The 501690-nt window shown below is 46.5% G+C and overlaps 2 protein-coding genes, 3 long non-coding RNA genes, 1 other non-coding gene and 1 pseudogene across 14 annotated transcripts, besides 13 other annotated features; 3 read left to right on the forward strand and 4 right to left on the reverse strand.

Annotated features, from left to right (window-relative positions):
* Positions 1–30110: 30110 nt before the first annotated feature.
* DHRSX (dehydrogenase/reductase X-linked) lies at positions 30111–311581 on the reverse strand. The gene is made up of 7 exons (NM_145177.3): positions 311422–311581; positions 235802–235909; positions 219350–219418; positions 102107–102208; positions 77345–77552; positions 53628–53835; positions 30111–31834 (listed from the first exon to the last, which is right to left on the reverse strand). The coding sequence occupies exons 1-7, from the start codon at positions 311528–311530 to the stop codon at positions 31646–31648; spliced, it is 993 nt and encodes a 330-aa protein (NP_660160.2). The 5' UTR covers positions 311531–311581; the 3' UTR covers positions 30111–31645.
* Positions 63398–63908: an enhancer, noted in NCBI's record as "H3K27ac-H3K4me1 hESC enhancer chrX:2170834-2171344 (GRCh37/hg19 assembly coordinates)". NCBI's record gives its function as "activates a minimal SCP1, AML or CMV promoter by ChIP-STARR-seq in primed H9 embryonic stem cells {active_cell/tissue: H9 hESC(primed)}" and the evidence as "EXISTENCE:reporter gene assay evidence [ECO:0000049][PMID:30033119]".
* Positions 63909–64417: an enhancer, noted in NCBI's record as "H3K27ac-H3K4me1 hESC enhancer chrX:2171345-2171853 (GRCh37/hg19 assembly coordinates)". NCBI's record gives its function as "activates a minimal SCP1, AML or CMV promoter by ChIP-STARR-seq in primed H9 embryonic stem cells {active_cell/tissue: H9 hESC(primed)}" and the evidence as "EXISTENCE:reporter gene assay evidence [ECO:0000049][PMID:30033119]".
* Positions 73210–74044: an enhancer, noted in NCBI's record as "H3K27ac-H3K4me1 hESC enhancer chrX:2180646-2181480 (GRCh37/hg19 assembly coordinates)". NCBI's record gives its function as "activates a minimal SCP1, AML or CMV promoter by ChIP-STARR-seq in primed H9 embryonic stem cells {active_cell/tissue: H9 hESC(primed)}" and the evidence as "EXISTENCE:reporter gene assay evidence [ECO:0000049][PMID:30033119]".
* Positions 131244–148276, forward strand: LOC124905239 (uncharacterized). The gene is made up of 3 exons (XR_007068482.1): positions 131244–132521; positions 140004–140130; positions 148110–148276. It is a non-coding gene; the product is annotated as an uncharacterized LOC124905239 (long non-coding RNA).
* Positions 202337–202948: an enhancer, noted in NCBI's record as "NANOG-H3K27ac hESC enhancer chrX:2309773-2310384 (GRCh37/hg19 assembly coordinates)". NCBI's record gives its function as "activates a minimal SCP1, AML or CMV promoter by ChIP-STARR-seq in naive H9 embryonic stem cells {active_cell/tissue: H9 hESC(naive)}" and the evidence as "EXISTENCE:reporter gene assay evidence [ECO:0000049][PMID:30033119]".
* Positions 202337–202974: a biological region, named in NCBI's record as "NANOG-H3K27ac hESC enhancers GRCh37_chrX:2309773-2310384 and GRCh37_chrY:2259846-2260410".
* Positions 202410–202974: an enhancer, noted in NCBI's record as "NANOG-H3K27ac hESC enhancer chrY:2259846-2260410 (GRCh37/hg19 assembly coordinates)". NCBI's record gives its function as "activates a minimal SCP1, AML or CMV promoter by ChIP-STARR-seq in naive and primed H9 embryonic stem cells {active_cell/tissue: H9 hESC(naive and primed)}" and the evidence as "EXISTENCE:reporter gene assay evidence [ECO:0000049][PMID:30033119]".
* Positions 203658–204468: an enhancer, noted in NCBI's record as "H3K4me1 hESC enhancer chrX:2311094-2311904 (GRCh37/hg19 assembly coordinates)". NCBI's record gives its function as "activates a minimal SCP1, AML or CMV promoter by ChIP-STARR-seq in primed H9 embryonic stem cells {active_cell/tissue: H9 hESC(primed)}" and the evidence as "EXISTENCE:reporter gene assay evidence [ECO:0000049][PMID:30033119]".
* Positions 297040–311581, reverse strand: ZBED1 (zinc finger BED-type containing 1). 3 transcript variants are annotated; one of them, NM_004729.4, is made up of 2 exons: positions 311422–311581; positions 297040–301374 (listed from the first exon to the last, which is right to left on the reverse strand). In NM_004729.4, exon 2 carries the CDS (start codon positions 301322–301324, stop codon positions 299240–299242), a length of 2085 nt encoding a protein of 694 aa, NP_004720.1. In that variant the 5' UTR covers positions 301325–301374; positions 311422–311581; the 3' UTR covers positions 297040–299239. The 3 variants fall into 3 exon arrangements, with proteins under 3 accessions (NP_004720.1, NP_001164607.1, NP_001164606.1); NM_001171136.2 differs by having other exon boundaries at positions 297040–301377; NM_001171135.2 differs by lacking the exon at positions 311422–311581 and adding an exon at positions 310916–311230 and having other exon boundaries at positions 297040–301377.
* Positions 360294–361021: an enhancer, noted in NCBI's record as "H3K4me1 hESC enhancer chrX:2467730-2468457 (GRCh37/hg19 assembly coordinates)". NCBI's record gives its function as "activates a minimal SCP1, AML or CMV promoter by ChIP-STARR-seq in primed H9 embryonic stem cells {active_cell/tissue: H9 hESC(primed)}" and the evidence as "EXISTENCE:reporter gene assay evidence [ECO:0000049][PMID:30033119]".
* Positions 376634–419845, reverse strand: LINC03112 (long intergenic non-protein coding RNA 3112). Of its 5 annotated transcripts, XR_001756049.2 has the most exons (4): positions 419711–419788; positions 384701–384894; positions 380616–380771; positions 376634–377897 (listed from the first exon to the last, which is right to left on the reverse strand). It is a non-coding gene; the product is annotated as a long intergenic non-protein coding RNA 3112 (long non-coding RNA). The 5 variants fall into 5 exon arrangements; XR_001756050.2 differs by lacking the exon at positions 384701–384894 and having other exon boundaries at positions 419711–419777; XR_950583.3 differs by lacking the exon at positions 419711–419788 and having other exon boundaries at positions 384718–385238.
* Positions 393680–394180: an enhancer, noted in NCBI's record as "H3K4me1 hESC enhancer chrX:2501116-2501616 (GRCh37/hg19 assembly coordinates)". NCBI's record gives its function as "activates a minimal SCP1, AML or CMV promoter by ChIP-STARR-seq in naive H9 embryonic stem cells {active_cell/tissue: H9 hESC(naive)}" and the evidence as "EXISTENCE:reporter gene assay evidence [ECO:0000049][PMID:30033119]".
* Positions 394181–394681: an enhancer, noted in NCBI's record as "H3K4me1 hESC enhancer chrX:2501617-2502117 (GRCh37/hg19 assembly coordinates)". NCBI's record gives its function as "activates a minimal SCP1, AML or CMV promoter by ChIP-STARR-seq in primed H9 embryonic stem cells {active_cell/tissue: H9 hESC(primed)}" and the evidence as "EXISTENCE:reporter gene assay evidence [ECO:0000049][PMID:30033119]".
* Positions 394181–394872: a biological region, named in NCBI's record as "H3K4me1 hESC enhancers GRCh37_chrX:2501617-2502117 and GRCh37_chrY:2451809-2452308".
* Positions 394373–394872: an enhancer, noted in NCBI's record as "H3K4me1 hESC enhancer chrY:2451809-2452308 (GRCh37/hg19 assembly coordinates)". NCBI's record gives its function as "activates a minimal SCP1, AML or CMV promoter by ChIP-STARR-seq in primed H9 embryonic stem cells {active_cell/tissue: H9 hESC(primed)}" and the evidence as "EXISTENCE:reporter gene assay evidence [ECO:0000049][PMID:30033119]".
* Positions 419143–419667: an enhancer, noted in NCBI's record as "H3K4me1 hESC enhancer chrY:2476579-2477103 (GRCh37/hg19 assembly coordinates)". NCBI's record gives its function as "activates a minimal SCP1, AML or CMV promoter by ChIP-STARR-seq in primed H9 embryonic stem cells {active_cell/tissue: H9 hESC(primed)}" and the evidence as "EXISTENCE:reporter gene assay evidence [ECO:0000049][PMID:30033119]".
* Positions 419796–419859, forward strand: MIR6089 (microRNA 6089). The gene has a single exon (NR_106737.1). It is a non-coding gene; the product is annotated as a microRNA 6089 (primary transcript).
* Positions 419860–419869: 10 nt separating this feature from the next.
* On the forward strand, positions 419870–467834 carry CD99P1 (CD99 molecule pseudogene 1; annotated as a pseudogene). Of its 2 annotated transcripts, NR_033381.1 has the most exons (10): positions 419870–420086; positions 421601–421643; positions 422755–422823; positions 426421–426574; positions 429345–429389; positions 430034–430102; positions 433295–433339; positions 433990–434058; positions 437202–437247; positions 448579–448934. The product of NR_033381.1 is annotated as a CD99 molecule pseudogene 1, transcript variant 2 (transcript). The 2 variants fall into 2 exon arrangements; NR_033380.1 differs by lacking the exons at positions 433295–433339; positions 448579–448934 and adding an exon at positions 465632–467834.
* LINC00102 (long intergenic non-protein coding RNA 102) lies at positions 423596–425952 on the reverse strand. The gene is made up of 2 exons (NR_037842.1): positions 425322–425952; positions 423596–424301 (listed from the first exon to the last, which is right to left on the reverse strand). It is a non-coding gene; the product is annotated as a long intergenic non-protein coding RNA 102 (long non-coding RNA).

Raw genomic sequence — 501690 nt, forward strand, 5'->3', positions numbered from 1 at the left:
TTCGGCTGGCTACAACCTCCGCCTTCTGGGTTCAAGTGATTCTCCTGCCTCAGCCTCCCAAGTAGCTGGGACTACAGGCATCCACCACCACACCTGGCTAATTTTTGTATTTTTAGTAGAGATGGGGTTTCACCATCTTGGCCAGGCTGGTCTTGAACTCCTGACCTTGTGATCTACCTGCCTCAGCCTCCCAAAGTTCTGGGATTATAGGCGTAAGGCACCGCACCCGAGGTAATTTTTATTAATAATGGTTTTGAGCATCCAATGTCCCATTTGGTTATAGATAGAGGAATGGCAGAGTATGAATAGGGTGATGTGGTTACTCTGTTGAAAACGCTAAGAACCACCTTTCTGGGAATTGTGGAGGGTAGGTAATTGCAACTGTCTTCTATCTTCTAGGTGCTATGTCTGTGGACACACCCTAGGATATATTTTCTTCTCTGTCTTTCCAATCGAGTCCACATAAACACAAGGCAAGAATCTTAGATGGGAAAATAAGGAAAAAGCAACCAGTGACCTGAGGCAGGGGTAAAGAAAGGAGAGAGACTTCCTTGGAGTTGGCGTTCATTTTGCAGAGTAAAAGCAGTGTGCAATTTTTCTAAGCACTCGTGGGTCCAAACACCATCTCCTTCTTTCCAAAAGGAATATCTTCCCATCCACAGGAAGGCAAGAAAAAGGAGTGGACCATTGTTTCAGGTAAAAACTTGGCTGCATCTTTTGAGAAGTGTCTGTTCCTATCCTTTGCCCATTTTTTGATGGGGTTGTTTATTTTTTGTTGTTGTTGTAAATTTATTTAAGTTCCTTGTAGATTCTGGATATTACACCTTTGTCAGGTGGATAGGTTGCAAAAATTTTCTCCCATTCTGTAGGTTGCCTGTGCGGCCAACAAACATATGAAAAAAAAGCTAATCATCGCTGGTTATTAGAGAAATGCAAATCAAAACCACAATGAGATACCATCTCAGGCCCGTTAGAATGGCAATTATTAAAAAATCAGGAAAAAACACATGCTGGCAAGGCTGTAGAGAAATAGGAACGCTTTTACACTGTTGCTGGACATGTAAATTAGTTCAACCATTGTGGAAGACAGTGTGGCGATTCCTCAAGGATCTAGAACCAGAAATACTATTTGACGCAGCAATCCCATTACTGTGTATATACCCAAAGGATTATAAATCATTTTACTATAAAAACGCATGCACACATATGTTTACTGCAGCACTATTCACAATAGCAAAGACTTGGAACCAACCCAAATGCCCATCAATGATAGACTGAATAAAGAAAATGTGGCACATAGACACCATGGAATACTATGCAGTCATAAAAAAGGATGAGTTCATGTCCTTTGCAGGGACATGGATGAAACTGGAAACCATCATTCTCAGCAAACTAACACAAGAACAGAAAACCAAACACCTCATGTTCTCACTCATAAATGGGAGTTGAACAACGAGAACACATGGACGCAAGGAGGGGAACATCACACACCGGGGCCTGCTGGGGGTTGGGGGGCAAGGGGAGCGAGAGCATTAGAACAAATGCCTAATGCATGCAGGGCTTAAAACCTAGATGACGGATTGATGGGTACAGCAAATCACCATGGCACATGTATAGCTATGCAACAAACCTCCACGTTCTGCACATGTATCCCAGAACTTAAAGTAAAAAAAAAACAAAAAAAACTTAACTGCATCTCGAATGCATATTACGAAGTGAAAGAAGCCACTTTCCAAGGGGTACTTACTGCATGAAGGCACGTATATGACTTTGTGGACCCGGCAAATACAGAGACAAAAAACAGACCAGTGCTTGCCAGAGGTTAGGGCTGAGGATTGGGGTTGCCTGTGGATGGGCAAGGTGAGGGAATTCTCTGCAGTCATGGACTTGTTCTGAATCCTGATGGGGTCTTGGGTACCTGAATGCATACATGTATTAAAACGTATGACTGTGCACCAAACAACAGAGAATGGCATACTGAAAGAGTGCAGGCTTGTGTTGTAGCACAAGACAAGGGCTTGCAATTACCTGCCCTCTGCCAGTCCCAGGAAGGTTGTTCTTGGCGTTTCAACAGAGTAACCACATCAACCTTAAAAGGTTGAAGATGGGATTCCCACAGGATCTAGCAAATGCACTTCTGGGTCTATGCACCCGCTCCCTCAAATTGGGACTTGAACCAATATTCGCACACCTGTGTTCATAGCAGTGTTACTCACCATAGCCCCAACGTGGAAGGCCTCCCCAAGTGGTCACTGGCAGATAAATAGGTAAGCAAAATGTGGTCTGTCTATACGGTGGAATATTATTCAGCCTTCAAAAAGGACAGAAGCTCTGATCAAGCATTGACAAACCATGAGGACATTACGCTGAGTAAAAGAAACCAGTCCTAAAAAGGAAAAATACTCTATGATACCACTTGAATGAGGTCCTCAGAGTCGTCACATTGGGACCAAAAGAAAGAAAGTCGAATGGGTCAGGTGCAGTGGCTCATGCCTGGAATCCCAGCACTTTGGGAGGCCAAGGCAGGTGGATCACCTGAGGTCAGGAGTTCGAGACCAGCCTGGCCAACAGGGTGAAACCTTGTCTCTACTAAAAATGGTGCCTGTAATCCCAGCTACTCGGGAGGCGGAGGCAAGAGATTTGTTTGAACCCGGGAGGCAGAGGTTGTAGTGAGCCGAGATTGTGCCACTGCACTCCAGCCTGGGTGACAGAGCGAGACTCTGTCTCAAAAAAAAAAAAAAAAGTTACAATGGTAAATTTGATGCTATGCATATTTTATCATAATTCATTTTTTAATTAAAAATACACCTGCATTCAAAACGTGCTACTTGAGAGAGAGCATACAAAGTCAGCCTTAGGGTTAGGAACTAAATATTGGAAGTGCTGTCTGCATTTCTTTATATGTCATGGTTTTAAAAGGTTTATCTATGTGTGGTGCAGCATCAGGGGCATCCATAATGGGCACGTATAACATCTGCACACCTGCAGATGTGCACTGGGGTACAGGCTAGAATGCTTTGCTCACAAAGGTGTGCACCAAACCTGGGAGCCTGCAGGTGTGGCCAGCACCCCACACCTAACTCTCACCAACTGGTCCAGAATCTAGCTGAGAATCTAGCTGAATCTAGCAGAATCTAGCTCCAGAATTGAGCTGAAAGTGCTGCCGAAATGTTTTGATTGGAGAAAGGCCAGGCATGTAATTGTCACTGGGTGCTTGACAAAGGCCAGCCCTGATGTCTTCCATCCCCAAGTCACTTTCCCCAGAGTAGGTATGGAATTGGCTCTATGCAGATGTGGGAACTGCTTCTTAGAGAGGGATGGTGGATCCCGGCCAGCATGGATGCTAGCAGGTGGAGGCCGGTGGGATGTTCACACGCACCAGCTTCTCCTCTACGCCTCTGCATCCCAGACCCTGGGAGATACCCAGATTCCTGCCCCTCCGCACTTGGACAGGGAGAAACCTCTCCTTTGAAGATGAAGCAGTGGTGCTCAGGGGCTGCTGTGGATCTCAGGGGTGTTTTCTTTGTTCTTGTTTTGGTCTGGAAGAGAGTGATAACTCACTTGGAATTTTAATGTGTTCTGTAGTTATGCAAGTCTAAAATCTTGCGCATATAGTTTTAAATGTCTGTCACGGTTGGTTCTTCAAAGGGAGTGATTCGGACCTCCCAGGGCTTATCTGGAAATGTCTGCAGACATTTTCAGTTGTCACAAGGGAGGTGGAGGAGATAGGTGCTCCTGGCCCCTGATGGGTGGAGCTCGGGGACGCTGCTCAACACCCAACCGTGCACAGGATGGACGGCCCCACCACAAAGAGTCATGCACCACCAAATATTGGCAGCACTGAGGCTGAAAAAGACTGTTAGCATGACTGACCCTCTCTCTCACATTGCTCCTTCTCTCTTCTCCCTTTTCCCCTCCTTCCTTCCTTCACCCATCTCTCTGTGTATCAATCTATAGCTCTCTTTCCCTTAACCTCTCTCTAATCAATCTATCTACCCATCCATCTATCATCTATCTAGTCCATCCATCCATGCATCCATCATGTATCTGTCTATCCATCCATCCATCCATCATCTATCAATCCATCCGTCTATCATCTATGTATCTAGTCTGTTTATCATCTATCTATCATCTATCTATCTACACATCTATCTATCACGTACCCATCTGTGCCTCTGTATCCGACACCAAGAGAGATGCCCAGCTTCCCGCCTGTTGGCACTCAATGATAGAGAGGACAGGCTGGGAAACCTCTGTCTTCTATCTATTACCTAGGTATCTGTGTATCTATCCATCCATCCACCCACCCACCCACCCACCCACCCATCCATCCATCCATCCACCCACCCACCCACCTATCTATCCACCTATTTATCTACTCTATGTATTTATCTATCTATCTTGCTATCATCTATCTATTTATCTATCCAGGTATCCATCAATCCATCCATCGATCTATCCATCCATCTATATAATCTGTCTATCTATCTACTCTGTATTTATTTATGTAGCTAGCTGTCATCTATTTATCTATCTCCCTATCTATATCTATTTATCCACTTACTTACCCATCCATCCATCCATTTCTCTATCATGTATCTATCTATCCATCCATCATCTGTCTACCTACCTATCTACACATCCATCTGTCTCTAATCCATCTATCATCTATCTACCTGCCTATCTACCCATCCTTCTATTTATCTATTATCTATCTATCTATCTATCATCTATCTCTAATCCATCTATCATCTATGGCAGTGGTTTGCAACCAGGCACAACTGTACTTCCCACAGGACCCTTGCTGATGTCTGGAGATGTATTTGGTCATCTTGACTCCGGGGTGGAGGGTGTGCTTCTGGCATCTCCTGCGTAGAGGCCACCAGGGATGTTGGTAAATGCCCTGTAGTGCACAGGATGGCCCCGCCATAGATAATCATCCAGCCCCAAACACCAGCACTCCCCAGATGGCAGATACTTTGAGTAGCCAATCATGTCATCCCACAAACGTTACACATTTTTACACATTCATGAAAGGAATTTGTGAAAAAGCCGAGGTCTAGGTGCCTGTCCACTTGCTGCTGTTTACTGCTCCGTCCTGGCCTCCGGCGAGTAGTTTATACACTCTCTGAAATGCATCCATTCCTTTGATATATTAATGCTTCATTCACCCCTTTCCAAGCAGAAAGCTGCCGTTAGTCCTGCCTGGTGACTCTTTCTGTCACTTCTGCAGGGGAATTATTCTGCATATATAACTTAACCGTGAGCCGTCTGTCCTAGCACCTAAGGCATATTCTGTAAGCAATCCTTGTACCGTTGGCAGCTGCCTGAGTGCTGTCAATCATCCGGGACACTTCTACGACTTCCTCCAGCCACAGGAAGGGCGCACCACAATTTATGCCGCCTCCTTGGAGGCCCTGAATTCTAAAACATCGAATGCTATATTTTTTACCCTGCTTTGCCACTTATAAAAATTTCCACGGCTAGAATTTCAAAGACTTGCAGAAATTGAAGAAACCGAATTGGATCAATTCATTTCCATTTTTTTGAAGGTTGCTAGGAACACTTCACCAACTCCTTCTCCCTTATCCTTTAGAAAGAGGGTGCTGGAGCTTTCAACGAAGCAGGACTTTTGCTAGAAATGAGCTTTAAAATCTGCTTGCCTGGGTCAGGATACCTGAAGGTCAAAGAAGAAAGTGAAGCCACATGAAAGTCATTTATATTCCAATCTGTGGTCTGGGTTACTTTAAGACCAACCCAGGAGATGGGGGAAGGAGGCTTGGCTCTCAACCAGGAAAAATTGTGAGATTATATTGCCTAGATGTTACATGTTTATACATTGAGAAGGGTAAAAAGCAGCATCGTAGGAAGACAGGCTAAGACCTTGAAGAGGTAGCTATGTTTTTTTCTTTTCTTTTTTTTGAGACAGAGTCTTGCTCTGTCTCCCAGGCTGGAGTGCAGTGGTGCGATCTCGGTTCACGGCAACCTCCGCCTCCTGGGTTCACGCCATTCTCCTGCCTCAGCCTCCCGAGTAGCTGGGATTACAGGAGCCCGCCACCACGCCCGGCTAATTTCTGTATTTTTAGTAGAGACGGGGTTTCACCTTCTTGGCCAGGCTGGTCTTGAACTCCTGACCTCGTGATCCACCCGCCTCAGCCTCCCAAAGTGCTGGGATTACAGGCGTGAGCCACCGCACCTGGCCTATAGCTATCTTTTTCTTTCTGGGGCATTGACTTGACATGGAAATTAACTGTTTGACAGGAGTCTTCCACAACTTAATGTCTAAAGGTCAAGATATGATTCTGTGGAGTATGTCTCAAAAGCCCTGTCCGAGGTACCCAGTATTGGAACATTACGGATGAAAATACAGTCATGTGTCATTTTTTCTTTCTTTCTTTTTTTTTGAGATGGAGTTTCCCTCTCGTCGCCCAGCCTGCAATGCAATGGCGCAATCTCAGCTCACTGCAACCTCCACCTCCCAGGTTCAAGCGATTCTCCTGCCTCAGCCTCCTGAGTACCTGGCATTACAGGCACCCACCAGCACGCCCAGCTAATTTTTTGTATTTTTAGTTTAGACGAGTTGTCGCCATGTTGGCCAGGCTGGTCTCAAACTCCTGACCTCAGGTGACCTGCCCGCTTCGGCCTCCCAAAGTGTTGGGATGACAGGCATGAGCCATGGCGCCCGGCCATGTGTTGCTTAACGATGGGGATACATTCTGGGAAATGTGTGATCGGGGGATTTCATCGCTGTGCAAAAATTGTAGAGCACACTCGCACAAACCTAGGTGGTATAGCCTACCACACACCTAGGCTGTGTGGTACTGCTCATTGCCCTTAGACTGCAAACCAAATTCCAGTGTAAACCAAAAATAAAACTCTAAGCCCCAGCCATCTCAACGGACCCTTCCTCTCAGTTAATGGCATTCCAAAGTTAAGCTGAAAAACTAGTTCAGAGGCCGGGCCCAGGGGCTCACGCCTGTAATCCCAGCACTTCAGGAGGCTGAGGCGGGTGGATCATGAGGTCAGGAGTTCGAGACCAACCTGGCCAACATGGTGAAACCTCGTCTCTACTAAAAATACAAAAATATTAGTCAGGCGTGGTGGTGGATGCCTGTAATCCCAGCTACTTGGGAGGCTGAGGCAGAAAATTGCTGGAACCCGGGAGTGGAGGTTGCAGTGAGCTGAGATTGCTCCATTGCACTCCAGCCTGGGTGACAGAGCGTGACTCTGTCTCAAACAAACAAACAAACAACTAGTTCAGGCCATGATGGAAGTGTGGGTTGGACATGTCTCCTAATACCCTCCTCCTCTGTGGAATTCAGGAAAAGGCGAGCAGTATTCACATCAACATAGACGTTAATTCTGGTGAGAAATGTTGATAATCTATTGAAGCCTGCTACCTAGAGGCTTCATCTGCATGATGAAACCTTGGTTTCCACAACCCCATGTCTTAACCCAGCCATTCTTCTTGATAATAACTCTTTCAACCACCAACTGCCAATCAATCAGAATTTTTTTTTTTTTTTTTTTTTTTTTTGAGATGGAGTCTCGCTCTGTCGCCCAGGCTGGAGTGCAGTGGCGTGATCTCGGCTCACTGCAACCTCCACCTCCTGGGTTCAAGTGATTCTCCTGCCTCAGCCTCCCGAGTAGCTGGGACTACAGGCATCCATCACCATGCCTGGCTATTGTTTTTTTTGTGTGTGTGTGTTTAGTAGAAAATGTTTAAATCTACCTATGACCTGGAAGGAACCAACGTACATCCTACATGTATTGACTGATGTCTCATTAAAAGGTATAAAACCAAGCTGTGCCCAACCACCTTGGACACGTGTCATCAAGACCTGCAGTGTCTGTGTGACAGGTGCATCCTTAACCTTGGCAAAAGCAATGTTCTCAATTTTGATTGAGACCTGACTCAGGTACTTTTTTTAATGTTTTCCCCTACACATACATACCTATGATAAAGTTTAATTTATTAATTAGGCACAGTAAGAAATTAACAGTAACTAATAATTGCCTTTTTTTTTTTTTTCGAGATGGAATCTCCCTCTGTTGCCCAGGCTGGAGTGCACTGGTGCGATCTTGGATCGCTGCGACCTCTGCCTCCCAGGTTCAAGCAATTCTTCTGCCTCAGCTTCCTGAGTAGCTGGGATTACAGGCATGCACCAACATGCCCGGCTAATTTTTGTATTTTTAGTAGAGACAAGGTTTCACCATATTGGCCGGGCTGGTCTCGAACTCCTGACCTCATGATCCGCCCGCCTCGGCCTCCCAAAGTGCTGGGATTACAGGCGTGAGCCACCGCATCCAGCTCAACAGTAATAATAAAATAGAAAAATGATAACTGTATGCCAGCATCACTACTCTTGTGCATTGGATCCATTATGAAGTAATGTGAGGGTTACTTGAACGTAAACACTACAATACGGCCACTGTTGATTTGGGTGGTGTGGGTAGTGCAGACAGCGTGGAGGGGCTGGCAAAGCGATGATTCAAGTTCCAGGCAGGATATAGTGGGACAGGGCTGTTTGACCTCACTATTGGGAATGATGTGCAATTTAAAACTTATACATTATTTACTTCTGGAATTTCCCACTTAATATTTTCAGACCACAGTTGACTTTGGGTAACCGAAACCGGGAAAAGCAAACGTGCAGGTAAGGGGGGGATGACCTTAGGTACTTTTGGGTTCACAACAGCATATGACTGTACTGAATGCTGTAGGTAACTGTAACACAATGGTAAATATTTGTGTATTTAATCGTATCTAAACGTAGAAAAGGCACAGTAAAAATACAATATGATAGTCTTATGTAATCTTATCTTAATCTTATGTCATGTTATCTTATGTCATCTTAACACACTGCATATGCTAATATGCAGTCCAGTAGGCCATTCTTGCATTGCTCTAAAGAAATATCTGAGGCGGGGTAATTGATGGGGTGGACAACCATACTGTCCTGTGGTCTAGTGGGCAGGGACCTGGGGGCCATCAGTGGCTGTAGGACTTTTTTACCCCTCTGTTTCCTGGCCTAAATATGTGATGGGTATGCTTCACCTTAAGTGGTAAGAGGTTTGATTTTTGTTTTTGAGACAGAGTCTTCCTCTGTCCCCAAGGCAATGGCAAGATCTCAGCTCACTGCAACCTCCGCTCCCAGGTTTAAGCCATTCTCCTGCCTCAGCTTCCTGAGTAGCTGGGATTACAAGCACCTGCCACCACGCCTGGCTAACTTTTGTTTTGTTTTGTTTTGTTTTGAGATGGAGTATTGCTCTGTCGCCCAGGCTGGAGTGCAGTGGTGCGATTTCGGCTCACTGCAAGCTCTGCCTCCCGGGTTCACACTATTCTCCTGCCTCAGCCTCCCGAGTAGCTGGGACTAGAGGCGCCACCATGCCCGGCTAATTTTTTGTATTTTTAGTAGAGACGGTGTTTCACCATGTTGGCCATGCTGGTCTTGAACTCCTGACCTTGTGATCTGCCTGCCTCGGCCTCCCAAAGTGCTGGGATTACAGGCATGAGCCACTGTGCCTGGCCTAATTTTTGTGTTTTTAGTAGAGATGGGGGTTTCATCATGTTGGCCAGGCTGGTCTCAAACTCCTGACCTCAAGATCCACCCCTTGGCCTCCCAAAGTGCTGGGATTACAGGCATAAGCCACTGCGCCTGGCCTAATTTTTGTATTTTTAGTAGAGATGGTGTTTCACCATGTTGGCCAGGCTGGTCTTAAACTCCTGACCTCGTGATCTGCCCACCTTGGCCTCCCAAAGTGCTGGGATTACAGGCGTGCACCACGACGCCTGGCTAATTTTTTGTATTTTTAGTAGAGGCGGGGTTTCACCATGTTGGCCAGGCTGGTCTTGAACTCCTGACCTCGTGATCCGCCTGCCTCGGCCTCCCAAAGTGCTGGGATTACAGGCGTGCACCACCACGCCTGGCTAATTTTTTGTATTTTTAGTAGAGACGGGGTTTCACCATGTTGGCCAGGCTGGTCTTGAACTCCTGACCTCGTGATCTGCCTGCCTTGGCCTCCCAAGCTGGGATGACAGGCGTGAGCCACCGCGCCCGGCCAGTGGAGAGGTTTAAATGAAATGGTGCTGGAAATATCCTGGCATAAAATAAGGGCGTCATGGGTAGAAGCAAAGCCTTCTTGAAAACAGAAACCATATCTGCACTGATTATTTTCAAGGAGACTGAACCAAAAAATAACTCAGCTTGAGGACTGGCCCGTCTCTGTGACAGCCTGTGGTCGTAACTCATGCCTCAATCCCTGGCACACACCGGTAAGCCCAGTGCTTTCGGAGGCCAAAGCAAGAGGATGGCTTGAGTTCGGGAGTTTGCAACCAGCCTGGGCAACACAGTGAGATCCCCATCTCTGCTAAAAATAAACATTAAAAAATGTTTTTATGTTTTGAGATAGGGTGTGGTGGTGTGCACCTGTAGATGTAGTGAGATCCCCATCTCTGCTAAAAATAAACATTAAAAAATGTTTTATGTTTGAGATAGGGTGTGGTGGTGTGCACCTGTAGATGTAGTGAGATCCCCGTCTCTGCTAAAAATAAACTTTAAAAAATGTTTTTATGTTTTGAGATAGTGTGTGGTGGTGTGCACCTTCAGAATCAAAGAGTATCTTCCAGGGTCTTCCCTCCCCTGAAGGTTAATTCGTAGGCAGACGAATCAGGTATTGATCCCTGTCCTTGGAATAATCACGATGATGTTCAGGATTCATGAGGATTCATAGAACCAAAGAGCCTCTTCCAGGGTCATCCCTCTCCTGAAGGTTAATCCATAGACAGATGAATCAGGTATTGATCCCTGTTCTTGGAATAATCTAGAGGATCTTTGCAATTCATTAGGATTCATAGAACCAAAGATCCCCTTCCAGGATGGTCCTTCTCCTGAAGGTTAATCCATAGGCAGATGAATCGGATATTGATTCCTGTTCTTGGAATAATCTAGAGGATCTTTAGAATCCATTGGGATTCATAATCACAGCTATGCCGATGCCATCATCACCGGCTTAGCCCTTTCTGAAAACACAGTCATCATCTACCCCCATTGGAATCACGATGCAAAAAACCTGTCCCAAAGCGGTGGTTTCCTATGTGATTCTTGCATCCAGGACAAATGACAGTCAGCAGAGAGGCGCCCTGTTCCATCTTTTGGTTTGATCCAGTTAAAGGCACACACGTGAGCACCCAACGTTTGCCAACTCAGCACTGGGCAGAGCCTGGCCTCTGAGGAAATTGGCATCTTCGTAATCAATATATTATTATGTTTTATTGAAATGTAAGTCATTGCCGATTCAGTGGCTCATGCCTGTAATCCCAACATTTTGGGAGGCCAAAGAGAGGGGATTGCTTGAGTCCAGGAGTTTGAGACAAGCCTGGGCAACACAGTGAGACCTCATGTCTATTAAAAAACAATTAGGTGTGGTGGCATGTACCTGAAGTCCAACCTACTATGGAGGCTGAGGTGGGAGGATCCCTCGAGCCCAGGAGGTAGAGGCTGCGGTAAGCTGGGATTGCACCACTGCATTCCAGCTTGGGCAACAGAGGGAGACCCTATCTCAAAAAAATAAAAAGGAAATATAAGTCACATAACATAAAATGAACCATTTTAGGCCGGGCGCGGTGGCTGACGTCTGTAATCCCAGCACTTTGGGAGGCCGAGGCAGGTGGATCACAAGGCCAGGAGTTCGAGACCATCCTGGCCAACATGGTGAAACCCTGTGTCTACTAAAATACAAAAAAAAAAAATTAGCCGGGAATGGTGGTGCATGCCTGTAATCCCAGCTACTCGGGAGGCTGAGGCAGGGGAATCACTTGAATCCGGGAGGTGGAGGTTGCAGTGAGCCGAGATCGTGCCTCTGCACTCCAGGCCTGGTGACATACCAAGACTCTGTCTCAAAAAAAAAAAAAAAAATTAACCATTTAATGTGTACAATTCTGTGACATTCAGGATGTTCACCATGTTGGGCAACCATCATCACTCTTGAGTTCCAAAACATTTTCATCACCCCAAAAGAAACACCATATACAACAGCAGCCACTACCATTCCCCGGGCCCTATTCCACGGCAACCACTAATCTAGTTTCTGTCTCTTTGAACTGAACTATTCTGCTACTTTACAGACCTGGAATCATACAGGTGACCTATTGCGTCTGGCTTCTTTCACTTACGATAATACTTTTTGAGGTTCATCTGTGTGGTGGCATGTATCCACACTTCATTCCTTTTTTATGGCTAAGTAATATTCCATCGCATGGATGTAAAATGATGCATTGTTTTTTTAGAGACCAGTTCTTGCTCTGTGGACCAGGCTGGAGTGCAATGGCATGATCATAGCTCACTGCAGCCTCCACTTCCTGAGCTCAAACGATCCTCCCACCTCAGCCTCCTGAGTAGCTGGGATTATAGGTGCACATCTTCACATCCAGCCAACTATTTTTATGTTTTGTAGAGATGGGATCTTGCTATGCTGCCCAGGCTGGTCTCAAACTCCTGGCCTCAAGCAATCCTCCCACCTCAGCCTCCTGAAGCACTGGGATTACAGGTGTAAGCTACTGAGTCTGGCATATATATATGTGTATATATATATGGATATATAGGATATAGATAGATAGATAGATAGATAGATAGAGATAGATATATATTTTTTTGAGACAGTGTCACTCTGTCACCCAGGCTGGAGTGCAGTGGTGCAATCTCAGCTCACTGCAACCTCCACCTCCAGGGTTCAAGCGATTCTCCTGCCTCAGCCCCCCAAGTAGCTGGGACTACAGGTGTGCACCACCACACCTGGCTAATTCTTGTATTTTCAGTAGAGACGAGGTTTCACCATGTTGGCCAGAGTGGTCTCGAATTCCTGGACTCAGTGATCCACCCACCACGGCCTCCCAAAGTGCTGGGATTACAGGTGTGAGCCACTGTGCAAGGCCCCAAAATGTATTTTTAATTCCCGCTTTACTCTTCTAAAAAATGAAATCATCCTTACTATCACCCTAAGAAAATTTAATAATATCCTAATATCCACATCATGCAAATTATAATAAAGGAATATGTGGCCGGGCGCGGTGGCTCACGCCTGTAATCCCAGCAGTTTGGGAGGCCGAGGCGGGCGGATCACCTGTGGTCGGGAGTTTGAGACCAGCCTGACCAACATGGTGAAACCCCGTCTCTACTAAAAAAAAATATATATAGATATATATATGTGTGTGTGTGTATATATATATGTATGTATGTGTATATATATGTGTGTGTGTATATATATGTATGTGTGTATACATATGTATGTATGTGTATGTGTGTGTGTGTATATATATATATATGTATGTATGTATGTATGTATATAAAATTAGCCAGGCGTGGTGGTGGGCGCCTGTAATCCCAGCTACTCAGGAGGCTGAGGCAGGAGAATCACTTGAACTCAGGAAGCGTAGGAAGCGTAGGTTGCGGTGAGCCGAGATTGTGCCATTGCACTCCAGCCTGGGCAACAAGAGCAAAACTCCGTCTCAAAAAATAAATAAATAAATAAATAATAAAGCAACATGCATTGGTACATCTCAACTTTTGGGCTTACCTCTACCCTGGAAATAACGAGGCAGTAATATGCGTCGTGCCTCTATGTGTTGAATCCACAAGATGACATGATCATCTACCCCATTAGACGACTGGGTGGCCGACGGCAATCACAGGCCGCCCCGGCCTGGTGTCCTGGTAACTCGAACACCATGAGTCCTCTCCTGTCCTCTGATTTCCCCAAATGGTGATGAAACGCAGCCAGTCCAATCGTCTCTCTGTTAACGCAGTGTTTTTTTTTTTTGACTGGAAAATCAATCCTTTGTATATATGTGTAAGCCGAGTTAAGTGCTACGCTCAGGTGAATCGTAAACAGGTTTTCTGTCTTTGTGGCCATCTGGGTCCCACACTCACGAGTCATGTGGGTCAGGGGTGTGTTCTCTGCTAGGTAGCATTGCCCTGTACTCTGCGACGAGTTGAAATCCCAGGCTTCCCCCAACCAAATGCCAGTGGAGGCACTTGATTCTTTTGCCCACCCAGCAACCCACCCACCCCCAACTTCCCATATGCTCTGCAGAGAACAGCCAGCCCCCCTCACCACATATCGAGAAAAAACATCAGATCATCAGGACAATTTCATGGAACCAAACCTCCCACTGCAGCCAAACTCACATAGAAAACATCCTTTGCAGCCTGAAAACCCTTTCAGGACCTTTCTGTCACTGAGTCTTATAAACCTATAAAGATTCATTGAACAGAACCGGAGACTCAGGCTCCCGGAAAAGCTTGACAAAGTCACGCAGTGCATTAGTTCATTCTTGCATTGCTATAAAGAAATATCCGAGGCTAGGTAATTTATTTTTAATTTTTTGGAGAGAGAATCTTGCTCTGTTGCCTAGGCTGGAGTGCAATGGCACGATCTTGGCTCACTGCAACCTCCGTTTCCCAGATTCAAGCAATTCTCCTGCCTCAGCCTCCTGAGTAGCTGCAATTACAGGTGCCCACCACCACACCCAGCTAATTTTTTGGTATTTTTACTAGAGTTGGGGTTTCACCATGTTGGCCAGGCTGGTCTCCAAATCCTGACCTTGGATGATCCACCCGTCTCAGCCTCCCAAAGTGCTGGGATTATAGGCGTGAGCCACCACACCCGGCCCAAGTCTTATAAACCTATGAATATTCACTGAACAGAACCAGAGACTCAGGCTCCTGGAGAAGCTTGACAAAGTTACGCAGTGTAATATGCCTTTCTTGCATTGCTATAAAGAAATATCTGAGGCTGGGTAATTTGTTTTTTATTTTTTGGAGATGGAGTCTTGCTCTGTCACCCAGGCTGGAGTGCAGTGGTGCGATCTCAGTTCACTGCAACTTCCGCCTCCTGGGTTCAAGCGATTCTCCTGCCTCAGCCTCCCGAGTAGCTGCGATTACAGGTGCCTGCCACCACGCCAGGCTAATTTTTCATATTTTTAGTAGAGACATAGTTTCACCATGTTGTCCAGGCTGGTCTCGAACTCCTGTGCTCAGGCAATCTACCCCGTGAGGCTAATTTATAAAGAAGAGAGGTTTCATTGGCTTGGCTGATAGTTCTGCAGGCTATACACGAAGCATGGTGCCAGCATGTGCTCAGCCTCTGGTGAGGTATGAGGAAGCTTACAGTCATGGCGGAAGGCAACGTGGGAGAAGGCATGTCACGTGGTGAGTGTGGGAGCTGGATATGGGGGAGAGGTGCTACACACTTTATTTTATTTTTATGTATTTATGAGACGGAGTCTCACTCTGTTGCCCAGGCTTGAATGCAGTGGAGCAATCTTGGCTCACTCCCGGATTCAAGCGATTCTCCTGCCTCAGCCTCCCAAGTAGCTGGGATTACAGGCACCAGCCACCACGCCTGGCTAATTTTTGTATTTTTGGTAGAGACGGTGTTTCACCATGTTGGCCAGGCTGGTCTTGAACTTCTGACCTCAGGTGATCCACCTGCCTCGGCCTCCCAAAGTGCTGGGATTACAGGCACCTGCCACCATGCCCAGCTGATTTTTGTATTTTTAGTAGAGACCGGGTTTCAACATGTTGGCCAGGCTGGTCTCGAACTTCTGACCTCAGGTGATCCACCTGCCTCGGCCTCCCAAAGTGCTGGGATTACAGGCACCTGCCACCATGCACAGCTGATTTTTGTATTTTTTAGTAGAGACCGGGTTTCACCATGTTGGCCAGGCTGGTCTCGAACTTCTGACCTCAGGTGATCCGCCTGCCTCAGCCTCCCAAAGTGCTGGGATTACAGGCGTAAGCCACCGTGCTCCCAGCCTTTAAACAACCAGATCCCGAGAGAACTGACTCACTACTGCAAGACCAGCACCAAACCATGAGGGATCTGCCTCTCAGATCCAACATCTCTCACCAGGCTCCCAGCTTTGAGGATGACAAGTGAACACGAGATTGGAGCCGGGACAGATATCAGAACTTTTATCATGCCGTCAGCCACAGACAAGCTTCTGTTGTTGTTTTATTTTCCTAAACAAATCACATGTCCCTCCTACGATGCCACAGACTTTTATTTTATTATTGTTATTATTTATTTATTTATTTATTTATTGAGATGGAGTGTTGCTCTGTCGCCCAGGCTGGAGTGCGGTGGCGCGATCTCGGCTCACTGCAACCTCTGCCTCCCGGGTTCAAGCCATTCTCCTGCCTCAGCCTCCTGAGTAGCTGGGACTACAGGCGCCCGCCACCACGCCCGGCTAATTTTTTGTATTTTTTAGTGGAGATGGGGTTTCACCGTGTTAGCCAGGATGGTCTCAATCTCCTGACCTCGTGATCTGCCTGCCTCAGCCTTCCAAACTGCTGGGATGACAGGCGTGAGCCACCACGCCCAGCTTTTATTATTATTATTATTTTGAGATGGAGTCTTGTTCTGTCCAGGCTGGAGTGCAGTGGTGCGACCTCGGTTTACTACAACCTCCGCCCCCCAGGTTAAAGCAATTCTCCTGCCTCAGCCTCCTGAGTAGCTGGGATTACAGGCGTGTGCCACCACACCTGGCTAATTTTTATATTTTTACTAGAGACGAGGTTTCACCATGTCGCTCAGGCTGGTCTCGAACTCCCGACCTCAGGTGATCCGCCTGCCTCGGCCTCCTAAAGTGCTGGGATGACGGGTGTAAGCCACCGCGCCCGGCCCTCTGCCTGCTTTTATCCTAGCTGTGCTGGCAGCTGATCAAATGATGCCTGTCCAGATGGAGGGTGGGTCTGCCTAGCCCTGTCCACTGACTCAAATGTTAATCTCCTTTATCAACAACCTCCCAGGAACACCTATGATCAATACTTTGCTTCAATTCAGTCAAGTTGACACTCAATAGTAACCATCACAGTAAAGAAACAGCAAAACGGAATGCAGACCCCGTGGGCTGGGCACAGTGGCTCATGCCTGTCATCCCAGCACTTTGGGAGGCCGAGGCAGGTGGATAACCTGAGGTCAGGAGTTCAAGACCAGCCTGGCCAACATGTGGAAACCACCTCTCTACTAAAAATACGAAAATTAGCCAGGAGTGGTGGCAGGTGCCTGTAATCCCAGCTACTTGGGAGGCTGAGGCAGAAGAATCGCTTGAACCGGGGAGGTGGAGCTTGCAGTGAGCTGAGAGTGCACCACTGCACTCCAGCCTGGGAGACAGGGTGAGACTCCTTCAAAAAAACAAAGAAAAGAAAGGAAAGAAAAGAAAGGAAGGAAGGAAGGAAGGAAGGAAGGAAGGAAGGAAGGAAGGAAGGAAGGAAGGAAGGAAGGAAAAGAATACAGACCGTGTAAGGATTGTTGCTGTGCTCTGTCAGCCACCTCCTCCCAAATACTCCAGAGCTGAAATTGCAGAAAACAAAACTATGTGGTGTGGGAGTGGCAGAAGTCAAGGTCCTTTCTTGTGGGGAAGGATGGTGTTGATGTTGGTTATCTTGGTGGGGGGATGTTAGTTTGGGAGTAAATTAAAGGGAACCAGTGGAAAGGGAAATAGATGAAAGAACAATCAGGAAGAGAAACTGAACAAATGGAACAAAAACATCGGCTGGGCGCGGTGGCTCACGCCTGTAATCCCAGCAGTTTGGGAGGCCGAGGCAGGCAGATCACATGAGGTCAGGAGTTCGAGGCCAGCCTGACCAACATGATGAAACCCCGTCTCTACTAAAAATACAAAAATTAGCCAGGCCTGATGGCGGGTCCCTGTAATCCCAGCTACTCAGGAGGCTGAGGCAGGAGAATCGTTTGAACCGGGGAGGCGGAGGTTGCAGTGAGCTGAGATCACGCCTCTGCACTCCAGCCTGGGAAACAGAGCGAGACTCCATCTCAAAAAAAAAAAAAAAAAAAAAAACTTCATCCATTGAAGCAGGAACTGTGTGTGTGTGTGTGTGTGTGTGTGTGTGTGTGTTGGTTGACAATAGTCACCCTATTGTGCTATGTCTTATTTATTCTTTCCAATTTTTGTACCTATTAACCATCCCCACCTCCCCCACTCCAACCCCCTTTGTAACCGCAAGGATAAATGCTTGAGGAGATGGACACCCTATTCTCCATGATGTGCTTTTTACACATTGCATGCCTGTATCAAAACATCTCATGTAAGCTACAAATATATACACACCTACTATGGACCCACAACAATTTTTTAAAATAATTCAATTTTTTTTTTGGTTGAAACTGAGTCTTGCGCTGTCACCCAGGCTGGAGTGCAATGGCGTGACCTTGGCTCACTGTAACCTCCACCTCCTGGGTTCAAGTGATTCTCCTGCCTCAGCCTCCCGCATAGCTGGGATTACAGGCACCTGCCACTATGCCCAGCTAATTTTTGTATTTTTAGTAGAGACAGGGTTTCGCCATGTTGGTCAGGCTGGTCTCGAACTCCAGACCTTGTGATTCGCCTGCCTCGGTCTCCCCAAAGTGCAAAAATTTTTTTTTAATTGCATACGATGAAATACTTGCAAACACACCCACACCCACATACAACTAAAAGAGAAAATCTGAAAAGGCGGCCGGGTGCGGTGGCTCAGGCCTGTATTCCCCAGCACTTTGGGAGGCCAAGGCAGGCGGATCACGATGTCAAGAGATCGAGACCATCCTGGCCAACATGGTGAAACCCCATCTCTACTAAAAATACGAAAATTAGCCTGGCATGGTGGGGCTCACCTGTAGTCCCAGCTACTCAGCAGGCTGAGGTAAGAGAATCGCTTGAACCCGGGAAGCGGAGGTTGCAGGGAGCCGAGATCTCGCCACCACACTCCAGCTTGGTGATGGAGTGAGACTCCATCTGAAGAAAAAAAAAAAGAAAAGAAAATCTGAAGAAGCAGGTCAGATTGTATCAATGTCCGTATCTGGTTGAGCGATTTACTGGAGTTTTGCAAGATGTTCTAATTGCAGGAAGGTTGGTAAAGGTACATGGGATGACTCTGTACTACCTCTTACAACTGCATGTGAATTTACACATCTTTGCATACAATTTATGTGTTAGTTCAGGCTGCTGGGATAAAACACCATAGAGTCGGAAGCTTAAACTGTTAACATTCCTGTATCCCACTTCTGGAGGCTGGAGGTCTGAGACAAGGGTGCCAGTATGGTTGGTTCCTGGTGAGAACTCTCTTCTTGGCCTCCTTTTTCTTTGTTTTTAATTTTTTTTTTTATTATACTTTAAGTTCTGGGGTACATGTGCAGAACGTGCAGGTTTGTTACGTAGGTATACACGTGCCATGGTGGTTTGCTGCACCCATCAACCTGTCATCTACATTAGGTATTTCTCCTAATGCTCTCCCTCCCCTATCCCCCCACCCCCTGACAGGCCCTGGTGTGTGATGTTCCCCTCCTTGTGTCCATGTGTTCTCATTGTTCAACTTCCACTGATGAGTGAGAACATGCAGTGTTTGGTTTTCTGTTCTTGTGTTAGTTTGCTGAGAATGATGGTTTCCAGCTTCATCCCTGTCCCTGCAAAGGACATGAACTCATTCTTTTTTCTGGCTGCATAGTATTCCATAGTGCATATGTGCCACATTTTCTTTATCCAGTCTATCATTGATGGGCATTTCGGTTGGTTCCAAGTCTTTGCTATTGTGAACAGTTGGCTGCCTTTTTCCTGTGTGCTCACAAGGCAGTGGGACAGTGAGCTCACTCTGAGCTCATCATCCTTTTATAAGGGCAGGAATCTCATGCATGAGGCTCCATCCCTCATTAGGCTCCACCCTCATGACACCATCACCTCCCAAAGCCTCCACTTCCTAACGCCACCCCCTTGGGGGGGGGTGACAATTTCTACAAAAGAATTTGGAAGGACACCAATGTTCGGTCGATAGCAGTAGTCAATTAAAAATAGGAGATGATATAAAAAGATGTTAATATCTAATTGTCAGTGGATTTGTGAACTATCTGATGGTAAATATCAGATAAAAGATAGTTAAGGATAGAACATCAAAGAACCAAAGCTAAATCTATTTTTTTTTTTTTTGAGACAGAGTTTCGCTCTTGTTGCCCAGGCTGGAGTGCAGTGGTGTGATCTCAGCCCACCGCAACCTCTACCTCCCAGGTTCATGCGATTCTCCTGCCTCAGCCTCCCAAGGAGCTGGGATGCTAAATCTTTTACAGTAATAATAATAAAATAACAAACTAATAAGAGAAGCATTACACCAAGAAGACAGTATAATCATGAACCTGTAGGTCTCTAGTACTGCAGCCCCAAAATATCTAAAGCAGAGAGTGACAGAGATTTCCAGAACTCTCTCTACAAAAGACAGGATAAATACATTACATTTCATAACATGATTAAAATTTCAATTTATAGAAATTTCAATTTATAGAAACATAAGTCTATAAAACCATAAGTCTGTAAAACCAGGAGATCGTGACCATCCTGGCTAACACGGTGAAACCCCATCTCTACTAAAAATACAAAAAAATTAGCCGGGCATGGTGGCAGGTGCCTGTAGTCCCCACTACTCGGGAGGGTGAGGCAGGAGAATGGCATGAACCCAGAGGCGGAGCTTGCAGTGAGCTGATATCGTGCCACTGCTCTCCAGCTTTAGGGAGAGAGCAAGGCTCTGTCTCAAAAAAAATAAATAAATAAAAAATAAAAAGGCAAAAAAAAATCACTAATTTTAATTCTACACCTTTGGAAATATTAAAATACCCTCTTCATCCATTGGTCAAATCAGGCAAAATGAAAACAACGACTTCATTCTAAGTCTATGAAATGCAGCCCCAGGGGTCAGGAAAAAAATGAGTTCACAATACATTTGTTACGATTAGAAGGAAGAAAACAAACAAACAAAAAAAGATGGCATGTGTCGAGGCAAGAAAATAGACAACATATTCCAGAATGAAGGCAAAGAATTATAAGAGGATAAAACAGCAGTAACTAAAAATGATAAGTAAGCGATAAACACAATGATGAGTAAAATGTCTATTCCTGAATCCGAGACGGTGCTTCACAAAGACAGCTTCAGAGGCCACAATTCCAAAGCTTTTTTCTACGTACAGATATTCTCCCCGATGCCTGGGTTAATGGCGCCCGAACTGCAGAAAACATAACCTCAACCGAGTTTTCTGCTTCAATGACAAATGACACCAGAGCCCCACCACCAAACCATGGCTGGCATCTATTTAGTTCTGAGCACTGCTCTGACAGAATGCATCAGTCTTGCTTTGCTCTCAGCAAAACTGGGTGCAGAGGGGACGGCTGTTAGCCTGGTCGTTGCTAATGAGGAGATGAGGAGTTGGAAAGATAGAGACGCAATGGCTTAACTACGGCACCTGATGCAAGACTTGCTACCTCCCCAGTTCCAGCCCAAATGGAGAAATGGGTATGATGCACCTTCTGTGATCTGGGGATCAGTTCTGATGTCTGCGGTCCAGCCCCCCAACCTGTCCTGCCTTTGAAAATGTGGCGTGTCCCTTCTATGACAGTTTCTCCTAACAGCCAAGATGAGAGATACCACATGTTCATGACAGACACTCTCAAAATCAAGGTGGCGTCCAGACACACATCTAGACTGTGATGTGTTCCCCACACACCAGCCTTTGTTGACTGCACACATTCCCACTAAAAGACACACACCAGCCTTTGCTGACTGCACATGTTCCTGCTAAAAGTCCCACACCAGTCTTTGTTGACGCACACATTCCTGCTAAAAGTCCCTGTGACTACATGAGACAATACTGCCAGTTTCCAGGCTGTTAGGACCTGCTATCTTTGGGGACTTCCTCTGTTGACTACAGCCTCCAGCTCCTTTAGGACACAAGCCCTGTTCTTCCGACTTCGAGTCCCAGTATTTGGGTATAACACTTAACACTTATTTACTGAAAACATGACTACATGGATGAATGGATGGATGGATGGATGGATGGATGGACAGATGCATGGATGGATGAATGAATGAATGAGATGGTCCCATACATTGCTGGACCTGAATAAAACCTATTCATGGCTACTGGAAGGGCATAAAAGAGTAGCTTCACTGGGACATCCATGCACTCTAGGTCCAAGTATTGAATCAAGGTTTGCCAAAGAAAAGAATCTCATTCCTCCTGGTTCGTACAGAGCTCTAATGGCACACATGCTACTCACCCAACAATCCACGCAGTTTCCCCTGCTGGGAAGTGTCTCCAGGAAATTGCACAGTGTCCAGGAAATGGCACAATCAAGTATCAAGGAACACAGGCGAACTTCTCCAGAATTATGCTCTTGGTTTCCCTGGGAGGAACGGTCACATAAGGGTTACCATGAAACACAGAGGAATAGTGTGAGGCTGGAGTCATACAACATTCGGATCGCTCTCACAGCTCATCTGTCAGCCTGGGGAATGCGGTGTCTGTCATTTTCCAGAGTGCTTGTTCAGTCAGCGGTATCAATTGTCAGCTTTAGGAGATAGGAGACATCCTGTCACCCCATCCAGAGCCTGTACTTGGAACTACCTTTATGACGATGATGAAGAGCAGCTGCGGCCGGGCGTGGTGGCTTACGCCTGTAATCCCGGCACTTTGGGAGGCAGAGACGGGGTGATCACTTGAGGCCAGGAGTTCGAGACCAGCCTGGCCAACTTGGCGAAACTCCGTCTCTACTAAAAATACAAAAAAAAAAAAAAATTAGCTGGGCGTGGGGGTGGGCGCCTGTAATCCCAGCTACTCGGGAGGCTGAGGCGACAGAATCACTTGAACCTGCGAGGCGAGGGTTGCAGTGAGCTGAGATTGTGCCACTGCACTCCAGCCTGGGCGAAACAGTCAGAATCCTCTAAAAAATAAATAAAATAAAAAATTAAAAATAAAAGAGCAGCTGGCACTTCTTGCAAGAGCTTCAAGCTGCAAAAGGCTCTTGGATGATGTGCAACTGTACAGAGGTGGAGATATTTTTAGAACTGAAGATTTGGTGCATAGTCCTGGCTGTTTGGAAACACTTTTCAGATGAACGCATGCTGCGATCCTGGTTTAATGGAGGAAGTCACTCCCATTCAGAAACACATCTGTCTGGGCTCCACGGCTTAGCAGAACCTCTGGGAAGTACAAGGTGTTTGAAATGATCCTGTATGAAAGACGCCAGAGGTGTAGATGCTGAGGGCTGGAAACTGCAGTTGACATTTGCCTGGCTCAGGGAATCTCAAACTTGGCTGAACAACAACAAAAAAACATGACCTGGTGCCGGGCGCAGTGGCTCATGCCTGTCATCCCAGCATTTTGGGAGGCCAAGGCAGGTGGATCGCTTTGAGCTCAGGAGTTCAAGACCAGCCTGGGCAACATGGCAAAACCGTGTCTCTATTAAAAAAATACAGATGGTCAGACGTGGTGGTGCACGCCTCTGGTCCCAGCTACTTGAGAGGCTGAGGCAGGAGAGTTGCTTGAGCCTAGACGGTCGAGGCTGCAGTGAGCAGAGATTGCATCACTGCACTACAGCCTGGGTAACATAGTGAGACCCTGTTGAAAGAAAAAAAAAATGGAAGAAAGAAAAAAAGGAAAGAAGAAACAGAGAAAGAAGAGAGAAGGAGAGAGAGAGAGAGAGAGAGAGAAAGAAAGAAAGGAAGGAAGGAAGGAGAGAGAGAGAGAAAGGGAGGGAGGAGGGAAGGAAGGGAGGGAGGGAGGGATAACAGAAGGAAATAAGGAAGGGAAGGAGGGAGAGATGAAGGAAGGAAGGGAGGGAGGGAGATAAAGGAAGGAAAGGAAAGAAGGGAAGGGAAGGAAAGAAGCAAGGAAGGGAAGGAGGAAGTAAGGAAAGGAAAGGAAGAAGGAAGGGAAGGAGGAAGGAAGGGAAGGGAAGGAGGAAGGAAGGGAAGGAGGAAGGAAAGGAAAGGAAGAAGGAAGGGAAGGAGGAAGGAAGGGAAGGGAAGGAGGAAGGAAGGGAAGGAGGAAGGAAGGAAGGAGGAAGGAAGGAAGGAGGGAGGAAGGAAGGAGGGAGGAAGGGAAGGAGGAAGGAAGGGAAGGAGGAAGGAAGGGAGGAAGGAAGGGAAGGAGGAAGGAAGGGAAGGGAAGGAAGAAGGAAGGGAAGGAGGAAGTAAGGAAAGGAAAGGAAGAAGGAAGGGAAGGAGGAAGGAAGGGAAGGAGGAAGGAAGGGAAGGAGGAAGGAAGGGAAGGAGGAAGGAAGGAAGGAGGAAGGAAGGAAGGAGGAAGGAAGGAAGGAGGAAGGAAGGGAAGGAGGAAGGAAGGAAGGAGGAAGGAAGGAAGGAGGAAGGAAGGGAAGGAGGAAGGAAGGGAAGGAGGAAGGAAGGGAAGGAGGAAGGAAGGAAGGAGGAAGGAAGGAAGGAGGAAGGAAGGGAAGGAGGAAGGAAGGGAAGGAGGAAGGAAGGGAGGAAGGAAGGGAAGGAGGAAGGAAGGGAAGGGAAGGAAGAAGGAAGGGAAGGAGGAAGTAAGGAAAGGAAAGGAAGAAGGAAAGGAAGGAGGAAGGAAGGGAAGGGAAGGAGGAAGGAAGGGAAGGAGGAAGGAAGGGAAGGAGGAAGGAAGGGAAGGAGGAAGGAAGGAGGAAGGAAGGGAAGGAGGAAGGAAGGGAAGGAGGAAGGAAGGGAAGGAGGAAGGAAGGAAGGAGGAAGGAAGGGAAGGAGGAAGGAAGGGAGGAAGGAAGGAAGGAAGGAGGAAGGAAGGGAAGGAGGAAGGAAGGAAGGAGGAAGGAAGGGAAGGAGGAAGGAAGGGAAGGAGGAAGGAAGGGAAGGAGGAAGGAAGGGAAGGAGGAAGGAAGGGAAGGAGGAAGGAAGGGAGGAAGGAAGGAAGGGAAGGAGGAAGGAAGGGAAGGAGGAAGGAAGGAGGAAGGAAGGGAAGGAGGAAGGAAGGGAAGGAGGAAGGAAGGGAAGGAGGAAGGAAGGAAGGAGGAAGGAAGGGAAGGAGGAAGGAAGGGAAGGAGGAAGGAAGGGAAGGAGGAAGGAAGGAAGGGAGGAAGGAAGGGAAGGAGGAAGGAAGGAAGGAGGAAGGAAGGGAAGGAGGAAGGAAGGGAAGGAGGAAGGAAGGAAGGGAAGGAGGAAGGAAGGGAAGGAGGAAGGAAGGAGAAAGGGAGAAAGAGAGAAAGAAGAAAAAACGAGGAAGGAAAATAAAGAGAATGAAAGAAGGAAGAAAGGAGAGAAAGAAAGAAAGGAAGAAAGCAAAAGAAAAAGAAAAGAAAGAAAAAGAAAGGAGAAAGAAAGATGGAGAAAGAGAGAAAAAGAAAGTAAGGAAAAGAAAGCAAAACAACTTGGGGAATTCAAAACAAATGCTGATGACCAGAAGAATTGACTGCGGAACTTTCTCGCGGATGGGGCTGACCGTCAGTCATTTTCAGAGGTTGGCCCAGTGAGCATCAAAAGCCCACTAGCTTTCCTGGATATTTGGGGAGACCGTCACAGATAGTGAGAGGCCTGAGCTCACCAGTGGTTTTACACAAGGCTCACTGGGGATTGGGGATGTCCAGTTTCAGACCTGCTGCCTGTCCTTGAAGAGGGAAGACGCATGAACAGAGATGGCTACACCAATTGCAAGCTCAGCGCAAAATGAGAAGAAGGACTCCTTGTTCAAACCTAATTAACAATTTCCAGGCGGGGGCAGCAGACAGTTAAAGCAATATGGCGCCCTTCCGTGCGTGGGGACCCTGTGTGAGTTACGCAAGGTGCGGACTCATGAAACTTGAGGTGTAGATAACAGAAGCTATCCACCTCCGAGGCTTTCCGGGTCTCTAGAAATGGAAAGAATATTTTCCGCACTCACATGGCATCTGGTCCCTGTGGCCAATAGTAGATTGAATACTGTCTCCCAAAAAGATATGACTAAGGCCTAATCCCTGGTATCCGTGAATGGGACCTTATTCACAGAAAGGGTCTTGCCAGGTGTCATTGAGTAAAGGATCTTGAAATGAGATCATCTGGATTATCCAGGTGGGCCATAAATCCAATATCAAGTGTCCTTATTAGAAACAGGAAGAGACACAGATACAGGGAGAAGGCCACGTGGAGATGGAGGCAGAGAGTGCAGTGATGCGGCCACAAGCCTAGGGATGCCTGCAGCCCCCAGGAGCTGGGAGAGGCAGAAAAGATCCTCTCCTAGAGCCTCTGGAGGGAACTGCACCCAATTGTAGTGGACTGAACTGTGGTCTCCCAAAAAGATCTATCTATACCCTAATACCCAGAGCCTGGGAATGAGAAGTTATTTGGAAATAAGGATCTTTGAAGATGCAGTGAATTAAAGATCTTGAGATGAGATCATCCTGGAGTAGGGTAGGCCCTAAATCCAATGACAGGTGTCCTTCTAAGAGACAGAAGACACACAGACACAGAGGAGAAGGCCACGTGGAGACAGAGGCAGAGACTGCAGTGATGCGGCCACAAGCTCAGGGACACCTGGAGACCCCAGGAGCTGGGAGAGGCAGGAAGGATCCTCTCCTAGAGCCTCTGGATGGAACTGGACACAATTGTAGTGGACTGAACTGTGGTCTCCCACAAAGATCTGTCTATATCCTAATATCCAGAGCCTGGGAATGAGACTTCATTTGGGAATAAGGATCTTTGAAGGTGCAATGAGTTAAAGATCTTGAGACGAGATCATCCTGGAGTAGGGTGGGCCCTAAATCCAATGAGAGATGTCTTTTTTTTCTTTTGAGACGGAGTCTCACTCTTTCGCCCAGGCCGGACTGCAGTGGTGCTATCTCGGCTCACTGCAAGCTCTGCCTCCCAGGTTCACGCCATTCTCCTGTCTCAGCTTCCTGGGTAGCTGGGACTACAGGTGCCTGCAACCGTGCCTGGCTAATTTTTTGTATTTTTAGTAGAAATGGGGTTTCACCATGTTAGCCAGGATGGTCTCGATCTCCCGACCTCGTGATCCACCCGCCTCGGCCTCCCAAAGTGCTGGGATTACAGGTGTGAGCCACCGTGCCCGGCTGAGAGGTGTCCTTCTAAGAGACAGAAGACACACAGACACAGAGGAGAAGACCATGTGGAGACAGAGGCAGAGACTGGAGTGATGTGGCCACAAGCCCAAGGAATGTCTGGAGCCCCCAGGAGATGGGAGGGGCAGGAATGTTCTTCTCTTAGAGCCTCTGGAGGGAACTGGACACAATTGTAGTGGACTGAACTGTGGTCTCCCAAAAAGATCTGTCTATACCCTAATACCCAGAGCCTGGGAATGAGAACTTATTTGGAAATAAGGATCTTTGAAGATGCAGTGAATTAAAGATCTTGAGATGAGATCATCCTGGAGTAGGGTAGGCCCTAAATCCAATGACAGGTGTCCTTCTAAGAGACAGAAGAAGACACACAGACACAGAGGAGAAGGCCACGTGGAGACAGAGGCAGAGACTACAGTGATGCGGGCACAAGCTCAGGGACACCTGGAGACCCCAGGAGCTGGGAGAGGCAGGAAGCATCCTCTCCTAGAGCCTCTGGATGGAACTGGACACAATTGTAGTGGACTGAACTGTGGTCTCCCACAAAGATCTGTCTATATCCTAATATCCAGAGCCTGGGAATGAGACTTCATTTGGAAATAAGGATTTTTTTTTGAGACAGAGTTTCACTCTTGTTGCCCAGGCTGGGTTGCGATGGCGAGATCTCGGCTCACCGCAACCTCCACCTCCTGGGTTCAAGCAATTCTCCTGTCTCAGTCTCCCGAGTAGCTGTGATTACAGGCATGTGACACCATGTCTGGCTAATTTTGTATTTTTACAAAATTACAGAATTTTGTAATGATGGGGTTAAAAATTTTTGTAATGATGGGGTAGAGATGGGGTTTCTCCATGTTGGTCAGGCTGGTGTCGAACTCCTGACCTCAGGTGATTTGCCCACCTCACCCTCCCAAAGTGCTGAGATTACAGGTGTGAGCCACTGTGCCTGGCTGGAAATAAGGATCTTTGAAGATGCAATGAGTTAAGATCTTGAGATGAGATCATTCTGGAGTAGGGTGGGCCCTAAATCCAATGACAGGCTTCCTTCTAAGAGACAGAAGAAGACACACACACACAGAGGAGAAGGCCACGTGGAGACAGAGGCAGAGACTGCAGTGATGCGGCCACAAGCCCAGGGATGCCTGGAGCCCCCAGGAGCTGGGAGAGGCAGGAAGGATCCTCTCCTCGAGCCTCTGGATGGAACTGGACGCAACTGTAGTGGACTGAACTGTGGTCTCCCAAAAAGATCTGCCTATATCATAATACCCAGAGCCTGGGAATAAGACTTTATTTGGAAATAAGGATTTTTTTTTTTTTTTTGAGACGGAGTTTCACTCGTTTCCCAGGCTGGATTGCAATGGCGTGATCTCGGCTCACCGCAACCTCCACCTCCTGGGTTCAAGCAATTCTCCTGTCTCAGCCTCCCAAGTAGCTGGGATTACACGCATGTGACACTGGAGTCATGCAACCACAAGTCAAAGGGATGCCTGGAGCCCCTAGGAACTAAGAGAGGCAGGAATTGATCCTTCCTTAGAACCTCCGGATGGAGCAGAGCCCTGAGACATCTTGATCTCAATCTTCTGGTCTCCAGAGCTGGGAGAGGAGAAATAATTCCTTTTGTCATGAGGTCCCTAGTTGTGGTTACTTGTTACAGCAGGCCTGGAAAACTGATCAATGTCATAACCTGCAATGGGCTGTCTGAACACACAGCCATCTCATGGGACCATCTACATCATCTTCACACAGAGACCTAAGCCCCATGGGAAGCTTGGCAGATGTGATGTTGGGGCCTCTACAGATCCAGATGTGGGGGTTTAGTCAGGCTGGTGGGGAAAATTTTAGTTATAGTAGACACAAACCCTCTGGGAAGGCCTGAGCGTTTGTATAACTTCAGTAATAAACCTGGCTGAAGGCAGCCTAGTCCCCTTACCTTTAGTTAAATAAATTAGAGTAGAAGCAAAGGAATGTGGGGAATGTCTCTAACTAACTTGTTTACTCATGTGGTCCTAAGACTAACCTTTTATGTATCGCAGGTGCTTCATTGCTTTCTACTTAGGGAAGTCCGCAATGTCAATTTCCCTCTAGTGGTGTTGACTCACAACCTTTGTCAATTAATCTTTACTGAATAAATGCAAGTCTTGCTGACTGATCGAGGCCACGGCTGCTACTAAGTGGCTTGGATGCTCAGCCAAACTGGCAAAGCAGAATAGCTGTGTGTCAATGTACTTCATTCACCCATCACTTGGTCAGGGTCTGTGGGACAGACCCCTGCACCATAAATCTTGTTGCAAGTTTTCACCGTTGGGCTTCACGTCTCCCTGCAGCACCATGAATCCAGCTACACTAGGGAGGTGAATATCATGCATGTTTCCTGCAAGTTTCATTGTTCCTTGTAACCTCTGGCAACCTCTCCTTCCCGGAGGCTGTTTCCTGGCCTGTTAGTCTGGTTGTATCATTCATGGTTTTCCTATGAAGGGTCTCAGGATATAAGCAGACATTCTGCACAGAGACTGCATCTTTCTGCAGAAGGGGCTTGAGCTCATTCTTTCTGCACTGAGAGTCCTGGGTATTGAGGTCTGAGCTCTGCCCGAAACAGAAGCATACCGATTGTTAGGGTCACCCCAACCAGACCGTTCCCTTCCCCTTCCACAGGCCTTACAATACAGTCCCTTGCACTCTCCACACAGCTCCCCCAGGGCTAAAGACAAACGCCCCCCGCCTTCACTGACCCCTCCAGTAACTGTTTGTCCAGACAGTTACAGGATGTGGTTAGCATGTCTGTGAACCTTGCATAACAAAGCTGGTGAAAAACATCTCCAGGATGCGGTCAAGACACTTGCACCCCCTACTCAGCTCCCCCACCCCAACCCAATCCTCCTGCACCCTCGACTCAGCTCCCCCACCCCGACCTGGTTCTGGCCCTATAAAACCCTGCTATAGTCTGTAAGTGGGGCTGCCTCCACTAACTGTGGTGGAGCAGCCAAGCAGCTCAGTAAAGTTTGCTTGCCTGACTTTAGGTCTCCTCATCCTCTCTCTCGGCTGACCTTACACCGATGATGTAGTAAGCATCTAACGTGAATATCCCAGGGAACAAATCCACATTTCTTATCCTTTTGTACCAAGGAAGGTCCCCTGTCTAGTGGGTCCATGACATAAAATTCCTGGTTTTCTGTAAAGGAACAACAGAAATCCAGGCATCCTGGTTATCTACCAAGGAAAATCACCATCTGTGGTGACAAACCCATTCCCGGAGGATGAATGATTTTTTTTTTAAAGAGGCCAAACAATACATTTATTATTTTCATTTAAGTTGCTTATCAGGGCAACCTTCCCCATCTGGGAACAATCTAGCAGTCATGTAAGAAGCACATGCCCCCACAATTAGTTTGAACTCCATCCTGGAATTGCAGCTGGTTGTGATTCTAAGGTACAGGCATGCCAGGAGCCTGGATTTGAATAGTCAGTGGGATTTTGTCACTTAGTGGAATGGATAATAAGCCAACCAATGGTCATCAGTCTCACACATAAGGAGTGCAGGCTCGTAGGGTATACACAGTACTTTCTCAAAAGCATTGCAAATGACTGATTTCTCTATGTTGAAATTTGAAAACCCAACATCTATCTCTCTAACACCAAAGGATTGAGCCTTCCTTGCCTGGCTGGTGAGTAAGAGTGAGCCTCTATACCAAGGATGTACCCTTTGGCTGTGTGAGGTTTTCAGAAGTATCAGAAGCTGTATACATTTCCTGTGGTTGCTGTAACAAGTGACTACCAATTTGTTGGAGCCTTAAAACAAGAAAGATTTATTCTCTCTCCGTTCTGGGGACCAGAAGTCTAAAGTCAAGACGTCAGAGGGGCCAAGATTGCTCTGAGGGGTATAAGGGAGAATCCTTCCTGCCTGTCCCAGCTCCTGGTGGCTCCAGGCATTGCTTGGCTTGTGGTGGCATCACTCCAGTCTCTGTCTGCATCATCACACGAATATCTTGTCTTCTGTACTCAAATCTCCCTCTACCTGTCTCTGATAAGAACCCTCGTGATGGCATTAGGTTCACTGGGATGATCCATAATGACCCATCTCAAAATTCTTAATTCTATCTGCAAAGATTCTTTTCCAAATAAAGTAATATTTATAGGTTCTGAGGGTTAGGGCATGAACATATCTTTTGAGGGCTACCATTTGATCCATAGCTGTTCAGCGGTTTACATTCTCGGATTTGACAGTGGCATGCTTCACTTGTGACTGTGCCATTCTGGAATGAGGTTGACCAGATGGTGCTGCTGGCCACGTCAAACTCATCCTACAGGCTGTAGCAAGCAAGGCTCACACCTCCCCATGTCTGACACCTGTGAATCACAGCTGGGTCTCTGGAAAAATGAGTGAGTGCAGGAACAAAATCAAACAGGAGACCTCATCCACCACTAGGTCTCAGAGAGGACATTGCAGCCCCTGAAAAGAGAGCATCTCTCTTGGAACTTTTGTACTCAGTTGTATTAACGCGGCAAGGAAAATGGCACATTTATGTTGGAAAATGTAATTATTTATGGCACCTGTGACAACTGGGCACTTTGGAATCACAAAGTTTATGGTTGAAGACCACTTGGGGTGATTATCCTCCAAAATGTTTATTTGGCTTCTTGAAGTTCTGCAGAGGTTGAGGCAGCTGTCTCAAAACTAGAGGACAGAGCCCTGTGGGCAGGTGGGTGTGAGAAACTCAAACACCGCAGTCTTCACAGACCCACAAGCTATTGGCAGGTGCAATGTGTTTCTTGGGGCAGCAGCTATCCTGAGACAGGATATCACAGGGTCACATCAAGGACCCCAGTCATCTCACAACTCTTAGACCACAGCTGCTGCTGCAGTTTCTGGTTGTAGGTGACGTGGAGGGACTTGGTCTCTTTCTCGTTGTATAGGTAATGGCCACCAACTCCTTCCAGCTCTGGGGTGACTGCTGCGTAGATGGAAGTCCACGCTCCTTCATCGGGGGTCTGGTGGAAGAAGAAAAGAAGGCTACGATGAGTCAAATTTCTGAGCAGGAAACAGGAGTCTCAGGACTCACATGGATGCTGCAGGGACAGGTGGAATATACTCATCAGCTGCACTGAGAAATGTATGCAAAAAGCGAGGTTGGGTGATCAATCTGAACCACAGCTTTTCTGCTGTTGGGTTTCTTTACAACAGGCACTGACAATAACGTACCCAAGTGGGTTGCATTTCAGTGGTGGGTTAATCCATCTCACTAGGCAGATGCATATTAAAATCCCTGATGTACGTATTTAATCACGCACTCTTTATGGGACCGAAATGCTTATTAATTGACTAGAAGCAGATGAGTGAGTGCTTGGCTTCTGTATTTAATAAACAATATTTAGCAATTAGATGAAACATCAGGACATCAAAAAGATTCTTGTTTTCAATTCAGCAAGGCATGCTACATCGGAGAATTGAGGCATTTATGAGCTGTGATCGTATGTTTCATGGAAACAGACGTTTCAAAAAGGAACTTGAGATGCAGAAAAAGGTTTTTCAAAGACTGGGGATTTTACCCTAGTGGAAGGCGATAATCTTGAAACACAGCACACCCTGGTTTTCTGCAGTGGGAGTTGGCCCTTGGTCATGGTCAGTGGGATGGAAGAAATGTAGGATTCTCAGAGGAATTAGAAGTTGTGGGACCTGAGAACCTTCAGAGCTAGGATGCAATAATCCAGGAACCAACACAGTGCATCTTAACTTCTGTCACAATGAAGATGTTTCAGAAGTTGTCTCTTGTAATAAGCTTCTGGGAATCTGGTGAACGTATCCACCATGTGGGGACACAGTAATGAGGCACCGTCTGTGAACCAGAAAGCAGGTCCCTTCCAGACACAGAATCTGCCATGCATTGATCTTGAACTTCCAGCCTCCAGAACTGTGAGCAACAAATGTTTACCGGTTGCCCAGCCTATGTTGTTTTGTGATAGCAACACAAACAGACTAAGACATTTGATGTCCAGAGTTTTTACTGGGGTCTCATTGCATAGGTATGATTAAGTCATTGGCCACATAATCAGATTCAACCTCCAGTTCCTCTTTCCTCCCCAGAGGTCAGGCTGGCCTGAAATTCCAACCTCCTAATGACATGGTTGGTGTTTCTGGTGGCCAGCCCCATCTTGAAGCCATTTAGGAAACAGCAAATATCACCTCATTATACAACCAGGGAATTGCTAGCATTTGTGAAATTGCGAGAGTTTTAGAAGCTCCTCCTTGTTACAGAACCAGGAATAAAGACCAGATATTGCCTTTGTTATGTCCCCTCTAGTCTTCTGGGAGTGATGATCCATTTGCCCGAACTGATTTCACCTCTCACCAGTGCCCCTAGCACTGCAGTGGCTCAGGCCTGTAATCCCAGTGCTTTGGGAGAACAAGGCAGGAGGACTGCTTGAGTCCAGGAGTTCAAGATGAGTGTGGGCCACATGGCAAAACCTAGCACTGGTGAGAGTTCAGGCACACACCCTCCAAAAAGGAAAAGGGTGGACTCTGTGGGGTGGCCTGTGACACCCAGTCACTTCAGAAATTCTGCTGCTGTCAGTTCACTGCCTCCTGGTCTTGACTTCAGCAGCCAGTGTGACGTGGAAAGGCATGGTAGACAATCCAGTGTGCCCACCAGCCCATCCTCTGGGTGCCGAGCAAGGGGAACAGGAAGGCTGGACCCCAGTAGAGGAACAGAGCTGCCAGACTCCTGAGATTGTTTCCCACTGACTTGCCTCTGCTCTTCTGCTGCCTAAAAAGAAATGGATGGAGCTAGAGAACTTCCCAAGTCTGGAAATCACCTAGGGGTGCCCAGAGATCTTGCAAACCCAAAGTGTCCTGGGAGATTTGGAGGCTGATACGGTTTGGCTGTGTCCCCACCCAAATTTCATCTTGAACTGTAGCTCCCATAATTCCCATGTGTCAAGGGAGGGAGCCAGTGGGAGGTAATTGAATCATGGGAGATCTTTCTCGTGCTGTTCTCATGATAATGAATAAGTCCCATGACATCTGATGGTTTTATAAAAGGCCGCTCCCCTGCACACACTCTCTTGCCTGCTGCCATGTAAGACATGCCTTTGCTCCTCCTTCACCTTCCGCCATGATTGTCAGGCCTCCCCAGCCACATGGAACTGAGTCCATTAAGCCTCTTTCCTCTATAAATCACCCAGTCTTGGGCATGTCTTTATTAGCAGCATGAGAACAGACTAATAGAGAGACTGTATCTGAAAACATCTCGGGGGCGGATGCAGGCGCCATGGCTTGGCTCTTGCAGGGGAGCCCTGTGTCCCGTGTCTTGCCCTGGGCATCTAAAGACCAAAAGTAAAGGCGAAAGGGATGGAAAGAGGAAGGGAGGAAGGACAGAACAGAGCAGGAGGAAAGGGAGAGGGAAGGCAGGGGCCAAGTGAAGGCACCCATGGTGTTTGAGGGTCTTTCTCTGGGGCAGCCTTCAACGCAGAAAGAGGTTTTATTGATCTGTTTCATGCTTCTCTCTTTTGCGGCTGTGTTCTGCCCAATTTCCAGGCAGGATCTGCTCCCAAAGCCGGCATTCTTCTTCCTTCTCCATCATCTTGTAGCTGGAAAATACGGAGTCTTTCTGGGGCCCAGCCCACTTCCATATAAAAGGCAGGGACACCAAGCACTGCAGCTGTGAATCCAACATGGTGCCCCTTCCCACACTGCTGCTCTGGACAAAGTGATCAGAGAGGCCAGATGGGGGCCACCCTGGGTCCCCAGGAGAGACCATGGTTCCTGCTGCGCAGAAATGAGCATTTACACCTCACGCTGGTGCCTGAGATGTTCACCCACACTGTGTTATATTTAGTGCTGTGCCTTCTTTGCAAACAAATCCTTAAATCAGCTCCTGGAACAAGTTTTGTGTTGTTGTCTGCCATCATTGACACTGAGGATTCAGGGGCTCATGCCCCAAATACCCGACCTGTGTCTTGACCATGTAGTATGATGCCTCCACCCGGAGAGGCCCCTGTGTTCTGCAGCTGCAGCTTAGGCCGCTCCTGGGTTCTCCTGCATCGTCCCTATTGTTGAACAAACTCAGCACTCTCTGGAAGGAGGCTTCCTCTTTGTGGTTCCCCTGTGGGCAGTGTCTGGGGGCTTCTGTTTCTACCATATTTTGAAAAATCCTCTTATCTGAGTAAGAGTTCTTGGGCTATGCATATTCAATTGCGACACAAGTACTACCGTTTTAGGGGGCAAGATACCACCTGTGCTATGTTGAAAATGAGCTTGTGATTTCTAGAAGACAGCAAGCGCATTGTGCTGAAAATGTAGGTATTTCTGGGGACACAGAGATGACGACGTGATGAAGTTCTATTGGATGATTTTTTTTCTGTAAGAAAAACACACGCACACACATATTCATGTGCGCATGGTCACTTACATGCTGACATGCACACATACATTCGTATGTACTCACATGCACACAAATATATATACACATATGGACACACACATACTCATGCATACGCACACACACATGCACACTTACTTGCACATGCATACTCACACTCATTCACATGCACACATGCTCATTTACATGTACACAAACTCACATGAACACATGCTCACATATACTCATTCACATGCACACAAATTCGCATGCACACAGCTCACACGCACACATGCTCACACTCGCACACACACACGTACACACACATTCACATGCACTCATTCACATGTACACAGCTCACACACATGCTCACATTCACATGCACACTAATTCACATGCACACACACATGCTCACACTCATTCACATGCACACAGCTCACATTCACACATGCATTCACATTTACATATTCACATGCACTCACATGCTCACTCATTCACATGCACACAGCTCACACACATGCACACACTCATTCACATGCACTCATTCACATGTACACACATTCACATGCACTCACACACGCACACAGCTCACACATGCACACATTTGCATGCACATTCACATGTACACACATTCACATGCAGTCACACATGCTCACACTCATTCACATGCACACAGCTCACACACATGCACTTTCACATGTACACACATTCACATGCACACATACACATGCACGCACCCTCATTCACAAGTACGCACATACACATGCACACATGCTCACACTCATTCACATGCACACATGCTCATCCACGTGTACATTCACATACTCATTCACATGCATACTTATACACATGCAAACATGCTTATATATTCATTTGCATGCACACACTCATACACATGCACAGATTATTTATCCTAATATTGCAAAATATGAAACCAAGGAGAGAGGCCTCAGGAGGAACCAGCCCTGCCCACACCTTGATCTTAGACCTCCAGCCTCCAGGACTGTGGGAGAATCAATGTATGTCGTTTCTAAGCCACCCAGTCTATGGTATTCTGTGACAGCAGCCAGAACTGGACTAAGACATGTCATAAGAAAAGGAGATGAGGACACAGACACACACAGAGGGACAACCCTGTGAGGACACAGGGAAAAGACGGCGTCTCCAAGCCCAGGAGAGAGACCTCAGGAGGAACCAGCCCTGCCCACACCTTGATGTCAGACTTCCAGCCTCCAGGACTGTGGGAGAGTCAACGTCTGTTGTTTATAAGCCACCCAGTCTATGGTATTCTGTGATAGCAGCCTGAAATGGACTGAGACAGCTCATAAGAAGAGGAGATGAGGAGAAAACAGACATGCACAGAGGGACGACCCTGTGAGGACACAGTGAGAAGACAGCATCTACAACCCAAGGAGAGAGGCCTCGGGAGGAGCCCGCCCAGCCCACACCTTCATCTTGGACTTCCAGCCTCCAGGACGGTGGGAAAATCAGTGTCTGTTGTCTAAGCTGCCCAGTCTATGGGACGTCAGGCTGGCAACCCCGGCAGATGGAGACCAAGCCCAGGTGACTTCTCTCCTGACTGGGATTGGCGCAGGCTGCTGTGTGCATATGTCAAGAAAGCCTCTTTTCCAGGAAACAGGCAATTATACCCACACTTACCTGCTACCTCAAGAGTCAGGGAGGGGAGAGACTTCAGGAGCATGAGCAATTACTCGAGTTCCCCTCCCAAGTCATTTCAATCTCCTGTTGGTTACCTGGCTCATTCAGTCTGCCCCACAGCTCTATTGCAAACAGAGCCCTCTGTGTTCATGGGACTGTTCAAGAACACCAAGGGTTCCTGCCAGCATTTGTCTCTCTAATGCCACGTTCTGCAAAGCAGACCTTGGACTGGCCCAGCCCTTTGTGATCTTTTTCCCCAAAGAAAACACAGGCGCGGTAGCTCACGCCTGTCACCCCAGCACTTTGGGAGGCCGAGGCAGGCGGATCGCGAGGTCAGGAGATCAAGACCATCCTGGCTAACACAGTGAAACCCCGTCTCTACTAAAAAACACAAAAAATTAGCCGGGCATGGTGGCGAGCGCCTGTAGTCCCAGCTACTCGGGAGGCAGGAGAATGGCGTGAACCCGGGAGGCGGGGCTTGCAGTGAGCCGAGATGGCGCCACTGCACTCCAGCCTGGGCGACAGAGCGAGATGCCATCTCAAAAAAAAAAGAAAGAAAAAAAAGAAAACACCCAGACCATGGGCACGGTTTCTCGTGTTAGGGCAGCACAGAGAATGTGACAGGTAGGGAAAACAGCAAAGCAACTCATCGTTCTCAGAGTCGCTTTTGTTAGAGGGGAAGCTCTGGGACCTGTCTCAGAGCTGCTGCAGAATAAGAAGGGTTCGAGTCAGCCTTCCTCCTGCTGACAATGAATACCTCAGTTTTCCCTCCGGAGGCAGCCCCTTTTCCTCCTAACTCCATGAAATGTCTTTCCGGAAGGTGCAGCTGGAGCACCCTGCACCTGCACCCCAGCCAGCCCTGCACCCACATCTGTACATGCCAGGCAGTGCTGAGAACCGGGCAGGAAGGGAGGGGACAGACGTGTCTGCACAGAATCCTGCACCTGCTGGGAACAACTCAGTGTCATCAGCTATGGCCTGGGTCAAAGCACCTTTGTTTTGGGTATTCAAAGGTCAGTGAAGGGTTGAGTGAAAGGGAAGGAGAAAGACAGAGAAACAAAAAAAATCAATGGAAGGAAGAAAGAGAAGGAGAAAGAAAAAGAGGAAGAAGAAAGGAGGAAATAGAGAAAGGAATTAAGGAAGGAAAGAAGGAAGCATAATGGGAGGGAAGGAAGGAGTGACACAGAGAGAGAGGGAGGGAGGCAGTAAGAAAGGAAGGAAGCAGAGAACAAGACAGAAAAGAGGGAAGGAAGGAGAGAGAAAGGAAGCAGAGAAGAAAGGAGGGAGGAAGAAAAAAGGGAGAAAGGAGGGAAGAAGGGAGGAAGGGAAGGATGAAAAAAGAAAAAAAAACAGGAAGGAAGCAAAGAAGGAAGGGAGGCAGGAAGCAAAGAAGGAAAGGAGGAAGGAAGGAAAAGAGACAGAAAGAAAAAAAAAGAAGAGAAACAAAGAACCAAAGAGAAGGAAGGATGGGAGGGAGGGAGGGAGGGAAGGATGGGAAGGAGGAAGGAAGGGAGGGAGGGAGGGGGGAAGGGAGGGGGGAAGGGAGGGAGGGAAGGGAGGGAGGGAGGGAGGGAGAGAGGGAGGGAGAGAGGGAGGGAGAGAGGGAGGGAGGGAGGGAGGGAGAGAGGGAGGGAGGGAGGGAGGGAGGGAGGGAGGGAAGGGAGGGAGGGAGGAAGGGAGGGAGGGAGGAAGGGAGGGAGGGAGGGAAGGGAGGGAGGGAGGGAGGGAAGGGAGGGAGGGAGGGAGGGAAGGGAGGGAGGGAGGGAGGGAGGGAGGGAGGAAGGGGGGAAGGGAGGGAGGGAGGGAGGGAGGAAGGGAGAGGGGAAGGGAGGGAGGGAAGGAGGGAGGAAGGGAGGGAGGGAGGGAAGGGAGGGAGGGAGGGAGGGAAGGGAGGGAGGGAGGGAGGGAGGGGGGAAGGGAGGGAGGGAGGGGGGAAGGGGGGAAGGGAGGGAGGGAGGGAGGGAGAGAGGGAGGGAGAGAGGGAGGGAGAGAGGGAGGGAGGAAGGGAGGGAGGGAGGGAGGGAAGGGAGGGAGGGAGGGAGGAAGGGAGGGAGGGAGGAAGGGAGGGAGGGAGGGAGGGAGGAAGGGAGGGAGGGAGGGAGGAAGGAAGGGAGGGAGGGAGGGAGGAATGAAGGGAGGGAGGGAGGAAGGGAGGGAGGGAGGGAGGGAGGAAGGAAGGGAGGGAGGGAGGGAGGGAAGGGAGGGAGGGAGGGAGGGAGGGAGGAAGGAAGGAAGGAAGGGAGGAAGGAAGGAAAAAAGGGAGGCAAAAGGAAGGACTGGAGGAAAAAAGAGAAGATAAGAGGAAGGAAGGGAGGGAGGAATTTATTCCTCAGAGCCTTTGCTGCATTTACCAATTCTGGTTCTGCCCCTATTTGACCAAATATCTGTGGTGACTCTGAGAATTCTGATTTCTAAGATAAGGCAGATATTGTGAATTTGAAATAGCAAATCCCTTTTGTGTCATTCAAACCACGATTTCCTTTTTGTTAGAGCTCCTGTTCTCCAGATAGCACCCAGGGCACACAGAGATATTTGCCTGTGACTCTTCAAAGAGCTTCAGAAAGCTGTTCCCTCTGAACTCCACACTTAACTTGTATTAGACATGCTGGGCTTTGCAGAAGAGACACACACAGGGCTTCCCTTTGTCCTTGGGACGGATCCCCTGTGCTGTCTGCAAGGAAACTACCTAACGCTCCACTGCCAGGAGCAGAGGGCAGCAGGAATGGCATCACCCGGGATGTCTCCTAGGGAGGAGGCTAGCAGGGCTTGGGCGGCAAACGCTCAGCTCTCTGCAAGGCACGCAGAGGCTCGTTCGCCTTCTGGAAATGTTGCTATTTGAATGCAGACGCTGTTAGTAGATCCTTGAGTTGTGCTGAGAGAGATCTGAGGGCACATGTATTTATTTTAGCACCGTCCACATCTTAGGGCAGAAACTCACACTCAGGGAAGTGGCTGGCAAGTAAAGAGACTCCTAGCTGAGCTTCCCAAGGAGAGTTTCCACGCCCCAAAGTTGTGGAAGAGGGGACGGAGTAATGCTGTGGTCAAAGAGAAATTCAGAGACTTCTGCCCAGGCTCAGCTGCCTTCCTGGAAGAATGTTCTGAACATTCTACAAAGGCAACACTTCCTCTCCATACCTCTGCTCCAGCCACCCAGGGATCCTGCTGCTTCTGCCACGATGTCCCCTGCCTCTTGCCTCTCTGTACCTGCTGCTTGCTCCTTCTGGAATGTTCTGGAAAATAGGTTTCGGGGCTGGATGTTTTCTGGGATGCTGACTCACACGCAAATCATAGGGTGACATAATGTGTGCATGTGTGTGTGTGCACAGATATGCATAGGTACGCATTTATGTGGATGTGTGTGTACTTGTGGGTAGATGTGTATTGTATGATTGTATGTGCATGTCTGTATGTATATGTATATGTATGTGCACGTGCATGAATGCACACGTTAATGGGTACGTGTGTGTATTCATGCATGTGTTTGGATAAATATATGTGCATGCATGTGTGTGGGGGCGCAGATGTGCGGGTATGGGCCTGCGTGTGTTTGCACATGTGTATATGTATGCATGCATGTGAATGTGTACTTGAGGGATGTGTATTGTATGAGTGTATGTGCATGTCTGTATGTATATGGATATGTGTGAGTACATGTACGTACATGCATGTGCATGAATGCACATGTGAATATGTGCATGTGTCGATAGGAATATACATTTGCATAAATGTGTGCATGTGTGTTTGCTCATGCATATGTGCACACATGCATGTGGGCACAGATGTGTGGATATACGCATGTCTGTGTGCATGGGTTTGCACGTGTATATGTGCATGTGTGTCTATGCATGTGAAGGTGTGTGTGCATTTATGCACGTGAGCATGTGTGCACATACTATGCATGTGTGGGAGGGGTGCAGGTGCGCGCATGTGTTTGCATCTATATGTGTGTATTTGTACATGTGTGCATGTATGTGTGCATGAGTGTGCACATGTGTACGTGCACACACGTGCTCTCAACTCCCCAATGAGAGCTGTGGGTTGTGCTAAACTTCTAGGGATGTTTCATGGCCTCAGTGACCACCTGAAGCAGAGAGGATTAAGAAAACCTTCCTTTAACTACAATCTCGTAAGACACACACACAAACCTGCTCTTACCAGGAATAAACACTCACCTGACAGACAACAGAGAGGAGATGGCTTGTGCTGTTTAATGTCAGGTAACACAGGTCTTAAGTGGGCTCTGTGATGATTGAGTTCACGTATCAATTGGCTGGGCTATGGTGCCCAGACATTTGGTCAAGCACCAGACTGGGTAGTTTGTGGATATCATTAACATTTACAAATCAGTTGCATTTAAGCGAAGGAGAGGACGCTTCACAATGTGGGTGGGCCTCACCTCATCAGGAGAAGGCCTTCACAGCAAACACTGACACTTACTAGAAAAGGAATTCCACTCCAGACTGTGACAGGGCAATCCTGCCTGAGTGTCCAGCCTGCCCTGCAGATTTTAGGCTCAAGGCTGCAATGTCAAATCTTGGCCAGGTCTCCAGCCTGCCAGCCAGCCTACCAATTTTGGACTTGCCCGCCCCTACAATCCCAAGAGTCAATTAAACTAAATCTTTCTCTATGCATAGATCCTATTGGTCCTGTTTTTCTTGAGAACTGCGACTAATACAAAATTGAACGGTCTCAATGGCAGAGAGTCTGGGCATTCTGAAACCAGGAAGAAATGCCGGGCTCCAGGAATGATCTTGGCTCATCTCTTAGCTTGAGTCACTGGAAGGTCTCGCACAGAGACCTTCAATCAAAAGCACAGAGACTGCTGGCTGGCTTTTAAGGCTAAACCAAAGGAGGGCATTTATCCACTCAAGGGAAGAAGTTTCCCATCCAAAGAGGACACTTCTTTTTAGGGTGGCAGCCTCAGAGCCTATGATGTCTTTGTTCCTGGGGAGTCTGTTAGAGCCACCAGAGAGTCCATCACAGACATACCCTGTGGAAAGGAGAGATGGCATCTCCTTGGACAAAACGGCCCTTCCCAGTTCTGTAACTTCTGTGGCATTTCCAATGTGTACCTCAAACTGATCTGGGTGGCATCACCTCTGAGCCTGAGAGAACCTCCCTCTTTCCCTCCCTCTCTCTCACACCCTTCTCCTTCCTCCTTTGCTTCCTCTTCCTTTTTCTCTTTTTCTCTCTCTATTCCTCTTTCTCTTCCTCCCCCATCTTATCCTCCTCCTCTTTCATTTCTTCCTTCTCCTTCTCTTTCCCCCTTATCCTCCTCCTATTCTTCTATCCCTTCCTCTTCCTTTTTCTCTCTTCTTCCTCCTCCATCGTATCCTCCTTTTTCTTTTTTCCCTTATTCTCCTTTCCCATCTCTTTCTCCCTTTCTCTTCTCTCTCTGCCTTTTCTTCTTTTTTTCTTTCTCCTCTTTTCTCTTCTTGCCTTTTCACTCTCTATTCCTCTTTTTTTCTCCTCCATCTTCTCTTCTTCCTCCTCCACCTCGTCCTCTTCCTCCTTTCTGCCTTATCCTCCTCCTGTTTTTCTCTCTATCCCTCTCTCTCCCTTCCTCTTCCTTTCTTTCTCCTCTTTCTCATTTTCTCCCTCTTCTTCCTCCTCCATCTTCTCCAACTTCTTCCTCCTCCTCCTCTTTCTCTTATCTTCTTCTTTTCCTCTATCTTTCTCTTCCTCTTCTCTCCTCCTTCTCTTTTCTTTCTGCCCTTCTTTCCTTTTCTCTATTCCTCCCTTTTTCCTCCTCCTTCATCTTCTCCTCCTTCTTCCTTCTCCTCCTTTTTCTCTTTCTATCCCTCTGTCTTCCTCCTTTTATTTTTTCTCCTTTTCCTCATCTTCCTTTTTCTCTCTCTCCCTTCCCTTCCTCCTCTTCCCCTTCCTCTTTCTCCTCCTCTCTCTCTGCCCCCTCTATTATCAATTTACAGTATAATCCAGCTTTTCCTAAAAAAAAACTAGACAACCTTCACACTACACCCTTCTGTTTCTAAAAGTCTTCCTCTGAATCGAAATCACTCTTGTTCACTTGTGTGAGGCTGGGGGATTCCTGAATGAACTTGTATCCACTTGTTTTGAAAACAACAACAACTAAAGCAACAGAACTTCCTTTAGGATTCATATAGAGCATTCATATGGAATTACCGAGAACTATCTTCTTTTGTCCACAGCCCCAAAGCTGGGGCTCAATCCCCTGCAGTCCTGGGGTCTGGGGTCCTCACGCTTAGCACTCAAGAGAATGGGCCAGAGAGCTTGTAAAAACAACTGCACCCCTGGTATTTCTAACTCAGTGGATCTTAGGAGGCCCAAGAATCAGCATTTTTTTTTATTTTTTATTATTTATTTATTTATTTGAGATGCCAGGGCTGGAGTGCAGTGGCATGATCTTGGCTCACTGCAACCTCCGCCTCCCAAGTTCAAGCAATTCTCCTGCCTCAGCCTCCCGAGTAGCTGGGATTACAGGTGCCTGCCACTACATCCAGCTAATTTTTTGTATTTTTAGTAGAGACAGGATTTCACCATGTTGGCCAGGCTGGTCTCGAACTCCTGACCTCATGATTCGCCCATGTCAGCCTCCAAAAGTGCTGAGATTACAGGCATGAGCCATCGTGCCCGACCCAAGAATCTGCATTTCTAACGAGCTCCCAGAGGCTGCTGGTCTCAGAGACCACGCTGGGAACCTCACTCATTCTAGCTTCTTATGCAGCTCTGCAAACTATACACCATGGGCAAAATTCAGCCTGTACCTGTTTCTGTACAGGCTACTAGCTAAGAATGGTTTTATACTCTTAAAGTGTTGTTAAGAAAAAGAAAGAAAGAAAGAAAGAAAGAAATATGCCAAAGAGACTAGAGGTGGCCCACGAAGACTAAGACACTTCCTATCTGGCCGACCTCCTGTGTAGAGCAAGGAACTGTGGCTTCGCGGCAGAATTTCATTATCTGCCGCTGTGCAGCTGTGGCTGACAGACGCTGTCTTCCACACATTCTCGGAATGATGAAGTGGGCTTGCTTGGTGACGCCTTGTGCAGGGAAATGAAAGTTGTCTTCTGAATACACAAGACGGTCCTGTAAATCATGCTCCCTGTGGCTTAAATAACACATCCTGTTTTATCTACAGCTTTTTTTTTTTTTTAAATGACAATCTTTAGAGACTGGCAAGAGGACAGAAGATGTATAAATGTGAACCCAAATCCAAGAACGCAGTGTGTTCCCTTTTAACAGACACAAGAGCATCTTTGAAGTTCCAGACGCCCGGCTGGGGGGCGCTGGGGAGACGGTGCAGCACCATTTATGGTAAAATCTGCATCAAGCCACTCTTGAGTCCTGGAGAGTGTTGGAGCTGCAAGCTACAGAAACCATTTCAACTTCATTCAGTCCAATGAATGTTTATTAAATGCTCACCCGTATTTTGCCAGCTCTTGGGGCAAAGGAAGAGAATTTCAGAAATAACCCCTGCTGCCCAGGAGCTTCCAATAGACATGGGCAGTGGGTGGATGGTGAGGCACAAGTGCAGGAAAAAAAAAAGATGAAACACACACAAAATAGAAGATAGAGTTTCAAGTGTACTAAATAGAGCCACAAGCAATATAGTCAGAGAGAGGAATGAATGGCTCATAATTACATAATTACACAGAGCTTTACAGTGGAGAAAATGGTTTCCCATATATTCTGTCGGCAATGTTCACAACACTCTTATGTGATATTATTATCCAGAATTAACAAATTAGAAAAATGAGAGGCATAGCAGGGAAGGAGAGGAGAAGGGAGCTGTTGCAGGAAATAGCCACTGCCTGATTCTTCCAGGGACCCCTCCCTCGTCATCTCCCTTCTTTCTCTGCTTTGCTATCATGAGCCCTGATCCATGCACACAGCTGGATCCATGCACATGCATTCAATATCTCCCTCCCTGCCTTCACCCATGCACACAGCCCTGATCCATGCACACAGCTGGCTCCATACACATGCATTCTGCAGCTGCCTCCCTGCCTGCATCCATGCACACAGCCCTGATCCACGCACACAGCTGGCTCCATGCATGTGCATTCAATATCTCCCTCCCTGCCTTCACCCATGCACACAGCCCTGATCCATGCACATGCATTCAATATTTCCCTCCCTGCCTTCATCCATGCACACAGCCCTGATCCATGCACACAGCCCAGATCCATGCACACAGCTAGACCCACACACACACATTCAGTACCTCCTTCCCTGCCTTCCAGGCACAGAGCCCTGATCCACGCACACAGCTGTTTTAGGTTTTTTGCAGTAGTATTCAGAACAGCAAAGATATGCAATCAACCTAAGTGTCTGTCAGCAGAGGACTGGCTAATATAAAGAAAGTACAGTATAGTATATACACACCATGGAATATTATGCAGTCATATCAAAGAATGAAATCATGTCTTTTGCAGTGACATGGACAAACACTGCACGTTTCCACTTTTTATTTTATTATTTTACTTTTTATTTTTTGAGACGGAGTCTCACTCTGTTGCCCAGGCTGGAGTGCAGTGGCACGATCCCGGCTTACTGCAGTCTCTACCTCCCATGTTCAAGCGATTCTCCTGCCTCAGCTTCCCGAGTAGCTGGGACTACAGGCGTGTGCCACCATGCTGAGCTAATTTTTGTATTTTTAGTAGAGACGGGGTTTCACCATATTGGTCAGGCTGGTCTTGAACTCATGACCTCAGGTGATCCACCCGCCTCAGCCTCCCAAAGTGCTGGGATTACAGGCATGATCCACCATGCCCAGCCTGTTTCCACTTTCTAAGGTCCCTAGAGTCATCAGATTCATCAAGACAGAAGGCAGAATGGTGTTGCTAGGAGCTAGGAACAGCAGGGAAATTGGAAGTTGTATTTTAATGGAAACAGAGCTTCAGTTTGAAAAGCAGGCCGTTCTCCTAACAAACAACTCAGATACTGAAAGTCAAACACTGATCCTGCCATGTTCTCACTTGCAAGTGGGAGTTCACCAGTGGGTCTACACAGACACAGAGGGTGGATTGACGATGAGGACCCTGAAAGGTGGGAGGTTGGCAGGAGGTGGAGGATGAAAAAAATCACCTACAGGTATAGTATTCACAGCTGGGGTGAGGGGTTCACTAGAAGCCGGGACTTCACCGCTGTGCAATGTCTCCATGCAAGAAATCCGCACCTGTACTCCTTAAATTTATAATAAATAAGTGAATCAATAAATACATAAGCCGGGCTGGGTACGGTGGCTCACACCTGTCATCCCAGCACTCTGGGAGGCCGAGGCCGGCGGATCACAAGGTCAAGAGATCAAGACCATCCCGGCCAACATGGTGAAACCCCACCTCTATTAAAAATATAAAAATTAGCTGGGTGTGGTGAGACATGCCTATAATCCCAGCTACTCGGGAGGCTGAGGCAGGAGAATGGCTTGAACCCGGGAGGCAGGTGTTGCAGTGAGCCAAAATCATGCCACTACACTCCAGCCTGGGCAACAGAGCATCTCAGGGGAAAAAAAAAAAAAAAAGGGAACAAAAAAAGAAATCCGCACCTGTACTCTTTAAATTTATAATAAATAAGCAAATCAATAAATACATAAGCCAGGACGGGTGCGGTGGCTCACACCTGTCATCCCAGCACTTTGGGAGACCGAGGCGGGCGGATCACGAGGTCAAGAGATCAAGACCATCCCGGCCAACATGGTGAAACCCCATCTCTATTAAAAATATAAAAATTAGCTGGGTGTGGTGGGACATGCCTATAATCCCAGCTACTCGGGAGGCTGAGGCAGGAGAATCGCTTGAACCTGGGACGCAGGGGTTGCAGTGAGCTGAGATCGCGCCATTGTACTCCAGCCTGGGTGACAGGGTGAGACTCCGTCTCAAAGAAAAAAAATAAATAAATAAAATAAATAAATCCGCACCTGTACTCCTTAAATTTATAATAAATAAGTGAATCGATAAATACATAAGCCAATTGGTGAGATGACCCATAAAGACAAACAAAGCTTTGTGAGGGGAAAGCAAGCGCCCAGGAGAAGCCCTGTCTTCGGAGGTTTTGGCGCAGGCCTGAATGAAGGGAAGGAGAGGGATTGGATACCTGGGGGAAGGGCGTGCGTGGAGGAGGAAACAGCCAGGGCTGAGGCCTGCACATTGCAGGGAAAGGGTGAAGTCCCTGGTGGCTCTACCTGGAGCAATTTCTTCTTATTTTTTCTTTTTTTGAGATGGAGTTTCACTCTTGTCACCCAGGCTGGAGTGCAGTGGCGCGATCTCGGCTCACTGCAACCTCCTGCTCCCGGGTTCAAGCGATTCTCCTGCCTCAGCCTCCCGAGTAGCTGGGATTACAGGCGTCCGCCACCATGCCTGGCTAATTTCTGTATTTTTAGTAGAGACGGGGTTTCACCACGTTGGCCAGGCTGGTCTCGAACTCCTGGCCTCATGTGATCCACCCGCCTCAGCCTCCCAAAGTGCTGGGATGACAGGTGTGAGCCACTGCGCCCGGCCACCTGGAGCATTTTCAGTGGAGCATGGGGGACTGGAAGTGAATTGTATGAGCAATTCCTGTATGGGGATTTGCTGCAGCGGAGACTGTAGTCAGGGACAGTCCCCAGGGGAAATAGAAGGTCCAGAGAGGGTGGTTAGATTTGTTTATTAATAAAAAAAAAAAAAGAAATGGGGGGGCTGGGTAGGGTGTCTCATGCCTGTAATCCCAGCACTTCGGCAGGCCGAGGCAGGCGGCTCACTCGAGACTGTGAGTTCGAGATCAGCCTGAGTAACATATCGAAACCCCGTCTCTACTGAAAATGTAAAAATTAGCCAGGCGTGCTGGGAGGTAGCTGAGGTCCCAGCTACCCAGGAGGATGAGGCCGAATTGCTTGAACCCAGGAGGCGGAGGTTGCAGTGAGCCGAGATCGCACCACTGCACTCCAGCCTGGGCAACAGAGAGAGGTTCCATCTTAAAAAAAATAAAAATAAAAAAATTCCCAGTACCTGCATCCTTGATTTGATTAATTAACCTGTCACCCTCTCGGCACATCAATCCAAGTTCCAATCAACCCTAAGACAGACTTTCATTAGACTGCATGGCGGATACAAATACATGCTTAAGACAAGCAATGATACGAGTGGTCTACTTCATGGTGAAGTGGGCGCAGTCTACACTGCAAATTTGTTCATTTTGATGGCAGGCCTGATCACATGATTTCAAAGTGGTCAGGACTTGCTGGACATGAGCCCTGAATGGTGGAGCTGATACACTCAGCATTTACAATAGCTTTCTATTTTTTTTTTTTTTTGAGATGGAGTTTCGCTCTTGTCGTCCAGGCTGGAGTGCAGTGGCATGATCTGGGCTCACCACAATTTCCGCCCCCGGGTTCAAGCGATTCTCCTGCCTCAGCCTCCTGAGTAGCTGGGATTACAGGTGACTGCCACCACGCCTGGCTAATTTCTGTATTTTTAGTAGAGACTGGGTTTCTCCATGTTGGTTAGGCTGGTCTTGAACTCCTAACCTCACATGATCCTCCCCCTCAGCCTCCCAAAGTGTTGGGATTACAGGCATGAGCCACCACTCCCAGCCGATAGCTCTTTTTTGTAACACCCATTGATCTTGAGACAACTGGGGTGGGAAGAGAGGTAATAGCCACGTTCATTTGCTCCCTAGGAGGGGTATACATTGTAGGGGGTACTGAGTTTCACTGATGAAGCTGCGAGGAGCTTCCTAGAGGTCTGAAGAGCACACATGCCCTCTGAAATACTAAGCTACTCTCCTACGGAGGCTGAGACCATCTGCATGTCTCAGCATGAAGAATGGCCTGATGCATTTGTATACAGGACAAATCAAACCTCTCATCTTTATAAATGCACAAATCATAATCCCAACACTTTGGGAGGCCACAGCAGGAGGATCGCTTGGGGCTAGGAACTGGAGACCCGGCTGGACAACATAGCAAGACCTCGGCTCTACCAAAAAATTTTAAAAAATTAGCCAGGCATGCTGGTGCATTCGTGTAGTCCCAGCTACTCGGGAGGTGGAGGTGGGGTGATCGTTTCAGTCCAGCAGGTCGAGGCTGCTGTGAGCTGTGATTGTACCACTGCACTCCAGCCTGGGTGACAGGGCGAGACCCCATCTCAAAAACAAACCAATCAACCTCCTAGTTTTTCTTCTGGTACCGACTGGTCGCCCAGGTTACTGGCCGTGAATTTGGAATCGAGTCCATGTGTTCTGATGAGACAGAGGATAGAGGTTTCAGAGTGACATACAACCATGCCCTCAGATGATATGAAACATCACAGAGATATGTATGTCACACAGATTCTCCCCAGGGACCCTGGACAGATCCTGCAAGGTTTTTCTTCTTTCTTTTTTTTTTTTTTGAGACGGAGTTTCACTCTTTTCACCCAGGCTGGAGTGCAATGGCGCCATCTCGGCTTACTGCAACCTCCGCCTCCCAGGTTCAAGCGATTCCCCTGCCTCAGCCTCCCGAGTAGCTGGAATGACACACACGCGCCACCACACTCGGCTAATTTTTTTTTTTTTTAATAGAGATGGTGTTTCACCATGTTTGACAGTCTGGTCTCGAACTCCTGACCTCAAGTAATCCACTCACCTTGGCCTCCCAAAGTGCTGGGATTACAGGCATGAGACACGGCACCCAGCTGATCTTCCAAGTCTTAATATACAATGCATGCATGCATGCATGCATACACACTAGTAAATAATACATACACAGCAATACAGAATTATCATTACAAAGACAGCATCAAGCTACTGCAGCTGTATAGCCTTTTCTTTAAAATTCTTACATTATTTTAATTTCATTTCCAGGCTAATGCATATTCTTCTGCTCTATAATTTTAAAGTTTCCACAATGTTGTCTCTTATATAAAGGCAGTATCACTCGAGCAATGCCCCGTGGTTATTTTTAATCCAAATTTGCAGATGATGATCAAAGGATTAAAGAATGATTCATGTGGCTAAAGTTGCAGTTTGCTTGTTAAATATTTAGAAAGAAATAATGTCAAGGCCAGCCATGGTGGCTCATGCCTGTCATCCCAGCACTTTGGGAGGCAGAGGTGGGAGAATCACTTGAGGCCAGGATTTCAAGGTTGCAGCCAGTGATTGTGTCATAATTCCAGCGCACAAGACCAACCTGGGCGAACAGCAAGATGCCGTTTCTACAAAAAAAAAAAAAAATGCACAGCAGCCAGGGTGACAGAGCAAGACCTGGTCTCTAAAAAATTTAAAAGAGGCCGGGCGTGGTGGCTCACGCCTGTAATCCCAACACTTTGAGAGGCCGAGGCAGGTGGATCACGAGGTCAGGAGATCAAGACCATCCTGGCCAACATGGTGAAACCCCGTCTCTACTAAAAAAAAATAAAAAATAAAAAAAAAATTAGCCAGACGTGGTGGCGGGCACCTGTGGTCCCATTTACTCGGGAGGCTGAGGCAGGAGAACGGCATGAACCTGGGAGGCGGAGCTTGCAGTGAGCTGAGATCGCGCCAACGCACTCCAGCCTGGGCAACAGAGCAAGACTCAGTCTCAAAAAAAATAAATAAATTAAATAAAATAAAAAAACAGCAAATGCTCTCCTTGGATACTGAAGTCACTCTCTGAGGGATTCATGGGGGTTTTATAAGGATGAAATGTATCCTAGTGTTGGTGTATTGCTAGCGAATACTTAGTGCTTAATAAAATAACTAATATTTTGAAATTCCTTTGCTTGAGGAATTAGAGATGTGAAGAACAACAGATCAGAAAGCAAACTGCAAAATAAGGGATGTACAGCTGGGCGCGGTGGCTCACGCCTGTAATCCCATCACTTAGGAAGGCCGAGGTGGGCGGATCACCCGAAGTCAGGAGTTCGAGACCAGCCTGGGCAACATAATGAAACCCCGTCCCTACTAAAAACACAACACTTAGCCAGGCTTGATGGCAGGTGCCTGCAGTCCCAGCTACTCAGGAGGCTGAGGCAGGAGAATCACTTGAACCCAGGAGGCGGAGGTTGCAGTGAGCTGAGATCGCGCCAGTGCACTGCAGCCTGGTGACAGAGCGAGACTCTATCTCAAAAAAAAAAAGAAAAAGAAAAAGAAAAAAAGAAATTCCTTTGCTTGAGGAATGAGAGATTCGAAGAACAACTGATAAGAAAGCAAACTGCAAAATAAGGGAAGTAATTAATCCCCTCAAAAAGTCCACATTGGGGGCGGGCAGCTCATATCATGAGAGACTTTCAGACGAAATCAAGAGCAATGCCAGGAGTCCAACAGGGAGAAAAGAGAATTTGTAACCAAGCTCATTAATTCCAAAGCTTGATGAAACAGACAATTACCTAAAGGGAAAAGCTGTCTAAACTGACTCAGAAAGAGGTGGGAAACTTCAACAAGCAGTAGACGCCCAAGGAATTTTGAAAGCTGAGTTAGAATCGCTCTTCCGAAAATTCCTCAACCCATGCGGTTTTGAAGGTGAATCGTGGCGGTGTTTCAAAAGCAGACACTTTTAAAAATGCTAATTAGACGATTCTGCAATGTAAAGGGAGAAATAGAAAAGCTTCTCAAGGTTCTTTCTTTGTTTTGTAAACAAATTATTAAAACTTTAGTATCCCGACTTGAGATAGATAGGAAAGAAAGTAAATCTATAGCTCCCAGATACATATCACTTCAAAAGACCTCAAGGAGGACAGGCACGGTGGCTCACTACTGTATCCCAGCACTTCGGGAGACCGAGGCGGGCAGATTACTTGAGGTAGGTCAGGAGTTCGAGACCAGCTTGGCCAACATGGTGAAACCCTGTCTTTACTAAAAATACAAAAACTAGCCGGGCATGGTGGCGCACACCTGCAATCCCAGCTACTCAGGAGGCTGAGGCAGGAGAATCACTTGAACCCGGGAGGCAGAGGCTGCAGCGAGCCGAGATCACACCACGGCACTCCAGCCTGGTGATAGAGCTAGACTCCATCTCAAACAAACAAACAAAAAAACCCAAGGGAATGGCTGGGGCATGAAATCTTGCAGTGCTTAAGAAGTTAATGCATCACGACAACGAAGATCATTGCAGAAATGTGGGAGCTTTCAGCTGCTGGGTCTTAAAAACCAACACCCCAAAGTACGGTGCTTTGTCCTGCTGAACTGAAGAAGCCTCAAGATCTCTCTAACTTCCCCCTCCTGCTTCCTCTGTGTCTCCCGATGCACAGGATGAAGTTGTTCTCTGAAGTTTCCTGAAGTCTGGACATGTCAAAGAAGGAAAAATGACCAGTGTCCCCTTCCCTGAGTTTCTGAACCCACATCGCGGAGGAAAGACTGATGTCTGTCAACAGCCCTGCAGAGACTCCTCATAAACCACTGTCTGTTCTGAGGGTTCCACAGCCTCTGTCCCTGCAGAGACTCGTCATAAACCATTATCTGAGGCCAGGCGCAGTGGCTCACACCTATCATCCCAGCACTTTGGGAGCCCGAGGCGGGTGGATCACCTGAGGTCCAGAGTTCGTGACCAGCCTGGTCAGCGTGATGAAACCCCGTCTCTACTAAAAATACAAAATTAGCCAGGCGTGGTGTCACATGCCTGTAATCCCAGCTACTCGGGAAGCTGAGGCAGGAGAATCGCTTGAACCCAGGAGGCAGAGGTTGCACTGGGCAGAGGTCCCGCCACTGCACTCCACTCTGGGCAACACAGAACGAAACTCCGTCTCAAAAAAAACAAGCAAACAAACAACAATAACAAAAAACATTATCTGTTTTCGGGCCACTGTACATTGTTCAAACCCATTGACTTCTCTTTAAAATCATTTACTATTTGGAATCCTATATTCACCCCCAATTCCCCACTCCCCTTCCGCTAAGAAGAAGAGGACACAAGCGTCTGTACCCCTTTGTGTAATGGGGCAATTCCTCTGACATTCTCCTCCATGGATGAGAATACATTTGCCTGTCATTTCCTTTATTCATGTTTCAAAAAGGGCAATTGTATTTTGTGCGTTGATTTTTCAGCAAACCTTCAAATGGCAAAGGGGGATGTTTTTCCCTTGGCCCCTACCACAGCATCCCCAAACGGTCTCCAGCTCCTAAGAAGATTCATTTATGGGCACTACCTAGCTACACAGCGTCACCCACCGAGCTCGCACACAACCAAGGCTTTGGGGTGAGAATGTACAAATACATCACGGAATCCAAGCCCCCAACACCGCACACGCAGCCTGGAAGTGGTTGTGTCAGAGCTGTGTGAACCAGCGTGACTCCATCTTGAATAGGGGCTGGGTAACACGAGGCTGAGACCTGCTGGGCTGCATTCCCAGGCGGTTAAGGTATGCTAAGTCGCAGGATGAGATAAGAGGTTGCTACAAGGTACAGGTCATAAAAACCTTGCTGATACAACAGCTTGCAGTAAAGAAGCGGGCCAAAACCCACAAAAAGCAAAATGGCGACAAGAGTGACCTCCGGCTGTCGTGACGGCTACATTCCCACCAGCGCCAGGACAGTTACAAATGCCACGGCAATGTCAGGAAGTTACCCTCTACGGTCTAAAAAGGGGAGGCATGAATAATCCCCCCCTCGTTTAGCATATCATCAAGAAATCACCGTAAAAATGGCCAACCAGCGGCCGCCGGGGATGCTTTGTCTGCGGAGGAGCCATTCATTTACTCCTCTACCTTCTCAATAACTTGCTTCTCTTTCCACCACTGAGCCGTCCTGAATTCTTTCTTGCACGAGATCCAAGAACCCTCCCTTGGGGTCTGGACTGGGGACCCCCTTTCCTGTAGCATCTTCAGGTGCAGCCGTGAATCAGAGAAGCAGAAGGGGCTTACCTTGAAAAGCAACCAGCCGAGAAGCTTCTTCGCCAGACGGGTGGCCCAGAACACGTGCTTGTAGACGTCCGTGTTGACCACCCCGGGGTCCACCACGTTGGCGGTCACGTGGCTTCCCTCAGCCGCCAGCAGCCGCTGGAGGTGGTAGGTGAACAGGACAAGGGCCAGCTTGCTCTGGGCGTAGGCTGCGTGGGGTGAGTAGCAGGCACTGTGGGGCAAGCAGGAGAAGGTGTAAGAGGCTGACGGCGTTCACGCCTAAGTGCTTCATCCCAGCAGCATCTGTACCTGCGGCCACGGCCACGTCTATACGCAGCCACCTCCCCTAGACCCATGTGTGATCATGCCATCTGTTGGCCAGTTTTCCAACGCGTGTGGATTTTTCTAGTTCACCTTTTTATTATAAACTCATCCCTTAATTGTATTGGGGTCAGATATGTTAAATTATGTTACTAATTTTTTATTTATTTATTTATTTATTTTGGAGACAGAGTCCCCCCTCTGTCGCCCAGGCTGGAGTGCAGTGGTGCAATCTTGGCTCACTGCAACCTCCACCTGCCCGGTTCAAGTGATTCTCCTACCTCAGCCTCCCCAGTAGCTGGGACTACAGGTGCCCGCCACCACACCCTGCTAATTTTTTGTATTTTCAGCAAAGATGGAAGTTTTACCATGTTGGCCAGGCTGCTCTCGAACTCCTGACCTCAAATTATCCACCCGCTTCAGCCTCCCAAAGTGCTGGGATTACAGGCAGGAGCCACTATGCTCCCTGTTTTTTTTTTTTTTTTTTTTTTTTTTTTTTTTTTGAGACAGATTCTCACTCTGTCACCCAGGCTGCAGCCTCCCGGGTTCAAGCGAATCTCGTGCCTCAGCCTCCAGAGTAGCTGGGATTACAGGCTCCTGTCACCACGCCCGGCTAATTTTTTGTATTTTTAGTGGGAACAGGGTTTCACCATGTTGGCCAGGCTGGTCTTGAACTCCTGACCTCGGGTGATCCACCCTCCTTGGCCTCCCAAAGTGCTGGGATGACAGGCATGAGCCACCGCGCCTGGCCACATGTGGTCTTCTTGATGAGTCTCAAATCATAAAAGACAACCACACAAGCAATTTGGCAAACTTCCCAAGCTATCATAAATTTTCCTCACATCTACTGCAAGCTCTGTAGTGTGCTAAGCACATGTTAAACTCTTTGCACCTTGGTTCAAGCAGTTTAGAGAAATGTTTTAGTATCACAGGACATAGTGATAAAAATCGATCCGATAACCGCGGTAAAGTGAGTAACGTGCCTCTCTCTCTCTCTCTGGTAACCTCAATCACCAGAAACACAGAAAACTGGATGTTTCCAGCTTTGCTCCTGTAAATATGTTCTACTTTTTCTATGTATGCCTTAGAAACACTTTTTAAAGAGATGTTATTTGCGGTGTTACATAACGTCCCTTGAAGGCACACAACCACCATAGACTCCTTTTAGAATTTAATGCTAGGCACAGATCATTAGCCTTAGAATTGGCCTCATAGTTCTTTTCAATAAGACAAGGAGAAGTATTTGAGCAATAATGTTTTTCTTTCCTCTGGGGCTCCAAAGATGCCCAGAGGCGATCAATTTGCTACACAATTATCGTAACAACATTTCAAGGTGGCTGAAGGTTCATATCGCTTGCTTCTTTTATATATATATATATTTTTAAATTTTATTTTTATTTATTTATTTTTGAGACAGAGTCTTGCTCTGTCAACCCAGCTGGAGTACAGTGGCGTGATCTCGGCTCACTGCAAGCTCCTCCTCTCGGGTTCAAGTCATTCTCCTGCCTCAGCCTCCCAAGTAGCTGGGACTATAGGCGCCTGCCACCTGCCTGGCTAATTTTTTGTATTTTTAGTAGAGACGAGGTTTCACCATGTTAGCTAGGATGGTCTCGATCTCCTGACCACGTGATCTGCCCACCTCGGCCTCCCAAAGTGCTGGGATTACAGGCATGAGCCACTGTGCCCGGCCTAATTTTCTGAATTAACCACATGGTATATGTATCCTGATGGAAGCTGTGAACAGAAAATATCTGGGCACCCCAAAAGCGGGAAGCTCAAAGGAAAAGTCCAGCTGGAACCTGCTGAAGGCAAACCTGCCTCCCACTCTGTTCAAAGTCACCCCTGTGCTCACTGAGATAGATGCATATCTGATCACCTCCTTTGGGAAGGCTCATCACAAACCCAAAAGAATGTAACCATCTGTGTCTCACCTACCTGTGAGCTGGAAGCCCCCTCCCTGCTTCCAGTTGTCCCTGCTTTTCAAGGACTATACTTCTTATTTTTTTGAGACAGAGTTTTGCTCATATTGCCCAGGCTGGAGTGCAGTGGCACAATCTTGGCTCACTGCAACCTCTACCTCCTGGGTTCAAGCCATTCTCCTGCCTCAGCCTCCCGAGTAGCTGGGATTACCAGCGCCCGCCACCACGCCCGGCTAATTTTTTGTATTTTTAGTAGACATGGGGTTTCACCATGTTGGCCAGGCTGGTCTCGAACTCCTGACCTCAGGTGATCCGCCTGCCTCGGCCTCCCAAAGTGCTGGGATTACAGGCGTGAGCCACCGCACCCACCCCAACGTAGCTCTTACATATATTGATTGATGTCTCCTGTCTCCCTAAAATGTATAAAACCAAGCTATGGCCAGACGCAGTGGCTCATGCCTGTAATCTCAGCACTTTGGGAGGCCAAGGCGGGCGGATCACAAGGTCAGGAGTTTGAGACCAGGCTGGCCAACATGGTGAAACCCTGTCTCTACTAAAAAAAAAAATTAAAAAATTAGCCAGGCATGGTGGCATGTGCCTGTAGTCCCAGCTACTCCGGAGGCTGAGGCAGGATAATTGCTTGAACCTGGGAGGCAAAGGGTGCAGTGAGCTGAGATTGTACCACTGCACTCCAGCCTGGGCAAGAGAGTGAGACTCCATCTCAAAAAAAACAAAAAAACAAAAAAACACACAAACAAAAAAAAAACAAGCTGTGACCTGACCACGTTGCACACGTCATCAGGACTTTCTGAGGCTATGTCACAGGCTCACGTCCTTAAATTTGGCAAAACAAACTCTAAATTAACTGAGACCTGTCTCAAATTTTCAGGGTTCACAAAGCCATCTCAGATATAGTTTGAATATCAGCATGATATTTATGCTAAAAAACTAAAGATAAGATCAAAAAGCCTAAAAGAATGTTTAACACATTCAAAAGATCAAAAGAAAGACATCCGTCATCATATGCGTTTCAGAAAAAGCTTCTGAAAATCCAATGCCTCTTACCAACAAAAGCTGTTCCTAAATAAGAATACAATATTGAGGGCTGGGTGCGTTGGCTCATGCCTGTAATCCCAGCGCTTTGGGAGGCTGAGGTGGGCAGATCACCAGGTCATGAGTTTGAGACCATCCTGGTTAACATGGTGAAACCCCATCTCTACTAAAAATACAAAAAATTAGCTGGACGTGCTGGCGGGTGCCTGTAGACCCAACTACTTGGGAGGCTGAGGCAGGAGAATCACTTGAACCCGGGAGGTGGAGGTTGCAGTGACACGAGATCACGCCATTGTACTCCAGCCTGGGCAACAGAGTGAAAGTCTGTCAAAAAAAGAAAGAAAGAAAGACAGAAAGAGAGAAAGAAAGAAAAGAAAGAAAAGAAAGAAAGAAAAAGAAAAGAAAAGAAAGAAAGAGAAAGAAAGAAAGAAAGAAAGAAAGAAAGAAAGAAAGAAAGAAAAAGAAAGAAAATAAAAGAATAGAAAATTGAAATAAATGAAGTAAACTTTGACCTAAGGATCTGGAGAAGAAAAATGAAAATGCTTTCCTAAGGAAAACACATAAAAGAAAACCAAAAAGATCAAAGCAAATGAGAAATACAGAAAGAAAACAGTATAAACATAAATGATACCACTGGGGAACAGAGACTGATGTTGGTTTTTGTTGTTGTTGTTTGAGAAGGAGTCTTGCTCTGTCACCCAGGCTGGAGTGCAGTGGCGCCATCTCAGCTCACTGCAACCTCTGCCTCCTAGGTTCAAGCAATTCTCCTGCCTCAGCCTCCTGAGTAGCTGGGATTACAGGCATACACCACCATGCCCAGATAATTTTTGCATTTTTAGTAGAGACGGGGTTTCATCAGGTTAGCCAGGCTGGTCTGGAACTTCTGACCCCAAGTGATCCACCCACCTTGGCCTTCCAAAGTGCTGGGATTACAGGTGTGAGCCACTGTACATGGCCCTGGTATTGGTTTCTAAACCTCCTCTCCCTGTTATAAAATGTCCAATATACACTATATTTTGCAGATGAAAAGTAGAATATTACAATTACAGAGCAGACCCTGAAACTATAAAAAAAAAATTAGGGCTGGGTGCAGTGGCTCACACCTCTAATCCCAGCACTTTGGGAGGCCGAGATGGGCAGATCCCGAGGTCAGGAGATCGAGACCATCCTGGCTAACATGGTGAAACCTCGTCTCTACTAAAAAAACAAAAAATTACCCGGGCATGGTGGCGGGCGCCTGTAGTCCCAGCTACTCGGGAAGCTGAGGCAGGAGAATGGCGTGAACCCGGGAGGCGGAGCTTGCAGTGAGCCGAGATTGCGCCACTGCACTCCAGCCTTGGTGATAGAGTGAAACTCCGTCTCACAAAAAAAAAAAAAAAAAAAAAATTAGATACCCTCTATATTCATGTATTCATTTTTTCATAAAATAAATGAACAAAACCAATAATGCATGCCTATGCTGGGGCTCAGAGAACAGTAACCTAAAATGAAGACCTCAGAAGCAGCATCAGAAGCAAACCTTTCTTGCTGACCTTCTCCTACCCTCCTGTCTCTCAGACCCATTTCGCCCCAAGGGCACCACGGAAACTGGAATCCTTCTTCCCCAAGGTGGGTCCCGAAAACCAAAGCACCTTTCCCCCAAGGCCAGCCAGAAACCCTATAAATAGGACTCTAAGTTTCCCTACACCCTGAGTATATAAAAACTCGCCATAAAGAAATTTCCTATCATCGTGCAGTGGCTCACGGCTATAATCCCGGCACTTTGGGAGGCCAAGGCAGGTGGATCACTTGAGATCAGGAGTTCGAGACCAGCCTGCCCAACACAGGGAAACATCACCTCTACTGAAAATACAAACATTAGGCCGGGCACGGTGGCTCACGTCTGTAATCCCAGCACTCTGGGAGGCCAAGGTGGGCAGACCACAAGGTCAGGAGATCGAGACTATCTTGGCTAATACGGTGAAACCCGGTCTCTACTAAAAATACAAAAAATTAACTGGGTGTGGTGGTGGGCGCCCGTAGTCCTAGCTACTTGGGAGGCTGAGGCAGGAGAATGGTGTGAACCCAGGAGGCGGAGCTTGCAGTGAGTGGAGATTGCGCCACTGCATTCCAGCCTGGGCGACAGAGCGAGACTCTGTCTCAAAAAAAAAAAGAAAAAAGAAAATACAAACATTAGCCAAGTGTGGTGGCGGGCACCTGTAGTCCCAGCTACTCGGGAGGCTGAGGCAGGAAAATTGCTTGAACCCAGAAGGTGGAGGCTGCAATGAGCCAAGATTGCGCCATTGCACTCCAGCCAGGGCGACAAGAGCAAGACTCTGTCTCAAAAAAAAAAAAAGAAAAAGAAAAGAAAAGAAAAAGAAAGAAAAGAAAAGGAAAAGGAAATTCCTTGACCTGCCTTGTTTGAATGTAGGTTCTACGACCCCCTTCCCAGAGAGGGTCCCACCCCACCCCCAGAAGGAAGGCGCACTGCTCAGAGGCCAAAAAAATCTAGACAGGCCTGTCTGTTTCCCCACTCAGACCGTCAGCCTTAGATCACACCCTCTTCCTCCAATCCTATTCCTACACGGATTTCGTTCAGACGTCGTTGAACCTAAGCATAAAAATAGACGGTTTCCCCTGCATCTTTGGGTCTTCCCTCTGAAGGCTGCTGTATGTATCCATCGAGTAAACTTTGTATGCCTTTTCTCCTATTCATCTGCTTTTGCAAGTTGATTTTTCAGCTTGCAAAATCAGAGGGAATGACCCTCCATCTGTTCTCCTATCACACTGTCATCATTTCCACTGTGAAGAACATGGGGAAAACTGGCCAGACAACCAAAGGAAGGGCGTGCACATACATTTGCACATCTTTTGGGAGAGCAACTTCACAACATGCAACTCAATCTTTAAAATCATAAATCTTTTTTTTTTTTTTTTTTTGAGACAGAGTCTTGTTCTGTCGCCCAGGCTAGAGTACAGTGGCACAATCCTGGCTCACTGCAACCACCCCCTCCTGGGTTCACACCATTCTCCTGCCTTAACCTCCTGAGTAGCTGGGACTACAGGCACCTGCCACCATGCCCGGCTTTTTTTTTTTTTTTGTATTTTTAGTAGAGACGGGGTTTCACCGTGTTAGCCAGGATGGTCTCGATCTCCTGACCTCGTGATCTGCCCACCTCGGCCTCCCAAAGTGCTGGAATGACAGACGTGATGTGAGCCACCACGCTCAGCCCTTTTTGTGCCTTTTTTTTTTTTTTTTTTTTTTTTTTTTGAGACAGAGTCTCGCTCTGTAGCCCAGGCTGGAGTGCGGTGGCGCAATCTCAGCTCACTGCGACCTCCACCTCCCGGGTTCAAGTGATTCTCCTGCCTCAGCCTCCCAAGTAGCTGGGACTACAGGCGCCTACCATCACGCCCAGCTAATTTTTGTATTTGCAGTAGAGATGGGGTGTCACTGTGTTGGCCAGGCCAGTCTCGAACTCCTGACTTCAAGTGAACCGCCCGCCTTGGCCTCCCAAAGTGCTGGGATTACAAGCGTGAGCCAACGCACCTGGCCTATGAATATCTTTTAGTAACATCACTACTTGAAATTGATCTTAAAAAAATAAACCTTGGGCCAGGCATGGTGGCTCACGTCTGTAATCCCAGGACTTTGGGAGGCCAAGGCTGGCAGATCACGAGGTCAGGAGATCGAGACCATCCTGGCTAACACGGTGAAACCCCGTCTCTATTAAAAATACAAAAAGTTAGCCAGGAGTGGTGGCGCATGCCTGTAATCCCAGCTACTTGGGTGCTGAGGCAGGAGAATCGCTTGAACCCGGGAGGTGAAGATTGCAGTGAGCCGAGATCACGCCACTGCACTCCAGCCTGGGCAACAGAGTGAGACTCCATCTCAAAAAAAAAAAAAAAAAAAATTAAGCATTGATTCAAAAAGTCTTTTCTGGCTGGGTGCAGTGGCTCACATCTGTAATCCCAGCAGAACTTTGGGAGGCAGAGGTGGGCGGATCACCTGATCCTTTCAGGGGTTTGAAAGGGTTCTTGGATCTCGTGAGAAAGAACTCCGAGTGGGTCCATAGAGTAAAGTGAAAGCAAGTTTATTATGAAAGTAGAAGAATAAAGAATGTGTACTCCATAGATGGAGCATCCCGAGAGCTGCTGGTGGCCTATTTTTATGGTTATTTCTCTATCATATGCTAAACAACGGGTGGATTACTCATGAGTTTTCTGGGACAGGGGTGACCAATTCCCGGAGCTGAAGGTTCATCCCCCTTTTAGACCATGTCATGGCATCTGTAAACCGTCTCTTATCAGCTAATGCATTAGAATTAGCGTATCATGACCAGAGAGGATGACCAGAGGTCAGTCGTCACCATCTTGGTTTCGGTGGGATTTGGCTGGCTTTACCACAACCTGGTTTATCAGCAGGGCCTTTGTGACCTGTGTCTTGTGCTGACCTCCTCTGTCATCCTGTGACTTAGAATGCCTCATCCACCTCCAGAGAAGGCAGCCCAAGCAGGTCTCAGCCTCATGTTACGCAGCCCCTATTCAAGATGGCAGAGTTGCTCTGGTTCTAATGCCTCTGAAAAATTTAGGGGATTGTTTTCTGAGCCCCAACACTGTGATCTTAGCAACTGAGCAATTTTCCCACCTTCATGTAACCAAAGACAGAGTGGATCACAGAGCTTGGAAAGCTCGTACCCGGGAAATCGCAGCCTGCAGCTGACATGTTCTGAGATGTGCCTTGCCGTTGTGCAAAAGGCATGTTTGAATGCTTGCATGAGGACAAGTGACTCCCCCATTAACACCTCCAGGGGCTCAGTTCTGCCTCCAGCCACTGTCTCATCACGCAGCCATGGGTAGCAGAAAGCCACATGCCAAAATCTGACATCGGGCCTGTAAAAAATAAAGGTTCCTGTTCAAAGACTTTCCTCCCCATCTAATTAGGAATAAATAGTAACTTCTCTGAGAAGCAAACTTCATTCAAAGACTTGTGCTAACATTCCTAAATATCTGCTAGCCGTGATAAAGAAATCAATGTACTTTATGCTCTTAGCTCCCACAATTTAACCTAAGTATCAGCCCTGGCATGCTTATACTGGTCCAAGCAAGCATTACGTCACAGCCTGTTCCTCTTCTTTATCTAAAAGTGCTTTTTCCTTTCTCAGCATTCCACAAGTTACTTCCTCCTTCCTTTGTTCTCCTCTGCCTTTGCCTCTTTTAAATAGTTCCAAGGTGCTGGCCAATCGGGACAAATACAGAATGTGAGGTCCCATTCCAGCCCTGGAAACTGGACACAGCAGTAGGGCGGACGCATCAAGTGATAAATGACCCTGTCCCCTTTGTTCGCTGTACTCTCCTGGCAAAACTGCTGGAGAGTGTACCCTTTCTGCAGAAAGTAAAAAAAATGGCCTTGCTGAGGAAATTAATGTTCAAGTGCTATTTCTTTATGGCACTGGGGAACAAGCATTTCAAACAGACCTGAGGTTTACCCGATTTCTGCTGGAAAAGAAACCTCAGGTCTGCTGCCTTAGAAATAAATAAGGGCAGGACAGAAAGGGTGACAAGGGGGTCCTTAGCCATGGAGACTTTGCAAAATAATGAACAATCAAAACATAACTTTTTGGGGGTTGGGGTGGGGTAGGAGGGGACTGGAAAGGCTGACTGCATAATAAAGAGATTGGAAGAATTGGCTGGGTATGGTGGCTTATGTCTGTAATCCCAGCACTTTGGGAGGCTGAGGTGGGTGGATCACCTGAGGCCAGGAGTTCGAGACTAGCCTGGCCAACATGGTGAAACCCCGTCTCTACTAAAAATACAAAAATTAGCAGGGCGTGGTGGCAGGTGCCTGTAATCCCAGCTACTCGGGAGGCTGAGGCAGGAGAATCCTTGAACCCGGGAGGTAGAGGTTGCAGTGAGCTGATACCACGCCATTGCACTCCAGCCTGGGTGACAAGAGCAAAACTCTGTCTCAAAAATAAATAAATAAAAAGAAATCTAAGAGACTGGAAGAATTAAGACAGGGAAATTGAGTAGTTCAGAGCTGAAGTCCCATCTCTGATCCAAGATAAACTGTAAACCTCCAATTACTGTCAAGATATCTTTTTAAGGCAAACTTCTCCAATCTCCTCACCCCAGGGGAAGAGAAGAGTCCAGGAAACAGATAGTTACTAAGTGCAGAGAGGCAAAGACTGGCTTTCCTGCTGGCATGATCGTTTTTTAAATATCAGCTACAAGCATTCGGTTCTGAATCTCCAGCATTTGATTGATGGGTAAGAGGAATGGTTACTTGAAAAAGCAGAAAATGCATCATCCAAAGGCAGATTTTTCCAGAGTAAATGGAGGGGTTGGTTCTGTAATTATGGTTTTACACAGTAGCGTGGAGAAGAGAGAACTAAGATTGTTTAAAAATACGGTGTGGGGGCAGGCGAAAAGCCAATACATTTCTCTACAGGAGGTGAAGAAATGAATCCAAGAGGGGCACGTAGTTTCAGGAGAGATTCCCTGGGGTGGGGGTTAGGGATGAAGAAATATCCACCCCAGAAATGGGAAAGAATGAAAGCAAATACGTAGGAGGAAATGCCCATTAAGGTCTGTAAATGAAACCCTAAGGACTCTGACAAAAGTCGTTGGTATTAGGCCGGGAGTGGTGGCTCGCGCATGTAATCTGAGCACTTAGGGGACACTAAGGCAGGCAGGTCGCTTGAGCCCAGGAGTTCAAGACCAGACTGGGGAGTATAGTAAGACCTTATCTCTACAAAAAATACAAAAAGTACCTGGGTGTGGTAAAGCACACCTGTAGTCCCAGCTAATTGTGAGGCTGAGGTGGGAGCAGATCATTTGAGCCTGGGAGGCGCACATGGCAGCAAGCCAAGATAGCGTCACTGCACGGCCTGGGAGGCAGATATGGCAGTGAGCCAAGATGGCGCCACTGCACGGCCTGGGAGGCGGACATGGCCTTGAGCCAAGATGGCGCCACGGCACTCCAGCCTAGGAGGCGGACGTGGTCGTGAGCCAAGATGGCGCCACGGCACTGCAGCCTGGGAGGTGGACATGGCCTTGAGCCAAGATGGCGTGGCCGCACTGCAGCCTGGGAGGCGGACATGGCCGTGAGCCAAGATGGCGCCACGGCACTCCAGCCTAGGAGGCGGACATGGCCGTGAGCCAAGATGTCGCGGCCGCACTGCAGCCTGGGAGGTGGACATGGCAGTGAGCCAAGATGGCGCCACCACACTCCAGCCTGGGAGGCGGACATGGCCGTGAGCCAATCAGCAAAGATGGCGCCACTGCACTCCAGTCTGGGTGAGACAGGGAGACTGCCAAAAAACAAAATGAAACAAAAAATCATTCAATGAGCTTTCCTGTTGAATAAGAAACTGAACAAAAGCCACCTGCTACTAAATCTGGACCTTATAAAAGGGTATTTGAGTTCTCCATTTTTTGCTGATTAAAGCATTACTCTCTTCTTGTTATTAAAAATCGTGAAGACTGAACATACTTTTGAGTGTTTATAAGACCGGGCGCGGTGGCTCACGCCTGTAATCCCAGCACTTTGGGAGGCCGAGGCGGGCGGATCACGAGGTCAGAATATCGAGACCATCCTGGCTAACAGGGTGAAACCCCGTCTCTAATAAAAATACAAAAAAATTAGCCGGGTGTGGTGGCAGACGCCTGTAGTCCCAGCTACTCGGGAGGTTGAGGCAGGAGAATGGCGTGAACCCGGAAGGCGGAGCTTGCAGTGAGCTGAGATCACACCCTGCACTCCAGCCTGGGCAACAAAGCAAGACTCTGTCTCAAAAAAAAACAAAAAGAAAGGAGCCCTTTATAAGTTATTGTGATGGATACTGTAGGATGTAAACGTGTCATATCTCGGTCTCCCAACAGCCAGTCTCCGTAGGCGGTGTCCTTTTATATGGATCAACAGGCAGTTTTTGCATTGATTATTTATCCACTTTGAGAGGTACTTGTGTAGAAGCAAGGACAACTGAGTTTTTATGTTAACTTCCTACGAATCCGTTGCATTGCAACGTATTTCCATTGCAGGACATTGTTGCATAATCAAATTGCCAATGCAATTAGGGAAACTCAATCGACTGCTCATAACCTAGTTGACTGGAGCTATTTTTCCAGTGCTCATTAAACCTGATGACAATCACTGTTTTAATGAGTAAGTATGGGTGGCATTCAATATATTTATAAGTATTATAACAATCCTTCATGTCTAAATTGAATTTTCCCTTTGGCAGTACAAACAACTCCATTACATTCTTTCTAGGATATCTACGCTTAATATTCTTGATAACTATCATCTACATTTAATATTCTTGATAACGATCCGCCTACCAGGAACTCAGAAAATACTGCGAATAAAGAGAGGTTTTTTTTGTTTGTTTGTTTTTTTGAAACAGGGTCTCGCTCTGTTGCTAGGGTGGAGTGCAGTGGTGCGATCTCGGCTCACTGCAATCTCCGCCTCCCGGATTCAAGTGATTCTCCTGTCTTAGCCTTCCGAGTAGCTGGGACTACAGGTGCCCGCCACCACACTCAGCTAATTTTGGTATTTTTAGCACAGTGGGGTTTCACCACATTGGCCAGGATGGTCTTGATCTCCTGACCTTGTGATCCACCCCCTAGGCCTCCCATAGTGGTGGGATTACAGGTGTGAGCCACTGTGCCTGCCCCACGCCCCCCCCCTTTTTTTTCTTTTTTTTTTTTTGAGAGGGAGTCTTGCTCTGTTGCCCAGGCCGGGCTGGAGTGCAGTGCTATGATCTTGGCTTGCTGCAACTTCCACCTCCCGGGTTCAAGTGATTCTCCTGCCTCAGCCTCCTGAGTAGCTGGGACTACAGTCACCCGTCACCACACCCAGCTAATTTTTGTATTTTTAGTAGAGACGGGTTTTTACCACATTGGCCTGGATGGTGTCGATCTCAAAGAGAGGTCTTTGACTTTTTCCGCTAAGAGAAAACAACCAAAACAACACAGGACATTGCAGGTATCTTGTGAATTCCAGCTGCATCCAAACACCCTGATACTTTCGCTCATAGACACATAGTGAGTGTGTCAGCTGTCCGACATATCTCAGAACACAGGGGGAACATGTGAAACCTTGAGTGAAATCCGAATCGAGATGGGATACCACACTCAAAACACGTTACACAACTTAGTCTATACTGGATGATTTCACGGGATGTGAATTCATGGTTAGGAATAAAATAATGAAGAAGTCACCCAAAGTTACATAAGTTGAGAAACTCAAACCAAGACAGCCATGTTCACAGTGAGGCACGCCCATGCCTATAACAACTCCATGACTGAGGGACGTCAGAGTGAAATAAAGAATTTCTTAAATAGGTAGAGAATCTATCATGGCCAGGCACGGTGGGTCACACCTGTAATCCCAGCACATTGGGAAGTCGAAGTGGGCAGATCATTCGAGGTCAGGAGTTCGAGACCAGCCTGACCAACATGGTGAAAACCCAGCTCTACAAAAAAAAAACACAAAAATTAGGTGGGCATGGTGGCGGTGCCTGTAGTCCCAGCTACCCGGGAGGCTGAGACAGGAGAATCACTTGAACCCACGAGGCAGAGGTTGTAGTGAGCTGAGATTGCGCCACTGCACTCCAGCCTCGATGCCTGGGTGACAAAAGCGAAACTCTGTCTCAAATAAAATAAAATAAAACAAAACAAATTTAAGGGTCTCACAGGAAAGAAATCTTAAAGAATAGAAAATGATTTTGGAAGGTATGTGTCCCTCTTTTTTTTTTTTTTTTCTCTCCAGGCTGGAGTGCAGTGGTGCGATCTTGGCTCATTGCAACCTCCACCTCCCCGGTTCAAGCAATTCTCCTGCCTCAGCCTCCCCAGTAGCTGGGACTACAGGGACATGCCACCATGCCTGGCTAATTTTTTATATTTTAGTAGAGACGGGGTTTCACCATGTTGGCCAGGATGGTCTTGATCTCCTGACCTTGCGATCCACCCCTCTCAGCCTCCCAAAGTGCTGGGATGACAGACTTAAGCCACTGTGCCTGCCCTTTTTTTTCTTTTTTTGAGAGGGAGTCTTGCTCTGGAGTGCAAGCTGGGCTGGAGTGCAGTAGCATGATCTTGGCCCACTGCAACCTCCACCTCCCGGGTTCAAACAATTCTCCTGCTTCAGCCTCCAAAGCAGCTGAGATTACAGGCACATGCCACCATGCCTGGCTAACTTTTGCATTTTTAGTAGAGACGGGGTTTCCCCATGTTGACCAGGCTGGTCTCGAACTCCTGACCTCAGGTGATACGCCCGCCTCGGCCTCCCAAAGTGCTTTCTATTGAAATTTATTTCACCATGGGGATGATTCGGTACAGCCAAGTTGAGGAGACATGTTCTCTCATGTGTAAAAACTCTTGGATTTTTGGAATATGTTACAACACTGTGATTTATTCCTTTACAAGAACGCTAATTTTCCAAGCCAGTAAATCAATCTTGGCAATTAACACTAATTACTGGCAATGATTATATCAGGCAAAAGCCAAGAACCACATCTTTCATCCAAAAAAAAAAAGCAGTATATTTTAAATTCAAGTGGTTCTCATATTTTAGCATGCATCAGAATTCCCCCAAAGACCTTCTCCTTGCCAACCCCTGTTCTCCAAACTTCGGGTTTAGGAGATCTGGAGGATGGTCTGAGAATGGGAGCATCTTCATTTCTTTTTTCTTTTTCTTTTTTAAGACAGAATCTTGCTTTGCAGCCCAGGCTGGAGTGCAGTGGTGCGATCTTGGCTCACTGCAACCTCTGCCTTTCGAGTCCCAGTTGAAGCAATTATCCTGCCTCAGCCTTCCGAGTAGCAGGGATTACAGGTGTGCACCCCCACGCCCAGCTAATTTTTGTATTTTTAGTAGAGATGGGGTTTCTCCATGTTGGCCAGGCTGGTCTTGAACTCCTGACCTTGTGATCCACCTGCCTCGGCCTCCCGAAGTGCTGGGATGACAGGCGTGAGCCACCATGCCCGGCCCACTCACCATATATTTACTGAACTTCAGTCATATGTGACGCAGGGATGACACAAGAACAGAAAAATCAGGGAGATGGAGACGGAGCTAACCACGGAAGCTGAAGTTCGTCGGCCAGATGGCCCAATGCACAATAATTCGGGGAACACACATCCAGGCAACTGCACCTGACTGGGAATACCTGGCTGTCCTACCACCATCTGGTCATCTAGGGGCTCCTACAGTAATACAGAAGACGCCGGCTGAGGCGTGTTCTATTCTACCAAGGGGACCTGGGCGTATCTCATGGACTGAATTACGTCTCCCCAGATTCCTATGAAGTTCTAACTCTGAGGAACTCAGAAAGATGACCTTATTTGGAGATAGGGTCCTTTTATTTTATTTATTTTTTGAGACAGAGTTTCGGTCTTGTCACCAAGGCTGGAGTGCAATGGTGCAATCTTGGCTCACTGCAACCTCCGCCTCCCGGGTTCAAGCGATTCTCCTGCCTCAGCCTCCCCAGTAGCTGGGGTTATAGGCACCTGCCATGGCGCTTGGCTAATTTTGTATTTTTTAAGTAGAGACGGGGTTTCACCGTGTTGTCCAGGCTGGTCTTGAACTCCTGACCTCAGGTGATCCACCTGCCTCAGCCTCCCAAAGTGCTGGGATTACAGGCATGAGCCACCATGCCCGGCCGGAGATGGGGTCTTTAAAGATGCGATTCAGGTAAAATGAGGTCACTAGGGTAGGTACTGATCCAATAGGACTGAGGTCCTTATAAGAAGAGGAGATGAGGACACAGACACACACAGAGGGACAACCAAGTGAGGACACAGGGCGATGATGACATCTCCAAGCCCAGGAGAGAGGCCTGAGGAGGAACCAGCCCTGCTCACACCTTGATCTCAGACCTCCAGCCTCCAGGACTGTGGGAGAATCAATGTCTGCTGTTATAAGCTACACAGTCTATGGTATTCTGTGATAGCAGCCTGAGATGGAGTAAGGCATTGCATAAGAAGAGGAGATGAGGACACACACACACACAAAGGGACGACCCTGTGAGGACACAGAGAGAAGATGGCGTCTACAAGTCCAGCAGAGAGGCCTCAGGAGGAACCAGCCCTGCCCATACCTGGATCTCAAACTTCTAGCGTCCAGGACTGTGAGAGAATAATGTCTGTTGTTTATAATCTACCCAGTCTATGGTATTCTGTGATAGCAGCCTGAAATGGGCTAAGACACCTCATAAGAGGAGGAGATGAGGACACAGACACACACAGAGGGATGATCCTGTGAGGACACAGGGAGAAGACGGTGTCTACAACCCAAGGAGAGAGGCCTCAGGAGGAGTCAGCCACACCCACACCTTGATCTGGGACCTCCAGCCTCCAGGACTGTGGGAGGCTCAATGTCTGCTGTTTAAGCCACTAGGTCCGTGGTATTTTATTATGGCAGCCCCAGCAAAGCAATGTTCTCTCCTTTAAGAGATCACTCCTAAGCTATGAACGATGAAAAAGGGGCCTATTTGGAAAGAGTCAGTGCCGTCAACGAAGAACAGTTTCCAGAAAGCTCAGAGGAGGCATCTGTTAACACTCTCTCATTATCCCCTGCAGAGGAATCATGGAGAAATGAAACATGGCTCAGGTGAATGCCTGTCATCAATATTCATTTTACATAATCAAACTGGTGAAGCAAAAGAGGAGAACAGGAAAAGAAAAGCAGTGTAAGTTGAATTGTAAGTCTCGAAAAAATAGGGGGAAGTGGCCGGGCGCAGTGGCTCACGCCTGTAATCCCAGCACTTTGGGAGGCCGAGGCGAGAGGATCACGAGGTCAGGAGATGGAGATCATCCTGGCCAACATGGTGAACCCCCGTCTCTACTAAAAATATAAAAATTATCTGGGCGTGATGGCGCATGCCTGTAATCCCAGCTACTCAGGAGGCTGAGGCAGGAGAATCGCTTGAACCCAGGAGGTAGAGGTTGCAGTGAGCCGAGATCGCACCACTGCATTGCAGCCTGGGCGACAGAGCAAGACTCTGTCTCAAAAAAAAAATATATAGATAGATATATAGATATAGATATAGATATATAGATAGATATAGATATATATAGATATAGATATATAGATAGATATAGATATATATAGATATATATATAGATATATAGATATATATATAGATATAGATATATACAATAAATTAAAATAAAAACAATACAATACAAATAAATAAACAAAAAATGTTAGAGCCGGCTCTGAGCTGGCTCTGGCTCTCAAGCCCTTTGACTTTGAAGTTCCTTGATCTGCTTTGCAATCTGTATTACTTTCCTGGGATTGTCCAAACAAATGAGCACAGACTGGATGCTTCAAAGTCACAGAAATTCATCCAGTGAAGTGATACCTTCTGGAGACCAGAAGTCTGAAATTCAGGAGTGGACAGGGTCGTGCTCTCTCTGGACGGTCTTCTAGGGCAGGAACCCTTCCTGCCTTTCCCAGCTTCTGGGGGCTCGGGGAGTCCCTGACCCCGTGGTCAGATCACTCCAGTCTCTGCCTCCGTCTCCACGTGGACTTCTCCTCTGTGTCTGTGTCTCCTCTTCTGTCTTTTAGAAGGATACCGGTCAGTGGATTTAGGACCTACCCTACTCCAGGATGATCTCATCTCTAGATCTCTAACTAATTACACCGGCAAAGTTCTTTATTTTCAAATAAAGTCTCATTCTAGGTTCTGGGCTTCGGGATGTGGACAGATCTTTCTGTGAACCACCATTCAATCCACTACAATTGTATCCAGTTCCCTCCAGAGGCTCTAGGGGAGGGCCCTTCCTGCCTCTCCCAGCTCCTGGGGGCTCCGGGCATCCCTGACCCTGTGGCTGCATCACTCCAGTCTCTGCCTCCATCTCCACGTGGCCTTCTCCTCTGTGTCTGTGTCTCCTCTTCTGTCTCTTTCCAAGAACACCTGTCATTCCATTTAGGGCCCTTCTTATATGTAGAGTGGGGTCGGAATAGTTAATATTATGTGTTAACCTGACTGGATCATGGGGCACCTAGATGTTTGATTGAATGTTACTCTGGGGTATCTGTGAGGGTGGAGGGGAGGGTCCTTCCTGCCTCTCCCAGCTCCTGGGGGCTCCAGGCATCCCTGGGTGTGTGGCCGCATCACTCCAGTCTCCACCTCCATCTCCATCTCCATGTGGCCTTCTCTGTGTCTCTCTGTCTCCAAATTTTCTACTTCATTTTTTTTTTTTTTTTGAGACAGAGTTTCGCTCTTGTTGCCCAGGCTGGAGTGCAATGGCACGATCTCAGCTCACTGCAACCTCCACCTCCCAGGTTCAAGGAATTCTCCTGCCTCAGCCTCCCGAGTACCTGGGATTACAGACGCGCAGCACCACGCCCGGCTAATTTTTTGTATTTTTAGTAGAGACAGGGTTTCATCATATTGGTCAGGCTGGTCTTGAACTCCTGACCTCAGGTGATCTGCTCACCTTGGCCTCCCAAAGTGCTGGGATGACAGGCATGAGCCAGTGTGCCCAGGTATTTTCTACTTCTTGTAAGGCCACCCATCATATTGGATCAAGGGTCTACCCTAATCATCTCATCTTCACTTAATTCCATCTGCAAAGACCTATTTCTAAATTAGGTCTCAATTATACATATTTGGAGTTAGGATGTGGACATAACTCTTCAGATAAGAGTTAATGGTGGTCGGGTGTGGTGGCTCATGCCTGTAATCCCAGCACTTTGTGAGGTCAAGGCAGGCAGATCACTTGAGGTCAGGAGTTTGATTACAGCCTGGCCAACATGGTGAAGCCCTGTTTCTACTAAAAATACAAAAATTAGCTGGGTGTGGTGGTGCATGCCTGTAATCCCAGCTACTCGGGAGGCTGAGGTGGGAGAATCATTGGAACCCGGGAGGCGGAGGTTGCCGTGAGCCAAGATAGCACCACTGCACTCCAGCCTGGGCAACAGAGTGACATTTGTCTCTTTCAAAAAATAAAATAAAATAATAGTTAATGGCATATAAGCAATACCGTCAAAGCCTTTCTTTAATATGTGTTTTTATAGGAATAAAAACTCTCTTGTTAATTGCACTTGGTAATATATGCTTCCTCAGCTTTCTTAGGTGATAATGAGGCTCAATTCTTATTAAGCGCATGAATCTGCTCTGTAGCACCTAAAGTCTCTAGGAAGTAGCTGTCATTTCTGTTGGGTGGGGTTGTTCTGGATGTGATCTGCTTATCTTCATTATTCAAAACAGAGATCGTGGCTGGGCACGGTGGCTCATGCCTGTAATCCACGCACTTTGGGAGGCCGACATGGGAGGATTACCTGAGGTCAGGAGTTCGAGACCAGCCTGGCCAACGTGGCAAAATCCTGTCTCTACTAAAAATACAAAAATCAACTGGACGTGGTGGCGGGTGCCTGTAGTCCCAGCTGCTTGGGAGTCGAGGCAAGAGAATTGCTTGAACCCGGGAGGCGGAGGTTGCAGTGAGCCGAGATCACACCACTGCACTCCAGCCTGGGAGACAGAGTGAGACTCCATCTGAAAAAAAAAATGAGTAAATACAACAGAGATTGCTTTGATCAACAGTATCAACCCCAAAGTGAGCTCTCAGAATAACAGACAGGCGGCCCTCCACCAGTGCTGTACGAGGAAGGGGTGTTCCTGTGTGTCTTTGGCGAGCGGTAATGCCTGCCAAGCAGCTCACATTCCCCAGGTTCCCCAACCCATGCCTTGCCTTGCTCAGTGAGTCGTGTCTGCAGCAAGTGCTGCTGGCTGTGCCAAGACTCCTCGTTCCCTCCTCCCTTCTCCCAGGCCCTCTCATACAGCAGGCTCCGTGTGTGGAGCCCCGAGTGGGCATCAGGGAAGGCTGGCCCCCACACACCCAGCCCAGCCTCAGGCCTGGAGTTAGGGAAGCCAGTCATGGCAGGGCTGTTCTTGCCAGTGGGTCCAGGCAAACCCTTCAGCATGGAGCCCGAGGCAGGAGGCCTACACAATCCTGCAGTGAGCCCTGAGCTGAGAAGAAGCCTGAGAAACACGCATGTCTTCCTCTGGGTGCTGTCATGCATGGGTGTGAAAACAGGAAATGCCCCAGCCAGCATACACACGTCACCTGCGCACACTGGCACGCACATGACTCACCTGTGCACACGAGCACTCACGCACCTTATCTGTGCACACTGGCACGCACCTCACCTGTGTACACAGGCATGCACATCTCATGTGTGCCCACGGGCACAAAGACCTCATCTGTGCCCACAGGTACACACAACTCACCTGTGCATATGGGCACGCATGCACCTCACCTGTGCATACTGGTACACACCTCACCTGTGCACATTGGCACACACATCTCAGCTGTACACACAGGCACGCACACATGCCCTTGCTTCCTCAGGGCACCATGAAGGAGAAGCAGCCCCTCCCGGCCACAGGCCCTGCTCTCCCTGCATTCCTCTCACCCGCCCTTCCCTGCACAGCCCGGTGCTTCTTCAGCTGCCCGGAGAAGATGAAGTCCTGGCCAGCCTCGCTCCTTCCCTCCCACAACCGGCAGGGTTCACACTTCATGCAGGATCCCATCGAGGCCGACTCCCTCATCCCACACCCTTCAGAGCAGAGAGGCTCACAGACACAGGAGCTCAATTCGACAAAACAGATGGGCCAAGGTATCCTAGGAGGCCCCCACGGCCCTCCCTTCGTTACATCCTGCCCCTCGCTGTGCAGGGAAATGCAAACTGTTAGGAGCTGGCAGGGCCTGTGCCCCTGGGCTCACCCTCCTCGTAGTCCTGAGGGTACTCCAGGGCCTGGGGGTGGGGAGGGCGCCCACCCTGCTGTACATTACAGAGGCTGGCCCCAAAGTCTGATGCTGGCACAGCCAAGCAGCCAGTTCTTTCCGAGTGTGGCATTAACGCTTTGTGATCTTAGGGCTGCAGAGAAATTCAAAGGCGAGTCCGACTGTGTGCTCTGACTGTGTCTGTCTCCAAATTCCTACATGGAAATCCTCATCCCCCGTGAGATGGTGTTAGGAGGTGAGGCCCTTGGGAGGTGATGAGGTCACGATGGGGGAGACTCAAGTATGGAATCAGTGCCTTTATAAAGGGGACCCCAGAGAGCTCCCTTGCCCCTTCCACTGCTTGATGACACAGTGAGAAGGTGCCATGTGTGAACCAGGAAGCGGGTTCTCGCCAGACGCTGGCACACTTTGATCTTGGACTTCCAGCCTCCAGAACCGTGAGACATAAATGTGTGTTATTTATAAGCCACCCAAACTATGGAATTTTTCTTTCTTTTTTTTTTTTTTTTTTGAGACGGAATTTTGCTGTTGTTACTCCGGCTGGAGTGCAGTGGCGTGATCTTGGCTCACCACAACCTCCGCCTCCCGGGTTCAAGCGATTCTCCTGCCTCAGCCTCCCGAGTAGCTGGGATTACAGGCGTCCACCACCACGCCTGGCTAATTTTGTATTTTTAATAGAGATGGGGTTTCACCATGTTGGTCAGGATGGTCTCGATCTCCTGACCTCGTGATCTACCTGCCTCAGCCTCCCAAAGTGCTGGGATGACAGGCGTGAGCCACCACACCCGGACTGCTGGATTTTTTCTTATATCAGCTTAAACAAACTAAGATGATTATTCCCACAGAGGAATCGTTTTTATCCTTAAGGCGGGGTTAGGAGGAATTCACAAGAGAGACCTGCTGATGGACAGACAGTACATTGCGTGTCGACAGGAGTCCACACCAATGCCACCTGCAGATGCAGTGCCTGACATTCCCATGGGGGCACAAGAGAAGGTTTAAATAGATCCGTTTTCCTTTTCTATGTCTCACCTCTGTGTTTCTTGTTCCTTCTAAAAAATAAAGTAACAATACCATCGCACATTGCTAAGTTGCCCAAGGACAGCAAATGGCTGGGGATGTACATATCCCACAACACAGCGCCAGGAGCACCTGTGCCCGGCAGATGCAGGCAGCACCATTTCCAGAGCACATGTGCCCAGCAGATACAGGTAGCAGTGTGCCCAGAGCACCGCTACCCAGCAGAAGCAGGGAGCACCGTGCCCAGAGCACCTCTACCCAGCAGACTCAGGGAGCACCGTGCCCAGAGCACCTGTGTCCAGCAGACTCAGGGAGCACTGTGCCCAGAGCACCTCTACCCAGCAGATGCAGGGAGCACCATGCCCAGAGCACCTGTGTCCAGCAGACTCAGGGAGCACTGTGCCCAGAGCACCTGTGCTCAGCAGACGCAGAGAGCACCGTGCCCAGAGCACCTGTGTCCAGCAGACTCAGGGAGCACTGTGCCCAGAGCACCTGTGCTCAGCAGACGCAGAGAGCACAATGCCCAGAGCACCAGTGCCCACCAGATGCAGGGAGCACTGTTCCCAGAGGACCATGCCCAGCAGATGCAGGGAGCATCGTGCCCAGAACATCTGTGCCCAGCAGATCCAGGGAGCACCATTTCCAGGGCACGTGCGCCCAGTAGACACAGAGAGCAGTGTGCCCAGAACACCTGTGCCCAGCAGACACAGGGAGTACCGTGCCCAGAGCACCTGTGCTCAGCAGACACAGGGAGCACCGTGCCCAGAGCACAATGCTCAGGAGATGCAAGGAGCACCGTTCTCAGAGCACCCATGCCCAGCAGATGCAGGGAGCACTATGCCGGGCACCAATGTGCAGCAAATGCGGGGGCACTGTGCCCAGAGCACCCATGCCCAGCAGACTCCAGGGAGCACCGTAGCCAGAGCACCTGTGCCCAGCAGATGCAGGAAGCACCAGTGCTCAGCAGACGCAGGGAGCACTGTCCCCAGAGCACCAGTGTCCAGCAGACACAGGGAGCACTGTCCCCAGAGCACCAGTATCCAGCAGACGCAGGGAGCACTGTCCCCAGAGCACCAGTGCTCAGCAGACGCAGGGAGCACTGTCCCCAGAGCACCAGTGTCCAGCAGACGCAGGGAGCACTGTCCCCAGAGCACCAGTGCTCAGCAGACGCAGGGAGCACTGTCCCCAGAGCACCAGTGCTCAGCAGACGCAGGGAGCACTGTCCCCAGAGCACCAGTGCTCAGCAGACGCAGGGAGCACTGTCCCCAGAGCACCAGTGCTCAGCAGACGCAGGGAGCACTGTCCCCAGAGCACCAGTGCTCAGCAGACGCAGGGAGCACTGTCCCCAGAGCACCAGTGTACAGCAGACGCAGGGAGCACTGTCCCCAGAGCACCAGTGTCCAGCAGACGCAGGGAGCACTGTCCCCAGAGCACCAGTGTCCAGCAGAAGCAGGGAGCACTGTCCCCAGAGCACCAGTGTCCAGCAGATGCAGGGAGCACTGTCCCCAGAGCACCAGTGCTCAGCAGATGCAGGGAGCACTGTCCCCAGAGCACCAGTGTACAGCAGACGCAGGGAGCACTGTACCCAGAGCACCAGTGTACAGCAGACGCAGGGAGCACTGTACCCAGAGCACCAGTGCTCGGCAGACGCAGGGAGCACTGTCCCCAGAGCACCAGTGTATAGCAGATGCAGGGAGCATTGTCCCCAGAGCACCAGTGCTTGGCAGACGCAGGGAGCACTGTCCCCAGAGCACCGGTGTCCAGCAGACGCAGGGAGCACTGTCCTCAGAGCACCAGTGTACAGCAGACACAGGGAGCACCGTCCCCAGAGCACCAATGCTCGGCGGACACAGGGAGCACTGTCCCCAGAGCACCAGTGCTCGGCAGATGCAGGGAGCACTGTCCCCAGAGCACCAGTGTACAGCAGATGCAGGGAGCACTGTTCCCAGAGCACCAGTGCTCGGCAGACGCAGGAAGCACTGTTCCCAGAGCACCAGTGTACAGCAGACGCAGGGAGCACTGTCCCCAGAGCACCAGTGCTCGGCAGACGCAGGGAGCACTGTACCCAGAGCACCAGTGTACGGCAGACACAGGGAGCACTGTACCCAGAGCACCAGTGTACAGCAGATGCAGGGAGCACTGTCCCCAGAGCACCAGTGCTTGGCAGACGCAGGGAGCACTGTCCCCAGAGCACCGGTGTCCAGCAGACGCAGGGAGCACTGTCCTCAGAGCACCGGTGTACAGCAGACACAGGGAGCACCGTCCCCAGAGCACCAATGCTCGGCAGACACAGGGAGCACTGTCCCCAGAGCACCAGTGCTCGGCAGATGCAGGGAGCACTGTCCCCAGAGCACCAGTGTACAGCAGATGCAGGGAGCACTGTTCCCAGAGCACCAGTGCTCGGCAGACGCAGGAAGCACTGTTCCCAGAGCACCAGTGCTCGGCAGACGCAGGGAGCACTGTCCCCAGAGCACCAGTGCTCGGCAGATGCAGGGAGCACTGTCCCCAGAGCACCAGTGTCCGGCAGATGCAGGGAGCACTGTCCCCAAAGCACCAGTGCTCGGCAGACGCAGGGAGCACTGTTCCCAGAGCACCAGCGTCCAGCAGATGCAGGGAGCGCCACACCGCACAGACAGAGGGAGATGAATAACCTTTAACCCACCTGAGATGCTGTTATGATTATTCACAGGGTGCACCTACCTGCTCTGAAGGTCATCCATGTTCAGCTCAGCGACGTAATGGGTGGCAGAGGAGACGGTGACCACCCTCGCACTGTGGCCAGGGGACCCAGACTCTTTCAGCGTATCCAAGAGAAGGTTGGTCAGCAGGAAGTGCCCTAGGTAGTTCAGGCCGAAATGTTCTTCGAATCCATCTCTGGTTTTCCTCTGAGGGACCATCATCACCCCAGCTGGACAAAAGAGAATATCAGAAGGAGTTAGACTGGGGAAGACAGTGGAGAAATCTCACAGATGGATTCCCCAGATGCGCAAATGGCCCAGGACATCGGAGGGTGGGGTGTAGAGCTGGCGGCCATGTCTTCCTCCTGGGCCTCTGTTTCCTGCTTTAGGTGTGATGGAGAAGATTCTAGAAGATCACTGAAGTCCCTTCCTGCCTTCTGTCTCTGCACCTCTGTGCCTTGAGTTTAAAAATAATAACCACAGGCCGGGCGCGGTGGCTCACGCCTGTCATCCCAGCACTTTGGGAGGCTGAGGCGGGTGGATCACCTGAGGTCAGAAGTTCATGCCTGTCATCCCAGCACTTTGGGAGGCCAAGGCGGGTGGATCATCTGAGGTCAGGACTTCAAGACCAGCCTGCCCAACATGGTGAAACCCTTGTCTCTAGTAAAAATACAAAAATTAGCCAGGTTTGGTGGCAGGGTCCTGTAGTTCCAGCTACTCAGGAGGCTGAGGCAGGAGAATTGCTTGAACCTGGGAGGCGGAGGTTGCAGTGAGCTGAGATCATGCCACTGCACTCCAGCCTGGTGACAGAGCGAGACTCCATCTCAAAAAAAAAAAAAAGGAAAAGAAAAATAATAACCACAATGATAACACAGCAACACACACAAGAGAGTGAGAATCATCCAAGTCACCAAACAGAGTCCCCTGGACAATTAATTATTCTGGGCGGCTAGGTGTGATGGCTCATACATGTAATCCCAGCCTTTGGGTAGGTGAGTAGGGCAGACTGCTTGACGTCAGGAGTTCGAGACCAGGCTGTGCACCACAGTGAAACTCCATCTTTACCAAAAATACAAAAAATTAGTGGGTGTGGTGGTGCGTGCCTGTAGTCCCAGCTACTCGGGGAGGTTGAGGCGGGAGGATTGTTTGAGCCCAAGAGGTGGAGGTTGCAGTGAGCCGAGATTGTGCTACTGCACCCCAGCCTGGGCAACAGAGATCCTGTCTCCCCCCAGAATTCTGGACAAGTATAGCTGCTATGGCACCCCCTCTTCACTGAGTATCCCACAAACAAACTGCTCAGATGTCCTTTGAGAAATGCCGACCTCAGTATAAACATGGCCTGTCCTCACCCCTAGACCACAGGGCAGCCCTGTCGGTCATCATTCTATAGACATCATCATCACCGCAGGTTCTGTGCTTGACATGTTCTATCTACCAGACACAGAACAGCCCACCCCTGTCAGGCCAAGCCCGGCTGAGCGCCTGCCCTGAAGTCCTTGCTGTGGAGGCCTGATCTCAAAGGTGACTTGTCCTAGAAACACGCACGAACCATACTGCCTTGTACTTAGAGCAGACCAGTTTGCTTGGATATTAATGCCAATGTAGATATGTATTTGTATGTACATGGATAATGTAGATGTGTATACATAGGCATGTTATATATGTACCTGGAATTCTGTATCTATCTACACGTAACGCAAATACAGGCACGTCTATTCATATACATATATGCATACGCATTTGTAAATGTGTTTATATAGCTATACACTTGGGTATATAACTGCATGTATGCATAATTCAAAGATATATGCCTATAGAGATATATGTTAGCATGTACATATGTGTTCACGTCTTTACATGCAGATTCATTTTCAAATGCCTATAAATTTGTGCATATTTTCTTTTACATATGTGTTGTATGCACATGTGCATGAGTTTGCATGTGTACACATTTATTCACATGTATATACATGTCCATACACATTTACATCTTTGCATGTGTATCTGCATACAGTGTATGTATATATTATATGTTTCTATTTGGAATTGTACAATCGCAAGTATTTGCATGTGTTCATACACCTACAAACACACAGCATTTGTCATTATTTGTACATTGGAACATCTACGTGTATTGCACGCATGAATATGCATTTTGATTCATCTGTGGAATCCCATAGCTTTTGCATTTGTGCACGTTTGCATTTGCAAATGCATTTGAGGTGTATGATTAATACACACACACACCTATCCATTTGCATATGGACACGTTTGTGTTCAAAGATGTATTTCAATATGGAGCTATATTGATATTTGTAGATCTATTTCTGTATTTGTATATATATGTGTTTGCATCTGCATGTGTACATATCTTTCTATGCATATGCATTTGTATATGTGTTTGTGTGTATTTTATATGGAGCTATCTATACATATATGTAGGTCTAGCATTTGTCTACATATTTGTATATGTATATCTGCATGTGTACATATTTTCCTATGCATATGCATTTGTATATATGCTTGTATTAGTGTGTATGTATTTTATATCTACACACAAATATATAGAGGTCTAGCATTTCTCTGTGTATTTGTACATGTATACATGCATCTGCAAGTGCACACATTTTTTATATGTACATGTATTTGTATATGTGCTTGTATTTGTGTGTATTTTATATGGAGATATCTACACATATATAGGCCTAGCATTTCTCTACTTATTTGTATATGTATACGTGTATCTGTACATGAATACATTTTCCTAGGTACATGCATTTGTTTATGTGCTTGTATGTGTGTGTGTATTTTATATGTATGTATTTATTTATTTTTTGAGGAGGAGTTTCGCTCTTGTCGTCCAGGCTGGAGTGCAATGAGGCAGTCTCGCCTCACTGCAACCTCCGCCTCCCAGGTTCAAGCAATTTTCCTGCCTTAGCCTCCCGAGTAGCTGGGATTACAGGCACCCACCACCACACGTGGCTAAATTTTTCTGTATTTTCAGTAGAGACGGGGTTTTGCCATGTTGGCCAGGCTGCTCTCAAACTCCTGACCTCAGGGGATCCGCCCACCTCGGCCTCCCTAAGTGCTGGGATTACAGGCGTGAGACACTGCACCCGGCCGTGTGTGTATTTTATATGGAGATATGTATATATCTATAGGTCTAGCGTTTCTGTATGTATTTGTGTATGTATATGTACATCTGCATAGCGTACATCTTTTTCTATGCATATGCATTTGTACACGTGCTTGTGTTTGTGTGTATCTTATATGGAGCTATCTATACATATATGTAGGTCTAGCATTTCTCTATGTGTTTGTATATGTAGAGGTGTATCCGTAGGTGTATACATTTTTTGAGGTACATGCATTTGTATATGTGCTTGCTTCTGTGTGTACTGTAATATCTGTATGTTATTTGTGCCTCGGTACATGGACCCATTTCCCTATAAATTTTTGATGCGTGTGCATTTGTGTACCTGCCTGTGTTTGTGTACACAGTCTTTCCAGTTGTACTTTATGAACACTCAAAACCAAAGCTGGCTCCTCGCCGGCTCAGCATTCCCAAAGAACCAAGCAGGAGCCACGTGGCCTTATCGACCCAACTTTGGAACTCCTACAGAGTTGTCACCACTGCCCCATTCTAGGAATTACGAGACAGTTAATGAGGACAGCCGAGATTCAAGAGACGGAGCAGGGACTCCAGCTCCCGAAGAGACAAGTGTGAAAAGAATTTGCAGGCCTGTTTTACAGCCTCTCCAACCCGCCTTTCAAAACTGTGGATGCACAGGCCGCACTGGATGCCCCATTGCGCGGAGGGCCCACAGAAGACTCAGCAGTGGGTCCCGCGGCTCTACACGTCCCTGGCCCCAGTGGAGGCTTGACAATTGTGAGGTCCTTGAGGAAAAACCAACGTCTTATTCTGGCTGTAGCCTCCACAGTGCGGTTGTAGTGCTTTGGGTACAGCAAGGGGGAAATAAAAAATAAACGTGGATGGAGATCTGCTGCTTTTGAGACGTGAAGCCACCTGGACTTCCTGGGTCGAGTGGAGACCCGGAGACCTTTTGTCTAGCTAAAGAATTGTAAAGGCACCAATCAGCACTCTAAAATGGACCATTCAGCAGTCTGTAAAATGGACCAATCAGTGCTCTGTAAAATGGACCAATCAATGCTCTATAAAATGGACCAATCAGCACTCTGTAAAATGGACCAATCAGCACTCTGTAAAATGGACCAATCAGCACTCTGTAAAATGGACCAGTCAGCAGGATGTGGGCGGGGCCAAATAAGGGAATAAAAGCTGGCCACCTGAGCCAGCTTGTGTCCCCTTCCACGTTGTGGAAACTTTGTTGTTTCACTCTTCACCATAAATCTTGCTGCTGCTCACTCTTTGGGTCTACACTACCTGTATGAGCTGTAAGACTCACTGCCAAGGTCCGCAGCTTCACTCCTGAAGTCAGCGAGTCTGCGAACCCACCAGAAGGAAAAAACTCCAGGCACATCTGAACATCTGAAGGAACAAACTCGGGACGCACCATCTTTAAAAGCCCTAACACTCACCGTGAGGGTCTGCGGCTTCATTCTTGAAGTCAGCGAGACCAAGAACCCACAAGAAGGAATAAATTCTGGACACACTCTCACAGAGAATGGTGGCAGGGGAGAGGCACCACCATGCCATTCCAGGCCTGTGGCCTGCTGAAATCCTCAGGGAGAAATGAGCAGACTGTTCAGGTGCAGTCCTTGCTTCTCACCTGCACACACTTTCCAGCCAGACTCAGTGCTTCCCCCTCCTACGTGAATATCTAGCTTTCAAAAAAACTTCCAGGATACAGAGAATTTATTCCCTGAGCTTATGCCTGTAAAACATCAGGAGTATAAACCAACTGGGAGGGATCCAATATCAATCAGGGTCCAGTATCAATCAGTCACAAGACACATGTGTATTAAACATTCAACACTCCTACAGTCCTCAAAGCCCATCTAACAAAACACTTCTGAGAAGTATGTCAGAATTCACCTCAGGAGTTATCCAGAAAAAAAGCCCGGCCCGGTGGGTCATGCCTGTAATCCTCCCAGCACTTTCAGAGGGCGAAGCGGGCAGATCAGTTCAGGTCAGGAGTTCGAGACCAGCTTGGCCAACATGGAGAAACCTTGTCTCTACTAAAAATACAAAATTAGCCGGGCGTGGTGGTGCATGCCTGTAATCCCAGCTACTCGGGAAGCTGAGGCAGGAGAATCGCTTGAACCTGGGAGGCAGAGGTTGCAGTGAGCCGAGATCACACCACTGCACTCCAGCCTGGGCGAAAGAGTGAGACAAAACGAAACAAAAAAACATACCTGCACCTGTCTGTTTCTTGCAGCACAACTCACAACTGCAAACATACGGAATCAACCTAAGTTGATTTTTGTCTCAAAAACAAAAAAAAACCAACAACAAAAAAACAAAAACACCAGAATAGGTTGCTGTGGGTGGACGGGAAGCTTTGCATTTTGATGAACTATAAACATCTTTTTCACGATGCCATTTTCCTCATATTTTATTTGATGTGAAGAATCTGGAGACACACAGCTCAATCCGTGCCTGAAGTGTCATAAATTCCCAGCTTAGGAGAGACGAGCTTATCATGAACACCTGGCTTATGCATGCATGGTTTTGAAAGGCAGCTTCAGGGGGCTCTAAAGCAGGCCTGCAAATTCTTTTGACACTCGTCTCCTTGGGAGCTAGAGTCTACGCCCCTTCCCTTGAATCTCGGCCATGCTCATTAACTTTCTCGTTAATTCTTTTGTAGAATGCCACAGTGGTGTAAACACTGTGTGACTTCCAAAGTTGGGTCAATAAGGTCACGTGGCCCCTGCTTGGTTCTTGGGAATGCTGAGTCTGGGAGGAGCCAGCTTTGGTTTAAAAAGACTGAGCACCTTCAGCCTGACATGCTGGAGAGGCCCCAGGTACCTGTTCTTGTTGGCCCTCCCAGCTAAGCCCAGGTGACAGGCTGTACCAGCTTCTTGACACCAGAGAAAGCTATCCTGGACATCCAACCTGGTCAAGCCTTCAGATAAAGTCAGCCCCAGCTGCAGCCCCACAGGAGACCCCCCAGGCAGAACTGCCTACATTCCTGTGCCCCGAAAGAAAGTGAATTCATACAAGCTGTATAGAAAACAGCACGGATGTTCCTCTCAAAGAACTAAAAGCAGATCATTTGTTCGATCCAGCAATCCCACTCCTGGGTATCTACCCAAAGGAAAAGAAGTCCTTATATCAAAAAGACACCTGCAGGCCAGGCATGGTGGCTCACGCCTGTCATCCCAGCACTTTGGGAGACCAAGGCGGGCAGATCACCTGAGGTCAGGAGTTCGAGAGCAGCCTGGGCAACATGGAGAAACCCCAGAATTGCTTGAACCCAGGAGGTGGAGGTTGCAGTGAGCCGAGATCGCACCACTGCACTCCAGCCTGGGTGACAGAGCAAGACTCCATCTCAAAAATAAATAAATCAATAAAATAAAATAATCAAACAAAACAATACAAAACAAAATACCTGCACCTGTCTGTTTCTTGCAGCACAACTCACAATTGCAAACATACGGAATCAACCTAAGTACCCCTCCGTGGAGTACTGGATAAAGAAAATGGAATGGAATACTACTAAGCCATTAAAAAGAGTGGAATCGTGTCATTGGCAGTAACTTGGATAGAACTGGAGGTTATTATTCTACGTGGAGTCACTCAAGAACAGAAAAGCAAATACACGTTCTCACTTGTAAGTGGGCACTAAGCTCTGGGTATGCTTCTGGCATTGAAGGGGCATACGGAATAGAGGAATACACATTAGAGACTGAGGGTGGGGCTGTGAGTGAACCTGTCACCCAGGAAATGGCCACTGTACCCAACAGGTGGTTTTTCATCCCCTGCCTCCCTCCCCCTACCTTCTAGCAGTCAAGAGTTTCTGCTCTTCCCATCTTTGTGTCCATGAGTACCCGCTGTGTACCTTCCAGGTGTAAGTCAGAACATGCAGTATTTGGTTTTCTGTTTCTGTGCTGGTTCTCTTAGGATAATGGCTTGCAGCTCTGAGCAAATTCTTGGTGACAACAGCATCGTTGGGGAAGGTATCTTTTGCAAGAGCAGAGGGGACAGTGCTTCTGTGCAGGCAGGTGGTGACCTGTGCTCCAGATGAATCCGAGCCGTGCTAGGGACTCGCCTGGCGGGGAAGCTGCGTGAGAATTCCTGCGCCGTGGTGAATGCAGCAGCCACGCGCAGGGGCCCTGGATGCTGATAATTCATCGTTAGTGAGCTACTGCGAGTAATTACGTTTATTCCTATTTTATTATTATTATTATTACTTTGAGGTAAACTCTTGCTGTGTCACCCAGACTGGAGTGCAGTGTTGTGATGTCGGCTCACTGCAACCTCTGCCTCCTGGGTTCAAGCGATTCTCCTGCCTCAGCCTCCCGAGTACATGGGATTACAGGCACCTGCCCCGATGGCCAGCTATTTTTTGTATTTTTAGTAGAGACGGGGTTTCACCATGTTGGCCAGGCTGCTCTTGAACTCCTAATCTCAACTGATCCTCCCGCCTTGGCCTCCCAAAGTGCTGGGACTACAGGTGTGAGCCACTGCACCCAGCCCTACTAATATTATTATTTTTTTGGAGACAGAGTCTCGCTCTGTCAACCAAGCTGGAGTGCAGTGTGTCCGTATTTTATTTTTTATTTCATTTTTTTTGAGATGGAGTCTCACTCTGTTGCCCAGGCTGGATTGCAGTGGGTTGAACTCGGCTCACTGCAACCTCCGCCTCCCGGGTTGAAGTGATTCTTCTGCCTCAGCCTCCCAAGTAGCTGGGATTACAGGTGTGCACCACAACACCCGGCTAAACTTTTTTTTTTTTTTTTTGTATTTTTAGTAGAGATGGGGTTTTGTCATGTTGACCAGTCTGGTCTCGAACTCCTGACCCCAAGTGATCTGCCCGCCTCAGCCTCCCAAAGTGCTGGGATCCCAGGTGTGAGCCACCGCGCCCGGCCACGCACCCGTATTTTAAACCACAGTGTCACGGAGACGTTTCTAGGCAGCAAACCCACCTGAAACGCTGATATTTACGGAACGAAAGCCTGACATATTCTGAAGGAGAAATTGTTTTGTTGTTGAGTTCTTTGCCAGTGGCTTTAGGTATTAATTTTCCTCTTCCTATGTAAGCAGAGCATTGAAAGACCAGATTGGTGCCAGGTAGAGAGATTGGATGGGTGCCTGAGATGCCTGTTAGGAGGCCATTATCATGGCCTAGGAAGAGATGATGGTACCCCAGAGGAGGGATTGACGGAAGTCCGAAATGCAGAATTGAGTACTAGTTAGACAATCGACGGCAAATTCAAATGCCTGTAGGCTTTTGTATGTGTTTTAAATTTTCCATAATCATGTTTTTTTCGGCATCAGTAAAATTCTATTTATTTATTTTTGTCAAGTTATTATTTTCTTTTAAATCAAAGGAAAGTATAAAAAAGGTGCACAGGGCTGGGCACGGTGACTCACACCTGTAATCCCAGCACTCTGGGAGGCCGAGGCAGGCGGATGACCTGAGGTCAGGAGTTTGAGACCAGCCTGGCCAACTTGGTGAAACCCCGTCTCTACTAAAAATACAAAAAAAAAAAAAAAATTAGCTGAGTGTGGTGGCGGGCACCTGTAATTTCAGCTGCTTGGGAGGCTGAGGCAGGAGAATTTCTGGAACTCAGGAGGCAGAGGTTGCAGTGAGCTGATATCGTGCACTGCACTCCAGCCCCGGCCGACAACAGCGAGACTATGTTTCAAAACAAAAAAAAAAAAGGTGCAGAGATCATGAGGGAAATCTCAATGGAATCATCCAAAGCGAGCACTCTCCCCTCTCAGGTAACCGCCTCCCACATCTGCACCCCTAAGCCCTTTTTTGATCCAAAATTAATTATCACATTCTTCTAAGGTAACTACAATTCCAATTTCCATTACCATAGATTTAATTTGCCTGTTTTTTTCTGGGAGGCGGAGATTGCAGTGAGAAGAGGTTGTGCCACTGCACTCCAGCCTGGGCGACAGAGCAAGGCTCTGTCTCAAAAAAGGAAATAAATAAATAAAATAAAATAATAATTTGCCTTTTTTTAAAAATTTTAATTTAATTTTATTTTTGAGATGGAGTCTCACTCTGTCGCTAGGCTGGAGTGCAGTGGCACAATCTCGGCCCACTGCAGCCTCTGCCTCCCGGGTTCCAGAAATTCTCCTGCCTCAGGCTCCTGAGTAGCTGGGATTACAGGTGTATGCTACTATGCCCAGCTAATTTCTGTATTTTTAGTAGAGACGGGATTTCACCGTGTTGGCCAGGATGGTCTCGAACTCCTGACCTCGTGATCCATCCACGTCGGCCTCCCAAAGTGCTGGGATTACAGGCGTGGGCCATCGCGCCCGGCCTGTTTCTTAAAATTTCAATAATTTTTGGGAAACCAGTGGTTTTGGGCTACATGGATACATTCTTTTGTGGTGACTTCTGAGATTTTGTTGCACAAGTTTTAATCATCAGCAAATATACTGATGTTTCATTGCGAATTTTGTAAGGAATAAGAAAACCCTGTGGCCACGTCAGTGTATCGGGTGCCGTCCACGTTAGGAGCATTCACGGAATCTGTCTCTTCGCCAATTCAAAGGTGGAGAATACACAATAGAACTATCGTTCATTGATCTGCGAATCGAAAGGTGGAAAATACAGAATAAAACTATCGTCCATCGATCTGCCAATTCAAAGGTGGAAAATAAACAGTAAAATTATCGTCCATTGATCTGCCAATTCAAAGGTGGAAAATACGCAATACAATTATCGTTCATTGGTCTGTGCACCTAATGGCATTTTACTGGGGAGTGAACGCTCAGGGTCACAATCACATATTGTGCCTGAAGCAGTGAACACAGGTGAGGTGTATCCTGAACGGGAGGAGAAGGGAGAGTTCTCCGCTCTCCAAGCGGAGAACTCCAGAGAAAGGAGAGTGATGGGGATGAAAGGGCAATCAGAGAGAGAGAGAGGAGAGAGAGAGGGAGGGCAAAGAAGGAAGAGAGAAGGAGAGGGAGGAAATAGGGAGAAAGAGAGACAAAGAGAGATGGAGAGGGAACAGGGAGAGAGAGGGAGGGCAAACGAGAGGGAGAGAGAAGGAGGGGAGGAAATAGGGGAAAGAGAGAAAGAGAGATGGAGAGGGAACAGGGAGAGAGAGGGAGGGCAAACGAGAGAGGGAGAGAGAAGGAAGAGGAGGAAATGGGGGAAGAGAGAGAAAGAGAGATGGAGAGGGAACAGGGAGAGAGAGGGAGGGCAAACGAGAGGGAGAGAGGAGGAGAGGGAGGAAATAGGGGGAAAGAGAGAAAGAGAGATGGAGAGGGAACAGGGAGAGAGAGGGAGGGCAAACGAGAGAGGGAGAGAGAAGGAAGAGGAGGAAATAGGGGAAAGAGAGAAAGAGAGATGGAGAGGGAACAGGGAGAGAGAGGGAGGGCAAACGAGAGAGGGAGAGAGAAGGAAGAGGAGGAAATGGGGGAAAGAGAGAAAGAGAGATGGAGAGGGAACAGGGAGAGAGAGGGAGGGCAAACGAGAGAGGGAGAGAGAAGGAAGAGGAGGAAATGGGGGAAAGAAAGAGAAAGAGAGATGGAGAGGGAACAGGGAGAGAGAGGGAGGGCAAACGAGAGGGAGAGAGAAGGAGGGGAGGAAATAGGGGAAAGAGAGAGAAAGAGAGATGGAGAGGGAACAGGGAGAGAGAGGGAGGGCAAACGAGAGAGGGAGAGAGAAGGAAGAGGAGGAAATGGGGGAAAGAGAGAGAAAGAGAGATGGAGAGGGAACAGGGAGAGAGAGGGAGGGCAAACGAGAGGGAGAGAGAAGGAGGAGGAGGAAATGGGGGAAAGAGAGAGAAAGAGAGATGGAGAGGGAACAGGGAGAGAGAGGGAGGGCAAACGAGAGGGAGAGAGAAGGAGGAGGAGGAAATGGGGGAAAGAGAGAGAAAGAGAGATGGAGAGGGAACAGGGAGAGAGAGGGAGGGCAAACGAGAGGGAGAGAGAAGGAGGAGGAGGAAATGGGGGAAAGAGAGAGAAAGAGAGATGGAGAGGGAACGGGGAGAGAGAGGGAGGGCAAACGAGAGGGAGAGAGAAGGAGGAGGAGGAAATGGGGGAAAGAGAGAGAAAGAGAGATGGAGAGGGAACAGGGAGAGAGAGGGAGGGCAAACGAGAGGGAGAGAGAAGGAGGAGGAGGAAATGGGGGAAAGAGAGAGAAAGAGAGATGGAGAGGGAACGGGGAGAGAGAGGGAGGGCAAACGAGAGGGAGAGAGAAGGAAGAGGAGGAAATGGGGGAAAGAGAGAGAGAGATGGAGAGGGAACGGGGAGAGAGAGGGAGGGCAAACGAGAGAGGGAGAGAGAAGGAGGAGGAGGAAATGGGGGAAAGAGAGAGAAAGAGAGATGGAGAGGGAACGGGGAGAGAGAGGGAGGGCAAACGAGAGGGAGAGAGAAGGAGGAGGAGGAAATGGGGGAAAGAGAGAGAAAGAGAGATGGAGAGGGAACGGGGAGAGAGAGGGAGGGCAAACGAGAGGGAGAGAGAAGGAAGAGGAGGAAATGGGGGAAAGAGAGAGAGAGATGGAGAGGGAACGGGGAGAGAGAGGGAGGGCAAACGAGAGAGGGAGAGAGAAGGAGGAGGAGGAAATGGGGGAAAGAGAGAGAAAGAGAGATGGAGAGGGAACGGGGAGAGAGAGGGAGGGCAAACGAGAGGGAGAGAGAAGGAGGAGGAGGAAATGGGGGAAAGAGAGAGAAAGAGAGATGGAGAGGGAACGGGGAGAGAGAGGGAGGGCAAACGAGAGGGAGAGAGAAGGAGGAGGAGGAAATGGGGGAAAGAGAGAGAAAGAGAGATGGAGAGGGAACGGGGAGAGAGAGGGAGGGCAAACGAGAGGGAGAGAGAAGGAGGAGGAGGAAATGGGGGAAAGAGAGAGAAAGAGAGATGGAGAGGGAACGGGGAGAGAGAGGGAGGGCAAACGAGAGAGGGAGAGAGAAGGAAGAGGAGGAAATGGGGGAAAGAGAGAGAAAGAGAGATGGAGAGGGAACAGGGAGAGAGAGGGAGGGCAAACGAGAGGGAGAGAGAAGGAGGAGGAGGAAATGGGGGAAAGAGAGAGAAAGAGAGATGGAGAGGGAACAGGGAGAGAGAGGGAGGGCAAACGAGAGGGAGAGAGAAGGAGGAGGAGGAAATGGGGGAAAGAGAGAGAAAGAGAGATGGAGAGGGAACAGGGAGAGAGAGGGAGGGCAAACGAGAGGGAGAGAGAAGGAGGAGGAGGAAATGGGGGAAAGAGAGAGAAAGAGAGATGGAGAGGGAACGGGGAGAGAGAGGGAGGGCAAACGAGAGGGAGAGAGAAGGAGGAGGAGGAAATGGGGGAAAGAGAGAGAAAGAGAGATGGAGAGGGAACAGGGAGAGAGAGGGAGGGCAAACGAGAGGGAGAGAGAAGGAGGAGGAGGAAATGGGGGAAAGAGAGAGAAAGAGAGATGGAGAGGGAACAGGGAGAGAGAGGGAGGGCAAACGAGAGGGAGAGAGAAGGAGGAGGAGGAAATGGGGGAAAGAGAGAGAAAGAGAGATGGAGAGGGAACGGGGAGAGAGAGGGAGGGCAAACGAGAGGGAGAGAGAAGGAAGAGGAGGAAATGGGGGAAAGAGAGAGAGAGATGGAGAGGGAACGGGGAGAGAGAGGGAGGGCAAACGAGAGGGAGAGAGAAGGAAGAGGAGGAAATGGGGGAAAGAGAGAGAGAGATGGAGAGGGAACGGGGAGAGAGAGGGAGGGCAAACGAGAGAGGGAGAGAGAAGGAAGAGGAGGAAATGGGGGAAAGAGAGAGAAAGAGAGATGGAGAGGGAACAGGGAGAGAGAGGGAGGGCAAACGAGAGGGAGAGAGAAGGAAGAGGAGGAAATGGGGGAAAGAGAGAGAGAGATGGAGAGGGAACGGGGAGAGAGAGGGAGGGCAAACGAGAGGGAGAGAGAAGGAAGAGGAGGAAATGGGGGAGAGAGAAAGAGAGATGGAGAGGGAACGGGGAGAGAGAGGGAGGGCAAACGAGAGGGAGAGAGAAGGAAGAGGAGGAAATGGGGGAAAGAGAGAGAGAGATGGAGAGGGAACGGGGAGAGAGAGGGAGGGCAAACGAGAGAGGGAGAGAGAAGGAGGAGGAGGAAATGGGGGAAAGAGAGAGAAAGAGAGATGGAGAGGGAACGGGGAGAGAGAGGGAGGGCAAACGAGAGGGAGAGAGAAGGAGGAGGAGGAAATGGGGGAAAGAGAGAGAAAGAGAGATGGAGAGGGAACGGGGAGAGAGAGGGAGGGCAAACGAGAGGGAGAGAGAAGGAGGAGGAGGAAATGGGGGAAAGAGAGAGAAAGAGAGATGGAGAGGGAACGGGGAGAGAGAGGGAGGGCAAACGAGAGGGAGAGAGAAGGAGGAGGAGGAAATGGGGGAAAGAGAGAGAAAGAGAGATGGAGAGGGAACGGGGAGAGAGAGGGAGGGCAAACGAGAGAGGGAGAGAGAAGGAAGAGGAGGAAATGGGGGAAAGAGAGAGAAAGAGAGATGGAGAGGGAACAGGGAGAGAGAGGGAGGGCAAACGAGAGGGAGAGAGAAGGAGGAGGAGGAAATGGGGGAAAGAGAGAGAAAGAGAGATGGAGAGGGAACAGGGAGAGAGAGGGAGGGCAAACGAGAGGGAGAGAGAAGGAGGAGGAGGAAATGGGGGAAAGAGAGAGAAAGAGAGATGGAGAGGGAACAGGGAGAGAGAGGGAGGGCAAACGAGAGGGAGAGAGAAGGAGGAGGAGGAAATGGGGGAAAGAGAGAGAAAGAGAGATGGAGAGGGAACGGGGAGAGAGAGGGAGGGCAAACGAGAGGGAGAGAGAAGGAGGAGGAGGAAATGGGGGAAAGAGAGAGAAAGAGAGATGGAGAGGGAACAGGGAGAGAGAGGGAGGGCAAACGAGAGGGAGAGAGAAGGAGGAGGAGGAAATGGGGGAAAGAGAGAGAAAGAGAGATGGAGAGGGAACAGGGAGAGAGAGGGAGGGCAAACGAGAGGGAGAGAGAAGGAGGAGGAGGAAATGGGGGAAAGAGAGAGAAAGAGAGATGGAGAGGGAACGGGGAGAGAGAGGGAGGGCAAACGAGAGGGAGAGAGAAGGAAGAGGAGGAAATGGGGGAAAGAGAGAGAGAGATGGAGAGGGAACGGGGAGAGAGAGGGAGGGCAAACGAGAGGGAGAGAGAAGGAAGAGGAGGAAATGGGGGAAAGAGAGAGAGAGATGGAGAGGGAACGGGGAGAGAGAGGGAGGGCAAACGAGAGAGGGAGAGAGAAGGAAGAGGAGGAAATGGGGGAAAGAGAGAGAAAGAGAGATGGAGAGGGAACAGGGAGAGAGAGGGAGGGCAAACGAGAGGGAGAGAGAAGGAAGAGGAGGAAATGGGGGAAAGAGAGAGAGAGATGGAGAGGGAACGGGGAGAGAGAGGGAGGGCAAACGAGAGGGAGAGAGAAGGAAGAGGAGGAAATGGGGGAAAGAGAGAGAGAGATGGAGAGGGAACGGGGAGAGAGAGGGAGGGCAAACGAGAGAGGGAGAGAGAAGGAAGAGGAGGAAATGGGGGAAAGAGAGAGAAAGAGAGATGGAGAGGGAACAGGGAGAGAGAGGGAGGGCAAACGAGAGGGAGAGAGAAGGAAGAGGAGGAAATGGGGGAAAGAGAGAGAGAGATGGAGAGGGAACGGGGAGAGAGAGGGAGGGCAAACGAGAGGGAGAGAGAAGGAAGAGGAGGAAATGGGGGAAAGAGAGAGAGAGATGGAGAGGGAACGGGGAGAGAGAGGGAGGGCAAACGAGAGGGAGAGAGAAGGAGGAGGAGGAAATGGGGGAAAGAGAGAGAAAGAGAGATGGAGAGGGAACGGGGAGAGAGAGGGAGGGCAAACGAGAGGGAGAGAGAAGGAGGAGGAGGAAATGGGGGAAAGAGAGAGAAAGAGAGATGGAGAGGGAACGGGGAGAGAGAGGGAGGGCAAACGAGAGGGAGAGAGAAGGAGGAGGAGGAAATGGGGGAAAGAGAGAGAAAGAGAGATGGAGAGGGAACGGGGAGAGAGAGGGAGGGCAAACGAGAGAGGGAGAGAGAAGGAGGAGAGGGAGGAAATAGGGGAAAGAGAGAGAAAGAGAGATGGAGAGGGAACGGGGAGAGAGAGGGAGGGCAAACGAGAGGGAGAGAGAAGGAAGAGGAGGAAATGGGGGAAAGAGAGAGAGAGATGGAGAGGGAACGGGGAGAGAGAGGGAGGGCAAACGAGAGAGGGAGAGAGAAGGAGGAGGAGGAAATGGGGGAAAGAGAGAGAAAGAGAGATGGAGAGGGAACGGGGAGAGAGAGGGAGGGCAAACGAGAGGGAGAGAGAAGGAGGAGGAGGAAATGGGGGAAAGAGAGAGAAAGAGAGATGGAGAGGGAACGGGGAGAGAGAGGGAGGGCAAACGAGAGGGAGAGAGAAGGAAGAGGAGGAAATGGGGGAAAGAGAGAGAAAGAGAGATGGAGAGGGAACGGGGAGAGAGAGGGAGGGCAAACGAGAGGGAGAGAGAAGGAAGAGGAGGAAATGGGGGAAAGAGAGAGAGAGATGGAGAGGGAACAGGGAGAGAGAGGGAGGGCAAACGAGAAAGGAAGAGAGAAGGAGAGGGAGGAAATAAGGGGAGAGACAGAGAAAGAGACAGAGAGAAAGAGAGAAAGGGGGAGAGAAGGAAGGCAAAGGAGAGAGGAGGAGAGATGGGGGAAGGAGGAAAGAGAGAGAAGTGGGACACAGAGGAAGACAAAGGAGATAGAGAGACAAGGGGAGAGACAGGAAGAGAAAGGAGATAGGGAGAAGAGGGAGGGTGTGCGAGAGGGAAACAGAAAGGGAGAGAGAGAAGAAAGAGGGGAGAGAGAAGAAAGAGGGGAGGGAGAGAAGAAGGGAAAGGGAGGGAGAGAGGGAGAGAGAGAATGGGAGAAAAGGAGAGAGAGAAGAGGGGAGAAAGAGGGAGAGAGGGAAGGAAGGAGAGAGGGAGGGAGGGAGAGGGAGAATGGGAGAGAGAGAAGAGGGGAGAAAGCGAGGGAGGGAGGGGGAGAGAGAGAAGAAAGAGAGAAGAGAGAAAGAGAGAGAGGGAGAGAGAGGGAGAAAGGGAGAGAGAGAAGGGAGAAGGGGAGAGAGAGGGGGAGAGAGGGAGGGAGGAGGGAGAAGGGAGGTCGAGAGCAAAATAGTAGAAGCGGGGATGGGGTAGACTGAGGAGAGAGAGAGACAGAGAGAAAAAGCAAAAGAGAGGAAAAGTGAGACAGTGAAGAGGTGGAAAGAGAGAATGACAGAGAGACGGGGAGAAGGAGGAGAGAGAGACAGAGAGTTACAGAAAGAGAGAGAGAGAGGAGAAAAGCATTTGAGTAACTGAAAAACCACTGCTTCTCAACCCACTTCCTAGAATCTCGGGAGGGCGGTGGGAAGGATGGAGCCAGTCCAGGGAGGCTATGGGACGGACGCCCTGAACATCTAGCCTTCTCTGGCAGGGAACAGCCTGCCGCAGAGTCACAACAGACCACATCCCATGCTGCTGCCAACACCAACACTAAAAGAACATCCAAATGCCTCCTGTTCAGAGAAGGCGCCATCGGGAGAGGCAGAGGAAACCACTACGGAACAGAAAGCTACTCTATCCACAGGAGAGCAGCTCTGGAAGAGAAGCAAACAGAAGGCACGCAGAATAAATGGTCTACACCTGTGCAGACTCAAGGATCCGCTGACGAATGCATGCGCCGCGATGCAACACTTTCCGTCTTCCCGGGAGGGAGACCAGATGACTGTGGAGCCCGAGTCACATAGAAAATGCCAGGCGCCCACAAAGACAGGAGATGGCTGCTCAGGTGTCCGTCCACCAAAAAGTGGGTCCTCAGTAAGGACCGGCTCCACTGCACCTCAGTCTTCTGTTGATGCAGAACTGCACACCTGGGCTTCCCCGAATGAATCTTCCTTAACTCTCATGGGTCTTGTAGGTGCCCTGTGCCCATTTGCTCATTTGAATGAACTCATTAGAATTCATTCATTCATTTGATTCCATTCATTCATTTGCATCATTTGAATTCATTCCTTCTTTTGAATTCACTTGTTCCTTTGAATTCATTCATTCACTTGAATTTATTCATTTAAATTCACTCATTTGAATTCATTCATTCATTCCTTTGAATTCGTTCATTCCTTTGAATTCACTCATTCCTTTGAATTCACTCATTCCTTTGAATTCACTCATTCCTTTGAATTCACTCATTCCTTTGAATTCACTCATTCCTTTGAATTCATTCATTCATTCCTCTGAATTTATTCATTCCTTTGAATTCATTCGTTCCTTTGACTTCATTTGTTCATTCATTTGAATTCATTCCTTCATTTGAATTTATTCATTCCCTTGAATTCATTCAGATTCACTCATTTGAATTCATTCATTCATTCCTTTGAATTCATTCCTTTGAATTCATACATTCCTTTCAATTCATTTAGTCCTTTGAATTCATTCGTTCCTTTGAATTCATTTGTTCATTCATTAGAATTCATTCATTCCTTAGAATTAATTCATTTGAATTCATTTGTTCATTCCTTTGAATTCATTTGCATTCATTCATTCCTCTGAATTCATTCATTCATTTGAATTCTTTCATTCATTCATTCACTCATTTGAATTCATTCAAGTGAATGAATGAATTTGAATGAATGAATGAATGAATGAATGAATGGGTGAATGAAGAACTGTACCAAAAAACAGAGTCTTTAGGTCTCTGGCCAGGGAAGAATCATTGTTATTTTTCAGGGTCACCCTGTATCGTGGACGTATTTCTTTGGTGGTAGGAAAAATAATGCTTAGTAATTCATTATCTCAGAAAGAAATTCATCCATTAGAGTTATGGGAAGATGGCTGACAAGGATAAATCTATAAATCCTCTGCATTATTAAAAATCTATCAATTTTCAGACATGGGGATGGGAAGCTAGATAAATACAATTTTGAAGTGAATAAACCATAAATACCGGCTCTGCAGGAGGTCTATTATTGATTTATTCTTGTGCTTGATAAATCATCGCGTTGCCTCTGAGCTTCCCACAGCAGCCAGACAGAGGCAGTCAGGTTCTATTTTCAACCCACTAGCAAATGAAAAAGATATTCTATGTCTGAAGTATTTAATGTTTGCAAAACCTTGATTGCTCTAAGAATAAAAAAAGAAAAGCACGAAGTGTAGCTCCTTCTTGCCTTGGAAGTCACCCTGGCTGAGCTCAGCTGGGGCTGTTTTCCATGAGACTTGAGGCACGTGGTTGACTAGCAGGAGTTTTGGAGGGAAGGTTCTGGGGAAATAGTTTAGGGCAGCAGTCTCCAACCTTTTTGGCACCAGGGACCACTTTTGTGAAAGACAATTTTCTGAAGACAGAAGGTGGAGGTGGAATGTGGGGATGGTTTTGGGATGATTCCGGGGCATGACATTTATTGTACACTTTATTTGTATTATTATTACATTGTACTATATAATGAAATAATTCTACAAGTCGCCATCATATAGAATCAGTGGGAGCCCTGAGCTTGTTTTCCTGTGACTAGACAGTCCCATCTGGGGGTGATGGGAGACAGTGACAGATCATCAGGAATTAGATTCCATAAGGAGCACACAACCTAGATCCTTCCCATGCACAGATCATCAGGCTTTAGCTTTTCATAAGGAGTGCACAACCTAAGTCCCTCACATGCACAGTTCACAGTAGGGTTTGTGCTCCTATAAGAATCTAATGCTGCTGCTGATCTGACAGGAGGCAGAGCTCAGGCAGTCATGTGAACAATGGGGAGTGGCTGTAAATACAGATGAAGCTTTGCTTGTTCACTTGCCACTCACCTTCTGCTGTGCGGCCGGTGTCCTAACAGGCCATGGACTGGTACTATGACCTGGGGGTTGGACAGCCCTGGTTTAGGGGTCTGCAGACCCCCTACTAGCCTCTTAGACACTAAAAGTACCACCACTGGAGTCCTTCCCTGAGGCTGCCTATAAATAGAAACTCTATTTACATAAGTTGACACCAGCAATATCCCAAACATACAATCCAGCAATCTCATTTGCACACAACGAAGAAGAATTCTGATGCACAAACCAACGAGAAAAATCCTTGATTTCTTCTCTAAGTCAAGGTACATCTGGCCCAAGCTTCAGCACACCAGCTGGTGATGAACCCATTCTCAGCGTTGACTGTATAGAATCCAGCCTTCTCATTTGCACACAACGAAGATGAATTCTGATGCATAAACCAAGGCATGCAACAAATGAGAAAAATCCTTTACTTCTTCTCTAAATCAACGTACATCTGGCTCAAGCCTCCAGCACAAGAGCTGGTGATGAATCCATTCTCAACGCTGACTGTGTAGAATCCAGCCTTCTCATTTGCACACCACGAAGATGAATTCTGATGCACAAACTAAGGCATGCAATAAATGAGAAAAATACTTTGCTTCTTCCCTAAATCCAGGTACATCAGACCCAGGCCTCCAGCACACGGGCTTGTGCTGAATCCATTCTCAGTGCTGACTGTATAGAATCCAGCCTCGTCATTTGCACACCATGAAGATGAATTCTGATGCACAAACCAAGGCAAAAAATGCTTTACTTCCTCTCTAAATCAAGGTTCATCTGGCCCAAGCCTCCAGCACACAGGCTGGTGATGAATCCATTCTCAGCATAGACTGTGCCATCTGGGCTACTTCTGGCTTGAGGAGCACTTATCCCTGCAGCTTTCCATCCACCCTGGGTACCTCGGGAGGCCCCTTTCCAAGCCCATGGGCTTCACGAAGCTCCATGGTTCTGTTGCATTTCCAAGAGAACCAAGAGGATTTGTCAACAAGAGACTGCCTCTCTGCATTTCTGTCTTCTTGTGAAGAGTGGGCAATGGGTATTCAACACAGCCTCCAAAAGCGAAGTCTCCAGCTCTTTTCTAGAAGCTTCTGTCTGTACCCACAGAGGAAAAAAAAAAAAATCCAGATCCTCTGCAACTGAGCTCTTCTCAACAGTGACCCCAGGGACAAGATGAACCTTAGTCAGCCACAAAAACCTATAGGGAGTCCAGGAAAGCCACAGCCTGAGCAACCTCTTGAAAGATGTAGAACAAAAAGATAAAAGGAAGAAAGTGCAAAGTGTTATTTCAAGCCATCATCTTGTAACAAATGGATTCTCATTATCACCTCCTGGAAATGGTGTTCTGAGCAGCACAGGCTGGGGAATTCCAGGGAGGCGTGTGACTTGGGGTGCAATCTTCTCTGTACTTTACAAGACTGTGTTGTCACATTGCAAGAGGTGTGTTTTCTAAGGCAGAACATTTCACAGAATGATTATTGGTCCAATGTTTGTTTCCGTTGCTAAAGTATGATTTCTATGAGGTCAAGAATCTTGCTTATTATTTTATTTTTCCTGCAAGCGAAGTATGTGAAGGGCAGAGTAGGTAGGTATGGCAGGTTAAATAATGCACAACTCAAGATGTCCAGGTCCACATTATTCATGTGGGAGACAGAATCATGACCCCAAAAATGCCCACACTGTAATCCCCATGTGGGAGACACAATAATGGCCCCAAAGATGTCCACATCCTAATCCTCAGGTGGAAGACAGAATAATGGCCCCAAAAATGTCCACATCCTAATCCTCATGTGGAAGACAGAATAATGACCCAAAGATGTCCACATCCCAATCCTCATGTGGAAGACAAAATAATGGCCCTGAAGATGTCCACATCCTAATCCCCATGTGGTAGACAGAATAATGGCCCCAAAGATGTCCACATCCCAATCCCCATGTGGTACACAGAATAATGGCCCCGAAGATGTCCATATCCGAATCCCCATGTGGGAGACAGAATAATGGCCCCGAAGATGTCCATATCCAAATCCCCATGTGGAAGACAGAATAATGGCCCCAAAGATGTCCACATCCTAATCCCCATGTGGAAGCCGAACAATGGCCCCAAAGATGTCCATATGTTAATTCCCATGTGGTAGATAGAATAATAGCCCCAAAGATGTTCACATTCTAATCCTCATGTGGGAAACAGAATAATGGCCCCAAAGATGTCCACATCCTAATCCTCATGTGGAAGACTGAATAATGGCTCTAAAGATGTCCACAGACTAATTCTCATGTGGTCGACACAATAATGACCCCAGAGATGCCCACAACCTATTCCCAATTTGGAAGAGTAATAACTCAAAAGATGAAAAAATGTCCATGTCCTCATCTCTGGAACACATGAAAATGTGACTTTCACGGCAAAAGGGCCTTTGTAGATGTGAATTAGTGGAAGATCTTGAGATGAGGTGATTATCTGAGATGATCCTGGTGGGCCCCAAATAATCACAATGGTTCTTCTACAAGGCAGGCAGAAGAACAAAAGTAAGTGAAGGAGATAAAAAAAAAGAGAAGGCAAGATGAGAGAGAGAAAGAGAGAGAAGGGAAGAGAGGGAGAGAGAGAGAACAAGAAAGAGAGATTCAAAGGTGTCTCATTGCTGGCTTTGTTGTTGTTTTTGTTGTTTTGAGATGGAGTTTTGCTCTTGTTGCCCAGACTGGAGTGCAGTGGTGTGATCTCAGCTTACTGCAACCTCTGCCTCCCGGGTTCAAGCAATTCTCCTGCCTCAGCCTCCCGAGTAGCTGGGATTACAGGCATGCGCCACCATGCCCAGCTAATTTTGTATTTTTAGTAGAGACAGGGTTTCACAATGTTGTCCACGTTGGTCTCGAACTCCTGACCTCACGTAATCCACCTGCCTCGGCCTCCCAAAGTGCTGAGGTTACAGGCGTGAGCCACTATCATTGCTGGCTTTAAGGCCGGGTTGGAGGCCATGGGTGAAGAAACGCTGACAGTCTTCTAAAAACTGGGGAAGGAAATACTCTCCTCTAGAACCAGTGTCAGCCATAGACTCAGGAATTTCACACTGGACTTACTGGCTTGAGGTGCCTCTGAGGCATTGAGCGAAGGTAAAAGGTCTTAGCATGGAAGAAAGGTCTAGATAAGTCTAGGAAGAAGTAAACCCAATATGTGCATGAGATTTTCTACAGAAGAGATAGGGTACAGAGACAATCCAACAACAAGACCCTTTTGATTCAAATTCAACCCTGTCCCAGTTTCCAGAATATTTTTGTTTGTTTCTGAGAGCCCTGTGTGCCTTGTTTAAAATCTGTTGAGAAAAGGAACAGAGGAGAATCCTAGGAATGCAATAGCCATTTCAAAAGGTAAACGTGGTGGTTGAGTGATGGAGTATACGCTGGTTAGCCTGTGTCAACTGGTGTTAGCCTGTATCCACTGTCACAGATGTGGTTCATATACACATTGCTCAGTAAAATTCTGCTCCCCCCAGAACACAGTAAGATTCTGCTGGAGAAACATATCATATCTGACATTCCTAATTTTTTTTTTTTTTTGAAACAGTCTTGCTCTGTTGCTCAGGCTGGAGTGCAATGGTGTGGTCTCGGCTCACTGCAGCCTCCACCTCCCAGGTTCAAGCGATTCTCCTGCCTCAGCCTCCTGAGTAGCTGGGACTACAGATGCCCGCCACCACGCCTGGCTAATATTTGTATTTTTAGTAGAGACAGGGTTTCACCATATTGGTCAGGCTGGTCTGGAACCCCTGACCTCAGGTGATCCACTCACCTCAGCCTCCCAAAGTGTTGGGATTACAGGGGTGAGCCACCGCGCCCGGCCTGAGATTCCTAATTTTTTCTGCTTACTGGTGGATGCAAGCCCATACCAAATGGATGGAAGTAGTCGCACAAAAGTCCTAAGAGGATGGACAGTTCTGTTTTGTGTGTCTCTGTGCAAGGGCACCATGTCATGTATGTATTTCCATCTCCAACTGCTCTGTGATAAAGTGCTCCCATTACTAATGAGTAAGGGTGTTACACAGAACGAGGAAATGAGACGTCGGGTCGTGTAGGATCTCCACAGTGCCTCTAAGTGGTCTCCACATTTGGTGACTTATAATGCTATAATTCTAATCACTTCTAATACTGATAGGTCTTCAGCAAAGGAAGTCCACACCCAGTGCTGAGACAGAAGATTCCAAATGGCTGCTGACTGGGAAATCATTTATGCCTGCGTAGAAACTTCAGATCCCACCAGGATGGCAAATCTGAAAAGTGTTATTGATCTCCAAAGAAGACACACAAAGTTAAAATCATTCCGGACCTTCCAACAGGAGCCACTAGCACTGATAATACGATGTTTCTTACCAGGCTAAGTACATGGAAATGGTGTTGTCTGTAGCTATTTGAGTGGCACTCACACATCATAGCTATGTCTGCACGTATTTTTATGCATAAATACATATACATCATACATCAAATACATATACAAATACATATGCACTCACACATAGCTATGTCTGTACAAATTTTTATGCATAAATTGGCATCACACTCTATGTATAGTTTTATATCCCATGCTTCTCCTTTAAACTCTAGCATAATAATTTCCAATTAAACAAGTGGGTTGAGGGGGAACCGTGGGTATCTCATCCACTTTCCTATCCTCCAATCCCATTAATGTTATACAAAAACACGAAACACATCAAGACAAAAAGAAAAAAAAATTAGATAGAAGCTACCACATCTTGGCAGCTGGAAACAGACAGGTATTACAACTTTAGTACAAAGAATAATGCTTTCTCCCTCCTTACAGACATGTCCATATCCTAATCTCCAGAATTTATGAAAATGGTACGTTAGGTAGCACAAGGGGTTTTGCAGAATTAAGAATCTTTAATGGTCTAGGTGGGTAATGGAGTAATTACATTGGGTAATCACAAGATCCTTTTGCTGATTTTTTTGTCTGCAATCTGAAGTGTCAATAACTTGATAAATATTTCATGTATTTGAAAGGAATGTGCTGTCTTTATGGGCTCACTGTTTGACGTACGTCTGTTCTATCCACTGTATTAATGTCACTATTTATTTCCTCTCTGAATTTGCATTTGGTCTCCATCTGTGAAAGTGATGCGTTAAATTCTACTAGCACACATGTTTGTTGGTGTATTTCTGAGACCTTTAGTTCTATGTATTTACTTAGTTTGGAGATGTCAATAACTGTACCTCCTCAGTGTGGAGGGTTCAGGTTAACTTTTATAAAAAATAAAATGGACTGCAGCAGGGGATGAGAGTAATGGGCATCAGTGTTACGAGGAGAAACATTAAGTGTTGCAATGATCTTAAGCGCTCAGCGTGGCCCAAAGAAGGGCTCAAGGTCAACAGTAAGCGTTGCAATGACCTTAAGCACTCAGCGAGGCTCAAAGAAGGGCTCAAGGTCAAGGGTAGTTTGTGTTGAAGATTGGCAGATGGGCAGATTGAAGGTGGGGAAGGGGAGATATTGACTCCACCTATCTGGGTGAGAATGTTGAACAGGGGGTAAAATCAAGAGATAAATGGTAATGAGCTTCTAGTGCCCAAATAATGACTCTCAGGGGAATGTGGTGATGGTTTTGTAAGATAACATTTGGGAAAACACCAACCCTTAGCATGTGCCTCATACCCTTTAGTCCAAGTGGACAAGTCAACGTGTCAACTCCATACAACATGTTATCGCGTTTACCATTATTTCAAAGTAACATGCTAACAAGAATGATGCTCTTCCAAAGCTATCCGTGAAATGAAGCACTGACTAGAAATAGCAGGTATGTTCAATAATTCCCATGGATATCCTGTTTTGCTGAGACACTTCTCCCGCATGAAAGCTAGAGTTCCTGTTTGCATTCAAATTAACCCCTGGCTTGCTGCAATTTCACCAGGACTCACCATTGTTGATCAGGACATGGAGAGGAATCTTCTTCATCTTGAACTTCTGCACAAACTGCCGGATGGAAGTCATGGAAGCCAAGTCACAGTATAAAAATTCCACTGGAAAAGGACAACAACAAAAAATACCTGGTTATCTCCCAACCTATTTCAGAGATTAAGAAAATTTCTAAACAGGTCAAACTCAATTTCATCTAGGAAGTAACACTTTTTTTTTTTCTGCTCTTTTTGAGATGGAGTCTCGCTCTGTTGACCGGGCTGGAGTGCTGTGGCAGGATCTCAGCTCACTGCAGCCTCTGCTTCCTGGGTTCCAGTGATTCTCCTGCCTCAGCCTCCCAGGTAGCTGGGATTACAGGCACATGCCACCAGGCCCAGCTAATTTTTGTATTTTTGTATTTTTTTTTTTTTTTTTTTTTTTAGTAGAGACAATGTTTCACCATGTTGGCCAGGCTGGTCTCAAACTCTTGACCTCAGGTGATCCGCCCGCCTCAGCCTCCCAAAGTGCTGGGATTACAGGCGTGAGCCACCACGCCTGTCCAGGAAGTAACACTGAATTGGACATGTCAGTAGGGTACAATGAGGAGCTCATACTCTAGGGAGATCAATGAGTCCCATCCTTGTATAGTCCCCTTTCCTTGAGTCTGTGTGGGACCTGTCATTCTCCTCCTGACCTTGATGTGAGCTGATGTTTTGTGAGAGCGCCTTGGGGCCAGAACCTGGGCATGGCCTCTCTAGGAGCTGACAGCAGCCCCTGGCCAAAAGCCAGCAAGATACTCAGATCCCCAGATCTGCAGCTTCCAGGAATTGGATTCTGCGTATAACCATGTGAATTTCGAAGATCCTGAGCTCCAGAGAGGACCTCAGGCCAGATGACACTTTGGTTATAGCCCAGTGAGACCCCGAAGAGAGAATGCAGTTACACCTGCCCAGATTCCTGACCCGCAGCAGCTGTGGGATAGTAAGTATGAGCCCTTCCACGCTGCTGAGTCTGTGGGTTATTTTGTTACACAGCATATGTAACTGATACACAAAATGACTCAGAAGCAAGGACTTCCTTCTTCTGCAGTAGAGGAATATAGAATATAGAATTTTATATAATAATCAAACAGGAAGCAATTTATGCATCCCCTGCTACAGATAGTAAGAAGTACGAGCCCTTCCACGTTGCTGAATCTGTGTTATTTTGTTACAGGGCATATGTAACTAATACACAAAATGGCTCAGAAGCAAGGACTTCCTTCTTCCACAGGAGAATATAGAATTTTATATAATAATAAAAAAGGACGCCATTTATGGATCCCTTGCTACAGATAGTAAGTATGAGCTCTTCCACGCTGCTCAGTCTGTTATTTTGTTACACAGTATATGTAACTAATACACAAAATGACTCAGAAGCAAGGACTTCCTTCTTCTGCAGAAGAATAATAAAAGAAAGCATTTTATTTTTTATTACATTTATGTTTTTGGAGACAGGGTCTCACTATGTCCCCATGGCTGGTCTCGAACTCCTAAGCTCAAGTGAGCCTCCCACATCAGCCTCCCAAAGTGTTGGATTACAGGCGTGAGCAGCTGTGTCCAGCCAAAGATGACATTTTTAGAGAGTGAATGACTCAGGGACAGCTTTATAACATCACATAGGTAGAGAGGTAGACTTATGTCTATTGTATTCAGTATATCAACTTCACTCTTTCTCTCTAAATTCCCAGTGGGTCTCCATCGCTAAAAGTGATGTGTTTGATTGTGTTAAAGCTGTTTTTTTTTTTTTTTTCCCAGAAGGACTGAGGTTTTGGAGGGAGAGGAACTAGAAAGAAAAGCAAATTCACAGGTATATAATTCTGCCTCCAGGTCCATGGGTTCAAGGAGGTTGGGAGAACAATGCAACAACCTAAAGTCAGACAGAACAAAATGCATGAAAACTAGCTATTACTTGCAGCAGAGACAGCAGATCTCTGAGGGAAGAAGCAAGTTCCCTTACATTGAGATGGGAAGGTAATTTCTGGAGAGAGGTGGAAGGTATTGGGGGACACTGCCAGTGAGTTCTGAAAGGTGAGGATGGGGAATGGTGTGAGGTGGAAGAGCAAATCACAGCATGTGTGCAGAGGTCAGAGACAGGAGTCCTCAGGGAGGGAGCGAGCAGAGGCTGGTTCTGGGCTGGCCGAGAAGAGAACAGCCTTGATCTGCAGGGCTGCTGGTGGTCAGTGTCATTTACAGCCTCCTCACTGGGGAGCCTCATAGGGGAAAATCATTACTGTAAAAGAACTGTTAATATTTTTATGAAGGCCACATAGCTTTCAGAGGATAAGCAGTGTGTGTGTGTGGTGGGGGGAGGGGTCTGCCTGTGCCCCCCATGTCTGCACTGATGTGTAAAATGCCAGCAATCAATTTTATGACAGACACACCTTGCTTAATAAGCTCTATGAGCCTTACTCTCCAAAACTATTACTGGAATGCTCATCATCATTCCAAAACGAAATGACTCTCCACTCACCATCAGAGAGAGAGAAGAGACAGAGATGGAGTGTAAGAATGAGAAAGAGAGAGATAGAAAGATAGAAGCAGAGAGAGAGAGAAAGAGAGAAAGAAAGAAAGGCTAAGAGAGAAAGAGAAAAAAGGAGGGGGAGGAAAAGGGGAAGAGAGAAAAAACACACAGAGATAAAGACAAAGAGACACAGTGAGAGAGAGAAACAGAAAGAGAGAGAGGGACGGGAGACAGTAAAAGGGACAAAGAGAGAAAGGCAGACAGAGAGATACAAAGAAAGAGGCCGGGCACGATGGCTCATGCCTGTAATCCCAGCACTTTAGGAGGCGAAGGCAGGCAGATCACGTGAGGTCAGGACTTTGAGACCAGCTTGGCTAACATGTTGAAACCTCGTCTCTACTAAAAATACAAAAATTAGCCAGCTGTGGTGGTGCACACCTGTAATCTCAGCACTTTGGAAGGTGGGCAGAGGTCAGGAGTTCGAGACCAGCCTGGCCATTGTGGTCAAACTCCATCTCTACTAAAAATACAAAAATTAGGCGACTGTGGTGGTGCACGCCTGTAATCCCAGCTACTTGGGAGGCTAAGGCAGGAGAATCGCATGAACCTGGGAGGTGGAGGTTGCAGTAAGCCGAGGTCGCGCCACTGCACTCCAGCCTGGGTGACAGAGCAAGACTCTGTCTCAAAAAAAAAAAAAGAGACAGAAAGAGGCAAAGAGAGAGAGCGTGACAAACACTGAGAGACAGAGAGAAATAGAGAAAAGAAGACAAAGAGAGAGACAGAGAAAGAGAGAGAGAGAGAGGAAAAAGAGAGGGAGAGAGAGAGAGGAAAAAGAGAGGGAGAGAGAGAGGGAGAAAGACAAAGAGAGCAGACAGAAAAAGAAAGAGAATGAAATGAGAGAAAGTGTGTGTTAGTTTCATATTCCTTACTGTATAAGGAGAAGAAAAGGAAATGGAGAGGATTTGGAGAAATAGGAACATTTTTACACCGTTGGTAGGAGTGTAAATTAGTTCAACCATTGTGGAAGACAGTGTGGCGATTCCTCAAGGATCTAGAACCAGAAATACCATTTGACCCATCAATCCCGTTACTGGGTATATACCAAAGGTTTATAAATCATTCTACTATAAAGACACATGCACACATACGTTTATTGCGGAACTATTAACAATAGCAAAAACTTGAAACCAACCCAAATGCCCATCAATGATAGACTGGATAAAGAAAATGTGGCACATAGACACCATGGAATACTATGCAGCCATAAAAAAAGGATGAGTTCATGTCCTTTGCAGGGACATGGATGAAGCTGGAAACCATCATTCTCAGCAAACTATCACAGGAACAGAAAACCAAACACTGCATGTTCTCACTCATCAGTGGAAGTTGAACAATGAGAACACATGGACACAGGGAGGGGAACATCACACACCAGGGCTTGCTGGGGGGTGGAGGGTTAGGGAAGGGATAGCTTTAGGACAAATACCTAATGTAGATGACGGGTCGATGGGTGCAGCAAACCACCATGGCACGTGTATACCTATGTAACAAACTTGCACGTTCTGTACATGTATCCAGAACTTAAAGTATAATAATACCAAAAAAACAAGAAGAAAAGGAAATGGTATCTGGATTACTTTGACAGGACATAACTTTCTAAAACACGTCATTCTGGATAAAATATTACCAGGCTGTTAGGACACGCTGCTGAGTCTGTGTTATTTTGTTACACGGCATGTGTAACTAATACACAAAATGACTCAGAAGCAAGGACTTCCTTCTTCTGCAGTAGAATAATAAAAGAGGGCTAGCACTTGCTTGTATTGACGGCTTGTATTTTCACGCGGTTCCGGCATGTGGCAATACCGAAGCACAAAGCTGGGGCGCATACGCACATTTATTTTCTCATCGAAGACCATAAATAGTTCCCTTCCTCCCATACGTAGCCCATTCTCTTGACTTTCCTTTTCTGGGATGGACTGTGGGGTTCTCGCCGAGAGATGCTTGTGTGCCTCACTTGGGGATCGTAAACGCAAATGTGTCACCTCCTTCAGGAAGTTTTCCTGAACCCCAAGCCACGCCGGGCATCTCTAGATCTGGCTTCCGCAATCGCAACGACAGTACCCATCATTGCACCTCCTCACTTGCATGACCAGTATGTTTTTAAGCATGTCTCATATGCCTTGGATGCTACGTAACTTTGGAACATACATTGAAATGATGCATCTTTGAGTGTCCAGAGCTAGGCTCTCTGGGCACACCCAGAAAAAAGTCAGCGGAAGAGGTAAAGGGAAGATGTATGGGAGCTTGGGCCACGTCCTCTGCTGGCGCTCTGCCGCATGCCAGCTTCTGCCCCAGAGGGAGGGGAGGGAAGGAGAGGGAAAAAGAGAAAAGAAGAAAAGGGGAGAAAGGTGAAGTGAAAAATATCAGCATGAAGCAAAAATGTGTCCTCAGACAAAAAGGAAATGCATAGACCCGAGGCAGACAGGAATAGGACCCAGGCAGATAGGAATAGGACCCAGGCAGATAGACCCAGGCAGACAGGAATAGGACCCAGGCAGATAGACCCCAGGCAGATAGGAATAGGACCCAGGCAGATAGGAATAGGACCCAGGCAGATAGACCCCAGGCAGATAGGAATAGGACCCAGGCAGATAGGAATAGGACCCAGGCAGATAGACCCCAGGCAGATAGGAATAGGACCCAGGCAGATAGGAATAGGACCCAGGCAGATAGACCCCAGGCAGACAGGAATAGGACCCAGGCAGATAGGAATAGGACCCAGGCAGATAGACCCCAGGCAGATAGGAATAGGACCCAGGCAGATAGGAATAGGACCCAGGCAGATAGGAATAGGACCCAGGCAGATAGACCCCAGGCAGACAGGAATAGGACCCAGGCAGATAGGAATAGGACCCAGGCAGATAGACCCCAGGCAGATAGGAATAGGACCCAGGCAGATAGGAATAGGACCCAGGCAGATAGACCCCAGGCAGACAGGAATAGGACCCAGGCAGATAGGAATAGGACCCAGGCAGATAGACCCAGGCAGATAGGAATAGGACCCAGGCAGGCACTGCAAGCTGTGAGCATCATCTTGGGAATATGCAAATGTTTGTGCTGAATTACTTTCCTTTTTAAAATTATTTATGCATTTATTGAGACAGGGTCTCGTTCTGTCACCCAGGCTGGAGTGCAAAGGTGTGATCTGGGCTCACTGCAGCCTCCACCTCCCGAATTCAAGCGATTCTCCCTCCTTAGCCTCCTGAGTAGCTGGGACCACAGGTGCGCAGCACCACGCCTGGCTACTTTTTGTAGTTGTTGTAGAGATCGGATTTTGCAATATTGCCCAAGCTGGACTCGAACTCCTGGGCTCAAGCGATCCGCCCGCCTTGGCCTCTCAAAGTGCTGGGATTACCGTCGTGAGCCACCTTGCCTGGCCATCCTTTCCTAAGGTAGTAAGAATGTGGTAGGCTAAATGACGGTATCCTCCACTCCGTCCCTAAAAATCTCCTGGTCCTAATCTCTAGAACCTGTGAAAAGATTACCTTGTATGAAAATAGGGTGTTTAGACATTAAAGGTTTTCAAATGAGGAAATTATCCTGTATTAGCCTAAATATAATGACAAAGATTTTTGTTTTTTGTTTGTTAGCTTTTATAGAGACAGGGGTCTCTCTATGTTGCCAAGGTAGGTCTCAAACTCCTGGCCTTGTTATCATACTGCTGCCCAAAATGCTAGGATGACAGGAGTGCGGAGTTTTTTTTGTTTTGTCTTTTTGAGTTTTTTTTTTTTGACAAAGTCTTGCTCTGTCACCCAGGCTGGAATACAGCGGACAGATCTTGGCTGACTGCAACCTCCACTTCCCGAGTTCAAGTGATCCTCCCTTCCTCAGTCTCCCAAGTAGCTGGGATTACAGGCACCCGCCACCACGCCCGGCTTATTTTTGTATTTTTAGTAAAGATGGGGTTTCACCATGTTGGCCGGGCTGGTCTCAAACTCCTGACCTCAGGTGATCTGCCCGCCTCGGCCTCCCAAAGTGCTGGGATGACAGGCATGAGCTACCACGCCTAGCCTGGGGTTTTTATAAGGAGGAGGAACAGGCATGCTTGAGACAGATGAGAGAAAATGATGATGTGAAGACAGAGGCAGAGACTGGAGTGATACAGCCACAAGCCGTGGGATGCCTGGAGCCCCCAGGAGCTGGGGGAGGCCAAAAGGATCCTCCCCTAGAGCGTCTGGATGGAGCTCAGCCCTGAGACACCTTGGATTTAAAGTCTTGTCCTCCAGACCTGGGAGAGGATATATTTCTATTGTGCAAGTTCCCCAGTTTTGGTGTTTTTTTTTTTTTTGTTAGTTCAATATGATTTTATTCAAAAATGTATACAGCTGAAGGAGGGATCTGGTCTTTTGTTAAAAAAAAAAAAAACAATTTTCACAGTATATATTTGGCCATTTTAGCTCTGTAGTGAACAACACCAGAAAAGGAAGTTTCTGTTCAAGATCCTGACTCCAGCACACTCAGCCAGGTTGCTTGGCAAGATGACACATTTCCTGGTCTGAAGCACACAGCCCATCCTCTCACCTAAGTGGAACAGCAGTTCTCCTGCAGGCGCGTGTGTACACACACACACACACACACACACACACACACACACGAGGTCTTATTTTCACTGCTCTACACAGGGTCCTGAGAACCCTTACTTTTAAAGTTGGGAAAAACGGGCCGGGCGCGGCAGCTCACGCCTGTATTCCCAGCACTTTGGGAGGCCGAGGCGGGCGGATCACCTGAGGTCGGGAGTTCAAGACCAGCCTGGCCAACATGGAGAAACCCCGTCTCTACTAAAAATACAAAATTAGCCGGGTGTGGTGGCACATGCCTGTAATCCCAGCTACCAGGGAGGCTAAGGCAGGAGAATCACTTGAACCTGGGAGGCAGAGGTTGCGGTGAGCCGAGCTCGTGCCATTGCACTCCAGCCTGGGCAACAAGAGTGAAACTCTGTCTCAAAAAAAAAAAAAAAAAAAAAAAAAAAAATGGGAAAAATGTGGAAGGATTCCTTAACTCATTGTCTGCGACAAATCCAGCTGCCTTTTAACTCTTAGCAACTGCCAGTATCAAATACTTGAAAGTGACGAGATGCTCCATTTAATGCAACAACTCAAATGCTAAGCAATTCGGTCAAGTCACATGCTTGAATATTTTTAAATGTCACTTAAAAATTATCGAGAGAAGATAAGATGTGCTTTTCACAGTAACCCTAAGGAACTCACACAGAATAAAAATCTTAACCCTAACGGAGTGTGAATCCACAGTAACAAATGCCTTCTGTCACTGTGATTCTGACAGTGAGACAGTATCATATGAAGACAGGAGATTCACGCACCTGCTGTGTCTGATGCCCCTCTCGGCACCTAGCATGGTGAATGATGTCCACGCTTCCCGTAGCCCACACACCACACCCTCCAATGCAGAAAGTGAGTCTACAATTCTCACTGTTGCTCTTGAGGCTGCCAATAACTCATCCAACTTTTCTTTTATTTGCAACTCAGTGACAGACAGTAAACCCTGAGACTCAAGAAGATAACCTCATCTGGCCGGGTGTGGTGGCTCATGCCTATAACCCCAGCACTTTGGGAGGCTGAGATGGGTGGATCACCTGAGGTCAGGAGTTCGAGACCAGCCTGGCCAACATGGTGAAATCCGGTCTCTACTAAAAATACAAAAATTAGCCAGGTGTGGTGGTGCACGCCTGTAATCCCAGATACTCGGGAGGCTGAGGCAGGACAATCGTTTGAACCTGGGAGGTGGAGGTTGCAGTAAGCCGAGATCACACCACTGCACTCCAGCCTGGGCGACAGAGCAAGACTATGTCTCAAAAAAAAAAAAAGATAACTTCATCCACAGAAGAATTTCTAACATCTAAAGGGGTTTCCTGAGGGCAAGTCAGAAATACAGATTTCTGAAATTAATGCTGCCCAAGAGATGAAGTCAACTGGAAAGACACAGAGGCATGTGTTGATAAATAGGGATCAAGAAGAAAAAAAAATTCCTTTTGTTTGGAGTTCTGGCAAATCGCCTGGTTTGGAGGAACTGAATTACCCCTTCTTCTTTGCGATAGAGAACATCATTATGGAATGAACTGTACCTCCCTAAAAAATCCTTTTGTCTGAGGCTCTGGCAAACCTCCTAATTTGGAGGAATTGAATAGTGCCTTCATTTTTTCTTTGCAATAGATATAGGACATCGTTATAGACTGAGCCGTGCCCTCCCTCACTCATCATCAGAACCCTTAAACTCCAATGTGACTTTATTTGCAGACAGGGCCTGTAGGAGCTCAAAAGGGTGAGGCCCTCGTCCAGTAGGACTGGTGTCCTTATAATCAGAGAAACACACACCAGGTGTGATGGTTAATGCCGAGTGTCAACCTGATTGGATTGAAGGATGCAAAGTATTGATCCTGGGTGTGTCTGTGAGGGTGTGGCCAAACAAGTTTAACATTTGAGTTAGTGGGGTGGGAAAGGCAGACCCACCCTTAATCGGGGTGGGCACCATCTAATCAGCTGCCAGCACAGCACATTCAAAAAGCAGGCAAAAGAATGTGAAAAGGTTAGACTGGCCTAGCCTCCCATGCTACAGCTTTCTCCCGTGCTGGATGCTTCCTGCCCTCAAAAATTGGACTCCAAGTTCTTCAGCTTTAGCACTCGGGCTGGCTTCCTTGCTCCTCAGCTCGCAGACAGCTTATTGTAGGACCTTGTGATCCTGTGAGTTAATACTGAATAAACCCCCCTTTATATATAGCTATTTATCCTGTTAGTTATATCCCTCTAGAGAACCCTGGCCAACACAGGGTGCATCCCTCACCCCCTATATCTATCACCCTGCTGCCTGAGTTGATAGGAAAGCAGAAAGAGCCCCTTTTTAATGTTTAATTTTATTAAGTATGCAATTTCCCAGTGCCCAAACTCATGTTGATTTCAAAAACTGCCCTTTTAAAGCATGTGGACAGGGTAACAATTCATAGCAGGTGACAAAAATGTTTTATAAATAATATCCACGGAAACAGAAGGTGTCACCGTCTGCAGAATGCAGCCAAAATATTCAGAAGATTTGTATCACTCTAAGTTCTCGTGCTAGTAAGAAATAAAAAAGCAGGCCGGGCGCAGTGGCTTACGCCTGTAATCCCAGGACTTTGGGAGGCTGAGGCGGGCGATCACCTGAGTTCAGGAATTCGAGACCAGCCTGGCCAACATGGCAAAACCCTGTCTCTACTAAAAATATAAAACTTAGCTGGGCATGGTGGTGCATTGCCTGTAATCCCAGCTACTTGGGAGACTGAGGCAGGGGAATCGCTTGAACCTGGGAGGCGGAGGTTGCAGTGAGCCGAGACCATGCCACTGCACTCCAGCCTGGTGACAGTGCCAGACTCCATCTCAAAAAAAAAGCTGTGTAAATACATGAATCATTAGATATTAGCCTTTCTTTGCTGAGCCTTGCACATTTCCACGAGGTGTCTCTGGAAGCAGGTTAGCTTTGGTCTTATTGCTGCGTGGAGCAGAGATGAGAGGGATGGGCCATGACATGCCATCCTGCAGCATTCTGGTCTTTGTATGATCACGGCTGGTTGCGCTGCAGGAGCACGCCAGGTCTTTTCACCTAGTTCTTTGTTGTTGTTGTTTGAGATGGAGTTTCACCCTGTAGCTCAGGCTGAAGTGCGGTGGTGCGATCTCGGCTCACTGCAACCTCCACCTCCTGGATTCAACCAATTCTCCTGCCTCAGCCTCCTGAGTAGCTGGGACTACAGGCACCCGCCACCACGCCTGGCTAATTTTTGTGTTTTAGTAGAGACAGGGTTTCACCATGTTGCCCAGGCTGTTCTTGAACTCCGGACCTTGTGATCTGCCCGCCTCGGCCTCCCAAAGTGCTGGGATTACAGGTGTGAAGCACCTCACCCGGCCTCATCTAGCTCTTGATGACATACTCAGACCAACCCGTGGGGTCCCGGGTCCCCAGAACAGAGGTGGACATGGCTCCGATATCACAAGAACTGGCGCTTCCTGCAGCACACACCTGAGGTTGAGACACAGTGATTAGGTTTTGTTTTATTGTGGCTGATCTAGGACACTTTAAATAACACAACATCCAAGAGTCAGCCAAACGTGGCAGCCAAAAGTGCTCCTGACCTTGTGATCTGAAATATATACTTTAACCTTCTCTTGGAAGGCATGTTTTAAGATAATATAACAGCTTCCTCATCATGGAGAATGAAGCCCATCTGTACCAAGTCACCAGGCCATCAAGGAAAAGGAAATAAGTACTTTCAATATTTTCCTTAGAGAAATACAGTTGGGTGGGCAGGTGCAGTGGCTCACACCTGTTATCCCAGCACTTTGGGAGGCCAAAGCGGGCGGATCGCTTGAGGTCAGGAGCTCAAGACCAGCCTGGCCAACACGGTGAAACTGCATCTCTACTAAAAATACAAAAACTAGCCGGGCATGGGGTCAGGCACCTGAAATCCCAGCTACTTGGATGGCTGAGGCAGGAGAATTGCTTAAACCCGGGAGGTGGAGGTTGCAGTGAGCTGAGATCGCACCACTGCACTCCAGCCTGGGTGACAGAGCCAGACTGTCTCAAAAAATAAATAAATAAATAAATAAAGTAATATATTGGATGGTATGATGGTACACACACTCCTGAATCAGACGGCTGCCACTCTGTGAACTGTTACTGCAAGCTGTCTGTGGTGAGACATGTTCAGAAATTGAAAGTAAATGTTTAGAAACTTAAAAAATAATGACAGTCATTTAAGCTTTGTTCAATCCAATGACTTAAAAAAAACACACTGAGAGCTTCTAGTTTCCATGTTTCTTAAATGCATTTTTTTTAGTAATTCATTTTTATTGTATCTACGGCAGTTATCAATCTGCTGCAGATTAGGGGAGAGGCAGTTTTGCCATGGAGAGTTTAAAAGCGCTGATTCTGAGCACAGTGTCATCTGGATAGAAACTCCTGAGGTACTGCTGTAATTTTCCACAAAAACACTTGTGGGGATGTAAGAAAGAGGAAAACCCATACTACTGCTAATAATTGGAACCAGTGATCAAAGGATGGGTAAAAGCACAAGCTGAGCTTCCAAAAACAGCAGTGTGAATGGATTTTTTTTAAAAAAACTAGAAGATGCATTTTTCTTGCTCCTTGAGAAAAAAGGCTTATAGCCACTAGCAACATGAACATCAGCATTCTATTGAGATCACTGGCTTGCGAGGTGGTGATATAGTTTAGATCTGTGTCCCCACCCAAATCTCATGTTGAATTGTAATCCGCAGTGTTGGAGGAGTGGCCTGGGGAGAGGTGATGGGATCATGGAGGTGGATTTCTCACGAATGGGTTAGCGCCATCCCCTTGGTGATGTTCTTGTGACCATGAATGAGTTCCCACAAGATCTGGTTGTTTAAAAGTGCACAGCACCTCCCCTCCACTCTTGCTCCTGCTCTAGCCATTAAGACGTGCTGGCTTCCACTTCACCTTCCATCATGATTGTAAGTTGCCTGAGGCCTCCCCAGAAGCAGAAGCTGCTCTGCTTCCTGTACAGCTTGCAGAACCATGAGCCAATTAAACCTCTTTTCTTTATAAATCATCCAATCTCAGGTACTTCTTTATAGCAATGCAAGAACAGACTAATACAGATGGATGCATGCATGGACGGATGGACGGATGAATTGATGGATGGGTGGAAGGATGGGTAGATGGATGGATAGGTGGATGGATGGATGGATTGGATAGATGGATGGATAAATGGATGGATGGATGGATGGGTGGGTGGGTGGGTGGATGGGTGGGTGGATGGGTGGGTGGATGGATGGATGGATGGATGGGTGGATGGGTGGATGGGTGGATGGGTGGATGGATGGATGGATGGATAAATGGATGGATGGATGGATGGATGGATGGGTGGGTGGGTGGATCGATGGATTGATGGATGGATACATGAGAGGATGGGTGAGTGGATGGATGGATGAATTGATGGATGGACGGATGGATGAACTGATGGATGGATGGATGGATGGATGGATGGATGGATGGATGGGTGGATGGATGGATGGGTGGGTGGGTGGATTGATGGATGGATAGATGGATGGATGGATAAATGGATGGATGGATGAATGGATGGATGGATGGATGGATGGATGAACTGATGGATGGATGGATGGATGGATGGATGGATAAATGGATGGATGGATGGATGGATGGATGGATGGATGGATAAATGGATGGATGGATGGGTGGGTGGGTGGATGGATGGGTGGGTGGGTGGGTGGATGGATGGATGGATGAATGGATGGATGGATGGATGGATGAACTGATGGATGGATGGATGGATGGATAGATGGATGGATGAATTGATAGATGGGTAGTGATATGGTTTGGATCTGTGTCCTCATTCAAATCTCAAGTTGAATTGGAATCCCCAGTGCTGGAGGTGGACCCTTGTAGGGGGAGATTGGGTCACGGGGGTGGATGTCTCAGGAATAGTTTAGTGCCATCCCCTGGGTGCTGTGCTTGCAATAGTGAATGAGTTCTCGTGGCATCTGGTTGTTGAAAAGTGTGTAGCATCTCCCCAGCCCACCCCAACTGCACCTCTGTCTCTCCTTCTCTTGCTAGGGCCATGTAAGACACCTGCTTTCCTTCACTTTCCACTATGATTATGCATTTCCTCATGCCTCCCTAGAAGCAGAAGCTGCTCTGCTTCCCGTACAGCCTGCAGATCCATGAGCCAATTAAACTTCTTTTCTTTATAAATTACCCAGTCTCAGTGTAGCAATTCCTCAAAGACCTAGAACCAGAAACACCATTTGACCCAGCAATCCCATTACTAGGTATATATCCAAATAAATAGAAATCATTCTATTATAAAGATACAGGCACACATATGTTCATTGCAGCACTATTCACAATAGCAAGGATGTGGAATCAACTCAAATGCCCAAGAATGATAGACTGGATTAAAAAAAATGGTACATATACACCGTGGAATACTATGCAGCCATAAAAAGGAACGAGATCATGTCCTTTGCAGGGACATGGATGGAGCTAGAAGCCATTATTCTTGGCAAACTAATGCAGGAACAGAAAACCAAACACTGTACACTCTCACTCATAAGTGGGTGCTTAACAATGAGAACACATGGATACAGGGAGGGGAACAACACACACTGGGGCGTGTTGTGGGTGGGGGTCAGGGAGGGGGAGAGCATCAGGAAAAATAGCTAATGCCTGCTCAGTAGTGAAGTACAAATCAAAACCACAATGAGATACCACCTCACATCAGTTAGAAGGGCGATCATTAAAAAATCAGGAAACAACAGATGCTGGAGAGGATGTGGAGAAACAGGAATGCTTTTACACTGTTGGTGAGAGTGGAAGTTAGTTCAACCATTGTGGAAGACACTGTGGCGATTCCTCAAGGATCTAGAACCAGAAATACCATTTGACCCAGCAATCCCATGACTGGGTATATACCCAAAGGATTATAAATCATCCTACTATAAAGACACATGCACATGTGTGTTTACTGCAGCACTGTTCACAATATTAAAGACTTGGAACCAACGCAAATGCCCGTCATTGATAGACTGAATAAAGAAAATGTGGCACATAGACACCATGGACTACTATGCAGACATTAAAAAGGATGAGTTCATGTGCTTTGCAGGGACACGGATGAATCTGGAAACCATCATTCTCAGCAAACTAACACAAGAACAGAAAACTAAACACCACATGTTCTCACTCTTAAGTGGGAGTTGAGCAATGAGAACACAGGGACACAGGGAGGGGAACATCACACACTGGGGCCTGTTGGGGGGTGGGGGGCAAGGGGAGAGATAGCTTTAAAAGAAATACCTAATGTAGATAACGAGTTGATGGGTGCAGCAAACCACCATGGCACGTCTATACCTATATAACAAACCTGCATGTTCTGCACATGTACCCCAGAACTTAAAGTACAATAATAAAAAGAATAGCTAACTCATGCTGGGCTTTAATACTTAAGTGATGGGTTGATAGGTGCAGCAAACCACCACGGCACATGTTTATCTATGTACAATCCTGCATATGTACCCGGAACTTAAAATTTTTAAAAATTACCCAGTCTCAGGTATTTCTTCAGAGCAGTGTGAGAACGGAGTAATACAGGCAACCAACGGGCTTTGCTCATTCTTGCAATCAGCATCTTTTTTTTTTTGCATCCATTCAGGAGCTACCTCGCACCAAGAGAAACACTGGTAGGAAGGGTAAGGGGAACAGGGTATGGCTGGCATCACTAGGGGAAGATGAGCCGATACATCAAGCCCTGCAGCAGGGGAAGGCAGAATGCTCACTGGGTGCTAGAACTTGAACTTCACCCCTGACATTCAGAAAAATCTCTTTGGACAAAGAGCAGAGCAGGAATGAAGCCCACAATTAAGATTGCGATCAATTATCTTTTTTTTTTTTTTTTGAGGCAGAGTCTTGCTCTGTTGCCCAGGCTGGAGCGCAGTGGTGCGATCTTGGCTCACTGCAACCTCCACCCGCCAGGTTCAAGCGATTCAGCCTCCCAAGTAGCTGGGATTACAGACGCGCACCACCACGCCTGGCTAATTTTTGTATTTGTAGTAGAGACAAGGTTTCGATGATCAGTCATCTTTTTGACGCACTGCTGGATTCTGTTTGCTAGTATGTGGTTGAGCATTTGTGCGTCTATCTTCATCTGGGATATTGGCCTGTAGTTTTCTATTTTTGTCGTGTCCTTGTCAGATTTTGGTATCAAGATGATACAGGTTTTGTAGAATAAGTTAGGGAGGAATCCCTCCGCCTCAATTTTTTAGAATCGTTTCAGTCAGATTGGAACCAGCTCTTCTTTGTACATCTGGTCGAATTCAGCTGTGAATTTGTCTGGTCTTGGGGCTTTTTTTTTTTTTTTTGATTGATAGGTTTTTGTAAATTACTGATTCAATTTCATAACTTGTCATGAAATGAGTCTGTTCTGGATCTGATTTCTTCCTGATTCAATCTTGGGAGGCATGAGGGAATCAGCCCAGGTGTCCATCAATTATGTGTTGGATGAAGAAAATGTAGTTGCTGCATATATACCGTAGAATAGTATAGAGCCATAAAAAAGAATGAAATCATGTTTTTAGCAGCAACACAGATGCAGCTGGAGGCCATTATCCTAAGTGAATTAACACAGAAACGGAAAATTAAATACCACTTGTTCTCAATTATACATAGGAGCTAAACATTGAATAATCAGGCATAAAAATGGGAAGCTGGCACACCTGCGCATTCCAAGAGCAGGGGAGGGAGAGGGGTGTAAAGGCTAAAACTCTACCTATGAGGTATTTTGTTCACCGTTTGAGTGACAGGTTCAACTGAAGCGTGAACCGCAGCACTACACAATGTATCTTACAACAAAGCTGCACGTGTACCTCATGAAATTTTTTTTAAAAGAAAACAAACAAGGCCGGGGGGTGGGTGGCTCACGCCTGTAATCCCAGCACTTTGGGAGGCCGAGGCGGGTGGATCACGAGGGGTCAGGAGATCGAGACCATCCTGGCTAACATGGTGAAACCCTGTCTCTACTAAAACTACAAAAAATTAGCCAGGCGTGGTGGCGGGCGCCTGTAGTCCCAGCTACTCAGGAGGCTGAGGCAGGAGAATGGCATGAACCTGGGAGGCGGAGCTTGCAGTGAGCCGAGATTGTGCCACTGCACTCCAGCCTGGGCGACAGAGCAAGACTCCCTCTCAAAAAAAAAAAAAAGTAATAAAAATAAAAAAAATAAAATAAAAAACAAGGAAAAACAAAAGAGTATGAGGCTTCAAGCCCACTGGACCAAGACACCAGGGTGATCTGCGCATAGGACACAGGAAATCGTACTTGCTAGGAGCTCAGTGGCTGCGTTCACCTGGAACCTAACCCATGTAGGAGCTGCGTCCCTTTCCCAGGGCACCATGAGAGGGACCAGGGAACCGAACACAGGAGGATCTCCGGAAGACTTGAGATAGGTTTTTTCATTCCACCTGGAGTACCTTCAACGATACCTTCATTCTATTTAGATAATTTAGAGAAATGAAAGTTAGAGTGTTTGGGAGTATTTAACGCACTCCTAGGAGCTACAAAATGAGTGTCTGCCACGTAGCTCATGGAATAAGATGGAGTATACCAGTTATCCATGTGGCAAGAACAGAAAAGAAGCAGGAAGTACAGCTTCAGCCAACGAGGGCGCTCCCAGTTACTGGTCATGATATAAAGCCAAAATGGTGGCCTCCTACACTCAGAGCCTGTGAAAAAGGTGATGTCTGTATCTTGATGGTAAAGATACAGAGTATTAAAAAGGAGGAATTACAATTGTTAAAACAACTGTTCGACAATTGTTCGACAATTGTTTTAACAATTGTTCAACAATTGTTAAAACGTTCACATTTATCAGCCAAACAAGCAAAAACCAAGTAGAAATGGCCCTAGTCACACAAGACAGCAATGATTGAAGTCTAAAACGTTAATGGAACAAGGAGGATCATCGCCTATGAAGGCATGGTTTGGATCTGTGTAACCAACCTTGTAACCCAACAGGGCTAACTTGAAAATCATAAACCAAATGCTGAATTGAGATGAAGCTATAATGTGCCATTTTCACAGCATTTTCTTCAGAATAACACAATATCCAAGTATATTTTTCAAGAATTCCTAGGTAGGCAGGGAGAAATGAACAAAATCAACATTGTGGGGGAAGGAGGAAAGGATGGGTGGAAAGAGGGAAGGGGAGGGGAGGGGAGGGAAGCAAGAATGAATGGAAGGAGGGAAGAAAGAAAGGGAGGGAGGGAGAAAGGAGGGAAGAAAGGGAAGGAGGAAAGGATGGGTGGAAACGGGGAAGGAAGGAAGAAGGAGAAACAAGGTCCCAGAAAATACTGTCAATAATATATTTAATGAGGCAGGAAATGCAAACTTACAAATAGGAAACACTGTACTGTATGAAAAAAGCTTTAAAATGATAGGTTTCTGTTTCTTAGTATCCTGATAATATGTTACATTTGTAAGTAAAATGTGAAAATCTCGAGGAAATAATTTTCTCAGAGATACTAATTATCCCAATTCAATCAAGGAAATTAGGTCTAATCAGACCAATAGCTATAAGAAAAATAGAGAAGAATAATGAAAGAATGGCATGAAGAAAGGGTAGATGAGTGCAGAGGGTATTTTAGAAAATTCTTCTAGACTTTCAAAGAACAGATAAGTGCCCTGATACTGACTGGTTGGACAAAAAGAGTCTGAGGTGGTTTGTTTTGTGAAATTTATGCTGTTCTGATAGAAATTCTGAAAAAAGCATAGCAGAAGAAATTTGCTAGGAGGGCAGGAATTGCTTGATGAGTAACATTTATATATACAGAAGAAAAAAATCATAAAAATGTAAACTTAAAGAAGTCTTCCACTGAGACATACAAAAGCAAATGTATTTAATACTAAGAAAAAAATTTCCAGAAATGCTGTCCATTCTGAAATATTATTAAAGAGCTCCTAGAATAAATGTGATAAGTGTGTCCATAACCACTACCTGAAAATCAGATCTTAGTCAACCTTGTAACCCAACTGGGCTAATTTGAAAATCATCATGGCCAGGTGTGGTGGCTCACCCTGTCACTGTAGCATTTTGAGAGGCCGAGGTGGGAGGATTGCTTGAGGCCAGTTCAAGAGCAGCCTGGGCAACATAGCAAGACCCTACCTCTACAAAAGGAAGTCATAAAAAATTATCTGAGTGTGGTGGTGCATGTCTGCAATCCCAGCTACGTGGGAGGCTGAGGTGGCAGGACTGCTTGAGCATAGGAGGTTGAGGCTGCAGTGAGCTATGATTATGCCTCTGCACCTCTGCACTCCAGCTTAGAAAACAGAGCAAGACCCTGTCTCAAAATAATATAAAATAAAAACCCATCATTTAGACCAGGAGGCAGCGCTTGTGGAGAAGGCGTTCAGCTCAGAGCAGCAACAGCTTTCAAGCATCTACCAACAGCCAACACAGCCCCTGAATCCGTCTGCACCTGCCCCGTCCCTACGCATCCTAATAAATTCACGAGTGTCTTGGTAAGCCAGAACCTCCGGGATCCAGGCAGCCAGAGGACAGTTCTTCCCGCACTTGTGGGTAGCAACAGCCGTCCTGCTACCCAAAAAGCCCAGTTCTTGGAGCCAAGAGCTGATGCGACCACAGCCTGCAAAGTCTTGAGCAGGGACGAAGCTCATGATGGCTTCTGGCCTCTCTTCATTCAGGAGGGAAGGAACCCAGGTGCCCGAACTGCCGGAATTTGCCAAGAAGGAGGGCAGATTGGTTGTCACCCCCTGCGTCTCTCATTTCTATATATTTATCAATTTAAAAATAAAGGTGAAATACCAGTATCTCTTAGTCGTTATGCAGGTATGGAGCGCCTCTCTGGAGACCTGAAATCCTATTTTCTTTGTATGAGGCAGCTATCCATCTGCCCCTAAGACCTACTGTGAAAGACGCTGCAGCGAGATTATTCTGTGTGTGTGTGTATATGTGTGTGTGTGTGTGTGAGAGAGAGAGAGAGAGGGAGAGAGAGAGAAAATAAGCAAGAGAGAGGAAGAAAAAAGAACAAAACACAGAGAAAGTTATGGAGAAAGAGAGGGTGAGAATGGGAGAGAAAGAGAGAGACAGAGGGAGGAAAGAGACAGAGAGAAAGATTGTGACACAGAAATAGAAGCACAGAAAGAGAGCTTGAAAGAGACAGAGAGTGTGCCAGAGAGACACAGAGAGACAGATACAGGCTCACACCTGTAATCCCAATAGTTTGGGAGGCCGAGGCGGGTGGATCGCCTGATGTCAGGAGTTCGAGACCAGCCTGGCCAACATGGTGAAACCCCGTCTCTACTAAAAATATAAAAACTAGCTGAGCGTGGTGGCGGGCACCTGTAATCCCAGCTACTCGGGAGGCTGAGGCAGGAGAATCGCTTGAATCCGGGAGGCGGAGGTTGTAGTGAGCCGAGATCACTCCATTGCACCCCAGACTGAATGAGAAGAACAACACTCTGTGTCAAAAAAAAAAAAAAAGAGAGACAGAAGGAGAGAGACACAGAAACTGAGAGACAGAGAGAATAAGCGAGAGACAGAGAGAGAGAAAGAGGAGAGACACAGAGAAAGTGACAGAGAGGGACAGAGAGGAATAGAATGAGAGAGACAGAGGTTGTGACACAGAGAGGGAGAGAAAGAGAGAGAGACATACAGAGAGAGAAAGAGAGAGATGGGGAGAGAGCTGCCTGGCATGGTGGGATAAATAAGTGGGTGACGCCTTTGTTTTCATTGTGTTTACTACGATGGCCCTCCTCTCCCTCTTGAGCACTTGAGATACATCACTACGAGAGAACTCAAGTTAAAACAATGCTCCTCGGATACACAGCTGTCCTCAGAAACCACCTTCAGGATAAACTCTGTAAATATTGTTGTCAGAATGGTAAAGTGTTCAGATAATTAAAGTTGTCCTCTGACTCCCAGGTCTAGTCTAGAAAAGAAGATTAAAATGAAAGCACCATTGACCCACCCGCGAGGCAAAGAGCAGATGCCCCAAAGAGCTTGTGTAAGTAAAGAGGAAAGAAAGGCTTTCGAAGACAAGGCACTACCCAAGGGCGAGAAGTCAATCTTGATGTTGCCGTGGAAACGCGGACTTGTGAAGAGCTTTCAAGAACAATTCTGTCTCCAAGGAGGTAAATCGTCCTCCTGGGAATGCGTTGAAACCATTATCCACCCACAGGACTGGGCTAAAAGTAAACTTCAGGGTAGCTTGGATGAGCAGCATAGGTTGCTAATGAGCGTCGATTTAATGGTCTGAGTTGTTTATACATCAAAAAGAAGTTACCAAGGGTCTACCTGTCTGCTGTTTAGATACACTGGAAACCAGTTAAAACTTAATTCCTAAGAAGCTGTTTCCCACTGTGTTCAAATTTAAATGCTTCAAGAGTAATGCTTCTGGGCACAAAATGGAAAAAGTGGGGAAAATCCAACGGCATCAAAATCCCCACGCCACCACCCATGCTGCAAGCACTGTAAGCTGTGATAGTATCTGTCTGCTAAAGGTGCTAAAGAGAAAGCTTGAGGAACTGAGACCTGGCAGGGACCCCTCTTAGGGGCAAACCAGGAAACTCTCTCCACCCCCGACCAAGCATGGAAATCAAGAGAAATCTTGAGTTCCTTCCAGGAAGGAAACTCCAGGCACTTCGCTGGCTGGGAGAAGTTAATGAGCAACTTGATGAAGAAGAAAGTCACAGTAGCTTAAAATAACAACCAAGGAAATTAGAGTCAGGGATGTTCGCTTCCCTAGAGCAACTAATAAAGAAAATGTGGCACGTAGACACCATGGAATACTATGCAGCCATAAAAAAGGATGAGTTCATGTCCTTTGCAGGGACATGGATGAAGCTGGAAACCATCATTCTCAGGAAACTATCACAGGAACAGAAAACCAAACACTGCATGTTTTCACTCATAAGGGGGAGTTGAACAATGAGAACACATGGACACAGGGAGGGGAACATCACACACAGGGGTCTTTCGGGGACTGGGGGACTAGGGGAGGGAGAGCATTAGGACAAATACCTAATGTAGATGATGGATGGCAGCAAACTACCATGGCACGTGTATACCTAGTAACAAACCTGCATATTCTGCACATGTACCCCAGAAGTTAAAGTATAATTAAAAAAAATAAAAGAAACTCACACCTCTACCCTATGGAATCCTCTGGCATGAAGACCTCAGACGTGGGAGAGCTAGGGACTGAACTCTGATCCCTGTTCCTTGTTTTAAATTTCTTCCTGAGGGTCCTGGAGGAGGTCCTGCCCATGGGCCAGATCCAATGTGCTTTTACTGCTGACCGCAAGTCTTAGACAAAGCTCCACTTCCTTAACCAATTGCAAGTCCAAAAGTCTTTGAATCCACCTTGTTCCTGTAAGCAACCCCACCCTCGGGCCCAGCTTCAAGATATATATTTTTTTTTTTTTGAGATGGAGTTTCGCTCTTGTTGCCCAGGCTGGAGTGCAGTGGCATGATCTTGGCTCGCTGCAACCTCTGCCTCCCAGGTTCAAGCGATTCTCTTGCCTCAGCCTCCCAAGTAGCTGGAATTACAGGCACTTGCCACCACACCTGGGTAATTTTTTGTATTTTTAGTCAAGACGGGGTTTCACCATGTTGGCCAGGCTGGTCTTGAACTACTAGTAGACCTCAGGTGATCTGCCTGCCTCAGCCTACAAATGTGCTGGGATTACAGGCATGAGCCACCGTACCTGGCCCAAGATATCCCTTTTTAGGCCAAACCAACGTATAGCTTCCATGTATTGATTTATGATTTTTTTTTTACTTATTATTTTTGAGATGTAGTCTCGCTCTGTCGCCCAGGCTGGAGTGCAGTGGTGCCATCTCGGCTCACTGCAACCTCCGCCTCCCAGGTTCAAGCGATTCTCCTGCCTCAGCCTCCCAAATAGCTGGGACTACAGGCAAGCGCCACCATGCCCAGCTAATTTTTGTATTTTTAGTAGAGACAGGGTTTCACCATGTTGGCCAGGATGGTCTCGATCTCATGACCTCGTGATCTGCCCACCTCGGCCTCCCAAAGTGCTAGAATTACAGGCATGAGCCACGACGCCCAGCCGTGATTTATAATTGTTGATGAAAAGAGTCAAACTCTGTAAAATATTTGAAGAGATTTATTCTGAGCGAAATATGAGTGACCACGGCCCGTGACACAGCCCTCAGGAGATCCCGAGAACATGTACCCCAGGTGGTCGGGGTGCAGCTTGATTTTATATATTTTAGGAAGGCATGAGACATCAATCAAATACATTTCAGAAATACATTGGTTTGGTTCAGAAAGGTGGGACAACTCAACCTGGGGGCTGCCAGGCTATAGGTAAGTTTAAATATTTTCTGGTTGACAACTGGTTGAGTTTATCTGAAGACCTGGAATCAACAGAAAGGAAATGTCCAGGTGGAGATAAAGGATTGTGGGAACCAAGTTTTATTTTGCACAGGAAGCTCTCAGATAGCAGACTTCAGAGAGAACAGGTTGTAAAATGTTTCTTATCAGACCTAAAAGGGGGCCTGGCTCTCAGTTGATTATGTCCCAGATCTGGGAAGGAACAAAGGAACAAAGGGAGGGACGGAAGGAAGGAGGGAAGGAGGGAAGGAAGAGAGGGAGGGAAGGAGGGAAGGAAGGGAGGGAGGGAAGGAAGGGAGGGAAGGAGGGAATGAAGGAGGGAATGAGGGAGGGAAGGAGGGAATGAGGGAGGGAAGGAGGGAGGCAGGGAGGGAAGGAGGGAGGGAGGGAAAGGAGGGAGGGAGGGAAAGAAGGGAGAGAGGGAAAGGAATGGAGGGAAGGAAGGAAGGGAAAGAAGGGAGGGAAGGAAGGAAGGGGAGAAGGGAGGAAGGAAGGGGAGAAGGGAGGAAGGAAGGGGAGAAGGAAGGAAGGAAGGAAGGGAGGTAAAGGAGGTAAGGGAGGGAGGGAGGAAAGGCTATTCTCTATAGAATGTGGATTTTTCCCACAAGAGACTTCTCAGGGCAATTTCAAGGTATGGCAAGGAAATATATTTTGGGGTTAAATACATTGTTTTTCCTTGTCTCATTATGTTATGCCAGAGTCACATTGGAAAGTAAGTTACGATATATAGGGTTAAATAAAACCCATCTAATGAGAACTCATGGTTTGTAAAGAATGACTCCCTAGACCCTTTAGATAGGAATTTGGGCAAGATAAAAAAATCAGAACTTCGTCCTCATGATTTTGCCTGGAGCAGCTTCTGTCCTGAAATTTACCCGACTTGAAACACTATGGCTCGGAAGTCATTGAAAAGATTGGGTCTTAGGCCAGGTGCGGTGGCTCACGCCTGCAATCTCAGCACCTTGGGATGCCAAAGCGAGGGAATCACCTGAGGTCGGGAGTTAAGAGACCAGCCTGACCAACATGGAGAAATGCTGTCTCTACTAAAAGTACAAAACTAGCCAGGCGTGGTGGCGCATGCCTGTAATCCCAGCCACTCAGCAGGCTGAGGCAGGAGAATTGCCTGAACCCGGGAGGTGGAGGTTGCGGTGAGCTGAGATCACGCCATAGCACTCCAGCCTGGGCAGCAAGAGTGAAACTCCGTTTCAATAAAAAAAAAAAAAACGTTAGGTCTTAAGCGTGAGCTGCCTGAGTCTCCTGGCTTGGTGCTGTCCAAATAAACACTATCCTTTCTCTTGCTGCAAAGCCTCATTGTGGAGGTTTGACCTAAGTGCACCAGGCAAGTGGACACCAGTCCAGTTTGGCAACAAAACAGGCATCAGTAACGTGGGGTACAGGGTGAGAAAGGCCTACATCAGCAGCTTTTTATGAGATGAAAAGATTTCCTATCAGGAGAACATAAACAGACTTAGACTAAGGTGTTGGACTTCTGTTCGTCTGAGGATCCTGTTTCTTGCTGCCTGGTGAGAAGGTAGTGAGGTCATTTGGGTATACATAGCAGCATTAACAGCTTGAACCTAGCGAATATAGATGCCCATCTGTCTGCAGAAGTTGCCTCCCTCTGCCCTCAAATGAGCTGCTTAAGGAGCCATCCATCTTAGCTAGCTCTGCTGCGTAACAAAACGCCCCAAACGTAGTAGTTTAAAAAACAACACCCCTTTATGATCTCACAGTTCTGTAAGTCAGAAGATTGGGTTTAGATTAACAGGATGTCTCCATTTAGAGTCTCACAAGGCTGGAATTAAGGTGTCAGACAAAGCTGAGATGACATCTGTAGCTTAGGATGCTCTTCCAGGCATGCTGAATTGGGAGGCAAAATTCAGCTTCTTGTGGTTGTGAGATTGAGTCACATTTTCTCTCTTTTCTTTGAGACAGAGTCTCACTCTGTTGCCTAGGCTGGAGTGCAGTTTCGCGATCTCAGCTCACTGCAACCTCCGCCTCCCAAGATCAAGTGATTCTCTTGCCTCAGCCTCCCCAGTAGCTGGGATTACAGGTGCCTGCCACCACACCCAGCTAATTTTTGTCTTTTTAGTAGAGACGGGTTTTCTCCTTGTTGGAAAGAGTGGTCTCAAACTCCTGATCTCAGGTGATCCACCGGCCTTGGCCTCCAAAAGTGCTGGGATAACAGGCGTGAGCCACCGCGCCCGGCCAAGTCTCATTTTCATTTTGGCTGTCAGACAATGGTGGCTCTCTGCTTGCTGTGACACCCTCAGCAACTTGTCATATGGGAGTCTGCTTCTTCAAAACCAGCAAAAAGGGCCGGCTGCGGTGGCTCACGCCTGTAATTCCAGCACTGTGATAGGCTGAGGTGGGGAAGATCACCTGAGCTCAGGAGTTCGAGACCAGCCTGGCCAAAAGGGTGAAACCCTGTCTCTACGAAAAATACAAAAATTAGCCAGGCATGGTAGTGGGCGCCTGTAATCCCAGCTACTTGGGAGGCTGGGGCAGGAGAATCGCTTGAACCTGGGAGGTGGAGGTTGCAGTGAGCCGAGATTGCACCACTGCACTCCAGCCTGGGTGATAGAGCAAGACTCTGCCTCAAAAACAACAACAATAATAACAACAAAAACCAGGAAAAGGATCTCTGAGACCATCTCAAGTTTATTTGAAGAAGAAGAATTACTCATTCATCTCACCCTCTTTGAGGCAGGTCCAGCACAGATGATCTCTCCTTTGATTAAACCCACGTATGCCTAGTGTTCCATTATTGGAATGCTAAGCATGTGGAGTTATTTATATCCTACTGCTCAAGGTCATCGCCAAGATCTGATGGCAAAAATTCAAAAACTTGCAACTTCAGGCATAAATGGATTAACTCAAAGTTTTGAATCAAAGAAGATGAGTGAGGCAAGCCTCCATTAGTTTAGAGGTTAATTTTGCCACGGTTGAGAATGTGCCCCAGTCCAGGAAAAACAGACGCCAGTCACCATAGGACCTGTGCTCCGTGCTTTTTCTTTTCTTTTTGAGACGGAGTCTCCCTCTGTCGCCCAGGCTGGAGTGCAATGGCGCCATCTCGGCTCACTGCACCCTTCGCCTCCCGGGTTCAAGTGATTCTCCTGCCTCAGCTTCCTGAGTAGCTGGGATTACAAGTGCACGTCACCACGCCCGGCTAATTTTTGTATTTTTACTAGAGATGGGCTTTCACCACGTTTGTCAGGCTGGTCTCAAACTCCTGACCTCAGGTGATCCACCCGCCTCGGCTTCCCAAAGTGCTGGGATTACAGGCGTGAGCCACCGCGCCTGGCTTTTTTTTTTTTTGAGACAGAGTCTTGCTGTGTGGCCCAGGCTAGAGTGCAGTGGCGCAGTCTCAGCTCACTGCAGCCTCCACCTCCCGGGCTCAGATGATTCTTCTGCCTCACTGTCCCAAGTAGCTGGGATTACAGGCATGCAACGCCACGCCCTGCTATTTTTTTTATTTTTCAGTACAGACGGGGTTTTGCCATGTTGGCAGGCTGGTCTTGAACTCCTGACCTCAGGTGATCCACCTGCCTCGGCCTCCCAAAGTGCTGGGATTACAGGCGTGAGCCACTGCGTGCGGCCCTGTGCTTTTTCCAAGGATGGTTTTGAGGGCTTTGGTATAGAAAGGGAAAAAAGCAGGCAGGAGGGAAAGAGGAAAGAAAAAAAAAAGAAGGAGAGTAGATAAAAGAGGCAAATGATTACATTCTTGTGAGTCTTTGATTGGCACTCTCTGAATACACATTTTACATGGCAAAGTGCGGGTAGAGGAACAGTCAATCACGCGTTCATTTCATGCACAGTAAATCCACTTTTGCATAAGACAAAGTCAACATACAGAAGAGGAAGATGTCAAACATGCATTTGTCTCAGGGTGGGCGGAGAGATCATTTCTAGTCTTATCTTTGTCCCACACTTGTGAAGACAAGTTGTTAATTTACATTGTCAGGGAGAAATTCAACAGAACTCTGTTTTAGGGGAAAGATTTTGGAGCCCACAAGAAATTTCCTTATGAGCAATTTGTGAGAGCATCTCCGCTGGGGAGGGATGTGCAGAAATGAAGAGGCTACAACAAGTGTCTGAAGATAGTCCTGAAGGCCAGGTGCAGTGGCTCATGCCTGTAATACCAGAGCTTTGGGAGGCTGAGGCAGGAGGATTGCTTGAGCCTAGCAGTTCGAGACCAGCCTGGGCAACATGGTGAAACCTCGTGTCTACCAAAAATACAGAAAAAAAAAAAAAAAAAAGCAGCTGGGTGTGGTGATGGTGGTGCATGCCTGTAGTCCCAGCTACTTGGGAGGCTGAGGTGGGAGGATCACTTGAGCTGAGAAGGTCAAGGCTGTGCCACTGCACTCCAGCCTGGGCAACACAGTGACAACCCAATCTCAAAAAAAAAAAAAGATACCCTTCCAGCCAGATGAATGCACATGACCACTGGCATGAGAGGAGGTCGGCATTAAGATACAGGTCCTAAGGACCTTGTTGATAAAACAGGTTGTGGTAAAGAAGCTGGCCAAACCCCATGCAAACCAAGATGGCGACGAGACTGACCTCTGGTCTTCCTCACTGTTCATTATACGCTAACTCTAATGCATTCGCTGCTAAAAGACACTTCCATCAGCCTCATGGCAGTTTACAGATGTCATGGCAATGTCAGGAAGTTACCCTATAGGGTCTAAAAAGGGGAGGAACCCTCAGTTCCCAGAACCGCCCACCGGCTTCCCAGAAAACTCACGAATAATCTTTCCCTTGTTTCGCACAGAATCAAGAAATAACCATAAAAATCACCAACTGGCAGCCCTCGGTGCTGCTCTGCCAATGGAGTGGCCACTCTTTATTCCTTTACTTTCTTAATCAACTTGCTTTCACTTTACTCTATGGACTCACCCCAAATTCTTTCTTGCACAAGATCCAAGAACCCTCTCTTGGGGTCAGGATCAAGACCCCTTTCCAGTAAACAACGCCTCATGTTTTCTATAATAATTTCATTACTTTGTGTGCCCACTGACAATGGTAATGGTCTAACCCGGGGTTGGTCAACTGCAGCCCTCTAGCAAAATCCAGCCCCTTGCCTATTTTTGTGCACCTTGTAAACCAAAAAACTATTTCCACATCTTTTAAACAGTGGGTTAAAAAAAATCAAAAGAAGGATAACACAGTTGACTGTTGGACAACATACATCTGAACTGAGCAGATTCACCCATTTGGACTTTCACCCGAGATGACTCCTCCTCCCTCTTCGTCCCCCCTCCTCCCCCCCTCCCTTCTCCTCCTCCCCTCCCCCTCCTCTCCCTACTCCTGCAGAGTGCAGTGACTCACGCCTATAATCCCAGCAGTTTGGGAGGCCGAGGCGGGTAGATCACGAGGTCAGGAGTTGAAGACCAGCCTGGCCAATATGGTGAAACCCCGTCTCTACTAAAAATACAAAAATTAGCCAGGTGTGGTGGCGTGTGCCTGTAATCCCAGTTACTTGGGAGGCTGAGGCAGAAGAAGTGCTTGAACCCAGGAGACGGAGGTTGCAGTGAGCCGAGATCGTGCCACTGCACTCCAGCCTCGGTGACAGAGTGAGACTCCATCTCAAAAAAAAAAAAAAAAAAGAGAACGAAGACCTTTATGATGATCTACTTCCATTTAGTAAGTAGTAAAATATTTTCTCTTCTCTTCCTTAGCATTTTTTTTCTAGCTGACTTTATAATATACATAACATACAAACTATGTACTAATCGACTCTATGTTATGAATAAAGCTTCCGGTCAAGAGTACACTACCAGTATTTAACTTTTGGGGGAGTCAGAACCTATACATAGATTTTCAACTGCATAGAGGTCAGTACCCCTAACCCCCGTGTTGTTCAAGGGTCAGCTGTATATACATATTTTTTCGAGGTGGAGTTTCCCTCTTGTTGCCCAGGCTGGAGTGCGATGGCGTGATCTCAGCTCACTGCAATCTCCACCTCCCGAATTCAAGCGATTCTCCTGCCTCAGCGTCATGAGTAGCTGGGATTACAGGCACGCACCACCATTCCCAGCTAATTTTTTGTATTTTTAGTAGAGACGGGTTTCACCATGTTGGTCAGGCTGGTCTTGAACTCCCGACCTCAGGTGATCCACCCGCCTCGGCCTCCCAAAGTGCTGGGATGACAGTTGTGAGCCACTGTGCCCGGCCGGGTCAACTGTATTTTGTGCCACGTGATAAATATATACATTTACATCTCAGTGTCCCTCAAGATTCTTAGAACACAGAACTTGCCCATTCATTTACATATTGCGCTGTTGTGGTAGCGATCATATGACCCAAAGAGCTTCACATATTTCCCTATGTGGACTTTTCTTTTCTTTTTTTTTTTTTTGAGATGGGATCTTGCTCTGTCACCCAGGCTGGACTGCAGTGGGGTGATCTCAGCTCACTGCAACCTCCACCTCCCAGGTTCAAGAGATTCTCCTCCCTAATCCTCCTGAGTAGCTGGGATTACAGACACGCACCACTACACCTGGCTAACTTTTTGTATTTTTAGTGGAGGCGGGGTTTCGCCATGTTGGCCAGGTTGGTCTCCAACTCCTGACCTCAAGTGATCTGCCCACCTTGGCTTCCCAAAGTGCTGGGATTGCAGGCATGAGCCACCGTGCCTGGCCCTGCAAGTCTGTTTTGATTGGATTTGTTTGACTTTAAACCCATTCGGAAGAGTTTTCCTAGAATTGCTACACTCGGAGACATGAGGCAATGCTTACTCTGACTTTTGACGTTTTCAAGTGTACAGTTGAAAGTCAACAACATGGGTGAATGTGGCAACCCCTCCTTACACAATCAGAGACAGTCACTGCCAAGCCGCTTCGTGGATTGTCATTAGCTTCCAATGAGAAACAGGTGCACAATCAAGGTCTAAAGATAAAGAGGGTTAAGTGCAAGACAGCAGCCATGACGTGTCGGTCCACGTACAGCCTGTCTGCCTGAGGGCTCAGTGATCCAAAAAGACACTGCAGGTCAGCACTTCAGAGTGTTCGCAACATCCGGGGTTACTTAACCCTGTGGCTTGACAAGCAGCAGAGATTTGCAAACAATGATAGCTTCTGTGCCACTTCAGCCGAACACTGGCTCTGAAAACAGCCTCAGTATCTGACAAGCTCTCATTCCTGGGCTTGTGGCGTGGCTGTCCATTGAGAGAGCCTAAGTATATCTTCATGCCGAGGGGATGGGAGCATTTATATAAATAAATGTTTGCACTGATTACAGCACTGCTGCCAAAGAGCTTGATGGGCGATGATGATCCGATTTCGCCATGGCAGCTTATGTTTACAGAACCCGGCTCCATTGCAGACAGGACATCGAATGTGTAACGCAGTATTTAAATGTCCACTGACATTTACAGCTCGTGTCAGCCCAAGAGGGAAGAGGCGTTGGTGTCCCAGTCTGCCAAGGAGGGCTCCTGCTATGGAATGAATGGTGTCACCCCGAATCTCATGTGTGGAAACCCTAATGCCAAAGGGGATGGTATTTGGAGACGGAGCCTTTGGGAGATGATGATGTTTACATCAGGTCGTGAAGGTGGGATCCTTATGTTGGGATTCGTGCCCTTGTAAGAAGAGACACCAGGGCACACATGCTCCCTCGTGCTCCACCCCCCTCTCTCTCTGCCCTGCGAGACCATCTGTAAACCAAGAAGAGGAACCTCTCAAGTACCCAACCATGGTGCCACCTGGATGTAAACATTTCTGCCTCCAGTACTATAGAGAAATAAATTTCTGTTATTTATGCCACCCCATCTATGGTCCAGTTAACCCTTAAACAACACAGGTTTGAATTGCACGGGTCCACTTCTACGGGCATTTTCTTCTACCTCTGCCACCCCGGAGCCAGCAAGACCAATCCCTCCTGTCCGCTCTCATCTTAGGCTACTCAAGGTGAAGACGATAAGGATGAAGACCTTCATGACGATCCACTCCCACTTCAGAAATAGTAAATATATTTTCTCTTCTCTATGATTTTTAAAAATTTAGTTTGGTGTCCTTTTTTGTTTTTAATTATCTTTCCATAAGTGATTGGGGTACTGGTGGTATTTGGTTACCTAAGTTCTTTAGTGGTGATCTGTGAGATTTTGGTACACCCATCACCCGAACAGTATATACTGCACCCTATTTGTAGTGTTTATCCCTCACCCCCCTCCCACTCTTCCCCCCCAAGACCCCAAATTCCATTTTATCATTCTTATGCCTTTGTGTCCTCATAGCTTAGCTCCCACGTAACACTGAGAACATACGATGTTGGTTTTTCATCCCTGAGTTACTTCACTTAGAATAAAAGTTCCTTATCAGGCGTGGTGGCTCAAGCCTGTAATCTCCACACTTTGGGACGCCAAGGCGGGTAGGTCACCTAAGGTCAGGAGTTCAAGACCAGCCTGACCAACGTGGTGAAACCCTGTCTCTACTAAAAATACAAAAATTAGCTGGGCGTGGTGGCGTGCACCTTTAGTGCCAGCTACTCGGGAGGCTGAGGCAGGAGAATCACTTGAACGTGGGAGGCGTAGGCTGTACTGAGCAGAGATCACACCACTGAACTCCAGCCTGACTCCAGGGCAACAGAGTGAAACTCCATCTCAAAAAAAAAAAAAAAAGAATGAAAGTTCCTTATGATTTTTGATTCTCAAAGTTCCTTATAAGGCGATTCTCCTGCCTCAGCCTCCTGAGTAGCTGGGATTACAGGCGTGCGCCACCACGCCCGGCTAAAAAAAAACAAACAGCATTTTCTTTTCTCTAGCATACTTTAATAATACAGTATACAATACATAAAACATACAAAATATATGTTAATCGACTTTATGGTATTGATAAGGCTTCTGCTCAACAATAGGATATTCATAAGTTTTGGGTGAGTCAAAAGTTATCTTTGGATTTTCAACTGTGCCAGGGACGTGTGTGACGCCCCTAACTCCCACATTGTTCAAGGGTCAACTCTAGTTTTTTGTTGTTGTTGTTGTTGTTTTTGAGATGGAATCTTGCTCTGTCGCCCAGGCTGGAGTGCAATGGTGTGATCTTGGCTCCCTGCAATCTCCGCCTCCCAGGTTCAAGCGATTCTCCTGCCTCAGCCTCCTGAGTATCTGGGATTACAGGCGCCACACCCAGCTAATTTTTGTATCAAGGTCAACTGTATTTTCTTGCAACAGCCAGAGCTGACTAAGACAGTCTTGAAGCTCAAAGAGGTACAAGAACCTACCCAAAGTTATCCAACCAACAAGCACCTGGAAGGCAGAATAAAGACTCAGGTAGCCAAGCGCCATAGCCACACCATGGTAGAGCTATTCTGCCTTGTAGAGATGCATTGAATCTGTCACAGGGTGAATACATCTCCAAATGCATTTGAAAACTCCTACGGGATGCTACAGAAACACGTGAGGGAAGAGTGGGTGTGGACATACTCTCCATCTGTTACACTCAGAGTACTCCAACTACAGGAGTGAGATGCCTCAAGACAGGCCAAGGCAGAAACAAGCATCACTATGAACCCCAGAATAGATATGTTTTTTGGCCAGACACGGTGGTACACGCCTGTAATCCCAGCACTTTAAGAGGCCCAGGTGAGAAGACTGCTGGAGGCCAGGAGTTTAAGACCAGCCTGAGCAACAGAGGAAGATCCCATCTCTACAAAATATTTAAAATATATACATAGCTGGGAATGATGATGCGTACCTACAGCCCCAGCTACTTTAGACACTGTGGTGGGAAGATCACTCGAGCCCGGGAGGCTGAAGCTGTCGTGAGCCACAGTCACACCACTGCACTCCAGCCTGGGTGACAGAGTGAGATCCGGTCTCGAAAAAATCATCATTATCGTCACAGTAATGAGAGGAATTTTAGGTGATAGGTGGTTACTAATTTCAAAAATAGGGGCTTCCGGTTTCTCCTCTAATGATACAGGGGTTAAGAAGAAATGACTTAAGCAGATAGTAAAAATTAGCTGGGTGTGGTGGTGCACACCTGTCATCCCAGCTACTTGGGAGGCTGAGATGTGAGGATCACCTGAGCCTCGGAAGTTGAAGTTGCAGTGAGCCATGATCACACCACTGCACTCCAGCCTGGGTAACAGATGGAGACCCTGTCTGGAAAAAAAAAAAAAAAAAGATTTTGCACAAAGTTTTACGATGACTCTGCTTTGTAATTAAAAGTAATTTCTGCTTTGTTGGTGATTTCTCACACATTTATCTGGTAGACCAGATACCTGCATGTGATAGGGTAAGAAGGACCCATTTCCCTCCAAGGAGAACAGCATTGCAAGGGGGTTGAGGACGCATGCATGTGGAATCCAAACATTGAATGCACTGAGACGGCGCTGCATGAAGCCTGTCTGTGAGTTTATGATGAAGCTGCACAGAGCTCCGTAGGCGGCTCTCACTCCTCTCTCTCAGCCTTTGGCTTCAGTTTAATTGCATACACACCCTTCAGAGCTGCTCGGGGCCCCCACTTCTTCAGCCTTCTGGCATTTTTCTAAGAAACACTAAACCTCTTTCCAACGTTGCCCTTGGATTTTGTGTGCACGTCTTCCAGCCCTTGAGCTGCTTGACCTGTGCTTGCAAGGGTTCCATAACACTGGATAGGACAGAAGCTCCGCCCAGCCCCAGGTGAAAGCTCTGTGCTCTTCAGGGACCATGTCCTATTCACACTGTCTCCCTCACATCTAATACAGTCATGATACTCGGCAATATAGTACTCCACCCAACAGGCAACTCAGAGTCTGCCAGTGATACAGGAGTTAAGAAGAAATCACTTAGGCAGACAGTAAGGGTATGGGAGTCCTCGGCAAGGCTTTTTTCTTTTCTTTTTTTTTTTTTTTTTGAGATGGAGTCCCGCTCTGTCGCCCAGGCTGGAGTGTAGTGGCGTGATGTTCGCTCATTGCAACCTCCGCCTCCCGGGTTCAAGCAATTCGCCTGCCTCAGCCTCCTAAGTAGCTGGCATTATAGGTACGCACCACCAAGCCCGGCTAATTTTTGTTTTGTTTTTTTTTTTTTTAGTAGAGACGCGGTTTCACTGGTCAGGCTCGTCTCGAACCCCTGACCTAATGATCCACCCGCCTCAGCCTCCAAAAGTGCTGGGATGACAGGTGTGAGCCACTGCGCCCGGCAGCTTTTCTCTTTAACGAAAAGCAGCCCCAAGTCATTTTCTAACAATGAACAGCCTGTCAAGTCGAGCTGCAGACATACACAAGCCAGCTGGGAGCTTGTACGGGTGAATGTCGGGAGGACCTAGGGACTAGACACGTTCAAGATGGCGGCTCCATCTTCCCGGGAGGAACTAACGACTAGACACGTTCAAGATGGCGGCTCCATCTTCCGGGCAGGAACTAGGGACTAGACACGTTCAAGATGGCGGCTCCATCTTCCCGGCAGGAACTAGGGACTAGACACGTTCAAGATGGCGGTTCCATCTTCCCGGCAGGAACTAGGGACTAGACACATTCAAAACGGCGGCTCCATCTTCCCAGCAGGAACTAGAGACTAGACACGTTCAAGACAGTGGCTCCATCTTCCCTCCTCTTTGTCAGCCACATGTAAAGTAAGAAAAACAGGACCGAGAGCCCCGACCAACTACAAAGCCCATTTGCATAACCGATTAGGGTGGGCAACCAGCCTTTCCTGTGGGCTATGTAAATGTCATGCTTGATGGAACCAATCTCTCGGAGAGCCCCGACCAACTACAAAGCCCATTTGCATAAACGATTAGGGTGGGCAACCAGCCTTTCCTGTGGGCTATGTAAATGCCATGCTTGATGGAACCAATCTCTGAGCTCTATGTAAATGAGACACCGCCTCCTCAAACTGGACTATAAAATCCATCACATTTGGTGCCAGCTGGTCCTTTCCGCTCGGAGACCCCTTTCTCTATAGAGAAAACCATTTCTCTTTCTCTTCTCCTGATTAAACTTCCACTCCTAAACTCCTCGTGTGTGTCTTTGTCCTAAATTTTCCTGATGCCCAATGACGAACCCCAGGGTATATACCCCAGACAACGTAGCCACTTCACTAACATGTAGAGAGCTTGCGCATTTTAATTCCTATCCTCACAATAGGCAAAGAGCAGAACATACTGAAAATCAGCAACTCTGCGATCCATCAGAAAATAGAGATCACAAGACGAAATGCTGCCTGAAGACTGGACAGACAGGTGGCAAGTGGAATTGTGCTTGTCTAGGAGTTCCTGCTGGAGCCAGCACCTGATGGACACATTTGCAGGGTAATTATTAAACAGCTGCAGGCTGACAGTGGACAAGCCTAAGTAAGTTAAAAACTCCTGGCCAGGCATGGTGGCTCGCACCTGTAATCCCAGCACTTTGGGAGGCCAAGGCGGGCAGATCACCTGAGGTCAGGAGTTCGAGACCAGCCTGGCCAACATAGTGAAACCCCGTCTCTACTAAAAATACAAAAATTAGCCGGGCGTGGTGGCAGGCACCTGTAATCCCAGCTACTCGGGAGGCTGAGGCAGGAGAATTGCTTGACCCTGGGAGGTGGAGGTTGTAGTGAGCCCAGATCGCACCACTGCACTCCAGCCTGAGTGACAGAGCGAGACTCTGTCTCAAAAAACAACAACAACAGAAAAACTTCTGGGGGCCCATCTTAGAGGGGACCTTGTACTTTCACAAATTTTACCTCCGGGAGCTCCACCAGGTTCCCAGGGTGAAGATCAAAGAAATATCCAGTTGTGTGTTATTGGGGGAAAGTAACCACTTTGCAATATTCCTAGGGAGACAGTAGCATTTTGAAGTATGCCCAAAGCAATCCGTGTCCTCTCTGCCCTCAAAGGAAATTACTTTAGCGCAGTCAAAGTGAACTGGGGGAAGGGAAATCTTCTATTTCAGTTTTTCTTTTTTTTTTTTTTCTTTCCAGGCAGATTTTCACTCTTGTTGCCCAAGCTGGAGTATAATGGCGCAATCTCGGCTCACTGAAACCTCCACCTCCAGGGTTCAAGCGATTCTCCTGCCTCAGCCTCCTGAGTAGCTGGGATGACAGGTGCCTGCCACCATGCCCGGCTAATTTTTCGTATTTTTAGTAGAGATGGGGTTTCGCCATGTTGGCCAGGCTGGTCTCGCACTCCTGACCTCAGGTGATCCACCCGCCTCAGCCTCCCAAGGTGCTGGGATTACAGGCGTGAGCCACCGTGCCCGACCAGATTTCAGTTTCTATTAGCTTTCAACAACACTTTTCGTGCATGAGTGACGCTGGCGGCCATGTACTCAGCCATTCCATCAAGGTTCCAAGCAGCAAAGCTGCAAAATGGATCTGACTCCTTCAGTGAAGAAGAGTCTCCCTGAATGCATTGGAAACACTCATGAGATGCTACTGAAGCAAGTAAGGGAAGCCTGACTGTGGACATGCTCTCTGTCTCTTAGGCTCACAGTACTCCAACCACAGAAACGAGATGCCTCAAGGGAGGCAGAGGCAGAAAGAAGCCATCACTATAAACCCAAGAATAAAGCCAGCAGAGCTACAGTGATGGCCTGTGTGCTGCAGGTGAGCATCACCTTGTTGTAAGGCCACAGGCTTTCCTGGCCACCCTGCTCAGTTGGCCTCGTGGTGGGAGTCACTAGACTCAAGATAGACCCAGCCAGACCATCTGGTTAGAGCTACCCAAGGAAAAGCCATTGTCAGCACAAAGTCACTGGAGTCTTAGAATGCACAGCTGTGATGGGCTGATTCCTTCTCCCAAATCCCTATGTTAAAGCCCTAACGCCCAGGACCTCAGAATGTCACCATATTTGGAGATAGTCTTTAAAGAGGTGATTAAGGTAAAACAAAGTCACCAGGGAGGCCCCTAATCCGAGAAGACTGGGATGCTTATAAGAAGAGGAGATGAGGCCGGGTGTGGTGGCTCACGCCTGTAATCCCAGTACTTTGGGAGGCTGAGGTGGGTGGATCACGAGGTCAGGTGATCGAGACCATCCTGGCTAACACGGTGAAACTCCATCTCTACTAAAAATAGAAAAAATTAGCTAGGCATGGTGGCACGCACCTGTAGTTCCAGCTACTTGGGAGGCTGAGGCAGGAAAATCGCTTGAACCTGGGAGGTGGAGCTTGCAGTGAGCCGAGATCCCGCCACTGCACTCCAGCCTGGGCGACAGAGCGAGACTCCGTCTCAAAAAAAAAAAGAGGAGGAGATGAGGACACAGACACACAGAGTGACGACCCTGCGAGGACACAGTGAGAAGATGGCATCTACAAGCCTACAAGAGAGGCCTCAGGAGGAACCAGCCCTGCCTACACCTTGATCTTGGACTTACAGCCTCCAGGATTGTGGGAGAATAAACGTCTGTTGTTTACAAGCCACCCAGTCTATGGTATTCTGTGATAGCAGCCTGAAATGGACTAAGACACCTCATAAGAAAAGGAGATGAGGACACAGACACACACATTGGGACAACCCTGTGAGGACACAGGGAGAAGATGGCGTCTCCAAGCCCAGGAGAGAGGCCTCAGGAGGAACCAGCCCTGCCCATACCTGGATCTCAGACTTCCAGCCTCCAGGACTGTGAGAGAATCAATGTCTGTTGTTTATAAGTCACCCAGTCTATGGTATTCTGTGATAGCAGCCTGAGATGGACTAAGACACCTCATAAGAGGAGATGAGGACACAGACACACACAGAGGGGCGACCCTATGAGGACACAGGGAGAAGACGGTGTCTACAAGCCCAGCAGAGAGGCCTCAGGAAGAACCAGCCCTGCCCACACTTTGATCTCACAGACTTCCAGCCTTCAGAACTGTGGGAAAATAAAAGTCTGCTGTTTAAGCGGCCCAGCCTGTAGTATTTTGTCATGGCAGCCCTAGGTGACTAATACAACAGGTGTTTCATCCTGTTCCTTTCCTCAGGTGGTGTTGCAGAGTACCCCAGCATCTTTAGGTGGTGGTAGAAGAGACTCCAGCATCTGCCATAACCCCCGGAAGAGTGTTCTGTATGTTACACTGTGGGGAGGTTTTCCTCAAAGCATTAGAGTGATCTGAACAATGGGAATCTTTGCACAGAGGAGGATGAGTTCTACTCGGGGATGGTACCTACTAAGAGAGACATGTTGTCTTCTCTTCAATTGCCCTTTAATGAAGAAATAAAAATTATTTAATTATTCGGTGAAGAAATAAAAAGAGTATTGCATTCTTTCAACAGAGATTCTGCACTTGTACTCCCAGGTATTTATGAAACCTCATGTTGATGCCTGGTGCATAGGCCAGGCAGTGGGGCTCTACCTAAGTAATGCCTGGTGGTTGGCCATGGGTAGCTGGAGCACCAATAGCATACTCTAATAGTCCATGACATCGGTCTACTCAAGGGCCATGGCTCAAATAGAAGGCTTTGTTTGGAGGAATTCAAAAGAGGTTCTACTGAGAAGGAACCTATGAATCAGTGCTGCTACAATACTTTTGGATTGTGCGGTTCAAACGCCATATTGGTTTTCTTCCAGCTCTCCAGCTCCAGCAGCACTGAGGCAGATCTGAGTTTCTCGAAGCTGGGCCCATCACCAACAAGACAGTGATGGTGAAAGCAATGATAGAAGAGGTCGAATTTAGAGTAAGGATCAGGATGGACAGGTGGGTACATCTATGCAACCCTAACCTTTCTGAAACTACTAGGCATAGATATTTTCCTGAAGACTAGTCTCAGCCTGCATGGATGGTCCCTCATGGCTACTGTCTCATTTGAAAAGTGAACCTATGAAAAGAGGAAAACACTATGACATCCACCACTGTTTGGTCACACCAATTCTTGACATTAACTCTCTCGAAGGACATTAGTATGACCTTCAAATCCTAGCCCGCAGGAAAGCTTCACTTTAGTTGTTTGTTTCCTGGGTGTCCCTTCCTACAACCCACGAAGCAAATGCCACACACCCTCCTTACATGCATAAAACAGTGCTGATAATGGATGAAACACACAAGTATCAGCTCATGCCTGCACTTTCAGAGAAAACACTCTTGCTTAGACCATGGGTATGTCAAGCTGCCAAGGATACAAAAGGTAAAACAATCCAAGGGCAACAGATGGTTCATGACAAAGAACTAAGAGGGCAGCACTGCGATTCCAAAAATTTGGATATGGACGTCAATGAGAGTGAATGAGAGAGAAGCAGAGAGACGGCGGGGGGGGGGGGGGGGGGGGGAGGGAGGGAGAGAGAGAGAGAGAGAGAGACAGAGAGAAAGGAAGGAGGAGGAGGAGAAAGGAAGGAGGAGGAGGTGAAAGAGGAGGAGGAGAAGCAGGAGGAGGGGGAAGAGGAGGTGAAGGAGAAGGGAAAAAAAAAGTAGAAGGGGCCAGGTGCGGTGTCTCATGCCTGTAATCCTAGCACTTTGGGAGGCTGAGGCAGGTGGATCACGAGGTCAGGAGACTGAGATCATCCTGGCCAACATGGTGAAACCCCATCTCTACTAAAAATACAAAAATTAGCTGGGCAGGGTGGTGCATGCCTGTAATCCCAGCTACTCAGGAGGCTGAGGCAGAAGAATCGCTTGAACCGGGGAGGCAGAGGTTGCAGTGAGCTGAGATCGCGCCACGGCACTCCAGCCTGGCAACAGAGTGAGACTCCGTGAAAGAAAAAAAAAAAGAAAAGAAAAGGGAAGGGAAGGGAGGGGAGGGGAGGGAAGGGGAGGGGAAGAGAGGGGAAGGGAAGGAAAGGGAGAAGGAGAAGGAGGAGGAGAGAAAGGGAAGGAGAAGAAACGAAAGAAGATGAAGGAGAAGAAGGAGAAGGAGGAGGAGAAGTAGGAGGAGATGAGGGGCAGGAGAAGGAGGGGAAGGAAGAAGTAGGAGGGGAAGAGGAGGGAAGAGAAGAGGAAAGAAGACAGGGAGAGAGAATAAGAGAATGAGAAAGAGAGAATGAAGGAGAGAATAAATGAAAGAAGAGAGAGATGAGAAAACCTACTTGTGAAAGAGGCCTCAGTAGAAGAAAAGAGAATGAGCAAAGAGCCTGGTCCAGGCCACTCTAAATGTCTCTCAAATGTTAAAGACTGATGAAGGAGGAGCAGGAAGACTTATCACACGTCCAAGGAGACAATGTTGAGCGACCCGCAAACTTAGCAGAAGGGAGAACAGGCTCTGGAGATGTCCAGTAATGGGGTAGAGCCCAGACTCCCACACTTGGTAGTTGTACCCTTCAACCTGGAGAGGCCTCAGTTTTCTCATCAGTGAAATGGGCCCAAGAATAGTATCTATCTCAAGAAACCATTTTCTCTGCTCCTTCATGAGAAGAAACTCCTCTTCCATTCCAGTTTTATCATGAGATTACAGGAGTTCAGCCCCATCTTCAACCTGCACCTTTACTTCTGCTATTTTCACCATAGCAGAAGTGACTTCCTCCACTGAAGTCTTGAACCCCCTCAATGTCATTCATGAATATTGGAATTCACTTTTTCCCGATTTCTGTTAATGTGGATATCTTAACTTCCTGCCATGAATCACCAAGGTTCTAAATGGCATTCAGAATGAGGAATCCTTTCAGGAAGGTTTTTTGGTTTTTTTTTTTTTTTTTTTTTTTTTTTTGAGACGGAGTTTTGCTCTTGTTGCCCAGGCTGGAGTGCCATAGCGCGATCTTGGCTCACTGCAACCTCCACCTCCCAGGTTCAAGCGATTCTCCTGCCTCAGCCTGCCGAGTAGCTGGGATTACAGGTGCCCGCCACCATGCCCAGCTAATTTTTTTGTAGTTTTAGTAGAGATGGGGTTTCACCATGTTGGTCAGACTGGTCTCAAACTCCTGACCTCAGGTGATCCACCTGCCTTGGCCTCTCAAAGTGCTGGGATTACAGGCGTGAGCCACCACGCCCGGCCCTGACTCGAATTTTGAAAAAAGTTCTACTCTGGGTAAAACCCTATCAAACAGCATCGCTTGATACAGAAAAATCTTTCATGACAGAAAGGGTCAACTGATGTGACAAACATCACTGTTGTCTATTTTAAGAAATTGCCAAAGCACCCTCTACCCTCAGCAACCACCACCCTGATCAGTCCACAGCCAGCAACATTGAGGCAAGACTCTCCACCAGCAATAAGGTTTTGACTCGCGAAATGTTCAGATAATTGTTAGTATTGTTTACCAATAAAGTATGCTTAAATTAAAAAATATATATCGTTGGAATGGTGTATGGATACACCACAAAACAGTCTTAGCATAATGCTCACCATTCACTAAGTGCTCAATAACGACATTATTAACTTTGCCAATTCCTCTGTTTATTGCTCAGAAGGATGATGCATTTGTCAGGAGAAGCAAAGAAAAAGATTCTTGAAAAGATCATGGTGACATTGCTGAAAGGTCGGGGAGAAAACACAAACAGACTGAATGGGTCCTGTGAAGCTCAAGGGTGTGGGTAGCTCGTAAGAAAGGCTATGAGCAGAGATTACGCTGGAGAAATATGCCAGGAAGGGAAGGGAAGGGATGGTCAGAAGCTAGTTAGTGTGTGCAGTGATATTTTCACAATGCTTTTGAAATCAGCGTGTTAATTGGCTAAATGAGCCACTGGCTGGATGACAGTATGTGAGCATTAGCTGCTCTATGTCAGCTGGGATTCTAGGAAAACAGATTGTGCCAAACATTTGGATATCCAGAGGAGGCACAACAACTGTGCATTAGAAATAGGACTTATGTTTCCCACCCAACTACCTCTCTCTGGGGCCTGACCTGCCGTCTAAAAACAGTCCACCCCAATGCAGCCTCCAGTCACTCTGCCAGGTATTGACCCAGAGTCTTGATTCTATGCAACAAATAAGATCTTTGCATTTTAACCCATTGAGTTTTAGTAAGAATCTTCGACAAGAAGATTTCTTCCAGAGAACCAAAGCAGGAGTTGCAAGATTGCAAAGGGCACACTGAGGTCTTAAATATCCATCTGATTTGGCCAGGAATGTGATCGATCAAAAACTCAGGAATTTTCCTGGTCATCGTTGTCTAACGTGTATTCAGAATGTACTCTGCGGTGAGTACCATTTTACGAAAAGACTCACTGGCCAAGACTATGGGCGTGAGGTAACTAACAATCAGGGGGCTTGGTTTCATTTTGTTGAAAAAAAGTTCAACAAAGACATCCACAAAGAAATAGGTGATGGGCCTTTGCCTACTCATTTCTTTGCTCGTTTTGCTATTTACCCATTCCCCTGTTTTCTTGCCCTGTAAAATGGACACAATACTCAAGCTTCCCATTGGTGTCAATGTTTACATTCACGATGGGTAAAAAAAGGTATTTCATGATTTGAAAAGTGTGATGCATTTTATTCTTTTTTATAACTTTAACACCTTTTAATTTTTTGAACGTTTTTGAGTCATCATAACACATAGCTTAAAACACATACACACGTGGTGCAGCTGTACAAACATGTATTTTTTTAAACTTGTATGTTAGATTCGGGAGGAGTCCATGTGCAGGTTTGTTGCACAGGCAAATTACGTGACATGGGAGTTTGGTGTACAGATTATTTTGTCACCCACATAATCAGCACAATATCTGATATGCAGTAGAGACAGAGTGCCACTCTGCCGCCCAGGCTTGAGTGCAATGGTGCGATCCCGGCTCACTGCAACCTCCGCCTCATGGGTTCAAGTGATTCTTGTGCCTCAGCCTCCCGAGTAGCTGGGATTACAGATGCCTGCTACTCTGCCTGGCTAATTTTTGTATTTTTAGTAGAGACAGGGTTTCACCATCTTGGCCAGGCTGGTCTCGAACTCCTGACCTCGTGATCTGCCCACCTCGGCCTCCCAAAGTGCTGGGATTACAGGTGTGAGCCACTGCGCCCGGCCAATAGGCAGCTTTTTAATCCTCCCTCTCCTCCCACCCTTCACCCTCAAGCAGACCCCAATGTCTGTTGTTCCTTTCTTTGAGGCCACCTTTACTCAATGTTGAACTTCCAATTATAAGTGAGAACATGCGATATTTGCTTTTATGTTCTTGTATTAGTTTGCTAAGGACAATGATCTCCAGCTCCATCCATGTTCCTGCAAAAAATAATAAGATCTTGTTCTTTTTTACAGCTGCACAGTATTCCACGACGTACATGTACCACATTTTCTTTACCCAGTCTACCACTGATGGGTATCTAGCTTAATTCCCATGTCTTTGCTATTGCAAATAATGCTGCAATGAACATTCATGTGCAAAAGTGTCTTTACGGTAGAATAATTGGTATTTCTTTAGGTATGTACCCAGGAATGGTTGCTGGGTTGAATGGTAATTCTGTTGTTTTAACTCAAAAGTATGCTTTTTTTTTTTGAGACACAGTCTTACTCTGTCACCCAGGCTGGAGTGCAATGGCATGATCTTGGCTCACTGCAACCTCCACCTCCTAGGTTCAAGTGATTCTCCCTGCCTTAGCCTCCCAAGTAGCTGGAATTCTAGGCACCTGCCACCATGCCTGGCTAATATTGGTATTTTTAGTAGAGACGGAGTTTCACCATGTTCGCTAGACTGGTCTCGAACTCCTGACCTCAGGTGATTCGCGTGCCCTGGCTGGGATTACAGGCGTGAGTCACCGGACCCAGCCGCCTATTTTCTTTCTTTAAGAGATAAGGTCTTGGTCTCTCAGCCAGGCTGGAGTGCAGTGATTTGAGCACATCTCACTGCAGCCTCAAACTCCTGGGCTCAAGTGATCCTCCCGCCTCAACCTCCCCAGTAGCTGGGACCACATGTACACACCACCATGCCCAGCTATTTTTGAAAAATTTTTGTAGAAATGGCATCTTGCTGTGTTGCCCAAGCTGCTCTCAAAGTCCTGAGCTCAAAATAATCCTCCATCTTCTGAAAGCATTGCGATTATGGGTGTGAAGTTTCTTTGACTTTAATATTTTAACTTAATTTATAACAGTATTTTTGAATAAGGGACTCTATCCATCACTATTTAATTCTATAATTGTATATATTTGCAGGCCCCTCCAAGCCTTTGTGAACCCTGAATATCTGAGATGGTGTCAGTTAATTTAGAAAGTTAAGTCCGGGCGTGGTGGCTCACGCCTGTAATCCCAGCACTTTGGGAGGTCGAGGCGGGCGGATTGTCTGAGGTCAGGAGCTCAAGACAAGTCTGGCCAACATGGTGAAACTCCGTCTCTACTAAAAATGCAAAAAAAACTTTAGCTGGACATGGTGGCGGGCACCTGTAATCCCAGCTATTGAGGAGGCTGAGGCAGGGGAATCGCTGGAACCAGGGAGGTGGAGGTTGCAGTGAGCCGAGATCGTACCACTGCACTCCAGCCTGGACAACAGAGTAGGACTCCATCTCAAAAAAAAAAAAAAAGAAAAATTTATTTTGCCACAGTTGAGGACGCACCCATGACACAGCCTCAGGTGGTCCTGACGACATGTTCCCAAGGTGGTCAGGGCACACGCTGGTTTTATACATTTTAGGCAGACATGAGACATCAATCAATATATGTTGAGAGGTACACTGGTTCCATCCAGAAACACGGGGACGACTCGAAGTGGGGAGGGGGCTTCCAGGTCATAGGTGGATAAGAGACAAATGGTTGCATTCATTATTTTTTTGGGGTGTGTGTGTGTGTGTGTTTAGACAGAGTATTGCTCTGGCACCAGGCTGGAGTGCAGTGGCGCGACCTCGGCTCACTGCAACCTCAGCCTCCCAGGTTCAAGCCATTCTCCTGCCTCAGCCTCCCGAGTAGCCGGGACTACAGGTGCCCGCCACCATGCCCAGCTAGTTTTTAAAATATTTTTAGTAGAGATGGGGCTTCATCATATAGGCCAGGATGGTCTTGATCTCTTTACCTCGTGTTCTGCCTGCCCTGGCCTCCCAAAGTGCTGGGATTACAGGCGTGAGCCACCGCACCTGGCCAGGAGTAACTTTGAATAAAACGGGAGGCAAGTTTGCTCTGAGAAGTTCCCAGCTTGACTTTTCCCTTGAGCTTAGTGATTTGGGGACCCCAAGATTTTCCTTTCAAACCTTCTTAAATTATTGTTACTGTCACTATGCTTCCATCTTTCATGAACTTAGGCGACATCCATGGAGGTATCATTTGCAGATTCAAAGTAGCTCTTTCAACTTCTGAGTCATGGAGCACAGTGTCTTTAATATCATGCTTTTGTTTTTGTTTTTGTTTTTTTGTTGTCGTTGAGACAGAGTCTTGCTCTGGTACCAGGGAGTGCAGTGGCGTGATCTCGGCTCACTGCAACCTCCGCCTCTCAATTTCAAGCCATTCTCCTGCCTCAGCCTCCCAAGTAGCTGGGACTACAGGCGCCCGCCACCATGCCCAGCTAGTTTTTTTGTACTTTTAGTAGAGACGGGGTTTCACCCTGTTGCCCAGGATGGTCTCGATCTACTGACCTCATGATCCGCCTGCCTCACCCTCCCAGAATGCTGGGATTACAGGCGTGAGCCACCACGCCAGACTGCAGTAGTGAGTCTTAGTCACTCACTGTGAAGTTCCCTGCAGTTTCTTTTTCAAAAGCATTTTGCTGTGGATAACGCATTCTCATTACGTCAGACATCTGCAGTAACATTTATCTAGCAACAAGGTTAACTGCCTTCACATCAACAAAAACAGGTTGTGTTGCCAGCAAAGAAGAATGCCAGTTCTCTTTTCCATCCCATAATACTTGTCATCAGTACTGGGGTATCCTGTTCACCTTCTCCCATGCTGTGAGATTAATTTAGAGAACATATTCACGGTATTTTGTTTTTTGTTTTGTTTTTTTTTTTTGAGACGGAGTTTTGCTGTTGTTGCCCAGGCTGGAGTGCAAAGGCATGATCTTGGCTCACTGCAACCTCTGCCTCCCAGGTTCAAGTGAGCCTCCAGAGGAAGCACAGTACTGCCCACATCGTTATTTCAGACTTCTGGTCTCCAGGACTGGAAAAGAATAAACTTGTTGTGGCTTTAAGACTTCCAAGTGTGTGGTCGTTTATTACAGCAGCCCTAAGATAGATAGATAGATATAGATAGATAGATTTATTTTACTTTAAGTTGCAAGATACATATGCAGAACATGCAGGTTTGTTACATAGGTATACATGTGCCATGCTGGTTTCCTGCACCCATCAACCCGTCATCTAGGTTTTAAGCCCTGCTTGCATTAGAAATGGGGTTTCGCCATGTTGGCCAGGCTGGTCTTGAACTCCTGACATCATGATCCACCCACCTCGGCCTCCCAAAGTGCTGGGATTACAGGCGTGAGCCACCGCGGCTGACCTTTATTGCTCTTTCTATGTAAAACCAGAAAAGCCAACAAAGCTATTTCCCGTAATGACATGCCCAAGTCCTAACCCCCAAACACCGTGAATGTGAACTGATTTGCGAATAGGGTCTTGGTAGATGCATTCTCGTTAAGGATATCAGGACAGGATCATCCCAGGTTCAGGACTGATGGACACTTCAAACTTTCATTCTATATTCTTTCACACGAGTAGTGTTGTTTGGCTCTGAGAAGCACTTTCATTTTTATTTCCAGGCAATTTCATATCGTTCTCTTCAATTCAGTGAGTGCAAAAGAAGCAAGACAGGGAGTGATATAAAATTACTGCTAATAGAAAATTCACTTTTAATCTTGCTTAAAACAAGTTTTTTTGTTTTTTGTTTTTTTGTAAAATGAAGGAGAGAGCTGAACTTCAAGGATGCGAATTTATTTCCACACAGGGGAGAAACACTGATTGGAGAAAATTTACAGTTGCTGTTTAGACACTTGAGCCTCAGGATCGAGAAAAGGTGCACCTCTTAGATGGGCCTTAAATTGGAGATGATGATATCTAACCACCTGGAGACGGGAAAGTAGGTGTCACTCAATGCTGAACGGTGCTACTCATCTGTGAGATTGTATAATGAAGTTTTGGAGACTGAGCCTGTACCTTCATCTGTTCTTTAACCAATGCACACTTAACAAGCACGTCATGTTTAGCTGCTCAGCAGAGCTTCCTTCTTCAGAAACAGAGACGGGGTGCGGAGGCATTTTACAACCCAGGGGGCTCCAGCTTCATAGACTGTCTTGTGAGGATCTATGCTGTTACTCTGAGGATCAGCGTTGGTTTTCCAAGTCCTTCATGAACATAACAAGTCAATGATAAGACGACAAGTTCCACCGCTGTGCCTCAGCTGAGACAAAAAAAAAAAAAAAGCTGGAATCATTTAGAAATAACAATCCCAGGCCAGGCATGGTGGCTCATGCCTGTAATCCCAACATTTTGGGAGGCCGAGGCCAGCAGATCACCCGAGGTCAGGAGTTCAAGACCAGCCTGGTCAACATGGTGAAACCCCGTCTCTACTAAAAATGCAAAAATTAGCCAGGCATGGTGGTGCGCGCCTGTAATCCCAGCTACTTGGGAGGCTGAGGCAGGAGAATCGCTTGAACCTGGGAGATGAAGGTTGCGGCGAGCCGAGACAGTGCCATTGCACTCCAGCCTGTGCAACAGAGCGAGACTCTGTTTCAAAAAAATAAAATAAAAATAGAAAAAGGAAGTCACACTCACAACCATTCTACAAGCAGGAGACCCAGAATATTTTGCTTTAGAATCTACAGGCTCTGCTTTAAAATTCCTCCTCTCCCAAACTCAGGTTAAAATGTAAGCCTCAGTGCTGGATGGGAGGTCGAATGGGAGGGGTTTGAGCAACGGACGATGGATTCTTCCTGAAGAGATCAATGTCCTTTCTTGAAGCATGAGTGAGTTTTTACTCTATGAGTTCTCCACAGGCTGGTTGTTAAATAGAGCCTGGCGTCTCCCGTCTGTCTTCCCTCCTGTCTCTTCGTGTGGTCTCTGTACACATACCAGCTCCCCTTCCCGTTCCACCATGAGTGGAAGCCTCCTGAGGTCCTCAGCAGAGACAGATGCTGGCCCTGTGCTTCTTGTACAGCCTGCAGAATCATAACCCAAATAAACCTCTTTCCTCTATAAATTATCCAGCCTCCAGTGTTCCTTTCTAGTGACACAAAACCGACGAAGACACCCCAGCTCTCTCTACCATGGGGTATTTATGTCACTAGTGATGACCGTCCTGACAAGGGGCCAGCCCTGCAGTTCCCACGAGACCACCTACTTCCCACTCCCCATATGAGCTCAGAAACTTCCGGAAGCTGGTACACTCATGGAATGATAATCCATATAATTTCCGCAACGAGATGTGATGTAGTATCATGCTTACTTAAGTGATCCTGAATATACTCTTTTTGTGTGTTTTTCTTTAATTTTCCATAACTTATTGGGTTACAGGCAGTATCTGGTTATATAAGTAAGTTCTTTTTATTTTTTTCTGAGACAGAGTCTCGCTCTGTCAGCCAGGCTGGAGCGCAGTGGCATGATCTCGGCTCACTGCAACCTCCACCTCCCACGCTCAAGCAATTCTCCTACCTCAGCCTCCCAAGCAGCTGGGATTACAGGTGTGTGCCACCAGGCCTGGCTAATTCCTTTTGTATTTTTAGTATAGACAGGGTTTCACCATGTTGGCCAGGCTGGTCTTGAACTCCTGACTTAAGGTAATCCGCTCGCCTCAGCCTCCCAAACTGTTGGGATTACAGGTGTGAGCCACCACATCCGATCACGAGTAAGTTCTTTAGTGGTGATTTGTGAGATTTTGGTGCACCCATTACCCAAGCAGTACACATTCCACACTATTTGTAGTCTTTTATCCCTCGCTGCCCCCTCCCAAGCTCTCCCCAAGTCCCCAAAGTCCATTGTATCATTCTCATGCCTTTGTGTCCTCATAGCTTAGCTTCCACGTATCAGTGACAACAGACGATGTTTGGTTTTCCATTCCTGAGTTACTTCACTTAGAGTAATAGTCTCCAAAGGACATGAACTTGTCCTTTTTTATGGCTGCATAGTATTCCATGGTGTCTATGTGCCACATTTTCTTTATACATTCTATCATTGATGGGCATTTGGGTTGGTTCCAAGTCTTTGCTATGTGAATAGTGCCACAATAAACATACGTGTGCATGTGTCTTTATAGTAGAATGATTTATAATCCTTTGGGTATATACTCAGTCATGTGATTACTGGGTCAAATGGTATTTCTGGTTCTAGATCCTTGAGGAATCCCCACACTGTCTTCCACAATGGTTGAACTAATTTACACTCCCACCAACAGTGTAAAACCATTCCTATTTCTCCACATCCTCTCTAGCATCTGTTGTTTCCTGACTTTTAATAAAGCTGGAAACCATTCTTCTCAGCAAACTAACACAAGAACAGAAAACCAAACACCACATGTTCTCACTCATAAGTGGGAGCTGAACAATAAGAACACATGGACACGGGGAGGGGAACATCACACACTGGGGCCTGTCGAGGGGTGGGGGGCTAGGGGAGTGATAGTATTAGGACAAGTATCTAATGTAGATGACGGGTTGAGGGGTGCAGCAAACCACCATGGCACATGTATACCTATGTAACAAAAACTGCACGTCCTGCACATGTACCCCAGAACTTAAAGTATAATAATAAAAAAAGTAATAGTCTCCAGTCTCATCCAGGTCACTGCAAATGCTGTTAATTCATTCTTTTTTGTGGCTGTGTAGTATTCCATGGTGTGTGTGTGCGTCTGTCTGTGTGTGTGTGTGTATATATATATATGATGTCCATCAATATATACAATGTCCAATGTTCTGGAGTCCACAGTCAGTAATGTCCATCAAGGTACATACACACGTTCACGGACATTATTGCCTGTGGACATCAGAATCTTGACCCACACCTAGGAAATGACTGCATTCAACGTCAGGCGACTGGACTCCCCGCCAGACACCCGCCATTGAGAACAAATAATAAAAGCCACAGTCTTCACCTTGCAAATTGATATTTGGACTTTTGTCATTCAAGGATGCTTTCAATGGTTCGTGTCTACTAGGCTTGGGAGAAAGATAGGCTCGTGAGAGGAGACATCAGACAACTGGCAAATCAGAGGTAGATGAAGCAACAAAAGGAAGGAAAAAGAGTGTGGAAATACCAGCCAACGAGCTGGTGTTCCCAATGGGACCTATGAAAAGATGTTTTGCAGGTGGAGAGAAGAAAGAGGAGACGCAAGCATTTGAGCTGAGCAACGAATATTGCCTGCATTGCGGAGGACCAAGAATGGACAATATCACCAGGTTAGCCTCCTGGGAAATGCTGCACGGGTGGCAGGTTCAGCAAATCAAGGCAGGGGGAGAAAATGGCTGCCGCTCTCTCTCCAGTTTGCGATCCTGGGAAGTTAGGGTGCACGGGTTTACTGGGCTTTGATTTCCTCAGAGGACTGGTTTTACTTACACACAGCAGGAAGCCATAATACAAGGGGCTCTTTTCCCACCACAGGCATCAAGCTGAATCACCGCACACGCTTGCATTCCAGACTCATGTTCTCCAGAGCTTACAGGTTGGGATGGGACCACTGTAACCCATGACCCCAAACTAGGGAGCTTACAAAAGCAGCCATTTAACCTCTCCCAGTCCTGGAGACTACATCTGTGAAATCGAGGTGCCTACAGGGACATGCTCCCTGCTCTAGGGAAGAATTCTTCCTGCCTCTCCCAGCTCCTGGGGGCTCCAGGCATCCCTGGGCTTATGGCCGCATCACTCCAGTCTCTGCCTCCGTCTCCACGTGGCCTTCTCCTCTGTGTCTGTGTCTCCTCTTCCGTCTCTTACAAGGACACCTGTCATTAGATTTAGGATCCACTGCAATCCAGGATGATCTCATCTCCAGATCCTTTTTTACATCTGCAAAGACCTTATTTCCAAATAAAAAATCACATGTACAGATTCAAGGTGAACTTGTCTTTTTTTTTTTTTTGGTGGGGGTGGGGGTAAAATAGAGGCACCATTCAATCCACTACAGGGGTTGAGAAGAAATAAAATATTACAAAATGCTCCCTGATAAGAAATAAAATATTACAAAATGCTTCCTGAATGTGATTTAGAAGTTTTTTTGTTTGTTTTGTTTTGTTTTTAAATGGAGTTTCACTCTTACTGCCCAGGCTGGAGCGCAATGGCGTGATGTCAGCTCACCGCAACCTCTACCTCCTGGGTTCAAGTAACTCTCCTGCCTTAGCCTCCCAAGTATCTGGGACTACAGATGCCCGCTACCACTCCCGGCTAATTTTTTGTATTTTTAGTAGACATGGGGTTTCACCATGTTGGCCAGGCTGGTTTCAAACCCCTGACCTCAGGTGATCTGTCCGCCTCGGCCTCCCAATGTGCTGGGATTACAGGCGTGAGCCACCTCGCCCGGCCGATTTAGAAGCTTTTGTTTGTGGGCGTGAAGGTTCAGTAAGAGCTTCCTCTAGTCCTTGTCAAGATCAAAATTAAAGGCATTATAAACAGAGATGCCTATCTGTCGGCCACATATCCAGAAAATAAATGCTGAGATGAGAATTCTGGTTTCTGAATAGGAGTCTGATATCTGCATTTGGTGTTGCCAAAGCAAGCCCTGACTTCTCTCTTCTCTCATTGAGACAGAGCACACACCCTCACTCCTTGTGTCTCTGAGTCACATGTATCGGGCCATACTCACCTGATACCTCACGGATTGTCCCGGGGCTAGTTCTATTTCTAGCTCCTGGGCAGGACGGTGACCATGAGTTCGACGGTGCCCAGCAAGCCCATCTGGCCAGCACTTATCTGCCTTTGGGTACAGCCTGCCCTTTCTCCCAAGTGTCTGAGCATAAAAATAGCCCACCATGTCAACCCCGCAGATGACAAGCATGTGAGTGGCTAGTTTCTGCCTGAGAACTCTCCCGAGGTCTCCCTGAACACTCACGGATGCCTGGGCTGGCCCAAGATGCAGCAGTAGGTCACTGACAGACTCTCTTCCATTTATTCACAGTTTCCATGATTCCCACGCTCATAGCATCGACATAACAAAAGCAAAGTTAAGCTACAGACTCTGCTCCCGCCCCAACCTCTCTAATAGCTGCTAACAGAGCCAATGGATTGTTTTTTTCAACTTGCAACTTAAACACAACTTTGCCTTCTCCCTGAGTCTTTTAATTCAAACATTCAGTCATTCTCCATCAGGTACGCACAGGAGATACAAAATCAATATGATAACGGTCTTCAGGTTGTGGGTGACAGAGCGGGAGCATGGCCATCTTGAACAAACACCACCATTCTAGGCTCCCCTTGATTAAAAACCGCCTAAATCCAGCCCGAAAACATCAGCCTCATGACTCATGTCAGCATAACCAGAAACATTCCAACCCTAAGATAAACCCGTCTCCGACCAAAAACATACCAACCCTGAGACAGCCTCCCCTCTGACCAGAGATATTCAACCCTGCAATAAACTCTCCCTCACATACAAACATTCTGAACCTATGATAAGCACCCCCTTCCAAAACCCTTAAATGTGCTTAGTCTATAAGAGAGAAGAGCTCTGACCTAACTCAGCCAGAAGCCCCTCTCAGGTTTCTCTAAAATAAACCTGTGTTTAACTGTCAAGTGACATTTCATGCTTCTTTCCTCTTTAATTCTTACAGTGAGTGTGTAGAGCACGCTTGACATAAGTGACTCCACCTTAGAAAAAGATTCCATGTTACATTTCATTCAAAAGGCATCATGCCTACAGGAGCCAGATGTTCACCTGATCAATAAAGACCACATCCAAACAGTTAAGGACACAACCAAACACCCTCTTCCATTGTCAATCCTCACCAGAGGACTCTGTGGTCATGAAAGAACAGGGCTTCAGCAGCTCCAAATGGCTACCTTAACAGATGCCATCTTGCTGTCACTTGTAATCATTACGCAGCATCCACCGCAAAAGGCTCTGCCCCACTGATATCAAAGGCTCTTCCTTGCAAGATGGCGACCACTGATGGCCCTCCAGGGCCAGGCCAGGAGACTTTTTTTTGTCCACATCAATATCCCTGTGCTCCTTTGTTAAGCTTTTTCCTACCCCTTTTCTCTTGATGATAAATGTTACGTTGTTTGATGTAGAATGTTTAATCTATAACATGCATATATTGGTGAAGTGTATTAGTATGTATAGGTTGCAATACTGACTGACTTGGGTCACAGCAGGAGCCTGTGCGCCTGTAGCTCTGACTAAATGCTGCCGGCACACAGGCTCCAGTACTCCAAGGGCTCAAGCCATTTCAGTACTAAATGGGAAGTCCTAAGGAGAATTGCCTCCTTGAAAACTCCGTGCATCTTGGGGCTTCTGTAAACTGAAATAGCATCAATAAAAGGCTGAACTTGTGAAAAGACACAACCATACATGGGCCTGGTTTTCTATCTCTGACCTTGCACCACTCATGAGAGCGGGCTCCAGCAAGCCAGCCAGCAGGAAAGACAGAAAAGGTGAAAACTGATTCAACAAAGGAAGGATACTTGAGCTAGATTAAACATTTTATTACATTTTCTCTGAATTTTTAGCCCATCATCACGGGTCATTAGAGAAATGCAAATCAAAACCACAATGAAATACCAACTTATGCCAGTTAGAATGGCGATCACTAAAAAAGTCAGGAAACGAGAGATGCTGGAGAGGATGTGGAGAAATAGGAACGCTTTTACACTGTTATTGAGAGTGTAAATTAGTTCAACCATTGTGGAAGACAGTGTGGCGATTCCTCAAGAATCCAGAACCAGAAATACTATACGACCACAGACTGGATAAAGAAAATGTGGTACACAGACACACCATGGAATACTATGCAGCCATAAAAAGGATGGGTTCATGTCCTTTGCAGGGACATGGATGAAGCTGGAAACCATCATTCTCAGCAAACTAACACAAGAACAGAAAAGCAAACACCACATGTTCTCACTCATAAGTGAGAGTTGAACAATGAGAACACATGGACACAGGGTGGGGAACATCACACACCAGGGTCTGTCAGGGGGTCAGGGGCTAGTGGAGGTATAGCATTAGGAGAAATACCTAATGTAGATGATGGGTTGATGGGTGCAGCAACCCACCATGGCACATGTATACCTATGTAACAAACCTGCACGTTCTGCACATGTACCCCAGAACTTAAAGTATATAAAAAGAAGCATATATATATATATATATATATATATATATATATATATATATACTGTATTTATTTAATAAAATTTCAAATTAATGATGTAAAAATTTTGAATTTTATAAATTTGAATATGACTTGGCCTGTGACAGAGACAGAGGCCACAAGACCCCTGCAGTCTACCCTATACCCTGCTGCCACAGTGACCTCCCTAACATACACACCTGATCACAAGTCCCCTCAGAGCAGCTTCCATGGCTTCCCCTGCCTCTTGAAATACTGCCCAACTTGTGTTCTGTCTGGGTACTCTTGTTCTGAGGCACCCTTGATCCTTGATTTTATAAGTCCACTTGGCTGAGCCATGGTGCCCACATATGTGATTAAATGTTCTTCTGGGTGTTTCTTTGAGGTTGCTTTAAATGAGATAAATATCGAAATCAGGAGACTTTGAGTAAAGGAATTGGTGGGTAGGCCTGGTCTAATCAGTTGAAGGTCATAATAGAACAAAAGACTGGGCTGGGTGCAGTGGCTCACACCTATAATCCCAGCACTTTGGGCAGCTGAGGCAGGTGGATCATCTGAGGTCAGGAGTTTGAGATCAGCCTGGCCAACATGGTGAAACCTTGTCTCTACCAAAAAAATAAAAATAAATTAGCTGGGCGTGGTGGTGTGTGCCTATAATCACAACTACTCGGGAGGATGAGGCAGAAGAATTGCTCAAACCTGGGAGATAGAAGTTGCATTGAGCCAAGATCGCACCGAGATCGCATCGTACCCCAGCCTGGGCAACAAGAGTGAAACTCTGTCTCAAAAAAAAAAAAAAAAAAATCTAAATCAGTACACTTTGAGTAAAGCAATTTGTCCTTCCTATGGTGGGTGGGCCTGGTCCAATCAGTTGAAGGTCTGACTAGAACAGAAGACTAATGTTACCTGAGCCAGAAGGGATTCTGCCAACAGATGGACTTTGGACTCCAACTACATCATCAGCTCCTCCCTGGGTCTCCAGCTGGCTGGTCTACCCCATACATCTTGAGACTTGCCAGCCTCCATCACCATATGAGCAAAATTCCTTAAAATAAATGTGCTTTCTATCAGTACACACATCATATTGGTTCTATTTCTCTGCAGTATCTTGACTCAGACACACAGTTCCCTGGTTCTGCGGCACCCACCTCCCGTGGTATCCTTGTTCTGTAAGAAATTAGTAAGTTTTAGGTGAACGCCAAGGAGGAATTTCATCCAGGAAAGCTCTTTGCCTCCTTGTAGACCCGATGAATTTCTACTCACTCTCTAAAATTTAACTCAAATACATGTATTTTCTGATAATGTTTCTAACTCTATGAGCAAAACCAGGCATCTCACTCCATGGCATCTGGACACGCAGCTACAGAGGTGCATCTGACATGCCCGAGTTGTTATGTACCATCTTCCCCTGACTGTGAATCTCTTAGGAATGACATCCATAAAAATGCAATGTGCCATCCAGGATTTAATACGTGCTCAAATATTGCCGAGTGTGGTTTTTCTCGTCTCTGTTTTCACAGTCCAGGCTGGCACCATTTCTCTGCAAATCAGTGTATTTTTCACCCACCTGATTTTCCTGCCCCCAGCCTCCCCTCCCACAAGGCGCCTTGAAGCTGCTGTCAAGCTCAATCTCCTGAAGATAGCCCAAATCCTTCCCGCAGCCTTTGGAAAGCCTCCCATAGCTTCTTCTCACAGCAAATCTAAGTAAACTACAAGGTGACTCCCATGTTCCCCTCCCCATTTTTCCTGTTTGTAGGGATGTTGTATGAGTCTGGTTTTTTTTTTGTTGTTGTTGTTTAATACTTTAAGTCCTGGGGTACATGTGCAGAACATGCAGGTTACATAGGTATCCATGTGCCATGGTGGTTTGCTGCACCTATCAACCCGTCATCTACATTAGGTATTTCTCCTAATGCTATCCCTCCCCCAGTCCCCTACTCCCCGACAGGCCCCAGTGTGTGATGTTCCCCTCCCTGTGTCCATGTGTTCTCATTGTTCAACTCCCACTTATGAGTGAGAACATGAGGTGTTTGGTTTTCTGTCCTTGTGATAGTTTGCTGAGAATGATGGTTTCCAGCTTCATCCATGTCCCTGCAAAGGACATGAACTCATTCTTTTTTATGGCTGCATAGTATTCCATGGTGTCTCTGTGCCATATTGTCTTTACACAATCTATGGTCAAATAGTATTTGATATAGATAAGGATGGATAAATAAAGTATAAGTATGTTTTCATGCTGTAGATAAAGACATATCTGAGAATGGGCAATTTAGAAAAGAAAGGTTTAACTGGACTTACAGTTCCACGTGGCTGGGGAAGCCTCACAATCATGGTGGAAAGCAAAAGGTGAAAGGCACGTCTCACATTGTGACAGACAAGAGAAGAGAGCATGTGCAGGAAACTCCCCTTTATAATAACCATCAGATCTCATAAAACTTACTCACTATCATGAGAACAGCAGGGCAAAGACCTGCCCCCATGATTCGGTTACCTCCCACTGGGTCCCTCCCACAACAGGTGGGAATACAAGATGAGATTTGGGGCCGGGCGCGGTGGCTCACGCCTGTAATCCCAGCACTTTGGGAGGCCAACACAGGTGGATCACCTGAGCTCAGGAGTTCAAGACCAGCTTGGCCAATTTGGCAAAAGCCCGTCTCTAGTAAAAACACAAAAATTAGCCGTGCATGGTGGCGGGCACCTGTAATCCCAGCTAATTAAAAGGCTGAGGCAGGAGAATCGCTGGAACCCAGGAGGTGGAGGCTGTAGTGAGCCGAGATCATGCCACGGCACTCCAGCCTGAGTGAGCGAGACTCTGTCTCTAAATAAATAAATAAGATTTGAGTGGGGACAGAGCCAAACCATATGAGATGTAATGAGCTGTACATTTTCCCAGGCATTTAATGCCTTTTTGTTTTTCAGTTGCCATAATGCGGTGTCCAGCAACATACGGTACATGGATGTCATACATGGGACATGTAAAATGGTAGCATCCATCTGCAGTTAGACTGTAGGCTCCCTGTTGGAACCACCCTGCTCGTGGACAATCACTGCTGTCTTGGTAATGAACACCCCCTACATATCTGCTTCACTATAGAGCTGCTGCCTCCAGAAACCCCATACACCCATGCGTTCTGGCAGTGCCAACGGCTGGAAATTGCTGCCCACTCCTCAGCCAAACCCACAGTCAGGCAGGGAACCCAAGCCAGGCCAATTGGGTCCCTGCCTTGGGATAGTCCAACGTAACATAAGAAAAAGACAGTGTGTTAGTATTATAGGCAAAGCAAGGCAAAAGAGAATAGAGAAGCAGCTCGGGTAAGAGACTAAAGCTTCTCTGCAGGAAGAGGAGACCCCAGAGATAGGAAGCTGGCATCCTGGAAAGGTTGGACTCTGTGTTCTGGCCTCTGAGAAGAAAGTGATCACTAAGCTTGGTGCAGATTAAACATAGAAGCAAAGGCTCTTCTGGCTTAAGTGGATCAAGCTGGGGTCAGTCGCTTGCAGCCAGGGTTTTGATGCATTTGTTCGTTCTCTCTGGATGGGGTCAGTCCCTCGCAGCCAGAATTCTGAGGCGTGCGCTCCTATTGTCTGGATGTGTGGGGTTTTATTTACTTTCTTTCAAAAGAAAAGTAGATAGAAAGGCTCAAAAGGATGGGGGCAGGGGAAAGACCTCCCAGCAATAAGAAAGAGGTCCAGGCAGCAACCATACAGGAAGAAGCAAAAATGAAACTGGAAAGTCAGAATGAAAAACTGCCCAATGTCTGCTATATTATTTTCTTGTTTTGCAAAGAAAGGAGGTCCAAAGCCCTTGTGGGTCTCTTATTTTTATTTTTTTTTTTTTTATTTTGTTTTGTTGAGAGAGCCTGTTGCCCAGGCTGGAGTGCAGTGGCACGATCTCGGCTCACGGCAACCTCCGCCTCCCAGGTTCAAGGTATTCTCCCTCCTCAGCCTCCCACGTAACTGGGATTTCAGGCACCCACGACCACACTCAGCTAATTTTTGTATTTTTAGTAGAGACGACATTTCACCACGTTGGCCAAGCTGGTCTCAAACTCCTGACCTCAGGTGCTCCGCTTGCCTCAGCCTCCCAAAGTGCTGGGATTACAAGCATGAGCCACCGCGCCCGGCTGTGGGTCTCTTTTTGCACAGCTGGGACAGGGAAGAAGAAAACTTGTGTTCCTCTGCCACTGTTTCCTGCAGAAATGGGTGAATACAGTAAATGGTACGGACGTTCCTCAAAAAAATTAAAAATAGAACTACTCGATGATCCAGCAAGCATGCTTCTAGGTATTTATCCAAAAGATAAATCGGTCTATGAGAGACATTTGCACCCCCATGTTTATGGCAGCAGTATTCACAATCACCAAGATATGGAATGAACCCAAGCGTTCAATAGATGAATGGATGAAGAAAATGCGGTACAGCTGGGTGCGGTGGCTCAGGCCTGGCGACAGACTGACACTCCGTCTCAAACAAAAAAAAAAGAAAATGCGGTACACGCACACAATGGGATACTATGCAGCCTTCAAAAGAAGGTAGTTGGGCCAGGCGCGGTGCCTGGAATCCCAGCACCTTGGGAGACTGAGGCGGGTGGATCACTTGCAGTTAGTTAGGAGTTTGAGACCAGCCCAGCCAACATGGTGAAACCCCGTGTCCACTAAGAAGTACAAAAATTAGCCGGGCATGGTGGCAGGCACCTGTAATCTCAGCTACTTGGGAGGCTGAGGCAAGAGAATCACTTGAACTTGGGAGGCGGAGGTTGCAGTGAGCTGAGATCACGCCACTGCACTCCAGACTGGGCGACAGAGTGACACTCAGTCTCAAAGAAAGAAATAAAGAAAATGCTGTAAATACACACAATGGGATACTTTACAGCCTTAAACGGAAGGTAATTGGGCTGAGCAAGGTGGCTCACGCCTGTAATTCCAGCACTTTGGGAGGCCGAGGCGGGCGGATCACGAGGTCAGATCGAGACCATCCTGGCTAACAGGGTGAAACCCCGTTTCCACTAAAAATACAAAAAAATTAGCCAGGCGTGGTGGCAGGCGCCTGCAGTCCCAGCTACTCAGGAGGCTGAAGCAGGAGAATGGCGTGAACCTGGGAGGTGGAGCTTGCAGTAAGCCGAGATCGCGCCACTGCACTCCAGCCTGGGCGACAGAGACTCTGTCTCAAGAAAAAAAATAAAAAAAGAACGTAATTGGCCAGGTGCAGTGGCCCACGCCTGGTATCCCAGCACTTTGGGAGGCTGAGGCAGGCAGATCACTTGCAGTTAGTTAGGAGTTTGAGACCAGCCTGGCCAACATGGGGAAACACCGTCTCTACTAAGAAGTACAAAAATTAGCCGGGCATGGTGGCGGGTGCCTGTAGTCTCAGCTACTCCAGAGGCTGAGGCAGGAGAATCATTTGAACTTGGGAGGCGGAGGTTGCAGTGAGCCGAGATCACGCCACTGCACTGCAGCCTGGGTGACAGAGCAAGACTCCATCTCAAAAAAAGAAAGAAAATGCAGTACATACAGACAATGGAATACCACGCAGCCTTAAAAAGAAGGGAATTCTGTCATTTGCCACAACATGGATGAACCTGGGGGATGTTAACGTGAAATACACCAGACACAGAGAGACAAATACCGCATGATGTCACTGACATGTAGAATCTAAAATAGTCAAATTCACAGAAGCAGACAGTAGAATGATGGTTTTCAGAAGATGAGGAGAGAGGGACGTAGGGAGATGCTGTTCCACAAGTATAAGGTTTTGGTATATAACATGAATCAGTTCTGCAGTCTGGGTACAACTGTGCACACCACAGCAGTTGTGCCTAGAGTTAACAAGACCGTATTATACATGTAACACTTTGTCAAGAGGGTGGCTCTCATGGTAAGCGTTTGACCGTGATAAAATAAAAATTTCAACACGTATGTTTATTGCAATACTATTTATAACAGCAAAGACTTGGAACCAACCCAAATGTCCATCAATGATAAGACTGGATAAAGAAAATGTGGTATGTAGACACTATGGAATACTATGCAGCCATAAAAAAGGATGAGTTCATCTCCTCTGCAGGGACATGGATGAAGCTGGAAACTGTTATTCTCAGCAAACTAACAGAGGAACAGAAAACCAAACACTGCCTGTTTTCACTCATAAGTGGGAGTTGAACAATGAGAACACATGGACACAGGGAAGGGAACATCACACACCGGGGCCTGTCAGGGAGCTGGGGGCAAGGGGAGGGAGGGCATCAGGGCAAATACTTAATGCATGCAGGGCTTAAAACGTAGAAGATTGGTTGATAGGCGCAGCAAACCACCATGGCACACGCACACCTATGTAACGAACCTGCACGTTCTGCACATGTATCCCAGAACTTAGAGTAAAATTAAAAAGAAAGAAAGTCAAAGACAGTTTTGTAAATGTTCGGCTACATCGTAACATTCAAAATGAGACTGGCCAACTTTCCCTATCTGCTTTGATGAGTCCATCAGAATACTTGTAATATGTGGACTAAGTCTTTAAATAAAAACACCTGCTTATAAATATGCCTGAATAACATGAGCTCTGGCACTTGTCAGCCTCAGACAGGTCATGACTCAGTAAAGGATGGAACACTTCCTTGCTGACACAGACTTGGAGATTGAGAAAGCAACACAGGCCACCCAATGGGAGAAAGAGGACATGGTACAGTGAAAGGCCAGTGTGCTGGACATGGGGAGGGCCATGCTATGCACTCTGGTGTCTGGATTAACCACTGGGACCAGCCCTGACTTCCTGCATGGCTGAAGAGGAGGCTGATGATGCATTGGGAGTTGGCATCCTGGCTCTCAGTGCTGGAACCCTGGACCACCTGGGTGAGACTACCAGACTGAGAGCCCTCCCTGCCCTTACTCTGTCGCCCAGGCTGGAGTGCAGTGGCGCAATCCCAACTCACTGCAACCTCCACCTCCTCGATTCAAGCGATTCTCCAGCCTCAGCCTCCTGAGTAGCTGGAATTACAGATGCCCAACACTACACCCGGCTAATTTTTGTATTTTTAGTAGAGACAGGGTTCCACCATAACAGCCAGGCTGGTCTCAAACTCCTGACCTCAGGTGATCCACCCGCCTCGGCCTCCCAAAGTGCTGGGGTTACAGGCGTGAGTCACCGTGCCCAGCCTGGAACATTTGTTGTTTCAATAAACAGCTGTGCATTTTTGCCCCCTAAAAGCACCATTGGACAACCACAATCCCAGGCCTGATGCTGGCAGTCATAGGGGATCAGATGTCCTCCCGTATTCTCTATCCACAAAACAGGAAGCTTAGCTGATGACTCCTGGAGGCACACTCAACCCTAAACTATGATATAATCCTGCAGGAAAATAAATGGTATCCCAAGATGTTCAGTATGAAAATGCATGTGGCTTTGTGGGTATTTTGCAAAGAAGCGAATGGGATAGTATCTGTTTTCTTCACTACAATCTCAGGGAATGACTCATGGAAACATCAGTGATCCGCAAGCAGATTATGGTTAAACTAAAACTCCTACGAGGCTGTCTCCAAAAACTTGAGCTATCTGAGGTGCTTCATCAACAGAGGTGTGAAAATACCGTCCTACTTGCCGGGCTGAGGGCCTGGGAGCTTACGGGTGACTCAGCTTTGCTTAGTATCACTGCTCACCATGCGACAATTCTGTGAAGTTCTTCAGACATGCAGGATCAACGCACAGTGTTACAGATCATCTGACACTTCTTCCTACCAACAAGTGTCTGCAGGCGTAGCTGCTGGGCTGCCTTGCTGGAACTTATCAGGGTGGAAACTCTTTGGGGTGAGAATACCACGTTTCGGCGTCTTCAGGGGATACAGCAGAGGTGTGTTGAATGCTACGGTGATAGCTACAAGCACAGGCAAAGGCTCCTACAGCAAATAAAACAGACCTACAAGACCAGCCACAGTAGATGAAGGGCTATAGGGACCAGCATGGGCATTCGGACCAGCACGGGCATTGAGAACAGCAGTTCAGCTTAAGCCACAAAACTTCAATTCTCCTTAAAATCTACAAGAGTCCATCTGAACCACCAAAGTTTTGGCCAAACCCAAGACCAAGAGTCCAAAACCAGGCTGGACGCAGTGGCTCCTGCCTGTAGTCCCAGAACTTTGGGAAGCCATGGCAGGCAAGATGGCTTGAGCTCGGGAGTTTGAGACCAGCCTGGGACAAATGGCAAAACCTCATCTTTACAAAAAAAAATACAAATATTAGCAGGGCATGGTAGCACGTGCCTACAGTCGTAGCTACTCGAGAGACTGAGGTGGGAAGATTGCTTGAGCCCGGAGGCAGAAATTGCAGTGAGCCAAGACTGCACTATTACACTTCAGCCTGGGCGACAGAGCCAGACCCTGTCTCAAAAAAAGAAAAAGCGTCCAACACCATCTTCCTGAAGCCATGTGTATGTCAGTAGAAGAAACCTTCAACCCCCTAGAGAATCCAAAGGGGAGTGGGGAACTCAGGTGCTGTCCTCATTTACCCCGAAATGAAGTTGTGCAGGAAAAAAAGAAAAAAGCGTCCAGGAATTCAGAACATGCTTATTATCCTAGTGAGACCCAAGGTTCCATTTGCTACAGAAGCCTATGAAATAATTCCTAGGACAAAGGGTCACTAAGAAGTCATTCATCTTTTGGGTAATAGTTGAAGGAGTCAGAAGACAGTCACACCAGTAGTTTAGGGAAGGATTATAGCTGATTGCATTTTTTTTTTTTTTTTGAGATGGAGTTTCACTCTTGTTGCCCAGGCTGGAGTGCAATGGCGCGATCTCGGCTCACCTCAATCTCCGCCTCCCGGGTTCAAGCGATTCTCCTGCCTCAGCCCCCTGAGTAGGTGGGACTACAGGCATGCACCACCACACCCAGCTAATTTTGTTTTTTTTTAGTAGAGATGGGGTCTCTCCACGTTGGTCAGGCTGGTCTCGAACTCCTGACCTCAGGTGATCCTCCTGCCTTGGCCTCCCAAATTGCTGGGATTACAGGAGCCAGGCCTACACGTGGTTTTTAAGGGCCAGCAAATTATATGTATGCACACACCTCAGTTTGGAAGGAGAATGACTGAGTACCAGTGGGATACCAGGAGAGCCCAGGAAGAAGGCAGCGTATCCCTTCACAAGCCCCTTTCCATGACTTTTCTACATGACTCCAGCAAGACTATGCTGGGGAGGAGGAGGAGACACAGGGCCTCGCCTGAGTATGGGTGCTGACTTGGTGCAAGAAGAGAAGGGTAGGCATCGTCTCCTGGTGGCCATTCCCACCCTGGAATGGCTCCAACCCAATGGAGCGGAGCTCTAGTGGTTCCAGCCACTGGAAACACCAGACGTAGCACAACAATAATGAACTGTTGTTGGACGGCCATCTACTCCAGATGTCCCATCACTGGGCAGCTGTCCACTGGGGCCAAGTCATCACTGGATGGCCGTCCACTTCGGCTGCACCATGTTCCTGGCCTACAGCAGCATGGAACACGCCACTGCTGGGATGACACCAGGGATTCCCTCAGCTTAGAGAGCAGGTGCTCACAGACAGGGGTCATGGACAGCAATCACTACCCACAGCCTCCACTCCCTGCCCATCCATCTTTTTTGTTTTTGTTTTTGAGATGGAATCTCGCTCTGTCAGCCAGGCTGGAGTGCAGTGGCGCAATCTCGGCTCACTGGAACCTCTGTCTCCCGGGTTCACACCATTCTCCTGCCTCAGCCTCCCGAATAGCTGGGACCACAGGCACCCACCACCACGCCTGGCTAACTTTTGTATTTTTAGTAGAGATGGGGTTTCCCCATATTGGCCAGGCTGGTCTCGAACTCCTGACCTTGTGGTCTGCCCGCCTCAGCCTCCCAAAGTGCTGGGACTACAGGTGTAAGCCACTGCGCTCGGCCTCTGTCCGTCCATCTTAAGCAGCTGAAGAACTGAACGGATAAAACAAAGCCCTCAAAACCACAGACACGTGTGTCCATGTCTGAGGTCCACGGGGCAAGGAGGAAAAAAGAACCAACTCACGCATCCTCCAGGGGTGAAGACTGGGCATTAAAATAAATGCCCGTATGGAGGGAAAATATCCATCTTGGGACTCATGGGAAAAACAGGCAAACACAAAAAACAGGAAAGTAATATTCCATAAAAAAGAAATGAAGAGCATCAGTTGAAATGAAGATTTATGTGGGGCGAGGCAGAAGGACCTGAGACCACTAATCCTTCACTATCTCAATTATAGCAAGAAATAGGTTGGAAGGAAAACACAAATATACAGCCTATAAAAGATACCCACAGAGGAGTAATTCAGGTGGAACATAAAAGAGATTTAAAGGTAAATAGAAACGAAAAGAAAGTCAGAGTCAAAATATTATCAGGCCGGGCACAATGGCTCGCACCTGGAATCCCTGCATTTTGCGAAGCCGAGGACGACGGATTGCTTGAGCTCAGGAGTTTGAGACTAGCCTGAGCAACATAGTGAGAGCCTGTTTCTACAAAAAATACAAAAATTAGCTATGCGTTGTGGCGCATGCCTGTAGTCCCAGCTACTCGGGAGGCTGAGGTGGGACGATGTCTTCAGCCTGGGACGCAAAGGTTGCAGTGAACCAAGATGGTGCCACTGCACTCCTGCCTGGGTGACAAGAGCGAGACCCCATCTAAAAAAAAAAAAAAAAAAAAAAAAAAAAAAAAAAGACTATCATTACTTTTAATGGCAAAAACAGCAATTACTTTTGCACCAACCTAATATATTCATATCAGATAAAAAATAATAAATTCAGAGCACAAAAATATTAAACGTTTAACAAAAGGGTTAATGCGGTAACATAATAAGAAGGGTGCCGGAAACGAGTAGGAGATATAACATCACATCCTAGAGAAGCCCGGACAATAGTAGACAGAGGGAAGATCAAAATCAAGAATGAGGAGACTCAGCTGGGTATGGTGGCTCACCCTGTAATCCCAGTACTTTGGGAGGTTGAGGTGGGCAGATCATCTAAAGTCGGGAGTTTGAGACCACCCAGGCCAACATGGTAAAACCCCATCTCTACTAAAAATACAAAATGTAGCCAGGTGTGGTGGCAGGTATATGTAGTTCCAGCTACTCGGGAGGCTAAGGCAGGAGAATCACTTGAACCCAGGAGGTGGAGTTTGCAGTGAGCCGAGATTGCGCCATTGCACTCCACCCTGGGCAACAAGTGCGAGACTCCGTCTCAAAAAAAAAAAAAAAAATACAATAATTAGCCGGGTCTGGTGGTGTGCACCTGTAATCCCAGCACTTTGGGAGGCCGAGGCAGGCAGATCAACTGAAGTCGGGAGTTCGAGACCAGGCAGGCCAACATGGTGAAACACTGTCATACTAAAAATACAAAATACAGCTGGGTGTGGTGGTGGGCACCTGTAATCCCAGCTACTCACGAGGCTGAGGCAGGAGAATTGCTTCAACCCAGGAGGCAGAGGTTGCAGTGAGCCGTGATCGTGCCACTGCACTCCAGCCTGGGTGACAAAGCAAGACTCTGTCTCAAAAAAAGAAAAAAAATGAATGTGGAGAATCATGTCAGGGGTGCAGAGGGCAGGCTTGTGGAAGCGTGTAGAATGTAGAAGAAAAAGATGATGACATGAAGTGATTGGAGAAAAGAACATGAAAGAGAAGGAAACCAGTTGAGAGGCAACATCCAATGTTGGTATCTCTGAAGACAAGAACTGGGAGAAAGAGACACAGAAACATAGTTGATCCTTCACAGGTTTGGACTGTACAGGTCAGTTATATGTGGATTTTCTTCTGCCTCTGCCACCCCTGAGAAAGCCAGACCAACCTCCCTCTTCCTCCTTCTCCTCCTCAGCCTCCTCCATGTGAAGATGATGAGGATGAAGACCTCGGGGATGATCCCTTTCCATTTGATGAATAGTAAATGTAGTTTCTCTTTCTCATGATTCTCTTGGTAACGTTTTCTTTTCTCTAGCTTACTTTAGTCTAAGCATAAAGTATGCAATACATAGAACATAGAAAATATGAATGAGTGAATCACCTGTTTATGTTATTGGCAAGGGTTCCTGTAAACAGTAGGCTATTAATAATTAAGTTTTTGGAGAATCAAAAGGTGCACATGGGCCAGGCGTAGGGGCTCACATCTGTAATCCCAGCACTTTGGGAGGCCAAAGTGGGTGGATCACCTGAGGTCACAAGTTCAAGACCAGCCTGACCAAGATGGTAAAACCCCGTCTCTACTGAAAATACAAAAATTAGCCAGGCATGGTGGCGTGCGCCTGTAATGCCAGCTACTCAGGAGGCTGAGGCAGGAGAATCGCTTGAACCCAGGAGGCGGAGATTGCAGTGAGCTAAGATCACACCATTGCACTCTGGCCTGGGCAGTAACAGTGAAACTCTGTCTCGAAAAAGAAAAAAAAAGTTACACATGGATTTTTGACTGTGTGAGGGGTTGGTGTCCCTAACCCCCATGTTTTTCAAGGGTCAATTGTAAATGGAAAGGTTTCGTGCAAAGAAAAAAAAAATCCCTGAGATAAAAACCCAGATCTGCCATTATAAGATGTATAGTAAGCCATACGATTTATTTTTAAATGCCCATATGTCCATCAACCTCATCCTGATGAAACCGTGGAGCTTTAAAGATCAAGAGAAAATCCTAAAAGCATCAAGGGAGGAACAAAAAGGACATCTGCCAATGGAAAAGCAAATCAGGTGGAAAGAGCTCTTCGTCAATGTGAGATTTCAGTAAGGAATAAAGAAAGAGCTACAGAGTCCTGAATGACAAAGGATCTGAACAAATAACCCTAGACCCGATATGGGAAAACGAGATTTGTCTCAAACACTTTGGGACTCAGGAAATTAAAAAAAAAAAAAAAAAAAAGAATCATTGCTTGTTTCTCTAAAACTGTGCCCAGACACACACACACACTACAGCAAGCTAAGATTTCCAGGCAAATCACTAAGCCATTCATAGGGAAAGACAGGCACTGTGTGTCAGATCAAGGATTCACCTACATAACGGTGGTTATGAAATGGAAAATAGAGAAACACATGTACATCACTGGGGTGTGGCTACCATAGTCAAAACAGGGTAACTCTTGAGAAAAACATCCTCTCTACAAAACGCTTATTTTAAAAAACTAATTAGAGATTGGGACAAAAAGAATCCTCAAAACAGCAATCAGAATCAAGTGATAGCATGTGGTGGATGGCTAGGGTTATGCTACTTTGTCTTCAAAAGGCAGAACCTGTTGTTCTAATTTAATTTCTGAAGTTACTCAGTTGAGAAACGGAGTTAGCTAACACTTGGTTTAAAGTTACGAAAGTTTCAAAGAGCTTCTGCACAGCCCAGGAAACTATCAACAGCGTGAACAGACAACCTACAGAATGAGAGAAAGTATCTGCCAACTATGCATCTGATAAAGGTTTAATATCCAGAATTTATAAGGAACTTAAACAAATTTACAAAACAAAACAAAAATAAAAACAAAAAAAATCCCATTGAAAGCACACCCTTTGCCACGTCAGGCAAAGGACATGAACAGACACTTTTCAAAAGAAGATACACATGCAGCTGGCCGGGCGCGGTGGCTCACACCTGTCATCCCAGCACTTTGGGAGGCCGAGGCGGGTGGATCACAAGGTCAGGAGATCAAGACCATCCTGGCTAACACGGTGAAACCCTGCCTCTACTAAGAATACAAAAAAAATTAGCCAGGCATGGTGGCGGGGTTGAGGGCTTGATATGTGGGAGGCATATTACTAAACAATTTGATTACCTTGTTTAACCTTTACAACATTCTTTTGAGGTAGATCTTACTATTCTTCCCATTTCATAGACGAGGAAAATGAGGCTTAGAGAAGTTAACTAAATTGCACAATATTCCTTAGTTAGTAAATGGCGAATTTAAATCCAGTTTGGAAAGACAGATGTGCTTTGCTTATGCATACCTTGATTTCTGAAAAAGTGCATGTAACTAAAGTCAAAAACCAAAGCTACTTGCGAGGCTGAGGCAGGAGAATGGCGTGAACCCGGGGAGCAGAGGTTGCAGTGAGCCGAGATCGCGCCACCGCACTCCAGCCTGGGCGACAGAGTGAGACTCTGTCTCGGAAAAAAAAAAAAAAAAGACATACATCCAGCCGACAAGCCTATGCAAAAACATTCAACATCACTGCTCATTAGAGACACGCAAATCAAAACCAGAATGAGATACCATCTCACACCAGTCATAAAGGCTATTACTAAAACATCAAAAAACAACAGATGCTGGCAAGGTGGCAGACAAAAAGGAACACCTAAACACTGTTGGCGGGAGTGTAAATTAGTTCCAACATTGTGTAAGACAGTGTGGCCATTCCTCAAAGACCTAAAAACAGAAATATCATTCCACTCAGCAATCCCATGCCTGGGTATATACCCAAAGGAACATCAATCATTCTGTCATAAAGACACATGCACGTGTATGTTCGTGGCAGCACCTTTCACAATAGCAAAGACATGGGATCAATCTGAATGCCCATCAGTGGTAGACAGAATAAAGAAAATATGGTACATAGGCCAGGTGCGGTGGCTCACGCCTGTAATTCCAGCACTTTGGGAGGCCAAGGCGGGTGGATCGCGAGGTCAGGAGTTCGAGACCAGTCTGGCCAACACATGGTGAAACCCCGTCTCTACTAAAAATACAAAAAAATTAGCTGGGCGTGGGGGCGTGCACCTGTAATCCCAGCTACTTGGGAGGCTGAGGCAGAGGAATTTTCAAGGGTGCAGTGAGCTGAGGCAGAGGAATTTTCAAGGGTACTGCACTCCAGCAGCCTGGGTGACACAGCGAGACTCCATATCAAAAAAAAAGAAAGAAAGAAAAAGAAAATATGGTACATAGACACCATGGAATACTATGCAGCCATAAATAAGAACAAGATCATGTCCTTTGCAGAAACATGGATGGAGCTGGAGGCGATTATCCTCAGCAAACTATGTAGGAACAGCAAAACCAAATTACTACATGTTCTCACTTATAAGTGAGAGCTAAATGATGAGAACATATGGACACAGAGAGGGGAATAGCATTCATTGAGGCCTATCAGAAGGTGGGAGGAGGGACAGGATCAGGAAAATAACTAATGGGTACTGGGCTTAATACCTGGGTGATGAAATAATCATACAACAAACCCCCATGACACGAGTTTACCTATGTAACAAACCTGCACCTGTATCCCTGAACTTAAAAATGGTTTTTAAAAATTATGGAAGTTTGAACTATAAGAATCAAAATTTCCAGAAGGTTGGGGTGATGAGGCATGAAGCTTCCCTGAGTGCAAAAGAACTCACCATTGCCACCCACGGCAAAAAGAAAAGTGACATAGAAGCAAAAAAAAAGATACAAAGCATAGTAACATTTATTCAACATCTCATTAAACATTTCGCAAGAGTGAAGGATAGACTATGCAAGAGGGTTATAATGGGGCCAGGCGTGGTGGCTCACGCCTGTAATCCCAGCACTTTGGGAGGCCAAGGTGGGCGGATCACGAGGGCAGGAGTTCAAGACCAGCCTGACCAACATGGTGAAACCCTGTCTCTACTAAAAATACAAAAATGAGCCAGGTGTGGTGGTGCGTGCCTGTAATCCCAGCTACTTGGGAGGCTGAGGCAGGAGAATCGCTTGAACCCGGGAGGCGGAGATTGCAGTGAGCCAAGATCGCGCCACTGCACTCCAGCCTGGGCAACAGAGTGAGACTCTGTTTCAACAACAACAACAAAAAAATACACATCACCCACCATTTCTTGGGTATCAACATCCACCTCTGGAATGACTGAAGGGTTATTAATCTAGGATGGTAATGGAGCCAGGTTATCGCCAAGTTTGGTAAGAACATCCTTGCCTTTGTCACTCACTGCTCTCTTGGTGGAGTTGGTACCGAGACACGGCCCGATGTGGGCAGATGCTTAGACAGGGAACATGGCTTCCTCTTCCTGGAATGGCAAGAACTTCGAATTCTGCCCCCTCTCTGCCAACGTTAGATATGTCACGGTTGAATGACTAAACACCAAATACATATCCGGAGCGAGAAATGGCATGATGCTTTCAGAGGAAGGATGGAGCTGGAATTTGGGGAATGAGGAAATGGCTTTTCCCTCTTTGTGTGTTTAGTGATGATAAGAGCAATCAGTTCTGACAGCTCCTACTGGCTGCTACCTACTGGCTGGCTGGAGCGTTGGCTTTGGTTAGAGAAAATGGAACATTTCAAGAGGAGACACTTTCCATACACATTATCATAAAAGTTTGTTTGTGAGATGGAGTTTTCACTCTGTCGCCAGGCTGGAGTGCAGTGGTGCGATCTCGGCTCACTGCAACCTCCACCTCCCGGGTTCAAGCGATTCTCCTGCCTCAGCCTCCTGAGTAGCTGGGACTACAGGCGCCCACCACCACACCCAATTTTTGTATTTTTAGTAGAGATGGGATTTCACCATGTTGGTCAGGCTAGTCTCAAACTCCTGACTTCGTGATACACCTGCCTCAGCCTCCCAAAGTGCCAGGATTACAGGTGTGAGCTACCGCACCCAGCTCAATAAAAGTTTTTAAAATGTTATCAGTAATGCTATAATGATCATCATAACTTATGGTAGGTACAAACTATAGAATCCACAACTGCTTACCAAGGTCTTATAAAGACCTAAATCTGTGGTTTATTGAGGTTCTTTGAAACCCCTCAATTTTCTTCTTGGTATTAATGATTGAATTTTTAATGGTGGGGCAGAATCTGCCCAAGTATTAGAGGGACAAAGAAGGATACAGAGAGCTGGAGTTCCATCAGTTCAGCCTGGTTAATGTGTCGTTTCTGAGCACACAGCAAGCCCTACCCTGTTTATGTGGTAAGGTCTCACTCCTATACAGAACATGGCATGATTCAAATTCTAAAAAGAAGATGTCTGGATAAGCACTTTTGATTGACTGTCTGATTAGAGGTACTTTTAATGGAATAGGCAGAAAATGCAAATATCTAATGAACATGCTGGAGAGGTTCACCATCGGCAAGCATTTCATTTTCTTTTCTTCAAAAATTAATTACAGAGTGTGGCTGCGTTTCTGTGGATTCAGTGTTTCTAATTCTTTCTTCAATTAGTCCTTTAATTTTCTTCCCAAGGAGACACATGGATATACAACACGTAACACAGTGACATTTTCTTGTCACTGAAAGAAATTTCAAAGTTCATTTTCAAATTCAAAGAAAAGGAAGGCTGGAGTGGATTGGAAAAGAGGCTACAGGCTAAGAACTTTTAAGAGCCCTAGAGAGAGTGGGGTGCTGGTGTCACTGTTATTTCATTGATTTTCCTTGTCCACAGCCATTTTCAAGACTCATATTTCAGGGCCTTAGATGGTTTGTCTCATATCACTGCTGTCTGTAGCAACAACCACTCTGTAGAAGGCTCCCAGGGAAAGACCCATAAGGTCTACCTTGTTTTTGTTTGTTTGTTTTTGAAACACAGAGTCTCACTCTGTTGACCAGGTTGGAATGCAGTGGTGTGATCTTGGCTCACTGCAACCTCCGCCTCCCGGGTTCAAGCAATTCTTCTGCCTCAGCCTCCCAAGTAGCTGGGATTACAGGCGCCCACCACCATATGCCACTAATTTTTGTATTTTTAGTAGAGATGGGGTTTCACCATGTTGGCCAGACTGGCCTCGAAATCCTGACCTCGTGATCCGCCCACCACAGCCTCCCAAAGTGCTAGGATTGCCGGCATAAGCCACCATGCCTGGCCAGGTCTGCCTTATAAGTGATATGAGCATAGGTGGAGGAGTTGAACACTGGAGAAGGATGGATCAATAACTCCACCCAACCACAGGTGCTCCCATTTCTGGGTGTCTAATCCCAACCCTTGAGATCATGCCGCCATTTTATCACCGTTCTATGGTATCATGCCGCCATTTTATCACCGTTCTATGGTATCATGCCGCCATTTTATCACCGTTCTATGGTATCATGCCTCCATTTTATCACCGTTCTATGGTATCATGCCGCCATTTTATCACCGTTCTATGATATCATGCCGCCATTTTATCACCGTTCTATGGTATCATGCCACCATTTTATCACCGTTCTATGGTATCATGCCATTTTATCACCGTTCTATGGTATCATGCCGCCATTTTATCACCGTTCTATGATATCATGCCGCCATTTTATCACCGTTCTATGGTATCATGCCGCCATTTTATCACCGTTCTATGGTATCATGCCATTTTATCACCGTTCTATGGTATCATGCCGCCATTTTATCACCGTTCTATGGTATCATGCCGCCATTTTATCACCGTTCTATGGTATCATGCCGCCATTTTATCACCGTTCTATGGTATCATGCCGCCATTTTATCACCGTTCTATGGTATCATGCCATTTTATCACCTTTCTATGGTATCATGCTGCCATTTTATCACCGTTCTATGGTATCATGCCATTTTATCACCGTTCTATGGTATCATGCCTCCATTTTATCACTGTTCTATATCATGCCTCCATTTTATCACTGTTCTATGGTGTCATGCCGCCATTTTATCACTGTTCTATGGTATCATGCCGCCATTTTATCACTGTTCTATGGTAACATGCCTCCATTTTATCACTGTTCTATGGTATCATGCCGCCATTTTATCACCGTTCTATGGTATCATGCCTCCATTTTATCACCGTTCTATGATATCATGCCGCCATTTTATCACTGTTCTATGGTATCATGCTGCCATTTCATCACTGTTCTATGGTATCATGCCTCCATTTTATCACTGTTCTATGGTATCATGCCGCCATTTTATCACCGTTCTATGGTATCATGCTGCCATTTTATCACCGTTCTATGGTATCATGCCTCCATTTTATCACCGTTCTATGGTATCATGCTTCCATTTTATCACCGTTCTATGATATCATGCTGCCATTTTATCACCGTTCTATGGTATCATGCTGCCATTTCATCACTGTTCTACGAATAATAACACATCAGCATCGAAGGAGATGAGGGAACATGCATGATGGAGCTGTGGGAGAAGAATCCCCGCCACAAAACCGGCCCAGGATCCTGGGCACAGAGATATTTCCACACTCAACACACAGGGACTGAGGTGAAAGGAGACGGCTGGGTGGGATGGAGGAGATAAGGGAGGAGACCCCTGATCCACACAGCACAGCCATGTTTGGAGGGGAATCATAATGCTACGTAGGATGTCTAAGCTCTCCTCAAGATGCGAGGCTGGGAGTCCCTTTCCAGAGCCTCAGAGAGCATACTGGTCTTAGGTCCAGGTTACTGCCATTGAATGGTAGTAGGCACATCCCCACAGAACTGGGCTGGCATCTGTAGGGATCTACATCAGTGGTTTTCCATTGGAGGCCTTTTTGTTTCCCCCTCCCCCAGGAACATATAGAAATGTCTGGAGGTATTTTTGGTTGTTATAACTGCGGTGGGGGGTATAGTGGGTACATCCATGTCAAGTGGGTGGAGCCCAGGGATCCTGCTCAACACGCTACAGTCCACAGCATGGCCTCACCACAGAGAATCATCCAGCTCCAGATGGACATACTGCCAAGGTTGACAAAGCCTGCCTTAGCATGACAGATTGTATGCATATGTGATCCATTTGTCTGTGTGCCTATCATCCAACTCACTTCCTATCATCTATCACCTACCATTTATCTATCAACTATTTATAGAATATCTATCGACCTATTTACCACCTATCACCTACTTATCTACCGTCTATCATTTATCTATTTACCATTTACAATCAAGCATCTACTTATCTATCTACCATCATTTATCTATTTACCATTTATCATCTATCATCTACTTATCTACCATCATTTATCTATTTACCATTTATTATCTATCAAGTACATATTTATCTATCATTTATCTATCTTTGATCATTATATAGCATCTGTTTACTCTCTATCTACTGTCTATCATCTACCTATCATCTATTGACCATCGATCATTTATCTACCTGTCATCTATTACCTATCATTGATCACAATCTATCATTGACCATTACTATCTATCTAGCTATTATCTATCTAGCTATTTTCTGTCTAACTAATATCTATCTATGTATCCATCATCTATCTATATCACAGTGGTTTTCAACTGAGCAAAATTTCGCCTCCTCAGGGACAACTGGCATATCTATCTATCTATCTATCTGTCTGTCATTTCCTCATTTATGAAATTGGGGTAATAACAATGCCTGCCTCAAAAATTGACAAATGAGATCTCATTAAACTAAAGAGCTTCTGCACAGCAAAAGAAACTATCATCAGAGCAAACAGGTAACCTACAGAATGGGAGAAAATTTTTGCAATCTATTCATCTGACAAAGGTCTAATGTCCAGAATCTACAAGGAACTTAAATAAATTCTCCTGCCTCAGCCTCCCTGGTAGCTGTGACTACAGGCAGCCACCACCACGCCTGGCTGATTTTTGTATTTTTAGTAGAGGCAGGGTTTCACCATGTTGGCCAGGCTGGTCTCGAACTCCTGACCACAAATGATCCACCCATCTCGGCCTCCCAAAGTGCTGGGATTACAGGTGTGAGCCACCGTGCCTGGCCAGGTTTTGGCCTTTTTGATGCCACTTTGCTTTGACCTTTACTTCTTTCTCCTGTATGCCTAGAGAGTTCATCCTAAGAGCTTGTCCTCATATCACCTCCCAGAATATGCAAACTTACAATCTCTTTACTTCTTAAAATTTTACCTTGGGGCTACCAAGCTCTGAAGATGGAAGTGAGATTTCCTCAAAATACACAGAAATGGGTAAATCCTCACATGCTTTCACAGGTATGCAGTCTTTAACCTGAGGTAGCTCAGGGATACCTATGGCTCCCAGGATACTCCACCATAGCAAAGGGTGACTGCCTTTGGTGAGCCTTGGGTGGATACTAGAGCTCTGTGAACACCGGGGCCTGTCGGGAGGTGGGGGGCAAGGGGAGGGAGAGCATTAGGACAAATACCTAATGCATGCTGGGCTTAAAACCTAGATGACGGGTTGATAGGTGTAGCAAACCACCATGGCACATGTATACATATGAACTAGTTCTAGGAACAGTTCACTGAACACTAGCGTTCTATGAACCCCCTCTCCCTGCCTGAAATGAATGCTGTCTTCACATGACATCCTACCCTCTGCCCAATGTCTTTCCCGAATGGGAATCTCTTCACCACACGGCCAATTTATCACAAACCCTTCTCTAAACCCTTACAATAGGCAGGAAACTGCTCATACCCCTACGACGGCTGATGGCAGAGGATAAAATATTAATTCTAAGAAAATAGGCCGGGTGTGGTGGCACACACCTTTAATCCCAGCACTTTGGGAGGCCGAGGCAGGTGGATCATCTGAGGTCAGGAATTTGAGACCAGCCTGGCCAACCTAGTAAAACCCCATCTCTACTAAAAATACAAAACTAGCCAGGAGTGGTTGGGCATGGCTGTAATCCCAGCTACTCGGGAGGCTGACACAGAAGAATTACTTGAACCCAGAGGTGGAGGCTACGGTGAGCCGAGACCACGCCACTGCACTCCAGCCTGGGCAACAAGAGCGAAACTCAGTCTCAAAAAAAAAAAGAAAAGAAAAGAAAAAGAAAATAGTTCAGGTAATTCTTGGAAATTGTATTTTTATACCCTCTAATATTTAAATGACCATCAATATACAACCAGGGTAGGGGGTTAATAAATAAAGGATAGCATTCTTTGCTGCATCCTGGGCTTATTTTTCTCATTCTTTTTCTGTGACACTGTCTCATTCCATCAGCCAGGCTGAAGAGCAGTGGAGCAGTCACAGCTCACTGCAGCCTCCACCTCCTGGGCTCAAGCAATCCTCCTGCCTCAGCATCTTGAGAGGGAGACCAGAAGCATATGCCATCATACCCGGATAATTTTTTTTTTTTTTCCTGTAGAGACGAGATCTTGCTATGTTGCCCAGGCTAGTCTCAAATTCCTGGGCTCAAGTGATGCTCCCGCCTTGGCCTCCCAAAAGTGCTGGGATTACAGGCAGGAGCCACCATGGATCATTCGTGTGTACAATATTCTCACTCCTTTGCACCGGAATAAAACCCAGCCCCCTGGAAAGCTGACTCTGAGACTTTGTGAGGATGTGTATGTGCGGTTTCTCATCTGAATGCAGCCATTTCACGAACACCAGCCATTCCCCAGGCTTCAGTTAAGCCATTCCCCATCAGGAAGATATAGGGCCCCCTTTCAAGAGGAACCACAATGGCTAAAACTACAATCTTCACAGCACACATGGCTTCAGCAAATACAGAGAGATGCTAGCCGGGCGCAGTGGCTCACACCTATAATCCCAGCACTTTGGGAGGCTGAGGTGGGCGGATCACAAAGTCAGGAGTTCAAGACCAGCCTGACCAACATGGTGAAATCCCGTCTCTACTAAAAATACAAAAATTAGCCACGCGTGGTGGTAGGTGCCTGTAATCCCAGCAACTCAGGAGGCTGAGGCAAGAGAATCGCTTGAACCTGGGAGGCAGAGGATGCAGTGAGCCAAGCTTGTGCCACTGCACTCCAGCCTGGGAGATAGAGCAAGACTGTCTCAAAAAAAAAAAGAAAAAAGAAAAAAAAAAAAGAACGATGCTACATTCTCAGAAAATTAGTTTTACATTGAAGCTTCATTTGGGAATTGAAAATAAGAACAGGGAAATACATTTTTCTTTTCTAGAGAAAATAAACAAGGACAAAGATGCATGGAAAATAATATTTTAAATGTCTCCTATTGACCTAAGTTATAAAGTCATTTTTTATGTAATAACAAAATAATTGGAGAGGCGTACCCAAGAGCACAATAGTCTCTGAAATGTCTTATTTCATGTACACTCAGGCACACAAAGACACATACATAATTTATAACTAATTTAGCAAAACATTATGATTTGATACAACTGGATGGTGGGTACACAAATGCTGTTCAAATTATTCTCTGCGTCTTTCAAATGTGTGAAATGTTTTATAATGAAACATTTTTAGAAGGCACATTGAAGTTCAAACAACTGCTAAACAATGAAAAAGATAAATGGTTGTATTCAAATGCTTACGGGTATTTACTCATTAAGAATATTTTGAGGCCAGGCACGGAGGCTCACACCTGTAATCCCAGCACTTTGGGAGGCCGAGGAGGGTGGATCACTTGAGGTCAGGAGTTCAAGACCAGCCTGGCCAACATGTCAAAACCCCATCTCTACTAAAAATACAAAAATTAGCCGGGCGTGGTGCCGTGTGCCTGTAATCCCAGCTACTCAGGAGGCTGAGGCAGGAGAATCACTTGAACCTGGGAGGCAGAGGTTGCAGTGAGCCAAGATTGTGGCACTGAACTCCAGCCTGGGCAACAGAATAAGACTCTGTCTCAAAAAAAAAAAAAAGAAAAAAGGTCTCCTATTGACCCATGTTATAAAGTCATTTTTTATGTAATAACAAAATAATTGGAGAGGGGTACCCAAGTCACATACGTAATTTATAACTAATTTGGCAAAACATTACGATTTGATACAACTGGATGGTGGGTACACAAATGCTGTTCAAATTATTCTCTGCGTCTTTCAAATGTGTGAAATGTTTTATAATGAAACATTTTTATGAGGCACATTGAAGTTCAAACAATTGCTAAACAACAAAAAACATAAATGGTTGTATTCAAATGCTTACGGGTATTTACTCATTAAGAATATTTTGAGGCCAGGCGCGGAAGCTCACGCCTGTAATCCCAGCAGTTTGGGAGGCCAAGGAGGGCGGATCACTTGAGGTCAGGAGTTCAAGACCAGCCTGGCCAACATGTCAAAACCCCGTCTCTACTAAAAATACAAAAATTAGCCAGGCATGGTGACAGGTGCCTGTAATCCCAGCTACTCAGGAGGCTGAGGCAGGAGAATCACTTGAACCTGGGAGGCGGAGGTTGCAGTGAGCCAAGATTGTGCCACTGAACTCCAGCCTGGGCAACAGAACAAGACTCTGTCTCAAAAAAATAAATAACCCGGGAGGTGGAGCTTGCAGTGAGCCGAGATCGCACCACTGCACTCCAGCCTGGGCGAAAGAGCAAGACTCCATCTCAAATAAATAAATAAAAGTAAATAAGTAAATAAAAAAGAATATTTTGAAACTACACATTGCCTTCTGTGTAAATTAAAAGCCAATGAAAGCCTCCTGATTTTCAGGGTGTCTCATTTCTACCCTATAGAAGCAAACCTACCACACCCTTCACTGAGGAGCCTTCGTGACCCTACCAAGGGGGAAAGAGCTTGTCTTTTCAATGAGTTTAAGAGCTTTGCTTCTGCGGTTGAAACTTCCCCCCAGCCAGCATTTCATGTTGAGAGACAGTGGCTAAGCTGATGTGGAAATAACACAAGAAATCTTGTCTGAAGATGGGTGATACCAACATCAGAACTGGAGACAGCAGGTACTGTGATTCAGGCGAAACTCTCACCACTAATTGGTGGAGAGAAGAAAAGAAAATGAGCAAATGAACTCTGATTTTGAAGAACTTCATTGAATCAGGCTTATCTTGATGTCTTGTGAGTCAACAAGATGCAGCTGGACTAGATGTGTGTGTGGAGTATTCGTGAGGGGCTAAGGGACTCTCCTATGTGTTTAGTTTTTGTTTTTTTTTGTTTGTTTTTCTTTTTGGAGACAGAGTCTCGCCCTGTCACCCAGGCTGGAGTGCAGTGGCACGATCTCAGCTCACTGCAACCTCCATCTCCCAGGTTCAAACGATTCCCCTGCCTCAGCCTCCTAAGTAGCTGGGACTACAGGCTCACACCACCAAAATTAGCCGGGGCTAATTTTTTCTATTTTTAGTAGAGACGGGGTTTCACCATGTTGGCCAGGCTGGTCTCGAACACCTGACCTCAAGTAATCCACCCACTTCGGCCTCCCCAAGTGCTGGGATTACAGGCCTAAGCCACAGCACCCAGCCCCAGCTATTTTTTGTATTTTAGTAGAGACGGGTTTCACCATGTTGGTCAGGCTGGTCTCAAACTCCTGACATCAAGTGATCTGCCCGCCTTAGCCTTCCAAAGTGCTGGGATTACAGGCATGAGCCCCTGTGCCCGGCCCGGACTCCCCTACTGAAATGTGCATGACAGAGACCCCAAGGCTGTCTTTTCCAGCAGGAGCTCCGGGTTCATGACTGAGGATAGATGCTTCCCAACCTGCTCCTCACTCTCCAAAGAGCTTGCAAGTGGGCACAGATGAACCAAGCTCACCTTCCTGACAATGACACCTGCAGATGGCACACCATGAGTTTTGTCTACAAATGCACCATTCCCCCAGTTTGAGGAGTCCCAGTTCGTCTTTTTTTTTGAAACAGAGTCTCACTCTGTCTCCCAGGCTGGAGTGCAGTGGCGCAATCTCGGCTCACTGCAACCTCCGCCTCCTGGGTTCAAGCGATTCTCCTGCCTCAGCCTCCCCAGTAGCTGGGATTACAGGCACCCGCCACCATGCCCGGCTAATTTTTGTAGTTTTAGTAGAGATGGGGTTTCACCATGTTGGTCAGGCTGGTCTCAAAGTCCTGACCTCAGGTGATCCACCCGCCTCGGCATCCCAAAGTGCTGGGATGACAGTCTGAGCCACCGCGCCCAGCTGAGGGCTTTGTATTTTACGGAGACACAATCAGTCCATCATTCCACACAACTGTGCTGTTGGGAATCTGTGAAGGTTAAGAATTCCCCACTGCCTTTGTCTTCCAGAAAATGGTTTTACTGAAAAAAAAAAAAAAAAAATTCCCTTCCTCATTACTCACAGATGCTTCCAAGTCAGCCTAGGACAAGGCTGGCCACATCCTCCAAATTCACATTCTTTATTTGCCCCTTCAGGGATGGACTGAATTCCTCGTCTTCCTTGACCTGAACAAAATTCCCATCTAACGTGATCACATTTTGGTTGGGTTTCTCTCCTCCTATCAGGCCCCGGGATGTTGGGCCAGCCTCACCTGGAGCAAACGTCAGAGGATCAAGCAACGCTTCCTTAGGACCTGCTCAAAATTAGCTATGCAGCCACAGGGTTTGGCAGCTTTTATCCATGACTGAACCCCACATCGAACGACCCCAATCACGGTTGTTCCGAGCATCACGTGCCTGTCCCTAGAAAAGAAAATGGTATGCTGCCTGCGCTCCAAGAGGCTCCCAGATGTCACTGCTCGGGTGTGCTTCATGGTGCTATAGGCAGCGTCCACCAGTGGTTGCATTAGTCCCTCCTCCTCTTGTTACAATAGTTCCTCCCCTATTACCATAATCCCTCCCCGCCATTACCATAGTCCCCCCTCCTCCATTACCGTAGTCCCTCCTTCCGTTACCATAGACCCTCCTCCGTTACCACAGTCCCTTCTCCCGTTACCGTAGTCCCTCCCCATTACCATAGTCCCTCCTCCATTACCATAGACCCTTCTACTTCTGTTACCATAGTCCCTCCTCCATTACCATAGACCCTCCTCCCGTTACTATAGTCCCTCCTTCCGTTACCATAGTCCCTCCTCCCATTACTATAGACCCTCCGTTACCACAGTCCCCCCTTCTCACATTACCATAGTCCCTCCTTCTGTTACCACAGACCCTCCTTTCGTTACTATAGTCCCTCCTCGTTACCATAGACCCTCCTCCTCCCGTTACCGTAGACCCTCCCCGTTACCACAGCCCCTCCTCCGTTACCATAGTCCGTCCTTCTGTTACCATAGTCCCTCCTTCCATTACCATAGTACCTCCTCCCATTAGCAGAGTCCCTCCTTCTGTTACCAGTCCTTCCTCCTCCCGTTACCATAGTCCACACTCCTCCCCTTACCATAGTCCCTCCTCCTCCCATTATCACCGCCCCTCCTCCTCCCATTATCACAGCCCCTCCTCCTCCCATTATCACAGCCCCTCCTCCTCCCATTACAGTAGTCCCTCCTCCTCTTATTGCAAAAGCTCCCATCTGTGGGAATGATCTTTTCAAATGAAACTGTTGCTACCTGTGTATCTGGTGTCTCTGTCACCATCATGGGACATCCCTGAAAGGTGTACCTCACTGCTGCAGAGTAGCACTCTCTGCAGGAAAGTCCATATCTTCCCTGCCCCAGACAACTGTGCTGTCCACAGCTGGACACTGGGCGCTTGCCAGACAGTTAGTGCAATGAGGCACTGAGTTTTTCTTTTCCCTTAATTATCACTTATTTAATTTTCGCGCATCACACGTGACCCCTGACCCCTGTTCTGGGCACCATCGTCGGAGAAATTTTCTTGAGGCTCGGGTTTCTTCTTTCTTTGCTACAAACTCCCAGGGCTACTTACTAAGGTGAAGAAAACACACTGTTATGTAATCCATTATACAGTCAACGTATCCTTACCAGAACCAGAAAAATTCACAATTTTAATGGTGAATCGGGTTGGGAAATCCATGCTTCTAGTTTTGAGGCGAAATACATGACTGATAAAACCCTTTTGTATTATACAAGGGAACCGGAGTGGATGGAGTTTTGCTATAGATCTCCCAGACGCGCCCCACAGCTCCATGATTGACAGCGTGAGTGTGTCTATCACACGAACCGCTGGGGGAAGGCAGGCAGTTGTGTCAAATTGGAACCGAATCACAAATGAAACATAAATTCCAGGATCCCGTTGAGTATAAAAACCCAGGACCCAACAAGGGCAAACGTAAGCAGCGAAGCCCCAGAGACCCCCTAGAGCATCCAGCATGTTGGGGTTTTAGGTTTGAAAGGGAGAGGTTGGTATTTCTTTTCTTTTCCTTCTTTGTTTTTTTTTTTTTGAGACGGAGTTTTCCTCTTGTTGCCCAGGCTGGAGTGCAATGGCGCAACCTCGGCTCACTGCAACCTCCGCCTCCCGGGTTCAAGCGATGCTCCTGCCTCAGCCTCCCGAGTAGCTGGGATTACAGGCACCCGCCACCCTGCCCGGCTAATTTTTTGTATTTTTAGTAGAGAGACGGGGTTTCATCATGTTGGCGAGGCTGGTCTCGAACCCCTAACCTCAGGTGATCCGCCGGTCTCGGCCTCCCAAAGTGCTGGGATTACAGGCGTCAGCCACCGCGCCTGGCTGGGGGTTGGTATTTCTTGTGGCTCATAAACCGCGGCTCTACTTTGCATCTGTATTAGTTCATTCTCACGCTGCTGATAGACATACCCGAGACGGGGTAATTTATAAAGAAAAAGAGCTTTAATGGACTCACAGTTCCACGGGGTTGGGGAGGCCTCACAATCACGACGGAAGACGAAAACCATATCTTCCACGGCGGCAGGCAAAATGGCTCCTGTAGGGGAACTTCCATTTATAAAACATCAGATCTCGTGAGAACACACTCACTACCACGAGAACAGTATGCGGGTCACCGCGCCCATGATTCAATTTCCTCCACCTGGCCCCACCCTTCACAGGTGGGAATCATTACAATTCCAGGTGCCATGTGGGTGGGGACACAGCCATCCCATCGTTACAGAGATTGTTGCAAGTTTGCCAGAATCCTCACACTCTTTTCAGAGGAGACCTTTCAAAAGAAACATCATCTAGGGAAGCTATGCTGTGTTCTGAGGCGAGGCTGGAATTTCAAAACCAGCTTTTCCACTAAAACACCTGCTCCATTTCCTCTGGGGCCTCCATTCTCCCCACGCCAGAATTAGGGGGTCTCTAGTCCCCCAGCTCTAATGCTTTCCAAGCAGGATAACCCTCTACATCCCATGGAAACCACGGCTGCTGCAAGGAAGAGCTGAGGGACTGCAGTGCCGCTGAACCGAGTCACCCTGGAGTTATAAATTATCAGGTTGGAGAAAAGGGGAAGGGGTTGTTGTATCTGGAGCTGAAGTTTTCAGGGCTGAGCTGCCAACGTGTGATACTTCAAGGGCCCCTGCGTACCTGACGCGGTGTGGACAGTTCGCACCCACATAGAGTTTGCAAGCCAACAGGAAACCTAGGCAGGCTTCCTGGAGGAGGCATCATCCGGCCAGGAAATAGAGGTGAGATGTTGACAGCAGGAGATGGTGAGAAAGGAACCCAGGAGGAGGGTTATCCAAAATAGGGCACACAGGTGAGAGAGTGGGGGAAGAGGAAGCCACAGGAAGGAAGAAAAAAGGTCAATGATATTGTGACGTAAAGTAAGTTCCTGTAGCATCTTAGCATAGCAAGTTTGAGAAACAGTCGTGCATGGAATGAGGACAAAAAAAGACCTCTGCACCTGCACACCTGCCCTCTACTCACCTGTCCAGCCCAGGCAATGGCCTACCACCCTCATGTGATTAGTATTGTTCTAAAGAAATGGAGTCTCACTATGTTGCCCAGTCTGATCTCAAACTCCTGGGCTCATATGATCCTTCTGTCTCAGCCTCTGGAATTGCTGGGACTACACAGGCATGCCACCGTGCCTGGCTGATTTGGATTCTTGACAGAAGAGTTGGCTCTGAAATACCAACATGTGGTTCTGTTTAAAAACAAAGGCTTCTCAAAACAGACCACAGTGAGGCCAGGCTCAGGGCTGTAATCCCAGCACTTTGGGAGGCCGTGGTGGGAAGATTCCTTGAGCTCAGGAGTTCAAGACCACCCAGGGCAACATAGTGAGACCCCATCCAAAAAATAAAAATAGCTGGGTGAGCAGCCGGGCACAGTGACTCACGCCTGTAATCCCAGCACTTTGGGAGGCCGAGGCAGGCAAATCACCTGAGGTCGGGAGTTCGAGGCCAGCCTGACCAACATGGAGAAACCCCATCTCTACTAAAAATACAAAAATTAGCCAGGCATAGTGGTACATGCCTGTAATCCCAGCTACTTGGGAGGCTAAGGCAGGAGAATTGCTGGAACCCGGGAGGCGGAGGTTGCAGTGAGCCGAGATCACGCCATTGCACTCTAGCCCGGGTGACAACAGCGAGACTCCATCTCAAAAAAACCAAAAAACAAAAAACGAAAAACAAAGTCTTCTCGAAACAGACCACAGCAAGGCCAGGTTCAGTCCTGTAATCCCAGCACTTTGGGAGGCCGTGGTGGAAGGATCCCTTGAGCCCTGGAGTTCAAGACCACCCAGGGCAAGATAGTGAGACCCTGTCTCTATAAAAAATAAAAATAGCTGGGTGTTGGTGGCATGTATGTGTAGTCTCAGCTACATAGGAGGCTGAGGTGGGAGGATCGCTTGAGTCCAAGAGGTAGAGGCTGCAGTGAGCCAGATAGCACCACTACACTCCAGCCTGGGCAACAGAGCAAGAACCTGCCTCTAAAACAGAAACATAAATAAACAAAAATGAAAATAAACTATCCTGCATTCTTCAGACAACACTGTGACTACAGGACAAGCGGTCACGCTGTCATGGAAGGATGGAGCCCATCTCAAAGGGAATTTCTGGAGTGCAGAAAGCAACCACATCAGGTGGGAATACGCCCTCCCAGTCAGCAGGTGCGTTCTCAAATCTCCAGCGGGTAATTAGTGCACATCACACAATGAATGAGCTTCCGATAAGTGAAAGTATGGTATGCACACCGCGGCTGTGAAATGCGGTTCGTTCTTGGATATCATGGGCAGCATTGAAAACTTAAACCTTTTTCTTCTTGTGGAAAAGGCTGGGGCTTGTCATCACTGTCTCCTCCCTTCCCCTCGCAGTTTATATTTAGCTGGGCACACGCCGTGTGGATGCCCGTTTTCTTCCTCCTAGGGGAGAATCCTCAGCTACAGGGTTGTTTTGGTTTCCTTGTGTGTTTGTTTCTTGATTTATTCTCTCTTGAGTCAGCAAGAGAACGGCTCGATGGGATGGTTGGTTGGTTGGTCGGTTGGTTGGTTGGTTGGCTGGTTGGTTGGTTTTTGAGACAGAGTCTCACTCTGTCGCCAAGCTGGAGGGCAGTAGTGCGATCTCGGCTCACTGCAACGTCCGCCTCCTAGGTTCAAGTGATTCTCCTGCCTCAGCCTCCTCAGTAGCTACGACTACAGGCGTGCACCCCCACGCCTGGCTAATTTTTGTATTTTTAGTAGAGACGGGGTTTCACCATGTTGGCCAAGCTGGTCTCGATCTCCTGACCTCGTGATCCACCTGCCTCGGCCTCCCAAAGTGCTGGGATGACAGGCTGGAGCCACTGCACCCGGCCGGCTCAGTGGGTTTTAGGAGCATCCCAGCATTCCCCGGACACAAAATGTGCCTCTCTGTGATTTTTACTAACTCGCCTGGAGTCACCAATGTTGTTGCCATATTTTGACCAAAACAGTAATAAAAGGGGCAATTTTCCTAGGGGCTCTTGTTCTGGTAGAAGAACAACTTCCCGCTGCCTGCATTGCAGGTGCCTCTGACTCAGGAGGAAACGCAGAATTTGGCGAACACGTGAAGTCTTTTTTCGCTAAATCTAAATTCTACAGGGTGGCTGGGGCCAATTGCAGTACGGATCTGAGGCATTGTAGATGGCAAGAGTGCATGTGTGCGTGTGTGTATGTGTCTGAGTGTGCATGTATGTCTACACTTGCCATAAACGAAAGCACAAAAGGGAAATGTCAGAAAGAAACCAGCAAAGGAAGCCAGCATCATTCACAATGCTGGTGTCTGTTACCCACAGAGGATGACATCGTCATTCAGGTGGCCATGAAGAAAGGCTTTGAATGACACTCCCAGAACAAGAGCCTGGAGATCTAACATCCACTCTGATTCTGCCCCTAGCCTTGGGTGACGTGGGTTTAACTGTGACCTCACCAAGATGTGTCCACCCAGAACCTAGGAATGAAAGCTCACTTGGATATCAGATCTTTGCATACAATTAGGTTGCACTAGAGTAGTGTCATTGCATACAACTAGGTTGTCATTGCATACAATTAGGTTGCATTAGAGTAGTGTACGCTGTTAACTGAATAACTGGTGTCCTTATAAGAAAAGGAACATTGGAGGCCGGGTATAGTGGCTCACGCCTGTCATCCCAGCACTTTGGGAGGCTGAGGCAGGCAGATCTTGAGGTCAGGAGACTGAGACCATCCTGCCCAACATGGTGAAACCCTGTCTCTACTAAAAATACAAAAATTAGCCGGGCACGGTGGTGCACACCTGTAGTCCCAGCTACTCAGGAGGCTAAGGCAGGAGAATCACTTGAACCCGGGAGGCAGAAGTTGCAGTGAGCCGAGATCACACCACTGCACTCCAGCCTGGGTGACAAGAGCAAAAACTCTATCTCAAAAAAAAAAAAGGAGAAGAGGAACACTGTGGCATAGAGACACAGAGATGGCCACGACAAAGGCAGATACTGTATTGATGCTTCTACACCAGCCGTCCCCAGCCTTTCTGGCACAGAGACTAGTTTCATGGAACACAATTTTTCCACACACACACAAAAACTGTCTTCATAGAAAGACAGTCACTGTGAGTGCAGGGGGAAGGATCTGGGGATGATTTGAGCGTATGACATTTATTGTGCACTTTATTTCTATGATGATACGTTAAATGAAGTAATTCTACAATACAACTCATTGCCATGTAGACTCAGTGGGAGCCCCAAACTTGTTTTCCTGCAACTAGATGGTCCCATCCGGGGGGTGATGGGAGACAGTGGCAGATCATCAGGCATTAGATTCTCATAAGAAGCATGCAACCCAGATCCCTGGTCTGCCCACTTCCCAATAGGGTTCTCAATCTTCTGATAATCTAATGCCACTGCTGATCTGACAGGAGGTGACCTCAGGCGGTAATGCGTGCAGTGGGAAGTGGCTGTGAACACACATGAAGCTTTGCTCAGTACCAGTCCACAGCCAGGGGGTTGGAGTCCTCTGTTCTACAGGACAAGAAACAACCAGGATTGCTAGCTAGCGAAGGAAGCCAGAAGAGATAGCGGAGGATCCTCCTCCAGAGCCTCCGCAAGGGGCACAGCCCTGCCTTAATACTCCAGAATGAAATGCATTTCATAATTGCAGTGTGCACACAATACTTTTTTTTTTTTTTTGAGACAGAGTCTTGCTCTGTCGCCAGGCTGGAGTGCAGTGGCATGATCTCAGCTCACTGCAACCTCCGCCTCCCGGGTTCAAGTGATTCTCCTGCCTCAGCCTCCTGAGTAGCTGGGACTACAGGTGCGTGCCACCACACCCGGCTAATTTTTTGTATGTTTAGTAGAGATGGAGTTTCACCATGTTGGCCAGGATGGCCTCGATCTCTTGACCTCGTGATCCGCCTGCCTCGGCCTCCCAAAGTGCTGGGATAACAGGCATGAGCCACTGCGCCCGGCCGTGTGCACACAATACTTCAACTTACTGAACGCTTATTCTTTGTGTCTGGTGCAATAGTGACCTGCTGGAGATTTGCAAATATACTTAGTGACTGGAAGGTTGTATTTCCACCCGGATGTGTTGGCTTTCTGCTCCAGGAATGTCCTTTGACACGGGCTCTGCCCTTGGATGACCAGGTGGTCAGCCTGCCTTGGCTGTGGACTTCTGGTGTTCAGAGCTGTCAGAGATTTGACTTCTGTGGCTTTCAGCCAGCTGGTTTGTAGAATTGTGTCGCAGCAGCTCCAGGAAACTAAAATATTGAGCCTCCCCTATGACAGTGGACCCTTGAACACCACGGGCTTGAATTGAATGGGTGTCCCCTTATATGTGGATTTTCTTCTGCCTCTGCCACCCGAGACACCCCCTTCTCTTCCTCCTCCTCCTCAACGTCAAGATGACGAGGATGAAGACATTTATCATGAGCCACTTCCACCTGATAAACAGTAAAGATATTTTCTCATCCTTACGATTTTCTTAAGGAAAATCACAGCTTACTTTATTGTAAGAATATAATATAGAATATTTACTATATTTTTCTCTAGGTTACTTCATTGTAAGAATATAGTATATAATACATACTATATTTTTTTCTCTTGATTAATTTTTTTTTTGAGACAGAGTTGTGCTCTTGTCACCCAGGCTGGAGTGCAGTGGTGCGATCTCGGCTCACTGCAACCTCCACCTCCCAGGTTCAAGTGATTCTCCTACCTCAGCCCCCCGAGTAGCTGGGATTGCAGGTGCGCACCACCACGCCTGGCTACTTTTTTGTATTTTTAGTACAGACGGGGTAGCCCCATGATGGTCAGGCTGGTCACGAACTCCCAACCTCAGGTGATTCGCCTGCCTCAACCTCCCAAAGTGTTAGGATTACAGGCGTGAGCCACCGCGCCCGGCCTTTGGCTTACTTTATTGTAAGAATATTACTATATTATTTGTGTCTGGTGCAATAATGACCTGCCTCATGATCTGTCACTGTCTCCCATTACCCCTAGATGGGACCGTCTAGTTGCAGGAAAGGCTTCCAGCCAACAGCAAGCTATTAGTTAAGTTTTGGGGGAGTGAAGAGTTACACAAGGTCTTCACGTGCCCCTAACCCTCACGTGGCTTCAGAGTCCCCTGTAAATGAATGTGTGGCAAGCAAAGAAAGAAGAACATGAAGAAAAGAGGGAGAGGAATACCCTACCACTACACAAGACCATATATCACCAACACCATTAATTCTTCCTTCTACATGATAAGCCGGCAAAGTCCCTGTCCTTGATAACTGTGCCAATGACGTCTGATTCCCAGTAGATGGATGATGACTAATTAGTCCTACATGGCAAACAAACGAAGGGTTAATTAATCTGAGCCTGCCTGAGTTATCTGTGAATGAGGATAGCCCAGTCACTTGACAATCATTTTAAACAGGTCAACGGATGATCAATCACGACTGAAATTCCCCCGTAAAAGACGTGTCCACTCAACTGGAATTTATTTCTAGGAAGAAAATGAGCGACCTGTGGGCTGGCAGTGGAGGTTTTTTTTTTTTTTTTTTTTTTTTAATGATGCTGCTGTTTCTTAAAATGGGCTTTGAGTTTTTTGTGTTATTCTATCCAGGAGAGCTCATGAAGGACCCTGTCAGTGTGGGGGGCATCCAAAACACATTAAGGCCAGATTCCTAGAGAAAGCTGTTTTGCCGAAACAAAAATGATGTCTGGTGGCATCACAGGCTTTCTTTAATCCACTTGGGCTCAGTCGTAATGGCAAAGCTAATGAACACAGAGGGATATTTGCAGGATAAAAGCAATTAGAACAATTATGAGGGTAATTAACTGGCCCAACACACTCGTCAACACATCTAGCAGGACCGCCAGAATCTGAGACTCCAAAACCCAAGGTTTTTCTTTTCTGTTGATTCCAAAATCCTGGATGGATTTCCTGCTAAAAGATTGCATTGGCCGGGCCCATTCGCTCACACCTGTAATCCCAGCACTTCGGGAGGCCGAGGCGGGCAAACCATGAGGTCAGGAGTCCAAGACCAGCCTGGCCAACATGGTGAAACCCTGTCTCTACTAAAAATACAGAGCTTAGCTGTGCATGGTGGCACGTCCCCATAATCCCAGCTACTCGGGAGGCTGAGGCAGGAGAATTGCTTGAACCGGGACCCAGGAGGCGGAGGTTGCAGTGAGCTGAGATCATGCCACTGCACTCCAGCCTGGGCTACAGAGCAAGACTCCGTCTCAAAAAAAAAAAAAAAAAAAAAAAAAAGACTGCATTGCAGGATGAGATGTCTTAAAAAAAAAAAAGTAGCTGTAATCTCTCATGGAACTATACAACCTTAGAAACATATGATAAGGAAGCAGGATGTTGAAGGAATACAGGGAAAGATGGTCTCTACAGGTCCTACTGAGTCTAGCAGGGATGGTTCAGGAGAGATGTATAGATATGATGTATGAGTTTACTATTGCTGCTGTTATGGTTTGGCTCTGTGTCCCCATCCAAATCTCACGTTGAATTGTAATTCCCAGCGTTGAGGGAGGGACCTGGTGGGAGGTGATTGGATCATGGTGGCGGATTTCCCCCTTGCTGTTCTCATGATAGTGAGTGAGTTCTCACGAGGTCTGACAGTTTAGAAGTGTGTGGCATTCCCCCCTTGCTCTCTCTTCATCCATCACCACCGAGCATTCATGCTGCACACGTAAACTCAAAGACTCAAGGTCGCCATGTGCTATGGTTTCAATGTCTGTGTCCTCTCGAAATCCCCATTTTTTGGTTATTGTTTTGTTTTGTTTTTGCTTTTGCTTTTTTGTTTTGTTTTGTTTTTTGAGACGGAGTCTCACACAGTCGCCAGGCTGGAGTGCAGTGGTGTGATCTCGGCTCACTGCAACCTCCGCCTCCGAGGTTCAAGCGATTCTCCTGCCTCAGCTTCCTGAGTAGCTTGGGATTACAGGTGTGCACCACCACACCCGGCTAATTTTTGTATTTTTAGTAGAGACAGGGTTTCACCATGTTGGCCAGGCTGGCCTCGAACTCCTGACCTCAGGTGATCCGCCTGCCTCAGCCTCCTAAAGTGCTGGGATTACAGGCGTGAGCCACCACACCCGGCCCCAGATCCCTGTCTTGAGACATAACCTACAAGGTGATAGTGTTAAGAGGTGGAGCCCTTTAAGACGTGATGAGGTCATGAGGGTGGGGCCTCAGGAATGAGATGAGTGTCCTTCTAAAAGGGACCCCAGAGAGCTCCCTCGACCCTTCTGCCACGTGATGACAAGAGTGAGAAGGCACCGTCTGTGAACCAGGAAGCAGGTCCTCACCAGACACTGAACGTGGCATGCTTTGATCTTGGACTTCTAGCCTCCAGAAGTGTGAGCCTGACCAACAGGGAGAAACCCCGTCTATACTAAAAATACAAAATTAGCTGGGCATGGTGGCGCATGCCTGTAATCCCAGCTACTCAGGAGGCTGAGGCAGGAGAATCGCTTGAACCCAGAGGGCAGAGGTTGTGGTGAGCCGAGATCACACCATTGCACTCCAGCCTGGGCAACAAGAGGGAAACTCTGCCTCAAAAAAATAAAAATGAAAAAAATAAAGAGGCAAAAGAGCCAGAAGCAAAATGTGCATCCGCCTATTTCCCCTGAGGGCACGTACGTTCCCTAAGAGCGACAGGTAGAGTGACTAAAAGCACCTTTGTTCCAACAGTGGCAGGCTGTAGCATCCCCGTTCTCAGGAAGCCACAACCAAAAAAAAAAAAAAAAAAAAAAAGCCAGCAACACACATGAGGTGAGAAGGATTTTCCTGAAAACTTCCAGCCTGACAGGTGCATGATTATTTTAAAAGCAGAGCCTAGATGTGCAAATCTGCAGGAGGGGTAACATGAAACTAAAACATGGCATTGTTTGCAAGCTACATGGCTTCGTAGGAGAGTCTGCTGTATGGGGGGCCATGGCTTGCATGGCTGACAGCATCACTTCTCCTGCATAGTGCAAAACATGGACAAGAAGATGCCTGAAGAGGTCCTGTGGGCCTGCCTAGACTCATCTGGCTTAATTACAATATTCAGAAATGCAACACCTACTCTCTGGAGAAGTATTCCATTCCCTCTTTCTGGGCTCCCACAAGCACAGTCTTTGCTTGGCTGAGCCAAGGGAGCTGACAGCAGAATCCCTGAGTCTTCGGATATTAGGGCTGTTGTTAGCTATGGAAGGAGGGCAGAGTTGAGGGTGTCAGACTTGGCCAACCTACCCACCAGAAGGAGGACATGCAAGCCACAGAGACTTGGGAGGAAGGACACAGAACAGTCCACAGATAGTCAAGTAGAGCAAGATTGTTTCAGGAAAAGGGGTTGGTTCTTTCACAGAATCCATGAACAGCAATCATTACCATTTTCATAATCATCACTATCACCACCATCACCAACATCATAGCCACCACCATCATCATTACCATCATCACCATCACCACCATCATCACTACCATCATCACCATCATCATCATCACCATCACCATCATCATCATCACCATCACCATCATCATCACCATCATCACCATCACCATCATCACCACCATCATCACCATCATCACCATCACCATCATCACCACCATCATCACCATCATCATCACCATCACCATCATCACCATCATCACCATCACCATCATCACCACCATCATCACCATCATCATCGCCATCATCATCACTATCATCATCATCATCATCACCATCACCATCATCACCATCATCATCACCATCACCGTCATCACCACCATCATCACCATCATCATCGCCATCATCATTATCACCATCATCATCACTATCATCATCATCATCACCACCATCACCATCATCACCATCATTAGCAGCAGCAGCAGCATGACCATCATCACCATCATTATCATTTCTATCATCACCATCACCATCATCACCATCATCAGCAGCATCATCACCATCACCAACATCATTATCATTTCTATTACCACCACTATCACCATCATCATCATCACCACCATCACCATCATCAGCAGCAGCAGCATCACCACCATCACCATCATCATTATTTCTATCACCACCACCATTGTCATCACCATCATGACCATCATCATCACTGACCATCATCATCATCACATGACCATGACCATCACTATCACCATCCTCATCACCATCATCATTATCATTTCTATCACCCCATCATCATCACCATCAGCATCAGCATCATCAACACCAATATTTTCATCATCACTATCATCACCATCATAAACACCATCATCACCATCACCATCATCATTATCACATCAGCAGCAGCAGCATAATCATTATCATCACCATCATCACCATCGTCATGATCATCACCATCATCATCATCATCACCATCATCACAGTCATTACTATATCACCATCACCATAATTATCACCATCATCACCATTACCACTGTCATCATCATTGCCATCATCACTACCACCATCATCACAACCATCATCACCATCAGAATCACCATTATCATCAACATCATCATTGTGGCAGCTGTCATTCATGAGATCCCACAATGCACAAAATATTTTCCTGTATTTTATTCCTTTGGCCAGTACTTTTTATATCCCAGTGATGTTCCATGGACCATCATGGGGCTGGGGAAATCAGTGACACAATTAAACAACCAACGATACAATGTGTGAGGTTGGCGATAGAAGGGATTAAGTGTCCCAAGGGAGCAGGGAGTTGTAAGGCACCTGGCTTCAGGACAACTGCTTTACAGCATGCTATAAAAGCTGAGAAGACTAGCATGAAAGGGACTTGGATGGTCAGGAGGCAGAGGAGGGGAAGAATTCTCAAGAACCAGGAACCACATGTGCACAGCTACAGCAAACAGGTGGAGGCATGAAGGGCATTCTGCCCATATGGGTTTAAGCAGGTTAAGACAACAGTGTGACTCAGCAGGATCTCTCTGACTGCAGTGTAGACAGTTCAGGGAGGGAAACCTGGAAGCCGAGAGACTAGCCAGGAAGCAGAGTTATGAAGCAGGTAAGGGATAGGTGTGACCTGCTGTAGGGAGTGATACCGAAAATGACGGAGTGTTTTTGATAAGCATGTAGGTGGTCTACAGAGCTCTCAGTTGCCACCAGGGAGAGGAATGCCAAGGTGGAGAAAAGCATCTCAGACACTCTAGGATCGACTGTAGGCAGCTGAGAGGATGGTAGTCCACTGACTTACACAGAGAGAAGGAAAATGTCAAATACATTCCTGCACTTGCTGTGGAAGCAGGGAGGTGTAGGAGGCAGGAGTTTGGAAACAAATATATTGGTGAGAACTAGCAGAGCAGAGTTTTGGAGAACACGGACGTGGTTGCAAGACCTAAGGAAAGGTGTGTAGTGTGAGATGCTACGAGGAAACGCTGAGGAAAGGCAGCATAAAAGAAACAGTCAAGAAAGAAGCCACACAGGAGGGTAGGTCTTGGAGAAAGCAAACCCAGAGGGTGGAACCTCATGAGAGGATGGAATTGAATCTTTCAAGACAGCTGTTAAAGGACACTTTTTAAGAGTGTTTATCATAATTTTGCTCACTCAGATAAGTGGATGATTATTTAATTCCTCACTCCAGCTGGACTATAAATTCCACACAGGCAAGAAGCAAGCTTATTTGGTTGTATTTAAAATTGAACAATGGGATCACGTGGACACAGGAAGGGGAACATCACACTCTGCGGACTGTTGTGGGGTGGGGGGAGGGGGGGGATGGCATTGGGAGATATACCTAATGCTGGATGACCAGTTGGTGGGTGCAGCACACCGGCATGGCACATGTATACGTATGTAACTAACCTGCACAATGTGCACATGTACCCTAAAACTTAAAGTATAATAATAAAAAATAAATAAATTTAAAAAAAAAAAGAAAAAAAAATATATATATATACATTTGCTGCGCACCTGTAGTCCCAGCTGCTCGGGAGGCTGAGGCAGGAGAATCGCTTGAGCCTGGAAGGCGGAGGTTGTAGTGAGCCAAGATTGTGCCACTGCACTCCAGCCTGGCGACAGAGTGAGACTCCATCTCAAATATATATGTGTGTGTGTGTGTGTGTGTGTGTGTATGTGTATATATATGTGTGTGTGTGTATACATACATACACACATCCAACAAGTACCATCATTACCATCACCATCATCACCATCATCATCATTTAGGGAAAGGAACACAAATGTGACACTGGAAATTCACATTTGAATTTGGAAATTCATCCATGAATCAGCCAGAGGGCTATGGTGGTGGCTAGTGATGGTCATGGTTGCTTTAAAAGATGCATGCTTTATTGTGGTTTATGAGAGAACCACCAAGAATGGAAAGAATGTAGCACACAGACCGTAATTCTCATTCCATAGCCACAGCAGGCATCACTAATTGATGACTATTCCTTGCTGCAGGATCATTCTTATCTCAGGGTGCTGGCAGCCAGAACCAATCAATCAGCCTTAGGAGGGAAAATCCACTTGCCATCCATTCAATTTGTGATTCGGGTGTAGAGCATCTCCTGCATTCCGGCTGCTGTTATGAGATTAATTCCTTCAGAGGTTTACTAATTAATGGATGTTGAATTATCCCAAATGCTTCCCTGTTACCTAATGAGAAGCATCCTTTGGTCTACAGGTGGATGAGTTGCAACTAAGTCAGGAGTAATTTTTTTTTTAACCTGGAAGTCTATTCAGTGGATAAGATTAAACTAGATTTTCTTTATTTAGGTTGGTAAGTAGAACCAGCCGATGATGCTTCTTTGAAAAGTGTTCATTTGGGAGTAAAACGGTTTACTCAGACACAGGTTGGTGGCTCTGGTCACTTTGAAGAGTACAGCCAGTAGATTTTTGGATAAATGGCCAAATACTACACACCTTAGGATTTGTGGGCCATAAGGTCTCTGTTGCAACTCTTCAAACCTGTGTACCTAAGGCAAAAACAGTCACAGGCAATAAGTAAATGAATGTATATGGCTGTGTTTCAAGAAAACTTTAATGAGAAAAACAAGTTAAGGGTCAGATATGTTCCAGGGTCAACAGTTTCCAGATTCTTGATCTAGATTGTCCTTGATGGTTTGGAAAAAGTATATAGATAATCAATTATTTATTTATTTATTTATTTATTTATTTATTTATTTATTTTGTGTGTGAGAGAGAGAGAGAAAGAAAGAGAGAGACAGAGAGACGGAGTCTTGCTCTGTCACCAGGCTAGAGTGCAGTGGCATGATTTCAGCTCACTACAACCTCCACCTCCCAGGTTCAAGCAATTCTCCTGCCTCAGCCTCCCAAGTAGCTGGGATTACAGGCCTGTGCCACCACACCCAGCTAATTTTTGTATTTTTAGTAGAGACAGGGTTTTACCATGTTGGCCAGGCTGGTCTCGAACTCTGGACCTCAGGTGACCCGCCCAACTCAGCCTCCCAAAGTGCTGGGATTACAGGCGTGAGCCACTGCACCCAACCAGATATTCAAGAATTCATTAGGAACACTTGGTGGAAAGTTCTGACGGTTGAAATTTCAGCATGTTGTTTTATCTGTGATCTGTAATTCCATTTGCATGAATTTAGCAAAATTCTAATTTTTTGCAATAAGACAGCCTTTCATCCTTTGCCCAGGAGGAGGTAATCAAATATGTTAGTTGAGTTAAGAATAAATTACTTTTTTTGCATAAGTTTAAATCATATTTTTATTACATGTTATTTCCTCTTTCTTGTTCCAATTCATGCTAATCTGTCCTTGCTTCTTTTGTGTGTGGAATGAAGGATGAATAAATGGTGGGATATTATTCTTTCATTTTTCTTAAGGAAACTACTATTGATGGTTTTGTTTTTTTTTTTTTTTGCTTCTCTGCTACTTTCCTTTTGTATTTATTTCTGCACAATGTCATTATTTTCATACTCCTGCTTCCTAATTTTACTTTATTTCTTAGAGGCCCAGTCATCATTTGCTTTTTTATTTCTTACTAGCACGAGAACTTAGAGTGATACAAATCTTCTGAATATTTTGGCTGCATTCTGCAGACAGTGACAGCTTCCATTTCCATGGATATTATTTATAAAACATTTTTGTCACCTGCTATGAATTGTCACCCTGCCCACATGCTTTAAAAGGACAGTTTTTGAAATCAACATGAGTTTGGGCACTGGGAAACTGCAAACTTAATAAAATTAAACATTAAAAAAGCGGCTCTTTCTGCTTCCCTATCAACTGAGGCAGCAGGGTTATAGATGTAGGGGGTAAGGAACGGACCCTGTATTGGTCAGGGTTCTCTAGAGGGACAGAACTAACAGGATAGATATATAGAAAGGGGCATTTATTCGGTATTAACTCACACGATCACAAGGTCCCACAATAGACTGTCTGCAGGCTGAGGGGCAAGGAAGCCAGCCCAAGTCCCAAAGCTGAAGAACTTGGAGTCCAGTTTTCCAGGGCAGGAAGTATCCAGCACAGAGAAAGATGCAGGCTGGGAGGCTAGACCAGTCTAGTCTTTTCATGTTTTTCTGCCTGCTTATAGTCTAGCCTCGCTGGCCTGCTGATGACATGGTGGCCACCCAGATGATTAAGGGTGGGTCTGCCTTTCCCAGCCCACGGACTCAAATGTTAATGTCCTTTGGCAACACCCTCACAGACACACCCAGGATCAATACTTTGCATCCTTCAATCCAATCAAGTTTACTCTAAGTATTAATCATCGCAGAACCCATTCCAAGGGCAGAAGTTTACAGAGGAAATAGTTAGGACCTCAGCCAGCTCCAGAGTGTGCATGGATCAGATAACAGGGGTGAATTTCCTCACAGCAGGCGGAAAAAAAAAAAAATTCCCTACTCTGAGCCTCCACCCTCCCCTGCAAAAAAAAAAAAAAAAAAAACGGGATTCCCTCAGGTACCCCCAGAACCTAAATCTTGTTCTGTGCCAGGGAGGCATGGGGTACAGGAGCCTGGCTCACTCCTGAGGAAGCCACTGCTCATAGCTACAGGGTAGCTGTGGTCCTGTGGGGACTGATCAGCCTCAGGGCTTGAGGGGACAATGAGGGCAGAGAAAACAGGAGAAGGGAGTGGTATGGGTTTGTCCTTGGTCTTACTCAAAGGAGCCATTGGGAGGCATGGAGGGAACCCCATGGCAAGATGCTGAGACGATGCCAGCTTGCTGGGGGTTGCAGAAACGTTTTCAGGTAGCCCCTTGGAAAGAAACACTGGTTGTCATGGGCTGAATTTTGTCCCCCTCAAATTCATACATTGAGATCCTCACCCCTAGGACTTCAGAATGTGATCATATTTGGATATGGGGTCTTTAAAGAGGCAATTAAGGTAAAATGAGGTTTCAGGGGGTTGGGGGGAGGCTGATCCAATGGGACTGGCTCCTTATAAGAAGAGGAGATGAGGACACAGACACACACAGAGGGACAACCCTGTGAGGACACAGGGAGAAGACGGTGACTCCAAGTCCAGCAGAGAGACCTCAGGAGGAACCAGCCCTGCCCATACCCTGATCTCAGATGTCCAGCCTCCAGTACTGTGGGAGAATCAATGTCTATTGTTTCTAAGCCACCCAGCCTATGGTATTCTGTGATAGCAGCCTGAAATGGACTAAGATATCTCATAAGAAGAGGAGATGAGGACACAGACACAGACAGAGGAAGGACTCTGTGAGGACACAGGGAGAAGACAGCATCTCCAAGTCCAGGAGAGAGACCTCAGGAGGAATCAGCCTTGCCCATACCCTGATCTCAGACATCCAGCCTCCAGGACTGTGGGAGAATAAATGTCTTGTTTGTAAGTCATCCAGCCTATGGTATTCTGTGACAGCAGCCTGAAATAGACTAAGACATTTCATAAGAAGAGATGAGGACACAGACACACACAGAGGAAGGACTCTGTGAGGACACAGGGAGAAGACGGCGTCTACAAGCCAGAGAGAAAGCAAGCCTACCGACACGGTGACCTCAGACATGTAGCCTCTACAGCTGTGAGAGAATAAGTATCTTTTGTTTAAACCACCTGGTCTGTGGATCTCTGTAACACTCGGCAACGCTACAAGACGAATACACGGACCAGAGCATTAGAAGCGCCGCAGGTGGTCTCTGGCAGTCACGCTTCTGCCATGAGAATCAGCTCTAACCGTCTGTTACCGGGACATAGGGTAACCAGCCAGGAAGGGGTCACCTGGTCTCCTTCCTCCTCTCTCTCACCTGCACCCAGGTGGGTGCTCCAATGGCAGCTCATGGGGGGAAAGAGAGGGAAAGGCTGGGCCAGAGGCAGCAGAAATCTCCCTTCTGAAAGAGGAAGATGACCTGAGCTCCTGCCCTGGGCTGAATCCCTGAATCCAGACTCTGTTTTGTGATGAAAGTGATGGCGGTAACCTGGGAGGGGGTGGGTAGGTAGGTTTCGTGTCCACCTCTGTTTCCATGCAGGAGCTTGGGAGAGGGAGACAGGGAGGGCACAGCACATGGATGACACCCCACGGGCTGTGTGCTTGGCGTGCTGGACACGTGTGTCACAGTCTTTCTTGACCTAAAACATGGGTACTTTTATCCACTCATGAGTGTATGATCAATTGACACACACGAGTCACTCACCAACAGCTGCACAAGGATGCTCCAGAGATAAATCTTCTCTTGCCTTGTGTTTTATTTATTCTTCTCTGTATCTCCCTGATCTGGCCTTTTCAGATTCAGAATCACGTGGGTTGTTGAGCATTTCCAATTTAAGGGCAATTACTTATTTTATTTTTTTTTTATTGTTTTAGATGGATTCTTGCCGTGTCACCCAGGCTGGAGTGCAGTGGCATGAGCTCGGCTCACTGCGACCTCCGCCTCCGGGGATCAAGTGATTCTGCTGCCTCAGCCTCCCGAGGAGCTGGGATTACAGGCTTGAGCCACCATGCCAGGCTAGTTTTTGTATTTTTAGTAGAGAAGGGGTTTCGCCATGTCGGCCACGGTGGTCTCGAACTCCCGACCTCAAGTGATCCACCCGCCTCAGCCTCCCAAATTGCTGGGATTACAGGCATGAACCACCGTGCCCGGCCTCATTTTTAAAATAATTTTTAATTGTGGAAAAATACACATAACATAAAGTTTAGCATTTTAACCTTTTTTTTTTTTTTTTTTAATGGAGCTTTGCTCTTGTTGCCCATCCTGGAGTGTAATAGCGCGATCTCAGCTCACCACAACCTCTGCCTCCCGGATTCAAGCGATTCTCCTGCTCAGCCTCCCAAATAGCTGGGATTATAGGCGCCCACCACCACACTCGGCTAATTTTGTATTTTTAGTAGGAGGTTTCTCCATGTTGGTCAGGCTCGTCTCAAACTCCTGACCTCAGGTGATCCACCCGCCTCGGCCTCCCAAAGTGCTGGGATTACGGGCATGAGTCACCATGCCCAGCTGCATTTTTTTTTTTTATAATTTTGAATTGTGGAAAAATACACATCACATAAAGTTTAGCATTTTAACCATTTTTACGTACACAGTAAAGTGGTATTAAATACATTCATATTGTTATGTAGCCATCACTGCCATGCATCTCCAAAATATTTTCATCTTGCCAAATGGAAACTCTGTTCCCATTAAACATTAAGTCCCCACCTTTTCCTCGCCCAACCCCTATAACTACCCCATTCTACTTTCTGTCTCTAAAAATTTAAAGGTACTCTGTGTACCTCATAGGAGTGGAATCCTACAGTATTTGTCCTTTGGGGATTGGTTTATTTCACTTAGCATTAATGTCCTCAAGGTTAGCCCACATTGCAGCATGCATCTGAATATCCTTCCTTTTTTATGGCTGTGTAATATTCCATCATTTGGATACACCACATTTTGCTTATCCATCTGCCTGTGGAGGGACACAGTTTCTCTCCACCTTTTAGGATTGGATTATTTCACTTAGCATTAATGTCCTCAAGGTTAGCCCACATCGCAGCATGCATCTGAATACCCTTCCTTTTTTATGGCTGCGTAATATTCCACCGTTTGGATATACCACATTCTGCTTATCCATTTGCTTCTGGAAGGACACAGTTTCTCTCCACCTTCGGGTTATTGTAAGTAATACTGCTGCTGCAAACGTGGTTTGTGCAAATATCTGTTGGAGACCCTGTTTCCAATTCTTTGAGGTATATACCCAGCAGTGGAATTCCTGGTGCCATCTGTTCTTACTTTTTATTTCATGGAATGCTGTTTTATTGGGGACCCAAGAATTTGGCAGGATCAGTCTATCCTCAGGGAGTCAGTGAAGTTCAATAATAAAGAAACTCTCCAGGTCGTCCCTCCTTAAAAGTCAGGTTCCTTCAAGACAGAATACAAGTGACCTGCCCTCAGGCAAAAGGGATGCCGGCAACGTTGCACCACTGGTGCAACACCAGTATGCACCAAGGCATAACCCAAGATTTAAGACGCAGCCAAGAGCCCTTTCCCAGGAGGAGCCATAGGTAGGAATTCTCAGGCAGGCAGGGGACTGGGGGAAAAAATAAACCCACCTAGGGGTGGAATCCTGCCAAGTAAGAGAGGAATATAGAAGGCAGCAGACACAGGGGTCACACCCAGAAATGCAAAGGCTGATGTGAAAAGCCTGCCACGAAGCACCCAGCCCATCTTAAGTGAAATTCAAGAGGACTCCTGTAATCCCAGCACTTTGGGAGGCCGAGGTGGGCAGATCACCTGAGGTCAGGAGTTCGAGACCAGCCTGACCAACATGGTGAAATTCCCATCTCTACTAAAAATACAAAAATTAGCTGGGTGTGGTGGGACACACCTGTAATCCCAGCTACTGGGGAGACTGAGGCAGGAGAATTGCTTGAATCCAGGAGGTGAAGGTTGCAGTGGGCCAAGATTGCACCACTGCACTCCAGCCTGGGTGACAGAGCGAAATTCCGACTAAAAGAAAAAAAAAGGAAAGAAATTCAAGAGGGACTGTGAAAAGAGCAGTGATTGCTACACAGTCCAAGGCGATCCATGGGGATGAGTCAGCAATTATGCATCCAACGAAGTGAGGTTTGCAAGGTGAGGAAGGAGGAGGGAAAACGCTGTCGTTCACCATCCCTCGCCACAGGGAGGCCACAGGCAATGCCAGCAATTCAAACGTGCTGCTTAAACAAAGCATCCTGGTCCTTCCTGGGGAAATGGAAATGGGTATGACGGTCAGGGAGGGTGACGCTACCCTCAAGCCCAGCCCTTCACTTCAATGGGATTTAAATGCCATGCATGTTACAGTTCAGTTTTATGAAACCTCTGCTTTTATCTAAAGCATATATAATTTCATAAAGTATATGTAAAGCATTTATCATTTTATATATGCAGCACATACAATTTTAGGAGGAAATGATGGTGCACGCCTGTAGTCCCAGCTCCTCGAGAGGCTGAGGTGGGAGGATCGCTTGAGTTCCAGAGGCAAAGCCAGCCCGGGCAACACAGCAAGACTCACGTCTCTTAAAAAATAAAATAAAATAAGTAGGTATATAATTTTATGTATATATTAATTTTATATTTTGTATACTGATATATATGTATTATATATTATATGTTACAATGTTTATTTATATTATATATTATGATATATGCTTATTATATATTATATTTATTATATATTATGTGTTACATAGTATGATATATATAAAATAATATATACATAAAATTAAACATCCAATAACTATAGTTTATACTTATATATTATAAATTCGTGTTTATTATAAAGTATGATATAAAAATATATACTAAATATATATACTATTTATAGAATAGCATAAATATTTAATATAAATTATTTATAATGACACAAATATAATTTATAGTTATCATTATATATTTATGTAATATATATTTTATATATACACAAAATGTATTGTGCATATTATATTATGTTTTATATATAAATATATAAATAAAATATATCAAAGTATATCTTGTATATAATTTTATATTACAAATATATGTTACAAAATATATATACATTACAAAATGTAACATACATATGAATGTGAATTCATATGTATATACATTATAATATAAATTCATATTATGTCATTATGTATTTAATATATACATTGAACATAATACATCATATATAATAATACATTATAATTTAATGTATATGCTTTATAATAATAAATATATAGTAAGTATATAAACCTAAAATATTAATATAGATCAAATATATAAATGTGTATACAATAAATATATGAACCTAAAATATGAATATATATAAAGTAGATGAATATAACACATAAACAAACTATAAATGTCTAGACATTGACCATGTACAAGTGTGCAGTGTGGACAGTGAATGGAAATGTGAGCATGAAATGTGTGTTGACGCCTCCCATCTCCTGTGCACACACAAGACACAGCGACCTCCCCATCTCCTGCGCACACATGACACACAGGGACCTCCCCATCTCCTGTGCACACACATGACACACAGGGACCTCCCCATCTCCTGCACACACATGACACACAGGGACCTCCCCGTCTCCTCCGCACACACGACACACAGGGACCTCCCTGTCTCCGGCGCACACAGGACACCCAGGGACCTCCCCATCTCCTCTGCACACACGACACACAGGGACCTCCCCGTCTCCTGCACACACGACACACAGGGACCTCCCCGTCTCCTCCGCACACACGACACACAGGGACCTCCCTGTCTCCTGCGCACACACGACACACAGGGACCTCCCCGTCTCCTGCACACACGACACACAGGGACCTCCCCATCTCCTGGGCACACAACACCCAGGGACCTCCCTGTCTCCTGCACACACGACACACAGGGACCTCCCCGTCTCCTGCACACACGACACACAGGGACCTCCCCATCTCCTGGGCACACAACACCCAGGGACCTCCCTGTCTCCTGCACACACGACACACAGTGACCTGCCCGTCTCCTGCGCACACACAACACACAGGGACCATTCGGGGTTCAGGGACGCGTGTCCATGGTAGGATCCCTGGCAATTTTTCTGATTTGCCCGAGCACTCATGAGTTTCATGACTGCTATGATTTTTCACAGAAGCTTGGCTGTGGGCAAGATGGGTTGGCAGATGCAGGGGGAACCGGATGGAAGGCTGCTTGTGTCCGGGCTCACTGTCCTGGCGGCTGCAGGTGCCTAGGCCATGAGGACATCTGAGCAGACAGGGCGCCGGAGGAGAGGGCAGGACAAGAATGGGAGTGCAGACAGCAGGCTCCCTGTGAAGGCCAGTGGGCCCAGCTGAGACCCAGGGAGGGGTATACCTGCCCCACAGGAGAGACCTGGACTTGGCAGCAGCAGGGAGCTGGGGCAGGAGGGAAATCGGCCCCACCCACATGCTGCAAGCACGTCAGCCAGGTCAGAGTTCCAGGTGAGGACGAGGTTACAGCTACAGGTGATATGATGTCAGAGCTATCGGTGAGGATAGCCGGTTAGAGCTACAGGTGAGGGTAAGAGGTCAGAATGCCAGGTGAAGATGAGATTACAGCTACAGGTGAGGATGACATCACATTTACACGTGAGGATAACAGGTTAGAGCTACAGATGAGGATAAGAGTTGGAGTTGGGGCCGGGCACAGTGGCTCACGCCTGTAATCCCAGCACTTTGGGAGGCTGAGGCGGGCAGATCACAAGGTCAAGAGATCGAGACCGTCCTGGCCAACATGGTGAAACCCCATCTCTACTAAAAATACATAAATTAGATGGGCGTGGTGGCACGTGCCTGTAGTCCCAGCTACTCAGTAGGCTGAGGCGGGAGAATGGCGTGAACCTGGGAGGCGGAAGTTGCCGTGAGCCGAGATTGTGCCACTGCACTCCAGCCTGGGCAACACAGTGAGACTCCGTCTCATGAAAAAAAAAAAAAAGAGTTGGAGTTGGAGTTCCAGGTAGTGATGAGAGGTTGGACTTCCAGGTGACAATGAGTGGTCAGCATTACAGGTGATGGAGGGAGGTTGGAGTCCTAGGTGAGGACAAGTGGTCCGAGTTACAGGTGATGGGGAGAGGTTCGAGTCCCAGGTGAGGATCAGTGGTCAGCGTTATAGGTGATGATAAGAGGTTGAAGTTCCAGGTAAAGATAAGCCATCACTGGGGCCAAGGACAGCCCGAGGTCACAGGGCTGGCTCAACCCTGATTCCTCCAAGACCTGTGTTCTTTCCTGCACCTGTTTCCTTGGAACGAGTCTGTTCAGGACTCACACTCACCTGCTGCAGGGAGCTCAGCTCTCCAGCCCACCTGCACTCTCTCCAGAACCCCTCCCTGCCCGTGTGAAGCAGGAGGGTGTCACAGATCAGCACCCAACACACCTCGGCCACTGGGGCCAGCCAGGGGGTGGAGGGGCCGAGCTACGTAAGTCCCTGCGCGCACCACAAAGGGGGCTTGTACTGTGTCTAGAAACCTTTCATTTCTGTTTTGAGTTTACTTTCTCACTGGGGTTCCACTCCTGGCAGACCTCCCTTTTTCCCATAGAGAGGCCGCACGCAGAATTTCCAAGCATCTGGAACCCCGGCTGCTTGGAAACATGTAGCGCCTCCTGTCATGCCCCATCGGTGACCAGAGAGGACTGAGTAAGGGATGTTCCCGTGACTGCAAGGAAGGCATGGATGGGGGCGTGTCCACCTCCAGCGGAACCCCCAGGGGACTTGGAATTTGGAGGCAGAGTCTGAGGCCAACACTTCAGAGTGACACACGCATGTTCAGGGTCACCTTACCGGAAGCCATGCATTTCCCTGATGAGCCAGGGGGGTGACTATGTCTCCCCAAGTTCTTGTCCCATGACCTGGGGTCAGGACACAGTGTGCTGATGTCACACCATGTCACACAGCTGTAGTATGCCTCTATCAGCAATGCAACTAGATATTCTATTCCTGCCCGATCTATGTCTCTACTCGTCTCCCGAGGCTGCTGTGACAAATGACCACACCTGGGGAACTTAATTCAACAGGAATTCATCCTCTACTGGCTCTGGAGACCAAAAGTCTGAGATCAGGTGTCTCAGGACCATGCTCCCTCCGGGGGCTCTCAGGAAGGGGCCTCCCTGCCTCTCCTAGTTCCTGGGGGCTCCAGGAGTCCCTGGGTTTGTGGCCGCATCGCTCCAGTCTCTGCCTCTGTCTCCACAAGGCCTTCTCCTCTGTGTCTGTGTCTCCTCTCCTGTCTCCTACAAGGACAGCTATCATTGGATTTAAGACTCACCCTAATCCAGAATGATCTCATCTTGAGATCCTTAACTAATTACATCTGCAAAGACCCTATTTCCAAATAAGTTCCTGTTCACAGGTTCTGGGGATTAGGACATGGACATATCTTTTGGAGATCAGCATTCAACCCCTTGCAATTGTGTTTGATGCTTTCTTTCTTTTTCTTTTTTTTTTTTTTTTTTTTGAGACAGAATCATGCTCTGTCTCCCAGGCTGGAGTGCATTGGCAATATCTCAGCTCACTGCAACCTCAGCCTCCCGGGTTCAAGCCATTCTCCAGCCTCAGCCTCCCGAGGAGCTGGGATGACAGGCTCCCGCCACCACGCCTGGCTAATTTTTGTATTTTTAGTAGAGATGAGGTTTCACCATGTTGGCCAGGCTGGTCTCGAACTCCTGGCCTCAAGCAATCCACCCGCCTTGGCCTCCCAAAGGTGTCTGATACTTTCTGAAGACTCTAGGGGGCATCCTTCCTGCCTCTTCCAGCTCCTGGTATCCCTAAGTTGATGGCCGCATCACTCCAGTCTCTGTCTCCACATGGCCTTATCTGTGTCTCCCTTTTTTTTTTTTTTTTGAGATGGAGTTTCACTCTTGTTGCCCAGGCCGGAGCGCAATACCACGATCTCGGCTCACCACAACCTCCGCCTCCTGGGTTCAAGCGATTCTCCTGTCTCAGCCTCCTGATTAGCTAAAATTGCTCTTAATATTTTAAAGGATACTGCAGAATACAGAGGCATTTGAAGGAATAAAGAGAATGGCTGAAAACAGCTGAAATTCAGCTTCTTTTTACTATTATTCCATTTTTATTTAGAGAAAAGGGTCTTGCTCTGTCGCCCAAGCTAAAGTACAGGGTCGCGATCATGGCTCACCACAGCCTTGACCTCCAGGCTCAAACGATCCTCCTGCCTCAGCCTCCTGAGTAGCTGAGACTCCAGGCACGCACACCACGCCTGACTAATTTTTTTATTTAGTTGTAGAGACAAGGTCTTGCCATGTTGCCCAGGCTGGTCTTGAAGTCCTGGGCTCAAGCGATCCTCCTGCCTCTGCCTCCCGAGTAGCTGGGACCACAGTGCACCCCACCAAGCCAGACTGATTTGTTAATATTTTGTAGAGACGGAGTCTCTCTACGCCACCCTGACTGCTGTCGAACTCCTGGCCTCAAGCAATCTTCTTGCCTCAGCCTCCCAAAGTGCTGGAATTCCAAGCGTGAGCCACCGGGCCCGACCCTGGCATTCACCCCTCTTGAGACACGGTGGGAAAGAAACTGTGAATAGTTATTTTCACACGTGCCGCCTGTGCTCTGGTGGGAGAAGAGCAATGAGAACACTCGCCTTGTTTCTCTACCTCGGTTCTCATTCACAGACAAAAAAAAAAACAACAGTAACACAGCCAGGCAGGGTAGAGATAACTCCCTCCACTGACAGAGACATTTTTTTTTTCCCATTTTAACAACACTCATTAATTCTTATCTGTTAAATAGCGCGTAGAATTTGTGCCTCTAAACCCACTCGATAATCTTTTGGGTAATTAACTTGTAAAACAACCCCAGTCCTCGTTACGGGCGGGATGGAAAAATGTGAAGTAGCGCATTTGCAAAGCAGACCATACACAATTACTTATTAAACATGCCCCAGGTGTGCCGGCAAGTCGGCGGCAAGTGGAAGCCCTCAGCCTTGTCGTCTAATGGAAGAAGATTAAAAAGTGCCAATATCCTCAGAGCGCGCACACACACACACACACACACACATAGATACATATGCCAACAGGCTGATCTCACACACATAGATACATATGCCAACAGGCTGATCTCACACACATAGATACATATGCCAACAGGCTGATATATTCAGGGTCTGGAGAAGGATTACACAAAGAGATGAGTTGCGGAAGGGGGCTCGCTTGCAGACCCTTGTAGGTGAACAGGGGCAGGGATTAAGGAGCTCATGGTGCTGCAGAAGTATCTCTGAATGGATCAGGGCAACCGTGCATTCAATAGCAAAATATGTCAGTATGACTCATCTCAGAAACAGCCTTGCTTCCAACTGCAGGCGGTGATTTGGCCAGAGGTGGGCTCCAAGACTTGGGAAACACTCGTCAGAGCACCTCTAACCTCTACCTAACTCTAGCCCTAACCCTAAATATTAGGGAAATATGAGACTATGAGTTTTCAAAAAATAGCTGGGTATGGTGGCTCACTGTGCCTGTCATCCCAGCACTTTGGGAGGCTCAGGTAGGAGGATCGCCTGAGGCTGGGAGTTGGAGACCAAAACCCAAAGAGGCTGTGAACCACAACACACCGTCATTTCTGGAAACGCACCGACTATCTGGGAGGCCCATGTGTGGATGTGCTTATTCTTAAGTATTTAAAGGCCCATGGAAAGGCGCTTTTGCTCTTTAGTGAAAATATATACTGGGCTCTATCGAGCCACGAAAAGACGCAAAGAAACGTTAAATGCATATTCCTTTTTTTTTTTTTTTTTGAGATGGACTCTCGCTGTGTCACCTAGGCTGAAGTGCAGTGGTGCGATCTCGGCTCACTGAAAACTCCGCCTCCCAGGTTCAAGCAATTCTCCTGCATCAGCCTCCTGAGTAGCTGGGATTACAGGCATGCGCCACCATGCCTGGCTAATTTTTGTATTTCTATTTATTTGTTTATTTATTTGGAGACGGTGTCTCGCTCTGTCGCCCAGGCTGGAGTGCAGTGGCGCGATCTCGGCTCACTGCAAGCTCCCCCTCCCGGGTTCACGCCATTCTCCCACCTCAGCCTCCCGAGTAGCTGGGACTACAGGCACCCGCCACCAAGCCCAGCTAATTTTTTTTGTACTTTTAGTAGAGACGGGGTTTCACTGTGTTAGCCAGGATGGTCTCGATCTCCTGATCTCGTGATCTGCCCGCCTCGGCCATAGAGATTTGGAAGGTTATTACCACCCTGAGATATGAAGAGCCCTGAAGAGAAGGAACACAATGAGACCTGCGAGGACCAATTAAACTTTCAGAGAGTGTGGGACATCTATGCCCACGCATGAGAACACATACGGTGACCTCAAGGAAAAATTACCAACAGGAACGCATGAGTCTATCTGTTTATCTACGCATATGCCTGTCTACAGCCTGACTCGGGACACTTCTCGAAAACATGAAAGAAACAAAAGGACTCACTATGAAAAGGAAAACAGTCAATAAGGGCCATTTTATGTTTAAAAAAAAAAAAAACACAGGCCAGGCGTGATAGCTCACGCCTGTAATCCCAGCACTTCGGGAGGCCAAGGCAGGCAGATCACAAAGTCAGGAGATCAAGACCATCCTGGCTAACACGGTGAATCCCTGTCTCTACTAAAAATACAAAAAATTAGCTGGGTGTGATGGTGCACGCCTGTAATCCCAGCATCTTGGGAGGCTGAGGCAGGAGAATGGCTTGAACCAGGGAGTCAGAGGTTGCAGTGAGCCAAGATCGCACCACTGCACTCCAGCCTGGGCAACAGAGCAAGACTCCGTCTCAAAACAAACAAACAAAAAGCAAAAAAAAAAAAAAAAACAAAAAAACACAGGGGCTGAGCTTGGTGTCTTACACCTGTAATCCCAGCACTTTGGAAGGTGGGAGGATCGCCTGAGGCCAGGAGTTTGAGACCAGCCTGGGCGACATAATGAGACCCCGTCTCTAGAAAAAATTTAAAAAACAAAATTAGCCATGTGTAGTGGTGCATGCTACTAGTCCCAGCTACTCGGGAGGCTGGGGTAGGAAGTTTCCTACTGAGGAGTTTGAGGCTGCAGTGAGCTATGATCACACCACTGCACTCCAACCTGGGTGACAGAGCAAGACCTTGTCTCCAAAACAACAAAACAAAAAACAAAGGTAATTGTGAATATATGCTGAACCAGAATACACATCCACAATCTGGTTAAAACTTCTCGGGAATAAACATAATTAATCGTTGGCGAACACATTCACATAAAGTGCTGTGATTCCAACTTCAGCACAGACATGATCTCTCAAGGATTCTATGCCCTAAAATCATGTCACAAGAATTCTGTACATTAAAAATGGATACCCAGGGGTGTGGGGAGAATTCCATGCCATCAACACTCACATCATCCTTTTTCCAAGTTTCGCAACCTCCTTAACAATCCTTCTACCCAATCCGAAAGTCTACAGGTTGAAGAAAAATTCTAGGTGTCTTCTTGCCCCAAGATATGTCTGCCTCCTGACTTGGAGTTCTCGCTCTGTTTGATGATGAAGACCAGTAGACACCTACACAGAGACTCTTGCATGTCATCATGAATAACATATGTCCCAGTCATGTGTCACAGGTGAGCCTGTAAAACAGGCACTGAGGTAGATTGTCTCGGGAGCCACTGTGTTTCAGGCACTGAATCAGAGACTCAGAAGATACCTGTGCACAGAATCCATCTCTGCCCTCACAAAGCTCTGATTTTAGCAGGGACAGGCGATGAGGAGGGTGAGTATTCCCAAAACAACAACCCTCATCTCTTGCACGTGGAACGGGTCACAAAGAGCTCTCTTACTGACAACAAGCATTCATCCTACACTTCACTGACTCTTGTATTTTCAATCTACTCAATTACGTTGATGACCTGTTATCAACCTTCATCCTGATTTCACAGTATTCTGTTTTCATGATAAATTCAAGTATTTTATAGGTCATTGGATAGGCCAAAATGATGGTTCACAAAGATCTATTTTCAAAGTAGAAGTGCCTCCCAAGGCGGCGTGCAAAATTTACCTTCTTGACACCCATCAATTACAGAAGGCATTGACCAGTGATTTCTTTTATTGAAAACAAACTTGGTCTAATAACTGGGTGGAAGCACATGAACCAAACAGCTAGTCCCTCTTCTGATGAAGACGGCACAAGCTACTGGAAGAATAATATTTGGGAAGCTTTTTTTTTTTTTTTTTTTTAGATGAAGTTTTTCTCTGTCGCCCAGGCCGGAGTGCAGTGGCATGATCTCGGCTCACCGCAAACCTCCGCCTCCCGGGTCCAAGCCATTCTCCTGCCTCAGCCTCCTGAGTAGCTGGAATTACAGGCACCCGCCACCATACCTGACTAACATTTATATTTTTAGTAGAGATGGGGTTTCACCGTGTTGGCCAGGCTGGTTTCAAACTCCTGACCTCAAGCTATCTGCCCGCCTAGGCCTCCCAAAGAGCTGGGATGACAGGCGTGAGCCATCGTGCCTAGCCAGGAAGCTAAATGAATCAGAAGATGCTGTTTGTGATTAAAGTTACACAATCATTATAGAAAATGAGGACACCGTGCACCTTCCAAAGAGGATACACAGCACGTGTCTAGTCTGATCTCTCTTAGGATTTAGGATTACAGGGGTTCCACCATGGCATGTACGAGCTGCAAAAGAGAATGGGCCTGCCTTCAGTGCTTTTAAGAGTGTTTAACTGGTTATCTCTCCCCATCTGAGTTCATTTGAACACGGCTATGCCTTTCTGTGTTTGCTTTCATGGAGCCGCTGGGGTTTGATTTATTTATATTTGGAGGAGTTTCGGTAAGTGAATGAGACTATTTGTTCTAAGTAAGACAGCTTTCATCAGCACATAATTACCCAGGAGCCACAAAGGTGTGGGCACAATGGCTAAGTGATGATAAGGAGTGAAAACGCTTCCCTGGAAAATCCCTAGCTTGGGAAATGAGCCATCTCGCCCAGATTCCTGAAAACAATCGCGCATTTATAATTCCGAGAGCTCAATTAGCCGTCCTTCTGTGGGCACGTAGCTTCCCATGCCCTGCCCAGCGTGGGATCTCAGAGGAGCACGACTTCAAAGACAGAAAGTACAACAAAGTACGCAGGCCAGAGTATTAACCCAAGAACTAAGGAGAGAGAATTGAGAGCAGGAAAGGCAGGAGGGGAAAGCAGGCTAGACAGGCGCCCAGCATGTTGAAATAATTGTGTGACTGACACTCCACAGCAATCTGTGCTCCTGGAGTCAGGACGTGAGCCGACTTGCTTAAAAATAAATCCACATGGCTGAACCGGGGTTACCCGATGCCGGGATCCCAGCAGAGCAAGAACGAAACAGCACATTCAGCTCCCTCTGTCCCTCGCTGGGCAACTGGAGGTTGTGGGGACAAGAATCAGAGTTCCAGCAGGTGCAGGCCAGTCCAGAGAGAAGCACAATTTAGAGCAAGGTTCGTACGGGTTTGGTGGAGGTGTGCCCAGGTCTCAGCTGAGGAGGGAAGGGATGCCTGTAGGAGCTGTGGTCGTCCATAAGATGTTGTGGGCAGCAGATACCACTCACAGGCAGAGGGCAGACCCTGCCGTGTGGCTGGACCACGGATCTGGGGGCTCCTGAGCCTGGAGGCAGACTCAGTCGAGGTAAAGGCTCAATGGCCACAGCCGAAATGTCCCCACCCAGCTGGGCCTCAGCATCATCTATCAAGGACTGGAGAGTCCCCCAGCAGTGGACATACCAGGGCCACCACTGATGAATGTCCAAACCTGTTCAGATTTTAAACTTTTTTCTTTTAAAAAAAAAAATTGCATGCACACATAGTAGGTGTATATATTTATGGGATAATGAGGTATTTTGATACAGGCATGCAATGTGTAATACTCACATCAGGGCAAATAGGGTATCCATCCCCTCGAGCATTCATCACTTGTTTGTGTCACTAACATTCCAATTACACCTTTAATTGGTTTCTTTTTTTTTTTTTTTTTTTTTGAGATGGAGTCTCTGTAGTCCAGGTTGGAGTGCGGTGGCACAATCTCAGCTCACAGCAACCTCCGCCTCCCAGATTCAAGCAATTCTCCTGCTTCAGCCTCCCAAGTAGCTGGGACTACAGGTGTGCACCACCACGCCCGGCTAATTTTTGTGTTTTTAGTAGAGACGGGGTTTCACCATGTTGGCCAGGCTGGTCTCGAACTCCTGACCTCAAGTCATCCACCTGCCTCGGCTTTCCAAAGTGCTGGGATTCAGGGGTGAGCCACCATGTCCAGCAACTTTTAGTTATTTTTAAATGGACCATGAAGGATTGTTGACTGTAGTCACCCTTTTGTGCTATCAAATACGAGACCTTACTCATTCTATCTAAAGTATATTTTTGTGCCCATTAACCATCTCCACGGCACACCCCATCTTCCCACCCTCTTACAAGATGGTAAAGCTTTTAAACAGCCACAGAAAGTGCAAACGATTCTTTTCTTCTTTTCTGTAAGATTGGCTTAAAGGCCATCGGTATTTATATGCCACAAGTAAACTAACATTTTTTAATGGTGGGGACAAATCATGTATTCGTCATGCTACTTGTCCACAAAACACTGCACTTTAAAAACTGATGATCGAATATCCTACACAAACTTTTCCAAGAAAACAGCAATGATTTGTTATTGTGGTCAGATGCAGTGGCTCACGCCTGTAATCCCAGCAATTTGGGAGGCTGAGGTGGGTGGATATCTGAGGTCAAGAGTTTGAGACAAGCCTGGCTAACACGGTGAAACCCCATCTCTACTAAAAATACAAAAAATTAGCCGGGCCTGGTGGTGGGTGTCTGTGATCCCAGTTACTCGGGAGGCTGAGGCAGGAGAATCGCTTGAACCCGGGAGGCGGAGGTTGCAGTGAGCCGAGATCACACCACTGCATTCTAACGTGGGCAACAAGAGTGAAACTCTGTCTCAAAAAAAAAAAAAAAAAATTATTGGTCAAAATTCATGTTGTCTAAATCTGAAACATTTTCAGAATCTAATAAAATTAAGTTGGTGATTATAAATCATTGTTTCTTGGCTGTCATTTTGGTTAGGTGGATCACATATGTGAATTTTGGGGAACTATATATAGTTTTTAAGCCGTTCAGATTAAAAGCAAAAAGTCATGAGAAAAGAATGCCTCACTTGTCAGTTTCCAGAAACTTCTCTTTGGGCTCCAGATTGATGGTTGAATGCCTTCAGGACAGCAGCAAGTGTACCATTTGAAGGTGCGTGGGGATCATTTAACGGCCTCATAAGAATGCAGATTCCAGGGCCCCGCCCCCACCCCCAGAGGCCCCGATTCACAGATGGGCCCTGGGCACCTGCATTTCTTGTTTACTCCCCGGAAATGCTGATGTGACAGGCCCGGAGAAGGCACTTTTGGATTCATTGTGTTAGAAAATGCCACTCCTTTGAAAACCTGCTGCAAATGAGGAAGGGCCAAGGTGGCAGGGAATAGGACCCCCTGTCACAGATGAAACAGGAATTTTAAAAAATTTAAAAATGTATAAGCAAAAACTCAGTTGTATGTAAGAAAACCCAGTTCTCCCTGAGGAAGAGAAAGAGTTGAAGTCCATTAAAAATTAACTGCCTGTTTTTCTGCGGCTAATAAGCCTTGTCTCTTCCTTTCCCAAGCATTATAAAAACTCTGCTTCTCTAGCTATACAGCTACAAAGTCACTAGGCAAATAATCTCAAATCATAAAACATATTATTCCTTAAAAAATAAAAAATAATATAATGCATGTGTCAATTAAACAACTGTCTTTGTTTCTCACTTCTATGATATACTTCCCCCTACACAGAGCTCCCCCCGCCCCAGAAAATACTTAAAAAATAACCAAACTCTTTGTTCAAAACTCGGTCCTTTAAATGTTAATCCGACGGGGTCGGTACAAATAAATAATTAAATAATTCCTCCTCAACCCCTCGGTGTCTCTAATTCCTTAATTATCCCTCTACACAGAAACCAATCCTTTTGCCCCAAGGCAGATCCTAATGAGGAGAAAAGATCTGGCCAGGCTGCTGCCACTCTGTGACATTGTACACTGGGCTTGGCTCTGGCTGAGCGGGAGCCCCTGTGGGAGTGTGTTCCTGAAAATCACAGGGATCCTGCAATGCCGGCTATGAAATTTCAACATACCCCAGCCCTTGGCAGAGGTAATAACAAGGTGTTTCACAGCAGCTTAGGGTAGAAAGGAGGAGATAGGGGCATAGGCAGTGACCAGGCTCAGCTCTGTGTAGCGTTCATTTCACTCTCATGGCTTTAAAAAGAATCAAGGCCGGGCGCGGTGGCTCACACCGGTCATCTCAGCACTTTGGGAGGCTGAGGCGGGTGGATCATGAGGTCAGGAGTTCAAGACCAGCCTGGCCAAGATGGTGAAACCCCGTCTCTACTAAAAATACAAAAATTAGCCGGGCTTGGTGGGTGGGCGCCTGTAATCCCAGCTACTCGGGAGGCTGAGGCAGGAGAATCGCTTGAACCCGGGCCACAGAGGTTGCAGTGAGCCGAGATCACATTGCTGCACTCCAGCCTGGGTGATAGAGTGAGACTCTGTCTCAAAATATTAATAATAATCGTCATCATCATCAAAATAGGCCAGGCACAGTGGCTCACACCTATAATCCCAGCACTTTGGGAGGCCGAGGTGAATGGACCGCTTGAACCCAGTAGTTCAAGATGAACCTGGGCAACAAGGCAAAACCCCAACTCTACAAAGAGTAGCTGGGTGTGGTGCTGCACACCTGTATTCCCAGCTACTGGGGAGGCTGAGGCAGGAGAAACACTTGGGCCTGGGAGGCGGAGGTTGCAGTGAGCCGAGATAACACCACTGTACTCCAGCCTGGGCAACAGAGTGAGACCCTGTATCAAAAAACAAACAAACAAATAAAGAATCAAAATACACCCATCCCCCACTTGGGGGAATTCTCAAAACACCATCTCAAATTCAAACAGCCAAGGAAGGGATGTGCATTTAAAAAAAAAAAAAAAATAAGGTACCACACATAAACATGGCCGAGAAAAGCACTTAGCATTTGGATGGCCAACAGGTATATGAAAAGGTGCTTATAGGAAAAGGTAGTCGGCCGGGTGCAGTGGCTCACGCCTGTAATCCCAACACTTTGGGAGGCTGAGGCGAACGGATCACGAGGTCAGGAGTTCGAGACCAGCCTGGCCAACATGGCGAAACCCCGTCTCTATTAAAAATACAAAAATTAGCTGGGCATGGTCGCCAATGCCTGTAATCTCAGCTACTCAGGAGGCTGAGGCAGAAGAATCGCTTGAACCTGGGAGCCGGAGGTTGCAGTGAGCCGAGATCGCACCACTGCATTCCAGCCTAGGTGACAGAGTGAGACTCCGTCTCAAAAAGAAACAAAAAAATAAACAAAGAAAAGGTACTCAACATCACTAATCATCAGGGAAATGCAAATGAAAACCACCATGAGCTACTATCTCACACCAGCTAAAATGGATATTGTCAGAAGGGTGTTTTTGTTTGTGTTTTTTTGTTTTTTGTTTTTTTTTTTCTTTGAGACAGAGTCTTGCTCTGTCACCCAGGCTGGAGTGCAAAGGTGTGATCTCAGCTCACTGCAACCTCCAACTCCCAGGTTCAAGCAATTCTCCTGCCTCAGCCTCCTGAGTAGCTGGGGTTACAGGCCCCTGCCACCACGCTCGGCTAATTTTTGTATTTTTAGTAGACTCGAGGTTTCACCATGTTAGCCAGGCTGGTCTCGAACTCCTGACCTCAGGTGATCCACCCGCCTCGGCCTCCCAAAGTGCTGGGATTACAGGTGCCAGCCACCACGCTGGCCAGAATGATGATTTCTACAGTTAATTACAAGTGTTGGGGAGGGTGTAGAGAAAAGGGGGCCCTTGTACACCACTGGTGGGAATGTCAATTAGTACAGTCACTATGAAAAACAGTACAGAAGTTCCTCAAATCATTAAAAATAAAAGCACCACATAATTCAGCAATTCCACTGCTAGGCACAGACTCAAAGCAAATGAAATCAGTGTATCAAAGAGATGCCTGCATTCCTATGTGCATTGCAGCACTATTCACAGGAGCCAAGATATGGAAACAACCTAGGTGTCCAACAACACACGAAAGCATAAAGAAAATATATATCTATACCTGATGGAATACTATGCAGCCATGAAAAAGGAGGAAATCCTATCTCCTGCAGCAACACAGATGGAACTGGAGGCCATTACCCTAAGGGACATAACTCAGAAACCGAAAGTCAAATACCATTCTTCTTAGGTCGAGTCCAATTTGCTGGGTCCGACTCGCAGACTTTGGCTGAGCGACGGATGAACAAATGCACTCAGACACAGATTTCCAGTGAAAGCGTGGGCTAGGGGATGGGGCCACTCACAGACACTGAGGAGGGTGTTTTAAAGAGTCAGCAGCCACGGCTTTGACAAGCTGCTGCTGTGGGCCTTTATTTAGTATACATTTAATGACAAAGGCCTTGAGTCAACACATTCGTGGGCAATTCATATGGTCGTCCCCCGCAACCCGGAGAGAGGGAGAGAGTAGTTCTGTGCGTGGATGATTAAAGGCCAGGTTCTGAGGCCTAAGCAAACTAACTTATCTAGATCAGTTTCTTTACATCCCCTCGTTATCTAACCTAAGCTTTCAGGCACTGGATAAGAGAATCTGGCTGCCTTCAGCCAAATCTTATTCGGGAGCATTTGCAAAACCTTCTGGCCTCCCAAGAAGGTTTGCATCTTCTACAATTTTTCCTACCACCCTGACCGACCTCCTACATTCTTACTTATAAGCAGGAGCTAAATAATGTGTCCACATGGAAAGAGTGGAATAACAGAGACTGGAGACTCAGAAGGGTGGGAGGTGGAAGAGGAGCAAGGGATGAGAAATTACCTCTCGGGTACAATGTACGTGATTCAGGTGTTAGCTATACTAAAAGCCCAGACCTCACCACTACGCCATTCATCCATGTTAACAAAACTGTACTTGCACTCCCTACCTGTATACAAATGAAAAATAAAATAATAAATAAATAAAAGGACAGAGCATTGAGAATCTAGATGGATATTAGAAAGTTGTGTGCACACCTTCCTTAGTGTGAACAGACAGAAAGAGCACACCAGAATTTGGTCTAGCACCTGGTCGAAAATCTTAAGGGCAAGCATATTCCTGTTTGATTTATCTTTTTTTCTTTCTTTCTTTTTTTTTTTTGAGACGGAGTCTTGCTCTCTCTCCCAGGCAGTCCCAGATTCAAGCGATTCTCCTGCCTCAGCCTCCTGGGTCATTGGGATTACAGGCACATGCCACCATGCCTGGCTAATTTTTGTATTTTTAGTAGAGATTGGGTTTCACCATGTTGGCCAGGCTGGTCTCCAACTCCTGACCTCGTGATCCACCCGCCTCAGCCTCCCAAAGTGCTGGGATTACAGGCGCGAGCCACTGCGCCCGGCCTGATTTATCTTAAGTCAAGAACTCCCAACCAGCAGAGGCACCTCCTGGCATGTGCCCTGGAGGTCAACAGGAAAGGACAATGGCTCCTGTTCCCTGGGGAACACACATTTGAGTAAGAGTGCAAGCTACCAGCACATCTGCATGCCTTTCCTAGCAGATGTCAGAGCTGAGTGATGCTATCTTCGCCTTGCCTTGACCATCTCCTGCTCTAGGATGGGGCCAGAAATCCCCAAAAGAAGAGTGCAAAAATCAGAGCCATCTCTCCCAAATGCCACCTGGCACGTGACTGAAGCTCAGCCATGAACCACGCAAACGACCTGTCCCAAGGAAAAAAAAAAACAAAAAAAAGCCATTGGAGTATCTCTCGGTACCTTTGTCGTTCAAGGTTTCTTCTTTTATTTTGCTTACAACTTGTTTGGCTTTGCTGTCATTATTTCCAGCTAAAAGGAAAAAGAAAAAAAAGATACGGTGACTTGTAGGATTATCCAGAAACTATTAACTGCAAAAAAAAAAAGAGGTTTTAAGAGAAGTATAACACAAATCTGAAATGTGCCTTTGATGGACTTTCCCTTTATCCTAGCGTCTAACTTGACAGCCATTTTGGCAGACTAAAGCTATCCATTTAAGAGTCATTTTCTTTAGCCTGCATTGGCAAAAAGTACAAATGCATTTGACATTCTACTTTTCAATAGTGACAGGGACCCGGGGCACCTGCTGGTGTAATTTGCACGTGAGAGCTGAGAATAGCATAAGCATAAAAAATGTGCATTAAAATGTCAGGATGGAAACGAATTTTCGAAGGAGCTTTTATGCTGGAAACATCCCAGTGTGCACACACAGACTGCACGATGCACGTGATCACAGACCGTGGTTCCTACTACGTGCTCAGGATTTCTTTCTGTTTCTTTTTTTTAATTCTACTTTAAGTTCTGGGGCACATGTGCGGAATGTGCAGGTTGGTTACATAGGTATACACGTGCCATGGCAGTTTGCTGCACCCATCAACCCATCATCTACATTAGGTATTTCTCCTAATGCTCTCCCTGCCCTGCCCCCTCAACCCCTCGACAGGCCCTGGTGTGGGATGTTCCCCTCCCTGTGTCCATGCGTTCTCATTGTTCAACTCCCACTTATGAAGGAGAACATGGGGTCTTTGGTTTTCTGTTCCTGCGTTAGTTGGCTGTGTGCTCAGGATTTCTTACTCCTCTCACTGCACTTCCGTAAAACTCTCCAAGTGAGGTTTCAGGAACACGCCTTTAGAAGGATGGAAAGAGGTGTTTTGCTTGTTATAGCTAAAATAAAGACTAGGAAATCCGGGGTGAAAGAATGTTAATTGGGTTTTTTTGTTTTGTTTTTTTGTTTTGTTTTTTTTTTGAGACAGAATCTTGCTCTGTTGCCCAGGCTGGAGTGCAGTGGTGCGATCTCAGCTCACTGCAACCTCCACCTCTCTGATTCAAGTGATTCTGCTGCCTCAGCCTCCTGAGTAGCTGGGATTAGAGGTGACTGCCACTATGCCCAGCTAATTTTTTCGTATCTTTAGTAGAGAGGGGGTTTCACCATGTTGGCAAGGCTGGTCTTGAACTCCTGATCTCAGGTGATCCTCCCGCCTCGGCCTCCACAGTGCTGGGATGACAGGTATGAGCCACCACACCCGGCCTGGTTTCTTTAATGTCTTAGGAAGTGAACATGCGTTGAACAGGAGACTATAGTTTGATGTTGTCTTCGTCATTTTTTCAAATGTCTTTGACCCGGGAGGTTGGATTTTAAGGTGTTTCTGAAGGGGCGGCTCTTTAGGGGAAAGGAGTTTGGCAAATTTTTCCTCCTTCAGCCTCATCCTTCATTAACCTGTTGGCAACATGTGGGATTAGCTGCTTTCCAGGGTGAGCCAAGCCCAAAACTCCCTTTCAGGGAGGGTCACGGAAAAAGTGTTGAGAGAAGGGAGATGAGAACTAGCAGGGGAAGCGCACAGGCTTGAACAAGAACGTCTTGGGTGCCCGGAGAGCTTCAAACAGCTGATCTGCAAGGAGCAGTTACCAAGGGGGTGGGGCCGGTCTATCTCCATCCTACCTGCACCCAGCCCGGGCCAGTGAGGTGTTCTGTAGTACAGCACCGTCCCCGGGTCTCCATGAAAATACATTACCAAATAATCCCTCTCTTTGGCATTCCTGAATACTGAGTCAACACGGCGTATTGAATTTACACACTCTAACACAAGGAAGAGACCATGCTGTTTGATATCCTATCATTGTATTCGGTATTCTTTCTTCTGTGTTAAGGCCATGGGCTCCCAAATTAACTATTAGAATGCACTTTTCAAAAAACAATGAAAATGTTTTCAGCAAAGAGTGAAAAAATATATAAAAGAGGAGAAGCAGTGAAACTTATGAAGTTGGAAATGTTTTTGGCTCCAGTGGGAGACGGCTAAGATAAATAGTGCAAAGTCCATCCTTTGGGGCAGAGTAAATGGAATATCTAAATTGTCACTTCCTTGAAGGAATTCAAAGTTGCAGACATCAGAAGACTGAAGCTGCAAAGGTAATTTGCACCTTTGACTTCCTTAAAGAAACAGAACATGATACCATTATTACATTTTTGCTTTGACAGTCCTTTGGCACTGAGGAGGCAGCAGGCATTTCAGGGAGGTGGGTTTCGACGGGAGGGAGAGGAAGAAATAGCCTGAAAGGTATATTCCATCTATAAATGTCCTATGCATCAAACACAAAACAAAAAAAGAAAGGATAAAAAAATTCAAAGTCAAGGTAACCTTTACACTGGGGACTTGTACATTCATGAGCTTATTTATGAAATCCCATGAACTTTTTAAATGTAAGCACTCATCCACTGCTGGGCTGCTCTGCCGTATCAGCCATCTCAAGATCAAAGGGTGCGGCCGGGTGCGGTGGCTCATGCCTGTAATCTCAGCCCTTTGGGATTTGGGAAGCCGAGGCAAGCGGATCACGAGGTCAGGAGTTCAAGACCAGCCTGGCCAACATGAGGAAACCCCATCTCTACTAAAAACACAAAAATTAGATGGGCATGGTGATGTGTGCCTGTAATCCCAGCTACTAGGGAAGCGGAGGCAGGAGAATTGCTTGAACCAGGACCCGGGAAGCAGAGGTTGCCATGAACTGAGATCACACCACTGCACTCCAGCCTGGGCGACAGAGCCCAACTCTGTCCCAAAAAAAAAAAAAAAAAAAAAAGTTAGCCAGACATGGTAGCAGGCACCTGTAATCCCAGCTACTCTGGAGGCTAAGGCAGAAGAATTGCTTGAACCCAGTAGGCAGAGGTTGCAGTGAGATGAGATTGCGCCACTGCACTCCAGCCTGGGCAACACAGCGAGACTCCATCTCAAAAAGAAAACAAAACAAAACAAAACAAAAAAAAACAAAGGGAAACATGCCGGAAGCTGGGACGAAGTAAGATGGGAGCCTCCACCTTCTCAAGAAAGACAAAAGTGACCAGAAAAAGCTGGGAGCATCAAAAAAAGCCAGGTGAAGTGATTATTTGGGAAGACCACCTTCATGGGCAGGCCATTTTCCATGGTGGCACCGTCAACGCTGGCATAGGACAGAAGCACCACACTGGAGGAATGGAGAAGGTGAGGTGGCACGTGCGGTATCTTCTTTGGCCAATGTCACCTTCAGCAATTGTCTCCTCAGACCTGGAGGGAGCTGCTTTAAGGAACTGGACGTGGGACATTTGGCCTCATATGCATTTGCTGGAGTGGTTCCTACATTTGCTGAGCAAGTACTGCATATGCAGAAACACCGCACACGTCCCAAACACAGTGCATCTGCCTTCTGCTTCATCCTTTGTATTTGGGGGGGCAGGGGAGGGCGTTACATGTTATATGTGCAATGGAAATTGGTATAGCCATTATGGAAAACAGTGGAGATGGGGTTTCACTATGTTGGCCAGGCTGGTCTTGAACGCCTGACCTCGGGTGACCCGTTTGCCTTTGCCTCCCAAAGTGCTGGGATGACAGACATGAGCCACTGCACCCGGCCTGGTTTTTTTCACATCTTAGGAAGTGAACGTGCTTGGACAGGAGACTATAGTTTGATGTTGTCGTCATTTTTTTCAAATGTCTTTGACCAGAAAGGTTGGATTTTAAGGTGTGTCTAAAGGGGTGGCCTTTTTTTTTTTAAGAGTTCCTCAAAAAATGATCATTATGCCTACCATAGGATCTAGCAATCTCACTCCTCTGTATAGATCCAAAGGAAATGAAATCAGCCCCTTATAGAGATATCTACACCCCCATGTTCGTTGCAGCATGATTCACAAGAGCCAAGATATGAAACCAACCTAAGTGTCCATCTAAGGATGGGTAGATAAATAAAATGTGGGATAGCTACACCATGGAATACCATTCAGTCTTTGAAAACCAGAGGACCCTATCCTGTGATACAACATGGATCAACCAGGAGTACATCATGTTAAGTAAAATAAGCCACATAAAACCAAATCCCACATGATCTCACCCATATGTAGAGTCTCCAGAAGTTGAACTCACAAGAAAAAGTATTATGATGATTATTGGCCAGGCGTGGTATCTCATGCCTGTAATCCCAGCACTTTGGGAGGCCAAGGCAGGTGGATCACAAGGTCAAGAGATCGAGACCATCCTGGCCAACCTGGCAAAAGCCTGTCTCTACTAAAAATACAAAAATTAGCCGGGTACGGTGGCATGCACCTGTAGTCCCAGCTACTCAGGAGGCTGAGGCAGGAGAATCGCTTGAACCCAGGAGGTGGAGGTTGCAGTGAGCCGAGATTGCGCCACTGCACTCCAGCCTGGTGACAGAGTGAGACTCCATCTCAAAAAAAAGAAAGAAAGAAAAGAAAAAGAATTATGGTGATTACCAGGTGCTAGGGGGGTGGGTTGCTGAGATTTTGTTCAAATGACACCAAATGTCAGTTTGACAGAAGGTATAAGTTCAAGAGATCTATTGTACTTAAGGTGACTAAATTAGTGACTATAATCTTGAACCTGACTATAATTAGTCACAGTGACTATAATTAATATTTGAAAATTGCAAAGAGAGTAGATTTTAAGTGTTTCCAAAAACACACACAAAAAGAAACATGTAAGGTAATGGATATGTGAATTAGCTTGAATTGGCCATTCCAGATGGAAACATATATCAAAACCACATTTTGTACACCATAAAAATATGTAACTTGTTTTTGTCTATTAAAATAAGTAAATAGATAATTAAATACAAGTTTAAATATTTTACACGTTTCACATGTACTATTCATGGACAATACAAAGTATATGTGGCACAAGTCATTTTTAAAAGACAGTTGCAATTTAGATAACCTAACCAACTAGACTTCCTGTGACCTACAAAACTAGATTTTATGATGACCAACGCAACTACACCTCATCATACTCTAACCCAACTAAATCTCATTAGGACTAACCAAAATACACCTCATCATAACTTAACCCAAATAGATCTGATTATACCCTAACCCAACTAGACCTCATCATGACCTAACCCAACTAAATCTCATTATAACCTAGCCCAAATAAACCTCAACATGACCTAATACAAACAGGTATCTTTATGACCAACCCAAATACACCTCATCATAACTTAACTGAATCTCATCACAACCAACGACACTAGACCTCATAACCTAACCAAACTAGACCTCATCATGACCTAATACAACTAGATCACATCATGACCAACTCAACTAGACCTCATCATGACCTGACACAGCTAAATCTCATTATAAACAAGCCCAACAAGAACTAATCATGACTGACTATGACTAGATTTCATCATGACCAACCCAACTACCTCATCGTGACCTAACTAACTCTCATCATGACCAACCCAACTATACCTCATCATAACTTAACCCAACTTAACTACATCATAACCTAACTCAACAAGACTTCATTATGACCTAATACAACTACATCTCATCAAGGCCAACAAAACTAGTCCTCATCATGACCTAACAAAATCTCATCATGACCAACCCAAATAGACCTCATCACAACCTTATCCAAGTAAATCTCCTCATACCCTAACCCAACTAGAACTCATCATGACCTAACCAAACTAGACTTCATCATAACCTAACCAAACTAGACCTCATCACGACCTAATACAACTATATCTCATCAAGACCAACCCAACTAGACCTTATCATGACCTAATTATATCTCATCATGACCATCCAACTAGATCTCCTCATGACATAATCCAACAAGATTTCATCATAACCAAACCAACTAGACCTCATCATAACCTAACCCAACTAGGTCTCATCATGACCTAATACAACTAGATCCCATCATGAGCAACACAACTAGACTGCATCATAAACAAATTACATCTCATTATGACAACGAACTAGATCTTATCATAACCTAACACACCTGGGTCTCATCATGACCCAATACAAGTAGATCTCATCATGAACAACCTACCAGAGCTCATCATAGCCTAGGCCAACTAGATTTCATTATGACCTAATACAACTAATTCTCATAATGACCAATCCCACTAGACCTCATCATGACCTAACCAAACTGGACTTCATCATAACCTAACCCAACTAGACCTCATCATGACATGAGACAACTAGATCTCATCACGACCTACCCAACTAGAACTCATCACGACCTAACTAGATCACATCGTGACCAACCAAACAGATCCCATTATAACTTAATCCAACTAGATCTCATCATAACCTAATACAACTAGATCTCATCATGACCAATGCACTAGACCTCATCATATCCTACCACAACTAGATCTCATCATGACCTAATCCAACTAGATCTCATCATAACCTAATACAACTAGATCTCATCATGACCAATGCACTAGACCTCATCATATCCTACCACAACTAGATCTCATCATGACCTAATACAACTAGATTTCATTATGACCACCGCATCTGGACCTCATCATAACCTAACTGGATCTCAACATGACCAACCAACTAGATCTCATCATAACCTAACCCAACTATAACTCATCATGATCTAGTACAACTAGCTCTCATCATGACAAACTCAATGAGACCTCATCATAACTTACCCCAACTACATCACATCATGACCTAATACAACTAGATCTCATCATGACCAACCAACTAGATATCATCGTAATATAATTCAATTAGATCTCATCATGACCTAATACAACTAGATCTCATAAAGACCAGCCCAACTAGACCTCATCATAACCTAACTCAATTAAATCTCCTCATACCCTAACCCAACTAGACCTCATCATGACCTAACCCAACTAAACCTCATCATAATCTAACCCAACTAGACCTCATCATGACTGAATATGACTAGATCTCATCACAACCAACCCAAATAGACCTCATCATAACCTAATTAGATCTCATCATGACCAACCAACTAGATCGCATCATAACCTAACCCAACCAGATCTCATCATGACCAACCCAACTAGACCTCATAATAACTTCACCCAATTAGATCACATCATAACCTAATACAACTAGATCTCCTCATGACCAATCTAACTAGACCTCATCAGAACCTAACTAGATCTCATCATGACCTAATACAACTAGTTCTCATCATGACCAACCCAACTAGACCTCATCATAACCTAACCCAACTAGATCTCATCAAGACCTAATACAATTAGTTCTCCTCATGACCAACCCAACCGGACCTCCTCATAACCTAACTAGATCTCGTCATGACCAACCAACCAGATCTCATCACAACCTGACCCAACTAGATCTCGTCATGACCTAATACAACTTGATCTCATCCTGACCAACACAACTAGTCCTCATTATAGCCTAACTAAGTCTCATCATGACCAATCAACTAGACCTCATCAGAACCTTACCCAACTGGATCTCATCAGGATCTAATACAACTAGATCTCATCATGACCAACCCAAGTAGACTTCATCATAACCCAACTAAACTTCATTATAACCCAACTAGACCTCATCATTATCTACCCTTCCTGAGGACTGTACAAGAGATTTCTTATATTGGAAAAAAGCAGTATAATTTCCTCTTACTAAATAAAAAGATTTTGAGCCCAAACCAGAGTCACCAATCTGCGGCTAAACCTGGCCTGCAGCTGGATATTGTACAAAAAGTTTTACAGCAACATAGACTTTCCTGTTGTTTTAAGTATTACCTATGGGTGGTTACTCACTACTAGGGCAGAGCTCATAGTTATGAGAGAAACATATGAACACATTTATTATCTGTCTCTTTACAGAAAAAGTTTACCCACCCCACTTTCATCTTAGATGACAGTCCATTGAGCATTATGAAAAAAAATGATCCCCCACCAAAATAATATTTTGAAACAATGAGAACTAAGATCTTGTGGACAGATGGGAATTTGAACAACTGATATATGTGTCTAGTAATATTAATGTGCTTCAGTTGGACCCAGGTTATAATCTGAATTATTTTACAAGTAATTGATTATTCTTTAAATATTAATAAATTTTTAATTAAAATTTTGAAGTTAAATTTCCCATCTCTTATTTTGTATTTAATATAAAATTCATTGTGTTCAATGATATTTTTTCATTAATTGACTTTGAATCAAACTGCCATACAAAATGAAAAAATGCCTCTCTCAGAATATATCCAATTATCCTCAAAGTCACACAGGGGAAATAAGACTGCATAATTGATTGGATTGACCTGAAGGGTCAAAACTGTAACTCACAGTGAAAATTAAACACTGACATCAGGAGCTCTGTGGGATAGGAGACACAGGTGGGGTGCAGATGTGGTGTTTACTTTCTGTTTATCTCAAGAAAAAAGGCACATTGGTGCTGACATATACTGCTCCTGATGCTCAGTAAACATCATCTAAATGAAGTGGTAACACTTGAGATTCCCATGCACATGAACAAGAAGCTTGCTCACATGTCTTCATTGCTTTGTGCCTACAAAGTCCTCAGTCAACTAGACCTCACTGTGACCTAACCAAACCACACATCATCATGATCTAACTCAACCTGTCATCATGATCTAATCCAAGAGGACTTTATTGTGTTCTATTCAACTACCTCATGATGACATAACCCAGCTGGACCTTATCATGACCTAATCCAACTAGACCTTATCATGACCTAACCCAACTAGACCTCATCATGATCTATCCACTAGGCCTCATCATGACCTTCCTAACTAGATCTCCTCATGATCTAACCCAATTAGACGTCATCATGACCTACCCAACTAGACGTCAATGTGACCTGACCCAACTAGAACTCATTGAGTCTTAACCCAACTAGACTTCATCATGACCTAGCCAAACCACACATCACCATGATCTGATCCAGCTAGATCTCATCATGCTATTACTGAAGTAGACTTCATTAAGACCTAATTAAATCACACCTCATAATGATCTAACTCAACCAGTCATCCTAATCTAATCCAACAAGATTTCATCACATTCTACTCAACTACCTCATCATGACATAGCCAAACTAAACATTATGATGAACTAATACAACTAGACTTCATCATGACCTAACCAAACTGTACCTTACCATGATCTAATACAACCAAACCTCATCATGACTTAATACAAATAGACCTCATCATGGCCTACCCAACTAGACCTCAATGTGACCTAACTCAACTACATTTCATCAGGACCTAACTCAACAAGACCTCATCATGACCTACCCAATTAGATCTCAAAGTGACCTAGCCCAACAAGATTTCATCATCACCTAAATAAGTCACACATCATCAAGTCTAATCCAACTAGATCTCATCATGCTGTTACTGAACTAGACTTCATTAAGACCTAATCAAACCATACCTCATAATGACCTAACTCAACCAGTCATCATGATCTAATCGAACAAGACTTCATTACATTCTACTCAACTACTTCATCATGACATAACCAAAGGAGACGTTATCATGATCTAATACAACTAGACTTCATCATGACCAAACCAAACTGTACCTCAGCATGATCTAACTCAACCAGACATCATCAGAACCTAATACAACTAGACTTCATCATGACCTGCCCAACTAGACCTCATCATGACCTAAACCACCACAATGAGGCAAAAAAGCACAAAGAAATGGGGTGTTTTCTTCCTTTCCTAGTTTGATTAAGAATTAAACTAATAATTAAACATTGCCTAGCTAAATTAAGAATTAAGAAGATGAAAAAGATCATTGCACTGGAGGAGACAAAAGATCAAATATAACCAGTAATGGATGTGAGCCCTCCCATCTTTGTTCAACCTTGAGGGTCTCTCTTCATCCTACTCCACCATCATTGAAGCCACTAGGCTCACATCCAGCCAACCTTCAGAGAATACCTATTGCTCTCCCTGTTCAAAAAATCAGCATCATTTTGACCCAGTCATCTCAAATATTGGCAGAAGTCTGAGATATAGAAAGTCCTGGAAAGTTTGTCATGTTGTTAATGATACAGCAGATATCCACCTAGCATGGATGGTCAAAACCAAGGGTTGCCATCCATCACCACCTCACAGTCTCCAAGCTAAATCTCAGAACCCCCCCTGCCCTACATCTTGTCTCTAATTTACTCAGGTCCCAGGGAGATGTAAACAGATCATGGAGGTGCTCAAGTTCATAAGAAGTTCTAGAAATACACTCTCAGATGGGCACCCTCTCCCCTGGGGTCTCCTCATCTAAACCCAATCCTTTTGCATCTAGAGGGGGCGCAATAAACTGAATGTTTGTATCCCTCCAAAGTTCCTATGTTGAAATTCTAACATCCCCAGTGATTCTGTTGGGAGGCGGAGGCTTTGCGGGATGATTAGGTCACGAGGGTGGAGCACAATGAATGGAATTAGTACCCTTATAAAAGAGACCCCATCCAGGTTCCACCATGTGAGGACACAGGAGAAAGTGGCCATCCACAACCTAGAAGACAGACTACACCAGAATCTGACCACACTGACCCCCTGGTCTTGGGACTTCCAGCCTTGAGAACTGTAGGACAATAAGTTTCTATGGTTTATTGTGGAAGTCAGTGTGGCGATTCCTCAGGGATCTAGAACTAGAAATACCATTTGACCCAGCCATCCCATTACTGGGTATATACCCAAAGGATTATAAATCATGCTGCTATAAAGACACACGCACACGTATGTTTATAGCAGCACTATTCACAATAGCAAAGACTTGGAACCAACCTAAATGTCCAACAACGATAGACTGGATTAAGAAAATGTGGCACATATACACCACAGAATACTATGCAGCCATCAAAAATGATGAGTTCATGTCCTTCGTAGGGACATGGATGAAGCTGGAAACCATCATTCTCAGCAAACTATCGCAAGGACAAAAAACCAAACACCGCATGTTCTCACTCATAGGTGGGAACTGAACAATGAGAACACATGGACACAGGAAGGGGAACATCACACACCGGGGACTGTTGTGGGGTGGGGGGAGGGGGGAGGGATAGCATTAGGAGATATACCTAATGCTAAATGACGAGTTAATAGGTGCAGCACACCAGCATGGCACATGTATACATATGTAACAAACCTGCACGTTGTGCACATGTACCCTAAAACTTAAAGTATAATAATAAAATTTTAAAAAAAAAGTTTCTATGGTTTGCAAGGCACTCAGGCTACAGCAGCCCAAACACACCAAGACAGGAGAGTTAGGGACATGGATGAACTTGACAATTTCAAGAAATTGTCATAAAGTTTTAACTTGTCCCAGTCTATTAAGAGAATGAGGCCGGGCGCAGTGGCTCACGCCTGTAATCCCAGCACTTTGGGAGGCCGAGGCAGGCAAATTACGAGGTCAAGAGATCAAGACCATCCTGACCTACATGGTGAAACCCCCCCTCTACTAAAAATACAAAAAATTAGCTTGGTGTGCTGGCACGCGCCTGTAATCCCAGCTACTTGGGAGGCTGAGGCAGGAGAATCGCTTCAACCCGGGAGGCAGAGTTTGCGGTGAGCTGAGATCGCGCCACTGCACTCCAGCCTGGGCAATAACAGCGAAACTCCATCTCAAAAAATAATAATAATAATAATAATAAAATAATAAAATAAAATAAAGAGAATGGGGCCGGGCACAGTGGCTCACGCCTGTAATACCAGCATTTTGGGAGGCTGAGGCAGGTGGATCACAAGGTCAAGAGATCGAGACCATCTTGGCCAACATGGTGAAACCCCGTCTCTACTAAAAATACAAAAATTAGCTGGGTGTGGTGGTGTGCTCCTGTAGTCCCAGCTACTCAGGAGGCTGAGGCAGCAGAATCGCTTGAACCCGGGAGGCGGAGGTTGAAGTGAGCTGAGATCGCGCCACTGCACTCCAGCCTGGGCAACAGAGTGAGACTTCATGTCAAAGTAAAAAAAAAAAGAATGGATAAAAAAAATGCTCAAGTGGGAGTTAGGCACAACTTTGAGGAAAATAACTGCTTGATGGAAAGAAAGAGACTGATATAGACCAAAAAGTGCTCACCTGCTTCCGAAGCTCAACAAGTCATTAACTAATCCAACAAGATTTCATTATATTCTACTCAATTGCCTCATTATGACATAGCCAAACACGATGTTATCATTATCTAATACAACTAAGCTTCATCATGTGAAACAGTACACATCTCTGTATACTATTTTACAAACCCTGAAGTGCATCAGAGAAAGATGGTTATATGAGGAATGGAACTGCGTGTACAAAATTATTATTTTAAAAGACTCTGGGCACAGTGGCTCACACCTGTAATCCCAGCACTTTGGGAAGCCGAGGCAGGCAGATCGCTTGAACTCAGGTGTTTGAGACAAGTCCAAGCAACATGGTGAGGCCCCATCTCTACTAAAACTACAAAAAATTATCCAAGCCTGGTGGTGCACGCCTGTGGTCCCAGCTACTTGGGAGGCTGAGGTGGGAGGATCGCTTGAGCCCAGGAGGCAGAGGTTGTAGTGGGCTGAGATCACGCCATTGCACTCCAGCCTGGGTGACAGAGTGAGACGCTGTCTCAAAAATGTGAAAGTTGGGAAGAGCCATGACATAGAAAAATTTCAAGTTTTGCATTCATGTTTTGCAAAAGCCAAAAAGGCTCAAACTTAAGTGAAGGACGGAGCAAGGAGCCATGTGCGCTGACATGGACCACGCATCTCCAGGGAGACCAGAAGGCCACATGGGCTGAACATGGGGTTTCCCCATCTGAGTCAAAGACTCCTGGGGATTCCTGCATGAAATTCAGGAGGTTAGCATCAGCAAGGTTAGCATTTTCTTCTTTTGTAAATGAAGATGAGAAAACACAGAGGTGTGGGCAGCAGCCGTGCATTTGCCCCAGCAGAAACTGCCATGGAGATTTTTGGAGAGAGCTAACTCAAAGCCAAGTGGATGGCCATCGAGGCTCAGAACGCTAGCAGCTATTGAAACGCATGAGGCCCAGGACCAGAGCAGCTATTTAAACGCATGAGTATATCACAGTTTTTATCGTATAGATGTAATGCATACAATGATGTGGAGAGTTCATTTTTTCCTTATACCTTTTATCTGCATGTCAACTTCATCGATTCGTAACATGATGACTTTTAGCCTGTCCAATGAGCACCAACAGATGTCCAGAGGTTCAAGGCCTGGAAAGACTCTTTGCTGAGCCCTGGTCACCAGATCAGACTCATGCTCTTATGCTTGAGCCTTTTGGGCTATCGCAAAGGCATTCAAGGCCCAGAAAAGTGTCTGTCCTGGACAGAGCTCCTCAAAGATAAGGAAGAACTGAGACAAATTCATGTTGAAATCTCCAGCCCTAAGCATTGTTTATGATCCATGATCATCTTTCCATAATGACAACAAGGGAAAGAAGGACAGAGAATGGCGGAGAGGAAGAAGTCAATCAATAATGGGCATTGGTTTTGGAAAGTCTTTTTTTGAGACAGAGTCTCACTCTGTCACCCAGGCTGGAGTGCAGTGGCGCGATCTCGGTTCACTGCAACCTCCGGCTCCCTGGCTCAAGCGATGCTCCCGCCTCAGCCTCCCGAGCAGCTGGGATTACAGGCATACGCCACCATGCCGAGCTACTTTTTGTATTTTTAGTAGAGACGGGGTTTCACCATGTTAGCCAGGATGGTCTCGATCTCCTGACCTCGTGATCTGCCCGCCTCGGCTTCCTAAAGTGCTGGGATTACAGGCATGAGCCACTGCTCCCGTCCTGGAAAGTGTTAAGTCAATACGATCCTGCATATCTCAAACCAGACCTACAGTATGATGTTTATAAAAGCAGACACCATAAAAGTTATTAAAAGCAAAGGGTGCCCAGGCCTAGTGGCTCACACTTGTAATCCCAGCACTTTGGGAGGCCAAGGTGGGAGGATCACTTCAACCCAGGAGTTCAAGACCAGCCTGGGCAACATAGCAAGACCCAGTATCTCCAAAACATTTTGTTTATTTTTTTGAGACTGAGTCTCGCTCTGTCACCCAGGCTGGAGTGCAGTGGCGTGATCTCAGCTCACTGCAACCTCCGCCTCTCAGGTTCAAGCAATTCACCTGCCTCAGCCTCCCGAGTAGCTGGGACTACAGGCGCCCACCACCACGCAGGCACTCACCCCCAAGCCCAGCTAATTTTTGTGTTTTTAGGACAGTCAGGGCTTCACCATGTTGGCCAGGCTGGTCTTGAACTCTTAACCTCAAGTGATCTGCCCACCTTGACCTCCCAAAGTGCTGGGATTACAGGCATAAGCCACCACGCCCAGCCGCCAAAATAACTTTTTTAAATGAGCCAGGGCCAGGCACGGTGGTTCATGACTGTAATCCCAGCGCTTTGGGAGGCGGAGGTGGGCAGATCACGTGAGGTCAGGAGTTCAAGACCAGCCTGGCCAACAAAGCAAAACCCCATCTCTACTAAAAATACAAAAATTAGCAGGGCATGGTGGCGGGCGCCTGTAATCCCAGCTACTCTGGAGGCTGAGGCAGGAGAGTCGCTTGAACCCAGGAGGCAGGGGATGCCGTGAGCCGAGGTCGTGTCACTGCATTCCACCTGGGTGACAGAGCAAGATTCTGTCTCAAAAAAAACAATAATAAATAAATAAATAAAATGAGCTTGGCATGGTGGTGCACGCCTGTCATATCAGCGACTCATGAGGCTGAGTCAGGAGGATTGCTGGAGCCCAGGAGTTTGAGGTTGCAGTGAGCTATGATTATGTCACTGCACTGCAGTCTGGGCTGACAGAGTAGGATCCTGTCTGAAAATAATTAATTAAATGCAGATAGTGTCAAGAGTGGGCATAATACACATTAAGGCTTTTATTTTTCCAAGCTCGTCTCCACACATCATTTAAGCTAGCTGATTTAGACTTCCCCAGGTATGCAATAGACTCTCTCCCCTCCTCCCCGCCCCCCACTCCGTCTCCATTGGCAGTAGTGGAATGGGTTAATTTGAACTGTCCTCATATTCCCAGTTGAAGGGAGACCTGAAGAGGTCACAGAGGAAGAGGAGTCAGAGATCACGATAAGCTTTTAGAGAAATTTTCAAAAAGAAGAGCAGAAATCAAACCGTGAGTGTCTATAGGTCATGGTTGCAGAAGAAACAAGTATCCCGCAACATTGTTCAGATTCTGTTAGGAGCTTGTGTTTGAACAAAATTCATAAATTGAAGTCCTAAAGCCCAGGGCCTCAGAATGTGACTGTGTTTGGAAATAAGGTCTTTAAAGTGGTGATTAAGGTAAAATGAGGTCACCAGAGTGGGCCCCGATCTAATTGAACTGGTGTCCTTATAAGGAGAGCATATGAGGACACGGACACACACAGAGGGATGACCCTGTGAGGACACAGAGAGAAACCAAGGAGAGAGGCCTCAGGAGGAACCAGCCCTGCCCACACCTGGATCTCAGACATCCAGCCTCCAGGACTGTGGGAAACTCAATGTCTGTTGTATATAAGCTGCCCATTCTATGGTAATTCTGTTATAGCGCCTGAAATGGACTAAGACATCTCAGGAGAAGAGGAGATGAAAACACACAGAGGGACGACCCTGTGAGGACACAGGGAGAAGATGGTGTCTACAAGCCAAGGAGTGAGGTGTCGGGAGGAACCAGCCTTACTCACACTGTGATATTGAACCTCCAGCCTCTGGAATTGGGAGGAACCAGCCCTACTTACACTGTGATATTGAACTTCCAGCCTCTGGAATTGTGAAAAATAAATTTTGGCTTTTTAAGCAACCTCCAGTCTCCTTGAGATACTTTGTTATAACAGCCCTAGTAAAGTCATAAAGATATATGGTTATTTTTTTCCAGTAAACCATGTGAAAGAAACACAGGATCAATATTTAAGCAGAATATATATCTACTTCCAAAAGGGTACAACAATTTTCTGTGTTTTCTAGGTTGTGAATATCACCTTCATGAGCTTTCTGGATCTGACTGAATTTTCTATATGCACATCAACATTTGCATACATGTCTGAATCGACACCTAAGTAGCTCACATTAGGTATAAGACACAACTAACTCTGCCAGGCGCAGTGGCTCACACCTGTAATCCTAGCACTTTGGGAGGCCACGGCAGGCGGATGGCTTGAGCTCAGGAGTTCAAGACCAGCCTGGCCAGCATATGGAAACTCTGTCTCTACTAAAAATACAAAAATTATCCAGGCGTGGTGGTGCATGTCTGTAAACCCAGCTACTCGGGAGGCTGAGGTAGGAGAATCACTTTAACCCAGGAGGTGGAGGCTGCAGTGAGCCAAGATTGCACCACTGCAGTCCAGCACGGGTTGACGGACTGCGATCCTGTCTCAGAAAAAAAAAAAAACCGAAAAAACAAAAAACACAAGTAACTGTAAAAGTCATCACCTATGATAACATGCATGCCAAGTCTCGCCAGATGCTTCGCTGTAGAATAGCCAATGCCATCTGTCCCTCCCGTCACTATAGCGACACGGTCAGGTCGTGGGGGGAAAACTGAAAAAGAAGAAGAGAAAATCATCAAACTAAGATTTGAAAGCAGAGCACATATTTGTAAGAATTAAGCCTCCAGAGAGGCAAGATGCCAAAGGGAGTTATGGTTCATTTATTTCTGGTTCTGTTCCTCTTGAATTCCCACAGGCTCAGGAGGCATGAATGTATTAAAGTGGATTCGCCCCCAGTAATGACAGTGCAGTAAAAAACCACCTGATAAATCCCCTGTCATCCCCTGTGAGTCCCTGGCAGGCTCTGCAATATGCCGTCAGTGTGACCGGCAGAAAGGTCTGCAGAACGGATACCCTTTACAGAGGCGAGCAAGAATCCTGGAATAACCTCTGCTCTCAGGGCAGCACTGAGCAGGACATTTTTGTTCGTTTGCGTTGTAAAATGTAGACTTTATTATGATGTAGGTATGGTGGGGCCAACAGATCAGGAGACTGCCGTTAAGCAAGTGGTTTGTTACTCACAGGTCCCAAGAGGAGGGGCGTGTTGACACCACTCAGGACCACACAGGGGCGCACCAAGTTTGGTCAGGTGGGAAGACAAAGGAGACCAGAGCTCTCACTGTGGTTTCCAAGGGAAGGAACAGGCGAGTAGGCTTACAGTTGGCTAGTGTGAATGATTTCAGCAGGCTCTGGGGCATAGGGGCTGTCCCTGACTCTCTGGTACCTGGCTTTGGGGTGGTTAGGGCAGGTGGAGAGTGACGTGGAATATGCAACCCCAATAAAGGAGATGGCTGGGGGGTGGATTCTGGATTGATGGGTTTGCATATGAAAGACAGGTTCATAGGTGGGCTCTTCACCACCTCTGGGGATTCGCTAGCTATGGGAGGGGCAGGGTCTCTAGGGTTGACAAGGCCATGAAAGTCATGCATCAGAACACAGAAAATAAAAGACTTGGTTAATACAGTTTGCTTCATAGCTGCTGGTATCACACGTGCAGATAGCATCTCACTTGAATTTCTGGTTAAGACGAGTGATCCACATTTTGAGGGAGATTTGTATTTCTTTTTCTTCCTTCCACTTGTCCTCCCTTCCTTCTCTCCATCTTTCCTTCCTTCCTTCCCTCTTTCCTTCCTTCCTCCTTCCTTCTCTTTTTCCTTTCTTCCTTCATTCCTTCCTTCCTTCATTCTTTCCTTCCCTCCCTCTTTCCTTCCCTCCCTCCTTCCTTCCTTCCCTCCCTCTTTCCTTTCTTCATTCCTTCCTTCCCTCCCTTTTTCCTTCCTTCCTCCTTCCTTCTTTCCTTCCTTCCTTCCCTCTTTCTTTTCTTCATTCCTTCCTTCCCTCCCTCTTTCCTTCTTTCCTTTCCTCTTTCCCTCCTTTCTTCTTTACTTCCTTGTCTCACTCCTTCTTTCTTCTTTTCCTTTTTCCTTCCCTCCCTTTCCTTCCTTTCTCCTTCCATCCTTTCCTCTTCACTTCTTTCTCTCACTTTTTCCTTCCTTCCTTCCCTTCCCTTCCTTTCCTCTTTACTTCCTTCTCTCACTCTTTCCTTCCTTCTTTCCCTCTTTCCTTCCCTCCCTCTTTCCTTTCTTTCCTCCCTCTTTCCTTCCTTTCTTCCTCCTTCCTTCTGTCCATCTTCTAACCCTTCCCTCCTTCTTTTATAAAATATGTGTAGAGCCCACACTCTGTGCCCAGCATACAGGGAAATGAATTAGACAAAGATAAACATGTTGTCTGCCTCAAGGACATTTGGTTCCCCTGGGAAAGATACCAACCACTCTAAATACACAGATGTGTCTGGCAATAATGCAGAACTTTCCAGATCTCACATCTTCCAGTTATGAATGAACTTCAAAGGAAGAAGAGGAAAGGGAGAAGCAGTGATTCTGGACGGAGGGTTAGAGAACAATCTTCCAAGGAGGGGCTCCTGAGCTGATGTTGTGACGGTGAGAGCAAAAGTCTAGCAGGCCTGGGATATTCCAGGAAGAGGAAGGCGGCTGGCTGGCTAGCTGGAGCCAAGCACATGGAAGGAGGGAAGAGAGGAGGGAAGAAGGAGTAGGGGCACCCCAGAGTTCGTGAGCTTCTCTCTGGCAGACAGGGCGTCATCACGGGGCTCTGAGCCAATCTGTGATATGTTTCACAGGAAGGAATAGATTCATGGAGAATCCACTTGAGCTGGAGGAAGACAAGGCTATCAAGGGTCTCCTGAAGCAGCTGCAGGGACTGACGGGGGAGCTCCGCCACAGTTCAGCACAGGTGGTATGAGAGGTGCTGGATTCAGAATATGTCTCACAGGTACTGGCCACAGGGGTGCTGGTGGGAGTCAGACTTCTCGCGTTCAAAATAAAAAGAAATCACAAGACAAGGACAGAGAGGGGGACATGATGAGGCAAGAATGACTCCTTGTACTGGGGGCTGAGAAAATTCAAGGAGGGAATTTCCATGAATTCCCTTGAGAAAGAAAGACTGAGGGAAAAGTGGATTTTGCAGGCAGGTAGTCAGGAAAGTCCCTTTCTGTGAATTATTATAGGCACATATGATCTTTTTCAAGTTAGGAGATTATTTTGTTCAACATATTTGGAATGTTCTTTATTAAAATATAAAGCCTAAGTGTCCACCATCAGACAATTTGATTTTTTAAAATATGGCACATATATACCATGGAATACTACACAGCCATGAAAAGGAATGATGTTGTGTCTTTTGCAGCAACACGAAGGGAACTGGAGGCCATTATCCTAAGTGAAATGGCTCAGAAACAGAAAGTCAAGTACCACATGTTATCCCTTATAAGCGGGAATTAAATAATGTGTACACGTCGACATAGAGCATAAAAAATAGACATCGAGGACTCAGAAGTCTCACAGGGTGGGATGGGATGAGGGATGAGAAATTACCTATTGGCTACCATGTACGTTATTTGAGTGATGGCCTCACTAACAGCCCAAACATTACCACTATGCAATATATTCATGTAACACAAGTGTACTCATACCCACAAAATCTATAAAAATACAAAGGTAATTTAAATAGAAATAGGTTTATAAATCATTCCACTATAACGACACACACACGTATGTTTATTGCAGCACTGTTCACAATAGTAAAGACTTGGAACCAACCCAAATGCCCATCAACGATAGACTGAATAAAGAAAATGTGGCACATGGACACCATGGAATACTATGCAGCCATAAAAAAGGATGGGTTCATGTCCTTTGCAGGGACATGGATGAAGCTGGAAACCATCCTTCTCAGCGAACTAACACAAGAACAGAAAACCAAACACCACATGTTCTCACTCACAAGTGGGAGTTGAACAATGAGAACACATGGAAACAGGGAGGGGAACATCACACACCAGGGCCTGTCAGGAGGTGAGGGACTAGGGGAGGGAGAGCATTAGGACAAACACCTAATGTAGATGATGGGTTGATGGGTGCAGCAAACCACCATGGCACGTGTATACCTATGTAACAAACCTGCACGTTCTGCACATGTACCCCAGAACTTAAAGTATAATAAAATAAAATAAAACAATAAAGCCTATGCTGCTTTTCCATTTCACCTTTCCAAGTATAAAATGTTGTGTCTCCTCTCCCCCCAAAATAATTCCTATGTTGAGAACATACAATCGCCAGGGTGATGGTATCAGGAGGTGGGGCCTGTGGAGGAGGCTTCAACATATAATCTGTTATTTGTCAGCCCGTACATTTCGTTGTCAGTATTGTGCGAACAATCCTCTTGGTGTGTAAGACTTTCATTTTGTTTTTCTTGATACACGCATGAATCGATGAAAAGGTATGTTCACTTAGAAAATTGCCGAATAAGTTTTCCATATGCTTAGGTTTTCTGGTGTATCCCTCGTAACCTGAAGATAGAACCTGTACAATGACATTCCCGTGTTCCTGACCCAAGCTGAGGGACTTGCAAATACTATATGTAGTATCAGTAGATGTATTGATGTTCTTAATTTACTAAGTTTATTTTAAAAATAGGAATGTATTATTAAATTGTAATTACAGACACACAGTATGCATATATACTGTGTATGTATACATGTGTGTCTGTGTGTGGGTGTGTCTGTGTGTGTACATACATATTTCTCAGCCCCAATGCCAACTTCCTAGTCAATAAAGAAATCTCTAAAATCTTCCAGCTAAACTTGGAAAAGCAGCAAGTATCCATCCTGTTCTCTGTGATGCTTTTTTTTTTTTTTGAGCTGGGGTCTTACTACATTGCCCAGGCTGCAGTGCAGTGGTGCAATCATGGCTCGCTGAAGCCTCGACCTCCTGGACTCAAATGATCCTCCTGCCTCAGCCTCCCAAGTAGCTGGGACTACAGGTGTGAGCCACCACACTTGGCTAATTTTTTTTACTATTTTTTTTTTGTAAAGATGGGGTCTTGCTGTGTTGCCCAGACCGGTCTTGATCTCCGGGGCTCAAGTCATCCTCCCACCCCGGCCTCCCAAAGAGCTGGATTCCAGGAGTGCACCCTGTCATTTAACATGCTACTGGAGATCTTATCCAACATGGTCAGACAAATAATTACAACAGACACAAGAACGGCAGAGGGAGAGTCAAAATATACTTTGCAGATGATATGATGGTATGCCAGGAAAAAACTAACAAAATCAACATTAAATAAATCCAAGAAGAGAATTCAGGAAGGTAGTCAGATAGAAAACTCAGAAGCAAATATCAATAGCTTCCATACATACACAAACAATTGGCAGGTTAAAAAGGTAGGGGAAGAGACAGTCCTGCTTATAATATAGAAACAACAGCAACACTGAAATGAGACTTGGTCATCGAGAGTGTGCAAAACCTATATCAGGAAACCTAAAGACATAAAAGTAGAGTTGAGGCCATGGAAAGATGCCCTCGGGTCTCGGTGAGGATGTCATGCCACATGGTTTTGGAGGTGCCCGTGGGGTCTTCCCTGAAAACGCACAGTGAGCCGTGATTGTGCCACTGCACCGCAGCCTGGGCAAGGTAGCGAGACCCCAGCTCAAAAAAAAAAAAAAAAGCATCACAGATTGCAGAATGGACCCTTGCTGCATTTGTAACTTTAGCTAGAAGAGTTTAGTGTTTTCCTTACGGACCAGGAAGCTGGCATTGGGGCTGAGAAGTATGTATGTACCCACACAGACACCCCCGCACACAACAGGTTGCAACAATCGCCTGACACCAGCCACCCGGTGCCTCTGCAGATGGGGAACATGTTTCGCAAGATCGGGCTTCCTCAGGGTTTTGGGTTTTCACAGCCAATGACTCGGCATGACCAGAGAACTGGCTGGACGCTCCTTCTACCCAATTCCTCGCCGTCTCTTTCTTCACAGGTGTGAGGCACCTACACCATCACCTGCAAGCCTTCCTCCACTCTTCTGCCAGCGCCTGTTTGACCCTTCACACACAGTTCCCCTAGTAAATCTCTGGCCCATCATGTTCCTTCTTGGTGTGTGCTTCTCCAAAGACCCAAATGGGTCAGGCGCAGTGGCTCATGCCTGTAATCCCAGCACTTTGGGAAGCCAAGGCAGGCAGATCGCTTGAGCCCAGGAGTTCAAGACCAGCCTGGGCAACATAGTGAAGCCCCATTGCTACAAAACAAAAAAAAAGGTACAAAAAAATTAGCCAGGCATGGTGGCACACGGCTGTCATCTCAGCTACCCGGGAGGCTGAGTTCAGAGGATCACGCAAGACTGGGAGGTTGAGGCTGTAGTGAGCTCCGATCATACCACTGCACTCCAGCCTGGGTGACAGAGCAAGACTGTCTCAAAACAAAACAAAAAAAAGACGGCCGGGCACGGTGGCTCATGCCTGTAATCCCAGCACTTTGGGAGGCCGAGGCGGGTGGATCACGAGGTCAGGAGATCGACACCATCCTGGCTAACACGGTGAAACCCGGTCTCTACTAAAAATACAAAAAATTAGCCTGGCGTGGTGGCGGGCGCCTGTAGTCCCAGCTACTCGGAAGGCTGAGGCAGGAGAATGGCGTGAACCTGGGAGGTAGAGCTTGCAGTGAGCCGAGATTGTGCCACTGCACTCCAGCCTGGGCGACAGAGCTAGACTCCATCTCACAAAAAAAAAAAAAAAGACAAAAAAAACCCCCAAACTTTGTCCAATCCGGAGTTGACAGACACCTAAGTTTGATTCCATGTCTTTGCTTTTATGAATAGTGCTGCGATGAACACACAGTACGTGTGTCTTTTTGGTAGAATGACTTACTTTCCCTTGGGTAGATACCCAGTAATGGGATTGCTGGCTCAAATGTTAATTCAATTCTTAGGAAGACATGGTGCATCTATACCATGGAATACTATGCACCCATTAAAAAGAATGAAATCATGTCCTTTGCAGCAATATAGATGCAAGAGGAGGCCATTCTCCTATGTGAATTAACACAGAACCAGGAAACTAAATATCAGACGTTCTCACTTCTTACTGGGAGGTAAACATCAAGTACAGATGGACATAAAGATGGGAACAATAAACACTGAGCAATTCAATGGGGCAAGGAAGGGATGGGGCAAGGGTTGGAAAACTATTGAGTGCTGTGCTGACTACCTGGGTGACGGGATCCTTGTGCTCCAAACCTCAACATCACACAATATACCCAGGGAACAAACCTGCACATGTACCCCCGAACCTAAAATAGAAGTTGAGGCCAGATGCGGTGGCTCACACCTGTCATCCCAGCACTTTGGGAGGCCGAGACGGGTGGATCACGAGGTCAGGAGTTCAAGACCAGCCTGGCCAACATGGTGAAACCGCATCTCTACTAAAAATACAAAATTTAGCTGGGCGTGGTGGTGTGTGCCACCTGTAATCCCAGCGACTCGGGAGGCTGAGGCAGGAGGATCGCTTGAACCCGGGAGGTGGAGCTTGCAGTGAGCTGAGATCACGCCAGTGCACTCCAGCCAGGGCGACAGAGCCAGACTCCGTCTCAAAAAAAAAATTTTTTTTAATTTAAAAAATAAAATAGAAGTTGGAGGGGGAAAAAAAATCTAAACTGATACAATCCTAAAGGTGTCAGAATGACCCAAGTCAATATGCAAATTTGATGTGATCCAATAAAGATAGTTCACAGAATTTCTTTTAGGCAAACTGGACGAATCGATTCGAAAATTGCTGTGGGGAAAAGAATTCCAAATGAGGCGGCAAAGAGGAAAATTCTGATATGTACAAAGATTGAGAACACAATGGCCCTGTAGGAGATTAAAACATTTGAGAAGCTTCTATAATTAAACGGGAGGTACTACAGGCATTAATGGAGGAAGGAACAGGGTACAATTTCCAAAAATAGGCCAACTGCATGTGGAAATTGAGTACACGACAAAAGGGGCAAAAGATGGGCGTTTTAATAAACCGTGTTGGGGCACGTGAAGCCACATTAGGAAACAGATAAAATTAGTGCCAGACCTCATAGCATGCATGAGTGAACTCCAAGGCAAAAACAAAGTTAAACCATGAGAAGATTGCAAGAAAGCAGGAATCATTAGTTTAACCTCCACAGAAAGAAAATGCTTCCTAAACGAAAATTCAGAAAGATGGTTAGATAGATTTCACTATTTAAAAAACTACTTGTTTAAAAAACAGGCCGGGCAGTGGCTCATGCCTGTAATCCCAGCACTTTGAGGGCTGAGGTGGGGGTATCGCTTGAGGCCAAAAGCTCAGGACCAGCCTGGGAAACAGAGAGAGGCCTCATCTCTACAAAAAATTTAAAAAATTAACCGGGTGTGGCGGTGCGTGCCTGTAGTTCCAGCAAGCTGGGAGGCTGAGATGGGAGGATCACTTGAGCCCAAGGGATGGAGGTTGCAGTGAGCCAAGATCGTGCCACTGCACTCCAGGAGGAACAAGACACTATCTCAAAAAAAAAATCACATGGTAAAAAACAAAACAAATCTCCATAAGCAAAGTAAAAAATAAATAATGAGCTGGAAGAAAATTTGCAACTTCCATCAGAAATATTAACAGCTATTTTTCAGATATCTAAAAAGTTCAACTCCAGAAAAACCCCAAACATGCTACAAAGAAAAGGGCAAAAATAAGAGTTTATATACAGAACAGGCTCAAATGGCCCTCAACACATATGTTCTCCTTTATATCTAATAACAGACATCCTAATTCAGACCATATTGAAATACTATTTCTTTTTTTTTTAAAGTTCTGGGATACATGTGTAGAACGCGCAGGTTTGTTACATAGGTATACATGTGCCACGGTGGTTTGCTGCACCCATCAACCCATCATCTAGCTTTTAAGCCCTGCATGCATTAGGTATTTGTCCTAATGCGCTCCCTCTCCTTGTTCCCCAGCCCCCAGCAGGTTCTGGTGTGTGATGTCCCCCTCCCTGCGTCCCTGTGTTCTCACTGTTCAGCTCCTACTTGTAAGTGAGAACATGTGGTGTTTGGTTTTCTGTTCCTGCGTTATTAGGCTGAGAATGATGCCTTCCAGCTTCATCCATGTCCCTGCAAAGGACATGAACTCATCCTTTTTATGGCTGCGTAGTATTCCATGGTGTATTTTTCTAACCTTTTCTTTTTTGAGATGGAGTCTCGCTCTGTCGCCCAGGCTGGAATGCAGTGGCGCAATATCAGCTCAATGCAAGCTCCACCTCCCGGGTTCACGCCGTTCTCTCACCTCAGCCTCCCGAGTAGCTGGGACTACAGGCGCCCGCCACCACGCCCGGCTAATTTTGTTTTTGTATTTTTAGTAGAGACAGGGTTTCACTGTGTTAGCCAGGATGGTCTCGATCTCCTGATCTCGTGATCCGCCCGCCTCGGCCTCCCAAAGTGCTGGGATTACAGGCGTGAGCCACCGCGCCCGGTCTATAAAGAGCTCTTCTAACCAAACCCCAGTCCCTCCACAAATGGGTAAAGGAAATGAATATGCAATTTGGAGATATGAAATAAAACATAAGCATATGAAACAAAGTTCAGTCTCGCTGACAATGAAATAATGAATAAAGCAATTGTGAGCTTTCATCAATCACATGGAATAGGTTAAAAAGTAGGGTTGTTATCCAGAATGCGTATGCCTTGGAGAAGTTAGAAGTTTACATACTCAGTTCAAATGTACCCACCAAGACTGCATTTTCTTAGGAGATAAGTTGACAATGACTCCTGAAAGGTGACAGGCAGCCAGGCCTGGTAGCTTATGCCTGTAATCCCAACACTTTGAGAGGCCAAGGTGGGAGGATCAGCGGAGGCTAGGAGCACGAGGCCCAGCCTGGGCAACATAGCAAGACCCTACCTCTACAAAAATAAAAATAAATTAGCCAGACGTGGTGATGCTCGCCTGTAGTCCCAGCTACCCTGGAGGCTGAAATGGGAGGATCACTGGAGCCCAGGAGGTCGAGGCTGCGGCAAGCTATGATTGCACCACTGCACTCCAGCCTGGGTGACAGAGCAAGACGCTGTCTCTTTAAAATAAAGAAAAGAAAATTTACATGCATTTTCTTTTTGGCTCAGCTATTCCACTTCCAAGAATTACTTGCACAGATACACTCCCACACATATGCTAAGATATACGAGAAAACCATTCATGGCTGCCTTGTTTAGAATCAAAAACCATTTAGTTTCATCGCCATTTTATAAAAGACTTTTTGCAGGTGTTACTTAAAAAGAAACATCTTATTGTTCTTAGCAACAACTTGGATGGCTCTCCAGGGAATTCTATTGAGTGAAGGAAAAAAAGACACACGTGATTTGAAAGGGGTTACACTCTGTATGACTCCATTTATATGACATTCTTGACATGAGAAAAGGTACAGAAATAGAGAACAGACTAGTAATTCTCAGGGGTTCAGGACAGGAGAGGAGGTTGAGGTAGGATGCAGGTTGGTACAGAAATAGAGAACAGACTAGTAATTCTCAGGGGTTCAGGACGGGAGAGGAGGTTGAGGTAGGATGCAGAGAGAGAAACAGGAGGGGTTGTTGGTGAAAGAAATGCTCTGTGTGTTGCGGACAATGCTGGCTTCACAAACCTGCACGCACTATGAAATTGCACAGAACTCGGTACAAAAACCCACACGGATACGAGTAAAACATAAGATCAATGCATTATTGCCTGAATGTGAATATCCTCCTTGTGACATGGTATTATTGCTTTCCAAGATGTTACCACTGGGGGAAGTAGACACAAGATTCTTTCCTATTATTTCTTACAACTGCTTATAAATCTACAATGATCTCAAAGTAAAAACCTTAATTGGAAAAAAAAAAAAAAAGTCTAGGCAGGAAGCAGTGGGTCACACCTGTAATCCCAACACTTTAGGAGGTCAGGGTGAGACAATCACTTGAGGCCAGGAGTTTGAGATCAGCTTGGGCAACATAGCAAGACCCCATCTCTACAAAGAAATTTAAAACTTAGCCAGGCATGGTGGCTTGCATGTGTAGTCCCAGGTACGTGGGAGGCTGAGATGGGAGGATTGTTTGAGCCCAGGACTTGAAGGCTGCAGTGAGCTATGATTGCATTACTGCACTCCAGCCTGGGCAACAGAGCAAGATCCTGTCTCTAAAAATAAATGAATAGATAAGTAAGTAAATAAATAAATCTATGCTTACGCCATATGATATTTCATTCTTAAAAAACAGGAAAAACAAAAGTCCTATCCTTCTTGATCCTAGTACAGTTGTTTTGAAAATATCTATATGTTTCATGGGGGCTGGGCGCAGTGGCTCACGCCTGTAATCCCAGCACTTTGGGAGGCCGAGGCAGGCGGATCACGAGGTCAGGAGTTTGAGACCAGCCCAATCAACATGGTGAAACCCCGTCTGTACTAAAAGTACAAAAATTAGCCGGGCATGGTAGCACGCACCTGTAATCCCAGCTACTCGGGAAGCTGAGGCAGGAGAATCACTTGAACCCGGGAGGCAGAGGTAGCAGTGAGCCGAGATCACACCACTGCACTCCAGCCTGGGTGACAGAGGGAGACTCCATCTCAGAAAAATAATAACAACAAAAATAAATAAATAAATAATAAAACAAAACTAAAAAAATAAAAACTATGTGTTTTATGATTCCCGTTTGAACTGCTGATCTTCCCACACCCTGGTCCCTTCATCTAACACTGAGGGCTGGAGACACAGTGAGTTTTGTCTACTGTCATGAGCTTCAGGGCATGGCAGGTACAGGTGTTGAGTTTTTGTTGTTTTATCATGAGGTTGGTGCAAAAGTTAATGGCAAAAGCAGCAATTACTTTTGCAGCAACATATTATTATTATTATTATTATTATTATTATTATTATTACTACTACTACTACTGATAGGGTCTTGCTCTGTCACCCCGGCTGGAGTGCAGTGGTGAAAACACAGCTCACTGCAGCCTCAAACTCCCAGACTTAAGCAATCCTCCTGCCTCAGCCTCCTAGGCAGCTGGGACTACAGGCACGTGCCAGCACATCTGCCAGTTTTTTTTTTAATCTTTTGTAGAGACAGGGTCTTGCTCCATTGTTCAGGCTGATCTCAAACTCCTGTTTTCAAGTGATCCTCCTGCCTCAGTCCCCCAAGTAGCTGGAACTACAGGTGTGTGCCACCATGCCCCACTAATTTATTTTTATTTTTGTAGAGATGGGGTCTCACTATGTTGGCCGAGCTGATCTCAAACTCCTGGCCTCAAGTGATCCTCCCACCTTGGCCTCCCGACGTGTTGCAATTATAGGCATGAACAGGCTACAGACCCCACCGTCATCTCCTCCATCAAAGAGGTTCCTGAACTTTACTTTCATGTTTGGTATACACTGCCTTGAATCCTTTCTCTTTTTTTGAGACCGAGTCTCGCTCTGTTGCCCAGGCTGGAGTGCAGTGGTGCAATCTCGGCTCACTGCAAGCTCTGCCTCCTGGGTTCATGCCATTCTCTTGCCTCAGCCTCCCGAGTAGCTGGGATTACAGGTGCCCGCCACCACACCTGACTAATTTTTTTTGCATCTTTAGTAGAGATGGAGTTTCACCGTGTTAGCCAGGATGGTCTCGATCTCCTGACCTCGTGATCCGCCCACCTCAGCCTCCCAAAGTGCTGGGATTACAGGTGTGAGCCACCATGCCCGGACACAAGGTCATATTGAAAAGATGCTCAGCCGAGTCTGGTGGCTCATGTCTGTAATCCCAGCACTTTGGGAGGCCGAGGTAGAAAAATCACTAGGTCAGAAGTTCAAGACCAGCCTGACCAACATAGTGAAACCCCGTCTCTACTAAAAATACAAAAATTATCCAGGTGTGATGGTGTGCCCATGTGGTCCCAGCTACTCAGGAGGCTGAGGTGGGAGGATTGCTTGAGCCTGGGAGAGCAAGGCTGCAGTGAGCCATGTTCATATCAGTGCACTCCAGCCTAGGTGACAGAGCAAGACCCTGTCTCAAAAAAAAAAGAAGAAGAAAAAAAAGCATCATTTCATTGTTGATATACCATTGTTTCCTAAGAGAGACAGAGAGAGAGAGAGAGAGAGAGAGAGAGTGTGTGTGTGTGTGTGTGTGTGTGTGTGTGTGTGTCACAGTCCTCAAATTTGGGAGAGTAAAGTGAAGATGACCAGCAGCCAAAAACCCAACAAAGCTGGTCCCAGGAACACATTTTCCTGATATGCAGTGTAACTTAGGTTCTTATAGAAGAAAGACCGTGTCACTCAACCACCATAATTAAGAACCTTCAGAGTCCAATTCATGAAAACTCACCGGCAGAACAATATGTGGCAACCATTCTAAGCGAACCTCAGATGAAGCACCTTGAAGGCTTCACGAGCCTGTGTGCTATTGGATAACCATGGGGAAAAAAAAAAAACTGAATTCTGGCCGGGCGCGGTGGCTCATGCCTGTAATCCCAGCACTTTGGGAGGCCGAGGCAGGAGAATCGCTTGAACCCGGGAGGTGGGCATTGCAGTGAGCCGAGATCATGCCACTGCACTCTAGCCTGGGTGACAGAGCGAGACTCCATCTCAGAAAAAAAAAAAAAAAACCTGAATGGTCATTCATTTTAGGAACAGAATGATCTAGGAGTATTGGACTGCAGAGGAGAGGGAGGGAGAGAGCAGCTGGAGCTTCATATAGTTACACATTACAGAATGCATACACACACACACACACACACATATATATGCATTCATCTTAAAGTAAGATTGACAGCAAAGCATCAATAAAGACTGCAAACCGGCCACGTGCAGTGGCTTCACGCCTGTAATCCCAGCACTTTGGGAGGCTAAGGTGGGCTGATCACCTGAGGTCAGAAGTTTGAGACCAGCCTGACTAACATGGTGAAACCCCATCTCTACTAAAAATTAAAAAATTAGCCGGGCGAGATGGCTGGCGCCTGTAATCCTGCCTCAGGAGGGTGAGGCAGGAGAATCGCTTGAACCCAGGAGGCGGACATTGCGGTGAGCCGAGATCACGCCACTGCACTCCAGCCTGGGGGACAGAGCAAGACTCCATCTCAAAATAAAAAAAAAAAAAATGGTCGTTCATTTCAGGAACAGAATGATCTAGGAGAGTACTGGACTGCAGAGGAGAGGGAAGGAGAGAGCAGGTGGAGCTTCATATATTCACACATTACAGAATGTATACACATACATATATATGCATTCGTCTTAAAGTAAGATTGACAGCAAAGCATCAACAAAGACCTGCAAACTGGCCAGTTGTGGTGGCTCACACCTGTAATCCCAACACTTTGAGAGGCCGAGGTGGGTGGATCATGAGGTCAGGAGTTCAAGACCAGCCTGGCCAACATGGTAAAACCCTGTCTCTACTAAAAACACAAAAATTAGCCCAGCGTGGTGGCTGGCGCCTGTAGTCCCAGCTACTCAGGAGGCTGGGGCAGGAGAATTTTTTGAACCCAGGAGGTGGAGGTTGCAGTGAGCTCAGATCATGCCATTGCACTCCAGCCTGGGTGACAAGAGCGAGACTTTTTTGTCTCAAAAAAAAAAAAGCTTAAAAAATAAAAACAGCTTAAAAATAAAGTAAAATAACATAAAAGCTTAAAATATAAAATAAAATTTAAGAGGTCATTCATTTCAGGAAAAGACTGATCTACGAGAATTGGACTGCAGAGGAAAGAGAGGGAGAGAGCAGCTGGAGCTTCATATATTCACACATTACAGAATGTATATACATATATATACGCATTCATCTTAAAGTAAGAGTGACAGCAAAGCATCAATAAAGACCTTCAATCCATACTCTGACAAGTTCCTTTGTCCAGTGGTCCTCAAGCTTTTTGGCACCAGGAACCAGTTTCATGGAAGACCATTTTTCCACTGATGTGGGGTGGGGGATGGTTTGGGGATGATTGAAGTGCATTCTATTTATCATGCACTTTATTTCTATTATTATTACACTGTAATAGAGAATGAAGTAATTATGAAACTCACCATCGTGTAGAATCAGTGGAAGCCCTGAGCTTGTTTTCCTGCAACTAGACGGTCCCATCTGCGTGCGGGTGATGAGAGCCAGTGACAGATCATCAGGCATTAGATTTTCATACGGAGCACGCCACCTAGGTCCCTCACATGTTCAGTTCACAGTAGGGTTCATGCTCCTATGAGACTCTAATGCCACCACTGATCTCATAGGAGGCAGAGCTCAGGAGGTAATATGAGCTATGGGGAGCAGCTGTCAATACAGATGAAGCTTTGCTCACTCACACGCTACTCACCTCCTGCTGCACAGCCCAGTTACTAAAAGGCTGGGGACCGGTACTGGATGCAAGGATACAAGGATGCAAGAGATGCTAAAATTCATTAAAATGGGTCCACGGATGCCCTGCATTCTTCACACTCTCCAATTAATCTTGTGAATTCAGCATTGAGTCACTGAAGGTCACAGTGAGTCCCACTTCTGATTTACCCACTTTTGAAATGAACAGAATGCAGAAAGGAAAACAAGGTCAGTAGCATCTGTCAGCAAAGTTTGCCAACGGCTGTACCCACACAAAGAAGAGAGGTGTGTCTGTCTTCTTATTTGTTCTTTTTTCTTTTTCTTTTTTTTGAGACAAGGTCTCACTCTTTCACCCAGGCTGGAGTGCAGTGGGGCAATCATGGCTCACTGCAGCCTCAACTTCCCAGGCTCAACCAAACCTCCCATCTCAGCCTCCTGAGTAGCTGGGACTACAGGTGTGCACCAGCATGGCCAGATAATTTTTGTGTTTTTTTGTAGAGACAGGGTCTCCGTATGTTGCCCAGGCTGGTTTCGAGCTCCTAGGCTCAAGCAATCCACCCACCTTGGCCTCCCAAAATGCTGGGATTACAAGCAGAAGATGCCGCATCCAGCTCATTTCTGCTTTTTAAATGTTTTTCTTTCTTTCTTTTTTTTTTTGAAACGGAGTCTCGCTCTGTCACCCAGGCTGGAGTGCAGTGGCGGGATCTCTAGCCTTCATCTTTCTCCCATGCTGGATGCTTCCTGCCCTCGAACATCAAGACCCCAGGGTCTTTGGGTTTTGGACCGTTGGACCTACACCAGTGATTTGCCAGGGGCTCCTGGACCTTCGACCACAGACTGAAGGCCGCACTCTCAGCTTGCCTACTTTTGAGGTTTTGGGCCTTGGACTGGCTTCCTGGCTCCTCAGCTTGCAGACGGCCTATTGTGGGACTTCACCTTGTGATCGTGTGAGTCAATTATCCTAGTAAACTCCCCTTCATATACACATCAGTCCTATTCGTTCTGTCCCTGTAGATCACCCTGACTTGAACAGCATGAAGAGCAACGCTGTAACCAGCCCTGTCCTGACTGAGGCAGCCGAATGAGAATCAGCAATGAGGAGCTACAGACGACGCAGACGGCACCAGTAGCTACCGCCCAGGATGCATGGACACTCTAGTTTCCACAGCCACATTCAAGTTCTGGAACACCACGGCTTCCGGCTGTCTTCAGTGAAGACGGAGCACGTGTCAGTCCCAGGGTGCAATGATCACACCTCGGAGCTTTCCAAAATTCTATCTCATCACGTTCACCAACAAAGACATCCAAGGAGCAGAATTCAAAGTCAAGGAAGCCTGTGAAATTCACAAGGAGCAAGAAGAACAAAGGCTAAGGACTATTTGACAGGAGGGGAAGAGGCCTGGTCCCTGGGTTCTCCAAGGCAACGCGGTGGAATGTGTTTTGACGTGTCTTCAAGTCTGAAAGGAACCTGGTCCTTCCATTCCCTGGATGCTATGTCTCTCTTAGTGGCTTTGCAATGATGTCATCTGTGGACACAGATCTGCATGAGTGACAGTTCTGCAGAGAAACAACCAGTAGGATATATATATAGAGAGAAAGAGATTTTAAAGAACTGGCTCCCAAGATGTGGGGGAGGGGCAAAACCAAAATGTGCAGGGTAGACCAGCAGGCCAGATGCCCATGGAGACATGATGTCGCAGCTCAAGTCTGAAGGTGGATTCCAGATAGAATTCCCTCTTCCTTGGAGGAGGGACTCTTTTTACCTCTTAAGACCTTCCACTGATTAGGCAAGGCCCACCCACATTATGAACAGCTATCGGCTTCACTCAAAGTCTACTGAAAATCTCATTATTGGGTACACACCCAGAGGAATATAAATTGTTCTACCATAAAGACTCACACGGCTGGGCACAGTGGTTGACGCCTGTAATCTCAGCACTTTGGGAGGCTGAGGCAGGTGGATCACGAGGTCAGGAGTTCAAGACCAGCCTGGCCAACATGGTGAAACTCCGTCTTTACTAAAAATACAAAAAAAATTAGCTGGGTGTGGTGGCGTGCGCCTGTAGGCCCAGCTATTTGGGAGGCTGAGGCAGAAGAATTGCTTGAACCCAGAAGGCAGAGGTTGCAGTGAGCTGAGATCATGCCACTGTCAATCAACATGTATTTTGTATTTATATATATTATATACTACATTCTCAACACATGTTTGTATTTATTTTGTGTTTCTATGTATTATATACTGCATTCTTACAGTAAAGTAAGCTAGAGAAAAGAAAATGCTATTAAGAAAATCTTAAGGAAGAGAAAACATATGTACTACTCATCGAGTGGAAGTGGATCATCCTAAAGGTCTCCATCCTCATCGTCTCCATGCTGAAGAAGCTGAGGAGGAGGAGGAGGAACAAAAAGGGTTGTTCTTGCTGTCTCGGGGGTGGCAGAGGTGGCAGAAAATCCACATATAAATGGACCTATGGAGTTTACACCTGTGTTGTTCAAAGGTCAACTGTATATATTATAATATATATGATATATGATGATATATAATTACATTGTATAATATATTATGGGTGTCTATGTGTGTGTGTATATATATATATTCAGTTCCATCCAGGTATGGATAATAAAGCCCAGTACGTATGCAACACACTGGCCATCAGCGTCACGCCTAGTTATCATGCTGGCCGGTAAACAACGTGTCTTTGCAGTCCTGTGCCTGAGATCATACCCTTCCCAGTGCCACAGGTCCCCAAATCACTGCATTATTTCTAGAAAAACCCAGCCGCGATTTCCTAGAAACAAGAACCCCAGGAAATGTAATCAAGTACCATCTTCTGGAAATTGAGACATCTGAGATGAAAAGTGTGACTTGTTAACTGCCACGTAGAAGCTCTCAGGAATATTCCCTTTCCGAAGACATTTGTACAAACTGAAGGGTTCTGTACTAACAGAGAATGCTATTGCCTCTTTCCCCAAGGAAACACAGCTTAAGGAATGTTCCCCTCAATGCACCATCTGTCACCAGACACGTGCGTGTTCCGTCACATGTCACTATGATAAGACAATGACTTGTGTGTGTGTCAATCTAGAAGCTGAGTATTACCTTGAAATCAAGAGGGAGGCGGAGTTTCTCAACCTCATTTTACTTTTTATTTGTGTTTCGTAGAGACAGGGTCTGGCTCTGTCACCCAAGCTGTAGTGCAGTGGTGTGATCATGGCTCACTGCAGCCTCCACCTCCTGGGCTCCAGTGATCCTCCCACCTCAGCCTCCAAAGTAGCTGGGAGCAGATGCACACCACCATGTCCAGCTAATTTTTTTTAAATTTTATATAGACGGGGGTCTCACTGCGTTGCCCATGCTCCTCTTAAACTCCTGGACTCAAGTGATTTTCCCACATCAGCCTCCGAAAGTCCAGGGATTACAGGCACCAGCCACCGTGGCTGGCCCTCAACCTTACTTTAGCCCAGGGGTCTAACTCCTGGGCAGATATCCTAAGATTCTTACAGAAAACCAAAGGCAAACAAGTCCAGTCAAGGCAGCATGCAAAACCACCATACTTGGCAAGTGATGTACATTCTCTACCCATTCTCCAAGGGGAGTTCTGCCTCTCCGGACACAGCACCCCGAAACGAGACCCTGTTACTCAAATGAGCTGCATGACAGGGGAAATGATGGATCAAGCAATGACAGCATTTGGGCTCTGCTCTTATTTTTAACTTGTATCACATGCTGGGCACCGTTACACTCACCTGGAAGCAATGCTTTAAGGACAAGTTCTTTCCAACAGTGAGAATAACTCGTGTGAGAGAAGATGAGATGGTAAAAAAAAGAGCCAATGGGCCGGGCACGGTAGCTCACGCCTGTAATCCCAGCACTTTGGGAGGCCGAGGCGGGCAGATCACGAGGTCAGGATATCGAGACCATCCTGGCCAACACAGTGAAACCCCATCTCTACTAAAAATACAAAAAATTAGCCGGGTGTGGTGGCGGAAGCCTGTAGTCCCAGCTACTCGGGAGGCTGAGGCAGGAGAATGGCGTGAACCCGGGAGGTGGAGCTTGCAGTGAGCTGAGATCACACCCTGCACTCCAGCCTGGGCGACAGAGCGAGACTCCGTCTCAAAAAGAAAAAAAAAAAAAAAAAGGGCCAATGACCATGGCCAATTCCAAGCCTGAGTTGGAGGCCTGGAAGCCATTGGGGAAATAACCTACCATCACCGTTTTCCCTCTAAAAATCTAAAATCTGCTTATTCCACAGCCCCTCAGTAGGCTGCTACTGTTTGTTTTTAGCCGTCTACTAAATTTCATTGATACATGTTTCTGCCTTCTTGGTGATCCCAAATACAACAATTTATTCACACATGAAATTGAAAATGTGATAATTCTGCAAGCACACACCCCTTAAGATATGACTCTCAGCTCACAGGCTTTCTCCTCTAAACATTTATATTCAGTAACAGGTATTTGATTCCTCTTGAATTTTAATGAGGAAGGCACTTACGAGGACTCTTAGAGGCCGTGTTTAAGGGTCATTCATTATGCCCTCCATTAAATCAAGTGGCAACAGCAAACCATGCAGGTGAGGAGACCTGGGCGGCAGACGGGACAGTGTCTGAGGGTATGTGTTTGGGTTTCTCTAGCTGTTGAACAATTACACACATGAGGGACTGGGCACTGTGCCCCATGCCTGTAATCCCAGCACTCTGGGAGGCCCAGGTGGGAAGATCCATTGAGGCCCAGAGTTCCAGACGAACCTGGGAAACATAGTGAGACGCCATCTCTACAAATAATTTTTTTAAAAACTTGCCTGGGCATGATGGCACACACCTGGAGTCCCAGCTATCATGAGGCTGAGGTGGGAGCATGGCTTGAGTCCAGGAGGTCAAAGCTGCAGTGAGCCATGATCATGCCACTGCACTCTAGCCTGTGGGACACAGCAAGACCCAGTCTCCAAAAAAAAAATGTTAAAAATTAAAAATAATAAAAAATTAGGCTGGGCGGAGTAGCTCACACCTGTAATCCCAGCACTTTGGGAGGCCGAGGCGGGCAGATCACCTGAGGTCAGGAGTTCGAGACCAGCCTGGCCAACATGGAGAAACCCCGTCTCTACTAAAAATACAAAAATTAGCTGGGCCTGGTGGCGGACACCGGTAATCCCAGCTACTCAGGAGGCTGAGGCGGGGGAATTGCTTGAACCCAGGAGGTAGAGGTTACAGTGAGCCAAGATCGCACCACTGCACTCCAGCCTGGGCAACAAGAGTGGAATTCCGTCTCAAAAACAAAGAACATTAGATAGTACCGGACACGCTGGGTTGGACACAGGGCCGAAAAGGGCTAACTATAAACAACTTTTAGGCAATTTCCGAAAAAGTTGCATGTCAGAAAAAGGAAAGGTGGGCTTTCCCAGGAACTGCGTACCACCTATATTTTGCCGTGACCAGGATTTTTATATAAGCCCACGTCCTATGTGTATTTCACAGCACTAACCTTCACCTTCAAAACAAGGAGCGTTTCTTTGACTCCTCCTTCTTGGAAAATTTATCAATCAAGAAAAAAAAAAGCTTAACCATTACTGTATTTTTTTAAAGAATGGTATTTGCTACTATCTGAAAGTTTGTGTTCCTCCCCCAAATTCCTGCGTTGAAATCCTCACCCCCAAGGGACCGCTGCCGTGGGCACACTGAAGACTTTCCCTAAGAATGCGGCCAAGGGACCGCTGCCCTGTACACAAGGAAGAGGTTCCCTAAGAATGCGGCCAAGGGACCACCGCCATGTACACACTGAAGATGTTCCCTAACAATGTGGCCAAGGGACCACCCTGAAGACGTTCCCTAAGCATGCAGCCAAGGGACTGCCACCGTGTACACACTGAAAACATTCCCTAAGAATGCAGCAAAGGAACAGCACTGAAGATGTTCTCTAGGCATGTGGCCAAGGGACTGCCACCGTGTACACACTGAGGACGTTCCCTAAGCATGTGGCTAAGGGACTCCGCCATGTACACACTGAAGATGTTCCCTAAGAATGTGGCCAAGGGACCGACGCCATGTACACACTGAACACATTTCCTAAGAATGTGGTCAAGGGACCGCACTGAAGACGTTCCCTAAGAATGCAGCCAAGGGACCGCTGCTGTGTATTCACTAAAGACATTCCCTAAGTTTGTGGCTAAGGGACCGCCATCATGTACACACTGAAGATGTTCCCGAAGAACGTGGCAAAGGGACCGCACTGAAGACGTTCCAGAAGTGTGCGGCCAAGGGACTACCACCATGTACACACTAAAGACATTCCCTAAGAATGTGGCTAAGGGACTGCCGCCATGTACACACTAAAAATGTTCCCTAAGAATGTGGCCAAGGGACCCACACCATGTACAAACTGAAGACGTTCCCTAAGAATGTGGACAGGGGACTGCCGCTGTGTAGGCACTGAAGACATTCCCTAAGCATGTGGCCAAGGGACCTCACTGAAGACGTTCCCTAAGAATGTGGCCAAGGGACCGCCACCGTGTACACACTGCAGACGTTCCCTAAGCATGTGGCCCAAGGGACGACAGCTGTGTACACACTGAAGACGGTCTCGAGGCTTGTGGCTAAGGGACCACCGCCATGTACACACTGAAGATGGTCCCTAACAATGCGGCCAAGAGACCACCGCCATGTACACACTGAAGACGGTCCCTAAGAATGCGGCCAAGGGACCACCTCCATGTACACACTGAAGACATTCCCTAAGCATGGGCTAAGGGACGGTAGCCATGTACACACTGAAGAAGTTCCCTAAAAATGTGGCCAAGGGACCACCGCCATGTACTCACTGAAGATGTTCCCTAAGAATGTGGCCAAGGGATCGACACCATGTACAGAAGAAGACGTTCCCTAAGAATGTGGACAAGGGACTGCCACTGTGTAGGCACTGAAGACATTCCCTAAGAAAGCAGCCAAGGGACCGCAAGGAAGATGTTCCCAAAGAATGGGGCCAAGGGACCGTTGCAGTGTACACACTGAACATGTTAGCTATGTATGTGGCTGAGGGGCCGCCGCCATGTACGCACTGAAGCCATGTACGCACTAAAGACATTCCCTAAGAATGCAGCCAAGGGACGGCACTGAAGACATTCCCTAGGCATGAGGCCAAGGGACCGCCACGGGTACACACTGAAGACATTCCCTAAGCATGTGGCTAAGGGACCACCGCCCTGTACACAAACCGTGTACACACTGAAGATATTCCCTAAGAATGTGGCCAAGGAACAGCACTGAAGACGTTCCCTAAGCTTGTGGCTAAGGGACCACCGCCCTGTACACAAACCGTGTACACACTGAAGATATTCCCTAAGAATGTGGCCAAGGAACACCACTGAAGACGTTCCCTAAGCATGCAGCCAAGGGACTGCCACCGTGTACACACTGAAGACATTCACTAAGAATGTGGCTAAGGGACTGCTGCCATGTACACACTGAAGATGTTCCCAAGCATGTGACCAAGGGACCAACGCCGTATACACACTGAAGATGTTTCCAAAGAATATGACCAAGGGACCGCCACCTTGTACACAGTAAAGACATTCCCCAAGGTTCAGTCATGGGCCTGTGAAACATCACAGGAAAGAATGATGTGCAGGATCCAGTTATTCCACCATAAGGTGTGTACCCAAAGGAAAGGAAATCAGCCCATCAACGGGATACCTGCACCCCCTGTGCACTGCAGCACTACTCACAGTTTCCAAGATATAGAATCAACCCATGTGTCAATCAACACATGAGTGCCTCAAGCAAATGTGGCATAGACACACAGTGGAATAGTATGCAGCCATGAAAAAGGAAATCCTGCCATTTGCAACAACATGGATGGGACTGGAAAATACAATGTGAAGTGAAATAAACCAGGCACAGAGAGAATACCATATCATCTCGTATGTAGAATCTAAAAAAGCTGAATGCATAAAAGCAGAGAGTGCAATGGTGGTTGCCAGGGAAGAATGCTTCATGAAGTGTTTGTCAAAGAACATAACATTTCAGTTGGAGGCCAGGAGCGGTGGCTTATGTCCGGAATCACAATGCTATGGAAGGCTGAGGAAGGAGGACCACTGAAGGCCAGAAGTTTGAGACAAGCCTGGGCAACGTAATGAAACCCCATCTCTAAAAAAAAAACAAAAACAAAAAAATTAGCTGGGTATGGTGGCATGCACCTGTAGTCCCAGCTACTTGGGAGGCTGAGGCAGGAGGATCACTTCAGCCCAGGAATTCAAGACCAGCCTGAGCAACATAGCAAGATCCCATCTACATAAAAAATTTAAAAATTAACCAGGTGTGGTGGTGTGCACCTGTAGTCCCAGCTACCTGGGAGGCTCAGGAGGGTCACCTGAGCCAGGAGTTGGAGGCTGCAGTGAGCTATGAACATGACGCTGCACTCCACCGTGGGTGATAGGGTGAGACTGTCTCAAAAAAATATAAATTACATTAAAATTAAATTTTTTCAGTTACATAAAAGAAATAAATTCAAAGATCTATCACACCACAGTGATCATAGTTAATAATACATCGCATCTTTCAAAATGACTAAAAGTAGATTTTACATATTCTGACCACAAAAAAAAGTAGGTGAGGTGATATAGGTTAGAGTTAAGGTTATGTGAATATGTTAATTAGCTTGTTAATATGTTAATTAGCTTGATTGTTAATGTGTTTATTAGCTTGATTATTAATATGTTAATTGACTTGATTGTTAATATAGTATCTAGCTTGATTTAATCACCGCACAATGTGTACTTGGATTAAAACATCACGTACCTCATATATATGTATACGATTATTTTTTGTTAATGAACAATACATTTTCTATAAAAATGACTCGCATTTCCAGGCAGAAAGCAAAACAAGTCCCAGTTTTGAGGACAGCTGTGACATATTTAATGGTGTCTCTTCTTAATTCAACACAGTTTACACGACCATGACACAAGGGGTTCCAAGTTTCCAAGGAAAGGATTCCAGTTATGTGCTCAAGGTGTATCCACACTGGGCCGGGCGCGGTGGCTCACGCCTGTCATCCCAGCACTTTGGGAGGCTGAGGCGGGTGGATCACCTGAGGTCAGGAGTTCCAGACTGGCCTGACCAATATGCTGAAACCCCATCTCTACTAAAAATACAAAAATTAGCTGGGTGTGGTGGCGGGCGCCTGTAATGCCAGCTACTCAGGAGGCTGAGACAGGAGAATGGCTTGAACCCAGGAGGTGGAGGTTGCAGTGAGCTAAGATCGCACCACTGCACTCCAGCCTGGGCAACAAGAGTAAAACTCTGTCTCAAAAAAAAAAAAAAATGTGTCCACTCTGCACCCTGACCAGAAGAGACGACCTTCAAATGATCACACGAGGTCATCTCACAAAGCGGCGAGTGTTCCCAGTTATTACTCGGAGGGCCGGGCCTGCTCAGGAGGGTTGGTGAGATCAGGCTGTCCCCTAACACACACCATGGCAGGGCTCATCCTCCTGAGTACATGCAAGGTGCACTGAGACAGCTCCCCATAGAACTCCAAAAATAGCCCAGCTGGGAAGAAATGGAACATTCTGGGGGACACTGATTTTCATATTGAAATTTCCTATCTTTTTAAATTTATTGTGGTTGAGACAGGGTCACACCCAGGCGATTGCCCAACCTGGAGTGCAGTGGCATGATGCTAGCTCACTGCAGCCTCAACCTCCTTGGGCTCAGGCGATCCTTCAGCCTCAGCCTCCCAAGTAGCTGTGACCACACACGCGTGCCACCACATTTGGCTAATTTTTATGTTTGTATTTTTAGACACAGCACCTCTCGCTTGGTTGCCCAGGCTGTGGTCACAGCTCACTGCAGCCTCCAACTCCCACACTCAAGTGATCCTCCCACCTCTGCCTCCTGAGTAGCTGGGAATATAAGCACATACTAATTTTTTCTATTTTTAGTAGAGATGGAGTTTGGCCATGTTGCCCAGGCTGGTCTCAATCTCCTGTACTCAAGCGATCCACCGGCCTAAAGTGCTGGGATTACGGGCGTGAGCCACCACGCCTGGCCATGCAGCTGTTTTAATAAGCAATTCTGAGAAGACACAAATGCCCCCCTGCTCTTTTGTAATAATACTAACACAGATTACCGAATTACACTGACGAAAACCTCACATGCGTTACCTAAGGAAACACAGAGCCCCCAGTGTTAGATCTGAATTGTTTCTCCACCCAGGACAAATAAGTGCATTCCAATTAGTGCCTCAAAAAAAAAAGGAAAAAAGTACCAATAAATAAATAAATAAATAAAACACAGTAGAGCAGTTTCAACAAACTCCAGCCCTTATTTTTGGAAGGCCCACTTGTCAAGAACAGTGTTTATGTTTATAAATGTTTTTTCTGAATTTCTCAATGCTTAGGGAAAAAAAGTCAAAAGAGCAATATTATTTCTTGACACAACATTTATATAAAATTTAGTAATCCAAACTACTCAGGAGGCTGAGACAGGAGAATCGCTCGAACCCGGGAGGTGAAGGTTGCAGCGAGCCAAGATCGCGTCACTGTACTCCAGGCTTGGCAACAAGAGCAAAACTCTGTCTCAAAAAAAAAGAATGTTAGATAGTATCGGACATGCTGGGTTGGACACAGGACTGAAGAGCTAACTATAAACAATTTTAGGCAATTTCCACAAAAGTTACATGTCAGAAAAAGGAAAGGTGGGCTTTCCCAGGTTCTGCGTACCACCTATATTTTACCGTGACCAAGATTTTATAAGCCCAAGTCCCACGTATATTTTACAGCACTAACATTCACCTTCAAAGCAAGGAGGGTTTCTGTGTCTCCTCCTTCTTGGAAAATTTATCAAATTAAAAAAAAAAAAAGCTTAACTATTACTGTATGTTTTTAAAGAATGGTATTTGCTATATATAGTCTGAAAGTTTGTATTCCTCCCCCAAATTCCTGCATTGAAATCCTCACCCCTAAGACAATGGAGTCAGGAGGTGGGAGACTTGGGAGGTGATGAGATCATGGGGATCGAGCCTCATGAATGGGATCAGTGTCCTTATAAAAGGGACCCCAGAGAGCTCCCTCGCCCCTTCCACGCAGAGAAAATGCATCATCTATGAACCAGGAAGTGGGTCCCCACCAGACACTGAATCCGCCACGATCTTAAACCTCCAACCTTTAGAACTGTGAGTGACAAATGTCTGTAGTTTATAAATTACCCAACTGAAGGTATTTTATTTTAGCAGCTCCCTACTCAGGAGGCTGTGGCAGGAGAATCGCTTGAACCCGGGAGGCGGAGGGTGCAGTGAGCTGAGATCACAGCACTGCACTCCAGCCTGGGCAATACAGCAAGACTCCATCTTTAAAAAAAAAAAAAAAAAAGTTGCATCAAGAATGAAAGGTGCACAAAGGCAGCCAGGGATGCAAGCCCCTTCCACCCTGGGCCCTGGAACTGCACAGGCCACCTTCAAAGGTTTCTTTCCTGTCATCCTCCCAAGTCTACACGAATATAAAGAAACACACTAGAAGCCTCTGATAGGATGGGGGCATCTCCAGAAATCCGAAGATTCAGGTTCTGAACCTCTGATCTGGGTGGGGCTGGGAGCTGCAGTTCCAGAAAGCAAATGAAGCCTTGGCTGTGATTCAGACCATTTCTTGGTAGCAAGCGTGTAGGGGAAGAAGAATGTGGACGGGGCAGGGGAAGGAATGAATTCGGTCAGGACGGTGGCTGGAGAATGTCTGAGACGGCCACGTGCAGAGAGGAGCAGGCTGGCTGCGTCTCTCACTGTGCCTGGGACAGGCGGTGACAGAGAAATGGGATTCCACATGAGAGTCAGAGACACCCAGTGAAGAAACAAAAGCAGCTTACAGGGTGAAAAGGACACAGACAGACACTGACACTCAGAAGAATGTTGCCAAGGGACCGCCACTGTGTATGAACTGAAAAGGTTCCCTAAGAATGCGGCCAAGGGACTGCTGCCGTGTACACACTGAAGACGCTCCCTAAGAATGCAACTAAAAGACAACACTGAAGACGTTCCCTAGGCATGTGGCTAAGAAACCACTGCCATGTACACATTGAAGACATTCCCTAAGTATGTGGCTAAGGCACCACTGCCATGTACACACTGAAGACGTTCCCTAAGTATGTGGTTAAGGGACTGCCGCCATATACACACTGAAGATGTTCACTAAGCAGGTGACTAAGGGATCGCCGCCATGTACTCACTGAAGACGTTCACTAAGCATACGGCCAAGGGACTGCCGCCGTGTACACACTGAAGACATTCCCTAAGAATGTGGCTAAGGGACCGCCGCCATGTACACACTGAAGATGTTCCCAAAAAATGTGGCCAAGGGACTGCTGCCATGTGCACATTGAAGACGTTCCCTAAGCAGGTGGCTAAGGGACCACCACCATGTACACACTGAAGACGTTCCCTAAGAATGCAGCCAAGGGACGGCACTGAAGACGTTCCCTAGGCATGTGGTCAAGGGACCGCACTGAAGATGTTCCCTAAGCATGTAGCCAAGGGACTGCCACCGTGTACACATTGAAGACATTCCCTACGAATGTGGATAAGGGACCTCCGCCATGTACACACTGAAGACGTTCCCTAACCATGCGCCCAAGGGACCTCCGCCATGTACACAGTGAAGACGTTCCCGAAGAATGTGGCCAAGAGACCACCATGTACACACTGAAGATGTTCCCTAAGCATGTGGCCAATGGACCGCACTGATGACGTTCCCTACGCATGCGGCCAACGGACTGCCACTGTGTACGCGCGGAAGACATTCCCTAATAATGTGGCTAAGGGACCACTGCCAAGTACACACTGAATATGTTCCCTGAGCATGTGGCCAAGGGACGGCCGTCATGTACACATTGAAGACGTTCCCTAAGAATGTGGCCAAGGGACCACCACCTTGTACACAGTGAAGACGTTCCAAAGGTCCAGTCATGGGCCTGCGAAACATCAGAGGAAAGAATGGTGTACAGGATCTAGTCATCCCACCACTGGGTGTGTACCCATCAATGGGATACCTGCCCCACTGTGCACTGCAGCACTACTCAGTTTCCAAGAGACGGAATAAACCCATGTGTCAATCAACAGATGAGTGCATCAAACAAATGTGGCATAGACACACACTGGAATAGTATGGAGCCATGAAAAAGGAAATCCTGTCATTTGCAGCAACATGGATGGGACTGGAAGATACAAGGTGAAGTGAAATGAAACAGGCACAGAGAGACAAATACCATATCATCGCATATGTAGAATATAAAAAAGCTGAACACATAAATGCAGAGGGTACAATGGTTGTTGCCAGCAAAGAATGCTGAAGTGTTTGTCAAAGAACACAAAATTTCAGTTGCTGGCCAAAAGCGGTGGCTCATGTCTGGAATCACAATGCTATGGAAGGCTGAGGAAGGAGGATCACTTGAGGCCAGGAGTTTGAGATAAGCCTGGGCAACAGAATGAAACCCCATCTCTAAAAAAAAAAAACAAAAAATTAGCTGGGTATGGTGGCATGCACCTGTACTCCCAGCTACATGGGAGGCTGAGGCAGGAGGATCGCTTCAGCCCAGGAATTCAAGACCAGCCTGAGCAACATAGCAAGACACCATCTCTACAAAAAATTTAAAAATTAACCAGGTGTGGTGGTGTGCACCTGTACTCCCAGCTACCTGGGAGGCTGAGGTGGGAGGGTCACCTGAGCCATGACTTGGAGGCTGCCGAGAGCTATGAACATGATGCTGTACTCCAGCCTGGCTATAGGGTGAGACTGTCTCAAAAAATACATAAATTACATTAAAATTAATTTTTTTCAGTTAGATAAAACAAATAAATTCCAAGATCTATCACACCACAGTGATGATAGTTAATAATACATCGCGTCTTTCACAATGACTAAAAGTAGATTTGACATATTCTCCCCACAAAAAAAACTAGGTGAGGTGATATAGGTCAGAGTTAGGATTATGTGAATATGTTAATTAGCTTGATTGTTAATATGTTAATTAGCTTGGTTAATACGTTATTAGCTTTATTTTAATATGTTAATTAACTTTATTGTTAATATGGTAACTAGCTTGATTTAATCATTGCACAATGTGTACTTGGATTAAAACATTACATTGTACCATATATATGTATACAATTATTTTTTGTTAACGAAAAATAAATTTTCTATAAAAATGACTTGCATTTCCAGGCAGAAAGCAAAACAAGTCCCAGTTTCGAGGACAGCTGTGATATATTTAACAGTGTCTCCTCTTAATTCAACACAGTTTATATGACCATGACACAAGGGGTTCCAAGTTTCCAAGGAAAGGATTCCAGTTATGTGCTCAAGGTGTATCCACACTGGGCCGGGCGCTGTGACTCACGCCTGTCATCCCAGCACTTTGGGAGGCTGAGGCGGGTGGATCACCTGAGGTCAGGAGTTCCAGACCAGCCTGACCAATATGCTGAAACGCTGTGTCTACTAAAAATACAAAAATTAGCCAGGTGTGGTGGCAGGCACCTGTAATCCCAGCTACTCAGGAGGCTGAGGCAGGAGAATTGCTTCAACCCGGGAGATGTTGGCTGCAGTGAGCCGAGATTGAGCTATTGCACTCCGGCCTGGGCAACAAGAGAGAAACTCCGTCTCAAAAAAAAAAAAAGACATATTCATGTTGAGATTTCTACACTGTGAAAAAAGATCTCCAATAGTGTGCATCAGGCACCCCAAAAATTCCCAATTCTATTAACCAATCAAATCTACTAGGAAATTGCAATTGGAATGACTCCACGGTTTCCCAGAAAGGCCAACACCATTCTAATAGAAAGCATTCACTGTTTTTATGCAAATCATTTCATCCATACCTCAAAACGACGTCATGTAGACTGGATAAAGAAAGGTGGGAGCATATACACTATGGAATACTATGCACCCATGAAAAAGAATGGGATTGGTTGGGCGTGGTGGCTCACGCCTGTAATCTCAGAAATTTGGGAGGCCGAGGCGGGTGGATTACCTGAGGTCCGGAGTTCAAGACCAGCCTGTCCAACATGGAGAAACCCTGTCTCTACTAAAAACACAAAATTAGCTGGGCGTGGTGGCATGCACCTGTAATCTCAGCTACTCAGAAGGCTAAGGCAGGAGAATCACTGGAACCCGGGAGCCAGAGGTTGCGGTGAGTCAAGATCACACAATTGAACTCCAGCCTGGGCAACAAGAGGGAAACCCCATCTCAAAAAAAAAAAAACGGGATGATGTCCTTTGCAGGAACCTGCATGGAGGTGGAGGCCATTATCCTTAGCAAACTTACACAGCAACAGAAGACAAAATACCTCCTGTTCTCACTGATAAGTGGTAGGTAAGCATTGGGTACCCGTGGATATAAAGAAGGGATCAGACTCCGGGGCCTGCTGGAAGGTGGAGGGTGGGACAAACGAGAGGATTGAAAAATTACCTATCAGGTGGTAGTAGGCTTATTACCTGGTTGATGAAATAATCTCTACACTAAACCCCCAGGACATGCAATTTACCCGTGTAACGAACCTGCGCATGTGCCCCTCAACCTGAAATAAAAGTAAAAACAAGTAGGCCGGGAGCAGTGATTCCTAATCCCAGCACTTTGGGAGGGCAAGGCGGGTGGATCACTTGAGGCCAGGAGTTCGAGACCACCCTGACCAACATGATGAAACCCTGTCACTACTAAAAATACAAAATTAGTCGGGCATGGTGGCACACACCTATAATCCCAGCTACGTGACAGGCTGATGCGGGAGAATCCCGTGAACCCTGGAGACGGAGGTTGCAGTGAGCCGAGATTGTGCTACTGCACTCCAGCCTTGGCGACAAGAACAAAACTTCGTCTCAAAAAAAAAAAAAAAAAAAACAATAAAAAGCACACACAAAACACTGCATGCTTCTATGGGGAACATTTTACTGATTTTTTTTTAACTCTTTTAAAATGTTAGATTAGTGTCTTAGGAAATCAGGGATTTCCAGAGGCAGGACTTCACGACACCAACGTTGAGTGTCAAAAGGATTCCTTTCAATGTAGAAGGTGCATGCCTGCTCTGGGCTTCCACAAATCCCCGAGACTTAATAAGACACCTGGCTCCGTCACTGATCAAAGAATGGGTACCACGACTTAGCATCCACTGCAAAGCTCCATGGTGCCTAGCTTTAGCCAGTTTGTTCACAGCCGTGATTAAGGTGTCCACAGCATCCTCACCAGCCTCAGGAACAGGGCACAGTCAACTCACCACAGGGGTGACCCCAGAAACAAGAGACACGACTGTAACAGGGACAATGTGCGGGACGCCAAAAACCAGAACAAGAGACAGGAATATTATAACAGGGACAAAGTCGACACCACATGGAAGATGGATGACTCATTTGTCACAGGTAGAAACAGTTTATCTGCGAGTTTGTAACCAGGTGAATCAAGAATGAAGGGTGCGGCCGGGCGCAGTGGCTCATGCCTGTTATCCCAGAACTTTGGGAGGCTGAGGCAGGTGGATCACCTGAGGTCAGGAGTTCAAGACCAGCCTGGCCAACATGATGAAACCCCATCTCTACTAAAAATACAAAGATTAGCCATGTGTGGTGGCAGGTGCCTGTAATCCCAGCTACTCGGGAGGCTGTGGCAGGAGAATGGCTTGAACACAGGAGGCGGAGGTTGCAGTGAGCTGACATCACAGCACTGCACTCCAGCCTGGGGGACACAGCAAGACTCCTCTTCAAAAAAAAAAAAAAAAAACAGCTGGATGAAGAATGAAAGGTGCACAAAGGCAGCCAGGGATGCAAGCCCCTTCCACCCTGGGCCCTGGAACTGCACAGGCCACCTTCTAAGGTTTCTCTCCTGTCATCCTCCCAAGTCTACACGAATATAAAGAAACACACTAGAAGTCTCTGATGGGATGGGGGCATCTCCAGAAATCCGAAGATTCAGGTTCTGAATCTCTGATCTGAGTGCGGCTGGGGAGCTGCTGTTCCAGAAAGCAAATGAAACTTTGGCTGTGATTCAGACCATTTCTTGGTAGCAAGGGTGTAGGGAAAGAAGGATGTGGACCGTGCAGGAGAAGGAATGAATGGGGTCAGGACAGTGGCTGGAGAATGTCTGAGATGGCCACGTGCAGAGAGGAGCAGGCTGGCTGTGTCTCTCACTGTGCCTGGGATGGGTGGTGACAGATGAGTGGGATTCCACATGATAGAGACACCCAATGAAGAAATAAAAGCAGCTTACAGGGAGCAAATGACACAGACACTCAGAAGAAAGTGGCCAAGGGATCGTCCCCATGTATGAACTGAAGACGTTTTCTAAGAATGTGGCCAAGGGTCCACACTGAAGATGATCCCTAAGAATGTGGCCAAGGGACCACCACCATGTAGGCACTGAAGACGTTCCCTAAGAATGTGGCAGCGGGATGGCCACTGTGTAGAAACTGAAGATGTTCCCTAAGGATGTGGCCAAGGGACCACCACCATGTACACACTGAAGACGTTCCCTAAGTATGTGGCGCAAGGGACCTCTGCTGTGTGCACACTGAAGACGTTCCCTAAGCATGTGGCTAAGGGACTGCTACCATTTACACACTGAAGACATTCCCTAAGATGCAGCCAAGGGACAGCACTCAAGACATTCCCTAGGCATGTGGCCAAGGGACCGCCACCATGTAAACACTGAAGACGTTCCCTAAGCCTGTGGCTAAGGGACAGCCGCCATGTACACACTGAAGACATCCCCTAAGAATGCCGCAAAAGAACCGCCACCGTGGACATGCTGAAGATGGTTCCCCTAAGCATGTGGTTAAAGGACTGCCGCCCTGTACACACTGAAGACGTTCCCTAAGAATGTGGCCAAGGGACTGCCACCATGTACACACTGAAGACGTTCCCTAAGCATGTGGCCCAAGGGACAGCCACGGTGTGCACACTGAAGACGTTCCCTAAGCTTGTGGCTAAGGGACCACCACCATGTACACACTGAAGACGTTCCCTAAGAAAGCAGCCAAGAGACGGCAGGGAATATGTTCCGTAAGCATGTAGCCAAGGGACCGCCACCAAGTACAAACTGAAGACATTCCCTAAGCTTGTGGCTAAGGGACCACCGCAGTGTGCACACTGAAGACGTTCCCTAAGAATGCGGCCAAGGGACTGCCGCCATGTACACACTAAAGACATTCCCGAAGAATTAGGACTAGGGACTGCCACCGTGTACACACTGAAGACATTCGGGAAGAATGTGGCTAAGGGACTGCTGCCAGCTACACACTGAAGATGTTTCCTAAGCATGTGGTCAAGAGACCAACATCGTGTACACACTGCAGACGTTCCCTAAGAATGTGGCCAAGGGACCCCCACCTTGTACAAAGTGAAGACGTTCCCTAAGGTCCAGCCATTGGCCTGCAAAACATCAGAGCAAAGAATGTTGTGCAGGATCCAGTCATCCCACCGCTCGGTGTGTACCCAAAGGAAAGGAAATCTGCCCATCAATGGCATACCTGCACCCCCTGTGCACTGCAGCACTACTAATAGTTTCCAAGATATAGAATCAACCCATGTTCAATCAACAGATAAGTGCATCAAGCGAATGTGGCATAGACACACAATGGAATGGTATGCAGCCATGAAAAAGGAAATCCTACCATTTGCAGCAACATGGGTGGGACTGAAAGATACAATGTGAAGTGAAATGAACCAGGCACAGAGAGACAAATATCGTATCATCTCATAGGTAGAATCTAAAAAAGCTGAACGCATAAACGCAGAGAGTGCAATGGTGGTTGCCAGGGAAGAATGCTTCATGAAGTGTTTGGCAAAGAACATAACATTTCAGTTGGAGGCCAGGAGCGGTGGCTCATGTCTGGAATCACAATGCTATGGAAGGCTGAGGAAGGAGGATCACAGAAGGCCAGGAGTTTGAGAGAAGCCTGGGCAACATAATGAAACCCCATCTCTAAAAATAAAAAAAAATGAAAAAATTAGCTAGATATGGTGGCATGCACCTGCAGTCCCAGCTACTTGGGAGGCTGAGGCAGAAGGATCACTTCTGCCCAGGAATTCAAGACCAGCCTGAGCAACATAGCAAGACCCCATCTCTACAAAACTTTAAAAATTAACCAGGTGTGGTGGTGTGCACCTGTAGTCCCAGCTACCTGGGAGGCTCAGGTGGGAGGGTCACCTGTGCCAGGAGTTGGAGGCTGCCATGAGCTATGAACATGACGCTGCACTCCAGCCTGGGTGATAGAGGGTGAGACTGTCTCAAAAACATAAATTACATTAAAATTAAATTTTTTCAGTTACATAAAAGAAATAAATTCAAAGTTCTATCATACCACACAGTGATTATAGTTAATAATAATACATTGCATCTTTCAAAATGACTAAAACTAGATTTTACATATTCTCATCACCAAAAAAACGAAGTGAGGTGATATAGGTTAGAGTTAGGGTTATCTGAATATGTAAATTAGCTTGTTAATATGTTAATTAGCTTGATTGTTAATATGTTAATTAGGTCAATGGTTAATATGTTAATTCACTTAATTATTAATGTTAATTAGCTTCATTGCTAATATGGTAACTAGCTTGGTTTAATCACTGCACAATGTGTACTTGGATTAAAACATCATATTGTACCATAGAGAGAGAGAGAGAGAGAATGTGTGTCTGTGTGTATATATATATATATATATATATATATATACACACACATACAATATATATATACACACACACACAATTATTTTTTGTTAACGAACAATAAATTTTCTATAAAAGTGACTCCCATTTCCAGGCAGAAAGCAAAACAAGACCCAGTTTTGAGGACAGCTATGACATATTTAACGGTGTCTCCTCTTAATTCAATACAGTTTATATGACTATGTTCCAAGGGGCTCCAAGTTGTCAAGGAAAGGATTCCAGTTATGTGCTCAAGGTGTATCTACACTGGGCCGGGCGCGGTGGCTCACGCCTGTCATCCCAGCACTTTGGGAGGCTGAGGCAGGTGGATCACCTGAGGTCAGGAGTTTGAGAACAGCAAGGCCAATATGCTGAAACCCTGTCTCTACTAAAAATACAAAAATTAGCCGGGTGTGGTGGCGGGCGACTGTAATCCCAGCTACTCAGGAGGTTGAGACAGAAGAATGGCTTGAACCCAGGAGGTGGAGGTTGCAGTGAGCCGAGATCATGCCATTGCACTCCAGCCTGGGCAAAAAGAGCAATAATCCTTCTCAAACAAACAAACAAACAAAAAAAGTATCCACACTGCAGCGTGGACCAGAAGAGATGACCTTCCAGTGAGCACACGAGGTCCTCTCACAAAGCGGCGAGTGTTCCCAGTTATTACTCGGAGGGCCGGGCCTGCTCAGGAGGGTTGGTGAGATCAGGCTGTCCCCTAACACACACCATGGCAGGGCTCATCCTCCTGAGTACATGCAAGGTGCACTGAGCCGGCTCCCCATGGAACTCCAAAAATAGCCCAGCTGGGAAGAAATGGAACGTTCTGGGGGACACTGATTTTCACATTGAAATTTCCTATCTTTTTAAATTTATTTTGGTTGAGACAGTCGCCCAGGCTATTGCCCAGCCTGGAGTGCAGTGGCATGATCGTAGCTTATGGCAGCCTCAGCCTCCTTGGGCTCAAGCGATCCTTCAGCCTCAGCCTCCCAAGTAGCTGTGACCACACACGTGTGCCACCACGTCTGGCTTTTTTTTTTTTTTTTAGAGACAGCATCTCTCTCCTTGTTGCACAGGCTGGAGTGCAGTGGTGCGATCACGTTTCACAGCAGCCTCCAACTCCCAGGCTCAAGTGATCCTCCCACCTCAGCCTCCTGTGTAACTGGGACTACAAATGCACACCTTATGTCCAGCTAATTTTTTTATTGTTACTAGAGACAAGGTCTCATTATGTTGACCAGGCTGGTCTCAAACCCCTGAGTTCAAGTGATCCTACTGACTTAGCCTCCCAAAGTGCAGGTATTACAAGCATGAGCCACCACACCCAGCCTATTTTTATTTTATTTTTGTAGGCACAGGATCTCGCTGTTTGCCCAGGCTGATCTCAAACTCCTGGTCTCAAAAATCATCCTCCTGCCTCAGCCTCCCAAAGTGCTGGGATGACAGGTGTGAGCCATTGTGCCCGGCCTCATACCATTTTTGAATCATGAAACTTTATTATTCTTTGCAGTTTTTCCCCCAAGAATTTAGACATGTAAGAAGCAAACCAACACCTTTTAAAACTTAAACATAATTCCTAGCTTGTGGATCCAGTTTTGGAAGCGATTTAAATTCTAGAAAGCCTGCAGTAAACTGGCTATTTGATACGTTCTCAGAGTTCCTGCCTTTCCAGTTAAACACAAATAAAATAGGAGTCCGGTGACCTCGAACACCCCAGGGTAAGAACGCACAAGCTAAAAGCCAGTTGGAGCCTGAATGTGAAAAGGCAATCGTTCCTTCTGCATCAAAACATCTGCACCCACGGGTCCACCCGTCAGCCAAAAGCCACCTCAGCAATGCTACCAAAACAGGGAAAAGAAAGGCTACCCTCTTTCTTTCATGCAAGCCCTCTAAGATAACGCACAACCTACTAGCTCACGTAAATTAGGGCACAAAGAACCCAACTGAAATCCCGGCAGAACAAGCACAACTTCTGCTTAATCATGAACTTATTTATTTATTTAGAGACAGGGTGTCTCTCACTCTGGTGCCCAGGCTGCACGACAGTGATGCAATCTCAGCTCACTGCAGCCTCGACTTTGTGGGCTCCAGTGATCCTCCCACCTCAGCCACCCAGGTAGCTGTGACCACACACGCGTGGCACCATGTTTGGCTAATTTTTATTTTTATAATTTTAGACACAGCATCTCTCGCTTGGTTTCCCAGGCTGTGATCACAGCTCACTGCAGCCTCCAACTCCCACGCTCAAGTGATCCTCCCACCTCTGCCTCCTCAGTAGCTGGGACTACAGGCACGCTCTCACTTTTTGTATTTTTAGTAGAGATGAGGTTTGGCCATGTTACCCAGGCTGGTCTCAAACTCCTGGGCTCAAGCGATCCACCGGCCTCGGCCTCCCAAAGTGCTGGGATCACAGGCATGAGAGCCACCGCGGCTGGCCATGCAGCTGTTTTAATAAGCAATTCTGAGAAGACACAAATGCCACTCTGCTCTTTTGTGATAATATTAACACAGATTACTGAATTACAGTGACAAAAACTTCATATGTATTACCTAAGGAAACACAGAGCCCCCAGTGTTAGATCTGAACTCTTTCTCCACCCAGGACGAATAAGTGGATTCCAATTAGTGCCTCAAAAAAAAAAAAAAAGAAAAAAGTAGCAAGAAAAAAAAAGAACAGTAGAGCAGTTTCCACAAACGCCAGCCCTTATTTTTGGAAGGCCCACTTGCCAAGAACAATGTTTACTTGTCAAAAACAGTGTTGACGTTCATAAATGTTTTTTTCTGAATTTCTCAACGGTTAAGGGAAAAAAAGGCAAAAGAGCAATAATATTTCTTGACACAACATTTATATAAAATTTAGTAATCCCAGCTACTCAGGAGGCTGAGACAGGAGAATCGCTTGAACCTGGGAGGTGGAGGTTGCAGCGAGCCAAGATCGTGCCACTGTACTGCAGCCTGGGCAACAAGAGCAAAACTCCATCTCAAAAAAAAAACAATGTTAGATAGTATCGGACATGCTGGGTTGGACACAGGACTGAAGGGTAACTAGAAACAACTTTCAGGCAATTTCCACAAAAGTTACATGTCAGAAACAGGAAAGGTGGGCTTCCCCAGGTACTGCAAACCACCTATATTTTGCCATGACCAGGAATTTTTTATAAGCCCAAGTCCCACGTGTATTTTACAGCACTAATATTAACCTTCAAAACACGGAGGGTTTCTGTGTCTCCTCCTTCTTGGAAAATTTATCAAATTAAAAAAAAAAAGCTTAACTATTACTGCATTTTTTTAAAGAATGGTATTTGCTACAATCTGAAAGTTTGTGTTCCTCCCCCAAATTCCTGCATTGAAATCCTCACCCCTAAGACAATGGTGTCAGGAGGTGGGAGACTTGGGAGGTGATGACTTCATGGGGATCAAGCCTCATGAATAGGATCACTGTCCTTATAAAAGGAGCCCCAGAGAGCTCCCTCGCCCTTTCCACCATGTGAGCAGGCAGAGAAAATGCGTCGTCTATGAACCAGGGAGTGCATCCCCACCACACACTGAATCTGCCATGATCTTGAACCTCCAGCCTTCAGAACTGTGAGTGATAAATGTCTCTAGTTTATAAATTACCCAACTGAAGGTATTTTATTTTAGCAGCTCCCTACTCAGAGAGGCTGTGGCAGGAGAATCGCTTGAACATGGGAGGCGGAGGTTGCAGTGACCTGAGATCACACCACTGCACTCCGGCCTGGGCGACACAGCAAGACTCCGTCTCAAAACAACAACAACAACGGTTGGATCAAGAATGAAAGGTGCACGAAGGCAGTGATGAATGGAAGCCCCTTCCACCCTGGGCTCTGGAACTGCACAGGCCACCTTCTAAGGTTGCTCTCCTGTCATCCTCCCAAGTCTACACGGATATAAAGAAACACACTAGAGGTCTCTGATGCGATGGGGGCATCTCCAGAAATCCGAAGATTCAGGTTCTCAACCTCTGATCTGGGTGGGGGTGGGGAGCTGCAATTCCAGAAAGCAAAGGAAGCCTTGGCTGTGATTCAGACCATTTCTTGGTATCAAGCGTGTAGGGGAAGAAGGATGTGGACAAGGGAAAGAGAAGGAATGAATGCGGTCAGGACGCTGGCTGGAGAATGTCTGGGATGGTGACGTGCAGAGAGGAGCAGGCTGGCTGCGTCTCTCACTGTGCCTGGGACAGGCGGTGACAGAGGAAAGGGATTCCACATGAGAGTCAGAGACACCCAATGAAGAAAAAAAAGCAGCTTACAGGGTGAAAAGGACACAGACACAGACACGCAGAAGAATGTGGCCAAGGGATCGCCACCGAGTACGAACTGAAGACGTTTTCTAAGAATGGGTCCAAGGGACTGCCACTGTATGCACTGAAGACGTTCGGAAAGCATGTGGCCAAAGGACCACTGCTGTGTACACACTGAAGACATTCGCTAAGAATATGGCTAAGAGACGGCCACCTGTACACACTGGAGACGTTCCCTAAGTATGTGGCTAAGGGACCACCGCCATGTACACACTGAAGATGTTCCCTAAGTACGTGGCTAAGGGACGGCCGCCATGTACGCACTGAAGACGCTCCCTAAGAATGCAGCGAAGAGATGGCAGACGTTTCCTAGGCATGTGGCTAAGGGACCGCCGTGTACACACTTAAGACATTCCCTAAGCACGTGGCCCAAGGGACCATTGCCCTTTGCACATTGAAGACGATCCCTAAGCTTGGGTTAAGGGACCGCTGCCATGTACACACTGAAGAGGTTCCCTAGCAATCCGGCCAAGGGCCGCTGATGTGCACACACTGAAGACGTTCCCTAAGTGTGTGGCTAAGGGACTGCTACCATATACACACTGAAGATGTTCCCTAAGAATGTGGGTAAGGGACCGCCGCCATGTTCGCACTGAAGACGCTCCCTAAGAATGCGTCCAGGGGACTGCTGCCGTGTGCACACTGAAGATGTTCCCTAAGAATGTGGGTAAGGGACCCCCGCCATGTTCGCACTGAAGACGCTCCCTAAGAATGCGTCCAGGGGACAGCTGCCGTGTGCACACTGAAGATGTTCCCTAAGTATGTGGCTAAGGGAAGGCAGCCATGTACACACTGAAGACGTTCCCTAAGAATGCAGCCAAGGGAGGGCACTGAAGACGTTCCCTAGGCATGTGGCCAAGGGACCGCCACCTTATACACACTGAAGACGTTCCCTAAGCTTACGGCTAAGGGACCGCTGACATGTACACACTGAAGACGTTCTGTAACAATGCAGCCAAGGAACGGCCACCATGTACACACTGAAGAATTCCCTAAGCATGTGGCGCAAGGGACTGATACCATGTGCACAATGAAGATGTTCCCTAACCATAGGCCAACAGACTGCCACTGTGTAAATACTTAAGACATTCCCTAAGAATGGGGCTAAGGGACCCCCGCCATGTACACACTGAAGACGTTCCCTAAGAATGCAGTCACAGGATGGCACCGAAGACGTTCCCTAGGCATATGGCCAAGGGACCTCACTGAAGACGTTCCCTAAGCATGCGGCCCAGGGACAGCCACCGTGTACACACTGAAGACATTCCCAAAGCATGTGGCCAAGGGAACAAACTGAAGACGTTCCCTAATACAAAAGCTAAGACATTGTGGGTGTACCACACACTTCCTACAGCTGTGGGAAAATGAGGCTCTTCAGGGCGCCTCCATGACTAGCCACGAACCCAGCTAGGTGAGCCACGGAAAGAATGGCGTGTTGTAACTGCAGTAATTACCAAGACATAACAGGATCTAATCGCTTTCTAAATACATGGCTCCCTTAAGTCTCCCCATCCCTCCTCAATCACGCCAAAGAAGACCTGTTTAGCATACAAAATCAAGCTGTGAGGAGTAAAACTTTGGCAATGTCATTTCATCACAGCACAGAGCCACTGTGAGTCCAGCACCTCTTATGAAAAGAAAACAGACGGCCAGGCACCGTGGCTGACACCTGTCATCCGAGCACTTTGGGAGGCTGAGGCAGGTGGATCACTTGAGGCCAGGAGTTCGAAACCAGCCTGCCCAACAGGTGAAACCCCGTCTCTACTAAAAATACAAAAAAAAAGAAAAATCAGGGTGTAGGGGCAGGCACTTACAATCCCAGCTACTCCAGAGGCTGAGGCAGGAGAATTGCTTGAACCCAGGAGATGATGGCTGCAGTGAGCCCAGATTCAGCCATTGCACTCTAGCCTGGGCAACAAGAGCAAAACTCCATCGCAAAAAAAAAAAAAAAAAGAGAAAAGAAAACAGACATATTCATGCTGAGATTTCTACACTGTGAAAAAATATCTGCAACAGGGCATCACGCACCCCAAAAATTCCCAATGCTCTTAGCTAATCAAATCTACCAGGAAATTGCAATTCGAATGACTCCACAGTTTCCCAGAAAGGCAAACGCCATTCCAATAGAAAACATTCACTGCTTTTATGCACATTGTTACATCCATTCCTGAACACGACGCCTGTTACATCCATTCCTCAACAGGACGCCATGTAGACTGGATAAAGAAAGGGTGGAGCATATACACTATGGAATACTATGGACCCATGAAAAAGAATGGGATTGGTTGGGCGTGGCGGCGCATGCCTGTAATCCCAGCACTTTGGGAGGCCGAGGCAGGCAGATTACCTGAGGTCGGTAGCTCAAGACCAGACTGGCCAACATGGAGAAGCCCCGTCTCTACTAAAAATACAAAATTAGCCCAGCGTGGTGGTATGCGCCTGTAATCTCAACGACTCAGTAGCCTGAGGCAGGAGAATCACTTGAACCCAGGAACAGGAGGTTGTGGTGAGCTGAGATCACACCACTGCACTCCAGCCTGGGCAACAAGAAGGAAACCCAGTCTCAAAAGAAAAAGAAAAAAAGAAAACATGGGATGATGCCCTTTGCAGGAACATGCATGGAGGTGGAGGCCATTATCCTTAGCAAACTCACGTAGGAAAAGAAAACCAAATATCACCTGTTCTCACTCATAAACGGCAGCTAAACATTGGGTACTCATGGATACAAAGAAGGGAACAGCTGCAGGGGCATGCTGGAGGGTGGAGGGTGGGAGAAATGAGAGGATCGAAAAACTACCTATCAGGTGGTACTGGACTTATTACCTGCATGATGAAATAATCTGTTCACTAAGCCCCCAAGACATGCAATTTACCTGCGCACGTCCCCCTCAACCTGAAATCAAAGTGAAAAAAGTAGGCTGGGGGCGGTGATTCATAATCCCAGCCCTTTGGGAGGCCAAGGCGGGTGGATCACCTGAGGCAAGGAGTTCCAGACTACCCTGATCAACATGCTGAAACCCTGTCACTACTAAAAATACAAAAGTAGCAGGGCATGGTAGCGCACACCTATAATCCTAGCTACCTGACAGGCTGAGGTGGGAGAATCCCTTGAATGCGGGAGACAGAGATTGCAGTGAGCCGAGATCGCGCCATTGCACTCCAGCCTGGGAGACAAGAGCAAAAGTCCATCTCAAAAAAAAAAAAAAAAACGCTACATGACTACATGTAACAGCTACTGGGAACATTTTATTGAAATTTTTTAAGCCCTTTAAAATGTTAGGGTAGTGTCTTAGGAAATCAGGGATTTCCAAAGGCAGGACTTCACGACGCCAACTTGAGTGTGAGAAGGATTCCTTTCTACGTAGAAGGTGCATGCCTGCTCTAGGCTTCCACAAATCCCCGAGACCTAATAAGACATCTGGCTCCGTCACTGATCAAACAATGAGTACAACAGCTTAGCGTCCACTGCAAAGCTCCGTGGCAGTTAGCTCTAGTCAGTTTGTTCACAGCCGTGATTAAGGTGCCCACAGCATCCTCACCAGCCTCAGGAACGCGGCACAGTCAGCTCTCCACACGGGTGACCCCAGAAACAAGAGACAGGACTGTAACAGGGACAACGTGCGGCACACCAAACACCAGAAACAGGAGACCGGACTGAAACAGGGACAATGTGTGAGATGCCAAAAACCAGAACAAGAGACAGGAATATTATAACAGGGACAAAGTCCAGAGGACATGGAAGGTGGAAGACTCATGTGTCATAGGTGGAAACAGTTTATCTGTGAGTTGCAAACCAGGTGGATCAAGAATAAAAAGTGCAGCCGGACGTGGTGGCTCACACCTGTAATCCCAGCACTTTGGGAGGCCAAGGTGGATGGATCACCTGAGGTCAGGGGTTTGAGACCAGCCTGACCAACATGGAGAAACCTCATCTCTACTAAAAATATAAAATTAGCCAGGCATGGTGGTGCATGCCCGTACTCCCAGCCACTCAGGAGAATCGCTTGAACCCAGGAGGCGGGGAGGTTGCAGGGAGCTGAGATCACACCACTGCACTCCAGCCTGGGCGACACAGTAAAACTCCGTCTCAAAAAAAAAAAAAAAAAATGTTGGACCAAGAATGAAAGGTGCACAAATGCAGCCAGGGATGGAAGCCCCTTCCACCCTGGGCCCTGGAACTGCACAGGCCACCTTCTAAGGTTTCTCTCCTGTCATCCTCCCAAGTCTACACGAATATAAAGAATCACACTAGAAGTCTCTGATGCGATGGGGGCATCTCCAGAAATCCGAAGATTCAGGTTCTGAACCTCTGATCTGGGTGGGCTGGGGAGCTGCAGTTCCAGAAAGCAAAGGAAGCCTGTGATGTGATTCAGACCATTTCTTGGTAGCAAGGGTGTAGGGGAAGAAGGATGTGGACCGGGCAGGGGAAGGAATGAATGCGGTCAGGACGCTGGCTGGAGAATGTCTGAGATGGCCACTTGCAGAGAGGAGCAGGCTGGCTGCGTCTCTCACTGTGCCTGGGATGGTCGCTGACAGAGGAAACGGATACCACATAAGAGTCAGAGACACCCAATGAAGAAACAAAAGCAGTTTACAGGATGAAAAGTACACAGACACGGACACTCAGAAGAATGTGGCCAAGGGACCGCCACTGTGTATGCACTGAAGAGGTTCCCTAAGAATGCGGCCACGGGACTACTGCCATGTACACACTGAAGACGTTCCCTAAGTATGCGGCCAAGGGACCGCCGCCATGTACACACTGAAGACATTCCCTAAGAATGTGGCCAAGGGACCTCCACCATGTACACACTGAAGACGCTCCCAAAGAATGCAGCCAAAGGACGGCACTGAAGACTTTCCCTAGGGATGGGGCCAAGGGACCACCACCGTGTACACACTGAAGACATTCCCTAAGCATGTGGTCCAAAGGACTGCTGCCATGTACACACTGAAGACGTTCCCTAAGCTTGTGGCTAAGGGACCACCGCCATGTACACACTGAAGAAGTTCCCTAGCAATAAGGCCAAGTGACCGCTGCCGTTGCACACTGAAGACGTTCCCTAAGTATGTGGCTCAGGGACCACCACCATGTACACACTGAAGACGTTCCCTAAGAATGCCGCTAAAAGACAGCACTGAAGACATTCCCTAGGCACGTGGCTGAGGGGCCTCCGCCATGTACACACTGAAGGCATTCCGAAGCATGTGGCTAAGGGACCACTGCCATGTACACACTGAAGACGTTCCCTAACAATGCGCCCAAGGGACCACCACCATGTACACACCGAAGACGTTCCCTAAGAATGCAGCCAAGGGACGGCACTGAAGACTCGTTCCCTAGGCATGTGGCCAAGGGACCGCACTGAAGAAGTCCCCTAAGCATGCGGCCAAGGGACTGCCACCGTGTACACGCTGAAGACATTCCCTAAGAATGTGGATAAGGGACCGCCGCCATGTACACACTGAAGACGTTCCCTAAAAATGCAGCCAAGGGACCGCCGCCATGTATACATTGAAGACGTTCCCAAAGAATGCAGCCAAGCGACGGCACTGAAGACACTCCCTAGGCATGTGGCCAAGGGACCGCCACCCTATACACACTGAAGACGCTCCCTAAGCATGTGGCTAACAGACTGCGACCATGTACACACTGAAGACATTCCCTAAGAATGTGGCCAAGGGACCGCCACCGTGTATGCACTGAAGACGTTCCCTAAGCATGTGGCCAAGGGACTGCACTGATGACGTTGCCTAAGGATGCAGCCAAGGGACTGCCACCGTGTACACACGGAAGACATTCACTAAGAATATGACTAAGGGACCGCCACCATGTACCCACTGAAGATGTTCCCTAAGCATATAGCCAAGGGACCGACACCATGTACACACTGAAAACGTTCCCTAAGAATGTGGCCAAGGGACCGCCACCTTGTACATAGTGAAGACGTTCCAAAGGTCCAGCCATAGGCCTGCAAAACATCAGAGGAAAGAATGGTGTGCAGGATCCAGACATCCCACCACTGGGTGTGTACCCAAAGGAAAGGAAATCAGCCCATCAATGGGATACCTGCATCCCCTGTGCCCTGCAGCACTACTCAGGTTCCAAGATATACAATCAACCCATGTGTCAATCAACAGATGAGTACATCAAGCAAATGTGGCATAGACACACAGTGGAATAGTATGCAGCCATGAAAAAGGAAATCCTGCCATTTGCGCAACATGGATGGGACTGGAAGATACAATGTGAAGTGAAATGAACCAGGCACAGAGAGACAAATACTGTATCATCTCGTATGTAGAATCTAAAAAAGCTGAACGCATAAACGCAGAGAGTGCAATGGTGGTTGCCAGGGAAGAATGCTGAAGTGTTTGTCAAAGAACATAACATTTCAGTTGGAGGCCAGGAGCGCTGTGGCTCATGTCTGGAATCACTGTGCTATGGAAGGCTGAGGAAGGAGGATCACTGGAGGCCAGGAGTTTGAGACAAGCCTGGGTAACGTAATGAAACCCTATCTCTAAACAAATAAAAAAAAAACTGAAAAAATTAACTGGATATGGTGGCATGCACCTGTAGTCCCAGCTACTTGGGAGGCTGAGGCAGGAGGATCGCTTTAGCCCAGGAATTCAAGACCAGCCTGAGCAACATAGCAAGACCCCATCTCTACAAAAAATTTAAAAATTAACCAGGTGTGGTGGTGTGCACCTGTAGTCCCAGCTACCTGGGAGGCTGAGGTGGGAGGGTCACCTGAGCCATGAGTTGGAGGCTGCTGAGAGCTATGAACATGATGCTGTACTCCAGCCTGGCTATAGGATGAGACTGTCTCAAAAAACATATAAATTACATTAAAATTAATTTTTTTCAGTTAGATAAAACAAATGAATTCCAAGTTCTATCACACCACACAGTGATGATAGTTAATAATACATCACGTCTTTCAAAATGACTAAAAGTAGATTTTACATATTCTCACTACAAAAAAAAGTAGGTGAGGTGATATAGGTTAGAGTTAGAATTATGTGAATATGTAAATTAGCTTGATTGTTAATATGTTAATTAGCTTCAATGTTAATATGTTAATTAGCCTGATTATTAATATGTTAGTTAATGTGATTGTTAATATGGTAACTAGCTTGATTTAATCATTGCATGATGTGTACGTGGATTAAAACATCACGTTGTACCTCATATACGTGTATACAATTACTTTTTTTAACGAAAAATGAATTTTCCAGAAAAATGACTCGCATTTCCAGGCAGAAAACAAAACAAGTCCCAGTTTCAAGGACAGCTGTGACATATTTAACAGTGTTTCCTCTTAATTCAACACCCTTTATATGACCATGACCCAAGGGGCTCCAAGTTGCCAAGGAAAGGATTCCAGTTATGTGCTCAAGGTGTATCCACACTGGGCTGGGCGCGGTCACGCCTGTCATCCCAGCGCTTTGGGAGGCCGAGGTGGGTGGATCACCTGAGGTCACGAGTTCGAGAGCAGCCTGAACAATAGGCTGAAACCCCTTCTCTACTAAAAATTCAAAAATTAGCCGGGTGTGGTGGCAGGCACCTGCAATCCCAGCTACTCAGGAGACTGAGGCAGAATTGCTCAAACCCGGGAGATGTTGGCTGCAGTGAGCCGAGATTGAGCCATTGCACTGCAGCCTGGGCAACAAGAGCAAAACTCCATCTCAAAAAAAAAAAAAGACATTTACGTTGAGATTTCTACACTGTGAAAAAAGATCTGCAATAGGGCATCAGGCACCCCAAAGATTCCCAATGCTATTAACCAATCAAATCTACTAGGAAATTGCAATTGCAATCACTCCACAGTTTCCCGGAAAGGTGAACACCCCTCCAGTAGGAAGCATTCAGTGTTTTCATGCACATCGCTTCATCCATTTCTCAAAACAACGCCATGTAAACTGGATAAACAAAGGGTGGTGCATATACACTATGGAATACTACATACCCATGAAAAAGAATGGGATTGGTTGGGTGTGGTGGCTCACACCTATAATCTCAGCACTTTGGGAGGCCGTGGAGGGCAGATTAACTGAGGTCAGGAGTTCAAAACCAGCCTGGGCAACATGGAGAAACCCCGTCTCTACTAAAAATACAAAATTAGCCGGGCGTGGTGGCATGTGTCTGTAATCTCAGTTACTCAGAAGGCTGAGGCAGGACAACTGCTTGAACCCGGGAGCTGGTGGTAGCGGTGAGCCGAGATCACACCATTGCACTCCAGCCTGGGCAACAAAAAGGAAACTGTCTCAAAAAAAAAAAAAAAATGGGATGATGTCCTTTGCAGGAACATGCACGGAGGTGGAGGCCATTATCCTTAGCAAACTTACACAGGAACAGAAAACCAAATACCACCTGTTCCCACTGATAAGTGACAGCTAAACATTGGGCACTGGTGGATATAAAGAAGGGAACAGCTGCAGGGGCCTGCTGGAGGGTGGAGGGTGGGACAAATGAGAGGATCAAAAAACTACCTATCAGATGGTAGTAGGCTTACTACCTGGTTGATGAATTAATCTGTACACTAAACCCCCAGGACATGCAATTTACCCGTGTAATGAACCTGCACACGTGCCCCTGAACCTGAAAGTTTAAAAAGTAGGCCAGGAGCAGTGATTCATAATCCCAGCACTTTGGGAGGCCAAGATGGGTGGATCACTTGAGGCCAGGAGTTCGAGACCACCCTGACCAATATGGTGAAACCCTGTCACTACTAAAAATACAAAATCAGCCGAGCATGGTGGCGCATGCCTATAATCTCAGCTACCTTACAGGCTGAGATGGGAGAATCCTTGGAACCCGGGAGACGGAGGTTGCAGTGAACCCAGATCATACCATTGCACTCCAGCCTGGGCGACAAGAGTGCAAATCATCTCAAAAATAAATAAATAAATAAAACACTACATGTGCTGCTATTGGGAATATTTTACTGAATTTTTTTTAAGTCCTTTAAAATGTTAGGGTAGTGTCTTAGGAAATCAGGGATTTCCAAAGGCAGGACTTCACGTTGCCAACATGAGTGTGAGAAGGATTCCTTTCAGTGTAGAAGGTGCTTGCCTGCTCTGTGCTTCCAGAAATCCCCGAGACTTAATAAGGCACCTGGCTCCGTCACTGATCAAAGAATGGGTACCACAACTTACTGTCCACTGCAAAGCTCCATGGCACCTAGCTCTAGCCAGTTTGTTCACAGCCGTGATTAAGGTGCCCACAGCATCCTCACCAGCCTCAGGAACGTGGCACAGTCAGCTCGCCACAGGGGTGACCCCAGAAACAAGAGACAGGACTGTTACAGGGACAACACGTGGGACGCCAAAAACCAGAAACAAGAGACAGGAATATTGTAACAGGGACAAAGTCCAGACCACACGGAAGGTGGATGACTCATTTGTCACAGGTGGAAACAGTTTATCTGCGAGTTTGAAACCAGGTGGATCAAGAATGAAAGGCGCCGCCAGGCGCGGGGGCTCACGCCTGTCATCCTAACATTTTGGGAGGCCGAGGCGGATGGATCACCTGAAGTCAGGAGTTCGAGACCAGCATGACCAACATGAAGAAAACCCATCTCTACTAAAAATATAAAATTAGCCGGGCGTGGTGGCACATGCCTGTATTCCCAGCTACTCAGGAGACTGAGGCAGGAGAATTGCTCGAACCTGGGAGGCAGGGGTTACAGTGAGCCGAGATCCCTCCACTGCACTCCAGCCTGGGTGACAGGGTGACAGAGCAAGACTCCGTCTCAAAAAAAAAAAAAAGAATGAAAGGTGCACAGAGGCAGCCAGGACACAAGCCCCTTCCACCCCGGGCCCCGGAAATGCACAGACCACCTTCTAAGGTTTCTCTCCTGTCATCCTCCCAAGTCTACACGAATATAGAGAAACACACTAGAAGTCTCTGATAGGATGGGGGCATCTCCAGAAATCCAAAGATTCAGGTTCTGAATCTCTGATCTGGGTGGGGCTGGGGAGCTGCAGTGCCAGAAAGATAATGAAGCCTTGGCTGTGATTCAGACCATTTCTTGGTATCAAGCGTGTAGGGGAAGAAGGATGCGGACAGGGCAGGAGAAGGAATGAATGCGGTCAGCACGGTGGCTGGAGGATGTCTGGGATGGCGAGGTGCAGAGAGGAGCAGGCTGGCTGCGTCTCTCACTGTGCCTGGGATGGGCGGTGACAGAGGAAAGGGATTCCACATGAGAGTCAGAGACACCCAATGAAGAAACAAAAGCAGCTTACAGGGTGGAAAGGACACAGACACAGACACTCAGAAGAATGTGGCCAAGGGATCGCCACCGTGTACGAACTGAAGACGTTTTCTAAGAATGTGGACAAGGGACTGCCACTCCGTATGCACTGAAGAGGTTCCCAAAGCATGTGGCCAAGGGACCATCGCCATGTACACAATCAAGACAATCCCTAAGCATGTGATTAAGGGACTGCCACCATGTACACACTGAAGATGTTCCCTAAGAATGGGGCCAAGGGACCACTGCCATGTACACACTGAAGACGTTCCCTAAGTATGTGGCTAAGGGACCGCCCCCATGTACGCACTGAAGACATTCCCTAAGAATGCAGCCAAAAGACGGCACTGAAGACGCTCCCTAAGAATGTGGCCAAGGGACCACAACGGTGTACACACTGAAGCCATTCCTTAAGCATGTGGCCCAAGGGACTGCCACGCTGTGCATACTGAAGACGATCCCTAAGCTTGTGGCTAAGGGACGGCGGCCATCTACACACCAAAGACGTTCCCTAACAATGAGGCCAAGGGACCACTGCTGTGCACACACTGAAGATGTTCCCTAAGTGTGTGGCTAAGGGACCTCTGCCATGTACACACTGAAGACGTTCCCTAAGAATGCAGCTAAAAGATGGCACTGAAGACGTTCCCTAAGCATGTGGCCAAGAGACTGCCACCATATACACACTGAAGACGTTCCCTAAGCTTGTGGCTAAGGGACCGCCGCCATGTACACACTTAAGACGTTCCCTAAGAATGCGGCCAAGGGACCGCCACCATGTACACACTGAAGACGTTCCCTAAAAATGCAGGGAAGGGACAGCACTAAAGATGTTCCCTAGGCATGTGGCCAAGGGAATGCACTGAAGATGTTCCCTAAGCATGCAGCCAAAGAACTGCCACCATGTATACACTGAAGACATTCCCTAGGAATGTGGGTGAGGGACTGCTACCATGTGCACACTGAAGATGTTCCCTAAGAATGCAACCAAGGGACCACTGCTGTGTGCAGTGAAGACACTCCCTAAGTATGTGGCTAAGGGACCTCCGCCATGTGCACACTGAAGACATTCCCTAAGAATGCAGCTGGCACTGAAGACGTTCCCCTAGGCATAATGACCAAGGGACCCCACTGTATACAACTGAAGACGTTCCCTAAGCATGTGGCTAAGGGACTGCCACCAAGAACACAATGAAGACGTTCCCTAAGCATGCGGCTAAGGGAATGCCGACATGTACACACTGAAGAGGTTCCCTAAGAATGCGACCAAGGGACCGCCACCATGTACACACTGAAGACAGTCCCTAAGCATGTGGCACAAGGGACCGCCGCCCTGTGCACACTGAAGATGTTCCCTAACCATGGGGCCAACAGACTGCCACCGTGTACACACTGAAGACATTCCCTAAGCATGTGGCTAAGGGACCGCCGCCAGGTACACAATGAAGATGTTCCCTAGGCATGTGGCCAAGGGATCACACTCACTGAAGACGTTCCCTAAGCATACAGCCAAGGGACTGCCACCGTGTACACACTGAACACGTTCCCTAAGAATGTGGTTAAGGGACCGCCGCCATGTACACACTGAAGATGTTCCCTAAGAATGTGGCCAAGGGAATGCACTGAAGACCTTCCCTAATACAAAAGCTAAGACATTGTGGGTGTACCACACACTTCCTACAGCTGTGGGAAAATGAGGCTCTTCAGGGCACCTCCATGACTAGCCACAAACCCAGCTAGGAGAGCCACGGAAAGAATGGGGTGGTGTAACTGCAGTAATTACCAAGACATAATTCGATCTAATCGCCTTCTAAATAAATGGCTCCCTTAACTCTGCCCAGCCCACTTGATTCACACCAAGGAAGACGTCTTTAACATACAAAATCAGGCTGTGAGGAGTAAAACTTGGACAATGCCATTTCATCACAGCACAGAGCCACGGTGAGACCAGCACCTCTTATGGAAAGAAAACAGACAGCTGGCCGCCATGGCTCAGGCCTGTCATCCCAGCACTTTCGGAGTCCAAGGCAGGTGGATCACTTGAGGCCAGGAGTTTGAGACCGGCCAGGCCAACATGGTGAAACCCTGTCTCTACTAAAAACACACACACAAAAAAAAATTAGCCAGGCATGGTGGCAGATGCCTGTAATCCCAGCTACTCCAGAGGCTAACGCAGGAGAACTGCTTAAGCCCAGGAGATGTTGGCTGCAGTGAGCCAAGATTGAGCCATTGCACTCCAGCCTTGGCAACAAGAGAGAAACTCCATCTCAAAAAAAAAAAAAAGAAAGAAAAGAAAAGAAAACAGACATATTCATGCTGAGATATCTACACTGTGAAAAAAATATCTGTAATAGTGCATCAGGCACCCCAAAAATTCCCAATGCTCTTAATTAATCAAATCTACTAGGAAATTGCAATTGCAATGACTCCACAGTTTCCCAGGAGGCAAACACCATTCCAATAGAAAGCATTCACTGTTTTTATGCAAATCATTTCATCCATTCCTCAAAACAACGCCACGTAGACTGGATAAAGAAAAGGTGGTGTACATACACCACAGAATACTATGCATTCTTGAAAAAGAATGGGATTGACCAGGTGTGGAGACTCACACCTGTAATCCCAGCATTTTGGGAGGCCAAAGCAGGCGGATTACCTGAGGTCGGGAGTTCAAGACCAGCCTGGCCAACATGGAAAAACCCGTCTCTACTAAAAATACAAAATTAGCCGGGTGTGGTAGTGCATGCCTGTAATCCCAGCTACTTGAGAGGCTGAGGCAGGAGAATCCCTTGAACCTGGGAGACGGAGGCTGCAGTGAGCCGAGATCATACCACTGCACTCCAGCCTTGGCAACAGTAGCAAAACTCCATCTCGAAAACAAACAAACAAACAAAAAAACACCACATGTGCTGCTATTAGGAATATTTTACTAAATTTTTTGTAAGTCTTTTAAAATATTAGGGTAGTGTCTTAGGAAATCAGGGACTTCACGATGCCAACATGAGTGTGAGAAGGATTCCTTTCAATGTAGAAGCTGTTTCCCTGCTCTGGGCTTCCACAAATCCCCAAGACCTAATAAGACACCTGGCTCCGTCACTGATCAAAGAATGGGTACCACGACTTAGTGTCCACTGCAAAGCTCCATGGCACCTAGCTCTAGCCAGTTTGTTCACAGCCGTGATTAAGGTGCCCACAGCATCCTCACCAGCCTCAGGAACGTGGCACAGTCAGCTCGCCACACGGGTGACCCCAGAAACAACAGACAGGACTGTTACAGGGACAACATGTGGGATGCAAAAAACCAGAAACAAGAGACAGGAATATTGTAACAGGGACAAAGTCCAGACCACATGGAAGGTGGATGACTCATTTGTCACAGGTGGAAACAGTTTATCTGTGAGTTTAAAACCAGGTGGATCAAGAAAGAAAGGTGCGGCCAGGCGCGGGGGCTCACACCTGTCATCTCAACACTTTGGGAGGCCGAGGCGGATGGATCACCTGAGGTCAGGAGTTCGAGACCAACATGACCAACATGAAGAACACCCATCTCTACTAAAAATATAAAATTAGCCGAGCGTGGTGGCACATGCCTGTATTCCCAGCTACTCAGGAGACTGAGGCAGGAGAATTGCTCGAACCTGGGAGGCAGGGGTTACAGTGAGCCGAGATCCCTCCACTGCACTCCAGCCTGGGTGACAGGGTGACAGAGCAAGACTCCGTCTCAAAAAAAAAAAAAAGAATGAAAGGTGCACAGAGGCAGCCAGGACACAAGCCCCTTCCACCCCGGGCCCGGGAAATGCACAGACCACCTTCTAAGGTTTCTCTCCTGTCATCCTCCCAAGTCTACACGGATATAAAGAAACACACTAGAAGTCTCTGATAGGATGGGGGCATCTCCAGAAATCCGAAGATTCAGGTTCTGAATCTCTGATCTGGGTGGGGCTGGGGAGCTGCAGTTCCAGAAAGCAAATGAAGCCTTGGCTGTGATTCAGACCATTTCTTGGTATCAAACGTGTAGGGGAAGAAGGATGCGGACAGGGCAGGAGAAGGAATGAATGCGGTCAGCACGGTGGCTGGAGGATGTCTGGGATGGCGAGGTGCAGAGAGGAGCAGGCTGGCTGCGTCTCTCACTGTGCCTGGGATGGGCGGTGACAGAGGAAAGGGATTCCACATGAGAGTCACAGACACCCAGTGAAGAAGCAAAAGCAGCTTACAGGGTGGAAAGAACACAGACACAGACACTCAGAAGAATGTGGCAGGGACACATTCTGGCCAATGGACTGTCACCTTGTACAAACTGAAGACGTTTTCTAAGAATGTGGCCAAGGGATCACACTGAAGACGTTCCCTAAGAATGTGGCCAAGGGACTGCACTAAAGATGTTCTCTAAGCATGCGGCCAAGGGACCACCAGTGTGTACACATTGAAGAGGTTCCCTAAGAATATGGCTAAGAAACAGCACTGAAGACATTCCCTAAGCATGTGGTTGAGGGACCGCACTGAAGACGTTCCCTAAGAATGACACCAGGGGACTGCCACCGTGTATGCACTGAAGATATTCCCTAAGAATGTGGCCAAGGGACCAACCAGGGCTGTGACTGAAGACGTTCCCCAAGCGTGCGGCCAAGGGACCACCATTGTGTAGGCACTGACGACGTTCCCTTAGAATGTGGCCCGGGGACCACCACCATGTAAGAAGTGAAGACGCTCCCTAAGAATGTGGCCAAGGGACCACCACGGTGTACACACTGAAGACGTTCCCTAAGTATGTGGCTAAGGGACCACCGCCATGTACGCACTGAAGACGTTCCCTAAGAATGCAGCCAAGGCAAGGCACTGAAGACATTCCCTAGGCATGGGGCCAAGGGATGGCCACCATGTACACACTGAAGTCATTCCCTAAGCATGTAGCCCAAGGGACCACCACCGTGTGCACACTGAAGATGTTCCCTAAGCTTGTGGCTAAGGGACCACAGCCATGTACATACTGAAGATGTTCGCTAACAATGCAGCCAAAGGACTGCTGCCCTGTACACACTGAAGACGTTCCCTAAGCATGTGGCCCAAGGGACTCCCACCCTGTGCACACTGAAGATGATCCCTAAGCATGTGGCTAAGGGACCACCACCATGTACACACTGAAGACATTCCCTAAGCATGTGGCCCAAGGGACTCCCGCACTGTGCACACTGAAGATGATCCCTAAGCTTGTGGCTAAGGGACCTCCGCCACGTACACACTGAAGACATTCCCTAAGAATGTGGCCAAGGGACCACCACCATGTGCACACTGACGACATTCCGTAAGAATATGGCCCTGTGCACACTGAAGACATTCCCTAAGCATGTGGCTACGGGACCACCGTGTACGCACTGAAGACATTCCGTAAGAATGCGACCAGGGGACCGCCACATGTGCACACTGAAGACATTCCCTAAGAAAACGGCCAAGGGACGGCACTTAAGACGTTCCCTAAGCATGTGGCCCAAGGGACCACTGCCCTGTGCACACTGAAGATGTTCGCTAAGCATGTGGCTAAGGGACTGCCGCCATGTACACACTGAAGACATTCCCTAAGAATGTGGCCAAGGGACCGCCACAGTGTACACACTGAAGACGTTCTCTAAGAATGTGGCCAATGGACCACACTGTAGACGTTCCCTAAGCATGCAGCAAAGGGACTGCCACCGTGTACACACTGAAGACATTCCCTAAGAATGTGGCTATGGGACTGTCGCCATGTACACACTGAAGATGTTCCCTAAGCATGTGGCCAAGGGACGGACGCCATGGACACTGGGAAGACGTTCACTAAAGTCCAGAAACGGGCCTGCGAAACACCAAAGGAAAGAATGTTGTGCAGGATCCAGTCATCCCACCGCTTGGTGTGTGCCCAAAGGAAAGGAAATCAGCCCATCAATGGGATACCTGCACCCCCTGTGCACTGCCAACACTACTAACAGTTTCCAAGATATAGAATCAACCCATGTGTCAATCAACAGATGAGCGTATCAAGCAAATGTGGCATAGACACACAATGGAATAGTATGCAGCCATGAAAAAGGAAATCCTGCCATTTGCAGCAACATGGATGGGACTGGAAGATACAATGTGAAGTGAAATGAACCAGGCACAGAGAGACAAATACTGTATCATCTCGTATGTAGAATCTAAAAAAGCTGAACGCATAAACGCAGAGAGTGCAATGGTGGTTGCCAGGGAAGAATGCTTCATGAAGTGTTTGTCAAAGAACATAAAATTTCAGTTGGAGGCCAGGAGCGGTGGCTCATGTCTGGAATCACAATGCTATGGAAGGCTGAGGAAGGAGGATCACTGGAGGCCAAGAGTTTGAGACAAGCCTGGGCAACATAATGAAACCGCATCTTTAAAAAAAAAAAAAAAAATTAGCTGGGTATGGTAGCATGCACCTGCAGTCCCAGCTACTTGGGAGGCTGAGGCAGGAGGATCGCTTCAGCCCAGGAATTCAAGACCAGCCTGAGCAACATAGCAAGACCCCATCTCTGCAAAAAACTTAAAAAATTAACCAGGTGTGGTGGTGTGCACCTGTAGTCCCAGCTACCTGGGAGGCTGTGGTGGGAGGGTCACCTGAGCCAGGAGTTGGAGGCTGCCATGAGCTATGAACATGATGCTGCACTCCAGCCTGGGTGATAGGGTGAGACTGTCTCAAAAAAAATAAATTACATTAAAATTAAATTTTTCCAGTTAGATAGAAGAAATAAATTCAAAGTTCTACCACACCACACAGTGATTATCATTAATAATAATACATTGCGTTTTTCAAAATGACTAAAAGTAGATTTTACACATTCTCACCACAAAAAAAAGTAGGTGAGGTGATATAGGTCAGAGTTAGGATTATGTGAATATGTTAATTAGCTTGTTAATATGTTAATTAGCTTGAATGTTAATGTGTTAATTAGCTTGATTATTGATATGTTAATTAGGTTAATAATATGGTAACCAGCTTGATTTAATCATTGCACAATGTGTACTCGGATTAAAACATCACGTCGTACCTCCTATATATGTATACAATTATTTTCTATAAAATAATTCTATAAAGATAGCTCGCATTTCCAGGCAGAAAGCAAAACAAGTCCCAGTTTCGAGGACAGCTGTGACATATTTAATGGTGTCTCCTCTTAATTCAACAGTTTATATGACCATGACACAAGGGGCTCCAAGTTTCCAAGGAAAGGATTCCAGTTATGTGCTCAAGGTGTATCCACACTGGGCTGGTCGCGGTGGCTCACGCCTGTCATCCCAGCACTTTGGGAGGCTGAGGCGGGTGGATCACCTGAGGTCAGGAGTTCCAGACCAGCTTTACCAATGTACTGAAACCCCGTCTCTACGAAAAATATAAAAATTAGCTGGCTGTGGTGGCAGACACCTGTAATCCCAGCTACTCAGGAGGCTGAGACAGGAGAATGGCTTGAACCCAGGAGGCGGAGGTTTCTGTGAGCCGAGATCGTGCCATTGCACTCCAGCCTGGGCAACAAGAGTGAAACTGTCTTAAAAAAAAAAAATGGTATCCACACTGCAGCATGGACCAGAAGAGATGACCTTCCAGTGAGCACACGAGGTCGTCTCACAAAGCGGCGAGTGTTCCCAGTTATTACTCGGAGGGCTGGGCCTGCTCAGGAGGGTTGGTGAGATCAGGCTGTCCCCTAACACACACCATGGCAGGGCTCATCCTCCCGAGTACATGCAAACTGCACTGAGCCGGCTCCCCATGGAACTCCAAAAATAGCCCAGCTGGGAAGAAATGGAACGTTCTGGGGGACACTGATTTTCACATTGAAATTTCCTATCTTTTTAAATTTATTTTGGTTGAGACAGTCGCCCAGGCTATTGCCCAGCCTGGAGTGCAGTGGCATGATCGTAGTTTATGGCAGCCTCAGCCTCCTTGGGCTCAAGCGATCCTTCAGCCTCAGCCTCCCAAGTAGCTGTGACCACACACGTGTGCCACCACGTCTGGCTTTTTTTTTTTTTTTAGAGACAGCATCTCTCTCCTTGTTGCACAGGCTGGAGTGCAGTGGTGCGATCACATTTCACTGCAGCCTCCAACTCCCTGGCTCAAGTGATCCTCCCACCTCAGCCTCCTGTGTAACTGGGACTACAAATGCACACCTTATGTCCAGCTAATTTTTTTATTGTTACTAGAGACAAGGTCTCAGTATGTTGACCAGGCTGGTCTCAAACCCCTGAGTTCAAGTGATCCTACTGACTTAGCCTCCCAAAGTGCAGGTATTACAAGCATGAGCCACCACACCCAGCCTATTTTTATTTTATTTTTGTAGGCACAGGATCTCGCTGTTTGCCCAGGCTGATCTCAAACTCAGGCTCAAAAATCATCCTCCTGCCTCAGCCTCCCAAAGTGCTGGGATGACAGGTGTGAGCCATTGTGCCCGGTCTCATACCATTTTTGTATCATGAAACTTTATTATTCTTTGCATTTCTTTCCCTCAAGAATTTAAACATGTAAGAAGCAAACCAACACCTTTTAAAACCTAAACATAATTCTTAGCTTGTGGATACAGTTTTGGAAGCAATTTAAATTCTAGAAATCCTGCAGTAACTGCCTATTTGATACGTTCTCAGAGTTCCTGCCTTTCCAGTTAAACACAAATAAAATAGGAGTCCGGTGACCTCGAACACCCCAGGGTAAGAACGCACAAGCTAAAAGCCAGTTGGAGCCTGAATGTGAAAAGGCAATCATTCCTTCTGCATCAAAACATCTGCACCCACGGGTCCACCCGTCAGCCAAAAGCCACCTCAGCAATGCTACCAAAACAGGGAAAAGAAAGGCTACCCTCTTTCTTTCATGCAAGCCCTCTAAGATAACGCACAACCTACTAGCTCACGTAAATTAGGGCACAAAGAACCCAACTGAAATCCTGGCAGAACAAGCACAACTTCTGCTTAATCGTGAACTCATTTATTTATTTATTTAGAGACAGGGTCTCACTCTTTTGCCCAGGCTGCACGACAGTGATGCAATCTCAGCTCACTGCAGCCTCGACTTTCCGGGCTCCAGCGATCCTCCCACCTCAGTCTCCCAAGTAGCTGTGATCACACATGCGTGCCACCATGTTTGGCTAATTTTTATTATTATTATTATTATTTTTAGAGGCAGCATCTCTTGCTTTATTTTCCAGGCTGGAGTGCAGTGGTATGTTCACAGCTCACTGCAGCCTCCAACTCCCAAGCTCAAGTGATCCTCCCACCTTCGCCTCCTGAGTAGCTGGGACTGACTACAGACATGCGCCTCCATGCCTGGCTAATTTTTTGTATTTTTAGTAGGGATGAGGTTTGGCCATGTTGCCCAGGCTGGTCTCAAACTCCTGGGCTCAAGCGATCCGCCTGCCTCGGCCTCCCAAAGTGCTGGGATCACAGGCATGAGAGCCACTGCACCTGGCCATGCAGCTGTTTTAATCAGCAATTCTGAGAAGACACAAATGCCCCCCGGTTCTTTTGTGATAATATTAACACAGATTACTGAATTCCAGTGACAAAAACCTCACGTGTGTTACCTAAAGAAACACAGAGCCCAGAGTGTGCGATCTGAGCTGTTTCTCAAACCAGGACAAATAAGTGGATTCCAATTGGTGCCTCGAGAAAAAAAAGGGAAAAAGTGGCAAAAAAAAAAAAAAAAAAAAGTAGTTTCAACAAAGTCCAGCGGTTATTTTTGGAAGGCCCACTCACCAAGAACAGTGTTTACATTCGTACATTTTTTTTCTGAATTTCTTAATGGTTGGGGGAAAAAAAGAAGTCAACAGAGCAATAATATTTCTTGACACAACATTTATATAAAATTTAGTGCCCACGAAGTGGGAGTGGAATACACGGAGTCTCGCTCTTGTCGCCCAGGATGGAGCGCAGTGGCACGATCTTAGCTCACTACAACCTCCGCCTCCCTGGTTCACGCGATTCTCCTGCCTCAGCCTCAGTACCTGGGATTACAGGTGCCCACCACCATGCCCAGCTAATGTTTGTATTTTTAGTAGAGATGGGGTTTCACCATGTTGGCCAGGCTGGTCTTGAACTCCTGACCTCAGGCGATCCACCCGCCTCGGCCTCCCAAAGTGCTGGGATGACAGATGTGAGCCACCACACCCAGCAATGGATGCTTTTAGACACAACGGCAAAACTAAGTTGTTGAGAGACAGAGAATGCATGGTCCGCGGAGCCAAAAATATTTCCTCTCTGACCCCTTAAAGTTGACACCATCAGGGTACTCATGCCAAGGACCTCCCGCATCTGACTGCAACACAAAAGGACAGGCAGCCGCAGCTAGGAAGGAGCCTGGCTGCAAAGCCCTGAAACCCGAAAGCTTCCCAGAAGTTGCTCAGAAAGGAACTCATGCAGTTTGAGAAAATCTGGAAGAAACGAGCCAAACCCTGCTGTTTTCGTCGTCTGAAGAAATGAGCAAAACACTGCCGTTTTGCTGCAGACGGTCCTGTGAGAGTTTGCATTCTCTGTTCACCAGGCAGGGGCATGGCGAGTTCATTTTATAAAACTCTCAGGTGAGCCCCACGATTTGACGGAGCAGAAATCACTGGGAAAGGACGGGGCGGCGGGCCTGAGATCACAGAGGGGAAAACAGTAGAACTGCTGCCCAAGCACATCTGAGACTCGCAGAAGGCGCAGGAAGATGGTCGGAACAAAAGCAGGAGCTGGCTGCGCCAGGAACCCGGTCTCTGGGCCTCCTCTGCACTCACGAGCAAATGAACGTCACCACCGAGATTTCGGCACCCCAGAAACAGCCCAACCGGCTCCTTCCCACCAGCTGCCTCTTTACTAAAACATCCGAAACCTTTTTCTCACTTTCCCCAAGCTGTTTTCCTCACCCTTCAGAGGCCTGCTGGGAAAACAGTTCGAAGCAGGCAATTCTGCAAAGTGGGGGGGAAACAAAAACAACCAGCTCAGAGTTAGGGCTGTGCAGCCAGATGCAAGCGTGAAAACAAAACCGAACCGAAAAATCCCACCACTGTGCGGAAGGAGTGCCACACAGGCTGGGATGAGAACCGTCGGGGTTAGGGAAATGTCTCTGTAAGAAACCCTCAAGGACTAGAATTACTCCTAATGGGAAAAACGTGTAAACATGTCCCACTTAAATGAACATCACGATGCAAATGCTTAGTTATGAGGACTGAAAATGAACCCCTTTCAACCCAAAACGTGCAAGAAAGAGAAATTTCGGCATTTTAATGATGCCCAAGGACAGGCAGTCAACCAACAGCACTTGGAAAGGGCAAGTCTGGGCAGAGGTGCACATCCCGGCCTTCCTGTGTTTCTTGGGGGCCATTGTTTTCTCAGGAGGGAGGAAAAGAGGGAGGGAGGAAGGAAAAAGGGATGGAAGGAAAACGAAAGAGGAAGGGAGGGAGGGAGAAAAGGGAGGGAGGGACAGAGGGAGGGAGGAAAGGAAGGAAGGAGGAAGGGAGGGAGACAGGGAGGGACAGAGGGAAGGAAGGAGGGAGGGAGGAGAGGGAAGGAGGGAGGGAGGGATGGGGGAAGGAGGGAGGGGAGGAAAGGGAGGCAGAGAGGGAGGGGAGGGAGGGAACGGAGAGAAGGAAGGGAGAAAAGGGAGAGAAGGGAGGGAAGGAAGGGAGAGAAGGAAGGAAGGGAGAAAAGGGAGAGAAGGGAGAGAAGGAAGGAAGGGAGAGAAGGAAGGAAGGGAGAGAAGGAAGGAAGGGAGAGAAAGAAAGAAGGGAAGGGAGGGAAGGAAGGGAGAGAAGAAGAGACAAGGATGGGAGGGAAGGAAGGAAGGAAAGAAGGAAGAAAGGAAGGATTTGTTGGCTGAAGAAGAGAGGGAGGGTTGGACGGAAGGAGGAGGGAAGGAAGAGACCATGTGAGAGGAGGTGAGGAAGACAGGAAGAGAGGGGTGATAAGGAGGCTGGGGGGAGAGGGAAGGCGCTGATGCCATCCGGATCCATCCAGGCTGCCTCGTCCATGGGGCCTCCGTTTATACAACTATCCACTAAGTGAAGGAACCGGCAAAAATCTCTGCTCCCGGGGAACACTTTCACCAGCTGCCGGCTTTATTCACTCAGAAATTTTGATGCCAAAACACCCGAAAGTACATCATAACTTGAGGATTTACAGACAAGAAAGAGGAGCACAGAACTGACCGTGGGTGCCCTGGAAAAAGTTGCTTTCAACAAGGACCACAACAAAAATAAAAATAATAATAATGATAAACCTCCCTCCACTCCCAGGATCAAGGGGTTCAGACAAACTGCAGTCCAGACGGACACGCGGCAGACAAATGAATGAGGAGCTAATGCATTGCTCTGGTTTATTGAACAACAGTCCAACTTTACAGCATTAAATAAGGGGCAACCGTTCAGGAGGGGAACGATGGCTTAAAAATAAAAATGAAGACAGAGCCGGGACAGTTCACATTTCCACGTGAGTGAGGAAAAGCGAAGGATTGTTAGAGACGTGAAGAGAACGCTGGCAATGCTACAGAATGGAGCCCACGGAGGCGTGGGCTGCCCTGCGTCCCCGGCCTCGGGGCAGAACAGGGAGCAACCCCAAAGCCTGCCCCACTGTGTCCCTTCCAGCTGCCCTTCTGCCGAGAACACCCGGAGCTGAGGGTTCCAAGTTCACGGCGGAACCGCTTCCCTTAAAAAGAAAGCAAAGGTTACGTGGATTTCTCCCGTGCTTCCTTTTCCACAGACTTAAACCGGCTCAGGACGTAAGGATAACATTCTGTGCTGCTTGCAGCCCTGAGAAGTCAGCAGCCGTGAAAGGCAGGTAGTTCCTTTGCCCTCTGACACCCCGAGTTCTTGGGGTCTCGGCAGAACACTGCCTGGAGCTGAGTGGGGTCATCCCTCCTAGACACCGTTCTCCCCAGCCCAGCTTGTCTTCACGGAGGCAGAGAACCCGCTGCACGTAGAATCCAAGCAATATGCTAAGCCTCCTGAAGTATTTTTCCTCCAGTTAAAAAGCAGTTCTACATGTTGGAAAACGTCTTTCTGTTTCCCTGAATGACTGAAAGCAACTCGCAGGAATCCAGCCACGGAAAACCCCTCCGGGGGCAATATTTTAAAATTCATTTCCCCTATGGTATTCAGTTTAAAAGAGAAGAATCAAGAGTCCTTTCCGGTAATCAAATCAAAAACACCTTATGTGGAAAAGCTGGCCGCACGGGGGAACTGGACTTTTAGGGCTGAGACACCGAAGACATAACCTCCGGACCCGTGAGCCACCCACTTTTGTTTTGTTTTGAGACGGAGTCTCACTCTGGCCTCCAGGCTGGAGTGCAGTGGCGTAGTCTTGGCTCACTGCAACCTCCACCTCCTGGGCTCAAGCGAATCTTCCGCCTCAGCCTCCCGAGTAGCTGGGATTACAGGCGGGTGCCACCGCATCTGGCTAGTTTCTTGTATTTTTAGTAGACACGAGGTTTCACCATGTTGGTTGGCCAGGCTGGTCTCGAACTCCTGACCTCAGCGTGAGCCACCACGCCCGGCCACCGCCCAGTTTTAAGGACCAACTCCGCAAAGTGAAATTTCGGCAGGCAGCAGGAAGCAGGCTCTCTGGCAGCAACCTGTCGAAAATACAACACATTCCACACTTTTTTTTCTGTTTGCTTTTTGTTAAGTGTCTGCATTTTTGTACTCATCTGTCACATTTTTAACCGAACATTAAAAAAAAAGGTCTCTCTTTTTAAGAAGGGCATTTTGGCTAAAAGGTCTCTTCCCCATTTCTCAGAAGCAAGAGGTCCCTGCTTGCACGAGAATGTAAACATGAATTCAGTGATCTGGACCTCGCAGAAGTCACACATGATGATCGGGAAAGGCTCCTTCGACGCCACCCAGAATGTTCCTGCGTTTCTTCTAAACCCTCCCAGGGAGAACTCGAATCAGACATGGTGGAGGTCTTAAGTATCTGTGAAGGAAGGAACAGCTCCTCTAGGCTCTGCTGCACGCAATTCCCAAGCAGAAGCGTTGGCAGTTCCCAAGCAGAAGTCGTCCGGGCCCCGGGAATAGGGGAGGAAAGGAAACCCACTCAAAGCCACCTCTCTTGTGTCTTCTTTTTTCTTTTTGAGAGAGTCTCGCTCTTGTCGCCCAGGCTGGAGTGCAGCGATCTCAGCTTACTGCAACCTCCACCTCCCAGGTTCAAGCGATTCTCTGGCCTCAGCCTCCAGAAGCTGGGATTACAGGCACATGCCATCAGTCCTGGCTAATTTTTGTATTTTTAGTAGAGACGGGGTTTCGCCATGTTGGCCAGGCTGGTCTCGATCTCCTGACCTCAGCTGATCTGCCCACCTCGGCCTCCCAAAGTGCTGCGATTATAGACAGGAGCCACCGCCCCCGACCCTCTCTCACTTCTCAAATCTCTTTCCTTTTTCCACCTTCTAGGTGTCAAAGACAGTGGATGGTCTCTGAGGTTCAAAACCAAGCTGACCGGGTAAGTATTTACAGCAAAGCATCCAATGGGCTGCTGCGGGGATGACTTGTAAGACAACACGCTTCCTCGCTACAGGAAGCTGCTGTCCCTAATGCCAAAGAAACCGCCGCTGACGCCATCCCCCAAGGAGAACACCTGCTCCTGGTCCAGGCCCCACTCCCCCTCGTCCTGGTCCTCGGGTTCCGCCTCTGCCCCACTCCGGGCGTTCTCATACAGAAACACCTGCTCGTCCACGTGCGCGGGAGCCAGCCGGTTCCTCTTGGCGCTGACCACGTTGGCGGCGGATCCGAAGAGACGCTCAGGGGCGACGCGCGTGGCCGTCACGCACCAGTACTTCTGCAGCACCTTGGGCAGCAGGGGGAAGAGGGCCAGGCGGTCTGACCACCACTTGAGGGGGTCTTCGTTGAGGCCAAGCACCTTCTGGGACTTGAAGTTGCTCAGCTCCTCCACCACCTGGGCATGCCACTCTTCCTGGTCCTCCACGCCGCCTGTCTGGCAGAAGATCTCGGCCAGCATGTTGTTGATGACGCTGGCGGGCGGCGGCGTGGATGTCCGCATGAGCTTCTTGACGGGAGGCTCCTCGGGCACCGGGAAGATCTTGTCCTCAGCCGGCCGGTAGCCGCCGTCTTTGACCTTGTCCAGCAGGCCCTTGGCCTCTTCCACCACGCGATTCTCCACCTGCTGCCGCTCGAAGGCGGAGAGGAAGGGCAGCCTCTTGTAGCGGGGGTCCAGGAAGGTGGCCACGTTGAGAAACATGTCGATCTCGGGCGTCTCCTGGTAGGTCTTGGAAAGCTCCTTGGCGATGACCTCCTTGGCCATGCTGAGCTCCTTGGAGTCGGTCTCCTTGATGTTGAGCGTGGTGTTCAGGAGCATGTGCAGCAGCGGCTTCACCATGCTGATGGTGGGGTACCTGGAGGCCGACAGCATCTCGGCCACCTGCTTGAAGGGCTGCAGGAGCTCCACCAGCCCCTCGATGGTGGCCCACTCGCTGGCCTCCAGCATGAGGTGGTGGTTGTTGCTGTCCTCCACCAAGACCCCGGCGATGACGAACTGCTGCTCCTTGAGGCGCTGCAGCATGGCCAGCGTGCTCCCCCACCAGGAGACGCGGTTGCTCACCAGCATGCAGTGGGCCACGTTCTGCTGCTTCTGCTTCTCATAGAGCATGTACATGGCCACGGCAGACTGCTGGAAGTACTCCACCAGTTTGCGGCAGCGCGACAGCAGCGCCCCCAGCTTCGGGAGCTGGAAGGCCTGCTGGATGCCGGCATTGAAGGTGTGGCCCAGGCAGGGCATGTGCACTGCGACGTCCAGCAGGGAGCACGCCTTCACGATGTCCTTGCCATAGTTGGTGGTGGCCCCGAAGACCTTGGCGCTGATGCCCCACTCGATGAAGACCTCATAGAGCACTCGCGTGATGGTCTCCGCCGTGTTCTCTTCGGGCACCTCGAAGGTCTTCAGGCAGCGGGAGCCCATGGACAGGCAGTTGGGGGCGCCCAGGCCCAGGAAGTGGGCGGCCAGCGTGACGTAGGCGCGGTTCTGATTCTCACTCCTCCACATGTCGGTGGAGATGCCACACCAGGTGGCCTCGGCCAGCTCCTTCAGGATCACCTCCCGGACGGCCCCGTACTTCTCAGGGATGGCCTTGGTAGAGATGTACTTCCGGCTGGGCAGCTCATACCGGGGGTCGGCCGTCTTCAGCAGCACCTTGAAGGTGGGCTCGTCCACGATGGAGGCTGGGTACAGCCCCTCGCAGATGAGGCCCAGCACGGCGGCCGTCAGCTCCTGCTGCTTCTTGCTGTCGTAGCCGTGGCCGGCCTTGACGGCCAGCGCGTCCTGCCCGGGCTGCTGGGACGACTCGGGCTTCAGCTTGGAGAAGGCGGTGGCGAAGGCTTCACGCATCTGCTCCGTGTTGCTCTTGACGAACTCGCAGAATTCCTCGGGGTGGTTCTTCTCCAGGTGGTAGGACAGGTTGGAGGTGTTTCCGGAGTAGGCGATCTGGGCCATGCAGATGCGGCAGTAGATTTTCTTCCACTGCAGGATGCATCCCTCGGCGTTGGTGTCGAAGCCGAAATACTTCCACACCTTGCTCTTGGCGCGGGGGTGGGCCACCAGCTTCAGGTCTGTCTGGGAGCTCTCCAGGCTTTTATTCTCCATTGCTTCTCCACCGGAGCCTGCCTGCTGGACGGCTGCTCATGCGTGGGGACCTGCTGAGAAGGGCCAAGACAAACACAGCATGAGAAGGGACCCAGGCACGCACGGGAGCCCTGCCGGGGAGACAGACAGGGTGCCGGGGCAGCTCCGCTTTCAACCAAAGGGCACTGGGGCCGGACGGCTGGACCTTCCTTGCGGGTCACTTTTGCAGAGTGGAGGAGGGAACCTAGCGCAGGAATACGCTCTTTCTTCCACGTTAATCCGACTGCAGCGATGCCGCACGTGTCAACATACAGGTTTGCGAGTGAGCACGGCATTTTTGCAGGGCTGTACCTGACAAGTGCCTTTAGTTTTTTTTTTTTTTTTTTTTTGAGACAGAGTTTCGCTCTGTCACCCAGGCTGCAGTGCAATGGCGTGATCTCAGCTCACTGCAACCTCCGCCTCCCGGGTTCAAGCGATCTTCCTGCCTCAGCTTCCTCAGTAGCTGGGATCACAGGCACCTGCCATCACGCCTGGCTAATTTTTGTATTTTTAGTAGAGACAGGGTTTCACCATGTTGGTCAGGCTGGTCTCGAACTCCTGACTTCAGGTGATCCACCCGCCTTGGCCTCCCAAAGTGCTGGGATGACAGGCGTGAGTCACCGCGCCCAGCCTGACAATGCCTCTGTCATCGCAGGGGCTTGTTGTTCCTGTCCTAAGAGTTTCCCAAGCACCTGCCACGTGGGAAAGCTGCGTAGATCTTTTCTGGGGATGAAGCCTACATAGAAGAATCCACAAGTGGCCAGGCAGACCCCCCACTGCCAACCATCACAGCAGGACTCTCTGAATGCCACCTGAGCTTCATTCACTGCATTAAAGAAGCCAAACAGGACCTCCATCTGACTAAAGCCAGCTTTCCTATGGCTAAGAGGCACTGCACACTCTTCTCAAACTTTATGGTTTAAAATGAAGCCATGTGGAACGTCACAGGTGCATCCGTGATCTGTAAGCACGTCTGAAGAAGCATGGATTTCTCAATCCCTGGAACTTCTCAAAATGCCCATTGTGTCCAGTCACACCTGTGGGCAGAAAGGCCCAACTGGGCAAATATCACACACCTGTGCAAACATCAGGCAGTCGGTGTGGAGGCTTAGATGACCCAGAAGCCAGTCCCCAGGGTTCCTGTTGAGGTTGAATGCTCACACATACAGGCCCTTCCAGCTGCCACTCAGGAGGCCACCTCTGTGACTGGGTTGCCCAAAATGACAGCTGGGCTTTGTTAAAAGGTGTAATTGTGTCTCCAAGTGTCCAGTACAGTGCTCAGGAGGGTAAATATCAAAATGCACCACCCAGGCACGTTCAGAGTGTTGGGATACAGTCAGTGCAAGGAGGCATATTTCAATGATGACTATAGTGGGTTGAAAAGCGTCCTCCCCTACCAAAGAAAATCTGTATCCACCTGGTACTTGTGTATGGGACCTTGTTTGGAAAAAGGGTCTTTGCAGATGTATTAATAATGAAGGTAAGGATCTTTAGATGAGATTATTCTCAATTGAGGTGGTCCTAAATGCAGTGACCAGTGTCCTTAATAGAAGACAGATGAGGAGACACGGACACACAGGAGAAGACCACATGGAGACAGAGGCCGAGACTGGAGTGATGCGGCCACAAACCCAGAACGCCTGGAGCCCCCAGGAGCTGGGAGAGGCAGGAAGGATCCTCCTCTAGAGCCTCCACAATGAACTGGATAAAATCATGGTGGATTGAACAGTGGCCCGCAGAAAGATCTGTCCACAGCCTAAAGCCCAGGATGTGGAATGAGATCTTACTTGGTTATTAGAAATTTTGTAGATCTCATGAGTTAAGGATCTGGAGATGAGATCATCCGGGATTTGAGTGAGCCCTAAATGCAGTGACAGATGTCCTTATAAAAGACAGAAGAGGAGACACAGACACAGAGAAGGCCACATGGAGACAGAGGCAGAGACTAGAGTGATGATGTGGCTGGCCTGAAGCCCAGGGACGCCAGGAGCCCCCAGGAGCTGGGAGAGGCAGGAAGCACCCTCCGCGTAAGCCTCCGGAGGGAGCGCAGCCCTGAGACACTTTGATTACAGACTTCTGGCCTCCAGAACTGGGAGAGAATAAGCTATGGTTTTAAGCCCTCCGGTTTCTGGTACTTTATTAAAGCAAGGTATTCTGAAGGTTAATTTTGCCCGAAATAATGAGTGGAGGTCTTAGAAAGGCCCCCCGTCTTCACGGGCAGTCGCGGCCTGCGTTGCTGGCTTTCCGTCAACGGTGCCCGCCCAGTGCTTTTTAGGGAGACGCCGCCACGTGCCAGGTGAGCTGGGCATTGCCAGAGCCCAGCAGTGCCACTTCCCAAGACTGGGGTGCAAGGAGGGGGGTCCTGTGGCCAATGCCAGCACCCTGGTTTGTTCTAAGGTGCTGAGAGAATGAATAACATGACCGGGACTTCCACAAAACGAGGAACCCCCAAACTGCATCTTCTGCAGCCGAGTTAGGGTGGGGCCCCTGGATTACACAGTCAACGGAGGGGGAAAAGAATCTCAAGAGGCCTCCTAAGTCCGACCTGAGTGACAGGACACAGCTGTATCAGATCCTCCATCATCATCATCATCATATTATTATTTGGCTGAAACAGGTTTTGGTAATTGGGAGGAAAAGGTTTACATTCCATTATTATTATTTGTGCTATTGGGCTGAAAGAGGTCCCAGTCCTCAAACAAAAGTTTAAATTCTATTTATTATTATTATTATCATTATTATTATTATTATGTGGCTGAAAGCGGTTCTGGAACCTGAAGGAAAGGTTTCAATTCCATTATTATTATTATTTTTATTATTATGAAGATTAGGCTGGAAGAGGTCCCAGTACCAGTAACAAAGGTTTATATTCTAATTATTATTGTTACGGTTGTTATTATTATTAGGCTGAAAAAGGTCTCAGTACCTGTAGCAAAGATTTTTATGCTGGCACCAGGCACAGCGGCTCACGCCTGTACTCTCAGCACTTTGGGAGGCCAAGGTGGGTGGATCATCTGAGGTCAGGAGTTTGAGACCACCCTGGACAACATGGTGAAACCCCTCCTCTACTAAAAATACAAAATTAGCCGGGCGTGGTAGTGGCACATGCCTGTAGTCCCAGCTACTCGGGAGGCTGAGGCACGAGAATCGTTTGAACCCGGGAAGCAGAGGTTGCAGTGAGCCGAGATGGCGCCATTGCACTGTAGCCTGGGCAACAAGCGCAAAACTCCGTCTCAAAGAAAGAAGAAAACAAAAAAAAAGATATATATGCTATTATTACTATTGTTTTTAGGCTGGAAGAGGTCCCGATACCTGGAAGAAAAGTTTGTACTCGGTTATTATTATCTGTCTGAAAGAGGTCCTGAAAGCTGGAGCAAACATCCATATTCTATTATTATTATTATTATTGTGATTGTTTGACTGAAAGAAGTCCCAGTGCCTGGGGCCAAGGTTTATATTCTATTATCATTGCTGTTATTATTATTTGGCTGAAACAGGTCCTGGTACCTGTAGCAAAGGCTTATATTATTACATTATTATTATTATTAGGCTGGAAGAGGTCTCGACACCTGGAACAAAAATTTTCATTCTATCATTATTATTATTATTAGGCTGAAAGAGGTTCTAGAACCTGGAGCAAAGGTTTTTATTCTATTATTATTACTTTTGTTATTAGGCTGAAAGAGGTCCCAGTAACAGAACAAAAGTTTATATTCTATTTTATTACTATTTGGCTGAGAAAGGTGCCAGGACCTGTAGTAAAGGTTTATATTCTATGATTATTATTAGGCTGAAAGAAGTCCGGGTACCTGGAACAAAAGTTTATATTTTATTATTATTATTTAGCTGAAAAAGGTTCTGGCACTTCAGTCAAAGGTTTATGTTCTATTATTATCATTATTATTATTATTTGGCTCACAGGTGTCCCAGTACCTGGACCAAAGGTCTGTTTTCTATTAATACTATTCTTATTATTACTATTTGGCTGAAAAAAGGTTCTGGTACCTAGAGCCAAGTTTTATATTCCACTATTATTATTTGGTTGAAAGAGGTCCCAGTACCTAGAAGAAAAGTTTATATTCTATTATCATTATAATTATTATTACTGTCATTATTGTTGGTCTGAAAGAGGTCCTGGTACTGTGAACAAAGGTTTATATTCTATTATTATTCTTATTTGGCTGAAAGAGCTCCCAGGACCTGGAGCAAAGGTTTATATTCTATCATTATTATCATTATTACTACTGTTATTATTATTACTGGGCTGAAAGAGGTCACAGTACCCTGAACAAAGGTTTATATTCTATTGTCATTATTATTATTATTGTTATTATTTGGCTGAAAGACGTTCCAGGAGATGAAGCAAAGGTTTATATTCTATCATTATTATCATTATTACTATTATTATTATTATTACTGGGCTGAAAGAAGTCACAGTACCCTGAACAAAGGTTTATATTCTATTATCATTAATATTATTATTATTATTTGGCTGAAAGACGTTCCAGGACGTGAAGCAAAGGTTTATATTTTATCATTATTATCATTATTCCTATTGTTGTTATTATTATTGGGCTGAAAGACGCCCCAGTACCATGAACAAAGGTTTATATTCTATTATTATTAATATTATTGTTATTATTTAGGTGAACAAAGGTTTCTATTCTATTATGATGATCATCATTTGGCTGAAACAGGTCTAGTACCTGGAGTGAAGTTTTGTACTAAGAGCCAAAATTCCCAAACCCCTAACCAAGTGACTCCTGGAAGGAGAAACAAGAAGCTCCCTCCCACGTCTCCTGCTGTCAGAATTCCATGGGATTCCCAGGTAAAGAACCGTCCACACAGTAGGTGGGTTCCACCTGAACCCACGTAACAGCCACAGCAGAGCTGACCTTCTGCAGTGAGTACCCTCCTTCCTCCTTCCTCCTCCCTTGCAGCGCTTCCGAGCACACAAGGCCACGAATAAAGGTTGCTGTAAACCAGCCTCTCACTGCCTCATTCTTCAAGACTGGTGCAGCATCCCCAGTGCGGGGGGAGGGGGGTTTGGGGGGGACACTCCCCAAAACGCTCTCAGGGGGCCGGCGATTTCACGTTTCCAATTGCACATCCATGAGAGGCCAGTGGATGTGCCTCACATGACTCTTACCAGAACGACACGTCGCAAGAGACCAGTGTGAAGAAGCAGAGGAAGGAGCCAGCCGCCATCCGTCCCTTTATGGATGAGACTGACAAAACCCTAAAACTCAGCCACTCTTCTCCCTAGGTTTTTGTTATTTTGGAAATGACAATCATTTTTCTTTTAAAAAACATACAGCACATGGCCAAAGGGTACCAAGTTTCTGTTCGACAGGAGGAATCCGTTTCAGTGACCTACTGCACAGCGTGGTGGCGATAGTTAATAGTGTATTACATATTTCAAAATAGCTAAAAGAGGTTTTTATTTTTGTTTTTGTTTTTTTGTTTTTTTGGTTTTTTTGAGACGGAGTCTCGCCCTGTTGCCCAGGCTTGAGTGCAGTGGCGCAATCTTGGCTGACTGCAACCTCCACCTCCCAGGTTCACACCATTCTCCTGCCTCAGCCTCCCAAGTAGCTGGGACTACAGGCGCACACTGCCACACCCAGCTAATTTTTTGTATTTTAGTAGAGATGGGGTTCCACTGTATTGCCCAGACTGGTCTCAAACTCCTGAGCTCAGGCAATCCACCCGCCTCAGCCTCCCAAAGTGCTGGGATTATAGGCATGAGCCACCGCACCCGGCCCGCCAATAGAGATTTTAAATGTCTTGCGTGCAGTGTATACTGCTTGGGTGATGGGTGCACCAGAATCTCACAAATCACCACTAAAAAACTTACTCATGGAATCAAACACCACCTGTTCCCCAATAACCTATGGAAATAAAAAACAAAAATAGCTAAAAGAGATTTTAAATGTTCCCACCGCAAAGGAAAAATAGCGGGTGATAGATATTAGTTTAATTATTCCACAATGCAAACATACAGCAAAGCATCACACTGTGCCCCATAAGTGTACACATTTATATATTTATATAAAAATATCAATTGTTTTTATTTACATCTAAATTATATAAATATAACTTATTTGTATTTTATATTTATAGAAAAGTATAAATTATTCTAAAAATATATATATTTAATAAAAATAAAATATAAAAACAATAAATATATTACATACATTTTTGTATGTAACATGTAATTGGCCTGTTACCATTACTTTTAAATAGATTGTTAAATATGTTTTAAATTTCTGTTTTAATGTCTAACAGGATGACTTATTGACTGTTATAATCCACAAAAACAAAAACTGTCTGGGGTCCTCATTTTTTTTGAAAGAGATTCTATGATCAAGGAATTGGAGGCCGGGGGCAGGGGCTCACCCCTGTAATCCCAGCAATTTGGGATGCCAAGGTGGACTATCACCTGAGGTCAGGAGTTTGAGACCAGCCTGACCAACATGGAGAAACCCCATCTCACTAAAAATACAAAATGAGCCAGGCATGGTGGCACATGCCTGTAATCCCAGCTACTCGGGAGGCTGAGGCAGGAGAATCGCTTGAACCCGGGAGGCAGAGGTTGTGGTGAGCTGAGATCACGCCATTGCACTCCAGCCTGGGAAACAAAAGCGAAACTTGGTCTCAAGAAAAAGAAGAAGAAGTTGGAAAACTGCTGTTTTTACTTCTACCTGATTTCTAATAGCCACTGTTCACTACTCATAAAACCAACAAGAATTAACTTTCCCTTTACAGGTTAAAAAAAAAATAGTTTGAAAAGTAGGACTTCTATAAATAGCTTTGTAAGTGGGCCAGTTGGCATATTTTTTGTAAATACTCACTCCTGTGGTACAGCATTTACGAATCCATTTTGCATCCCAGAAAGTGAAGGAATATTCTGTGGCCTATTATTTACAATAGAACTTTTAAGAAAAATTCTGTGGCAGTATTGGAACTGGACTTGACTACAGGTACCATCAATTTTCTCTCCTTTGCAAAACTCATTGATGTATCAGAGAAAATGTAATTTCTAAACAGATCACCCTGTTATTAATACCGGTGGGTAGAGACTTTCTTTACTCAATATGATCATTTTCAACAGATTTCAGGCCATATCAATGTTCAAGTTTTGATGCCATATTAGGATATTAAATGCACTGATTAAATCATCTATTTTAAAATCCAACCAACAGATACAACTTACTGAATGGGCCGCATGGATATAGTCTTAAGAACACAGAGACAGACCCTCTTATGGGAATTCTCAATTTGCTTCTAAACCCCCTCTGTAAAGGCATGACCAACATCTATGATTAATTTGTAATTATCTTGTTTTTCCATGATGAACTGTAAGAAGACACCATTTAGGAGTGGATTCCAGCCACAATTTCTTCCTTCTCATACCATGTAAGTCAACTCATGTGGAAGGTGTAACCCAGGCATTTCCTTTGTACGATACCTAAGAAGAACACGCTCCATTTGGAAGTTCTAAGAAAAAACTGCCCTTGCTTCCAATCTGCAGTGGGGAAATTGGCCCTCTTGGTTATTCAAACAGCTTAGCTCAAATGCCCTGGACAAAGTTCAATGTTTCCTCACCAACAGCGAAGGCCTACCAGAGAGAAGCAAATAAAAAATGCCGTTTAGGAAGCTGGCCACCAGCAGACCAAGGACAACAGCATTCCTCCACTGGTATCGAAAATTATTTTTAATCCATACATAGGAAGGGGCTCGATGAGGGCAAGCCACTTAAGTTAATCTTTAGAGAAGGCCATTCTGTTTCGATACACACCCGGGTACAGATTCCCTTGGCAGACACGTGACTTCACCAGAAGCTCGTCCTCTTTAACAACCTTCTGTTGTTGTTTAATCAGTAAATGGGAAAAAAAAAAAAAAAAAAGATTCCAGCCCTTTTTCTAATGCACAAAGAGCAAGTTTTTCAAAGGCCAGCATTTTGGTGAGCTGCTGCAGGAACCCCGGCCTCTTCTGCCAGGGCCCACACAGGCCCTTAAGGAGGTTTAAGGGGACCTTTCTGTAAGCAAAACTGCCCGGATAAACATAATCTTCTGCGAGACTCCACACAATTGTTCAGCAGCTGTAAACCGTTCACCTTGCAACTGATTACTTACTTCAAACAAACATGCTCTCCTGCCCTCCGAAAGCCTGACTACAGTTCCCTTTACTCTCCTTCTTCTATGCATTTGTAATTATGCTAAGTGGGTTTAAAAAAAAATACTGAAGGCCAGTTTGGCAGAAAAAGAAAAGCTTAGCTCACAGAAAACTCAAAGCTCTTTTTCTCTGGCTAGAGGCGGGAGAGAGAGGCTCATTTTAAAACATCCACTCCAGGCACGCTTCTCAAAGGGTGGCGCTGGGACCCCTGGGATTCCTTCAGTGGGTGCAGAGTGGAAGTCAAAAGTCATTTCACAATAAGGCACCCAAGCGCTTCGCCTGGCTGACTCCCAGTCTCCCAGAGGCGTGCAGTAGTGTCTTCCAGAGGCCTCCTGACATGCCATGAAACTGTCTACAGAGGCAGAAATAACAGCTCTCTTCTTAGGCTGGACATTTAAGACATTCAGGGCAACGTACACCCCCACCCCCACCACACTGACCCTCTGAACGCTCTGTTTTGGAAAACTGTTATTTTTGAAACAAAGTATCATTTAACCTAACATGGAATTAACATTCCCTTTATTCCAGTTCACAAATAATTGTTTACAGGTTTCTAGGTTTAAATTGAGAATATGGGCTGGGCACAGTGGCGCTCTGTCTGTAATCCCAGCAGTTTGGGAGGCCCAGACTGGAGGATTGCTGCAGGCCAGGGGTTCAAGACCAGCCTGGGCAACATGGTGAGATGCCATCTCTACAAAAAATTTAAAACATTAGCCAGGCGTGGTGGCTCACGCCTGTAAACCCAGCACTTTGGGGGACCCAGGTAGGAGGATTGCTTCGGCCCATGAGTTTCAGACCAGCCTGGGCAACGTAGCAAGACCCTATTGCTACACAAAAAAATTAAAACATTAGACAGGTGTGGTGGCTCACACCTGTAATCCCAACAGTTTGGGAGGCAAAGGAAGGAAGATCGCTTGAGCCCAGGAGTTCGAGACCAGCCTGAGCAACATAGCAAGACCCCGTCTACAAAACTTTAAAACATTAGTCGGATGCAGTAGCTGGTGCCTGTAATGCCAGCACTTTGGGAGGCTGAGGCAGGAGGACTGCTTGAGCCCAGGAGTTCGAGAGTAGCCTCGGCAACAGAGCAAGACTTCATCTCTACTTCCTATTACAAAAAATAATAATAATAATAAATTCTGAACCTGCAAATCTAGGAACAGAAGTTATCTGCATACACAAAACACAGTGGCGGTCATCACTGATGAGTTCAGACAGTGAACGAGTCCTGCAAAGTTGGAGATCTGTGACTCAGAGATGTTTACAAAGGCCAAGGAAACAAAGTTGCCACTTAACGGGCCTGCCCTCCCCACCAGACCTCCGTGGCTCCCCAGTGCCCGAGAAGCCGCCTCTGGGCCCCCTCTGGAGACGTCCTCCGGAGAAGGGCCCATCCTCACTTACCCTGGGGTGGGTAGGGGTCGAGGTCCCTGGGACGCCCGCTCCTCCCCTCCGGGGCCTGGCGGGGGCGCGCGGTCACTGGCCGACCGCAGGCGGCAGGCAGAGCCGCCTGATGTCTTGGGCGCGGGGCGTGCGAGCCCCCGGGTCCCCGGCCATGGCCCGGAGGTGTCAGGGTGCGCGGGGGGGCGGCTGCACGGGGGCTGCTTGGTTGGAGCCCGACCCGGGACAGGCGGGGAGGCCACACGCGCGGGGAGGGAAGGGTCGGGCCGGGTCGGGCCGGGCCAGGCGCGCAGAAGAGCCGGCGGGGACGGAAAGCGCGGGGCGGGGAGGTCCCAGCGCGCACGCCGCCCCCCCCCCACCCCCGGCCACACCTCGACCCCCGCCCAGCCCCACTTCCGGGAGCGCCACCGCCTCGCCAAGGTCACGCGGAGCCCCCGCGCCCCCGCCCCCGAGCCAGCCCGCGCCCACCCGGGTCCCCGGAGCCCTGACCCCTGCCCCGCCCCGCTGACCTGGCTCCAGGAAGCCCCCGCGGCAGCGCCGCAGCAGCTGCGCCAGGATCACCGCGGCGCCTACCGCGTAGACCCGCAGGGCCGCCCGCGCCGCAGACAATGGCGACATGGCTGCCCCGGCCGCGCCGCCGCCGCTTCCGCGCCGCCCGCGGGACTCTGCGCCCGCCCGCCCGGACGGACGGCGGAAACGCGCGCGCCCCGGACCGCCCCCTGCCCGCCCCGAACCGCCCCGGCCTGCGGGGAACCCCCAACCCCAGACCCCGCCCGGGCCCTCTGGGATCCCGCACCGCCTGCAGGACTGGGGACCCCGAGCGGACAACCGACCCCAGCCAGGACACCCCCCCCAGGACCACAGACTCCAGCCAGGAACCCCCCCCTGCAAGGACCATAGACTTCAGCCAGGACCCCCCCCCCCAGGACCACAGACCCCAGCCAGGACGCCCCCAGGACCACTGACCCCAGTCAGGACCCCCCCTTCAGGACCACAGACCCCAGCAGGGACCCCCCACACACACCCCCAGCCAGGACCACAGACCCCAGCCAGGAATCCCCCCCAGGACCACAGACCCCAGCAGGGACCCTCCACACCTCCTCCAGGACCACAGACCCCAGCAGGGACCCTTCCCCCTCCCGGCAGGACTGCAGACCCCAGCAGGGATCCCCACCACCACAAGACCAACAGCCCCAGCCAGGACGCCCCCAGGACTACAGACCCCAGCCAGCACCCAAGTCAGATCCATAGACTCCTCCCAAGAACACCCCCCAGGACCCCAGACCCCTGCTGGGACCCCCAAGACCACAGGCCCCCCCACTGGGGCACGCCCAGACACCCCACCAAGAACCCCACCAGGACTACAGACCTCCACCAGGACTCCCCAGTACCACAGATCCTCCCAGGGCCCCCCAGGACCACAGACCTCCACTGGGACCCCCACCACCAGGACCCCTCTCCAGGATCACAGACCCCTACTGGGGCCCCCTTCTAGGACCTCCACCTCCATCACAACCACCCCCCGGACCACAGGCCCCAGCCAGCACCCCACAAGACCACAGACCCCTGCCAGGACGCCCCCCAGGACTACAGACCCCAGCTGGACTGCCTCTCCAAGACCCCACACTCCAGCCAAGACCATGGAACCCCATTCAAGCCCCAGCCAGGACCCCCACCATGGGATCACAGATCCCCTACCCAGACCCTGCAGGGGACCAGGACCACCACGGGAACCACCCTCCCCATCTTAGCCAGAATCATGTAACCCCACGCAGACCTCAGCAGGGACCACAAGGACTTGGACCCCATAGGGAACCCCAGACAACCACCCAGAGCCATGCCAGGATTATGGACCAGGACTCCCACAGAGGACTCTGAACAGCTGTAAGGACCATGGACCCCACACCCTAATTCGTACTGACACCACAGAACCTGCCCCAAGCACGGACCCCACACCCCAGTTCCTGCTGACACCACAGAACCTGCCCCAAGCACGGACCCCACACCCCAGTTCCTACTGAGACCACAGACCCCACCCCAATTCCTGCCAGGCCACAGACACCACCCACCAAACCTACCCCTCCACTTCCCTGCCCCCAACAACCCTGCAGGGATCACAGACCCCCTTCCCGGCCCCTGCAGAGAACTCCAGACTACTTCAGGGACCACGAGCCCCCTCCCCACCCTGATCCCTACTGGGACAGCAGACCCCTACTCAGACCTTGGTTGGGAACCCCAGACAACCACAGAGTTACCTGGGCTCCCTCAGGGAACCCCAGACCAGCACAGAACCCCCACCCAGACCCTTACCAGGGCCAAGGCTGAAATCCCACATGGACCCCCCAGCAGACTCCTACTGGAATTCTTCATGGAACCCCCCACCCAGACACTCAGACCTTCACCCCACCACAACCCTCCCAGTCCCACACCTGGTCCCCCAGGGGACCCCAGACCTGGCATCCGGGACTCCACACAGATCCTAACACCCGCTGTGTTTGGGAGACAGGAGCCTGGGAGAGCTGGGGTGACACCATTTTAATCATCAACTCCATCTTAAAAACCAGGAAGACACATTCCTTGCCGGTCACGGCCCATGGTCATAAGATGTTTACGGCTGAAGAAATGACTTAATAATGCCTCCAAGGACAAACACAGACGACAGCGGAATGTCTGGATGTCGCCATATCGCGTAACCACATATGCTGTTAAAGATAATTACAGTCATGCATGGACGTGCTTGGGCGCGAAAATGCAAAGGATGGCTCTCTCTAAATCAACTAAGGAATAAATGTCACGCCGTCAGACATAACCTAGCTTTTACATAGATAAGACAGACCCCTATAGAAGGAAGCTTTAAAACAAACACAAGGTGTTACACCTCTATGACAAAACAGTTTCTTTTTTTTTCTTTCTTTCTTTTTCTTTTTTTTTTTTTTTGAGACAGAGTCTGGCTCTGTGGCCTAGGCTGGAGTGCAGTGGCGCAACCTCAGCTCACTGCAACCTCCACCTCCCAGATTCAAGAGAGTCTCCTCTCTCAGCCTCCCTGGTAGCTGGGATTACAGGCATGCACCAGCACACCCAAATAATTTTCGTATTTTTAATAGAGATGGGATTTCACCATGTTGGCCTGGCTGGTCTCAAACTCCTGACCTCAGGTAATCTGCCCACCTCGGCCGCCCAAAGTGCTGGGATTACAGGTATGAGCCACCACACCCAGCATGTAATGGAATAGTTTCTAATAAACTAAAACTTCCCTGTACTCTTATGACTTACCTTGAATTACTTCTTGAGCAATATCCAAGAACCCACTCTTGGGGGCTAGATCGGGACCCCTCTCCTGCAACACTGGGACCCTAAATCACCAACCCTATCATCCCCAGGACCCAGACCTCCACCTTCACTCTAGGTCTGCACCCTCATACACGTGCCGATGGGCACCCCCCAGCCCCTGCCGAGGTCCAGGAGTGAGAATCTCCACCAGCAAGTCACCTGACCCTAGCCAGGAACTCTATCCCTGCTGGGAGCCAGAACCCCACACTCCACATCTCACTGGGACCCTGGCACCTTGCAGGGCCACAACCTATCTGGAACTTTGGCCCCCATTGGGATGCATCCCCACTCCCATAGGAATTGAACCCTCCAGGCCTCACTCCCCACAGAACCTCAACAGGCACTAAGGGGCACCCCCAGTGTGCAGGTTGCACCCAGCCACTGGGTGGGCTCTGGTGCAGATCTAAGATGATTGGAATACAGAGACCTACCCGGCGACCTCAGGTGTGGCCAGGTGACCAAGCTGGGTTAAGAAGGGTCTTTGTGGCCTTTGCAACCCTCTGTCCTACAGATGAGGAAACTGAGGCCAGGAAGACCAAGGGATGGGGCTGTCCCATTTGGCCAAGTGTGCCAGGTATCTTCACATGTGCCCAAGTATGCTCAGGTGTCGCCAGGTATGCTCAGGTGTGATTCAGTAACCAGGTTGGATTAAGAAGGCTCCTTGTGGGCCAGGTGCAGCGCCTCACGCGCACAATCCCAGCACTTTGGGAGGCTGAGAAGGGTGGATTGCTTGAGCCCAGGCGTTCGAGACCTGCCTGGGCAACATAACAAAACCTGTCTTTATTATTTTTATATAAAAAAATTAAATTAAAAAAGAGGGCTTCTCCAGGCACAGTGACTCACGCCTGTAATCCCAGCACTTTGGGGGGCCAAGGCGGGCAGATCACCTGAGGTCGGGAGTTCGAGACCAGCCTGGCCAACATGGAGAAACTCTGTCTCTACTAAAAATACAAAATTAGCTGGAAATAATGGCGCATGCCTGTAATCCCAGCTACTCAGGAGGCTGAGGCAGGAGAATTGCTTGAACCCAGGAGGCGGAGGTTGCAGTGAGCCGAGATTGCTCCATTGCACTCTAGCCTGGGCAACAAGAGGGAAACTCCATCTCAAAAAAAAAAAAAGGTTATTCCAGCCTTTGCAACCTTCTGTCCTACAGATGAGAAAACTGAAGCTTTCTCGTTTGGCCATGTGTCCAGATATCCTGAGGCGTGCCCAGGTATCCTCAGGTGTGACCAGGTATGCCTAGGTGTGGCCAGGGCACCCAGCCAGAAGCATTGGGAAAATCCACAGTCACCCCTGTCCCCACCTTAAAGTTTTCCCAGGAGAGCTGCCGTTGCATGGGGTGTGAAACCGTGACCCCACTGCCAAATTCAGAAGGACCAAGGATTCCACCAGGAGCAGCAGGGGAGTGGGCTTATTGTAGCCCGACATGCTCCTCCCTTTGGGGACTTCTGGTAGTTATCTAAAAGGATGTTTGTGAGCAAAAGGATAGTGACGTCTAGAGCCATGAATTGGGGGGCTAAAAGCAGAATGCATCACCTGGTGCTTCCAGCAATGGTTTGGGAGACACCCCTACCTTCCCCACAACCCACTTATCTTCTCAGAGGCTCATTTCATCATCTGTCATATATTGACTTTGATTTCCATGTGAATGTTTTTAGCCACTGCTGTAATAAATGGCCACGAATGTAGCAGCTTTAAACAACACAAAGTTATTATCTCAAGTCTGCAGGTAAGATGTCCCAAAAACGGGCTCAACCGGGTCACTTGCTCAAGGTCACTGATATGGTTTCGCTGTGTCCCCTCCCAAATCTCATCTTGAATTGTAGCTCCCATAATTCTCATGTGTTGTGGGAGGGACCCAGTGGGAGATAACTGAGTCATGGGGGCGGTTTCTCGCACACTGTTCTCATGGCAGTGAATAAGTCTCATGAGATCTGATGGGGTTTTTTTTTATTTGTTATTTTTGTTTTGTTTTGTTTTGTTTTGAGACAGAGTTTCACTCTTGTTGCCCAGGCTGGAGTGCAATGGCAGGATCTCGGCTCACTGCAACCTCTGCCCCCCGGTTCAAGAGATTCTCCTGCATCAGCCTTGCGAGTAGCTGGGATTACAGGCTTGTGCCACCATGCCTGGCTAATTTTTTGTATTTTTAGTAGAGATGGGGTTTCACCATGTTGGCCAGGCTGGTCTCGAACTCCTGACCTCAGCTGATCCACCCACCTTGGCCTCCCAAAGTGCTAGGATTACAGGCGTGAGCCACCGTGCCCAGCAATCTGATGGTTTTATAAGGGGAAATCCCTTTCGCTTGGCTCTCTCTGTCTTGTCTGCAGCCATATAAAACGTGCTTTTCACCTTCTGCCATGATCGTGAGGCCTCCCCAGTCACATGGAGCTGTGAGTCCATTAAAGGTCTTTTTTTTTTCTGAGATGGAGTTTTCGCTCTTGTTGCCAAGGCTGGAGTGCAATAGCATGATCTCAGCTCACTGCAGCCTCTACCTCCCAGGTTCAAGCAATTCTCCTGCCTCAGCCTCCGGAGTAGCTGGGATTACAGGTGCCCACCACCACGCCTGGCTAATTTTTGTATTTTTAGTAGAGACAGGTTTTCACCATGTTGGCCATGCTGGTCTCAGACTCCTGGCCTCAGGTAATCCACCCGCCTTGGCTTTAACCTTTTTTTCTTTATAAATTACCCAGTCTCAGGTATGTCTTTATCAGCAGCGTGAAAATGGACTAATACAGTCACAAAAGGTCAAAATGACGATGTCTACCCCCTGGGCTCTTCGCAGGAGGCCCTGGAAAGAATTGGTTTGCAAGCTTATTCCCATTTTTAGAAAATTCAGTCTCTTGTTGTCATGGGACTGAAGTCATCCTTTCCTCACTGATTGTCATAGAAGGGGTGTGGGGAGCACAACCCTGAGCTCTTAGAGTCCTCTCTCTGGTCCTTGAAAGTGTCTGCTCCATCTGTAAGCCAGCTCTGCTTCATCTTGAAACCAGCAGGGGCCACTTAGAGTCCAGTTCACCATTAGAATCTCACTGACTTTGTGTGCCATGTCCCTCACCTTCTCTCCTCCCTCCAGCCAGAGAAAGTTCTGTTCTTTCAAGGGCTCCCATGTGATCAGATAGGGCCCACCAAGGAAATCCAGCATACTCTTCCTATTTAAAGGTTCACGCCTGTCATCTCAGCACTTTGGGAGGCCGAGGCAGGCAGATCACCTGAGGCCAAGAGTTCGAGACCAGCCTGGCCAACATGGTGAAACCATGTCTCTACTAATAATACAAAAATCGGCTGGGCGTGGTGGTGGGTGCCTGTAATCCCAACTACTCGGGAGGCTGAGGCAGGAGAATCACTTGAACATGGGAGGCGGAGGTTGCAGTGAGCCAAGCTGGAGCCACTGCACTTCAGCCTGGACAACAGAGCAAGAGTCCATCTCAAATAAATAAATAAATAAATAAATAAATAAATAGTTTATAACCTCAATTGCACCTGCAGTGTTCCTTGGTGCCATATATGACATTACCATAGTGACAGGTTCCGGGAGATTCAGGTGTGGAAGACTTTGGGAAGGACAGGAGATTATTCAGCCTACAGTAGCGTGGTTTACAAATTCCTGTCTATTTCAGGATTTCATAAGCAGGTTTGAAATTGCATTCACCTAAACCGGAACAGGCCAGGACAGCAGGGGCAGGAGATGCTCCCTGGAGGAGCTTACATGAAGGACACCCCTACTGGAAGAGAGAGAAGGATATTGCAGGGTGGGGGCCCTGTCCTTAGGACTTCTGGTTGACCCAGGGCCAACTTCCCCATCACGCATCCTAAGCTGAGTGTGAGGATCTCATGAAACTCTTCAGGGTCCATAACAATGCTTTAAGTTAATGTGTCTCAAATCAGAAAAAATATATATAATAATGAATATAAATCATGCACACAGTCCAGAAAATATGTCTTTTTATCAACACAGTTGTAAGATTTATGAGGTCATAGGCCGGAAGCAGTGGCTCACGCCTGTAATCCCAGCACTTTGGGAGGCCGAGGTGGGCAGATCACCTGAGGTCAGGAGTTTCAGACTAGCCTAGCCAACACGGTGAAAACCTATGTCTACTAAAAATACCAAAAAAAATAGCTGGGTATGGTGGCAGGCGCCTGTAATCCCAGCTACTTGAGAGGCAGAGGCAGGAGAATTGCTTGAACCTGGGAGGCGGAGGCTGCAGTGAGCTGAGATCAAGCTATTGCACTAAAGCCTTGGCAACAAGAGCGAAACTCCGTCTCAAAAAAAAAGAAAGAAAGATATATGAGGTCACACTATTGCTCAGGCTGGAGTGCAGTGCTGCGATCTCCAGTCACTGCAGCCTCCATCTCCTGGGTTCAAACAATCTTCCTGCCTCAGCCTCTCAAGTAGCTGGGACCACAGGTGCACACCACCATGCCTGGCTCTTTTTTTTCTTTTGGTAGAAATGGGATCTTGCTATGTTGCCCAGGCTGGTCTCAAACTCCAGGGCTCAAGTAATCGTCCTGCCTCAGCCTCCCAAAGAGCTGGGATTACAGGCATGAGCCACCATATCTGGTATATTTTTTAGTGGAAGAGGCAAAGATGGCCACAGTGTGGCCCTTCAGGGGGCCTGATCCGAAAACATCACCGTGGGCTGGGGTGGTCTGTTCCTGTCAGCCCCTGGTCATGCAGGAGGGCTTCAGTGATGTTAGCCACATTCTAAACAGAAACAGCTTGAGGTTTCTCCAGGGAATCTTGTTCTGTTAAATAGCACCTGTGGGGTCAAAGTTCAGCCCACTAGCAACAATTCCTGATAGCGCAGTGCCTCCCTCCCGTGAGATTCTCCTTGAAATTTAGCAGCCTGGAAAGCAACCTTCCTGGTTGTAAGATATGTGGGCCAGTCTCCCTGTGCGTGGGGACACAGCCTCTGTATCTCTCTCCTATTCCTGGTGCTAATTCTCTCGTGCACATAGTAGAATCCCAGTAAATAACCATGTAATTCATTAGTAATAATATAATAGACTATTGTAATCCATTTTGATGTCCCAATTGACCTTAGCTGTGATTCATGTTTCCTTTATTCTTTTCTTTATTTTCTTTCTTTCTTTGCTTGCCTTTGTTTCTCTCTCTTTTCCTTCCTTCCTCTCTTTCTTTCTTCTCTTTCTTTTTTCTTTTGCTTGCTTTCTCTCTCTCTCGTTTTCTTTTTCTCTTTTTCTTTCCCTTTTCTCTTTTTTCTCCTTACTCTTCTCTTTTTCTCTCTCTTTTTCTCTTCTCTTTCTCTTTCTTTTTCTTTCTCCTTTGTTTCTCTTTCTCCTTTCTCTTTCTTTTTCTTTCTCTTCTCTCTCTCTCTCTCTCTCTCTGTCTCTGTGTCTCTCTCTTCCTGTTGAGGTCTCATTCTGTTGCTCAGGCTTAAGTGCAGTGGCACAGTCATAGCTCACTGCAGCCTCAATCTCCCAGGCTCAACGGATCCTCCTGCCTCAGCCTCTCAAGTCATTGGTACTACAGGCACACGCCACCACGTGTGACTAATTAAAAAAAATTTTTTTTGCTGTAATCCCAGCAGTTTGTCAGGCTGAGGCGAGTGGATCACTTGAGGAATTCGAGACGAGCCTGGCCAACATGGTGAAAACCCGTCTCTACTAAAAATACAAAAATTAGTCGGGCATGGTGGCATGCACCTGTAGTCCCAGCTACTGAGGAGGCTGAGGCAAAAGAATCACTTGAACCTAGGGAGGTCGGGAGGTGGAGGTTGCAGTGAGCTGAGATCGTGCCACTGCACTCCAGCCTGGGCGACAGAGCAAGTCTCCAACTAAAAAAAAAAAAAAAAAAAAAATTTATAGAGATGGAGTCTCACCATGTTGCCCAGGCAGGTCTCAAAGTCCTGGCCTCAAGGATCCTCCCTCCTTGGTTTCCCAAACTACTGGAATTACAGGCATGAGCGACCACACCTGGTCTCATGTTTTATTTTGTGTTTCAGTGTTTAATTCCTCAAAGTCATGGGCCCTGTGGCTGAGCACTGGTACATGCCTAGGCAGAGGTTATCCCCAGAGTAAACTCTCATAAAGAGGTATTCTGGGCCGGGTGCAGTGGCTCGCGCCTGGAATCCCAGCACTTTGGGAGGCTGAGGCGGGTGGATCACCTGCAGTCAGGAGTTTGAGACCAGCCAGCCCAACATAGTGAAACCCTGTCTCTACTAAGAACTACAAAAATTAGCCGGGCATGGTGGCAGACACCTGCAATCTCAGCTACTCGGGAGGCTGAGGCAGGAGAATCCCTTGAAGTTGGGAAGCGGAGGTTGCAGTGAGCCGAGATCATGCCACTGCACTCCAGCCTGGCGACAGAGTGAGATTCCATCTTAAAAAAAAAAAAAAAAAAAAAAAAAAAAAGTTGTCCTGTGCATTAGTGGATGGTTTCCGTGGAGTTTGGGATACAATGTCTGGGAAGTGCTGAAAGATTCTGAGCTGAATTATCCGCCATCCGCTTTATATAATGCTTCACATTATCAGACTCCTCACACCTTAATGATCCCTGAGCACATCTTTGAATATCATTGTGAAAAATCCCCAGAATTCATAGGGTAAGATGTTAATGAAAAGTCAATACCATTTCATGTATATCTCAGCCTCTGTCTTGGCTGGTGTTCTCAACTGGCTGTGAGCATGAAACATCCTCAAGGCTTTTTCTTTTTTCCTTTTTTTTCTTTTTTGAGATGGAGTCTCGCTCTCGTCCCCCAGGCTGGAGTGCAGTGGCAGATCTCAGCTCACTGCAACCTCCACCTCCCGGGTTCAAGTGATTCTCCTGCCTCAACCTCCCCAGTAGCTGGGATTACAGGTGCCCATCACCATGCCCAACTAATTTTGTATTTTTAGTAGAGATGGCATTTCACCATGTTGGCCAGGCTGGTCTCAAACTCCTGACCTCAGGTGATCCATCCACCTTTGCCTCCCAAAGTGCTGGGATTACAGGTGTGAGCCACTGCGCCCGGCCCTCAATGCTTTTTTTATCAAAAAATTCTAAATTATTTGGGCAACTTTTTGACAATAAGGATGTTCTACAATACATGCCTGTGATACTTTATATTTTTAGAGTGCCAAGTATCAAATCTGTTTCCATCACAAATAATATCCACCAGCTGGAATGTGTGGAGACAGCATTGCTCTGTTAAGTTCCATTAAAGGTGTTATTAGCATCTATATTAATCTGGGTTCTCCAGAGAAACAGTACCAATGGGATGGATGGATGGATACATAGATCAATAGATAGATATATTGATAGATATTAATAGATAATACATAGATGATAGACACAATGGGATGGATAGATATTAATAGATAATACATAGATAATAGATAAAATGGGATGGATGGATAGATAGATTTTTTTTTTTTTTTTGAGACAGAGTCTCACTCTGTCACCCAGGCCGGAGTGCAGTGGCATGATCTCAGCTCACTGTAGCCTCCACCTCCCAGATTCAAGCAATTCTCCTGCCTCAGCCTCCTGAGTAGCTGGGACTACAGGTGCCCACTACCATGCCCTGTTAATTTTTGTATTTTTAGTAGAGACAGGGTTTCACCATATTGGCCAGGCTGGTCTCAAATTCCTTACCTCGTGATCCACCTGCCCCTGCCTCCCAAAGTGCTGGGATTACAGGCGTAAGCCACTGCACCCAGCAATAGATAGATATTAATAGATAATACATAGATGATAGATACAATGGGATGGATGGATAGACAAATAGATATTAATAGATAATAACCAGATGATAATTGATTGATTGATAGATCTGGGCAGTATGTGCAACAAAGGTATGGCTCATCTGTTTGGCCGCTGCGTGCTCAAACCCCTTACAGGATGGAGAGCACGCAGACGGACAGATGCAGAAGCCGGGGCAAACACTTTGGGGATCTGGCCCCATGGTAGCATGAAGGGCTGGGTGCCTGCAACTCCTGAAGCCCAAGTTGTTGTGTGTTACAGTGCATTCTTTTGGCTTTGCTGTCCGCAGACAACTTGAGTGTTTGCTCTCTGTGGACAGCTTGTGCCTCCTTGGTGGCCAAGTCCTTGTCAGTGTCCTGGAAGAATCAGGTCACCCATGGACTTGAAGGATGATGAATGCAGGGGTTTTATTGAGTGGTGGAGGTGGCTCTCAGCTGGATGGATGGGGAGCTGGAAAGGGAATGGAGTGGGAAGATGGTCTTCCCCTGGAGTTTGGCCGTCCAGCAGCCGATCTCTCCAACCGTCCCCAGCTAAACTCCTCTCAGCATTCAGACACTCCTTCTCTTCTTTCTGCCAATCTTTTGCTCTTCGGTTCGTCTCCTCCTGGAGCCAGGGGTTTGGGATTTATATGGGTACAGGATGGGGGGAGTGGGGGGCCAAAAGGCAACGTTTGGGTGTGAATACAGGCATGCCTGTTCTCATTTCAGGCTGTGGGTTTCCAGGCGTGAGGGTGGGGCCTTTGCTGGGGAACCACCCTCTTCTACCCAGTATTTCCCTGTCTCCTGCCTGTATCACCTTCAGGGTGATCATTTCCTCATGCCTTGGGGGCAAGCCTGACAGCTCATTGTTGGGATTGATGCTATGGTCATTAGTATGTTTATTATTATTTTTAATCAGTATCACAATTGCATCTCTCGAGCCCACAAAGCTTTGATGGGCACAGAACTATGATTTTCATCCACAAGGACATGAAAGCATCAAGGAACTGCTATTTCAGGGCAGAGGTTTATTTTCACTTTGGTTTTGTTTACAAGGAGTTTTAGAGATTGGAGTTTCCAGGAATACAAATCACAGGTTTCCACCTATGAGAACGATATGCAGAGACAACCCCCTGCCCAGTCTGGCAGGTGTGTTCCCAGACCGAACCGAGTGTCAGACCGCTTATTGTCATGGCCCCATAATGAGACGCAGATGAATTGGGAAAGAACAGAGTTTATTTCTGTAACTGGGTACAGGGAGAAGGCTGGGAAAATATCGCCAGACCAACTCCAAATTACAAAATTTTCCAGACCTTATGTATCTTCTAAAATATATGTCTACATATAAGTGTGTATCCATCTAAAGACATAAGTGAGGCCGGGCGCGGTGGCTCACGCCTGTCATCCCAGCACTTTGGTATGCCAAGATGGGCGGATCACCTGAGGTCAGGAGTTCTAGACCAACCTGGCCAACATAGTGAAATCCCATCTCTACTAAAAAGACAGAAATTAGCTGGGAGTGGTGGCATGCACCTGTAGTCCCAGCTACTTGGGGGTGGGGGTGGGGGCCGAGGCAGGAGAATCACTTGAACCCGGGAGGCGGAGGTTGCGGTGAGCTGAGATTGCGCCATGGCACTCTAGCCTGGGGGACAAGAGCGAGAGGTCTCAAAAAAAAAAAAAAAAGACATAAGTGATTCACTTCTTCTAATCTGTAACTAAGGTCTGAGTCCTGAAGACCTTCCTCTGGAGCCTCAGTAAATTGACTTAATCTAGATGGTTCCAGGTGCTGGGGTGATTACCCTTATCTTGTCTCCTGCTAAATCATGGAGGTTTGGGGAGTTCCTTTAGACCCCCAATAAAACTTGTTTGTGGAGGCCTGCAGAGTTCCTTCAGAACCCCAGTAAAACTTGTTTAATCTGAAACAGGTCCTGTTAAGAATTCCTTCGTTATCTTTTCATGCTTTAAGGCCCAGGAAAGCCCCGGGCAAAACTCTTGGTGGGCTTTTGTTACATTCCAGCCTTTGTATAAGGGCACTGGTTGTTTCAGCTTTTAATATGTAACTCCACTGGTCAGTGAGTGCTGAAACGGTTGCCACGGAGGCCTGCCTGTTCAGCTGTTAGTGAGACCTGGCCTGCCACAGGTGGGTCTGATGAAACTTTCCAGCCCCTGTCCTGAAATTTGACTTTAGAGAAGTTGCATACCAGTTCAGTTTCTTGTTTGTTTGTTTGTTTGTTTTGACACGGAGTCTCACTCTGTTGCCCAGGCTGGAGGGCAGTAGTACAATCTTGGCTCACTAGAGTGCAGTAGTACAATCTTGGCTCATCTGCCTCCCGGGTTCAAGCAATACTCCTGCCTCAGCATCCTGAGTAGCTAGGATTACAGGCACACACCACCACGCCCAGCTAATTTTTGTATTTTTAGTAGAGACAGGGTTTCACCATGTTGGCCAAGCTGGTCTCAAACTCCTGACCTCAAGTAATCTGCCCATCTCGGCCTCCCAAAGTGCTGGAATTACAGGCATGAACCACCACACCCGGCCCCAGCTCAGTTTCTTAAGGACTCTGTAACAAGGGAGGGAGAACATCGCCAATTTGGGGCATTCCTTCTGATGCTGAAGGTGCATGATTCTTGCTGTTTCTAACTCTGAGTTCCAGAGGTGGTTTTTTCAGAAGCAGAGCCTCAGCTGGGCACGGTGGCTCACACCCATAATCCCAGCACTTTGGGAGGCCGAGGCAAGAGGATCACTTGAGGCCAGGAGTTCAAGACCGGCTTGAGCAACAGAGCGAAGCCTCATGTCTACTGAAAATTAAAAAAAAAAAAAAAAAAAAATGAGCTGGCTGTGGTGGCCTGCACCTGTGGTCCCAGCTACTTGGGATGCTGAGGTGGGAGGATGGCTTGAGCTGTGATGGTACTATTGCAGCCTGGACAACAAAGCAAAACCCTGTCTCAGACACACACACACACAAAAGAAGCAGAAGAAGTTGTTTGGAGCCAGGATGGCTCATTTGCCCACAGGAACTCACAGGAAGTCTGAAAATAGTCAGGTAGAGCACATAGAAGCTGCAACAGCTGTGAGCTCCCCCCAGAGTCCCTGAGCACATCTCTATCGCGCGTGGGGGCTGCTGATGCTGGTATCATTTCCAAAACAATAAGTCAGGATCTCCCAGACAGACGGGAGTGCTGCCGACAGCCTTCTCTGTTTTTCTTTTTTTAAAATTTTTAGTTATTCTACGTATGAAAACCAAAAAGTACCTGAGACAAGTCTCCATCAATTTAGAAAGTTTATTTTGCCAAATTTGAAGATGCAGCCTCAGGAACTCCTGACAACATGTCCCCAAAGTGTTTGGGGCACAGCTTGCTTGGTTTTATGCATCTTAGGGAGGCATGAGACATCAATCAGTCTATGGAAGATGTACATTGGTTCTGTCCGGAAAGGTGGCACAACTCGAGGCAGGGAGAGAGCCTGCATTTCATAGGCTGATAAGAGACAAATGGTTGCTTTCTTTCGAGTTTCTGATTAGCCTTGTACTGAAAGCACGATGTACAGGAATACTCACTTATGCCTTAGTCTGGCTTAGTGAAACAAGAGGGTAGAGGAAGCAATCAGGTATGCATTTGTCTCACGTGAGCAGAGGGATAACTTTGAGTTCTATTTATTTATTTTATTTATTTTAAGACAGAATCTTGCTCTTGTTGCCCAGGCTGGAGTGCAGTGGCGCGATCTCAGCTCACTGCAACCTCTGTACCCTGGGTTCAAGCGATTCTCCTGCCTCAGCTCCTCGAGCAGCTGGGATTACAGGCACCTGCCACCATGCTTGGCTAATTTTTGTATGTTCAGTAGAGATGGGGTTTCCCCATGTTGGCCAGGCTGGTCTCGAACTTCTGACCTCAGGTGATTGATCCACCTGCCTCAGCCTCCCAAAGTGCTAGGATTTACAGGTGTGAGCCACCACACCCGCCTTAACTATGAGTTATTTCTGTCCTTTGTCTACAAGGAATTTCCCTGTGGGGATATTATGAGGGAAGCATGTAGCTTTTAAACAAATCTTTGTAACTATCTTATTTTAGAATAGAATGGGAGACGGGTTTGCCCAAAACAGCTCCCAGATCGACTTTTCCCTTTGGCTAAGTGATTCTGGGATCCCGAGATTTATTTTCCTTTCACACATACATAATAGTTGTACAAATTTATGGGGTACATGTGAGATATATATATATATACATACATATACATATATATATTTTTTTACTTTACGTTCTGGGATACAGGTGCAGAACGTGCAGGTTTATTACATAGGTATACATGTGCCATTGTGGTTGGCTGCACCCATCAACCCATCATCTAGATTTTAAGCCCCGTATGCATTAGGTATTTGTCCTAATGCTCTCTCTCCCCTTGCCCCCCACCCACCCCACATGTGATATTTTGATATCAGCATAGAATGTGTCATGATGAAATCAGGATAATTAGGGTACCCATCACCTTAAGCATTTATAATTTCTTTGTGGAAATCACATTCCAATTCCACTCTTTCAGTTATTTTGAAATACACAATAAATTATTGTGAATACAGTCACCCTATGGTTTGGCCAAACACTAGACTGTATTTCTTTTATCCAACTGTATTTTTGTACCCATGAACCATCCTCTCTTAATCATCCCCTCCCACTAACCTTCCCAGTCCCCAGTCACCATCATTCTACTCTCTATCTCCGTGAGTTCAATTTTTTAAGCTCTCACATATGAGTGACGACAAGCAATGTTCTCTTTGACATTTTCCCCTGTCCTTCATTCCATCAAACAAACCTCATTTTACCATGATGCCACCATGATATAATAACAGCTGCACATGCAAAGCCATTGATTGTAACATGACTTCATGACCTGTGCATAAAAAAGCATGCTAGTGTAATCCCAGCACTTGGGGAGGCCAAGGCGGGTGGATCACAAGGTCAGGAGTTCAAGACCAGCCTGGCTAATATGCTAAAAAACCGTCTCTACTAAAAAAAAAATACAAAAATTAGCCAGGCATGGTGGTGGGCGCCTGTAATCCCAGCTGCTTGGGAGGCTGAGGCAGGAGAATCTCTTGAACCCGGGAGGCAGAGGTTGCAGTGAGCCAAGATCGTGTCACTGTACTCCAGTCTGGGTGACAGAGTGAGATTCCGTCTCAAAAAACAAAAAAAAAAAAACAAAAAAAAAAACCCAAAAAAACATGCTAGTTATGGCCCATCTTTGCTTGTGAAGGATAAAAATGATTATAAATTTTTCCCTTTCTGGCCAGGTGCAGTGGCTCATGCCTGTATTCCCAGCACTTTGGGAAGCCGAGGTGGGAAGATCACTTGAGCTCAGGAGTTCAAGACCAGCTTGAGTAACATGGCGAAACTCTGTCTCTCAAAAATACAAAAAATTAGCCAGGCATGGTGGCATGCATCTGTGATGCCAGCTACTTGAAAGCTGAGGTGGGAGAATCATTTGAGCCCAGGAGGCGGAGATGGCAGTGAGCCGTGACTGCATCACTGCACTCCAGCCTAAGCCACAGAGCGAGAACCTGTCTCAAAAACAAAAACAAAACAAAAAAGAAATGCTTCTTTTCAGCCTCAAGCTTGATTGGTCTTTCCTACTCTGGGCTTTAGACAAGGGATGGTCAGTTTTCTGAAGCTGTATTTATTCAAAGTTCTGCACAGTTTTACTTTAGCAAATTTCAGACAATGAACATTGTAGGGTTTTTTTGTTGTTTTTGACCTTTTGAGATCCTTAGTTTTGGAAGCAGCTGTGATCGTTTCAGTGACTATGTGGGCACTCATAGAATGTTTATATCTGAAGTGTCTGGTGTTGGGGGGGAGATTAAAGAGATGGTGTCTTTGAAATCTGTTTCTAAATCTGTTATCCAGTTTAAAATTCTCTTTCATTGTAACGAGCAGAAAGACAATAAGAACAGGTGCAGAGAAGGCAGGCTGTGTTGTTCTTTCTTCAGAGTGGGAAGCTTCGTAAGATTCAGGGGCTGGCAGTCACCAAACCCCACATAAACCTGTCTGTGTGCTTTCATTGAAAGTATACTTTAGGCTGGGCATGGTGGCTCACGCCTGTAATTCCTGCACTTTGGGAGGCCGAGGCGGGTGGATCACCTGAGGTCAGGAGTTCAACACCAGCCTGGCCAACATGATGAAACCCCATCTCTACTAAAAATACAAAAAATTAGCCAGACATGGTGGCAGGCACCTGCCATCCCAGCTACTCGGGAGGCTGAGGCAGGAGAATCACTTGAACCCAGGAGGAGGAGGTTACAGTGAGCTGAGATTGCGCCACTATACTCCAGCCTGGGCAACAAGAGCAAAACTTCGTCCCAAAAAAAAAAAAAAAAAAAGAAAATGTACTTTAAACAGCTAATGATGACTACATTTTTGTTTCAGCTCCAATGTATCTTTCTAAGGTCAGATTTCTTCCTTCCTTCCTTTCTCTTTCTCTCTTTCTCTTTCTTTTCTTTTTTTCTCTTCCTTCCTTTCTTTCTCTTTCTTTCTTTCTCTTTCTTTCTCTTTCTTTCTTTCTTCTCTTTGTTCTTTCTCTCCTTCTTCTTATTCTTTTTTCTTCTTCCCCTCCCTCCCTCCCTTCCCTCCCTCCCTCCGTCCCTCCCTCCCTCCCTTCCTTCTTTTTTCTTTTCCTTTCTTTTTTTTTCTTTCTTTCTTTCGAGATGGGGTCTTGCTATGTTAACCAGGCTGGTCTTAAACACCTGGCCTCAAGCAATCCTCCCGTCTTGGCCTCCCAAAATGCTAGGATTACAGGCATGAGCTACTGTGTCCAGCCTGAGGTTTCTGTCTTCATTCTCCATTGCATGCTTGTCCACCATAGAGTCTATTCAACTACATGTTCTGTAAAAGCATCATAATGGAAAAACAGTTTTTCTTTGCTTTACATTCCCATATGTTCCATGTATGAAATCCAGAAAAGGCTAAGTTCTCAGACATGATCTGCTCCTGTCGGAATTCTAAGGACTGAGGGAGAGTACATTATTCTCACATTCTAAGTCTTAAAGTCATTCTCAGTGCTTTCACTTTCAACATTTTTGTCTGAACGATGACCGCACGTTCATTTTTCAGGGTGCATTTTGGTCTCCAGTTTAAATATCCTATCTGTGAGGCCGGGCATGGTGGCTCATGCCTGTAATCCCAGCACTTTGGGAGGCCAAGGTTGGTGGGTCACGAGGTCAGGAGATCGAGACCATCCAGGCTAACATGATGAAACCCCGTCTCTACTAAAAATACAAAAAATTACCTGGGCATGGTGGCGGGTGCCTGTAGTCCCAGCCACTCAGGAGGCTGAGGCAGGAGAATCACTTGAACCCGAGAGGCAGAGGTTGCAGTGAGCAGAAATCGCGCCACTGCACTCCAGCTTGGGTGACGACAGAGCGACACTCTTTCTCAAAAAAAAAAAAAAAATCCTATGTATGTTCCATCTCTTCTTTATTTCTATGATATGGAATGTGACATGGTTTGGATTTGTGTCTCTGCCCAAAGCTCACGTTGAATTGTCATCTGTGGTGTTGGAGGTGGGGCCTGGTGAGAGGTGGGTGAATAACAGGGGTTGTTTCTAATGGCTTACCATCATCCCCCAGTGCTGTCTTGTGATAGAATTTTGTTTGTTTGAGATGTAGTTTTGCTCTTGTAGCCCAGGCTGGAGTACAATGGCACAATCTCCACTCACTGAAACCTCTGACTCCTGGGTTCAAGCGATTCTCCTGCCTCAGTGTCCAGAGTAGCTGGGATTACAGGCGCCTGCCACCAAGCCTGGCTAATTTTTCTATTTTTAGTAGAGATGGGGTTTCACCATGTTGGTCAGGCTGATCTTGAACTCCTGACCTCAAGTGATCCCCCTGCCTCAGCCTCCCAAAGTGCTGGGATTAGAGGCGTGAGCCACCGCACCCGGCCTCGTGATAGAGTTCTCAGGAGATCTGGTTGTTTAAAAGTGTGTGGCACCTTCTCCTTCACTCTCTCTCTCCTGCTCCACCATGTGAAGATGTGTGCGCTTCACCTTTCCCTTCACCACGACTGTAAGTTTGCTGAGGCCTCCCCAGGAGCAGAAGCATGTACAGCCGGCAGAACTGTGAGGCCTCCACAGCCATGCTTACTGTACAGCCTGTGAATCTGTGACTCAATTAAACCTCCTTTCTTTATGAAATACCCAGTCTCAGGTAGTTCTTTATAGCAATGTGAGAACAAACTAATACAGAAAGAAAATTTTTTCCTGATGAGAAAATGTCTGACAGTTTTCCTCAAAATTTGTATCGTTGTACAGATGTCCAAGTTGGTAGCTCAGGAAGTCTGTAATTACCAACAACATTCTTCATCATCGTCACTGTCATCACCATCATCATCATCATCCTCACTGTCACCATCATCATCACCCTCATCATCATCATCCTCACCATCATCATCATCCTCACCATCATCATCACCATCATCACCATCACCATCGTCATCATCCTCACCATCATCATCACCATCATCACCATCACCATTATCATCCTCACCATCCTCACCATCATCATCATCCTCACCATCATCATCACCATCATCACCATCACCATTATCATCCTCACCATCATCACCATGATCATCATCCTCACCATCATCATCACCATCATCGCCATCATCCTCACTGTCACCATCATCATCCTCACCATCATCATCACCATCCTCACCATCATCCTCACTGTCACCATCATCATCCTCACCATCATCATCCTCACCATCATCATCACCATCATCATCACCATCATCATCCTCACCATCATCATCACCATCATCATCCTCACCATCATCCTCACCATCATCATCCTCACCATCATCATCCTCACCATCATCATCCTCACCATCATCATCACCATCATCATCCTCACCATCATCATCCTCACCATCATCATCCTCACCATCATCCTCACCATCATCATCCTCACCATCATCATCCTCACCATCATCATCACCATCATCATCCTCACCATCATCATCATCACCATCATCATCACCATCATCATCCTCACCATCATCATCACCATCATCATCCTCACCATCATCATCACCATCATCATCCTCACCATCATCATCCTCACCATCATCATCCTCACCATCACCATCATCATCCTCACCATCATCATCACCATCATCATCCTCACCATCATCATCCTCACCATCATCACCATCACCATCCTCACCATCATCATCCTCACCATCATCATCACCATCATCATCACCGTCATCATCACCGCCATCATCCTCATACACATCATCATCATCCTCACCATCATCCTCACCATCATCATCCTCACCATCATCATCCTCACCATCATCATCACCGTCATCATCCTCACCAACATCATCACTGCCATCATCCTCATACACATCATCATCATCCTCACCATCATCATCACCATCCTCACCATCATCACTCTCGCCATAATCATCACCATCATCATCCTCGCCATCATCATCGCTGTCGCCATCATCACCATCATCATCCTCACCATCACCATCACCACTGTCACCATCATCATCACCATCATCCTCATCGTCACCATCATCATCACCATCTTCATTATCACCATCACCATCATCATTATTATCACCAAGCTTAAATGCTTGCTTTGCCCTCTTTTCCAGAGACTCTTGACCTCTGGTTTTACTGTGTGTACCAGAAAAGTCTTCGTAATTATGTGGCCTCTGATTGTTTTTTCTAAGAGAGTAAGAGGAATCACGGTGGACGTATTCTGCCTGAATGTGTCAAAACCGTGCTAAGAGCTCTGAACATGAATATTAACATTGGGTATTTACTTTTCCTGTTCCTACGTGTCTGTTTTTTAAAAAAACAATTTTATCATGGACATTGAGGATGATACGTTGTGGTGCAGTCAGGTATTTTCCTTTATAGAAAGAGTCTATTCCTCTATAGAAGAGTCTATCAGACAGTTAGCTTCGCTGGATATACACTTTAATCTTTGTGTTTGCTGAAGTGGGCAGGAGTTTAAATATCTGCTCAGTTCTTTCAACATCACACTGATGGATTCCTCTTGGTTCTCTGAGGTCTCCCCACACATGCATAATCCAGATGACCAAATATTTGGGCAGCGTTCAAATCCAGACTTGGAGTTCCCTTAAACCGTTGCATATTCCCCTTTTAAACATTTCCTCCTCGTGTTGCAGGGTCTCTGGCAGCTGCCAGCTCTCTCGTGACTCTTCAGGCTAGTAAACCTGCAGAAGTTCTCACTTCCCCAGAATTAAGCGACTTTGGGAAGCCCCCTGCAGAAAGGACGTGCAAATGCTAATCTTCACAGGGCAGTTCCCCATTTGTCAGAGAGTTCCTCTGCCCACATTTCTGCCTGTTTGGGGCCAAGGGTCTTCACATCGTTTTTTAAAAGGCTTCATCCAGAGTTTATCCTTGTGATCTCCGGGACGTTCTGTCCAATACACACTATTCTTCAACGACTGGAAGTGAGAGTCGAGAATTAAGAGCAACTTTAAGGATTCAGATTTGCCAGGCACAGTGGCTTATGCCTGTAATCTCAGTATTTTGGGAGGCTGAGGTGGGCAGATGACCTGAGGTCAGGAGTTCGAGGCCAGCCTGGCCAACATAGTGAAACTCTGTCTCTACTAAAAATACAAAAATTAGCCGGGCATGCTGGTGCATGCCTGTAATCTCAGCTACTTCAGAGGCTGAGGCAGAAGAATCACTTGAACCCAAGAGGTGGAGGTTGCAGGAAGCCAAGATCGTGCCACTGCACTCTAGCCTGGGTGACAGGGTGAGATTCTATTTCAAAAAAAAAAAAAAAAAAGGAGAAAAAAAAGGATTCAAGTTTCAAGTGGTCAAGCAAGAGAAGGCTTTGGCCTCAGAATTCGAGTCTCAGCACTTTCATCTGTCATGAAAACATTACGTCATGTCTTATGACTTAGCTCCTGGTATGGCGAGGCCTTTGAAGTGAGATGATTTGAGAGAAATCTCACATTCTAAATGTGAGGTTTTTAAAATTACATAAGTAATATTATATAAAATATCGGTCATAATGATTGTATGCAGTAAGTGCTCAATAAATACTAAATGTGATTTTTGTGATGTGCGATACATTTCAATGCTTCACTTTAAAAATTGGTCGAATTACACTTGTGATTATTTTACTATTAAAAACAAAATGTGCCGGGCGCAGTGGCTCACACCTGTAATCCCAACACTCTGGGAGGCCAAGGTGGGGGGATCACTTGAGGCCAAGGTTCAAGAGCAGCCTAGCCAATATGGTGAGACCCTGTCTCTACTAAAAATACCAAAATTAGCCGGGCATGGTGGCGTGCACTTGTAGTCCCAGCTACTTGGTAGGCTGAGGCAGGAGAATCGCTTGAACCCAGGACACGGAGGTTGCAGTGAGCTGAAATCATACCACTGCCCTCCAGCCTGGGCAACAAAGCAAGACTGCATCTCAAAAACAAAAGCTAAAACAAAACAAAAGAAAACAAAAAACCCCACAAAATGCGATTATTATTATTACACAGAAGTTTGCTCATTGTTAAGCCTTCTCATACTCAATATTGGATATTTTCTCCACCGTAATAACACCAGAAACCTATTATCCACTGTTTCAATAAGGAAATTAAATCACTTAGAAGTGTTTCGTTTTCAAAAATCTACTGACGCGTTTCTTAAGTGTGTGTAGGACATAATGATTTTCTCCTAAAATGTACAGCATGGGAAAGAGGCCGGGGGAAGGATAATTTTTTAGTGAAGAAAGCTGACAAACACCATCTCGACCAGATAACTGAGGTCAACATGCACTGTGAGAAGTCTTGTGGTTGTGAGAGTGTGTACCCTTGTTAGGATATGACGAGAAGGGCCTGTCCAACTTGTGGTCGTTCCCCCAAAAAACCCACAACCCGCATCTTTTTTTTTTTTTTTTTTTTTTTTTGAGATGGAGTCTCACTCTGTCGCCCAGGCTGGAGTGCAGTGGCATGATCTCGGCTCACTGCAACCTCTGCCTCCTGTGTTCAAGCGATTGTCCTGCCTCAGCCTCCCGAGTAGCTGGGATTACAGGTGGGCACCACCATACCTGGCTAATTTTTGTATTTTTAGTACAGATGGGGTTTCACCATGTTTGTCAGACTGGTCTCGATCTCCTGACTTCGTGATCTGCCCGCCTCGGCCTCCCAAAGTGCTGGGATTATAAGGGTCAGCCCCCACGCCCGGCCCCCAAACCCCATCTAATCATGAAGAAAACATCAGAAAAGGCCAGGGGCGGTGGCTCACTCCTGTAATAATTAAAAAATTAAAATTAAAAAAATCAGCTGTGGGCATGGTGGCGGGCACCTGTAGTCCCAGCTACTCAGGAGGCTGAGGCAGGAGAATGGCGTGAACGCGGGAGGCAGAGGTTGCAGTCAGCCGAGACTGCGCCACTGCACTCCAACCTAGGCGACAGAGTGAGACTCCATCTCAAAGAAAAAGAAAGAAAACATGAGAAAAATCCCAATAAAAGGACTTCCGTCAAAAGGCTTGCCCAGTGCTTTTCAAAGCTGTCCAGGTCATTCATCTGAATCAAGAAACGTCTGGAAAACTGTCCCAGCCAAGAGGGAACCCAGGTAGAAGTAATAACTAAACACCCTGTGGAACTGTGGGGCCTGTGAAAGGAAACTAACCCGGGCCCCGACAAGCTGGGAAGTGCCCAGGGCAAATCGGCCTCTCATTTTATTCAAGGTCACCCCTCTGCTTACTGAGATAGACGCATATTCTAATTGCCTCCTTTGGAGAGGCTAATCAGAAACTCAAAAGAAGCAACCATATGTTTCCCACCTACCTGTGACCTGGAAGCTCCCTCTCTGCTTCCAGTTGTCCCCGCCTTTCTGGAAGGAACCAATGGACTTCTTACATATATTGATTGATGGCTCATGTGTGCCTAAAATGTATAAAACCAAGCTGTGCCCCGACCACCTAGGGCACATGTCATCAGGACCCCATGAGGCTGTGTCACAGGTGCGCATCCTTAACTTTGGCAAATAAACTTCCTAAAATGATTGACAATTGTCTTCTAATTTTCTTGACTGACAGACCCTGGATGGGATCCTAAACATTAGAAAAAAACTAAAGAAATCTGAATAGGGTATGGGCTGGTTAATAGTAATGTATCAAGAGTGGTTGGTTAATTGCCACAAATGCACCGTACTAATTGAAGATGTTTATGACGGGGGTATAAAAGAGCTCCTTGTGGTATGTTTGAAACTTTTCTGCAAATCTGAAATCATTCTGAAACAAAAAATGTAACTTAAATCGACATTAAATGTCAAATTGCACTCTGTTAAAGAATCAAGATTAAGATTCAAGTTCCTCTCAATAAACTACAGATTAAAAACCCCTCAAAGGGCCGGGCACAGTGGTTCATGCCCTGTAATCCCAGCACTTTGGGAGGCTGAGGCAGGTGGATCACCTGAGGTCAGGAGTTTGAGACCAGCCTGGCCAACAAGGTGAAACCCCATCTCTACTAAAAATACAAAAATTAGCCATGTGTGGTGGTGTGTACCTGTAGTCCCAGCTACTCGGGAGGCTGAGGCAGGAGAATCGCTTGAATCCGGAGGTGGAGATTGTAGTCAGCTGAGATCGTGCCGTTGTACTCCAGCCTAGAGACAAAGCAAGACTCTGTGTCAAAACAAAAACAAAAACAAAAAACAAACAAACAAAAACCCTCCAACGATCTCCTCAATCTCTTCTAACTCTATGCATGAGAATCTGTAAATATTATAGCAGCAGGCAGCATTACAGAGCCCCAAAAGACCTATGTTCGTTCAACATGCCCTGATTCACTATTTCGCCCAAGGAGACTCTGATAGCAGAGGCGACATGTCAGTTCATCTTTTATTCAATGCAGAAGTGTCCCAGATTGATTCTGTCTTCAGAAACTGTGCTGACTGCAATACTCTAAAAACTGAGCCTATACCTGGGTAAGCTGGTTTTCTGTGAAACAAGTTTATAGGAGAAGCATCACAGATCACCCAGTGTTTAAAATATCACTGCATTCAAATATCATTATTTAAAAGAAATGAATACAATCATCATAATAAAAATGCAATCTTTCCAGCATGAGTTTCTGGGGAATCTGCATATTTTTGATCCTCTTGGGTCCTGTGTCATCCTCCCTGACACGGAGATAACATTGTAAACGTGAGGTTTTTGAAATTACGTAAGTGATATTCTGTGAAATATCAACCATAATGATTGTATGCAGTAAGTGTTCAATAAATACTAAATGTGATTTTTGTGATGTGCGATACATGTCAACGCTTCACTTTAAAATTGGTGGAATTACTCTAATAATTATTTTCCCATGAAAAATGTGGTATTTAGCACTTTTATTGGCATCTTACACACAGTGTGTCTGTTATTCCCCCAGACATTGTAGGTTAGTCTTCGCTTCCCTCCCATTTCCTCTCCTCTCCTCCCCTTTCCTTTTTCCTCACTCTCTTCCTCCCTTCCTCTCTCTCTCTCACCCTCTCTTTCCTTCTTTCTTCCCTCCCTCCCTCCCTTCCTTCCTTCTCGACAGGGTCTTGCTCTATCACCCAGGCTGGAGTGCAGTGGCACACTCACACCTTACTGCAGCCTCAAACCCCTGGGGTCAGTTTGTCTTTCCATCTCGGCCTCCTGAGTGGCTGGAACTATAGACAAGCACTCACCATACTCAGCTAAATTTTTTTATTTTTTGTAGAGCTGGGGGTTCTCACTATGTTGCCCAGGCTGGTCTTGAACTCCTGGGCTCAAGCAATCTTCCCACCTTGGCCTCCCAAAGCACTGGGGTTATAGGCATGAGCCACTGCACCCAGCCTGGGTGATAGAGTTATTTTTTTCTTATATTTCATCACATATCCATGCCTGGGTTACCTTCCATAGTGTTATTTTACCACAACGACAACAAAATTCCTTTAAAAATTTTTTTCTAGAAATCCATAAATACATATGTCAACAAAGTTAAGCTGTTGAGTTAAGCCTAGTTAGGTGAAGGTTTGCCTTAGAGGTAGTGTGTTTAGACTTGACTTGGGAAAAATAGACACATATTGGAGGAATCCTCTGGAATTTAAGGGCACGGAAGAATGTTGGTGATATGGTTTGACTGTCCCCACCCAAATCTCATCTGAATTGTAGCTCCCGTATTTCCCACGTGGTGTGGGAGGGACCAGGTGGGAGATAACTGAATCATGAGGGCGGTTTCCCCGATACTGCTCTTGTGGTAGTGAATGAGTCTCAAGAGAACTGATGGTTTTATAAGGGGAAACCCCCTTCACTTGGCTCTCATTTTCTCTTGCCTCCACCATGTAAGATGTGCCTTTCGCCTTCCACCATGACTGTGAGGCCTCCCCGTCACGTGGAACTGCGAGTCCATTAAACCTCTTTTCATGATCAATTATCGGGTCTCCTCAGGTATGTCTTTATCAGCAGAGTGTGAACACAGTTGGTTTCCTGGTAATTTGCAGTGATAGCCAAAGGGTCTGTGCAGTGCATAGACACATATTTCTAGGGCAAGAGGGCAGGGGCTGTGCACACACAGATGGGTGTAGCAGGAAGAAGGTGGTGCAGGCAAGCTGAACAGTGAAAGAGGATTTAGTGCAGGGACTCTTTACTGAAGTCTAGCCAGAATGTTAGGGAAAGCATTCAGAGATGGTGCAGAACCTGCAGGCTGGGAAACAGGAGCGCTCACCCCCAACTCGAGAATGATGGCAAAGGAAAGAGAGAGAGGCTAGAACCCAGCGAGGGAGAACTCAATGAACAACGCCACCTGACAGGTGCTAGGACACTGGATTAGAGGAGAAAGCCAATGTCAGATGGAACCCAGGGCTAAATCCCTCCAACTTTACTCTCCTCCTGTCTCCAACCTCAGTGGCAATTCCCCAGGGTCAGAACCAAAAATGGCAGCCAGAAGGCAAGAGAACCCTATGGATGTAGTATCTGTGAGTCATCCTCAGCCTCCTTGCCTCCCCATTCCCCCTGCCACTCTCCCCTGGGTTGAGAAGGTTGGAGAAGTGTACAAAGTGGGTCAGAGAAACAAAAGGAAGAAAGTTGGCACAAGCATTCAAGAAAAGTGATAGCAGGTATAGGAGAAAGGGATGTGCCATGCTTTTGTACCATTGAAACATTTTAATAGGGGAACAAAAAACTCTAATTAGTATGTGACAAAGGAAAAACAGAAGGGACTGAGGAAGGCGGGGAGGGAGAGCGTTTATTCATTTAGCAGAGATGTCTGACTGCCAGGCGGACGCAGGACCTGAAAAACACCCAGGGACTGTAGTGAATCAAACTCAGCCCTGTTTGTTTCGAATGCACTCAACGTTAGCCCCGACTCCGGCGAGATTTCATCGTTTTGGGAAAGATTCGTTGGCATCCTCTCTAAAAGCATTTGCCCAAATATGTTTTTAGAAAGCAAGCACGTTTTTTTCCCCTTGGATCACTACATGAAAAAATACTTGGAAATAGTGCTAATATGTGAATGTAATTAATGTCACTGCATGGTACACTTAAACATGATTAACACGGGGCCCCGGATGTTTTATATATATATTATCATAATTAATACATATTACATTTTAGCATCCTTTACCTCCCTCCACGTATTAGTCCATTTTCATGCTGCTGATAAAGACATACCTGAGACAGGGTAATTTATTTTTTATTTTATTTATTTACTTATTTTTTTGAGACAGAATCTCCTTCTGTTGCCCAGGCTAAAGTGCGGTGGTGCGATCTTGGCTCACTGCAACCTCCATCTCCTTTGATCAAGCGATTCTCCTACCTCAGCCTCCCTATTAGCTGGGATTACAGGCGTGCAGCACCACGCCTGGCTAATTTTTTTATTTTTTAGTAGAGATGGGGTTTCACCATGTTGGCCAGGCTGGTCTCAAACCCCCAACCTCAGGTGATCTGCCTGCCTCGGCCTCCCAAAGTGCTGTGATTACAGGCGTGAGCCACCATGCCTGGCCAAGACTGGGTAATTTATAAAGAAAAAGAGGTTTAATGGACTCAGAGATTCACGTTGCTGGGGAGGTCTCACCGTCATGGCGGAAGGCGAAAGGGATGTCTTACATGGCAGCAGGCAAGAAAGAAAATGAAAGTCAAGTGAAAGGGGAAACCTCTTATAAAACCATCAGATTTCATGAGACTTATTTACTACATGAGAACAGTGTGGGGGAAACCGCCCCATGATTCAATTATCTCCCACTGGGTACCTCCCACAATAAATGGGTATTATGGGAGCTATAATTCAAGATGAGATTTAGCTGGGGACACAGCCAAACCATATCACCCCCAAAACACAAGACACACAAATGCATAGACACAAACAGACACACACACACTCAAGGATTTAATGATTCTATTTTTTGAATGTGTGTTTACTTAAACTATACTATTAATCTTCATACAAACTAAATTTGTTCTCACCTTTTCTGGAAGAATCACATGATCAAAGATTTGAGTTCTCCATGAGAGAATAGGGGGAAGAATTCACACCACAATTCCCAGCCTAATATCAGAATATCAGACATCCAACTAGAAGCTAAGGTGCTTTTCCTGAGGCAGTTTAGTCATGAATGGATGTTTGTTTGTTGTCGTGTTTATATATAGCTTCTACCCTACTTTATTCTAAAATGGCCATGGCATTGATAGCTGAAAATAATGTCTGAACCTCTTTAAAAAAAATGTCTTTCCAAGTTTTAAATGCATTTACAGCCCAAGGATTGCAAGATTCTTGTGAATTGGTTTGGCAAAGATTCCCCCAGGCATTGCACCGTCATGGCTGGGTCACCTTCCAGAGTGCTGTTTTCAAATCATTGGTTTTCTTTTACAATTTTTCTTCTAAAAATCTATAAACATATGTTACCATATGTCAACAAAGTTAAGCCATTTAGTTAGGCCAATTAGGTAAAGCTTTGTATTGGCAGCAGTATCACTACAGGTGATTGGGGAATAGGTGAGAATTGGATAGAGAATGGGTCAACATTTTCAGAGTGGAACTACCAAACATAGAAAGAAAACCCAGGCCTTTCTCCATGATTAAAGACTCATCACTCTTGGTGAGTTTATTTTTATTTTTATTTATTTATTTTTTTTGAGACGGAGTCTCGCTCTGTTGCCCAGGTTGGAGTGTAGTGGCACAATCTCAGCTCACTGCAACCTCCACCTCCCGGGTTCAAACAATTCTCCTGCCTCAGCCTCCCAAGTAGCTGGGACTACAGGCGCCCGCCACCACGCCTTGCTAATTTTTGTATTTTTAGTAGAGACAGGGTTTCACCATGTTGGCCAGGCTGGTCTGGAACTCCTCACCTCAGGTGATCCACGTGCCTCAGCCTCCCAAAACGTTGGGATTATACGTGTGAGCCACTGCGCCCAGCCCATTGGTGAGTTTTATTAATGGTGCTTTCCAAATGTTTCCTCTGCATGGCTGTATATCTATTGAGGCTAAAACTGACATAAGGTTTGAAAATTTACTAGAATGGGCCAGGCACAGTGGCTCACACCTGTAATTCCAGCACTTTGGGAGGCTGAGGTGGGTGGATCACTTGAGGTCAGGAGTTCAAGACCAACCTGGCCAATATGGTAAAACCCCGTCTCTACTAAAAATACAAAAATTAGCCGGGCGTGGTGGTGTGTGCCTATAGTCCCAGCTACTCGGGAGGCTGAGGCAGGGGAATCGCTTGAACCCAGGAGGCAGAGGTTGCAGTGAGCCAAGATCGTACTACTGCACTCCCGCCTGGGCGACAGGGTGACACTCTGTCTCAAAAAAAAAAATTACCTGGGTGTGACGGTGTGCACCGGTAATCCCATCTACTAGGGAGGCTGAGGCAAGAGAATTGGCTTGAACCCAGGAGGCGGAGGTTGCAGTGAGCCGAGATCATGCCACTGCACTCCAGCTTGGGCGACAGAGCGAGACTCCATCTCAATAAATAAATAAAAACATAAAATTACAAAAATTAGCCAGGTGTGGTGGTGCATGCCTGTAGTCCCAGCTACTTGGGAGGCTGAGACAGGAGAATCGCTTGCACCCGGGAGGCAAAGGCTGCAGTGAGCCGAGATGGCGCCATTGCACTTCAGCCTGGACAAGAGCGAGACTGTCTCAAAAAAAAAAAAAAAGCCTGTCATGGTGGCTCACGCCCGTCATTCCAGCACTTTGGGATGCCGAGGCTGGTGGATCTCGAGGTCAGGAGATCGAGACCATCCTGGCTAATTTGGTGAAACCCTGTCTCTACTAAAAATACAAAAATTAGCCAGGCTGGTGATGTGCACCTGTAGTCCCAGCTACTCAGGAGGCTAAGGCAAGAGAATCACTTCAACCCAGGAGACAAAGGTTGCAGTGAGCCGAGATCATGCCACTGCACTCCAACCTGGGTGACAGAGTGAGACTCTGCCTCAAAAAAAAAAAAAAAAAAAGCATAAAATCATATCTTTTGCAGCAACATGAATACAGCTGGAGTCCATAATCCTGTCAATTAATGCTGAAACAGAAAACCAAATACCACATATTCTTATTTATAAGGGTGGGGCTAAGCATTGCGTACACATGGACTTATGTCATGGGAAGAGCAGTCACTGGGGAATACAAGTGGGGGTAGAGAATAGGAGGATAAGGGTTGAAAAAGCTCCTTTTGGGCACTATGCTCACTACCTGGGTGACGGTTTCATCTGTACGCCAAATCTCAGCATCACACAATATACCTTTATAACAAACCTGCACAGGTACCCACTGATTCTAAAATAAAAGTTGAAAAACAATTAAAAAAATAAAGTGGTGCTTGCCACTCTTGGAACAGGCCTTGGTCCAGTCTGAACCAGCCTTTGCAAATGAATTGGTAGAGACGCAAAGTTTCTACTCTAAATAGGTCAATAATGCCTTCTGGAATTGTAAGAAATAAGGAAATTCTCGGCCGGGTGTCATGGCTCACGCCTGTAATCCCAGTACTTTGGGAGGCCAAGGCGGGCGGATCACAAGGTCAGGAGTTTGAGACCAGCCTGGCCAACATAGTGAAACCCCATCTCTACTAAAAAAAATACAAAAATTAGCTGGGTGTGGTGGTGCGCACCTGTAGTCCCAGCTACTCAGGAGACTGAGGCAGGAGAATCCCTTGAACTAGGGAGGCAGAGGTTGCAGTGAGCTGAGACCATGCCATTGCACTCCAGTCTGGGTGACAGAGTGAGACTCCGTCTCAAAAAAAAAAAAAAGGAAATTATCCTAAAAACATGTGCAAAATCTATATTTGAGGCTCTGCGTTGTTGACCCGAATGCTAAAAAGATCAGCATGAAAGGATATGAAACTTCCAAAGAGTCTCCAATATTTTCTCATCTCCTGGCCTCTCCTTTGTAATTTAAAATAAAATTACTGGACCTCACACCAAAAACTTAGTGCTTCTCTCAAGCCAAGTACCTACATTACATTTGACAGGCCACCACCCCCAGATGGCCTTGGTTTTCTTGTCTGCAAAATGGAACAGGATGGACACATGCCCTTTGAGACGTCCCCAAGATCCAAATTCGATTTGTGCTTTTACTAAGATGTGGCCTCAGGCCAGGCGTAGTGGCTCACGCCTGTAATCTCAGCACTTTGGGAGGCCGACGTGGGTGGATCACCAGAGGTCAGGAGTTTGAGGGCAGCCTGGTCAATATGGTGAAACCCTGTCTCTACTAAAAATACAAAAATTAGCCGGGTGTGGTGGTGAGCGCCTGTAATCTCAGCTACTCGGGAGGCTGAGGCATGAGAATTGCTTGAACCTGGAAGGCGACGGTTGCAGTGAGCTGAGATCGTGCCACTGCACTCCAGCCTGGGCAACAGAACAAGACCCTTTCTCAAAAAAAAAAAAAAATGTGGCCTCTATGATTTTACTTCCTTGTTTTCTGCATTGCACCTCATAGCTGCTAATATAAATTCTAAACAGGCCAAGTGTGGCAGCTCATGCCTATAATCCCAGCACTTTGAGAGGCTGAGGCAGGAGGACTGCTTGAGCCCAGGAGTTCCAGACCAGCCTGGGCAATATAGCAAGATCCTGACTCTACAAAAAATAAAAAAAATATAAAAAATTAGCTGGGCGTGGTGGTACATACCTGTAGTCCCAGCTACTCAGAAGGCTGAGGTAGAAGGATTGCTGGATCCCAGGAGTTTGAGGTTGCCGTGAGCTATGATCAAGCCCCCGCACTCCAGCCTGGGTGACAGAGCAAGACCCTGTCTCAAAAAAATTATAAATATTCAACTTATTTTGTTTAAGTTTTGCCATATACCCATGTGCACATGCACATACATGCGTGCACACACACGTGTGTGCACACACACGCACACACACACACAGCTAGAAATTCCACAACAGCTTTAATTGCTGTAAGTTGTTCTTTACAATATTCCCAGTGCTCAGAACCGAGCAATGCACACAGTAGGTGGTAATTAAATATTTATTTATTTATTTTTGAGGTGGAGTCTCACTCTGTCGCCCAGGCTGGAGGGTAGTGGTGTGATCTCCGCTCACTGCAACCTCTGCCTCCTGGGTTCAAGTGATTCTCCTGCCTCAGTGTGCTGAGTGGCTGGGACTACAGGCGTCCTCCTCCATGACCAGCTAATTTTTGTATTTTTAGTAGAGTTGGGGTTTCACCATGGTGACCAGGCTGGTCTCAAACTCCTGACCTCAGATGATCCACCCGCATTGGCCTCCCAAAGTGCTGGGATTACAGGTGTGAGCCACCGCACCCAGCTGGTAATTAAATATTTGATGCATGAATTGGTTACGGGTCGAAGTATATTTCCTGTCCCCCAAAGATACGCTAAAATGATAACCCTTGGGACCTATGAGTGTGACTTTCTTTGAAACCAGAGTTCTTCTACATATTATTAATTACATGAAAACGAGATCATACTGGATTAAGGTGGGCCCTGATCCAATCACCTGTCTGTGCTGCTATCACGAAAATATCATAGACTTGGTGGCTTGTAAACAACAGACATTGATTGACTGGGTGTCTTATAAACAACAGACGTTTATTGACTGGGTGGCTTATAAACAACAGATACTTGTTGACCGGGTGGCTTATAAACAATAGACATTTATTGCTCACCTTCTGGACGCTGGAAGTGCCAGATCAAGGTATGACAGATTGAGTGACTCGAGGGGACTGTCTCTGTTTCCAAGATGGCGCCCTGTTGCTGTGTCCTCACGTAGCCTTAGAGCCCAGCCTGTTCCCTCCAGCTCTTTTACAGAGCGCTAATCCCATCCATTAAGGCAGATCCCTCATGAGTTCATCACTTCCTAAAGGTCCCACCTCTTAATAAGGTTGCATCGGGGATTAAATCTCAACAGGACTTTTGGAGGGAGGCTGTTGTCATTTCACCTTTCAGCACAGACCAAACATCGCCCCTTAAAAAACCAGGAAGCTTCCCCAGAGAGAATATAAATTATGTCACTAGATTTTATCTGTGTGTCCTGCGTCTCTCTGTTTCACGTTCTGTGGGACTTCTTATCCTTCAGTGAATTATTTGAACTGGATCTCTAGGGCATGTTTCTGAAGGGCTTGACTTGTTTTAAAAATTGAACAAATACATTATTCATCTTAGCTTATTTCCTGTTCTGAGTTTTTTTTTCTTTAATGGGAGACAGAAGAAAGCCAATTTATATAACAGATCTGATTGCCAAATCAGTAGTCTTTACATGTTCTTGCCTTTCAGCTAAAACTGCAAGTTAAAACTAGAGTTTTTTTGTCTTTTGTTTTTGTGCATTTAAATCCTTCTATTTTAAAATAATATGCTTAAAAAAATAAAGAAAAATAGCCACCCATGCAACTCTCTCTCATTTGATATTTTCATTCACAGCCAGTGTTGGTCCCACCCGTCAGATATCTAGACTGTCATTTGGTGATGAGATTTTCCCACCTGGGTGCTAAAGAGACCACCAGGTTTTTCACCGTGTTACTCAACGCTGGCACTTAGCTCCAGTTCTCAACAATAGACAGTTTTCACAAGGCCTGTTGCTCACAGGGTCTCTGCAGAAATATTTTGACATCCTAAAATCTGCTTCCTGTTGGTGTACCTCCTTCTGTGGAAGAAAAAGAGGATAAAAAGCACATCTTTCTTAAAACCCAGTCTTCATTGAGTAACAGAACATCTTTATGGAGCATTATTCATCTCCTGAAGACCAGATGATGTTGCTCATTCATCAACTTGATCATTAAAAAGTCAGGAAACAACAGATGCTGGAGAGGATGTGGAGAAATAGGAACGCCTTTACACTGTTGGTGGGAGTGTAAGTTAGTTCAACCATTGTGGAAGACAGTGTGGCGATTCCTCAAGGATCTAGAACCAGAAATACCATTTGACCCAGCAATCCCGTTACTGGGTATATACCCAAAGGATTATAAATCATCCTACTATAAAGACACATGCACATGTATGTTTACTGCAACACTGTTCACAATAACAAATACTTGGAACCAACCCAAATGCCAATCAATGATAGACTAGATGAAGAAAATGTGGCACATACACACCATGGAATACTATGCAGCCATAAAAAAGGATGAGCTCACGTCATTTGCAAGGACATGGATGAAGCTAGAAACCATCATCCTCAGGAAACTAACACAGGAACAGAAAACCAAACACTGCATGTTCTCACTCATAAGTGGGAGGTGAACAATGAGAACACATGGACACAGGGAGGGGAACATCACATACCAGGGCCTGTCAGGGGGTGGGGGCCTGGGGGAGGGACAGCATTAAGAGAAATACCTAATGTAGATGACAGGTTGATGGGTGCAGCAAACCACCATGGCACGTGTGTATGTATGTAACAAAACTGCACGTTCTGCACATTTCCCCAGAACTTAAAGTATAATAATAAAAAATAATAATAATTTTTTTTGATGAAAGGACATAGTTGAAACTGCATCTTTAAGTGGTGACCTCCCTGGCTCTGGCTTCTTGTCCCTTTGTGGGCAAGAGGAGAAAGACATTCTGCTTGAATGGAAACCGAAGGTTTCTCCAAGCATGAAGGAAGAAGAGGGGGGTTACCAAAGATTGTTAGAAGTCAGGACTTACCTTGACATATAGCAGAAGCAAGGAACCAGGGTTTCCACTCTGTGAGTTTGGAAGAAGCTGAGCAGGAACAACAGAGATATGTCCCTGAGGGTGGACCTCATTCTTCGAGGTCCTATGCTAGCAAAACAGGTGCTGGAGAGGAGGATGTACTCATTATTGCTTTATTTCATTCTACCATTTTTTTTCTTCAGATATGATACTTACTTCTATCCCCTATATTTCTTAGCTTTGCTTTTATACTTCCTATTTCTTTTTCCTTTTTCTTTCTATGAAATTTCTTCTATCTTGTCTATAATTTTGGTGATTTCTCCCTCACCTATATACATTCTGCTGTTTATCTACTGAAAAATTTATTTCATTGATTATATTTTTGCAACCTAATATGATTTCCTTCCTCATCTTCTTGTGTACTGTTTCATATTGCTTATATCTTCCTTTTTTATTATTTATTTATTATTATTATTTTTTGAGATGAAGTTTCACTCTTTTTGCCCAGGCTGGAGTGCAATGATGCGATCTCAGCTCACTGCAACCTCCGCCTCCCAGGTTCAAGCGATTCTCCTGCCTCAGCCTCCCAAGTAGCGGGGATTACAGGCATGCGCCACCACACCTGGCTAATTTTGTATTTTTGGTAGAGACGGGATTTTTCCATGTCGGCCAGCCTGGTCTCGAACTCCTGACCTCAGGTGATCCACCCACCTTGGCCTTCCAAAGTGCTGGGATTACAGGCGTGAGCCACTAAGTCCGGCCCCTTTTTTATTTTTTAGTATGCTTACTCGATGGATTATATATTATTATCCTGATAAAAGAAAAACTTCAGCCAAACTAAATTTAAAGGAGTTCAATTAAGCAATGAATTTAACGGATCGGGCAGAATCACTGCAGATTCACAGAGACTCCACCGCAGCCATGTGATGCAAGAAGATTTATAGACATACAAAAATAAAAGGGAAATGACATACAGAAATCAGCAGGGAGGTACAGAAACAGCTGGCTTGGTTACAGGTTGGCATTTGCCTTATTTGAACACGGGCTGAACTCTCAGCAGTGTATGAATGGTTGAAGTATGGACGCTGGGATTGGCCAACACTCAGTTACGGTTACAGCCACATAAGCCTAAGTTAGGTTTTCAATCTTGCCTGCCTATTAAGCTAGGTAAGAGTTCATCCACAAGGACTCAAATATAGAAGTATGGACTGCTTCCCAGGCAATATTTAGTTTGATTTAACAATTCTCAGGGTGGGTGTGGTGGCTCACGCCTGTAATCCCAGCACTTTGGGAGGCCGAGGCGGGCTGATCACCTGAGGTTGGGAGTTCAAGGCCAGCCTGACCAACATGGAGAATCCCCGTCTCTACTGAAAATACAAAACTAGCCAGGTGTGGTGGTGCATGCCTGTAATCCCACCTACTTGGGAGGCTGAGTCAGGAGAATCGCTTGAACTCGGGAGGTGGAGGTTGTGGTGAGCTAAGATCACACCATTGCACTCCAGCCTGGGCAACAAGAGCGAAACTCCATCTCAGAAAAACAAAAACAAGAACAAAAAACAAACAAACAAAAATCCTCAATATTCTGTTTGCTTTTGTGAAATCTTTATTTAATATGCTAGATTTTTTTAAATGTTGATGCTTTGGAAAAGCGTTGTTATCTTTGCCTATGAGCAAGTTTTTCCCGGAGTATTTGGCTTTTCTGTGAAGTAACCCCATGTCCTTTTGAAAGACTGTTTCTGGAAATGCAGCTGCCAAGTTGGGAGGAAACCCAAGCAACCATTTGGGAATGACCCCACGGAAGAGAAACAAGGCCTCTGGCCAACACCCCCAGCTCTTCCGAGGTACCTGCCAGCAACAACTCTCAGCCATGTGAATGAAGTCACTTCGGACTCTGCACCTGCCTCAGTGCTCCAGCCACCACCACCACATTCAGCAGAACCACCTGGCCAACCCATCAGATAATGAGAACTCATATATTAAGTCCTTAAAAAAAAAAAAAAAAAAGCACCAGCTGATGCCGTCTTTGCCTGCTGACACCTTCACCACACCCTTTGCTCTGAAAAATTCAGTTGACAAAATTAGTTTGAAATGCGAATGCCAGGGCTTTATTTATTGTCATTATTTTGGACAATATCCCCAGTACGTTTGGGACATTTTATCACCGTTCAAAGGACCTCTTAGTGTGGAGAAAACTGAGCCTATTTCGGATTTCAAATAAGTAGGAGAGAGATTTAAAATTACTCTGACCTAGTAAACTCTCAAAAAAAAGTAATGCATTTCCCTAGAATGAGATGATATTTGAAAAGCTGATTATAAATCATTTCATTCTACTCACTAAATCAGGGCTGCGTTGCTCTGCTATCTATTAGGACTTTAATAATGTGTTACCTTTTGAATGCAGTAAGAATTCAATCTTTGAAACTCTCATAATACAAAGCTTAGGATAATATAAACTCAGTCAAAGTGAGATTCTTTGACATGAACTCTTCATGTTTTTTCATTCAAAGAGGAGAACTCTGTCCTTTCCTTCATTCTCCCTTTTTTAGTAGAAAAAGTAATTCTTGTAGAAGATACGTATTCCTTCAGATCTCTCAAATTTCCTCTCTAGTGACATCTGCTTCACCAACATTCCTTTTTTCCCCTTTTCCTTGTTCTTGTTCATTTTCCTTTATCGTCTGTGTTTTTCTCATACTTAATTTGCTTCGTGATTTAGGAACTTTTGTTTTACTGGGATTTGTCACTTGAAAGTCCCAATCCTTTCACGGTCTATCCAGGCCTTTCAACCGTGCCAATAACCGGCTAAGTCTGCAGTAGTCTGGATGGAATTCCAGACGGCGTCCAGTCTTTGTCTCTGCAAGCCTGCTTCTCATTGACTCTTAGATCGGCTCTCCTGTTCCAGCTGCAATTTTCCACAGTGCCTCTTTGTTTCAGAATTGGAGCAGTAACCCCTTTTCTTTTTATTTCCAGTCAGCTTTTTTTCCTGCCCCCAAGTAGCAGAGACTGCAGTGCACATAAAGTTAGGGACTCAGCTTGTGTCTGCATAAATATTTGACCTGAATCTAGACAAGATGCAGGTGCGTGGTTTTTCTGATTTATTTTTACACTCAGGCAACTCATCTTTTTTGCTGCTTCTACCCTCGTGAGAGGTAAGAGCTGGGAGTCACACCAGATTCAATTCAGCCAGTGTGCTGCTATCCGTTTCTTTTAGGCTGACTCTCTCTACTGTTTGACACAGCTGCCTCGCTAGCTCATGGCCATGTGTAAAATCAGCATTAAGGGGGCTGGGTGTGGTGGCTCACGCCTATAATTCCCGCAGTTTGGGAGACCGAGGCAAGCAGATCACCTGAGGTCAGGAGTTGGAGACCAGCCTGGCCAACATGGCAAAACCCCATCACTACAAAAATACAAAAAATTAGCTGGGCATGGTGGTGCACGCCTGCGGACCCAGCTACTCGGGAGGCTGATGCAGGAGAATTGCTTGGACCCGGGAGGCACAGGTTGCAGTTAGCCAAGGTCACGCCTTTGCACTCCAGCCTGGGCGACAGACTGAGACTCTGTCTCAAAAAACAAAAAACAAAACCAAAATCAACATTAAGGGAAATTGAACAATATATTAATTATTGACTGGGCTTTCAGGCACCATTGTTTAAAAAGACTTGCTGAAAAACAAAGCAAGCTTACCCCATTTCCTCTACTCCATCCGGAGTCAACTGTCACAGCTAAGAGTTGTGATGATCTCCAAAAAGTGTTGGATATTGGAAGCCTTGATGTTCGAACTGCAGAGATTTTTCTACAGCAGAAGTGGAAGAAGGTTTTCTGGTGAAGGACAGACTTGAAGATAGCTCACCATGATTCTCATATTGTGATATTCATTTCTTGCATGATCCCCTCCCATTGAGTATGGACAAGACCTGGGACTTGCTTCTTTCTTTTTTTTTGAGACGGAGTTTCGCTCTGTCACCCAGCCTGGAGTGCAGTGATGCAATCTCAGCTCACTGCAACCTCCGCCTCCCAGGTTCAAGCGATTCTCCTGCCTCAGCCTCCTGAGTAGCTGGGATTACAGGCACATGCCACCACACCCGGCTAATTTTTGTATATTTAGTAGAGACGGGGTTTCATCATGTTGGTCAGGCTGGTCTCGAACTCCTGACCTTGTGATCCTCCCACTTTGGTCTCGCAAAGTGCTGGGATTACAGGCGTGAGCCACTGCGTTCGGCCTCAGTACCATACGTTTTACTATAGATATCATCTCCAAGGAGGGCAGAGAGAAGAGTAAAAATAGCAAAATTCAGAGATGGTTACACACTTTCTTTTTGTTGTTATTGTTTTCATTCCTTTGTCCTCTGCTACATCACAGGCTTTCAGTTCTCCAAGTGGGATGCGCTGTGGTGCTTATTTAATTTCAGTCTCCTTTTCCCAGTCACCTGTTAGGAAGCTGTGGGTTCGTCCTTGTTCAATTAGTCATGGAATTTGAACACTGATAATGGCTTCTGAAATGTAATTTAAATTGTAGATTTGTGATATCTGCTAGTATGTATTCATTCTCAAAGCCAGCCTCATTTTTATTAGTCACAGTTTTGAATTATTTACTAGTTTCTTTCATTAGAATTGAAAAATGATATTTTAGATTGTTTCAGATGTCTGTGCCTTAAAGTAAATGAAAATGGGAGCTGAAAGAAATCTATATCTTTCTTACTCTGAGAGCAATTCATGGACATTCCCTTCTGTTTATAGTTTCATAGGAGTTTTAAGTGATTTTAAAATACAGGGCTTCCAGTTATATTGGGGGAATAATTTTTTTGTGTGTGTGTGATGGAGTCTTGCTCTGTTGCCCAGGCTGGAGTGCAGTGGCATGATCTCGGCTCACTGCAACCTCCGCTTCCCAGGTTCAAGTGATTCTCATGTCTCAGCCTCCCAAATAGCTGGGATTACAGGCACAAGCCACCATGCCCGGTAAATTTTTTGTACTTCTTTAGCAGAGACAGGGTTTCACCATGTTGGCCAGGCTGGTCTCGAACTCCTGACCTCAGGAGATCCACCCGCCTCGGCCTCCCAAAGTGCTGGGATTACGGGCATGAGCCACCGTGCACCTGGCTGATTTTTTTTTTTTTTTCCTGAGTCTCAGTCTCTTGCCCAGGCTAGAGTGCAGTGGTGCAATCTTGGCTCACTGCAACCTCCGCCTCCCAGGTTCAGGCGATTCTCATGTCTCAGCCTCCCAAATAGTTGGGATTACAGGCACGAGCCACCACATCCGGCAAATTTTTTGTGCTTTTTTAGTAGAGAAAGGGTTTCACCATGTTGGCCAGGCTGGTCTCGCACTCCTGGCCTTAGGTGATCCGCCCGCCTCGGCCTCCCAAAGTGCTGAGATTACAGGCATGAGCCACTGCGCCCGGCTAGGAGAATGATTTATCAGTGCAAGTTGTTTTATTACTGATAAACTACTGGAGAATGGATGCACATTTTTCTTGAACTTTCTGTTTTTCTTTTTTTTTTTTTTTTTGACAGGGTCTAGCTCTGTCACCCAGACTGGAGTGCAGTGGCAGGATCATGGCTCACCTTAGCCTTGACCTCCCAGGCTCAATGATCCTCCCATCTCAGCCTCCCGATTAGCTGGGGACTGCAGGCACACAACATAATGCTCAGCTAATTGTTTTTTCTTTTTCTTTCTTTCTTTTTTTTTTTTTTTTTTGTTGAGACGGAGTTTCACTCTGTCACCAGGCTAGAGTGCAATGGCTTGATCTGAGCTCACTGCAATGTCCACCTCTCGGGTTCAAGCGATTCTTGTGCCTCAGCCTCCCGAGTAGCCAGGATTACAGGCACGTGCCACCAGGCCCAGTTAATGTTTGTATTTTTAGTAGAGACAGGTTTCAACATGTTGGCCAGGCTGGTCTTGAACTCCTGACCTCAGTTGATCCTCCCACGTTGGCCTCCCAAAGTTCTGTGATTACAGGCATAAGCCACTGCATCCAGCCTAATTTTTATATTTTTTTTTTTTGTAGAGATTGGGTTTCACCATGTTGTCCAGGCTGGGCTCAAACGCCTGGGTTCAGGTGATCCTCCCGCCTCAGCCTCCCAAAGTGCTGGGATTACAGGCGTGAGCCACCATGCCTGGCCTCTGGGGCTTTCTTTATTTGATTGCTGAGCTGTTTTCCTTGTGGATCATTGAAAGCTACGCCCTCAAAAGGCAAAAATGGGCAGCTCCCTGCATCTTGCATTCAGGTTTCTGAAAAAAAAAAAAAAAAAAAAAAAAAAAAAGCTTAAGTCACACTGACTGCTGGTTTTTTCTTGTCATATTGAATCTCCAAGATGTGCCTTCAGACATTTCCTCTGGGTCTGTTGGAGGATAGGTTTCGTTTGACCTGAGATTTCATTAATTTTCTCCGAGAGGCGTTTGCTTAGATGTTTCCATGTCACGTGAACCCCTCCTCTCCGTGGTTTGGGTTTTGTTTGGGAGTTGTTTGGGGTTTGTTTGGGGTTTTGTTTGGGGTTTTTCTGAGATGGAGTTTCGTTCTTGTTGCCAGGCTGGAGTGCAGTGGTGCAGTCTTGGCTCACTGCAACCTCCACCTTCCAGGTTCAAGCAACTCTCTGACCTCAGCCCCCCAAGTAGCTGGATTATAGGCGCCCGCCACCCCTCCTGGCTAATTTTTGTATTTTTAGTACAGACGGGGTTTCACCATGTTAGCCAGGCTGTCTCAAACTCCTGATCTCAGGTGATCCGCCCACCTCGACCTCCCAAAGTGCTAGGATTACAGGTGTGAGCCACCGCACCCGGCCTACTTTCTTACTTAACCTGATGTAATGTCTTTCACGTGTGTTGGAGTTTATGGAACTTCAATTTCATTGATGGACGACTACCCCAGGCACTTCCATTTTATTCCTTTCACCAGATGTTCCTGTTTAATTCTCTCTTATTAATGTCATAACCTGCTCGTGTTCTTTTGTACAAATAATAAACGTTCATTCATGGGAATACCTCAATGCAAAAACGTGTACTCACCATCCTTCCTCAATTTAAGTGCTTAAAAAAATAACCTCTAGGCCAGGCGCGGTGGCTCATGCCTATAATCCCAGCACTTTGGGAGGCTGAGGTGGGCGGATCACGAAGTCAGGGGTTTGGGACCAGCCCAGCCAACATGGTGAAACCCCGTCTCTACTAAAGACACAAAAGATTAGCCAGGCATGGTGGCATGGCGCCTGTAATCCCAGCTACTCGGGAGGCTGAGGCAGGAGAATTGCTTGAACCCGGAGGTGGAGGTTGCAGTGAGCCGAGATGGCACCATTGCACTCCAGCCTGGGCGACAGGGCAAGACTCAGTCTCAAAAAATAAAATAAACTAAAATAACCTCTAGGCTGGGTGCAGTGGCTCAGGTCTGTGATCCCAGCACTTTGGGAGGCTGAGGTGGGCGGATCACTTGAGGTCAAGAGCTCAGGATCAGCCTGGTCAACATGGCGAAAACCCATTTCTGCTAAAAATACAAAAATTAGCCAGGTGGGGTGTCGGGTGCCTGTAATCCCAGCTACTTGGGGGGCTGAGGCAGGAGAATAGCTTGAACCTGGGAGGCGGAGGTTGCAGTGAGCTGAGATCGCACCACTGCACTCCAGCCTCGGTAACAGAGCAAGACTTCATCTCACAAAAATAAATAAATAAATAAATAAATAAATAAATAAATAAATAAATAAGTAACCTCCAAGCCATAATTTTAGTGATGGTTTTACTTTGTTTGACATGTACGTTTTAAAAGAAATTTATAATAAGAAAAAATTATTGAACATAATTATGTTACTCATGATGTGTCCATCCTCACTCCCCCAAAAAATTGGCATCAAAATCTCACTTTGACTCCAGATGTTTACCAAAATGCATTCACTTTCAGCTGAAAGATGTTTTGTGGCCAAAAAGAAAAAAATAACCTGGAAATAGACCAATGTTTCCTCATGCTGCAAAAGGTCTGCTTTGGCTTGATAAGGCGATCAGGTGTTTGCAAAACATTTCCACCCTCTTTTTTTTTTAGTAACAGAAAAGTTGGCACTTCTGCTAGCCCAACATTTTTGCACACAGAAGTTTTCTCAGTTAAAAGCTGCCTGGGACGGTGCCTCCAGCTTGAAATTCTTCTGCATCTCTGCACAGCACTGTGCTGAATTTTGCAAGTGCCGCCAACAAGAAGCTGCGGCAGGGTGCTGGGAATTTCACAGAAAGCTATTCCCTTTTTCCTACCTGGTTATAGAAACTGCTTTTTCTTTAGAATGTTATAGTTACCCTTTGAATAGTGGCTTATCATTTCAATACATTTTTGTATGAATTTTAAATGCCTATATTCAACCCAACTTTTTCCTTTCTCCTAGGGGGCTGATACCGTCAGGACAGCGGCTTGCTGAAAGTTTTAACAATGAATTCTGCAAAAAAAAAAAAAAAAAAAAAGAAACCCTGGTCAGAGCCTATGCCAATTTCTCTGGTGTAAATTTTCCTCTTGTGGTTGATTTAAAGGTACTCAGGTGAGATTATGGAATGCGGATTTGGAAAGAGATAATGCCCTGTTGGTTCTCATAAGCTCATACGAGCTACTCCTAGCACCCCTGTATGTCAAGGTGTACAAGGCAGAGAAAGATGACAAGCTGGTGATCTTGGGAGGGAAAACCTTAGTCCCCACAGGTGATTGGTTCAAAGGGCGCTATGACCACTGCAGCAGGAGCACAATCTGATATGGAGTTCAATGCTCCTGGGAAGATGTGTTTAGACCGGGGATCTCCAACCCCTAGCTGCAGATTTGTACCAGTCTGTGGCCTGTTAGGAACTGGGATGCCCAGCAGGAGGTGAGCAGAAGGCACCTCTATTTACATCTGTATTTACAGCATCTGTATTTGCAGCTGCTTCTGATCACTGCCATTACCATCTGAGCTCTGCCTCCCGTCAGGTCAGTGGTGGCATTAGATTATCGTGGAAGCATGAATCCTATTGTGAACTGCCCATATGAGAGATCGAAGTTGCATGCTCCTTATAAGAATCTAGTGCCTGATGATCTGTCACTGTCTCCCATCAACCCCAGATGGGACCATGTAGTTGCAGGAAAACAAGTCACGGCTCCCACTGATTCTACATGATGGCAAGCTGTAGACTTATTTCACTATGTATTCCAATGTAATAGTAATAGAAATAAAGTGCACAATGAATGCAGGGTACTTGAATCATCCTGAAACCATCTGCCCATCCCCTGGTCCACGGAAAAATTGTCTTCCGCAAAACCTGTCCCTGGTGCCAAGAAGTTTGGGGACCACTGGTGCAGACCTTTCTCCCCTCCTTCTGAAAATCTTCTGGCCAGAGTCCTGCTGTGTGACGGTTAGGATTGAGGGTCAACTTGATCGGATTGAAGGATGCAAAGCATTGTTCCTGGGTGTGTCTGTGAGGGTGTTTCCAAAGGAGATTCACATTTGAGTCAGTGGACTGGGAGATGCAGACCCACCCTCATTGTGGGTGGGAACGATCTCATCAGCTCCCAGTGTGGCTAGGATAAAAGCAGGCAGAGGAACATGGAATGAGAAGACTTGCTGAGTCTCCCGGCCTCCATCTTCCACCCGTGCTGGCTGCTTCCTGCCCTCGAACATCAGACTCCAAGGTCTTCAGTGCTTGGACTCTTGGACCTACAGTGGTTTGCCAGGGGCCTATCGGGCCTTTGGCCACAGACTAAAGGCTGCACTTTCAGCTTCCCTACTTTTTAGGTTTAGGGACTCGGACTGGCTTCCTGGCTCCTCACCTTGCAGATGGGCTATTGTAGGACTTCACCTTGTGATTATGTGAGTCAGTTATCCTAGTAAATTCCCCTTCATATATACATCTATCTGATTAGTTCTGTCCCTCAAGAGCACCCTGACTAATATATACTGGAAATGGCCTCTGTTACCCAGACATGTGCCTCCAAGGAGAAAGTTCTTGGAAGCCAGATGAGTTCTCTCTATGACCTTCAGTTCAACACGTGGATGAAGGTGTGGAATGAGGCAGTAGGAAGGGCTCTGAGCCAGGCATGCTGAGAGCTTATCATCACATAACAACACTGGGATTGTCAGGCTCTTCAGAGATACAGAACTAATATAGTTTGAATATTTGTCTCCTCCAAATCTCACTTTGAAATTTGGCCCCTAATGTTGGTGGTAGGGCCTAGTGGGAGGTATTTGGGTGATGGGAGCAGATCTCTCATGAATGTCTTTGTTCTGTCTCTACAGTAATTAATGAGTTCTTGCTCTGTTTGTTCACATGAGAGCTGGTTGTTTAAAACAGCCTGGCACCTCTCTCTCTCACCTCCTTTCTCACCCTGTGACATGCCAGCTCCACTTCACCTTCCACCATGAGTGGAAGCTTCCTGAGGCCTCACCAGAAGCAGATGCTGGCTCCATGCTTGTACAGTCTGCAGAACTGTGAGCCAAATAAACCTCTTTTCTTTATAAACCACACAGCCTCTGGTATGCCTTTAGAGCAATGTGTATTAGTTTGTTCTCACATTGCTATAAAGAACTATCTGAAGCTGGGTAATCCATAGAGAAAAAAGGTTTAATTGGCTCATGGTTCCATAGGCTATACAAGAGGCATGGCTGGGGAGGCCTCAGGAAACTTACAATCATGGCAGAAGGTGAAGAAGAAGGAGGCACTTCTTACATGGTTGGAGTAGAAGAAACAGAGTGAAGCAGGAGGTGGTACACACTTTTAAACAACTAGATGTCTTGTGAACTCACTCACTATCACACAAACAGCAAGGGGGGAATCCACCCCTTGATCCAGTCACCTCCCACCATGCCCTCTCTCCATTATTGGAGATTACAATGGGATGTGAGATTTGGGTGGGGACACAAATCCAAATCACATCACATTGCAAAACAGACTAAGACAAGAACCAGACAAATAAACATATAAAACAGGATTCACTCTGGGAATTGGCCCACATGATTATGGAGGCTGAGAAATTTCATGATCTGCCATCTGGAAGCTGGAGAACCAGGGAAACGGGTGGCACAAAACAGTCAGAATCCAAAGGCCTAAGGGTGGGTGTGGAAGGTGCGGGGAACTGAGGGGCTCTGCTCGTGTAAGTCCTGGAGTCCAAAGACACAAGAACCAAGAGCTCTGCTCTCTGAGGAGATGGATGTCCCAGCTCAAAAACAGAGAGGAAGTTTTCCCTTCCTCTACCTTTTTCCTCTACTTGGGCCCTCCATGGATTGAGTGATGCCCACTCCTAGTGGTGAGAGTCTTCTTTACTCAGTCTGCTTGTTCAAATGCAAATCTCTTCTGCAAACACACTCACAGACACACCTAAGGGTTTTACCAGCTACCTGGGCGTCCCATAGCCCAGGCAAGTTGACATGTACAGTTAACCATCACTTCCACCTACACATTGGCTGAGTTCCTCCATCTGCCAGGACTCCCTGGCCAATGTGGAATAACACTCTCTTGGCTTCCTTCTGAGGCTTGCTGGGGAATCAAATGAGAATTTGCAAGCCTGAAAGTTTGTATTAAAGAGTGTGATGCCAGTTTTTGATATTTGGTTGCTGACAACTTCCAAGTGCACCCTCTCAATTCCCGTGGAATGGAGATATCTTTATTTGTCTGGTTCTTGTCTTAGTCCATTTTGCATTGTGATGTGATTTGGATTAGTGTCCCCACCCAAATCTCACATCCAATTGTAATCTCCAATAATGGAGAAAGGGCATGGTGGGAGGTGACTGGATCAAGGGGTGGATTCCCCCCTTGCTGTTTGTGTGATAATGAGTGAGTTCACAAGACATCTAGTCTGTTCTCCCCACAAATGATGACAAAGCACATCTTGGCAAACTGCTGATAAAGCCCAGGTGCTTGCTCCTTTGGTGCCAGTGGGAGCTTGAAATCAGGTAAGGCCGGGTGTGGTGGCTCATGCCTGTAATCCCAGCACTTTGGAAGGCTGAGGTGGGCAGTTCACTTCAGGTCAGGAGTTCGAGACCAGCCTGGCCAACATGGTGAAACCCCGTCTCTACTAAAAATACAAAAATTAGCCAGGCGTGGTGGCATGTGCCTGTAATCCCAGCTACTTGAGAGGCTGAGGCAGGAGAATCACTTGAACCTGGGAGGTGGAGGCTGCAGTGAGCCGAGATCTCACCACTGCACTCCACCCTGGGTGACAGAGTAAGACTCCATCTCAAAAAATAAAAAATTACAAAAATTGAAACCAGGCAAGCTGCTGTACTGCATTTGGGAATCTCACCCTACCCTGCTCCTTACCCACAATAAAAATTCAATCTAGAGTTTTTTCTTTACCATCTTGGTCTATTCTGGATCAGCTTGGAAGATCTTTCCTGCTCTCCCGCAAAAGCTGTATTATGTAAGAAATATGTGTTTGCATACTCTGTTTGTATGTGTGTATGTGTGTATGTGTGTATGTGGGGGGTGGGGTGGGGGGGTCATGAGTCTTGACATCCTGACCAAATTTGGGAGGAACAGGTGCATCCTATTATTTCAAGATGGCCTCACCAGCGCAGCATGGTGGCTCATGCCTGTAATCTTAGCATTTGGGGAGGCCAAGACAGGAAGTTCGCTTGAGACCAACAGTTTCAGACCAGGCTGTGCAACATAGCGAGATCTTATCTCTCTAAAAAAAATTAGCCAGGCCTGGTGGCACGCACCCCTATAGTCCCAGCTTCTCAGGAGGCTAAGAAGAGAGGATCACTTGAGCCCAGGAGTTCAAGCCTTCAGTGAGCCATGATTCCACCACTGCACTCCAGTCCCAGGCTCTTAGAATGAGACCTTGCTTTAAAAAAAAAAAAAAAAAAAAAAAGGCTATGGCTACACTAGTGTCCTTGGATAAAAGTAAAACGATCTAGATCGACACAACTATAATTCTTTTTTTTCTTTTTTTTTTTTTTTTGAGACAGAGTCTTGCTCTGTTGTCCAGGCTGGAGTGCAGTGGCGCGATCTCAGCTCACTGCCACCTCTACCTCCCAGGTTCAAGCGATTCTCTTGCTTCAGCCTCATGAGTAGCTGGGACTACAGGCGTGCACCATCATGCCCGGCTGATTTTTGTGTTTTTACTAGACACGGGGTTTCAGCATGTTGGCCAGGCTGGTCTCAAACTCCTGACCTCAAGTGATCTGCCCGCCTCAGTCTCCCAAAGTGCTGGGATTACTGGCAGGAGCCACCACACCCAGCCCACAAGGCCATAATTCAATTGTGAAGTTCCCAGTTGCCGATGATCCTGGCCTGCCTTCCTCAGTTAGAACCTTCTAGGCATGCACACAGGTGGGGTGGTCTGTGTTTTTCTTTTCCTTTTTCCATTTACATGGGATTTTAGACACACTGTGTAGTTGGAAGACTGGAAGATTTCTATTTGTAAATGAAATTCGACCTGAATGAGAAAGAGTCGTAACTCTACAGGGATCATCCATCAATGCCTAAGTTCCTTCCATCCCCAGTTTGAACACATCTGTTATGCATGAGACTCCTTAAGCTGCACAAAAAGCACACACTCATTTCATGCGATGGACAGCCGGAAGCAGTGCATCCTGCAGGCTAGGATGTGTTGCTTTGTTGAAAGCTTTGCCGGACAGCCTGTAATTTGGAGGGAGAACGGCCTGAAGCATTCAGATTCAGCAAAAGGCTCTTCTTTTGAAACCAGATCATACTGTTATCACCAGAAAGAGGTCCCGATCCAGACCCTCAAGAGAGTATTCTTGGATCTTGCCCAAGAAAGAATTTAGGGCGAGTCCATAAAGTGAAAGCCAAGTTTATTAGGAAAATAAAGGAATCAAGAATGGCTACTCCATAGCCAGAGTAGCCCCAGGACTGCTGGTTGCCCATTTTTATGGTTATTTCTTGGATATGCTTAACAAGGGGTGGATTATGGTTATTTGTATGGATATGCTAAACAAGGGGTGGATTATTCATGCCTCCCCTTTTAGACCATATAGGGTAACTTCCTGACGTTGCCATGGCATTTGTAAACTGTCATGGAGCTGGTAGGAGTGTAGCAGTGAGGACCACCAGAGGTCACTCTTGTGGCCATCTTGGTTTTGGTGTGTTTTCGCCGGCTTCTTTACCTGTTTATCTTTTACCTGTTTTACCAGCAAGGTCTTTATGACCTGTCTCTTGTACCGACCTCCTATCTCATCCTGTGACTTAGAATGCCTTAACCATCTGGGAATGCAGCCCATAAGTCTCAGCTTCATTTTGCCCAGCCCCTATTCAAGATGGAGTTGCTCTGGTTCAAACACCTCTGACCATACTTTAACCTGATTCTGCAAAAAGCCCTCTCATCAGATGCCTCTGCAGCATGGAGGGTCGCAGATTGAATATACTCTTTTCTAGGTCTTGAGTGGATTTGTTGCAGAGCCAGTGAGCAAATGCAGTTATCACCACCTTGGTTTGCCTGTGACTGTCATCATGATGAAACAGCTACATTGTCTGGGGTACATACCCTGGGGTTCATTGTCTCGCACCGAGAAAGAATTCAGGACACAGACACGTGTGGGTGGATTAAGGAGTGGAAAGTTTAAGAGACAAAGAAAGGAAAGAAGAGAGCAGCTCCTTGCCAGAGAGAGAGAGAGAGAGAGACATCTGAAAAGTAGGGAGGTGGCAGTCAGCAGCAGATTTTATAGGCAGGCTGGAGAAGGTGGTGTTTGATTTATGTAGGGCTCACAGATTGGTTCCATCAGGTACGTTTACATAGCGCCTGTGGGGAAGGCTGATTGCCCCACCTTAATCTTATTATGCAAATGGGCTTTCCACTTGATAGGCGCCATCTTGTCTGCTCCTTACTGTACAAGTGGCCGACAAAGAGGAGGAAGATGGAGCCACCCTGTTGAACGTCTCTAGTCCCTAGTTCCTGCCGGCATTCACCCGTGCAAGCTCCCAGCTGGCTTGTCTATGTCTGCAGCTTGACTTGACAGGCTGCTCTTTGTTAGAAAATGACTTGGGGCTGCTTTTCATTAAAGAGAAAAGCCTTACCAAGGACTCCCATACCCTTACTGTCTGCCTAAGTGATTTCTTCTTAACTCCTGTATCACTGGCAGACTCCCAGTTGCCTGTTGGGTGGAGTACTATATTGCCGAGTATCATGACTGTATTAGATGTGAGGGAGACAGTGTGAATAGGACATGGTCCCTGAAGAGCACAGAGCTCTCATGTGGGGCTGGGCGGAGCTTCTGTCCTATCCAGTGTTACGGAACCCTTGCAAGCACAGGTCAGGCAGCTCCAGTGCTGGAAGACATGCACGCAAAATCCAGGGGGACCATTGCAAAGAGGTTTAGTGTTTCTTGGAAAAATGCCAGAAGTCTGAAGAAGTGGTGGCCCCGAGCAGCTTTGAAGGATGTGCATGCAATTAAACCGAAGCCAAAGGGTCAGAGAGAGGAGTGAGAGCCAGGTAGGAATCTATGTGCAGCTTCATCATAAACTCACAGGCAGGCTTCATGCAGCACCGTCTCAGTGCATTCAATGTTTGGATTCCACACGCATGCATCCTCAACCCCCTTGCAATGCTATTCTCCCTGGAGGGAAATGGGTCATTCTTACTCTATCATATGCAGATATCTGGTCAACCAGATAAATGTGTGAGAAAACACCAACAAAGCAGAAATTACTTTTAATTATAGAGCAGAGTCATCGTAAAAGTTTGTGCAAAAAAAATTTTTTTTTTTTTTGTGGCTGGGTCTCCCTCTGTTACCCAGGCTGGAGACCTGGAATGCAGTGGTGTGATCATGGCTCACTGCAACTTCGACTTCACAGGCTCAGGTGATCCTCGCACCTCAGCCTCCCAAGTAGCTAGGATGACAGGTGTGTGCCACCACACCTAGGTAATTTTTGTATTTTTTGGTAGAGATGAGGTCTCACTATGTTGCGCAGGCTGGTGCTGAAATTCTGGGCTCCAGTGATCCTCCTACCTCTGCTTGCAAAGTACTCGGATTACAGGTGTGAGCCACAGTACCTAGCAAGATTTTTTTTTTTTTTTTTTTGAGATGGAGTTTTGCTCGTGTTGCCCAGGCTGGAGTGCAATGATGCGATCTCGGCTCACGGCAACCTCCGCCTCCCGGGTTCAAGCGATTCTCCTGCCTCAGCCTTCCCAAGTAGCTGTGATTACAGGCATGTGCCACCACGCCCGGCTAATTTTGTATTTTTAGTAGAGACGGGGTTTCTTCATGTTGGTCGGGCTGGTCTCGAACTCCCAACCTCAGGTGATCTGCCCGCCTCGGCCTCCCAAAGTGCTGGGATTACAGGCGTAAGCCACTGCGCCTGGCCAGCAAGATTCTTTTTAAGGCACTTATTTTTATTTAGGGAATGAGAGACTGTACAATATTGTAAACAAATAAAATCAGAAAACATATTGTGTTTCCACGGTTCCAACACATATGGGTCACATGAATTGCGTGAACTCACTGTTAAGTGCATGGTAAATATCATGCTTTAAAAAGAGAAAGATGTTTCGGCATCACTTTTTTTTTCTTTTTCTTTTTTCAGATGGAGTCTGGCTCTGTCCCCCAGTCTGGAGTGCACTGGCACCATGTCAGCTCACTGCAACCTCCGCCTCCTGGGTTGAAGTGATTCTCCTGCCTTAGCCTCCTGAGTAGCTGGGATTACAGGCGCCTGCCACCATGTCTGGCTAACTTTTGCATTTTAGTAGAGATGGGGTTTCACCATGTTGGTCAGGCTGGTCTCAAACTCCTCAGCTCAGGTGATCCGCCCCCCTCCGCCTCCCAAAGTACTGGGATTACAGGTGTGAGCCACCGAGCCTGGCCCAGTATCACTTGCTTAAATATTTTAGAAATGTGTAGAACTTTCAGGAAGTTACAAAAACCATGTTCCATGAGCTATTTTAACATATTTACTTGACAGCTGTCTCATGTGGCTTTTGTAAATAAAAGTACAAGTACGGCCGGGCACAGTGGCTCCCACCTGTAATCCTAGCATTTTCGGAGGCCAAGGTTTAGGATCCCTTGAGACCAGGAGTTGGAGACCAGCCTGGGCAACATGGTGAGATCCCATCTCTACAAAAGAAAAAAAAAAAATTAGCTGGATGTGGTAGGATGCACCTGTATTCCCAGCTACTGGGGAGGCTGAGGTAGGAGGATTGCTTGAGACCAGCAGGTCAAGGCTGCAGTGAGCTGTGATTGCACCACTGCACTCTAGCCTGGGTGACAGAGCAGAACTCTGTCTTTAAAAAATAAAAATAAATAAATGCAAGTGTATGGAGCACTCAGCCTAGGAGTGTTTTTAGCACGAGCTGCAATTATAGATGGGGTCAGCTGCATGACCCAAGATGAAACCTAGAAGAAAACACTCACGTTCACCACCACCATCAACAGTGCCTTCCGCAACACATCCCTCCATGGGAACTGCCAGATGTTTCTTTCTCTCTATTGTGTAGCTAAATATTTTCTGAACTATATTGGGCAATTCTTTCCAACACAAATGTCTTGGAATGCTAATAAAAGTGCCTGGGGAAAAAAAGAGGCTCTAAATTCAGGGGGAAAAAATGTGGAAAAGACTGAGCTTCTCAGAGTTGAGCGGTTCTTTTCAGCAAGATTTCTCAGTCTTTTGTTTGCTGAAGGGCAATTAAATCTCCCAGGAGAGATACTGTGGGTACTGTGGTCCGCGTGCCCAAAATTCTTTAACCACAGAACTGTTTTTGCTAAAGTCAGTTATTAACATTTCAATCACATGGGATTCCAGGGACTAGAACCTTAAAAGTCCGAAAGTCACTGAAGCATTTGTTCAATAATCCCAGTCAGATAAAATTTACTAGTTACAACAACTTTGGACAAGAGTCGGATGCCTTTTCAAAGGAAGTTGAATGGTGCAGTATAAATGTGCCATGCACCCTCCATGGAAACACAAGATTTATGTTTCATGCACGTGTGGGTGAAAATTTTCACATGCTAAGTGCTGTGTTATCTGAGTTTGTCATGTTTTCTCAACAAGTGCGTTTCTTTTTTTTGAGTTGTTTTGTTTTGTTTTTTGAGATGGCGTCTCGCTCTGTCACCCAAGCTGGAGTGCTGTGGCACGATCTGGGCTCACTGGAACCTCCGTCTCCTGGGTTCAAGCAATTCTCCTGCCTCAGCCTCCCAAGTAGCTGGGATTACAGGTGCCCACCAACACTCCTGGCTAATTTTTGTATTTTTAATAGGGATGAGGCTTCGCCATGTTGGCCAGAATGGTCTCAAACTCCTGACCTCAAGTGATCCTCCCGCCTCGGCCTCCCAAAGTGCTGGGATTACAGGTGTGAGCCACCACACCTGCACAAATTTGAGAACTGACTGCACACTCTGAGGATTTTAGACTTCAGCCAAGGCAAAACTCCAATTATTAGTTTTCGAATCATTTTACTTGTCAGGACATAGGTGCAGTTCCAGTTAACAGGGAAGAGTGGCACACCTGCTTATGCCTAATTATAAAGTAACTGAGGAAAACCATCAGTGTTTTCCAGGAAGTTGACAAAGTCCTGGTTCTTTATGAATGAGTTCAGAATCTGCCATTGAGGTTTCCAGAGATGCCAGACCTAAGAAATGCTGGGGAAATAAAGACACTTAAAGAGATAAAAACTGGCTGGTGTGATGGCTCACGCCGGTAATCCCAGCACTTTGGGAGGCTGAGGCGGGCAGATCACGAGGTCAAGAGACAGAGACCATCCTGGCCAACATGGCGAAACCCCGTCTCTACTAAAAATACAAAAAGTAGCTGGGCGTGGTGGTGCGCACCTGTAATCCCAGCTACTCGGGAAGCTGAGGCAGGAGAATCACTTGAACCTGGAGGCGGAGGTTGCAGTGAGCCGAGATCTGGCCACTGCACTCCAGCCTGGTGACAGAGTGAGACTCCGTCTCAAAACAAACAAAGAAAAGAAAGTAGAGGAATAAAAGAATGGCTAGTCCACATGCAGAGCAGCCCTGAAGGCTGCTGGTGGGCCATTGTTATGGTTGTTTCTTGATGATATGCTAAACGAGAGGTGAATTATTCATGCCTCCTGTTTTTAGACCATAGAGGGTAATTTCCTGATGTTGCCATGGCATTAGTAAACTGTCGTGGTGCTTGGTGGGAGTGTAGCAGTGAGGATGACCAGAGGTCACTCTCATCACCATCTTGGTTTTGGTGGGGTTTGGCCAGCTTCTTTACTCCAACCTGTTTTATCAGCTAGGTCTTTGTGACCTGTAGCTTGTGTTGCCTTCCTATCTCATCCTGTGTCTTAGAATGCCTAACCTCCCAAGAATACAGCCCAGTAGGTCTCAGCCTTGTTTTACCCAGCCCCTATTCAAGATGGAGTTGCTATGGTTCAAACACCCTCTGACACTGCCTGTATTAGTCTGTATTTATGCTGCTGATAAAGACATACTCGAGACTGGGAAGAAAAAGAGGTTTAATTGGACTTACAGTTCCACATGGCTGGGGAGGCCTCAGAATCATGGCGGGAGGCAAAAGGCACTTCTTACATGGCGGGGGCAAGAGAAAAGTGAGGAAGAAGCAAAAGCCGAAACCCCTGATAAACCCATCAGATCTTGTGAGGCGTATTCACTATCACAAGAATAGCATGGGAAAGACCATTCCCCCATGATTCAATTACTGCCCCTGGGTCCCTCCCACAACATGTGGGAATTCTGGGAGATAGAATTCAAGTTAAGATTTGGGTGGGGACACAGCCAAACCACATCACTGTCATTTTGTAAAAGATGTGCATTTTTGTCTTCTCCGGTTGCCATAACAAATCACCACCAATTTTGTGGCTTTAAAAGAACAGAAATGTAGTGTCTTCTGATTCTGGAGTTCAGAAGCCTGAAATTAGTATTGCTGGGCTAACACCCAGTTGTTGTCAGAGCTGATTCCTTCTGGAGTCTCCAGAGCAGAACCTACTCCCTTTCCTTTTGAAGCTTGTAGAGGCTGTTTTGCCATGCCTTGGCTTGTAGCCCCTTCCTCTACCTTAAAGACATCAGCACATTTCCCTCCTCTCAGACCTCTGTTTCTATCCCCACATCTCCTTGTCTGACTCTGACCCTCGTGCGTCCTCTTTCCGGTATAAGGGTGCTTGTGATGACATTGAGATACCCTCATTATGATCCAGGATAATCCTCTCATCTTAAAATCCTTAATCACTTTTGCAAAGTCACTTTTGCCATATAAGGTCACATATTCACAGATTTCAGGGATTAGGATGTGGGCGTCATTGGGGCCATTATTCTGTCTATCACATGGAGATTAGGATGTGGACATCTTTGGGGCCATTATTCTGTCTCCCACATGGGGATTAGGACATGGACATCTTTGGGGGTCATTATTCTGTCTCCCACATGGGGATTAGGACATGGACCTCTTTGGGTGTCATTATTCTGTCTACCACATGGGGATTAGAATGTGGACCTCTTTGGGGGACATTATTCTTTCTACCACATGGGGATTAGAATGTGGACATCTTTGGGGGACATTATTCTGTCTACCACATGGGGATTAGGACGTGGACATCTTTGGGGCCATCACCTGTCTACTACATGGAGATTAGGACATGGACATTTTGGGGGTCATTATTCTGTCTACCACATTAGGATTAGGATGTTGACATCTCTGGAGCCATTATGTTGTCTACCACATGCGGATGAGGACATGGACATCACTGGGGCCATCACTTTTTCTACCAGAAGAGGAAAGAGTATTGGGTTTAGGGTGAGGGGACATAAGTATGTGGTCCCAGAACTACCATTGGTTAGCTCATTACACTGGACAATGGACCTTGCCTCTAGGTCCTTGGGTCCTACATCTGTATTGTAGGGGTAATCCATCCTACATCAGATCTATGGTATTCAAGTAACGGGAACAGGCTAATACAGTCAGCCACTCAAAATGGCTTCATAACATCCTTAAGCTATGGAACCATGAGCCAGACATATCTGATTTGACAAAATTAAGATAAGGGTCAGAAAACTTTCTCTTCTGGCTCTCTGAAGCAAAGCCTTTATTTTGATCTGTCTAGCTGTCAATGTCTTTCCATTTTCAAATCACAGTTACCAGTCTTTCACCTTTACATGTATTTTAATGGCTTAACATCATTAATATCAGCAGGAAATTGATTTTTTTTTTTTTAGATGGAGTTTCGCTCTTGTCACCCAGGCTGGAGTGCAATGGCGCGATCTTGGCTCACCACAGCCCCCACCTCCAGGGTTCAAGTGACTCTCCTGCCTCAGCCTCCTGAGTAGCTGGGATTACAGGCATGCACCACCATACCCGGCTAATTTTTGTATTTTTAGTAGAGATGGGGTTTCTCCATGTTGGCCAGTCTGATCTCGAACTCCCAACCTCAGGTGATCCGCCCACCTAAGCCTCCCAAAGTGCTGGGATTACAGTCGTCAGCCACTGTGCTCGGCAGGAAATTGTTTTTACTAAGAGACCGCTGAGCCAGTGTGGAGAGGGATCAACATGAAAACATGATGGCATTTGAATATTATTTTCCAAAATCAGATTATCCCTTTAAACACACGTTTCTCTAACTCATGGGAGGCCAATGTCAGTCATGACATGAAATTATATTTCCCACATTGCATCTTAGACTAGAACTTCTATAAATCTGCAAGCCAAAAAAACAGAACTTCCAAGGCTCCATAGCAAAGTAACCAAGCCAACCCCATACTCACCTAGAATCGACTCTCTACAGCTGTGTTCATTCATCACACTCATTACTTCCAAATTAGATGTTTTTTTCTCCAACAGGCTCAATGACTACTTAATTTACATTCCAGCCACAAAATCAAGCCTCTGATCTTACCTACTCCTGTGTCAGGCATAAACGTAATTACGAATACAAAGTATTGCAGATTAGGTAATGCATTCAGTCTAGGATGGAAGACTCAGGTTGTACTTGGTGAGGGAAAGCGTTTACAACACCTGTCTACTGGATTTAAACATGCAGCTGCCATTGGGGTTAGGGTTGGAAATTTCCATATCACTGGTAGCTGAGTTCCTGACTAGTTGGGATAATCAAGGGTAGTTGAGAGCCAAGTACTTAATGATTATCTCCACTCTGCAAATGACCAATGTCTTGTGGCATACATTACCCAAACTTCTCATTCTACTTGGAATACTCCTTCTGTAGCAAGTCTAGGTCCTTCTAGAGCCGTCTTCAGAGTTGAGGTCTGGCAAACTCATTCCATGCCCAAGATCAAAACCAGTAGGCTTACCACTTTACCATTGGCATCCAAGCTTGACTTCTTGATCTTCAAGTGACATGCTTTCTGTATCCTCATTTCTGCCTTTATTCTTTCTTCTCCAAAATTCCCAAAGTGGTCTTGGGCAGAGAAGATAATGATGGGTTTTGGTTGTCCTTAAAAAGTCTGCATGGATATCTTCACAGGAAAGCAGCATGCTTTTACCTAATTTTGTTTTGTCCTCTCAGGTACATGGTGATTCCTAGTCTATCATGTGTGTGAATTTCTTGGGGTTCTGCTACAAGGCAGATTCTGTTTCAGTGGATCTGGGTGGGGCTTCACATTCTATGTGTCTAAGTCCTGGGCAATGGTGATACTGCTCATCCATGGACCATATATTGTGTCTTGAGGTTTTACAACACAGGTGTATATAGGTTTATGTATATAGGTGATGCCCTGCATAAACTCACTACAGAAAACGACCTGGGCTAGAAATGGTAGCAGAGTGCAACCTAGGGGTCCCTGGGTTGGCTTAAACTCAGTAGGTAGGCATGGAACTTGGGATGGCCACTTTCTTGACCCTTAGCAGGAATTGCATGGGTCCAGGCAATTTATCACAAGAAAAACAAAGTAAATGCCCCAGATGGATCAACTCAAATGCATCAGTACTAGTAGAAACAACTAAAATGATGGCTACCTGGCTGGATTCATGTTCTGTGGTAGCATCTTCCTCTACTGCTGATGTGAGGTTGGTCCCTGAAGCAGAAATGGCTCTTGTCGCCCAGGGACAAAGGAGTCTTGGCTGGGCACGGTGGCTCATGCCTGTAATCCCAACACTATGGGAGGCTGAGACAGGAGGATTGCTTGAGCCCAGGAGTTAAAGACCAGCCTGGACAACATGGCAAAACCCTGTCTCAAAAAAAGAAAGAAAGGAAGAGAGAAAGAGAGAAAGAAAGAGAGAGAGAAAGAAGGAAGGAAGGAAAGGAAGGAGAGAGAGAGAGAAAAAAAAAGAAAGGAAGAAAGAAAAGAAAGAAAGAAAAGAAAAGAAAAAAAGAAGAAAAGAAAAGAAAACTTTGCTGAGCCCCCAGGCTTGGTGGCTGAGATGAAAGCATCGCTGGAGCCCAGCAGGTTGAGTCCGCAGTGAGCTGCGATTGTGCCACTACACTCCAGCCTGGGCTACACAGAGGGACCATTTCCAAAACCAAGAAAGAAACAAAAAAGGGAGTCTTGCTAAGTTGATGCCTTTAGAACTCGTTGTTCGTAGAGACAAAGTTGGTGTGTGGGAGCTCCCCATGCACTTCTCTGGAGGATAAGAGAGGGTAGCTCCATTCTTTGTTGAGAAAAGTGCATTTGCCCAGAGGGCTTGGGGGCTCAGGTTTAAAAAGAAAAGTCTGAAGGTCAGTGCTTGCTGATGATAATAAGTGATGCTGAAATTATCTAGCATCTAGATGCTAAAATGTCACCCTTTACCATCTTTTCAACATCCTTCTGTCTCAGTGGTATGAAATGATTAATTTCACCCAGGGTAATTGGCTATTTAAACTTACTGGCACTGGCAAAAAATGCATTAAGGTGGACATTCTAAAATCAAAGATATTAATATTAAGATCTATTTTATTTCTTTAAAAAATTACATGAGATCTTCCAGGGACCATGTAATGAGCAATAGTTAGCATATAAAGTACTCCAGACCCATCCAAACATTTGTCAACACTACAGTATAAACATTATTCCTTTATTTTCCAAATTTCTGGTGTAGAGTGTGTTGCAATTGTTGGAAACTAGACTGAGATTAAACAGTGAGTAATACTCAGTATTGCAACCTGTCGTTTCCAATTTCCTGAACCATCAGGAGAATACAGTGCCTCTTTTTAGTGTTATTTATGAACCATAGCTTTTGCATCCATTTTGCAATTACACATGGCCAACGTTTAATATATAAAGTCATGAAAACTCTTTGGAATCTAATTGTTTTTTTCCCCTCTGGCTGGAACGAATAGTTAAGCAGAGGAAACTGTAAAGAGGTTCATGTAGATTTCACAGAATGTGTTTTATGATCTTTTTGCATCATGAGTTTGGCTCTGTCTCCAGGGGAATGCAATTCTCCCAATGAAATGGGGAACTCAGGCTTCCTCCAACCAATTGTTCTCTTTCCTTGAATTTATTCCATGGCAAGAATGGAATATCCCTGCAAAGATTCTCTAGGATGATCCAGACAAAGTCAATTCATTCATTCATGGGTGCTTGCATTCATTTAATGAATATTAATGACCTAGACTGTGCCAGATATTGGAGTAGGCCTGCATATATATGGGTCCCAACATTTGGTCTCAGAAAGTAATAGGTAGATAGACAAATAGATGGATGGATGGGCGGGGTAAGTGGATGAATGGATAACTGGATAGAAAGTTGGGTGCATAGATGGATGAATTATTAGGTGGATTAATGGATGGACAGATAGATGGGTAAATGGATAAGTGGGTAGCTAGGTAGTTGGATAGTTGATTGGATGAATGGATGGATAGATAGTCAGATAGATGTTATATAGAGAGATGGATGGATGTATATATGGATGATGGATGGACAGATGGATGGGTGGATGGATGAATGGGTAGATACATAATTGGTTAGTTGATTGAATGAATGGATGGATAGATAGTTGAATAGATGGTTATAGGGAGAGATGAATGGATGGATATATGGATGATGGATGGGCTGATAAATGGGTAGATGGATGATGGGCAGATAAATAGTTGGATAGTTGATTGGACGAATGGGCGGATAGATAGTTGGATAGATGGTTATATGGAGAGATAAAGGGATGATAGATGGACAGACTGCATGGGTGAATGGATGCATAGATAGTTGGATAGATACTTGGTTGGATGGATTACAGATGGAAAAATAGATGAATATATGTATGGATAGATAAATAATCGCATAGATGGTTGGATGGACAGATGGAAGATTCTCAACTTCATGGCTTAATGCCAACTCCTCTCCACCTTTCATGTCGATTGGTGGTCCCAGGGGGTGCAAAATGGGTGGTCTCATACAGTAGTTCTAAGCAGGTGTGCTGTTCTCAGCAGCCTCAGGGACCAGCTGTGTTACCTTGTTCATGTAACTCAACTTCTCTGCTCCCCGTCACATCTTTAAAGCAGAGGACAGGATGGCTGCGAGAATGACGTGAGAAAATCTGGGTCTCAGTGGCGTAGGGAGAGCTAAAGGGATGCTACTACAATTCAGAGAGTGATCATTAAATGTGCCTCTTCAAATGTGCTTCAGGACAGTCCTCTTCCGTGGCTCAAAAAAATGAGGTCAGTCATTTCCCGACCGCAAACCCTGTCCATTTGTGTATCGCTTAAAAGTAAGTGACCTTACTTTTGAATTTACATCTCTTCCAATAAAAGAAACAGGAGTCCAAAGTTATCTGGAATAAGACATGTCATAAAAACACAGGGGTGTCAACCACAATGTGGAAGATGAATAACCCTGTATAACACGCAGGAAGAAAAATAAGCTGTCTCCATTCAGCCAATGAATGAAACAAATCCAAATGCAAGTGAGAATAGGGGTAGGGGTTATTACCAAGCAGGTTCACAGGCTTGCTGATGATTAAATGAAATTATATTTATCCTGGGAACACTGACTCTTACACTGTGGCAATCACTATATGTGTGTGTGTGTTTGTTTGTGTGTGTATGTGTATATATATATATATACTTTTTTTTTTTTTTTGAGACAAGTCTCACTCTGTCACCCAGGCTGCAGTGCAGTGGCACCATCTCGGCTCACTGCAGCCTCTGCCTCCTGGGTTCAAGCGATTCTCTTGCCTCAGCCTCCCGAGTAGCTGGGATTACAGGCACCTGCCACCATGCCCTGCTAATTTTTGTATTTTTAGTAGAGACGGGGTTTCACCATGTTGGCCAGGATGGTCTCAAACCCCTGACCTCAGGTGATCTGCCTGCCTCAGCCTCCCAAAGTGCTAGGATGACAGGTGTGAGCCACCATGACTGGCCTGCAATGACACATTTGTATTTAACATCATGTTACAACATGATGTTGCCACAGACACTGTGCTCTGTGAAAGCGCTTATGCCAGATCGATGCCTTGTTTTACTCTCTTAGAATTGACGGTAGGAAATGGAGCTCTCTACTTCCTCATTTCCAGAGTAAGCAGGGCGCACGTTCCCATGGTGCCCTTCTATTTTTTCACAACACTCTAAGTTTTCTCAGCTGGGTGCGGTGGCTTACACCTGCAATCCCAGCACTTTGGGAGGCTGAGGTGGGAGGATCACTTGAGCCCCGAAGTTTGAAACCAGCTTGGGCAACATAGCAAGACCCCATCTCTCAAAATATCTTTAAAAAATTAGCCAGTCACGGAGGTATGTGCCTGTAGTCCCAGCTACTCAGGAGGCTGACGTGGGAGGATTGCTTGAGCCCAGGAGGTCAACAATGAAGTGAGCTATGATGTCATTCCAGCGTGGGTGACAGAGTCTGACCTTGTCTCAAAATAATAAATAAATAAATAAATAAATAAATAAAAGTATTATCCAAAAATACTTAATTTTAAACATTTTCTCCAAACTCCCAATAGGGCATGAAACAGCTATTAACAATAATTACATTAACAATTTCTTTTTGCTATGATCATATCTGCAAATTATAGGAAGGGTGCTGAGTCCACTGTAGCCAGTATACTTAGTACATCTGAGATACCCAAATCAGTGTGTCTCATCAGAGCTGCTCATAGACACGATAGGGGTTTCAGCAAACCCCTGATAACCCATGCATGACTTTTCTTTTTAAATGTGCCCGGTTTTCATTCATATTCGGAGTTTTCAGGTCAATCTCAAATACACCTGTCTTCCCGTCTGTACAGAATATATGTATATATTCTCTCTCTCTCTCTCTCTATATATATATATATATACATACATAAAGGGGAGTTTATTATATATTAACTCACACGATTACAAGGTCACACAATAAGCTGTCTGCAGGCTGAGCAGCAAGGAAGCCAGTCTGATAACTGAAGAACCTGGAGTCCAATGTTCAAGGGCAGGAAGCATCCAGCACGGGAGAAAGATGCAGTCTGGGAGGCTAGGCCAGTCTCTCTGCACATTTTTCTGCCTGCTTATATTCTAGCCAAATTGGTTGCTGATGAGATGGTGCACACGCTGATGAAGCGGGGTGCGGGGTTTGCCTTTCCCAGCCCACGGACTCAAATGTTAATCTCCCTTGGCAACACCCTCACAGACACACTCAGGATCAATACTTTGCATCGTTCAATCTAATCAAGTTGACACTCAGTATTAACCATCACACCATCTTTTCACAGCTGCTGCCAAAAACACAACTTCAATCTTCAACAGAATCTTTTTAATGAAAAGGAAATACCTTTGCCATTCAGAGTTTTAGAGAAAGTTCAAGGCCCTTTTCAAAAAAGAAAATAAACTTTTTAAAGAGGAGTGTCAATTCTTATCTTGTTAGCTAGTATTCAAGGATGAAGTTGCAGCTGTGGCTTAATTACAGAATCCTGCCCACTTAATTCAACACGATTCACACTTAAGTTCACACACATCTACTTTTTCTCATTTTGTTCTTTGGTGAATTTAAAATATTCAGAATAATGGTAACAGTAATGGCTGTGAGTATCCTGGGCTTATACTGTGCTAGAAAATTTTAAACAAATTCTGCATGTATTAATATATTTCTTTATTATTATTATTATTTTTAAGACAGAGTCTCAATCTGTTGCCCAGGCTGGAGTGCAATGGCACGACCTCGGCTCACTGAAACCTCTGCCTCCCGGGTTCAAGAGATTCTCCTGCCTCAGCCTCCCAAGTAGCTGGGATTACAGGCGTGTGCCACCATGCCTGGCTACATTTTTTGTTGTTGTCGTATTTTTAGTAGAGATGAGGTTTCACCATGTTGGCCACGCTGGTCTCAAACCCCTGATCTCAAGTGATCTGCCCGCCTCAGCCTCCGAAAGTTCTGGGATTACAAGTGTGAGCCACCGCGCCCGGTCCGTATTAACATATTTCTGTGTGATATGCATGTAGAAATACTGTGTTGTGGTAGGCATTATATTATCGTTATCATTGTTTTTCAAACTGGGGCACCTTAGGTAGGCAAAGGTTAAGGAATTGGCTCAGGTTGTGTTACAATTGTATGCCCAAACTGGGCTTTAAGCCAAAGCAACCTGATTCTAGATCCAGACTATGTTCTTTGTCCAGACCTTCGTACTGGGGGGACCCTGACTCCTTCCATTAAGAGGGGCTTCTCCCCTTCTTTTATACCTAAGGACAAGCAGTAGAGAGATCAAGTCTGTACACAATGTTGAATGTAGGGTACGCACCCATGAGTCTGCCTGTGTCTTATGACAATGCTCCGTCAACCCGTCGGGAAGCTCTGCCTTCCTCTAGTGCTCTCCCCACCAATGCTTGGGCCCCCATACTACCACCAAGCCCGCCACTTTTATTTCCTTTTTTTAAAATTTTGTCACCCAGGCTGCAGTGCAGTGTGTGTTGCAATCATAGTTCACTGCAGCCTTGACCTCCCAGGCTAAAGTAATCCTCCCACCTTGGCCTCCTGCGTTACTGGGACTACAGGTGCACACCACCATGCCTGGCTAATTTTTTTAATTTTTTTTTTTTTTTTTGAGATGCAGTCTCGCTCTGTTGCCCAGGTTGGAGTGCAGTGGCGTGATCTCAGCTCACTGCAACCTCCGCCTCCCCAGTTCAAGCGATTCTCCTGCCTCAGCCTCCTGAGTAGCTGGGATTACAGACGTCTGCCACCACACCTGGCAAATTTTTATATTTTTAGTAGAGATGGGGTTTCTCCATGTTGGCCAGGCTGGTCTTGAACTCCTGACCTCAGGCAATCCACCCGCCTAGGCCTCCCAAACTGCTGGGATGACAGGCATGAGCCACTGCGCTGGGCAATTTTTTAAATTTTTGGTAGAGATGGGGTTTCACTATGTTGCCCAGGCTGGTCTTGAATTCCTGGGCTCGAAGAATCCTCCCTCCATGGCCTCCCAAAGTGTTGGTATTATAGGCATGAGCCACTGCACCGAGTCTCAGCCATTTCTTGATGATCTTCCCACATTCTCTTAGATGAACAAAAATTATCTTATGCCATCTGTCACCCCAAGATTATAAAGGTCCCTTCCCAGAGGAATGTACCCTCCTCACAGCTCCCTCAAACACCCAGCCATCTTGTTAGCCATGTAGATATGAAAACTAACCCTTAGCCATGTGTCTGCCACATTTTCCTTCTTGGGGCTAATAATAAAATACGTGTATTAAGACATGAGTTGATGGGATGCGGTGGCTCACGCCTGTCATCCCAGCACTTCGGGAGGCCGAGGTGGGCAGATTACCTGAGGTCAGGAGTTCGAGACCAACCTGGCCAACATGCTGAAACCCCGTCTCTACTAAAAAAAAAAAAAATACAAAATTAGACAGGTATGGTGGCGTAAGCCTGTAATCCCAGCTACTCAGGAGGCTGAGGCAAGAGAATCACCTGAACCCAAGGAGGTGGAGGTTGCAGTGAGCCGAGATCGCGCCACTGCACTCCAGCCTGGGCGACAGAGCGAGACTCTGACTCAAAAAAAAAAAGAAAAAGAAAAACATGTTCTTTTTAAATCATAAATACAATTAAAATTGTACTTATGAAATATGCCTTTTCAAACTTTGTTTCTTAGCTTTTGACCCTGTTCTGGGGTCGGTGAGGTACTTGTGTGAATCTTACAGCAGTTTTTTCTGCCTAGTGGTCTGACTGGCACGTCGAGCGCCTGCCCAGTGAAAGCTGAGACCAGCGAGGGTGGAGTGCTGTGTTCCCCTGTGCAGAGGGTGAGGAGCCTTCCTGAGTTTTTCCGAGACACAGAGAACCCAGACCTCCTTTAGGAAAATGACTATAGAATAGCTCAATTGTTAAAATCATCATGCGAGCTTTGCCAGCCGCTTTTTGTTGTTGTTGTTTTAATAGAAAGCATCCCTTCCCACAGCTAAGGAGACCACGTGAGAGGCATCTCATTCTATAGAATGCACCGAGAGGCCGGGCGCGGTGGCTCACTCCTGTCATCCCAGCACTTTGGGAGGCCGAGGCAGGCAGATCAGCTGAGGTCAGGAGTTCGAGACCAGCCTGACCAACATGGTGAAACCCTATCTCTACTAAAAATACAAAAAATTAGCCAGGCGTGGTGGTGGGCACCTGTAATCCCAGCTACTTGGGAGGCTGAGGCAGGAGAATTGCTTGAACCCGGGAGGCGGAGGTTGTGGTGAGCGGAGATCGTGCCACTGTACTCCAGCCTGGACGACAGAGTGAGACTCCGTCTAACAATAATAATAATAGTAATAATAATAGTAATGCACCAACAGCAAACTGTGCCAACATCAGCCGATAAATTCGTTTCCACCCATGCTCCTCTGCAGGGCCAGTGAATACTCTGTCTGTTATCCAAGTGCTACCAAGCTAACGGTATACAGGCTAGGGTTCTGTTTTCACAATGACACAAAGAGGTGCACCTGAGCCATGTGGTTTCAAAAAATATTTTATTTTCTGGAATAGCCATAATATCTCAGCTCTGTCTTTATGCCCTCTCTCCACACGGAGGAGGCAGAAGCTATGACAACACTGAGGTGCCACACATCACACCTGCAAAACAGAATAATGGGAGCGTTTAGGAGACTGTAGAAAATGCTCACCAGGGTGCATACAGACAGGATGGGGGCTGGGCATTGCTGGGCTGCTGCTGTCTGTCAAGGACATTCAGAGAGATATACATGTCCCCGGGGCAGGGCCCGCCTCCATCTTCATCTCTTCTCTCTCATGTGTCAAATGAAGCAGAGGAAAAACAGCAGAGAGTCCTTCACGGCTGCTGGACTAGGCAATGCAACTCTCACAAGTGATGAGATTGAGAATGTGCCTTACACATCCCGTAGGTCTGGCGGTCACGAATGCGAGATTTGCTTCTAGAAATTTCTGGGACTCTTGTTTCATGTGCAAAGTGCCTAGTCTGTATCTGTAGGGCGATGCTGTTCTTCCAAGACATGATTTTTCCTTTTTACAACAGACAGGATAGGAATATTTGGGGTCACTTGGCAACAATGATGATGGGGAATCCTCTGTATCTCTTCCCTGGAGCATTTGCTCTGCACACAGAAGGAAGCCATTTGCACTGGATGGAGTCTGTATGAAGCTGGCAGCATGGATTGCATTGGAGAGTTAAGTAGGGCAAGCCCCCCAGTTGCACCTACTCTAACGATGGTATAATCTGAAGCTGATTTGTCCTGTGGACGTCTCTAGCCAGTAATAAGAGTAAACAGTTCCAATGGGCTTCCCTTGGGCATTGGAACCCCTGTGAATTCCGACTCTGCACAAGAGCAAGGTGGACGAAAACTTCACAACAGAATGGGCCAGGCAAGGGGGCAGAGATGGCTGGATGGGACCACAAGGATGGATGGAGGTTACAGATGCCAGCATGGCCCCAGAGGTGACACTGCCCATGAGTCCTGGTTACCCAGTGATGGCTTGGCAGGATGAGTGACGGGTGGGGAAGATGGCCTTTATCCTTATTGACAGTCATCTCACCCTTCACTCCTGCAGTGCAGCTGGGCTGACATGCTGGTGGACGTTCTTCAGAGAAGGGCCAAGCTGTGACCTTCAGAGATCCATCCCTCCACACTGGAGTCCTGGCCTACTGGTAGCTTATGAGGGGGATGCTCTTACAACTCCTTGGCTTGCACCTGGCATGCAGGCAAACTGAAGACTCCACAGCCACTCCATCACTTTAGGGGCCCTAAGCAGATGCAAAGAGAAGGAAAAAAAAGAGTAAGAAAAAAAAAATCAATGGTAATCTGATGAAGGGTTACCCCCCACCGCCGCCTCCTGCTCTCTTTAGAGACGGGGTCTGGCTCTGTTACCCAAGCTGGAGTGCAGAGGTGCAATCACAGCTGACTGTAATCTCAAACCCTTGCACTTTTTAATCTTTTTTAGAGATGGGGCCTGGCTCTGTTGCTTAGGCTGGAGCACACTGGCGCAACCATAGCTGACTGTCATCTTAAACGCCTGGGCTTAAGCAATTCTTTTATCTCAGTCTCCTGAGTGGTTAACGCTACAAGTGTGTGCCACCAAGCAGATAATTTTTAATTTTTTTTTTTTTTGTCTCATTAAGTTTCCCAGGCTGGTCTTGAACTCTTGCACTCAAGTAATCCTTCCACCTCAGCCTCCCGAAGTGCTGTGCTGACAGGCATGAGCCACGGCATCCAGCCAGTACATCTCTTTAATGCTACTGAGAAGTCATTTCACCCAGCACTTTGGTTCCTAGTATCATGTTCAAAAAAAAGAACCAGGGCTCTCTGGAATAATGGTTAATTCTAAGAACGGAGCTTGGGTGATACAGATAGGCCTGGACCATCTTGTAGTACAAGAAAATAAGAAAATGCTCAAATACACAAAAAAATGGGGGTGCGTGAAAGATAAGCAAAAGCCAACATGAAAGAGCTCCTGGTGCTCAAAGCTGAAACAATTTGGGCAATAAAATAAAATAATATTAGATGGCAACCCAAAGCAATCAATTATTGAATAAAAACATAAATGAAGGAGGAGATACAAATCCCCTGTGCAGAAGAGTCCCATCCAAGTAATTGATGTAGATATTTTATTCTCAAGAAGATGAAACATAACTCCCCACTCCTTTAAGTGTGGGTTGCATGTAGAGACTTCCTTTCAAAGAGCATGGTCAGGAGATCAATAACTTTTCAGTGGAGAAATCTGACAAACACCACCTCAGACGTGATCAAGGCCAAAGTCAACAATGGTAGGTCAGGCTGACAGTATGTACCTTGATATGATGTAATAAGAATGACTCTTCATCGCTGCCGTCATCCTCTCCAAAGCCAACCACCCTAGTCTCACCATGAGAAAAGTTGCAGACAAATCCCAACAGAGGGACAGCTTGACAAAATACCTGACCCGTTGTCCTCAAGACAGTGTTTCTCGTATAGTCTGCAGCACCGTGAGCCAAATAAACCTCTTTTCTTTATAAATCACTCAGCTCAGTTACTCCTCTATAGCAATACAAAATGGACTAATACACAAGCCACATCCAAGTGCCATTTGTGGCAAGGGGCCCTTGTATGGTCTGCAGGCCTTGCTTTGGATGACCTTGAAGTAAGGTCTTGTATTTGACTCTTGAACAGTCTGCAGAACTGTGAGCCAAATAAATATCTTTTTAATAAATAAACCCATACAAGAGTCATGTACAAGACCTTGCTTCGAGGTCATGAAAAACAAGGCAAGTCTCAGAAACTGTCACAGCCAAGAGGAGGCATGACTCAATGTAATGTGGGTTCTGGAGGAGATCCTGGGACAGAAAGAGGACATCAGGAGGAAAGTAGTGAAGTCCAGTAAACAGAAGAGTTTAGATTACAAAGGGTGCGGGGTTGGGGGGTGGGCAGGAGACCCTAACAAGTACCTGCATAACTAGCATTTTTCCTTTTTTTTTGAGATGGAGTCTCGCTCTGTCGCCCAGGCTGGAGTGCAGTAGCTCGACCTCAGCTCACTGCAAGCTCTGCCTCCCAGGTTCAAGCGATTCTCCTGCCTCAGCCTCCCGAGTAGCTGGGACTACAGGTGCCCGCCACCACGCCTGGCTAATTATTTGTATTTTTAGTAGAGACGGGGTTTCACCGTGTTAGCCAGGCTGGTCTCGATCTCCTGACCTCATGATCTGCCTGTCTCGGCCTCCCAAAGTGCTGGGATTACAGGCCTAAGCCACTGCGCCTGGCTGCATTTTTCCATTTATAGATTGCCTTTATTCTGCATATGGTAGAACCAAATGGAAGTCAAGACACAAGCATCTGGGGTGCTGGAGCCTGAGAAGACCTGTCTGGAGCTTGACAGAAATTCTGAATCCCCACCGACTCTCAGTCTACCCAGAAAGACAATGACCCAATAAAGAAACAGACTTTAGTCCTGTGTGAATTTGCTTGGGCTGTGTGTGGGGAGGCCCCTCCATCAGGGATAGTTCTGGCTAAATATCGCATGTGGAAAACTACCAGATGGTTGAGAGTGAAGATGAGAGAAGAGCCAGGGAGGGAAGAGATGCTTTCTTCAGGGCCAGGGGAGAGAAATTCCATAAGAAAAGCATAGGGTTAGCTGGAAGACAAAATGAGACTTGTGCTATCCAGATTGGGGGCACCAGCCACAAATGGCATTTGGATGTGGTGTCTTCGTCCATTTTGTATTGCTATAAAGGAATATCCCAGGCTGGGTGACTTATTAAAGAAAAGGGGTGTATTAGGCTTACCGTTCTGCAAACTCTATAAGAAGCAAGCATGGTGTTGGCATCTGCTCAGCTTCTGGTGAGGCCTCAGAAAGCTTTTACTCATGGAGGAAGGCAAGGGGAACCAGAGCGTCACATGGTGAAAGAGGGAGCAAGAGAGAGAGGAGGAGGAGCCAGGCTCTTTTTAACAATCAGCTCTTGCATGAACTAATACTGTGAGAACTCGCACATTACCATGAGGATGGCACCAAGTCATTCATGAGGAATCTGTTCCTGTGACGGAAACACCTCCCACCAGGCCTCATCTCCAACACGGGGGATGCTATTTCAACAGGAGATTTGGAAGGGACAAACACCCAAAGGATGTCAGTTCATTTGAATTGAGATGTGCTGTAAATGTACAATAGACACTGGATTTGAAGACTTGGTGTGAAAAAAGAATGCGCGCTATCTCACTCATAACTATATATACAATTCTAATATATTCTAAATAGCTATATATACTATTCTAAATCTATTCTAAATAACTACATATACTATCCTAAATAATTCTAAATAACTACATATACAACTCTAAATCTATTCTAAATAATTCTAAATAATGATATATACAACTCTAAATCTATTCTAAATAACTATATATACAATTCTAAATCTATTCTAAATAACTATATATATAAAATTATAAATATATTCTAAATAACTATATATAATTCTAAATAATTATACCTATATATACAATTCTAAATACATTCACACATATATTTTTAAAATATAAATTTGAAATAAATTGTGTATATGTATACAATTATTTTATATACTTATAAAATATATATATTCATTTATGACATTTATACATATATGTTTATATAGAAATATATCTTTTTTTTTTTTTGGACACTGAGTTTCACTCTTGTTGCCCAGGCTGGAGTGCAGTGGCGTGATCTCAGCTCACTGCAACCTCTGCCTCCTGGGTTCAAGCGATTCTCTTGCCTCAGCCTCCCAAGTAGCTGGGATTACAAGCATGCGCCACCACGCTCAGCTAATTGTATTTTTAGTAGAGATGGGGTTTCTCCATGTTGGTCAGGCTGGCCTCGAACTCCTGACCTCAGGTGATCTACCCACCTTGGCCTCCCAAAGTGCTGGGATTACAGGCATAAGTCACCATGCCTGGTCAGAAATATATCTTAATAAAATGTGTACATATTTTACATTTAAAAAATAAATAAAATATAAATTTATATATTTATATAAATATACATTTTGAAATGAGACTATTTTATATAGTGATAAAATAAATATCTTATATATAAATATATTGTAATAAAATTTGTACAAATTTAATAAACTGAAAAATATACATAAGCTATAAATTTGTTTATGTAAATATAAATATATACATGTTGAAATGAGACTATTTGATATAGTGATTAAATAAATATATGAAAATATATTTTAATAAAATTTGTATATATTTAATTTTAAAATATACATAAACTGTAAATTTATATATTTATGTAAATATAGAAATATACATACATGTTAAAATGACACTATTTAAATAGTGTCATTAAATACCATATTTATTATTAAATACCGTATTTGCATATATTTTTAATAAAATTTGTACAAATTTAATAAATTTAAAAACATACATGAAATATAAATTCATATATTTATGTAAATATAAATATATATACCCGTTAAAAGGAGACTGTTTCAATATAGTGATTACACATATTATTAAAATTGATTTCACCATTTTCATTTTACTCCTTTGTTAATGTGTTTAACAAAGAGTTTTCAATTGCTTTTGTGGATCATATTGTATTTCTTTTTTTTTTTTTTCAGACCGAGTCTCACTCTGTCACCCAGGCTGGAGTGCAATGGTGCCATCTTGGCTCACTGCAACCTCTGACTCCTGGGTTCAAGCAATTCTCCTGCCTCAGCCTCTTGAGTAGCTGGGATTACAGGCGCCCACCACCACGCCTGGCTGATTTTTGTATTTTAAGTAGAGTAGGGGGTTTCACCATGTTGGCCAGGCTGATCTCGAACTCCTGACCTCAAGTGATCCACCCACCTTGGCCTCCCAAAGTGCTGGGGTTACAGGCGTGAGACACCGTGCCCAGCCTATATTTTATTTCTGACGGGTAGAGTTCTTCCAGACCCTGAAAACCTGGGGCATCCAGGGAAAATACAGAAACAGGGCTCCGGGTACCTCAGTGGAGTACTAGGTGGGGCTGTAGCCACATAGCTGTGTTCCCCTGAGGCCCCCAAAAGCCCCATGATCTCCAGGGACACCGGGCTGGGCAGGCTGCTATTCCACCTCTCACCTCTTTGAACCCCAGTCCCTCCACCTTTCACAGTGGCATAAAGACTCTTCCCAATTAGGATGACCCAAACATCTGGGTCAAGGAAGATTCAGTGACCCAGGGACCTGTCCTTGCTCCAGGCAAATCAGTTGGAGCAACTTGGAAGTGACTAGATATTTATTCTGAGCACTTGGGACGAAGCTTGGGGGTATAGGGAATTCCTTGATACCTTCTCAAAGAATTCAAAGTCTACTGAAAAGGGCTTTCCTTCACTTGAGTATCTCAAATATTCATCTGGGAACGCTATCTACCACCTCCTGAATCGCTGCTATTGGTAAGATAATGGGTTGATCTCCACAAATTATAATGATGATCACACTTGCTAGCCCCAGGAACCAGCCGCATCCAATTCAGCTTTTGCAAGGAATCTAATTCCTGTCTGTCTCTTCCCCACCTGTAACTCTATAAATCTTATCTTTAAGAATGGGTGGGGGCTGGCCACGGTGGCTCACGTCTGTAATCCCAGCACTTTGGGAGGCCGAGGCGGATGGATCACTTGAGGTCAAGAGTTCGAGACCATCCTGGCCAACATGGTGAAACGCCGTCTCTACTAAAAATACAAAAATTAGCTGGGCGTGGTGGCATGCGCCTGTAGTCCCAGCTACTCAGCAGGCTGAGGCAGGAGAATTGCTTGAACCCGGGAGGCGGAGGTTGCAGTGAGCTGAGATCGCACCACTGCACTCCAGCCTGGCGACAGAGCTAGATTCCATCTCAAAACAAAGAACAAACAAACAAAAAGAATGGGTAGGTCTCCACCCATTACTGTGTCTTTCCATGAGACTGACGCCCAACAGGGCTGAGTCAGACGGCCAGGAAGCTGGGGTAATTTGAGAGGCACAGAGAGTACTCTTTCGGCTGGCCTTAGAGTTGGGGTTGCCACCTTCACAAAAGCATCCCTGGCTTGCTCTCACACACAGAGATTCTGGGAGGCCCCAGGAAAACCCCAAAATACTGCAAGAGGTGTAAACATACCCACTCATGCTGTCTTGTTTAATGCCAACATGGCTCCAGGGAGCAGGAAGAAGCGCCAGAGGGAACAACACGCAGGATGATGGGTTTGCTTTTGACCTGCACTAATTATGTTCTAGGTATGGCACCGCTTTCAGAGTCAGTTTCCAGATGTGCAATTTTAGTACACAAGAACATTTATCAGCCCCTTACTTTCTCTGTTTCTTCATGAATCCTTGAGGCAGAGGTCCAACATGGAGAATCATGGTGCTCAATGAGTGCTGGACCTTGGCCAGGTGACTTGGGCCTAAGGCAGCATGTCTGTCGAGTGATGATCATGTTACTTACCTGCCAAAGCTTATGTGTGGATAAGGTGTTGTCATAAGGTGGGTTCCCCAGACACAGAGACTGAGGTTGGGATTCAAAGACATAGAGCATTTGCAGAGGGAGGGAGGGAAGCCCGTTTAAAAAGGCACTAAGCCGGCCAGGGGTGGTGGTGGCTCACGCCTGTAATCCCAACACTTTGGGAGGCTGAGGCAGTTGGATCAGGAGGTCAAAAGATCAAGACCATCCTGGCCAACACGGTGAAACCTCATCTCTACTAAAAATACAAAAATTAGCCGTGCGTGGCAGTGTGCACCTGTAGTCCCAGCTACTCGGGAGGCTAAGGCAGGAGAATCGTTGAACCCGGGAGGCGGAGGTGGCAGTGAGCTGAGATCGCACCACTGCACTCCAGCCTGGTGACAGAGTGAGAATCTGTCTCCAAAAAAAAAAAAAAAAAAAGGCACTGAGGCATGATTTGATCTCAGGACATATCTCAACCTGGTCAACAGCAGGCTCTGGAATACAAATTGGGCTGCAGAATTTGCTGCCTTTGGGCATGGAAGTATGTGTGTGTGTGTGTGTGTGTGTGTGTGTGCGCGCGCGCGCGCGCGCGCGCACGCACGCGCACATATGTATGTGTGCATGCATGATCTCACGTGCTGTGGCTTCCTCTACCTGAAATGAATCTTCACCTTAGCGTTATCTGGATAACTGTATCTTGACCTTCAGGGCTACACCAAGCATCACGATGCCTTAAACATCTCCTCCCAAGCCCACCTGGGTTCTTCCTCCATGTTCCTGTAGCACAGAGACTCTGAGATCTGTCTGCCAGCTGTTTTACGGCATGTGGCCCGGACTTCTGTTATACCCTGGATCAAAATGTACCACAATTATCAAATAACCTTGCCATCTCCCCAGCTGGGAATTTACACTCAGAGCAGGAACCAGGTTTGTCCAGTATTATAACTGCTGGTACATAAGAGCCAGGAAAGGTTTGTTAAATGAGTGTTTCAGGCTAAATTGTGTCTCTTCGAAATGCCCATGTTGAAACCTTAGCCCTCATTTGTGACGGTGTTTGAAGATAAGGCCTTCAAAGAGGTCATTATGCGAAAATTATGTCATTAGGGTAGGGCCTGATCCAACAGGACTGGTGCCCTTATAAGAAGAGGAGACGAGGACACAGACACACACAGAGGGTTGACCCTGTGAGGACACAGGGAGAAGACGGTGTCTACAAGCCCAGGAGAGAGGCCTCAGGAGGAACCAGCCCTGCCCACACCTGGATCTCGGACTTCCAGCCTCCAGGACTGTGGGAGAATCAATGCCTGTTGCTTATAAGCCACCCAGTCTATGGTATTCTGTGATAGCAGCCTGAGATGGACTAAGACACTTCATAAGAAGAGGAGATGAGGACACAGACACACAGAGGGACGACCCTGTGTGTACACAGGGAGAAGATGGCGTCTACAAGCCCAGGAGAGAGGCCTCAGGAGGAACCAACCTTGCCCATACCCTGATCTCAGACTTCCAGCCTCCAGGCCTCCAGGAGAATCAATGTCCCTTGTTTAAGCTTCCAAGTTTGCGGTCCTTTGTTATGGCAGCCTTAGCAAACTAATACAATGAATGAATCAAACAGCACATGTATTACAATTCTAGTTGTGCTATCCAATAGAATAGCCACCAGCCACATGTGGCTGTTTACGTTTAAATCAATATAGCTCAATAAAAATAAATATTCAAGCCTTGAATGAAACCATACTCAACAGCCACTTGTGGTTGGTGCTTCCAACATTGCAGTTGCCTTCCTCCTCAAGAGTCGTGTTCTTGGTTGAATTCATCTCCCCTGCCCCTGAGGAAAGCACCCGTTGTCTCTCCGCACTTCTGAAGGTTTACTGCCCCACCATCTGTCCCCAGATGGAGAACCCTTGCAGGATGCAAGGGGATATTGAAATGATGTTTGCACTGGGCAGGATGGCTCAGGCCTGTAATCCCAGCACTTTGGAAGGCCTAGGCGAGATGATCACCTAAGGTCAGGAGTTTGAGACCAGCCTGGCCAACATGGCAAAACCCTGTCTCTATTAAAAATACAAAATTAAGCCAGGTGCAGTGGCACATGCCTGTAATCCTGGCTACTCGGGAGGCTGAGGCAGGAGAATCACTTGAACCCGGGAGGCAGAGGTTGCAGTGAGCCGAGATTGTGCCATTGCACTCCAGCCTGGGCAACAGAGTGAGACCCTGTCTCAAAAACAAAAACCAAAAAAAAGTTAAAAATTAAAAAAGAAAAAGAAATGATGTTTGCAGTGGTTAGGGTGGCTCACACGTGTAATCTCAGCACTTTGGGAGGCTGAAGCAGGAGGATCAGTTGAGCCCAGGAGTTTGAGAACAGCCTGGGCAACGCTGACAAAACCGCATGTCTACAAAAAAATACAAAAATCAGTCTGGTATGGTGCTACATGCCTGTAGTCCCAGCTCCTCAGGAGGCTGAGGTGAGAGAATCACCTGTAGTCCCAGCTACTCAAGAGGGTGAGGCAGGAGAACCGCTTGAACCAGATTCAGCTCACTGCAACCTCCACCTCCTGGGTTCAAGTGATTCTCCTGCCTCAGTCTCCTGAGTAGCTGGGATTACAGTTTCCTGCCACCACATCCAGCTAATTTTTGTTTTTTTTTTTTTTTTTTTTTTTTTTTTTAAGTAGAGACAGGGTTTCACCATGTTGGCCAGGCTGGCCTCGAACTCCTGAAACTCAAGTGATCCCGCCTGCCTCGGCCTCCCCAAAGTTTTTTTCTTAAGCATCTTTTTTAGATGCCTTTGTTCTCATATTTCTGTTTGCCTCTACTATTTTATTCGCTTAGATAGTTTTTTGTTTGTTTGTTTTGTCTTTTGTGGTCTTGACATTTTTGCTGACGGTAGGAAAGATCCAATTTCCATGTTATTGTAATTCCCATTAGACTTGTCCATTGGTGTCATGCTAAAAGATGAGATACTAAAGAAAATTGGCTGGGAGCAGTGGCTCATGCCTGTAATCCCAGCACTTTGGGAGGCCAAGGCAGGTGGATCACCTGAGGTCAGGATTTCGAGACCAGCCTGGCCAAAATAGTGAAACCCCATCTCTACTAAAAATAAAAAAAGTAGCTGGGTGTGGTGGTGGGTGCCTATAGTTCCAGCTACTCAGGAGGCTGAGGCAGGAGCATCGCTTGAACCCGGGAGGTAGAGGTTACAGTGAGCCGAGATCACGCCACATCCAGCCTGGGCAACAGAGCGAGACTCCGTCTCCAAAAAAAAAAAAAAAAAAAGAAAATCATATTTAATTCATTTAGCTTTCATCGTAATTACAGTCACACTTCACACACATGGGAATTAGGGAGCCAGGAAGAGTAATGCGGCAATGCCCTGTGTTCAGACCACTATTAATGGGTAGGCTTTGGGGATACTTTGCTTTTCTCTTTCACTAATGATGTCTGTCCATTTTCCCCGAGGATCTTTTCGGGAGCCTTCTGTGTGGTGGGCCCACTTACGACCTGAATCACCGCATTCACGCCAACAGTACCAACCCATAGGTATGCTTAGTCATCTGATGACTCAGAGACAGGGGGTAGGCGGATGGAATGGAAGGATGAGTCTGGTCAGATGGTAAGAGATAGTACAATGACATGAAAAATAGCCACCACTGACCACTGGCAACCTGGCCTTGAGATCCCTAGTGGACAGTTATTTATTTACTATTTATTTATTTTGAGACAGGGTCCACTCTGTCGCCCAGGCTGGAGTGCAGTGGCACAGTCTTGGCTCATTGCAACCTCTGCCTCCAGGGTTCAAGCGATTCTCCCGCCTCAGCCTCCCAAGTAGCTTGGATTACAGGTGTGCACTACCACACCTGGCTAATTTTTGTATTCTTGGTAGAGACGGGGTTTCGCCATGTTGGCCAGGCTGGTCTTGAACTCCTGACCTCAAGTGATCCTCCAGCCTGGGCCTCCCGAAGTGCTGGGATTGCAGGCGTGAGACACCGCGCCCGGGCATGGACAGCTTTTTGAGCGCATAATTACAGACAGTCTTCACCTTCCCCAGAGGAAAACATAACAGCCTATCCCAAGGTTTCGTAATAAAAGCGTAAAATTGTCATAAACCCACAGTAGGTGTTCAATAAATGCATACATCTTGTTCCCACACCCGAAAAATCCTAGTTAGGAGGTGACCGAGGAGAGTTTACAACACAAATTGCACCTGAGGTTTTGCACACGAGTGAGTTTGATCCCTTTCCTCCAGAAGGCCGGCTACTCATTCAAAGGGCCCAGTTTGTTTCAAACTATTTTTGGAACTGTTTCAGAATTGCCTCCAAGCGCCTGTCTAGACCTTACCTTACACTGGCGCTATTTTGAGCTAAAAGCCATATTGATTAAATTGGCTTCTAAAGTTATCCCCCAGACTTGGCGCTGAAGGAGGCTTAGGTATTTCCAAAAATCCTAGCCTCTGCCTGGAAGGCTCCCCAGCTAAGGATGCAAGACAAGGACCAAGGACGACATTTCTTGAAAGATCCTGCCTCTGGGGATAGTTTCGGAAAGGAAGTGCTCAGGTTTGTGAGACAGCAGCAGGGCCCTGGGACCTTTCTCTGATGGGGGAATATCCCCCTCTAGGTCAGCACGCCCCATCACAGCACTGCATCTACTGTAGGTACCTCCAAAGTCACCCTTTCTATTTCACTCATGTTTCCCTTGAATTTACACTTTACATGTTGCTAGACCAAATCGGCGGAGGGGAAAAAATAACTCATGGAAACATGATCTTTTTAGAAATGGCATTACTCAGAAAGCACAGCAGGGGTTTGGCTTATGGTACGGTGTTGTTTTCCTGCTTTGAGGCGCTGTTACAGATTCTTCTTCCCACTGTACAGCTTCCCGGCCTGACATGCTGCCTTGGGAAGTGCGTGAAAGTGAACGCAGCCTCCTCTTCCTCTTAGGAGTCCTCCGTTTCGTGTCTCTTACATCCTGAAAGGACCCAGCTCTCTGAGTCAGGCCGCGGCACTGCCCCTCCTAGCTCCAAATCCACATCTATTTCCCACTTCACTTTCTAAGTGGGATTTAGCTTAACACTGTGGAGCTTGGAGTATCACAGAGCTAATATGTAAGACCCAGGCTGGTCTTTCCTTCTCTGTCGGCACCTTGGAATTCTCTACTACCTTTCAGCCTGCCTCTCCGCTCCCCCGGCTTTTTTTTTACAGACATCTGCAATGCAGGCAAGTTCCAATATGAACATCTGTGGAACACAGCCTGAGAAGAGGAGATATAAAAGGATCTTAATTTTAGGGTGAAGGAGGAGAAGAATGGTTAAGAAGCGTCTCAATAACGTAAGCCACAACCTCAGGCTTTGAAAACAACATTAACTGAGAACAGCTTTGAAAACAACAGTGAGATTTTCAACTCAATTCTTTTTCCCACAGGTCACTTATCTTGAATTCCAAAATGTTGACTTCTGCTAAAGAATCTTTTTTTTTTTCAGTGATATAAATTTGGAAGGTATGTCAATATTCTTATCCAGTGTGAAGTCCTATGACCGAAACACTTGCGTATTCGTCTCTCCTCCCCGCTACACTTCCCTTGGGGAAGTACACACAACAAGGCAAACAAACACCTCTGACCACTTCTGAGGCAGCCTGTTCTTTTTTTTCTTTTTTGAGATGGCGTCTCACTCCGTCGCCCAGGCTGGGTGCAGTGGCGCGATCTCGGCTCACTGCAACCCCCACCTCCAGGGTTCAAGCGATTTTTCTGCCTCAGCTTCCTGAGTAGCTGGGATTACAGATGTGTGCCACCATGCCTGGCTGATTTTTGTATTTCAGTAGACACGGGGTTTCACCATGTTGGCCAGGCTGGTCTGGAACTCCTAACCTCAGGTGATCTGCTCGCCTCGGCCTCCCAAAGTGCTGGGATTATAGGTGTGAGCCACTGTGTCCGCTCCCTCTCCCTGCTTTTTTTTTTTCTTATAGAGTCTCACTATGTTGCCCAGGCTGGTATCAAACTGCTGGGCTCAATCGATCCTTCCACCTTGGCCTCCCAAAGTGCTGGGATTACAGTCGTGAGCCGCTGTGCTCACCCTGTCCTTAATGATCAGCTTGAGAAAATTCTCTCTCATCTAGTTGACCACGTCCCCCTCTCATCACTGCCACCAAATGTCCCTCATTATGGTGTCTAGATGTTTTGTCTTGCTACATCTCAAGCTTCATTACAGATCGAATTTACCCTCTTCCCTCAACTCTTCTTGCACAGAAGCTGAGGTTTCCAGGAGGCCCTCTCTACCCCTTGGGGGACCTTCCCCTTAAGTTTGGAAGCTGCCAAAACCATGTAAAGGAGATTTTAGGAGGGTCTTTGCACTATATGGGATCCCAAGAAAAATGCATTTAGGGCCACTTTTTCAGCAGCTTCGCTTTAAGGTTCATTTTTTTTTTTTTTAAGACTCATAAAAATCTTTACAGTTTGGAACACATAAAATATATTGACTGGACGCGGTGCCTCACACCTGTAATCCCAGCACTTTGGGAGCCCGAGGTGGGTGGATCACTTGAGGTCAGGAGTTCGAAACCAGCCTGGCCAACATGATGAAATGCCGTCTCTACTAAAAAGTCCAAAAATTAGCTGGGCATGGTGGCTCAGGCCTGTAGTCCAAGCTACTCGGGAGGCTGAGGCATGAGAATTGCTTGAGCCCAGAAGGTGGAGGTTGCAGAGAGTCAAGATTGCACCATTGCACTCTAGCCTGGATGACAGAGCCAGACTCTGTCTTTAAAAAAAAAATACATAAAAAGTTTTAAAAATGGAAACCTGTGTGAGCAGTGTCTAGAAACAGATAATTAGCAGTTATTCTGTAATCAATTTTTTAAAAACTTTAAAGAGAATGATTAATTTTAAACCCTAAAGGAGAGTTGCAAGTAGAAATATAATTTAAAACTTTTGTGTAATATCACTGCAATGGATGTGAGATTTTACACACACACACACACACACACACACACACACCCCATAAACACACATGTGTGCCACAGGTCCGTTGGTAAAAGCTTGGTTACTGATGATTGAGTTTTTTTCTTTTATTCTTGGGGAAGTTACATAACCTGTTTTTTTCCAGCCTTATTTTTCCATTCTGTGTAATTGGGATACTAATTATATTCATGTTGCTGTCAGGAGGGTAAAATACAATGTATATAATATTATTTTCACTCCAGATCTGGTGTTTAGTAAAACACTCAGCAACTATTAGGTGTAATTGTTATTTATAGGAAACTGTAGGTCTTTTGACAGTAATCATAACCACCCTTGCATGTGTGGGTTGTCCATAGAAAATTAAGATAATAGCGCAGAGGTTTCTGTCTCATCATGCTCTTCCCAGCTTCACTGAGATTGTCCTTTTTTCCAGTCAGGGCTTATCTTTCTAGGTTCCAGGAAAGCATCCTGAGGGATCATGCTGCTGTTTTAATACTCATATCTTCTTTAGGTGTGAAATACCCAAACGGGCCAGGAGCAGTGGCCCACACCTGTCATCCCAGCACTTTGGGAGGCTGAGGTTGGAGGATCACGAGGTTAGGAGTTTGAGACCAGCCTGGCCAACATGGGTGAAACCCCATCTCTACTAAAAATACAAAAATTAGCCAGGCATGGTGGCACGTGCCGGTAATCCCAGCTACTCAGGAGGCTGAGGCAGGAGAATCGCTTGAACCTGGGAGGCAGAGGTTGTAGTGAGCCGAGACTGCGCCACTGCCCTCCAGCCTGGGCGACGGAGCAAGACTCCATCTCAGAAAAAAAAAAAAAAAAAAAGAAAAGAAAAGAAAAGGAAAAAAGAAAGAAAAGAAATACCCAAATGGTCACCATGATCTAAGCACTCCCTTGGAGAACTGATGGATGTCAGTGTGCACTGATGGACATAAAACAGGACCACAGAGAAGAGTCACACTTGTAGAAAGAAATGCCCCCCAATCTCTAGCCAAAAGCTCCAAGTGGGAGTCTGTGTCACTTCCAGTGACAACTCTGCACTGACTCACTGCGTGACCTTGGGCAAGAAGCACTTCTACCTGCCTTGGTTTGTGGACCTGAAACAGGGATGTTAGCACCAACCTGGCATCTTCCCAGGACAGTGGCGCAGATCTGGAGGAACACCTCACGGGAAGGTCTTTTGTAGATCACACAGGAGGCTACACAGACATGAGTTACTGTGATTTCCTTTTGTCTAAAGGTTTCTTTCTGGTTCTAGCCTTGTCTATCTGGGGGAAGGAGACTATCTGTGATGGAGATGAGCGTTCTTTTCCAAGAGCGTTAATTAGCTGTTCACTTTGTGACTTCGTGAGCGCCCTACCATTTGAATTCTGAATCCCTGCGTTTTGTTCTCATTTGGTGATGAGCCTTTCAGCAGACATGGTAGTGACTATTAAGTAGGCATTTTAATGCAATCGTTCATAGAATCAATATGTAGACGGCTAGTTTCTAATTTATGAGAAGGCATTCTCTGGGAAATTGAATAAACAGTGCTCGATTGGAATATGGAAATTTTATATAAGAAAAATAATCCGAGAGAGGCTGAGAATGTACAAGCTCTAAGGAATCATCAGATGTGAACAGGACTTCAGCTATCATGTTTAGGGTGAGCTTCGTTAGTGGCTCACATCTAGTTTCAGCTGCAACTGTATTTTCATATCGTTCCCAGGCAAGCCCCGCGAGTGACTGACTCCACGACCCTGTTTCTTCCCAAACCCTCACCTGAGAAACAGGCTTCTTGGATTAAATCTTCCTTTTCCTATTCGACTAGCCCGGTGGGTTTGTGCTTGGCGTAACTTTGGGCCCCCTGGGTGGGATGTGCTTGCGTGAAGCTCCAGTAGCTTTTCCTCTGTGCCGGGAATAATTTGCAAAGCGTCCTATTTTGGATTTTCATAATCAAGCTTCTACCCCGTTTCTTTTCAGTTAATTTAATACCTGGAGCACACGCAGTACTTCAAAAATATTGGTCCGTTCTGGTGTCAGAGAGTCTTTTTGGACTGAGATGTAAAAGTCCTACATTTGGGTATGTGAGCTGGGAGTTGGGGGGCCAGGCTGAGGAGAAGCAACAAATTCCAGAGACAAACTTGGCATCTTGGGAGATGTAATACACGCACCCAGCCACAGAGTCCCAGGAGAATGTATTTTAATGGAGAATGTGGAGGGACTTTGCAAATGTTTTCATTTTCTCAAATCATATCTGTTATCCTGAAAGTGGTGTCTGTTCCCCCTAACGCCCCCCCGCTCCCTCCCCAACCCTTTGCAGACACTGGCATCTGTGGACATGAGTTAGGTGCTGCAGTACCACTCACTGTGTCAACTACAGTATTAACTACGGAAAACACACACACAGTCACAGTCACACTGACACTCACACCCTAACCATCCCAAATCAGACATTTGCAGTCCCACGGGATTTCCAAAGATTCCCCGGACAAGCAATCTATAGATTATCCTGGGACCAGAAAAAAAAAAGTCCTAGGATTTTTAGTTTCCTTAACCCTCAAGTGGCTGGAAACTGTTAATCAGAGAGGAATGAACATAAATAACACCAAGCCGAGCTCCGTCTGATCCGAAGTGAGCCCCCAAACAGCTTCTGTCTGCCCTGATTACCAAAGGAAGCCATGCCCACGCATAAATTGGCAGTCTATTTAAACTGGGTGTTCTTCCTCACAGTTTTTTTTTTTTCCCAGAGAAATATTCAAAGGCAGGCATTTTTCTGGCTAAGAAGATATTTATTTAAGTCACAGATTGCTTCACCTTCCCAAACTTGCCCGGCACACTTGGTGTAGGGCAAAGCCTCATCCTTGTCACATCTGTCCCTCTCCCCTCTGGAGCAGGGGCCAGAGGACTTTGGAGGACACCTACTCCCCCCACCCCCAAGGCTTCGGCTTCCCAGGGGGGGCTTGGCAGTGTGAGAAAGGCAAACCGCCTTCCGACCTGGTTGAAATTTTGTTTCCCATTGCTCCCTAGAGGTGTCCCTTGGCCGTGGATAACGCTCACTCTGTTCCTAGCCTCGCGCTCACCGTGTTTGTCCATGGAGGTTATAGGGAACTTGAGTGCGGGGTCCCCACCGCCGGAGCAGAGGGCTAGGGACCCGATAGCGCCTGGTGTGCCATAGCGCATTGGACCCACCCGAGAGCCCGCGTTCTGCTGCACCGGTGGCGGCCACAGGCGGGAGCGCCTATGCGCCTTGGACCCAAGGCGCCCAGGGGGTGGGTGGGACGGACCTGGAGGGGGTACAGGGGGGGCCTGCGCCCACCTCTCTGCACGCGCATCTGCCGCTTCCCGTGCCCCATAGGGGAGCCCCGGGCTCCGTGAATCCTCGGGTTCAGTCCCGCGTCCGGATTCCGCGTCCTCCCCGAAGTTGGGGCTCCCCAACCGTGGCCCCCCAAAGCGCCCGCACGAGCGCACTCACCCGCTCTCCCCGGTGCGTCCCTGAAGGTCAAGGCCAGGAGGCGGTGGAGGTGCAGGGCGGGCGGTGGGGCCCGGAGTAGGGGGCGCGGGCGCCGAGCTGGGGGGCACCGCGGGACGGCTCAGTCCCCATGGCCCTGGCGCTGGGGGCGCCCCCCGCCTGGCGACCCCGGGGGTCCGCGGCGCTCAGATGCCGTGGTCACAGTCCACATCGCGGCAGATGTACCAGAGGATCACGTAGAGGATGAGGAGGATGGCGAAGATGAAGAGGGCCACCAGGATCGCCTTGGTCACCGGCGAGATGAGAGACTGCATGGCCCCAGCGGGGCGCGCGGGAGGGCGGGGGGCGCGCGGGGGCGCGGGGCGCGGCGCTCACGACCCCCGAGCGCGCCCGGAGCCCCGCGCCGGCCCCGCGCCGCATCCGCAATGCTCCGTGCCCGGGACAGACGCTGCCTGGGTGGCTGCTCGGCGGCGGCGGTGGTGGCAGTGGTGGCTGCTCGGAGGCCGGCGCGCTCGGGTGCAGGCGGCTGCGCGCGGGGCTCCCACCGCCCGGGTCCCCCCAGCTGCTGGCGCTCACCGGGCCCGGCGGCCGCTGGGCTGGGCTGGGGGCACGGGGGGCCCTGGGGGCGGCCGGGAGGAGGGGGCGGCGGCCATGGGGGAGAGCTGGAGGAAGGCGGCGCGCCGGGCAAGTCCCCCGAAAACTTGGGGCGGAGGCGGCGCGGTGACAGGTGGAAACGCCAGCCCCGCGGGCAGCAGCGCGCAGCCGTCCACTGGCGGCGGGGGGCGCGGGGGCGCGGGAGGGAGGCGCGGGGGCGAGCGCGCGGGGAGGGGCTGCGGCACTGGGCGGGGGGCCTCCCTTTGCAGATGGGGAGGGTCGGGGGAGAGCAGGCGTCCCCGACTGCGCGCCTTTCCATCACCTCTCCCACCTCTCTGCTTTTCCCGGCCCCCTCTCTCCAGCGCAGCGGTGGATATCTCTCTCGTCCAGGTCTTGCATCTCACCCCTTCTTTGGGAGTCCCCTTCCTTTCCTCTTTTCCTCACTCTCACCCTGCACCCCGGTATGGGTGAGCTGCGATATTCTCATCAAAGAATGAAGGTGCTCATGGAGAGAAGCTGCCCCTTCTCTCTTTCTCTCTCTCTCTCTGTGTCTCTTGTACAGGGAAGGGGGTTTCAAGTTGCAACTAACTCATTGCTGATACCAAGCAGGATGGGCCCAGGCAGGAAAAAAGTACACACCCTTGCCCAGAGTCACAGCTTCTATAAGGGGAAGGGGGAGACTGGGTTCTGTGATGAAGGGGTGAGGCAGACGTCTTGGTGTGAGACTCAGTCCCGTGATAAAGGGGCGATGCACACAGACGCCTTAGTGTAAGGATCCAGGTTTCTGCCCTCGCATCACAGAAAGCCCTCCACCCCACGTTTGTCCCTTACTCTCTGGGGCTTAGCCCTGGGGAATGGAGAGACAGGCATGGTGGCACGTGGGTGCACACACATTTTTCCTGAAGTGTGAGCTGTGTTTAGGGCTGATGTCTGGTGGAGACACGAACAGGTCAGGGCACAGCACAGAAGGCCGAAGGAGCCCAAATTCTTGGGAAAGGAGGTAGTTCCTCCCTAGCTGGGCATCCTGAATACTCTCTTTAAGGGAGGGAGGGAGCTGGGGCTGTTGGACAGGGGCATAGGGCTTGCACCAGGAATCCATGACATGGTAAGAACAGGGACCACCCAGTTTCCCAGCAAATACACAATTCAGGCCTTTCATGCCCTGATTTTTGTCTCCGCTCCCTGTGGCCCCTAACACCGGTGAGCAGGAGCTGTTCCACGATGCCTGGTAGAAGTCTTCGCCTGCCTGCAGTGACACACTACTGAGGGAAAATTTTATACCTGCATGCAGTGACCCCAGCACCGATGCCCCATGGTTCTGGGAGACAGAAAGAGCTTCAGGGTTGGAGAGCCTTTGTCTGAGAGCCTGGCTCCCGAGGGTAAGGCATTCCTGACCTTCAGAAACAGGAACAAAGGAGAAGATAGGACCTGACCCAGGTAAAAATAGCCTCCCCTGCTATGGTCTAGGATGGATTTGCAGCTGAGGAAGGATGCCAGGAAAATGGACCATGATATCAGAGGGCTGTGTGGGTCGGGGAAAAAGGAATTCATCAAGCACTAAAGTGGCGATGCAATCTCTCCTCTGCACCCTTCTACCCGGTGTTTCCATTCCAGAGACAGCTCTTCCCCCAGGATGACACAGGTGGGAGGGAGGAGACCCTCTTCCTGCTGACGGCAAAGAGAAGAGCCCACCTCAGGGTCTCCCAGCAGATAGCCGGGTGGCTGGCGTGGCTTTCCCTTGAATCTGCAGTCTGTGAAAGGTTTTCGAGCAGAAGTGGGGAGCAAGGGAACAGTTTTGTAGATGGCATGACCCATGCCAGCAAGGCTTGCAGCCAGGCAGCTTCTTCTTGCCACTTTAGAGAGGAAATCAATTGTGTGTGTGTGCGCGCGCGCGTACCCGTGTGTGTGGGTGGGTGTGTGTGCACGTGCCCACACAGTGCATGAAAAGGTCCTCGCTCAGCGATAGTGTGTACATTTCCAGGGCAGCAGCTTCTAACTTTCAATTGAACCTGCGTTTCCAGCCTCTAGCTGTTCATCGGCTGAGAGAAGATGGATAATTGAATTTCTATACTTCCACTTCTCTGCACATGAAGAGTTGGTATTCCTCAGGGGAATTCCTCAGGGGAAGAAACACCAAAGTTTCAGACAGTTTGTAAACTTACTTTTGTCTGTACAATTTATCAGACACCCACAGTGAAGCCAAGAGCAAAAAGAACATCCAGATGGAAAGGTATAAGGCAGGTGTCAGAGCCAATACACCACGATTCCTTTCTCACAAATAGAATTTGATTTTTTTTTTTTTTTGAGACAGAGTCTCGCTCTGTCACCCAGTCTGGGGTGCAGTGGTGCGATCTCAGCTCACTGAAACCTCTGCCTCCCGGGTTCAAGTGATTCTCCTGCCTCACCCTCCTGAGTAGCTGGGATTACAGGCGCCCGCCACCATGTCTGGCTAATTTTTTGTATTTTTTAATAGAGATGGGTTTTCACCATGTTGATCAGGCTGGTCTCGAACTCCTGGCCTCAGGTGATCCACTCACCTTGGCTTCCCAAAGTGCTGGGATTACAGGCATGAGCCTCTGTGCCCGGCCTATAATGTGATTTTTAATGTAGGAAGACACAGAACAGAATAGACATCCCAGGAAAAAAAAAAAACATGGATTTACACCCAAGTGACTTTTGACAAAAGCAGCAGGGAAGTACACAGAGGAAAGAACCCTCTATTGAATAAATGGTGCTAGAAAAAATGGATACTGTACTCAGAAGAACACAACTAGCCCCCATCCCTCACCATATACAAAAACAAACTCCGCATGAATTAAAGACTGAAATATAAGACCCCAAACGATGAGATGACTAAAGCTAAAAGAAGAGGAAATGCTTCAGGACCTTGGTCTAGGCCACGATTTTGTGGGCAACAAATTGAAAGCACAGGTACCACAGCCAAAAATAGATAAATGGGTCTATATTAAACCAGAAAAGCTTCTGCTCAGCAAAGGAAACAATCAACCGAGTGGACAGACAAGCTGTAGAATAGGAGAAAATATTTACAAATATTTGGGGATAATAATGACTCATCTGAAAGGGGATGAATCTGGAAAATTACAAGGATCTCAAACAACTCAAGAGTAAACAACAGTAATCCAATTTAAAAATTACCAAAAGGGCAGGGTGCGGTGGCTCACACCTGCAATCCCAGCACTTTGGGAGGCTGAGGCAGGTGGCTCACCTGAGGTCAGGAGTTCCAGACCAGCCTGGCCAACATGGCAAAACCCTTAGCTGGGTGTGGTGGTGGGTGCCTGTAATCACAGCTACTTGAGAGGCTGAGGCAGGAGAATCACTTGAGCCCGGGAGGCGGAGGTTGCAGTGAGCCGAGATGGTGCCAGGCCTGGGCGATAGAGTGAGACTCTGTCTCAAAAAAAAAAATCAAAGGATCTGAATACAAATCTCCCCCAGAAAAGGCAGATTCATGGCCAACTCACCCTAGTTAGAATCACTATTATCAAAGAGACAAAAAGTGAAAAACGCTGGTGAGGATTGGGACAAACGGAAACTCATGTACTGTTGGTGGGAATGTAAATGAATACAGCCAGGATGGAAAACTGTATGGCACTTTCTCAAAAAACTCAAACTAGAACTGCCATATGATTCCGTAATCTTACTACTGTATACATTTTTAAAAGAAAGTCTGTCTATGCAAGAGATATCTGCACCCCCAAGTTTATTGCAACACTCTTCATAATAGCTAAGATGTTCATTAACACATGACTAGACAAAGAAAATGTGGTATCTATCCATCATGGAATACTATTCAGCCATAAAAAATGAAATCTGCCATTTGCGACAACGCAGATGAACTTGGAAGACAATATCTTCAGTGAAGAAAGTCAGGCATGGAAAGATAAATACCCCATGTTTTCACTCGTAAGTGGGAGGTACAAAAAAGTTAAGCTCATAGAAGTAGAGAGTAGAATTATCATTATTAGAAGCTAGTGGCTGAGTGCAGTGGCTCATGCCGGTAATCCCAGCACTTTGGGAGGCCGAGGCAGGTGAATTGTTTGAGGTCAGGAGTTCGAGACCAGCCTGACCAACATGGTGAATCCAAGAGGTGGAGGTTGCAGTGAGCCAAGATTGCGCCACTGCACTCCAGCCTGGGCAACAGAGCGAGAGTCTGTCTCAAAAATAAAAATAAAAATAAAATGCTGTTTCTGCCACTTAATCCTTCAGTCATGTACATATCCTTCATTTTCCTCATCCCTGAGTGACTTCTTGAACTAAATATGGTGGGAAGGCAATGTTTCAGGGCAGCCACTCTCCCTAGAGTGAATTATTTTAGAATCAGAGAAGTGGTTGCTTCCTAAATCACAATGTGTGAACTACTAAACGCTCTCTCCATATGTGGCTTGTGGTTGTTTGGTCCTGAGATACAGAGCTTCTAACGTGGACGGTAATCTATTGATTTACTATCAGTGATTAGGACTTCTCCTTTTTCATCTGTGTATATGGGTTTTTTGTTTGCTTGTTTTTGTTTTTGTTTTTGTTTTTGAGACAGAGTCTCACTCTGTCGCCCAGGCTGGAGTGCAGTGGTACGATCTCAACTCACTGCAACCTCCACCTCCTGGGTTCAAGCAATTCTCCTGCCTCAGCCTCCCAAGTAGCGGGGACTACAGGCATGCGCCACCACACCCGACTAATTTTTGTATTTTCAGTAGAGATGAAGTTTCTCCATGCTGGCCAGGCTGGTCTCGAACTCTTGACCTCAAGTCATCTGCCTGCCTCGGCATCCCAAAGTGCTCACAGGTGTAAGCCACCATGCCTGGGCCGGTTTGTTTTTATTTTAGCTCATAGTTGCATGTAGAAACTCATGGACAAGATGAACCATGAGCCCTGGGGCAGGCAGATGAGGACAGGAAAAGTTCCCCATTGACTAATTCATTCCTGGGTGATTAGAAGTATTGGAAGGATTTTATCACTTCTGATTGGCTCAGTATCTGTGTGAGTAAGAGCTGCTCATGGGCTGACCAGAATCTGCTCCAGGTGGACAGCTATCTCTGGGTCTGTTTACTGAAGAAACGTGTGTACTTTCTTGAATGTGCTACAACTCTTCAGGGTATCCCTGGAGAACTTTGGGATAGGTCCAGCATTCCATGTAGAAGATGGAACATCTTTCCCAAGAGTTTTTGGATCGTGTCTATCTCTGGCTTGACTCAATTGCCTAAAGTAATTGAATAATAAGTGCTTTTCCTCTGCTTCACTTTGAATGCTGAAACATGCGTTTTGTTTTTTAACCAGAGGAAACTTGCCCAAATTCTTGACAATCCTGGGCTCCTTTGGAGGATTGAAAATCTTGGGTCCTGGCTCTGTCTCCTGGATCTGCACGTTGGGTCATCAGTATTCAAAATAATTCAAACTCAGGTGATCCAGTGACCAGCTTTCGCAATTTGCTATATGAAACTGATTTGGCCGGGCATGGTGACTCATGCCTATAATCCTAGCACTTTGGGGGGCTGAGGCAGGTGGATTGCTTGAGGTCAGCAGTTCGAGACCAGCCTGGCCAACATGGTGAAACTCTGTCTCTCCTAAAATACAAAAATTAGCTGGGCATGGTGGCGGGCACCTGTTGTCCCAGCTACTTGGAAGGCTGAAGCAGGAGAATCGCTTGAACCCAGGAGGTAGAGGTTGCAGTGAGCCGAGATTACGTCACTGCACTCCAGCCTGAGTGACAGAGCGAGACTCCGTCTCAAACAACAAAAAACAAAAAAGCAGGAAACAAAACAAAACTGATTTGGTTTACAAATCAAGGTCAAAAATCAAGATTTGGAAAAAATCTTGGTCAAAATCAGGATTTTGACTACTGTTTCTCCATGCCCTGCTCACATGAGAAACCCTCTCTCCCTCCAAGGCTCCAACTCTGTAATCACTTCTCATTCCCAAATCTGTGGGTCAAATCAAGGTCAAAAATCAAGATCTGGGTTGCAGCCGGGCTTGGTGGCTCATGCCTGTAATCCCAGCACTTTGGGAGGCCAAGGTGGGTGGATCACCTGTGGTCAGGAGTTCAAGACCAGCCTGACCAACATGGTGAAACCTCGTCTCTACTAAAAATACAAAATTAGCCAGCCGTGGTGGAATGTGCCTGTAGTCCCAGCCACTTGGGAGGCTGAGGCAGGAGAATTGCTTGAACCCGGAAGGCGGAGGTTGCAGTGAGCTGAGATTACACCAGGGTACTCCAGCCAGGGCGACAGAGTGAGGCTGTGTCTCAAAAACAAAAAGGATTTGGGTTACAAAATCAAGTTTGTAAACCAAATCAAGTCTGTGGTATGGATTTGTGTCCAGTCCCTCTTTATGTGTGCCTTTGTGTTGGGGCGGAGGTGTGGTTATTGTTTTTTCTGATAGTTTTTCCTAATGTGTTATTATTTTTAGTGAGGTTAAGTCTACAGGTTAACTGAGGCATAAACAGACTTGCTATATTTGCTAATTTAGGCAAAACACAAAGCCAATGATAAAAACCGATAAAACCCAATGGACGAAAACGGATGTTTCCGTAATAGCAGGAGTCGCTTAGAGGTTCAAAAGCATTTTACCTTCTTAGTTCATGGTTTCTGCTTTTCTTTAGTCTGCCAGTGTTGTTGTCTTTGGGATATGTCTTTTTACTATTTGCTCAGATTATTTCAAATATGATAGTGGGTAGTGTTGTGTGAAATAGCTAAGATTTTATGTAGATGCTATTAATAAATTTAAACTAACATTTTAGGTGTCCAGCATTTTTTATCTATGAACAGAGCAGCTAACACTAGAAAGAGTTCTCTTTACAGGGAAGCAGATGTAACCCACCTGCTTTTTAGAATGGGGTGGTTTTACAAGGAAACATCTCTCTAGGTTTTTTTTTTTTTTCGTGAGCCAGAGTCTCACTCTGTCGCCAGGCTGGAGCGCAGTGGCACAATCTAGGCTCACTGCAACCTCCGCCTCCTGGGTTCAAGCAATTCCCCTGCCTCAGCCTCCCAAGTAGCTGGGATTACAAGTGTGTGCCACCACGCTCAGCTAATTTTCGTATTTTTAGTAGAGATGAGCTTTCACCATGTTGGCCAAGATGGTCTCGGTCTCCTGACCTTGTGATCCACCCTCCTCGGCCTCCCAAAGTGCTGGGATTATAGGCGTGAGCCACCGCGCCTGGCCGGAAACATCTCTCAAGTTCCTAAGGTAACTGCTTTGTTCCAAAACATAGATTCATTAAACTCAGTGTGTGTGAAAACTAGTAATAAGTTAGCAGAGCTGATGGGGACTTCAGACTTTAGTGTATGTTTTTTACTACCTTATTCCAGCAAATATGGGTTGGCGACAAAACCACAGAAACGATAGAAGAAAGGACATTTTATTTTTAAAATAGCAGAGTGGGAGCCAGTCAGCCATGGATTCAGATGACGAAAACAACCAAAGAAATGTGCACAAACTCTCACAGTGTTATTTCAACAAAGTATATATTTACAGATTGTCTAAATGGGTATGCTTTTTAGCTTTAAGCTTTGCTTTCATTTTTATTTCGTTTGTGGAAAAAAATGTGAAAACCAACAGAGCTGGGGAACACAACGTTGGCCATGCATTCTAATTAACTTGTTTTTTTGGTTTGTTTTTGTTGTTTTTGTTTTGAGATGGAGTCTTACTCTGTCACCCAGGCTGGAGTGCAGTGGCATGATCTCCGCTCACTGCAACCTCTGCCTCCCAGGTTCAAGCGATTCTCCCGCCTCAGCCTCCTGAGTAGCTGGGATTACAGGCACGTGCCACCACACCCATCTAATTTTTGTATTTTTAGTAGAGACGGGGTTTCACCATACTGGCCAGGCTGGTCTTGAACTCCTGACCTCAGGTGATCCGCCCACCTCAGCGTCTATTCTTTGTAACAATCATGTGCCTTGATTTAAGAATTCCCATGTGCTCAAGCTTCTTGACCATCAGAGTGATTGTAAGATAAAGTAAGAATGAGACACCTTGAGGTCTCATTCAGGCCAGTGGGGATGTGTGGGGAAAACAAACAAACAAACCAAAAAAACAGGAAATATGGGTTAGTCACTAACCCTTTAATGGTGTTTCCTGTGTGTTAAAACTTTTTACGTAGAGCCACTGCCTCTCAGGTAGGCAGGACTGTGTCCTTTGTCAAATGAAATAGTGGGGGCAGCAAGTTGAAATCACCTGTGTGATTTAAACCCATGCATTACTTGGGGGAGAACTGTTGACATAATTCAGTGTCAACAGGGGAAGGAACATGTTCTCTTTCCAGAAGGGTATAAAGGTACTGGCCAGGTGCAGTGGCTCACGCCTGTAATCCCAGCACTTTGGGAGGCCGAGGCAGGTGGATCACCTGAAGTCAAGGAGTTCATGACCGGCCTGGCCAACATGGTGAAACCCCGTCTCTACTAAAAATGCAAAAATTAGCAGGGCACGGAAGCAGGCGCCTGTAGTCCTAACTACTCGGGAGGCTGAGGCGGGAGAATCACTTGAACCCAGGAGGCGGAGACTGCAGTGAGCCGAGATTGCTCCACAACACTCCAGCCTGGGCGACAGAGTGAGTCTCTGTCTCAAAACAAACAAACAAACAAATATATATATATATAATATAATATAATATCAGACCAGCTAAAATCACATGTATATGTGGGTCAAACATAAATGTGGTGTTTGAAATGTCCCTTTTCTTTGACACAAAACTTCATTTTTCAAGTATAAAGCCCGATTTTGATGCCCATTTGCGGTGTGCAAGTCCTCATTATTCCAATGCTTCAGAGTCCGTGTTACAGGCAGAAATGTAAATATTTATTCTGTAATCGTCCTTTAATTTTTTTTTGTTCTTTCCTGCATCACAAAGTTTTTGACTGGCTGTTTCGGAAGACTATGTGATAGTTTCCTTTAACAGGGGGAGAAGAGCCCTTCATGATGGCGCTGAAGAATGATGATGCCTGTGTGTGTGCGGACCTGACCAAATTCTCAGGTTTGGGGTTACCCTCTAGATAAAGATTCTGATGGGGAGAGGGAGCTGTGATTTAGTTAATGCTTATCTGACTGCGCCACCTACCGGCTCGGCAGGGAATATGCTGCCTGCCTCTGAGGTTTTCACCGAGGCTGGGTACGGTGGCTCACGCCTGTCATCCCAGCACTTTGGGAGGCCGAGGCGGGAGGATCACGAGGTCAGGAGTTCGAGACCAGCCTGGCCAACATGGTGAAACCCCCGTCTCTATTAAAAGTACAAAAAATTAGCCTGGCGTGATGGTCGGGCGCCTGTAGTCCCAGCTACTCGGGAGGCTGAAGCAGGAGAATGGCGTGAACCCGGAAGGCGGAGTTTGCAGTGAGCCGAGATCTCACCACTACACTCCAGCCTGGGCGACAGAGCGAGATTCCATCTCAAATTAAAAAAAAAAAAAAAAAAGGTGTGTGTACCCCTGCACCCCTGCAAGGGGACACGAGGCACCATGGCCACCTGTCATCGTTCTTAGATCTGAGAAGAGTGAAAAAAAAAAAAGTGCTGTGTACAGATAGATTTTGGAGTTTTAAAGCCTGCTTGCTGTGGGAGACTTTTCAGTATTCAAACTTTTATATTTAAGTACAATTTTTGATGATGTTGTGTCTTTTTTTTTTTGAAATGGGGGTCTTGTTCTGTCACCCAGGCTAGAAAGAAGTGGTGCCATCACAGCTCACTGCAGCCTTGACATCCTGGGGGCAAGCAATCCTCCCACCTCAGCCTCCAGACCAGCTAAAATCACAGGCGTGTGCCACCATGCTCAGCTAATATGTTTGTTTGTTTGTTTTGTAGAGACGAGGTATCACTATGTTGTCCAGGGTGGTCTTGAACTCTTGAACTCAAGAAATCCTCCTGCCTTAGTCTCCCAAAGTGCTAGGATTACAGACGTGCGTTACCGTGTGCAACCTGATATTTTATCTGACAATGGTAGGGAGGGGCCAGAAGAGTCAGGGAGAGGGAGATGGAGACAGAAAGGAAAAGGAATAAAGAGAGAGAGAGAGAGACAAGGAGAGAGAGACTGATGGAAATTCTTTTTCCACCAACCGAGAAGAGAAGCAGCATCCCATCAGAGGGGGTTGATCCAAGCCATCTACTGTATTAGTTCATGAGAAATGACTGGCTGTAACACATGAGCCCTGGAATTTCTGTGGCTTAACAATTAAATAATTATTTCTCACTCATCCAGTTGTCCAGTGTAAGACTTAGGGACCCCTGAGCAGGCGGCCAGCTCTCAGCAAAGACAGCACAGTACCAGGGAAGGGTCACAGGAATTTTGGCACATGGCCAGCTGGTTCCACTGCACCTGCCCAGGGACGCTGGTCTCCAGGCTCCTGGCTTCTCAGCCTCAGCACAGATGTCTGCATCCCCAGAATTTTAAGGGAGGCTGCTGGAAGCCGGGGCAGGAGGTGGGATGAGAATGAAGCTTTTCAGAGCAGAGACCATAACAGACCAATTTTCAAATTGTCTGAAAATGGAGCATGACCCAAATTCTTAGGAGACTCTAGGGAGGAGAGGGAACCGCAATAATAGCCGACATCACATTTCCCAGGGGAGTGGAGTCTAAGAGTCAGATTTGAGTCCGTTTAGATTGAAATTGGAAAGATACAGAGATGGAAGAGTCTGATGTTTCCTCAAAAGGTTAACCGAAGACATACCATATGTAGTAGTTTGTTTTCACACTGCTGATAAAGACATACCCAAAATTGGGCAACTAACAGAAGAAAGAGAGGTTTAATGAACTTATAGTTCCATGTGGCTGGGGAGGCCTCACAATCATGGCAGAAGGCAAGGAGAAGCAAGTCACGTCTTACATGGATGGTAGCAGGCAAAGAGAGAGCTTGTGCAGGAAAACTCCCTTTTATAAAATCATCAGATCTCATGAGACTTATTCACTACCATGAGTACAGCATGGGAAAGACCTGTCCCCATGATTCAATTACCTCCCACAACACATGGGAATTCAAGATGAGATTTGGGTGGGGACACAGCCAAACCACATCACCCTATGAGCCAGCAATTCTGCTTCTGGGCACATACTCAAGAGAAAAACGAGAACACGTGTCCACCAAATAGCTTGTACATTTATACACGTAATGTTGATAGCTGCACTACTCAAAATAGCCAAAAAGTGAAGGTGACCCAAACGTCCCTCAGCCAATGAACGGATTTAACAAAATATGGCATATCCATACAGTGGAATGTGATTCAGGCAGAAAAAGGTTTCAAGTGCTGACACATGCTACAGTGTGGGTGAGCCTTACAAACATACACTGGCCAGGTGCAGTGGCTCCTTCCCGTAATCCCAACACATTGGGTGGCCAAGGCAGGTGGATTCCTGGAGGCCTGGAGTTTGAGACCAGCCTGGTCAACACGGTGAAACCCCATCTCTACTAAAAGGAAAATGCAAAAATTAGCCAGGTGCGGTGGTGCACACCTGTACTCCCAGCTACTCGGGAGGCTGGGGCACGAGAATTGGTTTAGCCTGGGAGATGGAGGTTGTAGTGTGCAGTGAGCCAAAATCATGTCACTGCACTCCAGCCTGGGTGACAGAGAGTGAGACTCTGTCTCAAACAAACAAACAAAAACAAAAACAAAAAAAAAACCAAAAAAGCCCACTAACCCTAATGATTGCTGATGAGCTTTTTATAAAAATCGCAATCTTGGTCTCCTAAGTCATATTTTGGGTGGCGTATCTTGGTCTCCTAAGTCATATTTTGGGTGGCATATCTCGGTATCTTATAGGACATTCCTTTAGGTATTGCTCATTCACCCAAGGTGGCAGATTCCTATGGATTCCATCATAAATCAAGGACATGAATGAAGCCAATATTCTGTTCCCTCCCATTATGAATAAGCATCATAAACAAGACACAGGAAAAACCATGTTTTGGCTCACGCTTTCCATAGAACTCCCATAGCCCTGAAATAGTCTGCTTTATTCATAGCAATGTGCCACCAGGACATACTTGTTTATTCCTTGCAGAAATTAAGGGTAATGACAACCACTTTCAGTTTAGCATACCATTTTGAGCATGTAACTGAAAAGTGCATTCACTGTATCTCCAAAAATAATGATATACATGCATATTTGTTTCTTGCAAACAAATATAAGTGCTCACACTATATCTCCAAAATGATATGCATGCATATTTTTTTCTTGCAAACAAAGTGCTCACGCTATATCTCCAAAATAATGATATGCATGCATATTTGTTTCTTGATAGGACAGATGTAAATATTTATGTGTGCTAAGATGTGGGGGACATTGAAAGGCTGCTGGGGTTTTTGCAGGCCCCTTAGAAGTGTTGCATGTGTTAAGAAGATGGGAAATACCCTCTTCCATAATTTATGGATGCTAACTACATTCTCTAGCTCCCTTTCAGAGCCTGTCAGATACAAATGTAAAATTGTGTTTCCTCTCTCCCCATTATTTTTCCATGGATGTCATTTAGGAAATGAAAACGAACTCATGAGGACATGAGGATTGGATTGGATTCGACCACGAGAGTGATGGAGGGGTTTCAACAAAGTTCACCAAACTCCAGGCTCTTCATGGTGTCTGTCCACATGATTCAAAGTGTGACACACCCAGGCTTCCCGGAATTTAATTGACAGGTAACGTTTCAACATGTTTTCTGGAAGCACAGAAAGTCTAGATTTCAAGGAGGTGACTCTTTTCTCCCCAAAGCAGACCTTGAGACCGTGATTTTACCGCAAAGCTTTTGTGTTTGGGGAGGGTGGGCGGGGGTGAGTCCCAGGGAGCAGTGGGAGGGGAGAGGGAGTGAAGACAGAGAGTGGAAGATATTATCAGGCCAGTGACTGCAATGAGAGCTTGGAGACTCAGGGTCATCCCACCGGAAGAGTGAGGAAGGCCGGGGTCTTTTTCTGTCGTTTCCCAACATGTGTTGGCTGAGGTTGCTTCCAGGATGGGGGCATATGCTAGTTTTCTTGCACTTCCAATCTGCTCAATGGGTGGTGTATTCGGCTCTTCTTGTACTGCTATAAAGAAATACCTGAGAATGGGTAATTGATAAAGAAGAGAGGTTTAATCGGCTCACAGTTCTGCAGGCTGGACAGGAAGCCTGACTGGGGAAGCCTCAGGAAACTTACAATTATGGCAGAAGGCAAAGGGCAAGCAGGTGCATCTTACATGGTTAGAACAGGAGCAGGAGAGAGAGTGAGAAGGGAGGTGCCACACACTATTAAACAACTTGATCTTGTGAGAAATCACTCACTAGCATGAGAACAGCACCAAGAAGAGGATGCTAGACCATTCATGAAAAAGCACCCCCATGACCGAACCATCTCCCAATGGGCCCCAGCTCCAACGTTGGGGATTACAATTTGACATAACATTTGGGTGGGAACACAGATCCAAACCTTAGCAGGTGGGAAAGCAGGCTCAAGGGATAAGAGAATGGCATTGGGAAAATGATCACGTGTCTTGGCACCCAGAGGTTGGACCATCTTGCACTGACTGACAGTGTTGAGGAGGTAAAGTCCACGCCATATTGGTGAACTCCAGGAACGTGCTTCATTTTTTTTTTTGCAAGCAAGCAACAGCATCTTTTATATCTAAGCAGCAAGACAAGCTGCCATCTTGTTTATCAATAGATCTAACATCTGAGTTGAATGTCTCCTATGAATTCCTACATCTCCTATCTGTGTGTCTATGAGAATAGCCAAGTTGCCTCTTTGCCTTGAAAGGAAAGGATGGATGGAAAAGAGTTTGAACACTCCAGGTTTGCTGGAGGGAGTGATGACATCTGAACAGGAGAGGAGTCAAAGTGTTACTGGAAAGGGGTCCCAATTCAAACCCCAAGAGAGTTTTTGGATCTCATGCAAGAAAAAATTCAGGATAAGTCCACAGAGTGAAAGCAAGTTTATTAAGAAAGTAAAAGGGCTGGGCAGGGTGGCTCATGCCTGTAATGCCAACATTTTGGGAGGCTGAGATGGGCGGAATGCTTGAGCTCAAGAGTTTGAAACCAGCCTTGCCAACATGACAAAACTCCGTCTCTACCAAAAATAAAAAAGTTAGCTGGGTGTGGTGGCATGTACCTATGGTCCCAGCTACTTGGGAGACTGAGGTGGGAGGATTGCTTAAGCCCAACAGGTTGAGGCTACAGTGAACTCTGATTGTGCCAACGGACTCCACCCTGGGTAACAGAGCGAGACCTTGTCTCAGGGAAAAAAAAAAAAAAAAGAAAGTAAAGGAGTAAAACAATGGCTACTCCATAGACAGAACAGAAGCGTGGGCTGCTTGACTGAGTATACTTATGGTTATTTCTTGATTATATGCTAAACAAAGGGCATTTAGCATATAATCTGAATGCCATATTATATGCTAAATTCAAGAGTTTTCTGGGAAACGGGAGTTTCTATAACTGAGGGTTCCTCCCCTTTTAGCCAATATAGGGTAACTTCTGGATGTTGCCATGGCATTTGTAAACCGTCACAACACTGTTGGGAGTATTTTTGAGAAGCGAATGTATTAGAATTAGGGTATAATGAGCAGCGAGGATGACCAGAGGTCACTCTCATCGCCATCTGGGTTTTGGTGGGTTCTGGCCGGCTTCTTTACTGCAAACTGTTTTATCAGCAAGGTCTTTATGACCTGTATCTTGTGCTGACCTCCCATCTCATTCTGTGACTAAGAATGCCTAACCTCCTGGGAATGCAGCCCAGCAGGTCTCAGCCTCATTTTACCCAGCTCCTATTCAAGATTGAGTTGCTCTGGTTCAAATGCCTCTAACAAGAGAACATGTTGGGCCGGGCGTGGTGGCTCATATCTGTAATCCCAGCACTTTGGGAGGCTGAGGTGGGTGGAACATTTGAGGTCAGGAGTTCGAGACCAGCCTGGCCAACATAGTGAAACCCTGTCTCTACTAAAAATATAAAAAATTAGCTAGGCGTGGTGACGGGCACCTGTAATCCCAGATACTCAGGAGGCTGAGGCAGGAGAATCGCTTGAACCCGGGAGGCAGAGGTTGCAGTGACCCAAGATCGCACCATTGCACTCCAGCCTGGGGGACAAGAGCGAAGCTCCGTCTCAAAAAAAAAAAAAAAAAGAGAGAATGTGTTGGTCGTCTGCTTCTTTGGCCAAGAACCTATGTGTGAATGTAACAGTGAGAAAATTCTAACATAGTTCACTCTGTCTTGCTTCTCACCTCACAAGCTAACTGCATTTGCTCATTCCTACAAATAGGTCAAGCTAATCATGAATTCAGTTTACAGTTTAACTTTAAAGCAAGAATGATCATAGTCCCTTCCCAAAAATAACCCCCGAGGGGATCAGGAGGATGTGCGCAGAAGGAACAATGTTATGTCAAAGATTTATAAGAGCACTGTGACCTGACCAAGGATGAGGAAGTTCCACAAGGCCCCTTGGACCATAATAGCCGCCCAGATGTCTGTGGTCATTGCTCACCTCTTGCCCTCTACCACCCTCCCTCTCCCCCTGGCATAAAAGCAGCCTAAAATTCTATTAAGATGGTTCTTTCAACCCAAATGCCCATCAGTGATAGACTGGATAAAGAATATGTAGCACATATACACCATGGAATACTATGCAGCCGTAAAAAAGAATGAGTTCATGTCCCTTGCAGGGACATGGATGAAGCCGGAAACCATCATTCTCGGCAAACTAACACAGCAACAGAAAACCAACCACCACATGTTCTCACTCATAAGTGGGAGCTGAACAATGAGAACACATAGACACAGGGAGGGGAACATCACACACCGGGGCCTGTTGCAGGGTGGGGGGCAAGGGGAGGGACAGCATTAGGACAAATACCTAATGCCTGCGGGGCTTAAAACCTAGATGATGGGTTCACAGGTACAGCAAACCACCGTGGCACATGCATACCTATGTAACAAACCTGCACATTCTGCACGTGTGTCCCAGAACTTAAAGTATAATAATAAATTAAAAAAAAAAAAGATGGCTTTTTAGGACAGCAGTCTTCTGTCTTCTTGACTTGCTGGTTCTTCAAAATAAAGTTGCTGTCCTTACCTTCACACCTTGTGTCTAGACTTACTGGCTATCACGCAATGTGTGGAGGGAGCTTTAGACGCGACGACAGGATGGTGAAGGGGGTGGTCACACGTGGAAGGAGACAGAAGGAAAGGTGCAGAGAACTGGGCAAGGCACTTGGCACAGCTGACCATTTTGTGTGATTCTGGGACAGAGAGAAGTGATGGTAGGTAATCTCCCAAAACTGTTCAGCAGCTGAGAGACCTGCTCCTTCCCCCAGCCGGCTCCGAGGAGCTGCATTTCTGCACAATGTACAGTAGCCCTCCCGCCCCATCTGTGGTTTTGCTTTCCACGGTGAAAGAGTTTGGATATTTGTCCCTGTCAAATCTCATGTCAAATTGTCATGCCCAATGCTGGAGGTGGGCCTGGTGGCAGGTGTTTGGGTCATGGGGGCAGATTCCTCATGGCTTACTTCTGTCCTCGAAATAGTGAGTGAGTTCTTGCCAGATCTGGCTGTTTTAGTGCTGTGGCACCCTCACCACCCCCGTGTTGCTCCTGTTTTTCCCGTGTGATGTGCCTACCCCCACTTCATCTTCCACCATAACTGGAAGCTTCCTGAGGCCCTAGAAGCTGAGCAGATGCCGGTGCCGTGCTTTCTCCATAGCCTGCAGAACCATGAGCCAATTACACCTCCTTTGTGTGTGTGTGTGTGTGTGAGAGAGACAGGAGTCTTGCTGTCGCCCAGGCTGGAGTGCAGTGGTGTGATCTCAGCTCACTGCAACCTCCACCTCCCAGGTTCAAGCGATTCCCCTGCCTCAGCCTCCCAAGTAGCTGGGATTACAAGCACCCACCATGACCCCCGGCTAATTTTTTGTATTTTTTGTAGAGACAGGGTTTCACCATGTTGGCCAGGCTGGTCTCAGACTCCTGATCTCAAGTGATCCTCCCGCCTCAGCCTCCCAAAGTGCTGGGATTACAGGCGTGAGCCACCGTGCCCGGCCCACCTCTTTTTTTCGTATAAATTACCCAGTCTCTGGTATTTCTTTGCAGCAATGCAAGAACAGCCTACAACATGTGGTTTCCGTTATCACTGGTCAACTATGGCTGAAAATACTAAGATATTTCAAGAGAGAGAGTGAGACACACACATGAAAGAGAGAGAGAGCACATTACATTCACATAACTTTTACTACAGTATATTGTTGTAATTGTTCTATTTTATTATTAGTCTGTTGTTGTTAATCTTTCACTGTGCCTAATTCATAAATTAAACCTTACCATTATAGGTTTGTTTGTATAAGAAAAGAAACAGGCTGGCCACAGTGGCTCACACCTGTAAACCCAGAACTTTGGGAGGCGGGTTGATCACCTGAGGTCAGGAGTTTGAGACTAGCCTGACCAACATGGCAAAATCCCATCTCTATTAACAATAGAAAAAAATGAGCCAGCTGTGGTGGCAGGCACCTGTAATCCCAGCTACTTGGGAGGCTGAGACAGGAGAATTGCTTGAACCCGGGAGGTGGAGGTTGCAGAGAGCCAAGATCACACCACTGCATTCCAGCCTGGGTGACAGAGCAAGACCCTGTCTCAAAGAAAAATAAATAAATAAATAAAATGTACTAAAGGAAATAAAAATATTTTATCTCAAAATATATTTCTTTAATATATTGGGGAATACTCCTGAAATGCTATCTTTCCACTTCTCAAAAGAAGACATTCATATGGCCAAAAAAAACATATGGAAAAACCTCAGCACCGCTGATTCTTAGAGAAATGCAAATCAAAGCCACAATGAGACCCCATCTCACACCAGTCAGGATGGTGATTATTAAAAAGTCAAAACACAACCGGTGCTGGCGAGGTTGTGGAGAAATAGAAACACTGTGACACTGTTGGTGGGAGTGTAAATGAATTCAACCATTGTGGAAGACAGTGTGGCGATTCCCCAGAGACCTCAAGGCAGAATTACCATTTGACCCAGCAATCCCATTACTGGGTATGTACCCAAAGGAAAAATCATTCTATTATAAAGATACACGCATGCGTATGTTCATTGCAGCGCTGTTCACAATAGCAAAGACATAGAATCAACCTAAATGCCTAAATAATAGGCTGGATAAAGAAAATGCGGTGGCCAGGCACAGTGGCTCATACCTGTAATCCCAGCACTTTGGGAGGCTGAGGCGGGCAGATCACTTGAGGTCAGGAGTTCAAGACCAGCCTGGCCAACATGGTGAAACCCCGTCTCTACTAAAAATACAAAAATGTGCTGGGTGTGATGGTGGGTGCCTGTAATCCTAGCTACTTGGCAGGCTGAGGCAGGAGAATCGCTTGAACCCGGGAAGCGGAGGTTGCAGTGAGCTGAGATTGCACCACAGCACTCCAGCCTGGGTGACAGAGCAAGACTCTATTTCAAAAAGAAAGAAAGAAAAAAAAGAAATAGTACATATACACCATGGAATACTATGCAGCCATACAAAAGAATGAGTTCGTGTCCTTTGCAGGAACACGGATGGAGTTGGAAGCCGTTATCCTCAGCAAACTAATGCAGGAACAGAAAATAAAATACTGCATGTTCTCACTTATAAGTGGGAGCTGAAGAATGAGAGCACATGGACACGGGGAGGAGAACACACACTAGGGTCTGTGAAAAGGTCGGGGGTAGGGGGAGGGAGAGCCTCAGGAAGAAGAGCTAATGGATGCTGGCTTCATACCTGAGTGACGGGTTGATCTGTGCAGCAAAGCACCATGGCACATGTTTACTTAGTAACAAACCTGCACGTGCACCCTTGAATTTACAATAAAATTTGAAGAAAAACAAAAAAGAAGAAGAAACACTGTCTTTTGTGGGGGACCTTGCGTCTGTCGATCTGCAGAGGGTCTCCTGTAAGGCAGCCAACTCTTCTCTTGTCCGGATCTAGGAGAGATTAACTGAGAGTATGGTGCCTTTAAAGACCTGAAAAGAAATATTCAGCATCTCTTCTCTCTGGGGGCTGCTACCTGTGAAGCTGCATGTACATAACAAGCCCACTTTTGCTAGGAAAGCCTTTTCCTTTCTCCTTCCTATAACCTGTCTTGCAGCTAAAACCTGGTTTTGGCTGGACTCTGAGTCTGCATTCTTGTTTTTTGTTTTATTTGGTTGTATTTTGAGATAGGGTCTCCGTCGCCCAGGCTGGAGTGCAGTGGTGCAATTACATCTCTGCAGTCTTCATCTCCCAGGCTCAAGCAATCAGCATGCCTGGCTAATTAAAAAAAAAAAAAAATTGGGCAGGCGGGGGAGGTGAGCATGGTGGCTCACGCCTGTAATCCCAGCACTTTGGGAGGCCGAGGCAGAGGGATCACCTGAGGTTAGGAGTTTGAGACCAGCCTGGCCAACATGGTGAAACCCCATCTCTACTAAAAATATAAAAATTGGCTGGGCGTGGTGGTGCATGCCTGTACTCCCAGCTACTCGGGAGGCTGAGGCAGGAGAATCGCTTGAACCCGACAGGCGGAGGTTGGAGTGAGCCGAGATTGCGCCACTGCACTCCAGCCTGGGCGACAGAGGGAGACCCAGTCTCCAGAAAAAAAAAAAAAAATGGTTGTGGTCAGAAACAGGGAAATGTAGGGAAGCCATAAACTCAGTAATGAACTAGACTCCTTTTAGGGAGTAGATTAGGCTGTTCCTGGTGTGTGTTACCAGAGATTCTGAAATATTCCTCGGTCGAATGCCTCCAAGAGTGATGTAGTCAACCACAAACCTCCCCCATCTGTTATATCTCCTTGTCTTGTCCCCCCAGATTGTTTTCTCATTGCTTTGCTTTTCCTGATGGGGTTCAGAAAACATTCCACCAAAATATGGAACTGTGGCATTTGAGAAAACAATTTAAGTAAGAAGGTCACTTTCACCTTACCCTCATGGTTCTTCTTTAGCATAGGCCATAAAACCTCGGAAGGACTCTCTGACCTTACCCTGAAGCAGGTCAGGGGACCCTCATTCCAGAGGCGCCCTCCCTATACCAGGAGGAAGAGAATATCCTTAACTCTGAACATGCAGGGACACAGAAGAATCTGAACAAACAGGCCCTGCTAAGTTCCCGCAGTTTATTCTCATTAGATCAGATCCTTTTGCCAGAGGCATGTAAAACAGAGCCACTCCATCTTGAATAGGAGCTGGGTAAAATGAGGCTAAAACCTACTTGGCTGAATTCCCAGATGGTTAAGGCATTCTAAGTCACAGGATGAGATAGGAGGTTGGTACAAGATACAGGTGATAAAGACCTTGCTGATAAAACAGGTTGCAGTAAAGAAGCCAGCCAAAACCCACCAAAACCAAGATGGCCACAACAGTGACCTCTGGTCGTCCTCACTGCTACACTCCTACCAGCACCATGACAGTTTACAGATGCCATGGCAACGTCAGGAAGTTACCCTACATGGTCTAAAAAGGGGAGGCATGAATAATCCACCCCCCATTTAGCATATCATCAAGAAATAACCATAAAAATGGGCAACCAGGAGCCCTCGGGGCTGCTCTATGGAGTAGCCATTCTTTATTCCTTTTGTTTCCTAATAAACTTGCTTTCACTTTACTCTATGGACTCACCCCGAATTCTTTCTTGCTTGAGATCCAAGAACCCTCTCTTGCGGTCTGGATTGGGACCCCATTCCTGTAACGTTTTTGTCCAATAGTCATACTTCTCCATCACTGTCCACTCTTCATTAAAAGTAAGCATATCACATCTGTAATCCCAGCACTTTGGGAGCCGAGGTGGGTGGATCAACTGAGGTCAGGAGTTCGAAACCAGCCTGGCCAACATGGTAAGAGTCGCTTGAACTCAGGAGGTGGAGGTTGCAATGAGCTGAGATCCCGTCACTGCACTCCAGCCTGGGTGACAGAGTGAGATTCCGTCTCAAAAACAAACAAACAAACAAACAAAAAACCAGAAAACCTAAGCGTAAAAATACTCAGATTTTCCTGTTTCTTTCTTTATGATGGCTTCTGTGTCACGTAAAACCTAAATACATGGGCCTGCTTTTCTCTTGCTATTGTCTTTTGTTCTAGGGGCCTTAGTCATGAACCCAATGATGGGTGAGGAAATATATTTCTCTCTCACTGCTACCCTGCCATTACGACAGGCCACAGGCAGCACTTCCAGCTGCTCCGTGGATGTGCTGCAACTTGAATTTGAACTTATTTCAAGTTCTTTGCCTTCAGAATGGTCAGGAATAGAGCCCATCTTCCAGGTGAACCACAGCCCCATCATGTCAACAGGTTTAGACGCAATGACATTGGAGAGGCTTGACTGCTGAAAGTGAAGAAGGAAAGTGCTTCCTAGGATAGAGTTTGTAAAGGAGCTTAAATCAGTGATGTCTTCTTGCGTCCGGTCCATGCCAATGCGCAATTTCATTTTGTTTCCCTCTTTACAGAAGAGGCTGGTCCCTGACTCTCTGGAACTGTATGCATGAGATGTTTCTCCTGAATCTACAGAGACGTAAATCCCCATGACTCAAAGACAGAATCTGTGAAATTTTACTGTCTGATCTGGGAACAGTTTTTAGGATGTCATTGTCATCTGTTGATTGGATTTTGAGTTGACCCCCAAAAGTTCAGATAAAAAACATGTGTCTCAGCAGATCTGGTAGGCTGTGCCCCTCTTCTTCTTCTTCTTTTTTTTTTTTTTTGAGATGTAATCTTGCTCTGTCGCCCAGGCTGGAGTGTAGTAGTGTGATCTGAGCTCACCGCAACATCCGCCTCCCAGGTTCAAGTGATTCTCCTGCCTCAGCCTCCAGAGTAGCTGGGATTACAGGCACTCACTGCCATGCCCAGCTAATTTTTGCATTTTTAGTAGAGATGGGGCTTCACCATGTTGGCCAGGCTGGTCTCGAACTCCTGACCTCAGGTGATCCACCCACCTCGGCCTCCCAAAGTACTGGGATTACAGGCATGAGCCACTGTGCCTGGCCTGCCCTTCTTTTCTTGCATGTCTCTGGCTGGTATTTAGTGTGCAAACATGGCATCACTGGTACTGTACTAGCCAGCTGAAAAGACGCATACACAGGCTCACACACTAAGTTATTGCCAAATTAATTATTGCTGTAAAAATGCTTTGCACCACTGAGGGGGCACAGACCATGAAATTTCCAATGTATGAACTCTAGGCTACCAAATACTGTTTACCTTTGGGCGCTGTGAACCCCGAGGAAAATTCCAGTGATTTGGGGGCAGTCACAAGGCAAAGTGGTCCAAATGGCCTGAACTCAAAATCAAAGAGCCCTTCGTTTTGATCCCAGTCCACTGCTAATGAACTCTATGGCCCTGTGTTGTTTTCTTATCAGCAGACGTGAGCTAATAAGTCCAATATCCATGTATCACAATTGTTTCCCAATGAATGAACACACAGAAAGTTACACAATACAAAAATGTCAGGTAAAAATTTACTTGTTTGTCCATCAATCCATCTATTCACTCATCCATCCACTCATCCATCTATTCTTCTTCTACCCACCCATCTATCCAGCTATCTATCCGTCTGTCCACTTATCTATCCATCCATCCATTCGTCCATCCATCCATCCATCCATCCACCCACTCATCTATCTCTACCCATCCATCCAGCCAGCCAGTAATCTGTCCACCCATCTATCCATCCATCCACCCACCCACCCATCTCTCTCTACCCCTCCAGCCACCCAGTAATCTGTCCATCCACCTATCCTTCCAACCATCCATCCACCCACCCATCCACCCACTTATCTATCTGTCCATCTATCCATAGATCAATCCGTCTATCCCCCCTTTCATCCATCCATTTATTCATCTGTCCATTTATCCATTCCTCCACCCACCCATCCATTCATCCATTTATTCATCTATGTATCCATCCATTCATCCATCCACCCAACTATCTATCCATCCAATCATCCACTCATCTTTCCATCCATCCACCCATTTATTCATTCATCCAGCCATCTATCTCTTTATCCATCCTTCCAGCAAGTGATCCATCCATTCACGCATCCAGATGGCTGTCTGTCCATTCATTCATCCATCCACCACTTCCTACCCCCAGACCCATCTATCCACCCATCATCCACTGACTTCAAAAGCTTCATTTGATCGTCTGTGCAGCAGACATGGTGTGTGATGCTCTGACACCTCTTAAGTGCTTTGGTTGCCCACAAGAACCTCACGGGAGGTCTCTAAGTTGGGCTCAGACCTTGGTAATGAAAACCAGAAATAAAAGTGATTTAAAGAAAGCTGATAGAAACCTAACTTTAGCAAATGGTAAGATAAAAATGTACTCCTTTGTCCTGTAAAAGAAGTTGGGAATGTGAGTCGGGCTGGCACAGCCGTCCTGCTGTATCATCAGCCACCCTGATACCTTTGCTCAACGTGTTCTGCCATGCTTAGAATACAACTTCTGGCCGGGTGCGGTGGCTCATGCCTGTAATCCCAGCACTTTGGGAGGCCGAGGTGGGCGGATCATGAGGTCAGGAGTTCGAGACCAGCCTGGCCAACAAGGTGAAACCCTGTCTTTACTAAAAATACAAAAAGTAGCCTGGCATGGTGGTGCATGCCTGTAATCCCAGGTACTGGGGAGGCTGAGGCAGGAGAATCACTTGAACCCGGGAGGCGGAGGTTGCAGTGAGCCAAGATTGTGCCACTGCACTCCAGCCTGGGCCACAGAGCAAGACTCCATCTCAAAACAAACAAATAAACAAACAAACAACACACAGACAACTTCTATCCTGTAGGAGACTTCCTGCTTCGAACTGGCTGCTGGGACTCCAGCCATCACGTCATTATCCCAGGCAGGTTCAGGATGAAGCAAAGACCAAAAAAAAAAAAAAAAGAAAGAAAAAAGAAAAATGATTCTGCCTCCAGGAGTGGAGTGCATAGTTAGACTGCTGCATTCCTCAAACCCCTGAGGTGGGCCCCAGGGTGCGGGGCCAGCCCCTCTGGCCTTGCCTGTGTCTGATCCAGGGGCACAGGTGGCCTGGGGAGAGACGGAGTCACCCGCAGGCCTGAGACAGCACAAGACCAGTGTTACCGAAGGGCCCCTGACGCAGCCTGCTGGGGTGAGTCGCCAAGGACCAGGACTCAGCCAGGCGACCCAGATAGGGGTCTTACCCCCAACCCCAAACCACGACCACAAGTCCTCACTCCCAACCCTGTCTCTGAGCTTGCGGCAGAACGTCCTTGGTCCCGCGCAGAGCGGGTATCCGCAGTGTGTCTCAAAGCCCCCCACCCCCGCCATCTTTCACCACTGAGCGCCCCCAGCTCGGACGCTCCAGAAAGGACCAGGGGCCGTGGCTGCCTGTCAAGGCCTACGCCTTTCTAAGCAGGGAGGGGATTGCACTTTGCACCCCTTGGGGATCGCCCTGAGCGCCCCGTGAGCAGCTGGAAGGGGGCCCCATAGTTTTCCGAGCAGAGGAGCAGGAAGAGTTTCATTTCCTCCCCGTTGGGGCTGCCTGGGGGGGGTGCCTGTTAGGAACAGAGAGGGGACAGCAAGGGCGGGCGCGGAGAGGCCCACACCTCTCCAAGAAGGGCAGCGGTTTCTCTTGGCTCCAGGTAGGGGCCGCCCTGGGGCGTGCATTTAAGGGGCTGTAGAGAGGGAGGGACCCGCACTTTCCCGAGAATGTTGGGGGTTTCACTTTGCTCTAGTTGGCGGCATCCTGGCGACGGGCTTGTGGGCGGGGGGCACTCACAGTTTCCTGAGAAGGGAAGGAGGGCGTCCCGTGGTCCCCTCGGCGCGGCCCGAGCCACCTCCGCCCGCCCCCTCCTCTGTCCCCTCCCCGGGCCCGGCGTTCCCTCCCCTTCCGTGCGCCAGTGGAGGCCGGGGTGGGGCGGGGCGGGGCAGGCGCAGCCTGGGCTGAGTTTGCAGGGCTGCTCCCCTCACCCAACCCCTTCGAGTCCTCCGCGGGCTCCGCCCCACCCGGCCCGTGGGGGAGGTTCCGTCCCGCCGCCTTCGCCCGCGCGCTGCACTCGCGGACGATCTCTGCTCGCCTTGGGCGCGCCGTGGCGCGCGGGGCCGTGCTGGCGCTGCGGCTCCTCGGCCTGCTCCGCCGTCTGGTGGCCGCCCCGGTGAGCGAGCGGCGGGATCCGGGTGGGAGGACGCGGGGGGTGGCGCGGGCTGGGCCTGGGGATCCGCCTGGGGATGTGGGGTGCAGGGGCGGGGCGCCCCGCGGGGACACCCGGCCCCTCTTCCGTGCCCGGCGGGACGCGCTGTGCCCACGGGGACCCAGGTCCGGAGGAGGCGCCCACTTTCTCCCCAGCGCTCTTCCTGGGGCCAGGTGGGAGCCGTTTCAGAGGAAAAAGCCAGCGTTTCTTTCGTAAACCAAAAAGTATCTGGGACAAGTCCCAATCCTTTTGAGTTGATTCGGCGAAGATCAGGAAGGAGCCCGGGAGACGGGTCTATGCCTTTCTCCAAAGATACTATTGAGAGCTTCGGTATTTAAAGGGGGAAAGCACGCTGGAGGGGAAAGAAGGAGGAAGGCTCATTTTACCGAATTCACCTGTTGCAAAAGAAAAGCAGCAGGTAGAATAGTCAATTATGTATTTGTCTTGCGCTCACTAAATTGGCACTTTACTAAGATAAGGTCAACAGAGAGTTATTGCACTGTCTGCTTGGGAACAGAAGGAAAGACAGCTTCCTGCCTGACTCAGCTTCCAGCTTTATTATTATTATTATTAATTATTTTGGCAGAGTGAACTGGGGTTCCAAGTTTTAATTTTCCTTCTACAGTTTGCAGAATCGCAAACTCTTAAATTTAGGGGAACCTGGGGAAGAGGTGGCATCCGATTCCCCCCCAACCCTGGTGACGTTCTTATGGATCTTATGGATACTGCAGTCTCTCTTCTCTTTCTGTCTCTCCTCTCTTCTCTTTCCTTTCTCTCTCTCCTCTTCTCTCCCTCTTCCTCTCTCTCTCCTCTCCTCTCTCTCTCTTCTCTCCTGTTCCCTCTCTCTCTTCTCTCTCTTCTTTCTCTCGCTTTTCTCTCTCCTCACTCTCCTCTCTCCCTCTCTCTCCCCTCTTTCCTCTTTCTCTCGCCTCTCTCTCACCTCTCTCCTCTCTCCCCTTTTCTCTCTCTCCCCCTCTTCTCTCTCTCCCCCTCTTCTTTCTCTCCTTTTCTCTCTCGTCTCTCTCTCCTCTCCTCTCTCCTCTCTCTCTCCTCTCCTCTCTCTCCTCTTTTCTCTCTCCCATCTCTCTCTCTCCTGTCTCCTTCTCTCTTGTCTCTCGCCTTTCTCCTCTCTCTATCTCCTCACTCTCTCCTTCTCTCTCCTCTCTCTCTTGTCTCTCTCCCGCCTCTCTCATCTATCTCCTCTCTCTCTCCCCCCTCTCCTCCCTCTCCTCTTTCTCTCCTCTATCTCCTCTCTCCCCCTCTTTCTCTCTCCTCTCTCTCTCTTACTCCCTCTTTTTCTGTCTCATGCTCATCTTTTACTGTTTTCACCTGAGGGAAGAGTGATGAGAAGATAGGAATTCACGTTTTCTGAAGTATTTAGAAACGTGGGGCCGTGGTGTTTTCTCCACCTGTTTTTGGGTCATTCCTTCCTCATTTCTCAGAACATTGGTATTAACAGCTCATTTCCCTCCTTTAAGGGCTGACTTTGACTTAGCGATGCCTTTCCTGATGGAGGAAACAGTGAGTAACTTTTTAAAGTCTCCTCTGTTGCTGACTTTGCTGATTGTCATTGAATTATTATCATTTTCAAGACATCTCTTTTGCGTGATAAATGGATTGAGTTTGGACAGTGGGAACATAGGAAGTATATGTGTTGTTTATTTTTGTTGTTGGATTTTTGATATATTTTTTTTTTGTTACCAGCATGCTGGTTTTTTTGTTTTTTTTGTTTTTTTTTTTTTTTGAAGTGTAGGTTCAGAGTCTCACTCTGTGGCCCAGGCTGGAGTGCGGTGGCGCGATCTCGGCTCACCGCAACCTCCGCCTCCTGGGCTTAAGCGATTCTTGTGCCTCAGCCTCCTGAGCATCTGGAATTACAGGCACCCACTACCACGCCCGGCTAATTTTTGTCTTTTTAGTAGGGGCTGGGTTTTGCCATGTGGAGCAGGCTGGTCTCTAACTCCTAAACTCAAGCTATGCACTCACCTTGGCCTCCCAAAGTGCTGGGATTATAGGTGCAAGCCATCACGCCCAGCCAGTATGCTGGCTTTTATTTTAAAATGGTTAGTCTTTGGAACAACGTAAGGCAAATGTGACTCCCTTGGCCAGGTCAGGCCTCGTGGGCATAGATCTGCGCAGTCACACAGGGACCTGTGCACACAAGGGTGCCATGCTGCTTTATTGCTGTGTTGCTGCCATCTTCAGATTCTTCATACAGTTGGAACAATGGGTCGCACATTTTCATTTTCACAGGCCCTCCCAAATTCTGGAGGTGGTCTGCACACCTGGTTTAGTTTTCTTTGAAAATACTTGAAGTTAAATCCTGTACCTGGAAGACAACAGAAGGGAATTGGCAGGAGGCTACGTGTATGGGTATCCCCACCATGACAAAAACAAGGGCCAGTTTTTACCTGTTTAGTGAACAGTCTCTGTGCAAATTGATATTTCAGTTTCTTTTCTCATCGCTATGGAAATTGATTTTTCATTTTCTGGTCGCTGTGGAAATTGATTTTTCATTTTCTTTTCTGGTCGCTATCAAAATTGATTTTTCATTTTCTGGTCGCTATGGAAATTGATTTTTCATTTTCTTGACTACTAGGTACTGATGATTGCAACTCTCATGTTTTACAAACAGGTGACCCAGCACCACCTAATGCCCCCAAACCAAAGCCAGATCCAAACCCCAACCGACCTGGTTTCACTGGTAAGAGCCTCTAACCCTACGGGTGGTCTCTATATTGTTTATTGTAACTTTATTTTATACTTATTCATAAGAATATTAATTCACATTTTCTCATGTTTTCTCATTTCTATCATATGACATTTACTGACAAATACTATTCTATCTAAATATATAATAAAATACATTAATTCCTTTAATCCCTAATGTTGAAAACATTGTGTCTTCTGACATTTTAGAATTATGAATTACAAAGCCAATTTGAGTCAACTTTGTCTACTCTTTTTCATTCCTTTGAAGAGATTTCTGGCATTCAAATTGTCTAGATCAATGCTCATGAGTACTTTTATAGCTTTTAACCTGGTTGGTTGTTTGCCCCAGAATTGCACCAATTTGATTTGATACCAGGGTGTCTGCAAATGTCCCTGTCTTCGAACCTTTTCCAGTAGCAATTATCACCTACAAAACCTTTGTCAAATAGTGTAATTATTATATCAAACCGGTCTTAGTTTTACATCTCTCATTCTGAAATGTAAAAAGCATAATGCATCCCAATGGGCCACGGAGACTTCTTCTTTTGTGTATTGGATGCTTTGGCTTTGATCCTTCAATTCATGGTGCCCGCCACCAGGCCCAGCTCATTTTTGTATTGTTAGTAGAGATGGGGTTTCACCATGTTGGCCAGGCTGGTCTGGAACTCCTGACCTCAGATGTTCTGCCTGCCTCAGCCTCCCTACCTACTGATGTATGAGCCTTCTTCAGTGATTTATCAATATTAAAGATTACCAGCCACTTATTATGAAAATGGTTTTGCACTTTATTTTTGCCTTTGAATATTTTTAACAGGAATGTTTTACAAGTGGTATGTTTATTTTTTTATGGTGTCTTATGTTTGTGTGGATATCCTGCTTTTTGTAACTTTTTTTCCTTTTAAATTGAGAATCATTTTGCTATTGTCCCTTCTCTTCAGAGAAGTAAAACCTTCTTTTTAATTTCATTTGAATTGTTTATCACCATAGGTTGATTGAAGGAATGGTAACACGTTTTCAATGTTGAGTTTTTTCTTTTATTTTCTTTCCTTTTTTTATTTTGGAGACAGAGTCTCTCTCTGTCGCCCGGGCTGGAGTGCAGTGGCGTGATCTTGGCTCAGTGCAACCTCCACTTCCTGGGTTCAAGCAATTCTCGTGCCTCAGCCTCCCAATTAGCTAGGATTACAAACATGCACCACCATGCCCGGCAAATTCTTGTATTTTCAGTAGAGACGGGGTTTTGCCATGTTAGCCAGGCTGATCTTGAACCCCTGACCTCAGGTGATCCGCCCATCTCAGCCTCTCAAAGTGCTGGGATTACAGGTGTGAGCCACCATGCCGGCCTGAGCTTTTTCTTTGAGATTCGATTTGTCTCTTCCTCTTGTTGATTCTGTCAATGGGTTTCTAAAGTGTTTTTTCCTTGTTTTTGTTACTCTGAATCCATTTTCATGTCCACTATTTTTCTGTTTATTTCTGTCATGTAGAAGAGATTGTGTATATATTTTTTGCAATCCATGAAATGATGACCCTTTGTTAAATTTCAATTTTTTTTCTCTTCATTTCTGACCTTTTCTAAGAAGTTGGTCATGTTATTTGGTAATGGGTTTTTAAAATTTTCCCTGTTCCTAGATTTATACGTTCTCTTTACAGTTTATTTGTAATTTAGTTCTATGGCCTTTGCTAGAAGACTCAGGACAACTTTTAATATGTAGAGTTGTAAATATGGTAGACAACTTTTTTTCCAGACATTAGGACAAAAACCCAAAGAGATTCACCTTTAAATAAAATAAGTCATTTCAATAAGTGTCTTTCTCTTCTAGTATACTTTTTTTCTGAACACATAGGTTCTCATACCATGAGATTTCTTATTTCTATACAATGTATGTGAAAAATCATGTGCTTTTTATTCATTGCTTGTGTATTTTAATATGGTTTTGAAAAAAAGATTCATTTTGATGTAGCCCCTCATGTTTCTTTCATTTGAGCCTCCCTTATCACTCCCAATATAAAATGTGCCTCGACCTTAATTGGGATTTGAAAAGCTTGGAACTAGAAGGCTGGGCCAGGTAAGGTGGCTCACACCTGTAATCCCAGCACCTTAGGAGGCCAAGGCGGCTGGATCACTTGAGGTCAGGAGTTCAAGACCAGCCTGACCAACATGGAGAAACCCTGCCTCTGCTAAAAATACAAAAATTATCCTGGCATGGTGGTGCATGCCTGTAATCCCAGCTACTCGGGAGGCTGAGGCAGGAGAATGGCTTGAACCCGGGAGGCAGAGGTTGCAGTGAGCCGAGATCACACCACTGCACTCCAGCCAGGCAAAAGGACAAAACTCCATATGAAAAAAAAAAAAAAAAAGAACTAGAAGGCTGGCTTTGAAACTAGCATGAATGTCACATTAGTTTGTGGAGCCCAGCTGGGTGGGTAGAGCCACTTTTCAGACACAGATCAGAATCCGTCAGTCACAGATCAGATCACAGTCACCTGCCCTACCTCTTACGGTCTGCCTTGCTGAAGGTGTTGGGGACCTGGGAGGAGATAATGGGGAATCAACGGGACAGAGTTGTGTGCAGGCAGATTCAGAGTCCCAACTGGGTCCAGGCAGCACAGTTGATTTACAAATGACATTCTTTCTCTCTCCCTCTTTCTCTTGCTGTCATCTCTTACTCTTTTCATCTGGGGGAAGAATGATGTGAAAATGATCAGGAATTTACTTTTTCAAATGAGATCCTAGTCAGTGTGATATTCAGAAAAGTCTTTAGTCATGTGGGTCTCTGGTGATTTCTCCATCTGTTTCCGAGGTCATTCCTTCCTCATTTCTCAGAGCTTTACTATGAACAGACCGATTCCTTCCTTTAGGGGCAGACTTTGACTTAGCAGATGCCTTTGGTGAGGGAGGAAACAGTGAGTAACTCGTTAAAGTCTCCTCTGTTGCTGATTTGTTATTGTCACCAAATGACTGTCATTTCCAAGAGACTTATCTCTTTTGCATAATCCATGGATTGGGTTTATACAGTGGAAATATTGGAAGTATATGCCTTGTTGTGTTTTATTTTTGTTGTTGTTGGATTTTTGTTTTTTTTCCCACCAATATGCTGGCTTTTATTTTAAAATTGTTACAGACTTTGGAATGATATAAGGCAAATGTCACTTCCCTGGCCAGGTCAGACTTCATGGGCATGTGACATGTGATGTCACACAGGGACCTGTGCATACAAGGGCACCATATTGGTGTATTACTCAGTAGCTGCCATCTTGAAATTCGTCATAAAATTGGAACAGAATCTTGCATTTTCATTTTGTGCAGGGCCTCTCAAATTCTGGAGGTGGTCTGGACACCTGGCTTAGTTTTCTTTGAAAATACTTGAAGTTAAATCCTGTAGCTGGAAGATGATGGAAGGGAATTGGCAGGAGGCTATGTGTATGGGCATCCCCACCACGACAAAAACAAGGGTCATTTTTTACCTGTTTAGTGAAAGGTCTCTATGCAAATTGATTTTTCATTTCCTTTTCTGGTCGCCATGGAAATTGATTTTTCATTTTCTTGACTGCAAGGCACTGATGATCGCCAACTCTCATGTTTTACAAACAGGTGACCCAGCACCACCTAATCCCCCCAAACCAAAGCCAGATCCAAATCCCAACTGACCTGGTTTCACTGATAAGAGCCTCTAACCCTACGGGGTGGTCTCTATGTTGTTTACCTGGCAGTGATGTCCGTGTCATCTGAGAAGAGGAGATTTCAGGTGAGCCTGTTCCTACTGTTGAATTACAAGGTAATTCCAGTGTTCAAGTAGTGGAAAACCTAGATTACGAAAATATGTTTTTGGTTTGGATTTTATTTTCCTTTTCTTGATTTTACTTCAAAGATAAATGGAACTTCCAAATCATTGAATAAGAGCTTTTAGATGTAGACTTGATATGAGGAAAAGAATCTGTGTGTTTCCCATGGAGAAGCCAACTTGTTTTAAACAATTAGATTTTTACTGAGTGTTTTTCTTTACATGTTTGTTTAATTTTTAACACAGAAATCTATCCAGATGGTCTAAATCCTGTTGACATTTTTATGGTTTTTTGCTGGTTATGTTATTATTGGCATAAGAATATTCCTTGACCATTTTCTCATGTCATTTAATCGTTTGTATCATACGACTTTACATTATTATACTACAGACTTAATTACATACTTTGGTTTCTTTAAGTAATCCCTAATTCTGAAGTTATGTTTCTTCTGATGTTTTGGAATTATCAATTACAAAGCAAATTTGACTGCCCTTCATGCACTTTCCTTTATGTTTGAAGATATATTTCTAGAGTGCAAGTTGTTTACATCGATGTGTGTGAGTACTTTTGTAGCTTCTGACATGGTTTTGAAATTGCCCCAGAATTGCACCAATTTATTTTGATGGCGGCGGGGTGTGCAGATGACCCTTTCCTCACACCGTCTCCGATATTGGTGTTCACCAAAACATCTTTATCCAGTAGTGCAAAATGTCATGCTAACCTTGTCTTAGTTTCACGTCTTTAATTCTGAAACTTGAAACAAAAACAATGCATCAGTGGGCCATGGAGACTTCTTCTTCTGTGTATGGGATACTGTGTCTTTTATTCTTCTATTCTGGTATGTCCTCCCTGATTTCTAGTCATTTTTGAATTATTTATAGACAGTAAACATTGCCCAATATATTATGAAAATGTGTTTCCACTTTATTGTTGCCTCTGAAAACATTTTGAACAGAAGCTTTTATAAGCAAGGCTTGAATTTTTCTTTTTTATGTTGTCTTAGGTTTGTGTGAGTTTCCACCTTTGTGTAACACATTTTTCCTTTTAACAGAACCATTTTATCACTGTCTCTCTTCCTTCTTGGGAAAAAGAAAACCATCTTTTTCTTTTCATTTGCATTACTTACAACTATGAATTGATTTATAGAGTGCTAAAATATTTGTAAAATCGAGCAGATTCTTCTGTGTGCCTTTTTCTCCTGGTGATTTATTTAAATGGATTTCTAAGGTGTTTTCCCGTCAGTATTGATTTGTTTTGGTGAGTACGATTTTATGTGCGCTATTTGTCTCTCTGTTTCTGAACTATAGCAACATTTTTGTGCATTCTCTCTTACTCTCCACTGAATGATGAACCCTTGTGAACTTCCAATTGTTTTCTCTTCATTTCTTAATGTTTCTGAGAAGACCGACATATTATTTGTAAGTGATTTTAAAATTTGTCTCCTTTTCTATGTTTTTTCGTTGTCTTCAGAGTGTCTTCAGAGTGCATTCGTATTTTTGTTGAATTGGCTTTGCTAGAGAACACATGATGGCTTTAAGTATGAGTGAAGAGAGTAGACATTTTTTATTCCTGATTTCAAGGTAAAAACCTAAAGAGGTTCACCTGTAAATAAAATAAATTGTCTTTACAAAACCAGATACTCATTCCAAGAAGATCTCTCTATTCTAGTATACTTTTTTTTCTAAACATACAATAGTATAGGTTCTCATACTGTGAGACTTCTTATTTCTTTATACACAATATATTTGAAAAGTCATTGGTTTTTTAGTGATTACTAATGTACTGTTACATGGTTTTGAAAAGTGTTGGATTCAAAGTTTCCTTCATTTAAGCCTCTTTTTTCTCCCTTCCCCATATAAAAAGTTGATGATGGCCAGGAATAGAGGTTCACACATATAATCCCAGCACTTTGGGAGGCTGAGATGGGAGCATCTTTTGAGCCCAGGAGTTCAAGACCAGCCTGGGCAACATAGCAAAACCCCCTCTCTACAATGAAATGAAAAATTAGCCAGGCTTGTTGGCACATACCTGCTGTCCCACCTGCTTGGGAGGCTGAGGCAGGAGGATTGCTTGAGGCCAGGAGGCGGAGCCTGCAGTGAGCCGTGGTCACACCACTGCACTCCAGCCTGCGTGACAGAGGAAGACCCTGTCTCAAAACAAAACAAAAATGGTTCCTCGACTTTAGTTAGGATTTGAAAAGCTTAGAACTGGAAGGCAGCCTCTGAAATTATCAAGAATGTCACAGCAGTTTGTGGAACACACCTGGGTGGGTAGACCCACTTTTTAGACACTCTCTAGCCCAAATCTGATCACAGTCATTCTTCCTCACCTCTTAGGGTCTCCCTCACAGAAGGTGTTGGGGGCCTTGGACGAGATGTTGATGGGATGGGAATAAACAGGAGCAAATAATGTGCAGGCGAAGTTGGAGTTCCTGCTCAGTCTGGGAGGAGAATTGATTTATGAATTTCTTTCTTTCTCTCTTTGTATCTATCTCTTCTTTCTCTCTCTCTCTCTCTCTCCCCCCAGCCACCTTCTGATCTCTAATCCATTCATGTGAGAGAAGAGCGATGTGAAAATGGTCAGCAATTTGCTTTTTCTGATGAGATCCTGGTGAGAGTCATGTTCAATAAAGTATTTAGTCACGTGGGGCTCCAGTGATTTCTCTGTTTACAAGCTCATTCCTTCCTCATTTTCTCAGAACTTTGGTGTTAACAGCCTGTTTCCTATTTGTAGGGGCTGACTTTGACTTAGCAGATGCCTTTCGTGATGGAGGAAATAGTGAGTAGCTCTTTAAAGTCTCCTCTCTTGCTAACTTGCTTATTATCGCCCAATTATTATCATTTGCAAGAGACTTACCTCTTGAGAATGATCAATGGAACTTGTTTGCACAGTGGAAACCTAGGGAGTAAGTGTGTTGTTGTCTGTTTTTGATGTTGTTGGACTTTTGTTTGTTTTTTTTTTAACCAGTCCACTTGCTTTTGTTGAGAAACTCCTACAGTCTTTGGAATGATGTAAGGCAAATGTGACTCCCCTGGCCAGGTCAGCCTTCACGGGCATGCAGCTTGTGAAGTCACCCAGGGACCTGTGTTTACAAAAGCGCCATATTGGTTTACTGGTCTGTAGTTACCATGTTGCTCTTCTTCATACAGTTGAGACGAGGGGTCCCACATTTTTGTTTTGCACGGGACCTTGCCAACTCTGTCACTGATCTAGACACCTGCTTTAGTTTAATTTGATATTAAGCAATGTAGCCGGAAGATGATGGAAGAAAGTTGGCAGGAGGCTGTGTGTACGGTTATCCCTGTCATGACAAGCAACAAGCTCCAACTTTTACCTGGTCCGTCAGCCATCTCTATGCAAATTGATGTTTCATTTCTTTACTCCAAGACACTCATGATTGCAACTCTCATTGTCACAAACAGACGACCCAGCACCTCTTAATTCACCCAAGCTGAAGCCAAATGCGAACCCTGAGCAGCCTGGATTCATTGGTAAGTGCTTCTCACTCTATAGGTTGTCTGTATGTTGTCCACGGTAGAGTGGTATCCACATCAGATGGACGACAGGCTTTCAGATGAGCAGGTGCTTGCTATTGACTTTTTGTACAGTTACTCCAGTGGGCAGGGAGTGAAATACAGTTTTCTGAAATAGATATTTGACTTGCGTTCTATTTTTAGTTTGCTGATTTTACTTCCAAGATTGTATGGAACTTCTAAAACACTGAGCACAAGATTTTCTTATGAACTTGGTATAGAGAAAATGGCCTGTGCATTCCCTGTAGAGAAACTTGGGTGTTTTTGATGTTTTTGCCCTTGAATATTTGTATCAGCTATTTTGACACATGACAGCATTCTCAGGTAATCTGACTAGCAACTGTTTTTTGAACTGAATTGTTGTGAAACATTCAGGTTTTTAGTTCTTTTTTGTTTTTAATTTTTAACACAGAAACATAAATAATGTTCATATCCTCTTGGCATTGTGATGGTTATTTGCGCTTATATTTTATATATCAGTTTAAATGAAGCAAACGTTAAGTAATAAAGCCAGTCTTTTGTTCATACTGCATTGTAACATTATTATTATTATTTTTATTATTATTATTATTATTTGAGATGGAGTCTCGCTGTGTTGCCCAGGCAGGAGTGCAGTAGCGTGATCTCGGCTCACGGCAACCTCTGCCTCCTGGGTTCAAGCAATTCTCCTGCCTCAGCTCCTGAGTAGCTGGGATTACAGGCATGCACCACCATGCCCGGCTAATTTTTTTGTGTGTATTTTTAGTAGAGACAGGGTTTCACCATGCTGGTCAAGCTGGTCTCGAACTCCTGACCTTAGGTGATCTGCCCACCTCGGCCTCCCAAAGTGCTGGGATTACAGGCATGAGCCACTGAGCCTGGCCTATTTTATACTTATTAATAGTCACTGAACATTTGCTCATGTCATTTTATCATTTATATCATATGACATTTACTGTCAATTATATTCTATATAAATATATAATACATTAATTTATTTAATCCCTAATGTTTAAAATATTGTGTCTTCTGACTTTTTAGAATTATGAATTACAAAGCAAATTTGAGTCAACTTCATCTACTTTTTTTTTTTTTATTATTCCTTTGAAGAGATTTCTGGCATTCAAATTGTCTAGATGAATGTATATGAGTCCTTTTATAGTATTTGACCTGGTTCGTCATTTGCCCCAGAATCGTCCCAGTTTATTTTGATGATGGTGTGTGCAGATGTCTGTCTTCACACCATCTCTATACTGGTTATCACCTGCAAAACCTTTGTCACATAGTGTAAGGATTATATCAAACTTGTCTTAGTTTCGCATCTCTAATTCTGAAATTTAAAAAAAAATAGTGCATTCCAGTTGGCCATGGTTACTTCTTTTGTGTATTGGATGTTATCCCCTTTATTCTTAAATTCTCATATGTACCTACTGATTTATAAGTCTTCTTCAGTTATTTATGGATATTAAAGATTATCAGCCACTTACTATGAAAATGTTTTTGCTATTTATTTTTGCCTTTTAATATTTTTAACAGGAATGTTTCATAAGCAAGACCTATTTTTTTATGGTGTCTTATGTTTGTGTTGGTTTTCTGGTTTTGTGACTTTTATTTTAATGGAGAATAATTTTGCCATTGTGTCTCCTGCTTGGGAGAAGTAAAACTGTCTTTTTAATTTCATTTGAATTGTCTTCAAACATAAGTTGATCAAAGAAGTTGTGAAACATTTTCAAAGTTGAGCTTTTTCCTTGAGATTTGATGCATCTGTTTCTCCTGATGATTTTTGTCAATGGATTTCTCAATTGTTTTTTGTTTTTGTTTTTGTTTTTTGTTTCTCTGAATCTATTTCTAAGTCCACTATTTTTCTGTTTATACTATAATATACAAAGGATTTTGTGTATTTTTCTTTACGATCCACAAATTGTTTGCAAATTATTTTTTTTTAATTTCCCCTTTTCTATATTTGTACATTTTGTTTACAGTTTATTTGTAATTTGGTTGTACTGTCTTTGCTAGATAAACCCAGGACAGCTTTTCATATGTAGAATTGTAAATACAGTAAACAGCTTTTATTTCAGGCTTTAGGGCAAAAACCCAGAGAGATTCACCTTTAAATAAAGTAAATCACTTCAAAAAGCCTCTTTCTACTCCAGTATACTTTTTTTTCCCTAAACGTATAATAGTATAGTTTCTCATACCATGAAATTTCTTATTTATATATAATATATTTGACTAATTATTTGATTTTTATTGATTACTCATGTACTCTTACATAGTTTTGTAAAAATGTTGGATTTGATGTAGCCCCTCATGTTTCTTTTATTTAAGTCTCCTTGTTATCCCCTTTCAATATAAAAATTTCCCCAACCTGGCCAGGCACAGTGGCTCACGCCTGTAATCCCAGCACTTTGGGAGGCCGAGGTGGGTGGATCACAAGGTCAGGAGTTCGAGATCAGCTTGGCCAATATGGTGAAACCCCATTTCTACTAAAAATACAAAAATTAGCTGGTTGTGGTGGCGGGCACCTGTAGCCCCAGCTACTCGGGAGGCTGAGGCAGGAGAATTGCTTGAACCTGGGAGGAGGAGGTTGTTGTAGTGAGCCGAGATTGTGCCACTGCACTCCAGCCTGGGGAACAGAGCAAGACACCGTCTCAAAAAAAAAAAAAAAGTTTTTCCCAACTTTAGTTGGGATTTGAAAAGCTTAAAACTAGAAGGCAAACTCTGAAACCATGGTGAGTTTTCACGTCAGTTTGTCCAGCATAAATGGGTTGGCAGAGTCACTATTTAGACACCCTCTAACCCCTCTTAGGGCCTCCCTGGTGGAAGGTGTTGGTTACCTGGGGGGAGATGATATTTGGACAGGAAATCAACAGGAGAGAACCATGTGCAGGTTAGAGTTGGAATTCCAACTCTGTCCAGGCAGCACAATTGATTTATAAATTATTTTATTTCTCTCTCTCTGGCTCTCATCTTTTGTTCTTTTCATCAGAAGGGAGAGTGATGTGAAAATGATCAGGAATTCACTTTTTCTATTGAGATTCTGGTTAGAGGGATATCCAGAAAAGTATTTAGGAACGTGGGGTTATGGTGTTTTCTGCATCTGTTTACGAGACCATTTCTTCCTCATTTCTCTCAGAACTTTGGTGTTAACAGCCTGTTTCCCTCCTTTAGGGGATGACTTTGACTTAGCAGATGCCTTACATGACAAAGGAAACTGTGAGTAACTCCTTAAACTCTCCACTGTGGCTGACTTGCTTATTATCACCAAATTATTATTGTTTCCAAAAAACGTATCTCTTGTGAATGATAAATGAAACCTGTTTGCACAGTGGAAAGTTAGGGAGTAGGTGTGTTGTTGTTTGTTTTGGATATTGTTGGACTTTGTTTTTGTTTTTACCAGTATGCATAGTTTTATTTTAAAACTCTCACAGTCTTTGGAATGATGTAAGGCAAATCTGACTCCCCTGGCCAAGTTAGGCTTCATGAGTGTGTGACTTGTTCGATCACCCAGGGACCCATGCTTACAAGGGTGCCATATTGGTTTATGAGTCTTTAGTTGTCATCTTGAAATTCTTAATATTCAGTTGAGCAAGGATTTCTGCATTTTCATTTTACACAGTACCTTGCCAATTCTGTAGCTGATCTGAAAAGCTGCCTGATAGGTTTTATTGAAAATGCTTTATCAGTACTGTAGCTGGAAGATGTTGGAAGGATATTGGCAGGAGGCTGTGTGTATGGGTATCCCCACCATGACAAAGAACAAGGTCCAATTTTTATATGTTTAGTGAACGTCTGCATGCAAATTGATGTTTCATTTTCTTCACTTCAAGGCACTCATAATCTCAACTCTCATCTTTTACAAACAGACGAGCCAGCACCACTGAACCCACCCAAACCAAAGCCAAATCCAAACCCCAAGCAGCCTGATTCCACCGGTAAGAGCCTCTAACCCTATGGGTCATCTGTATGTTGTTTACAGGACAGTGATATCCATGTCAGCTGGGAGATTTCACATGAAACCTGTGCTCACTCTTCACTCCTTGTACAAGGAAATTCCAAAACCTAGTTTTCAACTATATAATTTTGATTTGGATTATATTTTTAGCGTCCTGATTTTACTTCTAAGATTTTAAGATTTAAGTCATAAATCTTAAATAGAATCTTAAATTCTGAGATTTTTTGGATTCCACCTCTAAAAAGTTGAATACGAGGTTTTAAATACAGACATGATATGAAGGAAGGGATAGTTGCATTCCCAGTGGAGAGGTGAGTGCTTTTCAAATAGTTAGATCGTTAGTGATTTTTTTTTGTTTACATGCTTGTTTAACTTGTAACACAGAAAAATATAACTAGTGTCCAAATCCTGTTGACAGTTTGATAGTTATGTGCTAGTAACGTTATTTTTGGCATATTCATATTTCTTGATGATTTTCTTATGTCATTTAAGTCTTTCTAACATGACTTTTACTGTCCATTTTATGTCCTTATTTATTTCCCACATAATTATATACTTCAATATTTAATTTTGACAATGTTATGTTTCTTCTAACATTTTAGAATTATGGATTTCAAAGTCAATTTGAATCAACTTTATGCACTTGTTTTTATTCCTTCGAATCAATTTCTAGAATGCAAATTGTTCAGATCAATGTGTATGAGTACTTCTGTAGTTTTGACCTGGTTCTGAAATTGGCCCAGAATTATATGAATTTATTTTGATGCCAGGGATATGTGCAAATGTCCCTTTCTTCCCACCATCGTTACTGCTGCTGATCACCTAGAAAACCTTTGTCATGTACTATCACATGTAACATTAATCTTTGCCTAGTTTCAGTTCTTTAGTTCTGCAATTTAAAAAAAAATAGTAAATAGTACATCAATTTGCCACGTATACTTCTTTTTTTTTCTTTTTTTTTTTTTTTGAGATACAGTCTCGCTCTGTCGCCAGGCTGGAGTGCAGGAGCACCATCTCAGCTCACTGCAACCTCTGCCTCCCGGGTTCAAGCAATTCTACTGCCTCAGCTCCCAAGTAGCTGGGACTGCAGGTGCATGCCACCATGCCCGGCTAATTTTTTTGTTTGTTTGTTTGTATTTTAGTAGAGATGGGGTTTCACCATGTTACCCAGGCTGGTCTCCAACTCCTGAGCTCAGGCAGTCCACCCGCCTCGGCCTCCCAAAGTGCTAGGATTACAGGCATGAGCCACTGCGCCCAGCCTACTTCTTCTATATGTATTGATTACTTTGCCTTTATTCTTATCTTCCGATATGTCTGTATTGTTTTATAAACGTTCCTCATTTTTTTATAGACATTAAATATTGCCAACCATTTACTATGAAAATGCTTTTTCATCTTATTTTTGCCATTGAATAGTTTAACAGTATTTTTTGACAGGCAAGTCTTCAAATTTTTATTCATGGTGTCTTATATTTGTCGGAGCTTTCTGATTTTGGTGACTTTTTTTTTTTTTTTTGAGAGAGTCTTGCTCTGTCGCCCAGGCTGGAGTGCAGTGGCACGATCTCCACTCACTGCAACCTCTCCCTCCCAGGTTCAAGCGATTCTCCTGCCTCAGCCTCCCCAGCAGCTGGGACTACAGGCACCCACCACCACGCCCAGCTAATTTTTGTGTTTTTAGTAGACACAGGATTTCACCATATTGGCCAGGCTGGTCTCGAACTCCTGACCTCATAATCTACCTGCCTCAGCCTCTCAAAGTGCTGGGATTACAGGCGTGAGCCACCGTGCCCAGCTGACGTTTTTTCCTTTGAACTTCAGAACCAACATGCCTGCAAAATTGAGATTTTTCTTGATATTCGATGTACCTCTTTCCCTGATGATTTCTTTTAATGCATTTCTAGTTTTTTCTTTTTTTTCATTTTTCTGGATATATTTTTATGCCCACTATCTTTCTGTTTATTTTTGTTACATAGAAAGGATTTAATATATTTTTCCTTACTATATCCTGAACTATGATCCCTTATTAAATTTCTATTTTTTCTCATTTCTTATCTTTCTAAGAAGACAATCATATTATTTGCACATGATTTTTAAATATTTTTCAATTTTCTATCTTTATATGTTCTCTTTACATTTTATTTGTATTTTTGTTGTATTACCTTTGATAGTAAACCCAGGACAGGTTTAAATATGAGTGAAGAGAGCAGATATTTTAAATTCCTGACTTTAAAGCAAAAACCCAAAGATACTCACCTTTAAATAAAATAAATTGCCTTTTTAAAAAATGTAGTCATTTCAGGAAGGGTCATTCTATTCTGGTATACATTTTTCCCCAAATATATAATATTATTGGTTTTCATACCATGAGGTTTCTTATTTCTTTATATATATATATTTGGATAATCATCTGGTTTTTATTGATTACTCATTAAAACCACGTAAGTTATTGATTACTCATTGAAACCATGTAAGTATATTCTTACATGGTTTTGGAAAAATGTCGGATTTGATGTAGCCCCTCATGTTTCTTTTATTTAAGCCTCCTTATTATCCCCTTTCAGTGTAAAAATTTCTCCAGCCTTAGTCAGGATTTGAAAAGCTTAAAACTAGAAGGCAACCTCTGAAACCACGGTGAATTTTCACGTCAGTTTGTCCAGTACGTCTGGGTTGATAGAGCCACCTTTTAGACACCCTCTAGCCCAAATCTGATCATAGTCATGTGTCCCCACCTCTTAGGGCCTCCGTGGCGGAAGGTGTTGGTTACCTGAAGGGAGATGGTGATGGGATGGGAAATCAACAGGAGGGAATCCTGTGTTGGCAGAGTTAGAGTTCCAACTTCGTCCAGCCAGCACAGTTCATTTATAAATTACTTTGTTTCTCTCTCTCTCTCTCCCTCTCTTTCCACCCCTGACTCTTGCTCTCATCTTTTACTCTTTGTGTCTGAGAGAAGAGTGATGTGAAAATGATCAGGAATTCACTTTTTCTTATGAGGTCCTGGTCACAGTGATACTTAGAAAACACTTAAGAACTTAGGCCTGTGGTGTTTTCTCCATCTGCTTCCAGGTCATTTCTTCCTCATTTCTCTCAGAACTTTGGTGTTAACAGCCTGTTTCCCTTCTTTAGGGGATGACTTTGATTTCACAGATGTTTCTTCATGGTGAACGAAACAGTGAGTAACTCTTTAAAGTCTCCTCTGTTGCCGAATTGCTTATAGTTTGTTTGTGTTTTTGGAGTGCTGTAGGAAGAGCAGTGATGAAGGTTTGAGGCTTCTAGATGCTTCCATATTAGTTGCCTGGGGCTCAGGCAGGGGCACACATGTGGACCCCTGGGGGGACATGACAGTTGAGCTAACAGCTGAGGAATGAGGATGACTTATATCCCAAGGAGTGGGTCAAAGGGTGTTTTGTGTAGCAAGTGTGGCATGTGCAAAGGGCCTGTGGTCAGTGGAACTGAGGGTGCCTGTGGGGCTCAGTGAGGGGGAAAAGAGGAAGTCAGGCATGGCATGGGATGGAGGGGAACAGAGTGAGGCTACAGTCAGTGCCCAGTCTTGAAAATGTCCCTTCGAGTGTCCCTAGGGGCCATCCTTGTTTTCAGTGCTTATTACCCCTGCTCCCCTCTGCTTGCTCCCAGAGAGCTGTCTCCTGCCTCCCAGCTCTGCGTCTCAGATCCTGGCTCTGATCCCACGCTGCTGTTGCTTACACTCATGTACCCATTGCTAATGTCATCATTCCCTTCGGCAGCTAAGTGCAAAGTTAATTTCCCATTTGAAAAGCAGTCTGTACTAATAACAATCAACTGGGAGACCCAAAAGAGTGCAGTTAAAGAGAAAAAAAAAAATCAAACTTTCCCTCAAAAGAAACCAGTGATACCATTTGGGTCCACCTCCCTGAGGTTTGAAAGCCTCTCCGTTAGTGTTAGTTGCTTTTAGGCCTCTTCTTGCTGCATTAGCAAGGTGTATCTTTCTCTTTATATGCAGACAGTGCCCTCTTCTGGTGGGAGGCTCTCAGTGTCTGTCTACAAATCCATGACCCAAGAGGTAGAGGGGTCCCAACGGTCCCACTTAACTTCTGCCAAAGTGGTGCCCTTGGGAATCCCCAACTTCCTGTGCCCACCTGTTCTAGCTACTTGGTTCACTTTGACCCAGCTCTTCAGGGGTGATACCCTCCCTCATCAGGCTCCCAGATCCCATCAGGTGTTGAAACCCCATGTGATAGGTGAAATACTGGTCCCCAGAGATGCCCACATCCTAACCCCTTGATCATGTAAATGTGTGACCTTATGCAACACATGGGACTTTGCAAATGGGATTACATTAAGGATCTTGACATGGGACGATTATTTAGGATGAGCTGTGTAATTACAGTGGAATCACAGGTTCCTTAGAGAGGCCTGCATCAGAGGATGAAGGAGTTGTTCACATGTGGAAAGAGACAGAAATAAAAGTGGAGAGGACCATTGAAAAAAAAAGTCATTGAAAGACTTTGGCACCCAGGTTGCCATGGCTGCCCCCAGCCCTTCAAATTCTCCTAAAGCCCCAAATGATCTTTCCCTGGAAGATGCACCAGCCCATTGGATAGCTTAGATGCAGCTGTTGGAGGGTGGATCTAGCCTGTGAGGACCCAGTAACCTGGACCCAATACATGACAACAAGGATTGAATGAGTGGTCGTTTACTGCTGAGTAATTGCTGGTTTTCCTGGCTACCTGGGCCCTGGGTCACATGGATGAGAGGGCTGGAAAAAATGATTATCAGCACAGAGTCCCAGAATCTCTGTGACTTCTGGTCACAGATATTTTGAGTGTATGTATAGAAAAAAGCAGTTGTTCCTACACATTCAGTGTCAGAAGTGAAGGATGAGAGGGGAGAGGGGTGTGCATGTCAAAGGAAAAAACAGCTTTTCCCCCCTGTACGTGAGGTCACAGCAAATTTGCAAGATTCAGTGCATGGTGAGAGAAGCAGGCAGCCGCTGACATCCAGGGGCTGGCCTGGCTCCCGCTACCTGGCTTGGGGTTTCCTGTTGGACCTAAGAAATGTCACAGACAGGACATTTTTAAAGTCAATAAGAAATGTCAGACAAGAGCACTGTGATGAAGTCAAGAGACCGTGGGTTGTGCTTTGGCTGGTTCTTGATTTATTTCTGCTCAAGGCAATCAGTATGCCAAGGTGGCATATTTCAGAGTGTCACGTAATGATCTACATTCTTATTCAGGGTGGGGTGTCCTGTACCCCATCAACTGGAAGGTTGTAGCACTTCCTGCTTTCTAGACATGGTAAATGAACTCCCTGGGTCACTGGGAAAGTTGTAGCACTTCCTGCTTCCTGGAGATGGTAAATAAACTTTCTGTGTCACATGGGAGGTTGTAGCACTTCCTGCTGCCCAGAGATGGTCAATGAACTTCCTGAGTCACTGGGAAGGTTGTAGTACTTCCTGCTTCCTGGAGATGGTAAATAAACGTCCTGGGTCACTGAGGAGGTTGTAGCACTTCCTGCTTTCCTAGAGATGGTCAGTGAACATCCTGGGTCACTGGGGAGGTTGTAGCACTTCCTGCTTCCTAGAGATGGTCAATGAACTTCCTGGAGATGTTAAATAAACTTCCTGGGTCACTAGCGAAGTTTGTAGCACTTCCTGTTTCCTGGGGATGGTAAGAGAACTTCCTGGGTCACTGGGGAGGTTGTAGCACTTCCTGCTTCCTAGACATGATAAATGAACTTCCTGGGTCATTGGAAGGTTGCAGCACTTTCTAGTTTAGAGGGACATTATAACACTTCCTGGTTTATCTGGAGATTGTAATGCTTTCTGATTCATAGGGACATTGTAAAACTTTCTGGCTCACATTGTTACATTTCCTGGTTCAAATGGATAATAGTAGCACTTCCTGGTTCACAGGGACATTGTGACACTTCCTGGTTCTTATGGGTAATTGTAGCATTTCCTGGTTCACAGGGACATTGCAACGCTTTTTGGTTCATACACATAATTGTTAGCACTTCCTGATTCCCAGGGACATTGCAACACTTCCTGGTTCATAGGGATAATTGTAGCACTTCCTGTTTCATAGGGACATTGTAATACTTTCTGGTTCATACGAATAACTCTAGTACTTCCTGGTTCATATAGATAATAGTAGCAATTCCTGGTTCACATGGACATTGCAACACTTCCTGTTTCACAGAGACATTGCAACACTTCCTGGTTCATTCTGATAATTGTATAACTTCCTGGTTTGCAGGGACATTGTAACACTTTCTGGTTCATATGGATAATAGCACTTCCTGGTTCATAGGGACATAGTAACATTTCCGGGTTCATACATACGGATAATTGTAGCACTTCCTGGTTCATACGGATAATTGTAGCACTTCCTGGTTTGCAGGGACATTGCAATACTTCCTGGTTCATATGGATAATTGTAGCACTTCTTAGTTTTTAGGATCATTGTGACACTTCCTGGTTCATAGTGACACTGCCACACTTTCTGGTTCATATGGATAATTGTAGAACTTCCTGGTTCATAAAGACATTTGGAACCGTCTGGTTCATAGGGATAATTGTAGCACTTCCTGGTTCATAGGGACATTGCCACACTTCCTGGTTCATCTGGATAATTGTAGCACTTCCTGGTTCATAGGGAAATTGTGACACTTTCTGGTTCATAGTGACATTGCCACACTTCCTGGTCCATGTGGATAATAGTAGCACTTCCTGGTTCGTAGGGACCTTACCACACTTCCTGGTTCATCCAGATAATTGTAGCACTTCCTGGTTCATAGGGATATTGCCACACTTTCTGGTTCATATGGATAATTGTAGCACTTCCTGGTTCATATGGATAATAGTAGCACTTCCTGGTTCACAGGTACATTACAACACTTCCTGGTTCATTCAGATAATTGTAAAACTTCCTAGTTTGCAGGGACATTGTAACACTTTCTGGTTCATATGGATAATTGTAGCACTTCCTGGTTCATAGGGAAATTGTGACACTTTCTGGTTTATAGTGACATTGCCACACTTCCCGGTCCGTGTGGATAATAGCACTTCCTGGTTCGTAGGGACATTGCCACACTTCCTGGTTCATCCAGATAATTGTAGCACTTCCTGGTTCATCGGTAAATTGTGACACTTTCTGGTTCATAGTGATATTGCCACACTTCCTGGTTCATAGTGACATTGCCACACTTCCTGGTCCATGTGGATAATAGTAGCACTTCCTGGTTCATAGGGACATTGCCACACTTCCTGGTTCATCCAGATAATTGTAGCACTTCCTGGTTCATAGGGATAGTGCCACACTTCCTGGTTCATAAGGATAATAGTAGCACTTCCTGGTTCACAGGTACATTACAACACTTCCTGGTTCATTCAGATAATTGTAGAACTTCCTAGTTTGCAGGGACATTGTAACACTTTCTGGTTCATATGGATAATTGTAGCACTTCCTGGTTCATAGGGAAATTGTGACACTTTCTGGTTCATAGTGACATTGCCACACTTCCTGGTCCGTGTGGATAATAGCACTTCCTGGTTCATAGGGACATTGCCACACTTCCTGGTTCATCCAGATAATTGTAGCACTTCCTGGTTCATAGGGATATTGCCACACTTTCTGGGTCATATGGATAATTGTAGCACTTCCTGGTTCATATGGAAAATAGCACTTCCTGGTTCACAGGGACATTACAACACTTCCTGGTTCATTCAGATAATTGTAGAACTTCCTAATTTGCAGGGACATTGTAACACTTTCTGGTTCATGTGGAGAATTGTAGCACTTCCTGGTTCATAGGGAAATTGTGACACTTTCTGGTTCATAGTGACATTGCCACACTTCCCGGTCCATGTGGATAATAGTAGCACTTCCTGGTTCATAGGGACATTGCCACACTTCCTGGTTCATCCAGATAATTGTAGCACTTCCTGGTTCATAGGGATATTGCCACGCTTTCTGGTTCATATCGATAATTGTAGCACTTCCTGGTTCATATGGATAATAGTAGCACTTCCTGGTTCACAGGTACATTACAACACTTCCTGGTTCATTCAGATAATTGTAGAACTTCCTAGTTTGCAGGGACATTGTAACACTTTCTGGTTCATATGGATAATTGTAGCACTTCCTGGTTCATAGGGAAATTTTGACACTTTCTGGTTCATAGTGACATTGCCACACTTCCCGGTCCGTGTGGATAATAGTAGCACTTCCTGGTTCATAGGGACATTGCCACACTTCCTGGTTCATCCAGATAATTGTAGCACTTCCTGGTTCATAGGGATATTGCCACACTTTCTGGTTCATATGGATAATTGTAGCACTTCCTGGTTCACAGGGACATTACACACTTCCTGGTTCATTCAAATAATTGTAGAACTTCCTAGTTTGCAGGGACATTGTAACACTTTCTGGTTCATATGGAGAATTGTAGCACTTCCTGGTTCATAGGGACATTGTAACACTTCCTGGTTCATAGGGACATTGTAACATTTCCAGGTTCATATGGATAATTGTAGCACTTCTTAGTTTTTAGGATCATTGTGACACTTCCTGGTTCATCTGGATTATTGTAGCACTTCCCGGTTTATAGGGAAATTGTGACACTTTCTGGTTCATAGTGACATTGCCACACTTCCTGATTGATATGGATAATAGCACTTCCTGGTTCATAGGGACATTGCCACACTTGCTGGTTCATCCAGATAATTGTAGCACTTCCTGGTTCATATGGATAATAGCACTTCCTGGTTCACAGGGACATTGTAACACTTCCTCTTTCATTCCGATAATTGTAGAACTTCCTAATTTGCAGGGACATTGTAACACTTTCTGGTTCATACGGATAATTGTAGCACTTCCTGGTTCATAGGGACATTGTAACATTTCCAGGTTCATACAGATAATTGTAGCACTTCCTGGTTCATAGGGACATTGTGACACTTCCTGGTTCATATGGATAATTGTAGCACTTCCTGGTTTGCAGGGACATTGCAATACTTCCTGGTTCATAGGGATAATTGTAGCACTTCTTAGTTTGAGGGACATTGTGACACTTCCTGGTTCATAGTGACACTGCAACACTTTTTGGTTCATATGGAAAATTGTAGTATTTCCTGGTTCATAACGACATTTGGAACCGTCTAGTTCATAGGGATAATTGTAGCACTTCCTGGTTCGTAGGGACATTGCCACACTTCCTGGTTCATCTGGATAATTGTAGCACTTCCTGGTTCATAAGGATAGTTGCAACACTCCCTGGGTCATCACCCCCATCCTGCCATCTGCTCCAGCCCTATGCAGCCACTCAGAAATCTACTTCCTATCCCATGGATTTGCCTATCAGGGGCATTTCAAACGGCCTCCCATGTGGTTTTGTGCCTGGCTTCTTTCACTCAGCATAATATTTTCGAGGTCCATCGATTTTGTACCATGCATCAGAATTTCATTCCTTTTGATGGCAGAATGACATTCCATTGTATGGGTAGACCACATTTTGTTTATCCATACACTTGTTGTTGGGCATTGGGTTATTTCCACTGTGTAACTACCATGAATAATGCTTAGCACTTAGCATACGGTTAAGACTTCTATGTACATACTTGTCTGAGTAACTGTCTTCAATTTTTTGGGTAAATACCCAGGAGGGGAATGGCTGGGTCATATGATAACTCTATGTTTAACCATTGAAGGATCCGCCAGGCTGCTTTTCAAAGCAACCGCACCATTGCACCATCCCACAAACAATATAAGAGTGCTCCAGTTTCTGCACATCTGAGCCAACACTTGTCACTGTCCATATTTGTCATTAGAGCCATCCTAGTGTGTATGATGGGCTATCTCATTGTGGTTTTGATTTGCATTTCCCTGATGACCAGATAGGTTGGCTTTCAAGTTTTCATGTTCTTTCTTCTTCTCTGTCAAGTAGATGAGTAATACTTAAATAAATATTTCTTACTCAGCATTTTGATGTATTTATTCATAGCCTTATTAATGCTTGACTTTATTTGTTTATCTCTCAGATATGGGTCTCTAAATGTCAGTTTCAAGAAGGAACTGTGTTTTGTTCAACTCCAAAATCCCCAGATCTATCTAGGACACTGCCTGAAACACAGAAGGGGTTAAAAAAATATGGATGAAATATAATAGCAAATGCATGTCCTATTTTAAAATATCGACAGTTATTCTATTTGCAGAACAATAAATTCAATGTGAAGACTAAGATACTGTTGATTATTTATGTGTGTATGCTCGTATATGTATATATACATACATATGTGTGTATACCTCTACATGTATGTATAGGTATGTATAGGTATACATATGTATATGTACAGACATATGTATAGGTATACATATGTATATGTACAGACATATGTATAGGTATATACACATATACAAGCATATATATATACATATGCAAGCATACCCACATTATGTACATATATGTAATATATATATATATACACACTCACATATACATACACACACACATATATTTACACATATCTTTATAAAACACAGACCTAGGATATTTTCCCTAGAATCAGGTCCAAGGCAGATAGTTGAAAAATGTCTGATTTCTAATTTGTGGTTGAAATAAAACTAAGAACATTTCATTATTTTCATCATGATTTATTTTGCTGACTTGTTGAACATATGCAGGCTTGTTACCTGGGTGGACTGTGTGATGCTGAGGTTTGGGGTATGACCGATCCCATCACCCGGGTAGTGAGCATGGCACCCAATAGGTAGTTCTTCAGTTCTTACCCTATCCCTCCCTCCACCCTCTAGGAGCCCCCAGTGTCTGTTCCTCTCTTTGTGTCCATGAGTACCCAATATGTAGATCCACTTATAAATGAGAATGTGCAATATTTGGTTTTCTGTTTCTGGATTAGTTTGATTACAATAAGAACCTCCAGCTCCATCCACGTTACTGTAAAGGACGTGGTTTTGTTCTTTTCTGTGGCTGTGTAGTATCCCACAGCGTCTATGGACCACATTTTCTTTATCCAGTTCACCCTTGATGGGCATTTAGGTTGATTCCATGTCTTTGCTATGGGGAATAGTACTGTGATCAACATGCTTGTGCAGGAGTCTTTTTGGTAGGATAATTTATTTTCCATTATGTATGTATCCAGGAATGGGATTGCTGAACTAAATGGTAGTTCTCTTTTTAGTTCTTTGAGAAATCTGGGAGATATGTCTTGGAATGAACTTCATATAGCTTTTTACTGCCTCCCTTTTAAAATGCTTCCAGAAGGCTGTCCCTTATTTGGTGCACAGAAACTGGCTAAAAAATAAATGTGACCAGCTGGGAGTGGTGGCTCACGTCTGTAATCTCAGCACTTTGGGAGACTGAGGCAGGTGGATCACCTGAGGTCAGGAGATCAAGACCATCCTGGCCAACATGGTGAAACCCCGTCTCTAGTAAAAATACAAAAAATTAACTGGGCGTGGTGGCGGGCGCCTGTAATCCCAGCTACTCAGGAGGCCAAGGCAGGAGAATTGCTCGAACTTGGGAGCCAGAGGTTGCAGTGAGCTGAGATGGCTCCACTGCACTCCAGCCTGGGCGACAGAACGAGATTCCGTCTCAAAAACAAACAAACAAACAAAAATTAGCCAGGCATGGTGGCACACACCTATAGTCCCAGCTACTCAGGAGGCTGAGGCAGGGGAATCACTTGAACCCGGGAGGCGGAGGTTGCAGTGAGCTGAGATCTCACCATTGCACTCCAGCCTGGGCGACAGAGCAAGACTCGGTCTCAAAAAAATAAATAAATATAAATACAATTAAAACAAATAATATAAAAACGTGACCTGCAGCCACCTCTCCAAGGGGCCTGGATACCAATGGAAGGAAGTGAAAAGGAGGAGATGAAAAATTTACACCTTGAAAGCTGAAAGTGTTCTAATATTACCAATGCTGTGGAGTCAGACACATCGAAAGTGACTCTAATACCTCCTGACATCCTTATGTTATGAATATGTAGACAATAGCAAATTATTCTCCGCTTTTTTCCAGCTCATTGAAACATGTTAGGGAGGAACATTTCTGCATTGACAACAGCTTTAAATATTTCATTAGTGCTTGGAAGAAACACAAGAATCTGTGACGCAGAAGGGAAATGAAAAGGAAAGCTTAGTCTCCATTTAGTTATGTTCCTCATAAATATTTCCCAGAGGCAAAGATGTTCTCTTTCATATTAAAAATACAAATAAACACTTCTCATTAGCCCAAGAAAATATTGTAGAGATTTTCATTATCCAAAAAAGGCACACTTTCAAGACACACGGAACAGAGACGGCACATTGCCTTAGCTTGCTTCTGGCTAGCATGTCTGGCTATTGACCGGATTTTATTTTTAAATGACTAAAATAATATATTAACTAAATGGTAAAATTCATATTCAGCATTGGCTTGAGGGCATCGGAGGGTTTTGGCTGGCCCAGTCATCTCTACCAGTGAAGAAAGCAAGGAAATAGGTCATTTCACTCAGGGACAGCTTGAAAACAGAGATTTCATGGAGCTTCCTCATTCCGTCAGCCTAGAGTGGGATTTTGGCTGTCACCCTTCAAGGATGAAAAGGTGCAGAGGACATTGGGCTGCAGACAGGGCGCTCGTTTAAATGATTTAAAAGTTTTGGTCAGTCGTGGTGGCTCATGCCTGTAATCCCAGCACTTTGGGGCGCCGAGGCGGGTGGATCACCTGAGGCCAGGAGTTCGAGACCAGCCTGACTAACATGGAGAAACCCCATCTCTACTAAAAATACAAAATTAGTCGGGCGTGATGCCACATGCCTGTAATCCCAACTACTCTGGAGGCTGAGGCAGGAGAATTGCTTGAGCCTGGGAGGCGGAGGTTGCGGTGAGCCGAGATCGTGCTATTGCACTCCAGCCTGGGCCACAAGAGCAAAACTCCATCTCAAAAAAAAAAAAAAAAGTTTCCATCTGGCTGGACACGGTGGCTTACGCCTGCAGTCCCAGCACTTTGGGAGGCTGAAGCAGGTCAATCACTTGAGGTCAGGAGTTCAAGACCAGCCTGGCCAACATGGAGAAACCCCATCTGTACTAAAAATACAAAAATTAGCCAGGCGTGGTGGCGGGTACCTGTAATCCCAGCTACTCTGTAGGCTGAGGCAGGAAAATCACTTGAACCCTGGAGGCAGAGGTTGCAGTGAGCTGAGATTGCACCACTGCACTCCAGCCTGGGCGACAGAGCAAGACTCCGTCTCAAAAAAAAAAAAAAAAAAAAAGTTTCCATCTAAGCGAGCTCTGTTGGTTCTCCCACCTCTGACCTTATGAGTTTTCTTCTTTAACCTGCACCTTGTTCTCTGAGTCACTTTGCACTTGAAGGTACAGCTACAGCTTCCCCATCAGACTTGTTGGTCGTTTATCAAAGGATGAAAAAGTTCTTCCTCCTTTGGGTCTTTAACCCTGTTTCCTGGTGTAAGACAGCTTTTATGTTTGCTACCTGCTGGAATCAACTTGAAATTTTCTCCCAGAAAATTTGTGAATTTATCTTGTTCAAGTTACTTGTGGTCAATAAGTTAATAAAGATAGGTAGACAGACAGACAAATACATTGATACAGATAGATAGATTCATGATAGATGATTGATAGATAGATATTACACAGATACATAGATACATATCTTAGACCTGATATATACAGGGTGGGTGGATAGATAAATGAATAAATAGATAGATAGATATTACATAGATAGATAGATACATAGATTAGACCTGATATATACAGGGTGGGTGGATAGATAAATGAATAAATGGCTTGATTGATGGATTGATGATTGATGGATTGATGGATTGGTAGATAAATGAATAAATGGCTAGATACATGATTGATTGATTGGTAGGTAAATGAATAAATGGCTAGATACATGATTGATTGATAGATGATAGAGATTAGATAGATATATAGATACATAGATTAGACCTGATAGATATATGGATATATATACAGGATGGGTGGATAAATGAATAAATGGCTAGATACATGATATAGATAGAGCCAATACATACATAGGTACATAGACAGGGTAGGTGGGTAGATAGATGAAGACATGGATAGATAAATATACACAGAGATAGATCAATGATAGAAATGGGTATATAGATATATGAATGATAGAAGATATTTTGAGAGAGAGATGATTAATAGGCAATTGATTGACATATTAGATGACAGATAAAAAGTGGGTAAAATGCAAGTAAACTGTAAGCCAAACGTCCACGTGGAATAGCGTGGGAAGCATTGAGAAGACGCTTTTTGGTGCTACCTGTTTAAACATTGAAAAACTGAGCTAATACCCTCCACAGTACGATAGAGGGGAGGGCACTGGGAATTTATACCTCCCAGGAAAAATAAATCATGGTAAACAGGCAGAGATCTTTCCAGATTCCAGTTCTTGGGGGTAAAAGGTCCCCAAGATGCCCAGTTTGTGACAACCTGTTTTGAACTATTCAGCTCAAGGTTTCCATTTTTTCTCCCAGGGGAGTTGCCTCGATTCTGATGTGTTTGCTTCGGTGCTCTGTGTATTGTATTCATCCCACTCTTCAATTCATAAACTCTGGAGATTCTTCAATTCACTGGGCAAACCATATGCCTAAGTCTATCCTCTGATGGAGGCTCGTACATGCAAAATCCAATAGCAACCTGGGAAGATTTCAGTCAAGACCCAAGAGGAGGCTGGCATCAGGCTCTCGGTCACCGATCTTCACATTCAGGTTTCCTGATGCACTTTGCGACTCTTTGGGCAACCTCTGGACTCCTTGTTCCCAGGGTCCACATTTAGTTTTATCTTTACTGCATTGCTTTTATGAAAAAGAATAAAATTGGATGAAACAGATACAGAGTATTGGTGTCAACCTAAGTATTGGTGTCAACAAAGAGATGGTTTGGATCTGGTTCCCCACCACATCTTAGGTTGAGTTGGAATCCCCGGTTTGGAGGTGGCGCCTGGTGGGAGGTGACTGCATTATGCGGGTGGTTTCCATTGAATGGTTTACCACTGTCCCCCATGGTGCTGTTGTGGCGGAAGTGAGTTATCATCCAATCTGGTTGTTTAAAGGGTGCAACAACTTCCCCACCCCGTCCTGCTCCTGCTGTGGCCATGTAAGATGTGCCTGTTTCCCCTCTGCCTTCCGCCATGATTGTAAATTTCCTGAGGCCTCCCCAGCCGTGCTTCCTGTACTGCCTGTGGAACCGTGAGCCAATTTAAACCTCTTTTTCTTTATAAAATTACCCTGTCTCAGGTATTTCTTTATAGCAGCGTAAGGACTGACTAATACACTCTGTAATAGAAAAGATGTTTATTTGGGAGTATAGTAGTGCGCTGAGAATAGATGTGCCATATTAAACTGTGTTCATATTCAGGGAGGTAAAGGGGAAAAAAGGATTTTAAAGGAAATAATGAAGAGGATTCCATAATTCTTTTCAAATGATTATCCTTGGCTAAAAAGATCAATAACATGGTGACACCAGTCTGAGTTTGGACAGCCAGTTTTTGGGCAGATGTCCTCGTGGAAGTATTTTTCTTTGCAAGGGTGAGATTTTTGCAGTCTCTTACGATAGTTTTTGTTATCAGGCATATAAGCATAAAAACCATTAATATACACTAGAGATGCATTGAAGAGCTTATAAAATTGTTAAGGTTTTCTTCTTTGGTCAGTGTCTAAAATATGAGTCAGATATTTCCTTGGTTATCTTTGAGATTTATGTGGTCCCAGGTTTCTCCTGGGTGGGTAGAAATTACTGCAGCATGTACAAAACTGTCCTTCATGCCATATTTCTTCCTACCATTATACGATGAAAACTAACAAAAGAGAGTTTTATAAAATGTTCTTCCTCTTTCTCTCTGGTACCAATAGGAAGCACAATTGTTTCCCCATGGTTCTTCACAAAGGTTCTATTGCACTAAGTTTTAAAGCCTTGTGTATACACAATCACATTCACATATACCACACATACACGTGCATATACACAGTTACATCCGTACAGATACATACATGCACATGTATACACAGATAAACACATACATGCACAAATATAGACACATACACAGACACACATTCACATGTATGCGGACACACACACATAGACACATATACCTATGCACAGAAACCATACAGATATACACATACATAACATACATGCACAGGTATACATACAAACATACACAGATATGTGCATACACATATACACACATAACACATGCATGCACACATATCCACAAGCCTGCAGATATACACACGTACACACAGATATGCATATTCATACATACCAAACATACATTCATACTTACACCTATACACACACATACACAAACACATACAGAGATATACACACATGCACACAAATACATACACACATACATACACAGATACACATGTACATACATACCAAACATACATGCATACTTACACCTACACACATACACAAACACATATACACAAACACACATACACAGGGATATGCACATGCACACAGATACCCACATACACACGTACATACTCACATAGAGTTACACACACACACGTGCACACGCAACTTTGGCATAATGGAAATTTGATGATTGGTCATTGGAGTCAACCATACAGCCCCTGTCAGAAACAAAGGACCAAAGTCGAAGGGGACATGGATGCACAAACATCTCAACATCTACGGAACCACGTAACTTGGAGAAACATGCAACCAACTAAGGACAGAAGATTCGAGTGACTGCAACTCTGTTTTTTTTTTTTTTTTGAGATGGAGTTTCGCTCTTGTCACCCAGGCTGGAGTGCAATGGTGTGATCTCGGCTCACCGCAACCCCCGCCTCCTGGGTTCAAGCGATTCTCCCACTTCAGCCTCCTGAATAGCTGGGATTACAGGCATGCACCACCATGCCCAGCTAATTTCATATTTTTAGTAGAGATGGGGTTTCTCCGTGTTGGTCAGGCTGGTCTCGAACTCCCAACCTCAGGTGATCCGCCTCCCTCGGCCTCCCAAAGTGCTGCGATTACATGCGTGAGCCACCGTGCCCGTCCTAACTGCAGCTCTTACTTTGGAATTCAGGCAGCTACGGAGCCAAGATTCCTGGAGCCCACAGGCGTGTGGCTAATACATTTCCCTTCCTTTCCATAGAATTGGGTTGGTTTTGTTGCACTGGGTGTCTGGTAGCTCCGGAGAGAACAAATATAAATGTGAAAATGCATACCTTGGTCATCAGTGTTTCTCAACAATTCTCCATCCCACTTAACAAGGCCTCTGCTAGAACTCTGGGGTCCGTTCCAAGAGGAAAAACATCCCTGCCTAGAAGAAGCAAATGGAAGAATGTACTCTATGCTGCCATGTGTGTTCTCATCAGGCCTTATCTAAGTTTCTCACCAGGAGATGTTGAAAAATATTGCTTGATGGACGAAGGGTAACGTACTGCAGTTGTTTATTGAGAAATGCCAGCCGTCATCTCTTGCTCGTTAGCTGCTCTGAATGCTCTTAGAAGGCACCATTCATGCCGCTGTATTCGGGACTGCTGAATTGTGCCACATTCCTTGGTGTTACGCGTGTCTCTTGTTGATGAAGTTCTAACCACAGTGCCATTGTGAGGCTGGAAATGTCCTTGGGTGAAAAAGCGGCCCCTGGGTCACCTTTCCCATGATTCAGGTGCATGTGAACCCCTCTAGTGCTTTACTGCCAGGGTCCAGGAGAGAGGGAAAGAATGTCACTGTCCCAGCATCCTCTAATTTACTTGACAACACAATTGTTCTAGTGTCAAGAGTTTTGTTTTGTTTTGTTTTTGAGATAGAGACTCGCTCTGTCCCTCAGACTGGAGTGCAGTGGCACGATCTCGGCTCACTGTAACCTCTGCCTCCCGGGTTCAAGTGATTCTCCTGCCTCAGCCTCCTGAATAGCTGAGATTACAGGCACCTGCCATCATGCCTGACTAATTATATTTTTGTAGAGACGGGGCTTCACCGTGTCGGCCAGGCTGGTCTTGAACCACTGACCTCAGGTGATCCGCCTGCCTCAGCCTCCAAAAGTGCTGGGATTACAGGCCTGAGCCACCATGCCCAGCCAGGTATTTTTTTTTTTTTCTTCAGCTCAAGAATGAAGTTTTTCTTAGTATCCTGTAGCTAAAATGATGCTTCTCCAATTTTATTTATTAAAAACGCCTAACGCTGGCCGGGTGCAGTAGCTCACGCCTGTAATCCTAGCACTTTGGGAGGCCAAGGCAGGTGGATCACGGGGTCAGGAGATTGAGACCATCCTGGCCAACATGGCAAAATCCCGTCTCTACTAAAAAAAAATAGAAAAAATTAGCCGAGTGTGGTGGCGGGCGCCTGTAGTCCCAGCTACTCAGGAGGTTGAAGCAGAAGAAGCGCTTGAACCTAGGAGGTGGAGGTTGCAGTGAACCGAGCTCGCGCCGCTGTACTCCAGCATGGCAACAGAGTGAGACTGTTTCAGAAAAACAAACAACAAAAAAAAACAACTAATAGTAATGATCACATTTTTGGGCTCAAACATCTTAATTCTGGAAAGAGGAGATGCCACAATGGATACCACACTAAAGAGATGCTCTGGAGAATTTTGCAAGGGAAGAAATTGTCATCTTAGGGAGGGCACACTGGGGAAGCTTTTCAGACACTGGTCATTCACCGGTATGATTAGAAGAAATGCCACACAGACCTCAGGATACCTTGACCCAGACGGGGTCACTCTGATGCCTTCTGAAGTGAGAAATTGATCACGTTACCACAGCTAGTCACCACTCACTGGGTGACTTCAGACAAAGAAAATTGACGTTGTCACCGTTCCAAAGACCAGAAGTCTGAGATCTAGGCGTGAGCAGGGCTGCGCTACCCTGGAGGCTCTAGGGGAGGATCCTTCCTGCCTCTCCCAGCTCCTGGGGGTTCCAGGTGTTCCTGGGCTTGTGGCCACATCACTCCAATCCCTGCCTCCATCTCCACGTGGCCGCCTCCTCTGTGTCTCCAAATCTCTATCTCCTTGTAAGGACACTAGTAATTGGATTTAGGGCCCACCCTAAATCTGGGATGATCTCATCTCAAGATCCTTCACTTAAGTATGTCTGCAAGGAACCTATTTCTAAATAAGATCCTGTTTCTACATTTTGAGGGTGAGGACATGCACATCTTTTTTTTCTTTTTTTGAGACAGACTCTCACTCTGTCACCCAGGCTGGAGTGCAATGGCACGATTTCAGCTCACTGAAACCTCCACCTCCTGGGTTCAAGCGATTCTCTTGCCTCAGCCTCCTGAGTAGTTGGGATTACAGGCGTCCACCACCACACCTGGCTAATTTTTGTATTTTTAGCAGAGACAGGGTTTTGCCATGTTGCTCAGGCTGGTCTCGAACTCCTGACCTTGTGATCCGCCCGCCTCAGCCTCGCAAAGTGGTGGGATTACAGACGTGAGCCACTGTGCCTGCCGCACATATCTTTTTATGACTCACAACAATATGCAACTCTGGCATGCAATCATGCTAGTGGTTTACTTGGGCAGACCCTCCAGGCCTGCGTGGCAAGGGAGTGGGGGTTCACGCCACAGCAAAGAGGAGGAAGGAAAACCCCTGTGCTTCAGCTTTTTCGGATCACAGGAAAGAGCAAACCCAGCAATTCAAGGGCAGCGGTCAAAGACTGCAGGTATAGAGCATGAGAAGCAGTGAGCACAGGGCTGGAGGGGGGCACAGAAATGGTAGCAAAGGTCAGGGATATGAGGGGATAGCTTGAGGTGGGGCCGACCTTCATGGGAGGGATGGCAGAAGGCGAAGATGATTCAAAGGGAGGATGGGGCACCGGTAACATCAGCTCCAGGAGCTCAGGAAAGTGTAGAAGGGAGCTCCTTCTCCATCCAAGACTGACCCCGTGTCTCTCACGCTTTGGTGCAAGGATGCATGGATGCTGAGACTCATAGGAAGGGTGTGTGAGGCATGAAGCATGTGGGAAGTGGAAAAAGGGAAAGAGGAGGAGAAGGGCTGTGGGGAAATAAGTGAGTAGAATTGAGGAAACAGACCATTGACTTAATTCTTGAAAGGATTCAAAGGCCAGGTGCAGTGGCTTATGTCAGCAACCCCAGTTACTCAAGAGGCTGAGAGAGGAGGATCACCTGAGACCAGGAGTTTGAGATCAGCCTGGGCAACATGGTGAAACTCCGTCTCTACTAAAAATACAAAAATTGGCTGGGCAGGCTGGTGGGCACCTGTAATCCTAGCTACTTGGGAGGCTGAAGCAGGAAAATTGCTTGAACCAGGAGGCATAGGTTGCAGTGAGCTGAGGTCGTGCCATTGCACTCCAGCCTGGGCGATAGAATGAGACTCTGTCTCAAAAACAAAAAAACAAAACAAAAAAGATACGGGTTGAGCACAGTTGCTCATCCCTGTAATCCTAGCACTTTGGGAGGTTAATGCAGGAGGATTGCTTGAGACCAGGAATTCAAGTCCAGCCTGGGCAACATAGTGAGACCCCATCTCTAAAAAAACAACAAGAAAAACACAAAAATATACATCATGACACCTGTATTCACACTCCTCATATACTGCAGACAAATGCCATTTTGAAGAGAGGGAGCTTTATTCCTGAGTGGGCGGAGGAAGAAGGATGAATTGAGGAAGTGTGTTCATTACTTGTCAGCTGCCAACACTGAAAACAACACATGTTTATTTTCTTACATTTCTGTAGGTCAGGAGTCTGAAATGGATTTCACTATTTTAAAATCAAGGTGTTGGGAGGCTTGCAGTCTCTCCAGAATCTCTAGGAGAGAATTCATTTCTTACTTTTTCTAGTTTTTACAAGCCACCTGCCATCCTTGGCTCATTAGCCGTTACCCCATCTTCAAAGCACATGACTCCGACCTCTGCTTCCATCCTCACATCCCTTTTTTCTGCGGTTAAATATCTCCCTTCCTCTCCTTATAAAAGCCCTGGGACCCCACTGTGATTCCATAGATCATTCAAAAAATGTCCCCATCTTAAGAACCTTACCTGAATCCTATCTGCAAATTCCTCTTTGTCCTAAAAGTTCACAAGTTCTAAGAATTAGGATGTGGGCATCTCTGGGGACCAGGATTGTACCTGCCACATAGGGTTTGAACACCTGATGGGATCTGGGAGCCTGATGAGGGAGGGTGTCACCCCTGAGGGGCTGGGTCAAAGTGAACCAAGTAGCTAGAACAGGTGGTCACAAGAAGTTGGTGATTCCCAAGGGCACCAGCTTGGGAGAAGTAAGTGGGGCAGCTGGGGACCCCTCCACCTCTAGGGTCATGGATTTGGAGCCAGGCACTGAGAGCCTCCCACCAGGAGAGGGCACCGTCTACATATAAAGAGAAAGATAGGCCGGGCACAGTGGCTCCTGCCTGTAATCCCAGCACTTTGGGAGGCCGAGGTGGGTGGATCATCTGAGGTCAGGAGTTCGAGACCAGCCTGGCCAACATAGTGAAACCCCGTCTCTACCAAAAATACAAAAATTAGCCGGGTGTGGTGGCGGGTGCCTGTAATCCCAGTTACTCGGGAAGCTGAGACAGGAGAATTGCTTGAACCCAGAAGGTGGAGGTTACAGTGAGCCAAGATCACACCACTGCACTCCAGCCCGGGCTGGAGTGAGACTCAGTCTTAAAACAACAACTAGCTGGGCGTGGTGGCACACACCTGTAATCCCAGCTACTTGGGAGGCTGAGGCACGAGAATCGCTTAAACTTGGGAGGCGGAAGTTGCAGTGAGCCGAGATCACGCCACTGCACTCCAGCCTGGCTGACAGAGCGAGACTCCATCTCAAAAAAGAAAAAAAAAAAAAAAAAGAGAGAGAGAAAGATACACATTGTATATGCAGCAGGACCAGGCCTAAAAGCAACTAACACTAACAGAGAAGTTTTCAAACCTCAGGAAGATGGACCCAAGCCATATCACTGGCTTCTTTTCAAGGGAAAATTTGATTTTTTTTTCCCTTAACTGAACTCTTTTGGGCCACCCTGTTGACTGTAATGAGCACAGACTGCGTTTATCGTGGGAAATGAACTTTGCAATGAATTACTCCAAGAAATGATGCCGTTAGCAATGGGTACATGAGTGGAAGCAACAGCAGCGTGGGATCAGAGCCAGGATCTGAGAGATGCAGAGCTGGGAGGCAGGAGAAAGCTGTCTGGGAGCAAGCAGAGGGTGCTAGACCCAATGAACATGGCAAGCAAGGCTAGACCCTGAGGACAGTCAAAGGGCCATTTTCAAGGTTGAGGACTGACTGTGGCCTCACTGTGTTCCCCTCCATGGCACGCCATACCTGAGCTCCTCTTTCCCTCCTCACTGAGCCCCACAGGATCCTCGGTTCCATCGACCACAGGCCCTTTGCACGTACCACACTTGCTACACAAAACTTTCTGCCTCTACCTTGTGCTGTCTTCATACTTCAATTGTCAGCTCCACTGTTAGCTCCATGGTCACTTGCCCTTAAAAGTTCACATCTGTGGCCGGGTGCAGTGGCTCACTCCTGTAATCCCAGCACTTTGCGAGGCCGAGGCGGGCGGATCACGGGGTCAGGAGATTGAGACCATCCTGGCTAGCACGGTGAAACCCCATCTCTACTAAAAATACAAAAAAAATAGCTGAATGTGGTGGCATGTGCCTGTGGTCCCAGCTACTCAGGAGGCTGAGGCAGGAGAATCACTTGAACCTGGGAGGCGGAGGTTGCAGTGAATGGAGATTGCGCCACTGCACTCCAGCCTAGGCGACAGAGCGAGACTCTGTCTCAAAAAAATTTAAAAAAAAATAAAAAAGTTCATATATCTGTGTCCCTGCCTGACCCAAGCTGACCATGTTATAAGCATCTAGAAGCCTCACCTCCTTACTGCGGCTCTGACCACGGCACTACTTTTATATCCTGTGGGCAATTTTGTTTAAATATCCGCTTTCCTCGTTAGACGCTAAGCAACATGGGAGTGAGTGTCTGGCCATGGTTTGCTCATCTGTGCATCTCCAGGACTGGCTGGGTTCCTGGGTATGAAGAAGCAGCGGTCCACACACATGGGTGAACCTGTGCTTCTTCTCACCACTACACTGCTTGGCTTCCTTATTTCCTTCCTGTCACCTGGAATGCCTACCCTGTACTTCTCTCCAGCTCCAACACCATCATTTACCACCTCGTTCAGCTCCCAGGCATCCTAGAAGCCTTTCCTGACCACAGGGGTGCATCGTGGTGCACAATTCCTTCAGCTGCCACTATGGTGCAAGATGAGTCTAGAAGAACAGTTTTGCTGTGCGGTCACCCTTACTCACTATTGTGATTTTGCCTTTAACATATTGAAAAAGACACAGAAAACACACACCATCCGATCAGTTAGTTGCAGACACATCGCCCGATGCTAAGAATGTGCTGTGTTTTAAATTGACGTCTGTTGGCTCTTCAGCTTCTGCTCTGGGCTTCTTATGTCCCCACTCGGCCCTGAATCCCATTCCCCCAAATCTCAGTAACTTTGGTGGCTTTTGCACCAGCCAAAATCAGATCCTAGGTCTTGAGCAAAACCAAGAGCAAGGAAAAAAATCCCACATGGGAATCTGAGACCTCACTCTAATGACTTCAGTTGCTGTTGACTTGATTTCCTTCAACTGCCGAAGGAGGTTAGAACAGTTTCCTCTTGCTTCTAGGACAAAGCATCACAGACTTTGCAGCTTAAAACAATGCACATTTCTTTGCTTACAGTTCTGGAGGTAAGAAGTCTGAAATTAGTTTCCTGGGGCTCCCATCAAGGTGTCAGCAGGGCTGGCTTCCTTCTGGAGGCTCTAGGAGAGAAACGGTTTGCTTGACATTTCCAGCTTCTAGAGGCTGCCTACACGCCTTATTATGTAGCTGCTCCCTCCATCTTCAAAGCCAGCAGTGTAGCATCTTCCAATCTCTCTCTAACTCTGACCCTCTTGCTTCCCTCTTTCCATGATAAAGACCCATGTGATAACATTGGTCCTACCTGGGTAATCCAGTAATGTCTTCTCATCTCAAGCTCAGCTGATCAGCAACTTTCATTCCATCTGCAACCTTCATTTCCCTTGCACAGGTTCTGGGAATCAGGACATGGATATCTTTGGAGCCTGCTATTGCTTCTACCTACAACTGGTGTTACAAGACTTGGCCCACTTAATCTTGCAAATTCTTTCTGCCCCTCTCCTGTGCTTAATGAGATCTGTTCTCTATGAATGTTCAGGACCTCAGGAGTAGGGACCCCAAAGGCTGGGGGCAAAGTAGATGTGACAGGTGCCAAGCATAGGATGTGTGACCAGATTCGGTCATGTGATTACATTGTGAAGTGACCCAGGCATTTTCATTAAGAAGGAAAGTGGTTGTAGGAGGAGGAAATTGAACACAACCCACACATGGGTGGTTGGAAAATCTGAGACCTCTCGTGGGCATGCTCATCCATTTCACTCACCGGTACAGGGGAAATTCTTAGACCTGTCAGTGCAACTATTTGAAATAAACATCCAAGAAAGGCAGCAAACTTCAGGTAGGATGAAGTCAGAAGTCCACCCTGAAGCACAGTAAAAGCCACAAGACAGAAGTGACTGATCCCATCCCAGGGATCCTAAAGAAGATTATCATCAGACTTCTCATTGGAAACTTTGGAAGTCGGAAGGCAGTAGGCTGATAAATTCAAAATGCTAAAAAAGAAAACCAATGAAAACATGCTAACCAAGAAAAAAAAATGCTACATGGCTGAAGAAATCATGCAGAAATCTTAGCAACATTTTAAATGATCCAACAAGGTCTGTTGTTTCTGCGCAAATATGGGCAAACATGAGCTGGTATAGCTTATTTTTATGGGTGCAGGGAGCATGCAGTTATCTCCACTAGCATGTTTTTGTTTGTTTGCTTTGAGATGGATTCTCACTCTGTCGCCCAGGCTGGAGTGCAGTGGCACAATCTTGGCTCACTGCAACCTCCGTCTCCCGGGTTCAAGCAGTTCCCTGCCTCAGCCTCCTGAGTAGCTAGGATTACAGGTGCCCACCACCATGCCCAGCTAATTTTTGTATTTTTAGTAGAGATGGGGTTTCAGCATCTTGGCCAAGGCTGGTCTTGAACTCCTGACCTTGTGATCCACTCACATCAGCCTCCCAAAGTGCTGGGATTACAGGTGTGAGCCACCGCATCCAGCCTGTTTTTCTTTTCAACTCATGCATAGGTTCAGAATTTAGTTCCAGGTATGTGAGAGCTCCTTGTAGATGTTTTTCATGATGAGGCACCTGGCTTACCAGACTTTATCTGACTTCTTGCTTTATCTTCCCAACAGTTCAGCACCGTGGTGCGGTACAGGGTCCCATTAGCAGGTCTCATTTCCCACCACTGACTGAACATCAGCAGGCTCAATCCACAAGTCAGGGGCTGGGGATGTCTTGTCAAGAATTCCCTCTTTAGGGGCAGGAATGAAATTTATAACAACATCCATACTGTTTGATGGAGCCCTCTCTACATGGCAGGTGCTTTGCAAGCACTTTCAGAAAATCTGCACCAAACCTTATAGTAAGAATGATCGCTGTCATTCTACAAGTCAGAAACTTGAAGATCAGATTGGTGACATGTTCAGCTAATGCACTGCTAATAAACAGCAGAAGTGAAATTCAAATATCAAGACATTTGTCCTCAAAGTCTATGCTTGTAACTAGATTATGGCCCTGATATCCTAGGGGTGAATCAGTTTCAGTTTCCCTTCCTGGACCCCCAGCAAGTAGTACATGGGAATTATTCTAGTCCGGTATAGCGGGGAGCAGTGTAAACAGATAAACAAGGTTTTCCGGGGCCCTGGTTTAGGCAAATAAATCTTACAACTTATCTGGCTCTTTCAAGTCGACTTCAGACTTCGCCTTGCTTTCTAGACTGTTTTGCCTAATGGAAAATAGTGTTTGTATCTTTAGAAAATGTAATACGTGATTTTCCCCTCTCAATATTTTGCAGGTCAGAGATATTGCTTTGATCTATTTTCACATAATAATTATTATTTGAGGTCTCAAGACCAGCATCTTCATCTGTGTGGGGCTCTGAGTTAAGGGCTTTCCAGAGACTCACTCCTGCCGTTTCTTCTAACTCCCTTGAGCAGAGGCCAGCAGTAGAGAAACTTGATAAATAACACAAGTGCTATAATCCCTGAGTCCTCTAAGAAATGAGACACAAAGGAAAGATCCAGGGACATTTTCACAGATGTGCCCAATTCCAGTGGCCCCAGGTTTCCCACCCTGCTGTTGATATTCTGCCACCCATAGTCGTGATCATCTGGCTACAAAACAGCAGGCAAGGCTGTGCATGAGTGATGTTACAGGTGGGCTCATGGCTACATGGATGTCTAGACATGTCTAGGTGTCCATATGCAGGACCTGAGGGAAAGTGAGAAGGAGGGAGGGATGGGTGAATAGATGGATAGATAAATGGATGGAAAGGTGGACGAATGGATAGATGCATGAATGGATGGTGAATTGGTGGGTAAAATGGAGGGATGGATGGGTGTTTGGATGGATATTTGGATGGATGGATGGATGGATGGATGGATGGATGGATGGATGAGTGAATGGCTGAGTGGATGGGTAGACAGGTGGATGGATGGAGAGATGGATAAGTGTTTGATGGATGAATAGACACATACATGGATGGACAGGTGTTTGGGTGGATGTGTAGGTGGAAAGGTGGATAGATAGATAGATGGGTGGATGGATAGAGGGACTGATGGATCACTGAATACATGTGTCAATGAATGGGGGATGTATCATTGGAGGGATGGGTGAGTGGTATGGTGGATGAGTAGATGAATGAGTGGGTGGATAGATGGATGGATGGATGGATGGATGGTTGGATGGATGGTAAGGTGGATGAGTAGATGGGTGGATGGGTGGATGGATGGATGGATAGATGGATAGGTAGATAAGTAGATGATTGGATGGATGGATGCATGAGTAAACAGGTTCATGGATGGGTGGATGAGTGGATAGATGGATGGGTGGATGTGGGTGGCTGGATAGATATGTAGATAGATGCAAAGGTGAATGCAAAGAGAAGGATAGATTTATGAGGATGCAAGTGAGAATTTTTCTCCTTAGGTCATCAGGGGAAAATTAAATCCTTACCCACGGAGACATCTTTCATTTGAGTCAGGCAGAGGCCCTCTTTTTCTCTCTCCTGGTGACCAGGACAAAGAGAAATGCAGGTGTAGAGAGCTCTGATCAGGGAGCCCTGCCTGCCTCCTGTCCTGGGTGACCTTTACCAAATCCTCTCCTGCGTTGGGTCTCCCTAACCTTGATTTTCAAATGGTGGCTTCAGGGCTTTGCCTTTTCTGTGTCTGTGGTTCTCTGTCATCTATCAAGTCTCCCAGGGAGCCCCTTCTTGCCTCCCCTCTGTCCCTTTGGCCCCCACTCCAGACCCCAGACTGGGTTCAGGGTTCCTCTCTAGAAGTCACTGATGGGAGCCCACACCCTGAAAATGCCTTTAGTCTTCATTCCAGCCTCTCCTCTCTGCCAAGTGAGCTGCCCTTGCTGGCAGCAGTCACTTCCTCACACAGGGGGATGCTTGTTCCAGCACACTGAGTAAGTGCTGTCTCCTGAGTGGGAATTGGCTTGGCACAGGCGACCGTATGACTGTTTCAAAAAGTCATTCAAATTCTTTGTCTTGTACATCCTGTCTGGAAGCACGTATATACATTCCCGCCTCCCCACTGGGCACGCTCTTACCCTTGCGCTGCCATTCTGGTGCTAGGAGCTGTTTGTGCTGTCCACTGGGTGGACAGAGACGTCTTCCCCATGAAAAGAGGAATCAGGGTTTTCATGTATCTCTTAGAAGCCGGGCATTTGGCACCGGGGCTCATGAACAGCTGATTTTTGAAGTGGTCCCAGGGAAAGCTCAGTTGGTGACTGATAAGAAGAAGGTCTGGGCTGGGTGCAGGTCTCACGCCTGTAATCCCAGTACTTTTGGAGGCCGAGGCAGGCAGATCAGTCAGGAGATTGAGACCATCCTGGCCAACATGGTGAAACCCCGTCTCTACTAAAAATACAAAAATTAGCTGGCCATGGTGGTGCACGCCTGTAATCCCAGGTACTCGGGAGGCTGAGGCAGGAGATTCGCTTGAATCCCGGAGGTGGAGGTTGCAGTGAGCTGAGATCATGCCACTGCACTCCAGCCTGGGCGACAGAGCAAGACTACGTCTCAAACAAAAAAAAAAAAAAAAAAAAAAAGAAGAAAGGAAGAAGAAGAAGAAGAAGAAGAACATCTGAAGAATTGGGATACTGAGGCATCATCTTCCTTGCCCAGTGGATCTGTGGTTTCATACCCTGGGTCTCCTGAAGCTTTGGGGTTTTTCTCATTTTTTTTTTCTTTGAGATGGAGTCTTTTTTCTTTATAAATTATCCAGTCTTAGTTATTTCTTTATAGCAATGTGAGAACAAACTAATGGTGCTGGTCTCCTCAAGGAAACTCCTGCCACACCCCCTCCCTCATCTTCTTTCTCTCTGTCTTTTTGTTTTGAGGTGGAGTCTAACTCTCTCGCCCAGGCTGGAGTGCAGTGGTGCGATCTTGGCTCACTGCCACCTCCGCCTCCCGGGTTCAGGTCATTCTCCTGCCTCAGCCTCCCGAGTAGCTGGGATTACAGGCGCCCGCCACCATGCCCGGCTAATTTTTGTATTTTTAGTAGAGATGGGGTTTCACCATGTGGGCCAGGCTGGTCTTGAACTCCTGACTTCAAGCGATCCACCTGCCTCAGCCTCCCAAAGTTCTGGGGTGACAGGCGTGAGCCACCGCACCTGGCTGGGGATCCTTTTTCATCTCTGGTGGACAACAAGGTGTATTTTCCTCTTGCTGGTCCAGGGGGCAGCAGAGGGAGAAGGAGACTACAGTGTTTGGGGGTCCGTGTGTGTGTTCTTTTCCCCCCTGGTGCCTGCTGTGGGAGGTCACATAATGCAGATGGATAATGATGGCACAGACATATCCTCGCTGTTGGCCTCTCCCACTTTACTTCATTTGTGATGGATGCACCACCCATTGAGTTGATTATAAAAGGCTGATAAGGCTGGGCACGGTGGCTCACACCTGTAATCCCAGCACTTTGGGAGGCCAAGGCAGGCGGATCACCTGAGGTCGGGAGTTCGAGACCAGCCTGACCAACATGGAGAAACCCCATCTCTACTAAAAATACAAAATTAGCTGGGCGTGGTGGTACATGCCTGTAATCCCAGCTACTCAGGAGGCTGAGACAGGAGAATCGCTTGAACCAGGGAGGCAGAGGTTGCGGTGAGCAGAGATCGTACCATTGCACTCCAGCCTGGGCAACAAGAGGGCAACTCCATCTCAAAAAAATAAATAAATAAAATAAATGAATACATAAATAAAAGGCATAATAAGCAAATTGCTAACTGTGGGGTCTGTGACTATGGACTCTTTCTTGTGTTCAAAATAGCTTTTCTGCAGAGTTAACTGTGCAAACCCAGGACAGCAGATTCTGTTTGTGCCCTTCAAGTGGTTTAGATTTCAGATTACCAAGATAGAAAAATATGTTTGACTACCTGTCCACAGTTCTGTATTTTCAGTTCTTATAATGGGACTACAAATAAGACAACCTGAGCCTTTGTTTCCCATACCCCTGAATGCACAGAACCAGAGTTCTGAACGATGTTTTTGTTTGTTTGCTTTTGAGATGGAGTTTCACTCTTGTCGCCCAGGCTGGGTGCAATGGTGCGATCTTGGCTCATTGCAACCTCCGCCTCCGAGGTTCAAGTGATTCTCCCACCTCAGCCTCCCAAGTAGCTGGGATTACAGGCATGTGACACCACACTCGGGTAATTTTTTGTGTTTTTAGTAGAGACGGGGTTTCACATGTTGGCCAGGGTGGTCTTGAACTCCTGACCTCAGGTGATCCACCCATGCGGCCTCCCAAAGTTGTTGGGATTACAGGCGTGAGCCACTGTGCCAGGCCTGAGCAATGTTTAAATCCTCAAAGCATCACTAGAATTCTGATAACTGTTTTTACAAAGAAGGAAAGGAATCATTATTGGCAAGGATGTGGAAACATTAGAATTCTCCTACTTTGCTGGTGGGAAGTTAAAGTGGTGTAGCCACTATGGAAGGCAGTTTTATGGCTCTTCAGAAAATTAAACACAGAATTACCAAGTGATGTAGCAATCCTACTTCTACCTAATACCTAAAGATACTGAAAACAAATGTGTAAACAGAAATTTGTACACAAATGTATGTAGCAATATCCAAAATGCCAAAAGGTGAAAACAGTCCGATGTCCATCTAATACTAAATGGATAAACCCCATGTGTTCCATCCATACAATGGAATATTATTCAGCCACGAAAAGGAATGAAACAGTCACATGCTACAACATGAATGAACCTTGAAGACGTTATGCTAAGTGCAGAAAGAGAGACACAAAAGGTCACATATTGTAGGAGTCCATTTATATAAAATGTCCAGAATAGTTAAAGCCATCAAGACAGAAATTGAACTCATGGTTGCTTAGGGCTGGGGGCAGGGAAAATGAACAGTGATTACTTGATAGGTACGAAGTTTCCTTTGGCGGTGATGGCAGGGTTCTGGAACTAGATAGCAGTGATGGTGGCATAACACTGTGGATGTAGTCAATGCGCCTGAATTGTTCACTTAAAAATGGTAAAAACGGGCCGGGCGCGGCGGCTCACGCCTGTAATCCCAGCACTTTGGGAGGCCGAGGCAGGCGGATCATGAGGTCAGGAGTTCGAGACCAGTCTGGCCAACATGGTGAAACCCCGTCTCTACTAAAAATACAAAAATTAGTTGGCTCTGGTGGCGCATGCCTGTATTGCTAGCTACTCAGGAGGCTGAGGCAGAAGAATCGCTTGAACCCGGGAGGCGAAGGTTGCAGTGAGCTGAGATTGCGCCACTGCACTCCAGCCTGGGCGACAGAATGAGACTCCGTTTCAAAAAGAAAAAAAAAAAAAAAAAAGATGAAAACAGGCTGGGTGCAGTGGCTCACACCTTTTAATCTCAACTCTTTGCGAGGCCAAGGTGGGAGGATTGCTTGAGCCTAGGAGTTGAAGACCAGAGTGGGCAACACAGATCCAGTCTCTACCAAAAAATTTTAAAAAATCAGCTGGGCACGGTGGCGTGTGCTTGTAGTCCCGTCTCCTCTGGAGGCTGAGGTGGGAGGATCACTTGAGCCCAGGAGGTCAAGGCTGCAGTGAGAGGTGTTTCTGTCACTGCACTGCAGCCTGGGTGACAGAGGGAGACCCCCATCTCTAAAACAAATAAATACATATGTACACAAATGAAAAGGTTAAATGATGAAATTAATGTTATGGGTATTTTTCCACAACAACATGCTTCCCCACAGAAATCTCAGTGGAGAAGACAGGAGTGTGGCAGACCAACATGCTTCTGGAGCTCCACAAAGCTGTCCCTTTAATTGGCAGCACGCCTGGTGAAGGCTGTTTGCTTTGTGGACGTTGACCTCCACCTGCTGGCCCAGTGACTCCTGCTATCTTCATTTTGTCCAGTTCACCTCTCAGTCCCCAGAGCCGTACAACCATCTATAGGTTCTTGCTTCTCCCTTTTCCCCTAGAAGCATCTCCTGGGAATCACCCCTGACCAAAAGCCCCAGGCACCTCTCCAAGACCCCCTACAGAAGCCTAAACAGCCCTTACATTCATTGCCTTTGGACCTACCCGAAGTCAACAAGTTCCAAACTCGTCAGAAACTGGGAGAAGTCTCAGCCCCAAATCAATAGCAGCCGTTGTCAGCTCCTCCCAGCTCAAAGTCCCCCAGAGATCGGTTCCCTGGTCTGAGTCAGGAACGAGAGACTGAAAAGCATGGGGATCTGGTGCTTTTTCTTCATAGGGTTAGTCGCTTTCCCCACCAAAAAACCTACCAACTGAAAGATCACTGATTGGATGGGTCAACCAGCCTCAGCTACCAGATGTCTTTGAGATGGGGAGCCAGCCCCCTAAAGCTGAGTCTCTGTGTGTGGCTTCCAAATACCTGGTCCCCTGGGTGCAGACAGAAGAGAGGACGCAGAGGCTGGACATCTCCCAGAGGAGGGGGAGACTGGCTGGTCACCAGATAATCTTGCTTCCCTCTCTGATGTCATAGGAACATGAACAGACTTGGAGATGCTGATTGAAAGTACATGTCACCTGAAGGAGACATTGGTTCCAGAGCCATTAATTCCTAACCTCCTACCATACTCTCTGCATGGTGGAAGATGCCAGAACATTCTCAGAGCTTGAGAAAAAAGAGGAATTGAGAGAAGGGACGGGGGTCAAGAGATAGAGAAGGTGAGAGGAATGTGAGAGAAGCAGGGGACGGAGGAGAAGAGAGGAAGGATAACTCAGAAGCTCAGGTCTAACTTCACCCCACTCCCCTTAGGACCCCCCCACTCTAACTGTTGTTTCTGAGAGTTCCTGGGGGCCACCCATAAACAATGAGGTTAAATGTAAATGGAAGGGCAGGACTCTGTTGAAGTCTGCAGAAGGTACCCTGTTGGCTGCATAGTCACCAGCTCTCATGACCCAAAGAGGAGAGTGAGCAGGTGACTGGATCATCAGTGAGGGTAAATCTGGAAGACAGAATTGGAGCCAGGTGCAGTGGCTCACAACTGTAACCCCAGCACCTTTGGAGGCCAAGGTAGAAGGAGCACTTGAGCCTCAGGAGTTTGAGACCAGCCTGGGCAACATAGCCAGACCCTGTCTCTACAAATAATTTTTAAAAATTCATTGAAGGATTTCTAAAGACCACTTGAGTGGTTTATGTCTCCTGGAGTCAGAACCCAGGGAGGATTTTTGCTGAAATACCAAAGCCGCAGGGAGCATGAATAGAGATGTTCAGACAGAAATTAAGTTTGAAGAAATAGACTTTGGCAGAGAGGCACGTGGCCACAGACAAGAACTCATCATGCATTCATTCTTTCACTCACTCAGCAAACATTAAATGGACTCTGTCTAACTGCATTTCCCTCTCTTGACAAGAGGGATACATCGGAGAGAGACAGGCTGAAGGAATGTAGAGTTGATATTGGACCTGGGAGCTTTCCAAAGGCACTGTGCTCTCCTGTGCCCTTCTTCGCATCCCAGTCTCTACGATGTTGACCGTGTTCGTGGGTTTCACATTGCTGTTGACATACCAGAAAGAATATGCATGAACCACAGTGACAAATGTCATTCATAATCATTTTCAGCACAGAATAACCTACAGAAATGTCTTCTGTGTACCTTCCCCTGCAATATTTTGTGATTCTGATGCAACTGGAGACAAAACATCTCTTATCCATGGCCTCTCTTGAATCAATTTTATCTCCAATCTGCCTTTTCATGGGTACTCTAACAAGAAAGCAAACAAGGAAAGTTCAGCTGGTCTAGCAGTTCTGAGACAGCAAATTATCTCACTGTTGATGTGGACAAAGAGCCTCTTGCAGAAAGACTATACTTAACTCTGAGAATCTGGGTCCCAGCTTTTTTTTTTTTAATCCAGAGAGACGTAAATCTGAAAGAATCTGAGTCCCAGCCGAGCTGAGAGAGGAGTAAAATCACGGAGGCATGCCTCCACTCAGAACACATCATTATCGTGCTTTTATATGGAAGGCACAGCCATTCACTCATTGTCCGATAGACGTTTCCATTGAACGTTGGATCTCTTCAAACCAAGTGTCTGCAAACATGATGGGTTTTGCACTGATGCTGAGGATGAATCCAACAGGAAAGATACAGAGAAACATCACATTGCACCCCAGAGACATATGCAATTATTGTTTATTGATTAAAAATATAATGAAAATTAGGAGGCTGAGGCAGGTGGATCATGAGGTCAGGAGTTCGAGACCAGCCTGGCCAATATGGTGAAACCCCGTCTCTACTAAAAATACAAAAATTAGCCGGGTGTGGTGGCACGCACCTGTAGTCCCAGCTACTCGGGAGGCTGAGACAGGAGAATCGCTTGAACCCGAGAGGTGGAGGTTGCAGTGGGCCGAGATGGTGCCACAGCACTCCAGTCTGGGTGACAGAGCAAGACTCTGTCTCAATAATAATAATAATGAAAAATAAAAGAGGAACAAGGGAAACCAAAAGTAAGCGTATAGAAGAGCAGTTTAACATGCAATTTCATTTTATTTATTTCTGCTTTAAGTTTATTATTTAAATGGTATCTCAAACGAAGAAGGCTGGCCACTCGTTCCCTCTTCTGTTACCCTATCATTGGAGGTTTTGTTCTTTGCCTTGGTATGTTGAGAGAACCCAGAGGTCTGTGAGTAAAATTCCGGGGTTTTGTCAACTCAGATGGGACAAAGTCTACATCTCTGGGTTCACTCACTTGTAACTGAAATTCAGCATTGCCTGTGGACATAGGCAACATCCCACAACAATGTTAGTCTTGCCTGTAGATTTCTCACCAACCATTATCACAAATACTTTCCTATCCCTGTACAGGAGTTGCAGATGAAATATCCTTTATGCTCATGACCACTTCAGCGTTACTGTGCATCTTGGACCTGCCTCAAATTATTTTAATCTTATGAATATCTAATGCATTACTGTGTTTCCATTGCACAAAATAAAACAATGACTTAGCAGTTGCCCAGGCGAGGGGAACCACTTCCAACAGGTGGGACTAATCATTCAGGGTTTTCGAAAGTTCTCTGTGTAGTTGGATTTTAAGCTCCTGAGTTAATCTGATAGAACTTTCTCATCTGGTTTTAAGAAGTGTGGTTAATGGGGATCTCTTGACTGTAGAATCAGTTTTAAAACACCACATTTACTTCTGACAGTAGGTAAATTTTACCTTGGGCAGAATTGTATGGCCTTGGTGGTAGTTAGTATAAATTAGTATGAATTAACTTGGGCATATGTGAAAATTACTATAGCATAAATTAATGAAGGCCTATGTGAAATTTTGCAATTATTTTCTGTATTCACCTAAAATGGCATTGCACTGGAAATATAGTATGCTTCTTTTGTGATTTCTACATATCTCTGTTTTTTTCTCATATCAGATTCTACTTTACCCCTCAGTGACAGTCATTTTACACCCCTCTCTGTCTCAATGTCCTAGGCACCCTGGGACCATCCTGGCTGGAAGGCATAGTGACATTGCTGGCCTGAGCTGAAGTGCCGATTAAAATAAATTGAAAGCTGAATTACCTTATGAACAGCTGCTTTACCCAGGAACAAATGTGGAGAGGAACTCCTTGAAACTGTGTTCTCAAGTAGACCACTTTTGAGAAATTATACATTTATCATAACATCTCAAGTCCTGCTCTACATAGAATGACCATTATTATCAAGAAAAGTTCTCCATTCCCTGTAATTCATAAGGCAATGCAGGCCTAACCAGAAAACAGGAACTGCGACAACCTTGCATCAGACACATTCGATCTCTCTATTCATAGTTGCATTCTCTTTTTTTTTGTTTACAAAGCCAATCACCAATAACTCGGAAAACAAAAACAAAAAAAAAAAAATGAACACATTGTTGAGCTCGCTTCTGAGAAAGATTCTGCATTGTGAATGTCAGGATTCCACATTTCTGAAGCACCTTTGCTCCTCCAGAAAGCATATCTCTAGTTTCATGGTGATACGAGAGAGAAATGACAATTGTCTGTATTATCAGGATGGCCCATTGTGCTCTGTGGATCTCAATCAATGTGGACATCAGCCATGATCAAGCTCTTTCTTTTCTCTCTCTCTCCTTCCTTCCTTCCCCCTTCCCCTCCCCTCCCCCTTTCCCTTTCCTTTACCTTGTTTCTTGCTTCCCTTCCCCCTCCCCTTCCCTTCCCTCCTCTCTCCTCCTCCCTCCCCCCTTCCCCCTCCCCTTCCCTTCCCCCTCCCCTTCCCTTCCCCCTCCCCTTCCCTTCCCCCTCCCCTTCCTTCCCCTTCCCTTCCCCCTCCCCTTCCCTTCCCCCTCCCCTTCCTTCCCCTTCCCTTCCCCCTCCCCTTCCCTTCCCTCCCCTCTCCCCTTCCCTTCCCTCCCCTCTCCCCTTCCCTTCCCCCTCCCCTTCCTTCCCCTTCCCTTCCCCCTCCCCTTCCCTTCCCTCCTCTCTCCTCCTCCCTCCCCCCTTTCCCCTCCCCTTCCCTTCCCCCTCCCCTTCCCTTCCCCCTCCCCTTCCTTCCCCTTCCCTTCCCCCTCCCCTTCCCTTCCCCCTCCCCTTCCTTCCCCTTCCCTTCCCCCTCCCCTTCCCTTCCCTCCCCTCTCCCCTTCCCTTCCCTCCCCTCTCCCCTTCCCTTCCCTCCCCTCTCCCCTTCCCTTCCCTCCCCTCTCCCCTTCCCTTCCCTCCCCTCTCCCCTTCCCTCCCCTCTCCCCTTCCCTCCCCCCTCCCCTTCCCCCTCCCCTTCCCCCTCCCCTTCCCTCCCATTCCTCCTCTCTCCCCCTCCCCTACCCCCTCCCCTTCCCTCCACTTCTGTCCCCCTTCCCTTTTCTTTTCGCTTCTTTTCTTTTCTTGAGACAGGATCTCACTCTGTTGCCCAGACTGGAGTACAGTGAAGTGATCATGGGTCACTGCAGCTTCGACCTCCTGGGCTCAAGCCGTGCTCTCTCCTCAGCCTCCTGAGTAGCTGGGACTACACACGCACACCACCATGACTGCCTAATTTTTTAAATTTTTATATTTTTTGGAGACAGCGTTTCATGCAGGTTTTCATGCCCAAGCTGGAGTGCAGTGGTACAGTCTCTTGGCTCACTGCAACGTCTGCCTCCTGGGCGAAAGCAGTATTCCTACCTTGGCCTCCCACGTAGCTGCAGCCACAGGCACTAGCCACCACGCTCGGCTATTTTTTTTTATTTTTTAGACACAAGACTTCACCATGTTGTCCAGGCTGGTCTCGAACTCCTGAGCTCAAGTGATACACCCGCCTTAGCCTCCCAAAGTGCTGGGATCACAGGCATGAACCACCATGCCCAGCCTGGTTAATGTTTAAATGTTTCCTGGAGATGGGGCTTCACTATGTAGTGCAGGCTGGTCTTGAACTCCTGGGCTCAAGTGATCCACCTCAGCCTCCTAAAGTGCTGGGATGACAGATATGCACCCCCACACTCAGAGATATTATTTTCTTTTCTTTTTTTTTTTCTTTTTATTTTTTTGAGAGGGGTCTTGCTCTTGTCCCCCAGGCTTGAGTGCAGTGGCTCGTTCTCAGCTCACTGCAACCTCCACCACCCGGGATCAAACAATTCTCCTGCCTCTGCCTCCCAAGTAGCTGGGATTACAGGCACCTGCCACCACGCCTGGCTGATTTTTGTATTTTTTAGTAGAGATGGTGTTTCATTATGTTACCCAGGCTGGTCTCAAACTCCTGACCTCAGGTGATCTGCCCGCCTTGGCCTCCCAAAGTGCTGGGATGACAGGCGTGAGTCACCGCGCCTGGCTGACCATGCTTTCACACAAATGTCCCAGACCCTGGGGACGACAGCTGACCAGAGAGTGATTGAACTATGCAGAGTCCCAGCCTCACCTCCCACATCCCTTCTCTCTCATTTGCCCACCTATTACCCCTACCTTAAAAAAACACCCTGTAGAAATACCCACTAGGGCCAGACGCATTATGTGAGGCTTTTCATTTTTTATTCTTTTTTTTTTTTTTGAGATGGAGTCTCACTGTGTTGCCCAGGCTGGAGCGCAGTGGCATGATCTTGGCTCACTGCAACCTCTGTCCCCCCGGATTCAAGCAATTCTCCTGCCTCAGTCTCCTGAGTAGCTGGGATTACAGGTGTGCACCACCACGCCTGGCTAATTTTTGTATTTCTAGTAGAGACGGGGTTTCGCCATCTTGGCCAGGCTGGTCTCAAACTCCTGACCTCAGGTGATCCACCTGGCTCGGCCTCCCAAAGTGCTGGGATTAACAGGCGTGAGCCTCCGCGCCTGGCCAACCATGTTTCTATACAAGCGTCCCAGACCCTGGAGATGACAGCAGACCAGAGAGTGATTGAACTATGCAGAGTCCCAGTCCCACCTCCCAAATCCCTTCTCCTCTCTCCTTTGCCCACCTACTACCCCCCACCTTAAAAAACACCCTGTATCAATACCCGGTAGGGCCAGAGGCATTATTTGAGGCTCTTCATTATTTTCTGAGACATCAATAGACTACGTGTTGGCAGAATAATTGACTTTGCAATTTACATTGGTGATATAGGAGGGACAGATCCTGCTTCTCGGAAACCTCCATGATTTGCACATGTGCCTGCCTCCTCCTTTGCAGGTGCGGTGTTTGGGAAGGAGCAGTGAGCCACAGGGGGATGGGAGCCCAAGGTGTGGCCCTGCAGGGAGGGTCCAATGGCCCATGAGTGTGGGTGATTCAAGAATGTCAGACTGGCTGGGCACGGTGGCTCACTCCTGTAATCTCAGCACTTTGGGAGGCCAAGGCGGGCAGATTACCTGAGGTCGGGAGTTGGAGACCATCCTGGCCAAGATGGTGAAACCCTGTCTCGACTAAAAATACAAAAATTAGCTAAGTGTAGTAGCAGGTGCCTGTAATCCTAGCTACTTGGGAGGCTGAGGCAGGGAAGTGCTTGAACCCAGGAGGTGGAGGTTGCAGTGAGCCAAGATCATGCTACTGCACTCCAGCCTGGGCAACAGGGTGAGACTCCAACTCAAAAAAAAAAAAAAAAAAAAAAGAGCATCTGTCATTTGCAACAACACGGGTGAATTTGAAGGATATTGTGTTCAGTGAAATAAGCCAGGCACGGAAAGACAAGTACCACATGATCTCATTCCTATGTAAAAGTCTAGAAACCTTGGTCTCACAGAAGCAGAGAGCACAGTGGTGGTTACCAGGGGATGGGCATGGGTGGGGCATGGGAAGATGTTGGTCAGAGTATTACAGGCCACTAGACAGGCATGGGCGGGCAGGAGAGGGCTCTTCCACCCACCAGCAATGCCAGGTGCTGGTTCAGCGATGATCGCATTGCCTCTCTAAAAAATGATAAATTGGCGGCTGGGCACGGTGGCCCACACCTGTCATCCCAGCACTTTGGAAGGCCGAGGCAGGTGGATCACGAGGTCAGGAGTTCAAGACCAGCCTGGCCAAGATGGTGAAACCCCATCTTTACTAAAAATACAAAATTAGCCAGACATGATGGTGCATGCCTGTAATCCCATGCTTGAAACTGGGAGGCGGAGGTTGTTGCAGTGAGCTGAGATCGTGCCACTGCACTCCAGCCTGGGCGATAGAGTGAGACTCAGTGTCAAAAAAAAAAAAAAATTGGCAGCCTGTGGCAGGGAGAGACCATTTCCTGATGTTCCACACCTGTCACACTCAATTGTTCATTGAGTGCAAGTGCCGTGGAAACACAACTTCCTAAGCATGCACATTAGGAGAAAACATGGCGGAATATGACCTTCTGAGGTCACTCCACTGGAAACAGGAAGAAAGCCTCAGATATGGGCACGCTACAACTTCCTAAACCTCATGCTCACCTCCCAAGCATAAGGAGGGCACTGTGCATGCGGGCAGCTCACCCTAGGGGAAGAATCATGGGAAAGGGATACAAGATGCTAGAAGTGGACCAGCCTATAAGGTCCTGTAAAGTTAAACACCACACTTGTTCTTCAGGGCGCCTGCTTGGGTCTCTTTCAAGTGTACTTCCGTTCTTTTCTGTTCTGAAGCTTTTAAAATAAACTTCCACTCGGCTGGGCGCAGTGGCTCATGCCTGTAATCCCAGCACTTTGGGAGGCTGAGGTGGGTGGATCAGAAGGTCAGAAGTTCGAGACCAGCCTAGCCAATACGGTGAAACCCCGTCTCTACTAAAAATACAAAAATTAGCCCTGCATGGTGGCGCACACCTGTAATCCCAGCTACTCAGGAGATTGAGGCAGGAGAATCGCTTGAACCCGGAAGGTGGAGGTTGCAATGAGCCGAGATCGCACTGCTGCACTCCAGCCTGGGTGGCAAGAGCGAGACTCTGTCTCAAAACAAAAACAAAAACAAAAGCCTTCCACTCCTGCTCTGAAACTTGCCCGGGTCTCTCTCTCTGCCTTATGGCCCTCAGTCAAATTCTTTCTTCTGAGGATGCAAGAATTCCAGTGGCTGCAGGCCTGTATGGATTCATCACTGGTAACTCAGATACCTTCCACCACATTATAATAAAAGGGCAGAACATTTCAGTTAGACCTAAGGAATAAGTTCAAGAGATATATTGCACAATGTGGTGATTGTAGTTAATATCAATGTACTGCATACTTGAAAACCACTAAGACAGTAGATTTTAACTGTTTTCACCACATTAAAAAAATAAGTATGGGCTGGGAATGGTGGCTCACGCCTGTAATCCCAGCACTTTGGGAGGGTGAGGGGGGTGGATCACGAGGACAGGAGATTGAAACCATCCTGGCTAACACAGTGGAACCCCACCTCTACTAAAAATACAAAAATTTAGCCAGGCGTGGTGGCAGGCACCTATAGTCCCAGCTACTTGGGAGGCTGAGGCAGGAGAATTGCTTGAACCCAGGAGGCAGAGGTTGCAGTCAGCCGAGATTACACCACTGCACTCCAGCCTGCATGACAGAGCCAGACTCCATCTAAAAAAAAAAAAAAAGTATTTATGGTAATATGTTAATTAGTTTTAGTTACCCATCCCATAATGGATACATATTTCAGTATATGAATGGAATGTTATGTTGTATATCAGAAGCATATCTAATTTTTGTTTGTCAATGACAAAAAGAAAATAGTCCTCATCATTGTGACTGGCTCAGGCTAAACACATACACTATTTTTATTTCTGCAGTTACTCTTCTATTTCTGTGCTACGTCTTAAAATTATCCATTGCAAATGGCATGTAGCTTTGAAAATATAAACTTGCCACCTGATCCAAAACTTTTCAGTTCTGTCATAGTTTTGTGTTTTTTTTTTTTTTTTGAGATGGAGTCTCATTCTGTTGCCCAGGCTGGAGTGCAGTGGCATGATTTCAGCTCACTGCAACCTCCACCTCCTGGGTTCAAGCGATTCTCCTGCCTCAGCCTCCCGGGTAGCTGGGACTACAGGCGCATGCTGCCACGCCCGGCTAATTTTTTGTATTTTAGTAGAGACAGGGTTTCACCGTTGTTGCCCAGGCTGGTCTCGAACTCCTGAGCTCAGGCAATCCGCCTGCCTCAGCCTCCCAAAGTGCTAGGATTACAGGCGTGAGCCACGGTGCCAGCCTCCGTCATAGTTTCTAAAACACCCACACCACAACAGTAATCTTGACTCAACTTCAGCTCCTCATCCTGTGTCTAAGCCAAGTTTAGCCGAAGAAAACATCTGCCGAGAAAGTAAAAACAAAAACATCTGCCAAAGGCAAGAACCCGGTGGGAAGCCCCCTGAGCCCAGTGGCCTGCAGAGTCTGTTCTAGTGACAAAGCAGGCAACTGGAAGAGATCAGGGCTGCGAGACAGCGTGGGTGGGTTTTTATCTGCTGCTTCTGTAAATTCATTGCATGATACGTCTGTTTTTCAGAGGTCCCAAAGCAAAGAAACAAAGCCCCACAGAGTTCACCCAGAGGGAAGGCCTTCACTGGATCAGGCTATAAGAGAAGGACTCTCCCCTGAGAAAGATAAATACTTATTTTGGGGCCGTGTTTAGAGAAAAAGGAAGAACGATGGCTTTCCCATAGAAACATTTACTTATTTTGTGATTTGAAAATGGACTTTTATGTTTTAGGAATTATGTGGATGGGATGTTTTCTTGGGTGATCGATTTGAAATTGCAGAGGGGAGCAGGTGCCATGTGCTGGCAATGGCCGGCCTTCCTTCCTTCCTTCCTTCCTTCCTTCCTTCCTTCCTTCCTTCCTTCCTTCCTCCATTCCTCCTACCCCCCGTTTCTTCCTTCTTTCTCTCTCTTTCTTTCCTTTTCTCTTTTTCTTTCTTTTTCTTTCTTTTCTTTCTTTCTTTCTCTCTCTCTCTTTCTCTCTCTCTCTCTTTCATTTTGTTTGTTTTAATGAGTGAGAGTAAAGAGAAAGAAAAGAACTGTTTTTATTTTTTGTCTACCTTTATTGTAAGGAGAGAGTGAGGATACCATGCCACACATGCAGGGTCCTGAGCAGAGGGCTGCACCCTGCTTAGTTCTAAAGACACCTAGACTTTATCCTGAAAGCCACTGAGAGGCCCATATTTTGAAACACTCAGCCTCTCAGAAGAGGATAGAATGGGTTGCCAGTGTAATAGGGAGAGAAATCGAACATAGCTGACTCCATGTTGCTTCTGACTCCTCAAGCTAACTGCTTTTAGGCACTTCTGCACACGGGCCAAGTTAATCATGGAAAGAACTTAGATTACAGTTTAACTGGAAAGCAAGGATGATAAGCGTTCCTTTCCAAAACTAACCTCTGAGGAGATAAGAAGGGCATGCACACAAGTAACAATGTTATATTGAAGACTTGTAGGAGCGCTGTGACCTGAGCAAGGACAAAGTTTTGCAATCTCCTTGGGCCCCTGCTGATGCCCAAGTGTCTGTGGTCACCAGCCACCCCCCTCACCTCAGTCTCCTCCTTGTTCCCCTTCAGTGTACCCCTTCAATGTACAAAGAAGCTTGAGATTCATGCCTTTAAAGATGGTTCGTTAGGACATGGGTCCAGTATCTTCCTGACTTGCTGGCTCTCCAAATAAAGATGCTTTTCTTGCTCTAACTTTTTGTCTCGTGAATCATTGGCTGTTATGCAGTGAGCCTCAGGAACTTTGGACTCCACAGCACCAGGACAACTCTCAGGACTCCCAGTCTCTATTGGGTGCAGGAATCACTGGGGAGTCTGGCTGAAGTGCAGACTCTGATTGAGGAGGCCTGGGACACGAGGCCTGAGATTCTGCATCTCCAGTAAGCACCAAGGGGATGTTGATGCTGCTGATCCAGGGACCACACCTTGGAGAGCAATGCTGAGAAGCTGGTGGAAGAGCCCAGGCTCATGAAGATCTGAACATGGTCCATAGCAGGGAGGTTGGGGAAATGAGATAAAAATGTTAAAAATGGCAGTTACCTTCCTGGAGAAGAAATGGCTTTTCCATTCCTTATTAGGCTCATGTCTTTGGAACTAGCCCCCACTGGTCTCCTTCCTGTTATATACCTGCAGTTACCATGTTCTTGTTAAGGAAGAATGGCAAATGCAAAAAAAAAAAAAAAAAAAGAGGAAGTTGATCATGTTTGGTTGCTTTTGGTCATCACAATAAATAAATAAAATCTGAAATTTCCCCCTGACTTTGCAAATGTTTTCTTCCAAGGAGAGCAACAGACATGTGTCAGCCTTATTGGATTTCTTTGGTTCCCGAACAGCCTGCCATGAGGTATGAAGGACACATGACCTTTTATGTAATTGGTGAGACCCAATGTCTTCCAGATGTTGGGTGTCTCATCCCAGTGTGAGGATTTTTTTTTATTATTTTTTTGAGATGGAGTCTTGCTCTGTTGCCCTGGCTAGAGTGCAATGGTGCAATGTTGGCTCACTGCAACCTCCACCTCTCAGGTTCAAGCGATTTTCCTGTCTCAGCCTCCCGAGTAGCTGGGATTACAGGTGCGTGCCACTACACCCAGCTAATTTTTTGCATTTTAGTAGAGACGGGATTTCACTGTGTTGCCCAGGCTGGTCTTGAACTCCTGAGCTCAGGAAATCCACGCCCCTCGGCCTCCCAAAGTGCTGGGATTACAGGCATGAGCCACCGCGACTGGCCGAGGATTAAGTTTTTAAAACTTAATTTCCCTTTAGAAAAGAGAATTTAACCTAGATGTTGGTTCTTAATTTATCTTGAGTAAAAGTTGTCTTTGCTAATATGAATTTTTAAAGTCATCAATTGGTTCATACAGTTTTGTGTGATTCACCTCCAAATGTTTTCAGCAGAGGGAGTAACAAGAAAGAAAAGGTAATTTTTTTTTTTTTTTTTTTTTGAGATGGAGTCTCGCTCTGTCGCCCAGGCTGGAGTGCAGTGGTGCAACCTCGTCTCACTGCAACCTCTGCCTCCCAGGTTCAGGCTATTCCCCTGCCTCAGCCTCTCGAGTAGCTGGGACTATAGGCGCCCGCCACCACACCTGGCTAATTTTTTGTATTGTTAGTATAGATGGGATTTCACGGTGTTAGCCAGGATGGTCTCGATCTCCTGACCTCGTGATTCGCCCACCTTGGCCTCACAAAGTGCTGGGATTATAGGCGTGAGCCACCACGCCTGGCCCAGAAAAGGTGATTTTAAAGGCAAAGAAGCGAGATGACTTGAGTAACGGTGTTCCCCATGCATGGTTATTAACAAATGTTTCCTGACTGCTTACCTGTCAAAAACATTGAACAGGTAGAATGTGTGGTCCCAGGAGGTGACAAACTTCCTATTTTAAATGAAATATTTCAAAACAGATTAGACCTCCAAGTCAAAGGGGTGATAAGGAATTTCATGGGAGTTCAATGATCTTTTAAAAAAAAATGATTGTAAGCCTATTAGGAATTAGCATATAAAGTTTGCTATGGTCCGAATGTTGATATCTCCCCAAAATTTCTATTTTGATGTCCTCACCTCCAAGCTGATGGTGTTCGGACATGGGGCCTTTGGGAGGTGATGAGGTCGTGAAGGTGGGGCCTCATGGATGGGATGAGTGCCCTTATAAAAGGGGCCCCAGAGAGCTCCCTCGCCCCTTCCAGCATGTGAGGACACAGCCAGAAGGCGCCATCTAGGAACCAGGAAGTGGGTCCCCACCAGACACTGAATCTGCCACGTCTTTGCCTTGGACCTCCAGCCTCCAGGACTGTGAGCGATAAATTCTCCAGCGTTGTTAGAGGGCTTGCTCCTTGATCACAATAAACTGCATGCTTGTTTTTCCCCTAAATTTCTGTGCCGCAAAGTGATGGTGCTAGGAGGTGGGGTCTTTAGAAGGTGGTGTGATCATGAGGGTGGAACCTCATGAAGGGGATCAGTGCCCTTACAAAAGGGACCCCAGGGGCTGGGCACGGTGGCTCACACCTGTAATCCCCAGCACTTTGGGAGGCCCAGGCCGGTGGTCACCTGAGATCAGGAGTTGGAGACCAGCCTGACCAACATGGCAAAACCCAGTCTCTACTAAAAATAGAAAAATTAGCCGGGCATGGTGGCGGGCACTTGTAATCCCAGCTACTCGGGAGGCTGAAGCAGGAGAATCGCTTGAACCCGGGAGGCAGATGTTGCAGTGAGCTGAGATCGCACCATTGCACTCCAGCCTGGGCGATAAGAGTGAGACTCCGTCTCAAAAAAAATAAAAAAGAACATCGACTCAGACTTGCTTTGCTGGAAAGTATATTAGAATGTGTCTCATCCCCCTTGTATCCATTTCCCAGGGCTGCTGTAGCAAGCCATCACACACCAGGTGGCTTACAACTGGGATTCATTCTGTCGCAGTTTTGGAAGCAGAAGTCTGAAATCAAGGTGTGGGCAGGGTGGGTTCCTTCTGGAGGCTCTAGTGGTGGATCCGTTCCTTACCGCAGCCCCGAGCCTATTCCCATGGCCTCAGGGGCTTCCCATACAGTGCATAGGATGGCCTCACCTCAGAAAGTGATCCAGACCCGAATGTCCACAGTGCTGAGGCTGAGAAACCCTGTCTTAGCTTCAAACGCACACATACACTCTCTCTCTGTTTTGCTCGCTGGCTCTCTTTCTCTCTGTCTCATATATTGATCTAGCTGTCTATCTATTTCTCCGTAGGTATCTACCTATATCCATCTGTCTATCTGTCATCTACTTCTTTTTCTTTTTCGTTAGAGACAAGGTCTTGCCCTTTCGCCCCAGCCAGACTGCCGTGGCGTGATCATAGCTCACTGCAGCATCAAATTCCTGGGCTCAAGCAATCCTCCTACGTCAGCCTCCCAAGTAGTTGTGACTATAGGGGTGCACCACCATTTCCTGCTAGTTTTTAAATTTTTTGTAGAGATGGGGTCTTGCTATGTTGTCCAGGCTAGTTTCAAATTCCTGGGCTCAAGCAATTCATTCGCCTTGGCCTCCCAATATGCTGAGATTACAGGTCTGAGCCATAGCACTTGGCCTCTCATGTATTTGTATCTCTATCTGTCTCTCTCTCTCTTTCTCTCTCTCTCTGTCTCTCTATTATCTATGTATCCATTCATCCATCTATCCATATCTATCTATATATCTATCCATATCTATCTATATGTCTATCTGCCTATGCATTTATCTATCTATATCATCTATATATCCATTTATCCATCTATATTATCTATCCATATCTATCATCTATATATCTACCTATTCTTTCTATCTATATATCTATCCATTCATCCATTTATCCATATCTATCATCTATATATCTATCCATAACTATGTATCTACCTATCTATCCATTCATCTATCTCTATCCATCTATCTATCTACCTACCTGTCTGCCTATTCATCCATGTATCTACCTCTATCCATCATTTATCCATGAATCTACTTCTTTCTATCAATATATCCATACATGTATCTATATCTATTTAGCAATCATCTATCCATGTATCTATTTGGATCTCTATCAATCCATGTATTGATATTTACCTATCTATGCATTAATGTATCTATATCCATTTATCCATGTATCTCTATGTATCTCTACATTTCATATACATTTGCACTTCTTATATATGCTATGTCTCAAACACGTGCCCACTCACATTTGCATGTGTGTCTGAATGTATACACACATACACACACATTTAGTGAAGGGGCACCCTGACTTGATTTGTACATATCTCAGTGGTGACAGTCATCAGCAAGAAGCAGCCCCAGGACCTGGGCTGATTGCACCCTTCTCAGGCCCCAGCCTGAGTCCCAAGCATCACTGCGGAGGCTCACAGAAGAGTCCACCCAGCCAAGGCCACCCCTGGGACCTCTCCTCACTGGAGGAGCCTCATGCCTTTGGCTTCCATTTCTCTTCAAACGGCATAATGAACACCCACACTCCTGGTGTGCCCTTGGGATATAAAATTAGAGCCAGATTAAGCATGCTTGCTGGCCCTGTGGTGACCACTACAAATGAGGTGTTTTCCACTTCCCATCATTTCCATGCAGTGGTATTTAAAAAGGAAATGGTTTCCATTGCAAAACATTTTCTGTGACTTTTGGCTGCAATATTTTGCTGCTTATGCTTTTTTTCTCATATTTTCCTTCCCCTGCATATATTTTCTTTACATTAAAATTTTTCTTTAAAAATATTCCTTTCTTTTTTTTTTTTTTTTTTTTTTTGAGACAGTCTCGCTTTGCCACCCAGGCTGGAATACAGTGGCGCAATCTCAGCTCACTGCAACCTCCGCCTCTGGGTTCAAGTGATTCTTCTGCCTCAGTCTCCTGAGTAGCTGGAATTACAGGCGTGCACCACCATGCCCAGATAATTTTTGTATTTTTAGTAGAGACAGGGTTTCATCATGTTGGCCAGGCTGGTCTTGAACTCCTGACCTGAAGTGATCTGCCCGCCTCGGCCTCCCAAATTGCTGGGATGACAGGCGTGAGCCACCGTGCCCGTCCTTGCCTTGGCATCTAAAAAGGAAATGGTTTCCATCGCAAAACATTTTCTGTGACTTTTGGCTGCAATATTTTGCTTCTTATGCTCTTTTTTTTCCTCATACTTTTCCTCCCCTGACTACATTTTCTTTAAGTTTTTTCTGTACATTAAAAATATTATTTATATGTTAAGTATAAAGAATATTTCAACCACTCTTCTGTAAATTAAACAAAAAAGAAGCTGAATTTTCCAACAGTGACATGCAGTACAACAGCATCTCCGCAGGCAGACGAGAAAAAAAGTGATCTCTCCCAACAAAAAAATGCTGACAGTAAGAAATTAAGCCCCATGTTTTTATGTGAAAACTCCCGGTTCAAAACCATACAAACATTGAAACCTCATGTGAAGAAAATTGTCCGCCAAATTCATCTCTATATTTTATTTGCTCTTCTTGAGGATAATTTGGAATACAATCAGTCCTCTGCCAGAATAATGTTTATTACTCCATTTATTCCAAAAAGCATGTTAGGAGGCTTTCAGACAAAATGGCTTTAATTTGACTTTTAAAACAGAACGGCAACATTCTAGGAATCAGAGCCAGAAGTCAATGCCTTTTATAGTTATCTATTTTCAAGAGTTGAATTTTCCTGGCACAACAGTACTAGAAGATAGAACCCCAGTTGAATGGGCTTTTCATTCTTAGTCCTATGACTTTCTTTTTTTTTTTTTTTGAGATGGAGTCTTGCTCTGTCACCCAGGCTGGAGTGTAGTGGCATGATCTCGGCTTACTGCAACCTCCACCTCCCAGGTTCAAGCGGTTCTCATGCCTCAGCCTCCTGAGTAGCTGGGATTACAGGCTCATGCCACCATGCCTGGCTAATTTTTGTATTTTTAGTAGAGACAGGGTTTCACCATATTGGCCAGGCTGGTCTCGAACTCCTGATCTTGTGATCCACCCGCCTCGGCCTCCCAAAGTGCTGGGATTACAGGTGTAAGCCACTGTTCCCGGCCCTGTCCTGTGACTTTCAAGGGGGGACAGCCCTTGACATGTAATTTTTGTGCTTAATCTATATCCCTGGACTATAGTCCTCTTTTCACCCTTCTATGTCCACTTTCTGCCCTGGGAGTTGATTTTTAGAGACTGTATCAGAAGGACTCAGCCCTGTGAGTTTCTAAATAGTGTTGGCCGATCTAGGGGACTGAAATTTGACAGTAAAACCTGTACTGGGGTGAACAGTGGCCCTTCCAAAGTCCTGTCTCCCAGGGACTTCAGAATGAGACCTTATGTGGAAATAGGGCCTTTGCAGATGCATTTGTTAAGATGAATGAGAGTGAGCCCTAAATCCAATGACAGGCATCCTTCTAAGAGACGGAAGAAGAGACACAGACAGAGACACAGAGGAGAAGGTCACGTGGAGATGCAGGCAGAGACTGAGATAAGATGGCCACAAGGCCAGGGACTCCTGGAGCCACAAGGGGCTGGGAGAGGCAAAAAGGAGCCTCCGCTAGAGCCTCTGGAAGCAACTGGATACAACTGTAGTGGACTGTACAGTGGTCCTCCTAAAAGATATGTCCACGTCCTCATCCCCAGAATCTGCGAATGGGAACTTATTTGGAAGCGGGGTCTTTGCAGATGTAATTGAGTTAAGAATCTCAAGATGAAGGCCGGGCCCGGTGGCTCACACCTGTAATCCCAGCACTTTGGGAGGCTGAGGAGGGCAGAACACCTGAGGTCAGGAGTTCGAGACCAGCCTAGCCAACATGGCGAAACCCTGTCTCTACTAAAAATACAAAAATTAGCTGGGTGTGGTGGCAGGCGCCTCTAGTCCCAGCTGCTTGGGAGGCTGAGGAAGGAGAATCGCTTGAACCCGGGAGACAGAGGTTGCTTTGAGCTGAGATTACATCGCTGCACTCCAGCCTCGGTGACAGAGCGAGACTACATCTCAAAACAATAACAACTGCAGCAACAAATCAAGATGAGATCATCATGGCATAGGGTGGACCCTCCACTCAATGACAGGTATCTTTGTAAGAGACAGAAGAGGAGACACAGATGCAGAGGAGAAGTCCACGTGGAGATGGAGGCAGAGACTGGAGTGATCTGGCCACACGCCCAGGGACGCCTAGAGCCCCCAGGAGCTAGGAGGGGCAGGAGGGATTTTCCTGGAGGGAGCTCATGTCTGTGTCCCAATATCTTCTTCTTATAAGGCCACTAATCATATCAGATTAGGACCCACCGTAATGACCTCATTTTATATTAATCACCTTTTTAAAGACCATATCTCCAAACACAGTGACACCCTGCAGTCCTGGGAGTTAGGACGTCAACTGATAAATTTAGAGGACAGAATTCAGCTCACAACAGTCTTTGCAGTTGAGGTCACTAGGGTGGGCCCTGATTTAGTGACTGCTGTATTTATAACAAGAGGAGATGAAGACAGACACAGAGGGGAAGGCCAGGTGGAGACGGAGGCAGAGACTGGAGTGATGCGGCCACAAGCCCAGGGATGCCTGCAGCCCCCAGGAGCTGGGAGGGGCAGGGGGGATCCTCCCCTAGAGCCTCCAGAGGAAGCACAGCCCTGCCCACCCCTTGATCTCAGACTGCTGCTCTCCAGAACTGGGAGAGAATAAATTCCTGTTGTTTTGTTTTGTGTTTGAGACAGAGTCTTGCTCTATCATTCAGGCTGCAGTACAGTGATGCAATCTCGGCTCACGGCAACCTCTGCCTCCTGGGTTCAAGTGATCCTCCTGCCTCAGCCTCCCAAGTAGCTGGGATTACAGGTGCGCACTACCACACCCGGCTAATTTTTGTATTTTCAGTAGAGACGGGTTTTGTCGTGTTGGCCAGGCTGCTCTCAAACTCCTGACCTCAGGTGATCCGCCCACCTCGGTCTCCCAAAGGGCTGGGATAACAGGCGTGAGCCACCACGCCCGATCAGTTCCTGTTGTTCTATACCACTGTTTGTGGTCATTTGTTATGCCACTCCCAGGAATCTCTTTCATACCCTCTAGTCTCCTCTGAGTCCCTCAGGCAGCAGCACACCCCTCCCAACGGCTGCACCACCTGGTTATGAGCCCAGGCTCCGCATGTCACCCCAGTTCAGCTCTCTGTGGCCGCAAGGCCCAGCACAGAAGCTCCTGACCATGGCCTCCCCATCCCTGAATGGCCCTTCCCACCATTGCCTGCTTGGACACTGACTGATACGATCCTGCCCTCCCTGTCATCTCGGTGATCCCTTCTCCTTCTCAGGGCTCTGTTCCTTCCTGCCTTTGCTCACACATCCCCTGTTGTGTGACAGATTTTTTTTTTTTTAATTTCAATTGTTTTGGGGGTAGAAGTGGTTTTTGGTTCCACGGATAAATTCTTTAGTGGTGATTTTTGAGATTTTAGTGCACCTGTCACCTGAACAATGTACACTGTATCCAATATGTGGTTGTTGTTGTTGTTGTTTGTTTGTCTGTTTTTGAAATGGAATCTCGCTCTGTCACCCAGGCTGCAGTGCTGTGACGTGATCTCGGCTTACTGCAACCTCCACCTCCCAGGTTCTAGCAATTCTCCTGGTTCAGCCTCCCAAGTAGCTGGGACTATAGGCACATGCCACCACACCCAGCTAATTTTTGTATTTTTAGTAGAGATGAGGTTTCACCATGTTGGCCAGGATGGTCTCAGAAACTCCTGACCTCAGGTGATCTGCCTGTTTCGGCCTCCCAAAGTGCTGGGAATACAGGCGTGAGCCACCGCGCCAAGCCCGAATATGTAGCCTTTTATCTTCACCCACCTTCCACCCTTACCCCGAGTCCCCAAGTTCCATAATATTATCGTGCATTTGCATTCTCATAGCTTAACTCCTACTTACAGATGAGAACATACGATATTTGGTTTTCCATTCCTGAGTTACTTCACTTAGAATAATGGCCTCCAGGGCCAAGTGCGGTGGCTCACACCTGTAATCCTTGCACTTTGGGAGGCTGAGGCGGGCGGATCACCTGAGGTCGGGAGTGTGAGACCAGCCTGACCAACATGGAGAAACCCCATCTCTACTAGAAATACAAAAAAATTAGCTGGGCGTCGTGGTGCATGCCTGTAATCCCAGCTACTCGGGAGGCTGAGGCAGGAGAATCGCTTGAGCCTGGGAGGCAGAGGTTGCAGTGAGCCAAGACTGCACCATTGCACTCTAGCCTGGGCAACAAGAGCAAAACTCCATCTCAAAAAAAAAAAAAAAAAAAAAAAAAGAAAGGATAATGGCCTGTAGCTTCATCCAAGTTGCTGCAAAAGGCATTATTTCATTCCTTTTTATGTCTGAGTAGTATTCCATGGTGTATATATACCACATTTTGTTTATGCACGCATTGGTTGATGGGCACTTAGATTTGCTTCCCTAGCTTTGCGGTTGTGGATTGTGCTGCTATAAATGTGTGTGCAAGTGCCTTTTGCCTATAATGACTTTTTCCCCCACTGGGTAAATACTCAGCAGTGAGACGGCTTCCCCAAATGGTAGTTCTACTGTTAGTTCTTCAAGGAATCTCCACACTTTTTCATAGTGGTTGTGCTAGTTTACATTCCCGCCAGCAGTGGAAAACTGTTCCGTAGGATGGTTTTGATGGGGCCATTTTACATCTACCCTGGTTTGTTTGGCCCAGTAAACAAACCAGAACTAATTCCTGAAAGTAACCCAAGGGAATCTAAATTCTTCTTCCTTCTCATGAATTCCTGGAACTATCACACAGCTTTTTTTTTTTTTTTTTTTTTTTTTTTTTTTTTGAGATGGAGTCTTGCTCTGTCGCCCAGGCTGGGGTGCAATGGCGCAATCTCGGCTCACTGCAACCTCTGCCTCCTGGGTTCAAGCGATTCTCCTGCCTCAACCTCCCAAGTAGCTGGGATTACAGGCACCCACCATCACGTCTGGCAAATTTTTGTATTTTTAGTAGAGATGGGGTTTCACCATGTTGACCAGTCTGGTCTTGAACTCATGACCTCAGGTGATCCACCCACCTTGGCCACCCAAAGTGCTGGGATTACAGGAATGAGCCGCCGTGCCCGGCCCTAGCACAGCTTTTTATTACTGTGTGTGCATGGAGCAACAAGACCCTTCAGCATTGACCTGCAAGCACTCCTTCAGCCCTCAAGTTGGAAGACGTTGCAACATGACCCTATGAAACAATTGCTAGGTATTTCTCCCAGAATCCAGCACAGAGCTGACCATTCCATAAATAGTTCTGGATTGGCTGATAAATATTCCTCTGTAATGCTTTGTGTATATTGGAGTTAATGAAGATGTGTTGACTTAAAGCTATTAAACTTGTGGCAACCAATCAATGTCTGTAGTCTTGTTATCAGAAGTGCACCAGTGTTGGTGACCTGGCTCTGATATTGCACCCCAATCCTAATAGAAAATGAAGCTGGGCTAAGGGCAAATGAAACTCTAGGTGGGGGTCTTGTGTACTTGCATCTTCCTTAGACTCTTTAATTATCTCAAAAGGAAATTTAAAGAAAAAATATAAAATTACAATTTGTAAACATTATGCAGAAAACTAATTTGGAAAAGTGGTACATTTTACCACGTCTTGTTATATTTCAAAATCTAAATTTGCTTGGGCGTCATGAAATAATCCTGTCTGGAACCAAAAACCTTCCCATCTTTATTTTTTATTTATTTATTTTTGAGATGGAGTCTCTGTCAGCTGGGCTGGAGTGCAGTGGCGTGATCTCGGCTCACTGCAACCTCCGCCTCCCAGGTTCAAGCGATTCTCCTGCCTCAGCTTCCCAAGTAGCTGGGATTACAGGCATCTGCCAGCACGCCCAGCTAATTTTTGTATTTTTAGTAGAGATGGGGTTTCACCATATTGGCCAGGCTGGTCTCGAACTCCTGACCTCAAATGACCCACCTGTCTTGGCCTCCCAAAGTGCTGGGATTATAGGCTTGAGCCACAGCCCTCGGCCCCACGTTTATCTTTGAAGTTGACTTAACATCATTCCCTGTTAAGGAGAGGTAGTTTTATTACATTGAGTAACAAATCTGTCTGCTTCTTTGAAATCAGGGTTAAGCATTAACTAGAACCCATGATGGGGTTAAAGTGATGGATGCATAAACACACACACATACACAGACATGCATGCACACCTGCACACACATCAATTAAAATTCGGTTCATTGATTTGCCGGTGACGAGAACCTGCAAACAGAATGTGCAGGTGTCCTGATCTGACCCTGGAAGAGAGAGAAAGGTTCAAAGATGAGCTCTTTTAGTTTCAAGATATGAGTCAACTGCCTTGGATTCATTTCCTTGTTTTCTTTTTTTTTTTAATATTAGGGATGTCAATGACTCCTCATAAGATGATGAGGAGAGATAGATGGTATAAAGTGTATTATAAATGTGATGGTTCTTACTGCCTGCTTAAGGTTCTAGTGCAATAGAATATTAGGGATGTCAGTGATTTCCTCATAAGATGATGAAGAGAGAAAGATGGCATAAAGTGTATTATAAATGGTGGTTCTTACTGCCTGCTTAAGGTTCTAGTGCAATAAAATATGAGAAATACATGGCTTATAATTCAGGCAGCTATTAATGTGATCCTGTTGGACTTTTGTCTGCCCATATATGGCCAACCAAGACCGAACAAAGTATATTCCTTAAATGTTGGAAGAATCTGCAAACCACAGACTAGCCAGTTTGGTGTTAATCGCCAGAAGATGATTAACCATGGAAATCAAAGCCAGATAAACAGTTTCTGATCATAAACTGAACATGTGTGTGGACCTCCCCTTTCTCCAGCCCCAAAAAGGATTGCAAAGCCCTTGAGGATGCTTTATCTTGTGTCGCTCAGGGTGCCTAGAAGAGCGTTGAAAACTGGCAAATTCTCCATAATGTGTGTGTTGGCATGGGGAAGTGGGGACGATGGGAAGCTCATTAGGTACGCAGCCATTAGCTTTTGCAGCAAAACAAACCACCCCAAAACGTGGTGCTTTAAAACAATACCCATTTAGTTCGTTCCCGATTCCGTGGCTCAGCTGTTCAGGTTTGGCTCAGTGAGGCAGCTCTGGGGTCAGCTGGATTCACTCATGAGTCAGTGCTCAGCTGCCGGGTGGCCAGGAGCAGGCTGGTTTGGATGACTCAGCTGGGGCAGCTTGGTTTAGCTCCAACTGGTCTCTCAGCCTTCGCTGAGGCAGCTCATGCTTATGCATATGGCAGCCGGGAAGGTTTCCAAGCCAGGGAGCTAAGGCGTGAACAGCCTCTAAAAGCCCAAGTGCAGAAATTTTTAAAAAATGCTTATTTATTTGTTTTCAGAGACAAGATCTCACTCTGTCACCCCGGCTGGAGTGCAGAGGCACAATCATAGCTCACTGTAACTTTGAACTCCTGGGCTCAAGTGATCATCCCACCTCAGCCTCCCAAGTAGCTGAGACTCTAGGTGTGCACCACTATGTCCTGCTATTTTTTTTTTTTATAGAGATGGGGTGTCATTGTGTTGCCCAGTTTGGTCTCAAACTTCTGGCCACAAGAGATCATCCCCACCTGATCCCATACTGCCTACCCACCCTCACCTCCCAATTCTCTTCCTACTCATTAAGGTCATAATTTTTTCCCTCAGTGTCTGTGTTTTTGCTCATGTGTGTATGCTCTCTGAAATGGAGCATTTTCTATCCGGAAGACTCCTACACGTTCCGCACAACCCAGCTTAAATGCAGTCTCCTTCGTGAAACATTTCTCAACCAGCATGGCCTCCATTTTTCTCCTTTTTCCTCGCACAGCACTCTGCGCAGCACTCTGTGTCCATCATCTGTAGACTATATCACGTTGTGTGAGATACATTGTTATTTTTGGTGGTGGTCGTGGTGTGTTTTGTTTGGTTTTTTGCTCTTCCTCAATGGAACAATTGGGCTATTTGATGAAAGAAAAAGGACTTACTCACCTTGGCATGCTTTGCATGTAGGAGACAATCTGTAACACTCTATTTGCTAAGTCAATGTTTATTGGATAAATCAACATAATTTTCATGTTATTACATTACAGTGCTTAAATGTGCTTGCGTCAGCTCTGTAGCTACAATGATGCACATATTGTTGTTGGAAGAGATTATATTTTTCATAAATGGCCACAGCAATATTTCTGTCCCACACTCTCTTCCAGAACCTTGGTGCTTCCCATCAAGAGTGGGAATCTGATTCCCTTTTCCTTGAAATTGGGTGGATATTTGTGGCTGCTTTTGTGCAGAGGGGTTGCCACATGACTTCAGAAACCAGGTTGTAAATGTGCTGTGACTGCACATTATTTTTATTTATTTTTTTTTTTGTGATGGAGTCTCGCTCTGTTGCCCAGGCTGGAGTACAGCGGTGGAATCTCGGCTCACCACATCCTCCGCCTCCCAGGTTCAAGCGATTCTCCTGCCTCAGCCTCCCGAGTAGCTGGGACTACAGTCAACACACCACCATGTCCGGCTAATTTTTGTATTTTTAGTAGAGATGGGTTTCACTATGTTGGCCAGGCTGGTCTCGAACTCCTGACCTCGTGATATGCCTGCCTCAGCCTCCCAAAGTGCTGTGATTACAGGCGTGAGCCACTGTGCCCAGCCACAGTGGCTTTTTTAAACCAGTAAATTTTGGATAGCTAGTTATACATAATAACTGAAACAATCAGGCATTTTAGAATTCATATGTAAGCTAACTTTTACCATGTAGCATTCTCACACATATATAATGTGTGTGTGCATTTATGTGTGTGTGTTTGTGTGTGTGTGCACAGGCAAAAGAGATAGGGAGCTTTATTGCCTAGTGTTTTGTGGTCAGCTCACTTTTGCCTTGCCTGCATTCAGTTGAGCAGTTAAGCATCTAAAGTACCCAGTCTGTACACTGGGCTGTCTGCCAGGTACCGTGTTAAAAACAAAGTTGAGCCTGCTCCTAGCTTGTTGGAAAACTCAGATAAACACAAATTAACAGCTCTCCTGTCACATTCTATGTTTTGGAACACCCTAGGATGGCTTTCTCAGATTCAGCACTGTGACCATCATAGTCAGCACTTGTCATGATCAAGACTCAACCTTAGGTCTTGGATACAGTCCTAACGGGCCACTGGTTCTAACCCACAAGGTTGTTTACCTATCTAAGCAGACTTAGGGGTAAACAGGATTCCTGCTTCAAATACAGTATTCTGGGAAGTTGATTCTTTCTTGACTCTGAGCCAAACTAAATGCAAGCATAAGCTTCATCAACAAAGTAGTTGTTCATATATTATGCAACTTCCGTAATGCCTTTTAATTTCTTCTGAAGACTCAACCAATGCTACAGGTAAGAAAATTAAAAAGACACACAGACATAGGATCACACATCAAGTTTTTGCCAAATTAAATTATTGTTTTGAAAATAATTTGCAGCACTGATGGGCACACACCGTAAAATTTCCAATGTATGAACTCTGGGCTACAAGACACTCTTTATCTTTGCCTGCTGTGAACGCTCTGAGGAAAATTCCGGTGGTTTTGAGGCAGTCACAAGGCAATGTGCTGCATACGGCCTGGACTCAGAAGCAAAGGGCTCTTGATTTTAATCCCAGCCCACCGCTGACAAGCTCAACGGCCCCAGGATGTTTCCTCATCAGCAGAGGTGGGCTAATGAATCCAGATCCCCTGTTTCACAGTTGTTCCTCAATGAATGAACACCTAGAAAGTTATACAACAATACAAAAATATCAGGTAGAAATTTACTTGTTTGTAAGTCTGTCAATCCATCCATCCACTCACCCTTCCATCTATTCATCCATCTATTTTTCTAGCCACCCGTCCATCCATCTATCCATGCACCTATTTATCCATCCATCCAGTTATCCATCCATCTATCCACATATCCATCCACACACCCACCCATCCATCCATTCATGGATACAACCGTTCATCTACACATCCACCCACCCACCCATTCACCAAACTATTCATCTATCCATCCATTCATGGATACAACCATTCATGTACACATCCACCCACCCACCCATTCACCAAACTATTCATCTATCCATCCATCCATCCCTGCATACACCCACTCGTCGATCCATCCACTCATCCATTCACCCACCCATCTACCCATCCATCTGTCCATCCATCCATCTACCCACCCACCCATCTACCCATTCATCCATCCATCCATTTATTCATCCATCCATACATTCAGCCACCCATTTACTGAAACCTTATCTATCATCCATCCAGCCAGCCAGCCATTTATATACCCACCCGTTCATGCATCCATTCACCCACGCACCCATGTGTTTATCCATCCATTCATTCATCCACCCACATATCCACCTACCCATTCATCCAACCCTCCATCTATTCACCCATTCATCCATCCACCCACCCATCCATCCACTCACCCACCCATTTGTCCATGCATTCATTCATCCACCCATTTATTTATTCATCTACCCATTTATCTCTCAGTCAATCCATGCATCCAGATGTCTGTCCATTTATCCACACATCCACAACCCCCACCCATCCACCCATGTGTACTTCCATCCTCCCACTGACTCAGGAAACTTCATTTGAGCATCTGTACAGCCGACATTGCGTGTGGCTCAGACACCTCTTAACTGCCTTGGCTGCCCACAAGTACCTCACAGGAGGTCTCTGCTATAAATTGGGCTCAGCCCCTGGCAGTGGAGACCAGAAATAAAAAGTGATTTAAATAACACTGAAACAAACCTGACTTTTTAAATGGTAAGATTAAAAACGTACTCTTCTGTCCTGTAATGAGGTCAGGAGAGTTGGTCTGGGCCTGGCACAGCTGTCTTGCAGTGTCACCAGCCACCCTGGCACCTTTGCTCCATATATTCTGCCATTCTTGGAATAGGACCTCTACCCTCTGGAGGACTTCCTGCTCTAAGCTAGCTGCTGGAACTCCAGACATCACGTCATTATTCCAGGCAGGCCCAGCATGATGCAGAGAAAGCGAAAAGTGGGCTTGTTGGCCACCAGTCCCCCTCTTAAGGGACTCCTCAGAAGTTTCACCCAATAACTTTGGTTTACATTGATTTTATTAACCAGAACATAGATTTTTGGTTACACCTAACTGCAAAGGAGAATGAGGATATCGTCTTTCAGCTGTCACATTGCCAAAATCAGTAAATTCAAGGTCTCTTAATATAAGGGAAGAAAGAAAGGATATAGGATAGGCAACTGTAGTCTCACACGTGCATGAGGAATGGATGGAAGGATGGTGGACAGGAGCGCGTATGTAAATACTTTTTAGTCTTCTCAGGCTGCCATAATAAAATAGCATAGACTGGGTACTTAAACAAAAGGAATTTATTTTCTCACAGCTCTGGAGACTGGGAAGTCCAAGATCAAGGGGCTGGTTGGTTCAATTCCTGGTGAGGGCTCTCTTCTTGGTTTGCTGTGTTCTCACATGGAGGAGAGACAGAGCAAGCATGCCCTCTGGTATTTCTTCTTACAAAGGCACTAACTTTCCTGCATAGGGTCCTAACTTTACGATTTCATTTAACCTTAATTATTTCCTTGCTGCAAATACAGACACATGGGGAACAGAACTTCAACACACGAATTTGGGGAGTAGATACAACTCTGCTCATGGCACATATAAGCATGCATACTAAATGTGTGTGTGCATGTGGGTCAATGGAAAGATTGGAAGTCTCATTAATAGCACATATATGCATGCATACTATGTGTGTGTGCACGTGTGTCTGTATGGAAAGATAGGAAGCCTCATTATCTAAATGCCTAGCCTTTCGGGTGAGCTAATTTTTGTTGTGTATGCATTCAATTGAGTAATTAAGCTTCTCAAAGGCTGCCTCTCTTTGTTGGGCTCTCTGCCTGGTGCTGAGGTACAGACAAAGATGTGACTGCTCCACAGCTTATGGGGAGGCTCAGATAAACACGAATAAATCTAAATAAACACACATAAATTAAGGCCTATTTAAATAAACACTTGCTGCTCTCAGAAGCAGAGCCACGGCTGTTTGATTTTACTGCTGTATCCCACAGAGCAGATACTCAAAAAGCTTTGTTGAGGCTGGGCATGGTGGCTCCTCCCTGTAATCCTAGGACTTGGGGAGGGCTGAGACTGGGGGATCGCTTGAGGTCAGGAGTTTGAGACCAGCCTGGGCAATATAGTGAGACCCTGTCTCTAAAATAAAATAACCTGGGCATGGTGGTGCAGTCCTGTGGTCCCAGCTACTCAAGAGGCTGAGGTCAGAGGATCACTTGAGCCCAGGAGTTTGAGACCAGCCTGGGTAACATAGACCCCATCTCTAAAATTATAAAATTAGCCGGACATGGTGGCACATTCCTGTGGTCCCAGAGGCTCGGGAAGCTGAGATGGTAGGATCTCTTGAGTACAGGAGTTTGAGACCAGCCTGGGCAACACAGAGAGACCTCATCTCTGCAAAAAATAAAAATAAGCGAAAATAAACACAATATTTTTAAAAACATGAAAAAGCTTTGTTGAATAACCAGGCATGTTGAGAAATCACCAAGAATAGAGCACTGTAGGAACCTGGGGAGAAAAAAGCTGAGTTGTTGGTGCAGGAGCCAAGCAGTTAGGGGTACATGAAAGAAAATCGCTAGTGGGCTGCACCCTGGCAAATGCAGCTGGACGAAAGATCTGATGCTACTCATTCCCGAAGGTCACATTCTTAAGCTTGAATGGGTGGCAGAGTTGACCTGACTCAGGGTAATGGTACAGGAATATACATGTGCATATATATCATACTGCAAATGTATCCGTTTTGAATCTGACTCTCTAAGAATAATCTACAGGCCAGGTGCGGTGGCTCCCGTCTGTAATCCCAGCACTCTGGGAGGCCGAGGAGGGTGGATCACCTGAGGTCGGGGGTTCGAGACCAGCCTGACCAACATGGAGAAACCCTGTCTCTACTAAAAATACAAAATTAGCTGGGCATGGTAGTGCCTGCCTATAATCCCAGCTACTCAGGAGGCTGAGGCGGGACAATCACCTGAACCCGGGAGGTGGAGGTTGTGGTGAGCCAAGATCACGCCATTGCACTCCAGCCTGGGCAACAAGAGCAAAACTCTGTCTCAAAAAAAAAAAAAAAAAAAAAAAAAAAAGCCGGGCACGGTTGCTCACACCTGTAACCCCAGCACTTTGGGAGGCCGAGGCAGGTGGATCATGAGGTCAGGAGATCGAGACCATCTTGGCTAACACACGGTGAAAACCCGTCTCTATTAAAAATACAAAAAAATTAGCCAGGTGTGGTGGCGGGCGCCTGTAGTCCCAGCTACCTGGGAGGCTGAGGTGGGAGAATGGCATAAACCCGGGGGACGGAGGTTGCAGTGAGCTGAGATCGCACCACTGCACTCCAGCCTGGGCGACAGAGTGAGACTCCATCTCGAAAAAAAGAAAAAGAATAATCTAGACATCAGGAGAGCATCTGCTGGTCACAATTTGGGAGAACAGGGAGATAAGAACATCCAGCAGCCACCCATCCATCTATTCATCTGTCTGTCTATCCATGCACCCATCCACCCATGTATTTATCCATCCATCCATACATACATACATCCACCCACCCATTCATCCAACCCTCCATCTATCAACTCATTCATCCATCCATCCATTCATCCACCCACAATCCACCCCATCCACCCACCCGCCCTCAATTCATCCACCCACACATCTACCCATCTATCCATCTATCCATCCATCCACCTATCCATCCATCCACTCATCCTATCTGAATTGTGTCTGTGAGACTCCTCCATGGTGAAATTATTCTTTTCCTAATTTTTTATGTCATACACTTTGGAAGAAGTGGGGATCTGTGTCCACCTCCTTGATGGTGAGAGCAGCAGTCCCCAACCTTTTTGGCACCAGGGACTGGTTTCATGGAAGACAGTTTTTCCACAGAACCAAGGGTGGGAGGGATGGTTTTAGGATGATTCAAGCACATTACATTGTGCACTTTATTTCCATTATTATTATTATTATTATTATTATTATATTGTAATGTATAATGAAATAATTCTACAACTCACCATAACGTAGAATCAGTAGGAGCCTGTATTAGCCCATTCTCGCACTGCTATGAAGAACTACCTAATTTATGAAGGAAAGAGGTTTAATTGAGGGGGATGGTGCAAAACCATTCATGAAGGATCTGACCCCATGATCCAGTCACCTTCCACCAGGCCCCCACCTCCAACACTGGGGATTTCAGTTTGACATGAGATTTGGGCGGGGACACAGAGCCAAACCATATCACCACCAGCACAGCACCAAGCATCTTGCCACTCAGAAAGAATGCCAAAATTTCTCTCTAGACATATTTTATTTTTATTTTATTTATTTATTTATCTTTTGAGACAGAGTCTCGCTCTGTCACCCAGGCCAGAGTGAAGACGCACGATCTCGGCTCACTGCAACCTCCGCCTCCCAAGTTCAAGGGATTCTTGTGCCTAGCTGAGATTACAGGCACTTGCCACCATGTCGGGCCAATTTTTTTTGTAATTTTAGTAGAGACCGTGTTTCACCATGTTGGCCAGGCTGGTCTTGAACTTCTGACCTCAGGTGATCCACCCACCTTGGCTTCCCAAAGTGCTGTGATTACAGGTGTGAACCACCGTGCCCAGTCTAGACATACTGACATATTTCCTTTTTCTTTTTCTTTTTTTCTTTTCTTTTTTTTTTTTTTGAGACAGAGTCTTTTTCTGTCACCCAGGCTGGAATGCAATGGCGTGATCTCGGCTCACTGCAACCTCCGCCTCCTGGGTTCAAGCGAGTCTCCTGACTCAACCTCCCAAGTAGCTGAGATTACAGGCGTGCACCACCACACCAGGTTAATTTTTGTATTTTTAATAAAGACGGGGTTTCACCATGTTGGCCAGGCTGGTCTCGAACTTCTGACCTCAGGTGATCTGCCTGCCTCAGCCTCCCAAAGTGCTGGGATTACAGGCGTGAGCCACCATGCCCAGTCTAGATGTATTTTCTTCAAAGATGCACTTATCATTGGAAGTGGTTCTTTCTGACAGCTCCCCTGCCCCGATGCTTTCCTTCCTGTTCCATGGAGTTCCATGTTCTGTGCTGTGTAGTTTGATTTTCAGTCCTCCTTTGAATTCTGCAGCTGTGTATTTAGACCCATTTCCCAGGCCAGTAAACAAAGCCCCGTGGGCAAGAAACCACAGATCCCCCCATAGAAAGTGGGAGAAAATGCCAGTGTGCAATAGTGTGTGCATGTGTGTGTGTGTGTACGTGCATGTATGTGTGTGTGTATGCATGTGTGTGTGTGTGCATGCATGTGTATGTGTGTGCATGCAGATGGAATATAATTATAACCTGCGTGTGTGTGCAGTATAAAATATATAAAACTGGTTTGGAGAGCAGGGTATGAAAAGTCCAAAGTCAGAAGAACTAATCCTTGGCTGTGGGTGGTGGCTCATACCTGTAATACCAGCACTTCGGGAGGCCGAGGCCGGCAGATCAGTTGAGGTCAGGAGTTCGAGACCAGCCTGGCCAACGTGGTGAAACTCCATCTCTACTAAAAATACAAAAATTAGCCAGGCGTGGTGATGGGTGCCTATAGCCGTAGCTACTCAGGAGACTGAGGCACAAGGATCGCTTGAACCTGGGAGGTGGTGAGCTGAGATCGTGCCACTGCACTCCAGCCTGGACAACAGAGTGACACTCTGTCTCAATAAATAAATAAATAGAAGAAGAACTAATTCTTAAAAATTAAAGACACATGGAAGGTTTCCGCAGGAGGCTGGGAGCTACCAAGGGTTAGGTTGAAATGTGCAACGTGGCCACGTGGGTCCCTCGGAAATGGTCAGAACATGGTTATTTCTTGAGGTTCCACTGGTGAAATAAACGGGAAACATGGAGGCTGCCCCAGCAGTGAGTTCCCCATCCCTTCTTCAGCCTAGTTTGTGGCCTTCAAAAGATGCTTCCCGTGGCACCTGGATACAATTCAGAAGGCTTTTTCAATTAATTTAATTTTCATTCTGGAGGTTACGGCCTCTTGGTGCCAGTTCCAGAGGGTCTGCAGAATATTATGGAAATTCATATTTGGAGCCAAAGAATGGCAGCGTTAAAAAAAAATAAAGAAAAAAGGCAAAAGGCATCTAACTAAATGAATTAGAAACAGAAGTCTTCCAAATGCTTACCTGTGAGAACATAGATAAAAAGCCTCAAAGCCTGGCTTTCAGAAGCTGATGTTGCATCTTTATTATGGCTGGCGAGAATGACCTGCGCCCTCCCTGAAAGGCAGCCAGAGTCTAGACTCTACTGGAACATAATGGACAGTCAGAGGAGGGAAGCTTCACCTGCAGTGCCGTCCAAATGTCAGAGGCTGGAGATGGTCCAGGGGAGGGCCTTTCTTTTGGCGGTAATGGGGGTGAAGCAGGAAGCTCACAGGGAGAGGGGTGTTTGGAGTGTGAGACAGCAGGAAGACCCTGCGTTCTTTTTATCTCTGCTTCATCCCAAGTCAGACTTGCCTCAGGATGCCAAAATGCCCGGGCAGCTCCAGCATCCTCTTGCTCCTCAAAATGAGCCCCCAGGGTCCTCCTACTTGCCCTGACCTAGGATCCACACCCTCCCTTGACCCCAGCCCAGGACTGTGGCCAGGGAAAAAGAAAGTGCTAATTGATAGAGAGTCAATGCCACGTGGGGAGGTCGGGGGAGAGGTGCAGGAGAAAATACCAGAGAAGGAGCTCTGGTTGGGTAGTTCATCCGGGTTCACTCCAAGAGGTAACACTTTAAAGGTGGTGTTCCCATGAAGAACGATTACATTTTCCTCATACTTCTAAAGTGCAATTATGTTGCTGGGGTTTTGCTGGCCGAAAAGAAAACGAAAAAGAAAAGAAAAAACCTTCCGGTGTGCAAGCTCACACTGTTACTTTTTAAGATGTGCATCACTCACACCACCGAGCTCACATTGCTGAGCAGGTCTCTGGGGCACAGGCCCAGCCCCTCTAGCCTTGCAGGTTTCTGACCTAGGGGTGCAGGTGACCTAGGGAGGGGTGGGTATGGCCGCAGGCAGGGGATAGCTCAAGACCATTTGACCCAGCAATCCCATTACTAGGTATATACCCAAACGATTATAAATCATTCTACTATAAAGACACATGCACACGTATGTTTTTGCAGCACTAGTCACAATAGCAAAGACTTGGAACCAACCCAAATGTCCATCAATAATAGACTGGATAAAGAAAATGTGGCACATATACACCATGGAATATACGCAGCCATAAAAAAGGATGAGTTCATGTCCTTTGCAGGGACACGGATGAAGCTGGAAACCATCATTCTCAGCAAACTATCACAGGAACAGAAAACCAAACACCGCATGTTCTCACTTATAAGTGGGAGTTGAACAATGAGAACACATGGACACAGGGAGGGGAACATCACACACCAGGGCCTGTTGGGGGGTGGGGTGCAATGGGAGAGAGAGCATTAGGAGAAATACCTAATGTAGATGATGGGTTGATGGGTGCAGCAAACCACTATGGCGTGTGTATACCTATGTAACAAAACTGCACGTTCTGCACATGTACCCCAGAACTTTTTTTTTTTTTTTTTGAGACGGAGTCTTGCTCAGTCGCCCAGGCTGGAGTGCAGTGCCACGATCTCGGCTCACTGCAAGCTCTGCCTCCCGGGTTCACGCCATTCTTCTGCCTCAGTCTCCTGAGTAGCTGGGACTACAGGCGCCCGCCACCACGCCCGGCTAATTTTTTTTTGTATTTTTAGTAGAGATGGGGTTTCACCATGTTAGCCAGGATGGTCTCAATCTCCTGACCTCGTGATCCACCTGCCTCGGCCTTCCAAAGTGCTGGGATTACAGGCGTGAGCCACCGCGCCCAGCCTGTACCCCAGAACTTAAAGTATAATAATAACAATAATAAAAAGACAGGTGTTATCTCAGAGCCCCTGACTCAGTCGGCTGGGCAGCAAGTATGCCAGCCCAGGAATGGGCCAATAGATGAGGCAGGGCTTTGTAAACCAAAAATAAAATTCTTTAAGAGGCTGGAGTGGGTGGATCACTTGAGGTCAGGAGTTCCAGACTAGCCTGGCCAACATGGCGAAACCCCATCTCTACTAAAAATATAAAAATTAGCCAGGCGTGGTAGCAGGTGCCTGTAATCCCAGCTACTCAGGAGGCTGAGGCAGGAGAATCGTTTGAACCTGGGAGGTGGAGGTTGCAGTTAGTTGAGATGGTGCCACAGCACTCTAGCCTGGCCGAGAGAGTAAGACTCCGTCTCAAAAACTAAATAAATTAATAAAATAAAATAAAATTCTAAGCCCCCACCGCCCCCCACCTTCAAAACATCTGAATGGACTTCTTCCTCAGCCAGAGCTCTTTAAAAATTTAACCTGAGAGAGTGTTTCAAGCCGTGACGGGAAGCAGGGGTTGAACATGCCTCCCGGTGCCTCTCCGGCGTTAACATCCACACAGCCTTTAAGTTTGAGAAGAAACATTTTACAACCTCTTCTCTCTGACCCTAGCACCGGAAGGGTTCCTGTTCAAATAAGAACTTGAGTCTTCACAATTCTTTATCTTAACCCAGACATTCTTTTCTATTGATCCCAGGACTTTAAAGAAACCCAAGCAATTGCCAATCAGAAAATTCTAAAATCTACCTATAAGCTGGAAGCCTCCTGCTTTGGGTTGTCCCGCCTTTCTGGACAAAACCAATGTGTCTCTTAAATTTCATTGATGTCTCATGCCTCCCTAAAACGTATAACACCAAGCTGCACCCCGACCACCTTGAGGACACGTTCTCGGGACCTCCTGAGGGCTGTGTCATGGGCCATGGTCACTCATATTTGGCTCAGAATAAATCTCTTCAAATATGTTAGAGTTGGACTCCTTTCTCTTTTTTTCTTTTTTCTTTCTTTTTTTTTGAGACGGAGTCTCGCTCTGTCACCCAGGCTGGAGTGCAGTGGCCTGATCTTGGCTCACTGCAACCTCCATCTCCCCGGTTCAAGCGATTCTCTTGCCTCGGCCTCCTGAGTAGCTGGGACTACAGGTGCACACCACCACACGCGTCTAATTTTGTATTTTAGAAGAGACAGGGTTTCACCTTGTTGGTCAGGCTGGTCTCCAATTCCTGACCTCAGGTGATCCACCCGCCTCGGTCTCCCAAAGCGCTGGGATTCCAGGCGTGAGCCACCGCGCCCGGCCTAGTTTGACTCTTTTCGTGGACAGTTTGAAGTGTGGAATGCAAGAATATTCAGGGTTATTTGTCAGGCTGCAAAGTTGTTCCACTACCCTGCGGGAAAATGGATACAATTTTAGGCTTAGGTGTTAACAGATAACATTGTTAAGTGTGGGAAGGGCGACAACTGCACTGCAGCTGTGGCCAGTGGCGCGGGAGGGTGTCTAAACTCAAAGCCCACTGGAAGGCGAGTCGCCCATGACCAGGACTAGGGCCCAGGTGCCCCAGATAGAAGGCACCTCGTTCCCTATTGCCCCTCACTAACTCCCGTGACCAGGAGTCCCCACTCCCAACCTTGTCCTGGGGATTCTGGGGAGAAACTGCCCCAGCGCAGAGGCTACTCCAAGGGTTGTCCTTGGTCCGGCGCAAAGGGTTCGTCCGCCACCCTCCCGGCTGCGCACCCCGCGCTCGGACGCTCTAGAAAGGACTTGGGACGGGGGTTGCCTGTGGAGCGGGGGCCTAGGCTTCCTGAGCAGGGAGAGGATTGCACTTTGCTCCCCTTGGGGAACTCCCTGAGGTGAGCAGCGGGGAGGGGCCCCCATACTTTTCCCAGCAGGGGAGCCGGGAGTTTCCTCTGCTCCCACTGCAGAGCAGGGGAGGGTCCCTGCTAGGGGCGGAGAAGGGGCTGCAGGGGCGAGTGGGGAGGGGGGCTACACGTTTCCAAGAAGGGCGGCAGTTTCGTGTCGCTACAGTTGCAGGCGTGCATTTAGGAGGCTGTAGACAGGGAGGGACCCGCACTTTCCCGAGCAGGGGAGCTGCTGGGAAAGTTTGTTTTTTTGCTCCCACTGGAGACCAGGGGGTGAGGGGCGGAGAAGTGGCTGCAGGGGCGAGTGGGGAGAGGGGGCTCTATGTTTCCAAGAAGGGCGGCAGTTTTGTGCCACTACAGTTAAGGGCCGCCCTCGGGCGTGCATTCAGAGGGCTGTAAACCGGGAGGGACCCGCACTTTCCCGAGAACGTTGTAGTTCACTTTGCTTCGGGTCGGCGCCGCCCTGGCTACGGCCCTGTGGGTGGGTGAGGGGGCGTGGGCAGTTTCCTGAGAAGGGGCGGGGC

The sequence above is a fragment of the Homo sapiens genome, chromosome Y (genome assembly GCF_000001405.40).
Source record: "Homo sapiens chromosome Y, GRCh38.p14 Primary Assembly".
Lineage (NCBI taxonomy): Eukaryota > Metazoa > Chordata > Mammalia > Primates > Hominidae > Homo > Homo sapiens.

Bases quoted from the DNA above. Each gene is read 5' to 3' on its own strand.
- ZBED1 (NM_004729.4), bottom strand. From the start codon at position 301,324: ATGGAGAATAAAAGCCTGGAGAGCTCCCAGACAGACCTGAAGCTGGTG.
- DHRSX (NM_145177.3), bottom strand. From the start codon at position 311,530: ATGTCGCCATTGTCTGCGGCGCGGGCGGCCCTGCGGGTCTACGCGGTA. The intron at 235,910-311,421 runs GTCAGCGGGGCG...CTTCTTTTTCAG, and splicing joins CGGGGGCTTCCTGGAGCCAG to TTTTCCCCCCACGACCTGAC. The intron at 53,836-77,344 runs GTAGGTGCACCC...CTTGCCCCACAG, and splicing joins ATGGATGACCTTCAGAGCAG to TGCCTGCTACTCACCCCACG.